General features: G+C 45.3%; 8 protein-coding genes and 1 long non-coding RNA gene across 21 annotated transcripts; 5 read left to right on the forward strand and 4 right to left on the reverse strand.

Annotated features, from left to right (window-relative positions):
- Positions 1-163,999: 163,999 nt before the first annotated feature.
- On the forward strand, positions 164,000-188,751 carry ZDHHC15 (zinc finger DHHC-type palmitoyltransferase 15). Of its 6 annotated transcripts, XM_054839050.1 has the most exons (13): positions 164,000-165,481; positions 168,927-168,953; positions 171,389-171,483; positions 172,949-173,069; positions 173,893-173,962; positions 174,567-174,599; positions 175,691-175,811; positions 176,419-176,551; positions 177,130-177,183; positions 177,437-177,563; positions 179,054-179,163; positions 180,928-181,009; positions 182,055-188,751. In XM_054839050.1, exons 1-12 carry the CDS (start codon positions 165,334-165,336, stop codon positions 180,969-180,971), a joined length of 1,083 nt encoding a protein of 360 aa, XP_054695025.1. In that variant the 5' UTR covers positions 164,000-165,333; the 3' UTR covers positions 180,972-181,009; positions 182,055-188,751. The 6 variants fall into 6 exon arrangements, with proteins under 6 accessions (XP_054695025.1, XP_054695024.1, XP_054695028.1 ...); XM_054839053.1 differs by lacking the exon at positions 177,130-177,183 and having other exon boundaries at positions 164,002-165,481; XM_054839049.1 differs by lacking the exons at positions 180,928-181,009; positions 182,055-188,751 and having other exon boundaries at positions 179,054-179,305.
- UPRT (uracil phosphoribosyltransferase homolog) lies at positions 184,917-205,984 on the reverse strand. Of its 2 annotated transcripts, XM_054839057.1 has the most exons (8): positions 205,607-205,984; positions 198,959-199,001; positions 193,543-193,612; positions 192,649-192,711; positions 191,718-191,879; positions 190,860-190,958; positions 189,904-190,036; positions 184,917-185,036 (listed from the first exon to the last, which is right to left on the reverse strand). In XM_054839057.1, exons 1-7 carry the CDS (start codon positions 205,894-205,896, stop codon positions 189,930-189,932), a joined length of 834 nt encoding a protein of 277 aa, XP_054695032.1. In that variant the 5' UTR covers positions 205,897-205,984; the 3' UTR covers positions 184,917-185,036; positions 189,904-189,929. The 2 variants fall into 2 exon arrangements, with proteins under 2 accessions (XP_054695032.1, XP_054695031.1); XM_054839056.1 differs by lacking the exon at positions 184,917-185,036 and having other exon boundaries at positions 189,614-190,036; positions 205,607-205,983.
- An 8,304-nt stretch (positions 205,985-214,288) lies between these two features.
- On the forward strand, positions 214,289-252,226 carry ABCB7 (ATP binding cassette subfamily B member 7). The gene is made up of 16 exons (XM_054839403.1): positions 214,289-214,491; positions 221,482-221,559; positions 223,240-223,326; positions 228,301-228,420; positions 236,010-236,142; positions 236,586-236,854; positions 238,048-238,136; positions 238,220-238,307; positions 238,752-238,926; positions 240,215-240,372; positions 240,918-241,081; positions 241,253-241,382; positions 241,874-242,045; positions 243,755-243,858; positions 245,478-245,585; positions 248,333-252,226. Exons 1-16 carry the CDS (start codon positions 214,321-214,323, stop codon positions 248,549-248,551), a joined length of 2,265 nt encoding a protein of 754 aa, XP_054695378.1. The 5' UTR covers positions 214,289-214,320; the 3' UTR covers positions 248,552-252,226.
- Positions 252,227-260,245: 8,019 nt separating this feature from the next.
- LOC129211602 (uncharacterized) lies at positions 260,246-267,885 on the reverse strand. The gene is made up of 3 exons (XR_008578900.1): positions 264,923-267,885; positions 262,831-263,439; positions 260,246-260,540 (listed from the first exon to the last, which is right to left on the reverse strand). It is a non-coding gene; the product is annotated as an uncharacterized LOC129211602 (long non-coding RNA).
- Positions 267,886-269,161: 1,276 nt separating this feature from the next.
- NEXMIF (neurite extension and migration factor) lies at positions 269,162-437,533 on the forward strand. 3 transcript variants are annotated; one of them, XM_054838899.1, is made up of 5 exons: positions 269,162-269,291; positions 381,275-381,409; positions 421,582-421,706; positions 425,016-429,312; positions 430,064-437,533. In XM_054838899.1, the coding sequence occupies exons 3-5, from the start codon at positions 421,631-421,633 to the stop codon at positions 430,296-430,298; spliced, it is 4,608 nt and encodes a 1,535-aa protein (XP_054694874.1). In that variant the 5' UTR covers positions 269,162-269,291; positions 381,275-381,409; positions 421,582-421,630; the 3' UTR covers positions 430,299-437,533. The 3 variants fall into 3 exon arrangements, with proteins under 3 accessions (XP_054694874.1, XP_054694875.1, XP_054694872.1); XM_054838900.1 differs by lacking the exon at positions 421,582-421,706; XM_054838897.1 differs by lacking the exons at positions 269,162-269,291; positions 381,275-381,409 and adding an exon at positions 411,497-411,562.
- Positions 437,534-453,224: 15,691 nt separating this feature from the next.
- Positions 453,225-479,421, forward strand: RLIM (ring finger protein, LIM domain interacting). Of its 2 annotated transcripts, XM_054838902.1 has the most exons (4): positions 458,662-458,812; positions 470,854-471,042; positions 471,889-471,972; positions 472,810-479,421. In XM_054838902.1, exons 2-4 carry the CDS (start codon positions 470,874-470,876, stop codon positions 474,342-474,344), a joined length of 1,788 nt encoding a protein of 595 aa, XP_054694877.1. In that variant the 5' UTR covers positions 458,662-458,812; positions 470,854-470,873; the 3' UTR covers positions 474,345-479,421. The 2 variants fall into 2 exon arrangements, with proteins under 2 accessions (XP_054694876.1, XP_054694877.1); XM_054838901.1 differs by lacking the exons at positions 458,662-458,812; positions 471,889-471,972 and adding an exon at positions 453,225-453,386.
- Positions 479,422-485,634: 6,213 nt separating this feature from the next.
- SLC16A2 (solute carrier family 16 member 2) lies at positions 485,635-524,553 on the reverse strand. Its single transcript, XM_054839439.1, has 6 exons — positions 524,211-524,553; positions 499,839-499,983; positions 495,284-495,746; positions 494,673-494,816; positions 493,915-494,143; positions 485,635-492,645 (listed from the first exon to the last, which is right to left on the reverse strand). Exons 1-6 carry the CDS (start codon positions 524,548-524,550, stop codon positions 492,425-492,427), a joined length of 1,542 nt encoding a protein of 513 aa, XP_054695414.1. The 5' UTR covers positions 524,551-524,553; the 3' UTR covers positions 485,635-492,424.
- A 7,604-nt stretch (positions 524,554-532,157) lies between these two features.
- LOC129211982 (actin-binding protein WASF3-like) lies at positions 532,158-558,432 on the forward strand. 4 transcript variants are annotated; one of them, XM_054839874.1, is made up of 10 exons: positions 532,183-532,317; positions 543,674-543,832; positions 545,241-545,375; positions 545,477-545,630; positions 545,959-546,076; positions 546,221-546,396; positions 546,819-547,085; positions 547,505-547,887; positions 548,504-548,708; positions 556,026-558,432. In XM_054839874.1, exons 2-9 carry the CDS (start codon positions 543,700-543,702, stop codon positions 548,659-548,661), a joined length of 1,524 nt encoding a protein of 507 aa, XP_054695849.1. In that variant the 5' UTR covers positions 532,183-532,317; positions 543,674-543,699; the 3' UTR covers positions 548,662-548,708; positions 556,026-558,432. The 4 variants fall into 4 exon arrangements, with proteins under 4 accessions (XP_054695847.1, XP_054695849.1, XP_054695850.1 ...); XM_054839872.1 differs by having other exon boundaries at positions 532,158-532,317; positions 548,504-558,432; XM_054839875.1 differs by having other exon boundaries at positions 546,221-546,336; positions 548,504-558,432.
- Positions 558,433-564,875: 6,443 nt separating this feature from the next.
- LOC129211797 (G-protein coupled receptor 12-like) lies at positions 564,876-567,917 on the reverse strand. Its single transcript, XM_054839446.1, has 2 exons — positions 567,125-567,917; positions 564,876-566,100 (listed from the first exon to the last, which is right to left on the reverse strand). The coding sequence occupies exon 2, from the start codon at positions 566,096-566,098 to the stop codon at positions 565,040-565,042; it is 1,059 nt and encodes a 352-aa protein (XP_054695421.1). The 5' UTR covers positions 566,099-566,100; positions 567,125-567,917; the 3' UTR covers positions 564,876-565,039.
- Between the last annotated feature and the right edge of the window lie 5,379 nt (positions 567,918-573,296).

Genomic DNA, 573,296 nt, shown 5'->3' on the forward strand with positions numbered 1-573,296 from the left:
ACTGTTTAAAGAGTTGCAAGAGCCCTAGAAACCAGAGTTCTTTGTTCATAAGCCATGCACAGTGCAGACAACAGCAATAGCAGCAATCCGTTTCCCCATGAATTGCAAACAAGCTTAACCCTGAGTTGGAAACACTGTACTCTGGAGAGGTGAAAGGAAATTCAATATCTGAGCTAAGTGTGTTCTGACTTCCTTGGAAGAAAGACTGCCAACTGTACAAAGTTATGATGATGATGTGACAAGGACCCATCGTCCACTGAGGCCTCCATGAGCTAATGACATTCACGGAGGACTGCAAAATAAGCAGTCCCACAGGGTGGGGGGCATGGAGGTAGGCAGTTGGCCTTTATTATTCTTATCCCCACTATACTTGGATGCCTTGGAGAGCTGCAAGGTAAAACTTTTGATGTCTCTTTTACAATGATCTGTTTCTCTACATATTTTGAAATATCTGGTTCCAATGGTACTAAAAATTTGCTATGACTGAGAACTTTTCCAATGCGAACTACTTGTTAAAATATAACACGTGTCCAGACCAGACTTGAATAAAGATTGTACTATTCTTCAAATTTTATTGAAAGTTTGGCAATTTTCTTGAGCTTACAATGTAACTTTCCATTGAAGTCTAATTATAGACTTAAAAGTAAAAACTCTTTCCTGTTTCATAAAGAATAACAGTGACCTTTACCAAGTCCGATCTCTATTTTTGAAGTCGGATATTCAGGCATGTGTTGCTATTTGGCTTCCCCCCCCCCCCCCCCCTCCTCTTTTCAACAAGTGATTCTAAAAAACAGTGTCATCTTTTCCAACCTGTTTTCTGAGCAATGCCGTTTCTGTTTGTCAGCCCAGGCTTCATCACAGTCTGATAAATGTTCCTGCTGGACTATTTATGTTATCTTTCTATATGTGCCCCATTTTTGTCTCCCTTGGTGTGGGTCTTGTCTTTTTATTCTGACTGTATGCTATTTGGTGGTGGACTATGTTTGTCTTCCCCAACCAGAGGTGGATGTTGCATGGTACTACTACTTTCTTTTCTGTTTCAGAGATTTTTCCTACAGTAACAAGCAGGTGGCATTTTCTGATAAAGGGAGGGTACCTTCTCTTGTCTTGATACCAATATTGTCTTCTCAGTCAGCCATTTGGAGTTTGAGAGTGGAAATTTGCCTTTTATGTACATATTTCTAATAGTCTAAATGCAGCTACCTGTGTTGTCCATCCATTTAATTCAGTGAAAGCTCTGGGTCCTTAGCGCTGCTGGAACGTAGCCTACTAACCCAAAGCTGTGTTTGAAAACATTTATGTCAATTGTTTTGTGCCTGAGTTTATCTAATATACAAATTGATATAATGCTATGTGAATAACAGTATCATCAGGCAGAAGAACCTGCATTTGCAATATATGCTCAGTATTTGTGAGTCTTTTGTTGAAAGACTAGAAGATTAAATGGAAGTATTATGAGGGAAATCGTGTGCGTTGCTGCTGTTATTCATTACTCTCTCACTTATTTGCCTAATGATAGTGCTTTTAACTCAGGAGCCAACTGATTTAATTTGTTCAAGGAGATTATTCTCACTCTGTCCTTTGTGGAATACAGGTGTGTTCCTGAAAAGTCTTAAATGTCTTTCTTGAGCAGCTCTGCTAACTTCAGCTTCTTGCAGGACTGGGCCTACAGTTTATTACTGATATCCCGGAGATACTGCTTGTTGAGCCCCTACCTGTAGGAGACACTCTGTGGAAAAACTGCTTTCTTTGATTCTGAGAATCTTCACAAAATTCTTTCTGTTGAGGTTTAGTTTATTATTTTCCACTACAGGTGAGATTTGTACCGTGCAACTGTGTCCAATCAGCACAAGAGCTCAAAGCCTTTAGTACAAAATATTTTCTATGAGTGCTTAATACACCAGATACATTCAATCAAAAGCAGCTATTTAAATCTTTCTGTAGCAAATACCAGATTTTTCAAGGAAGGCTTGTGTATATGCTTTATTTTTTTATTTTATTAATGTTTTCTTTGTCTGTCTTTCTCTACCTTAAATATGAGAGGCCAGAAATTGTACTTCTGATGCCATAGACTTTTCTTTTTGGATCTATATTTTCTTAATGGCTCTTGGGAAATTAATCAGAAGCAAAATCCTTGATCAAAGTTATAGGAACTTGATAATTAAAGACTAATTTCTTCTGACATAATGTGGCTAGACAGGTACTTTTTGATTTGGTAACCTTGGATTCAGATCTTTAATCCACTATGCTGGTCAATAAACTACTTTCTTGTAAAGCCATAAGGTTTTGTCATTATTGAAAGGAAAAAAGAAATAGGTGGAAAAAAGCAGGTGAGGAGGATAGAAAAGGAAGGCTATGGTATTTTCTTCTTAAAGAATTTATAAACGCTGGTGCAAGTCTTATCCAACATGAGGTATGTAAAATATTAGAGACGTTCCTTCTCTATCAGAGTTCATTTTTGCTCTTATAAATAGCCTAGATTTGGTTTTGAAATCCTCTATTCTGAAGGTAGCTAAGACTTGGAACAACTCAGTCTCAGGAATTTCAGTAGAGCTCATTTTTACAAAGAAATAAGCAGTCTGATTTTTCAAAAAAAAGGGTGTCAGATCAGTAGTAAAATCATGCAACAATTTGAGGTTTAGTCATCACTCTTCTTTTCTCATATCTTTGTATGCATATGTGCTGGTTTGTAAAAATAAACTAACACCATTAGAGATTGGTGTCTTCCCTTTAGTTACGGGCTGTTATTACAATTTATTATATCGCAGCAGTGCTGAGAGACCGGGATGCCTATATGTTGGGCACTGGGCAGGCAGAGGATGAAGTTAGTTTCCTCAGTGAAGACTTAATATTTGCCTCAGCCCTGCCTGAGGAGGAGGTGGCCTTGCTGCTGAAGTTCCCCCAAAGGGCTGTGGGTTTGTATTGCTGCTGTTTTTAAAGCAGTCTGGGTTCCTTGTATTCTTCACTTGCCAGTAACCTAGCAAGTTAGGTTAACTGAATGGGTTAGCCTACAAACATGTGGAGAGTGACTTCTGAGGGCATGTGAATGAATATGGGAGGGTGTGTGTTTCTGTGCATTAATCCTAAAAATATGCTGAGAGAAACAGTGTTATAGAGTATCTTCTCTTGTGTCCTTCCATGGGTGTACTTATGTCTGATTTTGATTTGAGCAGGTGAATGACTCGATAGCCCATTAGCAAGCATTTGACCTACTATGTTCCCCATTTCCCTTTCCAGCTTTGACACTCCATATAATTTATGTAGCAATTACACTTCAATTGTAACTCAATTCCTGGTTTTGCTCCTTTTACAGAAATTAGTACTGAAAGGCATCATAGTGATGGAGGGCTTGGAATAACAACCAAGCTATTTGTCTATTTAATATACATTTTTCAAAGATAGCATTTTAATGACTGGGAGAACACAATAGGGCTAACTGTACTTAAGAAATTCAGCACTGGTTTTCAGAGTCTTCAAATTTCAGGCTGCACCATCAATGCTGAGTGATACCACTAAAGAACTGTGAAATGGAGAGCTACCCTGTTCCCCCTCCCTATCCCCCTTGCAAAATAAAAAGCAGGGGAGAAAAACAATGCTACTCTGACTTATTTATCTTTATCCAGTTCCTCTGTCAGTAAGGGGATGAAGCGAAAAATTCAGAACAAAGTAACTTAAAAAATCAAAGGATTAAAACCCCATATATGTGATCCTGATGAATTGGATGATTCAGAAGATGTTAACCAGAGCAACAGCTGTAATGGAAGGAGAGCCTGTAACAAACAGGTTTTCTGATTTATCGGGGTAATCTAGCATAGAAGTGGGCAGGCACTGGGTGGTACAGAACACCAACATTTTTTTTGTGCTGCCTGGGAGATATATTTGAACCTCTAGGGAAGAACAGCCCCCTCCCCCTTAATCCCCCTTAAGATTTGATTTTTTTTTTTCTTTTCCCGAAAATGAAAGCAGGGAACGAGCATTTCCCTGAATCTGAGTTTAAATCTTCGTAAGTTTAAAATGGTTACTGCTTGTTTATTACTGTTGGTAATGTAACTACCCTCACAGGACATGAATCCTGCTTGTTGAGGACTCCGTTTCCTATCATAAGGGAGGCAGTAAGTGAAGGGAAGGTGGAAATACAAATCTAGAGATGCTGGGCTGCTTAGAGAAATGCAACAAATGCCCTATGCTGTTTTCATTGTGGTTTACTTTGGTAGCAACTAACAGTCTTTGGATTGAAGACTTTTAAGAAAAGAACTCACCATAAAATAACTCATAAACCCATCTCTAATGCTATTGTCCTTGATGGCTAGTGCGACGTCTCAACCTCTCTTTTATGTGTAAAATCAATGGGAACATGATGCAGACAAAGTTTAACGTGACTTGACTGTGTTCATGTTTTAGAGATAACAATCTGTGTTCAGTGTGTGTGGGATTGAGGCTTTCATCAAGTTTTGTCCCTTATAAAACACATTACATTTTAACATGCTTTGCAAGTTTGCACACAGGGAGCATGCCCTGCAGTACAGGCTTTGTAGTGATACTCCCTGATATCCCTCAAGCAATGTATTTGCTGAAAAATACCAAGTCTTGGTATTCATCAGTCCGGGAGCTCTCTCATGCAGAGCTGTTTCCTTCCTGAGATCAGTTCCCTGAAGAGAAGGCCTATCTAGCCTTGACTGGGCATTTTGAGCTTGTAGATGTCTGGTTGCAACATCTATTTGTTCCTCTTTATTACTTCTGGGTATTTTCCAAGGTACCCCCAGCAGCATGAAGTGCTCATCTAAGTTTCCATTGAGGTGACCTGAGTCCCATTCACATAGCACCTTGCAAAGCTGCCTCTGTGCAACACCAGCCATAAGTAATAATGTATGTAAATTCCAGCCACTTGTGACTGGAAGAAACAAAACATCAGTTACATGTCCCCAAACTTTTGTATTCACTAGTATCACTATTTTTTTTTTTTTAGTCTTATGATCTTTCTCAGTAGCGCTTTTGTCTGTTGTATGTTTGTTAAGAAAATAATTCTTGTTTGCTTGTTGCAAGAAGAAAGAAATTCACTGCACACATGGAATAATATTTGTTTGGTTTCCTGATGCGTTTCCCAAAGCCAGAGTGTGAAAATGTTGATACAGCCTCTTGAGATGATGATCTCAAGTAGTCTTTTCTATTGTGTGCATACAATTGCCCAGATTTAGTTAAGTTTTTAAGTTATCATTATTATTTTAGTATTATAGGCCCCTTAAAGCAGGGTTTTAGTGGTGGTATTCGTTGTTGTTGTTGTTCTTAACAAGATGCATGGTGTTGTGGTCAATAATTTCTGTGCAAGTATTTCAACAAAGCTGTTACTAAGTTGTGAGTGTGCTGAGTGAGTTGAATACCATTTCTCTTCCTGAACTGGATGCAAGTTCAAAACCATTGCCTATTTTAGCTTTTTTCTTTTGCTATTTCTGCTGCTGGGTTTGCTGCAGTTACTAGTATGAGATTAATTTTTCTGTTAGTAAAGCAGTGCTTGAGAGTCCCCTCACGGGCTGAGAAGCCATTCCATTAGGCTGAATTCAGTATCTACTCAAATGAGAAACCTCTCCAAAATAATCTTGGAATAATATCACAGAGCATCCAAACAAGTAAAGCATTAAAAAAAAAAAAAAGAAAACAGACTGCCTTCGTGCCTTCAGGTGGAGCAAATCTGGGGTTCAGTAAATATTTCCCCCGAGTCTGCGATTTCATAGCTGAGCGACTCCCAGCAGAACCACCTGTTTGCCAGCTTTTTACCAGCCCCAAGCTACTCCTTTCTCCCCTGAGCCTCCCTAAAATTTTCCTGCTTTGCACACCCCCAAGTCAAAGCCCCTGAAACTACTGTGGTTGCCTGCCTGGCTACAGATGCTGTATCCCCTCTTCCCTCCCATGCTGATGTTAGCACCAGCTCTTTCCATCATCCTGTTGGCCGTTCTGGTCAACTGAGTCCACCTATTTGTTCATCTTTCACCACAGAAAGCAATTCCCCATCTTCTGGGGCATTGCTCTGGTAGCAATTTAGCAATTAGCTCTGGTAGCAATTTAAGAAAACCTGGACGCCAGCTGGGACTTCCAAGGAAGAAAAATAAGATGTGTCTGAGAGAAAACAGGTGCACCACAGCTCTGGGTTTGGTGAGCTCTAACAATACCACTGATGAAGGAGCAAAAATATTTTGGGTAACCTTAAGAAAAGCTGTCTCCTGCACTACATTATCATTAGTAATGGCACATTCCTGGTTTCACTAAGTATATCAAGGATGTTTATTTTAAGGAGAAAGGGCACAGTTTATTTTGCACAGAACATGTTTGGGAATGTTTGTCATGATGTGTCAGTGACAATCTGAAAGACCTGGCGTTGCCCTCTTTGCATATCACTGACTCCCTTGGCTCCCATCAGTTTGCATTCTTGGTATTGAACGTGTCTCCCCCAGTGAAATGTTGATAATATTTTTAACAAAAAGAGCCTTCATATAATTGATATCTGCAAGAAACTGAGCTCCAAAAGCATGTTTTAACCTGTGTATTTTGTAAACACAACATGAAAAATTCACAGAGAATTTCTGTTACATCCTGAGGCAACTGTGAGTCTTTTCCAAAGTAAAGGCTAGGGAGCTATATGGTGTATAAGGAAGAGAAAGTGAACAAAGAGAAGCCAGATGGGAATGTACAAGCAGAACTTGCAATTAGTATGTCTTGTGCACCCAGCAAAACCTATTTATTCTGCTGTGGCTATAAGACAGACTACCTCGGGAGGTATACTGTCAGAAGGTTTTATGCTGGTTTAGGGACGTCACTTTCCTAAACAGCAGAAGGTACACTGACATGGACTCTGTTGCTAGCACAGATAGTATCAGTCCCTGGAGTCTCACCAGTGTAACAGTGTCAGCTACAGGATGTGTATTTTCCATGCCCTGAGCTGACCTTGGGTGTGCAAAACTTTGGCAAAGCTGTACAGTGTAGACATGGCCTAAGGCAGGTAGAATTTGCCAAATGTAGTGTTTAATGAGACAGCCAAATGAATGTAATACACAGCAAGTTCAGTAAAGCCCCTAAGGGCTGGGGTCCTAGGAATGTGCTGTGATGTAGCAAAATAAGCCAGTGATCCTTTTCATCCACCTCCCTGCTAAGACTGAGCCTGGCTTCTCAGGGGATGCAGTAGGGAGAGGTTCACAGCGCAGGGAAACCACCAGACCTGTGTGTCTCCCTACGCATTTAATGGTGCCTCTCTGCAGTGATCAGGCACTGTCATCCTGTTCTGGTGCACACAGAACAGCAGTGTCCTCGGTCCACTATGGCCAGGAGGAAGGGCCACAAAACACTGCTGTACCTGGCGTGGACAGTAGAGCAGTGTAGACCCAATGCAAAGGGCGTGTGATATCATGGGAGAGAGCTGTCTGGGCCAGGGGAGGTTGTGTTGGCAGAGAGATGGGGTGCTAGTACTGAGGGACCACGTCCAGGCGCATACTATAGACAGATGGCTCGGTTGTGAATTTACTCTCTTGTTACGAGCTCCTGATACAGGATATTTTATGTGGAATCCCAAAATTTGGACACTGTAATTTGGCACCACTATGGACCAATCCAGTATGTAATTTTTTTGTAATAAGCATGGTTATTCTGAAAAGTGTATTTACTGGTTTGAACAGGTTGAATCTCAAGTACTTCAGGTACAGTAGTGGCATATTATTGTGTTCCCCTAAAATGTTGTGATACCATCATTACAAATTCTGTACCTCTCTGTGTGAGTTAACCTGCATCTCTGCACAAATGAGTATGTCATGTCATACCAACACACGATTCAAACAGGCCTATTGCACTGTAATCCTCAGAATTTCTACAGTTGCACTAACAAGTGGGTTTCTAGAGGGTTCTGAAGGACAAGAGAGGGTTTTGTGGGAAGGCCTTTTTTTTTGTCTTTTTTAAAAGGCAAATCCTTTTATGTTTTCAGCTAGAAAAACTGCTCATCGGTCTTGTGGTTTGTGGATGAGGACTAGAACCCATTGACCTGTACACTGGAGGGAAGGCACTGATCACTGGGTAAGGATTTCCTGTGTCTGGCACCTACTGGTAGATGCAGGACCTTTTAAATGTTTCAGAAAATGACACTTGATTGAATTTTCTTTCATTTCTAGATAAAGATCTTTTCTCCTTTCACACAGCTTTTGTTCTTTTAGATTGATTTAATCATAGATTAGAACCATTAGAAACATATGGTTTGAGAGACCTCCTGGACGCGCATCAGACCACACCTAGCAGGTTTGTCTGTCTTTTGCTGGCAAAAGTTTAAACTGCAAGGAGAACCTAATGGGAATGCTGAGAGTTGCAGTTCTAAAAACTGAGCTCTCTGAGCAAAATCTCTTTGAACGTAAGAGAAATTAGTTCTATTTCATCAAGGAGATAAGAAAATAAACATGATCATTCCTTGGCTCTGAAATGGTTTTTATTCAACAAAGTAATCTCTGTTTAGATTAGACATTTAGAGCTCGCTGCTTGACAGTAGCTTGCTCTCTGACACTCATCTTTAGATTGTAAGAAATAGTAGACTAATGCTGTTTGGTTTGTAGAATTTGGAAATGTGTTGAGAGATGACACTGTGAAACAAACAGAAGTTTAAGTCAGAAGGAAGCCCTGGAGGATGGTAGCATAGCCCTGCAATAGGCTAAGGTATACACTAAGGCAGGGAGGAAGATTGAAGTCTGAAGTGCTGCTTGTTTGGCTCCCCCTTCTCCCATTTCTGCTCTGTGAGCACAACCTAAGACAGATCCCCTGCTGATATGGAGGTCACACAGTTTATTTCTGTCGCACTCACGCACATGGTCTTGCCAATAACAGAGCAGCATGAATCAGAAGCTTATTTTAAATCCAAAAATATATGGTGTCACTTTGTATTATGATAGCATCCAAGGACCAGTTAGGATCAGGGCTTCATCTGTTACATGCTGAATCTATCAAAAGTTGAATATGTTGTGTTGTTGATCCTCTGAGAAATTTCAACCTAGGATGCCACAAGCTGTAGGAGGAGAAGGGAGGGTAAAGGAGCTCAAGTGTTGGGTGGTCTGCATAATGCTAGAAAGGAGACAAAAGGCTATATGCTAAAAACTGTCACTTATAACCATTTAGCCAAGTAAGTGAAAGATAAGACTTGGAACAGGGGAAAAGACCTTCTTTGTTTAACTAAACACTCAAGACATCTGAAAGATCTTGAGTTGATGTGGGGCTGGGGTGGGAGGAGGCAGGACGGGCAGGTGAGCAGATTAATGGTATTGTTGCAGCTTGCCCATGTGGTGTTTGGGCTCTTTATTTCCTCAGCTATATTTATTTGGTGTGATATTGTTGATACAAGTTTGGTCTGGAAAAATAAAATCAACTTATATGAAAAGGTCAGCTTCATAAAAATTGTGTTATTGTGTGCCCCCACTGTTTTTCAGGGCTGGTGACCTATATGTGAAAGCATGACCAGTTGCGATTGCAAAACAAACTGGGGAAGAAATGAAGAAGCACCTCTTGCTGAGGATGTAGGATGGGGAGAAGAGAGAATGAAACTAGTTGTCGCATGGTGCAAAAATGTCTCTCTCTCTTTGTCACATCTTCCACATATTGCAGGCAATATTGTTCTCTCCAGGCACTCAAAACTCAGAAATGAAAATTCAGAAAGGCAATTAAGTGATCTGTGCATGGATGCCACTGCCATCTCCAGAAGAAAAAAATGAATGCTTAATCAGAATCATAAATTTATAAGACTCTGGCTAATGATACTCACCTTCAACCTGGAATAGGAGAAGGATATTCAAAACCTTCTTGTCTCCTGGAAAGTCCATGGAGTTGGAGGCACGGAAGCCTTGGTTAGGTATGTAGTATTCAGCAACTTCACAGACGAGCTTCCAGGAAACCTTTACAGCTTTTGTAATAAAAATAGCATTGTATATGACTTTGTTTATGGTGGGGCCCCACAGTGAATTGTTTGGGGTTTGTCTGTAGCCAGTTGGTCTTGCAAAGAACAAGTGTAAGTTGGAGCCTTACTGCGTTTAAGCTCTTCGAGAAGGACATAATATTTTAAGAGAAATCATATTTTGGGCCCAGCAAGTTTAACATTGACTAATGCTGCCAGAGGTTTTAATATTATTGAATTCAACCATCTTTTCCATCAAATTCCAGAATCATCTGGAACATTCCCTCTTATGTGAAATAAATGCTTGTAAGCTGCCAGGTGATTAACAATGTTTGCTGAGATGTGAGGGTGTCTCAGGAGACTCTGCTTTGTTTTGCTACTGTAATTTCCAGTAAAGATTTGGTCAAGACTTGAAACTGTCTCAAATGATGTATTTTGCAGCTTTAAGTTAAAATTCAGACCTGCCAAAAGGTTCTTGATTGTTAGTTTTTCTGGCTGAAGCCACCTAATTTTTCCACTCTGCTTTGTACATCTAGTTATGGATGACCATTTTATCTCTCTGGCTTTCGAAAAGACAAACACTGTATCACTTCCTAAGTGTGAGGGGAAAAATCCCTACTAAAATATTAGTAAGAATTTTCAAAGGATTACAAATTAACCAGATATTGTATAAATAAACACTGAAAGTGTAGGCCCTAGTGAAAAGATTTGCAGCCTACAAAAGACAATCCATTGGTTATGTTTAAAGGAAAGGGTAGAGGTGGAGAAATTAATGGTTTTAAGGAGGCATCTAAATAGAGAGGGCATTTGGCATACAAAATGAAAGACTAATCAAGCATAAAGAGCAGCAAAAACTCAGTCACCAAATAAAGCAAGGAAGAAACAAACTTGAGGGAGAAATGGGAAGGCCATGAGAAATAAAAGCGGAACTGAAACCAAGGATACCTGGACCATGTAAGGGATATCAGAAAGACTGATAGCTCACAGCGGGAATTCGTTAGCAATTTATTGCAGATGCAGGATATCATTGCAAAGTGGCTAAGTGTTCTTTTCAAGTTGTGAGCCACACGTAGTGCCAATGCAGCACCTGCTAATTTTGTTAACATGAGGGGATGCTTAAATGGCGTTGGGTCTTCAGCATTTTAAACTACACAGCCCTCACCATTCTGGTTCATATGGCTCTGCAGCAATTGTAGTGGTCCCATGGGCACAATTAACAACTGTGTCTGCAACCTTTTAGCTGTCAGTGTATTGGGCCCACTAAGTACCTGAGATATTTTGCAGCGGAACTATTTGGATTTCAGTGTTATTTGTACCATACTCTCAAAGTCACTTGGAAAAGCTTCTGAGTATGTTCTGCTTTTGTGGAATAAATAAATGCGCATGGGAAGCAATGGAAAACTGCAGCCTTTGTAAACATGACGGGCAGGTGAACTGCAACAATGTTGGTTTCACTGGCCTAGAACCATGATCACCAACCAACACCAATAAATATATATGTGTGTGCACATGCGTGTGTGTGTGCATGCATATATGCATTTACATATTTATAGTGAAACTCTTAATGGAAACAGCATAAATGTCATAATGACTCTAGCATACAATACAGTCTTTCAGGTAAGAAACTATAATTTATATGTCTCCAATGTGTATGTGTACTTATGTATAATACGTTACACAGAATGGATTTTTTTTTTCATGGTGGTAAGCCATTGTTTTTTAAGTCCTTAAATATTCTAGACTGTAAAGTGTAATTAATAATAAGAGGAAGTCTTGTTTTCATGATAGGAAGCTTGTATTATTCTTTTTTTCTGTTCCAAGATGTTTCATTTGTTTTATATGTTACAAAAAACACACAAATGGTCTTGGAACGTGTGAATAGAGATGGCTCCACTGGTTTCTGTAAGAAAAAGAATATGAACAAACAAAAGCCCCTGCACTGGTAGCTGAATGGAAAACTTATTAGAAGAATCATTTTGGCTATGATTTTTTGAAAATGTGAAAAACTAGGCCAATATTTGGATTTTCAAAATCAAGTTAGCAAAATTAGTTAAACCATTTAGTTACTGTTACCTTTTAACAGCTGAAATACAGTTAAACAGATTTAAACATTATTTATAGAAAAGAAACGCATTCGGAATGAAAAAACATCAGATGCATTTTAACATTGCTGCTTTCTAAGCTATGTAAATGCAGGTTTATGAAGAAATAATGACTGATACTAGTAATTTCAAGAACCATTTCTTCGGTGTATTATCCTCCAGCTGGAGATAGCAATATTTTTCATTCTTTTTCTAGTTATAGCGTGGGTTTGTGTTTAACTGTGCAGAGTATGAATTATCTTGCCATAACTGAAATGCTTGGATGTGGTGCAGCATTGGCACAGTAAACACCCATGTGCATATAAATTGTGCACCAAATGAGTAATTCTTCAGAGCAGTATTAAGATATGACACTGCACAGAGATTATTTGTATTAGCAACTTGTGAAGAAAGGTGAAAAGGCAGCAAGAAGGCTGACAGGTCTCGCTCTTTCCACACTAGTTAAGAGTTTGGAGATTCCACATGTGAAGCAGATCACATATGCAGGAAACTTTCTGGGATGAAAGGCCTTAGAATGAAACTTTTTATTATTTCTATGTGAGACTTAGGTATTCAAGAGATTAGTTACCTTAAGAAAGTGACATTGGAAAGACAACGAAATTTGCTTGAAAAATAGTGACAATGTAAATTAGGAAAGAGCAAATTCCTAACGTTTTGTTGAAGTGCTGCAATGCCAGATAACCTCCCAGAACAGTCATGGACAGCAGACAAAGTGACATGACAGTCAGATAAACTGAGGAAGCACCTCAAATAGATCCTCTGTGAGAAGAGCCGGTTTAGTTTTCCAAGTCAGCACACTACATAAAGCTCTCAGCAGCCTTCATTACATAACCTATGCAAGTGATACTGTAGTCTCTTGGGCGTGAGCCAGCGTGGAGAGGTGAGATGTAGTAATCTTGTGCTGGCAGGAGTAGGAAGAGATGCACCAATTGACCTAGTAGGTATTTCCCCTACTCATCAAAAAGAAATAGGCATGGACAAGCCACGGGGAGCAGTATGCCACTAAACAGCCTTCTGTGTAGTTACAGTATCTCACCTTCTATTTTTTAAGTGTCTCATGGAAGTGCTGAGGAAAAGCAATATAAAAGAGAAAGAATGTAAATATTATGGTCCAGGGATGTCGGCCCTAGTCCAAGTGCAAAAACCTTTCACTGAAAGCTTTGAGGGGCTTCTAGTTCAAAGGAATTCAGAGATGTGGAGAAGCAGCTATGTACATTACTTTCTTCTTTATCAGTTACCCCTTATTGATGGCAGGTAAGTTAAAATAAGGAAAAGCATCTCTTCTAAGCAGTTCTGAGAGGACAGAAACACTGGCATGGGAAAGAGCAGCTACGAGATGCTAAATACTTTTTCAAATCCCAGGATAATTTTTCTGCTGAGTCTGGAAGTATCAATGTCGAAGCAGCTTTTGCTCGTGTCTCAGACCTTCTGATGCAATCAGCTATTTCAGTGCATGATAACATACTCAGGAAGAAACCCCAAAGTTTTAAGGCTTTACTTTAGGAGAGCCTTTTGCTCTTCATAAGTGTAGTTGATCTTATTGTGGTTTTATCTTCCAGGATTACAGGACTACTGGCAGATATCTTAGGACTAAAATGCAGGTTAGACTTTGCTTTTTGTTTTGCTTTTTATGGAGTCTGATATAAGTGAGAATATCTGTGAGTTGGAAAATATATCCACAAGACCACTGGAAACAGCATATTTTTATTTAAACTCAATCCTGCTGTGTTTAGTGTCAGAGCTAAAAAGTGAACCTGGTATGAACAGAAAGTGAAGCAGAAAACTACAATTTGGCTTCCCCAAATTACTGAATGGCAAAATCAAGTGAGATCCTCAGTGTAAAAAGTGAATGTTTAAAACGTTTTGGGCATAATCACAATTTTTATTGTTAAGGACTTACTTTTAAAGCTACGCTGTTTGCTACAATAGCATCTTACATATCTACAGACTGAAAAGCAGCATGTGTATATTCTAGCCAATTAACTCTTTGCTAAAGCAGCACAAGCATAAGTTCAAAGATTTTGTTACTTTTCTGATTTATTTCTCTCATCTGGCTTTGCATAAGCTCTCTGTGCTGACAATATTAAAATGCTTTCTAATTTGTGATTAGTGCATAGTAGCAAGGGGAAGGAAGAGTTGGCACGAATAGCTCTTCACAAATAGGTATGTGTTTCTTTTTGATCTCTCAGCCAGGGCTTTGTCAGAGTAGAGGAGCTGAGATTGGTTAATACTCAGACAGGCTGTTGAAGTTCCAGTCTGGTTTTCTAATTTAGAAGCGCTACTGGATGACATAAATGGTAGGAATAATTGTAAATTCTATGTGAAAAAAATAAAATGGCAGAGAGTCCTTGAGACTGTAAGAAAAGGTCTAAAGTAGTCCTTTAAAAGCTAGAACAGCTTCAAAAATTATTATTGTCCCAGTTTGAGTGTTTTGCTTATATTTCAAGTGAATATTTTTCTCACTGATGCACTGTTTGAACTCACCTTATGATATTTATTTGCCATCTAGTTCAAGTCAAGGAAATGAAAAAGTCTGAAGGGTAATCAGTGAGCTATCATTGAAAAAATACAGTAGTGACTGACTGGACAAAGCCAGCAAGAAAAGATTAATTATTTATTTGCAGTTTCAGAATTTTTGATATTGTTGAGAGGTTTTGAGATTGAAGTTTGTAAGAAAACTAAGTAGAGTCTATACTTCTTTCTGAGGGCTTTAGAGACTGTCATTCCTTCCTCTAGCAATTCCTTCTTTCAGCATCTGCCACTTTCTTCTCCTCCCTAAAAACAATACACAAAAAATAGTATTTAAAAATTATAAATTTGACAGGCTGACCAGGTCCTATCCTGTGATCATGTTGTGTCATCTGCTGGGTGTCTTCATCTGCCTGTGCTCTTATTCTTCACTGTGCTGCACAGTACCCCCATGCACAGTTGGCACCCGAAGCTTTAGATTGAGGAGGATTGTCCAGCTCCTCAAACAGAACAATGTTGCCCTTTTGTTCCCCGTGATGCATGAAATCCATACTCGACTGGGTTAGTGGTGTGGACTGCTGTGTTTGTTCACTTTAGTTCCCTTCCATCCTGATTGACTGTTAAAAGGATAGATATTCGATCTGCAGCAAAAGAATGTTCAGTCTTTTCAGAGCCCTCCTCATCTCTGGGAAGCCTTCACAGGGAAAATGTTCAGGATGAGGACAGATAATGGCAATACAGGTTTTGGGAAAATCTTGGCCCTATCGTGTTTCTTTCTTTTCTTGTGTTTTTTGGGGGGTTTTTTCTGTTTTTTTTTTCTCCTGTGCAGTTTGAATGGAGAGTAACATAGGAGACTTGATAGGAAATCTGTAGCCAAAGTGCCCTACTACTTCACCACAGACTTTTAGGAGATGGTTTTCTTCCCTCATCCCTAAAAGTAAAGGTGATCTTAGTTTATCTTACTTCTCAGCTAACTTGTCACAGAAGGCCACCTCAATATTTGAAAAGTACTGAGTTTATTTGAAAAACATTAAGTCTTGCAGTGGATTACATTGGAAGAGGGGCTAACTGGGCTGGAGACTGAACAGTCTCAACTGATGGAAGGACAAGATAGGTAGGGAAAAAACCCCTCCTCTGCCTTCTGAAATGCCACGTACCTAGGACTGGTCCTGTGTAAACTCTCAGAGCTCCCCAGTATTGGCTTTTATACTGTGCTTCAAATGAGACCAAAGGATGGAAAACTGGTTGTCTGAGTTATTTTGAGGTTTTTATTATGTTCAGGGATTAATTTGGATGACAACAATGGTGTGTTTAGTGCAACAACTAGAATTAAATAAGTAGTCTGGCAGAAGATCTGAGCAGCAGAAGGTGAAAATAAATAAAATGGAGCAGCAAAGAATGCAGAAAGAAACAGAAAGTGTTCAAAGGCATGTAAACGCAATGAAGGCTGAAGCCAAATTCATATGCAAACGTCTAAGGTACAAATCCTTTTCCCTCCTTTTTCCCTTCCCCTGATAATATGCATATACAACCCCTGCCCCCTCTTGCGTTTACTCTCATGATGGAATTTAAGTGATGGAACAGAGGAAAAAGGAGGCAGATGTGACTATGTGGGAAGTTGCTTTGCCACTCAGTCGTGGATGGGAACCACATCTTCTTATGTAGTTTGTGGGAGGGGGATTTATTCTTTCAGCATTTTGAGAAAGACTTACGATTCCACCTGGATTTATGCACAATAGCTTTCCTGTCTGTACTCTTTATCTTTCTTTGAGAGCTCTCTGACGAAGTTATTTTCCTCCTGGGATGTATAAAGTATACTCTCACCTACACTGGGATGAGAGGTTCTCGAATACAAAGGCCTCTGCTGAAGGTCTTTTGCAAGTATTGTCCATTCCCATCAAATTTCACCTGGAGCTCATCTGTAGGGCCTTACTCAGGTTGGGTCATGTGGTAGGGCATTATAAACTCCAAATGGTAAAGCTGTGTGCTACGATACTCATTATAGGAAGTTCACACCAAGGCTTTAAGCTAGCAAGCCATTTAAGCTTTTTAATTGTAATGATTTTTAAGTCATCAAATTGAAGTCAGCGGTGCAGTGCCTGAGCTAAAAGCTGAAACCATGCTGAAGTGCTTTGCTGGCTTAAAGCCCAAGCTGGCTTTCAGTGTATTATAGGCAGCCTTTCCTGGGATGATGGTGAATTAGAATTGTGCACAAGTATTTCTAGCAAGATGAAAAATCACCTCACATCTAAAGGTTTTATTGCTTTTTCCGCTTTCTATGAACTCAGAAATGAGGCTATTTCTATGAAAAATGGCACTTGAGAATATGACATTTCCAGAAGAAGTGGGGATCCCTTTTCTAACAGAAGTTGAATGCACGGTAAACAATCCTTTTGGGAAAAACTCGATGCTGTCTCTCGAAATGGTGGTCCTGTGTGAAGCTTTAGACCTGCAAAATTAACTAAATGCTGTGAACTACATTGGGTTCTAAATTAAATTTACCTTAGTGCCCCAATCCTGTACTGAGGTTTGCCTAGAGCTGGTGCAATAGGGCTTCAGAGATGCCCATGGATCTTCAAGACTGTGTCCATTTGCTGCCACAGGCCTATGTACAATGAGGTGGTATGTATGTATTGTTCTCAGTGTCTCCTAACGGTTGTCTTCACAATTTCTCAGTACAGAACTGCTTGGTGAGTCCATCCAAAATCCTGCTCCTGAAGAAGAGGCTGGTTGGAGTTTACGGAACAGAAAGTAAGTCATGGCCAACAGTTAAACAGTATCTGGTAGTTTCTGCTCTTTTTTGCATGTTTTTCCAGACACATTTGTCCTGCTATAGGCAGGGTACTCCTGAAGAGCCATATTCTTCTGCAGTTTGTAGTTGCATAGTGAGTAATTTGAAACCATGTAATTTATTTGATGCCATTTTACTATTTAGCTTGCAGAATCTCTGTGAGAAATACTCCAGGTCCCTTGACCTTATTTTTTTCAGATTTGTTTTGAACAGCATGTCTGGAACATGTGTTTCGTGTGTTTATATTTCCTCTGTGGATTCATCTTTGACATTCAATGTGTGAACTTTTCTTATAATTAGTTCTGATCAGTACAGCTAGTTCAAGTGCCGCTGTAGATAGTTTAACTCAGTTTTCATGTTGGCAGTCACAAAACACTTACAGGATGCAGTCCTGTAGCTGAGCGGGAAGGAGTGGAATTCTGCCCCTAACTGATTTCATACTGAAGTCAGGGGATACTCATACACGCTTTTGTATGCCCATAGCAGGTCCACAAAGCCAGTGGTCAAGTATTTAGCAAATGCATTCAACACAAAAATTTCCACAGATCCTTGGGTTTGTGTGTTAGATAAATCTACCTCTCAGCTGGATGCGGTTTTATTCCATGATTTCATCAGAACTTGCTTTACAAACATCTGTAAATTTAAAGTGGAGTTACTTTCAATACCTTTGCCAGGTGGATTTGATTGTTTCAAGTGGCACCCAAAAAGGAAAACAAAAGTGGTTAGAGCAGACTCATTGAAAATCAAAATGTTCCCTTTTTTCCCTTTATTTGCTTGGGATTTTGAGTAGGTTTTAGGGGGTGATATGTTAATTAGTCATGGAAAAAAATTGAAAGCAGCAAGACCAAAAAACCCAGACTTCTCCGGAAATGGTATGAAGTTTTTTCTTTACTTTTGATTGTGTATCTTGCCTGCACTTTGTTGCCAACAATTGCAGAAGTCTTGACCATTTCAGGAAGGGAGATGAGGGCACTGGAGAAATGTTGACTATTTTATTTATGATTATCTTAGTAGCATTAAATAACACACTGTGCCGTCCATGCTAGTATCTGATGATTTTTGTGGCTTTGAGTCCAAGGGCAGAAACAGCAGCAAGGGCAGAGAACACGGGCTGCATTTTGGAAACGCCTTGTGTCAGGCAACCTGTTACACATGGGTTGGGAGGCTCTTCCCCGCGCCCCAGCTCCCGGCGCTGCCCTCGCTCCGGGCACACCCTCTGTGTACATTCTGCACATTCCACAAGTGACTTTGCTTATATAACCCTCGCTGCGCAACCTTCCTCTCCCCACATCGGTGAACCGCCGGCTGCCCTCACTTAAACAGCACCACCGTCCTCACCCACCATCCAGGCTTACTATACACAAGTCAATCTTCATTTCTGACTCCATTTCTCTTGTTTCTAATAGCTAAATGCTAAGAGTCTCAATCTGGGGGTATTTCTTTCCAGGGCACAGCTAAGGCAGTTGTCTAGCAGCTGCAGAAGCCAGTGTGACTTTGTATGTTACTGTACTTTCCTGAATTGGAATCTTAAAAACTGTTCACCCAGAAGAACTGCATAGCAGTCCCGCTCAGCGCTATAGATGGTGGAAGGTTGCAGGCTGGAGCCCGGCATGTGAGCCTGCTGCTGTTTTCATTGAAATGCCTTGTGCTGGGCAAACCTGTGCACCATCCTGAGCCACCTCTTCTCTTTCCACATGGAAGGAATGTTAAGACCCAACTTGTTAAAAAAGAAAAACAAAACAAAACCCCAAAACAAAACCAAACCCCAATCAAACCCCCAAACAAATGAAAAACAAAACACCAGACAAAGAAACCCCCGAACACCAAACCTCTGAGATCCTTGCACAAAGATGTGCTTTAGGTACAAAGTGTACCTACGCACATTTAAAAGTATCATTAAAATAGATTCATCCAGGACATGAGTTAAGGTTTCAGCTTTTCTTGCCAGGTGCTGGTGATTTCATAAACGTGAACATTTTTCTATCTGGATTGCTCTGCCAATGCTGTCAATCTGTCGGGAATAATTGGTAATAAATGATCGTAATGATAATGTTGTCAATACCAATAACATTAATAAATATATAATCTGCTACTCAATGGCAGATTGCACAGGTAAATGGAGTAATACTCTAAAAAGACTGTGTTCTAATATAAGCTTATTGTGTTTTACTGGTTTAGGAGTTTTTATTTTAAAATTTGGTTTCCAAAGATTTTAAGTGTCACCTTTAACCATCATCAGATTCATCTGTAGAAATTTCTGCTGGAACACATAGGATGGTTTTAATTTTCAAAGCTGCAGAGCATTTCTGGCTCCCGCTGCAGTTGGTTGGAATTGTGGGCATGCAGGAACTTTAGGAATGAATTGTTAGTTGTTGTTATTAATTTATTTGGGAAACACAAACTATGACTCATTAACTCATGTCTTGAAAAATGCTGTAGTCTTTCTTCACAATAAGCATACTACTGGAAAGCACTACCTTCCAACATTGACTTTAAGTAGAATTTGAGCAACAGAATTATGAATGGGGACTGACTGACTTCACTAATCTGCAAAGCCTTGGAAAGCTGATAATATACAGCAGAGACAAAAACACAGGAGTTTAAAATCATACACTTTGTATCTTTAATGAAACCACCAGAATATGTCTGAATGACATAGGGCATACAAAAATATGATGTCACCAGCTTGAAAGCATGTCTTCCTGAGGTTTTTTGCATGGGCTTCTGATCTGGGGTTTTAATTTAATGTCATCTATTTGATCATTATATCCTGTTTCTTTTAAAATTCTTGGCTAATTTAGTTTGTTTTGCTGTAATTTCCATTTCCAAATTCTTTGATAAGTGTCAGCCAGTGCCTTTTCAGACATTTCCTCTGTATATAACCCAGAGAGCTGCTTAATCATAAGTCATATGTGCGGCAATATGGTTTTATTATTATTCATGTCTTTCTAAAAGCCAAAGCCAAATCTTAATTTGAGAGCACAATAGCTGAGTCTTTGAAAAAAAGAGAAAGAATGGTAAGTCACTGTGGACCCAACAATTTCCTTAGCAACCTTTCATAATAAAGGGCTCTGTAAAGTACTTTTCACTCTTAGATTCTGACACCTGTGTGTCTTTGGATCTGCCCTTTTGCTCTTGTGATGGTCTTTGCTCAGGCAAGCTCTGTACCAGAATTGAAGGGATGTGTTACAGAAAGCTAGACTGCAGGAAATCTTCTTCCCGACTCTGGTGTGTTTCTTTTTTGCAAGGGCAGACTTCCTTTGGGAGAGACCTGTATGTGACTGAGTCCCCGCAGTTTACAGTGTCATCTTTGGAGGTGGCAACGTTCCCAGTACCTATCAGCGCTGAGTGCCATAAGCACCATGTTTCACATCTATCTCCTTAGTGAGGAATATAAATAGAAATCAAAACCAGTTGCGCAAATGCGTTCTGTAAGCAAGCTGAAAAGAAATGCCTCCTGCCCATATGTACTGAAAATCCTCTGTCTAGATACTTCCATTGATACATTCTATTTGCTGGTTGTAAATCTAAATCACTGTGAAGATATTTGCAACTAGATCATCCAGTATGAAACTATTGAGAGAGAGAGAGGGATCATCTAGTACAGGAAATATTTTATTGGAATGGAGAAAAAAAATGGAGAAATGAAGGAAAAGGCATGACGTTTTGCACTGTTAAACATTCTAAAAATAAACTGGGAACATAAAAGTATCTGATACATACTTTTTCATACTTTTTTTTTCTTTCTTTTCCTCTCTTCTTCTTCTCAGACATGTGTACTCATAATATTTAATGGAGTGGAATTGCCTGAAAGAACAGGACCATTTTTAATACACCTTTCTGTGGCTCCTCGGTACATATGTGAACAATTTTAATAAAAAAATGTTGTAGTGATTCTTAAACGACTTGTGGTTGCTCATCTGCACTGGACAGATGGATTTGGTCACTGTAAGCCAAATAAATAAATTAGCACTATCTTTGAAATGTATAGCCACACTTGGCATCTGCAGTTACCGTACTCCCTCCCCTCAGTTCAGATGCCTTCACCTATATACTGCTGAACTGGCCTAACTTTATATTCTGTTTGGCCTTGAGTTAGAACAGAGGACCACCTGCATGAAAGAGATGTGAAATGTTATGCGTGCCTTTGTAATGGGATAAAGTACCAGAGTACCAAGTCTGCAAATATTTTACTGAGCAGGTCATGTATTAAGTAAAGCACTGAAAGGTAAAATGATAAATGATGAGGTCATCGTTTTAGAACTGGTGTCCAGGTGGTGAAAAGCCAGAGGGCTGAGCTTGAGAAAAAAGTGACTTCCGTTAAGCTTCACTGATTTAGTGTGTTGCCTTCATTGTACAGGATGAAGCCGTACTGTCTTGGCTAGCTTTTTGGCCTGTTTGTGTATAAATCTGCCTGTAAAGCAAGAACCTTGTAAAGGAAGGATATAGATTCATCTTTTCAAGTGGCACATAGGCTGCAAAAATACATTCTGTATAATGTTAGAATTTTACCTAGTCTAATGTAAATATTTATGAAATGCTTTAATTAATTCTGTCTGACAAGGCAAGTCATGGAGACTATATTTAGACATTTCCCCTCTCTTCCTTTTCCCCATTTTTAACCCACAAGCTGCATATCAGCTAGTACCCACAATCTCCAAACCAACCCAATAGTTCCAAACTCATTGGAAAGAAATTCAGGTGGATACTTTCTGTCCTGTCTTGTCTTTTGGGATTAGCTTTCTGCCAGGTCACTTGATTGCAGAAGAATCTAATAGGAGATGGGGTGAAAGGTACCGGATTGGATCAGGGCATTTCATGGAACCTTTCTGTCACTTTCATTATAAAGCGGTGTTAGTGTAAATCAGAAGGAAATTCTGTTTGATTTGAAATTACCTGTCTCATTTGTGACTGTTCCTTTAGTTCAGTGTGTGATCTAGGTTCCCCGGGTGTGAACATATGTGTTTAGACTGATGTGGGTAGCACAAAGGTATGGGGCGGAGGGCCTATCAGTCGTTTTTCAAAGCACTCGTGCTTTGTCAACTACGCAGCAAGCTGCTTTATTCTCTTTCTTCTGCCTGGGGCGGTGGAGCATCAGTCAAGTATTTCCAGAGTGAAAGTCAGTTGTTTTCTGGTGGTCTAGAGAGCTGAATGTGCTTGCTAAAGGGTCAATTTAAAGCCAGGACTGATGCAAAGGGAGAAGTGAGATGGCATGGGCAGGAGGAGGGCAGGCTGGGGGAGAAAGCTGATCTTTCTGTGGCAACAAGCTATGAGTAGGTAGGAAAGATGATCTTGCACACTGGCATAATTTAAAGAGAGTTTCAAGAAAAGAATTCAGGTTTGAATAATATGCATATGTAATTACTGCCCTTAGGCTCCAATCTTAAAGAATAAATTGCACAGGTCTTCAAGAAAAGTAGCTTCCTCATTTCTCAGGGACTTTGTTTCTGAGAGACAGAATTCATCTCCTTATATTACCTGTCAATGCCCCAATGGGATTCCCATTTCAGTAATGCCATCACTTCCTTTCATAAGTAGAAAGCTCATCGCAGACTAATTGACATGAGTAGTGGCCTATTGCCATTTTACTGGCAGTGTATACTACCTGGAAGCCATGAGGTTGTTGCATTAAAGGTCTTCTAATAGAAATAAATTCTTTGGCGCCCTGATGAGGGCACAGCACTGACAAAAGAGGTAAGGCGGTTGTGTCCAGCCTGGCTGTGCACTTCCTGAACCTTCTTTCTGTTTTGAGAGGAGAAAGTAAGAAAATGCATACCTTGCCTAGATGTAGGGGGGAATTAGTTTCTGGCAGGAGAATCACACAATCACCCCACGTGAATTTTTTTCTCTTTCTGTGTTTGTATGCATATAAAACCACTTGGAAAGCACACAAGCACACAAACACAAGGCAGCGTTGAAGCACAAGTAGGCAAATTTGAAATTGTTTGGAGACTCTGCAGACCTTCTTATCTCATTTGTGCATTTAATGATTATCGTGTGTGCATGCATCAAGAGTTTTTGAGGTTTGGATGCCGCTGGCAGCGGTTGGAAGGACAGAGGGGCACACAGCTGCCATGTGGCTTGGTACCCTGGGGAAGGAGTCCTGGTAAACAGTGGGGATAAAGCTGGTGTGCAAGCAGTGTGGAGGTCCAGCGGCAGGTCTGCTACCACTGCTTAATGCAAAGCAAAACCCACTGTTGATTAAAGACACCCAGTCATATGTGGAATAGATGATATGCTCATTTAATGTGGCGAGGCAGGAGTTTGAAAAGAGCTCAGGTACATTAAGGGCAGAAATATCCCTGAAAACCAGGGGACTTTTATGATTTTAAGTCATGTATGAACTTTTGAAAACTGTGTTGTCTCTGAACTCCTCAGCAGAAGCTCTCAGCTATTAAAACTGTTCAAAGCAGAAAATTACTCTTCACACAGCGGTGGTCAAAGTAGTGGAGTCCTGGGTGCCTCACGTAGGTACTTAGCAGTATTTTAGGGCTTCACTCTGGAGTCTGGAGCTGACAGGGTTAGTTCTGTTGGGACCATTTGCCTGAAAGATCATGAAATCAGTATAGGATTCTCATGGATGTGTCGTAAGCCCAGTCCTAGCTAAAAAGAGAGAGAGGCTGGATAATAAGGTTTAGAGTTTTATATCTGTAATTTGCTTTTATCACAATAAAATATGAAAGTATGAAACTGAGGGCTGCTTCCTTCTGATTAACATGGCTAAACCAGTGAAGCAACAGGATGCAGTAAGGTGAAGAAATTAAACCACAATAATTGAGTAAAATTTTTGATGAACTAAAAAAATAAATGAAAACCTTATGTAAAAAAATATACAGAGAAATCAATCCTTTCTTTCTGTCTTTTTCTGTCTTTCTTGGAATCCACCCTGAACCAGATGTTGGGAGTCTGTAGTTTAGTGTTTTTGGATCACTGCCCAGACTTTTACCTATCTTTTCAGCTATTTACACGGGTTTTATTTCTCCAGCTGCGCTTTCACTGATACTGTACAGTCACAGACCTGCTAACTTGGGAGTCACTAATAGAGGGAGTTACTGTATTTTCATTGAGATGAACAATGATACAAAACATCAAATGGAAATAATTTTGTCTTTGCCCAAAGAGTAAGAAGATCAGGCTTACTGAAGAGTGTGAAGAAACCTGCTGTGGACAGTGATAACACAGAAGGAGGAAAGGGAGTGGCAGAGGAATTTTCTTTCCAACACCAGCGGAGGGAAGGAGCAGACAGCTGCTGCTGCTGTGTATGGGAAAAGGTGCAGGAGAATGTCTTTTGTTTAAAACAGACTCAACTTCCATTGTGGTGTTTGGCTTTAAGTGTTTTTTAGTTTCGATGGTTTCTACCCTTACTAGCTTTTAATTTCCATTAAAAATTATTTTCTTCTTTATAGGTTTATTAATTATTCTGAATTTTTAATTGGATATTTGATCCCTAAAGATTCAGTATGGAGGAAGTAGAAGATGGTTGGCATAACTGCATGGAATCTCTATGCTCTGGGCATAGAGAAGTTCTATCCTTTGTCTCTTGTGTTATAGCATGTATTGACAGCAAAATCATGAGTCTACACGTCAGTCCTCTAAATCTAGTTCATAGGGCTGCTCATACAGTTGCGCTAAAACTTTTATTTTGTGTTGGCATAACATTTTGCACATTTCTAAATTATAGCCTTCCAACTTGTAGTGGTCTTAGCTGTAAGGTTCGGACTGGAGAGAGGAGCAAGTTTCTCAGCAGAGGATTGGTAAGGGCTCTCCTGAGTGAAGGGGTATAATTTTTAAAGGTGTCATGTGGCAGCTTGCCTAACAGACTGATGCTTCGAGTTTGGTCCTGACTCTGGATTTAAGCCAATACCCCAGAGGTTAAATATTCCATAGCCTGTTACCAATCCCTTGAGCGATCTAGTGTCTCCAGGTGCTAGTCTTTTACACAGACTTCTTAGCAAAAGCAATTTCATTGGCAGTTAAGAATCGGCTAGTTCACTTCAACTGGAATTTTTTAATGAACTCTCTCATACCAGTCAGGCTGAGGATCATCTAATGGAAGGGAAAGGCAAATGAAGAAAAGCAAGGGAAAATGGCAGTATTCTGGGAGGCTGTTTTACAGTGCTGTGTCTAGGAAGAGGTGGCAGAAGGGTGTGCCTCAGAGTGGGAATGGTGAGTGCGGGTGTCTGAGCTAGCTAAGAACAACCACTTTGTTACTGAGCTTGCCATATGACATGCAGGACTTGCTATTTCATAAACAGCATTATCTGTAAGCCTAACTATTTGAAGAAAATCCCCCCCCAAAACATAATCTTTCAGGATGGATATAAAATGGGTGCCTGAGCCATTGTCACCCAGCACAGCTGACAGTGCTGGTCCTATTCTTTAAGTGGATTGTATCACGCTATCACCATGCTTGTTCCTAACTGGGGGGTACACTACGAATATGCAAAAGTTGATACAAATCTGGATACTCATGAACGTTAATGCAGTACTAGTAGCTTTCTTTAGTCATTCGTGTTCCTATGTCAGTTACATGTTTTATCTTTAGAGCTAAATTTTGGTCCCAGAGTTCCTTTTCTTCTGTGCCTTTCTCTACTAAAGACAATGTCTATTACCAGAGCATGAACGTTTATATTAGTGCTTTTTTAGCGTATGAATTTTGATCCCTTGGATTCCCAAGTAGATTATTGGAAGTTTTAAATTTGAGGGTTTTTTTAAAAAAGACTGAAACAGCAAGCAGTTTATGTGTAAGAGACACATACTGGTATGGCCTGAGTATTTGGGTTTACACATCTTAGGTACAAGAAGATAGGTTTGTGCAAATATGTATGGCCATGTCAGCCAAAAGAGCACTCTTTATACATATCATTTATGCAATTTGTTAATGCTGTGTTGCATTTTAAGGGCCTCTTGAGGCTGTCAACTTTACCACTTGGGTGGATGCTATGTTGCTAACATGGCTCCTGTTAAAATCCGAAGGCTCTGGTTCCCTACTTACATTTTGATTGTGATTCAATCCTTATTTCTACAACTCACATTTCACTGTTTTCTTCTCTTCAATTTTTTTCCCATCCCAGCAGCCATCTGGTACTTTCTTCTGTCAGCCAAGTTTCTGTTCTTTACCTGGAGCCTTTCAAACAGAGACTCTAGAAGAAAGTGGATTAACAGTTGTCACTGGAAAATGAGTTTACTTCCAGCTGGAAAAGCTGTGAAATAGAACTATTCATTGATACGTTATACATTTCTTCTTGGACATTCTTAATTCTGTTTGAATGCAAATACCTGGGAATAGTTTTCCTTAGAGTTAAAATTCTGTGAGAAGACCCTTAGTATCTTTAAAGTGAGTTGGCTGATTTTACTTACTCATAGTATGCATGGGGTCTCAACATAACAAATGTGTTCTTTAGCAGACAGGTATTTGGGATTAGCCAAAGATGAGTCTTGAGACTTTAATCTGGGACAGATTTAGTCCAAGTGAAAGAGATTTGTAGGCATCCTACTATGCTTACTTTTCTTTTTCTCTTTCTTTTTTTGTAGTAAACTCTGGAGGTTGTGTTTGCCCTGCATTTTTGTCCTTTTTAAAATGAAAGTAGAAGTGTATAAATCACTTGAGAAGCAACCTATTCTCTTTTCTGTCCGTGGTTTATTGTAAGCGTCCAAAGAATAAAATTTGCTTGTGTAGTTTTAATTATTTCAAGAACTGAAATGTCTAGGCTAGTAGTAAAAGTGTCATGAAATTACTGTAAGGTTGCATGAGTTTTGGCTGTAAATCTTATTCACCTTGACTAGATCTCATACTTTAATTCACTGGGGTATAAAATACCATTTACATTAGTTCTTAGTTCACTTAATCATAATTAAATGACTTCAGAGGGCAATAATTCCTAGAGACTCTTTCTTTGATGTGACACAAATAACAAACTGTGTTTGTAATGTGAAGGTGTTCTACTTCACTTATACATTTGCCCTAGCCTTATACAGCATATAATGTTCTCTTTAGGTATAGACATATGCTCTTGTTACATGCACCATATGGGTCACAGATGTGGCTGACATGGCTACATGACATCTTTTTTAATTTCATTGCACTATACCAAGGCTGTGCATAGACCTTTTAATGAGGATGTGAAGGGATTTCTGCTCAAGATTTCAATTTTTTTCACCGAAATGATGACCGAGGGGGAGGGGGCCCTCCTTTTCTGCTATCAGGTTATATTGTGTTAGTAAAAACCCTTATGAAAGGAATATTTTGCTGCTGCTGAATTCATTGTCACCTTAAGCATGGCTTCACTGCAATGTACTAGTAGTTCCTTTTTTTTTAAATTTCTGTTTATACCTAATACTTGAGCTTTGCCTTGCTTTTCCTCTTCTGATCACAGTCAAAGGGTACTTTGAACTAATAAAAGTTCCAGGGCAATACTTTTTACATCTTAAAGGCTCTCATAATTTGTTCATTTTTTGTACTGCCTCCAGTGGACATCAGAAACACAGAATTAGAATTCTGGAAGCATAATTGGGAATTCTATGTTTTTCAGTTACTTTCTTAATGGACATATAGAAGCTACATTCAGATATCAAAAAATTGTGCTAAATTATGTATATTTTCTAACATAAATGTCTGTTAGTAGGCAAATGTAATAAGAACATATTTCTCTTTTGATAAATTTGCTGCATGTACTTTTCCTACTCTTACTGCAAGCCACTCCAGTTTTCTGGATGCTCTCAGCAGTCTTTTAATTCAGTTATTATTGGTCTCACTCAACTTTCCATATGACGTTACATGACACCTTTAGCAGTGTATTGTACTCTGACTTCCCGTGTACCTGCAGCCACTAGAAGAAAGTGCAGTGGAGCTCAGGAGATCCCTGCTGTCTGCGCCTCAGTGCACAATCTGTTCCCAAGGCACGGGGTGGCTTCCTGTCACCAATGCTATCTATGAGATCAGGGCAATTCATTTTATTAAATTTGGAAAGTTTTCATTTCAACTTTGACCTTTTATTTGAATATGCGTTCATTTAAATTTGAAAAGCAGAAGTAGATTGCAATTCAAAGGAACTCATTTGTTCAAAATATTTTGGAAAGGACATTTGGATAGTTTCAAAAAGTTTTGACTTTGTTTTAATGGGAAATTTGCCCAAATTAATTTGCTTCCACGGTTTCTGTTTTGCTGAAGCAGCAAAGAGTTTTCTCATCCCTCTGCGCCCAAATCATCTCTTCTTGATAAACATCTTTCTGAATCTCACTGATATTGATGGAAATTAGATATGAATGATATTCATGTGGAAAGAAGCAATTCAGAAATTAGTTTGAATTGACATTCACCAGCATTGGCAGACATAATTGGGCTAATTATACTAAATATGCCTCTATTTTGCAAAAGGGTATTGCGAGTGGAACCACCTCTGGCCTAAACCTCTTGATTGTAGTTTTTCTATCAATGCATATAATGTGTTCAAGGTCCTTCTTGATACTTTACAGCTCTTAAGGAATTGTTTTAGATTACTGCATTGCACCTTTCATCAAGCTTATTTTGTAAAAGATTATGCAAAGGCAAGTAGTCCTACTTCTGTAGAATAATCTTTATTAAAGGTCATGGCCTTTCTTCCTCCTTCTGAAACCTTAGAAGAGCCATAGGTTTTGTATCCCCTCCAGACATTAAGGGGTCCATTTCAAAGCAGTGAATGTGGGAGGTGTACACACAAATCTTTCTAACAAATAACGGGATTTATTTTTTGACTTGACCCTTTTGAGCACGACTTTGAAAACTTACCCAAGAACATCTATCTGAAAAGTCTTCAGTCACCACTCTCTAGGATAGAAAATTTATGGGCAAGCAGGGTTTGGGCTTTGCTTAACCTTATCTGTATGGCTGGAAGGAAAGCAAAAGATAATTAATTGTCTCATGGGTATTTAGCTTCCTTGGGGCAACTGCTGCCTAAGTTGACCATGGCAGGGTACTGTTTTACTGGAGCCTACTTATATCTATAGTAGAAGGGATGCACGTAGCCTTGCTGCAGTACTAGGAACTCATTTCCTAGCCCTGTTGCTGGCCCATAACATCCTGACATGCCATGCTCTTAAACTAACATTTCATCCCGTCTGCTGCTTTTACATCAGCTTTTTACAGCAATCTGGAATGTACTTTTTGGAAAGATTGTTTCTCTGCATCCTATTAAGGTTCAGTCAACTGACTTTCAGCTTTAAACCATGAGTATTCTGCATGGAGGAGTTTCTAACGCAAAGGAGGGTCAACTGAGAAGAGACTAACAACTGCAGAAGAGACCTGAGGGAGGGAGTGTATTCTGTACAGTAAAGGGTACACGAAAGATGTACAGACAGGGCTGTGATGATAGTGGTGGGAGGTCATCAAGATAGAACTGAGATTGAAGTATGACCCATGAAGATTAATGCTGAATATTGAAAGGGAAGACTGAAAAAATGATCTCCAGGTCCATTCCCAGTTTTTCTTGTCCTAGGAGTCATTGATACGAAGAACAGCCACAACAGAGCAACTTGAAATTCCCCTGGTTTATTTATTTGCTAGACCTGCCTGAACTCAAATGGGTTGTTACTAACCCTTCCCTCTGGGGAGTCCGTGAAGTCTGTGGCAGATTTCTTAGTGCCCTGTGATGTTGCCAGTCAAACTCAGGCATTTGGCAAGTCTTTTAGAGAGGAATTCTGTGAGCTTGGCTTAAGCAAGGCAGAGATCAAACTTGTACCGAAGGTGGGAGATGTTTCATGTATTCAGGACAGGTGCTGTAGAAAGGCAGCTGAGAACTAGTGTGACCGTTTCCTAAAGTGTTTTCAGACTATCTGTGCCCCAAGAAGTTCTGAAACAGGAAAGAACTGGTGCTGAGCCAGAAGCAATCTAGGGAAATAAAAAAGTAACTGGACTAATTCGATGGGATGTCATATAATTATACAACTGGATACAGTCAGAGGTAATTGTAGCAGGTCAGTTTTTGACTCTGCGCACCAGACACTAAATCCCCACCACCACAGCATAGTTCTTAAGTCTAAATACCACTATCAACTCAGAATACATCAGGGAAAAAAATTCTATTACCCCTTAAGGAATGAGGGAGTTGCTGCATTTGCACTGTAAAAAACAATATCACATCTACTCTTGGATGTAGCTGTAGGTGATGTATTTCTTTAATAGCGTATTACTACTGATATATGGCCTCCAGAAGGTATACTCCATCTGGATGCATGATTCATTCAGATAAATTACTTATCCAGTCCTGGGATCTGTAGTAGAAAAGCAAGCAATTAACCTTTCCTAATAAGAGCCAGAAGTAGGCCTTAAGGAAGTTAAAATGAAGCAGGTAGCTGGTGTTTAGTTTCCAGAGCAAGTTTTAACACCAGCAGATGGTGCTAAAATGTCCATTAAAAGGAAAAAACCCCAACAACCTAAACATCTCAAATTTCCTTAAAATCATAAACTGTCAGGGAGAGATAAATTGAGATACTTTAGCTAATTGCTGTGGAAAGTTGAATCTAGGGTGATGTTAGTCATCTTTTTACTTAGACTAGCATAACACACATGAAGATGTGTGTAGCCCTTATTCTCTAGTTTGCTTTCAAGATGGATCAGTTTTCCTTGAGTCAGGTGTTTGCCTTGAATAAGGTGACTCAAGTATTTCAGGAATTTTCATTCATATTCAAACTGAGGATTAAAAACTTTGTCGTATTATTTTACTGATTAATTAAAGAAAAGATTTAAGATTTTTAGACTCATTTTCACTCTGAGTAACTAGCTGAAAAAACTAGCAACAGTTTTTCTAAGGATATTTTTGTCAGTCACTGTAAGGAAGCTATGATCTTTTTACGTACAGAAGCCCCTAATATCACATGAAGAATAACTTTAAAAATAACTTTAAAAATACATTTTAGAGGCGTTGCACAGTTAACTCAGGGAAATATGGTACAGGAATGCAGAAGTTTTCAGTTCCAGTTCAGTTGGTCACATTGGTCCGAAGTTGGTATCTCCTGAAGGCTGCTAGCCACTGAGAAGTGTGTTAGGAGGGTTTCATGAGGCAGTCTGCATCCACAACACAAATGAAAACCTTCTTGACAGCCTCTGCAAAGGGGGCATGCCACTGAAACGGCTCTTTTCCTCTTAAACTAAATCTAGTATGTATTTGCATGTGTGCAGTAGCAAAGAGAAAAATGGGGGGAGGTAGATCATGGAGACTAAGTGATCTAAAAGTTATTCCCAGCAAGATTACTTCTAGCAGCATAATTTTATTTAATGTATCCAAGACTGGTGAGCAACATCCTGATGTCTCTTACATGTACTTGTGACAGTCTTGCCTAAATAAGGACTGAGAAACACCTTCAGAGTTTATCCCAAAATAATTTAATACGGCTTGCAAATATTCATTAATTGTGTGATCACTTGGGACTGCACATATATACCTCCCTGCTGCTCACTTTACGAATACTCCTCTGCAAGAATCATCCAAGTGACTGAGTAATGCAAGGTGTAGGTATACACAATGACTTATTATAATATCCTATTTAATTATTTTTTGGCAGTGACGGTGTGTAATTATTTACTGCCCTATCGAATTGGTCGCTGAATTACTGTGAAATTCAGATTCTAAGAAGCACTGTCATTTTGATAATTAGAGGCTCTGTCTTACGAGAATGTGTGCTTGTTAAGTTGTAATTTGCTTAAAAAAATAATTAAAGACAGAGGTTATTTAGGAAGGAAGGCTTAAGACCAAGATTATATTCAAAGGAAATTAAAGACAGGAAGCCCCAGGGTATTACAGCCCTGCCATACAGCTCCTATTAAAGAAAATGAAGTCTTACAAGCAGCACAAATAGTGCTGTCTGCCATAAGGCACTTTCTATTATAAGATCCTGTTTTCTTTGCTTATAACTTTGCCAAACTTAAACCATTTGGGCCAAAATTTTCCATGCTGTCTGCCTTGGGCAAATATTTTTGAAAGTTTACTCTAAAATGCTCAGCCATTTCTCCAACTGGGGTTAGGGGGCAAAAAAAAAGATACTGTTTTGCCCATGTTTACATGGATATGTGTAGGTATACATGCATATGTGCCCATACGTATGTATAAATAAGAAACTCTGTCTTTTTGAGAAATATTTGTGCTTCTATGATCTGTAGTGAGGACTTGAAGTTTGCCTTTTTTTTTTTTTAAATCTGGAAAATGACAATTTTAATGTGCTCAGGGGAGAGTCTGTTGAATTTACCAACTGTTTTTGGGAGATGCCACCAGACAGGTCCAACATAGAAACAGCACACGTGCGGTCCGCTTGGCAGATACACTGAGCACAGGCTGAAAAGCACTTAGCAAGCAACTGCGTCCCCCTGGTTGCACTGTAGCTGTCGTAAGTCTGGACAGAAGATTAGAAAACAAGAATGACCAACTCTCCCGAGCTCTCTGTGCTCTTCTTGACTAGTGCTAAGGCAGTGGAGAAGAGGAGTCTGCCTTTACTATACTGCGAAAGGTGAAGGACAGTGGGTGAAGGAAAGAATGGCAGGGTGAGAAGAAAGAAAAAGAAATTAGGAAGGCAAGGATATAGAAACAGTGAAAAAAAATTAGTAGTGAAAATTTGAAAGGGTGCTCTGGAGACAGTGTAGCGAAACAGGGACAGAAGTGCTTTATAACCACTGTACCTCTGCACTTGAAACCCAAAGACATGGTTTGTTTCTCCATCTCTTTCTAGTGGCAAAGTCAAGCAGGCCATGTTGTGTATCTCGGGTAGGCTGAGCGCTTGGTGTGCTGGAATTCTACCTTGATGACATTTGATTTCCAGTGTAAGCATTTTAAAGAATTTAGTCAAGTCAATAAATACCCCTCTTCCCTCTACAAACTATTAAAGTAATGTTTACAATGTGAAGTCAAAGGTCTTGTGACGGTTAATTAAGAATGTAAACATTATTTTAATAGCTTGTGGGGTGTAACTGTTCACTTATTATGTCCATTTGCCATTCACCTACAGCTTTCACCGTGTGAAATTCTGCACGTTCCTTTTTCATTTCTCTTTTTAGATCATCTCCTTCAAATCCCAGTCCCTTCATATGCACTTTCTTTTGCATTCTCTTTTCCTTTCACTGCTGTGAGCAGACACAGTGTTCTGCTGTTGCCAAAGACCATGTCTCGGTTCCTTTTTTAGCCTGGCCTTCTCTTCTCTACACTCGCACAGGTGGGCTGTGGGTAAATCTTCCTGCCTCTTCCAACATGGCATGCAGAGAGCATGCCCTTTACATAAACATGTACACTGCCATGTACCACTTTATAAGGTATGACCTGCTTTTTTTACAATTTATGTGCAGTAGCTTGCACAATATATCTTTCTCCAATCTTTGACTGGCCTCAGGCAGCAGCATGATATACATAATGTTAAAAATAATTGATGCAACTTTGAAAAAAACCCAATAATGTAGACATTTGCATTTTTAAAAATTAGTCTTAAAGGAGCCGGTCTGTTTCATCACAGTGGGACTATCAAAGCAGTAGCACACTCTCACCTTTATGTAATTAGGGGAAAAAATCCTATGTTATTGTTGAGCATTGGAAATATTTTTAGAGATTTTTTCTTTAACCTTACATTGTGTATGTTGTCTTTGCAGCAATACTTCTTGCTATGGTAACAACTTTTTTATTGGAATGCAGAGCATGAATGTGTAATGCTGCATTGACCCTATTACTCCTGAGAGAAATTAACTTTAGGAAGATTTGTTTTGGCCAAACTTTCAAGGAGGAAACAAAGTGTAAAAATGTGCATTAACTGAAGAAAAGGCTTACTTTTAGGCAATATTTCCCATTATTATATGCTATTGTCCTTTTGTTACAGCCTTAGGTTTGAAGACATTAGCTATTTTTTTGTAAATGACAGGGTGGGGAATGTTATTTTGCTCATATTATTTTATTCTCATCGTTTTTCACATCAGAAAGTAAATGGTTTCTTTCTTGAGTCAAATGAGCAACAGCTGGATCTTCCTGTACCTCCTCCCAGTCTTCCAGTTGAGGATCATCATCAGCTGGGGCTTTGTGCAGAGGCACAGTGTGGGATCAAGACTGTGATTTAGCATCTCATTCAGCTGATATGAATATGTAATTATAATTAGGAGCTCCGGGGTCCATCAGCACATGTATGAGCCTGGAATTTAAGTTGTATTTGGATGTATTATAAGCCTAAACTCTCTAGTGGGTAATAAACCTGCAAGCCAAGAAAAGCCAGAGGCGAGAACTTTGTCTGGAGGTACCGTAGGACTTCCCTGGAGGTCCTTCAAACAGTGAATCATCAATGTTGAAATGCTTGCAGCTGAATTCCTAGCTCAGGCTCAACTGCAGAAAGAGAAAGAAGAAAACTACAGGCAAATTGGGCAATTGAATTGTCTACTTAGGGTGCCTAGTACTTGATAGACTTTTTCTAATGTCAGGATAACAGTCAATAATGAGTGTGACAGTGTCTCACTGGTCCTAATTTTGCTGTATGCTAAGGACTTTTTAAGATGTTCCAAGCATTGTCTCTTCTGTCTAAAGTCAAGGGGAGAACCTTGCGATCAAGAAAAGACAACAGTGTCTAGGACTGTCTATCTGGCATCGGTCTTACAAACTGTTCTTTTCAGAGGCAGGGTCTTGCATTTCTTAAGCGGATGCAGTTCTCTGATAATTTGGAACAGATAGGGAGTAGTAAATATTGCTACTGTTAAAGGGTTTTTTTTTCTCTCTCCCCTTTTTGTGGCTTTGTAACTGTTGTGACCTTCTAATACAGGTAAGGATTTGAATTTTGTTAACAATGGAGGGGGTTATAAATGAAATCCAGTGTATTCCTTACCCTTATCTCTGAACTAGTAGCTACTAGACCTTTTTGTCCCTGTTCTGCCTTTCAGATACCACTTGTTTTCACAACATATTAATACAAATAATACAGAAAGAGGCTAAAACTGTTGTCTTTCACTCAGGCAAGACTCCACAGATGTCAGTGGGTTCAGATCTCATTCACAATAGCGCAGCTATGATACAAAAAATTATTTAAAATATGCCTTTAGTTTTAGCTGGTTGTTAGAGGCAGATGAACAGGTGTTTGCTGCTCTAAATGTAGATGGAACTAGGTTCTGTTGTGTCTGCTCTGCTCCAAGTAAAAATGTGAGAAAGCTTTTTGTATGTCTGATGGAGATTCAAAAGTTAGAAAATCTGTGAAGACCTTAGCAGTCCTTCATGATAAAAGTGTCATGTAAGTGTAATATATAGTTTTAATATAAAGGGTGAGGAAAAAGTAATTTCATTGTGATTAAAAAAATACTTCTTGGCTCTTTTGAATTCCCAAAATTTTCCAAACTAAAGAATTGAAAGAGTAACTGAATAAGATTGTCTGAGTCAAACAATGTTATTCTAAACTTACTCTCAACTTGCTTCTCAGTAGTTTTCCTTTTTTTTAAAGCTAGCTAGTTGGACAGCTGTTTGCTGGACTGAATCTAAAATTGTGCAAGGGGCTCCAATTGAACCGAAGTCCTGTGTATTCCTCTGCTCTTTGGAAACTTTCCAGTGGTAAAACTATAAAAGTTTGAGGTCTAACCTAGAACTGATTTTTATTTATTACTGTATTTGAGAATGGCAATTTTTCAATTTTTGAATTTTATTGATTGTTGATTTTGCAAATTTGCTGCAAAGCTAGTAGGGAAAATATCTAAAACTTAAAACCTGAACATTTTGCCTCTCTCAGAACTTGGGACCTGCTAATCATTTTGACTTCTATGTAGGCTAAGAAATTAACATTTTGGACATGCTCCTGATCCTTTCAGCCTGCTTGTCATGTGGGAGTAGAAACACCTTTTAGTCACTGATGTCACGTTGCTTTTTGAGCTTTCTTTTCGGGATTTTTCCCTATATCAGCAGGGCCCAGCTCAACCAGCTTTCCTTTCTGTGTGGCTTTTTATTTGCAAAACATTCAGAACATTAGATTTACTTTTCTTTTTCATAATTGTGTCTAAGTCCCATGCATGTTCCTGAGCAACATTTTTGTTTTCATTGAGAGTTCAAATTCTGCTGAGTGATTGTGACGTCCATTTTCTGCCTGTTGCAGAGGGCTATGGAGGACTGAATGGAACGGCATCCTAAAAGTGGAGACACTGACAAACAGGAAGGCATATCCTGGCTCATCATTTATTATTTATGCTGTATTTGTTTTGTTTCCATCTTGTAAATCTAGCAGGTTCAAAGTAAAAATTTATCATGCTATGTTTTTTATGAATTTTACAGTCAAAATTCACTAAAATTGGTAGAATGACAAAGTTGATTAGAAACTCGATGTTCTTTTCCAAGGAACATCATTACATAAAAGAATAGCTTGCTTTGTGCACAGGCTAGTGCTTGGTGAACCTTGCATAAATATTTCTTTGTCGTCACATTATAAGATCAGATAAGCAAATGTGAAGTGTCACCTGGTCTGCCTTCAGTTAAATGTCAGCACTTGATCTTCAGAGGGACCAGAAATCAATTCTGTTTTGAGATATGCTGCTTGGCCGTAGAGCAAACTTTGGGTGAATGTGTAGCTAATCATCTCACCATAGCGGTGGTGACTAGCCAAGGTTTTCTTCCTGTTTTAGTGCCCAGAAGGAGGAAGACATATTGATCAATATTTTGCATTCTTTTATGAAGTAATTGATTAGTTTGTAAGTTGACCTGAAGCAGACTTACTGAAAATACCACTCTTCCAGCCACACTGTAATGTTAAAACAGGTGGGATGGAATTGTACCCTCATTTGATGTGAATGCCAGCCAGGGCTTAGAGGACAAGTGACCCTTCACGGATTCAGAGATAGTCTTTCTGCTGGAGCCCCTTTGATCTAGTGGTCATGGTGAGCGACAGCTTCCCCAAATGAGACTTATCTACCTGTGGGGAAGGGACTATTAAAGGAGTAATCTTTCATATCCACTTGAAGAAAGGAATTCCGCAAATGCAAAAAAAGTATGCGTAAATGAATGTGTGCTAATGGGAACTGTCATCAAGGGAATCTTGTGCAAGCAATTCCCGAACGGATGCAAGATATTGTGGATAACCAAGACTGTCTAGCTCTAGAAGTAAAATAAAAACCCCAGAATGGAAAATGTGTGTTTAACAGACTAGCAAGAAAAAGCCTCAACATCATATATGGGAGAATGAATATGCTTCCTTCTTCTGAGACATGGGTAATCTGTAGGGCAGAAAACTTTGTATCTCTTTGAGATGATCTGCAGATGCCATATTAAAGTATGTCAGAGCATACAATGCAACAACTTTAAGCTAATGCTAGGTTGTAGAAATACCATTTTTTCATAGTTAAACAAAAAAAGAGAGGAAGCTGGTGGTCCACTGAGATTTATGGTAGTCTTTCACCACTGGTAGGCCTGGTTTCCTTGGACTTATTTATTTACATACAAAGCTCCATCAGATGCTTGTGTGAACACTTCAGAGCCCTCTGCTAGGTATTTAAAATGCACTAAAGCAAAAGAGAACAAAGGCCAGTTAATATACAGTGAGGGAATCAGGTGGGACAAAGACCTTTGGAAAGCACTGGAGGATGTGAGTTCTGTAGTTTCATTCTTCAGCTCTTACTCATCTGAGTAATAAAAAGAATGCCGCTTTTAAATGAGGCCCAGAACAGAAATTTCAGTGGATGCTGTGGGTCTGACTTGCAATTTGTTGGAAGACCACCCGTGATTGAAATGGCATGCAGGTACTGAAGGTCAGGAGTGGAATGTGTTTGTGGAAGGATATGAGTGCTCAGGACTATGTAGTGTTACTTGCCCAACCCATCAAGGGGAGTTGTGAGATTAGTTACAGTCTGTACAGGTCTTTGAGGATGTACTTCGGGCTGAGACTGCAGCTCACGAGCACAGCTATCTGCCGGAAGGATGCATGTGACACAGGAACACAGTCGTGGGTCGCTGATGTCACTGGAGCTATGGTGCTGACTTTGATGGATGCTGCATGAAACCTTAGGTCAAACTCCGCTTAGCATAAGCAGCTCACTTGCTCAATAAATAGACCCATCTTGCAGTAACAACAAGTTTTAAAGAGAAAACTGCACTTTTAGCAACACTGGCTAGACGTAGGAATTGAGAAAATTGTGCTGGTTTAAGTTTGAGGCCTGGAACGGGGGTGTCTGTAACAAGGAAAGGATTCTGCTCATGACTGTGGAAGTGTGAATTGTGCACGTTAGGCTCCTAGCCATAGTAGCTCTGACTATTTGTGCCATTAACAAAGCAGAGAGACTTTTTAAAGAATGTTATGTGTGAGTGTAGATTGTTCATTTCTTATAGGTTTGTTATTTACATATTGCAGTTACTTAAGAAAATGGGGCCAATTACAAGTATTTGGCAGCCCCAATTCATAAGTTTCTTTGCTTGTCTAGTTTTTCTATCATTTTATTTAATTATAAGATTTTTAAAAAATTGTGCTGTAATTACCTAGTCCTATGCATTATGTAGAAGGATGTTGAGAGACATGTCATTATAAAATCCAGACTGCTGTGTGCTGACATTTATGGCTTTCTCTCTCAGCACTAGCAGGAATAGAAGCTAAATTTTCTCAAGCTAAAATGTAGCTGGAAAGTTTCTGGTAAAAAGCAATTTGCATTTCTGGATAACAAACAGAAAAAAGGGCAGATACAATTTTCCAACACCTGCTCTGGTTTTTAACTTCTTCCATTGAATCTCTGTATGGTTCAGAAATGTTTTTTTGTCTTTCATTGGAATGCCTAAAATTGGCTTCTGACAGAAATAAAATGTTAGAATAATTGGATTCTGTCCTTTCTCATTATATCATTTTCTGTTTCCTTCAACATACAATCCATAGAAAAGATGTTTCTAACATTTCCTGAAAAATGTCTTTCAACATAAGCTTTTTCCATCTGCTTTTGGAAAATCAGAATATTTTATAATTCTGCAATCATCTTGCTCAAGTTACTTGTTTTCTATTAAAACATTTTGTACTGTTCAAGGTGTCATCTAAGAAAGATTTAGGAAAAGTTAGAATTTAAGGTCACCTTTCTGTCTAAAAGCTGCTCATAGAAAAAGATAACTAAACAGGCTTGTTCTTTTGAGAATTATGTCAGAATTTCCCTTTAGATACCCATCTTTTATTAACTTATGATGGAATTATATCATTCATCTTAACTATTGAGTAATAGAAGCCTTTGCTAAGTATTCTGTAACTCTGGTTTAATGGATGAACTCTCCACTGGTTTCTCAAAACTATTAATTCCAACTAGGAGCTGATACGTTTGAAATCAATTTGGACCATTATGTGAGAGGTTGCCATGAGTAAGGGTCTGGTTAAAATAATCGACTAATATTGTAATTGGTATTTGTTAAGATATTTGAGTCTGAGATAAAATTTAGGGGGATTAACTCAATCTAACATACTTTTTCAATTTTTAACTTCTATGAAGGTTTGAAATCAGGCAGGGACGAATAAACCCATAGCACAAAAAAAAAAAAAAAAAGATCATCTGAACTGAGAAAAAAGAAAAATAAAGTAGCTCATTTGAGACTTATCAGAAAGAATCCTAGCACTGCCATGCTCTACTTGCTAGTTATATTCTTGCATGCATATCTGCTTAGCTTCATGATAAACACATTAAAATCGTGAGCAGAGTAGAATAGTTGAAGGGCAAGCTCTGCTCTCATCAGGGATGTGCTGGATGCGTTTTTGGGATGGGGACTGTATCGCTCGGTCGCAGGCGGGTGCAGCGTGCAGGAGTCTCTGTGCAGTCCGGCAGGGTGCACTGCACTAACATTGCTAAAATCCCACTAGTGAAACTCTTTGGTAATTGCGGTTCCTTCCCAAGGGGCTTTGACTAAGAGCGCAGCTGCATGATGAACGTGCTTATAGTAGGGCACTGGCAGGTTAAGAAAACACTGACTTATGTCTGAAAATGGTTCTAGGGTCAACTGCTACCAAGATGTGAAAAACTAGCTCTGGAGAAGTGGCTGTGTCTGAAGGAAAATCCTGCGGTATGATGCCAGGGATTCTGTGAATTATTAGGTTTGCAGTATGTAAACAATATATTTTAACTCAGTTTCTGTGTGTATGGCTCACTCCTGAAAGAAGCCATGACTCCCACTGGCTTTAGTGAATGCTGCAAGTGCACAGAGCTGCTGTGGCTGTGGTTCCAAAGTGCTATGTTCAAAGAATAGTGAAGCTCTGGATTAACCCTTCCAAAAACCAGAATTCCTGCAAAACTGCTCCTACTTTATTGTCTCAGGTTTGTACATACAGGCATTTACTTAGGTGTAATTGTTCTCTGCATCACTCCAGAACAGTTTTCATGTGCAGAGCAGCCCTTACTCGTGTGCAATACATGCATGTGCAAGGTTCAATCCTGTGTTGCATTTGATTGTGTGTACATATGCAAATTCTGTGCTTTTCCAAGAAGCTGTATCAACAAAGAACAAATTCTTATATTACACACAGAAAAGTTGTGTAATGGAAACAAAAACCTGCACATTTGATAATTAGATTGGATTAGATCCCTGTGCTCTAATGTTGGCAACATATATTTTAAAAAAATAACTGGGTTTTGATTTTAAGAAAAGACAAGTAACCTTTTCATGGAGCTTATGAAGTCAGCTGGTACTGACTGATGATTCTCTTGGCATGAAAGATGTGTTCAAGGGGAATGGGCGTGCCCAGCCTTTCACATTCTAGCCTGGAAAGAGATGAGGAGTAGTCTGGTCCATGTGATGACATCTCACATGTGTGGCAACTTTAGGCTTTAGCAAAGACATTTTGTTTTCATATATCTTCTTTCATTGTAGAACGTTTTGAGGAACCATGTTGTTTTGTTACAAAGAGGAACAACAACAAAGAGTATAATATATGAGGGGCAAAAATAGTGGGGGGAAGAAATAGAGGGTAACGCAAGACTGCCTTGCAATACTCTCATGTATTTTTCTCCCTAAAAGGTCACTGTAGTACTGAAGCAGGCTTTTTGCTTCAGTGTGCAAGCTGTATGGACACAGGCTGGGGAATGAAGCCACTAAACCAGGTGCATAAACATTCTTGCTTGTCTCTAGGCAGAGACAGAGACAAAACGGCACAAGTAGGTGTTCACAGCCTTCTAAGGGTAACTGTTGTTTCCTTCTCTTCTGTAACGTTCATGGAGCAGGTGAACTTCCTCTCGCCCATTTGGCCATTGGATCAATGTCCAAAGCCTCTTCCTTTCTTATGAAGCTTGAAGCCATTTTAGGTACATTCTTTACAGTCTGGGCCAAAGCAGAATCTTGTTAGAAACTATTCATTCTTGGATGAGGATCAGTGCTGTTGGTTTTCTTCTAATTTTTTGCTTAAATGTCAATTAGCCAAGTGCCCTGATATTATCTTTCTATACTTACTTGAACTACTTTTGCAAATTGTTGATTTGCCTGTGTTATGCACAAGCTATAAAAAGGTTCTTTGTAGCAAAGTCTGCTCAAGATCAGCATATTTATTTGTGTAGATTATTTTTTTCTCAAGTGTCCGTGGTTCCAATCAATAAAATAGACACAAGAATATAAGTTAAGATGGACAAGGGCAATTCTGTGGGTATATCTCAAAGTTGGTAATATTATTTTTAATATTTGATGTCCAGACCTGACCACCGCTGCTTGCTATCTTTCTTCCTCAGCAGCAGAGAAATTGATGATTCTGAGCGCACACCGTGTCTAAAATTTGCTGATTGCACTGAGATATTTCATTGCTTGGCGAGTGCTGGTGGATGATCCACATGCCTGAAGCAAAGGGAGAATAAAAGGAAAGAGAAACATTTAAAAGTTTTGCTAGACTGTAGTCTTGGAATTCTTAGTATAAGTTGGATATAAACGGTTGTATATGCTTTATTCAGATGACAAGTGAGATTTGAAGCTCATATTCAGTTTTGGGGAAGGGAGCATGGAGAAAGCAGTTGCAGCTCAGTCCACGGGACTGAAACAGGTAACTTCTAACAGGCTGGGTCCAGCCACTGCTTACGTAGGCTGTGTACCATATAGCTGCCCCCCTCCACGTGATCACATGCGCAGCCTCCAGCACAGTACTTATGGTAAAGGTTAATTTGTGCTGGTTTCCTCAGTGAGACTTGAAGGTAGGGAAAGGATGGGAAGCCAATTGACAATGATAGGACATAATAGCCCTAGCTGTTCAGAGTGGAATGACCGGGAGGGAGAGTAGAAAACATATCTAAAAGGTCAAGTGTGAATTCAGACACATGTACTGAAGACCTTGTCTTGAGGGGGAAAAAAAAAGAAAGGCAGTGCTGGTTTATGAAACCATCCCACCAGAGATGCTGATGGGACATTTATTGTATGCATACTGTGGCCATATTTTCTGGAACATGGGGGAACATGAATAATTAGGTTTAATATTCTGGATTACCTGACTACTTTTAGAACTGGAATTAGAGGAAAGATAATAAGGAGATTCCTTTGTAGAAGTGTTTATACAGATTGTGTTTATAGGGGTGAATAAAAATAAATAAAAGCATCAGAGATCGAAAAATTTCCTCATGCTCTTTCACCTCAACTGAATCCATACTTGTCAGGGAAGGTAAGGCTTAAAAAGGAAACCCTCTGGAAAGGTTTGAGAGCTGCTACTTTAATCTTCACCTTCTGAGAAGTTTCAAATATCAAGAGCAGAGAAAGAGAGAGAGACTGAGTCTCTAATTAGCGAAGGAGGCAGGTAGGACATTAATTGATTTGTTATGCTGCTACTTTGACCTGTGCTGTGTTTGAGAACAATAGAAGAGCTGTAATGTTCTTCAACAACAGAGTAGAGCTTTTATTCAATAGCAACTTAGAAACCTTTGATCACAAACTGTTGCTGTAAATCTGTAATTTTTATAATAGTGCTTTTTGCTACATATATTTTAATTTTATTCATTTATTCTTTGCTTAGGAATTAGTTTCACAGGGTTTGCTACTTTCTCATTTTACACAGTGTTTGGAAAATTCTGAAATCAACGTCTCTCTTCTAATAGTGGTATAGTACAAATCCAGTAACATTTGTGAGAAAGTGAATAGTCTGTTTTTATGTATGATGCAGGTCATTATAAACCTGAAAAATAAGAAAAGGGGTAAAGAAGGTGAAGAAAGATAGAGGAAGGATTTATTTTTATCTGTCCTGGATTGCCATTTAGGGTCAAACTTACTATGTAACAGTGTCTGTCGTGGCTCCACAGTCCCGAATTTCACAGTGAAACATTATACTGTCACTGAACAGTCCTTTGAAAGTTGCCTTCAGTAAAGGTATTTAATAGTGCAAAGAGTTTATTTAATGATTTAGAACCAAAGAGACATTTAATTTCAAGAGAGTACATAAAAATAATGCTATAAAAGCAGTGTACATACTGTGACAGTTTGATATCAAAAACTATTGGCTTACAAAAATGTGTGGACTTGGGCATCATTTACTTAGTTGATTGTTGTGAAGGAGAACAAAAGAACAAAAAGGGTGTCTCAACTTCTATATAGCCCTAGAAGCAGAAGCATTGACTGAGAGTTTAATGAAAATGTGCAACACAAACATACAAACAATACTGGAGAGCTCAAAAAAGAAAGGGCCAAGAGCTTTTATTTGCAAACAAAGGGTCCCTGGCACTTTGAATGTAATTCCTGGTGATCCTTTTTAAACTTTTTTCAGAGAAAACTGTTTTTCCTAGTCCCAGCAGCCAGTTTAAAAAGGATCAGACACTTAGCCTGAGTTTCAGACAAAAATTAGATATCTATTTGTCTGAGTTCCCTGTGTAGCCAGAAAGGAAAGACAGAGATGATCCATCACACCATAAGAGAGAGGCTGAGATAATCAAGATCTAGTGCCCTGGATAGCTAAAATGTCCTTTGCAAGTGCCTGTCCAACAGCGTAGTCCAACAGCAACAAAATGATCTTGGATCTCTCTTTCTTAACTAAACTGTGAATGTAAACCAGCATAATTGTACGGTAAAATTATTGTTATCTGGGCATGTTGCTTTGGAGGAGATTTCACCTGAGACAAAGAAAACCATTTTTTATTTGGTAGAAGAAAGCCCAGATAGGGAAATGGGCTTGCTTGTTTGTAATGATTTAACTCAACATCTGCGTAATGAATAGAATTTTAACTATAGGACAAGTCCATATATCAAAGTGTTGCTTTTCCTGAAGGACGGCTTCTCATCTTTGGCCAGATGGCTTAGTGTGCTTAAGAGCTTCAACTCAGTCTTTTTTGTAAGGGCTGGGGTTTTTTTGACATAATATTACCAGTTTATTCCTCCCTACTTTGAACTGTGCTTGTGCCTATCATTATGCGAGATACCTGATTATGTCAGTGAGCAGTTTATGTAGACTGCGGGCTATGTATATTATGTACAGAATTAGGGAATTCCTTACATGATTTTGATACATGAAGGTACAAGTGAAAGACTGACATCTACATTTTCTGGAGAACGCATTTGTCTATTTGCTTATTAAGCCTCATTCTCTTTCATTTCATGGCCCTCTCTGCAGTAGAACAGACAATAATACATGTGTGTGGTGAAGAATATCCAGTTCTACTCTGGAAAAAACCCCCTTCAGCCAAAATAAGTATTTGACTGTTTTGCAAGATAATGCCTAGTATGATGTAATATCAGGCACCTGGTACAGTCACATCATGATTGGTTTCAGCTTTTCTTCATGACTAACAAAAATTAGGCAACATATACAAAAAAAAAAAAGACTGTAGGCCAGATGGTTTTTGAGAACTGAATAAAGTGAGAGGTGAAGTAAGCATTTGACAAGAATGCACAAGGAGAAAATTAATCATCACTTCATGTTCTGTGTCCAAAACAGTTGTGTCTTTGCTTGTCTGCGATGTTTGATTTTGAATAAGACAACAGGCGTTCCCTTTAAGAGACCCACAGACTGTTCTGCTGAAGGAAAGCTAGTATTGTACAGCTGTAAACAGTTCGCATAATGTGGAAATCTACAACAGAAAAGTTATTAAAAGGATTTACACAATTTGATCACAAACTACCATGATGGTATGCAAAAGGAGTTATCTGATGAATTGTCTGCAGTGCAGAATAGCACCTGTTTAAATAGGTAAAAATATTGGTCATCTCATTTTAAAGGTCATGTTGGCTATTGGCGTTTGATTGTTTTCAATAGCACTAATAGGAAACATACAGGAACTGTGAAAATGTATTGAGGCTGGGCCGTATGGAAGGCAGGCAGCACCTAGATACTGCAGCTGTTCCGAATTTTTTAGCTTTATGCATGAAATGACTTCAGAGTGATGTGTATGTCTGAAACCATCACTCTATATGTGTTCATATATGTATATGCTAAATACATGCAGAAGCTTGTATGCATGTGATACACCAAGCACTGTATTTGTAAGCATACTCCCATACTTCTTTGCAAGTGACTTAATAAACATTTGCTTTGTTGATCAAGTAGCAGATACTGGAACAGAAGAATATAAAAGGGGATACGAGCATAGAAAATTATAATTATATGCTCTGTTAGTCTTTTCATTCATATAAACATAAAGTATGTATAATATGTTGGGTTTTTGCATTTTAATAATAATGGTAAGCATGGTATACCAAACTGTTTCAGCATAAATTAATTTTACAATCAAATTCTAAAAGCAATGATCAAAGGCATGCTACGTATCTAATAATTATTTGCATTATAGTTGGACCCTGATATAGGTTGATGTCTCTATGGTAAGACTATTTTTGTTAAATACTGTCCTTTTGTGGCAGTTTCTTCTAAGGACCTGACAGTTGGTAATTTTTGTGCACAAAGGATATTAAGCAGAGAAAATACTTGGCTCGCGTATATGCAGGTGGATATAACTAGTTCCTGATACACACTCAAACACACTATAGTTGTATATGTATATACATATTTAAGTTGTATACAAGTGCAACATTTGACAGAAATTTCTGAATTTTTATGTCCCTGATTTATATTATCTAGTAATATTCCATGACTATTTGATATATTAAAAATCTGTCATGACATTTAGAGTGTTAACACCACTACAAAAGCAAACTTTTTTTGAGTTTTCTCATTACTTTCAGGGGTATCAGCCCTCATTCCACATCCTGTTTTGTGGAAAGTTTCAACAGGTTTGGATTTCACTTTTGGGAGAGAGGAGAATTAGTAGTTCAGAGACTGTCCAGATAAGCCTGACCTTAATCGACACAGTGGTATGTTAGTTTCTGCTCAGTGAAGGTGAAAACCAGTGAAGCAATATTGCCAAGTACTTAAAAATCATGAAGATTTCAGTTTAGATTTTCTACAGATGACTTCTGCCACTGACCCCTCCAACTCCTGGCGCTTTCATGGCACTCACATGGTCACTCTGGATGGCTCAGCCTTTGGTTAAAAAGAACCTGGGCTTGCTTGTTCTTTCTGGATTAAATAGGGTTTGCGATTGCTTAGCAACTGCATTTCCTTTCCGCTGCTCAAATAACTTTGACAGTTCAAAACTTCATTCTCTAGGTAGAAGCATTTTACAGGTGCGTGTGGGTTTTGGCAATGGCATATGAATTGCCTTTGTTCATCTCAGCTGGCACTCTGCCTCCAATACTGGGAAAAAGGCACAAGAAATATGACAGTTGCTAGTTTCAGAAAAACTCCCCCAAAGGAAATGTTCTTTCCTAATATCTGGTAATTAAAAATTCATGTTTGAGGGTTTATTTCCATTCTAATTCTTATCCTGAAGTTCAAAAATGTTTTATTTCTTTGTAATGTAGCTCTTGATGTTGTTGTCATTGATGAAACATTTGGATCTTTTTTGTATATAGCTATACTCTTGGTCCTAATTATGTCATGGAGCATTAGGTGCTCATGGAAGAAACAGAGGAACATACTCTGGGCAGCAGTGGCAGCACGTGTTCACTGTGCTATCCAGCCAACACTCCTCAACTCTGACCTGAGGACCACCTCTGGAGATAAGAGTTCCTTCTTATCAGTGAGTCCTCACTTTCTCTGCCAAGACTGTTAGCAAAAAGGACATTTGGAGCCAACAGTATGGTTTTGTACAGCAGGGGCTTGTTCACCAGAAACTGTTCCGTGATCGCTGAAGTGATTTCATATACACCATCAGAAAATTGATATTGTAACATATTTATGTTCCCATTTCACCAAGAGCTTCAACACTGAAGAACTGGCAAATTATCAATTCTGTAACTCATTTGTTTCCTGAAGACCTAGCCCTTATATAGATGTTTCTATCTGAAATGTATCATGAATCACACACATACTAGCTACGCTTTGTAAACCAGTAGCTGTTATATTACCACTTTAAAGATGAACCCTTAGAACTGTTGAATATTTTCTAAAAATCAAACAACATTTGAATTACTGTCTCTAATCTTACCTACTCTTGATGTAGGTAGTCAAGTTATAAAATTAAAAATACCCTTCATGTGACTGATTATTTGCCCAAATCACAATGTGGTTTTTTCCTTCACAGATAGTTGGCATGGTAATTGCTGTTTTTCAGTTGTCAAAAATCACTACCATATAATCAGAGGGGTGGCTGAGAGACCAGTTGTCTTAAAGATTTTGGTCCTGCAGACTTGCTCGTCTACGGCTCAGTAGCAACATAAAATAGCAGCACAGGCTCTTATAGTGACAAATCATCCTGACTAACCCTGCAGACAGCTCCTTCCATAATGTTCATGAAAAGATTAAAAATTAGTTGATAATTTCTCAGTGAATCAGTCTGTACTTTCCAGTCATGTTTGCTATCATTTTTCTAGAATGGCCTTAAATCATTTTATAATTTTATGTCATATATCTGTCTGAGTATGAAACTATGCTGATGCATCATTTAACACTCCTCAACTGAGAAGGCTGATGTCTTAGCAGAGCTGGGTGTTGATGTCTATGGATGGAAAATTTTTGGTTTTATATTATATCAGTAACTCTACAAGATGTGATACTGGGATTTAGGGATCTAATCTCTTGGAAAACGATGGATGAGATCAAACTCTGTTCTTGTTTAGCTTTGGAAGAAAGGCTGACACTCATGGCATATGCAAGTGCTGTTTAGTTGTTTGCTTGAAACTGAAGAACAAGAAAATCAACATTTTTAGCCTGACTCAAACATATGTATTTATAAAATACCCAGGTTCTCTTTATATTTTATTTTTAAAGTAAGACTGAAGCCTGAATTTTGAAATATCTTTCTCCTGGAATAGAAAGTTATGGAATATTTATTTTTCCTGTTGCGGAATATTTATTGTCTTACAGCCTGCATCTACAGCCTCACAACACAGCGAAAATAAATCCTGATGGTGTTAAACTCTGACAATTTCACTTTTGCTATGGGAACATGATGGGCCAGTTTCTGTTTTCCCCAGAAGCTTGTTGGCATTTACCTTGGAAGTCGTGTGAGGGCTTCAGGTCTGTACTTCTCTATGTGTGATTTTTCTGTGTATTTTACAGAAAACATTCACCCTGATTTGCTTTGGCAATTATCTTTGCCTTTCTCCTCTTCCGCATGAATTAATGTTTCACTATACAATAACCAGAGATTAGCTGACCAAAACGGTAGCCACCTTTCCACCCTCTGTGGGCCAAAATCCTGTAGGATCTGTTTTCAAGATAGTACTACAAGGCAGAAGCAGAGCTTTAGCCCTGTTGTGCTGTGGGACAGGGAATTCCACAAAGCCTGAGGTCAGGCAGTTTTGCAGGATTCTTCTTAATGCTCCATGATACTTTGGATCCAAAAGCAGTAAATTCCAAGTTTCCCCCCTCATGACCATTACAAATGATGTCTTAATTTACCAGCACTAAAAAACCTCTTTTTTATCTCTCTGTTTATAACAGATTTTTTTTTATCATTTTATAACAGAAAAATACAAAAGCAAGTCCTACAAGCTTTCCATTTAAATTTTTAAACCAAAATGAGCTGGCCTGAGTCTTCCTACAGCAGGCACTGTCAAGACAATTCCATCTTGAATACTTTCTGTTTTAAAAATATTCTGCCCAGAATATATGTTTTTAAATTTTGATTGGTCTTTTTAAAGTGATAGGCATCTGTTGTTGAATATGTTGAGATGAACAGGGAAAGTTTTTCCTGCTAATTACAGCATTAGCACTTATGTCACATTCAAGATTTATTCCCCTGCCGTGATTTAACCCCAGCCAGTAACTGAGCACCACGCAGCGGCTCGCTCACCCCTTTCCCCACAGCGGGATGGGGAGGAGAATGGAAAAAACCCCTTGTGGGTTGCGATAAAGGCAGCTTGATAGGATAACAATGGAAGATGATGATAATAATAATATTATAATAAAACAAGTGATGCACAGATGCGATTGTGCAAATTCCACCTGTGGAAAAACCCCTGTGATGCCCAGTCTGTTTCCGAGCAGCGATCCCACCTCCTGCCTGGCTTCCCCAGTTATATACGGAGCATGATGTTCTATGGCAGGGAATGTCCCTTTGGCCAGTCTGGGTCAGGTGTCCTGGCTGTGCTCTCCAGCTTTTCTTATGCACCTGGCAGGGTGTGAGAAGCTGAAAAGTCCTTGACTTAGTGTACACGCTACCACTACCCAGCAACAACTAAAAACATCAGGGTGTTATCAACAGTATTCTCCTACTACATCCAAAGCACAGCATTATACCAGCTGCTAGTAAGAAAATTAACTCTCTCTCAGCTGAAGGAGGGTCGATTTAGATGAGATGTTAGAAAGAAATTCTTTACTGTTAGAGTGGTGAGGCACTGGCACAGGTTGCCCAGAGAGGTTGTGGAGGCCCCATCCATGGAAGTGTTTAAGACCAGGTTGGATGAGACTTTGGGCAACGTGGTCTACTGGAGGGTGTCCCTGCCCGCAGCAGGGGGGTTGGAACTTGATGATCTTTGAGGTCCCTTGCAACCCAAACCATTCTATGATTCTATGAAACTAGGGTATCCCTAACTTGGGAGGTAGGTAAATAGAGATTCTCCTTCTACTATGAAGGACAGACATGGAATAGCAAGGTAGACCCAGGTTTTGAAGTCAGTGTAAAGTTCTATGCTCAGGCTGCTACATACCATTACATTTGCAGATACTGGTTCATTCAGCCCTCCAGAAATCTAATCATTTTAGGTTTTCCAGTGTCTAAGTTCACAGTAACATTAATTACCATGCAGAAGTCTGGCTATTTCAAGACAATTAAGAGATTATGAAGAGAATTGGTGGAAGAGTGAATCAGGGGTCATAGTCTAGTTCAGTATACAGCCAACCAGTGCTCAGTCTGATAAATGAAAACAAAATACAAAGCTTGAGAGGAGCCAAAAAATATCTTAATAAATAATTAGAGCTTGCATGTTTCAGAGAGCCGGGTTTTCTTGGCAACACCAGGCGGTAGTCATTTCTGAACAAACAAGATTGAAATTTATGTCTCAGTGAAGCAATACTGGAAGCCTCTGACATGCTGCACAAAGACCATATCCGACGTTCTCCGCCAGATGAATTTCCTCCGTGTGCCGGAGGTGGGCAGAAACGTGGTAGGTTCGCAAGATGTGTGTCAGATGCAAGATCTCCAAAGGCATCGCTTGTATTGATGAGTCTGTGGAACACTGCCAGGAGACATCTGCTTTTTAACTAATGAGGAGCTGGCTAAGTTTCACGTGCGTGATGGTGTTCAGGGGCACTGAGCTTCTGCACCCATTCATGTCAGCGGGCTTTGTGTAGGTTCAGCAGTTGTAAAAACAAACCAACAAAAAAACAGGCCTGCAGGTAATAAACAGCTTTCTGCAGGTATGATTTACAGGTGCCTACAGTGTACGTACAGCAGCTCGTCCCTGTGTGATCTAGAGAATAACTGAGTTTATACAAGAGGCTGACCTTGGGACATGCCTCCATAATCAGAGCCACCACCAGCCTGTTCACGCTTACAGAAGCCATTTGCCACAGCAAGGTATTACTAGTGGTATCTGTAAAATGGAGACCTCAGGCACAGGGAGCAGGCAGCTTTGCCTCCCGGCTCATTCGTGCATGGTGGTGGGGAGCCCAGGCTTCTCTTTTAAACTGCTCTGGGAGAGATTTTGCCTTCTTGTTCCCCTGTAGGACTTTCCTCCCTACCCCCTGCAGCAGCCGGCTGGAACAGGGAGATGTCTTCACTTCTCTGTATTTGCTGTCCATGGCAAATGCCCCTTTTGTGCCCCCAGTGGCCTTACAATGTGGGTTTCCACTCCTCCTGCACCCCTCACCTCCATGCAGCTCCTCCTGTCCCTCAGCTGCCAGGGGAAGAAAACAGCAACAGGTGTAAAATTAATGCTTTCTCCTTTTTTTCAGCATGGTTGCAACATCCTTCTCTGCCCTTCGGCTTCAAGGGGGCTGCTGTGCCCGAGCTGACTGCCATTACCGCTTTACCTTTTGAGACCTTGTGCTGTGCCCCCACATTAAAAGGTTTGTTCACTTTAAGAAAGCCTGTGCCGTCATTGCGGAGGAATGTATAAAATCTGGTGTCAATAAGCTTAATTGGTAGGAAGGCCTGATTGGTTTGGGGGGGGGAAGAGGTGTAGATATTGCCTGCTGCTGAATGCTGCAAGGAGGCCTGGCAGCCTGGCTTTGCTGGAGAGAGCTGCAGAGCAGTGACCTGAGGTGTGTGAGTAAAATCCTCAGCTGAGGGCTGGAAGGAAAAGTACAATTGGTGGTGGTCTTATACTGTTGCTGATGGCAGTTGGCTCTGATACATGAGTAGAGTTAATGCTGAGGTGTGTGGAGGTATTAGAGCAGAGCTAGGGGAGCTGGTGGGTCTGGGAGGAGAAGCTTGAATTGTGAAAGAGAGGAGGCTTTCTGGATCTGGGATAATTTGAGATTCCTAGGGAGATGCTTGCCAGCTAACTAGAGAGTCTTGGTTCCTGCTGGTATGGCTCAGCCTTCCTAGGAAGACACTTCAACGTGTGTTTGATTAAGAAGAAAATGGGCAGAACAAGTGGAAAATAACAGTACATCTCAAAGAAAATTCCAGTGGGCAAGAGCTGTTGGTTGGCTTCAGATAGAAAGGCTGGGCCGTTCTAAGTGATCTGCTTTTTAGAGGTGAGCAAAAAGGGTACAAGTGTACACTTCAGGGTATAAGAAATTAAAGGGATGCACAGTTGCTAAAAAATTAAAGTTGGTGTATTTGCCTCTATAAATGCAGCATGTTTGCCAGAACTCTGCAGTTGGATTAAACTCAAAGCGTATGTTCTCCGACTGTAGGATTATCCCACACTGGGCTGCATCCATCGCTTCTGCTCTCTCCTCAGCAAAACAGCTGAAGTTCTGTAAACCAGCAGAATCACACATCTAAAGTCCAGCAATCCTTGCACTGCTTTGAGTGCACTCGTTAAACTTCCTTTTCCTCTTTGTCCACTTCTTTCCCTATATAGATGCTTCCTATTTCATGCCTTTTCTTTCTGATGTCTTTTCCTTATTATTTTGCCCCTCTTTCAGTGCTGAGGCATGACTCTCTCACTTGTTCAATGCATTTCCAGATCTGGAACATGTTCTCACTTTTGCTTCCTTCATGTTTTGGAGAGGCTCCTTAGAAGCACCCCAAAATAAATCTAACTTTCTTCTTTCACTTGCACAAAAAGTCAAAAGCAATAGGCTTCTGGTTTCCTGAGATTACTTTCTTTATAGTGATCAATACTTGTTCAGTGTTTCCTTGCTCTTTTCAATCTTGTTTAGATTGTAAATAATTTGGATCTGCGACCCGTCTTTTTATTACAGTTACTGAAATATTAGGATAATTTGATCTTGGCCTTACTGAAGACTCCTAGTGAATCCTGAGCTGTTGATAGCAAAATAAGTCAGCAGAGTGAAATTTGTCTTCTTGCATAGGGTGTTTGCCACAGTCAGTGTGAATCCATAAAAAAGATTAATATTTTCCAATGCGACATATAACATACTGATGACTTCAGGTTGTCCACCAATCTCTGTAATTGGCATGAAATCTAGGGTGGCCGGGAGTCAGAACCCTGTCTTCTTGGCTTTGTATGTGTTCTGCTGATTACCTGCCTAATGAAGTAAGCAAGCAGGGCAATCTCTTTGTGTTGTCCTGCAACCATGTCAAGTTATTCACTAAACCTCTCTGGGAAAGTGGGTTGGAAACATGAGGTGAAGATTTTCTTTTCAATACAAATTTGTTGCTTTGTGGAAACCTAAGGATGCTGTAAGAGGAGATCTGTTTCAATGAATTTACTAGCTTTAAAATAATGTGGAGAGAGAAAATGAAAAAGTTCATGATCATTCTAGCTGTTTCCAGGCTTTCCTCTTGAAAGTGATGCTAGTTGCACTAAGGCAATTAAAGAGAATATGTTGTTTACATTTAAGTGTTTATGCTATTTTTGGTTTTGTCAATTTTGATCTATGAAAATTTTAGATTTTGAATATTTAATAAGAAAAAAATTTAATTCTGCTACTTAGTAGAACTGTATCTTACGAATTCTACTAGAGTTGTGAAAACTAGATTTGCAGCAGTTATATGAATATACTTCTTTCAATACAGAAACTTATTCCTGCTGATGATAAACTGTCAGCGACAGATTTTCTTCTCTGTTCGTGTCTTCTGTTTTAATATTCTCAGACTCTCATCTGCACTTCTTTCCAAAATCTGCTTTACCAAAATTCTTCCTTGTTCCAAGTGGACGTCTCTGTCTTTTTTTGCTTTGGGTAAGGCCATGTTCACAATATACTGGCTTCGAAGATTGCCATTATTTTAGCTACCAGCTTCAGTACGGGTGATTGATTATTTCTTATAGCCATCCTTAAGGAATGGCAGGAAATTGCAGCATAACAGGGAGATATTTCCATGTTATGACCAAGAGAGAATGGCTGCTGTGACAGGTAGTGTACGGCTACAGCTTCAGCTGCGTGTGGCAGGTGTGGTATTTGTGTGACCCTCCCTCTCCTGGTATTCATCGCTTCTGATCAAGAGAAAGCTTCAGATCCAAGGTGGGGGGGAAGAAATGCACAATTAGGAATTAATTATTACTAAATTTAAATTGATGGAGAAAAAATAATAAAAATTGGGTTTGCTGTCACACAGAAGTTCCAGATTGCATGCTGGTAGTTCCAGATCTGTATTACCCAATGATGATCCAAATCCCCTGTACTACTTGGTAGTTGGGTTAGAGTAGGATCCAGAATAGAGTGCTGTTGTACCAGCAACATGGCTAGTGTTCACTCTCTTGCATCCTGCAGCATGGGGTGTTTGCAAAGATACAGATTACAGTTAATCTGCTGTAAGTCTTGGGAGCTAAGTTCCTTGGGGCCTGATTGCCAGGGGCAGGGTGTGAACTGCTGGGATCTGTCCACAGGAGATGAAAAGAAACCAGAAAGCAGCAAAAAACTGAGATGAGCAGTCATGAGCATGGCCCTGGAAGGTAATGGCAAAAGGGCTCCACAAGATGCAGAGCAGAAAGCAAAACTGGAAATCATGCGTGATTAATCTACTTGCTGTTTTCTCATTGTGTTGCAGAAACTTGACTTTATAAACTGAACTGCACCAAAGAAATATCTGGTTTGTATTACTAATCTTGTCTCCATATGGAAGAGAGTCAGATCAAACTTCAACCTTTTTTTATTCTTTTAAAGTCCCATCATGTTTTACTACATCTCTCGATATCTCTCATAACCATTTTCTTTTTCTTCATTATAAATGATTAATTCACTAGGCAGTCAGCCTCCCTTGAGTATTGCAGGGTTCTAAATTGCTTATTTTGCCAAAAAGTATTTGTTACTGGATCAGAAAAGCTTGACTGGCTAGTAGGCAGGGAATTCTTCTTAATAAATATTCCTTCTGGTTAGAGAATGCCTCTACATTGGAAAAAGAGAAAATTTCTGAAAAGTGTTCTAACAGTGTTTGTACTTACTGTTGAAGTCAGAATTGTAAGCAGCGCTTTGCCACTCCTGCCTTGCGAAGATGTTTTAAAGGGCAGAAAAAAATTTTAATCTAAAGAATATTTATGGGTTTTGATAGGGAAGGAAACTTTACAATGCATGATATTACAGAGAAATTCAGATCTAGAATTCATACTTCAATACAGATACAATATTAATGTTACAGACTGACATACCTCTGAGTTTTTTCTGGATTGTCATTTCTGAAACAGGCTAGAGAAAGGGAAAGACTTTGTGTTTTTTGTCAATATAATTATATGGCTCTCAAAGGATTTGCTCCTGTTTTAACCAGTAAGGAGAGAAGTAGTAGACTCATAATACACAACAAATAAATTCCACTTCCTGCCTTCAGATCTCTGTCAGATAGATGAAGAAAGAAAATGGAAAAAAGTGCTCAAACAAAAGGGTGAAAGTCATGTTTGGTCTTTTTGGAGAAAATGAGAGTGGAGCTGCTCTGATAGGGGCTGTAATAAGAGTTGTTTCAAAGGGGAGGGGTGGCAGAAGGTGGGACGGTCACTCTGCCAGATTTTGATTTAAACTTGAACACAATGGTGAGGCACCTGTTGAGAGCTGAAAGCTTTTCTAGAGATTTTGGTGCTAATTGTCGCCTCGCAGCTGGAGGATTATGTGTAACCTGAGCAGCTAGCACTGAAGTTCTTATAGCAGCCTTGACAAGTATTGAAGGGAAAAGTTCCTCTTTTTTTCTACAGTTAATACCTCAAAGTTGTGTTTTATAAAGTTTGTCTTTAATCTTACCTTGCTGTGATGCCCTTTCAAGATAGAGGACTACAATCTGGAAGTAAAGCCACTGTAAAATCAAGGATGTTACTTTAACTTCAAAAGTAACTGTAATTCTACTAAATATTATATCATATATAGAACTGAATCAAATCTCCCATTCTCTGTGCAATAGACCCATATGTTTTGGGTTTTTTCTCTGTATTTTAAAAATATCTTCCATTGTATAAACATACTTAATCTAAACTGATCCTCTGTTGCCTGGAATTGCTGAGCTAATAGAACAAATAAGAGTTCATTTTACACTATGTAAGACTTGATTCACTTCATTTAGCCATGCTGGGATCAGTGTATTTGAATTCTTTTTTTTTTTTTTTTTTGTCTTGTCACAAGAAAAAGGAATGCCAGTTTCCTGATATCAGCCTTTAATCAGTCATCTGAAGACAGGCAATAGAAAGCATCACTAAAGTAATGGTAATTGGATGACATACAGATGGAAGAGCTGCAAATCATGAAATTAGACTCTTAAAACCTGGTCCCCCCTCTTTTATTCATAACCCAAAGTAACTGTGGAAGTTTCTCAAGATTCACATTAAAAAGTGGTCATAGATGACAAATTAATTCAGTGCAAGTTTGGGGTTCTTAATTTACTATTACCTAGACTCTTTAACAATAAATAACAATTAACCTTAAAAATATTTTGTACGTGAGCACTGCAACATATGTTCTTGGGGAACATTGTATGAGCTACTTTACAAGCAAATCAAAATAGTTGCATTCATTATCTGCTCTACTTTTTCCTAGTGTAATCAATCTATATTAAAAAAAATCACTATGGAAGCACTGAGAAAAATAACTAAAGAATATTTTTTCCTCCAAAGTTCTGTCTGTAAAAGATATTGCAAATATATACACTATATAAATACTTATTAGGAGTATGACAACTTTGGTGATGTTTAAGACATTGCAGCATTGGATTAAAACATTAGAAAATTGCATTGGACTGTCTTGTGTCTCCCCTTGATAACATTGGATTGTTCCCTGAAGTTGCTTTATTTCCTGTACCATACAAAGTGCTTCAAATTTAGGACTTTAACTAGTTCAGCTCCTGTCCAAAAAACCCTCTGAATTTCAGTAGTATTTCTGTTTGTTTTCTTAAAAACAAGAACTGCAAATGAGGAACTTAAAACATTCTTATAAGCCAAAGAAATAGCATTGGGTTGCATATATAACTCTTAACTTATACTCCTAGCTTGAACATCCTGCAATTTGGTTTTTTTTCTCTCCTTTCTGAGGCTTTCAGAAGGGAAAGTGTCCCGGCCTTTACAGCATTAACTAATATAGAATTATCTTATTTAGGTTCAAACCTAGTAATGAAGACACCATTTCTGCAGTGATGAACTAGATGTTGACTTCATAAAACTTACTGATGGAGAAAGTAGTAACACCTGAGAGTGAGTAATGAGGAAAAAAAAAAAAAACTTCTGTGTGCTTCAACTGTGGCTTCTACAAAGGTAAGATGCAAAACCCTCATCAGAAGTGAAAAAGTGAAGAGTTTATCTTGAATATTTCAGTGAAAGAACCATAACTTCTGCCACTAACTTAGTGACTTGTTTGTTTGTTTACACCGTTTGGAAGAGTAGAATGCATTACTTGTAATGGTCATCCAGTAAGCTTTAAACGGCTTCCTTGAAAATGCAAAAGTTTTCTTGTTTGACTTATCTTGATTTATCTTATTGTTCATGTTCAGTGATTTCCAGTGGGTTACCTACAACTCGCTGAACAGGTAGACTTACTTTCACTGTTCACGTAAAAAGGAGTATTCTGCAGTGGGAGAGTGATAAATCGAAAGGCAAAAATCATTTCAATATGGTAATTGCATCAACTTGTATTATTTTAGCTCAGCATGGTTGCAAAAATAAATCTACTAAAAAGAAACAGGGAAAAAGATACATATATATGCAACATTTTTAAAAGGCATGGTCGCTTGTGTTAAAAGCTGCTAATCTATAGGCCTGGAAATACTTACAACTTTCATATTTTTGAACAATTGTCTAAAAAAAATTAAAAAGAGTGGTAAAAGGAAATCTTCTTGTTGAAGAAATGTAAAAGTAACATTTTTGGCAGGCCACTTTGGGTGATGTCATTCTGCAGAATGTGCTAAAGTCTGTTATTTTACAGCAGGAACTGATTTCTCAAGGCAGGCAGAGTCTATGGGCACTTAGTGTTGCTCTCAACTTTAGCCAGCCAAGATCTGTGCTTTTTTACACCTCGTTTGATGGTAATAAACCATGCACACTTTTAAATATGGGACTCAAAGGCTTTTTTTCATATATATATATGCACGTATATGTATCTATCTATGTTTGAAATCTTCTGCATGCTATTTATTGTGTGGGTTTCTCTCTTGGCTGAAGATATGCTTATTGCTAGTGTTGAGTATTCGTTGCCTTCTGTACTGGATTCTGGCAGATGAGAACACTGAAAGCAGAGTTGCATTTGGGAAGGCAGGGAGAGCCTTTTATTTTTATTTTTTTTTTCCCCCCGTACTGCCAATTCCTTGTGAGGTGACAATTCCTTGCTGTTTCTCCCCAGATGCTTGCTAATACTCAGTCAATAGGATATCAGAGTAGCTACAGTTCAACATAAATTTGTTTTTTCTCATGAGTGAAAATAGATCTGAGCTCTGAACCACGTTAACTTGAGTGCAAACCTTTGGTAAACTGCAAAGAGCTTTACTGTATTTGAAGCATTAAGTGGTAAAAGGATTAGGTTCTATTGAAATTATCCAAGAGGGAGTGTGAATCAGGTGGTCTCTGGAGAGTTTAAGGATTGTCCTGTTAAGGCCAATATATGTAATTCACTTGTGTTTTAACATAAGGGAGTATTTGTATTTGTTACATTTTATGTGATTGCTTTTATGATACCATCTGCTCTATCCCATCTATTTGGATCACTGAGTCTAGCCATGTAGTATAGGTACTTTAAAGCAAAATTGTAAAGAATACAGCTAGTAGCAGAGAATACTCAGGGCCTGATTCTGGAGAAATTTTGTGGACTGCCAATGGAATAACATGTCACTTGGGATAAATTAGAGTGGCCTTATGATTATTGCATCTGAAAGAAAAAATGCTGACTACCTTTCACTTAAATTCTTTTCCTTTTGCATTTTACTTCTAGTGAGAAATACCACTGCAATAGTCTGAGTTAAATTTTTGTTTCTAGGGATATATTAAAATATGGGTTTATTAATCAAGATTTCAGTGTCTGACCAGGTTTATTTCTTATCCTTGTTTACTAGCATGAAAGTATTGATTTCGTACTTAATGATGCAGGGGCTTTCTATATCCACTAAGGAAAATCTGTTTGATCAGTGTCTGGAAAGGAAATCCGTTAAAGCCTCTGAAGTCTTATGAAGTCTTATTGCTGTTAACAAAAAGCATATATTTGATCTGAGCTCAGTGTACACTTCTTATTTTATCTAACATTATTTTTAATGTTGTGTATTCTTAAGTTAAGTTAGTCCTAATACTGAAAACAATATTTTGGAAGACTTGTGTCTGCAGGCAAATTATACTAACTCTTTGGCTGTGGAATCACAAAAGAATAGCAATTTTATTATAGGCACACCTGGCTCAGCTGCCTATTACTACATTTGCCTGACACATAACGTTAGAAGATGTTTTCAGTTGCTTAAAACATTGCCAAATATTAACTATTTGGGCTGATATTTTCCATGCTAGTTGTCCATCCGAGTCTGATATTTTTTCCTTCCTTTTTTTTTTCCTTATTTTTAAAGCTTAAGTCAAAACCAGTCTGCTGGTTCTGTCAGTACCTATTGATTGCTATCTAACAAAGACCAGCTAAACTCATGAGTGTCCTACAGCAGCCTCGTGGATTTGCAGGTTATTATACTAAAGCGGGGAAGTAGACACACCTGCATCTAGGGGGAAAACCTGGAATCTACTTCCCAAGGAGATATGAATAGTGTGAAAACATCTGAACAGAATTACTGAATAGGTAACTCACATTTTCTGTGGGGAGAGAACTGCACAGGGACTACTAGCCTAAACTGTGGGCAGTTTAATTTCTCCCTTGTAGGAGTATCTGTATGCTTTATCATATTGTGTAACCCACATTCTTCCTTTCCATTATAGGACTATCTTGGTTCCCCAGGATTTACTCTTTCTGCGAGTCTTGTTTTAATTTGACAATGTAAGGTATTTCAGGGGCAGAGACCGTGTCTTATTTATTGCTTTTATGAGTCATTTAGTTCATTTTTGGATGCTTGACAGATAACAATGTGTTTGATTGCATCATGTGGTATACCAGGTCTGTAGAAAAACAGACTTTCAACTCCGTAATGAAGTCTTAAGTTTGATTTACTGTTTACTCATTCAACAGCAGATGCTAGCCAGAATTCAGATCATTTAAATTCTATGAACTGACTAAGCCAAAGGCAATATAAAATCAAGTATCATCGGTGTACATCTAATAGTTCACACAATGTAACGCTGTCTAGATTTTCATCATTAATGTTCCTGGACTAAACATGGAGCACTGGATAGAAGAAAACCTGGACAGATTTCAGCTGGAAAATATTCATAGTATCTACATTTTCTATAGAACATGTTAATGGTTGTCATTTTGCAGTAGTTCTTGTACAATCCATGTCTCCCAATTGTTGAGCTCTACTGTAATTAATCTGAAAAAGCAAAACTTTTTCCTTTTTTTTTTCCCCTCCCCCTCACCCCATGTAATTTATTCTTGTGTGGGCTTTGGAAAGCTGTAGTTGTGGAAACATCAACAAATTAATTCCTAACAAATAATTGAGCCGACAGCTAAACAGATGCTCACTTTCTCAAGCACTTAAAAAAATAATTATTTTGTTTTATTCTCCAATATTAATTTTCCCATTGAGTGAAGCTGAGTCTAGTGCAGAAAGCTATGCACTGCTGGGATGCTGTTGGCCAGATCTGGGGACATGTTCAGTCTAAACAGCGGAGGGAGGAGTACCATATTCTTTTTCTTCCTAAGAGACCTGACAGTATAGTTCATGAAAGACCTAGTTCTTGGGGACATGTTAAGCCACATAAATTTGATTAAGTCATTGCTTGTCATATAAGCAATGAACCCAACAATGCCTGTGGTTGTAGAGTCAGAAATGCAAGGTATGCAGTGCCTTTGGTTCAACTCTTGTGAAGGACGTGTGAGTTAACGTGTTATGTCTTACTGTTGTAATGGGCATGCCACAGCTTAATCAATTTGAGTGACAAAAGTCAGCATCAAGTCGGTGATACTCAGTGCTACTATTACTTTCAGAAGAAGAGCGGACCCAAAGACAGAGCTTCGTTTTCTCAGATAGAGTTGATTTACTGTAGCTTACCAGCCTACTGTCAGTTGGCTGAGCCATGGCAAGTGAATGTGAGCATACTTGAAGGCTGTCGTGGGTGGAGACTAAAGTGTATGGGGATGGCTTTCAGCAGGAGATCTCCCTTAAGAAACTAAATGGGAGAAGCAGAGTGTTAGAAGTCTCCCCTCTAAACACAGGCCTGCAAAGCAAATGCATGTGGCGTGCAATTATGGTAGCAGAATGTCATTGTTTGAAGGTGAAAATGAGGAAGAAAGAGTATGAGAGAAGTGGCAGAAGGGAGACAATAGATGTAGTCATAAAAGCTCTAGTAGGTAGGAAGGGGAAGCTGAGAAGGAAGGAGTGCTTGGGAGTGAATGCCACCTAGAAAGAGGCTGGAGTTCATGAACTACTCTTTTGATTCCTGCTGCACTAAGAATGTACAACTTTATATGATCTTTGCAAACGGGGAGGCCATGCAGTAAAGATACTTGGCTCTATCAACTATTTCCTGTCTTGATTCATTCAAATGTCTAAGATCCGGAAGTCTGCCAACTTATTTAGGTCACAAAGAAGAATTGATAATCAGGAGATGCTTGAGGAGCTCAAAAATTTCCAGAAAGTATTATGACTAAACTTGGAGGTTTCATGAGAAGAAGTAGAATAACAAGTCAAGTTTTCCCAGAAAGGACCAAGGAGTGCTTGTTATAGTGTCTGGATAGATGGTGAAACCCAACTATAATGCAGCAGTGTGAAATGTTGGGGACAGATCTGTGGTTCCTCCTGTCAGGAGAGAAGTTTACTGGAACACAGGAGGCCAGGAAAACTCTGAGATCTAGATTTCTCAGCAGAGATTAGCTATGTCAAAGGGTTAAGGAAGGCAAAGAACTTAAATGGGATGGAACATTTACTGAACTTTTTTGGTAATGAGGGGATTTCCAAAGGGAAGAGGTCAAATTGGTCAAGTCCAAATACTGCAAAACTGACAACGTATTTGATTCTAATCTATATCGTACCCCAGCTGAATGGCTGGACAGACTCACCCAAGTCAAGCAATGCTGCAGAATTTACTCTGCGAAAAGGCTTGTGCCAGGTAATGCAGGTACTGGACATGGGGTTTGGGGTCAATCAATTTCAACATAGCTAAATACTAGCAAGAGAAGTGGGAGACCATCTGGTTAGGTCTGATTCAGTGTCTTGCAGCTTGAGAACTTCCCATCTTATCATCCACCTTTCCAAGGAGTAGGTATCTAGATGCTGTTGCTTAGTTGCTTTCAGACTTCCAGAGCAAGATCAAGAAAGGGGAGACCAAAGGGTGCCATAGAATTTGCCACTGAATTTTAATAATTCCTTGGAGAAGTTAAAAGCAATTGTCATTAATGAGGGCGATGGAAGCTGGAAACTATTTTTGTATGACTTTGTCTTTTCATACCTGATCCTAATCCAGCTCATGACACATGTGAAGATTTACAGAAATAATACATTGTTTGTGAAAGCGAGGAAGAGTATCAGTGATGCAAAAAATGGAAAGGAACAAGTCAGATGCTGGTCCTGTGGAAAAAATGTATTACTAGAACAGGGACTCTTACAAATACAGAGTAAGGAAGAAGAAAGTGTCGCAAGCATGTAGCCCTCTCCCAGCCTGATGAACATACAGCAATGAAGCTCAAACAACTTGAGTTGTCTAATTGGCTTCAGATAAAGGCACAGTCTGGAGACTTACACCCATCCAAAACCTGAACTGATTTTCAGAATGGTTTTCTGGAATTTAAAAAGAAATCTGGGTAGCTATGAAAATCAATGAGTGAACTGGTATTTTATTATGACTAATATCTTCATAAAAATGCCAGATATATTCAGGCATTAAAAGCTTTAATAATGTGGCTCAGATGGAGGTGATTTGTAGGTGATTGCTTTCTTGGGTTGTATTTTTTTGTTGAAAAATTGTTGTGTTTCAAAGGACACAAGGCATAATAGCACTATAACTGTTGCTTCTGAGGAAAGATAAAGGGAATATCTGAAACTTATTTTGAAATCTGGTATCATAGCTGTGGAAGTTCAAATATTTTCCATTCTAACTGAAATAACTCAAATTTCCAAATTTCAGCTCAGTTCTTGGATCAATAGTAGGTAATAATATTCTGGTTGAATTATCAGAAGACTTGTTCCAGAGACTTCATATTTAGTTATATTAGACACAATCCCAAGCTTACAGAAGTAATTCTTCATTCCAGTAAGTACCACTACTATTATCCAAAATGTTACGCATGTGAGGAAAAACGTTTATAGGGTAATCTAGAAAGATTCAGATAACTCTCTTACTCATTATAATTGTATGTCAGAATTCCCTAGAGACTGCTGGAAACTTTATCCGTATATCTGTGTACACACTCAACCTGCTCTTCACTTTTTCTTTCTAACTACATATATGTTTCTTGCTGTCATAACAGCGCTAGTCATATAGAGCATAGGTCATCATGAGCCGCCAGGATAATGTTCTCCATATGTCAAGATGTTTGTAAAGAAACAATGTAAGTTAAAGCACTCTGTCAGACCAAAGTTTTCTGAAATGTCTGTTGTGTTGCAACCACACAAATGTTGGATTAATGGCCAGGTCACTTCTCTAAGCATTGAATAAGTAGTTTCTAAGAAACAAACCCAGAACGAGCAGGCAAAATTGTGTTTTCACTGAAGCCTATGATAGGGTTTACAGCGTTTTAAGCAGGGTTGGTATTTGCTTCTTGCTTAATGGTAGTATCTTGATTTGTAGTTCCTGCCAGGACTCGGTCTCGTATAGTTTCTGACCACATCTGTTCAAAGCTAGAGGACTAGCTGGCAAAGGAGCAGAAATTCTTTCAACAGCTCTTTGAATAAGGATCAGCTACTTTTAATTTACCATGGGGTGAAAACATTTACACGGCGTTACCACAGCACAGGTGATGTACCCTAAAGGTTCATAACCTGGTTTACCCTGTGCTAACTTGTTCACAGATCCATGTTTTAATTTTATGGTAGCTGCTTTATTGTGTGAATCAGCTGTAATTAGCATGAACAATATGTTTATGTCATGTAAGGGAAACAAATCCTATTTTAAGAAAATTTTCAGTAGATTAAATATCATTATGGTGAAACGCACAATTCTGTAACTTCCTCTGAATGCTTAGCAAACAGCATTTCTAATTAAACAAGTTTTGCTTGCCCTGTGTTCCTCTTTGTATTGCAGAAATGGTTGGAGCAGAAAATGGTTATTAAAGCCAGGAGTGTGCCTAATAACTGGTGTGATAGAAAAGCAAATTGGTAGCTCAGTACCTTTTTAAAACAGCTGTAAAGTTTTTACTTGGTAGCAGAAGTCAATTGATTTTTTCCTTTCTTCCCTACTTTGCTTTTGGTCTGCAGTCCGAGGATATTTTATTTTTTTCTTGCCACAGCTGTCTGCAAAAGAGCTAGGTTCAGCAGCTCACACCTGTGTAAGCATTTGAGGTAGAATGGTGTGAATTAGCCAAAAGCTGCTCAGCTAAAACTGTTATGCACCGAGGTGACTGAGGAGGGAGCTGCTACCAGGAAGGATTTCCTGCCATATAAACTAAAAAATTCTTTTTAAATCTAGGTCTCTGATTTTTCACTTTGACAATGTTGTGTGTGTTTGGGGCTTTTTCTAGAGAGCTATGTGGGATTTTTGCTTGTATTGTCTAATTACGGTATCAGTGGAACTCCTTGGCTGCTGTTCTTGAGGGCTTTGTTACTTTTACATATTCATGTATTGCATCAATACGAGATCATTACCAACTGTGAACCTGAAATAAAAACTGAACTTTCCAGAATGGGGTTGTCTATTTTTATCGTTGCAAGTTTTACTCTCAGGTGAATCCAAAAATCTCTTGACTTTTCACTTGGAAACATCTCTGAGAAACAAAGCGTTATCTGTGCTAACTTAGCTAGGGCCACAGAAAATCGTGTTCCACTGTCCAACCTGCTCAATCTGCAGAAAGCATATTTTTATTTCCAGAATTTCTATGGGTATGACTTAAGGAAGAAAATTAAATCGGAACAGTGAGCATGTTGTAAATGCATGGCTTAAACATCTCAATTCTGTGGCTAGTTTCCAATTCTGATACTTATTCCTTGTTTTTTGTAGCTACAGAAATAGAATTGGTCTCTTCCTGCTTTGCAGTCCTACACATCTACCTTAGGCTTTCCTCCTCCTGAGAAGTAAGTTTCTAGAGGCATGGAGCCTACAAGACATAACAGTAGCCAATGAAGTCCACACCATTAATAAGGACTACTCAGTGTATTAGTACATTAATGGGAGGGAAATTCCAGGTTTCTTATTGGTATTTGTTGAACACCTTTTCTGGGATCTTTGAAGCAAACTCTAGTGATACAAAGACCAAAAAACTGTGAGTGAGGACCCAAAACTTAGTTGGAGAGGTTGTCATGGTTAACTAGAAGTTAACAGAAACTTTCTTAAAGAGAAGCTATTCTCAAAATATAGTCTAGATGAGGAACATAACGCTTTTTTAGAAAAAATAATCTGTAGATAAGCTGGTAAATTCATAGAACAATTTTTAAACTGCTAGTTTTGACTGTGCACATTTTTATGTTAGTAGCTATGTGTATGAACGCCATTGCATGAAAATCAAAGACCTCCTTTGGAGAATAAATTGTTTTGGCTCTTTCCCTGCTTGAGTGTGTTGGAAAGGGTAGAGTTGAAGCAGGTAGCTTCTGAGAAGGGTGGTTGTTACTTACTATATTTGAGCACCACCTTGGCCTCGGAATGAGAATTGCTCTTGGGGAGAATGGCTGCTTTGGCAAAAGGAGAAAACCAGTTTCCTGGGATTAACAGCAACTACTGCTGCTACCGTTATCTGGCTTTTGTATTTTTGCTGGCAAAAGTTACGGTCCTGCTTTATTTAATTCCAGTCAGCTAGTCTCACTCAATTCTGTGATGTAGTGGAGCCATGTTATTTATGGCTGATAATTGTCAAACAGAACAATTCATTAAGCTCCTATATCACTCGATTCCTTCTTATTTCATTTTAACTCAGTCTTGTGTGTTCCTTTATTGCTATCTTAAAGATCTCAGAACTGCCTGAAGCTGCTCATTTTTTATATTACCTTATGTGTTACTGGAAGACCTTATTTTTCACTGCCCATTTTGGCTGGAAGTTTCATGATGTATGGGAGAAATTTTACTTGCAAAATCCCTGTCTCAATACTAAATGATTTTAGGGGGATAGGGCATCATTCAAGAGCCCTTCTTTTAGGTTCTAACTGTTGAATATGACTGCCTGTATGTTTTATGTGATTTTATATCGGACTTATGAGCTGGATGTGATTCTTTCCTTATTGACATGTGGCTGATTATCTTTGTTTTATGTGGCTGGAGTTCATCCAGTGAACTGTCATGGGTAACTGTGAATATTTTATGTTAATAAATTCAAGCACGTTTCCAGGTTGGGTCACTAGTCAACTAAGATGGGAGGTCACTTGAGTGGGAGAATCTTCTGGTTTTACAGTGCTCTGACTTAGTCCAGTTCAAAAGTTATAGACCCAGTTTAGCAATGTGCACCATTATTATGGGACAAAAAGAAGCTATGTTCTATGTTAAAGATAAAAACAAACCCCAAAGTAGACACTGTAAATAAACTCTGTGCAAATTTATACCCTATGCAATATCACCGCCTTTACTGCAGATGTACAGAGTGTGAATCAGTACAGTGTTGGTTCCAGTGACTGCAATGATTCATTCTGTATTTCTTTTCTTTCCTTTCTCTCTTTTTATTTTTTCAGCATGAATGTGGCACTTGCAGAAGTCAAGGAGAAAAAACATTTGGCTTTGGCAAGCATAATGTGGGCAGAGAGTATAAAATTCCATACACAGCTGTGCCAGTGTGCTTTGGTCCGAACTTACAACATTTCCTGCTATTCCAGAACTGGGCCTGTCTCAGAGACATTGCCAGTCGTGACACTTTTTATGGTGGTTTTGTGCTGTGCACAAATGGGGACTAGAATGAAACCAGCAGACTAATTTTAGTTCATGATCTTAAGTTTTGAATCCAGGTCTGCAGAAGTGAAAGATTAGTGTGAATTAGCTCACTGAAAATTTGAGCCTGTTCTCCAGCTGGACTGTCTTGACCACCTGCTAACTTGTTGATATGGTGAGAGATTAGGTTCTTTGGGTCCAATTCTGACCTCATGTACCCTGGTGTAACTTAAGTAGGCTTTGTAAAATCAATTTCAGTAGTCTAATTTAAACACTAACAAGGTCTAGATATCTCTGCCTTTTATTATTTTAAATAATACCATAGCACGTTTGTTGTTGCTTGTATAATTGTTTTCATTTCAGTATCTCTGCTTCCTAAGCTGTTCTTTATCTACTAGCCTTGTTTTCCATAATACCACCATAAAATAGTTTTCTGTGTTGTCTGTCTGCCATTTTCTTCTTTCAGTGATCTAGAAGGTACCTAAAACTCTGTGCTCATCTTCTTGGCATTGCTCTTTTCTCTGCCATAATAAAGTTTGATGGCAATAATTCAGAGACAAGATAGAACATTCTGTTTTGTCCTTGCTTCAGAAAAGGAGAATATTGGTTGTATGAGATAATTCTGAAAAGGATGCCCTCATCCACCTACAGGCCAGCTACTTTATTTCAAATCCTTTGCTGCTCTGTACGAGTCCTGAATGGCTACCAGTTGTTTGACATGCACTTTAAGCAAGTCCCAAGACTTGCTGGGAGCAAGAGGGAGAGACTACCTCCTGGATAAGTCACTGACCTGGAATGGCCTCACTTCTTCATTTCCTTGCTCTGACACAGATTTCCTCTGTGATTTTGACCATCTCATTTAATTGCTCAAAGCCTGAATTTTCTTATCAGTATGCTGTCTAGAGATAACAGTGCCTCCTTGCACCCTGATAGCACTGGAAATAGGTGCATGCCAATTTGTTTGGCAAAACACACAAAGACCTTGTTGTTTCAGGACATGTCTTTGCATGCCATCAGCTCTGCTGACTTGTCCAGCATTGACAGAGGCACTCAGGTGGATTTTCAGAAATTAATTACAACTTTTTCTTGACTGTTTAGTGGCACAAAGAAAAGAAACATGCCAACATAATATTTTTCTGTAATCTAAAGGCTGCTTTTAAACTCCTTGCAGTAATGGAATTGCTTACACATTTCTAAAATTTTCTTATTTAGAAGAACTAATATTTGCTTATGTAGAATAGGATAATGGTTTAATTTTTAAATTTGTAATCTGGCATGACTATATTAGAAGGTATTTCCTAAGACACATTCCCATGTAAATAATTAAAAATCCTCATTCTTGACCTGAGTAAAATTCAGGTACCTGTATTGTTTTCAAATCTGGGTAAGAAAAGGACTGTAAAAACCTCTGAAGAGCTGAATGCTCGGGTGCCATCTAGTGCTTCAGTAATCAACACGTTTACTGCAACCTCTGCATCTCTGCAGCTCACTCCGTTATGCCTGTTCTCAAAGGGCTTACATAGAAGAGCTTATTGCAAGTTCTGAAGGTAATTAGTTGATAGTGAATGAGCCTTCTGCTGACTCAAAGTGCTGAGGAATGGCATGGGACAGAAAGATGAAACCATTTTCCCCTAAACTTTGCATGATTTGAGTGAGTTACTGTGAAATCCTGGACTTGAGTTGCAAGGAGAATATGCAATATATGTATGAGAAGCCACAACAGGTTGAACTTAAAGGATCTGATTTTTTACTTCATAATGTTGTTTGAAACTTAAGAGATTGGGATACATGTACTGATGCAAAAGCAGTGTGAGTAAAAAGAGAATAAAATCATCATGCTTCAGTTAAAGTGAGCATCTAGGAGTTTGGGAGCTAATCCAAACTAGAGGAATCTCCTGAATCTTCAATATAATCTGGACTTCCACGTTTTGCAACTTCTCTCAGTGTTTTGGTGGTTCTGTCCATGAGCTCCGTGAAAAAAACCTACTGAACTGGGAAAATAAAAAACCTAACAGATTTATTTTATTTTTTAAAACTTTGAGCACATCATAGGTTGATGTGAGTTTAGCAGCTGTTTAAATTTGTATACACTGCTTAACTTGTTTGTTCATTTTGAAAGTGAATGGCTAAATATGATTTAATGGTACGACATAAGTATTTGAATTTTTTTAATTAACACTACTCTAGGTGGTGTTGGATCTGGGCGTGAAGATGTGCATTTAAAAAAGAATCTTGTAAACAACTTTATAAATATGAGCACAATCTTTTCTTTCTGTACAATGAAGTGTATTCTTTTTGAAAGGAAATTAAAATGGAAGAAAAATCTGTAAGTACCTTTGACATCTCTTCGATGTATTTTTTTACCTCTTTCTACCCGAGCTTTTTTTTTTAAATACCATCCAAACCTGCTTTCCCCACATCTGTTCAATAAGTGGTCTCTGCAACCCAGATTGAAAGCTTCCCTCTGATCTGATATTGCACATTTCTGTGTGTTTGCTTTTTGATTGGGCTGCTCACATGCTAAATTTTCTCCTTCTTATCCTCAAGGAAGTGGTTTTGAATAACGAAGTAAAAGCCCTTCCTTAAGAGAACTGGTCACCAGCCCGATTAAAGAGGAGCCTCCCCTACCTCATCCTGGCGAGCAGAATGTTTTTCTGGCATATAAATTCTCCAGTCATGCCAAGTAACCACTATGGGATTTCTAAGGCCCTAATGGCTTTTGAAAAAAATACGGTATGTAAGCCATTAAAGTACTGGCTCTGGAACTGTTTCCCAAGTAGATCTGTGTGGAAGCAAATGGCAACTGTTGCATTCTGATGGTCTTAAAGCTTTTCCTTTAATCTCTTGTCCTTCTTAGAAATTTCCTATTACAGGATCTCAAAGTGTCTTATGAGCACTGGTGAATTAAGCACTGTAGCTTGGCTGAATCCCACTTTGTATTAACTTACTGAGTGATTACAAGTGAATCGCTTTTCACAAATGCAAAATAGGCATTAAAGTGCGTGGAGGATAATTTATTGGGTGCAAGTCTGTCTTTTGTTCCATTCTACAATAGCTAGCACAGCAGGGGCACGATTCTAGACTAAGTCCCAAAGTGCTACCACAATGCTGTTACTGCACTGAAAGTAGTGCTGCCTTTATCAGTGGTGGTATGGGACTTCATACTTGGGTATCATGATGGAGCATTATCAAAATTAATTGTAATAGAATGAAATAATGCATATGAAGTAGTTTTGTTTAAACTTCTACTGTAGAAGATCTTACACACTTTAAATTGAAGGATGCTTATGTTCTGTGGCAATGAATGTATCGCAGATAGTTATGATTTGTCTAACATCCTGCCCCTGATGAATAGCCAGACTTCTTCATCTGTTTGAATCGCTTGTGGCATTGCATAACCTTCAAGAAGTACATGGATACTGTTTTCGGATAACAATTCCTTTGGAGCAAGTTACTGAAAGTTATGAAAATCAAGGTTGAACCAAGGTTCATTCTCATGAACAGACATTCTCATCATAAGAAGGGAAACAAAGGAAACACTGAATTAGTGAGGGCTTTGGAGTGCTGCTTAACCGATTTGACTATTAACTTCAGTCAAAAGGATTTATTTTTTTAACATCCAACCTAAATATGAGATTGTCTTCAGTCTTTTACCCTTACATGGAGCACTCGCTACGGAGCAAAGAAATAAGAGCGTAGGTCTAATGAAGACTGTGGCATGGAGGTCAACAAAGAAATCTTTTTTTCAGTCTGAGTATAGCAGAGGAGATACTGATGCTGGAGAAGAACTTACCAGTAAAAGTTTATTACATGTAGTCTTCCAGCTCTCTCATCAGGTTGTTCTGAGAACACAGCCTTGTGGGGAAGAAGAGTGCCATGAAGGAGATGCACCAAATGGATGCCAAATGTATTGTCAACGCCTGTTCCTGTAGTCCTCATTTTCTTGTTCAAGTCAGGCCAGGGACGACGATGAAGTAGCCCTCTTTGACAGGGTTTTGTGATGTGTTACAAGCCAAACTGTTCTGCAAGTGAATATATAAATAATTGGGGCGGGGGCATAATCTCATCAGAGCTAGACCAAAAGTGTATCAAAACTCCTTTACTTCAGAGCAGCCAGCTCTGAAGAAACCTTAATTGTAGTGGGTGGTTGGGTTGATTAACATCCCAGCTCAGCACACCCCTAAGTTGCCCAAGTACATCTTTTTTTATTACTTTTTTATTTATTTTCTCTGAGGAGGTGGTTTTCAGTGGAGAATGGAAACTGAGCTCTGGCAAATTTTCTTGTGCAAACGACTAGTTAGCTGCAAGTCAGGAATGTGGAACAACAGGAGTCTGAAACTCAGAGCTCTACGTGACAGTGACCTTCCCGAAACTGAAAAAAATCAGTCTGCTTCAGCTACCCCAGAGCTGAACCACTGGGTGTTGCATCTTGGCCATTTAAGCACAGTCAGCCTGCAAGTCTGGTTTGGATTTTAACCAATCCTCTATTGTAGAGGGGCTAGAACATTGCGTTTTGGCCTGGGCTCCTTCTGTATATAATGAGAAGCATTTATAACCTCGCAGTATTCGTGTCAGGATGGGATTGATGAATAGAATATTCCTGTTTACAGGCAATGGAAACCCCATCTGATTTTCTTGGAAGTTCATACGATGCATTCTGTCCTTCAAGGAAGAGCCTACTTTTCTTCATTGTCCTCATTTTTGCTCAAACCCAAGACTCTTGCTTAGGTATTTCTTATAATGAAATTTAAACTAACCTCCTTCCTTTCTCTTTCTGAATTCAATTGCTGTGCTAAAAGATTTTCATGGGAGACAGGGAAATGGTGAATTTTGGATTACACAACTTTCTGTTGAAAGCTGCTATACATATTGAAATTTGTTCTTGGTTATATGTTGGTTTTTTGGAAGAAAAAGAATTGCTTTTTTTCCACCTCTGGAAAACTGCATTCTGTTAAAGAGATTATGTTCCTATCGAGGAATACTTTTTACTTTACTCTTGCAGGTGACACATTATCACTACCAGCTAGAACGGAAGTGCCCATTGATTTTAAAGAGAGAGGGCATCTAAGTGTGACTAATGTCTTATAGAGAAGGATTTCGAGAGCAGCTAAACTTAGATTAGATATTGCATTGCTTCATTTTGATGGATTAATAAAGAGACGAGGGGTTTAGAAGGAAATAGTATCTCACGCAGATTGTTTAATGCTGAAAAATCCCACGGCACTTTGTGGCAGCTGTTGAACACTCATGAAATCTACACAGTTATTAACTACAAGAATCAAAGATACCATAAAAGGGAAAATAGTTACCTAACTTGAAATGTTGCAAGGTTTTACTCCTTGAAAAAATGCCTGGGGTTTTGCTCAGCTTCTGTGTTTTGCCATTTGAAAGAATGCTGCTTATTGCAAAGCCTTACTGATGATGGTGGAGGTGAAAAGATGGATGGAGCAGAGAATGCCATGGGGTCAGTAATAATTATCTGCAGAGGTAGTTTGGGGTTTATTTTTTAATTCAAGTGCTAATGCCTTTAACAACGTAGCATTCTTAGAACCATGCTAGGGCATTGGCTGGGCACTGAGTTGGAGGAGAAACTGCAGGGCATTGCATTGATAAAGAAGAGGTGGGAACAGGACCAGAGCTGCTCTGGGGAAGGATTTAAGCTAAAGTCAATGGCATAAAGCCAGTGCTAGATTATGGCAAGCAGCCCTAGTGTAATAAGATTAAAGTATAGGGGAGATCCCATATTTTAGACTGCTTAACTCCAGAGACTGCTTACAGGAACCTGTGTCCTTGCAAGGACGACGGGAGTGAGTGAATCAGCAGCAGTGGAGTGGTGCCATGCTATACAAAAAGAATCATTAGTGACCTACTTAGCTTGACCCGTTCTGAACTTCTGTAGGTTGGCAAGTTGTTCTTTGTGTGTCCTGCGTACGCAGTTTGCTTATTTTCTTGAATTTAAAGGAAGGGCTAGACAAGGAAATAATCAGAGATACTATCCTGAGAGTACTCCCTAATTGCACTTGACCGTATGGTCCCTGCAGCTGCAGACATTACCAAGCTTGGTATTGTCTAGTTGCTCAGAATGGTGTTTTTTCACTGTTAGTACAGTTTGCTTTGGCTTGCTGATGAGTAGATATCTATGGAAAGCCACAGTGCCCAGCCAAAGGCCTATTTTTGTCCTGAATCAATATAGTTTGCAAGCGCTGGTCCAGGATCAACAGAGATTCATGGAAACTTCTGCTATGCGCCTAGCAGCAAAGGCTTTGTGCTCTCCAGAAATTGCTTTGTCTTTCTAATCTGTATGTTCTGAGGAAAGCACAAACCAGTTAAGGGGGGAGTGTGTGTGGGGGGAATATTAAATCTGTGTGATATTTCTGGAATGAATGAGACGTTCTGGCACCTACAGTATAATCCTTATTGAACTTTCCCCGCTTCAGCTCAAGCACAGGTGTGCAGTCAAGACACAGCTGCTACCAGATGGCTTTAAATTTTCAGGGCTGTTAAAGAAGAATCCAGAATAACACAGGGAGAAAAGACATCCGTCCACTTTCATAACTACGGAAAAAAGATTATGTGTTATGATTGCAACTTTTTTCTATTTTAATGTGCAACTGCTTTAAAATAAAGGTGAAAGCTTACCCCAATGGGGAAAGTTAGACATAAAGAAATGAACTGGCTTGTCCTGTAAAGCACATAGCTGTTGGGATAAAGTTGGGAAAGCAACCTAGACATTCCATGGCCTTTCCATAATCACCAGCAGATAACTGTCCAGCCTGATTCTTGCAGGCTCATAAAGCAGGTTGGTCCAGCCAGTCAGCTGCAAGACCTGAATCCCAAAGCATCTTCTAGGCTGCATTACCTGCTTGTGGATGGAAATGACACGGGCTGGCACGGGAGTCTCCTCACTGTCTTGGTGCTGACATGGGAATTATTAATTACTCTATATAAGGTAGGAGGTCTTATAGGGCAGGATCTTGTTTTATCCAGTGGAAAGCAAATGCCTAGGGAAAAGTATCGTAATCTTATTTTAGGGATACTTCCCCCAACCTTTTTCCCAGGAATTTGGGGTTCAAGAACTACTTCAGACAAATCGTACTTTAAAACCCTCTGAATTTCTTTTGTTAACTTGTCTGATCTTCCTTTGAACCTCTGTAAACTTTTAGCATAGAGAGTGTCTTGTAGCAAAGTGTGCTGCTGCTTAACTATAGGTTAAGCAAATTAAGAACCCTGATGCTCTTTATGCAGGAGCTGTCTTGGGAACCATAAATGAAGTGTTCTGAGATATTTTATTTTTATTGACCTATAGCCATGCTGAGAGAACACTTATGAGTTAACCATGGACAAACTGCTTTAACCCTTGTGTCCTCCTTGTAAGTAAAACAGGAAAAGCATCTGTTCCTCCGTCTTACATGTGGAGTATGGGAAAAGTAAGAGAACAGTTTCTCACCTGCTGAAGCTGCTCCACTTGGCAGAAAAAATTAAGGTTCCCTGTACTGTGTAAAGGTAGAGTGACTGAGCCTCTGGCTTTGTTGCTGGGCTGTCCCATGTGGCGACATGGGCATTCCAGCCCCTGCTAGCAGCACCATTTGTGTTTAGTTACAAGACTTGTTTGACTGCCTTAGGGGGTCGGATAGAGGGATTCAAAACTTTCTGCTACAGTTTCCTCTACAACTATTTTAACACTGTTCAACAGAAAAAAAAATGTCTGTGCGCAGTGGGAAGGGGAGTTGCAGCTGAATTCCTTTTGAAATAAAGCAATGAACCTCTGAGAACTCTTGAAATTTGTATCATGATGTATTTTTCTAGTAGCAAGTAGACTTGAATATCCTCCTGTAATAATCTTTTTTCTCGCTGGAATAATTCATTGCAATATTGTTCTAAAAATATGCTCAATCACACCAGATAAACCTGGTCCTTAAAATTTCAAGCCTATGTTACAGTGTACAGGATTATGTGCCATATTAATGTGTTATGAGAGAAATAACATAGATTATGACAAAGTTAAGACAGACTTTGAGACTGGCTTAGCAATGAAAAGATCAGAGGAAAAATGCCAACTCTCTTTGCTGGTTGTCTTTACCTTTGAAGTGATGCTTTCAGCAGAGCAGCTGAGTTTTCTGCTATAGCAGAATCTAAAGCCTTACAATGGAGAGGAAATAATAGCATTTTCCTAACTCTCTTTGGCCTCCTTGCTCTGTGCCATTAGAGATTAATATTATCAGTGTTTTCTCAGTAACTCTCTCAAAACAACATTCCCAACAAAACTTATTCTTGGCATTTCCTACAGATTTTGCCAGAACTGACTCAATGTGGCTTGTCTTTCGTACAATGGAACTTATGGCATGGTGGATTTGTATTTATTTATTTATTTTTAAGAGAACTTGAAATTAGTCAGGCAAGGGAACATTTTAAAAAAATGGTGAGACTTCTAATGTTTCTCAGTTGAATATTGTGGCATGTCATCTATTCAAATTGCTTAGTCTAAAATATTATTTCCACTAGTATTCATCTCTGTGTTAGTACTTTGACTAAAGTGTTTCTGCAACTACTGCTTTTCTTCCCTGGAACTGACTAGTTTCTGAAATGAGCTTTATAAGCTGATCATCTTGATAAGCTTCCTATTGAGTAAGGGAAAATGATACCCAAGTTTAAAAATAAATAAATTCTTCTGCCTTCTTTTGTTGTCATTCTGACAGCTTTTCCAAATCTTCTGTAACTGGAGGGAAAAGCTTATCTTCAGTTGGACAATACGGCAGGGGGGCGGTGGGGGGGAGAATCTGAATTCTTCTACAATGCAGTTGTCTTCTAGGGAAGTCTCTATAGTATCAAAAGGAGTTGCTTTTCCCCACCACCACCCCCTGACACACAGTGGAATGCATTGAATTACTTCTCATAACTCTCAAATTATTATTATTCACCTCTGTTACTGGAGATCAATGGGAACATTATGTTTCCTGGTGCCCAGCTCTCTGCATCTTCATGGAAAGAGGGCAAACGCTTTCATTTTTCCAATTTTTAAAGCTTTTTTGGACATAAGAACTGGCAGAAATTGTCTTTTCATATGAGTATTTGATTTGGCATTGAATGCTCTGGCTGGAATTGCTTTATATTAGAAGTATTCCTCCAAAGAGATATAAACATGTGATTTATTAATCACTGGTATTTTATTTTAAGAGATAAATTTCTGCCTTTTCCTTCTTGTTCAGCATGTGGACAAGGTTTACTTATTGTCACTGCTGAGGCTGGAATTAATATGATTGAATATGGAATTAGCTTAGGCTTGGGTGAATTCTGAAGCTGAACTGATACAGATGTTAAGAGTAAATAATATCTTAATAGTTGCAAAAATTTGGAAGTCAATCCTGTTCATATGTAGTGAGATTTTAGCATACTCCCGGAATCCCAATGATGCAGAACAGCAAGAATCAGAGAAAATTCAGTGCCTGGTTCTTTGGTGCTTATTCATCACATCGTCTATCTGATGCGTGTGGATAACAGATCTGATCACTGTTAGACTTCATGGGGGGAACTGACATCTGTGGCTTTATTTATAAACATGTAGGCTGATTCTTCTACCTGTTTATTTCTGCTTAGTATTCAATACGTGGGAAAGATCCCTCTAGATACTAAGGATTGTATTTTGTTTCAGATTTTTCTCCTTTCTGGGTCAGTCTCTAAAAGTTAGTTTTGTTCTCCTCATTCCGTTATGTGCAAATACTATATTATCAAATACCATGTATCCAGCTAGTCTCAAAGTGTTTGGAAGGGGTTTTTCTAGGATGATTCACTGCATGTAAAAAGACATGGGGAAATTTTAGGTGTCTCTAGCTTTCTACTAGAGTTAAATACTGATTTCTGGCGCTGGGAGAAGCTGCTATAGGTCTTGGTATATCTTTGGAACAAGATTTGGCTCTAGCTTGACAATGAAAGCTTAAATTTAATGTTCCTAAATCAGAAAGTTTAGACGTTAGCTTCATGTAGCCTGTAGGTCTGATACCTTAGCGATGGCAAATATTTGCTTCAAATTCTACCTCATCGTCCTCGTGTTGCGTGAACAGCCCTGGCAGAGTGCGGAGGAGCACTTCTAGAGCAGTGCAGCCAGACATCGTTCTTCTGCTTTTGTGCGGCCTGACAGCTTGAAAACGTTTCTTAGGGGCACTTCTCAGTTAATCGTTGTAAAACTGAACCAGTGTTCCAAAGCCCTCGCGCTAGTTTGAGAATCACATGGGAAACAACTGATTCTCCTGTCGACCAGGATTTGGTTGGTCATTTTACATTAGTAGTTATATTTACATTCTCTTGTACTAATAAAAAAAAAATAGGGAGTAAAATGTATCTTTACAATTTGTTATACAGTTCCAAATATACAGTGTACAGGTAGATAATTTTTGGTATTTGTGTTTAGTGCCCAAGACTGGCACAGATCCTGTTTTGATTTAGTTTTTCCTGAAGCTCACAAGGCGGGCACAAAAGAGGTGGAAGAAAAGCAAGATATTTACATTTACAGATGTGATAAAGCCACGTACTCCTGATGGGAAGTTTTGGAAAAAGTTCGCCTTCAGTTCGGCTCTAATTTGGCGCCATGAATTGAGCTTCACATGCTTTTCGTTCTTACCCACCATGCATTTCATCCTACCTTTTCTGCTTTTCTTTTGATGGGTACTTCTTAAGTACCATTTTATGAACTGGCAGGTAAGATGCATCACAATCATCCAGCGTTTATAAATGCCCTTTCAGTTTTGTGGGGTTTTTTTCTTGTTTTTTCTTGTTTTCTTTCCAGCATACCTGTCTTGATGGCAGTTTCATGATAGTTCTCGCTAGGTTAAGCTGTGAGTGTGTTATAGAACACTACCAGCACTGCATGGTGCATCCACATGACTTCCATTAGGGCTAACTTCTTTGCATTTACAAAACTTTTTTTTTTTTTTTCCCTTTTAGTCACTTATTCAACCCTAATCTGAGGTAGGAAGTTTTTATTGATAAGAAAATGTAGAAAGGAAAATAGAAGAACTCTTGCCCAACTTCAGAACAGTAGTTATGATCAAAAACTCGGGCGTTTCTGAATTCCATTCTTGGATTACTATATTGCACTTCTGTTTGCTGTGCTTTCTTTTGCTTGTGCTGTTGAGGCAGTAACATGTGCTGGAAAAGCCTAGTTCTTAATTGATTTCATTCTGATATCTTCTGTGGTGACATCCTTTTATGGCCTGAAAGTATTCCCCAACTTGGGATCCATTGGCTGTGGAAATAACACTTCTATAACGCATATTATTACTAAAACCCACTGTGTTAAGATAGTGGAAGTGACTTCTATGTGTAATGTTTTTTCTTGCTGGCAGAGGCATGCTGCGGACTTGGGCCTAAGAAAACTATTGACCTGGACATTCACTGACCAGCTTTTCTGAAGATTCAGTACAGGGTCTTTCATGACATTTTGGGTGTACCTCAAATTCTTGCCAAACCTTTTGGAACAGTTCAAAAGAGCGTTGATTGTGTGCAGTCCTCTGCAGTAGGAGGTGCCAAAAATATAAAGGTCTTTTTTAATATTTTCCACAATGTTGCAGAGCTATTAATGTAAATTACAAAAAGATTTTTTGATTATCAAAGCAAGCTTCAAAAAGGGAAAATGTGGTGTAATCCATATAAATCACTTGACTGAACCATGCACAATAAATCCAGTGTTGGTGAAGCTAAGTTCCTCTATCTGGCACCACAGTTTGCTCTTTACAATTAAAGTTTACTTTGCTCGCTTGACAGTTGGTGTTTGCCATGGACCCTCTTCGCCTTTGTTCACATCCTCATGATCTGGAGCTATGCAGCACTGACTTTGTTGGCATTATAAAAAAAAAAAAGCCAACAAAACCCAAAACTTAAAATTGAAAAAGAATAGGGAAGTTGCCACAGAAACAGTTAAATATTTGACCCTGTTTACTGCCAGCTTAGATAAAAATCAGATTTATTTCCTTGTGAAGAAAAATTCTTCAACACATTATATGTGCACTGACAGTCATAGGTTTATTGCAGCCCATTGGAATAAGGGATTTCACATGTGTTGCAGTGGAGGGAACGTTTTAACCATTTGCTTCTGTTTGCCATCTGTTTTCTTTACCAGCTCGGTGCTCGTGTGAATTTCACAGCTGCAGATGGTATTTCCTAGGCCAAAAAGAACACAGGCATCACTGCCTGCTTCCATATGTCCAAATTAGTTACAGCAGAGAGATGCAAGGTGTTTGTTCCTGCCCTAGGTGCTCTCCACAATGATTGAGTAGGGCTCAGCCCCCATCTTCCCTCAAACAGAAGACTGAATTGACTGGGAATGGGGTACCTTGCATGGCAACGGCTTGGGTTACTGCCACAACGTGGGAGCAGTTGAAATGTCTACTTTTTGTACAAAAACTTGCAGAAAACCATTTGCCTTTTCTTCCATAAAAACCTGTTGTTATAAAAGTACACCTGTCTTCCATGGCCCTCTAAGCAGCTGATTTTGGATCTTCCTAATACAAATACTAATTAAGAATGAAGGGCTTTGTTGTACATGTTCAGTTAGATGGGAATGAGACCAGTTCCTGGGAGTGTTCCTTTGATCTGGTGCTGGTTAAGAGTTGGGTGGTCATGTTTCTACTTCGGCGAAGCAGTACTTCTGCTTGTAAGACTGTACTTTGTTCTCTTTCCTGTGCAGAACACCCCCAAGGGGATGGTTGAGAGAACATACAGCTTGTAGATGCGATCAAGCGACTCTCTGCGGTTTGAATTTTAAGAGCTCTAGTGACTACTGTACTGCTGAAGTCTTGAGTGCTTGGGAACTAAGAATTCAAAATACTTGCCAGTTGGAGGCAGGTTTATCTGGCTTAAAAGACCAACTCCAGGATTGAAATGGGGACAGATGACTTGTAAATAAGGACCTATGCACTGTGCTGATTTCATTTTTGTTGTTGTTCTATTATTCTTTTAATAATCGAACTGAAGGAACTGTCTTCAAATTAAAGGCATTATTTGGTTTATTCAAAACTTTTATTGTAGGATCTTGGGACAAAAGGTGCTATACAAGTACTACTATTCTAATTTGTTTTGTACGTGCTTAGCTGTACTGGGGGCTCATTTGCTCGAGATCTGAACTCTCTGGAAATACTATTCCTTGAAGCAGCAGCAGAAATGAGATGATGTCACTTTGGAAAGTACCACCATCAAGAGACAGCATATGTGAGAGTGAAAAGAAAGAGTGGCCTTTGCCCTTGGGATAACCACAGGTGAATCTGCTGGCTATCTTGGCCTACATGTTACTCTCCTCCTCTTTGCTGCATAAGCAGCCTGCGTTTACCTGTCCAAGATTCTGAGTGGTGATACTTAAAAACGCTGGTAGTGCTTAGTGTGCCAAGCTGCTTGGCGGAGAAAAATAGATGGTCAGTCCGTGTATAGAAGGCTCAAGACAATTGCTTTTATTTTCCTTTTAGCAAAGTCCTGTCTCCCTGTTCATCCTAAGCTTATCTCGTAACTTCAGAAGTCATTCACTGATGCCATATACCTAGTTTTCAGTTTTTCTCTCTCTACTCGCATCCCAGCATCAAAACCAACTAATTTTAGCTGCATAGCACTAGAGTGTGTAATTAATAACTATTAAAATATTTTCATCCATAATTGATGCGAATATAGGAATTCTATGTTTTCTTATCTATGCAGGTATCTCTTGTTCTGAGCTGTACCTGTAATGTCCTTAGGAAAACCTAAAATTAAGCACTGGTATAGGATAAATGTGTTATCCTTTCAAGAGTTAGATACTTTTCCCATCTGTTTTCAGTTCTTGAATCTTTCCACACGATCCCATGCCATTGGCTGAAGAGCAGGATAAGTCTGTTAAAGCTGAATCCTGCGTGGTGCTGTTGCTTGACAAACGCCACTACCCTGTGACACGAGTTGAAGGATTTTGGCAGTGAATCAATGCAGTAAAAATGATTCTAGTTTTCATGGAGGAACTCTAGTGTATCAGATGTGATTGATGATATTACAGAACATCAGTAGGTGAGCCACAGATGCTTCACAGTTTTGTTTCGGAAAAGTGCTCACAAATCTGACAAAAGATGACAGTTCCAGGACCATCCAGGCCTCTTGGATGTACAAAACTGGGTTATGAGGAGAACATTTTTAATGCGACTTTGGATTCAAAGTGCTATGAGCCTTGCCTGTGACCCCACATAGACACAGCGCCGACAGCCATGAATCCAGAGCAGTGTGGATGCACCATCAGCAGTCTCAGTGAGCAAAGCCTCTGCAACCCTATTTTCATGAATGTTGATACCAAATTGATTAAAGCTGGCTGGTGTGGGTCAAGGGACACTGCAGTCAGAGCTGTATTTAGGACTTAAACTTCGATTAAGGTTCTGACCATCTTATTTTCTTCAATCTGGAGTTGCTGTAATCTCCACTGAGGAAGCAACCTTTATATGAAGTTGTATTTCTCATTCTAGTTACAGTTATACATGCGTATTTACAGTCAGGTATTGCTGTATGCGGCTTTTGAATATACCATCTACTTCTGTTTTGGCTTGCACAATTGGTGCTAATTGACGATGACTGTTTTTGTTTATGGCTTAAGTAATGCCTGTTTCAACTGTTCTCAAAATATTGCGTGACTGAATACTGTTTAACATTAGTGTATCCAACCTGGTTATGAGGTTTGTATTTCTATTGCTCTGATCAGATTCTTTTTGCTTTCTGTGGTGTCGGTGAACTGCTGGATGCAGGTGCAAGTTGGTGTTGAATTTTCCAATTAATTGTCTAGTTCTACAGCCACCTCTCCATTTGGCTCAGCAGGCAGCCGCTGTGCAGCAGGGGCCCACGGCACGAATGCCAGCGTTCGACAGCCCAGAAGTGAGATGTATTGGCAGAGCTGCGCTGGAATTGAAGAGTGTTTACAGATCAAGACTTGAGTGGCTTGACATTGCTTGTGTACAGGGAAAATTGCCTGTTCTCTCTCTGTCTGGCATTAACTAGTCCATAATTTTGTGTGCTAAAGTTGGTAAAGGCTGTGTATGTGGTAGTAGATGAACAAGGGTTGAGAGTGGCAGCCAGGAGTGTTAATGATTGTAATCCCATTGCACTGACTCACTCGGTGACCTCGGGTTAATCACTTGACCTTCTCTTGCTAGTTAGCTGCAGCTGTGAAAATGGGCAAAAGCAATACTTCATCAGCCTCCAGATGCTGAATCGGAGCTGGGTTTTCTTGGGCAAGCAGCTCATACAGAATATTCATTTCTATCACGAGTTAAAAGAAAAATGGGTGAAGGTGGCTAGTTAACTTGTCGGTAGTTTGTTAGGGAGTTGTCTCCATCTGAATGCAATATTGGCAGTATTGCAATGTATACTGATAAAATGTATGTTAAACTTCTAGTTTATTTTGCTAACTGTAATGTTTTGAAAAGCAACACGTGAGGTTCTTTTCATTCAAACTTCCTGCAAAAGGGGAAATATATAGAACAAAAAGTTATAAGGCACTTCCATTTGACAGCTACATGTATGTCCCGTTATGGTGTTTGAACTATAATAGATCCTTGTATGAAATATTATGTGTTTTATTTATAGATATTTGAAATTAGTTACTCATGTGTTATGGGGGATAATGAATACCGAGGGCTTCAGGCCAGTAAAAGAATTTTCTGTAGTGTGAATGAAGGCTGCTTTGTTTGGGTTCTGAGGTATTTTTTTGAATAATTGTGGTTTGGAAAACCAAATACACATTGAGTCCATTGCTGTGTTTCAACTGTGGATTTGATTTTTCAGATGCGAGCACATAAATTGGCATGTGGACTCTGGCATTTAAATGATTAAATAGTCCTTTCAGAGAGCTGAGATAAAAGATGAAGACAACTTGAATGTAGGTCTAAAAGTTAAAGTATGTATTGAGATGAAGATACACACTGAAAAACTGGAGTTAAGGCATAAAATAATCACCATTCAAAATAAGCTGACCTGAAACCTTGACTATTTATTAAGTTTGGATCCAAATTCACCTTTAATGAACATCCTAAAAGCAGTGTTTAGTGCGCTTTGGTTTTGTCTTCTTGTCATTTTTGTCCGTATGTGTTTGTGTATAGACTGTGCATCAATCTAGAAACATTTCCCCTTTAGAAATTATTGCCTCTGAAGTTGTACCTAGTGTTGCCTGGCGTTGTGGTTTCTTACGGAGAGATTTTTTACCTGGTACGTAATACTTGTTAACGGTCACATGATATCCATCCAGTTGGTAAGAGTGCAAGTCAGGGCTATCCCCTCAGGCAGACTTCATTTAAACACTCTTCTTTGTGCCAGATTTCCAGGCGTTTTTCTCTTCTAATGAATGCATGTGTTTTAGAGCAGAGACCTTTCTAGCCCTTCTCTCCCCTTCCCCCAGTTCTGCACCTATTTCAGCGCTGTGCATTGCATGGGGGTTTTACTCCAACGTTGCTCTGAAGAGTTTCAGAAAACCTGTCAAAATGATTAAGAGTCTGAAACTCTATATTACATTAATGTTTTTAAAGTATTTTATTCAACAGACAATATAATATGAAATATAACAAAAAAAATTAAAATACTGGCTCTTACATAACACTTCTTGAGGGGCTGCTGTCACCTTGTTGAAAGCAAATATTTTGAGAAGTGTGTCTAGCTCTGCAATGTGAGGAAAAAAATCGAAATAGTCTGTGCTGGTGTCAAATCATTTTTTAATAAACTGAGCATTTATAGTTTTCAGTCTCTATTAGAAGGTTTTCTTGGGCAGATTTGACTAAACTCACGCAGTTTATTTAAAAAGGACTTCAAGACCATCTGGATTTTGAAGTTTGGCATTTTAAAATATTTCGTTCCTTACTGCGATGAGCAAGAAACTTCTTTGGAAACGCTTCATGTTGGCTAAGCTGGCAGGGCCATCCAGCTCTTAAAGGGAAAATTATTTGTTTAATAATTTTACTCAAGTAGGGAGAAAAACCATAGTGCTATTAAAGTTACAAAGAAACCCCTGCCTGAATATTTAATGACTTGGGGTAAGATAGACGATGATGAATAAGGTGGACAGTTTTGAATAAAGAATACAAGACATGAAGCGAGCTGATTTTCAGAACCTATTTGTAATTGATTGTTTTCTTCCCTACAGTTTTTAACCTTTTAATTTGGGGTCAGAGCAAAAGATGTTGAATCCTCAGAGAATCACTGTAGTGAGCTCTGTGTTCCTCTGTTTCTTCATGCTTTAACTCATAATCCACCAGAGATAATGACAGGGTTTAGTTCATTTTGTCTGGCTCACTGAAGACTGTTACAAATAAATTCACTATGTCTGGTGGTAGTTTTATACCCTGCCTTTCTGTGTATCTTCTTCTCTTAATGTGAACTGAATCTCAGCAAAAAAAGGATGGATGGGTTCTTAAGGCATTTTGCCTACCAAGTAGAACCAAACTACGCCTGGTTTCCTTCCAGCACTTTCAACTTACGTGTTCTTGAAAGCCCCAGTGATGCCATTCCAACCTTCCATCAGCAATTTGGTTAATTAAGCCAGAACTGTTGGAGAACTTCTTATATGTCTAATCTGAATATTTTGTGATGAAATTCAGTCCTCTGTCTTTTCATCCTACTCATCAAATACTCATCCCTTTTGCAGCAGCCCAGTGATGTATCTGAAGACAGTTATCCTATCTACCTCCACCCCTGTCTCTAGACAGTATGATATCATATATTCTTTTTCAGCTTGGTATCTCAAGGGAATTACATTTCTGTAAGTTTTGTGGAAAAGAGGAGTTGGATAAAGGAAACGTGTGAATTGGTGCTCTTACAAAAAGACATGTATGCAAAATTCAAATGTTACCCATTCTGAGGCGTCATCTTGCCAACGAGCTGGCTCACAATTACGAGCTGGTCAGCCAGTATAAATGTTGCACATGCTGCCTGTTACCCAGGCAGATAGGAAAGCAGCGTGGGTGGGAGCTGGAGAGCGTGGGAGATGTGACTGGGGGAAGGAAGGAAAGGGGATGCTGAAACAAGGGCTATCTTATAGAAAATACTGAGTTTATTGTGGTGGAGGGAACGGGACTAAAGAAGAACAGAATTTTATTAGTTTCAATTTTCACTGAACTGTTGATGTTAAGACTTGCTTTGAGCAGGCGTGGGAGTCTACGCATCCGAGGACCCAAAATTCCTGAACTCTCCTTAAGGTCATTTTGTAGTCTGAGCCAGTCTAATTATTTTATAATGGGATGTAAATTATTTGGAGAACACATTGAACTGAACAGTCAGACTCACAAGTTTTGTTCCATGTTCTACTTCTGGAATGAGAAGAAAGAGATCTTTGTATCAGGATTTTCATTATTAAATTGGTGATAATTATCTGTATTTTGAAATACATGAGTGAAGAACGCTATAGACATACTGAGTTATCAGTCTATATCTTTTATCAGAGGAGGGAAAATTGTTGAATATCCTACAGAAGCATTATATAAAGAAAAAAATCGGTGCAATTTGCCTAACAAAAACATACCACATCTCTACAACGGAGATCTTGATACCTTGCTCTCGCAAGAGATAACATGCCAATCTAAGCATTTCAGCAAGTCTGTAATTTATACTCGGGGGTTTTTGTGCTGGAAAAGTATGGTGATCTGTAGAGGAAAAAAATTAGACTTGTCATATGAACTTATTTCAGCGCAACAGCTAGTCAAGGGAAACATTAGAGAAGTGTGTGTATGAAGGGGAGACTTACTGCCAGGATTTACTTACAGTGATTTTGTTCATCTGTGATTTCCATTGCACTTTCTGTTTTGATAGAATTTCCTCCTAAATGACTCTAAGCTCTAGTTTGGGTTTAGCTAGCATTATTTAGCATGCAGGTTGCCAGGATATCAAGAGCCTCAATATTGTCATGCTGTTATGACATTGCTGCCTGTACTGTCTTTTGATCGTGCCTTTCAAAGTTCTCATTTAATCCATTGCAATCTCTCCACCCTCTGTGCATCAGGGATAACAGGAGTTGTTGAGTTATTACTACTAAATCCATGTGAGAAAGCTCGATACGCAGAGATTATTCTTTTTTCCTCAGTCAAAAGCAGTGCTGGTTTTTATCTTGGTTTTTTTATTTTGTGATTTTATGGCTTCTGAAGGGGCTATTCTGAAACACAGTGAAATAAAGGTTAACATCATTAGAAACATAGAATTTGCTTGAGGTGCTTGAGAATCTATAGTTTGCATTTTTCTGGATTGACCAGAGACTTTTAACTGGAAGAATGTTCATGAGTTCTTAAAATTTGGGGGAAATACAGATGAAAAAAAGCAAATGTGGCATTTCTGAGTTGTACACAGATTGTCTTCAAAGTGATGCTTCAACAAAAACTTCTGGAAAGAATTTTTTTTTCAATAAAACAGTCTGCATGACTCTGTGGAAATAATGACACTTAGGTTTGTGCCAGAGCAGATTGATAGTGGAAGGGTGGAAAAAGTGTAGGAAACTTTTGTTCTTGTTAAATGGTAAATGAAATTGTATTTCTTGCCTGTTAAATAGCAGACGTACCTGCTGGAAATAGTTCCATGAGGAGATCAGTTAGGAATCAGAAACTCTAAAAGTATTTCCTTCCAAGGTAAGAGTTTTTCACGATTGGCTGTGTAAGAACCCCCAGCGCAGCTGAGCAGTGTGTAACCAAGAGGCACTCACTTGGTGCTAGCACAGCCTTTGCCACCAGTGAGTTTAAGTATTTATGAGCAGGTAATGAAACTTCCAAAATTTCTTTTCACGTTTTTCACAGGCAAGGAAAGAATGTGCAAAATGTTTCTAAATTATTTCGGCACACAATCCCAGGAAACTTAACCATGGCGAACAGTGACGTGGCTGAGGTCAGGAACCAACCTTCATGGTTCTGAGATTTCCATTTAAACCACTAAACCATCCTCCTGAAGAAAGCTAGCAAGTAATAGTTAGACTTCTGTATTCTGGATTATAGGAAGCGCAGGGTGAGTCTGTTTATGATATAGGGAAGAGCAACAGATGAACCAGGCAAATTAAATTTCCTGGAATGTTGCCAGAAGAGGGGAAAAACGATTTTCTGTGAATTTTTGGAGAGGTCTGACCCTGTTTGAAAAGGGCATATGTGCACACGTAAGAGAGCAACTGCGTGGTTAATAGCTCTAGAGCTTCCTGGTTTAATCTGGGAGTCTGCGTGATTAGACATCTTTCACATCATTTCAATATCCCTCTCGACTAAAATATCTGTCCTGCTTTGTGCTCGCTGAGGGTGAGGTGTTTGGTCAGAGCACAGAGATGACATGGACTGCACAACCCACAGTGTGCTCATGAAGTGATTCAGGAGCTTGTGATCCATTGGAAAGCAGGCGCTGGAAAGACTGAGAGTCCTGGGTATAAATACCAGCTGTTAATGCTGAGAACTTCTGCGGTTCACTGTTAATCATTCACACACTTGCTCTCTTGTCCCAGTCCTGTTTTTTTTTTTCCTTGTCCATCAGTACAGACTGGGTGCTGGGGTATATAGGCTTTTGGTCCGAACTGTTAAAACTATCCCTTTTTTTCTTTTTCTTTTCTTTCTCCTTCTATCCTTCACTTTCTGGATGTATATACTTGCCAACCAATTTATCATGGCTGTTAAAGGCTAATTAGACAGCATTATCGCGTTCTGAACGTGAAAAAGTATCTAGAGTACTAGTAAATAATTCTAAAGAGATTTTTGACTCTTAGGTGGTACAATGTTCCCTTCACATATGTGCATTCCCTCCAGTAGAAGTCCAGTCTGCAAATCCTATGGCTTCACTGAAATAAATAAAATTTATAAATAAAAAACATATGTGATCTTCATACTACAAGCTCGGAACATTAGGTATCCTTTGAAATTGAAATTCCATCAGTGTGTCCTGCAGCATCTACAGGTGGCCTGTGAAAGTAAATTTACTTGAAAATAAGTTGTATTTTGAATACAAAAATGAAATATAAGACTATTTTTACATGACAATTCTGGAACTTGATGTCTTTTTCTTGAAAGTGGTTATTAATAAGAATAAAAATGTGAGGCTTTCAGTTTCATAAGAATTTTGCTCGTTAAGAGCAATTTTAAGGTGTTATGTACCTCGTTGTAAATGGAAGGGCATTGTGTAATTCAAGTGTAGGGACTGAGGGAATGAACTAAACTAAATTCAGCTAAATTCTGACATTAAATGCCTGAAAAAATATATCAGAGAATCAAAATGATGCTATAAAACCATGACTTTTGGAACTCTGCTAGTCTTTACTTTCTTGCCCAGATATTTCAATACACCAGATACCAATTCCAGGATCTGAATGTAGGGCTTGCTCAAGAAAAAGGTGTGATTCTCACTTTGACTCTGCAGCTGTGTAATTTCACTAACTTCACCAGAATTTGCTACTGGTTAGTAGTTATTTCTGATAGCAGTTATTTCCAGATCTCAACTGGAAATGGTGGACTAGTGGAAGTTGAAGGGGCAAGGTGGCAATTGTGATATGACCTCTCTTGTTGAACCATCATATTTTTTGAGTCTGAAAAAGGCAATACTGTTCCATTCCCCCGAAATCATACACTTAATAATGTGACACACAAAAGACAGCAACTGTTCTGTCTTGTTCCTCGCTGTGGGGAACAAACTGAAACTCAAGCCCTTAAGTCTTAGTATTGATAGTCTGAACCAGAAAAGGGGAAAAACAAGCTGTGTCTTAAGAGTGATGCATCTTTCCAGCAATTCACAGTTTTCTTCTACTTTTCCATTAATAAACGTCTGCTCCACTGTGAGGCTGTTCTCTGAACATTTGGAAATATTTTAATGCCCTTAAAATTGCAGATTTCTATTAACAGGCTGTGTTTTCCTCTTGCTTTGGTATCCTCGCACCTGTTTTGCCTTTGGCACTGGGCGCTGGATAATGAGGTTACCTAATGTGTTGACTGTTGGCTCCCAGCTCTTTAATAGTCCAGCAGGATGCCTTTCCTGCACTTGTTTGGGGTTTTTTTTTGGTGGGCGCAGGGAAGAGATGATGTGTAAGGCCCTTCCTTCTCTAAGCCTTTGTGTTACTATGTTTGGTATTGTTTTGAGCTGAGTTTTTGATATATCATGAATTGAAGGAGAGATGCGTCTGCTTTCAGTAGGAAAAATTGCTTGTCTTGGCTCCGACATGGCGCAGGATTTTTTGTGGGAGGTGAGGTGCTCCAGGTCTCATCATTTTTCCTACCAATAGAACACCATGCTCTTGGAGACAGTTCAGCTCCCTGATGGAAGTGGTCTCTGCTGCTTCTGTGGCAGCTGATGAAACTGCAAAATGACATGCAGCCTTCTTAGCGGGAAGGAAACATGCAAACTCTATCTCCTTTCTACCCAGATTTAGTAAATATGCTTATAACCACTTATCTTAAAAACATCTTTTTACTGAGAGATCTCATCTTATAGTTGTTGATGAATTTGCCTGCTGATTTTTTTATTATTATTTTTATTTTGCACACACTCACTACACTTTTGAAGTCCTATAGTCAGGCTTTCTTAGGTGTTGCACCTGATGTACAGAAGGAAGTATATGAAAAGACCTGCAAACCAAACCTTGTTATTTTAAGGTTCTCTCTCTCATTCCTAGAAACCTGACAGCAGTTTAAATGACCATTTGTCGTGCTAATCAGATGGTCTCAGTCTATTTGCTTCTGGTCATCTGTCCTATATCGATGTGTTATTTTGTGTCTTACGTTGTAAGTACAAAGGGAGAACTTTTGGGTTGTATACCTGTCTCCACAACTTCCTCTACATTTTACTGTCTTGATGCACATTCTAAGCCAAATCTGTCCGTGACACACCTCATTGCCATCCGTGGAGTGACAGTAGTGTGAATTTGTGCTCTTCGGCTGTACCCTGCCCACTGCAGGTAGACCGACTTCGGTACAAGCTTGTGAATGTCCCACTAAGGATACAAGTTAGGGCCATTCTATTAAATCCCAGCGTGATGCATATCATAAAGCACTTCAAACACCTAACTTGTAGTGCTTGCTAAGTGAAACTCACCTTTTGTTTTCGACGGTGTTGATAAATTGGATGCAAATGAAAAAAAATGCCAGTATACAGAGGGATATATTCTTAATTCCTTAGTACCAAATAGGCATGATTTGGTAAAGTCTATGAAAATATTGGTTTAGTGCTTAGCAGTACAGTCATCAAAACCGCAACTAGCACATTAAGAATTGCAGTGAAAGGAATCAGAACAAAACATGAAAGCAACACATGTATGTAAATCCCAGGTACACTCATGTCTCTACCAGATTCCAGTTTCCTCTGACTTGGGATGTAACAGAACTAGAAAATCTTTAAAAACGCCAAGGGTAAGAGAGGTGCAGAAGGGAGGAGACCTGGAGTAGCCTCAGACTCTCCAGACTGGGAAAGATGGTTGGAGGGAGTGCAGGGAGGAGCGTGTTGCAGGCAAGCACAAAATTATTATTCCCTGGGTTTTTCTCACAATACAAGAGTTAGGGGATGCACAATAAAATTAATAGATAAGGTGTTAAGACACACACACGCACAAAAAACCTTTTTAGACAACTTATTTGAAAACTTCCTAGAGACAATGAAGATGTTTTTTTCAATAGCACAAGTAAAAGCAATGGAATAAATGAGGTGTTTCTGATTAATGTACCTATAAAATATGTAGCTGGGTATGTGTCCAGGTTGTCCTTACTGTAAATGTTAGTGCTAATTCAAGTTAAGATTTCCCTTTTTTTGAAGGTATGAGTATGCGACAGTCTCTGCTAGGTGGCATGAAAATGTTTAGGAGAAAACAAACGATAGAAGAGAGGAAACTGTATGTATAGAAAGATAGGAAGATCTTTAAGATGGGGGTTTCCTTCCTGTTGAAGTGCAGAAAGTTCCTGTTGAAGAGTCAGAAAGTTTTTTGATCTCATAAAGGATCACATGTTAGACTCATGGTCATAGCAGCTTAACTTCTTGAACTTCATTCCATACTTCAGCAGTGTAACTGGAAGCAGAACTGGGCTTTATCTATATTTCATAATAGGAGCATCTTCTTATTTTTCAAGGCAGCAATTATTTTTTAAAGGTTCTGCAAGTTATGTGAAAAAGCTTGGAAAGAAATCAAGTCTATGTAGGGTTTTGCAATTGTAGTTCAACTGTTCTGAATTTTTCTTGCCCAGTGCATCATTCACACCCTGATTCTTCTAGGCAAGATTTGGACTGAGGATTTTGTGCCACCATATAGCAAAATGTTACTGTAGGTCTTAGAATTTGGTGAAAAATGTAGGGAAAATTAAATCCATATGCCACCCCCTGAGGCAGACCTATATCCCCCCCAGTTACCCTAAGCTCCTGAATTTCATAAACCACTTTTTTTTCTTGTTAAAATTAATACCACATTTAAGTTAGATAAGGTCACATGTATTTAGTCCCCAGTGAAGATGTCAGAATTGAAATGATTTACAGTGGAAATAAAATTGTAGTGAGAGAATTACTGCTTGTTATTGCAAAATGGTGAGACGAGGCAGTTGATTATATGGAGATATAATATGGTGAGAGATACCTGTATGGAGAGATAACCCAGACCCCTTTGATGCTGTTGATGCTTTATTCTTAATGGACTCTCTCATTTTTGAGGCTTTCATTATTTTTTTTCTAATACTTTTTAATTATTATTTTACTGAGAAAAGGATGTGATTGTCTAGAACAAATGAGTTTGGCGTCCATGAGAAGTGCTTGGTGGATACTATGATCTAAGCTTGAGCAGGATTCCTGCCCACCCTGCCAGCTTGACCTGGAAAGGCCATCTTTCAAATTAGAAGAGAATTCATGCAAACACTTCTTTACTGACCTTATATATAATTATAATCATAGGTGGTTCTGTTATTAGGAGTGGGAGCATGGATTTCTGCTCCTTTTAATCACATTGTTAAGAAAGACTCCTTTCTCAGATTGTTGTATCTTGGGTATGGATGCTTTGTCTAGGTAAAAATGAGCTTTGGGTTTTTTTTAAACTTTTGCCTAGGATTCCCAGACACTCAGAGTGGTACCTCAGTCCAGGTTGCTGGTTGTCTGTGCCCACAGATCGTCTCTGCAGCTTAGGTACAGTGAGCCCAGCACTCCTGGGAGGTATCAGCCCTATTCCACAGGGGCTAAAAGGAAAGTACGTACTCGTCTGGTAGGGTTGATGCATCCTGGAGCTCTGATCTTGCACGTGTGTGCATTTTGTCTTCAGGGAGGCAGGGGGAGAAGCTATCCTAACACACAAAAAGCACAAGTAAGAATGTCATCAGCTTGGGAATCAGAATCGCTTTTATGTCTGACTCACTGAATGTCAACAATGCATTGCAGTCTCCTGTGCTTTTTTCCTTCATATCTGTAGTCTGTTTACAATATGGGATCTGTAGAGAAGGTCTGTTCCTTAGTATAGACACAATGCCTAGCACAAGGAGGGTGGGAGTAGAGAGAAAGTCTTGATCTCAGTTTGGCCCTCTGGGAAATTTTGTACTGTAAATAGAAGTAGTAAAAACTATCAGGTGATGACACTTTTTGGGCTGAATTTTGTTGAACTGGAGACCTGAAGGTGAAATCATCTGTATTGCATTACCCACCACTGTGCTGTCCAGACACTCTTAACTTTCCATGCATTGACAGATTACTACTTGAGTAGCACACTCTGTGTGGTGGAAAGACTGCTTCTTTGCCCGCAAACAAGGCTGAATGTGTTGCTTTGGAAAGCCGTTGTTGGGACACTCTTTTCCTGAGCTGCCACTAATCCTGAAGGATTTTTTAGGCATTTATTTTGTTCAAAAGGAAAAATTCATTCCTTAATTTGAATGCTATAGCATTTGTTACTGTGTTTAATTCCCAAGAAATAATAAGAACGTAGAGTAGTGTTTTTCCCAGATAAGATATTGAGAGCACAAAAAATTGACATCCCATGTAGTTGACAGCTGTTCAGTCAGCCTAATGCTTATCTTTGGGAGTTGCTTAGATCGTTTCGTTTTATTTCTTTTTTTCCCCACTGTGTGTTCTCACGTTTCCTTCATTCCATCTATCATCCATTTCGGTTCTTGTGCCGTCTCCCGTTCTTGTCTTCCTGTCCCTTTTTGGACAAATCCTGTATTTATAGGATAGCTTCTGTTATGATGCATGAATCTTTGCTGTGTAGTCCCTATGTGGTACATGAGCGTACATGGTTGTGGGAACACGGACTTACATTGTCTTCTGCTCCTAAGACCTCATTAGTAGTAGAGGCACACTGTTTTCAACTGACTTCTGTTGGTCTGGCACCCTCAGCATTTTAAAACTGCTGCTACATTTCATCTGTTAGTTTAAACAAATTTAAGCAGCTGTGCTGAGCCTACTACTCTTACACTTAGTACAGTCTCAGCATTCACATGATAATTCCTACACCATTAGGTCTATGAATTTTTATTTAGACACACAGCTATTTTAATTGTTTAATTGTGTCCAGATACACTGCTGCAGTTAGAGGACACTATCCATTTACAATAATAATAATAATAACAACAACAACATACCCTTCAAGTTTGGGAGTTCAGGTTTGCTTATGGATAGAATGGCCAGTGAGCTCTTCCATTTAGCTTCTGAAACATTTTACTCATTATACAGTTAAGAGTTCAACTGACACTTCCTGTGATGATTTTTGAGTGGTTTTGTTCCACTGAAGACCTGTCGTGGTTTAACCCAGCCAGTAACTAAAACAACCACGCAGCCATTCACTCGCTCGGTCCCCCCAGTGGAGAAAACGGGGGGGGGGCAGGGGAGGAGGGGAAGGTAAAACTCATGGGTTGAGATAAAGACAGATTAATATGACAGAAAAGGAAGAGAATAATAATAATAATAAAAGAATATACAAAACAAGTGATGCCCAGCACAATTGCTCATCACCTGCAGACTACTGATGCCCAGCTAGTTCCCGAGCTGCGGTCCAAGCCCCCAGCCAGCTTCTCGCCAGTTATATACTGAGCATGAGGTCATATGGTATGGAATATCCCTTTGGGCACTTGGGGTCAGCTGTCCTGGCTGTGTCCCCTCTCAGCTTCTTGGGCACCCCCAACCTCCTTGCTGGCGGGGCAGGATGTGAAGCTGAAAAGTCCTTGACTTAGGGTAAATATTGCCTAGCAACAACCAAAACATCAGTGTGTTATCAGCAGTATTCTCATCCTAAATCCAAAGCACAGCACTGTACCAGCTTCTGGGAAGAAAATTAACTCTATTCCAGCCAAAATCGGGACAAGAGCATAGCCAAATGAAAACTTAGAGTAATATTCTTAGGTTTTTTCCACATACATAGGCTAAATATTTTATCTTTAGTTATCTTTCTTTCAAGAAATGATCCACTTAGATAAAATCTAGACTTTACTGATGGCAAGATGGTGCAAAGAAAGCATTTTGAGGATGATCCCTTAGTTCCTCTCCCCAGACTGAGCTATCTTTTCAGTTCTAATAATCACATGCACAGGGCCATTGCTTCTGATAAAATGGAATTTTGATTGAAAAAGTCTGACCCACAGAACGCTCTCAGTTAACTACACCTGTGCAATGCCAGGAGTAGCCAAGTTCTCTTTCCCGTAATTTCTAAATAACTGCGAAACGCATAAATTCCTAGCCTTGACCTTTTTGTGCATTCCGTACAATTTTGGCATAGGAACACAGCTGCCTCAAGCCCAGACTTGTGTTGCAGTGTAACAGAACATGGGCAGGAGAATGATGCAAATGTTCTTTGCACTTGCACATTTATATCCATTTCTTCAGGGACCATAAAGCAGGATTTTGTATGTTTTAATGTACAACTTAACTTTTTCCCGTAAGCATGTAATTTCAAGGCCATTTGTCTCTGATGGTTATTCATGTCTCCGAACATGTGTAGTTGGATTGCATCTTGTTGACATTGGCGCTCTCATTTAAAGTCTGGAACTGCTACGCATAAGGCTTGAACAGAGGCAGAGTATGCAGGATATAACAGAGACATATGGATCCTTATTCCTGCATCCAGTTTCTTAGCAATTAAGTGAGACATTTTTTTTAGTTCATAAAACTTGGAGATGAAGGTAGTTGAACCTGCACGTTATCTAAAGAGGAATTAAGTTTTCAGCTGAATGGAACTATGCCAGTTAAAGATAATTTCAACAATATATGATCAATCATAGAACCATAGACTGGTTTGGGTTGGAAGGGACCTTAAAGATCATCTAGTTCCAACCCCCCGCTGCGGGCAGGGACACCCTCCACTAGACCACGTTGCCCAAAGCCCCATCCAACCTGGCCTTGAACACTTCCAGGGATGGGGCCTCCACAACCTCTCTGGGCAACCTGTGCCAGGGCCTCACCAGTCTAACAGTAAAGAATTTCTTTCTAACATCTCATCTAAATCGACCCTCCTTCAGCTTAAACCCATTACCCCTTGTCCTGTCACTACACTCCCTGACAAACAGTCCCTCACCAGCTTTCCTGTAGGCTCCCTTCAGGTACTGGTAAGCTGCAATTAGATCTCCCCAGAGCCGCCTTTTCTCCAGGGTGAACAGCCCCAACTCTCTCAGCCTGTCCTCATAGGAGAGGTGCTCCAGCCCTCTGATCAGCTTTGTGGCCCTCCTCTGGACTCTCTCCAATCCATTTTTAAAATGGTGACTCAAACCGTTTAGCTGGAAAAGATGCTAATTCTTGATTTGCTTCCATTAAGGAGGCCAAACCCCTTGAAATTCAAATACTGAAGAGTAGGTTGGAGCAAGGTGTTTGGGGTCTTTTTTTTTTTTTCCTTTGAAGGAAATAGCAGAGCTATTTATGAAAACATGCTGCAGCAGTGATTGGGATAAATCATTAAATTTTGCTTTAAAGAATGCAACTTAAAACTTTGACCATTTTTTTTAAAAAGAATTAGGTGGTGAGGTGGATTTGCCATGTCTTAATCTACTTCCCAGCACAGTAAGGAGAACTTATTGCTGAACTATAAACAAAACTGCTACCCATATATCTGCATCTGTAAGGATTTCCTTGGTTGCTGAACAAAGCAAAAGCTCTTTTTAGCACTTTTCTGTGCAGATCCCTGTGGTAGTCCTGCTGCAGTCCTGACAGGGATGTTCTGTATGGCATGGTAATGAGCTGATGTCAAAATAACCGTGATCAATGACGAGGTGTGAAGAGAGCATTGACTCTGAGAATCATTTTGGAAGTGATTTAGGATAGAAAAATTGGAAATCTCTTTAGTAACAATATGCCTTTATAAGCAATAGAGCCAAATAGTAGATTCCTAGATAGCTGTATGTCTATCAAGGCATGGCTTTTTTTACTTAACATGAGGTCATATGAAGCGGAGGTGAAAAGAATGAGGATATTTCCTGTGATGAGAGGAAAACTTGACTGCCATTCTTGATCAGATTTCTGACGGGAAAGCTGAAGCTGTAAATAAAGATCTGTTATTTTGAATAATCTCAGACATAATGGTTCTTGGCTGAATAACAACATCTGATTCCACTTCTTCGAAGCAGTGTTTGCTTCATTTAAGTAACCTTAAAAAGAGCAGCCCAGCAAATCCTTACTCCAGCAGGTGTGTCATCAGAAGTTAACAGATAAAACTTTGCAGTTGGCTGTGCATCTGTGATGTATTTGGATCATAAACATTCTTCTGGGTTTTTGTTTGGTGTGTTTTGGTTTTGGTGGGGTTTTTTTAACCGTAATCGAATCCTCCTGATACTATTCAGAATAGGAAATTTCCAGTTCCAAAGCCTGAAACAAAATATGTGTGGGGGGGGAAACCATGCAGATGTCAGTGCACTTACCTAAGTTTCAGTAATCTCTTTACATGGCAGCAGTGGCGATACACCCTTCACTGCTCTCCGCAAACAAGTGTGCATTGAAATGTGTGTTAGCTGTATAGTTTTGTAGTATTGTCTTGTGATGAAAAAAGCTGCATAAACAAATGAAAGGACTGGTGATTTTTTTTTTTTTGAGTGGGGAGAAAAAGTAGTTTGATATTTGGTAACTTATATTGTGGTTAATAAATGATACCTGTTTAATATCAACTGAACAGATTAATTTGTTCTCTGGCTAAGAAGAAAACAGCGCTGGCTTTCATTTGTGTCCTGAGAATCAAGTAAGAGGTGCTGTTGCTTTATGCTGATCGGTGAAGAGGGAAGTAAATAGTTGTGCATGGTAATCAGGGTTTAAGTATCTTTAAAGTTTATATGAGCACAGATGTTCTTCAATGCAATTACAAGAGCTTTTTTAGAAAAACAAAAAAGACTGTGCAGGTTAAAAGGAGACAGGGAAGCAGCTTTGAAGTTAAAAATATTCTATTTAATGCCCTGCCTGTACTCACTGCATCTGTCTGTTCCTCTCCAGGGCATCACACCTACACAGAGTAGATATGTAGGAAAGTTTGGCTTATTGTGCCATGCTCAATTACAGAAATCAATTAAGTTGTATATAACCTATTTGGCCAGTGTCTGCCTAGCACAAAACACATCTTTTATCTGTTGCAAGTTGATCAGGTTAGCATTCTGTCCTCAGTTTCTTTTAAATATTATTCTTTGAAGTAGGTTGCTAGTTGCTGTCACTGAACTATAGTCTTGTTTTTATTGTCTTGGTTCTGGACTAATATTAGTTTTAAGGTTTTTATGTGTTTTTAAATGTCTTGGGTGCTTGGTACTCCTTGCTCCCTTTCTGCCTCATGTATGTATGTATTTGCTTTGCACGTACTTGCTTTGAATTTGACTTTTTTCCCTGTAGGTATTACAGAAAGCATGATCTCAGTCCTTTTGGCTTGCACTGTTAATAGCATACCTGAATACTTGGCAAAACCCCATCATTCAATGAATGCTGAACAGCTCCAGGTTTCTTTGGGTAGCCAAAGGAAATATAAAATTAATTAGCAACATAATTTAGGTCTTTACCTGCCTTGTAAAAGTGCACAAATGTTTGTACTATTTAGAGGCTTCTGGCTAAGATCCTGTTCTCCTGTTTGAGGATATCAAATGTTCAAATGCTGAAATACAGCTGAATTGCCGAAAAGTTGACAATTAGTATTGGAGATTCGCCGAAAGTCTTTCACTGTTTTGTGCATTAATTTGCAAGTCAAATTGCTTTTGAAGTGAAGTAGCTACTAAAAAGGACAGCTTTTTTATTAAAAATTGCATTTTAATACCATGAACGATGTTTTCCTAGCTGAGGACATTGACTACCTTGGAATTACATCTGATTTTTTGTATTGGGTTACTTTTTGGCACTGATTGTTTCCACTACACAAAAAATGAGGGAGAGAATTCCAAAGGAGTTGCAATACATGGAAAACACCTTAAAAACCATTTTTTATTAATTTATAACTATTAGCCATTAATCTAAATCTAATTATTTCCCATATAATATATATACACACACACTAGTGCACAAACTGGACAGAAAGAAGTGCAGGGATGGTGTAGATGAAAACACAGGCATGAGACAGAGAAATATATTTGATAGTCATCTTGCTGTGGATCAGAGGACTGAATCCTTTGCTGCACCTAGTATTTGCACACTGTTTGGGGTAAGGGTCTTAATGCTCTGTGTCATTGTTGTCCATCAGCTATAAGGAAGATGAATTCATTAATGTTTTTGAGGTGTTTTGATACCATAGTGATAACTCAAAGTAGCAACATGTCAGAAATACTTTAGACTGAAAGGGAAGCTAAGGTACAACTGAGGACAAAACTAGGTGGTCCCGTCTCTATTATGATGTTGAACAGCAGTCTGGTTCATGTGTCAAGCCAACTTCTCTCTTTGAGAACAGCAGAATGAGTATTTTTAATTACACAGCATTCAGGTTTCCCTTCCTTCCTCACCCTTTTTTTTTTTCTTTACAGGTTTTTAACAGGGGAAAAAATGCCTTATCTTCTTCCAGGAAGGAGGAACAAAAGTGTGGGAATTCCTACAGGGAAATGAGATGGAGGGAAGCAAGATTAATAGTATGTGTTGGGGGAAGAAAAACACCTGTGAGATTTATCTTTTGGCACAATATCCCATCTCAGATCTTTCATGGATTATTTGAAAGAAATTAGACTGGAAGGCTACAGTCCTTTTATGAGTCTGACAAATCATGCTTCATATTAGAGATCTACTGGAAACACTTGCAAGCTTTATTCTTTCTTACTTTGTTCTGGGATGCCTGTCACACTGAGTGCTAGAGGAATAACATTTGCGTCGTATGGGACATCAATAAGCTCACATCTGCAAGGACAGATAACAGAAACAATTGTTCTATTGCTTTCTTCGTGTAAATGCAGCACTGGCTTCAGGCTACAGTCTCAGTCAGAATTCAGGTTTTCCGTGATACACACAGCATGTAAAACTTTGTAGGTGAAGCTTGCGTTATACATCACTTGTCCGTCATTGCTTGCTGTTCTGTTTAAGTATTTATTTCAACAGAGCTTTCTTGTTCTTCTCTCCCTTCCCCATAGATGCCTTTATTTCAGCCTATTTAACTTTACGTTTTACCTTTATAAATATAAAGCTGATACTGGGACTGTAGAAACTGGGTCAGGAAAAAGTCATAAGAGCCTTTGCAGCCAAAGGTTTAAACTTAGTTTGCTCTTTAAAGAATTAAAAAACGGAACATCTTTCTTTTGATACTAAAGCTCACTTTCTGAGCAATTTCCTGATTTTTGCCATTTTTGTGGCTTCTCTCTTAAGTTTGACAGTTAGGTACAGCACAACAGCTGTCATCCCTGGTAGAATTTACAGCTTCTGTCAGCACTGTAGAGTTGTCACATGTCTCATATCAATGTAATTAATGTTAATTAGTTTTGAAGGACAGAAAACTTTTGTCAAATTAGGATTAGGCCAACATATCCATGCGGAAGTGTGGTGTTTCACCCATCGTTACATTAGAGATCAATGTTTGAACTTTGCAGGTATTTTTAACAGTTGTAGAAGTTCAGCCTTATACATATGCCATTAGTTTCAGCAACCCCCCTATTTTGTGATAAAGTCTGAGACCTGCAAAAGGAGAAAGATATATTGAGCAGAAGTGGCCTTAAGGCACTGCAAATCAGAACCGTATTGATTACTCATATGCTTAGCAAACAGAATAGAGGTCAGTTGGAAACGCGGATTTGCATCCATCTTACATCATTTCCTCCTACACTAGTTCTCTGCATGGATTGATTATTTACTTGGAAGTTCTTATTGCAGCCATAAAATAGGTTTAGTTGTCTTTTTGCCTTCCTAAGGAAAAAGAGAGACAGCACAACCCGTAATAGTTGGCAGAATTTTGGAACGTGTGTTTTCTGTCTAGATTGTTTTGTTGCATATAAAATAGTTTTTGTGAATGATGAAATGCCTCAGGTTTTCATCTTGATGGGTTTATAAAGCTCACTTGACATCTCATTTTATATCGGGCTCTGATTCTTGAATTTCGATGGGAATTTATCCCTTAGAGAAAGAGATGGGAGAATCTGATTCTCTGTAGGCCCTTTGTACTTACAGTTCATTTGTCTCTGTTAGTCTAAGTATTATTTCCTGAGTTTTAGCTGTTTTTTGTAGTGGTGTATCAAGATGATACAATGTTTCCTTTCTTTTAAAGTTCCTTAATCCTATTTTCAGGAAGAAATAGTTCAGACTTCATTTTATTTCCTTGGCAGGGGACCGGTTTTAAATCAGGACAAGTATCCAGACAGCAGATGGTCCATAAGATGCTGAGCAATAGCTGACTCAAGCCCTTCGTTAGGGTGACACACACTTTCTCAGTTCCCATTTTCCTAGGTTGCATGGTAACCAAAAGGTCAGCCTTATTCCCTAAACAGTGGAAATCAAACGTAAGTTCACAATACTGAGTACTTTTCATTCATCAAATCCTTCAGGGCCCGTTCATTGCTAGTGTATGTGTTCGGGCGTATCTTCGGTTTTCCATGATTGCTTTGTACAGCTGGACGGATGTGCAGTCTACGTGCAGTTGAGCCAGATGAACATCCAAAGCTGTCCTGATGGTTCAACATACAATTGCAGCTTCCTTGCAAGAGAGTGGAGTCTTCAGATATTTTGTCGTTGTTGTTGAATTGAAGCAGGGTAATTAGGTGTACATGGAAATGTGGAAAAAACCCTTCAAGGGAAGGTAGAACTGGTGGCATTCTACTACTGCTCATAGGACTACTTATAGGTAGCATTTCATTATCTGGTAAAAATGTAAGAGAATCTGTTTCCTTTTTGACAAACTTAGTGATTGCTAGGATCAGTGAAAAGCAAGCTGATAGACCGTAATCTATAATAAATACTTCTTTTACCTGCTTTTACACCAGGATTTTCATGTTGACTCATGTCTTACACAACTGCAAGTGACTTGAAATTCCAGTGTATCAAGAGAGGCTTCAGGGTTCTTTTTAGATTGTGATTACCTAAGAAGTTTATGGTCACTTTTCTGTGGCCCTGACTCAGTAACTGATCCCTTTTTACATAAATGTCTATTCAGCATAACTGCGTGTGTCTGCGATAGTCCTTTTACAAAGATCTGTGTCTGCCTCTTCTAGTGTTGGAGTCCCAACTTTAAAATATACAGCTGGTTAGAAAATGCATTACTTATCTCTTCCATGAAAAATTGGGAGGTTTTCTTTTTGTTTGTTCCAGACCTGTCTACATATGTTTTGGTTTAGATATAAATTTGAAAATTTATGTGGAAGGAAGAAATGTGTCCATTTCCTTTGACTGAAATGGAAGATATTGATGTATGACAATGTTGCTCTTAAATTTTTGGTCAGCTACAGTGAGAAAAAACGAAACAAGTAAAAGGGTCAGTTTATGGTTAAGTACATGGATTATGCTTTCATAAAAGTAAACACTTATGTTTATTCTCCATTGCAAATAGTATCCACAAATACAAGCTGATTCGCTTTGACCTAAAATTTGTTACACAGTGGCTCTGAAGTTGTTATCAGCCTGTAAAGTTATGCCTTTTGATGTCTGATCAACTCGGCATGCCACTTGGAAACCTCTTGTGGTTTATTCCCTGCAGTAATACATAGGTGAATTAAATTTGTTTGACTGTATTTTTGTTTGCTTTTAAAGTTAGAAAAATACTTATCCAGGTCTTGATTTAACTGTTGTAAATAGTAACCTCCAAATAAAAAAGCCATCAGAGGCAAGTGGTAATCATCTGTGACTTTTGGCATTACATGTGAGGAAGATTTAAACTTTAAAAAATGGCTTTACTTTCTTCTTTGCTGTCGTCTTAGTTTAAATGTGTCACTTTATCAAAGTAACTACTGCAAAGATGAACCACAGTTTCCATGTGAATGAAACATTTTTAAACATTTTCTGGTTTGATTTTTTTCATCGTGATTAATGTTTAAGTGAAAAACCAGCACTCTGCCTTGCTTCTCAAATATGTTGAAATGGGCAGCGTAGCACAGACGCTATGGGAAGCACCCATACGTGTTTAATGCCAAACAAATATGTTCTCTTACTGGAAGTTCTCAGCTAAAAGTGGGTGCTCTTGAACACTGAAACCTCCCATATATGCCTGGAGGGCCATTGCAAAGTCCCTTCAAGGCTTTAGCGCATGAAGTAATGGGAAATCTTTCGGCAAAGGATTAGAAGTCATTGCACCTGGGTTGCTGTGCTGTCTTTTGGCCAGAGGTTATCACTTCAGCAGAAGGAAAGTTTTGATTATACCTCCATTGCTCCAGTTCATTCTGTATCTTTATGGAGATTTTTCCACTTTTGAGTGTTACCATAAATGAGGAACTTAGAAATTGGAGACATGTTTGATACCCTGCCTTTTTACTACTAAAAATCTGCGATCAATGCTAGCGTGTTCTGCGTCCTAAATAACATAAATGTGCATAAATCGGCGATGTACTCCCTGATGGTATTGCTACATTCCCGGGTACCTTCCCAGTTTGTAAGGCTTTCAACTCTCTGTAGTACTTCACCGGGTGCCAGATGAAACATCCCCGTCTTTCCTTTCTGTTTAAGCGTTTTATCCCCCAGGTAAAGCACCAACATTCAGTCTGCAATGATAGGGGGTCTCGATGACTTTTGCTAACATAAGGCCATCTCTCCAGTTGCTTTTTATCTTCCTGCTTATTTAAGGCTGCTGTTACTCTGTTCTAACAGATCAATCATTCTCCTGTCAGAACTCTTAGTGTCTTCTGGATGGTGGAGTAAACAGCAGTAGTGTTTGTAAACCCGGTTACTCTCTTATATGCCAAAGCAACAGTTGCCTATGTTTACCCAAAGTTTATTTTACTGCCTTGTAAACTACTTGTTTGAAACACCTAGGGTCTTTCAACACTCCAGATCAATTTAACTTTGCTGCAGATTCTCGTCAGAATTTGGCCTGCTCTTTATTTTTTATTTGCTCTAAAGTACAAGAGATCGGACTTCCAGAGAAACGTTAAACTTGTGTGTATGTGTCCGTACATTTTCTTGCCAAAGTACTAATGAGTAAAAAGAGCATTTCTGACAGCAGGAAAGTTTTCTGTTCCATTTCTTCTTTACACAAAAATAAACTGTATCTTATGTATTTGATTTACAGTTACCTGGGACTCCTAACAGAAACAAACTTCAGTGACAAGATTCTTAAAAATGTATTTCTATTTGTACAGAGAAGCACTAGGAGACCCTGGCTTAGTGAGATTTCCCGGCTTCTACTGAGGAGAATAAAATGCCATGAGGACTAAAAATTGTGGGTCTTTTATCACTGTATATCAAACAGGGGTGATGGCCATCTCAGGACAAACACATCACAGCTGTGTGACTGTGTTCTCAAGGGAAACTGAAATTTCTAATGTTCCCTGAGCCCCTTCTCCCATTTTTGATAGGATCATGACTGTTTACCACCCTTCTTAGGCTTAGCAACACCAGATTACTCTCTGTGCTACTGTTACATTAATTATTGTTAATGTTCAGTTGTAATGAATATAGTAATAATTTTACACAAGTCTGTGATGGTTTTGGCAAACTTTTACAAGGGTGTGACAGTCAACTTCACCTGATCTATACTAAGTCGCTCCAACCTGAAGCACTGCAAGTGCTGGCAATCCTTTGAAAAAATTTCTAAGCGCCTTTTTTTCTCTTCTGCTGTAGGCTTCTAACTCAGTCTGTTTTCTTGCTGCTTGCAGGCTCGTTGTCTTGTGTCTTAATGGTCTTCTGTTTCCTTAGAAGGGGAGCTGGGTCCAAAACTCAGTCTGAATTCTTGGACAGGATTTATGCCTGGAACTTCAGATTGCACAAGCATGAAAAGCTATATACTCTTAAAAGCGGCCATGGACTTCACACCATGTTTTGATCCCAAGCTGTATCAGATATTTCCATCTACTTTTCAGCTTCTCAAGATTCTTCTTGCCATTCTCATTTTGTAGCTGTTGTAGGCATCCAGGATTGTGACTTTTTAATTCCATCAGTACTTGTTTAGGCATTGCCAGGCTTTATGCATTAAGTAGTCTTATCTTCTTGAGAACAGGTCAGCCCTTTGATATAACAACATGATTAATCCACTGGTAGTGAACGTGGTTAGATACTGACTTCTGATATTTAAGACTGACATACTTTTCCACACTGGTCACAGATGTGGAAATGTGGCATGATGCTGTCCTGTGTTTGGCTGAGCTTAAAGCAGTGGCCCAACCAACAGAAGTCATTCAAAATACATTTCAGTCCCATGATCAGTGGGAGAACAGACCCTGTGTCTCTGGATTATCTTGTGTCCTATCATCTACTCAGTGTTTTGAAATTCATAAATAACTTTATTAACTTTATTATTACAATAATGATCTTGAAGTGACTGAATAACAGTTAGCAATCCTATTAAATCTTCTTGCTTTCTACTGCTTTTGGTGGTGAAGGCCATGTTTTTCCTAAGTCTTTCTGTCTCTTGGCTTTAAAGAACAATTATGCTCAACAGTGACCAAAAAATACACTTTCCAAAGCTTGTAAAGACTTTAAGTGGACAGGTACATCACACTTTTCTTGCGCTGCATATTCTAGTCCTCTGTACTTCTGTAAGGGTATATTGTAAGATCCCTTTTTACATATCCTTTCCTTGTAAAAACCTTTTACTGTAAAATAGGAGATTACGTTCTGTTAAACATACCTGCTACTTCCAAATAACAAAGTCATTAAAAAGTCAATAGGCCTTTTATGTAACTCTAGTCTAACTTGCTTTCCCTCTTCACCCTCTCTTCTGTGCTGCTCTATTCAAGCCAACACCCATATCCACTAAAGCAGGGTGTGCGTAGTAGCTCGGGGTCCCAGACACGGTGCTCCAGAATGTATTTTTCCAGCAGCTTTGGATTTGCCTGGCTGGCTTCTTAGCTGGCCTCAGCTCAGGCATTTTGGCTGGCTCTGCTTCTGGCTGCTGTCTTAACTCCCTAAGGGTCTGATAATGGGGTCGACTTGCTCCTTGAGATACCATTTGCCTTTTTAACTAAGCTCAGATTGAAAATAGTTCGCGCTTTTACACCAAACATACAGTCTAGTGAGTGTGGTTAATACTGGTAGTTCTATATGTATAGGGGAGGGAGAGAGCAAAGAAATAATCTGAGCTCCTTGGGGTTGGTGTGTGTGTCAACATGTAGTCTTATTAGTGTGTCTGATTTCTAGACAGTTCTGCTTGCTGCTTTAGTCAGGACTCCTGGGCTTTCACTTAGTATGGCTGGCAGAGCGCTGGGTTTGAATCCCGGTCTCAGCTTGCATCTAGCTACCGGTGAAAAGAACAGCATCAGCAGGAAAACTTTTTTAGAAGGCTGACAGGAGCCTGTGACTTTGCTGGGTTACTGGCACCGCTATTGCATGTTAGAAACCAAAAAACCAGTTCTCCAGCTGTAACAAGACTGTGTAATAAATAAATCATCGGCAGCCCCCTATTCTTTCAGAAGTAGATTGTGCTACATCCAGATTCTGTCAATTTTTCTTATTCCAAAATGCACACTGCATACATACTCTATATGATACCTGTAGCTATACTGCTATGCTTTAGTTTTTATTTTAAAGGAAATTTGAGTTTCTAGGGCTGGACACATGGACAAAACATGAACGAATGCAAGTGCTGACCGAGCCCTCAAGGAGCCTAGAGTGATAGCTGGCTGGTGCGTGCAATGCCTGATTTCTGTCAGTCAGAAAGTCTAATTCCGGCATCATTTTCAAAGATGATGTGAAAGTCTGTCAAGAGGCGGCTGGTTTGGATGGGTGACTGTCCTGCCCTGCTTCCCTCTCTCTGCTCTGGTGCACAGTTACCTCCTGAGGATTTACAGGCTCTGCCATAGAAACAGATTGCATAAAGTCATGGCCTGAGAGCTGAAGTCCAGTTTCTTTCCTGAAACTGGGGAGGCAGGAGAAGAGGAAGTGGAACGCGTGTTAAGCGGCCACATTGCCCGAAAACAGAGTGGCTGTGCCTGGGGATTTGAAGTGAGCTACCAAAAGCTGCCTGCGAAGTTCCCTTTCCCCCTTGTATATGAGGAAGGCAGGCCATGAGCCGGTGGGCCGTGGGGAATTCGAGATCCATTGAATCAGAGTGCATCAGACTTCTCACTCCTGCCCTTGTAGCCCTTACCTAGGAGTGAGGTTAATCAGTGAATAAAATCAAGCAATCAGTCATGCTTGCACACTCTCTTTTGCTTGCTCTCTTATCCAACTACTTTACCTTCTTTCAAAACTTTAGAAACAAGTGCATTTTTTAATGAGGGAAAAGCTCATCAGCAAGAGAAGCATTACAGTCACTCATTTTAATGAATTGCAGACCTGGTCAGAAATTCTTCCATTGCGTTTTACTGTAGAAATACAAATCAAACTTAGACTTCCTACAACTAACCTATTTTTCCATGGGGCAGGGGAGGAGGCTTAATAATGGCATAATATTAAAAAGTTAGTACAACTCTCAGGAAGTAGTCTTATCTCAGAAACACAAAGTAGTAAGCAAAGTGACATGAGAAAACCAAAAATGGTCTTCATACCTTTTTTAAAGGATCCCTTAGAAAAATCTAAATAAGATGTATTGATTATGAACTATCTCAGAAAGCATTATTAGTAATGTGTTCTTAACCTAGACTTCTTATGGGTGTGTTAACTGCTACAAATGTGCATTTTCTGATATCATGTAAACTTTAAATTTTAGTCCTTTTAATTTTCTGTCTCCAGAGTATGTAACCTTGAATCAAATGTGGCATATTTTTCAGAGGGGAGTACAAAATAGCTCGATCCTCAGCGACAGGACTCCTACTAAGTCATGAGTAGACAGTTAACACTACCTATTCCAACCTCTAAAGGGTTTTTTGTAAATGTGTCTGAGACTTGCATCTATCCTAGAGATCTCTTACTGCTTGACACCAACTTAAAAGTAAATCATGGCATAAAGAAATCCAGTTGCTTGCCCAAACTGGATTGCAAGTCAATGAAAGAGCTGGGAAAGAACCCAGAATTCTGGATTTCTTCTGCATTCTTCATTTAGGTCTGCATTATCAATACTGTCATGATTTAAAACAGGGGAGAAGAAACTGTCAGCCAAATTGAGCTATGATGTAAATGGGTAAATTAATTTGCATAGTTTGATGCACTGGGGGAACTGATGGTTCAATGATCAAACCCTTAAAACTGGAGAGGATGTGTGAGGGAGAAGTTGATCCTAATTATTATTCTTTCCGGTACAGTTATATGGTTGGAAAATCTGTAGTCCCATGAATGAAAGCCTACTCTGGCACCCTCCCCAGCTAGGGGTGGAGGTGGAACAAAAGGAAACTCTACATTTTATATATTCGGAGAGCCACTACAAAGGCAGAAAAATATTTTGTTTCTGACTAAGTAAGGTCTCTGCACAGCTCAAATGATCTCCCAGGAATTACAAGCTATGCTGAAGAAATCTGGGAACAACCCTGAGAGGGTCATTGGTCCTTTTTCAGGCTAATAATTTCCAAATTATTGTATTAACCTTTTTACCTTTATCTAAAGGTCAGCAGAGGTAACATGTTTGTGAAGATCTCCTATGAAAATATTTTTTCTTTTTTTTTTAATGGCTCATTTTCCTCTCCTTAACACAGTATACTAATTGGAAACATCTAGTCATACGTTGGATAAAACCCCACTTCATATTCTCAAGTCTCTGATCTTATTCCTTTCAATTTTTAAAGCTATTCTGGATAAGGTTCTACACTGTGTAAAATCAAAACTCATTAAGATTAAAAAGAACAGTCTTCAAGCATACAGATTAATCTTTTTTTTTAATATTAAAAGTTACATCTAGCTAAGAACTACCACCTAATGGATCAAGAGTGAAATTCATTATCTTGAACTGCCTAACCCTTTGGGACTCTTTTTTGAGGGGCTAAATTTTCAAGAAAACTGCTACATAGCTGCTTTGGAAACTTTTCTATGTGGTCCAGCTCTGGAAAAAGACTGTTGGTTATGGATGGCTTTTCTTTTGCACTTTTTTTTAGTACAAGTGCTATTGACTGGAGACTCATAAATGGAGACTTATCAGTTGCTTGTAATTTATAGCAGGTGAATGATTGCTCACACAAGTATGTTTAAAAGAATAAACAAGAACAGGACTTAAATATCAGTTATTCAAGATACCCATTATGTGCTCAGCCAAGATCATCTTTTCTTGCCTTGTTTTTCCATCTTTTTCTTTCTTTTTTTTTTTTTCCCCTCAACTATAGTGTTGTGCTGGGCAAGGGATAGCGGAGTTCCTGAGCATTACACCCTCTGTGGCCTTTTTCTGCCAAAGAACAGCCCCTCCCTATCAAGCGCTGCAGCAGCTTGATCCGTCTAATACAGATGCGACACTGCCTAGTGGTTAGAGCACAGCACAGGCTCATTAATTTATTTCTTTTTCCTTGTTAGTCCTTGATATTGTTTAAACAACCCTCTCAGTTTTCCTGTGATAAATATTTCCATCTTCTGGGGATGTTATGGAGTTTAACTATCTGTGAAGGATTTCACAAAACTGTGAAAAGAGAAGATAAATGCAAAATCTTTTTAAATGTAGAAAGATTTTTCATAGATTTCTTTACATATTGCACTTTCTTGGGTAACTGCTGCTCTGTTCTCATTTACCAGATGTCAATAACATGAATTTAGCTTCCCCAATTCTTTACCTAAACTGCATTGTAGTCCTGCAAGCCAGCAGAAGGGTGCTTTGATGGAGTATAAAACGCTTAGCTCCCGCAGGAGCTTCACCTACTACATGGAGGTTCCAGGTACAGCGGAGCCTTGAGACCAGGGGCTTTTTTGAACAAAGCCAAATAGCAGTCACAGCGAGTGTGGTTCGAGGGAGTCTGGGCACACTGGGTGGATCCTCCTTAGATGGTGTTGAGTGTTGACTCTATTGAGGCCTTCGCCATGACAATGACTCCATGCGTTGTGTTTTGCCTGTCCCACAGCACAAGGGCTGATGAAGTTACTTTCCACAGCACTAGGAATAACCTCTTAAAATGTGAGACTGTCAGTTTTTCTGGTTAGCAAGCTTGTCAGAGGACTACTGCAGTGTACATTGCTCAGATATCTTGGCTGGTAGGATATCTGTCCTACCTCTGCTCTCTTGTTGAACTTTAGGAAGAACATTTATCAAAATTATTTCCACACCAATGGAGCAGTGTGTGAGCTAAACGGGAGCCCAAAGCCAACTTTCAAAGGGTAAATGTGAGATCTTTTCAAGGGAAAAAAAGAAAATCAAATCCCAACTGCCAGACATCACACTATTGATTATTGTTTAACTTTGAAATCCATCCCACTGTTCTTTGACTGACAACGCCACGAGAATTAGGCTCGACAGGACAAAATGAGGCATAGTTTATAGCGTCTGCCCGCCTGTCTGGCTGTCTAGGGGAAGGAGGGCTTCTGAGCAGCACCTGTTTGAGCGTGGCCATGCTTGCTTTATTACTGGAGCTAGAAAAAGGCAGCTTCACCATGCCGTCCTGCCTGGGACCCCAGCCTTACACGTAGGGAATTTCTTTTTTTTTTTTTTTTTTTTTTTTTTTTAAAGCTGGAGGATATTTTCTACACATACTATGACAGTAAAGGCAGGATGTTTGCTGTCCACTGTTAGTTATTATCTGGCAGCGTCAAGTGGAAAATACTAATAACATTCAAGGTTGCAAAATTATAATGTTTTAATAGGCCTTAACCTTTTGCAGTGTGACACCCTTTTAAGACTTTGATTTCAAATGGCAAAGTCCAATTTTTTCCCTATTATGTTTTGTAAATCACTACAGCCATGGGGCCTTATTTATTTATTACTCCCATCGCTAGCAGATACTTAATCTATAATCCAATTTTATCTCCCCCAAAAACTGATTTAATTTACCTTATGGTCACCACAGCAACTGTGGTACTTGACATTAATAAGGTTAAAGAAGGAATTCCATTGCCTGAAGTGTTCATTTAAGAACTGGGAAAAACTTTCTAATAACAGAAATGTGTAATTGCCAACCAGCAGCCCAGAAGAACAAAGGGCAGACATTTAGAGAGGAAAGGAGCAGGCTGGATGGGACAGAAGAGCAGATGGGGAGGGAAAAGGGGAGAAGAGGCAAAGTAAAACAACACAAGAGAAGTGGGAGCTCTTGTTGTGCTTAATCAGATGAGAGTTACAATTAGTACATAATTTCTGTGCTGGTAGAGAAATGGGAGTAAGAGACGTTCTGGCAGGCCTTCCTCAAGGAGTAAAGCAAACCTAGGGGAGAAAAAGGCAACAGAAAGATTTGGGGAAAGTTTCTAAATATGCCATGGGCTCTTTTTCTTTCAGGCTAAGTTTTACTTAGACAAGCCTTCTACTTTTCATCTCCTCCCTTTTCTGTCAGCCCGCCAGAACTGCAGTATGCTCAGTTACCAATGAGAGAAAAAAAGATTGCGGTACCTTTCATAAAATTTTATGGAATTGCTGTTTGCTGTTTTGTTCTAAGCTAATTCACAGCTCAGCAGTCTAGTCTGTCTTCAAGTGTTCTGTAGCTGATTTCCCATAAGGAAACCTGCAAATCGTATAATAGGGACTTGATTCCCAGAAATTATTATTATGATCTCTTGTGCATAATACAGTCTTCGGAATTCCACACGTGGCTGAACTGGCCTCTTTTAGAAAGACCTTGGTCTCAACTGAAGAACCCTGCGTGGTGGAGACTTTGACACATTCCTTGGTAACCTGTCTTGACTGTTAAAAATTTCCATCTTGTTTCTAGTTTGAATATATAGCTGACTTTCAGCATTTGATCTTGTTATACCTTTGCTAAGTTCAAGTCATCTTATCTTTCCTTATAGAAGTAATTATGAAAGACTGTGTTTAAATTGTTTCTTATGTTTTTTTCTGTGATAAACTGAATAGATCAAGTTCTTTCAGGTTTTTTATTAGGTATATTTCCCTGAAGTTTTTCCTCTTTAATTGATAAAACTCCTTTTTAAACATAGATGCTGGATCGGCTTCTTGTACTTAGCCACAGTCGACAGCATTCTAGCCCACATATTAAAGCAGAACCAAATTTACTTTTTTTTTTTTTTTAAGAGCAGACTGCTTCAAAAGGCAAAGCAGCAATAAATAAGCTATGATTGTGGGTCTGGAGAAACTGAAATTTCACCATAATGTGGTGAAAGAGAGGAACGTTTGAACCTGTTTCTGTGAGTGACAGAATTATGTTGATAGCTTATTCAAATGCATGGTAGACTCCTCCTAACAGCTGTGTTACCTGCCATGGCCAGGCCCCAGTCTCAACCCCAGGGAGATCATCAACCATTCAGATCTCTGTGGAAAATTCAAGGGTCACGTTCAGTCTAGACCAAAAGAAAACTGTTGGGAAACATAAGCGTCTGCAAACATATTTAAGTACTGTTATGAAGAGGACAGGGACCAATTATTTTGATTAGGCAATAAGGCCAGAACAGAGAAGACTTAGGAAAAACTGTCTAAGAAGAGTTAGTCAATGCAGTAAGGTTCCAAGGGAGGTGACCAGTCCCATCAGTTGAGATATTCAAAGCTATGCTTGACACCCATCTTTTGGGGATAGTTTAGCGATAGTGAGATCACTTCTGCTATGAAGCAGAATGATGGATTGGGTTGACCCAGCTGATATTGCTTCCAAGCCAAATGATCCTGTGGTTCACAGTCTGCCAGCACACCCAGTTAGGCACTCAGCTTCTCGAGCAACTTTCCAGAAATAAAATCTATTAATATAAAGTGTGTGCGTATGCACGCATGTTTGTGTAACTCTAAGTACGGGGTAGTAAGCTACGTAACTGCTTGGGATCTATTTGTACATTGCAAATGGTGTTAGAAAGGGCAGCTCCCCGGCCGGCGCTGTGCAGAACTCTGCTCTTTTGTCTGTGCTGCTACTGGCTGTGCCACAGAACTAAACCCAAGGTAATTCTTCAAGAACATCCTGTATTTTCTTGCCGTTCCAAGTTTCTGACAATGTGCTCACGAATCTTCCTACCTCCCTTATACAGCAGGCATCACAGGGAGAAGTGTGAAATGTCAGTGTTGTAGGAGGTATTTTGAGATATTCAGCTTACCTCTTATTTTCTTAAATATATCCCCAGTGTTCTTCTGAACTTAAGTACAGACTCTTCTGAGCACCAGCCAAAATGAAGATGCATTTGGATCTGGCTTAGTCAGAAGGCTCCTGTGCTACAGGCTTCAGGAGCCTGTCTTTGACATGAAAACACTGTGAAAGTGGCTGTGAGCATCTAGAAGATATCCTTCCTTCTCCTGCTTCAGGACATCACTCCTAGGGAACTGGTCATAGAATATTGATCTAGGTCTTCACTCCAGGAATTTTGGCAGTTCACCTCTTTAGTAAGAGGAAGGAAAAAGATACATTACTTTTTTTGAAAGTAAAAATCAGGTGCTACAGTTCATTTTCTATCAGGTTCACTACATCTGGGAAGGTTTGAAGTCCTATTAATACCGAATTATTTCTGTGGCCTCATTCAACAGCATCATGCGTTCCTGGATTTTTAGAAGTTGGACTTCTAATAGTTTGTTTTTCAATAGATCCTTTGCAAGCCTGTCTTGATGTTACTCCACATGACTGGGTGGAAGGTGAGTAACACTACCTTTCAGCATGATCCTTCCTTGGCTGCACATTTTAACAGCCACCTTCTGACTGAAGAAAAGCACGATAGCCCCAGAAGTTCTTTTCATCCCCAGCGCAGTACTTACTCAAGAGACGCATGTACACATGCTGACATTTACAAGCGCAAGGAGTAGAGATGGCTCACAGTAATGAGGTACAGTTTCTTAAAAAGCTGATGGCCAGCCCTTTAATTTGAAAATGTTACTTTTTCAGCTGCTGTTTATGCTGCTGGCTTTCTGTGTTCCATTAAGTAGGAAAGTGAGACTGGCCTGATAAATACCTTATGCCAGCCTGTATAAGCTGATGATGGAGAGAAATCTTCAGTCTTCACGGAATGAATTCAGATGGGCCAAATCACAGCACTTGTTCAGGAATGTCTGGCTGGTGCTCAAGACCAGTGTCTTTGTACTCTGTTACCTTCTAGTTACAAAATTTAAGTATAACTCAAGCCCTGAACATTGAGAGTTGAGAGCGGTGGTGTGTCTCCTCATGATGCTTTGGTCATGTGAAAATCAGTCCAGTAAATAAATACTGCCATTCTGTTTCTCACAAAGTGCGAGTCACACTCCAGCTGTTTAAGAAAGAGGTAAATGCAACCTTCTGAAGTTTAGCTCAGAAATAGCTTTCAGATCTGTTGAATCCATGCCTCTGCAAAAAAAAGTTAATTTTTTTTCTCAATTTCAAAACACTTTGTAAATGTTACCTAATATTTTATCTCTCTGCTTTTGAAAACCGATCAATTTAGTGCAGAGACAGAAGAATAAAGGAAGTGCATTTGTAAACCTTGACTATCATCTGCTGTCTGGACAGGTCTAGGACAAAATAAAAGCCGTGGCTTGGACAGTGCTTTGTACCAGAGCTGAGTTCAGTTGCCTAAAGATAAATCTATGCAAACATCATTTGGCTATGTTATTGTTACTGTTTGTCCCATAAATGGTATAAGGAATTCTTGTCATAATATGAAATTTAATAAAAATAAACAATACATCCTGTGAATCACCTTCACAGAATCTAACTATTCTGACAGGTTCTCCTTTAAACATACCATTTCATTATGAAATCAGAGTTGTTCACTAAATTAGTATATATCACACTGGTGAGTCAGAGCAAGATCACCTTCTCTTTGCTTGAGGATCCTACCTCTGTCGACTGAAAATAATGTTCCTTGCCTGCTAACGGTGGTGAGATCTTTTACATTCAAGAGATGAACAGTACCCTGAGTATATGGTACAGAGCCCCTGTGAAAGCTTCATTACACTGAACTACCACCCCTACCCTAGCTCTAACTCTCCCCTCCATCCTGTTTCATCAAGACTAAAGTGGAAATTCAAATTTTAATACCGTGCTCCTTTACAATCGTGTAGATCCTGAATAATCCCCTTTAAATCAGCTGAGTTACCATGATGTAACCAAGCACAGGCTGTAGTTGCAGTTTCCCTGAAGGCACTCTTCCCCCTGCCCCAAATGTAGGAAAAGCATTATTGTGCTACTGATAGAATATCTGTACAATAGAAATTTGTTTTTATTTGTTCTCTAGCTCAGCAGAACTGTGAGAAAACAGGAAACTGAAGTGTAAATTCTGAAATGCCCATGATTCCTGGAAACTTTATATACGTTATTGCACTTGGACACTTTCAAAACAAGCTGCTAACCAAACTTCATATTGGGCTTTTATGTTCTTGTTACACTGAAACTACAAATAGGTATATATCAAAAAGTCTGAGCTTATGTGGCTGTAATTCCCCACTGAAAGGAAGAGCAAATAAGTAGTTTTTTCTGGTGGAAATTTTTAGAATGTTTTGGTCTTGCATTATGTCAAAATGAGATTTAAATATATTTGACTTGGCATCTTTCACTTTGATCCCCCAAACAATTATTAATTAAATCCCAGAATCCTGATGGAGCACAAGAGTAGAGATGTGAAACTGATGAAGAGCGGAACACTTGAGTGATTTGCAGAGGAACAGAATCTAGCTGTGCCATTCTGTTTATGTTTATACTGCTATTTAGGGTTCACCATACAGATATTTTCAGCCCAGTGTTTGCCAGCCATTGATACTGTAAACCTCTTTGTTCAGCCAGTCACTAGTATGGAACTTATTCCTCCCTTGGCTGCCTTCAGCCAATATTTTTCTGCAAGATGTTGAGACTTTCTCCAGTCATAAAGCTCTCGAGCACAGGGAGTCTACCTACCTACAACAATCCTACAAGGCAGGTTCTGAATTCTGAACCTTTTCTGCTTCTTCCTGTTTTTAAAGCACATAGAGATAGGGCCAGGAGGAAAGACACACAGTTCTCTGACACAAGTTTTAAAACTGTTCCCCGGAGTATAAAGTGTGATTTTAATGATTTTGGTGCAGATTGCAATGGATGGCATGAGCTGGACGTGAGGCTATTGTGGTTTAGCTGACTAAGGGCAACCAGAAGTTCACTTCTGCATATCTGTATGAGCAAATCCTCTTCTTTAAGCACTGCAGAAATTTTATTTATTCACTCTATTTTTTCCAGTGCTTTGGCTTTTAAAAGGTGATTTTCTTTTAAAACACCTTGGTCGTTTGTCTTTCCAAAAGCATACATAATCACCTACAGCTAAAATTCCTGCACATTAGAACCTCTTGTGTACAAATATTCAGCTTCACATCTCACGTTAAGCAGTATTTCCTGGTTTGCCTTGAGTAGCTATTAGGATTTAGTGCTCTTATATGGGTATTGCAATCTCAGGCAGTGCCAGGAAAAAACTAATAACTCCTCTTTAGCAGAGCTTAGGTTTTAAAAGTTAATGAGGGACACTTGAAAACTGGCAGCTTTTCAGTCTTAGAAGAAAGAATAAGACTAAGTATGATGTAACGAAAAGGGAAAAAAATAGAAGGTCCTTCCATTTGTCCTGCCCCCATATGCTCTTTGCAAGTACAGAGTTGAAGGTGTGATGCTAGAGTAGTAGCAGTGGAAGGTCACTAACGCTCCCAGGTCTGTTTTCAAGTGTCTCATAAGAAGTACAAGTTTCTAAATGGGTATGCGATGGTAGGAGGGGCAATAAAGGACACACGGGCATCTTCTTTTTTCTTATCTTTTTTTTTTTCATTTCCTGGATATATAGGAGGTAGAATTTATGTGTGTGGGTGTAACTTAAAATAACATTAAAAAACCCCTCTACTCTGGAAATGAAAACCAGCAGAGTTAAATCATAAATATTGTTTAGTCACTGCTGGACTGCCTGAAAATCACAGAAGTATCATAAAGTCCAATGGGAAAGGATTAGGAATATTAGTGGGAGAATTTCTGTAGGCTATAGAAGTGTTATTGCAGAACTTTTACCAGGGATTATGAGCATTAATCTGTGGTTACATCTGCAATTTACAGACCCCCTGGGATTTTTTTTCAGAATGTGGCCGTACATTGATAATAAATCACAGCCACGTGATTAAAATTTGTACTTTTGGCAAGGATGACAGAGCATTAGGAACCCCATTCTAAGGTTACGGCCCTTATTTGTTCTTATCTCCATCCACTGTCACCTTTTATTTTGGATACTTCCGAACAGATTTGTACCTTGTCCAATGTAAACAGCAGTGTGCAAGTGAGCAAGTGCTTTATTTTTTTAAAATTATTCTTCTGCTGCCATGATTGTTTTTAATGTAGCCCATGTTTAGTGTTACATAACTGGTTTATGCACTTAAGATGACCTACTGGAATGACGTCTATCACAATATTTTACCTAGCAGCAGATAGAATTTACAGTTTTCCTGTACCAAAGAAAGTGAGTCAAAGGCCTAGTGGTCTGTTTTATCCATTTTATGCTGAAAGATCTGTGATGGAGGATCTCGAGAACTGGTTACCTTTGAACTGGTATGCTGCTATCCAGGGTTTATAAGCGTAAATCAAGCCCCGGTCATGCTTGGCATTCCAGTGACAAGGAAGGAGAAGAATCGTGTGAGCGAGACAGTTTATAAATGCTTTGAGACTTCTGGATAAAAATATAACACAGGGAAAAGTGGCGTTCTAGGTTTAGAACCGGCCATCACATATTCGTACGCATGAAGATGGGTAATACTAAGCATCAAGGAGGGCATCAGTGGACTCCCACTGTGGTTACTTTCCCCAAGGAAAACTCGTACGAGCTATATGACACTTGTATCAAAATATGTTTGCTGAAAAATGGTAAAAGCTTTCACCACAATTGTCAGAAAATGGTAGGAACTTAAAAATTTTGTCAGAGTCTTGCAAAAAATTAACCAGCCCATTTTTCCTTAACCTCAGGTGTCAGCCAAAGCATTTTGGCAGAACTTTTTCTTTAACAGCAAAATCTTTCCAGAACTCAACACTTTGTTGAAAGCCATATTTGAGAAATGATTTTTTTTTTCATTGGAAATTACATTGCTCTGTAAGAAATTGTGAGGGGAAACTTTGATTACTAAGTAGAGGAGTAAATGCTCCATTTTGGTTTTGCTATTTTCAGGCAACAGATCTGGGCAAATGCTCCATTTGATTTCAGTGGATTACCTTTAGGAATGCGATTAATCAAAATCGGTTAGAAAGACGTGGATATAAAGTGCAGTCTTGGGCAGCTGTAGTTATTTCACTTGAAGTCTGGATTTTACATTCTGGTTTCAGAATCTTCCTAGGCGTGTGACTTACCTGAAAACAGGCTGGGAATAGTTGCAAAGTGTTGTTGTTTGTGAGTGTGGCGGGCAAAACTGATAATGGTGAATTAATATTTTAATATATCTTCTTTCAAACCCAGCGTGCACCTTAACTTGTCTTCCTGCTCTGTTATATGAAAATACTTTTTAGACACTATGAAAATACAAATAAAGAGTAAGAAATAATAATTAAAATGTGATTTGCTGCCCTTAGAAATATAATGACTGGATAAGATTGTGGAAAATCTAAAATGAATCAAAAACCCACTTGCCTTCAACCATATTCTTGCCTTTAGAGAGAGAGAGAGGAATTAACTTTCTTATTTTATTTATTCTTACTTTATCTAATCTGATCCACTTTTCTTTAGATCTGATTCATTTTGTTGGAATAAATCTTGTATTTTAACTACTTAAGGCAAATTCACGAACAAACTTTCTGTCATAATCAATGAAGAAATGCAAGCCAGACCCTTCCGTAAAAGTGATGGTAATTCTCCTGAGAGCAGCATTGGCTTTTTACAGGCAGAACAATACATATCCAGTTTACGTATACTATTTTTAATTAAAAATTTAAGAGCATCAAAACCATGTAACCGTGTATGAAAAGGTCAAACCCACCTACATTTGTTACAGGAATTTTAGAGAGATCTGTCTGTGATAGAGCCTGGCTGTATTACAGCTGAATGGTGACTGTAGGACAAGGTTTCAGTGTGACGTAGGACATCTGTAGTCCTTCAGACTGGACTGCTGTAGTTACATGGTACCTAACAGATCTTAATTTCTTATACAGGAAATAGGAAAAAGAATTCTGTATCTGAAGACTAATTCTTAGGGGAAGTCAGGATGCATTGCCCTTATAAAGCAGGCCCAATGCTCAGCTGTAAATCATTACAGCTGCCTTTAAATCAGTGAAGTTATGTCAATTCGTAACAGCTGAAAATCTGTTACAACAAGAAAAAGACTTAGTAATTGCCACAGTCCTCTCGTAAAGGATCAATGAATAACAGATATTGTAATGACTATAGGACTGAAACTAGTTCCGAGTTTCCTATAAACTGCTCCCCCGTCTTCCTGGTCAGGCTGTAGCGTGGCACAAGCAATATGAAAACTAAGGATGCTGCAGAGCGCTCAGCTTCCTCCTGGGCACATCCATGTGAGTGATGATCAGATACTTAGAGCAGCCCTCAGGACACTGCGGTGAGCAGTCAGCTCTGCAGGCAGCCAGGTCGGTTTGCTGCCTGGTGCGTGAGTGAGCTTGGGAGTGTTGAAGGACAGCTTGACACGCTTGACAGTTACCTAGACTGGTTTGGGTGGTTGAATGTGCTCTAGGGAGAAGGGACTGTGGCTGTGTCTGATTCCCGCCTGGAGCGGTTTATGGAGAAGAAGCCTGTATAATGGCCTCTGGTGAGGCCGCACCTCGAATACTGTGTTGTTTTGGGCCCCTCACTACAAGAAGGACATTGAGCTGCTAGAGCGTGTCCAGAGAAGGGCAATGAAGCTGGTAAAGGGACTGGAGCACAAGTCTGATGAGGAGCAGCTGAGGGAACTGGGGTTATTTAGCCTGGAGAAGAGGAGGCTGAGGGGAGACCTTATCGTTCTCTACAACTACCTCGAAAGAGGTTGTAGTGAGGTGGGTTTTGGTCTCTCCTCCCAAGTAACTTGCGAAAGGACAAGAGGAAACGGTCTCAAGTTGTGTCAGGGGAGGTTTAGATTACATATTAGGAAAAATTTCTTCACCAAAAGAGGTCAGGCATTGGAACAGGCTGCCCAGAGAGGTGGTGGAGTCACCATCCCTGGAGGTGTTCAAAAAACGTGTAGACATAGCACTTCAGGACGTGGTTTAGTAGACGTGGTGTTGGGTCGACAGTTGGACTTGATGATCTTAGAGGTCTTTTCCAACCTTAAAGATCCTATGATTCTATACCCCTGGGGTGATAGACCTGTGGCTGCAGCGTGGTTGTAGTCAGGTATGAAATAAGAACTTGAGATCTACCAAATTTCTTCCCAAGCCAATTGAAAAATATATACATATATTCCTCTGTGCTCTGAGCTCTCTGCACGTGAACTATGGTGAATATTTGCACATCTAGCCAGCAGAGTACTTTGGGGAAAAAAAATTATTTTTAAGATGCTTTTTATGGCATCCAATCCTAGGCTGCTTCCAGCTAGACTGAGATTTTGTGTGGCTTTCTCTCATTTTTTTTTTTTTATTAACCCAAGCCAACTCTCCTATCACCATGTTAGTTACTGAGAACCTTTTCCCTTATTCCTTCTTGGGGATGTTCTCCTTGCAGGTGACTTTCAGTGCAGCACTTCAGAATGAATGGAAGGAGTCAGGCAAGCCATGTTGCAAAAATGTACCATTTTCATTTTTATTTCAGACTTTCTCAGCAGCTTCTGTCATTCATTTTCCTGCAGCCAGAAGACCAGCATACCAGGTTTCACAAACAGTGCCTTAGCAAGGCTGTTCTCTGATTGTTCAGAGTAGGCTTTCTTATAGAACAGCTTTTAAAGTTTGATTGCTTTTTTACTACCTTACTGCTATTCCTCCTACGCAAAATCATACTGACGCCCACCTGTGCATCTGCAACATGAACCAGGTTATTGGACAGAATGCTGTTTTGCAAATTTTCATAATTCCCAACTCTGTGATTGGAGAAGGTTGCTGTGGGAATTTTCATCTGATGAAAGGTCAGTTGGGAAATGTGAGGTCTGACATTTCTGCTTTGCACAGACAGCTATAATTATCTTCATATTTTTTAGCTCCAGAGTTATTGAAAACAGATTTAAGGAAAGAAAAAAGAAAGCAAAACTTTAATTCAAAACTCACTAGAAGAAAATGCAGGCTATTTTCATGAGCTCTCCAGCCCGAGTTGAGAGCTTTATGTTATTCCTGCCTATAACCTACTTCTGTCCATCTCACTGCATGAGGCTCTTTTCTGTAAACTTAACTCCTGATCCTGACGCACCGGCCATCCATTTAAAGGAAAGCACTGAAACGTGGCAAAGTGACACTAGAATGGTCGAAAGGTATTCCTTTCTGCATGACAGATGAACTGGATCCCTGCCTACACAGGTGCTGTCGCTTTTAGCCTGGGACTGTATATAGGGTGTATATATATATATTTTGTTAGAACGCAAGTGACCTCAGTAGATCAGACACTCTGTCCAGGGGCCAAAAGGCATTGCCTAGGGAAGAACGTAAGAACAAAATGGTCCTTCTCGTTGTACTCTCCCAGTACGTTCATGATTAAATTCCAGCTGTCAAAAAAAAAAAAAATTATTTTCCTCCAAAAAGAATGATAATTTTTCTTACTTTCCCAATGAATGTTCATTGCCTCAGTGTATCTGGCCTCTTAGAAGCTCCTGTTCCATTGCAAATGCGGTTGTGAGTGAAAGGTCCATGGTGAGGGAAGGAAAACAGCCCCTGAATTAACTGCAGCAGCCTATCCAAAGTGGAAGTTTTCTGCATCAGCTTTATTTGTCAGGCAACCTATGTTGTTGCTAACACTTCCTAACTCAGACTAAATTTTACACTCTCAGTAGTGTGTAAAATAAGCATAACTGGCCTCATTATATAGACTGTAATTCCCTCTGGCTTAGTAGATTATCCTCTTTCCAGGAATCATGTGGATACGAGGAGCAGTGCTTTGTGATGGGAAGCTCTTGCTTTGTTATAGCTTTCTGTTAATTGCTTTCTCTGCTAGGCTGCATTTCCATTCCTGCTGTGTATTTTGTGTCCAGCTAGTGCCAAACACCAAAACAGGTATTCATCAGTTTGGCCCTTTCACTTTGCACTTGCTTCATAGCTTAAAAATACGGTAAGACTGTTTTTAAGATTCCTAGTACCTGATAAGAAGAAAGTATTTTCCTAGTATAAATTCAGTGAGATGTGTTGAGAATCTCTAAGTAGATTAAAGTCACACTGATTGACTCTATTCTGGTTCAGGTTTTCTCTGTGGTACTGGTGTGCTTTTATGCTAGGTCCGATACTGTCTGTTGCCCTGCTCCTGGCAGGAAGCAGTGTAAAGCTGACATAAACTCCACTTTGGGGGTTCTGGCTAATTCTAGAAAAATGTAATCACGTGCCCACACCTGATCCAGATCAAAGTGTGCTATTGGGTGATCTGGTAGTGCATGACCTGGTCTTAGTACTCGTGTAAGTGTAACTTTGAATAACCTGGAGATGAATGTGGTATGTTCAGACTGCGACTGGTTTTTCTCCTGAAAACGCATCTGCGACAATGTTTTTCATGAGAAGAATCTTGCACAGGATGAAATAGTAGCACTTTTACATTTTCTGAGGTAAAAAAAAATAGCATTACTTAAACAAAGTATCTGTGGTTAAGTAATATAGCCCTAACAATTAAGTACTTTAAACACACATTGTGCAGTTTGTCAGCTTTTGTCTCTGCAAAGTGTAATGTAGGCGTCTTTTTTTTCTTTAAATAAAAGTTTTATCTCTAAGTTAGGTTAATCTGAAACTCAGTCTGAGGCATCAGAACAGAGCTAACGTGGCGGGAGGGGTGATCCCTGGCACAACCAATTGATTTGGACTAGAACCTTTGGGAGAAATCACAGGCTGGCTTCCTTCCAGCCCTCCCCTCTGCTCTGCTGCCCAGCTTCAGGTTTTAAGACTTTTATCCTGAATAAAGCCTAGGAATATGTATAGAAAGAAAGGATTGTAGCTGACAAAGGATAATTAAAAGGATGTAAAAGGAGGATGAACTTTTAAAAAAGACCGTTCTTGAAAAACCTCTTGCTGTGACAGTCCCTTCTTTGCACTGATTTACTCCGTTTTGCCAGCTTGTGGTTGCTATCTTCATTTACGTGGATGCTGTTCCATGCCATCACTGCGCTCATTCAAAGCATTCTCAAAACTCCTGTGGGAGTGCAGACAGCCTCGAAGAGTGTTTGGAGGTTAGGGAATCGTGATTGTTGGTTCATTTTTAAACTTTGTGTATGTCTGCAAGGAAGTGCATCTTCCAAACTCTTTTTAGAGAATTTTAAACATGTTTTTCTACTAAAAGTATTTTTGCATCTATTCTTGCTTTTTCAAGTTGGTTCTGAGTTTAATTCAAGCAGAATGCTTTCATGCTTTCATCTAAAAATAGTTTGCCTACATTTTTTATCCATTAGACCAAAAGAGGCTGTGGTGCTGTTCTCCCACCTCATCATACTGTTCTTCCTCAGAGGGCAGCAGCAATGCCAAGCTGTAAAGATCCATGCCAGTGCTTGTATCTGGCCTCTTAGAAAAGTCACACGTATTTTTGCTGGCAGTGTAAAAACAGACTCTGGGTCTGTGATGTGGTTAAACCTATTGACAAGTTGCTGAGCTGTCTAGTGATGGTGTTTTCAGTTACTCTGTTGTGCTCATTCGAACCACTATAAATGCCATTGCTGTTGCAGTACCATTTCATGGAAATGCTTGATGATCTTCTCTAAAGGCAAACATTGAAAGATAGGATGTCTGGTGAAAGACTGGGAGGCACATGTACCCTAAGGAAGGAGAGCAACCACTAGGAACCAAAGATATTGATGTTTGCACCAAACTGCAATTTCCCAGGAGCATTGTGAGTGGTTGCCCAGAGATTAGGAAACAAGGAAATCCATACAACCGACAGAATAACACATGGAGGGGAACTGGTGTAAGTTTGATCCAGCGTTAGAGCAGAATGCAAGCAGGACAGGAGCCAGGTTTGGAAGAATAGCTGACAGAGACCAGCTGCCTTAACGCAGGCTGAATAACAATGTCAGCTGCTAGGTTTGTCTTATAATGGAGTAAGCAAGAAGTCAAGTCCACTGATCAGCCTGTAGCTCCTGTTAGTCTGGCCTTGTTTTATTAGGTACCTGTACCTGTTTTATTAGGTACCTTGCTGCCTGGGAAGTTGGTAGTGGGCAGATTGTACGCAGGCAGAACCCGACACCAGCTAACTTCCTGAGAGCTGCCCTCACAGCACAAATGCTGGTAGCCTATGTTCAGTGATAATAAAGACTCCCAAATCAACCTGAGGACCGTTTACTGTCCATCTCAGATACTTACTGATGTGATGATGGTGTAGATATTGCTGAGAAATGTCTGCTTTGCTGTGAAGCCATGCTCAGAGAAGTTATACTTTTGGAGAATGTTCCCATTCCTTCAAAATTCAAGTTTATCACAGGCTTACGTGAGAATTCAGCCCATGGTTGTTGCATTTGCAGAGCCTGGGTTTTTGGATACTTGCGGGGAGAGTGTTTCTTTTATTCTGTTATAACCAAGTTTTCAAATTATTCTGCAATTGCTCTCGCTAATGTCTTGAGACAATATTCAATTCACTGGATGTACTAATTTCTGTGCTGCTCTACAGGGCCTGGATGCCAAAGTTGTAACACTTCTTAATTTCAGTTTATGTGAACTTGGAGTCATCTGTAAATGGTATCAGTAACGTACTTAATTATTTCAGGCCTTGAGACGTGAAAGCTGAGGTAGTGTGGAGGGTAATTACAGTACAGAAGTGCCTAAACATCTTTGGGTCTTGCCAGACCATTTGGTGTTTCGTTGACTAAAAGGCAGTATCAAAGGTGTTTACCAAATCTGAGTGTAAATTGGCATTGAAATGACTGGGGAGGCAAATGTTACCATCAACAGCGGCAAAGGAATATCCCGGATGGTGCTGAGATGGGGGAGGAAAAACTTGCATTAGCCATGGCTGCGTCTGAGCCGTGGCTGTGTTTCACGTGGCTCCGGCCTGTAGAATTAAGCAATCATAACTGTGGTCTTGCTAAACATGTTAATGCAGTTGGTTGGCTTTGTTATGACTTACTCTTTCTTGTCACAGCATTGCAAAGCGCCTCACCCTAATTTAAACCATATGGACTGGGATCATGTCATACTTGGAAAGAAACCAATCAAACAAGGCATAAGAGGGTGGGCAGGCCTCACTTGTTTTAACAAACTTAAAGAAAACATTTCTAAGGGGATATTCCAGAAAAACATGCTTACTGAAAGGCCTTGGAACTGATATTTCAGCTCATGGATTATACTGCTGCTCAGTTTTTGTTGTAGATTTCTCATAGATTTGACCAACTTTAGATAAATTTTAGAATTACACTGAGCTTCATGTTCTTTTGTTGTAGATTGCTGCTTTCTGGTTAAGAACGTACACAGGTGTAAGCATGAGCACCATAGTCCTCCCACACCTTTTACAAATTATTCTGTCCAATGAAGATGTTGCTGTTAATTCTGCTGATGCATGTGATCCTGTGCCCAGCTGGCTCATAAAAAGGTACAGGAATCTTCAGTGTTTCTCTGCTTAAGTTACTGAAGTAAATAGAAGAATAAAGAAGGAAATTGGTGGCCGAGGGTATTGGAGGACTGATAATCCCACCAGCAAAAGTGGTGAGAAACGAAATAGTCTAGTGTTTTATTTAACAGGTTTGAAATAATTATTTCTAGAGAACCTTCTGGTGCATATATGATAGATTTATTTTTTTTTCCTGAGGTCATACCATGATTCAACCTTCAAAACAGCTGTTTTACCTTTTCTGAGCATTTTGTCTGGATTTGTACTTATATCAACTTATTCCTTCTAAGGACTAAACCAATTTTCAAGATGCTGTAAGTTCATTCGTATAAGACTCAGCAATTAGCTAACATTTACATGTAAATATATATATTTATAGGCCATGTTACTGTTTGACTAATCACAAGAAACATTTAACTCCTGGGAGAGACAGCAGAGAAATTCACCAGGAGAAATAGATTCTATTCCTTATAGATTTCTAAAAGTTAAAATTCTGTCTAGTTTAATAACAACATTATATAAATCCAGTAAAATACGTATGTATTGTTGCCATGAATTTAGTTGTCTTTTAACTAAGCTCCCATCATACAAGCAAACCACCAGGTAGGTATTATATCACAAGGAATGTTTTCCCCCTTACAAATTACCAACTTTCAGGTGTGGTTTTTGCAGTTCTTTTACTTCTAATACCAAGATTTTTAACTCTTACAAATTCATCAACTCATCATCTCTTTTTTCTTTTTTTTTTTAACTACTTCTGATTGCATCTCTTATTATATGCTGGGTGTTGTACAGTTGATTTTTCTCTATTTTGAGCTGAATCTATGTATCTGTTGCTGTCATCTGTGTTCCTGTGGTTTTGTGGGTTGCTTGTGTCAACTTGCTACACTGTAATTCTCGTGTTTTGCTTTATAGGATTTATTTCCTGAAAATAAGTAGATTTACCTTGATTTATAATGAAAACTCTGTGATTTTAGCTATGGAGAACACACATTTTAGCCAGCAGCTTTTAATTCCTAGTCTAGTATATCTGTAGTTAAGTCCTGAACTGATTAGAAAATATATTTAGATAGAATTTTCTCTCTTTGGGTTTTTAGACACAAATTTCTGTTTATTCCATAACTGTCACCTTTGTTGTTGCTGTTAGCTTACATCTGGGCTTCTGTCAAAATCCTTGACCACAGCTTGGGCACTGGAAACCCTGCAAACGGGTGTGGGAACTTGCTGCTTATGATTGTCGAATCTCTGAGTGTCTGCCGTAACCTGCACACATGTGCCATTCAGAAGTTTTAAATATATTTGATTTTATGAAATATAGATATGTATAAAGAAAAGACTGCTGGTAGCACCCCATTTTGCATTAGGGGACTTGAGTTTTCCACTTCTAACAGTTCTTTGAGGTAATCAACAAAATTTCAGAAGGTGTGATCCCAGTCTAGAGAGCGGCAAATTAGCTTTAAGCATATACTTTGGTGTAAAGTTAAGCCCGTTTTGACTTGTTTAGATGGGTGAAGATGAGAAAGAATTCCCCTGATGTTACTGGATTTCTGTCATCGTAAGGAAGATCAGAAGGAGGCCCGTTGCACTCTAAAACTGTCACGAACACAAGACGTGGCACTATAGTGCTGCTTCACCGCTTCCGCCAAAGCTTAACAGCATTTCTTGGCAACTTGGTGAAACTGGATAACACTGATATTCCAAGAGGGACGTTGTAATGGCTTTAAATGTTGTTTATAGTTGATATCTTCAGCAGATACCAGTTTCCCCAAAGAAGCATTTTTGGACATAGTTTTTTTGTCCTCTTCAGGCCTGATCACCACAGAGCCTGCGTGTTCAGAGCAGGAAGAAATAGCTCAGAGTGAGAAGTCACAGCCCGTCTGCAAAGTGTTAGCAGCTGTAAAGAGAAGCAGCCTGAGTACAATACCAACACATATAGCATATGGAAAACTAGTGGTCTTGTTTCCTGGAGTCTGTTTGGTTTTTGTTTATGCTTTTTTATGACCAAGTAGAGACAATTATTCAACATTACTCGTTCCAACAGAATGTGCATTAGAAAGATCTTAAGATCTTTCAGGAGCATTCATTCCTCTTTTCCATATTCTCCAGAAGGCTTTGTCAGCAGGTTTTTTGCTAGCTAAAAGGAGAATTAATCACCAAATACTGGCCACAGATGTGCTCCTTGATAACTGGATTTGACTTCACTGAGTGCAGTGGTTGGAATGACCGAATAGAAGAATTGAAGAATTCTCAAGTTGTTTTGCAATAAACTCGCAATAAATTTTGCTATATTCTTAAGTTATCTAATCCTTTTTAAGTCAAGCTCAAAGCAAAAGTATATTTGACAATAAAAAAGTCAAAATACTTCTTTTGTTACCCTGGCACTCCCTCCTCCTTTCCTTTAAAGATGCATCTTTCAGCCAATTTACTATTTGCTTCTAAATCTCTTTCCAGATTCAGGTTATAGAATAACTATATACTTTGATTAATTTTCAAATGGCAAGATTATATTTTCATTTATAGATGCAAATATTTGTGTGTGCAATTTCGATTGACTTATGTCAGAGCTTGGTCCAAAACGGCGATTGTGCACAACTGTTTCAGCACTCCTGCCATATACATCCACATCAGTGAACGAGGAGCAACTTTGCTATTTCCACACCTCTATGGATCAAATCCTGACAGCAGTTAAGCAAATGTTTAGAAAAAACTTGTAGTTCATCCTCAGCTTTATGTATCGCAACTGATCCTGTACAAAGAATTGGAGAAGATGAAGTACAAATTGATTATTATTCAGTTTATTCTAAGTAAAGAGTGGTTTGTTAGGATGAGGAGTGAAGAAGAAAATTTAAAATATAATCTTGAGGTCTTGTCTCTGCTTTATGTTGTTGAAAGTACATAAATTGAAAATACTTGCATGTACTTGAAATGCACTTGAAAGTTCCCAGAGCGATTTTCACAGGAGTTTTGACAACATTATCGTTGCCAAAATTCTATTTCCCTCAAACGTCATATGATGTGTTTTTAGTTGCCACTGTCTGCCGCAAAAGTGGTTCGGTTTCAGTGGCACCGTAGTCATTTGTGAGTGTTGGAATGAAGTGCTTGGTATAAAATCAAGATTTTCACACCAGTCAAATTGGTCATCTACTCGTTTGGGAGTATGGCCATTGCCAGCTCACGCACACTCATGGTAAATGCAAAGACATTTTATATGCCTCTGTGGATCATAACATTTCAGCAACACGAAGCAACTAGTGTGCTGGGTTTTGACGGTGTGTGTCGTGATTTAACCCCAGTCGGCAACTAAGCAGCACACAGCCGCTTGCTCGCTCCCCCATGGCAGGATGGGGGAGAGAATCAGAAGGGTAAAAGTGAGGAAACTCATGGGTTGAGATAAAGACAGTTTACCAGGCAAAGCAAAAGCCATGCACGCAAGCAAAGCAAGACGAGGAATTCATTCACCCCTTCCCATCTGTTTTTCTGTGATTTCAAATCTCCTAAGGACTCAAGAGTGAAATTAATTTCTTTCAGGCTACGTGTCCTCACCCCCTAAAAGAAAGCATCAAAAATATAAGCAAATCAAAGGTCACTTGCCTGTCACCAGAAGAGATCACCAAAACTCCTGAGAGGTGGCAAAAGCCATTTAATGGTTGGAAACAGCAACTGCTAAAAAAGATCTTCAAAGCCTCCTTCTTGACTTTGTACTTGAAAGCAGCCTAACCCTAGTCCACTTCTCTGTCAGCCTGCTCATTGCCATCGTGCCTGGTCATTTTTACTGCAGATCCATGGAGTTAGAGGCAATGGAAATTACCTGTACAATACAGCCATGGAGGTTTTAATCCCATCTGCACTCTCCTCCTCGGTGGTTCTCTCTCTTGTAAAAGGTAACATGAAAATGTTATTAAAAAAAAGGTAGAAAAGACAATGTTACAAAAAAGTTCCATCTGCTCTCCAGCAGTGGAATGGAGATACTATGCCAGCAAAGGGAAAAGGATTTTTGAATAGTTTGAATATTTTGTCATCCCAAACAATGCTTATCCTTTAAGTCAAAAGGTGAAGTTTCATTTTTTTGATCTTTTGTCATTATCTTCAATGCCACTTGCAGTCTATCCCTTTGTCCTCTTTCGAACCTTGGGGCTGATTTGACAGACATATTTTTTACTGGTGCAATCTTGAAAGAAAATATTTCTTTTATGCAGGCTGACGGGGTGTGTGCAGCGTCAACAATGACCTTGTGGTGGTCTTTCAAGTGCTGAGAGAGCACTGGATGGGACAGACAACTACAAAAAAGCCATTACTGCCATTTAGCTTTTGAACTTTATCTCTTGGCACAAGCACAATGCAATGTACTGTATGTAGCTCATTCGAAGAGCTATAGCTAAAAATCAACTTCTAGCCCTTTTGATCTCTGGAAAGGTTCAGATCCAGCCTGTGCAGGTAGCTCTCCCTTCACTGTAGATTGAAATGAAGCTGGAAGTAAGATGTCCCATTTAAATCTGGAGTCAAACTTAGTCACTGGAGCGCCTCTCTTTGTACGTGTCCTTGTCATCTCCTTCAACTGCAAAATCTTACTAGGCCAAGTACGTGTGTGGATCTTCCCCTTCTGGATTAGCTGTGGAGCAGAAACACTCACATGTTTCAATGTTATTGTTGACTGGCGCTATGAACTTCCTTGGCCCACCTGGCAGCCTCTCGGTCTTTAGCTTTGGAGTTTGATTTTCACAGTGTATTTTGGATAAAACAGAAAGAAGCGAAGGAATGTTCAGAGATGTTGAAGCTTTGTGTCATTTGCTGAGGTGCTTGTATGCCTGATTAATTATTGCCTAATTATAAACCCTTGGGATCATACTTTTCACCAGTGAGAAGAAAATGTTACACAGACTGCCAAGAAATATCAGATTTTCCATCCCAGCTGTTTTCTGATTAAATGGCTACACCATGAGTTTAAAAGAGCTGTTCAGCTGTGCTTTGGGATGTTTTGCCTTTTGTTTATCCCTCGAATGCCATGCCAAACAGAACCTCTACTTCTCTCTCTCAACAGAGGAATTTTTTGGTATCTAGCAGCAGTGGATAGGTACAGCTGAAATGACATGCTTGGTTTTCACGTTTTGCATCTCAGGATGTTGCTGTGTCCACTCCAGGGGGAGGGGACAGAAATACAGTGACACTCACGCTATGTAGCTAGGTGAAATTCTTTCTTTCTTTTTTTTTTCTTCCCCCTCCCATTTAAAGATAGCATAACACTGTTTGTAAAACTTTGGAAATGGTTTAGATGGCTAAACTAGACAGCAGTTCTCCTGTTCTTAATTTCACAGCTCTTTTCAAAAGCAGAGAAACTCAGTCCTCAGCATCATAGTTCACAAACATCCTAAAGTCTTTCTTGATGTGCTTGTAGTTTATGGAGAACCGTTTTGGAGCCACAAGTAAGAGACTAGCAGAATTGCCATTTTTTGCATGAAAAACAGACACCTGTTTCAGTTTGGATCTCTGGAGACCTGCTACGTGTGATTGGGACTGTGGGCATGAGGTGTGACAGTCAGGTTTGGTCCTAGAGCTCTTTTTGATGTCATATTTGAGACTGAAAAGAAGATGCAGTTTGGAGAATGGGTGACTGGTGGGGCAGCTCTTCTGGACTGCTGGAGATAGAGAAGGGCTTCCAGGTAGCTGCCTGACTTAATGCTACTTCTGAATCTGTCAGGTGCTGAAATCAATGTTGGCGTATCATGGGTGAGCCAACTCGCTCCGAGATGTAGATCAGAGGCAGGTATGTTAGCTGAAGAAGATAAAAGGAGAGCAAGAGGGACAGCAGGGATGCAACCCATTAAGGTATTAAAACAAAGAATGGATGATCATGGCTGTTTGTGAGCAACAAGCAAAACGGTTAGTACTTGTGTGGACTTGAATCTTAGAAGTTGATTTGCAGCTCTTGATTTGACTGTTAGGAAGAACTGACAGAGAGTTTGAAGGTGGAGAGAAGGAAAGGGTTTGGGATCATGGGCAATATTTGATACATGGTTTAACAGTGGATCATGCTAAAAGGTATTTCTCCAGCAGTACTTCCTTGAAAGAAAGATTCCTCTGTTAAAGCAGGCATCTTCATTGTGTCACTTTTACTATGTTTCATGTGTAGTCTTACTATATCTGTCTCATGTTAGGTCTCCCTTTGCCACTGCTTTTTGGACCTGAGCTCTTCTGAAATTTATCTACTTTATCTATTTACATGCTGGCATTCAGTGTTAATCTAAATTTATATCTTCCTCCCCCCCCTTTTTTTTTAAATCTCGACTTGTCATTGTACTCTAAAAGTTTTTTGATATTCAGTGAAGAAAACATGCCAAGTCCCAGTCTGTTCTGTGCGCTGCCACTTCTAGTCACTTTGTTCTCCTACCTGTGCTTTGCGGTTTCTGTCGCTGAGCGTGGCCAGCTGCGGGGAACAGTGACAACAGCGCCTGGTCTTCTGTAAGACACATTTGTGTATGTTAAGCCATTTCTTTACAGCTATTGTCCTCTCATAGACAAACTCCAAACAATGAAATGATCCTTTTTCTGCCCTTTAACAAGTATAAAACTTTTCAGCGTTGACTCTGATATTTGTTCTTATGTACCTGCCCGTTCCCACCTCTTGTTCTGAATGTCGTCACTCTGTCAGTAGCTTTTACAATAACATCGGAACTAATGGGATATCCTTGGATTTACCAGCACAGGGGGTCTTTATTCCTGAGTGGACATCAAATATGGATAAATTGGCTGCTTAATTTCAAAATTAAGGCAAAGGAAAATGAATCCCTAAACCGAGCACTGGCATAGCTAGTTGTTCTTCTGTTTGACCAGTGTGTTTACTACAGACCAACTAAAATGATTTTGTTACAACACCCTCACTTTTCTTTTTTGTTTTTTTGGTAATATTTCAATGAAATATTTTCTTCTTGAAAAGAACATTATTTTTGTCTTAGAGGATTTCAAATGGGCTTGCTCTCCAAATGTATGAGCAATAGGGTCATGGTTTCTTTCCCAATAATTTGATACTGCAAACAGAGCTCACATGGAGCAAGTTCTTAGTCACAAAACAGTCTGTTTTGACAGTCCTAAATGATCCATACAAGTCACCCTTGCTGTACAAGAATTAAGTAATGTCTCCATGTCAACACTTTGTAAAAGAGTATGCTGAAGTTAATTTGTACCCCAGGTCAGATCCCAGATTCTTTCAAAAGAGTGACATTGAGTGTAACTTTTTGGATTTCTGTAGACCTTGGCTTAAGATCTATATTAAGATCTTGGCAGCACAATGCATGTGAGTGTCCTATACAAGACCAATGAGAAATCATAGCAGCTAGCTGTTCACAGACTTTGGGTTTTGACATATGACTAGTCACAGAAATTGTGCAAATTCATCTTACCACTGGACACGTCAGCAAGTTAAGATTTACTAAATTAGCAGTGGTAATTGCCATCACTTGTTTCTGATACTTTGTATTAAAAAAAAAAAATCCTTATCTGAAACTTCATTCTTTTCAGTGTGCTACATATGACAAAGGAGATCCAGGTTTATTCCCACACTTCTCTGTTTTTGCTGTCAAGCACATGAAGCCAGAGACTTCGTGTAATGAATTGAATGACAATTCTCTGCAGAGTGTAAAAATCTCATGCATTGATTTTGGATCATCTTTCCAACATGTTGATGTTGAATTTGCATTCTGTCTTCTGTAGTATTTGCAACCTTGGTGCTGCCTGTTGCAGAAATGCAAAGTGGATTTCCCAAGGCCATCCAGTTTAGCCCACTCCATGACATAGAAGCTCATCAGGACCTTTGTCCTTTCAGAAATTCTGTTTGGTGTTTTCCTTGCTTTGTATTTAAAATTTGTCCTGAGCATAAAATTATGCCACTGTGGGATGGGAGTAGTTTTAGAAAGAAAAAAAAAGTATTGGAAACTATGCATGAAAAAGGGAGCATGGGACATCCCTTTTGCCGTCTGTGAGGTGGGGTGTTTGACCCCAAAAAGAAACAATGGAAATGCTACTGCTTGCTAGGACATGTAGGTGGGCAGTTGTACTTTTCTTTTACGAACGTACATAGAGCCTTAATTACTAGGGGAAAGGGCAGGCTTTGTTATGAGAAGCAATCACAGAGAATCACTTTTTCCAAAAGGTACATTGTACTTGCTCTCGGATTGTTACACTGTGTGGTGATGAATAACACTTGGAAGCAGATGTCAAAGGCATCAGTGCTCAGTGGAAATAGTACATTTTTTCCATTTTATGTCTAGTTTAGGCTATATTAAAGAGAAGGGAAAAAATTTAAAAGCTGAAAACATGTTGAAACACGTTACGGTTGTGACAGAATTGACGACAGCCAGGAAATTCCAAGTTAGGGTCCTCACTCCATCCTTTCTGGGCACTCAGAGTAAGAGTTCAACATCGAAGCCCTTGGGTTAGTATTCGTCACAAAAGTTTTATCCTTGTTATTTGTTATTATGTGTGTGCCTGTTTGATGCTGGCTGCTTTTCTTTTCTTTTGATCTTTCATAAAAATCTATGAAGTCCATGTTCTGCATCATGTGCCTTCATACCATCTCAAAGCTGTTAGGTAACTATGAACTTTTAAAAAATTAATCTAAAATAGCCTGCATCCCAGAAAGGTCATAGAAGATTTGTTCTACAGACAAGAATGAATGCAAATATGAACTTCTATCACTGTTTATAAAAGCATGTGATAGTCACATAAACTTCACATGGCAATATTTTCTTGACATGTGTTAGTAATAAAAACATTCTGTACTATTAAAATCTGAATATTTAAATCAGGTAATGTTATTTTCTCTTGAAGGTAATACTGACTTATATTTTGCTCAAATGTTAACAACAAAAGCTGATCTGACTGGGTTTGGCATAGGAGATGCCCGAATGGCATAAGCAGCGCCGTGTAGACACAGTGAGGCACAAACCAGGCTGCATATTAATAAATAATATATAACCGTGCCAGCCTTGATGCCTATGCTCTGTTTACCCTGCTTCTGTGATGTGGCTAGATTGTGCATTTCTCCCGTTTGTTAGTTTTGGGAAGGTGATATGTTCCGGTGACTTACAGATCATGAAGCTCATAGCCAAAGCAGGATACTGAGGTCACGTAGAACAGTTGTGGATCACAGGGATTAATCCCTGTTGAAGCAGAAGAATCCTGTTCTTACAATTTCCACTGATTCATCACAGCCTGTCTTCACTTATTCCAGCAGTTGGTAACCAGAGTGTTTAAATTTGCTTCCTAACTCCTAGCCTGTATTTGTGTACCTTTTACCCACTAGACTTGAAAGCTTTCTTGTCTCTAGACTGAAATGTTTCTCTTCTTAGATTCCTTTTCTTCTTCTAGGTACTTACAAAGCTAGCACGGAATCTCCTGCTTAGTAAATTAAACCAATGTAGCTCCTACACACCTTTACCCAGAACATATTTAGTTATTAATCCTGAACCAAAATGAATAAGATAAAGGCAGAATTTGTCGATACCAAACCTGTAACAGTGTTGGAGTAGTAGCTGCACCGGAACCATACCCGGAGATGATGTAACCACACTTCCCATATTGGATATTCCACATTTGATTGTGCTGTTGCATTTGGGAGTTCTTGTTTAACTGCTTATCCCACTGATCCCTGAAAAGGATTTGGAGTCGCAGTTGAGCAGATGAAAGCCCCTGTGGCAAGGCTGTAGGCTGAACATAGGACATTATATTTGGCTATACTGAAGTTGATATTGTTGGCCAGCTTACCACATGGTGCGGATTGCTTTTTATTAGTGACCAAGCTCTTTCTACTTGCTGCTCCCCCAATGTTTTTTTACAGTCATCCTTGGTCAATATCGGTTTACCTGTTCACCAATAAAATATTTTAACATAGTCTCAAAATCACTTTGTGATTATCAGTAGGCAAGTCTATTCCTGACTCTGCATTTAAATGCAGAGAACTGTCAGTTTAGTTAATTTTAAAGCCTCTTAATATCTACCATGCTGATTTTGTGTCTTTCTGGCTTCTCAACGAACAGCTCTTGCTGATGTTCAGCCAGCATAGTTTTCTGTAAACACATATTGATTTGGATTAAGTATAAATGCTCTTTAATTGAGTTGCATGGGTTGAATCACTGTTCTTGCTATTATCACTATACTTTCTTGTCTAGGGAGTGAGGCTGACCAGGCTGTATTTGGCCAGGCTGTCCAACTTACCCTTTTTAGAAAACTGGCACACCATCAGCCTTCTTTTAGTCCTCTGGAAATTCCACTGTCTTTCAAGAATTCCAAGTATTCCAAGACTTATGATGTCGTGCGATCTTGAATCCAAACTCCCCACCACATTTCCCTTCACAAAAATAACTATGAACTTTCTAAATTCAATTTATTTCTTTAAAGCATTTCCAATGGTATAATGTTTTGTAGAATGTCTTTTATTGCAAAACCTAAATTTGAAGCTGAAAAGCTAGTTGGCTTTACCTTTAAAAACATGTTTTTTAAAAGATTCTAATTGTTCTACCCAAGCCATTCCAGTCTGTGGTATAAATAATTGTTATAGTGTCTATTATGCTTAAACACACTGTGTGAAAAAAGTAAAATTCCAGCTGGACATGTGCAGATAATTAATTTTAGGGCAAGTTGTATCTCAAGTACATAGGGTTTGAACCTGATTGAATTTTCTGTTTGAAGTAAAATCGTTATTTATCCAAACACAAAGCACTAATGTGTAGCTGTTGAAGGAGTTGGATCAAAAACACACTGCAGAAGAAGTTAGTTTTAAAAAATAGAGAAGCTAAACACCCATGGGGTGTTTAAGTAACAGAAAGCTACCAGTTATCAACTCCAACGTGCCTAAAGAAAAAGAAAGATCGTAAAGGACAAGTGTCAGAAGAGCCCAGGGATCACTTGAAGGAATTCGTTAGACTGAAAGCAAGGGTACGGCCATGCTGAGACTCGAAGGTTAAAAGGAGGAGATTCCAGATAGCATGGGAAGAACAGGGTCACTGTGGGAGGACATCCTAATGTTGCAGGCTTGTGGTCCTGATCCTATGAAAGGATGATCATAGCTACAGTGGTTTTTGAAGGCATGTTCTAAAGTTCAAAAGTATCTTTGTCTGGAGCTGATCCTCTTCTGTTGCCCTCTTGATGGGAATGGAAAATACCTTAGCACTTGAGCAGGTCCTCCAAAGGTCTTTGGGAAGCAGTAGCTGCAAACAGGTCACTTGCCTGAGCAAGCTATGTTGTCTTGTGCCTGATAAAACTATTTGTTCTCAAAAAAAAAAAAAAAAAAAAAAAAGTATTTTAACAATGTAGCAGAGGCCAGATGCTTATTCTTAATAACACTGGTGCTATAACTTTCAGTGGTTTGGTTTTTCTAAAATGCCATCGTCACACATTAATGTCACTTATTGTCTATTTAAAACTGAAACCGCCTCAGTGGTATGTGTATATGGCTTACATGTTTAAAGTATTTTAAAAACAGTAACCTGTTGAATACAGAACAGTTTCCCAGCATGAGTACCACTTTGTTTTACAGCTGAGGGAAACTGATGAATAAAGTACGCCAGTGGCAGAGCTGATGGAGCGTAGGACATCAGGGTACCTTCAAGTACCTTGTTCTTTCCCTCAGCTCATATGGTTTCTATCATTTCACCTTTTTAATCAGTGGATTTATTATTAAAAGAAATTTATTTCGGTGAACTTCTGTTTAGCAAATGTGCTTTTTGCCTTCAATCTTTTACATGCAACCCAGAGCTCACAGGATTATGGCCAAGTTATAAAGCCCTATGAAAATGGGCAAAACAACCACCAAGAAGCAAAATAATAGCCAAGTTCAGTCTTCCTTCCCCCAGTTTTGGTGTCAGGGCACACAGGGACCGATCTGACCTTAACGGCCTTAATGGAATATTTGGAAATGCTGCCTTGGAGGGAACACAACTAATCTCCGGTATCCTTGCCAGATCATGCTGCTGGCTATGTGTGGCATTTGCGGGTGAGAACGAGTTTTTGATGCTACCTTTTATTAAACTGGAAAAAAAATTAGCTTGAGACTAATGGAAACCACTTCTCATCCAATTCTCTGAGTGGGCAGTGAAATGGGATATTTGGGGTGGGTGTCGGGCATGATGAGGGTGAATGTTTTGTTCATCCAAATTACATGGCAGTTGCCTGGTTCTGAGATTTGCTACCAATTGTGAATCCAGCCCTAATTCACTAGGCAGCCACGGGAGCTAGCAAAACAACCAGTTGGCTCGAGTCATGCTCACGGTACATTTTTCAGCTCAGGGGTCCTATCACTTTTCTGTTCCGTACAGCTTCGGACACCCTTCTATAACTCAATAAATTATAAATAATAATAATAACAACCCAGACGAAAATTTATGATCTTGACTCATACCTGCTTTAGGTTTCAGGCTTCGTTAAAAATCTGCAAATTAAACCCTGTGTGCTTGTGTGTCTGCACAGCTCCCACTGGTGATCTCACTCTGAAATCCTGGCCGCCGCCGGCAGGGCAACAGCCCGGAGCTCTGCAGCGTGTTCTGCAGGGTCACTTCCACCCTTTCTCCAGCCCTCCCTATCCCACACTGTGCAAGAGCAGCAGCACACTATTAAACCTCAGGAAAAGGATTTAAAAAAAAAAAAAAAAAAAAATCACTTTCCAACCAAAACGATTCTATGTTTCTATGAAAATTTATTACTTATGTGACTAGCACAGTGCTTGTGAGGATTTCAGCTAACACTCCTGAGTGTTTTGTTTTTCAGTTTTGTTTGTAAATCTTTCTTCAATGCTTTTATACAGTCTGGTATCAAGTGTTCTTGCTTCTTAAAAAGTCTTTGTAGATGGAGCATGAATTTATTGGCATTGAAAATACTGTAGCTCTTAAAATTGGATCCTTTCAGTTTTGCCAACTTACGATAGTTCATAGACTAACGTAATTAATGCACTGAATTAACAAGTCCTTGTTGTCATTATCCGTAGATGTTTCCCAAAATGATTTTACTCCCTTCTAGAGCAATAAGTCTTTCCATGTACTTCTGTAAACATCTGCAGTCCCACAGGAAAATATTCTGCACAATTGCAGTGATGCGTTTTTCTAGGAAATAAATGCAGATTCGGTCAGTCAATCAATAAACAAGCCTCTCTCTTGTTTTTATCTTTGCTTCTTGTAAATGCTGCAGTTGAAGCGCTGCCTCTATTGGAAACTTCTTTTACAAGTGCTGTAAGAGTTTGGGAAATCTGTCAAACATCCTGAGCAGCTGCTGAGCAGAGCCCTCCGATCCGTGTGTGCTTTGGCATCGGAGGGATGCACAGGAGCAAAGAGTGAGTGGAGGAACTGGGCTTTGAAGTCTGCTTGGTGATGTTATATTATTCTTGGCTCTTTGCACTTTGGAAAATACACTGCATCAAGTTCTCATCATTGCTGTAGTGCACAGTTTTTCTTGAGGCTGTGGAAGGGTGGTTTTAGCATTACATTTGCCTATGAAACACCTCAGTCATTTTGCTGCTGAGATTATGTTATTTTATTAAATTCTTGTTCGGTTTTTCCTTTGTATGATTGGAGCAGTTCCCCAGGTTGTTTCTTGGGGTGTTTCATGCTTTCACCATAATGCTGATGAGCACCCTCATCTGCATTTGCAATAGTTTCATAATGACTAAGTCACAGCTGAGTTTTCTGCTTCGTAATTGGATTCACCTGCACCCCACACTTGAAAAATACAGTAATTTCACCTTCCATTGCATCTTCCACCCACACCTGAAAAAGCTCTTTACAACCTTTAACGTACTTAAGCTCAAAAGCCAAAAACACAGTTCTGGGGTACTTACGAATTGGAAGGTGGATTGTTTTCATGGATGTACCTGGTACTGCCTTCTGAAAGATGGACAGGAGCTGATGAAGCCTGGGTGAGAAAGGTGCTGTGCTACCCGTAATGTTTCTCCATTAACTGAGCTAATAGCAACCTGTGCTTTTGGAAGAGGAGTGTCTGAAAGGCACCGAATGGCTAAATATCCTTAGTGACAACAACTGGGATAAGCTGTTCTCTCTAATGTACACCTATGTCTTTCCTTTGGTCAAGAGAAAAATAAGAGTAGGGAAGATTCATTAAGTAGGGGCAGGGGTGGGAGAGAGGGGAGATGAGATGATTTAAGCTATGGGGAAAAGGTTTTTTTCAAGGCAGACTTGAAAACCCATATGGCTGTTCAGGAGATTCTTTCTCCCTCCAGCTGCATCCAGAAGATTCATCCTTCTCTGGTACAAATAGTATAGTTTGCACTCTTAACTAGAAAAGCATGTTGATTCCAAAGTGCCAAATTCTACTTGCCAAATATTGCTACACATCTAGAGCTTTTTTCTTCTTCTGTTTCAAATTTTTTGTTTGCTACTCCCTGGCTTGGTAATGTTTTCCTACATGCAAACTTGCTCTCAAATTTGTAGAAATGCAGGTCTTTGTTATTATTTTTTATTTTTGTTGTTATTGTTGTTATTGCAGTGAATGCCTCACAGCTAAATTCTTCTAAGCTTTAAATTGCAGCACAAAACTTATAAATCCATTACATTATCTCAGCTTATGACTTGAGCAAAGTATTTTCTTTAGAGCCTTCTTTATACCTCCATGCCTGAAAATAAATACTCTTATGGCTCAAATCCCAAACCAAGCTTTAGATAAACATTTTGTCATCATCTAGACCTCAGCTTTGATAGTGCTTTAAGACAAGTAGAGATAATAAGGGACAAAGGAATTCCCATGGACTTGTAAATCTATGGCAAGTCTTTGGTGTGGATATGGCACACAGCTTAATTCAAAATTTGTAGCAAACCCAAAAAAAGCTATTTGCAAAGATTCAAACTTTTTAAAAGGCTTTACAACCTGACTGCTTAAACATGTAAACTGTTCTTACAAATGAGCCTTACCTCGTGTGAGCAAAGGGTGTTGAAGCAGGCTCTAAAATACCGCTTTTCTCTCTCTCATTTTGTATGGTTTTATTTTGTCACGCACATTAAAGTGATGTGAGGGTTTGGGTTTTTGTGGAATACTGTAAATTTAAAATAAATATTATTGATAACATGCATTAAGATTGTAAAATAGCTCACCAGTTCTCAGCGTGGGCATTAATCACCAGCAGAGTGGAGGTTTAGCACCTGCAGATTTGACTTGTGATCTTCCAGCTGAAGGAGACTAGTTGGAGCTGCCTTTCTACAGCTTATGGAAGTTTGCTCAGATGAGTTTAAATAACCTGCTGCTGGCAGCCCTATGTGTAGCCGATAGGCGAGGAGAAAGGGAAGGAAAATAGGAAAAATAGCATGAATGAATACATTAGAGAAATTACAAATTTCTCATTGAATCTCTAACAAAAGTATTTCTTCAGTTCACTGAAGTCAAATTTATTATTTTCTTTTCCAGGAGAGGTAGGGGCAGAGGAGCACTGGAGAAGGGTTCCTAGGCCTTTAGGAGGAAGGGAATTGAAGAAGAAGAAGAAAAAAAAAAAAAGGGATTAGATTGAGGCCAGAGAGGTGCCAATGGCTGCACATGAGTCTGAGCATCGTAGTGCTGCCACCAACAATTTGGCAGGTGGGGAAGAACGTAGCTGGGGGCACAAAGCAAGGCAAGGACTGGCAGTGGCTGGTGGAGGACGGATAGATGGATGAAACCAAGTTCTCCCATTACCTCTGTTTGGGGCAGTTCCCCAACACCCACAGGAACAGGCAGTTGTTAAATGCGGCTTCCCATAGTACGCCACCTGTATTTATTTTTAAATAAAACAGCTAAAATAACTTTCATGTCCTTCTAGCATTGCAGTGTAATTGTGATGTCCTGCAGTTGTTGGTAGCTGGTTGTGCCGCACAAGTGAGATTACGCTGACTGCATTTTATAGGCCCACTGCGTATGTTTTTAGGAGAAAGAGTCAGAATAGCTCCTAGGTGCCAGGCATAGGAAGATACAAAGAACGGTGAGCCAATGCATCTCGCAGGAGCAAAGAAAAGCAAAGAAAATAGTCTTCTGATTAATACTCTCACACATTTCATTTGCAACACCACTTGTGAAGTCAGCTGCACAAAAGGGAGGAACTGTGAGTGGAAGAACATGGGTTGGTATCAGGTTGCTTTTATTTGGCTGAAGCCAGCTAGTAGCCATCAGAGTTGAATAAATCCTTTGAACTGGCTAACAAGCTGCAATAGTTCTTCCCTCATTGCTCTTTCTACTTTACTCTTATCAGGGATACCTTTTTCTTGCAAGAGTGGGCTGTTGTCAAACCTCAACATTTCTTTTAGGCTGCCACACATGCTTAATGTTACACTACGTATTGAAAATGCAACAAGGGTAATACTACTCCCCAGGAGAGCTGCAGAATGCTTGCCCAGGTACCTGGACCATTAGTGGAGAGTGGGGAGGTGTTGGGGCACTAATTTCATGTACTAGGTATACTGTTTTCAGTTAGATGTTACTGGATTTATTCTCTCTTTTCTCAGTCACCACAGAGTTCTGGTGTCTTATATGCTGAGATTCTACAGAAAGGAAAAAACCTCAACATAGAAACTGTGATAGAAAGCAGTTTATTGCCATGCTCCTAAAATGGTTTTGTCAGCCTCTGGTTTATTTGAAAGACATACAATGTGTTATCAGGAGTTTAAATACGTGGCAGATATAAAGCAGAAAAGAATATATGTTCCTTCTTCACCTTCTTCTTCCGTTTGAGAATTCCCTTCTGCAACTGCCCGTTTTCCTTCTTGACATACAAGTCACCCTGTTGGCGGGCAGTAGATGCTGAGATATGAGCAGAGGGCACGTTTTAGTATCTTAGACAACAGAAAATCTATGAGCCAGGACTCACACTAAGAAAACAGGTTTGTGAGTGTGTCACAAGCATCAACAGAACTGCTTCGCGCACTGCAGCATCTGGTCTCGCGCCGTCCCATGCTAACGTTTCACTGGTTCACAGCAAGAGGTTATGACCAGGCTTCCCCAGCGTGCTCGTGATGCAAATCAGCTGCCAGTCAGTTCCTCTCGGATTCACACCAGCGCCCTCATCCCGTTCTCCTTTGCGCTCCCTGGAGCTGTGACTCATGCAGCCGGTCCGCTTCTTTTAATCTTGCTTGGTGTGTGTTAGAGACAGCCTCATTCTATACTGCATCCCATCCGGCAAAGATCCTATACGCTCTCAGGTCTTCTTACAGACTAGAGCATAATGCTCCTAGAAAATAATGCATCTCATTAAACTCTGTGGTTATTTCTGAAGGATCTTTGCTGCTGCTGAATGCACCTAATTGCACAGAAACTCAGCAGATGGGTTTTGCTGCTTAAGGCAGTGAGACCGTTTAATTGACCGTGCAGTAGCACCTCTCTCCGAGCACGTGTGCCGGACAGCCAAAGCCCCAGAAACTTGATGCTCCATGTGAAGAACACAATGTTCACCTGGTCCTTGTTGCCAAGAGTTGAACCATGATTTTCAAGACCAGGGCAGCCTATAAACTAGCACATTAGGCTGAGTCACTATTCTGGCAGGATAGGCCTAATTTCTCTTTATGTAAACTTATCTCCAAAGTACTTTATCATCCTGCAACTATTCTAACACAACAGCCCCTGAATAACTGAACGTTGCAGAAGCAAGTATTTACATCAGGTAGGGGAAACCACTCTGTGGTAGGTCTTTCAAAGAAATGAAGCGAAAACAAATTAGATATTTTATTTTTGTGCTTTGTCTTAATACTCAACTCCCCTTTGGATCATTAAGATCTTTCAGTTTTCCACACCAATTTGTCTTATCCTCCCCAAGAGCATTGGGTCAGTTCATGTAGCTTTTTAATGAAGGCTCCATCTCTTACATAAACACACACGTACTGACACAACTCAGAAATCACCACTGGTAAACAAGAATGTTAATTGTTGGGTAATTATATGCTACGAGGAGGGGGGGAAGCATTGAAAAGAAGCTGCAGGCTTTTCAAGACAACAATTTGTAGTTGGATTAAGCTGGAATAAAACCAGGCCCCAGAAGTGCAAAGACAGTGTGTCTAAGCCTAAAGTAACACTTCTTTGCCAGTTAGCTTAAAGTGTGCACTGCCCAGTTGTAGTTTCAGGCTCGCTGGAAACATTTAACACGTTAACATTAAGGGGACAGAAGCTTAACCCTTACGTTCTGCAGGCCTGAATGTTTTGGGGTTTTTTTAACGTGTATATATAGGTCTAGAATTTTTTAACCTAAACATAAGAAAAATTATTTTACTGTGCTATCTCACAAGCATCACTTGCTCAAAAAGTCACTTTTAGCAGTTAAAACAATTAAGCTGAAGTTCTTGGATTTCACTGGAAGGGCATCCAGTCCCTATCCATCAAACTCCTGGACTGCAGCAGTTTTACCAGAGATTTTGTTCCAAAGAATGATGGATGGGCAAATGTCGGTAAAACTGTTTAATGTGGATTTTTCTAACTATTTCTTGGTAAAAGAGCGTGTTGGCTGCAACGCTCATCTTGAAAGATGTCGGAGAATGGCCATACGCCGACAGGTATATTGTCGTTTTGGAGGTGTGAATGCTTTGCAGAACTTTTCTCTCCTAGAGTGTTTGTATTTCCAGACCCATAGGGGATTGCCAGGGGTCAGAGTTTCGAAGAAATTAATCCCTGTTTTGGCCAATCCAAGCGTCTTTACGTGAAACAGCACAGACATTTTGTAGTGCACGGTTTGTGATCCCTTCTTCCCCCTTTTTGGCTACAAATGCATATGCAAATCTGAGATTGTACAGAAAAGTGCTCACAGGAAAAAAATTATCCTCGCAAAACCTGTGAATTCTTTAGGAAGACGAAAATAGTTTAAAGACTTGGCAGAGTATTTACATAATATTCATCGATCTATAAGGGGTAGTCAGGGTCTTTGTAAGTATTCGCTTTCCAAAACAATATATGCAACAAAACAAATAAATTCAAGCTTAGTGTATTTGGGGTTGTTTTTCAGTTGTTGCAATTAAATTTTCTTAAGCTTTCATTTAAAAATGACAAGCTGATTAATCTAGCTAGCTATTTTCCCAGTCTAGCAGTCTCTTCCAGGGTTAAAATAAAAAGCAACAATTGCCAGATCTTTTAATTTCTGGGCCTCGCTGAATGTAATGCCTGTTAACCCCTAAGGACTGCTGAAACATTTGTACTCTGTAGGCCCTTGGCCAAGCTTAGCATGCCACAGATGAAGTAATGCCATACCTGTCCATCTGTTTGGCCTATTGCTTTACAATATTTGGAATAAAAATTTAATTTCATATAATTTTCTGTGACATTGTTTAGAAATAGACCATTCTTATGTGTCAGAATGAAATGCAAATCACCTCTTTAGCAAATGAAAGTGTGATTTGTGACTGATATTTTGTAAGGCCCGATTGTTATGATTGCTACCCAGTTGTATATCCTCCCCTTCCTCCAGAAGAAAATGTAATGGAAAACGTAACCCTGACAATTACATACAGATGGCACCATCCCCATGATTTCAGCTCTGTGTGGTGGCTTATATTTCTGTACTACAACTGGTGTAAATTAAATCGTAGTCCTCTTCTGCAGATGTATTATATTGTATCTTCACTAGCAATAAGAACAAGAACAGCACATCTGTTGGGTGAGAGGACGTGTTGGCAATATTCTGTTTATTTGGCTATTGCACGTTGCTAGTGCCAATGAGAACCCAGGGATCTAGTTGAATTTGTTGGAAACCATATTAAATGTCTCAGATCACCCCATCCACGATTTATTGTCTTTGCTCTGTGACAGAGCAGGCTGTGGTGTAATTTTTTCTTCATCTTCTCACATGCTGGAAACAACAGCCTTTTCCAATTGGAGTTCTGGGATCCGTTATGGGATCCTTATGTTCAGGGGGAGAAAGACTAGGTCTGTCAAAAGTGCAGGAGGGAGGAAAGGGAAGACGAGTATCTGCACTTTACTGACCCTTGAAAATCGGTTTTCTCTTTTTTTTTTTCTCTCACAAACACTTCATTTTTTTAAAAAAAAGAGACAGAATGGAAAAAGCCTCCTACTTCATTCAGTCACTCTTCAGTGCCACGATTAATGTGAATTAACGTAATTCAGCAAATAGTACCCTTCCTTTTCAGTTCTTAACCACTGTCAACAGCCAGGGCATCAGCGCTGAAGACAGGTCTGTTGGAAGGTGCAGACACGAGCTCTTCTCTCCATGCTTTCACCGGGCGAGACACGAGCCCGCTCCAGGCCCGATAACGTGGCAACGGGCCAGCGCGGCTACTCGGGTTTTGGGGTGAAGCGAACTTGCCTACAGCCAGCCCGGAGAGTGGACGGGGGAGCTCTCGTCTGTCCGCACCTGTCTTTGCAGACGTACTCTAAAATTACTGCTGCTCCCCTGGGCGGGAATCGTCTTTCTGTTTTGACTCGGTACCGTGCCGGCTGCCAGGGAGCGCGGTGCAGCCATGGCGTCCCTCAACTGCAGTTGGGATGCAACTAATAGCTATCGTAAACGTGGCGTTTGCCAGATACAGCACCGCTGTCATTTGCCCCTGTTTAAATCTGGCATGATTCTATGGCTTTAGTAGACTTGGTCTTAATTTAAGCTGAGGTAAGTGAGAACATCTTTTAGAGGCGAGATGAAATGATTTGGGGGCTTGTCAGAAGAGTCAAAACATTAGCAATAGAATCTTACCTGCTTTATTCATCGGCATTCCCAGGGCTCTTGCTGTAGTGATTCAGCTAATTAAAATTCCTTTTACCTACATTTTCCTTTACAGCTTCAGGTGGTTATAAGAACCTTCATTTCACGTCCCAAACTATTATAATGTGTAAAACATATGCTGTGTTCCACTCTGAAGTGGCAGCATTTCAACGGTAGATCAAGTGATCCTCCTGCATAATATCTGTTACTGGCTTGTGCCTTTTAAGATTGTAGTGAGAATTTTATTCGAAAGTCTAAAAAGAACGCGAAATTTTCAGATGATAAGCCTTTGTGAAGTATAAAGTGCTGTTTTTATTTGACTTTACCTTCTTTCTATTCCATGGGTATGTGTGTTTATGTGTGTGTATATATATCGACAGATTAAATTAGGAGCTCTTTCTAAATATCTGGCCAGTTGATTCACGCATGAAAAACAGACAACACCAAACATGTGAGTCGTTAGCTGCTATAAGATTATGAGCCCAATCTTATTCCCAGGGAAGTCGGTTTAAAGCAAGGCCTACATCCTTAATGTTTTCTACAGAAAAACCTGAGACAGTAACCGTAGGAGAATGAAACGTGAAACCCCCGTGGCAATTTAAGTAGGGCCACAGTTGAAAAGCAGCAAGAACAGGTTCCCTTTGTACTTTCTGAGCTACACTTGGCATCCCTTGGGGCAAATTGGGAGAGTTTCAGCCTTCAATGTCTACACAATCCCTCATTTTTCAGGGGCAGAGGCTTGTTACAGAAGAATGCTCTCTGTTCCTTGTAAGCTTGGAGTGGAAGGAGATCACTGATTAAAGCAGAGGCTTTTGATTAAATGATGAGGCTACTTTCAGTGATTAAACAAAAAAAGGTATTTTGGGGGCCACTTTCTGCAGAAGCTTGGGCTAAAGTAGACAGCTATTAAAGCAACACATGAAAAAGCAAGCAGATCAATGGTCATTTTGGTGGTTGGGAAGATGCATAGGGAGGAAGGGGAAATAGCAATTTCAGGATTATGCTAGTATTCATCTGTAATTGGATCTCTGTTTATTTTTGTTTCTTGAGATGCTGTCACAGGCATGTATTGTATTTACCTTTCTAACTCAAGACACACAATGCTGTGTCACTCATCACAGATGAAAGGCTTCAGTGTCCGCAGATAATTACGGAAATTTTATTAGCTATGATGAAACAATGATAAAAGGTATCAGGGCTTTGATTTCATCTTCTGGAAGTGAGCCTATTTTTTAGTCCATATTTTTCATTTATTGGAACAATTTTAAAAGCGCTGGTAATCTTTTAAGAGAGTCAAACTACCCATTTCTATGAAGCTTTTACCTATGCTCCCAAGGCATCGGCTACTGTAATCATAATACTTGGTATCACGCACAGACCCACGGTTTCAAAACGATTCGTTGGCAGGCCAGGACTGAAATCTCCTATTCCTTAATTTTAGTCCATAGAGCCACAGTCTGTTGGTTCACCCGGGACAGGAATGCTCTGGTGTATATGTAACCCTGCTTTGGTTTGCATGTGCAATCCCAGGTCTGTGGAGCTCCTATAAAAATGTGGAAAAGGCCGTTCTGTTAACATTTGTTTCTATGTATTTCACAGAGTTGCTATGCTTTGCATTTTTTAGTGTTTACATGCTGCGGTCATGCATAATGTTATGGGGAAAAGGGCAGGGCTTGCTTCAAATTATCATTGAGAGAAGTAAAAAATGCAGAGAAATGTCAGGAGATCTTGATGAACATGTTTCTGTGGGAACTGGAAAAGAGACCGAGCCACAAAGTTACGAACTAGATCCAGATTCCATATCCTTTGGCCTCACCCCTAAGGGGATGAAAAATTCAGAACTGAAATACCACAAGTTTGGATTAAGTTTTTTATTTCAACCCATCTCTCCATAGACTGGTTATACTGATAATCTCTTAATAAATGTTAATGTGAGCAATACTTGTATCTGACTGTTATACCTGAGCATAACAATAGCATTTGCAATCGGACTACACAGAAATGCATTTTTTTTTCCTATTTCTTTTCTGTGATTTTAATTCATTGCTTGAAACTGGCAGTTCTGCTAAACATTACTGAACAGCCTACAAAAACATTGTGAGATGTTTCCTGCTTTTAAATGAAATTTAAGAAAGTCAGAGAATTTGCTTCCACTCTGGCCCTTAAACTGATAAAAAATAAATTACTGGTTGCAAGAGATGGGCAAATAGGTCAACTTCTGGACTAAAACTTAGAGGGGTTTTTTTGTTTGATTCCAAACCAAGCCAACCTCAAGATAACACCAGAAGCTGCATTTAACTGAATAATCCAACCCTTTATCCACACTATTTGGATTTCCATAATAATTAATATTTATGTCAGAAACTCATGATACTGCTTTTTGTTTCTAAATGTCACGATGACATTAGGTGAGAGCAAGTTGTAACGTGACGTATCTCTTTGGGGTACCACAGTATTTCCCCTTCCTGCATATCAACATTTAAGGTAAAACAAAAAAATTCTTTCTGTGAATTGTAAGATTCACATATCTAATATACTAGTAATACTAATAACATTAGTATTGTTATAATTATTAAATGAAAGCAGATTTCGGTGGCAATATATCCTGCCTGTCTTGAGTTGGCAAGAAGTATATGCACTATATGAGAAAATGTGTTTATGCCAGAGGTATTAGTTCATGATACAACTCCAGTTACCTGTTGCGGTTTACGTAGTGTGATTAAAACACAGAGAGGTTTATGCATTCTTGTCATTCAGTATTATTGGAAGCAAAATTGTCTGCCACTGAGCACCTAGTATTCTGCTGGGTCACCTTTTAACTGAGACTTTCAAAAGCTGTAGTAATTTAATTTGTTATGTAAAACTCGGCTAATTATCTTCAAATTCAGAATGTTCTCCTCCCCGTTTTCTCTCTCCTGGCAAAATTCCTCTGATAAAATAGAAGTGGTACATCAATTTAAACTGTATGATGATGGAAAGGAGGAGCCACATTTGTTACCATAAAGGCAGCCAAGATATAAATGGTGAGATAAAAAGACTCACGCAGAAAAATACATTACATCAACCTGAATTTGGCTTTCTGCCTTGCGTCTTTTATCCTCATTTCTTTACCACATTGGTACCTGCTTGTCGCTCCTTATCTTTTTTAAGCCAGTACTATGTCATTATTCTGCTGCCAGGTCAACTGTGATGAGAGATGGCTTTCTTTGTGTAAAGAGAAAGTAACTGTTGAACAGGCAAAATTACATATTTTAGGAAAGGAAATATTATATAGAATACTTTGATGAGAATAATATGATGGTTGCTACACTAGTTCCGTTGCTTTGGCCATACCTAGGCATTATAAGTGGCTTTCAATAATGATTTATTATTTCTAACTAAAATGAATCCTAGTTCATCACCTTGATATAGGGCAACTAGTTTATTGATTAGGACTAGAAATATTGTAACCTCTGAGAAAAAGGCTCATACCTTACAATGTTTTTACCCTGTTCCAGTTTTGCAATGCATTTAAAAGGATCAAGGCATCATCTGGCAGATAAGAGTGATATTTAGGTAAATTCAACCTGATCTGAGTTATGCAGAACTGTCTTGTCTTCATTTGTCAATCTCAAAAGCAGGAATACAAAACTGTCATTGCGTCAGAACAGCAGCAATCGAATTCTGAAACATGGGAGGATGCTCATTACCTTCAGCCTCTTTCTACGGTTTGTCTGTATTTTGACAGGACTCCCACTAATGTACAGAACCTTTGCCCTACTAATGAAAAACGATCAGGATTTGTAAAGGATTTTTTGGTTTTTAGAGATGTCTCTCTTGGCTTTGTATTCTATTAGAACTGGCAGATGAGATAGTCAATGGGAGTGTGTCCTTTTCCTTCTGTGTTCGGAAGATCCCTAAGGTAGAACATCTGAGATGCAGGCTATAGGCTCTGTGCAGCAAGAGGTACCCTTTGGGTTTGACTGTGTGAGGCGTAGCTAATTCCTAAGTGAAGTCACGAGAGCTATATAAATTTTCAGCATCTCGCGGTGCCAAAGGTTGCTGTCTGGGGAAGGCTGGCTCCTGCCCGCTACAGTACGCTGCCGCTGTCGACCTGAACGTCACCCACCAGAAACTCGTCTCCTTTTCTGACTGTCAGTTCTGCACGAGGCCTTTCAGTGCCGCCGATCCCTGCCTCCTCTCTCAAGCCAGGAGCAGCACAAGGAGGTACGGGTACGTCGTGCAGGCAGCTTCTCTGCGGCTTGGCGGCAGCAGCAGCAGCAGCCAGGGAAGTGGCTGTGGGAGGCAGAGGGGAAGAAGGGCTAGATGCAGTCAGCTGGGTGTAGGCAGGAGGAGGCTGCTGGAAGAAGAACGTGCTAGAGAAGCGAGCAGGGAGAGGGTCAGAGGAGACCGGCTTGCTTCTCTTAGTGGCAGCCAAGAGAGAAGAGCGAGATCCAGTTGGTGGGGCACGGGAAGGGAAATGGCTAAAGGTGTTCGGAGAGTTAAATCATCACAGCTGCCTTTTTCCATCCGTTTTTGTTTTGCCTCTTCTGAATTCCGACACCTACACAATACTCTGTCTTTTAAAAACAATGTTGGAGTTCCTGACATTGAACTCTGCAAACAAGTGTGTTCTCAATTAAGTTAAGAACTTCTCCTGCCCCCCCTCACTTGATACGAGCACTTGGCTCAGATGTGCTGGCCTCTAGAGGAATCACACGAGCACATTTTTCAGAAGGTTTCCCCCTCCCAAAATCCCATCGAATGGCTGTTTCTTATAAACCAATGGAGATAATTTCATGGCTTTTCCCTTTCATGGCCACCCACCTCCTCTTCCCAGCTAGCTTTGATATAAAAAGACAAATCCTTTCCCATTCACATCAAAAGCAGGAGGGTCGCTCTGTGTCACCTACCCTGGGATTTTGACTCAAGCTATTTGGAAAAAAAATAATGGAAAGAGCAGCTTGGTTTTAACTGAACCGCAGTGTGTGTTACCGAGCATTTTCAGGGTCATTGACAGATCAGTTTCATAGACCAAACAGATAAATAGGCACAAGTTATTCTTTATTATTATTGTTTATAATTTGTTCATGCCATAAGTGTGCTGAGTGCACTACAGAGGATACCAGCCCTTCCTCAGGGAACATAGGGTCTGAGTTGGACATATGTTTTGTATATTTTCAGTGTGTATTCAAGCACCTCTAGCGCTGGATAGGCACTTTTAAAAACAAATTTCAAGTAATAACAATAACATGCTGAGTGATAACAACAGTCACGGGGGTGAGAGGAGGACGAGGGTTACAAAAATAAAGATCATGTGAATTGTTTTCTTTATGTCACACACGAGGCTTGGGATTTCTCTGGTTTTCTTTTTCTTTGAATGCGTTTGTCATTCCTTTCTCTTTGGCAAGGAAAGATGAGAGACTTCAGAGGCAGAGGAAGTGCTGCTGGAGTCAAGGAGAAATGAGGCAGAGGAAAGGGGCTGTTCCTGCTAGTACCTGAGAAACCTCTGGCCTGTTAGGGAGAAATTTTGCTGCAGGCTAAAGGGACTGACTTAAAAAAGGGGAAAGAAGAAAATCTGTCACAACTGAACAAAATTTCTACCATCTCTGGTGTGTGAGGTTGTCCCTAGTACAAGGTTTAACACTGATTTTCTGAGGGTTAAATCTTGAAAGACCTTTCTTAATTCTTATTCCAGCTGTCTCTAACAATAGTGGAAGGTTGTGAAAGCAAGAGAAAAATGGAGTGAAGTTCCCAGGACTCAGTACTTAGTGAAATGAGATTTCTGTTTAGTCTAGTGCTCATTCTCATGTCAGCACATTTACCTGGTTCTACGTGTACCTGATGCCGTTCACTTAAACCGCTCGGTGGACTCCTCAGTGCTTGGAGCAATCGCTGCCTATGGTGGATGTTTCTGTAACACTTTTAGCCCCAAACATCTGCTTGAGCTTCCTGCTCTTCTGAATAGTTTGATTTTTATCAGATCTGCTCTTGAGCATCCTCTCTGGTGCATCATACAAGAACCATTGTGTAAGCTCCTGGTTGTTACTGTTTGCTCATGTGCTGTTTATTGGAAACTTCTGAAAACACAATTTATAGTGCCTGAAAACTTACTGTTCTAGGGAGAACCCAAGGATTTTTGGATTCTTTCATCCTGTATTGCATAGGGGTTCAAGAGGCTCTTAAGAACCGTCTACAAATTGGGGATTTTCTGAGGAGCATGAATCTGTCATAGCCAGCGTCACACCACCGCTTCCTGCCAATGCCAGAGGGGAAGGCCCAAGGTGAGCAAATTCCCGCTTGCATTTACATTTGCCCTGGCTGCTGGACCAGCCCTTTGGGTGATACCACTGCCTGTTTGGGTTTAGAAGAACCAGAAGTTGGGTGGACTCACGGCAGGAGTCGCTGGCCCTTGTTTTGTCTCAAGAAGTGGGGTGTAAATTTACTGCTTTCTTCAACCTCAAATGCCGAGCAATGAACAGTTTGATCTTACGAATATGGCTTCCTCGGGGTTGTCAGGGCATCTTGCAGCAGCCCCACAACAAGGCTTTCATTAGCACAAGTGCCTTTTCGCCTGTGTTTCACATCCTGCAAATCCCTTCAACGTATTTCTGCCACTGCATTCCCAGTGCCAAGTTACGTGCCTGCCAGGAGATGTGGGCTATATGTGCTTTTGTTTCCAGTTAAGCCCTTTTCTTTCCTGGTAAGCGTTTGAGAAATGCTGTGGCCTGTAGAGATAGAACAGATTTTTGCATTTTCTCCATTGTGTGAATAAGTTAGTTGTTGATAAAGCCAATGCCTTTATCAGATGCCGTTTGCAAAAATATTTGTTACACATGCTGGAACTAATTTTTCATCAGTTATTTACTTCGTGTGGGGATTACAATGGGCTGTGTTTCATCTGATAACTTTTGCAGCTTATTAGATGTGAATTTACTAGCTGTGAACAGTTGAATAATATGAAACTCAGGAGAAACAAGCTGCACCATCCATAGTATAACTATCTTTCTAAATTAGCTCTGGACAAAGTTCATATTTCACAGTCAGCTAAATAGCTTTCTTATGGATCGTAAGATGAACATATACTGAGTGAGGCAACTGAGTTTATAGTATCATCGGTATAAGGTGAACACTTTCTAACAGATCATGACATTATCAAAGTGCTATTTGAAATTAGCTCCATATGCTGTAGCAGTGCTGTAAGATTTCACCCCGAATTTCATTTTCAAATGTTTTTCATTCAAGTTCACGAAGGGTAAATTGGAAACACTTGGGTATATCCCACGTATGGATCTGTTAAGACCCACTTAATTTTAACATGTGGACGTGTGGAGAGAGAGGAGGGAGAGTTGTAGGATAGGGTGAGCAGAAATAACTCTATCTACTGATGTCTTTAGAAAATCTGAACAGCGTGTATTTGCTAACGATTGCGCGAGCACTGCTGTGCAGCCCACGCTCTCCAGTCCATGACTTTTTATGAAAGATGAGATTTTCGTATCAGGATGGTGAGAGTCGGCCTGGTTGTAGCAGAGGGTTAAGTAAAGGAGCTCCGTCTCTGCTCTGCCGTGGTGATGGGAGCCAGTTGGCAGAGGCCACAGAAGAAGAGCCAATCTAGAAATGCGCTGGTTCTGTACTTTTGTTGGCAAAGCTCCCGGCTGGTTTCAAACCTGCCTTGCCAAAGCAGAGCTCTGCTCAGGATGGTTTGGGAGTGGGGTGAGGAGTCACTCACTTTGCTTTATTAGGCTCTGCAAGACAAACATGGTGTTGTTTTGGGGTTATTTTTTTGGTGATTGTTGGGTAATAAATGCATCAGAAATTCTAACTGGCTTTAAATGATTTCCTCTCTTTAAAAGAAACTGTACGAGGGAACTGTATGTTGCAACGAGGGATTCATGTTTCTTACTTCACCGACTTGAGGAGCTGGGTAAGGGATCAAACTGCTCCAGCAGTCGCTGGCTGCACGAGATGAGGATGTTCCTAGGAGCTTTGTTACACTTTACTTTTAGGTTAATAGTATTCCTTATGTGAACATACTGCATCTGCTACTAGGAATGCACAAAAAAATGAGGTTTAGTAGCAGTACTAAATAGTCTTTTTAGCTATTTGTATAAAATATTATGAAATACTTTAATTTGGATTGTGGTAATTAATCCAAATTAATGGGTCATTTGGAATAATGTCTGAAGGGAAACCAGACAATTTTCTTAGTGCCAGTTCAGTTCTGCATTTACATTTATCTATAATATTTAATTATGGGCAGAAACACTATTATTTGCGTTAAGTGTCTTGGAACCCTTCTGGTCCTATTAAATACACTCAACTTTAGTGGTGCTGCTAGTATTTTTCCAGGTTAACCAAGTTCTCAAAAATTGTGGGGTTTATCACACTATTTCTAGCAGGTTTCTGTGCTAGACAGGATATCTTTCTCCTAAGGGGAAAATGTAGAAGAGAGCTAGCCGTTGTTGGGAAGCACCAGGAAATGGTATGCAACAGCTCTTGCGGTTCCAACAACACATCAACTGGCAGAGACAAGACTGTCAGGGGAGTTGATTGCATAGCTTATCCATGTCTAGAAGGATATGGTTTTCATTTTCAAAATGCTATTCATCTAAAATCTCAAATTCTTATACCCACAGCATGAGTGTTTCTGAGTTTTGCATCAGAGCCCGGAGTTAAGAAACACACGTGCGCACCTTTACATCTGGTGCTTTTATGAATCGTTTTGAGGAACTGTTACTAAGCAGCAGCGGCTATATCGGGGCTCCGTGGTATAAAGAGGAAGGGCTGCGTTACTCATTTTGTTTCCAAAAAATTCATTTGTTTCGCATTCCCAGAAGGTACTTTTATTCTCCCAGAAAGGTCAAGCAGAAACATTGATGTAAGTCCTGTTTATGGTAATTTTGTTAGATTTCCAGCAATTGCAATGGAACATATTTATAACAAGTATGTTTCTCTCTAGGGTGATACCATTAGTCAAAATGTGCTTTCTCATATTTCCACTACATAAACACAAATATCTTTTAAGATTCAAACTTACTGGTCTTGAGGATTCCCACAGCCACATCTCATTAGTGGCTCAGAAGGCTGCGCTAGCCGTGGTTTCAATTTGGGATGAAAAGGTTTTGTTAGGAGAAAGAACTTCAACCAAACTAGAAGGCTGAAAAACAGGCTAATATTCCATGTGTGGGCTGTTGTCCTGAACAAAACAGCAACCAGGGGAAGTCTGATACTTTAAACATACAACTGGTGATTTAACATGCTAAGGATTCAGGCTGGTCTGCGTTTGGTGCCCAGGTCTCAGCTGTGATATCGTGCCATTTCCACAGTGGCTAGCGTCTCACAAACTTAATTACGCTCAATGTGCTAATCATGTATCTGTCATTCCTGATGCAACGTAGCCACTGACTGTTTCCAGTTCTCCTCAAGTATTCCAAAATACGTTGATATCCTAGCAGAAACTGTAAAGAAGCAAACTGTCCACTGATACAAATGTCAGGAACAGACTTGACAAATAACACGGCGTTACTGGGAAAACAGCAGACCAGAAGTTGTAAGTAACATAGCCGCGGTGATAAATGAGTTATACATCCCCACTTCCATTTCATGTCTTCATTCGCAAGCCTTCTGTTGAAATAACATGACAGTGTTAATCTAGAGAGTGTCCAGATAAAGAAGCAAATACCAGTTGAATTAAAAGGCATTTTAGATCTCAACATAATAATGAGCTGGCTGTGAACTAATTATTGAAAGGAAAGCAGCAGGCTCCTAGCCTCATGTGCAGTCTTAGGAGGATATGTCTACAGTGTGTTTCAGCTGTCTTCTTCCACATCAGTGTGGACAGAGCTTGGTACAGACACAAAAACTGGGTTTGTAAGATTTTTAGAAATAGGATACCTTGAACACTACATTTAAATGAAAGTCTTGCTGATATACGTGGAACAAAAGTGAATAAAACTTGGAACTGCAAAAATTAGTTTTCTTCCTCCTGCTGCAGTTGAAATGCAGCTGTCTGAAACGCAGGACCCCCCTTCTTGGGGTCTATCAGCAAATTCGTTAACTATTTTTTGGCAGCAATATTGCTAGCTGATCTGCGTGTCCTAGGACCTAAGTGAGTTGAAACAGAATTTCAGGACGAAGTTCCAAGGAATAGCATTAAGGGCGTTGTTATGTATCACTATGTTAAAAACACTAACTACAATTTAGCAGGAAAAAAACCTGGCAAAATACTACCTACTTCAGTCTGCCAATATTTATGAGTACTCTTGGGGCTCATCGGCATTACAAGAGAAGAGTGAATCTAGTGGTTATATTATGTTCCGAAAAATTTGGGCCAAAACTTGTTTTTCACACAGCATTTCAAGAAAAGTATTTTGTTTTTCCCACAGATTATGATGGACAATTGACAATAAATCGCATTTTTCTCAGGGTCATCAGCTATAATTCACAACACCCATGACATCCTTAGCAGTCAGAATCTAGACTAGCTGAAGCTTGTATAAGGCAAGAGAAAACGGACGTAGACTGTCAAAGACGGGTTTAACCAGCAGCAGTCACTACACTATTATTTTATTTTTGTACCTTGACGACTAAAGGTGACAATTGCAGGTATTTTAAAGTGTCCTAGTTTTATATGAAATGGATTTATTGGAGATTCATAACAATGTGAACAGAACATTCATCACTGATGGACTCATTGTATCCCAGTGAATAGAATTTGCTGTTTCTCAGGGCTGAAGCGAAGATAGATTACATGCCAGATTAGGAGAGAGAAATAGTTTCTGCTAGGAATAGCGAACAATTAGAATTACACGATACCCCCTGAATCTTCTTTACTGTCTGATTAATGGAATAACAACCGGAAAGAAAAATTGGAGAAGCAGAGGTGAAGAATTAAATCATGATTTTGGAAATCAATTTCAGTGTAACCAGACTTTCACCAACATTCTGGCAGTTGAAAATAAGTTTAGGAATAAAGCCGTGTGGATAACATGGTCTTTTCTTCCGATTGCTTTAATTACATCTCATCAGTTACAGGCTTTTCTATCCCCACAGCTACTCTACCCCAAAGTCTCTATCAGATAATGAAAGCGAAGGAAATGTACACTGGAATTGAAGGCAAAATAATAATGAAGAAAATGGACATTATCTCTAAAACATAGTAAAATGAACGATTGCATCCATTAGAATCCTATGTAGAGAGTAGTGCAGTGAACTGAAGGAGTCCGTTAAGGACAGCCGAGGAGACATAGCTCTAGGTGATTACCACTACAAAATGGTTCCCTGCATGTAGCACAATTATGCTGGAGTATGTCTGTTGTTGCTGAGGTGGTTGAACAGTGTGAGAAGAAAAACAGTAGGGAAGAGCTCATGATTGACTTTTGGAAAGAGATTAAAGGATTAAATAATTATAACTTGGATAAATGACAATTAAGGATGAGAACACCTTCTAAAAGTAATTGAAGTTGAGCTCTGGAGAGGGAGTAGAACTATTCGGAATTTTCTATGGGGCCACAGGTAGGAAACTGAGAAAAAGAACCTGAGGGTAAAAACTGAAATTTGGTCCAGTTGCTCTAGTTAAGGTGGTACAAGCTTCATCACTGAGTCCTTTCTATGTCAATGTTATCTATTTTTAACGCTGTAGAGGATGATCAGTTACTGTCGGACATACAAACTGAATCTAAGATACTTAATAGATGTTTATTGTCCTTTGTGTGTGCAATGCTTTCTGTGTATATGCAGCTCAGGCTATCAGAGGAAAAAGGTCATGGAAGTAAACGTCCATTATCTGTGACATGCTTCTTTTTAGGAATATATCTGATAGTATGTTTATATCTTCCGTATGTTTTCTGAGTCAAGAGTTACTATATTACTTACATACGAAAGCACCAAAAAATTGTTCATAGGACCAAGTGAACTTTTGTATATCTTGGATTTGTAGCTTTAGGAAGGCAAATATTTGAATAGATCTTTTTTCCAAAAAATAAACAATTCCAGTATCCTAGCAACAGTTACATAGCTGATTACAAATATCAGACTTCCCAGGGTATTATGGAATTCATTCTAGCAATGCAATTTAATTAATTCTGGCTTCAAACTAATTACCAGACCAACACAGGTTCTGAAGTTTGGAAGAAACATCGGATGTAAATGAGACTGGAGCATCCTCCAGGAGATGGGTATGCATCAGCGGAGAAAAGAGTAAGAAAATACATCAAGTCAGTAATTATGGCACTGATTTTAAAAAATACCTATGAAAGAAGCTCATTTTTCTTACAAAGCCTCTCGTGGCAGTTGGTGGAGGAGATAGCAGTATGTTTGAGAGACTTCCACAGCAAATGTGTTTACCATGTATTTGAATGCAGTGGAAGATTTGAGGCAGTTAGCTAAAGAAGTATGTACGCTACACTGCTCAGGAGGAGTCTCTGTCTTACAAAGTGCAAAACCTGGTAAATCTTTCCAGCTCGGAAGGTTCCGTTTGTGTTTTACTTTCAGAGGGTGAATACCAGTGCACTGCTGGGGTCACGCCAGATCTGTTCTGTGGCATATGTAGGGGGTTTAGCAGTATGAAACCATTTAAAAGAAAAAAAAAGGGGGGGAAAATGCAGTAAGATAGACAAAATTGCATAAATGGAAAAAGACAGTTGCTTTTCCATGTGAGTGGTTCTGTAAGCGAGAGAACATCAACTTGAATGTTGAAAATGCCTCCCTCTCAGTTCATTAAAGACTGCTCCTTGCAGTAATTAGTCTAAATGAGTGCGTATTCTGTGCCAGTGATCGTTAATGGGTGCTCATCAGAAAGACCATCATGTTGGATTGCTGGGATCTTGATCCTGTGCAAGTGACAGGCTCTTCTCCAAGCACTGCCTGGTAAATGTAGTGCTCTTGATGATCTGCCACTGCACTGAGCTTTCATCAAGAGAGTACAGGTACTCCTGACTGAAATAAATTGATGTTCCGTTATTTTGCCAAGGAAAATACTGCAAGGACCATGAACAGTGTTTTCGAGTCTATACCTTCAGTAGGAACTAAAAGCACAGTCGTGCTCTTCTCCCTATTTCCTTGAGATCTGTCCTCTTTAAGTGCCTCAGGGACGAAACCAGTAATTTGAAATTTGCATCCATATTATCTGTTGCCTTCCCCATCCATATGCACCGTCTCCAAGAGCCCAGGGCAAAGATGCCATTATAGTCAGTCACTAACAAACCAGGTGCAGTCAAGAGATCTAACAGAATGTTAATAAAAGGTCTGATGAAGAACAAAAAATAAACAAACCTGCTATTGTGCCTGTAAGAATTGCTGCTACCAGGAAATTAAAAAAATTACACATGGCATATGCTGCCTGCCTACACTCAGCACTGCTGTTCCGCTCTGAAATCATGTCCACCAGGTACAAAGAAAATCAAGTAGATTGACTTGCAAAAAATCAATTTGCAAAATCTGGTGAGATTACAAAAACGTCACTCTCTTCTGTGCATCTCTGAGACTACATACTTATTTTTGTGGTTTAAAACAAAACTCTAAAGAATCACATAACTGTGTGCATCTCATTCTTGAAAGATGGCATAGACTTAAATTAAAAAACCCCCGAGTTTTGCTGAAGCTTCACCATGGTCAGAGGACTCAAAGCTCCACGATTTGTTGTTTTAAAAGATAAGGAAATAATGAATTGGCTAGAAGTGTGTTTATCTGGTTTCAAAGTTCAGTAGTGTGAGGGAAAAAAGATACTGGAGATTGATTGAAAAAGACACAGATTTTTAAAAAGCTCATCACAGAATACAGCTATTTTAGAAACCAGAAACTGTGTATCCTGCTACAGTACTCACATAAGCGTGAGAACTGGATCCACAGAAGAACCAGGGACCAAAAAGCCCAGACTTCCATCAGAGATCTGTTCTACCAGGCATTGTTCCCACTGCTGTCTGCAGGTCGGAGGGCAGGATTGGGCTCAGCTGCGTAGGGCTGCTAGCTGGGGTCCCGTGGGCCAGTCCGTGAGAAGAGGCCATGGGATGCTCTTCGGAAACCTTCTGAGCATATTCACTGTTTGCAGCAGGGCTCTGGGTCGGTGAAGCCTTTTGGCTTGGGAAAAGCTTCTGTTTTGCACTCATGCTTAGCCGATTTAAACCACTGAAAAGCAGCATTTTCTCTTACTTGTATTCCCCTCGTGAAATCTTCTGTGCTGCAATTATTACATGCACCCGCGTTTTGAAGACGGAGGTTTGTGTGGCACCAAAGCAGCAGCAGCACACGCTGCACGTGGGATTGCTTTAACCACCGTAGCAGCAGGTTCTTACCCAGGGTTTGTCCCCAGCATCCCATCCCCTCTTCTGAGGGTGCCACGTGGGACAAGGACTCCAGTGGCTGGAGAGGTAACGGAGATTTAAGACACCACAGAAGCGTCTCCCTGGATGTAGCATGTTTCTCTCTCTCTTCTTCTCTAAGGGATCCCTCTCTGCTTTGCAGAGGCGAGAGAAAAAGGCCCATCCTTTAGGTTAAAAGCCTTGGTTACTGCCAACTGACGTAGGTAGTCCAGTGTCAAATAGCAAGTGTCTGTGACGAAAGTTCAGGATTTGCTTGATAATTGCAGGAGAGGAAGAGGGATGGGGAAGATGGGTTTGCTGTAGGTATACAGAATTAAATTTGTTTTAATCTTTTGCCTTTAAAAGATATGGAAAGATATCTAGCAACTGTCTAATTAAAAGGATGTTATTTCAGGTGCAAAATGAAGAACTCCGAAAATAGAAAACGTCACATTGATAGTATTTCACGTGACTTCTTACCTAAATCTGTACTGCAAGGGCATTTGATCAGATTTGCAATCTCTCTGGAGTATACAAAGACAAATATTTCAACCAATAATTGGGCAAGGCTAGAAATGTGACAAAACAAGCTGATGATTTTTCATCCCCGGCGATTGATCTTTCTGTAGTTCCCAGCACTGAGATCCGTACAGGTCGGTCCCCCGTCCCTATGGAGAATGAGCAGCTCTTCAGCATTGTGTGGACTCCAGCACCCTCTAATGGTGCAAGCACTTGCTCCCCATGCGTTCCTAATCCTTCCAAACAAATGTAATTTGTAATAACGAGACAAATTTTGCTGCGAGTGACCCCTTTTTCACTTGGTGGCGATTAAAAGGTCTGTAATATTTTAAACAGCTTCACCTGGCAATCTGTGCAGACAGACCTTGCTACATACTCCGTGTACCCTGCCCATATTTCCACGTTAAATTATGATAAAATTTTAAAGTGGGGGATGGGACAACTGAGAAATCGGAGAGCGGGAAGCAGGCGAAGGCTGAGAACAAGGACACCGTGCAGGCAGCTTACAGCCAAAGGCAAGGCAGGTACTGCCACATAGGACACACAAAGCTGGGAAACCTATGGGGGAAAAGTATTTTTTGTTTCAATGTTAGTGGTAGGATAATTGTCTAAATCTAATTTTTGTCCGAGAGCCGTACAGAGAGATCTTAAAGCTGATAGGTACAAACACAGCTCTACTCACTTCGTTAGAGCTCTGCTGATTTACATCGAGTGAATATGTTCTAGTGGTTTCCTTAATTTACTTTATCCGCTGCGAGATAGTACCACGATGTCGTATACAGATTGTGTGGATAAATGTATGACAGGACCATTGTATGTGTACACAAACTCGTGCGAAATGCAGGAGTCCCAGTACGGAGCTGCAAAGTCCTACGGAAAGTAACAAAAAATAGGTTTTCCCGGGGTTTCTGGGAAGGTGTTAATGTGTGAATGTGGCAGCTTGTCACGTGTAGTGGAGAGTTCTTACTGAATATAACAAAAATACAGCTGGCTCGTAGGTTAGTGCCAGTCAATCCTCATTACACTTTCACCATCTCCCAGTACTTAGCTGGAAGAATGGGGAAGAGAAGGGAAAGTTTTTATAAAATACAACTCTCTCTGAGAAGTCACCAGTAAAAATAACAGGTTCTTTAGTGAACTCTGAAGATGATTGGTTGCATCTACTTTTTCTTTTGAAAAGTATTCCCTAATCCTGATTCTTTGGCCCTTTAATCCTTTGAACTTTCTGATATGACAGCAATCAAAATCGCTGAATTCTGGCCTGTTTGAAACTAACTGTGAAGGCTACTGAAAAACTCCAGCTACAGCAAAAACCGTCACTGCCGTTGAAAACCGTGTAAGCTGTGGTTCATGCTGCGATAGCTAAACACGACAATCTGGGTGACAGCCAAGATATTAATCAGTAGTTATGGAGCTCTGCATGGCCAATCTCTGGACCAGCTTCCCCCCCCCCCTCCAATCAGTTGTTTAATTTCCACTTTTTCTGAAAAAAGCTTGGTCTAACTCCTCTGCAGGAGCTGGGGTGCAGCATTTTTGATACGAAGCCCAAATCTGATATGATTAGATTTAGCATGTGATGTCAGATTTATCTACTTACCTACAAGTACAGTATGTGATAGTCCAAGATAGGATCAAGGTAGGGAAGGTTGCTGTGTTTTCCTACAATAAATGCCAAAACGGGCCAGCCTTTAGGCCCACAAGCCTCTTTCAGATCAGCAGGGAGGTCGGAAGCTGCCAGTTGGGGTTGGTTTTGGTTCCTTTTTTAGCTCATGGATTATCACATCTTCTTGGCTATCTCTGTCACTGATAAGCAAAACCATGTGTAACCTACCCAGATAGAAATATGCCTGACAATAAATTAAAAAAACCGGTTACACTACTAGGTTAAAAGTAGTTTGAAAAGTTAGATCTTCACAAGGTTTGGCTCATTCCTGTTTACGACCGCTTTTTAGCTATCTGTCCACATACCTTCCGGACTTGAATATATTACAAGCTTAAGCAAGATTTTGAAAAGAATGCTGGGGAAAGTAACTTGCGCAACTTTGATTTTTCTGGATTAGAATATAATTTCGAAATGCGAACTGTAGTCTGTGCACGGTTTCACGTTCAACGCTGGAAATATAAACTGCATGTTCCAGTTGTGGATTTTTTGTTTGAGATTTTTTTTTTTACAGGACAATGCAATTAAGCATTTTCTACCATGTGTAATTTTTTACGTTTTTTTCTCATATGAAAGACAGTGTTTTGGTGAAATTGGTACATGTGGTCCTTAGAGGTTTTCTGCAATAGGTAAATTGTCGTAAAAATTAGCATGTTTCCTGAGTTTATGTTGTTTCCCTATTTTTTGAACCCATGACAAAGCCAGTGCCATCTTAGTTGGTGACAGTCTCACTCCAGTCTTCAGACTACAGCTCTTTGTAATGACATATTTGCTGATGCCAAGTCTCTATGGCACTGGTGAGTCACCACCACCTTCCTTGCTCTGAGCACCCAAAAAGTTATGTTTTTCAAGAAAAAGCTGATGATGATTAACCTTATTTATTACCCTAAAGCTGCTAGTACTTGATTTTCTTACCTGCCTGCCTTAGTGCTGCAGTCTTTGACAGTAGTTTTAATAGTCTAATTACACGTGTGGATGAAATGACAGCTTTCCGAACTCTGCGGAAGTTGTGTGTCATGTGCATTAGCAGGAAACTCCTCGTGGTCAGAATGAAACTTATAGATATTACTCAGAATAATCCCACGTCTTCCTAAACCACTCTGAAGTCGGGCTACTTGCAACTGTTGTAGTTGCTGTGGAGCCCAGCGAGGCTGCACATCCAGAGGACTTTCTTTACTTCATAAAATTGGCTGAAGCTCAACTTTAGATTCAACATTTATTTTGAATAACATCTGTAGCGTTGATTTCTGAAAAGGGCACAAGGTACCTTATACCAGTTATATCTAACTCCAGCTGGCAATTTCAAACAGGGAGCTACCATGTGAACCACAAGTGCAAAAAAGTCATTGTAAGAATCACAAGATTTCAAGGTCGCATGATTATTTTTGTTTTAAAGAGCTGTATTTGGGAATCTCTTACCTCAGATGAGCTCATGTTTATGTGACTAAGTCTCCCCTGGAAGCCCATGAAACAAAAGAATTTTGAAGATGATCCATGTGGATCTTAGAACACATAGAAAAACTGGCTGTTGAACAAAAAAAAAAGTCTTAACTTTATTTACAGAGGCATTATCTGAAAACGTCTGCTTGCTTTTAATGTTCCATCGCTGTCGGTCAGAGAGGTTGCCTTCCTGCTTTATATACACACATGCAGGAGAAATGTATCGTGGATGGGCTGTGCCCCCCATCTATATGATTAGCAGTTTTGACATTTTAGGAGAGGAGATTCTGTGAGTCTTCAGGTAGTGATTTAGCTCACAAGAATGATTTTTTTTATCTTACTGTTTGTAAAACGTATTGCTGGCAAAAATGTTGGCTTCTCAGCTCTGTGCAGTGTGGGGAAGGAGGAGAAGGCAAGTGGACATTCATATCTTCCTCTTCCAACTATATATATATATAAAACATAGACTGTGGATTTCACAATCCGAGTCAGATGTCTGAGGTTTGGTGTTCAGGGTTACATGCAGCTCAGGCCAACGTATGTTACGGTATCTGCAAAGCACTTTTGCTACAGCAGGGACTGCCCAAAAGCTTGGTTAAGCTGGACCACACACAGAAAACTAAAACAAGTACCAAAAAGTTCAGGTTTTGTACTGGAAGAGTTTAGCAGCCTGAAGGAGAGAACAGTGACCATCTAGACGGTGGGTGGGTAGGGGAGAGGTTAAGACAGCTGTCACCTCATTACTGAACAAATTCTGTGAGAAAATCAGAGGTTGTAGGTCATCGTGTCCATCTTAAAATACTGAAGGAACTAAATATGGAATTACAAGTGTGGTCTAAGGATTTGTAGCTGATGTCTGAATTTTCAGGGATTTGGGCAGGAGAATAGCAAATGCGGCACCTGTACCCAGAACCACGGAAAAGCTGTTAGAAGCAGCGCAGACCTGCGAGTTTGATACCAACAGTTGGGAAAGTTCTAGGACAAATTCTGAGGGGAAAAAATGAAGAACAAAGAGGTGACTGGAAAGTGTGGTAAATTATAGCAAGGTCTTATCAGAAGTACGTTCTGTTAGATAAATCGCTCTCTTGATGAGAAAACTAATTTCCTTAGCAGGGGCAATATAGTGGATTTAATTAACTGAAGCCTTAATTCAAAACACATTACTGAATGTGGAAATGAGGGGGATTCCTACAGGAATTCAAAGGGGGTTGTGGAGCAGGTTGGGGCAGTCTTTTTTTTATTTTTTTTTTTTTTTTTACACTAAATGCCCTGTTATCAGGTTGTCGGAGGGGATTCTCGTTTTATTCCCCGGGTCATCTTGAATCTGATCTTCCCATATACTAACCAAGGTTTGTGCTTAGGAAATTGGAGAGGAATACAGAGCTGGTGGTGTCAGTGCAGAGGACAGGATTGCACTATTAAAACCAACCCAAACCAAGAGAAGTTTAGTAGCCCAGAGCAGACACTTGTACGACTAACGATAAAACCAGCCTTTCGTGTAAAGAGTCAGCAGCCGGAGAGAACGCAAAGACTCCTCACGCCCGCGCCGCCAGGGGGCGCCGCAGTGCCGCGCCCAGCCTCGCCGCTGCCCCCCGTCAGGCCGCTCAGCCGAGCTCCGAGCGCTGCCTGCCTGCCTGCCTCCCCCGCCGCCGCCCAGCCCCGCTCAGCCGATGGCCGATGCGGCCGGGCTGAGGCGAAAGATGGCTCTGTCGCGGGGGCTGCGGTGCTGCCAGCGGGCCTTCGCCTGGCTGCCCGTCCTCATCATCGCCCTCGTCGTCCTCTGGTCCTACTACGCCTACGTCTGCGAGCTGTGCCTCGGTGAGTGCCCCGGATGGGCTGGGGGCGGCGGGACCGGGGAGGGGGAGAGGGGCCCTGTCCTGCCCCGGGGCCGCGCCTCAGCAGCGGCACGGCCCCGCGCTCTGCGGGCCGGGGCTCCCCGCGGCGGGAGCCCGCCTTTCCTGAGGGCAGCGTTGCCCTCCCGGTCTTGGCGTAAAGGGTCCCGAGGGCAGGAGTCGCGTCTGGCCGGTGACTGAGGCGGCCCCACGGACACACAACCCCGTGAGCATCTCGAAGGCTGGAGGAATTCCTCCTCCTCTTCCCCTTTTTGTCTGTGGGTGATAGAGCAAGAGGTGTTAACTGGCAGCGATTGCAGCGGCACCCAGCCGGGCTCGCCCAGGTGCTGCCGATCTCCGCCCCTGTGCGGGCTGCCACCCCGGCCAGACCTTCAGCTGGCAAACGTACCGCAAGCGGTAATCCCGGCTGGAACTGCAGTACGCACACCCAGAAGTGACCGTGGATACGAAGAGACGCTTCGTTACTAGTCAGGTCCGTGATGGGATGAATTAGCTGGACTTTTATGGTGCGCTGTCCTGTTTTTCCATAACGTTTGTATCCTAGCTGGGTCGGCAAGGTGTTGCGGGTTCTTTTACTTAGTCATGAGTCCGTGTATTGTGTGTCTTTATGTCAGCCAGGGGAAGTGACGTTTTTGAAGACTGGGAGATTTATACCCACAGTGAAAGTCCATATTGTTGCCGTATGATAAGGTTCACGTGTGATTTCTGGTTTAAGCAGTAACAAAAATCAGTTTATGTCTTGCGTTGCGGTCTTTTTTTTATATTCTGAAAAGAAAAAAAAAATACGTTAAATCACACTCACGAGTCAACTTGCTACAGTAGCACAGAAAATGCTACATTTTAGAAAGGAAATTTTTGGTACATGCTAGTGATTGTTTAGTTTAATGTAGCAATTTAACTGTATGGTAAGTTGCAAACTTTCTTGTGTTTATTATGCTCTGTGTGCAAAAACCGTTACTGGAAGAAAGGGTTGCTAGGTCTGGTGAAGATGGAGAGAAAAGCTGGTGGCTTGGACTTTTGAAAATGTGAGGAGGAGCATGTCGCTCTTTCCCTTCACGACAGGGTAAGCCAGATAAAGGAAGCCAAAGTTCTCAGAACGGTAGTTTGAGACGTTTCTGTGGAAAGAGCTGCCCTCTGGTACTGCACAGCAAATTTAAATCAGATTTTTGTGAGGGTTGCTGATGCAGTAGGACCTATTTTTTTTTTTCTCGATGGGGACTGAAATGAAATGCAGCTTCTTTGATCTGTTTTAATTGGTAGCTAGGCAAAACCCCCAAATACTTCGTGACATTTTATTCCATCTCTGAGATTGTGGGCTGTTTCTTTCAGGAATTCACATGGAATGATATCTCCAAGGTGCCTGTAACTGTCAGTTAGGCCATGTGACAAAAAATTTAGAGTATTTTCCTGAAACGCTGTCAGTCTTTTGAAATATGCTTTGTTTGCAGTGCTGTGCAAATTCAGTAATATTTAACTGGTAAATTCCAAGTCTCAGTGCAGCTATTAGAAAAGACTCTGCTGATGTAAGTGGAGTTTGGATCGGGCCTGTGTTATTCTGCAAATGCTGGTTAAGCTGTCTGGAGCTCATCTCACTGCCTAGAATCACAGCTTAAAATCACTCCTTTGCCCACACCCGTCTATTTTTTTTGCCCCATCTTTCTCTGTCATGCATTTTATTTGTGTGTGGAGGAGGTTATCTATACAGAAGTTGAAATGACTGAATTAATTATTTTAAGATTTGAACATTAACTGTTGGCATGTGCAGTTACTTGAAAACCAGCTCTCAGGATGTTATCTCTCTTCCGGATTTCTAACATAGCAAGGCTTTATGTGTTGGCTGCTTTTTTTTTTTTTTTTTTTTCTCTCAGGTTTCCATTGTGTATTTCCTTTTCAGCTGTTGTAGGCATGTAAATAGTAGATGCTCTGTTTGGATTCTTGATTTTCATCTTTAGTTCTGCAGACTGCTGAGGGTGGAGTAGGGTGGAGGTCATGTCCTAGAGATATCTCATGATACTGGGTTTTAAACTTTCAGTGCCTGGTATGGCCAACAAGTCATACTCCAGAGGGGGCCTTAATTTCATGTCTGGTGGTGGTTGCTGCCACAGTGAGAACAATGTCCCAGTGTCCTGCAGTAAAACCTTTTGTATGATCTTTATGTAGAAGTTTGCTCTTTTCTCAAGAAGAATCCTTAGAAAGGCTATGCTGCAAATGCAACATGAAATTCAGGAGGGAACCAAGCAGTATCTGTGAAAAGCTGATGTACTCTTCATAGTTTGATTTACAGCAAACCAAAGGAAGAACGAAAGGTTTCCTAACAGTCTTGTTCAACTGAAATCGAGTGCACAGAGGCACAAGCAAATATTTGGTCTCTTTTTTCGTCTACGTTGTTGTGTATCATAGAGCTTGCAGATCAAAATTGTTTGTTAGCATGGTTTTAAGAAAAGCAAAAGCAGGACGCCCTCCACTAGCCCAGGTTGCCCAAAGCCCCATCCAACGTGGCCCTGAACACTTCAGGGATGGGGCAGCCACAGCTTCTCTGGGCAACTTGTCCCAGGGCCTCACCACCCTCACAGGGAAGAATTTCTTCCTAATATCTCATCTAAATCTCCCCTCTTTCAGTTTAAGGCCATTCCCCCTTGTCCTGTCACTACTTGCCCTTGTAAACAGTCCCTCTCCAGCTTTCCTGTAGGCCCTTTTAGGGACTGCAAGGCTGAGGGCTTTTAAAATAATGAATGGATTTTTAAATAATCAGTGTAAGTAGTCATTGAGCAATGTACCCTTTGCAGGTTGCTCTCAGTGGTTCTGTTAGTAGGGACTGTTCCCTATGATTATGGTAAAGTAAGGAGGGGTTGTAAAAACTCTGCTAGTATGAAGTGTAAAAATAATTGAGTCATTACAGCGTATCCTTTGTTGCTGACTGCTAAAGCCAAGACAATTTGTATTTTTTTATTTGTGGTGATGCAGAAATGCATTGGACATGACGTACTGTGGAGAATCGAGACCACCTAGACACTAGTACAAAGCAGGCTACAAGTACACGCTTACAAGTACATGCATAGAGATGCTGCTTGGACAGTTGCTAGAGGAGCCCTGGTAATCTTGTCACCTCGCTGTCACCAGTGGGTTATTTTTGTCATATTTCTAATGTACAAATATATTTTATAACAAGGGAAAACACAGCATAAGTAACAGTTACTGAAGATGTTGTCGTGGGTGTCATTTGCGTGAGTAAACAAGGAATTGTTACAGATGCTTTTGATTTTGATGCTAAACTGTGGGCTCTCTTTTTGTCTGTTGAATTTTAACTTTTTTTCCTAAAATGGCTGTATTTCAAACAGAAATGTTATTTGTCACAAACCTTTCCGGGAATGCTATTTGCTCTGTAGACATATGTTTTTTTTCTTTTTCAGTGACTCTGAGCAACCCTGTGGAAAAAGGTATGTGCATTCAGTTTACTATTTGGCATTCAGTCTTTGTGTAAACAGATTCACAAATGTTTTAGTTGAAATATCAAAAATACTTTCCATCAATTTTTTTTTAAACTGACCTACTCTTTCAGTGTTTCCTTCCTGTAATTCCACATTCATGAAGTATACAGTGTGCATTGTTAGACGTGCTATAACTTTTGGATGCATTGGGAAATGCCCCTTTTTAGTCACAGTGGAAGCAGAAGAACATGAAAAGGTTTTGATCCCTTTTACTCTTTCAGAAAAAACTATGTATGTCTATCTGTATACTCCCTTTTACTCTTTCAGAAAAAACTATGTATGTCTATCTGTATACCCCCCCACACCTTTTCTTCCTTTCTGTTTTATGTTTTCAGAGCTAATTTTACAAGCTAAACAGAAAAGACTAGTTCTGTTCTCTGGCCTGCCTATTTTTTCCACGGTTTTATTTGATCTTTCACTGAAAGCTATTTTTAATGTGTTTTGTAGGGAGGCTTTTGCAAAAGACTTTTTTTCTTGGCTCTGTTGACCACTAGCCATATATTGAGTGGTAACGCAGTAACTTTCAGTTACTACTACAGATGAGGCAGAGCATCTGTCTCATTGGTTTTGGGCTAGAACGCTTCTCAGATTGCTTTGGTAGTGCTGCTGACAGACGTTGTGCTGAGGTCCCAGATGCAGCATCGGGAGGTGGCTGAATGAGTCGGGCAGAGCAGCAGGATCACTGGATGAGACCGTTTCCACTGGTGCACTGGCGGAGGCCACAGTCATGTTCTAAGAATAAGGGGTTGGTGGCCATTTTAATATTCCTCTTTCCTGGAGGTGCTTTGGAGGCATTTGGCTAATCCAGATGGCCTCTTCCCTTCATTTCTTCTGCCAGGGTTATGAAGGATAGAAGTGAGTGTAGCGGGTTTCAGCTGGCAAATTGTTCCATGAAGAACAATGCCAGCTGATGCTTCAAAGATCCTCTGGATTGCTGCATCAAGTAAATTCTCTTTCCACTAGAGAGCTGTCCTAATATTTCAAACTGTTACAGAGAAACTACAGAAAGCATGATGTTAATGATTATTCAGTAGAAGAAAGTTATTAGTTGCCTCATCTATTAATGCATCTCCAGGTCAGCTTCCTCTAACATGCTGCTGTATTGCTTTATCAACAAAATTAAACCTGTTGCATGATTTATCTCCTTACATATTAATTTAAAAATGACTGAGCTCCACCTGCATGTTGTATAAGGATAACATCTCAAACAAACTGAAGAGCATGAATATCATTGATTCATAGTTCAGTCACACAATCCATCACATTCTTGTGAGGCCTATCAGATCATTTGCCATCTCATTAGAAAGTCTCAAAGCTTTTTAACCAGTTACATTTTCACACCGTCAGTCTTGCCTGAGAAGTTAGGAAGTGTTTGTAGTTACTTTAATCTTAGTTTGCTAGAATTTAAAGTTTAAACAAAACAAGGAAAAGGAGGTTGTTGTTGTTATGATGAAATGGTGTGTTTAAATAAAACTGTCTTGTAACTGTTTGATAATATCTTAGTGAGTCAAATATTAAAGAAATAGCAATCAAATCATTTGTGTAGCTGAAGAATAGCTGGCCTTTGGCTTTCTGAACCACAGCATGCCTGCTTATGCCCAAAGGCTTTGAAATAAAGTTTGTATACTGAAATAAGATTACTCTGATGCATGCTGGATTTCATGTGATGATGTTTTTTCTAGTGGATTACAATTCCTTTTCTGTAATCACAAGACCTGTTTTGCTCAATTTGAGGGATGTTTTCCTGATTTATTTTATCAACTGTTGCAGATCTGAAAGATGTTTAATAAGAGATTTGATTTTTTTCTGGTGATGTAAAGTTCTGCTAGAGCATGTTATTTCTCTCGACTCCGTAAGTGGCAAAGAATGCATTGCATGAGCGGACGGTACACTGATAATACAGTACTGTGATTCAAAGTGCATTTAGTAGCAACTGAACCCCAAATTTGGGGATGCTGGAGTATTGCAGTATTAACCTTTGTGCTGCTCAGCACCAGCTAGTTCTGCTTTGCCTGTGCCTAGGATATGGGGAAGAGCCAGGAGTCCTGTCATTTCTGGCGATATAGGGTCGTCACCTGCCCTCTGGGTGAAGTCTCTTATAGCTGTGTTTTTCCTTACCCGCGGAATCAGATCAGGTAGAGAAGGGGAGGCTTGTGAGATAGGTAACCCCTAACTGCAGCCACAGATCTCTGGAATTCGACTCACCCTTTGACCATAAAGTTTAGCTGTACTCTTAATACTGGTTGATACTGTAAATCTTTCTTTTTTCCTTTATTTTTTTTGTCATTGTTGTGAAAGATTGGGATTATGCCTATCATGAATGAAACTTTTGCTTAAGAAGTCGTTGTTCTGCTTCTGTTTTTTGTTTTTTTGTTTTTTTTTAGTGGCCTATCTTACAATATTCCATATTCTCTTTGTGCTCTTTGTGTGGACATATTGGAAGTCTATTTTTACTCTCCCAGTACAGCCAGGCAAAAAGGTAAGAGAACTCAAAAATCCTTCAATCTAGTTGTTCTGGACAACCGATCGGGTTTCCTAAAGAGATGGAAAGTGAGCTAGAGTTGTCCGTAAAAACTGAGTAATTTACTATTCTGAGAATCCTTTGACTTCCCAAAGAGCATAATTTAAATCAGAGATGGGGTTAATTTTTAAAGCTGCCTCTTCACGTGTTCCAGGAGCTGATAGGATTTTTTTGTGTTGAGAATAATAGGATTGATGATTATTAACTTACGTATTTACAGTGTCATTGATCTCTAAGCATTTGATAAGTTGTGAGCCAAATCCTGAGGACCTTCCTTAACCTAGCCTTACTGGAGTCTCCTGAGTAAGGACCTTGGTTTTGGTTTTCTCTTTTCATGGAAGATGTTACAGTGCAGGTGGAAACAGGCACATTTGTAATAGTAGTGGGGTGTCTTGATCTCCTGAGCCAGATTGTTATGGTGTGAACATTCAGTGTCCCACTAAAGTGTGGCATCGCCTGCTCTGCTGGGAGCCCTTTGCTGGCTGGAGTAGGCCTCTTTAGCTCCTTTTAAACATGCAGAGATGCTGATGTCGCATGTCTGTGGCAGCGAGGACTGTGGCTGTGTGCATGGCATACGGCTTTTAATTTGGTGCTAGGTATACATTTAGCTCCAGTAGCTCCAGTCCTTGTACTTCCCTGGTCAGCAGCAGCATGAAAGATAAATGTAACGATGTCCTATAGTAAAGAGGAACTGGGGTTCACTGTAACAAAAGTAAATTGTTTCACGAAGAATACTTTATTTAAGGATTTGGTATTGATTTTTTTTTAACGTAGGTGGCTTATTTTAGGACAAGAGTATGATTTAGTGGTTTCAGCACAGGACAGTCAAAGGCAGACATTTGTTTCAATTCTTTCTCTACCAAATATTTACTTTTTCATGTTGCTTGGATTGGTAGATTTCTTTTGTGTTTTGTTTTACCTCTTTATGAAATACTACTAAAACACTGTTCGGAGCAACAGAATGAGGATGATGTTTGTGTGGCACTCAATATACATGACTGTAATCTGATCCTAATGACAAGAATGTAAATTTATAAATAACAACTAATCCCAGTTTTAGAAGTATGAAACTACAGCTGGGGACAGGTTCTTGCTCACAAGGGAAGTGCTGAAAGTGTCCTTACCGTGGTTATTAATGTTATTCATGAAAAATAGCAATCTAAGGCAGCAGTTGTAGTAGCAATGCTAGTGTGTTGTTTTGGGAGCTGAATTTCACTTTTGCATTTCTTATTGGTGTATCTCACAGTATTCTGGCTGTCCAGCGCTTACTATCGGTCTTTGTTTCCTTAACAAACACATTTTCCCATTAGATTAATCTCATTAGAAGGAGCGGGAGGTAAAAACGTTTCCAAACTTGCCTGTATTTGAAATATTATCTCTGCTACCCATGGGTAACTGCTCTTCTCATGACTTCTGCTTCTAGTACCATATGTCCTATGCTGACAAAGAGCGCTATGAAAATGAAGAAAGGCCGGAGGTGCAGAGGCAAATTCTGGCCGAAATTGCAAGGAAGTTGCCGGTGTACACAAGAACGGGGAACGGAGGTCAGCGAAGCAGAGAGCTTGCTTTCTCTAAATCTAATCAAGCACGCTAAAGTAGCACGTGCTGGCAATCCAGATGATACTGCCGACCAACGGGGCGTTCCTAATGCCACTGCGTGCACCGAGTAACTCTTGGCGAATAATTTCAATGCCTTTTCTCTCAGGTTTTATGTTTGAACAGTTCTGTTCATCTTCAGTGGAGTACCAGGTGCTGCCTTTGAGAAGCAATATGTTAGCCTTTGAATTTACTGTTCAAAAGCCTATTTATGTTGTCTGCATTTAGTAATAGTAATAGAATAACAAAATCTGTAGTCGTTTTTACTTAAAATGGAGTCTAGCTTAGAGATGCAGGACATAATTTTGTGGACAGATCTCTGGACCTTGTTCTGTGATTAAATGCATACTGCACTCCTTTCAAAGCTTAAAAGAAATCTGTGTTCATGTCGGAGGCTCTGACCTGCTCATTTCTGTCAGACAAGCCAAAGAATCGTGAAGTAAAGAACTGCTATGGAGGCAATTACCAAAATGGAATGTATGTAAAGTCTGAGGAAATGTGGAAGCCAGAGGGAAGCGTACAATTTTGGTTTATCACTTTTAAGCTGGTTATGTGCTTTGCAGTGAGGATTGTTCCCTGCATCTGCAAGTCTCCAGAAGAATTATGAGCGTTGCTTATCTGATTGTGACCTGGCAGCAAAAATCAGCTGCAAATGCACTCATCTTTTGAAATGATAGAGGAAAGAATACGAACAGCTAGGAAATGAGCAGAATATTAACTAATGTGAAAAAAGAACACTCTTACTTGATATTAATGTGTCTTTAATTTCAGGTGTTCGATTCTGTGATAGATGCCAGCTAATAAAACCTGATCGTTGTCACCATTGTTCTGTTTGTGCTATGTAAGTCGCTGGATTCGTTTTTCACTGAAGTGGATATAGTCACCACTAAGTTATGTGAATGGGCTAGTCCTTCGCGTGTCTTTTTACACGTAAAGGTACTGGAGTACCTCTGTTCCAGCTGCAGTCAGCGGTGTACGTACGGGTGTGACAGCATTAGCATTTGCACTTCTGCTGTTTGTGGCCCTGAAGTGTTTGCAGTTCCCACATCCCCAAGCGTATTAGTGTTAAGTTGCTAGAAAACAGGCCGTCTAGTGCAAATTAACTGATTAACCTAGGCAGGTTAAAATAAAGTATGATTTTGACTTATTTATTTAAAATATTCCAGACCTTTAGCTATGGTGTTTTGGAAAAGTTTTAAGCCCTCTATGCAGAAATAATTTCTTTTTATCTTGCAGAGTACCAAGGACATTGCTTGATCTTGAAAAAGTAATAAATATTCCATCGTAAAATTATACCTGCCTTAAAAAATTCAAAGAGACAGTATCATCTTGAGTTTGTGTCATGTAGAAATCTCACAAAAAACCAGAGCTTTTGCTATTGATCTGCAGTTGGCAATTAAGTACCAAATAAAAATCTTCAATTTTTCTTTTCTGTCTTTTTGCAGATGTGTGCTAAAAATGGATCATCACTGCCCATGGTATGTTCTAGATATTGGTTTGTAATTTTCTGAAAAGAGAGGCTGTTTAACTACATTTCTTCCACAGAATAGTGTCTGTACACCTCCTTCATTTTAGACCATGCACCTCTCTGTATTGGGGAATTTATGAAATAATTACACTTTGAAATTGCCTGAAATGTTTGATATTTTGAAAGACAGATCATTCATGTTTGGTCTATAAACTATGTGTAAAAAAGCAGTTATATCGATATAACTTATTATTAACTGCTAATTCACTCTGACTATTCAGATTTTAAAGGGACTTGGACTTGGCCTTTAATTTTGGGTACATAATGGTTTCAGCATGAAGTTGGTGGTTGCTTTCAATAATAATATTTGCACACAGATTGTTTCTGAAATAACGCCTGGGACCTTCGCATGGTCAGAGGCAGTTTGTGTAGAATGGTGCATGGATGAATTAAGCTTTACACTTTTTGAGAATCACTGCCAGTAAATTTCTTAAACACCTCCTGTTGTTTTTAAAAAGGAAGATTTCAGAAATCTGAAGCAACACAAACATTTTCCTACCTGAACCCCCCGATAATCCTAAATTGTAGAGGATTTTTTTCAAAGTTGAGTTGTGAGACAAACACCTGCTCTCTTTTTTGCATTCCCTTGTTCCTTTTTAGAGTTGTCCTGTGCATGGAGAATTAAAATAAAATTTGGTTTTATTTGTATGTAAACAAACAAGTGATGGTGAATCTGGCTCCTGAGTTTTGAAAGTAAATACAGACAGACAGAAATCCCAGATCTGATTACCATTGCAGACAAGAAACAGACACTGAGTAATTAGAGCCTGCCTCTGTGACAGATTTACCAGTGGTGCCAACTTTAAAACACATTCCAAAACCACAAACTGTCCTTTTACTTGGCATGGCAAGAAGTCTTCAAGTGAAAAGCAAAAAGACTGTAGTTATATTTCATTTTGACCACTAAGGGGAGCTATTTATTGATGACATTGTTTTGTATAAGCAACAGGATTAATAAAACCAAAAAAATCCTATAGTTATCGTTGTGTCAAACCTGTGTGCTGTACGTATCCTGATTTCAACTTTGCTTTTGTTCTCTAGGGTGAATAACTGCATTGGATTTTCTAACTACAAATTCTTTCTACTGTTCTTAGCCTATTCTTTGTTGTATTGCTTGTATATTGCTGCAACAGTCTTCAAGTATTTCATTAAGTATTGGACAGTAAGTTGTCAAGTCTGGTTACTTCTTCCTATCCTGTGAGTCTCGTGGGGTTTAGTCACTCTTGTTCCTTTTTTTGCTTTCCGGCCATGGAGGGTCTGCGTCTCTTCCCTAAGGGATTTCCCTTTGCCCTTTTTTTGAGTGTAGCTCCCATTCTACGTCTGAAATGCACAAAGTGAGACGCAAAGAGACTTGGGGAAATTCAAATTGTAGAATTAGCTCCTGGCAACGAAGTTCTGTCCTTTTCCTGGTCCTGTGTTTGCATGTATGTACCTCAGAATCTTTGGGATCGAAGTGTAACGCCCTGGCATCAATCTGTAGATACTTACTGAACACTAATCAAAAATCCTTGTTCATTTTCTGACTCCCACACGACTCCTTTCTCAAGTGAAAAGCTGACTGAACTAAAGTATGCTGCTTATTCATCGATTGCCACTCATATGCCGGCAATGCCAACTGACAGCTGAGTGAGAGGCTGGCCTTTTGCCTCCAGATTTTTATGTCCCCTCCAAGTAGGAGTTTTAGAGGATGTCTTTCTTCTCTCTAGGAACAAAGAATTTCCAGCTTTTATTTGTTCTCATCACTTGTTCTGTGTTGCTTTTCTTTCCAGGGTGAACTGACTAATGGACGTTCCAAATTTCATGTCCTTTTCCTTCTCTTCGTGGCAGTCATGTTCTTTGTAAGCCTTATGTTTCTTTTTGGCTACCATTGTTGGCTCGTCAGTAGAAACAGATCTACATTAGGTAAGGCTCTTGTGTCTTACTTCTTTAAGACACACCAAAAGTGCCGTAAGAAAAAAAAAGGCATTTGTGTTCTATACATTCCCGTTGGCTTTTGAGGGGAGGAAGATTTAAGATCTTGGCACAATGCTGCAGAAATTTATCACTTAAGATGCGCTGCATTTATTAGCTGGTCTGACAAAAGCTTTGTTAGGGAAAGAAGAGCCTTGAAGTGTAAAAGTCCAATTATAAAAATGTTATGCATATGTATAACTGCATTTGCAGTGAAATGAGTGCAGCTTTTCAGGAATAATGGTTCTTTATGCTCATATGCTGAATTACATCCTAAAATAGCTCAGTAAGGTTGGGAAAAACAGTGTCCACCTTCATTGACAAAGGCAAAAAAGTGATTATCGTAAACCCAATGAAATGAAAATCTGAAACAGTACAATTTTGTTGAGTGATTTCTTTGTCTTTCCTCAGATAAATGTTCAATTTTTAAAGCTTTTTGGATAAAGTTTTGTAACAAAACACACACTGTCAAGAGTTTGAGCAAATATTCAGATTTTGTATAGTTAATTAACTTTAAAACTCATTTCAAGGTGCACTGAAGCTCATCTGTCCCAAAACATCAGACCTCTGCAGCAGCTTAGAAGGTAGATAAAATTGGTTTTAGTGCACTCTAGGTTCTCCTCCCCTCTCTTTTCTTAATTTTATGTCTTACCGTAACAGAGGGTCTATTTGCATATGTTTGTTCCTAATGCATGTTCATTATATCATTAATGAATGAGGCAATTTAAATCTGTTAAACGATGTTGTCTTTAGATGGCTACAACAGGCACAATCCTGTTTCAGAGTATTTGGCATTGATTTTAATTTTTTTTTCACTGAAATTGCTTCTGTGTGTAGAGGCTTTTTCAGCTCCAGTGTTTCAAAATGGCCCAGATAAAAATGGATTCAATCTTGGGTTTGTAAAGAATCTTCAACAAGTGTTTGGAGAAGAAAAAAAGCTCTGGCTACTACCTATTGCCTCCAGGTAAGTAATGATCAAGTCAGTGCTAAAAGCTGGTACAGTTAACTGAAGGGTCTGGCTTCCAAATGTCTGGTACAGCCTCGTGTTACGCCTATGATTGCGTGGCTTGGCTGACTGCTATTGTGCATCACTATAAAAGCACTGACAAACACCATCTGTGTTAATGCTGTTCACCAGAAGGATGGAAGGGAAAGGTTTTTGAGGGCTCAACGCACTGCACAAGGTGTTTGAAGTTTCTTCCTGAACTCCCCTGGCACACGTGTGGACGGGTGTTCCCTTCAAAGATGCAGTTTTCTTCATCTGTCTGAAACAGTGTTTCTGTTTCTGAATGTGGGGGGGAATGTTGTATTGGCACTTGTTAGACCAGTAGTAAAGTACACTGGAATTTAATTCTTTTAGTAATTGGGCACAATTTAAAATAACTTCCTGGCACAGCAATTCGCAACTTTTTCAAGTAGCAATGCGTTAAGTCTAAGGCCCCGTTGCATCCCCACTGCCATCTGCTTTCCACTCTTGAGTACAGTTAAAGGGAACAGATGAGCAGAGAAAGGCTTTCTGTTACTGAAAGGCAGCACTGAAGTGCTAGTCAGGGGCGGGTTACCAGTGTGTATAGTCATTGCAGGCAGAATGCTTGGGTTATTTTCCTTGCATAAAGATAAATCATCAGAGGAAAAAGAGATTTTGGCTAGTTTACAGTTCCTCTGGCTGTGTTGCGGGATGTTAGGGAATACAGTATGGTGCAGACCAAACTAGAACATCTAATTTTTAACTTCATTAGGCTACGTTACGCGAATTTGAACGTACTCTCAACCTCCTGTTCGATATCCAGATACGCACTTCTGTTTGAGCAGTAGTAAAGCAAAAAAGCCTTTGCAATTTTAGCTCTCTGCAGAGTGCATTTATTTTTTATTTTTATTTTCCATTTTGTGTACAGGCTTAGGTCACAGAAAAGTGGGTCTTTTGTTTGTCTTTCATAACATCTAACTTAGATTGGGCCCATTTTCTGTTGGGTGTCATTCAAACACAGAAGTGTAATTTCTGCCCTGAAGAATCTATGGTATAAATTGATAAAATTTATACCTATGGCATAAATTGCTCCTTCTACATAAATGTTTTCCTTAGTTCCCTCCTCACTTCTAGCTGTCCATAACGTAATTTTTTGTTCTTTTTTTTTTCTGCATCCAAATGACTCGATCAAGTTAGGCACATTTAAGTTCTGCTAAAAATCACTTGATTCCAGGCTATAGGTTTCAACTTTTATTCTCCAGAGACCTTGAAGGAATTGAGGACCAAAACTACTCACTAGTAAAACTTAGTATCTGAGCTGCCACAAAAAACTAAACACAGTATTTTTCAAAACTTAAAAATAATTTAAAGTAAACATGGGAAGTACAGGCAACAGAAAACTTTGCAGATAAAACGTGTAGAAATTGTCATCCTTCGGAGTCACCTGCTGCTTTTTACAGTGTCTTTCTCTGCCTTTATCCATGCAGCCAGGGCGATGGACATTTTTTCCCAATGAGAGCTTTGTGTGAAGCTCAGAATCCTCTCCTAGCAAATGAGGAGCAGTGGGAAGATGATGGAATAGATGAAGAGCCTCACGGTAAGGTAACGCTAAAGGAAATTAGGTGTGTCTTGACCTACAGTGCCTACTGGAGGAATTATAAGAGCTAATCAAAGAAAAAAAATTGTGTTGGCTAAGTCACCAGGCAGCTTGGACTTGACTAATGAACACAGACTGAAAATGAGCCCTACTTTGGAGTCAAGTTGGTTTTTCTTTTTTCCTTTAAGTAGCTTTCTACTTGCAAGTAAATGAACTGAGAGGTTGTTACAAGTTGCAGAGAGAAATTGAAATTTCCAGAGTGTATTTATATGTAAATGCTGCTTCATGCAGCACAGTTATATAAAAACATAAAGTTGTGCCTGTAAAAATGAAAAAGACTAAGATTTTTTTTTTTTTAAGTGCATTTATCCTCTGAGAGTTTGGGAAAACATGCATGCAGACACCTGAATGCTGTGATGCATTTAAGAAGCTGCTTTATACTTTGTTCAGCTTTATTACAAGAGTAAAGAAGTCCATTCGGTTTTGATGCTTGCCTAGCTGTGCACTAGATTTGATCAGTTTCTGAAATTTAAATGTACCTTTTATGCTATGGATGTCCTGTTAAAAATAAGACTTTATATCCATTCTTCAATGATTTTTGTTAAATGGATCCAAAATTAGTTTAATGATTCTTTACTGTTACCTTTATCTGTTTGAACTTGATTTTTTTTTTGTCCTTGCATATTTACCTCCAAGCTTCGGTCTTTGGAGAACACAGTTTGTGTCAGAGACCCCAGTTACTGTGTTTGAGGGTTCAGAAATTCTGTCAGTAAGTTAAGCGTGGGCTCTTATTTTTCTCTTGTGGAGCAAGGATTCCATCCACAGGTTCCCTTTAAAAGAAATATGATAATCTCACTCTTCTTCCCCTTTAAGGAATGGTGAAAGTGTTAGTTAACTCTCATATTACTATAATTAGTGGATCAAGCAACTGTGACTGGAGAACCAAATACCACTGCTTTATTGTTCAGAAACATGATTTCTATAGTCACGCTCTTTATTCCCTCAGAATAGTTTTCAGAAATTTTGCTGATAATGTTCCCTTTCAGGGTATAAAGTTTAGTCACAGGTGCACAGGGTATGTTTGGGAACCTGTGAGGAAGACTATAGTCTTGGTAGAGGGGTAACAGAAACTTTTCACATGAACGTTTTTATTTGTGTGCAACATGTTGTGCAATGAACTCTTTCACCCTAACAGCACAGCATTTGCTGTTCAGCCTCTGGTTAGGTCGTACCTGCGGCTGTTTGTTCGAGTTACTCCACTGCAAAATAAACAGTCTGTGTTTTTTCCAAGGCACGCTTCATGTACTGCTGGGAAAATATACTCTCCAGGAGCGTGTCAACAGGACTGAAGAGGCTCATTTCAGCTTTTCTTCAGATTAACTGCTTTAATTAGTTCCTATCTGTATGTTAGAAAACTACTGTTCTTCCTGGTTTGTTCTATGCATTTTGGCAGTTACAAGGTAACACAAATTGGCTTTAAAAATAACAAAACATGGCATCTCTGTGTATTGTTTATGAAATGGCCTGAAATGTTCCATTAAAACTGAAAGATCTTTATTTGTCTTTCTGGCTTTAAAGTTTGTGACACAGTTATAAAATAGTTAAAGCAAATAATAATCTCAGTTTAAAAACTGCTGTTCAGTTAGCTCTGACAAGTGGCTATTTGGAATGATTCTTAAAAATGCACTCCCACACTTAGTGAAAAATATATTCTCGGTGAGAAAACCAGATTTACTTCTAACTACTTTGTTTTTCATTCTATAGATTCTGGTGAAGCTTCATCCCTTGCTATAGAAAGGGAGACATAGCAGTTTGAGGATGCAGCAGTAGAAAGCCTGCTGGAAAGGTCAGTATTTCAGTGGCATGGCATCTAGGCCTCTGAGCCCCCTGAAGGGCAGAGACCCCCTCACCAGAGTAGTGTGTCGATGCGCCTATGCATGGCAGTATTTCATCAATGTTTCTCCACCTCGTCCAGGAATATGTTGTTTAAAAGAAACATCCGGTAGCCCTGGGCTGGATGTTGACACAGTTAACCCAAGAGTCGAAAGCGCTGTTTGTAGGGGAGGATACAGACCCTCCAGTTCCTCCAGTAAATGTGGCAGGAACGACAACGACTCTTGCCGCTAACCTGTACAATTTCAAGACTGGAAGTCTGTTCAGTGATTCGTGAAAGGTGCGGGAAGGTGCAGAGACAGTCTGGAAACTGAAGTTGAGAACAGTCAAGTTGCAGTTAGGAATAAACGGAAGTAACTTGAAATGTCCACATCAGCTGTTACTCTCTTTTTTTTTTTTTTTCCACCCCACCCTGGAGAAACACGGGTACAACAACAGATGATATGGTTGATACGGAAGATGCCGCTATCAGAATATTCCCTGGTCTATAATCTGGTCTGGCTTTCCTGACGGTGGGGAGGTGTCCCGCATGGGTACTGTTGCAGTAAGCTGCAGGCTGTGCCGTCTTCAGTCTCTGTGAAACATTTTCAGAGTGGTGTGTAATTAGTTGACCTAGATTTGAGGAGTCTCATTTGCAGGAGGTGGTATAGTCAGATAAAATTTGCCCCTCTATTTTCTGTGGACACTGAATAACTGTACTGTATGGCAAAGCACTGTAATCCACAGCCTCGTTCTGCATGCAAATAGGCAACGCGAATAACAACGATTTTTATAAACGGTCTTCTCGCGTATTGTAGATGCGATTCCATTTTCTTCCACTGAGAAGAAAAACCCCAAAGTATTTTTTCTGTCGCTAGTCAGTGAGGACCGCATACTGCCGCTCTAGTGAGGCACTGAAAAACAGCATTTTCCCTGTGGTTCTGTCAAGATTGGACAGCCAGCTCTCGCTTGTCAGATCAGAGCTTATAGCTGCACATTTTTCTTTCTTTAAATTTCAGCTTCCCTCTCAGGAGTCAACATCCCTTCTCCTGGCATGGACTTTGGTTTTGAGAGGCAGAAAGCACGTGGATCTTCAAGATAAGAAAACATCATGAAGTATCGTCTGATTGGAATCTGCATTCTAGAGTGCTTCTCCAGAAATCCTGCTATCTAGATGTTTCAAGGCTTTATAAGTTTTAAGTTATGGAGTGAACAGAACAGTTTCATAGAGTGATTCTGGCCAATCTTCTTTGGCCTGCTCTCTTTATTTTATAAATAATATATATTTTTTATTCAAAATAGGTAAAAAGTATTGATGCGAGGGCATTTCCAAAGGCCTTTTCATTTTGCAAACATCAGGGACTCGAGTTCTTGAAATTCTTCCAAGCCATAATATTCTTGGGGATGGTATTTATTTTGAGACTGATTCTCCAACCTTCTCTGACAAGTGGCATTTTCTAATGTGTTTAAAGTTCTGAGTCAGTTCAACTCAGTGAGAGACAGACCCACTTAAATTTGGCACTAAATTGATAGTTGGATATAAGTGTTTTGAAAGAAAAAGTGCTGAACATGCATATATACATGTGCAGCTGTGTATGAAAATAAAATTCACATTGCCAATATCAAGATTCAAGAATATTGTGGCCATAGATTTGGGGTTTTTTTAAACATTTTTTAAGGAAGGTGGAATTGTCTTTGAGTTACAGTGTCCTTTAAGCCCAATCCTATTTGCAGAGACGTAAAATGCAAAAGGAAACTTTAGACAGTACCATTTGCATTAATTCCTAGGGCTAAAATGACCAACTTTGCCTGGTAATTAGAGTATTATCAACTCATTCCTGGATTGGTGTTTGATGGAAATTTGTGTGTGTGTGGAGTCAGAAAGGAAGATGGAAATTCGAAATACGTGAGTTGGAAACGTGCACTGAAAATTTAGCTCCAACAGCAGCGTTTGGGGATTGTGCTCCACAAAGGTGGTTTTAGTCCCATAATGTTGAAGAGATAATTGATGTATTGAATTACTTCAACCTTCTTCCTAAGGGTTTTCAGCACTAAGAGGCAATCAGGTTTTACCTTTATTTTGCTCCATTTGCAGTCAAAGGAATGTATCACTGTTTTTATTCTGTGGATGGGAACTGAGAATTTGCTGGCAGGATTATATGCATTTTTTCTAGACCTGAGTGGTTTTTTATCTGCATGATTCAGACCTGGCAACTCCACAACTCATGTTTGAATTAGGTGCATGCTTAAAGTTTTGGTATACTGCCTTTCAGGTAATTTGTTACCATTTTCTATCCCAGTTTTGTGTTTATCAGCCCGTTTGTGTTCACAGTGACTACAGAAGCAGTTGTGCATGTCACGAGAAATTACCTGATAAGTATCTGTTTGGTGACAATACTAAATCCTTTTTTCCTCTGTTTACTCTGGTTTAAACTGTGCCCTGCGGACAGGTATTTTGTACAGCAGCCTCTGTAGTTTGGTGTGGAGCGAGCAGTGACCTGAGTTGGTAGGACAGGGTGGGGTGTCCCAGGCGTAGCGTAGGCTGCACGCTCTGCTCTTCAGAGCCGTACCGAGCAGTGTTCCTGCTTCGACCGCTTCAACCACGTCTGTTGGGTGGTTCTGTCAGCAGACGGCTGCCGAGTGCTGAAACTATTTTTCCTATCAATCTAATCCTGCATTTCTAATGTAGATCTCGTGGTGGGCCTTAAGCTGCGTGTAAGATGGCAGGAGAATTAATCACCTCATTTCTGGCGAAATGTGTTCTGGAGAGGGATCTTGGGAGGAAGATGGCAGCTAAAGACAATAGGAAATGTATAGGAATTTAGCACCAACGGAGGTGCTGTCTGTGCCTTTTGAAACTCTAAATTCCTTGTCTGTAAGAACAGGGAGATGATTTGGTGACTTTGTTTCATTCTGCCAGTTGAAGTGTATTTTTAAGACGGGAGGATCAGAGCTGTGTCTGAAGCTGTGTGGATTTGCAGGAGTTTTCTGAGCAGGTTCTTGTGTCCTTGCTGGATTTGGTTCTGTTTACAACCACATCATCTCTCAGGGTCGTTTCTCTGCCCAGCGGCAGCAGCAGAAGCTGCCGAAAAGATCTGCAGGCAGTATCCCTGCCTGCTGCCTGCCTGCAGCACTGTTCATTAGGTAGTACATAAAATCAATTTTTGTCTTCTAATTATTACTAAGGCAGATGTCTTTGTGATAACACGGCTATCCAGCTCAGGTTTAGAAACAGTTTTCAAGGTTTCCAAGTAACTTACTCCTATTCAGTAACTTTTCCTGTAATTAGTTGTGGCCGGTTTTTCCCTTTCCTTAAAAGCAGCTCGGCCTCACACACTCGGTTATAAGAAACTCTTGTCCAGGCAGAAGCAATAACTAGTTGGACAGCTTCAGCACCACTTCAAATCACTAGTCCCACGTCAGATTTCTGACAGCTGGCGCGTGCACGGTCTGTGCTGCGTTCCAGTGCCGCAGAACAGCCGGGCAGGTTCCTCGGCGCCCCGGGGATTGAAGCCGAGCGCAGAAAGCTGCAGGGAAAGGTGGGTGTCCGGGAATGCAGCGTCCGTGGGGCGTTTGCCGGAGACGTGACGCGTCTGCGTTCTTCAAGGCAGCGAGTAAATGAAGAGTCGGATCCCTGGGGGGAAACGTAGCGTTTCTCAAAATACTGCTGCCGAGGTCTTTTTGCTCGGTGCGTTCTTGCAGCTGATGCCACAAACCTAATTGCAGATGGCCTCCTAATGGAATACGGTTTTTCCAATGAGTATTTTTGGCCTTTAAAAAGGCCGTTAACTAGAGATCCGGGCAGCGTAAAAACAGTCATTTTGACTGCACCCCCTGCGACCTGTGGTTTTAAACTGGGCTCCTATTTACTTTTTTTGCCTTTGCTTCTGAGAGGAAGTTGCATAGAAAGAACGTGATCGACGCAGGATGCGTAAGGTTCTGTCGCGTGTTCTAGGTAAATGCACTGGAAAACAAACTCCTCAGGCTGTCTGTAGTCACTGCTGCAGGTAACAAAAGAGGTGGAGTATTCAGCCGAGCGCGTGGTACTTTTTTTAGCGTGCAAATGGCTCTTTAAGGCGTACACCCGCTACATCTCCTTTGTTTTCCACCCCTGTAACCCTCACACAGAGGCTCTCCCCCACATCCCCACTAAGGGCTGTGCAATCAAACCTCTCCCCCACCTCACCCGCCCCTCCCAAACAGCCGGAGCCCTCGTCCCAGTGCTCCAGGCACAGGGCTCGTCCCTCCAAGTCTCGCTCATACCAACACCAGGAGCATCTCTGACAAGTGTCGAACACAGCCATGGTGGTGTGAGCTTAAATTGGGGCACAGAAGTGGGAGTTCAGCCCAGGTGCAGCATGGTGTTACCTTTTGTTTGTATCTCAGCATTTCCCGTCCTTGTGTGAGGGAGGGCTTTCTCTGCTGTGAGGAACTTTCCAAGTGAGTGTCACTGTGTGAAAGTTGGATTTTACTGTGATACCTGCCACTGTCTCATCCCTGTACTCCTAAATCAATGCTCCAAAGTAACTGACCACTAACAACCACCCCCTCCCCTCCCATTTATGTTCAGGTACACTGTACTCTTTTAAAGAGAAAACATCATATTGATGTTTCTGTGGATAGCATTGTGGTAGGTCCTGTCCTTGGCCAGCGAGTCCTGTCCAAGGAATCGGGACTTCTGTAAGCCTTGCTGTGCTGCAATTTTGTTTTGTGTTGCTGAATTGGCACAGTATGTTTTGGGAGTAGAATAAGGTTATATTCCGTTAAACGGGAAGCAGTACTGTATGTTTTGAGTAGGCTGTACCTAGTGCCTGTAGTGTACGGTCATTGACAAGGGGAAGCTTCCTAATAGCACTATGGCAACGAATGTTTACTTCCTGGAGCAAACCAGAAATGTGATTCAGCAAAATCTCTACTAGCTGTAGTTTTTTAATTCTGTATGCTGGGGTGGACTGAAAGCACAACTTAGTATTACCAAACCTGATGCATAAAGTCTGTACCATAATATGAATGTAAAGTGTCAGGGGAGGGGAAAAAAAAAATAAATTACGTTTTCTTCCCCAAAGTTAGATCCAAGAATGATGGGCTAAGATGTGTTTAGGGACCCATTGCCTCCCACGTAGCTGTTACATCAGCAGAACAGATTTACTCTTTGCATAGCTGCTCATTCACAGAAGTGTTGAATTAGCAGGGTAAGGAGGCGCTGTTGACCTTGTTTATTAAGCCAGAATGAATTAACTCAAAGGGTCACGTTTCCATTTCAGTGACTCCTGTGGTACAAATTTTTTGAAATGGATCCATAGTACTTGAACATACCTTGATTTTATTGGGGTTTTTTTTCCAATTCTGTCAGCTTCTCTTTTGTTACAGAATGCTTGCAAATATCAACTCGTTCTGAAACCATCGGTTAAAGCATTTGCATGGCAGAGTGGCTTTTTTCATTGAAAGTCTGTCAAACAGCTCGGAGTGACAAGCCGAGGAATGTTGTGGCATTACCACGTACTCTTCTTGCTTCACGCGTTATTTCCTTTTCTGGTAATTAACACTGAGATCATACCCACTGGTATGCACTTTTATTCTCCTTGTCCTTTTTCCATCTCCCTTTGAGAGTCTTTCCTCTTCCTCCTGAATAGTTAAAATATTACCAGCTTTCAACTGGTTGTGCTGGTTTTTTGGATACTGTGAGCAGGTGTCATTTTAAGCAGTTGTGCCATGTATTTTATTTGTAACTAATGTTAATATTTGTCAGGTATCAGTTTGTGATTCTCATCATTCAGGCTCGGCTTGCGTTGCTCAGCGCAGTGGGATCCAACCTCCTGTATTGCTTTGCTCTCCTCCCTAAAAATCTTATTTCTTCATTTTCTAGCTTCAGTTTGGAATGACAACCTTGTGAAAGGAAATGTCAGTTTACTTTTCAGAGGAGCCCGTAAGCTGGTTATGCTTTCATGCTGCTTAAAATACTTTTTTTTTTTTCCTGTTTGAAGTTTTAATTATTTACAGCAGCATTTGTAAAACTTTAGTGGATAATAGCCACTGTTAAAAAAACAAAATAGAAAAGTTAAGGAGGGGAAAAAAACCCCCCACCCAGAAAGACTCACCAAAAAGGACAAAGGGATCATCTTTGCCTCTTACTCCAGTTGTGCTTGAAAAGAAATGCCTGCCTGCACTGTGCTAGTATCAAACAGCTTGTGCCACGTGCAGGTGTTTACCTGGAGGCTGTTTCAGTACTTACTGTCCTGAACTTTTCTGGAGCTCCAGCTTGGGCTAAACCCTGCAGGGAGCCCACACGAACTCCTGTCCTCCCCGTCTCCTTTCTAACCAGGAAGGCGCATGCTGCACCTTCTCAGATCAGCACTTCCCTTTATAAGAGAAATGAAAATCCAGTGGATTCCTGAACGTGTTGGTGTATTTTTTTTTTCTTTTTCCTGCCTTTTTCTGGAGGACCCAGGAGCCTCTAGGACTTGTAGGAGAGAGAAGTCTCTCCTATGGGCACCTGGCATCCTGATGAGGTAATGAACCATCCTGGTGAGATAATGAGCTGCCTGGGCTGGTGCAGAGGTGCCTCCCCCAAGGAGGAGGTACCATTTTTATGAGGAAGAGCTTGAGCAGGGAAGGTAGGTGGAACCTGTTGTGCTGAGTTAACTCCCTGCATCAGGCTGCTGCTTCTGCAGTAACTGCATGAACGTGTCACTTCCTGCTGTACTCACTGAGCGACGGCTGCTCCAGAGTAATCCCAAATTGCATTGTTGGAGCAGGGAACTTGTAACAGCTTCACTTTTGCTGGTGACTTACACAATAGAAACGGTCATGTTATTGTCTAAATTATTCTGGTTTTCGTCTCAAAGAGACTTATGAAAACGGGTCCCTCAAAGACAAAACTTAAAGTCTCAGGATCAGATAATCGCAGACCCAGCCCTATGTTCGAATCCAGCATCAGGAGTTTTTTACCTGGCTTCAGACTAAAGCCAGTGGTTTTCAGCAGAGTTCTGTCTGGGCAGGAACACTCGCCCCGGGCAGAACGCTAACTGCAAGGGCCATTCTGGGGTCGGAAGGCTCTGTTTGGGAGCCAACACACTTACTACCTCTGGCTGGGTCAGAAAATGCCGCAGCGCAACGCCCTTTTCCTGTCGGGGAAGGCTGGCTTAGAGGGCACTGTGCCGGTAACTGCTAAATCATTGGAAACAGAAACAGCAAAGTCACTGTATTGATTTGTTATTACATTCAGCTGCTCTTGAGATCACCGGTACGGCCTGCTGGTGGTGTCTGTAAGTACAATCGCGTACAATCAAGGCTGTTCCGTTCAGCCACGGACATGCTGCTCGGAGCTGCTGTTTAATACCGATGTCTCACCCCGTAATGGAATAGGAAGGAAATGTTTTCCAGTGAATGTCACGAACCCTCTGCTGACAACATTTGGGATTTTAGTCAGGTTCAGGAGTTTAATGCTGCTGCCAGCATCAAGGCTTTTGATATCAAATGGGTTTTTACAAAAGCTTTGGATACTCGTTTTTACTGTCCGACAAATCTTCTGTCTTTATTATGAATGCTTTGTGTACGTTTCGCTAGCATTTTCCAAGTGTTTGTATGGTTTCTACAGCTGAATATCCTGTACGTTCTGTTTTGTCATTTTCTATTATGGTTTCTACTAGAAAGCCTGTGCGGTTTGCACTGTTCTGCAGGTGAGAACTGCATTAAAACCATTTTTGGCTAATTTATTATACTTGTGAATGGTTATTTCCTATGACTTAGCCTATGCTCAGGGAAAACCTTCTCTGGAAGCCTTACACAAATTTAATTAATTGAAATTACTGCTTGGAGTGGGGAAGGTTCTTTATCGACGTCAAAAAGAGTCAGGAAATGCTGCCCATGTCTTATGAGGTGTTGAGGGGCAGCCCAGGCTTTCGCGTTCCGCTCAGCTGAGGAGAGGGATGAAGCACACCACTTGCGGTGACATTCTGTAATCCTGCATGCTTTAAAATGTGGATATATTGAAAAAGTAATAATGGACTATATTGTCTTTATATATAAATTTTCCCAAAGTTACAGTAAGGTAAGATACTGGTAAGTATCTTAATATTATACTAGTAAGTATCTTAGTATTACTTACTAGTAAGATGAGTGTTGGATATTGTGTATTTGGCGCCAGGGCATTTAAAGCCAAAGAAAGAACCTGGCTGCAGACTTACGTTAAATCTGAATCGATACAATTCCTGCATTGAGTATTTTGAACACCTGTGAGGGCCACATTGGGCTTTTCATCCCTGTTGCTCCATGAACAGAGCTAGAACTTGGGTTTGACTTTTTACCACAGCTTTCCTTCCTTCAAAACGGTTTGTGCAGCAAGACAACAGTGCGTGTTTTAAGATTTGAAAATCATCTGTACAGAGCAAAATTCAGGAGTTGTGTCTGTAGTTCTTGGCCACCAGCCAAAGACTGAAAATTCTGCCAAAAATTCAGCGGGTGCTAAGTATGACATCACGTTCCAGGTGCACCCGTTGCTTTGGAAGCATTGGGAGTGGCTGTACCAGCTGACGTGGAGCAACATAAACATTACCCCTAGGAATGAAGTACGTGCCTTGGTGATGTAGTTGGTTTATTTTGCTTTTGCAAGCAGCCACAAGACAGGCTAGAGAAGAATAAATAAGTTAAAGCAGAGAGTGTAGCAGTTTATACAGCCCCAGCACCGAGATGCTGGGCCCTGTGATGACAGAGTGCTTTGTGACTGAACCCCACTCAGTGTTCAGGCAGTAACTGGCCAGAACTAATCTAAGTCAAGTATTTGCCCCTTTGGCCAAAAAGATTTTGAAACGTGCCCTCAACCGACTCAACAATAATAAAATGTAGGAAAAAAACCTCGTGACGTCATACAGTCATATCTGTTTGTTCCGAGTATGTCAGTCTGTTCCAAAATACTTCTGTCCAAAGTGTGTTGGTGCAACAGGATGAACTTCTGTGGTTAAAATGGTGATCTCTGGGAATTCCTGGATGATGGATTTGGCACCTTTGGAGAGAGGGCAAAGGCAATGATGACTACAGCCCTGCAGCTGCATTTCAGCACCACATCTTAAATCAGGATTAGCAGAATTCCTTAAATCAGCCTCTGTTCTTCCTCCGCTTCGTGTTACTGCCTTAGCTGACTGTCTATGAGGAAGAACTTTCTGAATTTAGCAGATTGCTTTTTGGGGTTTTCTTACTTGGATTTTTCTTTCCTTTACCACACATGTATACTCCCAATCTAATCACCAAAGCGGTTACAGACTGCCAGGAACAACTCGCTGCAGTTCAGATGACTTCCTAGTTACCTCTGCCACGGCCAATTTTTAAAACAATGCGCAAGATCCATTTTCCTGCGTCATGGAACCAGATGTCCCAAGTTTTAATGTGCAGGCAGGACAGTTCTGTAGCTTCATTCACCTCAGGCCCTTACAGAACGGGTGTTCTTTTGGCGGCAGACAAACCCAACGCCATCCATGGGCTGCTACAGCCTGGAGCAACAGCAGGACTGGTGTTGCTATCTGAGCCGCGTCAGCCTTTTGTGTCCCCAGCAGCACTGCACATTCCTGCCTTCGGGAACATTTTACCATTTGCAGTTTTGCCATTAGGTGTAAGAGGCCTTTTCCTCTCTGCTAGCCCACACCAAACATGTCGCTGTCCACTCTCGGTTTTCCCATTCAGAAAAAAAAATAAAAAAGAAACACCTCTCTCACAAGCAAAGCGATGCTGCTATCGTCATTTGCAAAGGAACAGCTCTTCGCTGGCTGAAGCGCGTGACTGATATAACTCTTCCCCATTAAATGTACCTGCGCTCGCTCTTCTCAACTTACCGTGAGGTGTGGAGAATAGGCTTAGCAGGATAATGACACTTGGTTGTACACCGTGTTCTACAAGAACTTTGACAGCCTCGATGACAGTATTACCAGTACCTAAAAGGGGAAAAAGTGAGAATTTTTGGGTTTGGGTTCCCCCCCTGCCCCCGGCTGAAGAACTTGTCCTAGCCCATCCAAGAATATCCATGTTAACACTGAATGATGATACTGCCCTTTCCCTCTGGAAAACTGTCACCTCTGCAGGTAGGAATTGTAGAAAACTTTGGTCTGATGAAGAAACTTCCTCTCTGCTCTGAAACAGCCAGCTCTGGCAGGTTTTAAGCACTGAAGCTGGTGGATTTTATTAAAGCCCTGAGGTAAGAAAGCTTGTCTAAAATAGTAAAATGGCAATTAAGAGCTCCACGTGTAGAACCAGAATTAGATCTTGGACTGGAAAAGTTACTTCATCCTGACAAACTCCTTACTTCACTTACCAGATTTTTCTTTTTTTTTTTTTGGTAGTATTAACTGTATTTAATTTTGAAATAATTCTAGGATTATAATATTAATCCAAAAATGTCTTTTAAAAGCATGAGAAAAATACTGTTTGAGTCTTTTCTCATGGCAAAATTAAAACAATTAAATTTCTGTCAAGTCTTAATGCTTCAGCCTTTCTCACAGATTCAAATGTGCCCAAATGATTTGCTCTGCATTCATGCTGGTGCAGGCTGACTCCTATGGATTCTGGCACAGCCTGATAAATTCCCTACTAGGTCACCTAAATCAAGGAAAAAAACCTAATCAAAGCCCCCCAAATTAGGATTTTTTCCTTTAAATCCAGCGCACGAACCGTACATAATGATGAAAGACACTTACTTAGTATTGGGTACATAAGAAGAACTTTTCTCCTGTAAATGTCTGGTGGGAACTTAGCGTAGTACACTTTTGCTCTTTGAGTCTCCTCGTCGCTCTGTATCAGGATTTTTCCTATGCGGATTGATCGACAGCAGTCTCGTAGACCTTGTTCCATTGCCTCTCCTCCAAGCGAGCACCAAAAAAACCAACAGCAAATTGTTACACGCGAAGAACCGGCACAATTGCGAGATGCTACAATTACACAGACAGCCCCAATACTGTATTGGTGAAGAGTTCTGAACAGGAGATTCCCCCCCCCTCAGTTCTAAGTGTTAGAAACACTTGGAGCTCTTTTCCTTTTTCCTCTCTTTAGACAGAAAAACACGTCTGCTCGGTGTTAATTTAGCTCCTGGGTACGAGCGTTCCCACACGCCAGTGCTAAGCTCTCAAAGGCGAGAGCTGGAAACGTCACCACCAACGTACGGGGTTTGGAGAACGTCTCTGAGCTCTGCCCAGAGACACCACGGTGCAAAAGGCAGGAGAAGGGCAGGAAGCCGCGGCGCCACTGGATTTTACATCACAGCTACAACGGTTTCCGCAGCAGTGGGCAGAACAGCAGAGACTCTACCACTGCTGGGCATGGTTTGTTGGGAGACCTGTCTCTGAGCAGAAGTCGTTAGCGGCAGACGAGGATGGACAGTTGGCCTGGCCTCTCTCAGCTGCTGGAGGAGAGGCCAGGTGAAATCTGTTGCAGCTATTTGTCTCCTAAAAAGTTTCTGAAACATATTACTTGGCATTCTGTGATCAAGGATACCTAAGAGAGAATAACACCTGGCAGCTTTGGGTAGAACTTTGCTGAAGAGAAGTGTTGTTGCACGTTTTTGAAAGGAAGTTGCTTACAGGTTTCCAAAAGGTTTAACTTGTGCTCATTCAACAACCAGAAACTGCCTACCACTTCTCATTATGCTGACTCCGCAGTTTCCCTTCTCAAATTTGACTCCTTCATACTTGTGTCCTGTGGGAGGAAAGAACTGGATGTCAGTGGCAGTGATTGCTCCCTTCTGCCTGTCTCAGTGCCCCTCTGGGGATGCTGGTTTTAGTGACCTTGCTGTGAATGGAACCGAGATCTGCTGGATACCCAGGGCACAAGAGTGAGCTCACCTCTCAAGAGGTGGCATGAACCCACCTGCGCACCATCCCCTGCCGCCCTCGGACAAGCAACGGACACACGGCCAAAACCTTAATTGGTAAAGAACTTGTGCTTTTTTTACCTTTAAAAGTCGTGTCAGAAAAGTGGCACAGAAGTGATCCTTTCCAAGTATGTGTTTTATAACTTGGGTATTCTGTGATTATTTTAAATGAAGGATGCTATGCAAAATAAGCCTGGAGAAGAGAAGGCTCCAGGGAGACCTTAGAGCACCTTCCAGTCCCTGCAGGGGCTACAGGAAAGCTGGAGAGGGACTGGTGACAAGGGCAGGGAGTGACAGGACAAGGGGGAATGGCCTTAAGCTGAAGGAGGGGAGATTGAGATGAGATCTGAGGAAGAAATTCTTCCCTGTGAGGGTGCTGAGGCCCTGGGACAGGTTGCCCAGAGAAGCTGTGGCTGCCCCTGGCTCCCTGGCAGTGTTCAAGGCCAGGTTGGATGGGGCTTTGGGCAACCTGGGCTGGTGGAGGGTGTCCCTGCCCATGGCAGGGGTGGCACTGGATGGGCTTCGAGGTCCTTCCAACCCAAACCAGTCTGTGGTTCTATATGTTTCTATGATTCTTGTAACAGTTCCATATTTTTGTGTATTAGTTAAGCTTCCACTTCCAGTCCTACGTAGGGGAAGCATAATTTCCTGCATACCTGTTGGAGTGGTCACGGTACATTCTGTGTATGGCAGTTGATTCAGTCCCTCCTCAACCACAAGTCTGATCTGTAGAACCAAAGAGATCAGTCAGCTTAAAGGGATTTGTTATCTATGGAGATAAGATACTAAACGTTAGTAGTTTTTACAAGTACTAGGTGAACACCTAACAGCCTGAAGGGTCTAGAAGAGTCTCTTTAATAGTAGTTAGGGACTATTTAGAGACCTTTTTGGGGCGATGCCTATGTTTTCTCCACAGATCAAATGAAGACATTACAAAACAAAATTAGGGGAAGGAGGGGGTTCACTGGCAATCATAAAACTGACTTTTATATCTGGCAGGCATGGGCATCACAGACAAATTTTTCTCAACAAATGAGTGAAGCACCAATGCAACTTCATTTTCCTGACAAAATACCAGTGAGAAAAAGGGAAAATTCACCCTCTCTCAGTTCCCCATCAGCTAGGTTCTGAGGTCTATTTTCACATCTGTATTTCTGTGACAAAACTGCACTGGGGCTGCCAGAACAGCCACAGGAGCTGCAGCAACGCAAATGCACCGCGAAGGGCCCAAAGGTAAGTCAGAAGATCTTAGAAATCTCTTTACCACCTTCTTCTTCTTCTGGCACCTGCCAGCTGTGGTTATTAGGGGATGCTCAGCCAAACACCTGCGTTTTTATGCACTACAGATGGTCCTGTTCAGCAGAGATGCCTTCACTGGAGGTGCAGCTTGTAAGCCACACAAGAGTGGCCAGAAAACCTCCCGCTCTCCCCTGGTGCGGGCCCTGCAGCTGTACCCCCAGGCAAATTTACCTTAATGCTTTCATCTGAACCCAGAATGATTGCCCATGAAAAGATGCTCTGGGTATTAAAGATGTAAAAATTCTCTCTGCTAGTGAGCCAAAGATTCACAGGCTGGAACTGCTCGAGGAAAGCTACTGACAAGCCAAAGATGAAACCTGTTAAGCAAAAGTCACTGAAAACTACTGACAAGCCAAAGATGAAACCTGTTAAGCAAAAGTCACCGAATAACAGCAGAAATGACGTGCTTGCTCCTGGGACTGAGTAAGTAGATGGCTCACTGCAGACATTTCTTATTTCAGAAACAGGCCAGAGCAGACTGGAAGGTTTTTCCTGTTCCTCCATTCTGCCCTAGTCCCTCGCACACAGGCAGCCTCTACTGGGAATTAGAAACAGTCTCTTAAATTTACAATCCCTCTTTGAAGATATTTTTAGTAATTTTAGTATGACAATTTTTTCCTGGAGTTCCATATTCAGAGGTGGTGGTCGGATCAAATCAGTGAAGGGCTCCCTGGGTGCAATTCACATATAACGGGAGCAAAAGACAAAAAACAATTCACGGGGTTATATTTCCACTGCAGCAAAACTGCATATGGGAAGCGGGTCCTTCTGAATTCAGTCCCCTTTGTGCTTGGTGGCTCCAGGGACCATATGTAGAGAAGCCAGCTCTACTACCTTCCTCCTCCTCCTCTTCCTCTGTCATCTCTACAAGGAGGGTTTTTGTCTCAGTCTTTTGACTCAGTCACTTTAATCCTGAGACTGAAGGCAGTCTGTTCTTCTACTGAAAGACACATCTTCTCGCATAAACAAGCCAAGAAATCCTTCATTTAATTTATGTTTCTGGGACATTTGTAAACTTTGTTATTATTATTATTATTTTAAAGTTATTTCACCAAAAAACCCCAACCTATGAGCCAGGTTTGGAAGAAATGCTTTTTTCATAATGCTGTCATGTTGACAGGGTTAGCATCATTCCACATTATCTGCCAAAAGTTTAGAGTAAACCAGAAGGTCTGCAGTCAAATCATCTCCTTGGTTTTACTACACGTATCAATGTTTTATACAGAGGCAGAGAAGGATTCTTCTGTAAACTTACCGTGTTGATAAAACATTTATTTTTGCACTATGCTTTCTGCTGTCCCCATGCTCAGGGATTATAATTTCCACCTCTTTTCTCTCTGGCACGGAGAAGCAGCAGCCCTGCTCCTCTCCCAGAGAGGTGGAAGCTAAACCAGGTATTATTATGGCCCCACATGAAGCAGGCGAGTAGAGCTTTGGTCCTAAGGTAGAAGAGTTTGACCAGAAATTAAACCCATGAATTAAAGTTATCAATAACAAAAAATCAAGTCTATTTTTAATTGGGAAAAATAAAAAAGCTAAGAGGGATGTTAAATTCTAGCAGGCCTAGAGGCTTACAGAGTTAAGCTGAAGTTTTAGATTAAGCATTTAATGCTGATATACAAACTTAAATGTTAGTGTGTTCATTTATTACAATTCCATGTTTAAGATTTACCCCACAGCCTTTGCAGTTAGCAAGGGGAAACACTGTTTGCTTGGAACCTCCATTAGTAAAGAAGTTAGAACTGTTAGCAAAAACAACAGTTAGAGGTCCAAAGAGTTTTAGCTAACTACCACATAAACAGTTCAAGAATATGAAAATGTTAATGAAATCTACCTTTTCTCAGCCAATTAAGCACATGAATAAAGTCTCCTTACCACACTCAAATACCACTGAAGAAATCAGGTTTGACCAGTTCCTCAGAGAACAGAGAAATTTGGAGATAAGCAACTATAGAGAGCAGGCTGACAGTGTGCTCCTTTAGAAGAGGTGTAATCACTAAATAAGGAAATCAGCTGGGTGCAGTCAGAGGTGGTGCTGCTCTGACCAGACAAAATGGAAAAATGGGAACCCTTTCAGAGCCACCCCAAACAGTATCTGTCATCCTCAGCATGTTACAACCCTTCCTCCTGCCTGCAACTGGGAAAAAGGTAAAGCATTTAAATGCCAAGGACCCAGAATTTAAATCAATTCTGGAGTGACCATTGTTTTCTTCCCCTATTTGTGGGAAGACAGTTGTCTAACTGTATTTTCTGTGATAGCCATGCATCACCTAATTTCCAAGACCACAGTAATTCCTAGGGGGATCCTCTAGCCCATGATGTTGTAGCTTTACTTGGAAGCTGAAGGGAAAGCAGAGTAGTGGGGCTGTCAGCCATACCTGTATCTATACAGCTTGCTGCACCTCAGGATTTCAAACTGCTTGTAAAGGATGCGTTACCACCCCTGAGAGAGAGGTAGGTGGGCAGAAAGGTGAAGTGACCTGTTCAGGGTTACACAGGCGGTTGATGGTGGGGCTGAGAAATTCATTAATTCCTTAACCTCAGACCTCCAGTCAAACCACAAAATCTACCTTCTGCTAAAAACCGCCACTGTTCTTCTGCATCATCCACTTATGTGTGAAACAAACTGCCAGAAGAAAAACCTGTACCAGCAGAAACTCATCAGCTTTTAGAATCCTTCCTTCAGACTTCTTCATATGGTGACCTTACGAGATGCTGTCACTAACAACTACCAAGCTGTAAGCTTATCTTCATTCTCATTTGCTCTCTGCAACAAGATGTATTTTGTTACCCCTACAATCCTATGCATATGTTTCTTCTCTTCATGTATTGCACCTCGCCATTAAGCTCTGTTTGCTAACTGGGTGGAAAACACATCAAGTCTTAACAATGTTTGCACTCCACCAAGTTTAGTAGAGACTACGTCCCACATGAAACTGTAACTGTTCTTCGCCACACCTACAAATAACATACAGAAAATGAGAGTCCTATATACTGTTTTGCATAAAATTCCTCCTACAGAATGGAAAACAGACTAGGAAACATCCGCATGACAAGCAAACAGGTGTTTCTGTGAAGAGCAGGTCTCTGTCTGTATGAGTGCTGGCCAGCCCAGAGGAGATGCTGGTACAAGGGCCTGAACTGAACTCACTGCCTGGAAGCTGCGGTTTCTAGCAATGAGGGGGAAAAAAATCAGTGCTTCCATCAGAATGGCACAGGACCTCCAAGTAAAGTGAGCTGGTACGTGGGACAGGTCCTTTGCACTGATTAATGACAGTAAGGACCAGTAAAGAGTGTTAAGGGTTTTTCTGTCAGAATTAGAATAGCTATTATCTCTTTTTTTTTTTTTTTTAATACAGATTAGGAATATAGTGCTTCTCTTTAATTCAAAGAAGTTGGCAGGAATAACTACTCCTTAAAGGGTGTAGCATGATGGGAACCTAATACAAGGTAAAACCTTCCTGTGAAAGGAGTACTGGTGGGGAAGGGGCCCGACCCCTGCACCGGAGAACTCTAGCCTGTCAATGTGTGGGATTGCTGCTGTTGATCTCTGTTGGCTTCCTGAATCTTATTTGCACAGTTAAGCAGGTGAAGAACCTGAAACCACAGAACCCAGAAGAACCACAGGTAGTTGAGCTAGTCTTTCATAGGTGGTGGGTGTTTCCTGGGCTGTTCCTACTCATCCAGTGAACTGTAAAGAGCACGTGTCTATTTAAATAGTATCTGCTGAGAACTGCTGGCCCGGAACAAAGTTGGGGCTGCGACTTTCTGCTTGTCCGTCATGAAGTACTATTGGCAAAGGCGGCACTCCAGCCAGTTATTTAATGACGAGTTATGAGTGATGGGATTTGTCAGCTTGGGCCTTTACTGTTCTTGGTGAATGGGAATGCAAGAAACATCCTTAAGAAGGGAAAAGCAGGGAGGAAAGTGGAATAGCTGCAAAGATAAAAAGCACTGCAGTCGCAATCTTAGGTTGTGGTCATAGCTAAGCCCTGAGCAAGCCTGGATCAGGCATGGATTAAGATTGGGCTCATCACAGGAAGCCTGCCTGCTGTAGCAAATGGTGCTGGTAATTGCATGGTCTCTGGTCTCACCTTTGCTAGAGGGAGAAAGACAGACTTTCCTTGTTAACGAATATCATTTGCAAACAGCAAACACCATCATGAATACAAGGAAGTATATGTGTGGGTGTGAGTGTTGTAGTTTTCTTTAAGCATGTAATTTAAATGCGATAAATGTTGCATTCCCACCAGTCTTTGTTCTGACTTACTAAAATGTGTGAAAACTTCAAATTGCTTTGTTCCTGCTAGTAACTACCACATGGCTAAAAACAAATTCCCAGCGTGGATGCACCCAGAGCTACTAATCTAATACACAACAAGTGCCAGGAGGCACTTCTGCATGCAAGCAATTGCTAACATCTAGACTGTACGAAATCATTCAGCTCTGTTCACCAGATCTAAAGCACTGTTTCAAAGTAAAACTGAATTATCTCTAGCCTCTGTGCATCTGGTTTCGAACAGTATTCTCTTATTACTACTGCTGTCTGTCCTGAAGTAGCTATGTTTGGTAATAACATGGTTTCTGGAACCCTGTGAGATGAAAGCAGTCCATAACAGAGAACAGAAGTCCCTATACAGAAAGTTGCTGTCAAACAGCAATTTCCTTTGTGTAGAAAAGTTGTTCCCACACCACCATTATTCTAGCCTGAAAGACCCATTTTATGGAAGAGTTACAAAGTACAATACCAAGAAGAAGAAATTCTTCACCTACCAGACGATCAGCAGAAAATACGAAGTCTCCTCTACTGGATTTCCTGAAAAAGGTAATAATTTCTATTTTAAATTGGGGAATAATTTTCAGAACACTGCTTAAATACAATATTAATTCAAAGGACAATATACTCTAAAGGTAGTTCAGAGAAAAGTCTCCTACAATATGCAATATTTATCCCACAGAGATTCTGCTTCATGGGTTTCCTTCTTGATGGTGAAGATTGAAATGCAGTGAGCTAATGCGGGGGGTTTGCCTCTTACTACTGGCAACATGGCTGCACTGTACAAGCAGCAATTAAAGCATGAAAACATAAGGATGATATTCTGTAGGTTTTCCATTGTACTACCACTCCAGCTCAGTTCCAGAACACCTCACAAGCTCAGATGTGCACCAACCTGGTATGTTCCCTACAGCTCTGAACGAGAGAGCTTTGCTCCACCTGTTCTTAAGACAATCAGAAACCATGGGACAATGATAATGCAGATCCCAAGCCCTGAGACTGAGTTAGCACACCTGATAAGGATATATATCATATCTTATCTGGAATTCCTTCATAGTGTGACTAGACTAGTGAACTTGGGACTAAAATGAGCAGGGATTAACAAGTATTCCCATGAAAACACCTCTCTGCCATCTTAATAGCTTGGGTGCAACTGTTTGCTCACGCAACCGCATGGCTTTTGGCCCCTTTGGAAGACAGAATAAGCTCACGTCCTCCTGCTACAATACTGTGTAAGTGTGCCATGTTAAAAGCCTGAATTTTAAAAGCCGATTTTAACACCTTGCTTCCCATGCCAAGACCAACTCTCACTACCAAGAGTAGGACAAATTTCCAGTTAAGGAGCCAACACTTACAGTAGGCTAGTCTTAAAAACACTCAGGCAAAGCAGCATCAACAGGTACGTTTTAGTGAAATTTTCTATTCATCACAGCAGGCATACTCCTCTCTCATTCTCAAACCACGATACTCTGGATGTCTCCTTAAATACCACAGAGTTTTGCATTTCATCTCCAAGATTCTGCAACATCTTATGCTTACATGAGTGAAAGGCAGGAGGTTTGTCTGCTTTGTTCCTGGGCAACTGGTAACTTAGCCACACTAAAAAAAAAGGACTTTTAAAAAGAGTGTCAGCCTAATCTAATTTCTTTCCTTGTGCTAATAACGCATTATTAAAAACACTGTTTGTTTTTTGTTTTTCCTTCTTTCTGGTAATGACAGGATATTCATAACGTTCTGCTACTTTGACCTTAACCAGAAAGGCAACACTAAACAAAATTTTAAAAAAAAAAATTTTTTTTAAATCACAAAACCACAAAAAAACCCCAAAACCCTACAATCATACAAACTGATTTTATTAAGATTTTTGAAGGGATTCGTACTTCCATCTGTGGTGTGTATAAATATTTTTTTAAAAAGGGAAGTAGCAAAGTGTGTAGATAGCACATCTAAGTTCTTCCATTCTATGGCATTTCAGAAAATTTCATGAACGGGTGGTAAGACAAACTGAACAATGTCAAGACTGCGGTTTTGACTGCAAAGCAATACATGTTTAGAGTGAATACTGTGAGTTATTAATACAGATTACTAGGCTTTAAATTAACTACTCTGTCCTTGCAGAGAGAGAGAGAGATGTTTTTATGCACAGTTCACTAACACTCCTAGTCAGTTATGCCTCTTTTTTGAGGGAAGGAGGACAACGGAAGACAATGGTGCGTAAAAATGAGAGTAATACTGAAAATGACAGACCTCTTGTACACCAGCAGCTGGAAAGCTGTGACCAGATTTCAAGCCCCGCATCATATGAGAATTGCTAGGGGCCAGAAAAAAAGGCTTATGTGAAAACACCGGTAACTGTTCACCTTAAATACCAGATAGAAGTATAGATAGTAATGATCGATGGCAGACTAGAAATTTTTTTAGCTTCTTAATCAGGTAACAAGACAACATCTAAGAAAAATGAGGCATTAAAACCTGACTTGTAGCACACAGTTAACAACACGAACATTGTGTTAATCAATATAAATTAGTTTCATTGTGTTTCTGAAGGTATGGAAGCGTGGCTGATGTACAACTAAAGTCACATGCGTGCCTTAAGAGGTGAGAAGAAATGTTTTTTGGGAATGTACCGTAATACAAGCTAACTGCAGGGTTTCTTCCTGCTTTAGCACTTGGTACTAGTTACAACCACTGACACGGCTGTAGGCTACACGGGTTGTGGTCTGACGCACTTTGGTGATTCCTGTTTCTCTAGTTACCTTACAGAAGAACTTCTTGACAGACACCCAGGGTACTGTCAAGGCAAGACTTGCAAAAAGCCGCTTCTCTAAACAGAATTTGTAAAAGGCCTTTATAAGAAAAGGCACTGGACGAACTGCTGCCATTCAGGAGAGATGATGTAGCTGGGAAACAGGACCGTGTTCTACCTGCAGCGCTTCAGTACTTCATGTACTTCGGTAGTTAATTTTTTTCAGTGCCTGGGCTAAGGGGGTGGTATGTGAAAGGGATCCCACCCTTCTTGCCTGCAGAAGTCATCTTTACTCATCACAGGTGAGTTACACACTCCTGAATCACCCTACTCTGTATAGCAGCTAGGGCCGCGTGTCCTACCGCTTTACTGTCTTCATTTCTACACTGTTCACTTGGTTCCCTAGGGAATAAGAAGCCTTAGCAGAACACAACAGAATGATCTCATGTAACAGACACAATAACCATTAAATACCTACATTTAAATCATGTCTATTGTTAAATCAGGAATTAAACTGACACTACCAATCTGAGCTAATGAATTTGCTTCTACAGAAACCAGAGCTCTACATTACGAATTGCTGCACCACTCATTTCAGCTTCCAGATCCCTGGTTCTAATCTGTGCAGGCCAGAAATCACTTTGAGATCATACCCTCCTCAGAAAGAAGCTGTAACTGTTTGCTCTCAAACGTTCAATACTTAAATGTATCAGTTCACATCCCATTAGAGGACTCAAAATTCATATCCAATACACAGTGTAAAAGGCATCTACCCACCCACTAAGTATTCACTAGGCAGAAAAGTGAACAAGCCTGAGGAAAAACGAGCAAGCCCATGCACATCTGAGGAGAGCTATTGATCTCCGCGAATCTGGCACACAGACCTAGTTCTTGTTAGCTTTAATTAAACAAAAGAAATACGTGGCCATTTTAGTCTATCGGATGGCCATTACTGATTCAGCCATCTGTCTCTGAGCCCACCACAGGACATGATGACCAGCCACATGAAGGTGGGTTTTCTTTTACAAACTGGACAGTTATTCCAATTGAAAGGCTGTGATTTCTTTCTCTGAATCCTCTCAGGAACAAGGAAAGAGCTTTCCACTTTTCTGGAATATTATGGACAAAATAGAGTCCCTGACATCTGCTGCATCTGGCCTGACCATCCTTAGCTCCATGTAAGCACGCCCGATTCTAACTTGCATTGCACTTCACAGTAACAGTCCTACTTTGACTGGTTTTTTCCCTACTTTTGTTCTGTTTCTCTCCCCCCAACAGCTTGCCTTTTAATTTTTGCCCTTTTCAGGTGATGGCTGTACCTGGAACATCCATCTTCTACAGCATTAAGTAACGCAAATATCCTCCTTGAGTTAAGGCAGCTCTGGTGTTACCTGTTCTTTTTTTTAATCCAGAAAGATAGATTAAGTGATAGGTATCCAACTGCCCTGTGGATGACACAGCTTTTCCCTCTTCCCCGAGTGGTGTATGTGAACATACATACCCTTTTGTCAGTTTAAATCGGATTTTTTTGACCAGTAGCTCCTCTTAGCTGTATAGCAGCTTATTCACAAATACAATACTTCTTCTGAGGAGTTTCTTTTCGCACTTGGTTAGAATGCTAGTGGTCATAGAGTCATCTTAAGGCAGATTACACCTTCCGAGGGAAAGGTTACTGCAACAGTTTCTAACAAGTGCGTAAGAAACCCTCTCACCCTTGCCACTGAGCACGTTTTAGCATCTTTCTGAATGACACACACTAAAATAGGCCAGTCCAAGGTCTCTTATTTACTGAGATGCAGCTGGCTTTCTGGAACAGAATGTAAAAATGTTTCCCTACTGTCCTTACATACAAAGCTTGCACTTGCCATTCTGAGCAGGCTGTTGTCCAGTTTTCGTCACTGGCTGGGAAGGGAGCTTGGAAGCAACAGTTACATCTCCACTGCCAGGGCGGTGTCACACTCAGAATAAAGCACAGTTTGCTATCACTGCAGCTGTTATGAGTAATTCATTACTTACAAGTCTTATTCTATACTTCCCCTTACCAAAGTCTTGTGCAATGAAGCTGATGCAACTCTAAAAAAATCTCGTCAAAGTTAAAATATCAGCTGCTGGCTTCTGGATAAGCTCACTCTAACCAAAAACTTTAAACATATTTGCAAGAGTTCAAACCTACTTAGAACAAAATAATAATTAAAAAACCTAGCTGGGTACAGTAACCACATTGCTAGTATTCGCCTAGATATCAAAACCATATGCTATTTCCTCTTCATTAACCTCAAAATCTTTTAAAGGCCATCGCCAAGCCTAGTTTGGATTTCCTCTCTCCCTCTCAGCCCACTTAAAACTTCCCTTTCTGCTCTGCAGGGGAGCTGCCAGGCACTCTCACCTGCAGAGATCTTTTCTGTGGTCTTGCCACAATTGCCCTCCTTACATCGAGATCTCTGTGTGCTCCTGCCTGCCATGAAAATGTTTTTCCACAATGCTTTGAAGATTTAAAAAAAAAAAAATAGTTTAAGGTAACACGGCTCATGTAAGCAAATAAAATTAACATAGGTATTGTCTTTGAGAGATGATGATTAGTTTTGCATAAAAATTAGTGTTATTAGCTACAAAGTTAAGGACTCAAGAACCAGGAAATAACAAAATATAGACTATGCAGATGGACAGATATGAAACAAGGGGAAGAACCATGTCTGTACTGTGGGTTAGTTATTGCAGACGTTAGAAAGCCAACGTGATGCAGGAAAAAAACGTTTTATTCAGAACTTGATCACACTATTGATAAACTTGATTTCACACCTCTGTCTGCTGGTGGTTCTTGCATCACAGCAGGCAAATTGTGCTTTTCATAGATGGCCACTACTTATGTTTGTCATATGTTGCATGCTAAATTTAATATCGAATCAAAGATACGTATGTGATCAGTGGGAGGTATGCTTTCAACATCTGAGATGGTATAATCAAACATTCAGTATTAAGTATCTCACACTGGATGTTCAGCAGTGGGGCACAATTTTGCACAGATTTCTGCACTTCAGCTTAAGATTTGTAAAACTGGAGTAACACCTTCGTGTCTCACAAGGTACAGTGCCAGCAAAGACTCTTGGTGACACAAAGTGACAACAATGGAAAATAATGCCCTCAAAAAGGGCAGTCTCCTTTGCAGGTAACGTGCCCTAAGTAAGCAAACTGTTCTCCCCTTGTCTGCCTCCCTCCTTAACACTGTCTCTCTCCCCCATTCCTCCCAGCCCACCATGGTCTAGTCTCTATGCTATCTCCAGCTTATTGTTCCTAAACTATTCTTTTTGCCTAATTTCTTCCAGTCCCTGCTCTTCAAACATCTGATTCCAGTTCATTTCAGCTAGTCCCACTTTTCTTCAATCTTTGTCTTGTTTCTAGCTCTCTCAGCCTGCCCTTGTGATCTGTTTTCTTCTGGCCATCCTTGTCCCAACATCCTTAACACCCTCCCCAACTAATACAGACTGCAAAGACTTGGCCTTTACATTTTCCTTAACGAGACAGTCCCAATCTTCAGCAAACCTGTGCGATTTCCCTGCCATTTATTCCGAAACCTAGCACCTATCCCTTGCCAACCTTTAAGTCCAGTCTGTGCTCCTATACTCGCGTTATCTTAATCCACCCCATCCTGTGTACAGTGCAAGATATCGGGACAGCGGTAACGAGACCCAGCTCCTGCCGGGGCACGACAGTGTGACAATAAGCTACAGCTTCCTTTCTCAAGGGTTTTATACTCCCTTTGGACGATGATGATGATGATGATGTGGCAAGCAAGCTCTGAGCTGTCCACGGTGTGGAGGTACATAAATACCTCACATCAGGAAGCGTAAAAATCTGGAAGAGGTTTTAAAAGCCGCCGAATTAATAACGTCTTTGTCCCCGACGGCGCCGAGGCGGAGCTGGCTATGGAACCCCCCCGGGAACGCTGAGGCGAGGGCCGGGCACCTTCCCCACGCTGCCCTCCGGCCTCCGTCACCAGAAATGGCTGCACCGCGGCGGCGCTGGCGCAGAGCCCCGAAGCGCGGGCGGTAAGCCCGGCAGGCACGGGAGCACGCCCCGCCGACAGGCCCGCTGCTCCCCGCTCCCCGCCCCGAGCTCGGCCACCGGCCTCGGCGGGGTCCGCCTGACAGGACGCCGCGCCGGGAGCCCACGGGCAGCGTCCGCCGCCGCATCCCTCAGGAGGCTGCGCCGAGCACGGGAGCCGGCACCGGGGGCCGGCCGACAGCGGGCTCGGCGGACCGCGGCTCCCTGAGGGAAGGGGGGACCGGCGGGCCGCTATCCCCCCTCAGCGCCCCCCCGCCCCGCCCCGGCTCCTCCTCAGGCCACGCTCGCCGGCGCCGCGCGGCCTCCCCGGTCGCTGCCCGCCCCGCCGCCCGCTCACTTGTCCCTGATGATCGTCTGGAGCTCCCGGAGCTGGTCGTTCATCGGCAGCAGCTTCAGCTGCGGCCCGATCGGCGGCGCGTCGCCCTCGCCAGCGGGAAGCGGTGGAGCCACCGCCGCGACCCCATTGCTGCTGCTGCTGCTGTCCGGGCTGGGGCAGCCGCTGTCCTCTCCGGGCTCCGCAAAGCGGATCAGCCGGGACACGCCGGTCGCTGTCGTCGTCGCCGCCGCCGGCTGCTCGTCCTGCGGCCGCGGGCCGAGCCGCTGGTTCTGGCAGGGCATCGCCTCCATGCGCTGGGGCGCGCCCCGCCCCCCCGCCGGCCCTTGCCGCCACGCGCCGCGCCGGGCCCGCTTGCGCCGCCGCAGGGGGGGACGGGGCGGGGGGGGAGCGCGCCGGTCCGCCCTCGTTCGATTGGCTGCCGGCGCCGCCACTCAAAGCCGCGGCGGGAGCGCAGGCACGGGAGGCGGGGTGTCCGTCCCGGTGCGGTGCAGGGTTGTCCCGCCGCCTTCGCGCCCTTCGCGCTTTTCTCGTGAGCCGCTCTGTGGAGGCGCCTCGGGGCCGGTGGGCGCCAGCGGCCTGACGGGGTCTGCCGCCAGTCTGCGGTCCGCCGCGGCAGCCTCGGCCTCCTGCCTTCCCTCCGCCTTTCCGGCAGGTTTTCCTGCCGCCGCCGCGACCTCGCTGCTGCCACCTGTACTGGGGCTGCCGTCGGTCTCGTCGCCGGGATCACCGAAGCGGATCAGCCGGGATCCGCCGGTGGCTGCTTGTCCCGCGGCTGGTTCTGGCAGAGCATCGCCCCCACGGGCCGGGCCCGCCGACCGTTGCCGCCATGTTACAAAGAACATGACTACCACAAAGAGGAGGAAAAGGACATGAAATTGGGAACGTCCATGAGTCAGCTCACTCTGGAAAGAAAAGCAACACAGAACAAGTGATGAGAACAAATAAAAGGTGGAAATTCTTCGTTCCCAGAGAGAAGAAAGACATCCTCTAAAACTCCCAATTTGGAGCTCTCAAGCTTGTATACTTGTATAAAAGTCACACCTTACTATAAAAAGCAAGAAGAGACCGAGAAATGACCTGGTTCGTTTCCCTTCCTGTAGCCAAAGCAGAGTAGTGCAGGGGTTTGCTATTCATTCTTCGTATGTGACAGAGCCAGTACAATCACAATTCCCGCCTGGCACAGAATCGTGCCCTATGCCCACAGGGAAATCAGCAGGCACCAGCTCTTGAAGCTCCATTCACAGGCTGCTGAGTGTCCTGGGCATATATGAAAATTCTGCACCTTTTACAACAGAAGGCGTGCCAAGACAACCTGGCCTCCGTAGCTAGAGCAATCAGACAGCGTTAGAACTGAGCACAGAGGGTTAGGGAAAGCTTAAAAGCCAAGCGGGACCTTACAAGCAGAAGAAAGACGTATTTCCTCCTGCAGCAGCAGTCAAGTGCCAGAGGTCCTCATCCACAGTTCATCCCCAGGTGTATGGATGTGGGGACCTCCAAGTGAAAAAATGACTCCTCAGCCTCTGCGCACCCCAGGTATGCAGCCACGGAGCTCAACTCTCTGTGCCTTTCTTAGCGTAAGAAACAATTCCTGGTAGTGCCCATGAGCATCTCGGGGCGTTTTATGTAAGTGATCAGCCATGAAAACAATAGAAATTCAATAAAGGAATGCACACCAAAGTTAAGTTACTTAAACACAGTCATACAGAGTTGGCAGCAGAGGGGACATAAAAATCTGGAGGCAAAAGGCCAGCCTCTCGCTGAGCTGTCAGTTGGCATTGCCGGCATATGAGTGGCAATCGATGAATAAGCAGCATACTTTAGTTCAGTCAGCTTTTCACTTGAGAAAGGAGTCGTGTGGGAGTCAGAAAATGAACAAGGATTTTTGATTAGTGTTCAGTAAGTATCTACAGATTGATGCCAGGGCGTTACACTTCGATCCCAAAGATTCTGAGGTACATACATGCAAACACAGGACCAGGAAAAGGACAGAACTTCGTTGCCAGGAGCTAATTCTACAATTTGAATTTCCCCAAGTCTCTTTGCGTCTCACTTTGTGCATTTCAGACGTAGAATGGGAGCTACACTCAAAAAAAGGGCACAGGGAAATCCCTTAGGGAAGAGACGCAGACCCTCCATGGCCGGAAAGCAAAAAAAGGAACAAGAGTGACTAAACCCCACGAGACTCACAGGATAGGAAGAAGTAACCAGACTTGACAACTTACTGTCCAATACTTAATGAAATACTTGAAGACTGTTGCAGCAATATACAAGCAATACAACAAAGAATAGGCTAAGAACAGTAGAAAGAATTTGTAGTTAGAAAATCCAATGCAGTTATTCACCCTAGAGAACAAAAGCAAAGTTGAAATCAGGATACGTACAGCGCACAGGTTTGACACAACGATAACTATAGGATTTTTTTGGTTTTATTAATCCTGTTGCTTATACAAAACAATGTCATCAATAAATAGCTCCCCTTAGTGGTCAAAATGAAATATAACTACAGTCTTTTTGCTTTTCACTTGAAGACATTTACATACAAAACAAATAAAACCAAATTTGATTTTAATTCTCCATGCGTAGGATAACTCTAAAAAGGAAAAGAGGTAAAACAAAATGCAAAAAAAAAATCCACCAATCCGAGCACATGAAAAGCTAAATATTTGCTAGAAAAAGATCAAAAGAGAATACAGAATATTATAAGATAGGCCACTAAAAAAACCAACCAACCAAAAAAACCAACCAAAACCCAGAAGCTGAACAATGACTTCTTAAGCTAAAGTTTCATTTGTGATGGGCATAATTCCAATCATTCACAACCATGACAAAAAAATGTAGGAGAAAAGAAAGATAAGAACTCACCCCATCTCCTCCTTCCTTCCTTCCTTCCTAGATCCCAATGTGCGATTAAAAACTGAGTGCGAGCTGTGGGAAATAATGCTGAGCCTGCAAACAGTGATTCATTCTTACGGAGGCTGAAGCAATTCTTGAAGAAGAAACAAAGCCGGAACCATCATCTGCCACGTACGGAATTTCTCCTTCCCTGTCTGTCACACCCGGCAAGCCTTAGAGCTTTGTCAAAAACCCATCGAAACCCTCCCCGAAACAGTTGTTCATTAGGAACCCCGCTGGTTGCAGAAAGACTCCCTCGACACTCCTGGCTTTTTGCACCCCCCTCCCAGTGCGCTGCCTAAGAGGAGCTGGAGAAACGGTGCTGCCTCTCCGTGCCCTGAGGGGTGACGGTTCAGAAACGCTCAGGAGAAACTCCAGGCTGTTGGTGACCGCTCCGGGCAAGCCGGGTTTCCAGTAAGGAAGGAAGGTGAGGAGGGTCCCAGATTTGTTTTCCAGGCTTCTCCATTCCTTGGGATGCTCCTTGCTGCACCGGTCAGCCCCCTCCACCCAAAACAACCCAGCCTTCCCGTGCAACTCCTTCACAAGGCTAAAACTCCTTTAGCCAAGTCAGAGTTCCCGTAGGTTAATCGTCTCTGAGGCTCCCGTGGCCCAAGGCAGCGTTAAAACTCTGATGCCCCAAACTAGTCCCTATCTATTTCTCCATTTCCCTTTATTTCCCCCCAACATTTCAACTGCAAATTGTGAATCTTTGTTGAAATTGTGCATTTGTCTTACCACGTTTCCATGGCCAAACACCTCATTATTGGTGGCTTTTGAACAGGAGGAAAGAAAAGCTTACATTTGTGCCTTGGCCAAGACGAATGCTCTGCGGACAGAAGGCTCTGTGTTCTCCCATTTCCTTGGCAGGACTAAAAACCTTGGCCACTTTAGGGGAGGCTACTGTATTGGGGGGGGGGGGGAAGAAAGAGAGAAAGAAAGAGAGAAAGAGAGAGAGAGAGAGAAAGAGAAAGAAAGAGAAGAGAGAAAGAGAGAAAGAGAGAGAGAGAAAGACCCCGAGAAAACAACAAGAAGAAAGGCTCAGGAATGGTCTGGTGTGTTTGCAGTGAGCCAGAGCACAGGGCAGAACAAAACCTGGAGAGGGCAAAAGGATCAGGATGTGCCAAAGTAGAAAGCTGAGGTGAAGGAAGGAGGGACCGATGTGCTGAACAACAGCTTCTGGGGCAGCACGCCCAACCGCAGCAGCAGAGCTGTTGAGCCGTTTGGCTCTTGGTGGCCCCCAAGCTGAAACTGCCGATGCCGTATCACCGCCAGCGTCCCAGAGCCCTTCTGCACTCCTAGCCCCATTAGCCCATCCAGGGGACAGTGGGGCAGACGAACGTGAAATACAGCGGGTAGATGGTGTTGACTCCCTTGGGTGAAGACTCCTGCATTTCTGCACAGAATTTGGGCGTGTGCGCGGCGAGCAGCCTGTGCACACCTAATTCACTGCTCAGGCAGCGATCCTTGGTCCAGCATGTGCCTGGGAAAAGTCAGACCTGCTGGGGAGTCATGATAGATTTCATCTACTCACACCTCTGCTGTAAGCACTTGTCACTAAGTGAAGTTTATTACAACATTATAATCATATTAAACACCTTTTGCCTCCATGTGCCAGCACTTACATTTCTTCTGCTGAGCTACTTCTGTCATCTTTTCTTACTACAACTCTGGAGCTGTTGCAAATGGGTGATTTAGATCACTTAAAGAAGCACCGTCAAAGGTATTATCAAAAATGGTTTTAAGATGATGTTGTGAAAGTGCGACTTAACAAAGTTTGATGGCAGGGTTCACTCTATTACTGTATGGCACAATCATTTGAGCAGTGATTCAAAACTGTCAAGGCACAAATCAAAGTTACCAAGGCAAAATCAAAGTTACCAAGTCACGAATTAAAGTTAATGTACTACAAGGTTATGTGCGTATCACTCAACCAAAGATCTACTGTTGGTAAAAGGTTTCACAGCCTTGAGGAGCAACCTCGCGAGGTATCGCAGCTGAAGGGGAGATCACGCCATGCAGTCCCACTGCCTAGCAGGGAGAACTCAAACATGGCTCGCTTAGGCTGTCGTATTTATAGAACAAAGTGGTTGGCTTGTAGTCAAGTTCCATGCGATGGGAAAGGTATGTATGAGACTCCTTGTACGCACAACTGTCTTTGTTCCTTGATAAATGACTCTTGGGAAAGCCACCCACTATTGATGTGTTAATCACATGATTGGTGTTCCAAGCTCCTATGCATTGATGCTCACTGTGTTGCTGCTTCTTTGTGGGTTTTCACAAAACAGATTGGAACTAGAGGTGTTCTTTCTTGGCCTGTCTACAGCTCAGGCCTTTGCCTCCTTTGGAGCCTGAACCAAACTAATCTGAGTTTGGTTAAGGGGTTGAATGCATCCTTCACACTCCACTCCATGACTACAGTCAATCCGCTTTATGGACTCATAGAGTGACAGCATGGTTACCTCTTGCCTCTATGTCATAAATATGTGGGCTGTTGCAGATCAGTGGTAAGGGTACAATTATTTGCTTGTTTAGTTTAAATGTCACCATTCACATACAGAATCAGTTGATTGTATACACTTTACATGTTGGATTGACGTAATTTGTTTCATCTTTTGCCAAACTTTGATATACAGAATGATTATAAATAGTAAACACGATAAGGTTAAAACTAACAAAACAACAATTGGATGCAGCATCAAATTCAAAATTGCAGTTGCTGTTGGTGATCATCCAAAAAGAGTTTCCCACCAGTGATGTTCTCCATCCTTCTTCACTCTTTCCAGGACATGGTGTATCTTCTCTGCATCATGATGGACAGTAATCAGGGTTCTTTGTCCCTTGTTCCGAATTCTTTTTAGCAATTGACTCAGGTTATCATGTTGCAATGGTTTTCTTACCAATGTGAGATTCATTCCAATGGGGCAGGCAATAAATCTTGATACAGTATATAACCAGGTTGTAGCAATTAGTGGGACATGACAGGAGTTGAATAGTTAAAAGTCATATCCCATGATTTTGGTAAAATTACAAATACCAAGGAGATCCTCTGCTTCTACAGCTGCATCTACAGAGAAACTGGGTTGTTTTTGTTTTTTTTTTTTACCCTTTTTTTTGTGGCAAGCTACTTTAAACAGGATAAGTTTATAAAAACTTTTCTGTAGCTTTGTGTGTCTATAGCATGAGCTTTGTTCTGTTTAGGTGACACTGAGAGAAGGGGTTGTCGTGTTTCTGACCACTGTTGGTATATGGCCTCTATTTCTTTCTGTCTTTCTCAGGTGCAGTGCCTCCTACAGGTGTAAAGCATCTGGTATCATGTAAATAAACTGGTATCAAAAGGAGAAGGAGGATCAAAACTGGAAAAAAGATTGAAATAGTAGGGGGAGGAAATAAAATCAGCAGCACTGGAGAATTGTTAAAGAAGGAACAGCAGGTAAAGGCAAAATTTGCAGGGAAAATATTAATATCGAATATATTAAGTACCTTATTAGCCTTGAAAGTGTAGAAAAAAAATTATATGCATTAGCACAGAAAATGGAAATTCTAAAGCTGATTTTTTTGCTCAGTTCATGAAAATGGAATATAAAAATTATTAATTATAAATTTTTCACATAACCACTTGATATTGTAAGTATATACATAAATATGGAATGCTAGATTTTTCAGTGCAGTTAGTTTTCCCATGTTTTAGCCATGTTAATTCTAAATATCCTAAGTGAGGGGATACCAACTGTCCTATCACATTTCCAGTATGACAATTATTTGCCAGATATTTATTTTTCTTTAATTTTCCTGTATTTAATTTGATCCCATTACTTCCAGTACTCCTTCTTTCTACCATCACTAATAATTTCTCACCCTTCTTAAATGTTTACAGCATGGGGTATAGTTACCCCTTACTTATCTGTAAACTAAGCTGCTAGCATTTAGCACTTTTAATCCCTTTTTCAAAATTAATCACCTTCTCTCCACCAGTCTGCTGATGTGTTTTTTCAGTGTTAGATGAATGACAGAACATCATTTTCAATATTCCATCAGAACACTAAACATTCCTCTTTGTATTTCGTGACAGGAATATATTTATTTCTTATGCAGTTGGTGCTTGCTTCAGGACTTTAATACTGTGTGAGACAAAAAATTAGTGCTAGCCTGTACTAAAGAGGGTGAACGAAATGATCAGATGTGTGCTTTCCATCTTCAATTTTGGGGTCTCATTGGAAGTATGTAATGGCTTCTGTCACGCAGTGTACAGGCGTACAGAACCTGCTTTTCTCTCCGTATTTAACAAAGACAAGACTGTAATAATACAGTTGTCTCAGAATGGTATTGTGAGCTTTAACAATACACATTTGTCGAGTGATTTTGTACGTCTCCATCAGAGAGGCGTTAGAGCTATGTCAAATACTGCGATACCACAATTCAGGGTTCTTTTATCCACACACAGGATATTCTGTGTCATGCACGTCCAAAGAGCTTGATACAGTGGAAATACTGGACACGTATCATACGGCCGAGAGCCTGTGCTGCAGGTTGGATTGATCCCAGATGCTCCGTATCTGCATACGTACACCGTGTGTATGAAGGCTAGCTCAGCAATGCATATGGAAACATTGCAGAAACATTTGAAATCACTCAAAAGATGCTGTGGTGTTGGCCAGCATGTCTGTCCAGGCTATCCCAGACAGAGATAAAGATAACTTATGCCAAAGAGCCACAATTGCCATATTTTCCCTGTCCAAATTTCCATGTTGAAAAGGGCATGCTGAAGGAAGCGGATGTATGGAAGCCATAAGCCTAGAATTTCTGTTTATCTTGCTGAATGACACCGCTGGGCGGCACTGTTCAGACCAAGCTCTGCCAAATGCAATTATGATGAACAATTAGATTAGTGACAGAGAAATGTCACCTCTGTCGTTTAAAGTGAATCCTGGTCAGAAGCAAAGTCGCGTATCAAAAGGCAGGCTAGAGAAAACCTGCCTCATTAACAATCAGCTTTAAGCCAAGTGTCCTCTGCCTTCCTTCCTGTCTGTCTGTCTTTCTCCCCCGCAGATGAGCTTACAACTCTCCCTCAAGGCAAGAGCATCGGTGGTTGAGGTCTGATAGCTTTGAAGAAATCTTTATGTGATTAAAAATGCCACATAGAGTTACGGCTTCCTCATGGCTCTGCATGGCAATCAGGTGAGAGTAAGCCACAGAATATCTCTGTCTTCCTAGCTCGGTGTTTAATTAGAACCATACTATCGCTGCGTTACTCTGGTCTCAAAGGAACGATGGCTGAGCTGTGATCACGGGGCAGCTGCTCTGCGGGGTCCCCAAAACCTGTCGAGAGGGATGTCTGCCAGCTCAGGCCCCACTTCTCCGACAGCGACATCGATGTCCATCTGCACGGGGAGAAAGCGGGAGATCGCTGACCAGCGCCTTGGAAGAAGCACCCTACTGAACATGAGAGACCACAGAGTGCTGCCGTATCAACGGAGCTGCCGACCAACGTGAGCGATGCTTGCAGGTGCGTGGGGTGGCCTTGAGCCCCCCCCGTATTTCAACAGTAAAGGGTGCCTTTACCTGTGCGGTCAGAACAAACATCCCCAGGGGGTGACAGCTCGGGAATGACTTGGCTGCGCCCGTCTCCCTGGGGGTGCCGTGACGGGTGGGCGAGGGCTCTGCGGGGCGGGGGGCGTTGCCATGGCGACGCGCCCCGCCTGCGCCTCGGGGCGGTCGGGCCGGCAGCGGGGCCCCTCCCGCCGCTCCGCCCGCCGCTCCGCCCGCCGCTCCGCCCAGCGAGTCCGCCGCCGTCCCACAATCCTCTCCTGTCCGGCCCTCGCAAGATGGCGCTGCTGGGGGCTCCGCGGAGCCTGGCGGCAGCCGTCTCCTTCAAGCGGCGGCTGCTCGCCCTCGCCCTGCTGCGGCCTCCGGTGGCCGCTGCCGCCGCCTGCGCGTACGGCTGGCTTGGGGGGAGCGGGCGGCAGCGGGCACACGCCACCCCGGGCAGCGGTCAGGTGCGTGGGGGCGCCGGTCCCGGCCGAGGGCGGGCTGAGGAGGGGCGCCGGGCGGTGAGGGGCTGAGGAGGGGCGCCGGGCCCCGCGGTGCTGCCCCCGCCAGCTTTGTGAGGACGGCCCGTTTCATCCTTGCCTTGCCCGGTTGCCGTGTTGCAGGGGCCCGGTGGGACGGTGGGGAGGTCGGTGCCGCCGCCTCGCTCCCGGAAGCCGCCCGTGCGGTCAGCCCCGGCGGGGAGCTCCTGGCAGAGGGGCTGGGGCGGGCATGGCGCGGTGCCGCCCTGGCAGAGCGGTGTGCTCGTCGCTGGGAAAGTCTTGGGCAAGTTTGGGCCCAGACAGCTTCAGGCTGTACCTCTCCCTCCGGTGTGCTCGTGTCTAGATGACCGTCCTGGCTACGGTGCGTCCCAGCATTTGAGCGTCTTTTTGTGGACAAGCATTAAAAAAAACAATGCCTTTGAACGGATACCAAACGTTTGTATAGAGAGTAACTTACGCTGACAGCTAGTTTTGCTGTTATGTAGGGAAAGGAGATTGCACTTGGAATTCTTTCTGTCAGCAGTGGAAGGCTGTTCCAGTGAGTGATTTTTTTTTTTACAAGTAAAGAATTGAGTCCGTATCTCAAATCGAATGAGTCCAGCTTTCAGTAATTCAAAGGGATTTTTCAAAGTGATGATGGAAGTGCATCTCAAAGATGGACTGAGTGAACTTTCCATAAACTCTCAGATAGCTCTTACTTCCATTTGACGATAACCTTTTTTTAATTTTCACACACACACAGAGTACTGCTGTTTATGAGTAGCTTTTCATCGTTACCTGCCTTGATTAGTTGCCCCTGACGGGAAGACAAAATATTTTTCCTGTGTACTTGGATACATTAAAATATATCTGGGTACTCAGTATTGTCCAGTGTTTCTGGACGCTTATTTCAGATGTTAGTGAATACATAAACATCAGTGTTACCATGGTGATGTATAGAAGTATTAATTATAATCCTAATGTGAGAAATGCTAATTCTTGCTAATAAGTTATAATTGCCACATGTTGCTACATGTTGACTTGCACTAGATTTTCTGAACTAGAAAGCTAAAGCTACATCTGTAGTGTGTATATATATGTATATATCTCTGTAGCCTTTTAGGTTTTAGGCATTTCTGTGTTAGAAAGTGATCAATTACACATTTTCTTATGCAGTCTGGTGATGAATTTTTATGTCACTTCAGCATCAAGTTCTGTTTGGATGAAAATTAGAATTCATTAAATGCACAAGCAAAATCTTTCATTTTTTAAATAAAAACTTTGTGCCACATTATGACAAATAGGCAACATACTATGTAAATGTGTTGTACAAACTTATTTGATTGATTATTATCTAGCAGGAGGCTCAAACTTAGTCTTCTGGAGTTTTTGGTTATAATGTCCTTCAAAATTTTGGAACTAGTTGGCATGATTTAACACTTAATTAAATTTGCTGACAGAGGAAAATAGGAAAATGCACTGTCCTGGGATTTCAGTTTCCTTTTTTTTTTTTTTTTTTGGTCTTCTCATTTTTCAGCTAGTTCAAGAAATACTGTGCCTGTACCAACAGAAGTGACTGCCAAAAGTTGTCTAGGCACTTCAGCAGGTTGTGTTTCTACATGATTAGCCATTGATTTTTATAAATTAGGTAGTTTAGCATTTTTTAAAAATCTTCTGGGAGTGAGTAGGTACATCCTACTTTAGTTTCAGCTATTTAATTATTTTGCAATGTTTATACACTAATGAGGACTGTAAATATTTTTAATTGGCTTATTCTGGAAGCTTTTCTATATATTAAAAGAATTGAAGAAACACACCTGGTTTTGCATTTAAAAAGTACTTAAATTTGTTTGCCGTGGTCCTAAGCTGCACGCTTCACAGTCATCTGGGAATAAGGTTTAATGCAAGTTGGGCCTTCCCGGGAGGGCTTGCCTCCTGTGACATGATTCTGCCAGCGGCATGGTGCTTCTCACTGCTGTAGGAAAATCACTTTTGTGAGTAAAATCAACTGTACAAGCACAGTTCTGCTTCTATTGATAGAACTGCACAAATAGCAGAGGTTTGTGACAGTGTAGCTGTGCCAGTCAAGAGTTGCGCCTTTTACAGTTCAGAGTGGTAAACAGTATAGCCATAGCTTAACTTGTGAGAAAAAATGTGATTCAGGGAAGGAAAAAGCTCTGGTGAAGTATGACCATGAAAACAAAGTTACTAACCGTTCTTCTTGAAAAAGATGATTTCAAGCACTTACCTGTCATCCTTCTACTCTGCTTTGCATCTGTGCAGTACTTGAGCCCCCTAATCTTCATTGTTTCATGTCTATTTTAAGCTTTTTTTTTAAGTTTACAATTAATTGTAAGCTTAATTGTATTATAATACAATATATGTATTTTCTATGGCACTTGGTACAATGAGATTCAAATATAGTAGAGTTGTTTGGGTGCTGTTGCATTACAGATCCATATCTGTCTTCCCTCGCACTTACATTTTTCAGTAGTTTTGATTAGAGTCTTGTTTTTCTGAGTAATAAGACATGTAACAGTTGTATCCTGGAGAGGAAAATAGCTAAATTTATGGAGGGGGAAAAACAGATGTCATAAATATTGTGGAACTGTGATCAGACTCCATTTCTTCGTATTGAGATCAGTTTGTATTTCCGTAAATGTAGCTCCTTCAGTTCACCCTCCTGCGGTTGGAGTAGGCAGGGGTTCATCATGTCAAAATTTTTGAATTTAGGGTCTCTGCTGAGTGGTGATAGAAAGAATGGGCATGTTGGATGTGCTCTGCTTGGTAAACTTTGAAAAGTAACCAAGCAAAGACTGTATTTTTTTTTTTTTTCTGGAAGCTTAAGGTTTTTTTTTGTAGAACAGTTTGCCTGCATCCAAAACAAAAGCAGTGACAAATTCAATTTGATCTAAAACTTAAATGGATGGAAAACAGCATTTGACTGAAAAGGTCCAACAGTCTTTAACTAAGGATAATTATTTTACTAGGAATCTGTATAAGTCAAGAAATACACTGAGGAGTGTCCTTCAGAGAGGACTTTGGCAGTTGTAGAAAGCAGGGCTTTGTAAATTATTTTAAGTGTAACGGTAAAAAATAGAAGAGACTTTTTTTTTTCCTTGCATTATCTTGCCCTTCCAGCTGCCACACGAGATAAAGAGCATGTTGTTCTGCATAATTTAATAATATCCCTTGCTGTGGAAGTGGTTGTAAGAGAAGTTTCAGGTATTTTAGTTAAATTTATTTATATTCTCCCCCCCCCCTTTTTTTTTTACCTAAAGCCTGATTTATCCTGTAACTTTATACTCATGTTTATTGTTCTGATGTCCTTTTGCACGTCCCTGTGCATTGCTAAATTCTCTTCTCCAAACTTTGATGGTGGAGATGAACAGTGTGATGCATGGGAACTATTAATCAACGGTCTCCGTTAGTCAGCAGTCTTTACTGACAGATATTTGCTTTGTAACGGAGTATTTGAAATTCCTTGAATTACACTCCCTGTAGTAGGGGGTGCTGTGGTGTACGTTGGGGTGCCTGCTGTGATGCTGCATGGGTTTCCAGTTCTGCCACTGAGACGTGTTTTACTAAACAAGCCAAATGTGAGGGTATATTAATACGATGTTATGGGGGAAACTCCTTAAGGTATCTTTTTGTTAACCTTCTTGGTTTCATTTGCTCTAGGTGTGCATGCAGAGCAATTGGCTGTTGTTAAACGTAACTCCTGTGAAGTTTGTTGTTCATATTGGTGACAGTTTGGTCTGTATTTATAGCAGAGTATTTTCGCCTTTTCTCTCATCTTCCTCTACTCTTTCCTATTTATCTTTTCCTTTCTTGCCTTGCAAACTCAGCAAAATTAACAGTGGGATTTGAATACTGTACAGGTACTTGAATCCTACCTTTTGTTGTCTTTTCTGTTACAGTTAATTTAAAAAAACCACCCCCATTAGATTAGTGCAGTATGTCTGGAATAGTATGTAACATACTCCAGATAGAAGCTTCTAAGTATGGATTTGACCTTGTGCAAATGTGTTTAATCCCTGTTGTTTGTTTGCATTTATAGTATTTAAACTACTACCAACAGTCACGACACTTTAGCAATATGACTTTTATGTGCAATCAGTACTAGACATCTGTTTCATGCTTTAGAGTATATAGAATCATATCCAAAAATACATTAAAAGAACATAATGGTACAGAGGCAGGCATTCAAAAGTTAGGAAATGCCAGAATTAAAGTTCCCTGCATGATTTCTTAAATTCAGAAGTAAGCAGGACTTGCTCCTGCTCCTTTAAAGCAATAACCTGCTACTTTTATCTGTTGCAATAAGGTTCAAGTATGCCTTTCCTTTGTAGTCTTAAATCTATTGGGAAAGAGTTGTCGTCAGGGCAAGTGGAGTCCCAAGTCTGCCTGCAGGATGTGCAGGGAGTGACAGTGTAAGCTGCAGTCCTGCTCATTTGGGCAGTTTTGCTAATAATACTGTGATGGCCGGAGGACTTATCAGTGAAGTAAATTGTTCACCTTGATTAATTCTTTATTTCTTTGCTGAGACTTGGCTTTTAGCAGGAGATTGCAAGAGGATTGAAACCTCCAATCTTCCAGGCTCAAGACTGAAAATAAGAACTTAAGTTTTCCTGTGTACCTTGTGCAAGTCTTTTCATCTTTTTTGCTCTATTCACCTCTTAGCCTATAAACTGTCACGGGGTTAATGCAGTAAGTGAGACCAGATCTGCTGGTGTTTCAACAGAAGCTGTTTCTGTGGTGGTGTTTGTCTCATATGTCAGTCAGAAGAGAACTTTGTGAACTTTGGGGTCAAAGGATATGAATTATTAATAAAATATTTTTATGATGCTCTATGAGTCCACTCTAGAAGAACAGTAATTAGCTTCTTTCCAATAACTGTTGGAGCATCAGTTGTCTACTCCCATGTACTAGGAATATACAACAACAAAAATGCCTTTAGAGTTAAATACCTGAATTTTGATTCTTACTGTACTCAGGATTTTTTTTTCTTGCAAGGCTGAGCAGGAGAGAATGTTACTGCTCAGGAGAGGTTCCAGCTGGGTTGTCTTAAGAGAAGCCAAAGCATGGTTGTGAGCAGTGGTTCATCAGCCCCTAAACTCTTGTTTGGCATGGTGTTAACAGTCTCTTATCAGCATCATGTGTTTAAGGAAGTATAGATGCTGGCATAAGGATGCTGAGGGTTCAGTATGCTGACTGCGCTCTAGGCTGTAGGAGACTGGAACTCTGTCTCCTTAGTGTGAACACAGGACTTGTTGGTATTAAGCCTCTCAGGCTGGATCATGTTTCTGCTATGAATTCTAAACTGTCATAATTTAATCCGTACTGCTAAATGGCCTCTGACTGGTGAAGCCAGTGGAGTTGTATTGCTGTAACTGCGTTTGAATTGGAGAACGCTGCTGCCTTTTGTCTTGGTTGTACAACTTAATTTCATGTTGGATCCTAGGTACTTCCCAGATAGCGGTTACTGCTTAGAGTGCTTACTCCTCCTCTTGCATGTTGGTGGGAAGTTTATCCAAAATAACCATGCCTTTGTAATGGTTACATTAATTTGCAGTAACTTGGGGTGTGCATCTTGAGGTCCTTCTCTTTTTCCATTATATTTTCAGTTTATGAAACTGTCACTGCTGATATGGAGAGCATATTAGTTTAGATGGAATCTTCTGTGCTGACATGAAACTGTAAAGTTATGAATGTATCTACAATGAAGTGTTTTATAAATGTAGCTCCTTCATTTAAACCAGGTCTTGGAAGCATCAGGGTAGTTCACCCAGGCTAGTTAGCTCTACTAAGTGCAAAATGTATAATTCTCATGTTTGCTCTTTCTCTGTATGTAATGTCATATAATGGAAATGTTTGAAATAAGCAGGTCCCATGTGGTGACTTGTGGGGGAATGATCTTCACTTTCTTAAAAATGACTGCCTAAATTATAACTTATGGTATGTGTCTTAGGACAAGAGCAAAGGAATGTTTAAGGCAAGGTATAAAATATATGAAGGTGCAGCTGTTTGTCAAAGTGAAAAATACCCTTTTTTTTTATGATCAAGTTCTTTTTTTTCTTTTTTTGACATTTGTCCTTTGCCTTGGGCTGACAAGCAGTTCTTTTGCTATTTTGCTCTGTGTTAGTGACTTTTATATAGTGTGAGGTATATGCTTAATATTGCAACAGAGCAGTAAAAGATTTAATATTGAATGTGTCAAAGATGGTGGCACCATCATTGCTAACCAAAAGAGAGGTCCGTGTTTTGCCACTGGGGAAGCGCTGCCAGCTAGCTCACCTAAGGAAAAGAAATGGTCCTTTGAAACTCTTGTGGAAAATTAATTGCTTTCAGTGTAACATGTAAAGCATGCTACAGTTGGTGCCTAGCAGTATATCTATTAAAGATGCATTGATGGATCTGTGAATATTGGGTATGTTGTGTCCTGCTTACCTAAAACTTGTAGTCAGCAGTGCTCTAATTTCTGATAGCCCCAGTGCTTCCCAGTTCAGAGCTGCAGCTTTGATGAGCCTTGTGGTCTACGAGACAAACATGGCATGAGCTGAGCTAAGAGGAGTTGGAAATGGCAGAACCTGTAAGCATAAGAATAACAATTCATAATGAAAAACAGAACAAAAGGCTATTTGAAAGAAGTCTGAAGACAACCTGGGAGAAAATTAAAATGAGAGGAAAGGGAAAACTTTGGGCTTTGTGGTACAAAAGAAACGAAGTCTGATGGGAGTGGGGATTTAGGGAAGGGTTCGTTGTCACTTAGCATTTTTAATGGTTGAATGTAATTTATTTTACAGCTGCTCCCCACCGATTTTCTTTTGTGGTCAGTTGTTAAAAAACAAAGCTGTCTGCCCTGTTTTCATGTTATGCTTGTTTACGTAAACTAGATGAATATTCTCTGAATGTGAAGTGCATGTTCTACAGGACTCCATTTTCACTTTCCTCCCCCCCCCCATTTTTATTCTGTAGATTCCACCAATCTGCAAGCAAAGATCATGGCACAGTCCGGGGGGAGATTATTCGAGGCCGTTATTAGAGGCTTCAGAGGTAGGTATAGATTGTTGTTCTTCCTGCTTGCATGTCAGAGGAAACTCAAGCCCTTGGAGCATGTTTCAGTTTAGTCTTCTGTTGGTTTTGTTTTTTTTTTTAAACTTCACCATTTACAGTTTTGAAATGCAGCAGGTTAAATGGCAAGTTATGTTTCTGCCTCTAGACAAGGAGATAACTTTGCTTAGAAGCTTCAGAGTGTTGCACTCTCCTCAAGAAGTCTTTTTGAATCTTTAGAAACTGATGCTAATACAGTAACTTACAAAGAAGAGTTCTTAAAATTGTAGATTTTATGTGTTGATACTTAGATTTATGTTGTCAGGCATAGAAAATACCAGTGCATAGAAAGCTGTGAGTTTTTCTTGAGTATGTATGAGGGCTTTATTACTGCAAAATTCTGCTTAGGTTGTGGAATATCAAGAAACCATGGAAGTTTATTCTCATCATTCTGAGTGCCAGGATGTCAGGCTCTTATTTCTAAGAGGTCTGCTTGCCTTATTACTGATGTAAACATAAGGAAGATGCAATTTTTACTGTTTGTGGAATAATTATGACACATTTCTAAGTAACGCAGTTTGCTTGAATGAAGCTAGGAAATGTATTTGTCTTGGTTTTTTATTATTTAAGAAACCCCCACTCATAGAACTGACTTAAGCAGCTAAAATCTTTGGAGGGTCATTGGGACTTCAAAGCATTAAATCTGTCTAGATTGTTTTTTATAATACTTTTCTTTAAAATATGAAAAGTGAAATACTGATTTGGGAAACCCTGAGGTCTGCTATCAAACTATATACATAAACTGAGATTCCTAAAGAGCTTTTACATAACTTGAACCCAGATATTGTCAACATGTAGCAAATCTTTTAAACAAAATGCAGACTTTTCTTTGAAAAGCTTTAACACATCCATTGTTTGTGGCAGGCACTTTGAAGTTGAACTTGGAGCAATGCCTAGTGTCAGTGAGTTCTTATTTTTTAGTACATCTACGTGCATTAATAAATTCAGAAATTTTCTCCTTATTTATTTAGCATGGAATCTTGGACACATGCTAAGAGAAGTGAGCGTTTGTTTTTAAAAAGCAGGTCCTTTTCCTAACCTGCCCCTGTACATGCAGTACGTGGATTGCAGCAGGGGCTCTGGACCAGGATAACTTGTACCTTGTCAGATGGCACCAGTAGGTGGTTCTCATCCTGATAGGAAAGAGAAGTGTGAAGCAGACTTATTTATTAACTTTATGTGGAGGCAAAATAAATCTTTATGTACATGGAAAGAGTCCAATTGCTTAAGTGTGTTCCACTTAACATATAAATGCGCCTGAGTACGGTTATCCTCCAAAACTTTGGTTTTTTTTCTATGTTCTTTAGTCCACTTTTCAGTTCTTTTAACTGAACATTTTTGTCCTTTTCAGTCTTTTTAACCCAAATATGTAAGGCTCTTATCTTTACTTCCTGGCTGCTTGGAACATGCTTTTTACTATATTACTAGATTTATAGTCCCTTTCTTACTGTTGTTTCCTTAAGCAAGGCAAAGGTTTTTTTAGAGCACGCTAATATCTTTTATTAAAGCAAGCTGAAACAGTTGGAGGATGAGGTGAGGAATACAGACTAGTAGTTCTTTTTATTGGCTTTTACATGCATGTTTCCTGAGGTTCTTGCAAATTGACTTTTCATTTTCACACAGATCCTCCCAAGGTGGCGACTGATAGAAAAGAGAATGTGTTGGCATGGTCATGCAGGTGGAGGGCTTCACACAGATCCAAAGGAAGGGGTAAAAAATTGCTTAATTAGTATTGCTTTTTAAATAAAAAATGTGATCCGCTCCCTGCCCCCCCCCCCAAAAAAAAAAAAAAAGCTGAAGACCAAGCAACAATTTATGAAAAACTGCATTGGTAGATATTTGAATACTGTAGTGGAGTAGATACTGTTTAATTGTCAATGTAGGCTTACCAGCTCTTAAATCACCAAATGCTTGTAATAACTGTGTTGGAAGTGTTTCAATTGTTTTATTAAAAATATAATCTTAGTGTCACACACTCCTTTGAAATTAGCCTGTGTTAAGCCTTTTTTTTCATGGAAGTTATGTTCCATTGTCATTTATTGCGGGTTTTTTTATTCTTGTTTATGACTGATACTTCCCTGTGATTTGACATTCAGGATAGTAGAAATCATCTTGTGGATGCAAGTTAGTGCATCAGTTGGTAAAATTGCAATCGAAGCAGGGGGAGAAATAATTAAACTGCATGTATTTTTTCTTGGGCTTAATGTTAATACATCTGATATATTTTGATTATTTACATTCAGGAACTTAAAATAATTATGATAGGTATGTAAGGAGAAGCAGTATCTTTTATTAGACCAAATGATCACAGTTAGAAAATGAGGCAAGCTTTTGGTTAAAACAACACAATATAAACTTTGCATGATTAAAATTGCAAAATCAAAATTCTTGAATGTATGTAACACTTATTTTCTCACTTCCTGTGCAAACTGGCTTCTGATATTTGTGTGTATTTGCGGAATGATTCTGCGTGATGATTATAACTTGTTTAAACTTGGGTGGGATTTTCCTAAAACCAGTGAAGACCATGTTGATGACAAACTGAAATTTCAGTGCAGAATCCAGGTCTTTCAGGGCTGGTTTGCTCATGCTTAACTGTGATAATGTCTTTCCTGCAGCCTCATTTGTAAAGAAACTGAAGAGTTAAACCTAGGATTTCTCTTGTATTTTGGTCTGAGAGTTGTCCCTTCATTGAATCCAAACCTGTGTGCTACAGGCAAAAGTCAGGAGAGATGCTACCAAAATTTATGAAATTCCCTCTTACTAACAAAGCATAACCTAAAGTATAGCCAGCTTGTTTTAGCAAACATCTGTGATCTTTTCTGCATAAGGCACAGGGGGAAACAATAATTGGACATCTTCAGTCAGTAGTACTGCTGGCTCTGCATGTAACATTAACTTCATACTAATTTTAAGACCCTCCTTGCAACAGGTGCAGGCTCTTTCAAAGATTTTCTAAGCAAAATGGACTTTAAAGTTAGCAGGCTATCCTTATCTGTGTTTACCCTAATTATATATGTTATGGAATATAATTATTATGGATTGAATGTCTCCTGTAAATGGGAGGAGGGTATTGTCCCTTGTGTTGTCACTTTGGTGATCACGCATCCCGTTGGGTTTAATTATTCTTGGGGTTTTTCTTCCTTCTAGAATTTCTGTTCACCTGAGTGTGTTGATTGACTGAATGTTTCCTGTTTGTTGTCATAACATCATTTTTTGCAACTCCATGGAAAAGACTATTTTTTTATGTACATAGAACAAACTCACCCTCTTATGATTCAGTTGCAAATCCATTTCACAGACTCAACTTCACAACTGACCTATCTTCAAAAATACCACAGGGGGCTGTTTATTCTTTCTTTTAAAAAAAGCTATTTCCTGAAATGCAAACATTTTTTCAGCTAAACCCCTTTGCATGTGGTAGGCAGCTTGCAGGACAAATCCATTTAATCATTATAGATATTACATGTTTAATCATCGTGTATTTTCTTTGTTACTACTTCTCAAAGGTCTACAGTTTAGCATCATTCAGAAACTTAAATTTCAGGGTTTTCTCTGGTCAGAAAGGAAATTGAAAGTTCTGTTTAACAAAACACTAGTAACGTTAAGGAATAGTGGATGTTCCTTAACACTAAAACTCACTAGGAGTAGGTCAGCCAGAAATTTTGATGCCAGCTGATATTTTCTTATTCTGCTAGGCAGTGTAAATATTCCGGTGGCATTCTCTGTTCACCCATTACTTGCAGCTATTCCTGTATAAGCCAATCCTCTGACTTTTTTATTTCAATAAATTGAGTTATAATGTAGTTAATGTGGGATGTTGTCATTTAAGGCTGTTGTCTAACTAAACGATTACCAGCTGTTAAGGATTGTCCAGGAGACAATACTGAAACTGAAAACAGTATTTTTCTTTACCACCTTTGGGGGTTTTTTTTGTGTTAGTCTTTTGTACACAGAATAGACAGGAATAAAAACTGGTGTGTGACTTGTTGCTAAGTGGACATGTATTGCTTTCTTATGGAAAGACCGATAGTCATGATGGAGCCCTGATAATTAGCTTTCCCCTACCACCATTTCACTCAGTTGCTATTTAGTTTGCTAGTCATTGCTTGCCTTCTGTGGAGGGATGGATAGTTTGAAGACAAAAGACTATACTTTTTTCCCCAAAGTTTGGAAGGAAGATTCAGGCCCTAGTTTGACATTTATTTAAGCTGATAAGGCAACTGAACAAAGAATCTTACCTCCTCCTCACTGCAAGCTGCATATCACTGACAAACAATCTAAATGCCTCCTGGTATTAAAAAAAAAAAAAAAAAAGTTCTGTTCTTAGCCATGCTTTTTCTCATCCTACTGAATGTATAGGTTTACCTGACTCTTTGAGACGAAACCCTGCAGCAAACACTAAAGAGTTTTCTCCCAGTTTCACAAACGGAATCAGTTCGTTAAGGTGTTTCATGAGCTCCAGAGGTGTTGCGAGAAAGGGGCTAGCACTGTACAGCTGAGTGCTGCAAAGAGGAAAAAGCTGGGGAGGAAGCAAGCTGTTAGTGGTTTGCAGGATAACCTCGTGCAAATGTAAGACAGCTTGTGCTCGTACAATAAAGAGGATAATACAGCTTCCAGAGTGAGTACACAGGGAGCCAGGGTCTTTTTTTCCTTCATCAGCAATGACAGCTTAAATGCAAGTCAAACTACCATTTTCTTCCATCATGCTTCTGATAGCTCATCATCCTGGCATAGGCTTTATCCATAAAGGCCACGGGGTCAGCCCAGCGATTGCTTTGCAATACTCAGTCTTGGAGACTGTGAAGAGGAACTATGACTTTCTTTGTTCTCCTCTTTAGGTATTTCAAAAGGTCCAGAACCTGGATGGGATGAGTGGGGGGGACAGGAAGATAGTTGGTGTTCATTCCTTTGCAAATAGTCTTCAGTATTTGGTAGTGTGTTTTAAAAACGTGCTGTATTCAGAAAGAAGAAAAGGCTTTTCTTCTTTGCTCCCTGCTATATTAGATTTATAATACTTATCCTTCCATTCCTTCCATTTCTATAGAAATAAGCCTTGGAAGAACATATAAAACATTCCCACCACTTAAAAGGGGGTAAAATAAATGCATCTCTTACCCTTTTTATATACCACAGAGAATCAAAAAAGGGCCTGAGTCCATTAAACAGATTGCTCATTTTAATTCTTAATGTTGCCGCTTGCGTATTTAAACCGTTTTCAACTCATGTTTCTGTACAACAGTACCATTTATTTCATGGTAAACTTTGATGTAATATGTGTGCATTTTGCATCTCCTTTGATATTTCTTCTTGTTCCTTTGCAAGGCCTTTGGCAAATGACTGGCTGCCTTCTGACTTTTTTCTGAACGGATTTACTTCTGTCATCGTTCAGAGCCATGAAGAAATGGAAATAGATTCCTTGTTTGCAGCCAAAGTATTTTATTCTTTTTAATAGCTTTTCTGTGCAAAGTCTGGCTAGCCAATAGCAACATATAATTAGAACTGCTCTGGTTGCACTAGTATCTTTTGCGTTAATGCAATACCATTTTTTTAACTTCCTTTTAACCTGTAAGTGGTGATCAAACATTTTCCAAATGTTTGAACTGCTATTTATGCATATCCTTAGCTCAAATGGAAAGATTCATGTATATGCTGCAGCAGATACCTCCATCTCCTGAATGGGTAGGACACAACAGAAACAGTTTTGCATCCTCTCTTCACTTACAAATCTTTCATATAACCATTTTTTTAAAAGTCGTTTGAAATGTGCTTATACTGCGTAATGCTCCAATACATTTGCAATTGTTGACAAAACGCAATCTCTCTTCCCCTTTGGTTTTCTTTGAAGCTGTGACTAGAAACACTGAGATGAATTTTCCGGTGCTTTTAAAAGCTTACATTTATAGGATTGGCTTCCCCGGTTGCCTCAGCAATCTTAACTTTTAACAGCACTCTCCTTTCTGGCTCATTCACACTGGACCTTAACAGAGAATTTCTATTCTAATTTGTTTTCTCCTCAAATTTGAGGAAGGAGCATTTAAAGTACACAATCTAGTGAGGGAAACATTAAAACATATTGTAAAATTCCCCCTTCCTACTAGCTTCAGTAATGAAAAGTCATCTTTAAAAGGTGTGGACTAACTTCCCCCCCCCCCCCCCAATATTGCCTGAAGTGGAGAGATTAGCTGCTACTTGCTGCCCTCCCTTCAGCTTTAGATAACCTTCCTGTCTTTCAAGTTAACCCCAGGGTAGCCAAGAGAGGAAAAAGGAGTTGTTGGTACTTGTGCTGTGTGTTACTGCATGTGCTCTTACTCTCCGTTGGGTAGCGGGGTTGAGGCTTCTGCTAATATATTTATGTTTAGCTTGGGAGGATAGTGGAATGTATCTCAAGCATAACTGATACAGAAATCTATCCATCTGTAAAATAACCTATATTTATGTAAAAAAATACAACAACCAAAACCAACAACAACCACCAAAAAATAAATAATCCCAAAACAAAACCCCCAAAACTGCAAACCAAAAAACCTGACGTTTCTCAGGAAGACTTGTTAACTGAATTGTGGTCTTGTTTATGATCTTGTTTAGTGATCCAAATGTATAAAATTCCTTCTTCTTTATACAGTTATTTTGTTTCCTGGAGTCTCTTTATAATGTGATGCTTTTGTTTGTTCTTTCCAACAGCTGAAAGAGATAGATGCCAAAAAGATTATCAGAGCAATGTTGTCTTATGTGTGGCCCAAAGACAGACCAGACCTGAGAGCCAGAGTAGCCATATCTCTGGGGTTTTTAGCAAGTGCAAAGGTAAGAACAGGTACTTCATTGTACTGTGATAGTTACTATTCATCTGGAGTTCGTACAAGGAATAATTTTCTTTTTTATTACTTAAGGGCTTTTACAATCTTCAGATGTCTTTTTTCTGTATGAGGAGCAGTAACAGCTTGGATTTTGTAACTGTATGTGGATGCATGTGATAGACATATGTGTGGTTGGGGAGGTGATGATGATGACCAGAACTTTTATTTCCCTGGCTAACATTAGATTTGTCCAGGTTCTTCCATTGCCATTTAATCATTGACATCACAAGTTATGGGAAATGTGAGTTAAGGGTTGCTTACAGATTTTCTCTTCTTGGTTGGTGCCGTATCTGTCAAACAGGATTTCTTCAAGGTCCTGTATCAATTTTCAGCTCTGAACTTAAGCAGTGTGGTGGTACCCACTCACAAGTCTTGTCATGCGTGGAAAAGAAGATTTGAGCTTCAGTCTTTTTTTGGTATTTCTCTCTGACGTGACAGCGGAATTTCTGTTGTTTCAGGGACTCCTCTGTTGTCCTAATGTGAAAGAAGCTAATTTATTTTTTATATTGAATCATGCTTTTGTTCAAAGGATTTTTCTTGTAGTGTTTTGATTATGAAATGGAGGGTTGCTCTTACTGTTACTTCATTGTGTGAAGGGATCTCTTATACTCTTGCCTGCATCAACATTAGCGTTTATTGGTTCTTAGAAGGAAATCGGCATGCAAAAAAGCTTTCCGCAGATTAATGGAGGATATAATTCAAATTTTGTGCAAACCTTGTAGAAATAGCTCAAAAGAGCAAATGTTAGCTTTGTGCAAAAAATCTTTTGCTTTTGGGAAAAAAAAAATTGATTGTGAGTAAATTGAGTATCATTGAGATGTGTGGCTCAACTGACTTCCTTCAAAGTATGGCAATTTTAACCGAACGGAAAGCTAGTATTAGTATCTTGCTGGGATAAGCTAAAGTAGGTACTACTTAGCAAGGAGTTTTAGCACTTAAGCTAGTTGCACTGGCAATTTATTAGCAGTCAGCGACATTGCCACGTTATGAAAAGAGAGAAGGAACAAAATTCAGCTGTGTAGGTGATAAAGGAAGAGTACTTGGAAGAGAAATATGCTCATTTATTTGAGCTGAAGAAGAAAGGCCAATCACTTGGTCTGCAGCTCTTTCTCATGAGCAATCTATCAGGTGCTAGCTGGTTCTGTTTACAATAGATATTTTGGTTTGTGCTGCTGTTCAGGATGTTGTTGATAATGCAGGTGACAACATGCAGAATATGGCATGTGTCTACAAGTAAACTTCCACCCTTTTGGTATGCTCATGCGAAATATGCAGCAGTACTTTCGATTACGCTTAAAAACATTCTGGGAAGCTATCTGCTCCAAATGCAGAAGCTAGGAGCATTTTGCCTGTATACTGTGTAGTTGTCCTCCCCATAATAATTAACTGATTTATATTCTTGGTTCATTGTGGTTTTGTGATGTATATTTAAGAATACGCCACTTAACAGATGGATATGAAAAATCTTCTAACTCGTTTATCTTTAAAGCCTGTAATTAATAATGTGGATAATAATCTGAAGGGAATTTCTAAGTAAGTTTGAAGTTTTTTATTCTCTTTCTCTTCTGTTGTTCCCCCCACTTTCCTAATTTGTTGAGTTATATGATGGAGAATGTGAATCCAGAATCTAATCCTGCATGTGGCAGCATTGTACCTTGCTTTTAGGAACTCTGTAAATGTTTCAAGCAGCTTTCTGGGGTGTAACGAAAACCAAATTGATGGCCAGGATTGCCTGACTCTTGCATATAGCTCAGTATTCAGTATAATACAGAGCTGTTATATTTCTACTGGGAGGGAGAGACGTTTCCCCTGGTCAGAGAACCAGATGCTTAATTGCTCTTTGGGGAAGTAACTGGATGTTTGGATCTCTCTTAAGTGTTCTCTTAAATTTCCTACTTCAGATTCTGTACAGGCAGCCTGGAAGCCTGATGTCCAAAGCAGATTTCCAGAAGGAAAGAGGAGAAAACCTCTTGAGCTTTGCCCAGGTTACCTGTTAAAGCAGAAGCGTTTTGTGAGAGAGTTTGTTTTGGAAAACTAGGATTTCACTGGGAAAACACACAACAAGGTCTCTGCAGAATATGTATTATTACTGACTGGAGTGAAAAATTACACTCGTCTTCTAGCTATCCTTTGCTAATGTTCTTGATTTGGTTCTGTTTCTGATAGACCACACAAGCAGTTTGCTAAAGTTTCTTTGCCGGGCAGTTGTGTCAGCACAAGAATGCCAGCGTACCTTTCTCCTCACTTCAGTCCTGGCCCAATTTCTTTGTTCACTACAAACTGGTCTGAATCAGAAGGATTTACATCCTTGTAATAGATTTTGCCTAAAGGCTGCTTGTTCTTATGGGTTTTGCATAGAGAACTGTATGGTCACAATGGCTACTGGTCACCTTCCCCCATAAGAAATAATTTTTTTAAGCCTTTTGGCCAGTTCAGTCTGAGATGGTCAAAAGAGTTTGTTGAGGTTTTATACCTCTATATTTCTAAAGAAGTTTCCAGTTACAAGAATGGATTCAGATGGTGACTCTGAGTCAGAAGCTGTAGGGAAGCTTTGATTTTTATTGCAAGAAAACTCCAGAGAAGCCACAGAGGAGAGGTAGGCTGTGAAATCCTTAGGCACAGGAAAAACTTTAGGAGTTCATGCCCGGTTTGATTTGGGCTGGCTTACCCACAAAACACAAAGAACCTGGAGATCATACCTCCTTGTCCTGCTGCTTGAGAAATAATTTGTCTTATTTCTTATTTCTCTTTCAATCTTCTAGTTCAGTGAAGTTCAATTGGAAAACAAAAGCCAGTTTGGGTGCAGCTACTGAAGAGCCTGCAGTTACAATCTGTCTTGACTCTTTTTGTGGGGCTCAGTTGCCTGTCATTGAACAAATAATTGTGATTTTTGGTTCCTTTTTGTCTACACATAACTGCTAGTAGTATTGTTAGCCTTCAAAGTGAGCTGTTTGTATGGCTTTTTATGACTGGGAGTCTGACAGGATGGAGTCTGCTGTAGGGCTAGTAAGGTCTTTTTTTTCCCTTGGAAGATTTGTTGTATTATGACACACTTTAAATTTTTATCTTAAATATTTATAGCCTATCTAGACGTGTGCGATCTGAAGGATGCAGCAGGAAGATAGGTGAGAGGAGTACACAAGGCATTATCTGTTTTCAGACACATAGATTAGCCTGTTCAGGTTTTATGTATCTCTTCTTTCTTTTTCCATATTCCCTCTCCCATTTTCTGTCTTCTTGAGTGGGGTATGTATAGTGAATGCTTCTTTATTGTTTTCTTCACTTTTTCTTCTTGTGCCACAGAAGAAAAAGTGCTCAGGGTTCTGAGAAGCTGGATTAAACATATGAATATGACAAAATCGCTTGTCACCTCCGTCAGCCCATAATGATTTTTGGCCTCTTGGTCACAGACCAAACGTGGTGTTCGTGAGCCAGAGAAATCATTCAGACTACCTGCATTTCTATGGATCTATCAGCTAATTCTGTAAGTTTCAGGAGAAGAAATTGTGTGGCTAAGGAGGCAAGACAGAAGTGTTGTGTTTGTAAATTTTGTCTGCATGCAAAGATACCTGTCTGATCAGTTAAGCATCTAGGTGTGATCTTGGTGTTTGAGCCCTTGTTGTAGGCTCAGGTGGAATTAGATAGTTGCAGTCAACCTGTAGAATCTGTTAGCTTTTTGAGAAGTTTCAGATGAAAAGTATCTTTAATTTTTTTTTCCCCCTTATTAGCAAAAGTACGTTTCAGGTCATCATTAAATTCGAAGGTGGCATGAAGCTTCTTCCCTCATTTGGACTACATTTTGTAGTTCCTTTAGCAGCCTTACCTCCATAAGGGATGGAGTTTTTATTTCCACAAATGGAGTTGTTGGATGTGTACATTTATATTGGTCCAGAGATAAATTCAGTCATCTTCATGTCAAGGTTTCTCATTGAATTATTGGCAAAAGAAGAGTTCACTGTAGACCAGTTTTATCGTGTTGGGGCTCAGCCTGTCACTCATTCATCATCTTTATTAAACAAGAAATACTGGGAAAAGCAAAATGAAAGATAAGACTGTTTGCCTTAAAAGTAGTGTAGTCCCACGAGGGACTAGAGATGATGCATTGTCAGCTTAAAACAGTGCAGTCATTTAAAAAAATGTTTAAACTCATTTAAGCATGATGCATTGCAGGATAACGTGCTGTTAAATGTGGGCAATTGAGTTGGGCTGACTTCATGGGTGCTGTATTTGCCTTCCAATAAATTCAGGTGGGGATAAGCTATTAATTCAAAATTATAAATAGAAAATTTACAAATTTATATTGAAAGGGTCTTTTTAACGGGAATTGTTATCAAGCTTTCAGTCATTAGGAAGAGGAGGGAAACCTACCTAGATCCATTGTGTAAGACAATTGTTTTGCAGGGTAGCTTGTCATAGCATACCTGGGTGTGCTTAAAGCTTTTTCTTCTGTGCCAGCAAATCCAGGCTGCTGAAGAGATAGCTGTAAGTTTATGTGGAAGGCAGTAATGTTGCTTCCATTAATGTGAACATGATCTCATTGACGTAACAAACTGAGAAGAAAAGGCCTGTTTCCAATAATGGCCTCTCATCTCTCTTGCTATAAACTTTGTAAGATTAACTTTTTTTCTTCTTTTTTTTTAAAATTACTGGAAAGCAGACTGTCTTGATTGCTAATGAAATGCAATACCATGCTGCCTTGTTCTTATTCAAGCTATACTCTCCAGGAGTCAGAACAACTATAACCTGAGACCAGGCTTTAAATTTCATTTAAAACTCTATTGGGTAGAATTATATTGATGTAAAAGAAGACATTTCTGCAAAATTGTAGGCTGTTATGGGTTAAAATAATTGCAAGTGGAGAACTGCAGTTTAAAGAATACATCTCTCTTCTTTAAATGGACTTTAAGAAATATCTGTAGTTCTATTTCTAAACTACCTGTAGTGTAGCATAGTCTACTGAAGAGTAAAATCCCCGCAGAGGGATTTGTGAGAATCTGCAGCAAATCAAGACAATCTGCATTACAATACTCTTATTTCTACTGAGCAGTCTCTCCCAGGAAATCCTGCAGTTTGTCATGTTGGTCATCACTGTAACACGGATGGTAGTATATTCATCTTTATTAAGAACAAAATGCCACCCAAAAAATTGAGTTTCAGTAATTTTGAAGGGAAAGTAGGGGTTTTGATTGTACCAGGCTAGGGAAGAGGTTGTTAAATTTCATTATTCTGAAGATTCAAATTCTTTGTTAATGCCTCCTCAGTTCTTTGTGGGGCTTTATGCTTAAGGTTTAAGCATGTAATGGCAGTAACCTCTTCATCTGCGCTGTATAATTGAAGTTACCAGACCTTATTCTATACTGCTGCTTTGATGGTATTTGTTGGCTTTCTGCAGATAATGCTAACCTTGAGTCTTTTTTTTTTTTAATGGAGATTTCCCCAATTCCAGTCTTATTAAAAGGGGAGTCATTGGTGAACAACTCTCAGGCTTGCACTGGATAAATTCCAGAAGAATGTATTTGAAGTAGGACCTGGTCTTTCAGCCGTTTTCTTTTTTTGGTCACAAACTAACCAGTAATAATCTCACCTAGATGCTCTCAAATCTCACCTGCCTCCTCTCAGGAGCTGTCAAGATTATGCTGTAGTGAGAATTTGGTAGTCTTTTTTCTTTTTCTTTGGTTTTTTCTTTTTCTTTGGTTTTTTCTTTTTCTTTGGTTTTTTCTTTTTCTTTGGTTTTTTCTTTTTCTTTGGTTTTTTCTTTTTCTTTGGTTTTTTCTTTTTCTTTGGTTTTTTCTTTTTCTTTGGTTTTTTCTTTTTCTTTGGTTTTTTCTTTTTCTTTGGTTTTTTCTTTTTCTTTGGTTTTTTCTTTTTCTTTGGTTTTTTCTTTTTCTTTGGTTTTTTCTTTTTCTTTGGTTTTTTCTTTTTCTTTGGTTTTTTCTTTTTCTTTGGTTTTTTCTTTTTCTTTGGTTTTTTCTTTTTCTTTGGTTTTTTCTTTTTCTTTGGTTTTTTCTTTTTCTTTGGTTTTTTCTTTTTCTTTGGTTTTTTCTTTTTCTTTGGTTTTTTCTTTTTCTTTGGTTTTTTCTTTTTCTTTGGTTTTTTCTTTTTCTTTGGTTTTTTCTTTTTCTTTGGTTTTTTCTTTTTCTGCTTAGTGTATTTCATAGGGGAGACCCAGGAGGGAATTGGATAAAATGGATTCCTTTCTCATTTGCATTTAAAACTTTTGCCTAAAACAGTGTTTTAAAAAAATAGAACAGATTCAAAAAATGAAGTTATGAAAGACTTTACCACTCTTTTCACTTGAAACCTAGTTTTATCCAGTTAATTTACAGTTTTTTCACTGGGCTTTCAGCTCTGACAGATGTCCCTGAATACAGTTGAGATCTAAGTGGGTATACAAAACATTTGGTGGAGCGTGCTGAAATATTTTTGTGAAGTATTTTAACATCTGCCATGATTATAAGATTGTAGGTCTTAACGTATTTGTTCAAGTGCTAAAAAACTTATATACCTTATTTTCAAATCTTCACAGTTAGAAGCAGTTTGAATTAATGAAGTTTGACAGTAAATTTTTTTCTGGTTGGTATGAGTGAGTGATGTAGCAATGGAGCATTAATGAGACTTAGCAATTTTCTATTTTTATTAAGATTTTCAGTATTTTCTTATACTACAATTGTGCAACTAAAAAAATCCTAAAGTTGGTCTTTTTACGTATCTAGCTGTCTAGCTTTTCGCATGCAGAGGAGACACCACTGTTAGAGGAGATGCGTTTGGGTCTCGGAGCTCTTACAAATATATCTGGTGACACACTGTATGTTAGGTTGTAAATATGGCTTCGGTATTTGGTTTGAAAACTCATATTGTTAAAGTAATTCGTAGTGTCTTGTAGACTGTACAGAAATTTTCATGCTGCTGTTGCAAACGATAGGGTTAATGTAGATATTAAGTTAATGTTTGTATTGCAAATGGGAAGTATTATTTAAATATTAAGGTAGAATTAACAGTCGGAAGATACAAAGGATAGGTAACTTCTTTTCTTTGACTTCACTAGAGCTTCAGTTTGATACATCTCAATTGACCCGGTGATAGCAATATGTGGGCAAGTTGGTTGTTTTGTAGTCGTAGTTCTTCATACTGTGCATTGCCAGTATCACAAAGCACAAACAACCTGTAATGACGATGTAATTTAGTAGCATTGTGAGCGTGCGTCAGGCAGCGTCTGCTACTTGATTTGTTTCCTAGTCCTGCCATTGCTGTACTGAGTGCTCTACCTCAGTTTAAGTGCATTTGCAGTGTATGGTTTGTTTAGGATAGAAATTGATATTTGAAAGGAGCCAGTGAGAGAGACAAACTAACCCCACAGTCCCGGGAGTAAGGACTTGATAGTATGGAGAATATTGTGCTTGAAGTTGAGAGCCATCTCACCCACACTAAGTGGTCAAGAACTACATATAACAGCACAGCAATTTCAGAAAAAATAGTCATGCTATATAGATCTATGTTTTAATGCATATGGACTAATCGGTGTTCTCATGCTTTTAGGCCATGAATATATTGGTTCCCTTCATGTTTAAATATGCAGTAGACAACCTCAACCAGGCATCTGGAAACATACTCAACCTCAGTGATGCACCAAATACAGTGGCAACGGTGGCAACTGCTGTTCTCATTGGCTGTAAGTGGTATTCCCAAATCTGTTGGGAAGTGTTAACGTTCCTCAGTGAGGTATTGGGGTAGCAGAGCTTCGGCCCTTTGCACCGCTAAGCATCTAGGATGGCTATTTCATAGTTACTTCTGTGTTGATGTCTGTTTCCAATGTTCTGTGACCTTGCTTCTAGTATTCCAATTAAAAAAAAAAATAACGCTTATAGAAATGATTTTTGATTATAAATCTACCCTTTCTTATAACCAGCTGCAAAAGAAACTGATTTAAAATGTGTGCGCAATGTTTTATAAATGAAAAATAGCATAAAATTTTGGACCAATTAAGTATAAATTACCTTTGAACTGAAAATGTTGAAAATATGTAAAGAATGAGTCTAATGTAATTTTGTGCATGAAGGGAAGTTGGAAATGTAATTATTTTCATTTTGTAAACTTTTTCATCTTTTTTTGTAGATGGTATCTCAAGAGCTGGGGCAGCATTATTTAATGAAGCTAGAAATGCAGTATTTGGGAAAGTAGCTCAAAATTCAATCAGAAGGATAGCAAAAAACGTTTTCCTGCATCTTCATAACCTGGATTTGGCATTCCATCTGAGTAGGCAAACGGGAGCTCTGTCAAAAACCATCGACAGAGGAACAAGAGGCATCAGTTTTGTTCTTAGCGCTTTAGTATTTAATCTGGGACCTACCATGTTTGAAGTGGCACTAGTCAGTGGAATTCTAGTAAGTGTCCTTTATTTGTGAGTTGGAATTGTCTCATTTAGGAATAATACATTGATTTTCTTTTACCAAAGTCTACTGAGCATTAATAATTGAATTTACTAGGTGGTTATGAAAGCAACTACTGTAAAGGAGAGCAATCTATAATTTTCAAATATTAGTTACTTTAAATTGACTTGAAATTATTTTCACATTTAACACCTGTCTTCAGCCAGTGATATGTACGTGGATAGTTTTTAATGTTTTTCTTCAGAATTGTTGAAAAAAATGAAATCAGAAAGGTAAACTATGCACACAAGCATCAAATATATCTGGACCAGTACTGAGGAAGCAGAATATAAATGTCCAGGAATGTTGTGTCTTCGTGTGTTGAGGATAGAGGAGGGAGTGATTATTGGCTCTCTTCTGAATACTGGTCCTTTCTTATCCAGAACTTAGACGTGAGAATTATCTTTTGGAAAATAGTCTTCTCCTCCTTGCAGGTTTTAAGCTTAATAAGCTCAATTTTAAACTCTTATAAACCACACTTACTGTCTTTGAAATCAGGGTCTTTGGATATTTATATGCTAAAATCTAAATCTCTACTATGTAGCTTAGGCTAAATTAAAAGCAAGTCTCTTGTTTATTCTTCTTTTTAGAGGCACTTAATCAAATTTGAATGTAACAACATGAGTTAAACCCCCTCTTGATACTGGGTTAAAGTTTATAAACTTTGGAAGCTGCAAATCAAGCTGGCTGTAAGCCAACCTGCCATGACACTTTAATTTTTCTTCTTACGGCTTTTCTCTCCTGATGTGCCCTGAAGTAGAGAAAACGCGTCATAAATTGTTTTGCAAGGCCATTTATTTCTTCTGCAGTCTTCAGCTTTCTTTAAAAGCCACCCAAAAAGCATGTAAACACATACTTACTTGTGCTAACAGCACAAATATCAGCAACATTTATGGTTTATAATGTCAAAAACAACTTGCCAGTGTTATGCTAGCTCTTGGGTATCACATCCTACCTTTTTATCTACACCCTCTCCTTGCTACTTTCCTTTTGAGTTTATGCCTTTATTTAGTCTGAAGCTGTTCAGGGAGTGCGTTGGGAGGCACCTTCAGAGTTCTTGTCTCAGGCTAAGCTGTCATCATTTTGAGACAACAGTGACGTTTTGAAAATCATGATGACTTTTTTTTCTTTTCTTTTAAATACTCTAGTATTACAAATGTGGTGCAGAGTTTGCTTTAGTAACCCTGGGGACGCTTGGAGCCTATGCAGCATTCACGATAGGAATTACGCAGTGGAGGTAAGGCATGCCCTCAGATTCATCAGGGTGCTTAGTGTTGTCTTGGCCTGAACTCTTGACTGTATTAAGCCTTCATTTTGCAGGACGAAGTTTCGAATAGAAATGAACAAAGCAGATAATGATGCGGGTAATGCTGCAATTGACTCGCTACTGAATTACGAGACTGTGAAGGTAAGACCAGTCTTTACTACTAGGCTCTTTGTCTTCCTTCTGTCAGCCTAAGCAAAGTGAGTCATAAGATTCATCTTTTATAGGGCTGCATGTTTGGAGCAATAGCATATTTTTTAAAACATTTTTCATGTGACGAGTACTACATGATACTGACAGAATAGCATGAAAGTTGTTAGTGTGACTTGAAAAAATCCATTTGCTAATAAAGAGAAGTTTCTTTCATGACTGAATTGCCTTGACCATCAGGTTCTGCAAAATGTTAACTCGGAGTCTGGATGAAGCTTCTCTTCACTTGTTTACAAAATTGTCTTCTGAATGTCAGTCTGCAACATACTGTCTTCTCAAATGATCACGTGTACTGTTCCCGTTACCTGTTGTAGTTTGTCGTGCTCTGTGGCAATGTTACTTGTACAGTCACATTTCTTACTTTTGTGTATATCGTAGTATTTCAATAATGAAAAATACGAAGCCCAACGATACGATGGATTCTTGAAGACATATGAAAATGCCTCCCTGAAGACTACCTCTACTTTAGCTCTCCTGAATTTTGGACAGAGCGCTATATTTAGTGTTGGCTTAACAGCCATCATGGTGCTTGCCAGCCAGGGCATTGTTGCAGGTAACTCATCTGTCTATAAGCTAAAAATTACACTCCTTTAACACTTCTGTTATGGATGAATTAAGGTAATTTTAGTGAACTTATGGTTGATGTGATGGTTCATTTGGGGGAGTTTTTGCTTCAGTTTTTTGGGTATTTCTATTTCTGTGGACCTTCTACAAAGATCCTTCCTTTTTGCCCTCCTTCCTTCCCATGTTGGCAAGATTCTGAACTTTTCCCCAGTGTGTATATACCCCTGCGCTTTGTCTCCAGTAGTTTTATTACCAGTGTCCTTCACTTTCCTTAGACTAACAAGGGCACATTATTAAAAGAATTGTTTCCATATGTTGGAGTTTTTATCTATATTTGTCTAATTTACTACATAAAGTAAAGCTGGCCTATTTAGGAGGACACAGTACAAGCTGAATGCAGCATCGGGATGAGGCTCAGCTAAAGCATGGTGGTTTTAGAGTAAAAATAATGATGGCTTAAACGCTGCTAGCATCTAGCTGCGTTTGAGGGCTAGACCTTTCTATCATGTTGTCCTTCTTGCATCTGCTTTGCTCTTTTTTAAGAGATGCAGGACAGGAAAGAGATACAATGTGAACAGATAAGTCAATAGGTGCAGTTTATGGCTGTCCTTAAGAAGATTTAGAATAGCCTTTAAGCAGGATGGTAGAAATACAGCTTTAAATCATCTGTCTGGACCTGTTTCAGCTGAACTGACCAGACACTTACCTTTAGCTAGTGTGTCATCTTGCGTTTTCCCTTGATCAGCGTATTTGATATTAAGATGCCCAGAGGTTCTCACTGTATGTTTTAGCAGCTCTGTTGTATAGAGTGTGAAGGTCCTCACTCTTCATCATGACAACTTTGATAATTTGGATTTGTCTGTAATAGTACTTGCGATTGTCTTTCCTGATTCTTGCTTTCATATATTGGTTCCTCCCCTTCTAAATTATTTAAGCCCCTTTATGTTTCTCTCCGTGGAATTTACAATCTGATGTTTTCCATTAATTTCTTGATATGCTGCTTGTCGTCTTTTCCAGGTGCTATTACATCTTTTTTTTAAAGCGAAATCCATGCAAACATTGTCACTCATTTCAGGCACCTTCCTATATAAAATCTGATCTTCTGGGAATACATTTTATTTACTATTCAAACATCTGGGTTTAGAAATGGGATAAAAGAAACTAGACTTGATTGACTTGATTTTGTTTTTGGGGTTTTTTTTTTAAATTTTTTTGGTGCTTCCTAACAAGACAACACTTCAAGTCTCTTTATTCTCTCTCATCCATTTTGTCTTAAGGCAGCCTTTCTGTCGGAGATCTAGTAATGGTGAATGGATTGCTGTTCCAGCTTTCTCTTCCCCTAAACTTCCTGGGAACAGTATACCGAGAGACAAGACAAGCACTTATAGACATGAATACCTTGTTTACGCTTCTCAGTGTAGATACCAAAATTAAAGTAAGTAGTAGCTTTTATTTTCCTAAAGCATCTGGGTATTTAAGAGGCCTGTTTTCTGGCAGTACCATCGTTTCACCCTGTTTATTACCTTCTGGGCTTAATTTCTATTCAAGAAAGATGTTGTGTAAGGATGCTGTTCTGCCTTTTCTTTAAGTGGAGTTAGTGTAATCGCAGCTGCTTTTTTTCTTGCAGAACCGTTCAGTGACAGCAAAAGTTGCTTCATGGAAGCTGTGTTTGTATTGAGATTTTTTTATCTAAGTATTCATGCCTTGTGCTTGAATTTTTATTTGTAATTAATGATGCAGAATTTATTACTGCAAAAGAAGTTGTGAAGCATAGTGTTTACAGCAGAAATTTTTACCTTCTTTGGGGAAAAGGAGGAACAAACCACTTTCACTTGTGTGGTGGATTATAATTATTTTCACCACGTCCAAACTGGAGTGTCTGTTTGCCTCTTTCTGAGCTAGGAAATGGACTGTTCAGCTTGTTGAACTGCTTGAGATACTTTCTGGGCAGCGTATAAAGTGGCACTCTTCTTTTAATAGGACAAAGAGCTGGCTCCACCCCTGCAGATCACACCACAGACTGCTGCCATTGCCTTTGATAATGTGCATTTTGAATACCTTGAGGGGCAGAAAGTCCTTGCTGGAGTGTCTTTTGAAGTCCCTGCAGGAAAGAAAGTGGCCATTGTTGGAGGTAGTGGGTCAGGGTGGGTAAATGGACTAAATATGCCAATCAATGATGCAGAATTTTGTTTCTGGAATGTGTTTGTTCTTGTGTTTTGCTTTTTAGTATGTTTGTTTGTGACATCAGTTCTGTTTGGAGATTGTAAATGGCAAACCAGGAACATAACATTAGCTTCAATTCTTTTCAATTTCAGGAAAAGCACAATTGTGAGATTATTATTTCGTTTCTATGAACCTCAGAAAGGAAATATTTATGTTGCTGGACAGAACATACAAGATGTCAGTTTGGAAAGTCTGAGAAAGGCAATAGGAGTTGTACCTCAGGTATGCCATGTTTCGTTCTCCCCAAATAGTCTATCTCAATAGTAATTCTCAGTATTTGGACACTGTGGTTCACTGAAGGCCAATCCTGATGCAGTGGGATTCTCTAGTTCCTTTGAAAGTCACCGCGCTGCTTTCCCCCCTCCCCGGAAATACTTTGTTTTTATGTGCATCATCATACAGATCCAATTTCTAAAATGTGTTTAAGCCTCTTCATGAGAAACTGCCTCCAGCTTTAAATGATTTAGCTTTATAGTTGATTACCACCCATAGTGAGTTAGCAAAGTGGTAAAAGTATGCATGACATACATTTTGCGTCCTAAATATATATATTAATCCCATTTTTGGGAAGAGAAATTTCCCCAAATACTTGTACCTTCAGGCTTTGTAGAAAAATATACGCTATTCTGTATTCATTTCTTTTGTGGACTGGGGACAGTTTTAAAACTGTCGTTCATGGTTTCTTGTTTAAAATATTCTTTCCATAACTGTAGGATGCTGTTCTCTTCCATAATACTATCTATTACAATCTGCTCTATGGCAATATCGATGCAACACCGGAAGAGGTGTATGCAGTAGCAAAGTTGGCGGGAATCCATGATGCTATTCTTCGAATGCCAAATGGTTACAACACTCAGGTTGGTGAACGAGGACTCAAGCTCTCTGGTAGGTTCTTAAGTGCACAAGTTCTTTGTGTCCCTTTTGCTACCTCAAAGTCCAGTGCATGGTTTATTCCTCAGTCAGACTTGCTTTTAGCTTACTTACGTTCTAACATATAACTCTAAGGCTAAATATTAATACAAAGATCTGTAGTTTAAGGTAGCTGTAGCCTACAAGATGTTTAAAGGACTGTATTTTCAGGGGATAGTATTAAATGAGTTGATACGTAAGCATGTAGATGTGTTAAGGAAAAATGATGTTTCTTGTAATCTATTTGGGCAGTGGAACGCGTGTGAATAGAATTGGGAACTTTGCGATAGGCTTATATATAATGCGTAGACCTTCCAAATTTGAGTTCTTAAATCTAAACTTTTAACACCTGAAAAGTAGGTGGTGGTTTGTTTTTGCTGTTGATAGTAAGGCAATGGGATATGGTGTTGCAGCAAAGCCATTTTGAACCTTGTTCAAATGAAAGGGCCTTCATGTCTTACGTGTTTCTTACCTGTGAACTGTGTAAGACGCAACATGAAAATAGTGTCTGCATGTCTGCAAGCTATGGATTTATATTACACAGCCTTGGTACTGAAACAAAAAAAGCATGCGTTTAGTTCTCAAAGTCCCTCTGTATTTGGGTATAAAAATCTCTAAAACATAAGTGTAAATTTATGGCGGTACAGTAGCATGGATAACAAGCCTGAGAATGAGATGATCTTTAAGGTCGTTTCCAGGTCATCCTATGAAAACAGGCATAAGGAATTCTTAATTGCAGTGAGAACTTCATGAATTTAAATGGTGAAGTAAGCATTTAGTGCAGTTCTTACTGGTCTCAATGATTGATTCATCAAGAGTAAATAATGAAAAACAGGCTGGTTTAGCTTTTTCAAGTAGAATCCATTGTGGTGTTTTCTAATAGATGTGTAACATCCCAAAGCCCTGACTTTGTGAACGAAATTATTAACATGCTGCTGTCCCGAATATGAATCAAGTCGATATGTTACAAATGTAAGGAAAGACCTTGGATTTTGTTACTGTCGTGTGTCTTTCAACATGGATATTGTCAAGCTGTGAGTTTTGAACGTGCTTTAAAGGAGAGAGAGAGAGAGTATATTAAAATAGACTGAGTAAATTGTACAATTCTAATTGCTACTGAGTTCTGCCAAAGACAGTTTAAAATTTGAACTGCAGCATTATTATCAGCCTTTTAAATGGTTTATTAAAGCATGTTCTCTCCTGATAGGAATGGAACTTAAACAATAATATAATGGTACTAAAAGGAATGTTTTGAAGTCTTGAATAAAACAAAAGAGGACAGGTGCACAAATGTGAAATGTTTGCATTGCATACCAAATGTTTAGCAGATTTTAAGTTCTCAAATGCATCTGTTTTCCTGTCTGTAAAAGTTGTCCTAAGTTATTCTTGGGTAGATGTTGGCTGTAAGAATTGTGAAAGAATGAAACTAGTCTGAAACTTGGTTACATCAGAAACCAACAGGCAGTAGATTGCATGATGAAGGTGGTTTTCAGTACCATGTTAATTGTGTTCTTTAATGAAATATATAATGATGTATATAAAAAAGGGGGGGAAAAGCAAATTAAAAAAATTTAAAAGAAAATAAAAAAAACCCAACCCCCAAAACAGCCACGTCTGCTGTTGAGTTTAGAATATCATGACTGTAACTTCATCCTTTTTTTTTTCCCCTCTTACCCCCGCTTCAGGAGGAGAAAAGCAAAGAGTTGCAATTGCCAGAGCAATGTTAAAGGAGCCACTTATTTTTCTCTATGATGAAGCCACATCATCTTTAGATTCAATTACAGAAGAGGTAAATTGGGATTAAAAAAATATAAAACTTAAGTGGTGTAGTGATGTGTGATTCTGATGCTTTTTCCTTGTTCTTTTCCTCTTGGAAAGAATTCTGTTCTTTTTGCCAGGTTGCTGTCACATGTTTTCCTGGTATTATTATGAACAGATCCTATGGCTAAGCCCTTTTCCAGAAGGCCTGAGCAGAGATACTGAGTCTCTGTCTACCCTGAGACATAGTGGAGTATCAACTCTGTCTCTGGGTACATTTTCTGTTTTACGCTCTTGGGGTCCATTCACCATTAAATGTTTGTCTCTTGAAGCTGTTGCAAATATTTCATGTGGCCATGAAGTGTGAATTTTTCCAGTCCACTTTAAAAGATGTTTAGATGACATCTAGCATTCATTAAAAACATCTTAAATTCTTGTGACATAATGCAAAACAAAAAACCTCTTGTTTGTTGTGCAGCATCTTTCTGCTATGCAAATCAGGTAGGTGTAACCTGCAGTGCTGGTGTTAATTTGTATTCATTTCACAGAAAGGGCTGTGAAACATCAGAGCGTTGTGACATAGATGTCATGACACTACTACAGTAACTGCATCAGGCTTCATAACTACGTCTTTGGTTAAACACAAAACTCTCGGCGCAAGCAGTAATTTCACAAACTAATGTCATCAAAAACTAGAGCTAGAGTTGTGTTTGTGTTCACTTATGCAGATTATTGAGCGAATTTATTGACCTGTAATCGCTAAATTACTTTCATTTTCTGGATACAAAGAAATCAGAGTACAAACTGTACATCTATATAGCACAGCATTCAAATATAGTACAGCTTCCTCGTTGGATCAGAAATGTTCATTACACGCAATTCTACAGAACGCTACTTGGATTCTTTCTTTTATTTTGCTGTATTTATTGCAGGAATCATAAGCAAAGCTGAAAGTTTCACAGCAGAACTGCACTTTAAAGACAGCAAATGAAAGTGAGTCCTTTCCACAAAAGTGTGTCTGGTAATAGAAGTGTTTTCTGACAAAGGAAAGCGTTTTTCAGGAAAATAAAGCGGACGCTTCACTCACTGTAGTGAGGGCACCAATTCCCAGTTAGTGCTGCTTGCATCTGAGTGCAGGTTGGGAAGGTGGAAGACTGCTCACAAAGGGAGCAGTGGATAGATAGATGATTCCCAGGATTGCTTTACATTTATGTTCCACATTGGCGTGATATTGAAAGGGATTTTTTTCTTAACTTTCATTGATTGGAAAGTATTATTATGATGATGATTTGTTGTTTTCATGTGCCTTTACTGCTGTTTATATTGCTTTTGTAGCAAGGCTGCACAAAGAAGTTTTTCCTGAAATCAACTAATGCTTCTTTTCCTTTGTCCCTTGGGATATCTGTGTTTTTCTGTGAATAAAGGGGTTTTTGCAGTTGGAGGACTTTTATCAGAGCCACAGATGTTTCATGCTTGGGATTCTTCTGTTTCTTCTGTGGGTACTCATAGCTGTTTCATATTGTAAAGCTATAGCAATACTGGAGATGCTTCTCAAAACTTACTTACAGTAACTTGCATATTTCCAGAAACCATTTTCTTTCTCTTAATACCACCTAGGAGTAAGAGTTTGCCTCTGTTTTAATCTTGCAGAATATTCTCAGTGCCATGAGGGACATGGTGAAACACCGAACATCAATTTTCATTGCTCACAGGTTGTCAACAGTAGTTGATGCAGATGAAATCATTGTGCTGGATCAGGTGAGGTGATGATCACCCTGTGATGTGTCATTTTCACGTAATGTCAGCGTTTGTTTTAGAGACTCCGTGTGTCTGTTTGGAAATATTATACTCCCACCAAGGCACTGAAAGTTCTTTTTTTGGAAATGAGCCATGTTAAAAAATTCTAGCCAAAGCTTTGCTTTTTATATATTTCTCTTCTTTGCAACTAACAGTTTATCAGTTGCAGAAACTTGCACGTGCAACTCTTGTATGTTGGATTTTTACTTCATTTGCATAGTTCATTTAATTACATGTTCTTTATATGGATTATACTCTGGGGACTGGCTTCATTTTGCATGTTTTTAATCTAATTTATTACATGCTTCTGTCAGATTAGGTTTCCTAATGTGTTCCCCCAATTTACGCTTCATTCTCATTATTCAGTGAGTGTCTATTTTTCACATACATCCATTGTTTTTCAATGGCAAGAGAGAGGACAGCATGTTCTGTTTCCATGCAGATAAAACTGTTGTAGGATTGTTCAATCTAATTATGTTATAAATCTGAACACCGTTCGCTATTGTACCTGTAGAAAACTGTGATTATTCCCTTTCTGTATGCTTCTCTAAGAGAAAAAGAAAAAGGGAAAAGTTTCAACATTTGATCTACTAATATCACTATTCAGCTGTTACCTCATAGTCAGTCTGTCCTAAATCCATTTTCTTCCCTATTCCCCATATCTAGCTATAGATTTAAAATAAACAATGTCCTTATTATAGCTTCATAGTTACTCTTTTAACTGATAATGCTGAAAATGTAGCGCTCTAATCTGCTGATAATAGATGTTAAATTTATCTCTGCATTCAATTTTTCAGTTGCTATTTATATGCTTGTGATCATAGATGTATTTAGTGACTAAAATATGCATATCTAAAAGAAAATAAATTATTCTGACAGTACGTTAAATTATTTCATAGGGAATTAGGACAAAGTCTTATGAAATGGTGACATTCACGTCTACCTTTGCTGTACAAATCTTAGCTTCATATAAATCTCAAAATGAAGTAGTGGAATAAATCACTCATAACTGCTCTGTGGAGTTTTTATTTGGTTTTGATCCACTTGTTTTTTCAGCTTTTGCTGAAAAACCATTTCCTAAGGTGTATCCTTTATGTAACTGCATGTTAAAACATCTTGCAAATGTTTTTTAACATGTTATAAGGCAATCTGCGACTTTTTGTTTTCAATGCAAGTTTTCACAGCTTACTAAGAGTGTGTTTTGTGTTACAGTGTGACTGTTAAATTAAAAATAAAAGCACAACCTAAAACTGTAAAACAGCTAGGGTGCTCACTTTCATGAATGATGTTAGTGTAATGAAGATTGTGAATGAGGAAGGCGGCGGCATGCATCGCACTTAGTGCCCGACTGCTTCATGAGGCATCATTGACGTTTGCTCAGCAGAAAGTTGCCTCTTGTCCCAGCTTGATTGATGAGCATGGTGTTAGCAGCCAGATAAATAAGGCACAGTAGTGAAGATGAGACGAGGTGATTGTGACTGGTTTTGCTTAGCAGTGGAAATCCAGCATCACAATTTCAGCACCTTTGCCTAGGTAAAATCCAAATAATTCTTGAGTGAAGAAACAAACTTTGTATTAATGATATTGATCTTAATGCTGTGAAGCTGAACAGAGAAGTTACATTTTTTATGATTGTTCAAGAGTATTAAAAAAGGCCATAATTCAAAAGCCTTGTCTTTACTATAATAAACTCTCTAAATTAACCACTTAAAGTTTCTAAATTCTGCAGTTATGTTGGTCAAGTGTGTATTTAGCCCGATTCCACCAGCACGACTAGTAATAGAAGTGACAAGACCCAATTTTTTTCCCAGCATGTTCATCAGCGGCTGTCACAAGGAGGTAGATTTAATTGTAGATCAGAATTTAGAACTAATATAAAATCCATGTAGTTGTCCGTATAATGCTGGTTTTTACCCAAAAGTAATAGCTGGAGAATGAATACATCATTTTAATTTGAAGCTAGTAAATGTGCATCTCAAAGTAAAAAGATGAGTCTGGTTTTTTGAAGAGTAGTGTCGTTTCACTGTCTGTAGGATTTGAGTTCTCCTCTCCAGCACTTCCTGTTTCCACAATGATAGTCAATTAATCATCTTTGCTCTTGAGAATAGCAGGGATGAACTGAATAGCTCACTCGATTTTCATGACGGCAATTGCAATGACACAAGTTACTGAGCACCCATCTAAAAGCACAATTTACACTAAGTTTTTTAAGATTTGATTTTTTTAAAATGTTTTGCTTATCTAGTACAAATTCCTCTCTGTGTGCTCTTTTCTTTTAGCTTCTTAGTGCAACTGTGTTTGTTATCAAGCAAAGACAAATACATGTTTGTTTGGGTACATTCATGTGCCTTTTGCACTAGTAGTTTAACACCTTGCTCCTCATAGAGAGGTCTACATTTATTTTTAAAAGCTTTTGCCGTTTAGATGGTAAAACTTTCCACGTTGGTCGGCTTTAAATTTTGTCCAGATGGACAAAAGGCATCTATGTTCCCATAAGATTGAGAAGAGCTTGGCTCCTTGTTTTCAGCCTGCAGTGTAACACACAAATCAGTGCAGCACATATTCAGTCTTTCACTGCTGTCCCAAGCTCCTTCTCCTTAATAATCACTGTAATCTATACTGTAAAACTGTGGCCCGCATGTTGGCAGCATTTATATTCCTGAAGATCTGGTAATATCGATTACTGACTTGCTCCCCTTCTTTTACAGGGTAAAGTTGTGGAACGTGGTAGACATGCAGACCTCCTTGCAAGTCCTAACAATCTCTATTACGAAATGTGGCATACACAGAGCAGCAAAGTACTAAATAGTCAAAACAATCCAAATTGGGAAGAGAGAAATAATCGGATGTCCAAAGAGGAGGAAAGGAAGAAACTAGAAGAAGAAATTACCAATAGTGTGAAAGGCTGTGGAAACTGTTCATGCTAAGTATGATCCTGGATTAATCTTCTCTAACAGGTTAAAAATGCACAGGATTACAATGAAGTGCAGCTCTTGTTTCTAAGTCAGCGTTCAAAAACTTCCTGTTTTTTGCAGTTTTGGGGTTTTACAGTATCTCAGAGGCACGTAATTTCAACCAAAGGAGTTCTATTTTTACATCTTTAGAAATCTCTAACATTCAGTGGCATCTGCAAGAGCTGAGCTTTTTCAAAAACTTTAAACTTCTCAAGAGTGTAATTTATGGCAATTTTTAGGCATTGATAAATTCTCCTGGTAGTTGCTTGAGGTGGATTATTAAATTGTAAACAGATTTGTCCTTGATTTACATTATTTTTCATCATTAATCGTCGATAAATATGTCATGTTTTAATTGTAATTGGGCTAATTTGAACTCATTTGCTAGTGAGGAAGATGCAATTTAAATTGTTCAGCGCTGTTCTGGTTTAAAATGTTCTTCCTTGTAAAGAAAAAGAAAAGCCTCAACAAAATATTAGAGGCTTCTAATAGCAAACTAAATATTGGAATTATCCATCTCACCCTTCAAAAACACCTTTCGCAGTGGACTATCAGGAAATATATTGGTATTCTGAAAGAAAACAAGCAGTATTTTTAAGAGCTGGCAAAAATCTGGACTTGACAAAATATAGTGTGACTTTGCAGAAAACATACAAAGTGTTGTATGTAAATTTGGAGAATCAGAGGTTTCCCTTAAATGAAAGAATCCGAGTTGAGGATTGTGTATCCTCAACATCTGCCGTAGTAGTCAAAGCGGAATGCAGTCACTTTTTCTATTTCAGTTGTGGTCTTAGGGAGCAATTAAGATTCAATAAAGACTTCCATAAATTTCTATTATGTCATTAATGTATGAGAAAACGATCTGGATAATGTTGAAAGCGTTGCTATAAAAATCTCCTCATTTCAATAGTCAAAACTTCTTCAGTGTCAAGAAACCTCTGTCTGTGAGATTTGCAGGACCTTACAGGTGTATCAGGTTTGCATGGCCAGGTTTTGGTAGCGGGGGGCTGCAGAGGCGGCTGCTGTGAGAACCTGCCAGAAGTTTCTGCCATGTCTGACAGAGCCAGTGCCAGTGGCTCCAAGACGGACCTGCCGCTGGCCAAGGCTGAGCCCATCAGCGATGTTGGTAGCCCCTCTGGGATAACATAGTTAAGAAGGGGGAAAAACCTGCTGTACAACAGTAGCTGGGAGAGAGGAGTGAGAATATGTGAGTGGAACAACTCCGCAGGCACCAAGGTCGGTGAAGAAGGCAGAGAGGAGGTGCTCCAGGTGCCAGAGCAGAGATTCTCCTGCAGCCCATGGAGAAGACCATGGTGAGGCAGACTGTCCCCCTGCAGCCCATGGAGGATGATGGTGGAGCAGATATCTGCTGGCAGCCTGTAGAGGACCCCATGCCGGAGCAGGAGGGTGCCTGAAGGAGGCTGTGACCCCGTGGGAAGCCCACACTGGAGCAAGCTCCTGGCAGGACCTTTGGACTCATGCGGAGAGGAGCCTGCACTGGAGCAGGTTTGCTGGCAGGACTTGTGACCCCATGGGGGACCCACGCTGGAGCAGTCTGCTCCTGAAGGTCTGCACCCCGTGGAAGAGACCCGCGCTGGAGTAGTTGGTGAAGAACTGTAGCCCGTGGGAAGGACTCACGTTGGAGAAGTTCGTGGAGGACTGTCTCCTGTGGGAGGGACCCCCCTGCTGGAGCAGGGGAAGAGCGTGAGGAGGAAGGAGCGGCAAAGACAACTTGTGATGAACTGACCACAGCCCCCATTCCCCATCCCCCTGTGCCGCTGGGACGGAGTAGGTAGAGAATTCAGGAGTAAAGTTGAGCCTGGGAAGAAGGGAGGGGTGGGGGGAAGGGGTTTTAAGGTTTAGGTTTCATTTCTCATTACCCTACTATGATTTAATTGGCAATAAATTAATTTCCCCAGGTTGAGTCTCTTTTGCCCGTGACGCTAATTGGTGAATGATCTCTCCCTGTCCTTGTCTTGACCCATGAGCCTTTCGTTATATTTTCTGTCCCCTGTGCAGTTGAGGAAAGGGTCACCGCACCACAACAGGATTGTATTTTTAGATCTTATCTCTTTGGGGAGATTTACCATTGTCTATTTATCACCAGTTATTCTGGTATGATTCTTCATGTTGAATTTAACAATAAAAATCTTTCTCTTGGATGTTGAAAAATAACTTTTTTTTTTTTCCCGGGGAATTATACCAGTATAATTACACTGATATAATTACATTTGTAAATCAGACGCACGATTTCTCAGTGTGGGCACTAGCAAAGCACTGAATTTGGTGCTTCTGGCAATTTAGTTGCAAATAGTGTTTATTTTTTTGTGTTATAGCCTCCCCTGCAACTAAATATAGGAACAGTAACTTAAAGGGAGTGAAACCTTTGCTATCTTTTCTGCTAGTCACTCATTTTCTCTCTATGAAAATGATGGGTGGAAAAAAACCCAACCTGGCATCAATCTCCAGTTAAAAATTACGTTTAAAAGTATGTCAAATGCAAGAACTTTTATTTTCATCCTTGGAATGCAGAAGCAAAGTGAAGCCTTCTTAATGTAGCGGCAGTTCAGCTTGCTTCTAGCTTACAATCTTCCTTTTATTTTCACTAATTGTCTCCTTTTTTAGTTTCTGACAGCAGTAAGGTTGACTATAAAGGTGCAGCTATCTCTGAACTACCAGAAAGAGTTAGCAAAGGTTTATTAAAAAGCCTTTTTATGAGGCATCTCCCTTTCCCGTATCGTGGCTAATAAAAATACCCCAAACAACATGTCATCCCTCTCCAATCCCTCCCTGCCCCGCAAGAGCTAGTTTTTGGAATTAAATCATTTGTCCGCTATTGCGTGCAGCAGGTAATGTGCAAAGGCTTGAAATAGTAATATTGCAATCCTGAAGATTATTTTTTTTTCCCTTTGACACAAATATTAGAAATGTTACTGGTCTGAAAGATGGAGGAAAGGGTTTTTTTCTCAGTGAACATTTGTCTGCGTCTTGCAGGGCTTGGACGTCCTTGTGATCGTCTGCAGAGAGCACAGAAGCTACCATTATCTTTTAATGTCTGCAACCAAAAGCCAGTGTAATGCCAGATTTGGTTGTGTTTGGGAAGGGAAGTTTTCAGCTGAGCAAGTGATGATACAAAGCTGGTGCATTTTATCACAGGGGATGGACTTTGCCAGTACTGTAAGAGCCTTGGGCATTACAGGTTTGGCATGAGGACCATTTTCAGACAGTAAATACCAGAAATGATCAATGTTTCTTTACATCTGTAAAGGGTTTGATACAGCTGTAAGGTCATTACCTACCTCTGCCATCATTTTTGATGCCAATCAACGTGCTGCAGCATTGTCCAACTTTTAAGCAAACTGGATGCTGGGAGGTAACTCTTCCCAAAGGCATTTCCTAAAAAAGGCGGCCAGTCATACAGCCCCAATATTTGTTCTAAACAATTGCAATGAGTTTCTGGAGCTGACTGAAAACTTCCCATGTTGCTAGATAAACATTTCTGACTTGTGTGTGGCTTTATTTGAAGGAATGCTCTCTGTGCCTCTCTGTCTGCTGCTTAGACACATGCTACAAAAATTTACCATTGTAAATTTAGCAGCTACGCATGAGAAATGGAGAAAAGAAGAAAAAAATAAAAAGGCATCCATACTACTGAGAGCAAAAAGGTTTTTCTCCCCTCCCCCCATTGCTTTCCCAAGTTAAATGGGAAGAACTTCCTATACAAGCAGGAAAAGGCATTGCACAGCTGAAGAGTGTTAAATGAGCAGGATCCTCCACTGCTGCAGCCTTGCACTATTCGGTCAAGCGGAGGCAAGAACAAAAACGCTGAGTGTTAGGTTTTGTTTGTGAGCGGGCATCTCGGAAAGCAGTAGCAATACTTGGTGATTCTCTTGTCTGCTAGAAAGTAAAACTTGTGCTCTTTTTTTTTTTTAATTTTAAATTTTTATTCATATACTATGACTCCACAGTGTCACCATTTGAAGCAGATGTTTAGAACACCAGATGGGAGAGTCACAGCTTTGGGGAGCTTCACTTTAGTGCACTGACTCCTAAGACCATATATATATGGCATCTCTTTAAAAAGCCTTACAGTTTCTTGCAGGGAACGGATTTATTTTGGAGCTCTTTCACCATCTCTGTGGATCTTGGTAATTCTGCTCTTCTGTAGTCCGGAACATCATTTTTCTAAACAGCAGCTTTTCATATTCTGGACCTTTAGCTGGTGGTTTTTCAAAATTCAAGTCATCTACTACCTTTATAAAATCTTTGTCTGCAATTTTAGAGTGGAAAAAGTAATTTAATTTTTCTCCCCTTTTCATTCTCTGTTTTTAAAGGAAACATGTTTGTGAAAAATGGACGTTAAAAAGGGGCTGTTTCTTGCAGTGTATAGTCATCTGTTAACTATGAATGTAGAGAATTTAATTTGAAAGTGTAAAAAGTGATTAGGCACAAGATATGAACACACAACACAAAATTTTGGCTACTCTAACCTCCAAGTTAGAAAACTTAATTAGTGGTTGGCGGGGAGGTGGTTTTGCTTTTTACAAATGGAAATTCATAATTTGCTACTTGCAGATGATCCCTCAGTTTACTCTCCGCAGTTCTGTTATATGGATTAGTAGTTACCTACATCTCTTAATACTGAGATTTTAAATTACATTCAAGTTTATTTTCAGAACGGAAATGTAAAATGTGCATTGTACAGTAAGGTGATAGATGTTCAAGACCAACAAAAAAAGCTACTTTAAGATCATAGTGTGTAAACATTCTGCTGGAAGACTTCTTCCCCTGACTCCTGTTGTTCATCTGTGTATAGATAATTATTACTAAATAAAGGATTTATCTTTGTGGATAGAAATGGGTGTCCTGTCAAAATGGCTCTTCAGAGGAAACAGTCACTGGTCTGGCATACGAATAGCAGTGATTTTAGTAACAGCGAGGGGAGTATGGCTCTTCCGCTCAGAAAGGGAAGCTCAGAATTGCCCTTTTTAGTAAAAGCAGTTGTTTGCAGTGGTTGGTAATGACAGTGAAGCTGGTAACAAATGGGGCTGCGGGGTAGCGTAAGGCAGCCGAATCCCAGAAAGGTACATACAGCGCACCCGCGTCCTGTTCCCAGTCACCTCCTGTATCCCCGTAATCTTCAGCCTATGGAGCTGCCAAACCCTGTGAAGAGCGCTCGTGTTCGATGCGTCGTGCTGATCAGAATGAAAATTCTTGTGAAAAGCTTGACTGGTTTTTACTTTAAATTACTGTATTTTTACAAAGGTAAACTCTTGCAAACAGTAGATCTGTTGTAAGAATTTGCTTGAGCCCTTGACATGACACTGTGTCTAATTACTGACTGCATTTCTTTTCTGTGCAGCTGTAACTCTAGATTCTCATTATTAAATGAGAAAGAAGGAATTTTTTTGATATTATTATTTATTTTCATGTAATTTTGATAGTTCTAATGCACCGTCCTGATCTGAGCTACGCTAGCCCGTGGTTCTGCTGGCGCTGTGTCTCAAGGCCATTGTCATTGAGCTCCACGTGGTCTTGCAAGGTGCCCTGTACGTCTGGAATGAACGAACAAACAAACGTGACCTGTAAATCTTGTAGCGATACAGTGCAGGAGTACTCCATAAATGTGCACTGACAAAAAAAGTCATTGATTTTTGAGGGGAAAGAGCTGTAATGGGAGTACGTTTGGTTTCTTTTTTTTCATGCGTACGTGTAACTTCTATTAGTGTTAATTTGAGTTGCATGCGTGCATCAAGGAAAACAGTAATTACAAATCCAGCATTTTATAATCTTCACATAAATTAGGAATCATTTTGAGGTTACCATGCTCATTTAGCATCCCATCTGCGTTCAAACAATGGTTGCAGAAGTGACAATTTAGTATTCTATCGATTATCTGCTGCTTCCCAGTGAAAAATTCCCAAATTGTGTTTATTTTGGTTAGTTGAGCATCTAAACAGTCTTCCCTACCTTTAATCTTGACGTCTGCTGGGCATTTCTGGTTTCAGCCTGCTCACAGGACGGGAGATTTGATGGTAGCCGGATGCTGAAGAGTTTGTCATCCTTCTTGGCAGAAGCCGGGACTTTTTTCTAAAATAATAATTACACTTTTTTAAAAAGCGTTGTGAAGAGATGTCGCGGTACTATGATGTATAGTTCTTATTAATGAACTGGTGAGGGAGGTAAATTGTAGATATCCGAGCATCCTGTAGATCGGATATTGGAGAATTCAACTACTTCTTGACTTTAGCGTATAAATAATTTCAATAAAATCCTTCAGTGCTTAGTCCCTGAAAAATCTCTTTTAAATTCCCATTTTGTGACTTTCAGTCAGTTTCTGCAGATGTCGCGACTAAACTCGGGGAAAAGACAGGAGCTCGATGCAGCTGGGAAAACCAGCAGGAACCTTGAGAGATCAATCCGACGGAGGAAGGTCTGCAGGCTCGGGTTGTTCCAGTCTCATCTCCCCCTTGTCTCCCACCAGGACCCTGCCAGACGCCGTCGGGGCGCTTCACGTAAGAATCTTCTGCGCTGGCCTGGCTAACGCACCGGTTACACTGGCAAGCAGCATGCCAGGCTAAAGGGAGTCTCCTAAATAGACTTTAAGGCACATCCCGCGAGAGTAAATGGTGATTAACTTACTTTTGAGTCACTTCTGAAAGTAGGGCTGGTGGAATATGGTTTATGTGCTTAATTAAAGCTAAGAATTCACAGAGCTGCTGCGCAAGTTTCCAACAGCTGCGATGTCATGGCCGTAGTGCCCTTAGTGTTTCGGTGCAGGATCTCTCTCGGATGTGAAGTGTTGTGCAGTGGATTTATTAATTCGAAAAGAAGAGGAAAAAAATGCCTTTTTACTGGTGTCTTGGGCAGAATTTAAAATAGCATCCCCAAAGTTGAAAGACTAATGTGACATCTCAGCTCCTCCATGTTTCATTTCCAGTTTTCAGTGCTTTCCAGCCCTTGATAAAATTGTCAGGGAAAGCATTTATGTCACACCAACTTAAAATGTGTCTTGTAAAGCTATCAACCTTATCCTGGAGAGGAGAGGGGGAAAGGGAGAGAAGAGGTTTTCCCCCTCCATTATGAAGAGGAAGGAACAGGCTGAAACACGGTGTATCAGCTTGCGTCGTGTCCTTTGAAAGCACTGTGAAGTGCTCCGCAAGTGTCATCCAGAGATTTTACTGGCCTTGCGTGTACAGCAAGAAATATTTAGAAAAGTGGAGGTTGAAAAGATGAAAAGTTTCCATTTTACGCTAGTTAGAGAAAATGGAATGTGAAGGTCAGTCTGCAATTTGGAATGAACGTATCAAGTACAGTTGATGCATGAATTATGAAATGGGCGAGGCAGCTTTTGAAAAATGAAAATACACGTCTGTGGATTTTTCACACAGGGCTGTGCAAATCTTGATGTCTTCAGTGATTTGAAAAGCTTCCTGGCTTTTGAAGAACACAGATAAAAGATTGAGACTATTTTCTGGGAAAAACAGTGTTTGCAGAATCTGTGAAAGGGAATGAGTGACATCGCTTGTTGCCGCTGTTGCGTCCCCGACTCAAATAATCGAGCACATTTGGCAGGATACAAGGGAGGGGGAAGAGCACGGGGCAAAAGTATTTTAGGCTGGAGTTGTTACTTCTGCCTCGTGCAAACTCTGCGTTGGTTTACTCAAAGCCATTGATTTATGCTGGTTATGAGGGTTTGGGTGTTTGGACCTGGGATCGTAAGACCTCACCAAAAAACTACACACCAGGTCAAATCTTAGGACAGTCCTGTAGGCTCTGCGGGAAGGAAGCTCTAAGGAACAGCTTAGTAATGTTAGCAAGGGGAGCAAAATGGCTCACATCCTAAGGAGTAATATACTACTGCTGCCGTGGGAAGCTGATGGATGAAGTAGACCAATGTCTAGTGTATTTGGCCAGGTCTCCCACAGGTTGTTCAGTCGGTGTCACGTATCTGTAGCATTAGCAAAGATTTTTGGCAAACTTTAGACTTTTTAATGCGTGAATCCAGACTTCCACGCACGTGCAAAGTGTGTGTACGTATCTGAGAATTGTTTGAAGTGGAGACTGGGAGGGATGTGAAAAGATTAGTAACCTGAAGTTTATCTTTGAGAGTGTGGAGGGAATCGATTCATGTTTAGTGGTGTGTGACGTGTGTGGACCACGGAGTGACAGTGATGGATGTTACTGAAAATGTCATTTGCCTGAGCAAACAGTGTTTCCCAAGTTTCTAGGGTAAAAATAAATTAATGACCTGAAGTTGTACAATGCAGTGACTTTTTTTTTTAACAATATTTTACAGTATTTAAATATAAATGTCAGAGGAAGAGAAATTCAGAGAGGTGAACTTGGGTTAGTGGGAGAAGGAAGATTTTCTGAATTCAGTCCCTTAACTGCAAACTTTGAGAGCTAATCTTGGCCTTGCACAACAGCGGCTGCTTGCAGGAGTCTTCCTTGCAGTTTTGCATGCAAGCCGATCGCTTCTCCTTAAACATCACCTTCCTTTGCTCTGTTGCCTCTTCTTCCTCCCCTCTCCCCATGTCTGTAATTCTCCCTACAATATTCCCTGTCTATAAACTTGAGGAAACGTTAGCAGCTTCTCTCTTACGAGGAAGCTGGTAACAACAGCCTGCTCGGTGCTGTCTTTTGTCCGCTGTGGCTTACATATTATTTGAGTTCTACAGGTATCTAATTTTCAGTAGCATCTCTGTGTGTGTGATCGTGCTACGTAGCAGTGCTTCCAAAATGGTCGGAGAGCGCTTTGCAGACAGTGGTATACGCACGCAATTCTCGCAGTGTGGAAAGAATGATTTCGAATGTCACGTCCACCGAAAATTAGTGTTTACCAGAACCGTGTACTTCTGCGTAGTGCCGCTGCAAAGAGCATACCTGTCTGTTGAAACGCGTGTTTGGGTGCTGTATCGCTGTCATATGTGGAGGCAACTGAATTCAGTCCCCGTTAGCCTTGTGCTTTCTTACCAGTCCCCTGGAATTTTTGATGTCAGAAATCTCCAGCTGACCACAGAAACCTTCCTTCACCAAACGCAGAACTCCACAGCTAAAATTTTACCTCCTGCATCTCGGCGTGGGCACGACTTGGCCGTCCCTGAACAAGAGGTTTCCTGCACGTGCTAGCAGCATGCCGAGCATTAGGGTGGGTTTTTTAAAAGCAGTCGCTGTTGCCTGAGCTATGCTCCCAGCAAAATCGGTGGTTGGAATTTCCATCAGGTATTAGGTTCTCAAGTCAGAAAATGTTTTGTACCAAAAAAAGAGGCTGTAAGTTGCTTAAAGACTTCCTTTGTGCGTTTTGTCCTAGGTTTGTACATTAGTACTGTAATTCTGTCAGGCTTAGCTGGGTACTTCCATGGTGTAACGGCTCTCAGCCACAATCTGGAAAGTGTTTATCCGCACAACAGCCTGTAATGCGTGCCCTGTGTACAACATGCACTGGAGTGCTGTGTTTAAAACACTTTATATCCTCTCCTAGGAGATGTGTGTGTAATTCACAAGTGAGTAACACTCTCAACTCCTAATTCATACAGATAAAGCCATCGTGCCACACCATCAAGCTCTGAGTGCATATATACGTACTAAATATAAACACAGAGACCACAGCTAATAAAAGGAGGAACAGGAAACAACTGAAGGTGGACTGCAATATTGAAAAGCTTACCGCATAAATAGCATAGGAGTAATTGCCAGCAAGTCAAATGCAAATAACGGGGGAGAAAACAAAAGGGAAATACAGAAAACTACTTTTCCATATATGACCAGCTCCAGGAGCTGACAAAAAAGTGTTTTCTGTTGATTATTTTGTGGGTTGTATTTTAATTTGAGGCCCAAAACTTTCTAGCTGTTGTTTAGTCTACTGGAAAGCAGTCAAGTTCTGGCAAATAAGTGTCCAAGTGATTCTAATAGGTGTCTAGAAAAGCAAATCCTACAAACGGCTATGTTTTTAGACTCAGATATTAAAGTCTCGGTGGAAATTCATTCAGTGGGAATATCAGCTCGTGCCTAATGGCAGTCTGTGATTTCGACCAAAGCTGCTTTACTGACATTTGAGCTGTCCGATGGAGATCCTGGTCTAACTAGAAAACTATATGAACTTTCACAGACCTGAAATTCCACTGAATACATCTCTTAAGTCCTTTGCTCAAAGGAATGTTAAGCTCTTTTACTAGATCTGCGAATTATAGCTATTTGACAACTTTGAGTTTACAGTCTGACAGCTCACGTCATCAGTCGGAACACGATGAGCAGAGAAAGGGGGCTGCACTGCTTGCTGGTGACTTACAGGAATCTTGTAATAACAATCTACTAGAAAATGTTGGAAAGCTGTGACAATCTGGAAACCGTTGGTGACATCTGTTACAACACGCTCGGTTTTATTCCGATTGACTGCAGTGAGATGCGAGTGGTATTTCATGGAAATGGAGGGGTTGCGTTCCAAAGTGGAAGCCAAAAGCCTTCCTTGAGGACCCGCGTTGTCATCCAGGTGAATTGCTATATAAATGACCGCAATGCGTTCTGAACGCTTGAGCCAGAGTCAAAAGAAGTTACTCAACAGATTATTTCTCTCTGACTGCAGGAGATAATGAAGTGAAAATAGCCTATGAACTTTGCAGGGAGCAGAAGAGTAGATGAGAGGAACCTCATGAAGTCCTCGCTGTTGAGTGCTTTGACGCGACCAGAGCTGTCTACACGGGAAGCGAACACAGACTAATGGCTTCATGGTTCAAAGCAACTCGGCGACAATTTAAAATGAAATGGGCAGGGTTAGAAGAGATGTAAACTCACGGGTGCGCGTATGTCATCTAAGCGTAGAAGGCCTTGAACGTGCAAGATGCATGTGACCAGTCGAGAAGAAGAGCTGCGTCTTTCTACAAGAAAAGATTTTGCTAGATTAGTTTCTTATGCCCTGTGACTGAAGTATATGGTTCCTCGCACAAAGTTTCCTCTATGATCTATTTTGTAGGCAACATCTACTTGTTTTAATACGTGCTTGTCCTAAAGTCCTCGTCACTGAACCTGCTTTAAGACCTGTTAGAATGGCTGCACAGAAACCGAAGAAAACATTGGTGTACCAGGTAGTGGCAACGTAGCCGAGTAAATTCTTTAAAATAGGTGCAAAAAAGAATGTGGCCATAGAAAGAAATGCACTTGCCGAATCACCCAACTGTGGCCAACACAGTTTTTGAATCACAGATCATACAACAGAGGTGGGCAACGGCTGGGAGTTTGGTAACAAGTATGTGAAGGGAAGCCCTTGGCGCTGTCTGAGCCACCTCTTGCTCTTCAGCCAGACGTTTATCTAGAACGGAAGAAAAGCTGCGATCAGCCTGGCGGTGGGTGCCTAATACGTTTCTTTACCCATTGACTAGTTATCCATAAACAGAGGAAACAAACTAATTATTTAAAAAACCCAAACCCACCTTCTTTCCAAGGGCTTCTCCAGCAGTTTGTGGTTCTTTCCGAGGGCTCCACACCTTCTCAGCAGCCTTGGGTCAGGTTGGGACAGAGCATCTCTGATCCTACCGATGAATCACCTTGAGGCTGCTCCCCAGTGCAGACTGGAAAGGGATTTTTGTGGGTCGGTCTGCAGCGTATTGCACTGTGTGAGGTGGAGGTCTTGTTTCTGAAAGTGTCAAAACCACTTACGGCTCTGTAAGAATTAACCGAAACATCTTAGAATGGTTCAGGAATGGAGCCTGATGTGCTGCCAAGGTACAAGAACAAAATAATCTACAAACTAGCCAGGACTAGTTAGGGAAAAGTTTGATGTGAGCAGGGTGTGGTTACCTAAACCCTGGTGTTTTCATCAGTTGAAGACTGAATGTTTCGTACGACCGGGAGGCGCGTACGGGAACCTCTTCAATGCGACTGAACCTTTCCGTGAGAGTTGCCTCAGGTGCAAAGTCCCCGTCTGCAGTCGGGCTCTCCGGTCGTACGCACCTCGACACACCGTCTTTTTCAAGAGAAGCAGCAACAATGTTAGAAAACGACCACGCAACTGAGAATATATATTTGTCCTATAAGGAGGAGCTCTAAAACCTGCCACATGTCTAGACTTCAGTCGAGATTAACGTCTGTGGATCTCAAAACCTTGGGACTGTCATCACAAAAGCCACTATAAAAAGGTTGGAAATTGAGACCTTGCGGCAAGTCCTATAGATAATTGCCTGGCTCCCTTACGCCGTGTGAGGTAAGGTTACTTCACACAGGTACTGCAATTACCTACGATACAGATGGAAAATGAAATTGCAACTCGGTGTGCGATTGTCAAGAAGACACCCAAACTACAGGCTAGCTGGCAGGACTGCCGCCCTCTTCTTCGGAAGGAAAGCTTGCCTTTTTCTCTCTGGAAACAATACACTTGAAGACATAAATCTTTTTGAATGCAGCCTTTTGAGGTGTCCTGTGAAAGACGTTGATCTACTAAGTGTTTACGTGGGTTTCTGCAGCTCTCAAACTAACAGAGAAATCTCATCGCCCGAGACCTCCTAGGGCTTTAGTGCCAAGCTGAAATTCAGGCTGAGTTTAAACCAGAGACCAAGCTGACAGCAGATACGGGGCTTAAATACAGCTTTTGGGATGCACTGGAGAACGAATTGCATGGTCCTGCGCTCTTAGGATGGACTAATAACTGAATAAGTGGGGGGTTTCCCCCTTTTTGACTATTCTTATTCAAATTAGAGGCAAGACGGGAAAAAAGTTAAGCGTAGCAGCGCGATATTCCCTGGAGGGGGAGCATATATAGGAGGTTACGGGGAGATAGAGGAGGGGCCCCTCTCCTCTTGCAGTCTGAGGCAGATTGACAGCATTTCTGTCAATACGTCTTCTGGAAGGTAAAAAAAAAAAAATTCACTGAGAGATTGTGAATTAAAAATAATTTTTAAAAAAGCCTTAGTTGTAAGCACCATTAAAAAAAAAAGTCCTTTAATATTTACTTTAGTCTTAATTTTGGGGAAGATGATGAGGGATGCGGGAAGTACATTTAATCTGTGCTTACTGTTGCATTTCTTTTTTTTTTTTTTTTTTGAAAATAAGCATTTTGCCTTAAGAAAGAAGCTAAATTGGTTTGCACAGGTGTAAAGCTTTCCTTTTATTAATATTTAAATAAATGAGAGACTGTCACTGAACTGCAATTTAGTATTTTTTTAATCTGTGTTTAGAAAAAATCAGTCTTTTGGAAAGCATTTATTCTGTTAGGAGGCTATAAAATAAAAAAGATTTATCCTTAAAATAAATTAATAAAAGTCTCTTGTGAAAATGCTGAAACTAAGTGGAATGTTTCCAGAAAAATCAAGCATTATTATGATTTTTTTTAAAGTGTGTGTAAAATAATCCTGTCTTCCAAAAAGATGCTTGAAGTTGTTTGGATAGAGTTGGCATCTGCCAGAGTCGAGTCACACATAAGATAACATGATTGACCATTTTTGGCATAGGATGGTCTAAATTGGCTCATCTGTTGGCTGTCAGTCTCTTCTGAATTAGATCCAACTCTTTGTAGGCACGTTTCCATCTGGTTAAGTTTAGGACTCAAGCTGTTTATATATTTAAAAAAAAAAAAAAGTATTTTGTACCAATAACAGTTTCTGGGAAAAGGGTTTTGCTTATGTTCCTAATGCATTTTGAAACTATTTGGTTTTCTTTACCGGTCAAAATAACGTCCTAAAGAGTGAGAGAGGATGTGCCCGTCTATTATGTTAAGACCCTTGAAACATGCAAATAAAATGGGAAGATATGAAAATTTTAATACATATTTAAATATATGTCTATATGCCTGCATATAATTCTATACTATGCTATTCTTCTAAATTGGAAAACCGGATTTTAAGTCTGCTAATATTTTATCCGTGTGCATTGGGAAAGTAGGATGAATACATGCTGTTACATTCTCATTGAGCCTTTCTAAGATTGGCCTTGCATTATTTTTATTCTGAATATTAGCCATCTGGCACTGTGCGCTGCAGTATTTAGTGCCACAAATAATAATGAAAAATATGGTAATATCTCATGATACTTTAACGTAAAAATATAAGACAGAGGGTATAAAGCTCTGGGCTTATAATCTTAAAGCTGCCAAAGCATGTTGTTCCCTCTGCCCTTGTTTTCCATAAATGATTCTTTGATTGGAGACAGCAGTGGTAATAGGAAAGTCATTGGTTAATGCACATTAAGGAAACTGCATTTCTTGTAGTTAATGAACCACGGTCCTGAAGAAAAACGGGCAGGAAAAACTCCAAGATTTATACCTGTCTATTCAGGTAGAGGTGGGCACATCCAAGACACAGGAGAAAAAGGTATTCGATTTCGGATACGCTGGAGAGGGCTCTGTCTTCCACGTCAGTCAAGCGCCGTAGAAACGCTCGAACTTTGAACAAAACAGCTTTTCCCTTCTGTCTCCCCACATCCAAATATGACGACGGGACTGTTGTGTGTTCAGCCAAACTGTTGTTCTGGTCAAGTTGCATAATTAGATGGGGCTTAAAAGAGGTGAGAGCTAAACTTTGGTCATTCTGTAGGCTGATGCAGAGGTGAATTGCAGCTAACTCACAGAACATCCCAAGCTTTCAGCACTTCAGGAAAATAGTTTAAGGATGTTCAGGTTCAAAGGAAGCAAGCGTTTTCACGAACATTCATTTTAGAGAACACTTTTGCTGGGGAAATGAATTAACCTTTATTTTTGAAGAGGGGCCAAGCAGCAGTGAGGATCAAGACCTGTGTGGCCGTGTTACATCGCTGCCCTGTCTGCATTAAAACCAACCGTTTCCATCAGCTCCGCTCTCCGTCGCCTCTGTTCGCTACCTGAAGCAAGAGCGTAAAGCGTAAGGTGCCTCCAGGCACGAGGAGCTTGATGTTTCCTAAAGAAATGAAATAATTTGTTAGAACGCTACCAGTAACAACTCCATCGGCAATACACAGGACTTCACTTTCTTCTGTTTTCGCGCAGCCCGCCCCAAACAGAGACAACAGCGTAACAGGAAGGATGGCAATGCTAAACAAAATTTGAGTTTCCACCTGTTACCCGAGTCCTCACCAGCTCTTTTGACTCTGCCATCTTCATCCAGGAGTTTTAGATGCCAGCCCGCTCGGCCAAAGCAGCAACAAGGTTGGGGCTATGGGATATTCAGCAACATCTACTGCGTCTCTGCAGCGCATTAGTCTAGCGCACGTAGCAGAGGTGCCCAACCTCGTCTGGGTCACCAGGTTTACTGCTCGTGAGTAGGTGAAATCTATCATGACTCCCCAGCAGGTCTGACTTTTCCCAGGCACATGCTGGACCAAGGATCGCTGCCTGAGCAGTGAATTAGGTGTGCACAGGCTGCTCGCCGCGCACACGCCCAAATTCTGTGCAGAAATGCAGGAGTCTTCACCCAAGGGAGTCAACACCATCTACCCGCTGTATTTCACGTTCGTCTGCCCCACTGTCCCCTGGATGGGCTAATGGGGCTAGGAGTGCAGAAGGGCTCTGGGACGCTGGCGGTGATACGGCATCGGCAGTTTCAGCTTGGGGGCCACCAAGAGCCAAACGGCTCAACAGCTCTGCTGCTGCGGTTGGGCGTGCTGCCCCAGAAGCTGTTGTTCAGCACATCGGTCCCTCCTTCCTTCACCTCAGCTTTCTACTTTGGCACATCCTGATCCTTTTGCCCTCTCCAGGTTTTGTTCTGCCCTGTGCTCTGGCTCACTGCAAACACACCAGACCATTCCTGAGCCTTTCTTCTTGTTGTTTTCTCGGGGTCTTTCTCTCTCTCTCTTTCTCTCTTTCTCTCTCTCTCTTTCTCTCTTTCTCTCTTCTCTTTCTTTCTCTTTCTCTCTCTCTCTCTCTTTCTCTCTTTCTTTCTCTCTTTCTTCCCCCCCCCCCCCAATACAGTAGCCTCCCCTAAAGTGGCCAAGGTTTTTAGTCCTGCCAAGGAAATGGGAGAACACAGAGCCTTCTGTCCGCAGAGCATTCGTCTTGGCCAAGGCACAAATGTAAGCTTTTCTTTCCTCCTGTTCAAAAGCCACCAATAATGAGGTGTTTGGCCATGGAAACGTGGTAAGACAAATGCACAATTTCAACAAAGATTCACAATTTGCAGTTGAAATGTTGGGGGGAAATAAAGGGAAATGGAGAAATAGATAGGGACTAGTTTGGGGCATCAGAGTTTTAACGCTGCCTTGGGCCACGGGAGCCTCAGAGACGATTAACCTACGGGAACTCTGACTTGGCTAAAGGAGTTTTAGCCTTGTGAAGGAGTTGCACGGGAAGGCTGGGTTGTTTTGGGTGGAGGGGGCTGACCGGTGCAGCAAGGAGCATCCCAAGGAATGGAGAAGCCTGGAAAACAAATCTGGGACCCTCCTCACCTTCCTTCCTCACTGGAAACCCGGCTTGCCCGGAGCGGTCACCAACAGCCTGGAGTTTCTCCTGAGCGTTTCTGAACCGTCACCCCTCAGGGCACGGAGAGGCAGCACCGTTTCTCCAGCTCCTCTTAGGCAGCGCACTGGGAGGGGGGTGCAAAAAGCCAGGAGTGTCGAGGGAGTCTTTCTGCAACCAGCGGGGTTCCTAATGAACAACTGTTTCGGGGAGGGTTTCGATGGGTTTTTGACAAAGCTCTAAGGCTTGCCGGGTGTGACAGACAGGGAAGGAGAAATTCCGTACGTGGCAGATGATGGTTCCGGCTTTGTTTCTTCTTCAGGAATTGCTTCAGCCTCCGTAAGAATGAATCACTGTTTGCAGGCTCAGCATTATTTCCCACAGCTCGCACTCAGTTTTTAATCGCACATTGGGATCTAGGAAGGAAGGAAGGAGGAGATGGGGTGAGTCCCTCACCCACCTGAATCAAAGCCTTCGCCCGTGGAGCGCCTCCCGTTCTGCCAGCGGTCTGCGTTACGCCCTTCTTGTTCAGAACTTGGTCCTGAAAGTCTGACGGAGCGGGGGAAGAAATCCTCTCCAGCTCTCTGTGGTAGGGTGGGGTCGGAGGGTGATGTCTCCTGTCATCCTGCTGCCTTTTGCTCTATTTTTTTAAGGTTTGTAACATCTGGGCAGCTTTCTGCTTGAACCGTGGTTTTCCAGGCTTACCCAAGAGCGTGGGATTCCAGATCTTTGCAAATCACGTTCGTGTTGTACTTGTGCCACAGATGAACCAGAATCCTCCTGCGGACCTCCGCCTTCCTCGCCGGTACTGTTCAGCGGAGGGGCTGTGTGTGGCAGAAATGAGTTAGGTCACGCCAAATGAAGGATTTAACCCATACCGATGCCTTAGTGAGCCTCCCCTGTGTCAGGAAAAGAAGGGACGATGGGGAAATAGGCGCTCGGAGAACTGGAAACCGTTGGCCTCTTGCCATAATCCGGGTTCTGCTATTTTCGACTGCGGCTCCTGCTTCCTAGACTGACAAGCAAGCGTAGGCTCCCGGCATATCTATGTGTCTGGGCACACGGATTTTGTGTGAAGACAGCTGGGAGGATGGGACAGATGTAAATGTCTGATCTGCTCCGTCTTACAGGTTGTAGCGAATGATTACGATGCACGTTGCGGCTGCGCTGTATCGGACAGGTCAGGAGAGCAGCGAGGGTGCACGGCAGGGCAGAGCGAGGCGCTGGCTGGCATCGCAATCGCTCCTCGCTCGGGGTTTTGTTGAGCTCTTCCTGCCAAAAGGAGTTTTCTTAGCACCTTGTTCTCGCACCTGTGTGTCTCTTTTATTTGATGGGCTGGAAAATTAATACCCAGCAAGGCGGGTAGCCGCCCTTCCATCATGTCAGCGCCCCTTTTACATCTGTTTGTGGCAATACGTAAAAAGATCACAGTGCAGAGACTGTTAATTTTTAAGATTGCCCAAGATGCTGCGCAGAATTTTATGCTGCTGATCGATGAGTATTGTGGTAGTTCTGTAACTGAAGTACCTTAAATGAGTAGCGTGTGGATAAGTGAAAGTGAAGGCATTATATTGTATCGCAGCTACAAGGATAATTTTTGAGCCTTATGTTTGTGTTCTCTCTAATAGACAGCATTTAAATAAATACCCGGGTTGTTGTCTTCTAAACTGGATCCAGGTGCAACGCTTATTTAACTGAACGTAGCTTTTCATCTCCGCGATGGCTCTCCCCACGCTTACGTCTAATCGTATCTATGTGATTATATTCTGCCGATTGCTGTAGCTGCCAGGTCCCTGCACGCAGCTCCGCTGCCGTCTCCTTTCCAAAGACCTCAGGAGGAGTTGGGTTGGTCCGACGAACTCCGTGTCAGTGCCCCGGTGCTTCTAGTCGTGCAATTCCCGCTCGCTGCGGGGCGCAGCGAGGTGCCTCAGAGGAGCTGCCGGGTTTGCTTGTGTGCCTTTGGTGGCCCTTCCTCCACCGAGTCCATGAAATTTTGAAAGCAGTTAATGAACACCAGCCAAACGTATGTTTATTTTACGGTGCACTCTCACCATCTCCCCTGCCCCTGATTAATTACTCCTTTATATTACTTGAATCTGTCAAGAAAATGATGGGAGGGTGAAACAAAATGCAGATTACGAACGTGCCAAGGTGTAGGGACCGAACCGAGCGATTTCCACAGCAATGTGGGGATGCTGGAGAGGAACACGGGCTTTTCCCTGTTTTATCCCTGACTCAGGATAGGACCGGGGGGTGCTGCCGCTACGGCAATGGCTCGCGCTGTGGCCTTAGTCAAATCGGTTACTACAGCAGGGCGTAAGGCGGCAAGTACGTGCCCTGCTGCAGTGGGGATGAATCATTTATCTGTGTGCGATGTATAGCACATCCTGGGTACCACTGCTAACGAAGAACAAACGAGATGAGCCGCTTATTTTGCGGCACTGAAAGTTGATGTGTAAAGCGTTCCGAATTCAGAGAGCATTATGTATGCTGCTGTACGCTATTCCTGGTTTATTACTGCAAATACACGTGGGGCTCGCCGATGCTGTGAGAACAAGGACTAAAGTGCTCCATATTTTAACGTTTTAGTCACAGAATTACCTAATCAACTTTTTAGACTGTGTGCGGTGTGTTGCCCAGGATGAAGAGGCAGCAGAATTTTGTGTAAACTCAAGCGGTAACTTAAGAATAGGAACCTCTGTTAAATATCACAGTGAATTTAATTAAACCAAAAGGCTAATACTCATCTTGCTTCAATTGCAGCTAAATACTTTCGTCTGGTTTGCTTTCTATTTGCTAAATAATTCTGTTGATTCAGAAGATACAACAATAAAACTTTCCCCCGGTCCCCAGCGCGAGAGCCCTGGACGTGGCGCGCGCGCGAGGCTCGTGCTGCGGATGTCGGGGAGAAACAGGGCTGCGATACGAAAGGCTGTTGTGGGGGTCCTGCGAGAACGGGTGTGTTTTATCAGCTCGCAGGCTCCCGCCTCGCCGGTTTCTCTTGCCCTCCTGTTCCGCAAAGGCAGCGTCTGGTGAGCGCCTGGCATCTCACTCAGCAAGCTTGAGCTGGGGCAGCCGCTGCCTTTTAATGAACGCTTGAAGGTGAAGCATAGTTTCAGACGCTGATATGTACTACTAATAATGGAATAATATGTATTAATTAATAATGGCAATAAATCAGAGGAGCTGTTGCAGCCCCCAACCCGATTTCCCCTCACTGTTCCCCGCTCGCTTCTGCCAGCTATTGCGCTTTAGAGAATGGACCTGGCCGGGCAGACTCCGCTCGGGAGCGAGTTTCACTCCCGAGCGATGCCCGGGGGTGCCGCCTCCGAGCGGCCCCGGCCCCTGCCCGCCGCCTCCATTGCCGAGCACCTGCCGCTACGGGCGGGCCTGGCCTGGCCTTGCCTTCCCTTCCCTTCCCGGCACCCGGGCGGGCTGCGGGAAACCACGGCCCGCACCCCGCTCGCCTCGCCTTCCTCCCGGCGCCCATCTTCCCTCCCCCGAAGTGCCGCGATAACCGCACGGCCGGTGCGCTGTCCGCCGCCCCGGGGGGGGATGCTGCTCCCCTCCACCGGGGCGGCTCCCGCATCCCCCGGCCCGAGGCTGCGCTACCACCGCGGGGACGGCACCTGCCCCGGGCCCTGCGGCAGGTGAGGCCGCCCCGCCCCGCTCCGCCCCGCCGGGGTCTGGGCCCGCGTGTGCAGGGGCCGCGGTGACGCGCCCTTTATGCCCGGTGGCGGCGCGGTGCGCGCTCCCGCCGAGCGGCGGGGACGGGGGACACACACACACACACATCCCCCCCCCGGGTAAAGGGGAGCGGGGGGGAACGGGCGCCGGTCCCGCGGCTGAGGGAACAATGGCAGCGGCGGCGCTCCCCGGCACCTCCTGAATGGGCACGGGCGGCCGGGGTGGGGGAGGCGGCGAGGAGGGAGCGGCCGCGGCGGAGGAGGAGGAGGAGGAGGCGGCGGCGGCGGAGGGGCGAGGCGGGAGCCGCCCCCCCCTCCCTCCCTCCCTCCCGCCGCAGGGAGCGCGGGGCCGGCGCGGGCTGGCTGCGCGCCGCGGGGGGCCCGGCCGTGAGCCGCCGGGGCGCTGAGGGCCGGGAGCGCTGGCTCCGCCGAGGGCCCTGCGGCGGCGGCGGCGGCGGGGGAGGGGCGGGGGCCGGCGCGCGGGGGGAGGGGCGGGGGCCGGCGCGCGCGGGGCGGCGGGGGGGGGGGGGCGGGCGCGTCCACCTGCGCGCGCCGGGGCCCCGGGCGCATGGAGCAGCGCTGAGCGCCGCAGCCGCCGATACCGACACCGCCTGGCGGGCGGGGGGACCCGCCGGCCCCGCGCGGCCGCCTCCCTCGCGGGCCCGGCGCTGAGGTGAGTCCCGCCGCGGCGGCGCTTCCCCCCCCCCCCCCATACACCCACCGCGGGAGCCGCAGGGGAGGCGGCGTGAGGCGAGTGGGGAGGAGGAGGCGGAGGCGGCGGCGGCGGCCGGGGCTGCGGGGGGGATGCTGATGGCAATGCCGGCCTGCGCGGCGGTGCGGGGCGCGGAGGCCTGCGGGGAAGTTGCGCGGCGGCGGCGGAAGGAGCGGGGCGGCCGGTGTGTGTGTGTGGGGGGGGTGTATGTGGACTGAGGGGGGGGCGGCCTGTGCCGGGCAAGTTGGCGCCTCCCCCCGCGGGGCGCCGCGTCCCCCCGAGCAGGTGCCGCGCTGGGTGGGGGCGCCGCCCCGCAGGGCCCCGGGGGGAGCGTGTGTGGGTGCCCCCCTACCCCCCCCTCCCTCCGGGCCCGCACCGCTGCCGCCTCCCCTCACGCCCCGGCGGGGTTTATTTACAGCGGGGGCGGGGGGGGCTGCACTTACTTCAGCCTCGGCCAGAACAAAAAAAAAAGGGGGGGGGGGAGGGGGGAAGGGATTTTTTTAAATTTTTTTTTTTTTTAATAAGAAAAGCCCCAACCCTGGAAGTAGCTGTCATTGTGCATATTAAACTAGAAAACTGGCTAATCAAATAAAACTGGCTCATTGTCTGAAACTCTATCCCAGCGAAAAATGCGGCTGTGAATATAATTAACCATCTGTCTAGCGAGCGGTGGAGAATTGGGTTCGTGCGGTTTTTATTCCAGTCTCTTTAATTTCTGAACCGCTTGTGCGTCTGTGCAGCGGTGGCAGCGGTAATGTGTTTTGCTTACTAAGTGTAAGATGTGACCTGTGTGTGTGCGTGGATGATGCTGAAACGAGGAGGGGGGGGATAATGAAAACCTCTTCTCCGAAATGAACTGTGCAGCTCGCTCGCGATACGGTTTACGATATATTAACCCGAACAAGCTGTGATGGGACCGGCGATGAAAGCAAAGGTTATGCGTTTTCTCTGGGGGATGCTATCCGGCGTTTCGCCTCCCACTCGGAACGAGCGCAGGATGGGTGCGTATTTGGGGAATTCGTGGATGGGTGTCGTGGGTGGATGCGTGCGGCCGGAGGAGAACGGTGCGCCTGTGCGAGCCAGGGCCTGAATGAGCCTCTTGCGTGAAAACAAAACGGCTCTGTGGTTCTGAAATCTTCCCTGAGGTTTTTCCCCGCTTCCGCTCGGCGGTTTGCTCGTCCTTTCTGCCCCGCGCCAGCCCCTCCGGCCGGCTTCGCCTGAAACCTCTGTGCAAGCATCAACATCCTGGTACTCAGATGTGCGTTCTCGGTGTTGGAGGTACCTGCTGTTATCGTTGGAGCAGCGTGGTAATGCGGTAACCACCGTGCCCACAGCAAAGGGGCTGCTGGAGAGTGAATCGTGTGTGTGCCTGTACACGCGCTCGTGCTTGCTGTTTGGTTGTTGGGGGTGGGTTTTTGGTTTAGGTAAGGGAAGAATAAAGAAAGTAAAATAACAGCAGTGCTCAAGCAGGTAGGATGCAATTTAAAGTCACTTCAGCTAACACCCCATGCAGGACTACATTTGTTAAGGTATGTGAACTGTGCATAAGGCAGCAGTCTTTAGTGAATCACTTCTTAAAAACAAATACCTGACAAAAGAACCAGACCTGCTAAATGGATAACAATTATGTAAGCCCATAGTAGGTTTTGATGTATGTCAAGTCTGTTAAATAAATCAACCTGTTCAGTGAATAAATCTGCTATGCACCAATGCTTTAGTATTATTTTTTTAAAGAGAATAAACCTGGCTGTGCATTGAGGATGTTTCTACTGAGCGTGTGAATCCTAGGGCCATGCCCCGTAGCTGCCAATGACACAGGACAAATCCGTGGGGAGGGTGGGGTGCAGGAGCATGGGGAGGGAGGGGGCACGCCGAGTAATAAGATGGATATTAAAAATACACAAAGATGTGCATAAGGATTCCTAGCGATAAAATTCTCACTGATCCATGTCTTGATGGAGTATTTGCTTTGCAGTGGCAATGGCCCATACAAAGCTACATTGATTTAGCTTTCTCTGTTCACGATGGCAGTTCTGGTGAATAATTATTTTCCCAAAAGCCCTAACTAAGGGAAGAAAGAGAGTCCCTGCTTGGCCTACACAGTAGTACAGTATCTTTGAAAGCGCGTATCCGGCTGCAAATAAAGAGAGCCAGTTCAAGTGTTAATACACTCAGCAGAAATAAAAGGGAGGCAGAAAAGGGGAGCAACCGGCCGGCTTCCCCGTGCGCCTTGTCCCCCTTTCCTTCTCTGCACCTCACCGGCGCTTTGCTTTGGGGGGCCGGGAGGGGGAATTTTTGTGGTTTTGTTTTTCCTTTTTTGTGTTTGCTGGTGCCTTTTGGAGGCGAGGCTCCGGCAGCCCGTTTAAATGTTGAGTTGTGAATCGTGAGGAGTCTCTTTTGGATTAAACAAAAAAAGGAAAAGATTGTGGCCAGTGGGTTTTAACTTCCATAGCTGGTACAGGGACAGGGAGTACGTCTGTGGGGCAGTGCTCTGATGGTGTCCTCCTCTTCTGAGATGGTGGTGCCTCGTGGATGTTTTTGTGATCGATCATGTGCCTATCTTTTTCCTGTCTTAGGAAAGATAACACGTGAAAAGACTTAAATGTGTTTGCAGGACCAAGAAGGACACAGGTGAGGCTCGGGCAGAAAGCGTTCCCAAACAAAGGGGTCCGACTCAGGCTGCCATCCCGGGTGTGGGACGCAGCCATCGATGCGAGGTGCAGCAGCACTTCTCAGATAATAAGACTTTTCCATCGTAGCCAGAGTAACAACAAACCAACGGTGCTGATTTCTCCAGGCACAACAGCAAACCGTCCCTGTAAAGTTTATGTCCTGTTGCAAACAAAAAGCAACGTCAGGAAATAATCTTTTCTTTGGGCAGAATCCAGGGAGTAGAACCGTGGATGCTCCAGCCCTTGCCCTGGTCCTCGCGTGGGGGCTCTGCAGATGCTGCTGCAGTTGTGTTTGTGTTTGGCCCTGAGAGAGGTGGGTAGTCTGAATGTTAAACACGGCAAAATTGCTACTGCTTCTCAGTAATGATCATTTTTGGTCTGTGAGGGAATTTAAAAAAAAATATTTTGAGAATTGGGAGCAAAATAATTTTTATATAATCCACCTGTTAGGTTCAAAGTCCTGTATTTTCACCTGGGAGAGGATTGCACTTTTTTATTTTTATGCTAGATCTTTGTGTACTTTTAGCCCCGCTTGAGTTGGCTTTATAATCATTACCTGTGTATACAGTCAGGTGCTTGACGAGCCTGATTTTGTGGAAGCTGCCAGCAGTGAGTAAATGAGCCATGTGGCATAAAACCAAGCAAACCATGTTTTGTTGGTACCTTGCTCTCCTCTCCTTCCTTCGAGTTGGTTGTACGCACCCGTGGAGTCACCTGTGCAGGGCTCCGGGCTGTTCTAGCATAGGGACCTGCCTGATTTCTTACCCACGTGTGGTGCGAGAGGCTTGGTGGGATCTCAGCCCTTTGATTTCAGGGCTCCTGGGTGCCTTTACAATGAAAGGTTAAATAATTACCGTGGGTTACGTCGTTGTGTAGAAAGCGGTGAAGTTACAGGTGCTGAAGATGATAAACTGGTTCAAGCACCCAGGTGTTGGGCGTGGGTTTTGCCTGAAGGGTGCAGGGATTGACGATGAGCTGCCCTGCTGTCAGTGCCAAAGAGTTGGTACCGTTGGTTCCCTGCCTGTGGACACGAGGAAAAATTGGGAGTATTTGGTAAAGCTGAGCCACGGCAAAGTTTGCGGGAGGAGCTGTCAGTTCTGCAGTCAGCGTTGAACCCAGCTGTGTGCCTTATCCTTAGCAAAGTCATCTTAGGAGCAGCAAGAGAAGGTGGCTTTAGTTCAGTAGTGCTTTGGACAGCGAGGTGGTAGTGCTGGGTAGATTTTGTTTGCAGTTCAGGGGAGTAGCATGTAATCTGTGTAATACTGCTTTTGTGTGCCTCTATTGCAAATTGATGTCTGGGGAATGACATGTAGCAAAGGCTCTAGACCAGCAGGTCTCTGATATTTTTGTAGCAATGTCTTTTTATTCAAAGCAGGTGTCATGGAGATCTTTCATCCCAGGATTTCTTTCATCCCTGGCATTTGTTAGCTTGTGTTAAAACTTTAAATCTCGAGAATTTCTTGTGTATAGAAGGTGTTCTCGTATTGCTTTTGCATGGGCTGAGCTGGATGATTATGCAGTCTCCAAACAGTGATACGTATGAGCTGGATCTGTGTCTGCATTGCTACGTCAGCTCTGCAAATAATACGGGGATGTAACCCAGTGCCCTCCAGCCGCAGGAGAGGTCCGTGCTGGCCACGTCGGAGGACACTGAAGGGAGATCCGGGAGCGGGCAGCAGCGTGGGGGGGTTGTCCCTGGGCAAAGCTTTCTTCTGACCCTTAAGTATTCAGAAGGTGATTTATGCCCAGCGATGTGAGCTCATATTTGCAGTCTTGTTTGGTTCTAACAAAGCTCTGGAAACGCTTTTTACTGATGCCTGATTTGCTTAATTTATCCAAGCTCTTGTCTCAATCGTCTCCCATGATAGAAAATTCTGCTGGCTAATTCTTTCCTTTCACTGATCCTGTATTTCTTTTTTGTTTCTTTTTGTTTGTGCTGTATCTTCAGAATATGGGTGGATGTGTCATTAGAAGTTTCTGATCGATCTTCTAGTCTAGATTTACTGCCGTTGCCCCTTGGGAAGGTGGGACCATGGTGTGCTGGACCAAAAGGTTTGGCACTGCTTCTGCTTGGATCCCAGTTGATTCATTTACCAAACCAGTTTTAACCCCTTTCTGAATTTTCATTACCATTACTGTGATCATTGGCTCTGCAAATAGCTGTTGTTATCCCTAGGCACGAGACCAAGAGCGTCTCTGCCTTAAGAGCCTGGAAGAGCTTGAGGTCAGACTTCTGGATGTCACCTTGCACGGCATTGCAATGCCGGTCTTCAGCGTGTCATTGAAACTGGCAGGAACAGCAGAGGTTGTACGCTTGGCCTAGACGCTGGGTAGGTTTTTTGCCAATTTATCAGCTGTCTCACCTTGCTTACGTAGAGCCTCTGTTATGCAGAACGGCTCCTCGTGCACGGTTTGCCGGTTTGTGTTGTGAAGGTCGTCCTTACTGCTTCATGGTGTTTGCTGCTGTTGTCTGAAGCTGTTACGCGCTTCTCCACTGAGTCGGTTTGAGAGGAGAGTGTCAGGATTTCTGAAATAAAACAAAATAGTTGAGACAATTTCTACCTCCCCTCCGCCCTGGGATAAGGAGCTTCTCATGTACTAAAACGTAGGCGTTGTCACTGTACTTTTCCTGGCTGTGAGACTGTTGCATTTTTGAGACTCCCAAATGGAGGTTATCAGACAGATCAGCTCTTGTGAATCTCGTAGGACATGGCTAGACTTTCTGGAGTGCCAGGATGTGGCTTGGTGGACTGTAGGATACCGCTCAGCACGAAGCACTCCTGAGGAACCACCTGGTTGTTTCATTGCCTACGTGAGACCTGGGCTCTTTGGAGGGCTAGCGCATAAACTCCCAGCTCTTTCTCAGTCCCGTTCTAGGTAAGGTCTCTGCCGTGCTCGAGAGTTGCCGTTGGAGCTGCGTGCTTGGAAAGAAATCGCATTCCTTTCCTCGCACTTTGAAGGTTTTCGGTTGTGAGTTATAGTGCAGAAGAACCAAATGTAGAAAAGACAAGCTCTGTGGATGGATTTTGTTTCCTGTACGGTGTCCCAATGAATGACTTGAGTCTTTGACAGAGAAGAAAAGCTGAAGCCTTATGAAGGGCCTGTTTATTGGCATTAATTATTTTTCATTAGTTACAGCATCCGTAGTCCGTTGGCAGTAGAAGAGCCCAAAGTAAGAATATTAAATCTTCAGAAGTTTTTCAAAGCTTGCGTTTTTCATAAGAAGCTTGTGAAGCTTCAAATCTAAAGCTTCCAAAGCCTTTTTTTTTATTCTTCAGAAGTGCCACTGAAGCTCTTTTTTTAATTTTTCGTATTTTAGCTGAAACTAAAAGTTTTATACATCAAAAAAAAGAGTTCTTTCCCATCCATCGCGTTGGCCCCAATTTTCAGGTGTCTCGCTGGGTCAGCTAGATCCTCTGCAAGCATCCACTGTACTCTATAGACCAGGTGTGTACCCTTTGCTACCAATTTACGGTCATTTTTCTCCTCTGATTAGGGTTTTACTCTGCGGCTGGTAGCAGGCTGAAGCACATGCCGACATGAAAGGTGCGTTTGTTTGCACCCGGCCAGTTAGGACAATACTTGACCTTCACAGTTGTTGAATAACTTCAGAGAAATACTTAACCGCTTTGCCGAAACAAGGGTTGTGGGTGGGAGTTGAACAAGTACAAAGTGAATCTGGTGTCTGCTTGGCCAGCTAGCAGCACTTTTTCCCCTGTAGCCTGCAAGGTCGTGTTTTAATACTCTGAGTATGAATTTAAGGTATTTCGGGAGCAATACAGATGGATGCTTGGTCTTATTTCGCCTTGCTTCAGGGAACGGAGCAGTTAGTCCTCTTGGCCCTCTCTGAACCTCGAGGGTAGAAGTGAAAGTCGCTGTTCTCATTTGTGTGAAGAAAACTCTTGGGGAGTGGGATTATTTTAGCTACAAAAAGTTGTGATGTGGTGGGGTTTTTAAATGTTTTGCTTGCATTTCGTGAACGGGTTTACTTCATCAACAGCTGTGCCTTTAATGTGGAAGGATAGGTAGAATTTTCGGGAAGATCAGAAGGGAAAGTCTGCTGCTGACCACAATTTTTCAGCTCATATTAAAGCAAACAAGCAAACCCCTATCTTCTTGACACCAGTGGCTCTGTAGGGAGCAACACGCAATAATTTCCCATGGTTTGTTTATGCCTGTATCTAAGGAAATCCAGTATATCAAAATCACCTGTCCATGTAGTGGCTTGTCTTAGATTCTTTGTGTGTGCGATATATTAATTTTGAAGTACATCAAGCAGACGTTGCCAACTTGTGCAGAAATACAGCGGTTTATGATACGAGCAGCATGGCTAACGTACAAGACTGGAATTTAGGACCATTTACTAGCCCACGGTGCCTGTGAGTTTATCTGAAGCAGAGGAGCCACGTGGTATTAACTCAGCCAGGCATGGCAAATGTGGAGAAACCCGTCAGCTGAAACCTCCCGCAGAAAAAATAATTTGTCCTAACCCAGTAACCTTCACTTACTTAATTGTCTTATTTGTCTGGTTAGCTTATAATTTGATGGAGAGTTTGTACTGCAGTAAAAACAGTTTTGTTTATTGTGCCTGTTTCTTTCCTTAATTTGCGCTAATTCCTTGCCTGCTTCTTTCTGGGTTTGAACCGAGCCTGTCCTCGTCTCAGTTGTTAAAATGCCAGCCTTTCTGAACGCAAACGGGAGGCTAGGCAATCCGCTGTATTTCCAAGAAGCCTTTGGTTTGAAAGGGTGAATTTTTTGATCGGCTTGATTGCTCAATCTCAGAATTTATTGCTGTATTAGGCAACGCAAAGGCATGATTCAGGGTTTACCTTCAGGTTATAGCTTGACACTGTATATGGACACAAACTAAGAGCCTCGTGATACTTACAGGTCCCCCTTCTTCTGTAGAGGGTTATTTAAGACCTGGTGCTTAACGATCAGCAGGGCAGAGTGCTGATTTTACCCTTCTGAAGTGTTTCTGGTTTTGGAGGAAAGCTGGGTATTGGTTGTGATGCAGAGCTGGACGGAGAGTTAGCTTGTGACTGATGGTTGGCTGTTCTATGGTGCGTGGAATGACTGATTCTGGTTCATGTGTTAAGCAAACCCTGGTATCCCAGTCGCGCTCTCATTTTTTTTCCTGTTAACTACATCTTCCTCTCCAGCCTTGTTTATGTTGTTTACCTCTATATGTGTAACCTGCCAGCATGTGTGCTGGATTCCCTCACTGCAAATACTAGGACGAGTTTAAGACCTCCTAAAGGTTAGTTCAGGCTGAATTCAGAAGCATCTTGGATTAACGTTTCAGCTACTGCAGGTAGTCTGTCGGTGGTGTGGAGGGGAAGTTCTGCAACACGAGCGGCTTGAAACTGTGAGCAAAAACCAAGTGCAGGCTTCACCGTGGGGCGTTCAACCCCAAAAGAAGTGCCAAGAGTAGGAATGGAGGAAGGTGGCTCCTAGGAGGGGATTGGTGGTGATGCTGGAGCGACATAGTAAGTGTGACACCTTCCTCATGATGGGGAGAAAAAAATGCTGCTGAAATTGTGCTTTGAAGCTGTTTGCCCAGCGTGGTACAGAAAAGTCTTCATCTGCATTGCAATCGATAAGTTTGTGAACGGTCGAGTCCGCACATCGTCTCAGAAATGCTTAATGATTGTGTGGTGCCTTAAACTTCATGTGAAAGCGTAGGGGTTATTTTCCTCATTACAACCTGTAATAACCATAAAATATATAAAATCTGCAGCTGACAATATTGTCGATGAGTTCTCGCCCTGTGTTCTGTGGGCTGGTGTTGAAACAAAAGGGGGTTTAAAGGTACTCAAGATTATATTCTGCTATTCAGTTAGGCTGGGCATTTGCTGAAGGGGCCGTGTTAAGTCACACCTAAATTTGCAAGTGTCAGTAAATGAAGAGTCAAGATGAAAACCTGATGTGTAGCTCACCATTTAGTCAGTATTTTCGTTATTTTGTGACTACCTTCAGTAACCCGCCATGTGTTTATGGGTAAAGCAATACCCCGTAGTGGTAAACTTAATCTCTGGCTGGTTAAATAATTTCTTTTTTGGGTGTTATAGGCTGCTTAAATGACAAGAGGGTAGCGGAGGGTTTGGAATGAGCGTTTCCAGATCCGATGGTGGTTTTGCAGGGTGCTCCTCATAGTCCTTTGCTATCAAATGCTTTCACACACTGCTCTGTTCTCCTTGAACAACTTCTACGCATTGCATGGTAATGGAAGTCAAAAGAATTTGTTTGATGTTATTTATTCAAATCTGGAAAGGATGGTTGTGCAAAGACCAAAGAAAAATGGTTTTAGTCTGACAAATGCGAAGGGGTTTTGTTTTGTTTTTAAAGCCCAAACAAGCCCTTTGGGATCCTTGGCTGGGTATATAATAGCATGAAATACACCATTTCTTTCATTCTGCTCCCTAAAAATCTAATTCTTTATGCATTTAAAGTGGGAGTTGAGGTAAAACCAGAGTTTAGCTCTGTTGACCTATATTTATGAAAAAGAGAAGGCTTGCTAACTGTTGCAAGGAAATATATAGTGCTGTTTGTATGCTCTGATGAAATGTATACATGTACTAAAAACACTTTTGGGATTCTTCATCTTCTTATTGAATGTTTAAGCCCTTTCCAGCCAGATTCAATCCGTTCGTGCTGTTCCTAGCATGTATGTTCAGACTCCCCATTAATAGCCCTGAAACATCATGGAAGAGGGGCAGCAGGACAGGGAATTTAGCAATAAGCAAGGAAGAGAGGTAGTACTGAAAACCTTCCAGATCTCAAGGTTTAAAGGTGAACTATTTTTTCCTGCCCCTTTTTTAAAAAAAAAAAAAAAATTCAGCCCGCTCTTTCTAAAGTGCAGTTTAATGGTTATCATGCTGCTTATTGCATAACTGTGGCACAGATGTTATTTTTTGTAATGTTGCCTGACATATTTAAAAAGCAAAAAGGAGGAAGGGAATTTATACTCTTTGGAAATGAATATGTGGAGCCCATTAGTCTTAAAAAAGTGTGAAGAGCTTGTTAGAGCCGAAGCTGGCACATCTCTGAAAGGCTGATCTGTGGAGTGGAGCTCTTCAGATAAAGAATGAGTGTTGTATCTTCTGGAGTTTGTTGCATGTGTTACCAGATAGCCTAAAATCAGAACTCGCTGGAGTACTTACATGCTTAACGTTTAGGCACACACTTAAATATTTTGTGGAACTGAGACCAAATCTGAACATATATTTAATAAAATAAGGGGTTGTCCAAAGTTAAGTTCGCAGGATAATCAGCAACGGCGCTTAGAGTTAAGGTACATGAAGATGAAATACATCGCTCAGTGGGGGTTAGTACTGAATGTTGCTGCAGCTGAAAACAAACCCTTTAGAGTTGCTTTCTTATGAAAGTTTGACTGAGGAAATACAGTTAGAAATACACTGGGTTTCAGCGGAAGGAAAAACTGACATGCAGACCTACCGTTCCCTGGTGGAATAGGCACGAGAACATAAAGTCGTCTCCTTTTGGCATTTCTAACAACATTAGAAGCTTTAAAATAGTAGAATTGCAAATAGGTAGGGATGAAAATGGCAAGTGCTATATTTGTATTTATTTATGTATAATAACAAAATACTTGGTGTTTCTGACAAGCACAGGGTGCCTCGATTCACAAAGTATTTGTTTTATAAACCTGGATAAAGCTGCACAACCCACCTCTCCCTGCTGTATGGAGGAGCTAACCAGCTGACAGAGAAATTAATGACCTGCTAGAAATGCAGTTGTGAAACGAACCCAAGAATCTTGACTTCTCAGCCCTCGTTTGTATGTGCGTGTGGGGTAATAGGATAATTGTTTGTGATAAATCGATAAGGGGGAAAGAGGAGGGAAAAGGGGGAAATAACACCGTACTGTCATTGAGCATCTTTTTGAACTCTTGGATTAAAGGTAATTCAAATGATTCATTTAAAAGAACTTGCAAAAACAACAGGTGAAGAGTTACAAAACCAAACAGAAGGAAACCTGAGAGTGTTTTTTACTTGTTTCTGCCTAGGGCAAAATATTTTGGTTTGATTTTTATTTTGCTTTTGTTCTCCCCTTTGCCCTTCCCCCCTGCTGGACTGCCTACTACAGGAAATAACAAATTAGGCAAAATAAACCCTAAATTATTCTTGTAGAAGACAGGAGCCGCTGTGTGAGCGTAGGATTGCGCAAGGGCTCAGGTGTAAATTTTATGGCAGTCCTTGCGCCTGGCCTTTTCTTCAGCCGGGGGGCTGTGCCTTCATGCCTTGGCCCCCTCAGCCGGGCTTTCGAGGGGCCTTTTGTCCTTACAGCCGTGTTGGCGCTGGGTGTCGGTGTTACCATCCGTCCGGGATGGGAGAGAGGGCATCTCGCTCCATCAGAGGCAAGGCTTCCTTGCCTGGCAGCTGAACAAAGCTCCTCCAGGTTTGGGAAATTTGCTCCCTTTCCTGTGGCCAGTGACACCCCATGCAATGTTTTAGCGTGTAGTGCTCCAAAAACTTCCTCTTCTGGCTGAAAAAGAAATGGATGAAAAATATTAGTCTAAAATAGAGGGTTCGTGCTGATGCAAGCTGTGTTTACTTTTGAAAATTCAGTTTATTAAACTCAAGGCTGCAGAACTCCAGGGATCAGTGATGCTGTCTGAACATCACCTTACGTACTGCACAAGCAATTTTTCAAAATTACTTTTTTAATTAAAAGTTGTATCGGTTTAATGCGAGTTAAAGGAAAGTTCGCAGGCTTAGTGTTGTCTGAAACGTGCTGCAGATTTGGGAAAAACCTTTTTCTGCCTTTTTAAGTTTATCCAAAATAGCGAATATGCATGCAAAGAGAGAGGAATCTCCTTCTGGGCTTTACATCTGAGGGATTGCAAGGTAAAGGTATTTATTGATTATCAGTCGAGCTCCGCTTCCGTTACCCTCGGAAGGAGCTGCACAGAAGCTGAATCAGAATATGAACATAAGGAAAACAAGGAGGACTTGAGGTACAGCGGAGGAAAGTCAATACAGAGCTTATTTAAATGTCAGCTGCCTGGAAGAGCTGTGCTCAAAAGCTGTAAGGAGAGATTAGGTCTAAGACATAATGCATGAGTGTGTAAGGAAGGGAGGAAAGATTGCTGAGCAAGTCAGGTGCTGTGGGGAATGCGTGCGAAAGGAATATATTAAGGCGGAGGAAGGAAGAAGAAACTGCTGACTGAAAATTACATCTGACAATTAGTCTCGAGCAACTAATTGGAGAAGCACGTGGCTTTTGGACATGGGAAGACTGCGATCGTAGTTGGTGGGCGATCTGATCCATTTTAACAGCGTTATTCATCAGCACAGTTGACAGGGGCAAGCAACACTCATTACAAATCTGTTTACTATATCTATATATTGTATTTATTTTCTGAATGTATGTACAGAGTAGAGTGTCTCTGGAAGCATAGGACTTCTGGAATTTGAATCAGATCGGCCAAAGCAAGCCAATAGGCCAGAGTTGTAATTCTATGGTGTTTGTCAGCGTTAAGTGGATTTACATTTGGGGACAGCTTGAGCCAAAAAATCACTGTTTTGTAGATGAATTGCCTTATTCTGAATTTTTATTTTGGAAAGTTAGCCACTAATTATGTGTTGTAGTAAGAAGTAGTTGTATTACAGTTGTGCCTGAAATAAAATTAAGTTGAGCACTCTTGTACAAGAAACATTATTAAAGTCAGCCTCCAAAATAGAAACCCAGACCAAGTTACACGTAGGCTTTGTTAGCAGGGTAAGGAAAACACTGAAAGCGTTTTAGTTGTGGTGAAGTCTCTGGTGCAAAGCCGGCACCTTTCTGCTCCGTTTGGTCCACAGCTTAGGAGCGCTTCTGGTTGAGGCGGTGCTGCCGAGTTCCAGCATAGCAGTACGTTCAAGCAATGCTTTCTGCTATCGCTGGGGAGTTGGGAGTCTGGCTCATGATGGTGAACGATGATCTCATCTGAGTCTTTCAGTCCTCCTTGGCCGCATAACAGCAGCGAGGTACACCGGCTCATGAAGTCTTCAGCAGTTCAGCAGGACTGAGACGAGAAGGATGGGGTGCCCCCCCTGCACTGTAAGCCCACTGCAACCTGGTCAAGTTTTTCTTTTTTTCTTTAGCCTCTTGCCTAATTTTGAATGGAGTTCAATGCCCTTATCTTCAGTGAAATTAATGCCTTGTGCATACAATAGCTAAAAACCCTAACAAGTCTTCAAAATCAAGACTATAGCTGGCAGCATTGCTTCCTTGGCACAGCGAAACTTTCTAGTCTTAATCCACTCTGTTGGAAAAAAGATGGTTTCTTGGAACAAGTGCTTGCTCAGGACAGAAGGTCCATGAACACTGGAACATGGGACAGCTACAAAACAAACACTGGTTTGCATGTCAGGGGTGTTTCTTTGCCTTTGCCATTTAGCATAAACATGTAGCAACACGTATGCTAGTATTTGTATTGTTATCAGTCATAGGTTATGGTCTTCTTGTGCCACGCTGACTGCAAACACGTATTTATTAAAAAAAAAATATCACAACCGTTGCACGTGCTTCTCTCCTGCAGAGAAGATGAGAGAACAAACAACGTATGACGAGCATTATTTGAACTGTTTAATGCTCTTCTGAGCAGAACAACTCATTTACACCAGAAGATACTTTATTGTCTAGAAGGGAAGATGATCAAGCAGGCCAAGCTGGGCAGGCAAGTATTTAACAAGTAGATGGGATCTGAACCTCTGCTCTGAAGCAGTGGGCTTAAGTTACTGTCTCCTCTGGCATTAGCTTTCATTTTGCAAAATGCGTTATGGCAGTAGAAGAGTTGTCAAGGGAAGAGGGTTTACATTTAAAATGCCCGCAAGGTATCACTTAGTGGTGTGAGCATGAGCCAGCAAACTTGAGTTCCAGAGCCCGAGCACCCCCGTTGACTTCTCTCTTGGCCGTACGGCAGTGCCGTCATTTTTCTGTCCTGCTTGCCCCACTTGGTTAATGGGATTATTAATATGGATGTGTTTGCTTCCCAGGAGTGTTGTGAAAATTAGTTAAGGTTTGAAAAGTGTGTTGAAGAAGTCTCTCAGTGCTGATCATTATTACAACTACTGCTTTAAAAACTCTTTTCTATTTCTTAGCAAAAACATTTCCTCTTCTGCTGGAGTTTACTCCTCACATTTTTTTTTGTGTTGCTTGTGTGCGATATCCCTAGGCTCTTTCAGTATGCGTACTTTTTTTGTAAAACATCATATTTTATCCTGTATTTGATACTCAGATTTTCAGTATGTATATTATTACACAAAATGTGTATAGGAGGCAAAAAGCCTTATGCTCATGAAACTCCATGGTTGCTGCTTTCCCGGCTGAGCAGTGTCTGTGGGTCATGTATGCATTGACGCATACTTGCAATGATGCTCCATCGCATCTATTTAAAGAAGGTGTTTAGATCGGGAGGGATCCTTACAGCTCTTACAATGTTAGCTGAGTCTTTAAAGAAAGCTGAGAAGCAGACAGCTAACAGGAGTATACAGGGATGGACCTGGAGGGTCGAGATGAAATCTTGAGAGAGAAATACTGCCCTAACGCTCCAGTACTGAGACGAGGTGGTGACCACAGGCATGTTCTTTAAGGACAAATAGCTCCAATGCAACTGCAGTCAAAGTCTTTTGGACCGGCCAACTGTTAGACTTTCTGGAGTGAAACAGACCCCGCATGTTCCAAAGCACATACTCATACTCTTTAAGTACTGACAAAATAAGGCAACCTTTCAAAGTTTGGTCTGTAAAACTTTCTTCCCTTTTATATGATATGGAGGAGCTATCATGCTTAATTAAAAGGTTCATGATATTATTTTGAAGATTTCTATTCCAGTAAGAGGTGGAGAGATCTTTCTGCAGATTACTGTTGGCCAGGACTGATTTCTTGTCAAAAAATGACCTCTTTTAGCAGTTTCTTCAAAAAGCATCTGGGGAGCCAGTTGAACCTAAACCAAGAGGGTGTAGAGTTAAGAAGAACACTTTCTGTAGCGTTTAAACTAGACACTTCTTGGAGGGGATCCTTCCGAGTGTTGATCTAGGTTGACTGTAGGTGGTACTGAAATCCTTGGATGTGACTGGATGTTGGACTGAAGATGAAGAGAGAAAACAAGGAGGTAAATAATGGGAGGAGCAAAGAATTTACTCTTGCAGGGCAAGAAAACGCTGTACCTTCTCCCTTACAATGCTCACCTAAAATGCCTGTGTTACTTTCCCCGCATGGACTTTTCCGTTCTCCTTTACTTCTTGTCTTTCCCTTCAGTATCCAAAGCTGCATCCCCTGAAGGTTATCTTGCTTCTGGTATCTGAGTTCACACAGAGAATGAGATGAAACAAGGCAAACTTGGTTCTAATAGCTCTCTTCTAATTCTGCTGCATAATGGAGATGAGCAGTACTTACATAACAATATGCTGGGATGTTAATAGATTTAATAACCCAGAAAGGTGGGAAGAGGTTCTGAATTACCTATAAAATGGCATCTAACTAATGAAGTTTACGGGAAGCTCATCTCTTTGAAGAAGAGTCAGATGGTAGGTGCAAGACTTCTGCATATGCTCAGGAGAGAAAACAAAATGAAGCTGCCTGTCCTAATCAGAAGAAATTTCCCATTAAAAATAAGTTCTAAGGTGCTGTTGGATTATGCCAGTTTTACATTGGCTTCTAGTTAAACTCTTGTAAAAATGTAAACAGCATGGACTTCTTTAGATTTAATTTTTTTTTTTTCCGAGTGTAGATATGTACCAGTCTTGGGGATTATAACTCTGTATGTGCCCAATGAAAACAATCAGTTCATTAATGCTGTTTTGTTAGACCTTGCCCCCCTCTTGCCATGGTGATAAGGGACCTTAATTAGATCCCAGAACAAATGCTAGAGAGCTTGACAAAAAGGAGAAACATGGGGAGGGGGTGGAGAAATACTGAGATGTTGTTAGCAGATATATGCAGAGAGTTGTATCCTGCAGAGGAGAGACTGTGTTTTATTGAAAACACTGGTTTTCTTTCCCAAGGATAAAGCATGCGCTGGTAGGCTGTAAGCATCTGCGGACAGTATGTAGAATTGGTATTGGCAGCGTTACGTGTGTCAGATCATGCTCCTAGGTGTGGGCACCTGTCCATCTGCCGAGGAGACTGAACGAGGAAAGCACTGCCGATGGAGCGGTAGTCACGAATTAAAAACGTATTCTTAAATCTATTCTGGATGCTGGTGATGTTCCCTGATGGGAAGTGGCCACATCATTGGGTTGATGCATATGTTCGTATGTTAAGAAGAAACGTCTGTGTGGGGAGGGGTGGAGAGGGAGGAGAAGGTTGAATTCAGAGGATTTTTGTGAATACCATCAGCAGACAGCGCCTAAATGAAATGGGAGGAATTGTGAAGCTAAACAATGAAAAGGAAGGTTGGCAAATAATGTTAGCTTCAAAAAGGAAGAGTGAGTTTTCTGTAAGGAGCAAATCTCCATGTAAATTTAGAAAAGCAAGCTTGCAGAAACACAGGCATTAAAAACTATAATGTTGCATTTTGTAGTAAGAAATGTTAGGTTCTTCTGTTTGTTTTCTGATTATTGGGTGCTCAGGTTACACCTTCAAAACTTCTTGCGCCGTTGTTCGAGGTAGAATATTAACTTCAGGTTAGAATCTCAGCCTTTTATTAACTGCATTTCCAGTTTCGAGTTGGAGGATGGCTATCAGCTCTCATGCCTTTGTCTCTGGTCTTAAATCTACGTGCTGCCTGTGTAGTTGTAGCTCCTAATTATTCCTCACTTAAATGACCTTTCAATAAACTAAAATAAGATTTTCTCCTCGAGTCTCTCACAGGATGTGTGTTTTCCAGGTCATAAGACAGTTGTTCTCTGAGCAACCAATTTATTAAATTCACCTTTTTTTTTTTTTAAATTTACTTTGTATTTTCATGTCAGATTTTCTGTATCACAACATATACATCTTGGTGCACAGGTGAAGATGTTTCAAGCAAAATTTATTGTATTACAAGATGATGTATAAAAGGCAAGCCTGTTGTCAAGGACTATCAGGCAGTTTACCGTCTGGAATTGGATATCTGCCTAGCCAAACATTTTAGAAATTTTTAAGTAAGAACAAGGTGTAATTCCTGTATTTTTAAAAATATGCCCTTGGAAAGCATGCATCAAAACTGCCAACATGCTAGTAAATATATCAAAAAGCAAATCCAGGTGCCTGCGGACCTCTGTATCATTTAAACACATTATAGTAGGTACTAAAGGAGTGGCATGAGGGGCAACTGTAATCTGTGAGCGAATACAAAAATGTCCATCAGCCTTGATTACGTGAGAGTAGCCTTCGTATGATCTTTAGGTGCACTGGACCGAATACATTTTGGGGACGCAATGGGAGCAAGACTTTTGTCTTACTCGTGGTGCAAAGAAATCATTTGACCGGCTTGGGTAATGCTGTTTAACAGAGAGTCTTGAATTTACACTCATTAGGCGGAAAAAAAGAATATTTTCCTATATTGGTAAATACTTTTTGGTATAAATTTTTATTTGCTGAGCCCAGGCTAAGTTGTGTGGAACAGAAAGATTTCGGGTTTGGTAGTTTGTGCAGATTCCTTCTGAGTCGGTTGGTTTTGGAGTGGGCTTTGGTTACCTTGAGCTTTTTTATTCTACGTACCACAGTGTTTGCATGCCCTGCTACGGCAGGGTGGAGCAGTGATGCAATAGGTTCGTTTTAACAAAGATTACTTTGTTTTTCCTGAAATGTGTGCAGGAAAGAGAGACTATTTGAAGTTTGCCAGGTGCATAATTTCTTATGATTTCTTATTCTTTTACTATTTGTATGTGCTTCCAATACCCCTCATTCAAGGTTAAAGAAATCTATACAGTTCTTGCTGTCCTTTCAAAACCCTGGATTTAATTATTTTTAAGTTTACCGAGAGAACATGGTGGCCTTAGATATCCAGGACTACCCAATATTAGATTCTGTTTTGCAACAGAAACAGAAAACAGGCTTCTTACTGGAATTGAAGGGAAACTGAGGTGGTTCAGTTTAAGTTTTCCAATTTTTCCTTCGTGGGCCAAGAGTAACTGGTATAAGCGTAAACAAATAATTCAGACAACAGTAGGGTTATAGAGACAATTTCATGGACACTCTGTGGAAAGGGATTTCAGATAAATACATAGAAGATGACTGTAGTTTAAATAACATTAATAAAATGAAGGTAAATGAGAGGGAGGAGATTGGAATTTTCAAGCGGATGAGTTGAAGGGGTGAGGGTGGGTCAGCAGTGGTACTGCTGCCTGCCACTTGATGGGAGTTCACTATAAATCGGTGACTAGATTTCCCTGCTCTGTAAACCTGTGGTCCACAAAATTATTGTCACATAAACGTTACTGCAGAAAAGAAACCCATAAACTCATGCTTTTACGGATTATAGCATTGTTAGTAGTAAATAATACCATTAAAATCAGCACTTTTCAGACAGATGCTTCAGGAACAGTGAATATAAGTGTCTGCCCATCTTTAGGAGTCTGGTTCCTACAGAATTTAATGGAAGGTCTCAGCGGGTCTGGAGCTGTTGGAGAAGTGGCTGCTGGTGAAGTATGAGCGTGATGAAACCAGAACAGCATGTTTGGAAATGGTCTTTATTGGTTTTAAAGCTGCATGGATTGCTTCCATGTAGTACGTGGTTGAACATCTTGTAGTTCTGGGGGAAAAAAGGCAGGCAGAGGACAAGCCAATTACATCGTTTAATATTAAGTTGAACTCACTTATGCTCTGTAATTTTAAAGGAATAAAATGAATATTTCCATCTTCATTGTTAGTCCATTGTAAATTAGTAAAGTTAGTGCTTTGTAATGTAATCTTTATTTTCTTTCCATTTCAAACCTGTTTTATAAATACAAAGGAAACGTACAGTGTCCAAAGAAATGCAGAAATCAAGGATGAACACAGTATTTGTGTGATTTGTGTACGGTGTACACTTACAGAAACGGCAGGGAAAGCTTCACTGCACACTAAACCCTTTCTTCGAAAAGATCTCTTCTATCATGACTTCTGTTATTTCACAAAATCCATAGTTCAGCTCCTTTGAAATCATCCAGCCTCCTTAGTTGGGCAGTCGGTGGCAAGAGGCCCCGTGGGCAGGCTCGGTGCACGTGCTGGTGATGGAACGCGTGGGAAGAGGTCAGCAATTCACTGACCGACCTGGGTTGAAGTTGCTTTTGGACTGCTGGCAGGCTCCCGTTGGAGCAGGAAACGCACGTGCAAGGTATTAAGTGGTGTAATTGGATGATCTAGAGGATTTAGTCCTAAATAATTATTTTTTTCTTTTTTTTTTATGCTGTTGTTCCTAGCGGTTGTATGAGTTTCTTGTCTAAGAAGTTTTATGTTTGGCTTTTACAAAGTCAAAATGTTGTAGGAGACTTTTAAAAATTACCTTCTGGTTGCAGTGAATAATGCAATTGAGTCACAGGGGTACGCTGTCACCTGTCGCACAAGAATAGGTATTTCTATAACTGCCGTCAAACTGGTGCAACCACAGGTAGGCAGGGTGATACGACTGCAAAAGCAGTGTAGTAATGGTGTAGCCACACCAGCAGAGATGCATATGGAGAAAGTCCTTGGTGGCCTGGCATCTGCTTTTACAGTTTCTCCTGAGCTGATTATTGAAGCCTTACATTAAAAAATGAAACCCTAATTAAGGATTAAGTGGGTTGAACGGTGTATTTGCAGCAAGTCTATTCAAGGTCTTGATTCGACAACTCAGGTGCATTCTCTCGAGAGAGTCTCAAAATGTATTTGAAATATGTCCGGGAACATGACTGTAAGAGCAGGAATCAAGGGCATATGGAAATGATACACAGCTCATTTAATACCGGATCAGCAATTCTAATCAAGAGTGAGAAGTCGCTTGCCAGATGTATGTGTTTGACCCCCCGGTCGGGGTTTGGGAGCACGTGCTGGGTGAGAAGTGCAGCCCTCGGACTCGAAGGCCTGCCATGAGGTTGCAGGTTTGTGTCGAGCCAGGAGGAATCTTCTGCAGCTGTACTGCTATTGCTTTCGTCTTTCCGTCCCTCCTGAGCAGAAAGGTCATCCAGCAAAAACATTTGGATGATACGCTGTGCCTGAAGGAAAAGCTGGAGATGCAGGGGACATCACGCTACCGTCTCCAGGAAATACAGCTCTAGGATGCTCTTTGGCAATGACGTCTCTTGAGTATCACGGTATAGATTTAGGCATCTGGAAGTCAAGTGTTGCACGGGCAGCAGTGCTGCTTTTAAGGAGAAGTGAAGCTAGTGGTTGTGATTATCAAAAGCTCATTGCACACTTGGTAAACACAGGTCCAGCTCAAACGTTTGTCCCATTACCGGAAGAGCGTGGGTATCTGTTCGGGCTTGGACATCACGCTGGCCTGTAATGGTCCTGGCAGGAAAGCTCGGGCACTGCCTGTTTGATTTGTCTCCCTGGCTTCCCTTGCCTTGTATCCTTTGCGTTTCTGGCACGGAGGCTGCGTCTCAAACCGCAGATGGTAATAGGGAGCAGGGATGCACGAGCTGGCGAGGTGCTGGAGGTGACCACGTGCTGGCAGCCACCGGGGCTGAGCAGCCGATAGTCGTTCACACGGAACTCGTCTTGCAGGACTGTTTTACTGCTTGCAATACCCTTTTACAGAGTACAGTAGCCTGTAATGTTGGCATTCCATAAAATTCATTATGGTCTGGCTCTTTCATTATACAACTACCCGGAGTTTGTCGTTGGTTTAAGCGTGTAACGCAGTCAAACCAGTAAGTGCGCACAAATGTTCAAGAAATTAAATGAGCAAGCCAAAAGTGATGGTATGGAAAGGGGGAGGAGGGAATAAAAAAATAAGGCTTTGTAAAAAGCTTGATTGTAAGCAATTTATAAGCAGATGTTTGGAGCATAAGTTTTTCTTTGTCTTCTCTGGAAAGTTTCTAGTTTACTCTTACTTCTCGGTTAATGACAAAATAACAGTACAACTTCCAAGTCTGTTATGAACAAACTCCCGTGCGCTTTGCTTCACAGAAATTCTTTTTGCAATATGTAGAAATTTAACAGAGAAACATCAGATGTCTGTGTAATTGTCTGCAAGTACTAAATGCTCTTGGTATCCACCAATTTTAGCCAGTTTCTCTGCAAAAGCAATGGCTGCGGCCCTGTTACGTGCTAGCAATGTTCCTTAACGCATCTTTTAATTCTTTTTTTTTCATAGAAGGTAAAACTGAGAGAAGGAAGTTAATGGCCCAGTTGTGTAGAGGTGCTGTAGGTGCTCAGCTCCCAAGGATGTCAGTGAGGGTGATGAGAATCAGGCTGCAGAGGTTAGTTAATCTAGCAAAAAAAGCTCGTGTGCTCATATCGAATCATGCAATTCAGCCAGATTCCCTGTACAGCTGCTCGGAGATTAACCTGGTGGATGTTCATCCATGAATTAGTGTTGAAGTCATTTCGTTTATTGTACTTCCCATCATCTGGGTAAACCTGAAGCAGTGGTGGCTACAACAGCCACAGCAAACTGCTTTGTCCTCTCCGTTTAAAATTGCGCGTACTTGCAACTTCCTTAAAATTGTCTGCAGTTGCATGCCGACTTCGGAGCTCTGCTGATGGGTGCAATCGATGTTCACCGGGGGCTCCTGGCAGCTTTGTAGCTCTCCCATCTGCGATTGCGCTCAGCGGGAGTAGGTGATACGGCCAACCTGCTGCACACCGGTGTGTCCACGAAAGCACCAAGGAAACTGGCTGGTGATAGAGCCAAAGGATTGCAGGAGTGTAAATGAGGTGGTCGTTAATCAAGGCAGGGCTTTCCTCTACTTGATGAAAGCTAATTAGGACTTGCCAAAAAATATGCATTTCAAATGGCCTAGTTAAATGGTTAGCCAGTAGCTAAGGCCTAAAGTTTTGATTATTCTTGTTGAAGTGGGAAAAGACGTTTCTGGTACGTAGTGGTCAGTGCCGCTGGTGGTGGTATTTTTGGGAAATGCGTAGTTACGTTGCAGCTTGCCCCGTGAGCTAGTGGAATGAAAAAGAATAAAAATCCCGGTTTTATCGGCTTGGATGCAACAGAGATCGACCTTATTCCCAAATTCACTAGCTAAATTTGACTCAAGCCTTTTCCTTCTTCCTAAACTCCCCATTATGGTTTTAAATACATGTATTCAGTATTCTTGATGTCTGTCCTAAAGCTGCATAGCATTTCTGTAAAATATAAAATACCTTGTGACACTTGCCATTTCTTTCTACATGTACGACCTCTGGAATAACTCCAAAGCTCTGGAAAAGAATGAGATTTTCAGTAATGGCTACAGGCATTAAGGGCACAAATACCAGCGAGTATCAGTGGGATTTATGCTCCTAAGTTGCTGTAAGTGCTTTTGAAAGTCACATCCAAAATGTGTCATTAAGAACAAGATATGCTGCTAATGTTTTTTAAAGCAGATGTGTGGTATAAATGAACAATAAAATGTAAGGTGCTTTATAATGTTATTCTTGTGGAAGAATTGTTAAATACGTAATTATTACGAACAGCTGAATTTTGGAGAGCTTTCTTGTCAGGTTTGCAGTTTGGTATGTTGATATTCATCCAGATCTAGAGAGAAACCAAGGGACTGAGATTTCAGGGCAGAACTCCTTTACTCCGTTGTTAATCAAGAAGAAATTTCTATATATTCCTACTGAGACAAGAAAATATCCCCAGTTTCCAAGAAATGTTCTAGTACACTGATTGTTAAATGTAAATGAGACCCTGTCATTAAAATCCATAGATTCACAGTGTTAAATGACAAATTGCATTTACCACATCGCTTAATACACCATTCTTTTATTTTAAAATCTTGAAGGTTTGTTACTGCTCAGCAGTATCTGTGAAGTTTTCCGGCGGTTTCGGCTCGTGCCTGTCTCCAGTGGAAATTCATTTTCTACTGACCCCGGAACCTCCTGGAAGCTGGAGACGGGCTGTCACTCTATGAAAAGATTGCTCCTGGTTTTGTTTTTGTTTTTGGTTTTTTATCTCCACAGTACCCAAACTATCTTTTTTTTGATGTGCCACATGTTCTAAAAATGCACCATTTTGCCCTCCTTCCTTATTGGTGCCCAATTGCATTTCAGTGTTGTATACCTATTAAATAGATTTTAATTCCTGAATTCTCTTTCTGAAGAGATGGTTATTCCTTTGGGAATCATCTCCGGTGTTTTGCCCGTGCCCAAGCTGCTAGCCCATCAAATCACTGCGTATTTATGGGGCTGGGCACTCCTATTAGCAATTGTAGTTACATATTTAAACATACTTCACATAAGTAATTATGTTTTATGGCCTGGAGCCAAATTGACTAATTCTGCTTCCTCGAAGCTTGAGAAAAATATACGTATTTAGAACTTGGCTAAAACTTCCCTTTAGCTACTCTGTGACGTATCCCTAAGGTCAGGCTGTTCTAAGCGGGCAAATAAAGGTATTTCACCATAAGAACATTTTGAACCAAGTTTTCCCATCTGTCTTCTCCTTTTTTTGAGCCTCTTTGGTGGCAGCTGCACCCTGTTCTAGCCGAGGGAGCTGGTTTTGCATGGACATGCTGGACTCCTTCACACCCCCGAATGCAGAAGAGCTGTAATAAATAAACTGCTCAGGGCTCTGCTTTTTGAAAAAAATCATTGCATAGAGCAGAAGAGTGGGCTGGCTGGTTGCAGTATCACTGCAGAGAGGAAATACGGACTAGCTCCGGGCTCGCTCGCTGTGCTGGAATGGGTGAATCAAAATAAAGTGGCTGGATTTACAAAGGACATCATTTAGAGTTGCTGGGTTTTATTTGTAGTAGAGCCGATTACAAGCAGGCAATTGTCAAAAATAAGGAAACGCTGGGAAGAAACGTTTCCTTGTGTTAAGCTTTGTGTGGCATTGTTGTTGTGCATTGCAAGTTCCGTGTCCCCTCCGAAACATTCATTATTGACCACTGCAGGGTGGGGAAGGCAAAAATCTCGTGCCTGGATTATCCAGCGCGGTTTGGCGGGACGGCTGAACTGGCTGTGGCCTGGCATTTCTGCCCGGCGTGTGCAACTGGAATTCCATTTTTGAGCCCCAGCATCCCGCTTGACAGCTCGCGCGTCCTCCTGCCATCGTGCTAATTGCTTGGCGTTCCCTGGGTTTTAGCGCATGGTATTCACGTGCGAAGATCTCCCTTTTCACAGGTGAGTTTAACACAGACGTGAGGTTGGAGGGGGAATTTTTTATGTATTTGTTATTGCTAGCCTAAGTTAGGTTTCAAATGTGAAGCCATTAAACGATAAAAGCAACACACATGCCTGTAGAGGTCAATTTAACTGGTACAGCAGCGCAAAAATACACAAAGGACCTATGTAACAAAACCTAATCGGCTTTAGCTTGAGGGTTACCGGAACCCGCATCTTTCAGATTGCTGCTATCAGTTACGTTTCTACAGTTCAGCACTATTTATTTATTGCGATTGAGGCACAATATTTGTACCTATTAGCCTTTGCATTTCTTTTTTAGCTCCCTCCCTATAAAGCAAGATGCAGCATTATTATTAAACTGTTCTCGGGGCTAAACGTTGTGAATGTTATTCATGTCTGTGTTTATTAGTAAAGAAGGAAGGGGGAGAAGGTTTAGCTTGTCTGGTTTGCTTGACTTGCATGAAGGATAACTTTGTAAGAGAGAGAGCTTTCAGTAAGTATTTGAAATTGCATAATGAAAAGGTTCTGGAAATAATTATAAAAATCAGACTGAAATCACTTTGAGAATTGTTGAAGGTTTTATTTTTTTACATTTAAATTGGCAATGAAGTGTAATGAAGACAGTCAGAAATAACCCCTGACGCCCACGCAGGGTATATATAGAGATTGTATTTACTCTGCTGTGCAAGCATCTACTGCAAGATGGCACATTAAAATGTGAACAAAACAGCACATCCACGCTCCTGGATGCCGCAGTGCTGTTACAATCTGATAAACAGTTCGAGTGTGGAGTGCATGCTGTGTGCATGTATTATCTCTCTGTTACGTTCTGCGTTCTGGCATTTAGCGTCCACTATCTTTGTCTCCGCGAAACGCTGCAGCCGCTCAGGACTGCGGTTCGGCGTGGGGGGGATATTCTCAGGCTGCCCTCCTTCCTCTCCAAGGGCAATTTTCCACACGTTAGCCAAAACCAGTTGGTTTGCTCGGGAACGCTCTAACTTCCAAACTTTCCGTGTTTTGCACGCGTGCTGCCGGGTGTGAGCACACACGAGTAGTTGATAGGTAAGAGTTCAAAGGAACCCTTTTGTCACATTGATTTGCAGCTGGGGAGGATGATGTTTAGGCTGCGATGGATATCTGGCAGGGCATGGTCTAATCTAAAATTAACGTAGCTCTCACAGGGCATTGGTTCAGTCTTCAGCAGCAATATTCCAGTGGCACATTTTATTTTCTCCTAGGTTTAAGCTTTTTTTTCTCCCACTATAAAATTGTTTCCAGTCCTTGTAGATATTTATATGACCTTCAACGTGTAATCTCTTAATTCATTTTGTACTGAATATGCAGCATATTGAGATGGGAGCTTTAGAGACTCATCTCAGAGGATATGTGAACTCTCAAAATCAAATGCATCAAATTGGGAAGAAAAGCCCAATTGGGCTAAGTAACCAACCTCTTCCAAACTTCCCTCCCCCCCCCCCCCCAGCTCTTTCACCTCAAATAATGTTTTATTGCCTATATTTGTATGTGATAATTTAACATGAAAAGCATTTTGAGCACCCTGGAATGAACGTTTTGACATTCGAGTGGATGTTTGCTTTCACATTTTCCGTATTTCTGTATACCTCTGCGAGAAATGCATTACAGGATTTTTGTATCTGAAGTTATCAAAAAATGTTTTAAATGCCGGTGATTAATTCTCCGCTAATGAATTCAGCATGGATTACTCTGGCTGAGAAGTACAGGTAGAGGTTGAATTTGGACCTGGAGTTTCTTAATGTTTCTGTCTTCCTTCCCTCTCCCCCTCCCTGAATGTTGGGGGAGAACTGGTTGAAGGATTTGGGGTTTGTTTTGTTTGCTTGGTTTTGGGTGCCATGGTGGAGTTGGGTTTTGGGGTTTTTTTGGACAATGAAAGAATCAAAAATGCCCCATTTATCTACTGGCTTTTAGGATGCAATCCTGTGGCCTCCCATTTTGTGTGTTCTCTCTCTAATTAAAAGGAATGCTCCTTAAACATGTAGGTATGGTAAAGGGGAAGAAAAAAATGTGTGGCTAGTTGTTGGCAGCAGCTACTGTTTGCAAAGGGATGTCATCACCTTCAAAATTTGTTGTTTGTAAGAACGCTTTTTTACCTCCCAGCGTTGCGAGTAGCATTTAAAATAAGCAATACTGAGAAAAGATCATCAGAGTTCTTGTATTTTTCCAGGCTATTTTTGTGAAGATATCGGTGCAAGTACATTCAAAGAGTTTTTCCTATTTCGTATAGATTTTTCACATAGCTGCAGTAGAGAACGAAGGTTTCATATTGGAAAAAAAGTATTATTTGTAAATTCTTAGGGGGAAACTGGACCAGACAAGATATGAAAATTAACTTCTAAGTCCTGTACCTTGTAATAGATTTTAAAAGGTGATTGGTCTTTTATTTTATAATCTCACCCAGATACTGTCATGCAATACAAAGAATAAAATTAAATTAATATATTCTTTATGTGTTTTTCATCGATAATGAATTCTTGATGTGGAAACTCTTGACGAGGTAAGTTCACAATGGCTTAGATGTACACAGCGATGCCATGATGTGGTATTTACTAATTCTGCTTTGCCCTTTTGTTCTCTTTTTTTTTTTTTTCTGCTCCGGGATATTTTTGTCTGTGTTTATTAGTGCAATATTGAAATTAGTGCAATAGTGAGTTTTCCCTTGCAGAAAAATACGGTGGACTTTTAAGCCTACCACGTACCTAGAAACTTACTTTGGAGCTGTACAATGAGTAACTTCATGGTGATAGTCATCCAAGGGGTGGCCAGGCATTGTATCTGCAGCAAGTGGAGCTTTCCAGCAACAGATATTTCTAGATTTACCTTGACTTGCGAATGTAATAAGTGCATTTGCCTTGCCTTTGTTGGCATCTGATCTGGGGTTGGCTCCTACATACTAGGTACCGTTTGAGGGGGGAGCAAACCAGAACAAAACATCTCCGCTGGTATCTTCAGGTCCAGTCTCGCGTCCTCTGAGAGCGCCGTGATCTTTCACGCCGACTGAAGTGTTGTTATTGCCTGTTTCCAGCCGTTTCTCAAAGTTTTTACAGCTCTCTTGCCCTGCCCCACCGTGAGATGGAGAAACGGAGACCAGGGGAGGTGACACGAAGAACGATGCAGCTCTGGCAGCGGGGTGGGTGGCAAAGCCTGGGAAGGACCTTTGGTCCCCCCGCCCAGCCCAGCTCTCCTCCCCGCCTTCGCCTCTGATGGGGCTCTGGTAAAGCTGGGCTGGGAACCCTGTGGCTGCTGCGATGGGGAGAGGTTTGCTGGATTTACACCAGTTCTGTCGATTGGACTCCATTGCTGTAGAGAAAGCGGGGAAATTCGGCAGCCAAGGTGGATTTCCATCCCCGGCTCCCCTCTGTGTTGTTGCAAGCGTTTGCAGAACATATGGTATGTAAGAATCACCCGTTTCTCCGTGAGATCCCAGCAAATTCTCAGCATATCAGGGTGAGATACTTTTAGAGCGTATCTTAACTCTTTAATCGCTGAATTTCCATCCCGGAGCATTGCATGAAAACATATGGTTCACCCCCCACCCTGTGTTGTGGTTGGTTTTTTGTGTTGCAGGGATTTTTTTCTGTTTTGTTTTGTGTGTCTGGTTGGGGTTTTTTGTTTGGATTTTTTGTTATGTGGTTTGTTTTTTTGGTGTTTTCTTTTCCCCAGAGCAAGACAGAGGGAAAATACTTGATACCACCTCTAATTCTTGGTCTTGTGGCCTTTTGGGAATGACATTATTTTATCTTGGCTAAGTTTTTGCCCACATTTTGAATGACAAACCTCTCCAATGATGAATGAAGTGCAGGCCAGACCTTTCTGCGTGCATTGGAGGATTTTTTTTACCCCATGGCTAGTGCTACCTGTCTGATTTTGAGCAATATTTTACTCACCTCCACCTTCCCTGTACCTCTCAAAACAAAGTTTCATTTCTGGTTTTTTTTATTCTTGGAGATACTGCACTGAGCGTAAATATTTCATGTTGTATTTGCATGTCTTGCTTTCCACTGGACTGCTATACTTAATAAATAAAAAGAAAAATACTTGCTACAGTTGCTTGTTACACAGCTCAGATTTTAATGACTAATGTAAATATAGGTCTTTTCAAGTTTAAATCTGTTGAAAAAAAGTCACCAAGACGGTGTTGATTACATTAAAATAGTGAAATTAAAGCCTGTTTGTAAAAGCATAAAATGGCATATAATCTGCACAATAAACAGGGTTTTTCAAATGTTCCTGTACCTTGAAAATAGTCAATAGACATGTTTATGAACAGTTGGGGGGGGGCTTGGGGGGGCAGTGAGGTTTTTTTGTTTGTTTGAAAGCACTTCTTAAAGTGTCTCGCACCCTACAAACACATACAGGATCAGTGATCAACAACTGCAAGGCATAATCTCATTTTTGTTTTTACGTAAGCATTAAACCCTGTGTGTTATTAACACTTTGGTTTGGAAAGTAACATAAAGTAGATCCCAAAGTAGATCTAGGGCTTTGGTTTTTCAATGCCACGTTTCAGGTTAGAACAGACCTCCAAACCAAGGATAAGCAAGTTTGAAATACAGCAATGAGTGCCATTGAGTATCTATCACAGCAATTAAATGCTATGATTTAATTTTATTTTTTTACCTTCCTGCCAAGGTCAAGACAAAAATGTCTTTGTCTCATTTTCAAATATTCAGTAACTTCTCGTCATCTTTTCTCAGTTTTGTTTATGTCTGCAAATGTGTTTTACTGACTGTTACTCCAAGATAATATTTTCATATTCCAGAATTGTTGGAACCTGTGGGATTTTTCGTATCTAAACCTGTGGCAGGTGCATGAAGCTAAACATACTGCTGGTGCTCATAGGTCCAGTCCTTTTCATTGGGAATGGGATGGTGTTGGCCTTTGCCAGCGGTGATTTGTGCCTCTTTTCTGGTGCCTACCAAACAGGCAGTAGGGCAGCAGGGTGCTCAGGAGCTCTTCTTTTCCAGATTGCTGGTTTGACAGGGCTTTTTGAATAAGGCAATGGTGTTTATGTTAACGCAACATATATAAAAATAGTTCTTCTTGCATGCCATTAGTGGTGGTGGTTTGGTGGTTGGTTTTTGGTTTTGTTGGGTTTTTTTGAACTACTGAAGAAAAAGATAATGCTGCCAACTGTCGTGGAGATGAGCTAGGTAGATAGTTAGTATATTTGTAATGTTCTTTTCCCTCCCCCAGCCTTCCTTTCAAAAGAGCTTTAGCATCGCTGGAGTCTGCGGCTCATTCTTAGGGATAAATTTACCTGGGACTGAAATGCAGTTCCCTCGGAGGTGAATCCAAGTGGTTGTTACAGCTCAGCGCTGAGGCTGAAGAGCGTAACCTCCGGTTGAAATGACGGGAAGGTGGATGGGGCGACGCGCGTGCGAGACGTCACTCGGCCGGGTCACGCAAGTGTGGCAGGGTGTGTAAGGGGCGTCTGCTGCGCCGTCCTCGTGTTAACTCGCTTCCAAACCCCTCCCCTCGGCAGACCCACCTCCACCAGGTTTGTGGCCCTTGGCACAGCATCGCCAACTGAATTTTGTCGGGCGTGTGAAACTAAAGCTAACTAACTAACTAAAAATCACCATAACAAATAACTCCAGAACATCTTGCTAATACTTCTGAGTATGACTTTTTAAAACCATGTTTTGTGTTTTCGGTATAATCTTTGTTTGGTGGAGGGGCTTCGCACTCTCTAACCTTCCTGCGGACGGTGGCTGCGCCGCAGACTGCGACTGTGGCCGCAGGACCAGAGGTTCAGGCAGGTCAAATGCCGACGGTCCCGAGCGTGCCTGCCCTTCCTCCCTTCCACTGCTCCCAGTGTCAGCTTCGGCATTCAAGTGATAATCTTGCCTCATTTTCACTGACTAATAATGGTGATTAACCTTTTCAATTTTGACGTTATAGATAATACATCAAGTGTATTGGTATCGTGTCTGCAATGGTAAAAGTTTTTAAAGGATAACAAAACAGAGGCTAAAAATACAGCACAGGCAGTATCGGCTGCCCATCGTCTTGTAAATCAGCGCTAATTACTGTGCAGTTGGGGAAATTTTAAAACGTGCGCTTCCTTGCACTGCGTGCAAGCCCGGAGTCCATATGCAGAAACAAGAAGTGATTTTGGTAATCTGTTTATAGCATCGGACCTCTTGCTATTTTCAGATCTCTTCCCCCTCCCTGCTTTCAGTTTGTCGAAGGAACAAATCCTCCGAGGATGAGAGCTCCTACAGGGTAAGGCAGTGAGGGTGGCGGTGGTGTTGAAGAGAAGAGAAATCCAGTCTTGCCTCCTCTCCTCCATTGCTGTGCCAGATGGGACTTCCAGACCGGCACATGGTGGCTTTCTATTCCTGGCGCCATTCGGGGATGACGGTGCAGCGCCTCTCCCGTGGGATATATGCGAGTCTCCGTTTACGTAGTCGTCCCTCTGTATCTGAGAGCAAAGGGCTGATGTGCGCAGTTTCCGCTGTTCCTGAAACGTAGTGTTGCGAAGATCGTCGGCTGGAATCGTGGTTTATTAAGCATTTTGCTTTCTGGCATCGCGGCCAGATCAGGCATAGAAATGTGTAGCCATCAAAAGTGGCAGCTAGGAAAACAAGTTGTCACTGCCAGGCGGGATGCAGGCATCTCGCGGTCCCTTTGTGTGCTCTCCTGCTTCCCATCGCATCCCTGCTCCTCCCCGAGAATCTGCCCAGACGATAACGTGCCGGCTGCTCGACGTGCGACAGGTATCGTTTGCTTAGGTTTAATTTGCCATGGTGCATCAGAGTGCTGGTAGTCACATGATAGCTGGAGACCTAACTGTGGGTTCGTTCTTGGAGATATTGTTAATTAAATTTTTTATGAAGGAGCTGAGGCACACCAGCAGTGATCTCCTTTCAAGCAGAAATGTAGCAGGCAGTTCCCAAAGAGACCTCATCTGCTCTCTTCTCTATGAAAATCAATTAGTGTTATGAATGTGTGATAGCTTCTTAAAAAAATCTGTCATGATGGAGAAGTCTTTACACCTTAGAATAGTAAAGGGAAGGATGTCTCTCTTGCTCCTCCTCCCTTCCCTTCTCCCTCCCCTGCTCTGGCTGCCGAGCATGGCTGTGGGCGTCCACTTGAACTTTCTTTTTGTTCAGATTCTTCAAGGGTTTTTTTAAAATTCTTTTTTAAAGAAAAAACAAGCGCTAAGTTGTTCTGCTTGATAAGGACAACTTGCAAATTAAGAAATCCATGCTTTCGTACCTATTACTTCATCAGCATCCCCAGGTATGGGATTGCTGGGGCAAATTCTTGGTTGGTGTGTGCTAAGTAGCGCTTTTTATTTTGTGAGTGACCCAAGGTACGTGCTGTAGATGTGGCATTATCATTGATTTTGTAATGGGGCAGCCATTTGTGCTTCTACTTAAATGCTTTCTTAATTCTCTATCAGCAGTGTAAACACCATCTCATTGTTGACACTGTGTTTGTTTTTTTGAACTTCCTATCCAAGCTTAAATGCCGATTTTTTTTTTCCCCACACCTTATTTCTGCCTAAGCAGAGCTACATGCTAAAGAAGAAAAATATCATACTTATATGCTAAAATGCTTAATAGCTATGTAGCAGTTATAGACAAAAGATCATTTTCTCAGCATGACAGTGTTACTAGAGTAAATGACTTCAACCAATCCAAAAAGGTGATGTTTTCAGTATATATTTTTGCCTGAGCCTTTATTTTCCGTTGTTGCTGCTACAATATTTGACATCTAGGATATGCTTTCAGGAGATTTTTTTTTTCTAAACAAAGTGTATTAAAAAAGAAAATTAGGTATTAATCTGTGAAAATATAAAAGTTGCTTTTGAAACCACCTTCCCAAAAACATGCAAATTGGAGAGCAGCAATTTTCCTTTTTGCCTGGGATACTGAAATTTTACCACCGCTGTTCTACCTTCTTGTCACTCTTTTGTTCACTCTGTCACAGGCGTGACTTTCACCCATGCAAAATGTATGATTGCACAGGCTTTGACCTTTAAAAAATGCACTGTTGTTTCCTTCCAGTCAGTCCTTACAGAATTAGCAGAGATATTAGCTGCCTTGGCTCTCCCAGTTCAGCCCTTAAGAACAAGGCTGAGGCAGGAGGGTAAACGCGCCTTCTCCCCCGTCTCCAAAAATAAATGGGGACGTCCCAAATAAACCCCAGATATTTCCAGGCCTGCAGCTACCTTGCTGAGATCTCTTGTAGAAGGCGAGGAAGAAGGAAATTAGTTTTGAATTCATCGTTTACACAGTTAATCCATCACAAGCATCCAGCCCACGGATCCGTGGAAGACTGGTGCTCCGGGGGCGGACAGCTTCCCAAACGGGAGACCGTGAGCCACGGACGTGCAGGCTCTGATAGCGTCCTCGTCTCAACCGTTAGTGAAGTACTGAGGGCACGCTGGATGCTCTGGGAATTCACGGTCCACGTGGATTTAGGAGGAAAAAAAGGGATATTCTGGGATGCAGGCAAAAAGTGCGGGTTGCTTTGTTCTGGGGCAGCCAGGAGCGGTGATGGGAGGAGGAAGCTGGGAACACCGGCTATCCCTCTTGCTCTTCTCATCTTCACTCCAGATATTTTCTGCTTTTCCTCTGCCTTGTACCTCATTTTCTTCATTTTTCTTCCCTAATCCTTTACCTCCCCAGCTATGCCCATCAGTGGAATCGTATGAACAGATAGTGGTTTCTGGCCAGCTCACTGGAGGTGCCGTTTTGGTTTCCTAAAGACCTTTTTCTCTCCTAATGTCTGTGTGGACTCCCAGCTATTTTGGCAAGGACTGCAAACTACTTCTTGCATATAACTTTGCACCGTGGGGTCTTGTTACTGTTTGGTCTTTAGGCACTCCCACAGATACGTGTAATAGGAACTCCTGAAATGTAATCCAGTTTGGAGTCTTTTTTATTATCATTTATTTATTTATTTTTCTCCTTAGAGTTTAGGAGGAGCTTGAACAATCTGAACATGTTGCTGCAGGTGATTGGATTCTCAGAAAAATATTCCTTAGCCTTCCCTTACAGCTTCTCATCTGCAGAAAATGAGGTAAATAATTCAGGCGTAAGTTAAAGGAATATCACGAGGATAAATTGTTATTTGAAAAATGTTTTTGGAAGTGCTTTAGCTGCACAGGATCTTCCTGTTCCCAAAACTTTGGAGTCAGGAAATTCATTCTGGTCGTATGTATTTTGTGATTTATTTAGCAAGCACTTTAAGGATGTGCTTACATGCTGCAGTGAGCCAGAGTCTAAGGAGGCAAGCTCAGGATGACTTGTGTTTTATCTCCAGGTGATGGACAAGATCTCTGCTTCCTTTATGTTTTCTGCGGTTGAGAATGTGTCAGCTCTTAGTGTGAGAGGTGCCATCAGCATTGCACCAGGCAGGAAAAAAAGCAAGTATAAGCAGCTGAATTTAAAGAGTGGAAGCTAGTTTCCAAAAGAAGCTTTCGGGGGACCTAATAATTTTATGTTCTTAGAAAAATCCTTCCCCTCTGAATTTCATTCTGGAGTGCGCCCTGGGCCTGGTGGTCTCCTGGGCTTTCTGCTATTTCCTTGCTGGTGCATCGACCTCCGTGATGATGTTAGCAAGGTGGCACTGCACAGCGCTCCATGTAGTTCCCGGTGGTGGTTTGAAGCATTTAAGATGCAACTTTTTCCAGTGTATAAACCAAACTGGCAGAGGCGGATCTAATTTTCGATTCTAGTATAGTTTTTAAACATTTACATTGAAGTAGAGTATTAATGATCCAGTGGCTGTTCCACACCAGGTTATAACGCATTTCAAAGTCCTACAGCCTACTGAATTTTGTATGTAGGCAGGTTGAGCAGATCTTTAATTGAGCTCACAGGAAAAAAAAAGGAGAGCATGGTGTGGCTTTCAGAGGGTAACTTTATTCTGAGCTTTGTGTCTGTGGAAAATAGAAACACAGTTAGCACCCTCATCTTTCTGGTGGTGTAGTAACTACAGGATACGACTTAGACGAAGCAGTAGGCAAAGAAAGGTGTGATGTTTAGTTTTACCTCTTCACGAGGTTTATCTTTAACTGTATTTATTTCTGCGGGGAGGACATAGGCAAGTCAAAATATGCAAGAAGTGTTCGTGCTCTGCAGGCTCCTCTGCAACAGGAGTGTGTGTATGGATATGTTACTAACTTCCTGTGGTTAGCTGCTTGGATGATGATAAAATATATCCTTTCCCGTATGCACAGTTGCATCATTTGAGATTGCTGGAGTTACTACTTGCCTGCGGGCTTTGAAATGATCTCAGGGAGCAGAAGGCAAGGGGGGGGTCTTTCGGTGTGCTGTCAACAGCCCTTGCCCTGAATTCATTTATCACTAGCTCGGACCTGTTGCATTTACCTTGTTCAGGAGGTGTTGAGATGGGACTTCTGTCGTGCAGTCTGTTAGCCGGACACATTTCAGTAATTTAGTAATATAATGCTATCTGGACTTCTTTGTCCTTAAAAAACAAACAAAAGCCTTCTTACCCAAAAAGCCCTTCAACATCTACATTAAAATAATATATTTTGCAAAGAGGATCTCTCAGAAATCCTTCAGTTGTACATTTTATATTGTAACATTTTAAACCCAGTATTTTGTTGATTATGTGTGTCCCTTCTGTTTGGGTAGCATTCAGGAAACGGCTAGGCGTTTGTACGTAGCCACTGAGCTCATCACAAATAATCCAGACCATCATCTGAACAACCCAGATCCTCCTCGTATTTCTGTCTACTCATGGCACGCCAGCCATCTTGTTTACAAAACTCAGGTATTTCAGTAACACGAGCATAAATCCAAATGTGCCCTGCCAACACCGCAGACAGAACTTGGTACCAAATGAGGCCGAGATTGACAAGGCTTTTCCCGTTTGTTTTGCATCACTTGCTGCTTCCCATCAAACCAGCCAGCTGAAGGAGGCAGGGGTCCTGCAGGAAAAGAAGTATGTGATCTCCTAAAGACTGAATAGCAGCGCGCGTACACAGGGGACAGCACCGCATTGCACAAGTGGTCTCTGCTTAGATGCTGTCAGATGTAGAGTCTTTAAACTTGGACGTTTTTTCATGGAATTCTTCAGGGTTTTAGAAAAGGGGGGGAAAAAACCCACTATCTCTTGTGGAGCTCTGTGCTAGACAGCAGAAAAGATGCTGTGTTTTAATAAGAAGCTGCTCCCTTTCTTCTTTGCCTCATAGAGTACGCTCATCTCATGTTGATTGAGCCATAACTCTCTTGGGCGCCTTTGCAAATACAGTCTTGTTTCACGGGAATTACTTTGTGCTTCCTCTCGTCCCCATCCGCTCACCTTCTTCTACAAGATGTAGGCATAAGAAATGGTGCCTACCCCGGGGGCTGACCCGCTCGGGCCACAAACTACCTTGCGAGTACAAAGCACGATATGTCTTCAGAGATACGATCTACGTAGCGAGTGAGATATTCGTGTTCTGTTATTTTGCAAAATCTCGAAGGTTGGACATGCTGTTTCATGTTTTGGAAAATCCAGGCTTCCCAGTGTAAAGGTGTTTACCGTGATTTCCGAGATGAAAATGTTCACGAGATCATTCATTCATTCAAAATGAGCCTGCATCAAAATTTCAGGCTAATAAAACCTTTCCACCCCCCTCCCCACCCCAGGGACCAGGCTCCTTCCAGGCTCCGGAGGAGCTTGGCTGCTCTGGTCTCAGCCCATTGTGCATTTGGGGCACTTGAGATGAAGGGGGGGAGCGATTCAGTGAATACTGCACTTGTAAATCCCATCTGTAGTACCTTGCCGAGGTTTGTGGATGTACAGGAGAACAGATTAGGAAATAAAAGAGCACCGGTGAAAATAGCTGCGGCATGATGGAAGCCGCTCGTTTTGCTGACACGCAGGATGCTTAAAAAACAAAGGGTAGTCCCCCCCATGTTTTAAGCATCGCCATGTAATCTTTTCACCGTTGCATTTAATTGCTCCTGTGGTCTCTAATGGGAGTTGTGTGGCTAACTCCTCTGCACTGGGCTTTGATGAACAAGCAGGGGTTAATATTAAAGCAGAGCATGCTGCTTTAGAAATGGGGAAAAGTAGATGCAAATTACTGTGAATGCTAATTGTTTCTATTTGAAAATTCTTGTAGTGTTTTTCTGAAAACACTTCCATTAAGTAAGCATTAGGTGGATAGCTGAACTGTTTGCAGAAAATATCCTCAGTCATGTGCGGAGGGGCATGGTTGCGTAAGAAGATGAAAAATGCATGTGGAGCCTTCTGGTCTATTATTTACCCTTCTTCAGGAGCTGCGTGTGTCACACAAGGAGAGGTTAGAGCAGACTTCAGGCGTGTGTGTAAAAAGAGGGGAGGGAACAGTTGCCTAAAATGATGGGAGGACCAAAATCCTGGTGCGTGGAGGTAATGTTGGGCTGTCTGTTACTCTGGGGCAGAGCACGGTAGGGAAATAAGTCTCCTGTTTACATGAGACACGGGCAGGTATCCCTATCCGAGGCTTCCTTCCCGGTGGCTGCACTGCTGGTTTTGTAGGCATCACTGAAGCTTTTTGTGCAACGAGGGCCTGATCCCATCCTATTAAGTAAATGAGGATCTCTTCATTGACAGCAGCATATGAGGGTGCCGGCCCTAAGAAATGAGGACGGTGCTGCAGGTAGGTTTGGCAGCGGAGAAAATAGCTCTGCTGGTCCCCGAATGCTGGGATTTTATTGGCATCCAAAGTTGGGTCCCATCAAATTAACTGGGAGCTGCCACAGCCTCTTCACGCTCCCGGGCCCCCTCTCTTCCCTCCTACGTGCGTGCAGGTGAATCCGGTAATTAGATTGAAAGGGAAGCGGGGTAGATGCTTCTGTGTCATGCTTCAAACCTTTCATCTGGATTGAGCCTTGGCAGCTGTGCTGAACATATGAAAGGTAAGAGGGCAGCTGGCAAGGTTTGCTGTGAAAGAGTGGGAGGAATAAAAACATGCCTGCCTTCCCTCTCTGCGCTCCACTGCTGCCTGGGTGCAAGGTGCATGTGCACGCGTGTGCACGCGTGTGCGCCTGTCTCTGCTCGCCTGCCAGCGCATACAAGCACCCAGGGACGCTTTTTCTGCCGAACGCCACGTCCAGCGTTGAAAAGGCAAAGACGAGTGATGCCGTGCTTTAAAATGCAGGCTTCAGGTGAGCGTGAGGCAGCAGAGACGGCTCAAGGCTCAGTCGTGCTTTGCTTTAGCGCTCCTTTAATGCAGCGGAGGTTCTTGCAGATCGCAGTTTCAGGCTTCCCGGTCCTGAAGCTCTAAAGGAGAGTGTTTCAGCTTTGGCCTTGTTCACACAAGTAAAAGCTGGCAAAATGAAGGGGGGATTTGAATGCAACTGTGCGTTTGGCTTCAGCGACATTGTGATTTAGTGGTGGGTTGGGGTTTTTTTTCCTGCTGCTTGAATGTGGCGAAGGAAGAGGAGTTTCCCTCTGGAAGAGGGTGAGGGTGAACAGGAGCTTCGGTGTTCACGCCTGACTCGTACCCCTCTGGTCGGCTGCTCGATGGGGCTGGTGCAGTTTCTTTGGTGTCTGTGGTTAAATTAGCTGCTGCCGTACACTTTGTATGCTGGTTAGCTTAAACCATAAACAAATTATTTGTTTAAAGCGAGAATTTTGCAATCAATAACTTCTTTATTTGATCCTGAGTTTCTTTAATCTCCCTGCCATACTCTCAGATTAAATACATGAGAATTAGGTTTCAGGGACTGATGGTTTTGCTTGTATTTATCCTTTTGTTTGTGTTGACAGATAATCCCATTACTGCTCTTCTTCGTAGTTTGTTGACTGTGATTGCTTTTATTACAGATGTCTCGCTTTAAAACTCCTAAGCCTATCTGAGCGCTTGATTATACCTTTGGCACTGAACACCTACCCACCTTCCCAAGGAGTGGACAGAATGATAATGAATATTCTTGACTTTAATACTTTTAAAAAAAAGAAAAAAGAGAAAAGCATGCAGTTATGTGGTTTCAGGGAAGTACTTGCTTTGACTTCAGAGGGTTTTAAATTTATTAAAAATTGGCTACAAAATGGTCTGAGTTCCTGGCAGTGTGTCCCTTTAGGGAACTGTGCCTTGTTCGGGGCATCGCGGGGTGTAGCCCAGAGCATAAAATGGTGAAAAAACGCTCTGGCCTGTTGGGTTGTCTCTCCTTGCTGCTGCAAGGATGAATTTTGGACAAGTCACATTAGTTCACTGTCTTAGCTTTGCAGTTTGTAAAATGGAGCTAATGATGTCATCCTCCCTGGTCCTGCCGTTTGTCCAGACCGACAGATGAAAAGCATCGGCTGAGGAGCCGGTCATTATTTTTATCAATGAGCTGTGCATGTGAATATCGCTCATGCCGAGTTCAGTAGATGCTGAGATCTCTTGATCTCTGGAAGCAAACCCTTTAACTGAGCAACCTTCATGCAGTTTTGGGATTTGACATCGTATTAGCCTGAGAAAATAGTAGATCGTATCACCTGGTGAGGGGTGTATCTCCCAGGTAACTGAGCTGCTCCAGCTTTCTGTTTCTGGTCCTTTCTCTGCCTGCTCCTCCCTGCCCCGTTTTGCTCTCCTTGGCATGAATTTTGTGTCATCCCCAGTGAGGTTTTATTTTGGCCGTTGTGGTTTTAATTCTGTACATTGCAAATATGCAAATCATTTATGATCAGCTAATGCTTTGAATTATTCCTGTAAGGGGACCGGTTGCGAAGAAAACCAGTTGCTGCAGCTGAACCGAACCCCAGCAGCCCGTGGCCAGCGCCCCACAGCACAGCTCTGCTCCGGGCAGCCGTAGCAGTGTGAATTACCCCGGGGAAGTCTTTGCCACTGGGAGTTGCCACCCGTCCTCCAAGGCAAGGAGACGGCTGTCCATCCGTCCATCCATCCATTCCTCCGGTGGGGTTGGGACCCAAGTGCTCGGCTTTGGGTCCTTTGCCAGGACATGGCGCCACACCAATTTTTGGCTCTGCCGCAGAGGCTGGGGCGAGGTGATGGCCAGCAAGCCAGGTTTGGCTCGTGCAGCAGTAATGGTAGGGAACCTCTGTAACGCCAGCGTGAGTATATAAATGTGCCCTGCGGGATGGCAGCAGGCACCTGCTCCTCAATTAAATTAAATTAAAATGAGGAAAAAAAATGGTTTTGGTGTAAGTTTGCAAATACAGGTCAGTGAAAGGCGGGTTCCTGGCTCTGTGGCTAAATCCTCACATGACTGAATATTGGCAACTGTTGAAATGTGTTTCTGAAGAGTTTCCCCTCTTCCTCCCAGCACGAAGCGAACTGGATGGTGTTTGTTTTGTGTGGATGGGCAGGTGACGAAGCGGTGTACCTGTTCTGACAGGCCTTGCACATGCGTGACACGAGAGATTTTGAGCTGTGATGCTGTTGTATGCTCCGAGCCTTTAAAAATAGAGCTTTAAACAAAATCCAAGATGTTGCCTTTAAATGAGTTGTAAAGCTTCCTAAGGTGTAAAAGCCAAAAAGGTGGTTTGTGTGCAGCCGAGTCCATCGAGCGTGTGTCCCAGCACAAATGCCCTTCCCGAGGGGCTTTAAAGGGTGGGGTAAGGTTGCCTGAAACGTTGAGATGCTAAAAATCTTAATTTGGCTGGTGCAATGCCTGGGAGAGCCACGCGGAAAGGTGTTTCAGTGTTTCAGTTATCTTCTGCCCTCCTGGGACCTTCTCGAAACACAAACAAGAAAAACCTGAACTTTATGTTGGTAAAACACAAGTCAACGGAGAAGCTGCTGCTGTGCCGGAGTTTTGCTCCGTTAACTGCGGTGAAGTTTCTTCCCTCTGGCCAGGGTTGGTTTTGTTCTGTCAATCCAAGCTGGAACCATGCAGAAGCTTATTTGCATTTTCTGTGGGTTTTTTTTTTTGCTCTGAATTCAACTTTATAATTAAGCATTTGGAAGTGCCTTTACACACAAAATGGTGCAAAATGTTCTTCCCTCTTGCAGCCTTCTGAAAGGTTGGAAGCAAACATCTTTGCTTTTGACCTGTGCTGCAAACGAATAGTCGTACACTTGTCCTCTGTCAGCCCTTTTTTCTTCAAATTCCATCTTTAAATACTGTTTTTATATTAATTCATAGCTGTTCAGAAACATACTCCATCTGTTTAAACCAGTGAATTTTCTTTCTTCTTCCGTCTCCTATATCTACACATTGAGATCTACATTTTTGCCTTAAAGTTATGTACCTGTTGTGGTGTCACCCAAAATCTAAGCTTACTGTGATTTAAAGAAATTAGCAAGTCGGGGTTTTTTTTCACTAGTCAAGGCTTTTGACAGCTCTTTTTTGTATAAAATTTTTATTTTCCTGGGTAGTCAGTAGTTTTTTTCCCTTGTGAAGAGCTCTTATAAAAATCAAGAGACTCATAAAAACCCTTACCTTTTTTTTTAATGGATTCAGGAAAAATAAAACCGGGATTTTTACTTGAGTTCATCTTGGGAAGTAGTTTTGATTTTTTTAATAGGAGCATTCTTAAAGGAGCCATGGTTGCGACACCCAAATTTTATTGAGATGCTTGCTCTTTTCTGCTGATCCAGCCTGAATTAGTCAAAACAGTGTGGCCTGCACCCCCCCAAAATATACAAAAGCATGAAAAGCTGTGGTGGTGCCCAGAAGCCCTTTGGGACTGGCAGCGCCGTCATGCCGTGGGCAGGTTCCCGCTCCAGCTCTGGGCTTGGGATCTGAAACGCGGGATAAGGAAAGGGAGAGGGGAAGGGCAGAGGGAGTAGAGTAATTTAAATGGCTCTCGGATGGCTTGGTTTTCACCTAGGTTAATTTTTGGTTTTAACATAATAGTTTGATGTTCCCTTGCTTCATTCTTTTGGGTAATTTAATGTAAAGTTTCAGAGATTGGGTTTTCAGGAGGGTTTATGAGAAAGAGAAGGTGATAGCCACAGAGATTGTCGGCAGGAGGTGTCACCTAAGGAAATATAGCTATCATTTCCTAACAGACAGTAAGCGGCATTTCGTATTGCATCTCTCAACAGACCATTTTTTGTTCTGTCATTGACACCATTCCTGAGGTTTTTTCACAGAAATCTTTTTTACGTGTTTTTTCTATTCCGCTTTTATTAAGCATGGAGGAGATGGGATTTTTGTGGCAAGCCTGTGAGGGGACAGATGAAGATGGCGTTGTGGGGGGAATGGAGTGGGTTGGGAGAGATGGGGTGTGACGGGAGGTGATCTTTCTTCTTCCTGAAGAATAACACGTGTGCGTTACGGGATTGGGTTTTTTGACACATAAAGGAACTTGTATAAATGGATTATCAATCTTGTCGAGGTGGCTTGTTAGCCATTACCAGTGTATTTATTGATCTACCAGTGTGTTTATCTAGAGCTTACCTAACAAAAATGTGGAGTTTCAAACACAATAGGGAGTGAGTGATTGAGCAAGAAAAAAAGTCATGTTCCTATGTTTCATCTTAGCCTCATTTGCAAATCAGCTCTAGCACAGCGTTCTTTCGTAAAGTAGAAAAAGCATTGGTTTTATGAGGTGCAGTAAGCTCTACTGATCATACGCACGATTACAATAAACCAGCAGAAATTAGTAGCCTCGTGCAGTCTCTGCAGATCTCTCTGTAATGCAGTGATCCCAGACTGGATCGGTGCCGTAAGACGGGTTGGTGCTGACCGCAGGGACGTCAGCTCGTGCTGGGGGAGAGCCCACGAGCCGTGCCGCTTCTGATTGTACCGCTGCGGTCAAGTCAAGAGGTTCTTCTGCATAGGAAGAAACATTTTGCATTTGTGTTTTGGTTGGGGTTTTTTGTTTCGTTTTTTGTTTGTTTTGTTTTGTTTTTTCCTGATCTAATGTTGAAATGCTGGGCAAAATTTTGCAGTGTAGAGCTTGCTCCTTTAGGTGAAGAAGCTGGATAACGCGTTGAGATAATGTCACCAACTTGTTGAGTAGTGACGTCTGTGGCAATCGGCATTTATCACACTCCCTCATGCCTGTGTGCTGCAAGGCAGGGCTCATCGATTTTGTTATGCTCAGAGGCCACCTTACTTTCAACCATGCGTTTAAGGGCCTGCTAACAACAGCTAAGCTTGCGAGTGCCACCCGGGGCCGTGGTGGGCTCTGCTCGCCTTGGAGCTTAGTTTGCAGCCCTAGCCAGTGTTTAAATAACCACAACTGCTTAAATGGAGCCCCCGGCTGTGGGGTGGCTGGGGTGCCAGTTCTGCTCAGCTCTTCGTGAACATGTGATATCCAAGAAACTCCATTTATTATATCTGTGCTTCATGCAGCCCAGGATGGAGATAGCCAAGCTGGGTTGGCTGTCCACCTGTCCTTGTGTAGCCTTGAGCCCAAGGCAAGTATCGTTCCATGGCCTTGCTGTTGTACGGCATACCCTTTGCTAGCAGGCTTTGTGGGTCTGCTCAGGTCTCTGTTGACCGAGAACGACTTCAAGGATGCTAAATAGAGCTTCCAAAATGTACACCTGCCCAGGGCTTTGCTCTTGGGAAGAGGCAGACCCGGCAGTGGAGGAGCCGTGGTGGTTGTCTCTGGGAGTCAAACCCCAACGCTGCTTTGCCGTTGCGTGAGGTGGTTGAAGAAACCTTGGAAGGTGGCCTTGGATAAAGTCTCCGCTTTGGTAACTTCAGCCAAGTACGAGTACCTGAAGTCTTGATGATTTGATGTCGGAACTGTTTGTGTTAAAAAGCTTGAAAAGGCCAGTCTTTGGCCTGTCTCTGAGTGGGAGGGCACACATCTCAGCCTGTGTCTTGTGGCTCAGGAGCTGCAGCTGCAAAAGAAGAATAAAGGGTTTATGTGAATGGGAGGTGAGGGCAGGGAAGGAAGCTGTGTTATCCTTTAAACTTAGCTTATCTAAACAAGCATAAACCCACTCAGACATCAAAACCCCTTTTACCTTTCAGGAATATTATCAGGGGTTGAGGGCTTTAGGAAATCGTGTAGACAGTGACTCATTTAGATTAAAGAAACCAAACAAACTTGCTACCAATTAAAAAAAAATAATTCCGATGTTTGTTTTTAACCACTGTAACCATTAACTGCTGCAGTCTCTTAGGGAGGTGAATGTCTCCACACTGCCGGGTTCCCAGTGCCTTGCCAGGGTGACTTAGTTTTTCCTTCTGTTCCTGGAGGACATTCACGTGTGACCATGAGGAAGGAGGGGGGAGAAAAAAACCCAAAAGTGATTGTGACAGCACAAAAACTTGGCAGGGAGATTTGGGTCAAATGTAGGATCTGAAAAATTCTTTGAAAAATTCTTAAAAAAATTTTTGGTGGGACTTCAGTCGCGGATGTCCCTTTTCCTTACGCTTTTCCACAGCCCCACGGCGCTTTGCGTGCGGCGTGATGCCCTGCGCCATGTTTTGGCTGTTTCAGGCCGGGCAGGAGCGCTCAGCTGGAAGGAATGGCTCTCCGGTGTGGAGACCAGCAGTCCCCCACTGCTCCAACAGCCTTTCGCACTGTCCCTGCTGCCCGGAGCATCCCCAGGAGGGAAGCTTGGGAGGGACGGGGTGCAGGTGCTGCAGAGACCACTTCCACGTCTGCTTGTTAGAACTGGTTTGGGGTTTGGGTTTGGTTTTTTTTTACTTTTTAATGGACTAATGCAGCAAGAAATGTATTTATAGATTTTTAATTGATCATATTGCATGTTGCTTCTTTTGAATTAGGCACACTGAACATACCCCTTCTTTAAAATAGGGACCAGCAGTCAGTTTTGCATCATTTCTAAATCCTCTTGGACACAAGTCACTTCAAAAAGACCCCCCCAAAAAACCCCAAAACCACCAAAACCCCTACTATAAAAGTAAAATGGCAAATGGAGATACTAGACTACAAAAGTATTCCTAATAATTGGGGATTATCCTTTAATTTCTTGAATTGAGGAAGAACTAAATCTTTTTCTTTTTGTGCAGACTCTGTATTTCACCCATAATGATGATTGCTAGGACTGGGGATTAAATGCTAAGAACTTATTTTAAAAACTTGACTAAGGTACCCGTGGCACCAGTGTATGTGGTGCTGTACGGAATCACGGAAACGCAGGCGGGAGCCGCTTTTGCTGCAGGTCGGGAAGTCACGAGGGGGGTTTGGACTCCTTTGGCTGGGAGTTACTGTAAACTGGGAAATGCCGTGGAGCAGCAGGTTCTCAGAAATGAATTTACACTTTTTGGGGGGTTTTTTTCCTGCTGAAATCTCGTGTAGCCGAGGCGTATTGTGCAAGCGCAAGACGGTTTCGAGAAGCAAAGAATGGCCTGTTTGGTGAACAGCCATTGATTAAAAGTGAGGTTACTTTTAATTTCTTGTACCATAAGTATTTCATGTATTTTTCATCCTTAATGACATTCTGGCTCGTTACAGGAATTAAGCGCTGTGAGTTAAAATAACAAATCTGCACTATGCTTTGCTGGGTTTTAAATCAAAATGGCATTCTTTTTTTTTTGTGAGCCCATAATCCTTTCTTTTATACAGTTTGATGCTAGCCAGCTCCTGCTTCCTGAGGCAGAACCATTAGATATCAAAAATATAATTGCTCTCTATATGAGTGCTCCTTTGTAGCCCATCCCTTTCATGTTTTGAGGCTGCAGCACTTTTATTTCTTTAAAAATATTCTATTAAGTTCTTCTGAATTGTGTATCCCAGCCTCCACAGGTAAGAGGTCAGCGCCTTGTTGGGATAGAGCGGAGAGGTGGAGGTTCGTGGTTAGGATTTGCTTTCTGGTGTGGCAGTTCAGCTGGAAATAGCGAAATCCAGAGACAGGCGAGTATAATTATCCCATCAATGCCAGTTGGGAGTTAATTAATCTATAGTTCCCCACCTGGCATCCAAAGTGGAAACTGTTTTGGGTGAGGGAGAGAATAGTAATGGCTTATCTTGCACTTGCTCAAGCGCGAGAGGTTTGCAATACGCAGATGTTGAAATATATACGTCACGTTCGTTAATGTATTGCAGGAGAGTTGCTTTGCCTCGTTCCACATTTAAGTATGTGGAGGTGTTTTATTTGTATGGACAGGTGTTTTAAAACCCCAGGGTGTCTTTTTTTTTTTTTTTTTTCCTTGCTCCTTCCCATTCTGTATCTGTAACTAAAAGCACTGCAGAGACCTGCAAAGTCCACCCCCCTGCCCATCCTTCCATCCCTCGGGAATCGCGGTGTCGCTGGATGAAGAGAGGCAGAAGAGGGGAGGCTGTGGGAAGTTCAGGTAACCTGTTCTGGAGCCCAGCGATTGCTCTTTCTGAAGGTTAGAATTATAAAAGCCCAAATACATAGACGTTTCCTTTAATAATACAAACCCGTTTTCTCTAGTCTGCCAGAATTCAGAGCGTCTGGTGGTTTCCATGGAGAAGTATATTTCTTACAAGGCCCAGCTATTTTTGCAGACTATTTTGTAATGTATTTGAACTTGCAGTCTTGTACCATTTCTGTTCTCCCCGAGCAGTGCAGGGAAATACTGCCAAATTCCTGTTCAGCTCTGGGGAAGGAGCAGGCCAGGGGTCTGTATCCCCCCTGGTTTTGAGGGTCACGACGCTGTCTTTGTGCTGTCCCCTGGTTTTATCGTATTTTGAAGGAGAATCCCCATGCGGGTGGGAGAGGTGAGGCTTCTCCGGCTTTGCACCACCGAGAGGATGCTGCTGAGACCCCGTGAAGTGTTGCTTTGGAAAAGGTAATTTTGCTGCTGCTGTAAAGTTGAACGGCTTGTTCTGAATTTTACGTGGACTGAGTTTAAGCTCGTTTTTAATTGACAGCTAGGCTTTCTCCAATTTAGAATAATATATAAAGTTTTGTCTAACAAACGCCATTTCTTCTGCCTTAATTGTCTAATTAGAACTTAAACTGCACTACTGGTGCACAGCTCCTTTGCTGCTTTCTTCACATGGCTGCAAGAAGAGAAACCTCAGAGAGACGTGACTAGACAACATACTCTTTTTGGAGCTCGTCTCCTATTGCTTCGGTGTTGTCCACTACAAGTTTAATTACTGTGTGAGAAATACTTTTTTCAAGTGGAGCCAAAATCTAGGATTTAAGCCAAAGTAAATTAACAGTTCTCAGAAAACCTGGAGTTCCAAAGCCAAGAATTTCAAGGCTTTTAGGCATCTCTGTGTTATTGGCAGGCATCTCATGATGTCATGTGGTAGAACAAATGGACACCAAAAAGCTGAAGTCAACGTTGTGCCAGTTTAGCAGGGAAGATTAAAACCGATTTAATTTAGGGAGGCCAAACTGGAAATAATGATTATACACAGAAACGGTGGGGTTATTTCATAAGCTGTATCCGTTCTTTTCCATTAGTGGCAGATCTCCAAGCTTCATTCTTGGTTTCCTACATTTGCACTCTAGTTTTTCTTTTTTTATTTTGAGGGCAGAGGGGCTACTTATTTGTGAAGTTGTATTTGACTAATTGTATTTCCAAATGTGTTAAATGTAGTATTCTCTCTTTTTCTCCTTTTTTTTTTTTTTTTCATAAATTGCTGTACTACTCAGTCCAAACATTGAATTTTGCATAAAATACCTGGCATTCAAGAACTAAGCAGGAAAGTCCTACTGGTTGATGGAGTAAGGTTGACACACACACATTTTCTTTTGAAGGAAATTGATGATGCTTAATTTCACCATGTGCGTGCAATCAGGAGGACTGTGTATGTCTAATTCAGCGCAGAGCAGGTAATAAGAGTTCTTCTTTGTGTCTGATTTCTTGCAATACACAAAGCCGTTGGGATGCGGCTCAGGCTACGGTGGTTGCTTTTTCTAAGGTGACCAGATCAGATCCTGCAGAGCTGCTAACTCAGATGTCGTCGGGTCTCGGGGAAGCAGGAGGTCTGGGTTCTACACGTTTGGGCACCCATGTTGGGAGCTGCTTGGGTGTCTCTTGCTTGTTATGCTGGTAATCTTTGTGAGGGGGCCAAAGGCAGCAGGGCTGGAAGCTCTCCCCTCCGCCACCGGTCCCGCTGCGGGTTGGCACCTTGACTTGAGCCAGCTGCTCCTCGCCGACCACAGCCTGGCCTGCGGTGCAGCCCCAAGGGGAGGGAGGTGCGGGGGGCTTCTCTGGCTGTGCATCCTTTCCTCCTCCCCAGCATCTCCCGTGTCTGATCGGCTGTCACCTGCCACGGCTTTGCTGCTTAATACTTGCATTGTGTTCGGTGCTAAAGATATACTGTGACTAAAAATGCTTCAGAGGTTATACACATCCGCTGTGCCTAGTTGTCATCAGACGGTAGTAGAGACGCCAAGGCTGGTTAACGTACTTCCCTGCAACGGCCCGCGCACCGAGCGGAGACACCTGGCTAGGTTTCATTTGCATTTCTGTGCAAGGTGTGCAGCTGCCGCACGCGTCTGGCCGTGCTTCTCATTCTGCGCTTGGTCAGCGTGGTGGTGTGTTCCTGGTGCGCGCATACGCGTGGTCGTCTAATAATAATAATTATTTAACAAAAAAAAAAAGGGAGTTCTGTCTCTAAATTTGTTTGTTAAAGTCTCTGTTCGGTTTAAGCGCTCGAGGAAGGAAGTGCTGAAAGCAAAGCTATGTCAGCTTTGCCCCCTGGGTGCAGGGAGGGGGTCACCCCGCAGGTGGATGGGACAGTAGGTAGCATCTTGTACCAGCCCTGCCTGGCCTGGCAGATGCTCCAGGTCCCTCGGTGGGGGAGAAGCTGCAGCGCCTCCGCCGCCACCCCCGGTGCGTGCATGCCCGTCAGAGCCACACAGTTTCCTGCAGCTGGTGGGCAAACGGTGTGGTGTGCTGGGAGTGAGGAGAGGAGGCACCGTGCGACACCGGAACAAAGAAAGCAGGTAGCTTTGTGTTCGGTCAAGACTAAGAAAGAAAACATTTGCTCTGGGGTTGGGGTTTTTTTTTATTTATTTTGTGCAAATAAATTATTCAATACGTGTATGAGTGTTGTCACAAAATGCCTTCGCTCGTGCGGGAAAGCAAGGTGGACACTGGGAAGATTCCCCATAAAGCGGACGCGTGTGCCTGTATATATGTATACCTAATAGCATAAAAGATGCTGCTGAAGGAGTTTGCTGGACGTAGCTGCGACAGAATCCACACAGAAAAGAGAAATTATGTATTACAACCAATGTGACTGACTGAATTCCTTGTTTTGATGTTTACTGTGGGTGTCAAGGATGTATAAATGCAAACAGCACATTTATGAATTATTTTGGGTTGCTAGTAGGTTTCTGAAGAAAATAATTTGTAATGAGCTTTATTTATGCACTAGAAATAAAGATGGGATTAGGAGAATATTGAACTGTAAATGCACTGGTGATTTTTGGCTTTTGTGCATAGCACAGAGAATCTCATCATTTATCTCTGCTCTGATCTTGAATATGCAGAGCTGGCTGTGCCTTTTATGCAGCAGCTATTTTAGTTTGCAGCAGTCTGGCCTTGAGTCTGTAAGGCGTGCTCGTTGCAGAGCAGGCAACGTACCTCCCTGGGCCTCTCCCTGTGGTCCTGCCGCCAGCTCTGAAGCTTCGCCGTGTTTTATGAGCGTGCTGTGACCCAGATAGTTCCTCCTCTGCCTTTGTCGGTGCTCAGCACTCTAATGTCCTGGCCGCACGGCCTCATTTACCTGCTGCTGGGCTGTGGATGTGGTCACGCGCGTGGTTTTACTCTCCAGCTTCCCCAAGGCTGAAAGGGATCTTGCAGGTGAGGAGGACAACTGGTGCGTGTGAAGGCTGGGCTGCAGAGGGGATCGAGCCAGGAGCTGCTGAGGCACCTCCGACACGAGGAGTCTGTTTTGGCAGGAGGAGATGCCGTACCTGGAGATTTTGCCGTCCGGATCTCCTGCTGGGATTAGAGCGCTGTGAAGATCCGGCAGCGACTTGCCAAAGCTACCTTGAGTCTTTCACTTGCCACGTCGTTTTAAGGATGCGGTTTTTAGACAAACTGAAAGACTCCTGTGTGGTGAGCTAGAGTGTCAAGGACAGTCCTGATGTATGTGAAGAACACCTCTCTCTGAGGTGCTTTACCATGTGAAAAAACTGAACATTCCCTAAAATAGCATGCATCCACACATTAAGCGTGGCCAGTGTTCGTTCACCCAGGGCACGGTCTCATTTACTGAAATCTTAGCTTAGGGCGTACCTAGGTCCCCGTATTGACAAGCCCTTGTTTTGCTGTGAAGGAAGGACACATCAGATGATCCTTGGAGTTGTTAGATTAGGAAATTTGCTCTTCGCTGTTGCATTTTAACAGGACCGTTGAAGATCCTTCGGTGATTAGCGTATTAGTGCCATAGCATGCATAGTGTTGAGAGCACTTACAGCCGCAATCTCAATTTCACACAGGTGCAGACAGCAAATATTTTTTCTTAGCAATTTCAGGCTCGTACACTTAAAACGAACGTAGATGTGTTTTTCATTTGCCTGTTTAGATGCGCCATGCGTACTGTTCTTGGTAGTGCTGGGGTGGGTGGCAAGCCACATGTTTTGGGCTGACCCGTTGCATTGCTTGACACGATCGGAACCGGTTGTGTTCATCTAAATCAGGCTCGCTGAGGACGCAGCTTCTTAAACTCTACCCAAACACTTGACCATTAAAAGTGAGATGTTTTGAAGGAATCTGATTCAGGAAGTTTGGTGTTGGCTCCTGGCTGATGTAATCTTCCCAGTTCCGATGTTACCAGCAACATTTTCAGAGCAGCATGGATGTTGTTGTTGGTTTGTGTTGGTTTTTTTGTTTGGGTTTTTTTTTTATAAGCTAATTCTTTAGCTTGAAGGTCTGCTTCCTCTTATTTAGCCTTTTAGATTTTGCAAAACAGCCTTGCCCCCTTGTTGGGCTGCCTGGAACTGTACTTTTACTTTAATTTAGTCACCTTGAAAGGGGACTGCCAAAAACAAAGGCAGGATCCAGCGATACGGATCAGCTTACACCAAATCAGCATTGTTGCCTGAGAATATCTGTTGCAGCGAGAGAAGCTTGAAACCTGCAGGGTGTCTTTTTATGAAAAAAGCAAAATATGTACTTATTTGTATGCATAGACCACCTAGGGGAGTTTCTTTTGAATTTTGCACTGTTTTAAACACTCATTGATGTGAGTGCTTATTGCAGAAGCAAGGACAAATAAGATGTACGGTAGCTGAAGGGCCATTTTTGTCTGGAGGCGCACAGGAGCGGAGTAAACAAGATTCATTAGGCTAAGAGGAAGGAGGAATAACTGCGGGGACATGTCACCTGCCAGCGCGGTGGCCCAGGACCGCAGAAGTCAGAGCGGCGTTGTCTTACACCTTTTAATAGATGACAAATCTGCTTCTCTAAGGTGCTTCCCGAGCTGCAGAGAATAGAGATTGTAGGTGGGGGGGTAAGTATGAGCTTATAAATATTTGTGTATTTCTTTATTAGAAGGTTAATATCTGATAGTTCCTCTTTGTCCTCCTTCCCCTCATTGATGTCCAGCTCTAGGATGTTACTCGCTGATCCTTTCACAGACAGCTAATATCAGTTCCTCCTAGGCTCGACTCACCGTCTTGATGTTGGACAGGCAGGGCAAGGCACAGTCGCCCAGCCGCAGTGTCCCGTTGGGTTGACTTTTGGGGTGGGGGAATTGCTGTTTCTTTGGGATGTTTGCAAGAACCCCTGGAACTTGATAGGAACAGAGGAAAATATTTCAACCTGGAGTCTGATACATTTTATTGCAGAGAAAGTATGTGGTTTATAGCTTTCCTGCAAAATTTTGTGTCTCAAATTGTGCAGTGTAAAGAGTATAATTGTTTTACTGAAATTTCATAGAGACGTGAAATAGAGCCACAAGAATTTCAGAAAAAGGTAGTTGATGTAACTTCTAGAAACGAGATGGGAGGTACTGGTGGTCCTTTTAGGACCCACTAGGACCTTGGACCACTTCATTTTATTTTCTCGGTGCTAGTGCAGTAAAATGTAAAACTTAGGCAGAACTTTTTATCTCGAAGGCTCACGGGGTGTTCTAGGATTTCTGTGCCCAGCAGGCTAAATTGAAGCCGGCTCTAGGGTGGATTGTAACAAGCCTTTAAGACTTGAGCGGTAGCTCAAAAGTAATTTGATATATTCAAAAACAGCAGGAGGAAATGTTAGTTCAGCAAATTATGGCCACTAATGCGGTGTGAAAAGGTCGCTCTGTAACCCACCCAAATCTAACCCCACTGCTTAACAGCTTGGCAGGGATACTGCCAAGGTGACCTGAAAGTTTTGGTAAAATTTATGAATAGCCTCTAAAAAAAAATCGTAAGAGCTGAGGGGTTCCTGTGTGCCTAGCTGCCCTCCCTAACCATGGGTTTGAATTTAGAATTTTATTATCTTTCAGTGCAGATTTCTGCTAGCAAGTTTAAGAGTAGCTGTAAGCTTTACCCGCAGGTGGAAGCTTTCCTTCCCTCCGCCCTCCCCTCCTCTCCGTGAGTCGTTCAGAGTCTCAGATTTGAAATACCTGGATTCTTCTTAAGGATGATTGAGAGCAATGCTGCTGTGGCATGCGATGGTTTCGCTTTTACGCTTGTCACCTGGATATATCTTTGTGTCAGCTACCAGTCAGGGTTGGCATAACTTGCTTCCAGGCATTATTTCAGCCTTTTCTTCCCCCCTCCTCCCTGGCCTTTCCCAAGGCCCCTGTAGGGATGATGGCCCTGCACCATCAGCTCAGGCCACTTAGCAAGGGTCCTGGGACTGCATTCCTTGTCCTGCGGTTGTCTAGAGAAAAATGTGCTTCCAGGAGTAAGGTGAAACCTTGCAGGCAGGAGCTGTTGATTCAGAGGATCTGCGGGCATGCAGGGATGGGAAATGCAAGGATGATCTGCTCTTGTGGCTATCAGATGCTTTAGAGGATGGTTCTTTGAATTGTTGTGAAAGGTTTGATTGTTTTTGTTATTTTTTAAATGGCCTCAATCACCGTGGTTTGTAAAATTGATTCCTTGCTGCCTTTTCCCCAGAAGGTACCATTACACATGAATAGACCTTTCAAACTCAGCTCCATTGAAAATAATGGAATTAGTCTGTGCTGTTGTTCCCATTAAGGAAATCAATCTTGTTTTGAAAACCCCTGTGCTTTTGAGAGGAGCAGAACTTGACAGAAGGATCTACCTTTCTGCTAGGCAGAACTCCCCTGGAGACATCTGCTCTTGGTGGGCATCCCTTGATGTTCGCTTTCCTGTTTGGGGGAGATTTGCTGTGATTTTGGACCTGGCATTTCCTTGAGTAGTTTTGTGCTGTTGCTTTTGTTAGTTTTTAATGTTGATCTCTTTCTGCTCTTCTTTTATCTTTTATGACATTTATGTCAGGTCATGGACAAATAGTTATGTACTCTACGGTTTTATTTTTGGTAGTGCTGTCCTCACTGAGCGTAGCTAGCAGACTGTATTTCAAAATTCTCTCCTGCTTTTCCTCTGCCAGAACTGTTAACTGCTCCTCTCTGTTCATTCAGAAGAGCTTATTACTGGCTGTTGGGTCTTTGATGGCCTCTTTCCAGAGCTTCTTAGCCCTTTTAGTGCCAGTTCTTTGCTTTCCCTTGCTGGCCGCTGAGTCGCGGGGATGTCCTTGATGATTTGTTGACTGGAGGCTGTGGATCCATGGAAGCCATGGATTTCTTCTTGACAATCCTGACTAATGCAATATTGTGTTGGCTGCTTTGCTTTTCTTATTTCCTTATCTATTCTGCTATATTTTTATATATAAAAAAACCATACGTATATAAAATAAACAAGGAAGTTTCTGTAGAAAATAAATCATTGTTGAGAGAGGGCAAAATGACACTAATTGGCAGCTTTACAGAAGGTTTGATGCCTTTGATTGATTAGTTGTCAAAGAAATGTAATGTACTAAACATGATGAAGATTAAGGATGTTAAGATGGTTAAAATTCAAGTTGCATAAGTGTTTGGTGTTAGGTTTAGAGCCTCTTCCAGAATTTTAATTTTGAAAATGCAAAGTATTTGTTTTATGCTATTCCTTAGGAGCCCTCTAGATGTTTTGAAAATCTGAGTTCTTAAAAAAAAACCCCAAAACACAACAAACAAAACCCAGCCTGAAAGTATTTAGTATTCACAGTTTATGAATTAGGTAGAGACACATTATTTTTTTGTGATTAATAGTGAGCTTCTGAGATGCATTAGACACTATTTACAGAAACTGAGCACCAGAAATAATAGTAGCATTATCCTGAACCTCATAATTACTCTCAGGGTCCAATTTTACATTGTATCTAATGTTCAAGAAATAATAGCAGCGTATTTTTCAGCAAATGATTATTTAGGTATTTAGATAGATACATGTACAGCAGGAGAAAATATTAGTTAAACTAGACAATGCCTTTTGAGGGGACTAGGAATTCTTTTTTTTTTCTTTTTCTTTTTCTTTTTTTTTTTTTTACCTTTTGCGCTTTCTTTTGTAACCACACGCTCCTCTCCCACTGTTTCATTCCTCCTTTTCTTCTAGGAGGCGGTTCACAGAAACAAATACACGGACTTTGTATGGCATCCCTGTTGGAGTCCTCAATGCTCTGCATAAGTAACCTTTCAGTCTTTTATTGCTCTTATCTCCCTATCAGGGGATGCCTGCTTGGGCCTCCATCCCTCCACTTCCCCTCTTTCCAACTGCTAATAAATCCTAGTTTACTTAACAAAGCAAGTGTTGGGGCCAATTTTCTTCTTGCCAGTGTCTTTCTAACAAGAGCCCTCCTTGAGCTTGCGCTGTCAACTTCCATTGCTCCTTCCCTAAACACTCAAACATCTTGCTTCCTCTCCTGGGGAGAGTTCTCTCCATATCTGCGCAGATACTGCAGCATTGTTCTTAATCATCTCCTTGGTCGGGATGCTGAAGAAGTGAGAAAAATGAAATGCCCCAAACCTGACAACAGTTAAGCCGGTGACAAATGACTGTCATATTGACTGGTGTAGTCTGCTTGTTTCTATTCCCCTCTTCCTTAAGCAGCGAGATAAAGTTGGACTGCGAGCTGTTTCAAATCATCTCCCTGTCCTGCGCCTGCACGGCACCGGTAGCTGGGACTTGCAGTCATCACCACCACGAGCTGCGCTTCTAGGGAAGACGGAGGAACGTGTTTTCAGACGTGTTGGCAGGTGACGCGGACCCTCAGGCTTGTCTGACCGTGGTAATTTGTCAAAAACTTGCAACCTTCGTTGGGACTTTGCTTTTGAAAGCTGCCCCGCGTTAGCAAAGGTGAGGTGATGACAGCCTTTGTTTTCCTTGCAAAGACAAACTGAGAAGTTTTAGGCAAGAATTTTGTTGTTTTGTGTCATCCACGGATGCTTTTTGCTGTGAAAACACGTAAGATGAACTTTAAATTTGCATTTACTGTAGCTGTATTTTGCTCTTCTCTTCTGCGTGTGGAAGGGAATGAGGCTTTATCTGCAAAACACCCAGCAGCCCCATCTCAGGTACTTCCTGTGCTGCAGACCTTACGTACAGGGACTGCACGGAGAGGGTAACCCTGAAGGAGAAGGCTGGCTGTGGGCAGAGGAGCCTGTCCACAGGTCCTGCTCCTGGCCATGTCGCCAACTGCCACGAATCCAACTTCGTTTTCTTTGTCCCCTTTTTTCTGCCTTTTGCCTTTCAAGTGTTTTGGATGTTGGTCATCTCTTTTGCCTGTGCGGTGGACCCTAGCTGCCACCGAAGCCCTTCAGCGTTCTCCATGCCTGCGGTCAGCCGTCGTGATGGCCTTTCACCATCGTGCTGGGGCAGAACGAGCCAATTTCTGCATCTGCTGCTGCTCAGCATGCAGTTTGTAGGCAGTCCTTACCACCGCGTTGGTGGAAGTGGCATCGGGACAGTGAAAAGCTCATCTTGCACGTTGGTGTCTAGGCTGAGTGTGTCAAGTCCTCGCGAAGAGGAAGGGGGTTTCATGACTTGCAAGCAGAGCAGATTTGAGATGAAAGTCACTAAACTACAATAAATGGGGAGCTCCAAAGTACCGTTTTTAGAACTGCCTTTCAGAGTACAGCAGCTCTTTAAACTGGTTTCAGTAATGAATAATTAAAGCACAAAATACAAGAACAGTAAATATTTCATTAAAATACTAAACAGAAACTACAAAATCAGTTGAAGACAAAAGAAGCTTCATTTTTTTTCTCTCTCTTTTTTTTTTTTTTTTTTTCCCCTTTCCCCCTTCTCTTTATCTTCCTACGTGGAGAACCCTGGTCTGGGCAGAAGGAAGCAGGGGGAAGGAAGCAGGGGGATGCGCAGGCATCAAACTACTGCTGGAGATTAGAAATTCCTCCTTATTTATTAACCACTCTCTCCTGAATCGTCCTTTGTAGATTAACTTGTGGGTATGATGATTCAGATGATACTGCACGTACTCCTTTCCTGGAAATGTTTGTGGGCCTTGTAAATGCAAGAGGCTGGGACGCTTCATGGCTGTTGTACTGAGAAAAAAATGTGTTTGAGCTCCAGTCAGAAGTTATGTGTTCAGTAGAGTTAATTAGTGGCTAAACCACATGAATATATGGAGTTGCATTGTGTATTTGCTATTAAAATTAATAAAACCTTCACAGAAAATGGCTGATTAAGAAATTGAATGATACTAGATAGTAAATAAAAAAATAGAACGAGTCCTTAGAGTAATTTTTCCAGATTCCGCCCCTTACCCTGCCATGTTCTGGACTTTTACAAAATGTAATATTATTTAGGGTCTCTATAGTTAGAAGTCAAATTAGATATTGGTTGAGGCTGTGTTTATTAATCAAGAGTAGTAATTACGAAGTGCTGTTCATTTCCAAGAGGTATTCAAGCAATCCTCGCTAAAGCCCAGCAAGAATGAATAGATGATATGTATAACTGGTAGACGGAGAATGAGCATTTAAGGTTGATGAAGATCTAATTTCCATTTAAAAATGAAACCAAATCTAATCTGAGGAATTAGAAGCAATAAGAACGATGCGTTAAGGGGTATTTATAGGCAATGTTGATCTTTCTTCTGCATTGAAGTCTCCCAGGCCTCCAGGTCCAGGTAGTCTTCTCCAACCACTGGTTTTCCTATATTCAGACAAAAGGCACGACGTGATTGCACAGTCATCTCTCCACCACGCCTCCCAAGGATCAGCATGGGTAACGCTCCCTGGGCCAGGTTTCCACAAAACTGAAATCCTGAGATTGTTTCCCATCTTTTTTCCCCCCATGATTGTACTGAGTGTTGCCCAAAGATGTTCACCGATGATTGCTTGATTAGTCACCGTGGCTCTGATGTCAGAGGTCACTAGGGATTAAATTTAATAAAAGACTTGGCTGCTGCAGCATCAGATTTCTAAGTGCTTGGATGTCTGAACGGAGCCCCAAAATCTGAGTTAAATACAGAGTGCATAGAAGAGCTTTAACGCTGGACAAGGTGATTATTTTAAAAATAATATAAAATAATAATACCAAACAATGAAACCAGCAGAGCTGAATGTGAAATCCTGTTGGTCTGTGAGCCTGGAGCACCCTCCAGGGTTGGAGAACATGCCCAGGCAGGAGGGGACAATTTTTTGTTTTATCCAGAGAGATGAGCAACAGGGAGATGCAGAGGGCAGCTTGGGGCTCAGCGGTGTTGGGAAAGTGGCCGTGAGCCTGGGTACCTGCAGATTTAGGGGGCTACCACACATGTGGGCTTCTTGGAGCAGGTTTCTTGCGTCGTACGCCTGCGGTCTGTCCCAGCACCGAGTCCCGCTCCATACAGCCTCTTACCCTGAGTGCTTCAGTGGCTCCTTCAGAGAAGTCACAAGGGAGTTCTGAATATTGGCTGATGCTTGTCAAGCATTTGAAGATTAAGTATGCTGCGTGTGAACAAGTTTTTGCTTTTCTTGTCTTGAACCGAGGTGATGAGCATGGTATAAATATCTTGAGAGAGAAATGCTGAGCATAATAATTTTTATTGATCTCAAAAGCTAAAAGACCTTTCGACAACTTTCTGCTTTCTTGTGGTCTGATTACTCATTTATGTCCGTATACTAGTGCAATTATCTTTTCAGCAGAGAATTGGGAGGCGGAGATTATCATTTTAGTAAAACTGTAATTCCTGCAATAATAGTTAATTTCTTCCAGTTGTTTGGTTTAAGGTGAAAACAAATGGTGGATAGCTTTGGGTGGGATTAACACATTGCGTGTGTTTTGAGCACTTGTTGGCTCTGCAGGATCAGTGGTTTACATGCTAATGCTTTGTTTTATTTGTGATAAACCTCTGCTTAGAAGACCTTTTAGAGTTTGGTTGTGGTTTAGTTGTTTGGTTTTGTTTTTTTTTTTTTTTTTTTTAAATGACATTATTTAAAAAAAAAAAACCAGTCTAAATACAATGGCCCTTATCCTAGAGATAAGCTCTTTATAAATGTGATTTTTTTTATTTCCCCCCCCCCCCGAACAAACAAAAACCCCTAATTATAAAGGATTGCAGCTTTCAGATAGCACTGGTACGATTTGATTTGCCACTTGCTATCGTTATCTGAGTCACTCCTAGGGAAGAAAACACAGCGAGTACTTCTGTTAGATATGCCGCGGGAAGACTGATGCCTCTCTGTTGCACTACGGTGGCGATGCCTTAAAGGGTTTGTTCCTGATACATTAAGAACACGTAAGCCCTTTTGATTTAAGGTATGTGAACAGTTCTACAGTTATTAGTCCTTTTGCTAATTTTTCTTTTATTATTATTTTAATATGTGGCTACCTCTGAAGTGCAAACCAGTTTTGGAAATGTTTTGAACTGGCTTCATTAAATGATCTTTCCTTTACGAAGTCTTTTGATTAGCTGAAATATAATATTACAAAGCTGTTCCCACTCTGCCATAAGAAATGGTCAGGATTGCATCACCCGCGAACAGCCCGGCGACGTAGCCCCGCGTGGGATGGAAATACTTACTAACGAGGTTCCCGTTAAGTATCTTACAAATTCTGATGAATAGTTCGATGCCGCTCACAGAGACACTTTGTCTTGTGCTGCGAGAGCAATCCTCGAGCAGCTGTGCTCAAATTCCTCTCAACACAGTTGTGTCTCAGCTCAGCCCCAGGCAAGCGGATGATGCTCCGTGGCTTGACAAGGTCCTGTCCCGGAGGGACGGAGTTGGGCGAGTGAACTGACAGATTCTAGTTCACAAAATGGGCTGGAATTATTAATACTGGTAGTGGGAGTGTGAAATACAAAATTCCTGTTCCTGTGGCGAAAGAAGAGGCCACCATGTTGAGCAAGCACTTGTCCCTTCAGAGCTGGCTCCAGAAGGAGCGATGTATTTTCTTTTTTTTTTTTTTTCTTTTTCTTGGTACGTGCTCAAAATATTTAAATATTGCACGTGGGGAAAAATAACAACCCCACAAAAAAACACAATTAAAACATTAATTATTAGTGCTGAGAGTATTTTGAGTCATTTTTATATTCAATCGGCTGTAATTAAATACTCAGTGAACACAAAATTAGGTCATATATTATGTAAATAGGATGAGACATCCACTAGCTCTAGCAACAAATGCTTTGGAGTCCTTAAGGGTACGATTCACGATTGGACTCTTGGAGCCTAATCGGTTCTGTCTGACCCTGATTTCCTTCTCTGTCACATGCCCACCCGAATGCAGAGCAAACCCCGAGGCGGGCGCGGGGTGAGACCCGTGGGATGTCATCTCCTGCCTCCAGCTCTGGCCGGCGAAGCCTTCCCCTTGTCTGGCGTTCGCGGCCAGCTTGAGATGAGCTCTACATGGGGGAAGGCTTTCTCCTTGCCCCCGCGGACCTCTCTTCCCTGCTGTGGTCCAGCCGTGTGACTCGAGCACATCTTTTGGATGCGGGCAGAATGAATTTAGGTATATTAAAAAAAATATATATAAATTAAGAGATGCTTAACCGTTACGCTGAGTGAGGCTGAGAGCACTCGGCACTGCCCAGGATCATGCCCTCTATTCTCTTAACATGACACTTGATAACTTCTGTTTTAGCATTCGTAATTACAAATGCCAAACCTGATTGTGCTCCCTTTGAGGATAGTGGGAGCAGTAACAGGTCCATTATTATTAGTCAGAACAATTATGTAGCTCTTAAAGAAAGAAAGAAACAATAATCGAGCTGTAGGATTCTGCTTCCCTGTGACAGGGACTTGCCCGCTGAGGGTACATGTTGTGTGAAGCAGCGTTTCATGGCAGTCTGAAGTCGCTTCATCCTCATTCATGTCCTCCGCTCATTGCAGTCTTTGTTCCCGTCTCCAGAGGTGGCTCTCGAGGAGCACCACCATCCTCCTTCGTTCCTTGCTCCCCGGCTCTCCGAGTTCTCACTTTGAAATCTGACCACGAACCTCTGCATGTACGAGGCATGTGGAGAAGAACAAGAGCGTGGTAGGAGGTGCTGGTGGCTGAGCGGGGAAGCAAGAGGGAAAAATTACAGGTAGCTATCTTCTTAACCTTTCCTGGTCCTCCACCACCCATTTGTTTCCCATTCTACTCTATTTTGTTTCCTAGTGAAGGAGGCTGCAATTCAGAGCTGACTGGGGGATGACGCATCAAATACTCTGTTTGAGTGCTCCAGGTATTAGTTTTCTAGATCGTGTGCGGTTCAGTGCTGCTTGTATTCTTCAGGTGACGGAAGAAATATATTTTAGTCTATTATATTTTGAGTTTTTAAGAGAGATAATGTCTTCTTTAGGCTCCCTCCTTCTTCTGTGCCCCCCACCCAAACCAAAGGACTTTTATTTTACAGAATTTCTTTTCCTTCACCCGCAACTGGTTCCTTGTAGATCCCTGACAAAAAGCAGGGTAGGTTTAAATCAATAAGAGGACTTCAGCCTTGTCATTGGGAGCGAAGGTAATCCATGGGGAGGTGCGCGGGGAACCACGCTGCTCCGGAACCCTAATGTGGGGGATCAAAATTAGTCTGTAAAAGGGAAAATCAATGAGCATTTTGCTGTAAGGGAGATGGCGTGTGGTTTTTATACCTAGGTAGCTTTTTTCCTGACTCACCATGAGATAGGAAGATACTTGTCTGTATGAGAGCTGGCCTGAGCACTTTGAATATAAGGAAGAAATTCTTTGCTATGAGGGTGGTGAGGCACTGGGACAGGTTGCCCAATAAATTTATGGCTGCTCCATCCCTGGCAGTGTTCAAGGCCAGGCTGGATGGGGCTTTGGGCAACCTGGGCTAGTGGAGGGTGTCCCTACCCATGGCAGGGGGTTGGAACTAGATGGGCTTTAAGGTCCCTGCAACCCAAACCAGTCTGTGGTTCTATGAATTAGTATGGCTGGAGCCGCAGCGTTGGGGCTCTCAGCAGCTGAGCGCGCGCCGGGAAGCAGACTCGCAGTGTTGGGCGCTTCTCTCGCCTCTCGTGCCTCTGAACGGCAAATTATGCACTTGCCTTCCTCAGTTTGCCTTGCCGTATTACCTCTGGAATTGGGATATACCTGGTGTGTGCAGTCCAATATTTAGAAGTGAAAAGCTTATTTATCTGGCTCGGCTGCGATAAACCTATATGGACCTTTAAGGTTGGTTGATGTATTGCAAAGGTGGGCAGCTTCTGGGAGCTGGTGGGTGTGATCCCAGGAATGGGCTGTTAGTTACTGTTTGCTTTTGGTAATAATAACTGCTGGGGAAAAAAATGAGTCGGACTGGACATGCTGGGGACCTGATACTTCACTTTCAAACTTCCTTCTAGCTGGGTGGGTCAGGCTTGACTGCTTTCAGCTTCGTACCGTCAGAGGCATGGATTTGGCTTATCAAGCAGTGCTGGGCTTGCTAAGTGGTTGGCAGACATTATAGAAAAGCGAGATGCTATTCATGCTGCAGTGGATAAGAAGTTGGAAAGCATTGGTTTAAGATTGCAAGAGGCTGAGAAGAAAATTGAAGTCATGGAGATAACGATCATTGGACCTAATGCTGCTCTTGCTGAGAATGCCAAAGACCAGGTTGTAAGGCGTGCAGAAGTCCAGTTGATGATCTGGAAAATAAGTGCAGATTGAGTATTATCATCTTGGTGGGAGAATCTTGTGAATATATTGACGGAGAAGCAGAGAGATTCGTGTGCTTGTTGCAGGGTGCTGGTCGAGCTGCATAAATTCCAGGTGAAATAGTGCTTCAGTATGCCGTGAGAGCATCGTGGTAGTGGAATCAAGCTGCTAAGCAGTGACTTCCCAGGACTGTGAATATTATTAAATGACACAGTGACTTGAAACTGGTCCGTATGTTGCAACTCCAACAAAAAAAATACATGTTTTTTTCACTAAGTGTTGGATCGTTTGATCTAAAATCTCAGGAGGTAATTTTAATGCTCTGTGACTTCTGTGTCTCATTTGGATTTGGCTTCTTCTCATTTATCCTTTAAAAAAAAAAAAGGTTAGTCTCACTGAAAAGCATCGAGGGTACTCTGCCTTCTTACTGCCAACAGGTTATCATTTAATAAACCACTTTTTATTTATATACAAATTGGCAGAGAGAGAAATCTGGACTGTAGTTGGTGCCAAAGGCCTACTTTTTTTTTTTTGTTTTAAAGAGAAAGGAGAATGAGATTTTAGGTGAAACTGTTTTTACCAACTGCATTATGTGCCAATAGGTAGTGAATAGATAACGTCTTCTCAGTTGTACGCACAATCAGATTTCATCCTCCAGCAATGGAGATTTTGTGTGCAGCTGCTGACAGAAGATTTTATTTGCCTGACAAAGGGCTCTGTGAACAGAGAAATATTTCCCCATCAACAAGAGTGGTCCTTCAGCACACTTTTGGGCTGTCCATCTGCGGAATTGTTCCTTCCTGAAGGTCCGTTGATTTCCTCCAACCCATTAAGCATCTCCTATTAAGAATTTTTTTTTTTCCTATTATAAAAATTACCATCCTGACCTCCCCCCCCCCCCCCATTTCTGAGGTTGCCTTGACCTGCTTTCCTCTCCCTGGGACACCAGTGACGTGTCCCACTTGCCCCGGGCTGGGAGGGAGTTGGGAGGGCAGACACGACGTTGTTCTGGGTTGTGGCTACTCATGGTTATATGCACGCTTGGGAAGGGGTATAAAAAGGGCTAAGTGGATTAACCATTCATTTTTCTGCATTATCCTCTCATGCCAGATGTGTTACGTGCCCCGGTATCGGTCACTCCTTGCAGAAGCGCTGGGGGTATCGCTGGCCGGCGTGTCTGCCTCAGGTTCATTTCCTTTGCAAGAGAGCGAGGGAGCGCTTCCCCTTCGCCCTTTGCAAAGGCGGTTACGCACAATAAAAGCACGTTGCGTTAATCGGTCCCATCTTCTCGGATTGCTTGGGATTTCAAACTTTATTTTCCTCATATGAAAACAGATAGATGCTGGAAGTTTTCCTTTGGCCTGGGGCTTTCTATAGTAAAAGAGAATTTGGACACCAAGGTATTTATATTCTAGCCAAAGGATAATTTAACATAATGCAAGTCTGACCATTTAAAAGATTTAAACTTTTCCAGATCCAAACTGTTCTTAGGTTTTACTTTTCCCTGAAATCCCCATGGAGTGGATGGAGTTTATTGCTTACGGGGGTCTGGTCTCTATGACGCCTCTCCGTGCAGAACCCAGGGCCGGTTCTGGGGGGTCTGTGTTGGACTAATGCTGCTCAGTTTAGTGCGGCATCGAAAGCGCCGATGCTACATTTCATGGCAGTGGCACTGAGCTATTTCAAGATGAGGAACGGGAGGGGCAGCGATACAGATCTGCTCAGAGAAATATGGTGGCCAAAAGCGTGCTGAGGGTCCCGGGAGAAGAGCAGAGACGGTGAGCATGTGCACCATGAGGTCTCACCAGGCGACGTGCTGGGGCTCCGTCAGCCCTGTCTGCCTGGGCTGTGATTCCAGCAGTGGCAGCCACCCTGGTTTTTGAGGGTCCGAGCAGATGTCGTTTCGGTGGGGAAACGTGAAGTGAGTTGGAGGACACGCGGTGCACGGAGATGCACATCATCCCGCATCCGTGGGATGCCGTGAACTCCTTGGCAGGCGTCTGCCGAGAGCCTGTCGGCTGGAAACGGAGGCGCGTGGGGCGCAGGGGCTGGGCGTGTGGGCTGGGGCCCAGCCTCAGGGTATTTTCTGTTTCCGAGCAGCTGTTTGCAGAACCAAAGGGCTTTGGAGGGAGGGGGGGAACATACCGTGTGGCTTCCCCGCTCCTGGCCTGCGCTTCGTCGTCTGCTTCAACAGCTTCGCTCGCCAGCAAAGTTTCCTATCTTTCTACTACATGTGACTTTTGGGTTAACTCCTCTGGTTTTCTGTGCTGTACCGACAAGCGCAGGGGGACGTTTCTATGTGGCACTTGAAATGTGGAAGATCTTTCGGTTTACCTGCGAGACGGCCTAGGGAAATTTCTGGGCTTTGTTGCGTTGCACATGCTCCTAATACATTTACAAGCAAGCCACACACTGGGACAAAACTAGGTCACTGGTAGACTCCTTACTGGACAGATGTTTAATTTTCCGAATTCAAACCCCTAAATTAAGCAACACAATTGTGATTTTAGGGGTAGCTGAATCTTGCTGACCATAGTTAATTTTTATCGTGGGTCCATCAGAAGGTTGAATTTTAGAAGCAGAAAATGAGAGTTTTTCGTACATGGGAGAAAGGGGGATATTTTGTGTTTGACTCGCAGTGGGAGGTCACAGCCTTTTGTGCTGGCAGCTCTGAAACCAGCACAAACTGGGGTGATTAGCTCCCTTTTCTAATGAGTACACAAAGCTGATTGTGAATGAGCCAGTGGGTTCATTGTGCAACCTTGGCCTGCGTTTAATCCTTTATGTGAGACCCCTTTTTATACGGGGACAGCAATTGGAATCCAATTTACACCGGGCTCGGCATTAAATCTCCTTACGCTGGCGATACTACTAATCAATGAAATTGAAATTCAGTTGCCGTTAGGAGTCTCTTCCCTTCAGTTATCCCACTTGCTTTCTGCGACGCCGCGCGTTTTCGGAGGGATGAAGCCCTGAAGTGGGAAACACTTTGTCTCCCTAATACAAGAATAAACAATGTCTCACTTCTTGGCAAAACACATCCGAAGTACTGCGTAACAAGCAGGAGAGATCTTTAAAGTCCATCAAGAGACGTTATGGTAATTTTGCAAGAACGACCACCTTGCTTTTAGTGAGAATTATCTAAATATGAAGATAAAAGGAAGAAGAAAGGGAGCTTGACGTGTGGAGAGACACATGAAAGGTTTCGGGAGAGACTTTCTGTGCTGCACAGAGATATTAGCAGTTGAGTTTTCTGGCAAGCACCTTAATAGCAAGAAGAGTTTCTTCCTGTCTGGTTTTCACTTTTAACAAGCAGGACTTGTTAAATCAGTTTTGGGATGCATCAGAGATCAGTAGATGACAGAGGAGACTTCATATACATCACTTGTTTTCTTTTCAAGGAACATTGTGAATGCTGATTAACCAGCCCCTCCCGGCAGCCTTGGGAACTACGAAATTACAGTTGAAGAAACTTCCCCGTGTTGCGATTGAGGAACTGAGACACAAAAAGATAAATCCAATTTTTTAGGAGCATCAGTGTTTGGGTACCCACGTGTGGTGGGGAGGAATGATTTCAGAAGCACCGAATGCCCATCCTCTGGAAACCAAGCAGCTGAAATATCTCACCTGGGGGAATCGTAAATGGGGATGCCACGAATTGTGGCTCACTCTTGGAAATTTTGGCCGATCGTGGCTTTTGAAAGTCAGCATGCTTTGTGCCGTGGGACTGCTCGGGTCAGGAATTGCTCAGTTCTCATCGCCATCTATTATTCTTGCTGCCTGCAACCCCTTGAAATATTCATTCTGCCTTTTATTCATCAGTGCTGTTTAATACCCCAGGCATAACGATGATCTGGAAAGTTTGTATTCTGTTACAGTCATTGTTTTGGGATTATCTAGAAAGCCGACACTGGGCTGGAAATTAGTGAGTATATATTCCCACTGTAACCAGTATGCCAGGTTTATTTATTTAAAAAAATCATGAAGTAGCCTCCCCCAAAATCAGGTCATACTTTTTACACAATTAACTGAGTTTGCTTTTTATTTCTCACCTAGTTTCTGAGCCATTGGGATGCACGCTGGTTGCTTTGCCAATCTTTTATTTGCAGCTACAAGAGTAGGAAACCTGCCTTTGGCGGGGGGGGAGAAGTGTTTTGTGAATAGAAGTATTAAGATGAATACTGCAAAACTCATGGTAAACGTAACAGGAACCACCATTGCTGCTGAACCGAACAAGGGTTTAGCCGCTGTCTGTACTTGCGCAGCGTTCTGCCTTGGTTTCACTGTGAAAACGCAGCAGTAGAGAACCATGCAGGTGATCTTACGTTTATGGGACCTTTTCTGTCCTGAGGACTCTGAAACTCAAGCTGAGATGACTTCGGGGCCTCCCAGGACAGCCTGAGGGCTGTTGGGTCGGACGGCATAGAATCGTAGAATGGCTCAGGTTGGAAGAGACCCTTAAGATCATCGAGTCCGAGCGTAAACCTAACACTGCCAAATCCACCGCTAAACCATGTCCCCAGCACCGCGTCTGCAGCGCTGGTGGGAAGAGGAGGCATTGGGAAGCAATATTGAATTTCAATTTTTTTTTTAACCTGGCAGTTTCAAATGATGGATACATCTGAGAATGCAGAAGCTGCCGAGGACACTGCCCATCTTCTGAGCTGGAAAATGCATTTTTGGAGGGTGATGCTTTGGGGTTCCCAGGCTGATAGATCCCGTTGGTCTGTTTACGTACCACCCTAATTTGGTTATACGTCGGTGACCCTTCCTCTCTGATCTGAGCCTCTGCGCCATCCAGATTGAGTTATTGCAGAATTTTTGGAACAAGGCTAAGCTAAAAGGCGAGTGAGAAGTTACAGCTGGTACAAAACGTAGCTACCTGGTTGTTTGATGGCCATAGCTGCAGGGAATGTGTTTGACTTGATCTTCAGCGGTTCACACTTATTTCCACATACAAATAATAATAATAAAAAAAAAAAAATTAAAAAAAAATCCCCAAACCAAACCCCCACGTTTATTACTTTTAAGCTGCTCTTCTCATTTCCGAGATGCCAGTTATCCTTCCAGAAGCCACTGAGGAGGAAGGGGTTTAGCTGTAATGATTGCAAGGTAACCGTTGCATACGGAATAGCCACGAGCTTTAAACCACTGGGCTTTTTCGGTGGGTGAAGTCTGGACTTTGCAATTGATTCAGTCGGGAAAAATCTGGTTGACCTTTCAGGCAAAGTTGATCTGCTAGCCTTTAAGGTGAGGGTATTTTATTTTTATTTTGTTATTTTGTACAAATGCAGCAGTCTGAATTAAGGCTAAATGCCCTAAAGTATGCAACTGAGCCTGCTTAATAAGTGAAACATTTTTAAACATTTGATTTTGTGACCTCTTTTTCTGTAAGCAAGTTGAACTCGAGCACTTTGCAGGGAGCGTTATTTTGTGGAGAGAGGACATTGATCTTATTTGGCAGAAAATAAGTGGATGTTTGTGTTATGACGCCTATTCAAGTACTTTCTTTTATGTATCTGCAGGATGCTCTGCCCTGAAATGAGATCTCGTCTGACTGGTACATTTTAAGCAGGATGATTCTGACTCTTTCACAACTTTCAAGTGTAAATGTGTTAATGTTTTGCCCAGCACATTATTTCTAACAGGCTGAACTTTCATTGTGTTTTCGCAGTTTGGGTTTATGTTTAACTTGAGGCTTTCGTAGTTATTTAATTCTTCATAATTTTTGACGCCCTGGTAGCCTCATGACTGCCCCAAGATTGCAAAGAAAGAGACAAAACACCCTGGCTTTATTTTCTAAAGATCTTCCTTGCTCTCCCCAACCTCCAAGCCCCCAAATGTGAGCCCCAGGGCAAAATTGGAAGTTGCTTCCTCAGACCTGTCAACTCTTGTGCTTTCAGGATGAGCCTAATGATGTTGAGCCCTATATGATTCTTTCACACTTGTCTACTTCAATCTCACACCGCAAGACGAGTAGTGGCTGTGCGGAGGGAGGGATGAAAGTCCTGCTACGGCAGAAATCTGCAAAACGTACGCACTGAGTGTGAAGGAAATTTGGGATCAGATGCAAATCCTGTGTGTAGCATAGCTGGTTGCTTGGTTTTTTGGTTGGGTGTTGTTTTTTTTTTTTTCCATCTGCAGTTTAATATGATTTTTGTCTTGATGCATAGGAAATTAAATCAGGTTTTGGAGGGACACAGGAAGGGATAAGAGTGAAGAATTATGCTGAGTGTTTCCCATCTGCCTGATGTTATGTAGGTGGGAGTAAATAGCATGATTTGACCGTGGAGGGAAGAGAATTAGTGCTGAAATGGAGTACATAGGTGGCCACAAGCCTAATGTTTCAGAGATTGACCCTCTCTACCTTTTTTAACCAATTATGAGACCACTTGTCCTAAGGACATTTTGTGCCTGGAGGCTCCATATAAAAATACCAGGGTTGCATTAACAGAATAATAGAGTCCTCTCTGTAACCACTGCATGCAGCCCACCGTGTCCCCTGCGCTCTTTCTCTTTGAAGGTGGATAAGAAATGCTACCAGGGTAAATTTTGGAAGCAACTGATGTGCAGCATTACCGGACTGCCCGGACTCCGTAGCATGAAGTCATCCTTTTGTTCTCTGTGTTTGCTTTTCAGCTTGATCTGTGAGCGGTTTCCTCTACTTCTGTTTTCTGGTGAGTCAGAGAGGAGCAGAGAAACAGGTTAAACGCAGATGGAAATGAAATAGCTGGATCGCTGAGCCTGCTGCCTCAGTTTCTCTCCAGAGCACGCTCTTTGCAGACAGGATTTGGAAAATCACGTGTAGGCGCTGCGGACGCGCAAAGTCGTATGGAGACAGGGCTTGCTTGCCCCTTTGCTGCTAGATTGATTTACACACCGATGAAATGGAGATCACTGTGTGTAAACAGTGCGGCTGCCTATTTTCTAACTATTATCCATATTTGCAAGGTAATTTTGTACGAGGCTCTGGTGTTGGTGTGCCAGAACAGTATCGGAAGCCACGTAGATGAGCACCGAGCATCTGTTCGCCTACAGGAGTAGCTGTAGGTATGTAAGATGTAGTGATAGAGATCCCTCCTGTGTGCAGGATGCAGGCGGTGGGTGCACACATACGGAGTGACAGTCCCCACTCCGGAAGAGCAACTGGGGAATTAAATGGGTGGAAAGAAACAGGATGGGAAGACAGAAGAGAGATGTGGGGTATTCACGTCTTATTAAGGGTTTTACTGCTTTATCCTTACTTTCTCAGTTCAAAATAGATCTAGGTTTGTTGTTTTGGGTTGGTTTTTTTTCTACTTATAACTCGTTTGTAGTGTGGTCCCCTATCAAAAACCTGGATCCTTGAGGCTCTGCTGAATTGGAACCTTTCTACGTGCATACGCAGCTGCAGCACACCAGTTACTCGGGCATTTTTATTTTTCGAGACTATTTTGCCAGCAAAGGCTGATGTCAGACCTCTGGGTAGTTAAAAAGCAAATTCAAGCAGCCCATTGTGGGGAACCTGAGAAAGTGCTGCTGCCAGCCAGGTTCTCAGTGAATGCTGGCCCTTGCCCAGTGGTCAAACGAGTGATTTACTGTGTGCTTTTCCCCATTGCTATGCAGCAGGCCAGAACTGTTGTGCGGAATTTTTTTTTTATTTTTTTGAAAACCTCTTTTATTGGATTTGTGAGCTTTCTTTGCGGTTTGCCAAATGACCGGCGTTAAAAATGACATTCTTTGGCTGTAGGTCTAAAGGTTGTGATAGCGAATCAGAATTCCAGCGTTGGAAATTGGGCTTTGTAAGAGGCAGACATATAAATCAAGGCTGAGCTGATTAAATGTGCTCTTTCGCGAGGCTCTGCGGTGGGGATGACGGTGTTCAGCTTCTCGGCCGAAGTTCCTGAGGGGTCAGGATGCATCAGCAGTGGAGGAGGAAAGCATGTACTCAGGAACGATGCCGCAGGGCTATTTGTCATCCGTGGGGATGAAGCGGTGTGATGAAGACCATGGGCAGACCAGGATGGATGATACCAGTGACTCTGCTGAACCTCCTGGCCAGAGGACCACTCTCCTGGCTGAAATCAGGAGCAGCGAGTCCAAGTTATGGCTACACTGCAGGTCCGAACCTATTTCTGACCCACAGCTGTGATCTCATGGTGGGACACGCGATGATGTGCAGCCTGGTCGGTTCGGGTGGGTTGTGCCAGTGTCCACGGTAGGAGAACCCGGTGGACCGGCTGGCTGGAGATGCGTGCGTGGTCTGGGTCTGACCCCGGTTCTTGCCTTCAGATGTGACGTGGCGTGGCTGTGAGCTGCTGCCTGAGGTGGCATTGGCTCTCCTCCAGCTGCGTTCCTCCCCAGGGGCTGCTCAGCACCACGGGCTCTGCCCTCAGGGTGTCACACTGCTGCCTTCCTGCAGACACTTCGACCGCAACTGGGCTAAACACTAGATTTACTAATACTTTTGAGTCAAAATGCCTATCGGTCACACTTTTTTTTTGGTCTCCATTTCCTCATTTCTTTTAACAGTCGCTCTTTAGGCATTGAAAACTGCAAGTGTTCTCTGTTCTAAAATACTCTTTCCAGTTGGACAATGAGACCCAAATGAATCGCTGCTTCCTCTTGCAGCTGAGAGACCTCCTTAAGAGACATGTCAGGCCTCTGTGTATGAAAACAGAGTAGAAGCAGCGAAACATCTTTAAAAATGTTTGCAATAACACGCTGTCTTGAAGACTCCCTAAAAACTTCACCAAGGGCAGTTCTCCCTGGCCAGGGCTGTGTCATTACCCCGGGCGGTGGTACCTGAGAGGTGTTTAGAGATGTGTGTCAGTCCCGCTCTCCCTATTTGTTAAAACAATATTGTTTTAATATACCTACGTTGGTGGCTGTGCTTTTAATAAGTATGCACTGTGCCGAACATAAAATCTAGATAAATCCCCTAGGGACATTTTCTTTTTTGACTGCTCCAAAATCCCGTTCAAGCGCGTTCAAGTTAGTCATCCAACATCTGCTTGCTTTTCCTTCCTATCAGTATTCATTCAGAGGTAAACTTCTAGGGATAACCTTTGCCAGCGCTTCCCTAAATACTCAGTAATATGCAGGGAGCGCAGGAGAGTGCTCAGATGTTCCTAATACAATCCCACGGCAGCAGAATGCAGCTGCCACCTGCAGACTGGCGTTTGCAGGGGGGGGACCCTGACATTTGGGCCATGCCTAAAAGGTTCTTGGTGAACCCTAAAAAATAGGTTCACTGATTATTTATTTATTATTATTATTATTATTTTAATATTTTTTTTTCTCTCTGAATCTTTCGTCTGGAATAGCTTGATTTTGGGGTTGGTGGCACCGGAGGACGGGAAGCTCGCTAAGACAGGAGGGTTGATGTGGCGAGCGCGGGAGCTGTCGGAAGCCGCAGTGGAGCTGGGTGTGGGGGTCGATGCCTTGATGCCAGACCTGCTTGGGAGCATCTTTCATGAGGTTCAGTGCAGCAGCCATGAGAAAAAAAGCTGGCTCTGTCAGTATGATCATCATTTACTCTTCCTTCTGCACCTTTGCTCTTTCGGGTGTCTTTTTTGAGAATTCAGCTTAAGCTGCAGACTTCCTTGCTTCATTAAAACAGTTGTCCCTGTTTGCCCTGGTTAGTTGCTATAAACGAGCTGTTGCATTTGATGCTATTAACCCGGCGCTAATCTCCTACTTCTTTTAATAATATTAAAGTCACTGCAAATAAATGCTCTACTTGTATAAATGGCCCTTCCGTCCTGCTATGATTGTTGAAGATTGATTTGTAGCTCTTCGTTTCGTCCCAGCGCAGCCCCACCCCGGGATTTGAAAGGACAGGTTTTTGTTGTCGTGAATTCGGCAAGTTTTAGTGTGAAGAACGAGGAGATGCAGCAGGCAAGGTGGAAGGGAACACATGGGCTCTTTTTTTAGGTGGCCCGTTGTTTCCGACTAGTGTGCCTTTTCATTTAGGTGATGGTAGACATAAATTTAAAAAAAATAAAAGGGAAAAATATCTCTAAATAGCAGAGACGTTCGGAGTCAAATAAAAACCCCCTTTATTTTGCTTTGTTTCTCGATATGTTGTTGTTTTTTTATTTTTAACTTTTTTTTTTTTTAACCAGTTGGGTTATAGGGTGACAAACTCGGCACAGCGATTGCCGTAGCTGAAGCCTCTGGTGCCAGAGCCACGCTCGCAGTCCTGCAGATCACTTGTTGAGAAGGTGAAACACAACCAGAGCAGAGTTTCCCCTGTTGCACCCTGACATCTCCGTCTTTGGCGCCTGTCCCCCCTTCGATCCCAGGCTGGCTCTGATAGCAAAGAAGTCAGGTTATAACAATTCAAGCAGCAAGGAACTGAGCATCTCTGTTTTCAGTTGATGCCCAGTAGCCATTGGTCTAACTTTTAATAGAGGGTGCGGTTTGCCCTGTGTTTCCCTGGTACTTCTGTTGAAATTAATTCTTATTATGCGGCCTTTGTTCTTGGTCGCCACTATGTGATATTTTTTTTTTTTTCCACTACAAATTAAACATAAGACGTTGCGGTGGGTTGCTTTCTCAAGGGATTAATTCTGCAATTTCCAGCCTGATGTTCTTTTGTCCTGGAATGAAAATGGTCGTCTTAGGTAATGGCTATTTTTATACAACCATTTGTTCACTGAGAACTGGGTTGAGATTTCCAGTAGTGTATCATTGACTGCTAAACAGCCATCGTGCAATTCAGATCACTTCTGGACTTGGTTAAAAACACCACCTCGTATGGTCTTAGTAACCCCGCTCAAGGCCACTCCCTTTCAATTCTGTCTTTGCATGTGTGAATCAGGAAATTTTCATTTTGGGTGACAGGTAGAAATACCGACATACAAATGAGAAATTGTACATTTGTTGGTTTTTGTTGCCAGAAAAAAAATAATATATTGCTGCAGTATCTTGTGGTTAGTTGGAAGGACCACAGTGCTTGGATGCCTACAAAAGTCTTGGGTTTTGGAGGTGAGGACAGAAGCTGGATGGTTTCCCTCCTCCAGCAGCACATATTTTGTAGGAGGGCACAGCATCAGGTGTTCAGATGCAGCTCTGGAAGCGATGCTTGGACCGCACGCGCGTGGCTTGGACCGAGTGTGCTCTTCAGCCAGTGCAAACAGCCGAGATGGCGTGACCCTGCACCGCTCCTGGCTGCGGGCGGCTGGTTCCTCCTGGTCCGGAGTCTTCCTAAGTCATCGCTGCCCCCTAAAAAAGCCCCTTGAAGAATTTGAAGATGCTTTCACATCTTATTTTTTGTTAACCTCATCTCTTCCCAACCAAGCGGTTCTGGCCAGGGCTGCGCCGGTACTTCGGACGTGCCGTCTTCCTCTGCCGGCGGCGTGCGGGCTCCCGTTCCTGCTGGGTGAGGAACGGATGCTGTCGCGCTTCCTAACAGAAAGGGAGATTACACATTTTGAAGTGTTCAAAATGCTTCCCAAGCATTTCTGTGAGTAATCCCCAACCCGAGGGTATTGCCTTTACCTTAGGCAAAAGGAAACTGAGGCAGAGAGAGGGAGAGTCAGAGGCTCATTTAGAGTCCTGATGGTTAATTGTGCAATCAACTCAGTGGACCAAGCTCCTTCTAAATTAAACTATTAAAAAGCTAATAGTGAAAATATTGAAGCGAGCCAAGATGAAAATGCACAGCAAAAAGCAGAGTAGTGTAAACTATTCAAAACGGTTTTTTAGTCTGCATACAGTGGAGATGCATACAGTTATTTTTTAGGAATTATTGTATTTAGTTAATGCTATTAAATAAATGCTATTGTAACATTTTCAAGGCCTTATTTTAATAAGCCCAGCCAAATGGCTTGGACACTGCCTTGGTGCTGAATTGGCTCATGGATCACTATGCTCTGAAGTTTGTATTAATCAGCGCTCCGCAGTCAGTGTATTGTTGCTTCATTAACCTACTTGTTTTTAAGTATCTGTAAATCACAAAGAGGAGAAGTCATGCTGCTAGCTGAGAAAGCAGCCCTGTTTGTAGCATCTCTCCTCTCTGAATCACATTTCTGGTTAGCACTTAGGGTTGGATTTTTTTTTTTTTTTCTTTTTTCTTACCTGTGAAATTTGTGGTGTAGCCTAGAAGGACGTTTCAGATGTGTATATCCAAAATTGCAAGTGCTGTTGCTTTTAACATCCAGGCTCCCTGGGGATATTTGGTTCTGGAATACATCTATTCTCCGAGTGTTATTTCACTGCTCACAATGTCACAGCTAAGGTCTTGTTGTTCAGTAGGTAGATTTTATTTGTCAGTGAGCTGTATCTTCCTGAAGAGGCAGGGAATTGCAGTAAAAATGATTTATTTTATTTTGTAAGTGAATCATTACAGGAGTTGTTAAAGGACGCTAATAAATGTAACTAATAGAGCGCTCGAGGGTCTATCGGAGGATAGGAGGTTGGCGTCAGGTTGTACAGTCCAACAGTGATTGCGTGTTAATGTTTCTCTGGCTAACGGCGACGCTGTTGATGGTCGTGTCCTGTACTTCTGAAGACTTCAAGGGGATGGAGAGGAGAAAGGAAGGGTTATTCTTGCTGTTGATACTGAGGTTCGTACAGTGACGAAATCAGAACTCTTCTAGTGGCAGAATGGACCCGATACTCATCGTTATCGTCTTTGGTTTTAAGGCGTCTCGCTTTTATGTGGTGGCACCCGAGCATCTATTTGGACCGGTAGCGTGGAGAGGACGCGAGGAGTCAGCTGGTGCCGCTCGCACAGACCCGTGTTGCACACCCACCTTAGGAGTCAGGAGTAAGCAACTCATGACCTGCTTTTGGTTTTCCATTATTTCTTGGAATTACAACGTCAAGATAATGGGGAGAGGTGGATGTTTTCTGTGCCATAGCCTCTATCAAGTATTCTGTTGGTGTTGGGCTTTTGCTGTTTTGTCAGGGCAAGTGCTGTTGAAAACTCTATTGTTGAAACTTTGGCAACTCAGATTCAGGGTATAAGGCACCTACGTGCAATCGAACCCAAAACATGACTCGCGTTGGTAATTTGTAATTGCAGGCACTGAGTGAGCAACTTGCTTTGCTTTGGAACGTGGTCTATTATGCAACACGAGCTGACAAGTACATTTTTGAACATTTTCTCTGACTACACATAAACACCAGTTCTGAAATTTGGAGAGCTTTCTAATTGAATGATATTCTCTAGGAGAATCAAAAACATATTAACGAAATTTTTTAAACATAACAAAGAATAATTGAACTTCAATAGTATCTGATTACATTTGGTGTGAGTTTCAAAAAAAATCAAATTTTCCTACAGATTTAAATTGCAACTGCGTTTCTATATTTGTATTTTTGTGCCTTGTGGAAAGTGCCATGTGCATAACTGGCACCGCAGCGCGTGACTTCTGGATGAAGGACTTAGAAGTGTACAAAGTAAATACGGATGGTTTCAGTGAGGCGCCAGCCGAGTGGAGCCGTCGTTTTTGTTGCCGTTTACCAGCCTATCCTACCTGTTGAGAAATGGAATATAAGCTGTAAACGTACACTTTGGGTTTTGAAGGAATCTTCCCCACACTCCTAAAGCATGTAAAGCTTTCTGTAGATTAATATTTAGACCAAATTCATTAAATGAGTATGATTTTTCTAGCATGAAATTTTTAAAATTAATTTATCAATCTCTTGCCTCGTCCTGCTAAAAGACGAAAGGGAATCCGTCTCTCGTATTTAGTTTTATTTTACAGAAATATTTTTCCATTTGCGTGAATAAATGTCCATCTGACATCATCACCATTTTTAGCCGTTCGGCAATGCTGAACACAAAAGATGAGCTGTCCTTTTTAGAAATAGTCCTCGAAAGTCTCTGTACTCGTAAGCGACCATCGTAACCCCTTGGTACAGCTGGGCGAGTGGATGCACCAAAGCTCTCAGCTTGCCCTAGATGAGCAGAAGCTGCCTAGATGAGCATCCCGAAGATGGACCTGGCTCCCTGGAGGTTGATACCTCCATCCCGAGCATGAGCCTGATTGTTGCTTCTTCCCTGCCAGCGTCACCCGTGGTAGGCTACATCAGCGCGGAGATGCGTCACACGTTACCGGACACGATGGGAGAGCGAGCCCTGGCTTGTGTCGTCCTCTGCTTGGATGTCCTCCCTGTCCCGTGTTCCCAGGTTTTTACCTCCTCGGGTGAGATCTCGTCCCACCTGGGAAACCCAGGCGCCCATGGGCTGCAGGCAGGAGGGAGAGGGGCTTTGAAACCGGGAACCGAGGCATTTTCCGAGTTCCCGGCTGTGATCTGTGTTCGTTTAGATGAGGATGGAGGAGAACTTAATTTTTTTTCTTAAAAGGGCAGAACGGCCCCAGTGCAGGAGTCTGCTCTGGCTTAATGGCCCCGCTTTCCCAGTGCCCCGGATCGAACCACGTGTTGCTGAGCCCCAAAGAGAGCCCTGAAGTCGTTCCGGGGTTTGCACGCTGGCAAAGCGATTGATTCATGAAACATTCATTAACTTGTGGTTAATGCCTCAGAGGGGTTTTAACAATTTCCATGTTGCCTTTTGTTGCCGCTACTTAAAAATAAACAGGCGGTATCCCCCGCACCCCAAACCCTATTGAATTAGGGACAAAATGCACTTAACGCTTGGGCTGTTCAGCATGGGCTGCTTGCGTGGAGACGCCGTCGGCTCCTCGGTTCCGCTGCACCAACCCTTCTGAGGCAGACCAAAAACCCCGCGCTGTGGCCGCGCGTGAAGCCACGAAGCGCTGGGGTTTCTTTTGATATATCAGCTTTCAGAAGGGATGTGCGCCGATACGTCAAAAAGGTGACAGCTCATCATCAGCCAGTTTGGTCACATACGTTACGGTAGTGAATGATGTTTGAGGAAGTGAAGCCCAAGGTAAGACATGAAGAAACACGTTGTAAAGCGTGCTTTGTTAATGCAAAACATAGAGGTGGCTCCCTGGAATCTAATGCAAACATCTAATAGCTTCTATTTTATCCTCATCTCGTGAAATGTGCTAAGCTTAAGTGGAAGCAGCTGCCTCCCGCACAGAGAAAGGGACGCAGTCCCCCCGCTCCGTCCCCCCCAGCCCCTGCCTTCAATTAGCTGCTGTTTTGCCTCGGAGTGCTGCATTATGACCACTCCTACTGTCAGAGACATTAGTAAATACGCAGTACAGTAATGAATTTGTAAATAGAGAGCGGGGCTAACGAGTGTCCTCAGCTCAGGAATGCAGTGGGTATATATTAAGCCAGGTGTATGGGGGGGAAGGGGGGGGGGGGGGGGAAGCATCATCTCCAGGCTGGATTTTATAATTAGGGCACATGGTGTAACTCTTTTGTTTTGCAGAAGCCAGCTTTATTAATTGATGTAGAAGGTTGCTGTGTGCTATTCATTGTTTGATTAAAATGCCTGTATAAATAATTAGGCCTCTTCTGTTTGTTTTATTTTTGCACCCGATTTACATTTTCATATGGAATAAAAATGAATCAGCAAATGCATTTATTTTCCAAAATTTTTTTTTAACCCGTAGCCGTACCCCCCATGTCACCAGCCGCTGCGGTAATGACGTGACCTTTGCGCCGCGCTGTTTCAGACCTCGGTAACTCCGTCCTCTTTGGAGAAGCCGTGGTCCTCCTTCCTCCTTTGTGTGTGCGCTGCGGGGGGGCTGCGGGCAGGCAGGCTTGGAATCCCTCCGGAAAACAAAAATAAACACGTATTTTCAGTCACTTCTGGAAACATGAGGTCAGCTCCGTATCTGGCAGGATTTTGCTGGAGAGAGGAGGTTTCGGGCAGATGCGAATTTGCTCCTGTCTACTTTTCCGGGCTGTGCAAGCGGGTGAAAATGCCGCTGTTTTGTGTAGCGGCTGGAGAAACCGCGGAGTGTAGGAACCGGGGTTGCAAAGGACCCTTTTGAAAGTGCCGGACCTGTGTTATTGTTACATCAGGGACTGCCTTTCCATGTTCATATAGGAAAAAATCTGCCTATCCGCAGTACCTGCGGAGCAGTCCGCAAGTCGGTGGGAAATCTTTATCTTTGGATGAAACCACTATGGGTTGCAAACCGGTACAGCTAATTTCTGTGCTTCGTTTGCTTTTTTCCCTCGAGAAAACTGTGGAGGGGCAATGCAAAACTTGTTCATCGTTATTCCCTCATTGCTCCCTGGACTGCGGTGGGAAGCTGCTGTCTCCCCTGCCCCTCCGGAGCTGAGCAAAGCCGGAGGCTGCGGCAAGGAGATGGCTCATGGGATGCACTCTCACATCTGCAAAAGTGCTCTCCTCTTGGCAACGTCTGCAAAATGGCCTGAGAAGGGGAACGGTGTTCTTAAAAATGTTCTTTTTCAGACCTGAGGTCTGAAAACCGACATCCTAAATCTTGATCTCGCCTGGTTGTAAAGACAAAAATAAGAAGCAGAAAATTGGTGGAGACTCTTGGTTCATTAAGAGTGCCTGGCGTGGTTGTGCGTGGCCGAGGCATCGCACCCAAATGATCTCTGCGCAAAGAGCAGGCCAGGTAGAAAACGAGGAGAACTTGGGTTTTCACTCACTTCCACCCACTCCCCCGCCCCGCAGGTTGCATGAACTGTCCCACGGTGTAGGAAGAGGGTGTCTAAGGAGCTTTTCTTTGGCAGGATGCGGTAGGTCTTCTCTCCTGGCAGGGCTTGTCCAGGAGCGCACGCTTCCTGAAGTTTTTTTCCGGCGTGGATCGATCGGCAAGCGCAGTTTAACAGCAGCTGCAACAACAACAAGAGAGAGAGCTCGCGCCGTGCGGCTGATCCCTGGGGAGAAGTGGAGAATTGTCGCCGTAATAAGAGAGACTCAGTTAGGAGTAAGTATCTCTCCCCGGGAAACGAAGAAGCAGGGGCTGTCTGGCTAAGGTAGCGATATAAAGCGCTACTCTTCATCTCTTCGCTCTCCAGCCAGGCGTTGGTGCATCCTGCATCGTTACCTTCTCACTTTGTTGGTAATGGTGGTGGCATCTCCGTGATTGCCCCCGCACAAAGAACGTAACGGAGCCAGAGCCTCCCGCCTGGGGGTCTGCAGCGCTGGTGACGCTAATATGACAGTGAGTCGCTTTGCAATCGCGCCGCTGTGATTTACACCACCGTCTTGGGTGAGCCCGTTGACGTGTGGCCAGAGCGATCTCTGGCTCAGTACAGCGCATCCTTTGCCGACGTCTTTTTCTCACCTTTCCTCGTGCTGTTCGGTCCTTCTCCTCATCCTCCTTGCCTCATCCACCCTTCTCTGGTTTGTTTTGTCCCCTGGGCGGTGGGACGTTGTCTGATGTGAGCGTGACTGCGGCTGGCAGCCCTGCACCTGGGAGAGGTGATAACTCAGTCCTTCTGCCAGCGAGGGTGGATTTCGACTAAAAAAAGAGCTTCTTGCTCTTTCTAGTTGAGGTTTGCTGTCCACCGCTAGTTTGCTTGCCCGTCTTGTAGTACGCGCACAAAAAATAGCAGAAACAGAGACGCATGGAGTGTCGGCTGAGCTTTGCACGTCTCTCCGTGCTCTAGGAGATACCGCGGTATTTTCTCCCTTCCTCGTTGCTAAAAACTTGTGTTTCTTTGCTTGACTTTGTTTATCGCGTACCGGGAAGTCCTTGGAGGAGTCTGTTAGTGGGGTGTTAGTCGGGCTGTGAGCTGCAGGGAGCTGAGGTGCCCGGTGGGACTCGGTGGGATCGCTGGGCTCAGGCTGCGGCCCCAGCCTGTGGGAGCCAGGGTTAGGAGCTGGCTTCGTGCTGCTGGGAAAGACTGGCAAAGTTCAAACAGTTATAATTATTATTTAATTATTTTTTTTAAAAAAATTGCAATATTTTTCTAGTAAAATTATGACTTGGAAAAAAGATAGTATTTTTTTTCCCCCCAGCCTAAATGCTGCATCCTTATTTATTCCTTTTGCCTTCACTGCCAAACCCAGAGTAGTCAACGGGTGGAATTTTTTGCAAGAAATTCAGACTTTTCAATTTTAAAAAAAGTTGAGAACGCGGCATAAAGACTCTGCGTGTATCAGCGAGCAAGTTGTAACGCGCACAACCGAATCAAAATGATCCCGCCCTCACTTTTTCCTATCGTTTAGATAAAACCCAGCCGTAGGAAGGGAGCCCAGCAGACCGTCGCTAGCAGAAGTGCTGGGGCGGTGTGTGTAATGTCGTGCCCAGCGTGATCGTTTCAGGGCACATCTACTGGCTGGAAGGACTGGAAGCTTGGACATCGTGTCTACCTCCTGATTCTGCTATTCTGCACCGTTTGGTAAATCACTTCGTGCCCATCCACAAAATAAAGTGAGTCGTACTCATCTGATTTGGGGGTCGAAGGTTTCGAGTCGTATACGGTGTGCTTTAACGTGCTTGTGTTCTATAAATACGGGCTATGGTATGTGCCAGGCTGCGTGTCCGCTGTCATAAATACACATACTTCACATAAAATTGCACACGATGAGTAAAGGGTTACGGTTTTACTGTGTATGTTGCTGTTTTCAAAAACTTCCCAAATAAATGACTTTGATAGCAAAAACTTTCACGTTTGGGCTCTCGCTGAGAGGGAGACCGCCTGGAAAGTTTGAGTAAAATATTGTCGTTGCAAGTTGAGTAGCGAGGAAATGTGTGTCTATCTGTTGAAAAGAAAAATTATACTATTTTTGCGGGTTTTTTTAAAAAGTCTGAAGTACAAAACATGAAACTGTCCAAATCATTATTTTCACTGAAAAATACCTTCCAGTTTCCTTCGTGCAGTAAGCAGTGAACAAATTGCTGTAGCACAGTGGGTTTCAGGCCACTGGAGGACATTGGGTAATTCTACCTTTTTTTTTTTTTTTTTTTTGACCAAATTACACTTTTCCTGCCTTTCTATCTAAAAATATTACAATTTGCAGAAAAATGAGCTGATGGAGGCTTGCTGTATTGGAGGCAGGGCAGGAGTATTTTTAATCTCAGTATAAGCACAGCACGGTTGTGTACAGTTTTGGCTTCTTTTTTTTTTTTTAAACAGCATCCTTATTTCTTTAAGGCAATTTTAAAAGAAAAAGTGTACCTTGTCTGTCGCCACCTTCATGACAGCAACTTGCCGGCGTCGTCCACGTAAACGACCAGCGAGGATTTGAGTTGCTGGCTAATGCTTCCACCCTTTCCGCGGCGTGCGTGGCTCCAGTTTGTGCTGGTGGGGTAGGTGCCCACGAACAAATATTTCTTGTGGTGTCCTAGAGTAATGCAAGCAACTGAGGAAGAATCGAACAACGTGTTTCAATCCTGTTCTTTTAGAAGCTTCTGAGGCTGCCACCGTACAGGTTTTTTGGGTTTCTTTTTTTTTTTTTCCTGCTCTCTAATCTAATCCGTTCGCATTAGAGAGGGCAAACCCCAGAGAAGTTCAAATCCGGAGCTGCGCTGTGCAGCTTGGAGCCATCTCTGGTACGTAGAGTATGTGGCTAATAGATGGCAGGGCTCTGGGCTGGGCGCGTGCGATGCAGCTCTGCGGGAAATTGCAGGGGTAAAGAGTTTTGAGTTGGTTGGAAAAACGCTTGTTAATTTTATTCCATGTCATTTCAGACACGGTTCTGTGCTAGTCTTTATGATCTTTAGCCATGCATTAATCTCTGCTCTGCTGAGTTTCACACCACTGCTCTTCCACCATTATAGTGCAAGGTTTCTGTGCATTCCAATTGGAAATAAATTTCTTTATTACACATTCTTTGACCTTGGCATGTTTGTAACCCTTGCGATTGTTAGAGGGGAAAAAGGAGGACTTCTGGAAATAATTGTCTTGTTTGTTCTTTATCTCTGAAGCATTGATACCTGCAGTTCTCTGCTGAGATAATTAAATCTTAGAATCGCAATCGCACCGAGAGAATCGCTCTGTTTCTGCAGGCAACTTTTTCTTTTTTTCTGTAGGTATAAAAGTGCATTTTCCAATTGCAAACTCTCTGCAGTGACTTCTGGAAATGGGTTGTGCTGGATGTCCAGCTGGAACTGCTTTGCTTTGAGATAGGAGTTCTGTGAAATAGATGCTCGAGTCACCTTTAAAAATAATCATACGAAAGCATGTGCACAAGAGGGTAGTCAGGAATCAGGTGGTGCTTCTTGGTATCCATAGCGAAAACAATTTTAGAAACCACTCCTCTCATAAATACTGCATTTTTGGGATAGCTCTTCTGGTATTCTCTATTGCCAAGTGCATTGGCACGAAAGCAGCTTTCCTCAAAAATTAATCCGTGCCTGCTATCTTTTCCTGATGGGCTGACAAGCGCTGTTGTAAGCAGAGCTGGTGAAGCTCCATGAGAAATTTAGGGGAAAAGAAGAAATTAACAACTCCAAAAGAAAACGTTCGGGTATTTTGAAAAAAAACACGATCGAACAAAAACGGCCTCTTCCCGTGGCAGCTTGCAGTTTGTGTCGGGTGTAAGTGGCTGCGCAACCGCAGCCCCGAGCTTCGCGCTGCCGCTCGGCTCCATCTGGGGAGCATCCCTGCTGGAGTCACCTTCCTCCTGTTTGAACTTGCACAAAGTTGTTTTCTTTCATTTAAAATTTTGCCCCCAGTGTAAGAGTAGGTTTACATAGGAGCCAGTACGTTGTTGGTTTGGTTTTTTTTTTTTTTTTAAATGTGTTTTCTCTCCTTTCCCTAAGGACGCAGTAGGATATTCTTTCAGTGTAACCCAAGTCATTTCAACATGTTTTCTAGCACCTGCGATTTGTACAGAGAAACTTGGTTCTGCTGCGCAGAATATTGAGAAAAATAAAATAAAAGTGGAAAAGAGTCTTGTTAGCAGCTGGGGTAGGCTTGTCGTAGTTGTTGTCAGGATGTAGGCCGTGTTTGCACGGAGGCACGAGCCTGTCTGTGGGTGAGAAGCCAGCCTCGGGAGACAAGGGCTCGCTGGTGGTGTACGTGGTGTCATCCGCAGTCCGACTGTGAAAAGCAGGTACCCTCCCACGGCGGGACGCAGCCGAGCGCGGGAGAGCGTCGTCAAGGGATGCTGTCTGCTTTGCCGAAGGTGCAGCAAAGGTCCCAGATGCGGCCACAGAAACCCCTCGCAAAGCCCTCCCTGGCACAGGCGGAGGGTCTTGTAGTATCCTGAGATAACGCTGGGAAGGAGCACGTCTGGGACGTGGAACGGCGAGGTGCCGTTCTCAGCTCAGTAATGTCTCGGGTGTAACCTTTGTGACTGGACGTCGTTCTGTGGAGGTGAAGTGTTCGGCAGGGAGACTGTCCGGAGGGGCCGTGGGACCTTCCGAAGTACGGCCGGGCATCGCTGCGGAGATGCTCCTGGAGTAAGGACGTGGCGTCTCAGCGGCAGGGGAAGGGCTCTGCTGTAGCATCAACAGCAGGCGTAGTCCCAGCGCGTGCGGGGGGCTCAGTCTGTGAGCTGTGCCTGGGCAAACGGGGGAATAACGCGTTGGGTTCACGGCACCCTGGAACTTCGTTCTGGGTGCAACACGGGAGGAAATTAGAGCCTTCGTAGAGAGACTAATTGGATACACACAGGGTAGCAGAAAGCATGGTGGGGCAGAATACCTTGCAGGTAAGAGAGAATGATGCGTTTCTGTTTGCTTTCCTGGAAACCGCTAAAATCCCGTCTGGTGAAGGGATTCCTCGTCAGGAATCTAGAGGTCTGAAGGCATTGTGCTGAAGGCTCTTCCACGTTAGCTCAGCTGAAAGAACCTGCCTGGACTTGAGGGCTGGAGGGAAAGTCAGGGAGCTGCGGTGCTAATTGCATCGCTTACCTGCGTAGTGTTGGCTGCAGAAATGGATGCAGTTTACTAAGGGTCATCAAACCCAGGAAACCCCTTACGCTCAGGATAGCAACCTCTTAAACGTGATCATCTCATGTGGTGGTACCTTCCCAGCAAAGGTAACGCAGGTCTATTCTCATCTCAGCATTAAGTTCACATTAGCGGAAGGATTAATGGAGGAATATGCCCTCCGAAGGCTTCCTGGGTTTTCCTGCCGACCACAGCACTTGTTTCTTGCTGGCTCTACGTCGAGGGATGCTTTAGCAGAATTTCGATGCTTTTAGCTGCAGATTAGCACGCAGTGTAATAATAGAGCTACCAAAATCCTGTTCTTTTTCATAAGGACTTTCTTCTTTGTTGTACTGTTCTCTCTCCTGCGTATGTTGAGTGTTCAGTGGTGGTGTTTGCAGGCTGCGTTCTGGGGCAGTCCTCCAGACAGGCGTGCTGCAGGGAGCAGCGAGGTACCGGGTTTTCAGTTGGCCGTTCTGTATCGGATACTAAATGCTTTCCTCCGGGAAGCTTTCACAGCTTTGCATCCGTGGTGATTGACATATCTGTGTCTGCTTTATTGCAACTTCTGGGCCGCGTTTTCCAGAGGAGAACGCCGTTCCCCTTAAATTTGAAGGTGTGAAACAAGCTGCTTGGCTCATGCTTGCTGTACGTCTGGCCTCTGCAAGCAACAAACATTGACATTTTCACATCGTAAAAGCTTGCCATCCCTCCTTGTAGTGGTTTTGGGAGGGAAGATTTGATTAAAAAAGTTCGTGTCCTTACTGTGAGCTACCAGAGGGACATTCGAGCTGGTGAAGGTGGACACAGGACTATTGCAGTGGCACGAGGCCGGCAGGAATCCTAGAGATAAAAAGGCAATTCCATGGAAAACTGCAAAAAGGACCTAGAATGTATTCGATCCTATTCCTTTGCCTGAGTAAACAGGATATCAGGAGCTGGAGACGCTCATTGCCAGATTTTCAGTCAGATGCTAGAAGGGAGCCATCGTGTTTGCTGAAGGATGCTCAGACCTCCCTTTGTCATGGTAATGAGGCAGTGCCTGGGCAGCACACGCTGCCAGCCGCTGCAGTGGTTTCCTCTGGTTCGCGCTCAGACGGTTGGGAGGGAGGGAGGGAGAGAGGCCGCTGAACGTGCACTTGACCCAGTCTGAAGCACATCAATAAGCTATAAACACTGCTTTGTGCGGCTAGCCAGGAGAGAGCCGTTAGATGACCTGTCTTGCAGATTTTTCTTCTTTTACAGTTTAACCTTTTGTTGAAGTTCCTAGGAATACAAAAAAGGGAAAGAGCTTAAAGAGAAATAACGGGGTGTTTTATGGCGTGGGACGGGGCGTTGGGGACCGCGGGCTCCGCGTCTGTCTGCGGCTCGGCTCAGCTCGGGATTCGGGTTCTCAGGTTTGCAGGTTGGATGAGGAAGTTCCGTCCTTTAGGAAGGAGAAATAGGTCTCATGTTATCGCCGCTCTTGACTGCAGAACCGCACACCAAGGGCAGCCTGGCAGCACAGTTTGCTGATGGATGAGGATTGCTGCAGGAGCAGAGAGGGGACGATTACAGTAGGCTGCTTGGTGTGGGTCTCCCTATCAAGTTGGGGTGTTTTGTTCCATTTCGGGGGTTTTTTTTCCCTGTTCGCCATTCTGAAAGACTCTTCTTCAAAGAAAATTCCACGGTTTAGTCCTTCAGATAACAACCTGCGAGGTGGGGCACAGCTACCAAGCGTCGATGTGACTCTAATGACAGCAGTCATTAAAAGATGCTGTAGGCTTGGATCTGGCTTAATGTAATTTTTTAATTATCTTCTTTCAATATAACGTTGACTTAAGTTAGTTGGTGTACTGTGTGGTAAGTGGAAGAGGAGCGATGTGTTGGTATTGAACGTTTCCCAATGCAGAGGCTTAATCTGACCCGGCAGGATCTCCCTGGGCAAAGTCTGATTGACTTGAAGACAGCGTTTGCTTGAGGAAGGTTCGTGGCACCAGCAGGGAGGTGTAAGAGCACTTCAGGTTATTTAAAAGCAGCGTCAGTTAGACGTGGTGATAAATGGCTGGAATGCATCAACTGTCCTTACCTCTTCGTGCACGTGGTCTAACGCGTTTCTGGGGTTTTTTCCCCCCATTTCAGCTGCCTTTGCAGTGTTCGTTACCTGAGAGACCTGCTGCAGTTTTGGGAGAAGAAGCGAGGACAGGATTGAGTCCTTGACTTTTGATCTGGTTTGGGGGAGCCATGCATGTACGCCTTTCTTCTTTTCTCCTCTTTTTTTCTCCAAAATGGTCCAGATCCTTATCAGTAACTTATGTGAAAGTCCACGAATGGATTTTGTATCGGGATGTAAAATAAGAGGAGGAGCGGCCGTCAGAGACCAGAAGCAGCAGTTCCCACCCCCGCTCCCGGGCGGCGTGCGGTTATCTGAGCTGTACATTTATGAAGAATTTGTCCAGTCTAGGCTGGTGCTCTTGCACTGGTACATTTACCGCATCCCTCGAGATTAACTGTGCATCCTTAATAGGGCAAGGAGATTTTCATCTTAAGTTTTCTTTTTTAGTAATTTCATTCCATTTTTCCTCCTAATAGCCCCCCATGCTGGTTTTTCTGCTTGATGTTTACACCTTTCTAACACATACAGATATATATCTTGTCCTACTCAGCTGTGCTCTTGCTTAGAGCTGGACGTATTCAAATCTTTTGATCTTTCCTTAGAAATTTTTCCCTTCAAACCCTTAAACATTTTTGTTGTTTTCTTTGTACTCTGTTCAATTTGTCAATGTCTTTCTGGTAATGAGGTGTCCAGAAGTGAATACATTATTCCATTTATGGATTAATTACATCTGTAGAGAGAGGAGACTGTAACATCCTGCTACGTGATACGTGTTTCTGGGTTTTCTGTCTCTGAAACGAAACTGTCTTTTTAGCTGCCGCATCCTTCTGCAATTTCATCTCAGCTGCCTGCTCCCTGCCTTTCCAGGTCCCTGCTTGGATGGATGCATTCCCAACATCTCCTCAGAGCATGGTTGGCTTTTGCTGATAGATCTCTTCGGTATCGGTTTTATTTTTTCGAAACGGAAAAATCTTTGTGTGATTTTTTTTCCGTCTCCTTTCAGATCTGGCAGGTTTGGGAGGGCCTCCTGAAGAAGACAGGGAAACGTCGTCTTTGAATGATGTTGACAAGGTGGTCCGGAGAGAAGATAGGCACCTTTCTCAATTTAAAATGTCCCGATCGATCAAAGCAATACTTCCTTTGCGTGTATTTATTTTCCCTGTCAAGTCCTGCAATGCGTTTCGGTGCATAGCAGGTGAAATTTAATAAACTGTATTCTTTTCCTCTTCCAGATTGTTAACAAAGCTGTTCAGATTAAATCTAACGCAGATCCATGTGATACCTTGGCAGTTTCCTCCAACTCCTTTGTTTTGCGAGTCTTTAATCAGCTTTTAGATGCATAAATACATGGAGGTTCGAATCGATGGGAATCTGTTTGGGGTCTAATTTGTGTCTCGTGGAGTGGAGTGCACGGGCAGGGTCCGGTGGCTGGCGGCAAGCTCTGGGTCAGGCCTTGGGGGGAAAAACTGTGTTTTCAGCTCGCCTCGAGTCTTGCAGGTGCTAAATCTTAATCCCTTCTAAAGCAGGGAGAATTGAGGCTGCTCGGATTCTTGCAGGACTATTGCTTTTAATTTCAGGACTGACTCTCGAAAATGCTACCGTAATCCATGCGGCATTTCCTTTCTTCTTTTCATTAAATAAATAATTTGTGCTAACAAACCAACTGTGCAGAACAAGAGGTGTTCTCTGCAAATCTGTACTTCTTGCAGCTTGCCGAGCTGCTATCTGCAACAGATACTTTTTTTTTTCTTAATGGTTTTTTTCCATTCTTTTGCTAGGAATAGAAGTTAATTGCATCCATCCATTTCAGTAATTTCCAGAATGAGGTATTAGACTTATGTTTTGAAGGAATTTGCTAAATTTCCTTTTAAAAAATAATTCCTCGCAAATAACAACACTTGATTTCTTTGGTTAATTGCACAGATTGAGTGATTTGGCACATGTCTGCATTTTCCAGATACTCTCTTTTTCTCTCCTTTGGTGGTTGCTATTTTTATAAACTCGCCATCGCTCTCTGATAGCGCAGGCATCTTTTCTTAATTTACTTTTGAAGACAACTTTATTAAAGGAATTCCCCTTCTTAGCCATATATGAATCATTCTTTTTATCTTTTATTAATTCCTTTACTTCGTCTTAACCAGGTTTTCATTTGTATGTTTATAAATAAGCCCTCCCTCATTCCTTAATCCTTTTGTCTAGCATTAACTCATACTGTATTTTATTGTTAACATTTAATTGACTTTGTAGGAATTAAATGTCCGTGTGGTACTCGCTTGTTCTCTTACTTCTTCGTGGTACTATTCTTCTCCAGCTCTTATGAAGACGTACTAAATGATTAAATGCCTAGGGTTTGGGGGGGTTCTCTGCTTGTAGGGGGTTGGGGTTGTGGAGTTGGGGGTTTTTTTGTTTGTTCTGGTTTTGTTTTAGCAATATTATATTAATTGTGGTTTTCTTAGGAAGTTGCCATTTTCAGGACAGGTGGAATTTATGGAATCTGTTTCATTGTCTTTATGGGTGCTGGGAGTTCCTGATGTGGAAAGATACTGAGAAAGTCTTACAGAAATGGAGCTGAAGGTTCATTACAATTATTTTCATTACAATTCATTACATCACAAAGGAAGCAAATAGCCTGATTTACCTGAATTGACATCGTTTGTGGCCGCTGATCCCAAATTTTAGTAAGCCCGTGATGAAAAGATAAGAACCAATTGAACTCTCTAACATCTGTAATGCAAAATTATATCCTAGATAAATTCAGGCTAACTTGGGACTATCCATAGTCACTTAAAGTCCTCTGCAGTGGATTGGTCTGGGTTTTTTGGTTTGGTTTTTTTTTTACTTCTCATTATTTTTCAATCCACCTTTGGATTTGCAGCAAATGGCTACAGCCTCTTTCAGTTGATTTTTTTCAGTGCTGATAACACAATAATTTAGTCAACCTGATCTTCCCTGTTGAATTTCAGCTTATTGGCATTATAATTAATTTTGACATGTAACACCACCCCTCCAACTTTCACTCCCAAATCTATTAATGTGTAATGATGAAAAGTATGCTCTGTGCATAATATTGTTTGGGAGTTATAGATCTTACATCCTTGTTGTCTGAGAGTAAGAGAGTATTAATGCATTAATTCCTGCTAGCTGGAGCTTGCTGACGACTGAAAATAATCTCCAGTTTCTTAGTTTGTGGTGACAACTTATCTTAGTCTAAACCAAGGAGTTAGTGATGTATTTTATTAAAACTTGAGCTCAAGTAGTTCAGTGTCTTTTCACTGTACTTTCTAATGTGCTAATTATAAAATACTGGACTGCATTACATCACATCCAGCCTCGCCGCTTCGTAGTATTTATAGGACTGCGGCTTCTTTTGCTCGGTTTTCATCGGCTTACAAAATTCGATGAAGGTCGTCGGTGGCAAAAAAACCCACCCCACCCCCCAAAAAAACCCCAACCCCAGCCCTGCATGCATTTGTTACAAAGGCCGTTAGCGATTACATCACTAGCATGTAGTTAGATTTCATTTTCCTTCTGTACTTAGTAAAACTCCAGAATGAATGCCCATGAGGAATTAAGCTATAAAGACTCTGGCGGAGGAAGTACGTTAAAAGCAATTAGCAGAAATTTAACAAAGTAGATGAAAATCAAATCTCGGCGCTCTCAGAATTTCCGACCCGGCGCTCTGCGGTCCCGCTGGTGGCGTTTCCAGGAGGGAACGTGTGGTGCTGGGGAAGGGGGAGCTGCGCTGCCGACGGCACGCGGGGCTTTATCCTGGCTTCTGCGTGTTGGGAGCGCGAGAGTCCCGCAGCCTCGGGAGCCGGCGGAAATTCTGGGAAACGCGCGTTTTTGCAGCCAAGAGTCTTTTTGTTGATTTTGGGGGTTTTTAATGTTACTGTCATGACAGCGTGTTTGATAGAGATGCCAATTCCTGACTGTCTTTGGGTTTGGGTTGGTGGGGTTTTTTTGTTTCCCTCCCCTTCTCCTCCTTTTTTCTGATTAAAGGCAACGGCAAACGGGCAGATTGTCCTGCTTGGGGAGCAGAACTGAACAGCTGGTGTGGTTTTAGATCAGGACGGGAGAAAGCAAGAGTAAACGAGTGCTTGGAGAGAGAGTGCTTGGAGAGAGAGAGCGAGCGAGCAAACATTTAGGGGAAAACCCATTTCACTTTATTCTGCAAACAAAATGGAAGCGTTAGCAAAAGCGGAGTGTCTGATCCACTGAGGATTGGGGTGATGGGCTTAATGCTTTTCAAAATAACTATTTAGAGTGTGCCCTCTTCCTGGTGTGCAAGCGAAGTATCGCTCCGGCATCGATGGTCTCTGAAAGACGGTGAGGTGGAGGAGACTCTCGTTATTTCTGCAACAGCAATATAATATAACCCATCTATTGTTATCAGCAGATACTGAACTGGAGCGCTCTTTGAAAGGAAGCTCGGAATGAAAAGGACCAAGACGCAGCAAAATGCTTTGGCTCTGCTAAATTTGGTGTGCCAGTGCCTGACCGCCGCCGGGGAGGAGGGCGGGGAGCTGCAGACGGGTGCTGCACGTCTTCTGCAAACCCGGAGGAGCCCTGGGGAAGGGATGGCCGAGAAGCAAAGCCTGCCGGCTGAGCGGGGACCCGAGTGGCCGGGCTGCAGGAGGGCTGGGGTCTGGGGCTGCAGGTGACGGTGGGACTTAGGTCGCTGGTGGTCGGGGGACTCGGCTGAGATGGGGATTGTCCCTGAGCTAGGGTTGCACCCTCACTCCGGTGGGTCCGCTCAGCGTTAGTGATGGGCCGAGTCCTGCCGATTTGTGACGGCTCTGAGGAAGGTTGAGACCCTTGGATGGTCGTAGAGCTCCTACTCCCCAAATAGCAGTGGGGAGCTGGGCGCCACGCTGCCCAGGACGCGCACAGCGGTGTGGCACTAAGGTCACTTTAAGAAACAGCTGGGAGGAGGAGTGAGTTGTGGAGGCGAAGGGATGTCTTTGCACAACCTTGGAGCTTGAACAGTCGTGGTTTGTTGTCATCCATCCGTCTTTGCTGTGACAGCGCACGGGGTGGGCGCCGCTGCGCGGTGTAGCGTGCCGGGAGCGTGGTCCGGCTGCAGGATCCCCCAGGAGGGCGGGAGGAGTAGCCGGGAGCTGGCGCTGCCGCCAAAAATGCGTTTGAACTGCGCCACGAGGCCGGCGGGTCTGGCCAAATCGGGGAGGGCTTTCCAGGTGGGGCGAAGGAACAGGCAAAGCTGGGTTTTTCCCCAGCGCTCAAACAAATGCAAAAGCTCCGAAACAAATTAGCGTTTGAAGCAGGTCAGCCGTTGTACGCTGGCCTTTGGCAGATGCTCAGAAGAGCTAGGTGTAGTAGCGTAGTCTTGTTCGCAAAGCACCGTCCTGTTTCCTCCCAGCCGTAGTGATTGGGATCTGCTAAGGCACGGAAAGGTCTCCAGGCACCACCCGTGTCCTCTGCCAGGGAGGAGGAACCACGGCGCTTCCCGCACAGCCTCGGATTCGCACGTTAATGGGGATGCAACTGCTTATCCTCCTGATTTCTGCCACGAATCCTCAAAACTCCCTGCCTTCCTCCCCTGGGGTTCCTGGAGTGCAGGGAAGCGAATTCTTCGCTTTATCTATAGCTGGGCACAAAATCTGGCTGTGATATGTGACCAAGTTGTCGAGCGCGCTATCAGGAAAATATGTGGGATTTTTTACGTTCTGCTAACCTGAAAGGGACGGTCATCGTAAATGACTTTCTTGCCCCAAAGCTCTTTATCATATTATCAATTAATTGTAAAGCTTGATTCCTTACATTGATAGATATTAAAGAGCTCGCCAGCATTAAATAACAAACTCCTCCATCTTCCTCCTCGCATCCAGCCTGGCTATTGAAGCAGCTCAGCGGTTTATTCTCGTTTTATTGGAGAACACATGGGCACAAAGGGAAGGTAAATGTTGCCCGGGATCTCGGTTCACGCAGCGTAACGGTGCTGGAGTTGCAAAGAAACCGGCAGCATCGGCAGGTCCCGCGCGCGTGCCAGCGCTCCTTGCTCTTCCCGCAAACTTTAGAGCCGAGAAATCATTTTCCAAATGATGCAAAATTTTCTTTGCAGCTGAGAAATGATTTTCAAAACCGTACCTCCTGGCAGACGTCAGGCTTCTCAGCCTGGCTCGGAGCTGCTGCCGTTGAGCAGCTTTTCTCTAAAAACTCCTGTATTACGCATATTGTGAGTTTAATGTAAAGGTGTCAGGTATCTCTGAAGAGAAATTAAGGGAATGTCAAAGGTAAAACTAAACAAAAGGGCAGACACAAAAAGGCTGTAAATGAGGTGGAAATTGCAGGCAAATAGACAATAGAAGAAAGTTTAAATAGCAATTTGTTCTTCTTTGCACAAGGAAATGCACTTCATTAGGAAAAAAAAAAATCTTACAGGAAGCTGCACTTCTAAATACAGAACTAAATACACCCTGGAAAAACCGAAACTGGTTATTGTGCAGCCCCTGCGAACGTGCGCGCAGGAAAACAAAGGTGAATATTGATTGACAGAGTTAATATTTTCTTAATAAATGCTGTATTTAAATATTCATTTTTCTCATTTGCATAACTTCTTTTGCTTCAGGCCGTCTCTCAGCTCCGTACCCTTTTCCTGGGTTCTCACCCCTGAGCAGCGGTGGGCCAGGATCTGGCAACCAGTGGCTCCCAGGAGGGATCCTTCCCGCAAGCACGGAAACTGGGAAGGCCATTGAGTTCTCAGTGGAAGATCGTTTTCTCCTTAAAATAATAGCCCAGCATTTTTCTGATAACTTCATTTGGGATAAAAGCAACAGGACTGAAAACTGGTCAGGTGAGAGCTGCTGCTGTATGTTGAAGGTTCTTGATGATGATGATGATGATGATAAAAGACAGTGAGGGACTGGTGCAAGTTGAGGCAGCATTTCCAAAGTGTTTCTCATGATTTTCCAGGAAAAAAAAAAAAAAGGAGGAGAGTCTTTTTTTGCTGGCTGTACCAGCGGGATCATGCAAGTTCTCTTCCGGTTGTTAAATTCTGGACTTGAACTGGAAAGCCGAGCTGGAGCCAGGCAGTTCCTCTCTGTCGCCTGGTGGCATGCCTGCCGTCTCACTGGGACCGGCTGCTCGAAGCATCCCGAGTTCACTCGGCACCAGCAGAAATCCGACTGAATCGCCCGTCATCCCAGTGTGGCTGAGGCGGTTGCTTTTCATGCAAAGAATTGCTGGGTTAGATGAAATGCCCATCAAAACCGCGGCGGTGGGGGATTTGGAAGGTGTTATTAATTAAGGGATGTTCGTCTTTGGTTCACATGCCGATGGGAGGAGGAGGAACAATTTCTTCCTTCCTTTTTCCCCTTCTTAATCCTTAGCTGAGCCTCACCAGGACAGGTCCCATCCCCCTGGGGACGAGCTCTGGTGGCACGTGCGGGCTCGCAGGCAGGACCTCCGCAGCGGTGGAGGCTGCGAGTGCATGCCGGAATGAGAGAATGCGTGGTGATGAGTGAAGAACTTCACCCGCTTTGTTTCAGGCGTCTCGGAGTCGTCGTCTCAGATCTGGGCTTGGCCAGGACCTTTCCAGTTTTTGCATCCCGGGGGCACGGCGTGGGTCTGGTGCTGCCTCCCCGCCAGTGCCCGCGTGCGCCGTTCTCTGTAGGAATTTCTTTAATCTTGCTCTTCTCAATGGGAAATTTGCGTCTACTCGCTCTTCATTGCTCGCAGCTCTACAAACTTCATTGGGATAATGTCTGTGACGTGAGGGCTTCCTCCTCACCTCCCATTTCCGTGGCTCCAAACCTCCCTAAACGTGTCCCTGGGACAAGTCCTTGTCTTTCCACAGGGATTTTGCGGAATAGATTTTGTAGATCTGGGAAATGCTGATAGATGCAAAACGTTTCCGTGTAACAGCACGGAGATCTTCTTGATTTAGGTGAGAAATAAGTAGCATAAACAAGGCTAACTTCTGCATTGAAAAGAAGGCCAAGGAAGATGCTGCTATCCTCCCTCTCAAAGAAAACAGAATTAAAAAACCCCAGACTCCACCTCTTCTGCGTAACTACGTGAGCTTGAATATCCACGATTTCTTATGTGCCGGTGTAAAGCTTCACGTGTTCTTGAAAGCTCAGATTGCTATTTCATATGCGAATTAGTGATACGATTTCTGTACTGCTTGTAAGAAATGATGCGAAATTTGTTTCAAAGATCTAATGAGTCCGGGGTTGTCTGCATCACATAACATCTCCATGCTGCGGGGTATGCATCAGGCCCTGTTAAGTATGTCTGCGGTTTTCTTCAAAAGATGCCATAACCATCAAAGATACTTACTATAAATGATTCTGAAAGTGTGGATTTTTTTTTTTTTTTTACTGCTATATCTGCATATCCAGGATATTAAAGGGAATGCATTTTCCTTGAAGGGGATGGTTTGTATGTTGGAGTTCTTAGGACATCTGCAGAGCCCATTTGTTTTAGCTCAATTTATCTTATTTTATCCATTTGTGGTTTGTTGGTGGGGTTTTTTTTAAATGAAGTTTAATGCTACAGCAATTTATAGAACTGGAATACTGCGAAGCTGAATCCTGCATGATGATTAATACTTTGAGGAGAAAGGATCTCATGTTGGTTTTGCCGTAAATAGCCCCTCCACGCGGAGCAGGTCGGCTGGACGATGCTACCTGAGAAGCCGTGCCGAACCCAGATGCTGCCTTTTCTTCTTCTCCAGATGAAAATCCCATCTTGTTATTGATGCGAGGATAAAGAGCAGATGCATACAGTAAAATACAGCTTATTAAACTGCGGGTTTGATTGGCTAATTACTTTCTCCGTGTTAATAGAGGATCAGGGCTGCGACTGTCGTTTTCAGAATACAGCAGGTTCTTTGCTGCTGCTGTAGAAGTGACTCAGTACAGTTCCTGCTTTGATTTACAAAATTGGATTTTAATCTCTTTGAAACCATTATGCTAAATCAATTTTTAACATAGCAGAGCATGGAGGTACAAAGCCCCTCTTGTTCTCTAGTTGCTAACTCTTCGGATGAGTGAGCACCATATAAACAAGACTTAAACAGCATCTATGTGGAAGAGCTTTGCCACTATGGAAATACAGTTTTGCTCTATTATGACGATTAGCTCCCGAGGTGCAGACAAAGGAAATATAGGTAAAGCTGCGTTTGCTACCGCTATCCTTTGGTAACGCAGCAAGCGCGCGGGAGAGGTGCGGCTCGAAGCCACGACCGTACCTGCGTTAGCGGTTCCTGCTGCGGCGGCGGCCGGGAAGGACACGAGAAGACTCCCATCAGGGTATTTGGGGTTTTTTGGGTTCCCCCCCTCCTCCTTAGCCCAGCTCCAGAGCTGTCAAGGCATCAGATGAATCACCCCTCCGATGTTTTGGATTTCTGGCAACGGTAGCAGTTGGGCAATCATCCAAATCCAGCAAGAGCTCTGGTAGTAATGAATGGGAAGTTCATGCGATTTCGTATGGAAAGCAGGGCAGGGAGAGTTTTAAGACGACTCTATGCACATACGCCTGCGTTTGTCTTTTATCCTCCTCTTCTTTTCTGAAATCCATGCTATCCCGCTATCTAGCTTATAAATCAGTCTTACTGCAGGCTGGGGAGGGGACAAAACCCTTAAAAATACTACAGGTAGATCCGAGCTGCAGTATTTCAGACTGCTCAAAACCTCTGAAAATTCAAGGGTTTTTAGACCCATCCTTCTTGCCTAGTGCCCATTTTGAAATGCCAATTACACGTCCTGATTGTAATCCTCGCCCGGTGGCTTCTGCCCCAAACTTTCCAGGGAAGAAAATCTGGAATAGATCCTTCACAGGCTTTTTTTTGGTATAACTTTAATTAAAAATTTGTAGTATGAGACCTTTCGGAAAACTTCACTGATGGTTTTTAACAGCCATGTCGCTGAGCCTGACCCCACCATAACCTGGAAGAGTCTGGTCCGTTTTACTCGCTTTACTGTGGTATATTATACTTGGCCAAATTTGCTTTTGTAAAACACAAAAATAAGCATAAAAGTTAATTGCAAAATAATGAGAGTCATGTAGGAAAATGAAGAGACGATGTATTTCTTACTCCTTTAAAATCTCCTTCAGGAAGAAAAAAAAAAAAGTCTGTTGCAAGATTTGGGCGATTTGCTACATAATAAGTCTCATTGCCTAAAAGCTGAGGATATTAGTGAAACAATGATCCAGAAATGAAGTCGTCGTGTTATCCGTATGCGATGGGTTAAATCCGTGGAAGGCTTGCATTAGCTCTCAGTTTCCAGAGTGTCAGTGTGCCGTGCCTCTTGAGTTACCGCGTGACGGTCTGTGTTGGCTAAAAGCAGAGAGCATGAGCAAGTAAAGCATACCTTTGCACTTCCTTTTCTCTGCCTTGCCACTGCAATTACAAGATTAATTTCTCTCCTTGTTAACCCAGGCGACGGCATCATCTTGGGGTGCGTGTGGTGCCTTCGGGGTAGATGAGAAGAAACGGCGTGGTTCAAGGGGCTGGGGAAAGGGCGGCGGAGGCTAACGTCAGATGCCACCATTCAAAACAAGAAGAAGGACTTTATTTTTCTGATGCCGAGGCTGCCGGTCTCAGTTTACGGTGTAGTGCAAAGAGTATAAAACAAGTGCAAGAGTATAAAACTGACAATATGGTCTTGACTCATGGAAACGTAGCGCTTATATTTGTTTTCCCATAATGTCGTTGCACTATCAAGTAGTTCCTGCAGAAGATGGTCTCTTCCATAATGTTGAGCCTCCTCTGTCATGGATTTAGACTGGTTAGAATCATAGAATCTTAAGGTTGGAAAAGACCTCTGAGATCATCAAGTCCAACCGTCGACCCAACACCAGCATGTCTACTAAACCATGTCCAGAAGTGCTACATCTACACGTTTTTTTGAATGCCTTCAGGGATGGTGACTCCACCACCTCTCTGGGCAGCCTGTTCCAATGCCTGACCACTCTTTTGGTGAATAATTTTTCCTAATATTTAATCTAAACCTCCCCTGACGCAACTTGAGACTATTTCCTCTTGTCCTTTCAGTAGTTGCTTGGGAGAAGAAGGTTGGAGAAGTCTCTCCTGCCTTTGGGTCCCCATGGAACAAGAACCGTGCTCCTAATGACCAGGCTGACGACAGGAGAGCTGGCTTGGACCACCCACGTGTGGTTCAGTGGTGGTGGTCCTGAAGTACACGGCTTGCCTCCCGAAACCCAGCTGGTGTCCTTTCCCTTAGCTCAGTCTTAAACTAGGTCCTGCCAACTCTTCCGCATTCAGTTAAGGACGTATTTGTATTTCTGCATGTGGTGGATGTAACGCGATGTACTGAGCAGCACGGGGACGTTATTCTGGGAGAATTGCTCAGAGCAGAGTGGCCTCCAGGTCCAGCAGCTAGGGCACCTGGAAGAAAATAGCAGAGGAGTAAATTTAAGACAGGAAGTCATCAAAAGAATGGCCGGGATTGGGGCAAAAAAGTCTGGGAAGGGGTTTTGTCTTAACAAGTGAAATTTGGGTCCAGTCAAACCAAACTGTGGTGATGCTGATGGCAAGAGGAGAACGCCGGCAGGTCTGTTCGATCGTCCTCTCCACGGTATGGCACCGGCGTTGCATGTTTCTGGTTTAGTCTTTATTTCTCTTCGTTGGGCTGTTCCTCCGTCTGCATGAGAACATACTAGCTTCCTGTTGAATACCGCCGTAACTGAGGTCCTAGGGGCTTTTTCTTTGTTAAAAAAACCTCAGTTCTGGTCCCCGCTTTAGGCCAAAATGGCAAATTCCACGCCCTTCTAAATGGCATTGATTTCACTTGACAGTGAGCATGTGAATTTGCTAATAATCTGTGATTATTCCATGCTAATCCTGCAGTTGTAGAGGATGGTTCCCACTGACATTCAGCAGATGAGTTATTAATTATTTTCCTTTATATCATCTGCCCTTCAGGCCAGATTTCTCAACATCTTTTGGTCTGCGTTTGTTAGCCGTACTGTTCGACACTGATTAGTTCTTTATGCTATCCTTTCCTGGCGTAGGTAATATTGTTAAGCACGCCCAAAGAAGTCACGTTCTTTTACTTGGGTACGGGTTTTACTGGATAAATCGCTGCTGTCTTGCTGTTGTGCAGGCTGTGGGATGCGCGATGCCCTTTTGAGCAGGCAGCCCAAGCTAAATCACAGGGTAAGAGGGCTGGCACAAAAGCTCGCGGTGACAGCAAACACGCGAGAAGCGCCGTAACCTTGCGGTATTGCTGGTGCTGGAATATTAAAAAAAAAAAAAAAAATTTGAAATGCTGCACTGAACTACTTTGTTATGAGCCAGGATCCCAAAATAACCACCTTTCAGTTGGTAAAATAAATTATAAAAGTCTGTCAGATCCAAATGTAATGGTTGGGCAAATTAATCCATTGTTGTATTGTTATAGTGCTCTAATCATATTTTTATATATCCCAGGAGCTGGAACTAAGAAGCATTTTGCTGTCATTGCAAACACAATAATAAGAATAGTCTTAACAAAGTGACGTGCACTGAGTTGACTTTCTGCAATACATTTCAGCGGAAATTACAGATGCTTTTTACATTTCATTATCATTAAGGTACAAATAACTTTCTTGTATTGAAAACCAGGCCTACTTTATCTGGTTTAATAATTATATTGAGGCTCATTATGGACACCTTGTTTGTAATTCTCGCTTTTCTTAGTGAATTCTAAATGTGTTATTACAAAAGTATGTACTTTAACAGATGGGGTATATTATGGCAATGTTTCGTTCCAGTTGATCTTTTCCAAAGAATACGCTGAACGATCTGGGGCTAAACAGACCTGAGTCAACATCTAGCTTGATTTATTTACTACCGGCGTTATTCAGGCTGCTTGGAGGGGAGCAGAAACCACGAAATGTCGTTGCATTGAGCAAGGCAGCTGGAAGAGGTGGGATGATGAAGACCTTGTGATGAGGAAGAGGTGTGGAAGCTGCATGGCAGGCAGAGGAGACTTTTCCAAGAAAATATCTTGGTTGATGTCAAGGTTGTCTCATTTGCCAGTGGGATATTGCTTTAATGGTGTTCTTTCTTCCCTCTCCAGTTTACATAATGAGATCAAGCTAATTAAACCGTGTCTAGCTCTGGGAAAAGATCAAAATGTGAGCTCTTTTTATTTCTTTTTATTAAAACCTTCACCCTGTAACGGAAGATTATAGGAAGTACTTTGCTACCAGTGCATCTTGCTCATCCCTGGAAAAAAATAGCGCTCCTCTTTTTTACTGATACCTCCTTGGTTTTAATTGTTTTTTCTTCTGGCTGATCATGTTTCAGGAACTTGCAAAAGGCGCATGCTTGATATGGTTGGGTAGATTAGGTGGAACGGTAATAATAAGTAGATGCATTGAGGTGTTTTATGCAAAAGCCGGTGACAATAAAACCTACTGAGGAGCGTCTTTCTCTGTGAAGTTGTGGAGTGGTTGCTTAGACCAGTTCATTCAACACGTTTCTTGTTCCACGTAGCTGACCGACCGTTGCCGTGTAGAGACTCAGGGCTCTCCTTGGACCTGAGAACACTTCTTTACAGCCTCCCCAAACCTGAAGGGCTTTTTTTCTCCCATACAATTTGACTTTTCCTCCAAAAAAAAAACAATGGAGGGGGATTAAAATATAGTGATTTTTATTGCAGGTTAAATGCAAATAAGGACTCATTACGCTTCAAGCTGTAACTGCAGTTCCAGATGTTGTAACGTATTGTCGCTAGATGACCGTCACGCACCCGTGGCTGCTGTCTTGTAGAGATCCTGCGATTCAGCATCGACCATCCAGCCACTGGCGTTTGCCGGGTGCCTTTTCCCCGCTCTGAGGTCTTGGGTCCGAGTCCTCCCCTGACGCGAAGACCTGCGAGCGCGCGTTGGTGGCATCGTCGTCGTCTCGCCACCGACCGCAGCGATGGCACATCTAGATTACGAGAGGCTTTACAGGCTGATATTAAGGCGAGGAGGTATTGCCGATATTAATATATTACTGTATTAGATCATGCTAATTATATTTGAAGCTGAAATGATTTCAGCAGGATTGAGAGGCGGTGAGGGCTCTCCCATGCCTTCTCCCCCTTGCAGAGGAGGCAAGGTTCAAGTATTATTTTCTCTTCCATAGGGAAGGAACAGCTGCGTCGGGGCTGGGGAGTAAGTTTATACTGATTGAGTTGAATTGCAGAGTGCCTTTTAGGTTGCATTCAAATCACGGCAATTTCGCTTCCCTCTGTGACAGAGCAAGGAGCTCTCCACTTTGATCGTTGATGTAGACTTGGAGAGAAGAGGAGAGGAAAAAAAAAAAAAAGAAAAGGGAAGCTTTTGTTTCAGGCATGTCGCGTTTTCCCCACCTGACAGGGTGTCAGTGGTAGCTGTGCTCTGCCGGCGTTACACACCCTGCGCAGAACCCCCCGCGGAGCGTGGCGGGGGGGATCGGGGCGCGCGGAGAGACCGGCTTGTGTCTGTTGTACGATGTGCCTGGCGCCGAGCGCTGCGGCGGTAACTGCGCCGGCTCCTGATGAATAAATTGGCTCCGCGCGGAAGCGGAGCTTGATCCGAAGCTAGCAGGGTTCAGCACGAGCCCGTCTCTGCCTTGATGGGTTTTAGATGAGGCCCTGTAAAGAAACTGGTTTGTGGGTTGTGGTTTGGGGGGTTTTTCTGTTTAAGATCTTAAAATATATTAGGGTTAATGAAATCAGTGAAATTGGGAAGCGCTGCCTGTGACGGACAGATGGCCGAAAGTGCTTGCAAGTACAAGCGGGTTTGCACGAGAAGGAGTGCCGGGATCTGGCTGATGGATGGAGGGTGCCACGGGCGCGGACCGGTGATGCAGGAGGAGGGAATGCCCCGAGCTCCCACCCTGCCGCGGCGCCGCCGGCTTGCTCCACCTCAAGGTTCCCTTCCTGCTCTTGCCTCGTTGTAATAAATTCGATCCTTTCCGTGGAGGCAGCATTTGAGCTCCCAAGTAAAATTTCTTCTTTTAAATAAAACAATCCTTATCATAAGCAAACATATATGCGTGCTTGCTTTTCCTGTACAACTTCAGCAGCTAACTGAATGCACTTAATAATGTTTTTCGCTGTATTTCGGTGGTATGAATGTACATGAAAATTACAGCAAAGGCATCATTTTTTTAACAGCTGTGTTTAGTTGAATAACAGATTTAGAAAGTGCAGACTTTAATTAATCTGTGTTTTCTGCTGGGATTTCAGCACCATCTGATTTACTTCTCATGGCTGAAAAGTGTAATTGTAGTTTTTCCCTTTAGCTGCAAGTTTATCCTCCCAAGAAATTGATTTGGTTCTTCTTTTTCTTAAAGCAAATTCAATATCAAACTAATGGTACCTGGGCTGCGGTACAGATAACGCGCTCACTCGGACCGCTACAGGGCGGGGGCGAAGAACAAAAATCCGTCAATCGGCACGGTTTGCTCGGAAATGCTGCGTTTCCTCCTCCCCGCCTCGCCGCGTGTCGTGGCAAGCCAAGCTGCATCAGCCACATAGACGGATTTTTCCCTATGTTTAATGTAAATTTTTTGGTTGGAATTATGGTAAGAAGACTCTCCCTCTCCGTGCTTGCTCCTCATTGTAAAAAAGCGTTTGTGAGAGACCGTTGCTGTAACTCTTCAGGTGGTGCTCAAGCAAAAAAACCTCTCTGGGCGCGGTGCTGGTGGATGCCTGGGGTTTACGTACGCAGGGGTAAAAGCGAAGTCATGGGTTGGGGAATGGTGATGATAAATTGCATTTTGTCATGCGCCGTTGAGCACTCATTGCTCCGTCTCTGTCGGGACGAACGTGAGCATTGCAAACATGCGGAGAGCTTCGACGGCTCTTATTTGGGAATTTTCTTTAAAAATCAGCTTGCTGCAGAAACGTCGCCTTGTCCCGCCTCTACTTTCGCCCTGGGACGAGGTTCCCTAAGCTGCGGCTGAGGACTCGTGCCTGGAGCCCAGCGTGGGCAGAGTTGCTCAGTCGAGTTGCTCCTCTCAGTGTCTGCCCGCTCCGGAGAACTGGCAGAGTAACGTCCTTACCGTGCAAACCCATGCGTGAGCCGGCCCTTCCGCTGGCGCCTTTCTCGTGCGAGAAGAGGAGAGGTCAGACCCTACGTTAATAGCCGAGCGCTGCCTGGAGGGCTGCTGCTGAGCTGGGATAGAGGGAAGGGAGTTTTTTACAAAATCAGGGCATTACTTGCATTCTTTGAGGAAGTCTATGTGATCGTAGTTACTGTCAGATGTACTTTTCCCCCATTTTTATTTTATTAGGTTGGCATGGGTTTCGACGGCTTAAGGGCTTTGTGTGCAAAGCCCACGACGTCTGAAGAGAAGCAGTACGTTTAGATTCAGAGTGTAATCTTAGGGTGGCTGCTAATCTGAATAAGATAAAAAAAAAATCTTGATGGGTTTTAAAACTTATTTTAATTCAGGTTTTTGCTTTCATCTCACCAAAGCCCTGAATTAGCTCCTTCATTCGCCCACAAATATGAATAGTCCCCGCTGGGTATAGGCACTCTTGCACGCACGGAGCTTCGGCAGAAGGGCCAAACCCAGATTCAGAAACACACGTGCCCGAAACGCTGGGGGAATTAAAGCAGGGTTTGTGCAAAAAAAAAACCCCACCCCAAACCAAGGCCAAACTAACCAGCTGCCTGTACAGCAAGCCGAACGATACCGAAATTCCCCAGCGGAGTCTCGTGCTCTCCAGCTTTCTCTGTTGAAGCGTGGGACCGGTGTAGTTGCTGTTACCGGTCTGCGGAGGTGTGGATTTGGCGCGGCAGCTTGCTGCTCTGTAGTGCCTTGTCCGTACACTTGTGCCCTTTTTCGGCACTGAGCGCCCTTGGGTGGCTCAGCTCCGCTGGTTTTGCTCCACGCGCCGTGACCCCGGAGGGGTGTGGGAGACGATGCTCGGTTGGAGCTAGACAGGGCTTGGACCCAGGTCTCTCTGGCTGGGAGACGATGCTTTGAGCTGCTCCAGGCGTCTCGTGGGTTTACAAGACGTTCCTGGTGAGATTTCTGCTAAGCCCGGCATTTTCCCCGCGTAACGTTTTGGCCTTAACGAATTAGTGTTTTCCAACACAAGTTTTTTTTCAACAGGAGTTTTTCTGATAGCTCCAGCCCGAAGCTCTCCCACCCTGAGGTTTTCGCTCGAGCATCATTCGATAAAGGCTGGCGAGGACCCCTTGCCGCGAAGGCAGTTGGGACCGCGGGTCCCATCCATCGCAGGGCAATCCGGGGCGCAGCCGTGCCTGCAGACGCGGGCTTATACGTTCCCTTCTTGCACGAGCTGCAAGAGACCATTTGGAGAGGCTGTTCGGTGGGTTGACCCGCTCGCTGCAAAGTTTGGCCTAGGCACGGTGCCAGCCAGAAGCAAGGCTGACAAATAATCAGAAATCAAAGGAGCCACCTGCACGCCACGGGGAGCTGCTCACCGGGTGGTAAGCGAGCTTTGCCAGCGCTCATCGCCGAGCCTTGTTCTGCATCCCCGCTTCCCAGCGCGCCGGGGGAGGCGGCGCGGGAGGGGGTCGCTCCCTCCCTGGCCTCGCTGTGCCCTCGTTAGAGATTTTTTTTTTTTGTTGCTGTTGTTTTTAAAGAGGGATGCGAGGCGAGATTGCGGCTGGACCGATGTGCCAGGACACCGCTTTGGCTGGGGGAGAACCAGGGAGGAAACGTTTGAGAGCGATGGGGCTGGGCTTGGAGCATCTTTGGGGATGCTGATACTGCGGCAGAGGAGAGGGGACAGCCTTGCCGAGCTGAGACTGTCGCTGTGCGAGATTCCCCCTCTGAGCGGGGAGCGCTCCTTTGGCTGCGCGAACCCGTGGGCTGCATCGCCGACAAATAGCCGGGGAGGAAAATTAGGTCTTTTTAAGAGCATTTTTATCCTCTGCTGGTTGGTAAGAATGGACCCGGCGAGCGGGAGGGAGGGAGGCAGAGGGGTGGCGTGATATGCAGATGCCTGTGTCACATGCACACGCACCGGCTGCGCTCCTCGATGTGTTTTCACCCAGCTCAGAGGCTGGCAGCTCGCGATTTTTACTTTGGAGGGCAGATAGTATTTATTTCGGAGAGAGAGCGCGAACGTGAGATGTGCGTGCACCCGTGTGCGTGCGCGTAGTTGCTTGTTTTTATGTCTAAGGAAGACGTATTAAATCACAACCCCCCTCCGGCCCCTAGCCGCCCCACACCTGTATCCCCTGGAAGGATCTAGCCCAACGTATCCAATTTTTGGTCCCATCAGCCTTGATAGGATCTCTTTTAAACGGCTGGCAAGGGAAATTCGCTCGCCTGCCGTTCTTCTGTGGGTGTAATAGGGCATTTGGAGGAGTCCCTGCCCTCTCCCCGGTGTGCTGGCTGGAAGGGAAGGGGAAGCCGGTCTCCAAAGCACTGGGAAAGGAAAGCCAGGCCAAAAATGGAGGATTTTTATAGCACACAAATGTTACCTATAGCTATTTATACGTCCTCCTCAAAGGCTATTTATACCCTCTCCCTGCTTCTGTGCTGCTGGCTGGAGAATATTCTTATATTTGGTGTTTTCAGTGGTGCGGGAACCTTCTCCAGCCATCGTCCAAGTGCAGGACCGTACGTTTCTGACGCTGTTCCTGAAAGAAGAGGGCGATTCGTGGACTATGACCTCCGCGTTGCTTTTCACTTATTGCAGTGTAAAACGAGAAGCTGCCATTGGAACGTGTTATTTTTCACACTCCCGTAAACAGCGGAGACCGCAGTCACGAGTGGAGGGGTGAGGCCGAAGCACTGGAGCGCTCCCCTAATTGGGATAGTTAATGCAGTTTGTCACTTCGGTGCCTGACGAGCAGCGCGGTGGTACCTTTGTCTCTCGTTAGAAGAGATGATGGTGTTTGCAGGGTGGATTTCTTTTGCTGCTATCAGAGAAAGGAGGTTGTGTTTAGCGGCCGTCGTTAACCCCAGGCAGCATCCCCGCCCGTGATGGTGATTGCACCCGGGCGCTGCCTGGGACGTAGCTGCCGACCGGCACGCCGCCGCCGCGCTCCGTCTTTGTAACGTCACAGCGCGAGGGCTCTTCCCTGCGACTGAACCGGAGGCGATGCTGTCTCATTTCCACCTATCCCGCTTCCATCGTACCAGCGTCATGGCTCCGAAAGCCAGGTTTGCATTTCAGATGCCAGTCGTTGGCAACGAAAGGAAGAAGGGCATGAATATTTTTATGCCCGATAACAATAGTCTTAATAAGAACAATCAGTTCACGTAGCTGAAGGAGGTACCTTGGTGCATCAAGGGTCAGGAATAAGGTTTTTTTCCCCGTTCCCTGCATTGTGCAGTTGATCAGGAGCAGTGTAAGGTTATTTTATTGTTTCCAGGAGCGCTGGACCCGGCCACCCTGCTGGAGGTCGCATGCTTGCCTTGCTGCATCATTGATCCAGCCTGCTATAGCAAATTCTTTATTCCTCTCAAATGTGGACTTGCACTTAGAAACCAAACAGTCTTTTAACATTTCTGAGGCTGAAAGCGGCAAAACTAGTGGCTTTTGTCATCAGGGATGCTGTCTTTGTTGATCGCTCTGGGAATAATGTGCTATCCAAGGGAATGTGCTACCCAACAAAGAGCGTTTGAGAGCGATTTTTTTTTTTTTTTTTTAAATAAAGGGAAAAAGAGAAAGCATTGCGGCTTCCTGTGCGCTGGATAAATCGGGGCCGGCTCCTCTGCGGTCCCTGCAGTTCCGTGGCGCTCCTGTGACTGGGTTTGGAAGCTGAACGTGGGTTTCCCTGACTCACACCGTAAAGTTTCCGGTTCGGTCTGTACTGGCCAGCATCGGTGTGCCGAGTTTGTCAGCTCCCTCTTCTACTGCGGTTTTGTACTCGGGGATATTTGCTTATGGCAGATAAACAAAAATAACCGCATTGTCTTTCAAAAAACATCGCGTCCCATTAAAATACCAGCGTCGCGTACGAGATTGGTTTTGTTTTTAGAAATGCTGAAGTAATGGCTTTTTGCGCGAGGCTTTTCCCCGGAGGAGTCTCCGGGAGCGCAGAGCGTGTTTTAGCTCTGTCTCTTGCGTTTGATTTTTTTTGTCTTCCTGCAGTTGTGGTCTCTTCTTTTCCTACCCTTTATTTAAAAGGTGTTGTAGCGAGCCGGTGTCGGACGTGGTGGGTGGTTACTACGACTCGTGCTGCAGGTCTGCAGTGCAGAAGGAGAGATGCTCCTGGGCGGCTCCTGAGCATTTTCAACGCGGCGTGGATGGGACAGCTTTGACGCCACTTCTCGAATACCATCACATTGGACAATAACGCTTCCTCCGAGTTGGTGCTTGGAGTTGTCCCCCTCCCGCAGTTCAGCTGCTGAAAATTGAAATAATGACGCTACGCTATCACAATTTAGACTGAGAGTTTTTCCTATCCTGAGCTGAACTCTTCCAAAGTTGCCTCCAAGCTTGCTGCGCCTCGGGCTCTTGCTCCCCGTGCCCGCAGAGGCAGAGCCGTGGGATGCTGCCCGTGGGGGACATTCAGGCGTGTGCCCCATGTTTGTAAATCCTCTGCTTTTCCGTTGCCCTTACTATTGTAGTTGTCCCTTTTGCAACGGCAACAATGAGGAGACTACTTTATTGTCATTATTTTTTGCGGAAAGAGCCTTCCGACTCCTCCTGAACCTGCGAATGGATTTCTCGACCTCCAGCCATCCTAGGTGTAAATGAGATAGGAGAGGGGGTTTTGCATGAATCCTGTCTTCCCGCCGGCAGCCCGCTGCCTGCCTGCTTAGTTTTGCATTTTTCTTCCATAGCGTGGATTATTTCTTTTTTTTTTTTTTTCCTTGCAAATCTGTTGCTAATTATTGCTGCTGACGAGCCGGTGCCGTTGTTTGCGTTGGGAGGTGCAGCCGTCGCGCGGCACGAGGGGCAGGGACCCCCAAATTCTGAACAATCGTGATTTACTGTGCAGCTTGGGCAAAGTGCATTTGTTGCCTTGGAAACAAATAGCAGCAGTGAACAACTAAATGAAATTTATGGAATCAACTTCAATAAATCTTGATGATAAATGTGCAAAAACATACACAATTTGATGAAGATCTACAGTATGCAGATGTGAAGGATGATAGCAAGTTATATAACTGCTTCGGCCACGATTTTGGACTGCCACAGTCGTGTTCCTATAATATGGGCTTTTTTGTTGTTTCTGAGGAAGCTGTCTGTTTCTTTTCATAGATATGGCATTTAATTTTAATTTCCAGGGTATCTTTTAGTTTAATTGGCATGCTGGATGATTACAGTGTGTTGTTTTGTCTTTTGCAAATCCTGATTCATATCTAACTCAGGATAAAAATAAAATTGAGAACTGTGGCAATCTAAGGGAGCAAAAAGTGCCACGTCGCACGCCTCCAAGATGGGTGCAAAATTTCACAAATTAATTAAAGCCTTTATGTAGGACAACTCCCTAATTCCTTGTCTGAGCCTTTGTGTTTTACGGGACAGGGACAGGTTAGTGATTCTGTACTCAGAGTGTAGCTCTGCGGCGGATTTTTTTCTCATGTGGAAAGGCGTCTGTATTCACCTGCGCATAGGGGCAGGGTGGGGGGTTTTGTAGACACACACACACACACACACAAAAACATCACAACAAGTGATAACCTCTAAAATTGATATTTTTTTGCTTCTAGTTTGACCTGTGGATCGATAAGGGTTCAGGAATATCAGTGAACTTGTCTGGAGACTACGTTGTAAACCTTTAACACAGCCCTTAATGCAATTTGATGTTTTTCCATTAGTTCCCGTACCTCTTCTTGTTACAGGGTCTTATTTTCACAATTTTCTGCCAGGTCAGGAAGCGCGGGGAATCTTCTTTTCTTCCTTTCGTGGGGCATTGGGCTTTGGCCGCGCGGGCAGTTGCACGGGGCAGCGTTGCTCCCCAGCCGCCCGCGGTTCCATCGGTGAACTGGGGGGGGTCCCGTGGCTGGGACCCAGACCCGAGCCCCGTCTGATGGGCAGAGGCATGGACGTTATCATCTTTAGGAAAATGCCTCCCTGTACCTCGAGCCGGTTTCTCCTCAGAGGCATCTTTTTCCCACTGTGCCTAACAGGTGCTTTGGGTTTGATGAATATTGGAGGTCTGCCGGATGGACCGGTCCTGTCTTAACCCTGGCCCTTCCTTCTCTTCAAACCCTTTCATCTTCACAGCTCGCTCCTGGAATAAGAGATTGTTTCTGAGACTAAAGACTTCATGTTAGTGCTGTGCTCGGACTACCGGCAGGTAAAAAAAGGCAAGTTGTAGCGCAGGATCCTGCTCCTGCCTCGGCGCGCGGTTTGCTGCCGTTATTTCAGATGCACCGGTTTCTCTTTGTTACTTGGATCTACCCGGATTCAGAGCCAAGCCCTTAAATTGCTAAGTATCTTCCAGCCCGCAAAGTCAGCGCTTCGCCATGTCAGCCGTAATACGTTGCGCGGATTTAGAAAATCCCTACGCATGTTAAGTACCTAGCCTGCAAATCGTCCCAGGTCTGCACTGGAACCGGAGTTCGCAAAGCGGCTCCGCGGAACCCAGCGCTCGCACGGAGATCATCGCGAGGCATTTTCGTTTAGTTTAGGCTAGGCGTACTCCTAACCTTGGCTGGGATCGAAATTTGAGTTTCCCTTAGATCAAGGTCTGGAAGGCTGTAAACCTGAAGGGCTTCTTCCAGAAACCCCGTGCACGTGGGATGGTTTCTAAGCTGCGCTCTGATGTTTACAGAGCACTCTAGCTCTCCCCATTAACATACAACTGTATAAGACAGGTTGAACTCCATTAGGAGCTAAATTTAGTGACTCGCTAACTTCTCTTTGATATGTTTTTATAATTTCATTGTATTATGACACTTGGTTTTAAATTTGCATGAGTAAATGAGCCTCTCACTAAGTCAGGTAAAAAGATTTTTCACTTATCTACCATGAAATAAGACATTAAAAAAATAGTGAGAGTAGAAAGCAATGCATCCTTGATATATTTAGTTTACATTTTTTTTTCAACTGTGCTGACTGAACATTTCTAACTGTTAATGATACAATACAGCTGTTTGTACCGCTTTAACAGGCTGAATAATTATGAAAACATTTTGTAATTAATTTAGTATTTTGTGGGGGAACCATATTTTTCAAAAATACAAATTCACATTTAATTACATTCCCAATCCAAATTGTAAGACGCAGCGAGTGAAAACCAGCCTTTTATGGTTCACCTCGAAATAGTAAAGTCCGTGGATGCGATTAACACTAGCGAACAACTTCAACTGGCATGTCCATCCCTTGTTTAATAAGCTTCCTGCAGGATTGCGTAAAAACACGCGTTGGTCAGAGAAGCTCCTGCGGTCGGTTGAAGATCAGCCCGCACGCCTTCATCCCTGCCGTCACGGGGACTTCCACCGGCCTGTGTATCACTGACGTGGATTTATGGTCTATTTTTAATATATATCTGAACTTCTGTTCAGGGTGACCTTGGCAAGACCTGAGCAACTTTGAGATCTGCTCTTTAAAGGTGGTTTTCCCTTCTCCTTTCCTATCCGAGAAGAGGAGAGGGACCACGCAAGCTCTCGCCGCCGGTGGGATTTGGGGGGGATGTATTTGGGGGAGGCCGGCGGGGCAAGAGCATCCCTCTGGTTCGAACGGGCGATGAGCAGTAAGGAGACAGCAGCGATGCTCGTTCAGTCCTGACCTGGGCTCTGGTGACGAGCTCACGTGGAGGTGAAAGTCCCTCTTGATTACCCGGCTTTTTGGCTCTCCCCATCTCTCTTGACGTCACCGTTTTTAATCTGTTTGTCTTATTGATTTTTTTTCTCTCCCCCCCCCCCCCCCATTTCATTAATAGCGACAGATGCTTTTAATTAAAAAGAAAAGACAAAACAAAATCCCGAGTAAAACAAAAAGAGAATATTCTAATTTGGCGTGACATTATGAGGCAGAATGGCTCCTGGCATGCAAGGTACGGAAAAGGTCATCTTCCACGGCTACAGCCTTTTGCAACGGTGGAATTAAGTTCAAACTCAGGCTGGTTTTGAAGTCTTAAGTCTCTCCGGGGATTCCTTTCATAACATCTTCGAACTGGATAACACTACAGTAAATGAAATACACTGCACTGGATTAAAGGGTTATTTCCCCTGTGTGTCAAGCTGACACAGAATACCAAACCTCAGGTTGCCTCCGAGTTGTCTCTATCTGCTGATACCCTCTGCTTTACATAACAGCTCTTGGAGTTTTCGCAGGGAAGTTTTGGTGACTATTTATTCAGCTTCGCCGCTCGGTGAATGCGGAACAATTTTATGCAGCAAGGAACCAAAATAAAGCAGCTAAATGGGAAGAAATTTAATGGGCTTAAAAACGTGAAGGAAGCGATGCAGGAAAGAGCAGAGCTGCCTCTTCAGGTCTATTATGCTGCTCTATAATTTATACCGAAATACAAAATATAGATCTCTCTGCATTGCCACTCATGTTCAGCGGCACAGAGCTTGCAGTAACAACAGGGTATGATATATGCTACTGCGCTCTTATCTGACTGTACCAACAGTTAAAATTTGTTAAGGATCATTTGCAATGTGTTTTGTTGTAGAACAAATGTTCATTTTGACTTTGAACTTGGTGTATGCTGTAGCTTGCGCAGATTGCGTTTAGCACCGGGTAACCAAACCGCTGCCATCTGCACGGTGCCAGGGACCACCGTGGCTCAGCTCCAGAGCACGTCCCTCCGTCTCCGCGCTGGAGAAAGGATGCGTGGCTTTAAATATCGGAGCATCGGCTCCTCCGGCTCCGTCGTGACGTGCCGCAGCCGGCCGGCCCGTGCCTGGGGTGAAGCGGCAGGGTGGCGGGTCTGTCCCGGGGAAGGCGGCGTCTCCGAGCTGGGGATGGCAGATTGCAGTGGGTGCGCATTGAACCCGCTCTGAAACTGCAGAAATTGTCTCGGTTCTTCCTTTCCCCCGCCAAAACACTGCTTAAAGACCACTCTGAAATTATGGGGAGCCTCTAAAACACTAACCGTGCGTTAACTTTTCTGGTAATTAAAAAGAAGAAAACTATTTCTTCTCCCTTCTTGCCTCCTCCTGTTTTATTTTGTTGGAGGTGACCCAAGGCTGGCTGGGTCATATGGAAAACTGGAGTTGTCTCAGGAAGAGTACATAATAAGATAAAATGCATCCCCCGTATCCTTGATAGGTTTTGGGTTGGTAAAAACAGGGCACTGTGCTCCGTGTGTCGGTGCGTACCTCTGGTGTCTCTTCTCTGTATTGAATCTATCGTCTGCCTCTGTGGCTCGGCAGCCTCCCGCGTCGGTTTTCTCTGGACGTGCTTACGGCTACCACTGGCAAAACCACCACCAGCTGCTGCTCCTCTCAACCAGCCCCAAAACCCTCTCCTGGCAGCGTGCGGGATCGGCGAGGGCTGCTGCCCGCGCTGCCTGCTCTCCGCGAGGATGGGCGAGAGGCTGCGTTTCCTCTCGCCGGTCGCGCTCTCGCTCTGCTGGGTTAATGGAAAATTGCAAACGCGGTTTGTCTCCCTTAGATTTTGGGATCAGGTGCGGTCTGGCCGGGACGTGCACGCCGACCTTGGGCTGCGTGGAAGTCGTTCCAGCAGGAGTTGTGTGTGCTGGCAGGGTTTTCGGCTGGCGTGCTCCTCGAGGAGGTGTCTCTGCAGGCGTCGGGTTCCTCTGTTTCCAAGCGTTATTCACATATAAACACCCACGCACATTAAAAACATGTGGGAAATGGTAGTTTCAGGTTTCTGCTGTCCATGAGTAATTCAAATCAACAGCATTTTTAGATTTACCTCTTAGTGAACAATCTGGGGGGAGAAGCAAGGGCAGGGAATTTGCACGTGCTGCTTTTCTGGGTTGGTTGGAGGCATCCGCACGTTCCCGCGCTGCAGCCTCTGAGACAGCCTGTGTCTTTCCAGGAGGTCTGAAATCTCTCTGGAAAAGCCGGGACATATTGAAAATATGCTCCGAGCTTTAGCACTTCCTCCAGATTATTTCTTCAAGTATTTAAAAATATATTTTATAACACTAAAATAAATGTTAATGAGTCTGCATTGCTTACGGCTAACAATAGTATTTCTATTTAAATACAGCAGCCTTGCAGGGCGTTCAGCGGTGGAGGAGCTGTATGAGGAGACCTGGCTTTTTGTTTCTGACTTGATCCTTGATGTCTTGAACGGTTTTATTCTCTTGTGCTTTACTTTCCGCGTTCTGCTAAATAGCAGTGAAAAGCTTCCTTCCTTTGTTAAAGCGCCTAGGATTTAGCAAAGGCCACTGGGCAAGTGTTAAATAGGGAGCTGGTTATAAAAAGTGTTATTTAGCATTATGTTTATACCTCTTCAATGTCAGCATGTATTTTTATATATCACTTGCGGTGACCTTTGTGCTTTTCCAACCGAATGAGGACAGTCCTTGACCCAGGTTTGGTTTTTCTTCTTCGCTAGCAGCATGGCATCTTCTAACTAATTTTGTAAATACGCTTTTTTTGGGGTGCTTTTGGTGTTCGGGCTGGGGCCCGCGGTGCTGGAGATGCCAGTTGCACGCAGAAGATGGGAGAGTTGTCATGAGAAAAATAGCAATGGGGAAGTCGATCCCTCTTGCGTTCGTTCTTTTTTTTTTCCCCCCGTTACTTACAACAAATTTGTATTTTAAGGATCTCAACCTGCCACGTTAAACGGACGGTGATTTGGGGAGGTGGCCCAAGGCGCCGCACCCGCTGACTCGGCAGCCTTAAAGAGTCTGTACGGGAGCGGGGCACGGAGCCGGTGGGGGGAGAGGTGTAGGAGTAAATGGGATGGCAGGAATTCAACCTTGGCATCGCGTCAAAGGCACCGAGCCCTTCTCCGAGCAGCTGCGTACCCCGTGACTGCGGGGAGCCAAATGGTTTGTTTGTGTGTTTACATGGATGTGTGGGTCTGTGTAGGGGAAAACCACTTAGCAGAAATTCTGCTATTAAAGCAGATGGTGGGAGATTAATCTGGTTTTTAGGGGGGTACTTGCTGGTACGGTGACCAAATGATTAATTCCTTCCTGTGCTAGGAGTCCTTTCGTCGTTACAGGGTGCGGGTGAATTGCGTTTCCCGAAACTCTCGGCTCCTTCCTTGCTTTCTCAAAAGCTGTTGAGCTGGTGTAGTGCTTTGGGAAGCAAAAGAGCGTTTGTCAGGCTTTGTCGCTGCCGTTTTGCTACCCGTGCTCCTTCCGCGCCGTCCTCTGCTCGAGCCTTTCCAGGGGCTCCCGCGTAGCCACGACCCATTTCGGTTTCACGGGCAGCCCGGTTTGGCCTGCCCGCCCTCCTGCAAACCAGTGGAAGCCCCTTCGCTGCTCTTCAAATACTGGTTCTCGTGCTAGATTTTTTTTTTTTTTTCCCTTCCATTTTAGAAATTGCTCTTTTTTTTTCCCCCCCTGCCGTATCACTGACAGCTGCATTCTCCTTGACAGTTGTGATATTTGTATGTGTGCATGAAAACAGTAGGAAGCATTTATGTAGGTGTCACTAATTTAATTTAATTTAATCTGATATGTATGTATAGAGAGGACTGTTCTGCACTAAAGTGCTTCTCTTTATTTTACAGTTTCCATCGTCATCAAATACAACTCCTTTCATTCTCCTCTTCCATTCACCTACCCAAAGACCAAATCTGGAAATAGTAACCAAAAGAGAAGCCCACGTCATACACAAAGCAGGGAAAGGTTGAAGTAATTTAAGGGTAAGTAATTTTCTTATTCTAACTTTGCGCGTAAAGCTACAACAGTAAGCGCGAGGCTGTATGGAGAAGCATATACGCGGCTGCTTTATGTGCAAAGTGGGAAAAACGACTGAAACGCAGATTTGGTGATGACAGAAAGGTGTAGCAGCACCTTTTGCAGGTGAGAGAGCGCCCGGAACGGCAGCACGCGGGGAGCCTTGAATCTTGGCACCGTTTCTTCTCGCCCTGGTTCGATCTGCGCTCGTGCCTGGGTGAAAGCGGTGGTTCTGCACAGCGCCTGGTCCTGAGCTTTGCCTGGGTTTGGCTGGTCTGAAAGAGCTTTCCAGCGAGAAGGAGCTGGGAGTTGGGCGTCTCCTGCTATTGAAGAGCTCTTGTCGTTTCCTTCTATTTTTTCCACTTAAAACATTGCTCAGCTACGGTAGATGAGCGGTTTGCGTGGTGCAGGGTGTTTTGGCTTGCTCTTGCTTTCTGCAATCCCCTTGGTTTTGTGGGCTCCGCGCGATTTTCCTGGAGAGCAACCTGGCAGTGCCTGCGCCGGGATTTTCCGAAGGAAAGGGTTGATGGGGGCTGGAGGAGGGACGAACCCCAACGGCAGAGCGAGGAGGGCCTCTCGCTGGAAATGTTTGCCTTAAGGCTTTTCTTTTGCTGCGAGGGTGGTGAATAAGATAGGAGGAGATAGAAAATCAGCTTTTGTGAAATTCAGAACCCTGGCTGAAGCATTAGTAATCTCCAAATGTTAGGGAATGCGTTTTCCCACCCTAGTCCCAGATCTGTGCCTGCATATATTGCATTTCCACACATGTTCTTTCATAGATGGACAGGATATGCATTCGCTTACATTTGAGAACTTAGCTTTAAACATCTGGGTTTTCTTGTTTATTGCTGCTTTTTTTTTTTTTTTTTTTTTTTACCCCTGCAATGTTTGTTCATGTAAAATTCATATCTGGGAAGGGCATCTTAACTCCCTGCTTCTGAGTCAAAAAGGGAAAGTATGGAAGTGAAAAGAGAGATTGTATCATTTAAGAAATATGATTCATGAATTAATCCTCGTCTGCTACACCATCTGTGGCATGTGTTTCAATACAAAAATCCTGTTTTTATATCTCTTTAAAAAGCTTTCTTCTTGCTGGCTGCCTGACTTTTCTGCAACGCTAATGGGGAATTAGGCTTCTTTTTGGGGAGAGAGTGGTGATTTTTATTCGCAGCTCGGGCAGGGGGCCTCAATCTGTGTCCAAGCCGTAGGTCGTCGATGGGGATGCAGAGCCCCGTTTTTTCGGGGGGGTGCCAGCTCTCTCTGTAATGCCGTGAGCCTGACGTTGCAGGCAAAGCTGCTTTTTGCTCTGGAAGCGCGGCTGGGTCTCCCGCCGCCGTGGCGGGGATGGTGCGAGGGATGGGCAGCGATGGGCAGGAGTTGCAGGCAGCTGTCTACATCGTTTTGCACGGGAGTGACAAATAAGTGGTTGTTTCTAAAAGTGGACAAGCAGGGTATTTTGTATTTGGTGCTCCGGAAAATAAGGGATCCCCATGCTCCGGTTCCTGGTAGTGGTTTTGTGATCTTTTTGTAGATATAGAGAGAGGGGGGTTGCCCATCGTCACCCCGAAGAAGAGCTGCTACGCTTTGTGCCTTCATGAGAAATGGGGAATGAATGGGCACTGGTGGCTTTGGGGGAAAAAACTGGAAAAGGGTCTCCTTTTTCTAATCCGATTCCTTGAATTGTTCTCCAGCTTTTTACAGGGAACTACTTTCCTTTTTAAATGTATTTCTAAGGTTTCTGTTCCTTAAGCAGTACACCAGGTTTGCTGCCGGAGTCAGCCCCAAGATGCATGAGCCTTTTTCCTCCTTCATAGAGAGGGTCCCCGAGCAGGACAGCGTTTCAGCACGTGCATCCATCATCCATCCTCCATCCCTTTCCTGGACCGATCCCTTTTCTGGACCAGGGCATCTTGCTGCCTAGGATTGCCCCATCAATTTTTCCCTCTGCTTCACATGGGATGCTGGTAAAAGCTTAGAGGGTTTGTTCTGGAGGAGGATCCCAAGGTGCTGGCGATGGTGGATGGACGTTGCCCTTACCGTGGCTCCTGGTGGCCTCGGCTCGTGGCATGGCACGGCGATGCACCCGCGTGGCCGCAGCCTCTTCTCTGCCAGTGTCGCTAATGTACTGTAAGTACAGCTCCAGTGAGCTCCCAGGCACTGATAACGCTGATAGATGGAGGTTATCCAGGAACTCAGTACCGATGGTGAAATATTGCGGGTTTATTGCCTTTCCATTCATTTTATTTTCACGCCTTTCTGCCTTCCTGACTCATTGCCGTTCGGCCTCTGCTTGCAATTTCTATTTGCTGCGGTTAACACCCACTGGACAAGACGAGAGCGTTGCAAAGCACTGATGCTTGCAACTGCTTTTGGAGCTTTTTTTTTTTTTTTTTTATTAATTGAGCATATAAAGCTAGGACCAGTGACGGAAAGGAAAACGTTAGCGATGCCTTTTGTCAGAAGCATGAATAAAGTATTAAAATCAAGGAGGAACAGAAGAAGTGCCTGTTGTGTTGCGCGTGGCAGGCTGGCGTGAGAAGTTGGCGTGAAAAGTCTTGCTGCCATCCCCGTGTCCGACGTAGGCTGAACCCAGACGCCTCCCGGCTGAGGCTGGCCGCTGAGACGGGGTTGACGGTGGGAGGTGCTCTGCCCCGTACCCAGAGCCCGTTTAGGCTCTTGCCTGGGCCCTAAGAAACGTTCTCCCTTGCCCCTCCGCTATCACAAATCCCCGTCTGCCCGCTCCTTGGGGAACCCTTGGACGTGCAGGCGCTTCACGGCGCGAGAGGTGAACTCCACAAGCTGCGCGGTGAAGGAAAATAACGTCAGCAGTGGCTCAGCAAAGGTGTAACCCAGACTGGAATTAGGCTGAATTAGGTACTTGTGCATGGAAAATACTGCCCAGAATCAGCACCCAGCTCTCTGTCCATCCACGTCACGCACGCGGACGCACAGGCACACCTTGTCTTCCACGGCTTTTGCTAGTAGCTCTGGCTAGCTTCTCGTATGCCTTTACAATATTTTTGCAATTTTGCATATTCCTTAATTGCTTTAATCTGAGTTTCTAAGCTTGTTTGCCATTCTTTGTCCGTTCCCTGCGGAAGTCTGGGAAGCAGGGATTGTTTCCTGGGCTCTGTTGTGCAAACCTCTGCCTCCGTCAGGTGTGCGCTCGCTCCCTCCTGCGCCGGCTGACGCCGGCCGCTGCACAGGCGATCCCATTGCCACGCTCTCCATAAAATGAGGGTTATGGGCTTTGTCCCTGGAGAAGATCCTGCGCTTTACTTACGTGGCTAGCGGTAGCGTTTTGCGAAAAAAAACTTTCAGACCCCACAGAAGCTCTGCTGGTAAAAAAATCCCAACAAAACCAACAAGCGGTAAACCGAACAAATTCTACCAGAAATGGGAAAAGAGGAGCAGTCCGAGCGTTTTGATAAGCGTATTCCATTAGCCGTGGTTTTTACTTTTCATTTTAAGCTCTGATTAAAACTCAGCAGCTTTTATTTAAAGAAAAAAACCCCAAGAAACATTTATGCTCAGGCCTTTATTTCCACCGCAGCGTGAATTTGTAAAGGAAGGGCTCCGGTGGATCCCCCCTCCGGCTTCTCCTCCCTCCCTCTGCAAGGTCCCCCCTGATGAGCGAGGGTCCCCGCTCGTTAGCGGCTGTGGCTGGGAGGGTGACGATGCTCGGCGGCGGAGGACACGTGACGGCAGCCGGTTTCTTGCGGGAAGCTAATGAAGAGATGAGAAGCATCGATTCACCATCTATTTGTTAGGACCCCAGCGAAACAGCTGTTTGTTTCTCATAAACAATTATGCCAAGACGGAAATTGGCTTGTGTCTGTACGTACTTTTTTGGATGGGGAAAATTAAGCAGTAATAGCTGGAAAAATAATATGGGCTATGAGATAATAGATGCCTAAGGGATAAAATTAAACAGTACTTTACAATGAAGGAAGAGGTTTTGGCAATAACTAGTTTGCGTTTGACTTCTTTTTGTTTGCCAGAGGACTGATGTTGTTTTGGAGAGGTTGTCCTGGGATGTATTTTCCAAACAGACATAGGAAAACAGTGAAGGTCGTTTTGTTGGGGTTTGGGTTTTTTTGTTTTTTTTTTTTTTTCTTAATTCCTCCCGAGAAGGATGGTGCCAAGGCCACGGTGCGGCTCACACCGTCTGCACGGCCGGCGAGTTGGCTGTGACGGGGACGCAGACACCGGGGCTTGCTTTGAGAAACGTGCAGGAGGGTGTTGAGAAGAAACCAGCACGGTTCACCAAAGAAAGCGGGAACGGGAGTTGTTTTAAATGCCACAGGCAGCCCCAAAAGCTCAGGAAGGGCAGGTGGTACGTTTGGCACCCCGAGGGGCTCCGGGCAGAGTTCATCCACGAGCTGCGCGTGTGCCGGTGTTGCCAACCACAATGGCAGTGGGATTTGGTTTTGTTCTGCCGTCCCTTCGCTACGTGCTTTTCCGTAACCGCTCCCTGAGCGCCTGGCTAAGGGTACGTCGTGGTAGTTTGGAAATGCCGTTTTCTCTGTCTCAGGTGGCTGGTACCGCCGTCTCCTTCGACTTGTCCGTAGGGGATATGCTGCCAGGCCAGGTGAACACCTTGGTTGTCTCCTGGTGCCGAGGGCGAACAGCCCCGCGAGTGCAGGGCTTGCTCCGTGCTGCGAGTCGCCTGGGTGCCACCGCGGGCAGGACTCGGTTCCTCTTCGTGTGCGGGAAATCAAAGCCCGGTTCAAACAGGGCTGCAAACCCTAATCCCACCTTCCCGAGGACAGATCCGGGTGCAGCAGGTCAAGATCCGAGATCTTCGGCCCAGGCTCGTCCCTGCTATCAGCTTTTCATTTCACAGACCTCGGGGAAAGCCTCCCTGCCAGGTGGGAGAATTTCCGAGGCGCGTACGGGGCTCGGGGGAGAGTCCCGAGGCGCAAAGCGCCCGCCGGCCCCATTAGCTGAAGTGGGACTCGGGGGTGCTCAGCACCTCTGCAAATGAGGCCAAACCGTCTAGTGCATTGAAAATGAAATCATTAAGTCGCTGTTGCATTAAGACTCTGTTTTTATTCATGGAGTGTAATGTGATTCATTTGCCCTTTTGCTCTCATGTTGAGAAGGCAGTCATCTAGTATGCATCGCTGGCTGCAGGGAGAGCTGTATTTATTTTATTTTTTTTTTTAATTTTTTCGTGTATGTGAGGGAGCAGACATTTTCATCAAGTGCAGAGTGGCCACGGAGTTGAGACTCTTCTGTTTTCTCGGTGGTCTCGGAGGCCAGTGCCTGCTGCGCTCTCGCAGCCCTGTTCGTGGGAGCACTAAGCTCAGCTCTTCCCTCCCTCTCTACGCCGCACAGCGAGGATCCTTTTTCCTGCTCCCTGTACCAGAGCAGCGCTGGAGCATCGCAGGTGCGGTACGAGAACCCCTGCACCTCGCCCAGGGCCCGGGCTGGAGGCCCAAGGGACACAGTGGCACCGGGGCGCGTTGCCGAGCTCTGGGGGCAACGGCATCCTTTGGTGTCCCGGCGACGCCGAGTCCCTGCCGGCCCCTTGCAGAGGGGCGGGTTGAGGTATTTACAGGGGAACCACGGGTGCCTCAACTCCCGCAACCCCGGGCTTATGGACGTGGCGTGGGATCTTGCCGACAGGTGGTGGGATGTAGGATGGGACCCTGCTCCGCTTGCCAAACTGATTAAAAAGTGAAGAAGATTGTGGGTCCTTGTTGCTGCCGGTCGCCCTGTGCAGTTAACTGCAGCCAAGGGAAATCATTCCTCTTTGGAATTCAAAGAAGAAACACAGCAAGCGAGGGAAGAGGATAGAATACAAAAGAACAGGAAAAAAATGCAATTTTTTTAAAATGCTAACATGGGGAACATTAACTAAGTCACTAATTCCAAAAGAATGATAATGAGTAAGCCAGTTTGAGTCACTACGTCTCGTTGTGGGACAGGATCGGAACGGCAGCTCTGCATGTTGAATCTCCGCCTGCAAAACAAAAATGAAGAATTCCCTTCTCAGCCCCGACAGTCGTGGCCAGCCCTTTTTAAGCACAAAGCTCTGAACTCTGTCTTGCTGTCAAATTGCAAGTGGTCACGACGCACAGCACAGTGACTGTCTCAAAGTCCTCAGGTGACCCTGGACTTCCAACGCTACAGGGTCATAATACGTATAAAAATCAATAAGGCATATTTTAGAAGCAAAAGGCAGGAGGAGAGTTAACTCAACGTGTTGCTTTTCTTTTTTGCCTTGTCCTTTTCTTCCCCCTTTTTATTTTTCCCCCCTACAAAGTCTGGAAAGCAGATGGGTGCTAGGAAGGACCGGCTCACCAGAGCCCAGCTCAGCAGCGGAAAGCCAGGTCTGAGGTGCAGGCAAGGGAGAAGGCTGTTCCGCAGGAGGGCACGAGCCGGGCGCTTAATTTGGTGATTTTCCCTACACTTTGTCGCTGGGGAGGCATAAGAAGAATGGGTCAGGTGTGGAGAAAGATAAGGAGAAAGGGTTTTCAAAAGAGCTTGGAGCCGGGAGCTGTTTGGGAAGGGGAGGGTTTTTGCCTCCCAACGATTTGGGTAGACAAAAGAAGAGAGGCGACTTGGAAGCAGGGAGGTAATAATGCCGACCTTCTCCGCTCTTTGTTTTCAACCAAGAAATGCACAAATCGCTGCTGATATTGCTGAGTGGTTTCCTGCTGCTTTGTGGCTTGATTTGGAGCTGCAGCCGTTCCTAGCCCGGTTCCTGACTTGGCGGTGCGGTAGCACAAAAAAAGCGAGCAAATCCTCGCCGGCGGAATTGTAATTGTTCCTTACGCGGTGCCCGCCGGGAGGACCGCTTCGCCACCACCTTCACCTTGCATCGCGCTTTAGATCCTGGATGGATTTTGAATAGATTAATGCCTTTTGGAGAGTTCTAGAAAGGTCAAAAACAGAAAAGAGGCTCTAATAGCAGTATAGCAGCCAGCTGGTTGCATTGGGTTTCATTTTACTGCCATAGTAACACCATGAGCCACAGTGTTAATACCGTGCCCACTGAATGCCACTTCCCCCCCCTCCCTTTTTGTCAAGAGACAAGCCCATAAGAAGATATTTTCTTCCCGAAGAATTTCTACAAGGCAGTAATAGGCTTTTTGGAGGGGACGGTCCTCGTACCCGGAGATGTAAGGTGGGTAATTTACAAGGCAGTGTGCAAATGCCAAATTGTTAGGCAGAACTGCTGCTGATTTAGAAGGCAGTTAATGCTATAAATGTGCCAAGTGCCAGTAGAGTGTTTCTACAGATGGAATAACTGGAAATATTGGAGAGATTCCAAAGGTTTAATCAAATTCAACCAGGTTTTTTTTTTTCTTTTTCTTTTTTTTTTTTTTTTTTTAACTGCAGAATTCTCTAAGGGATGCAAGTTGAAATAGTAGATTATTCCATTGCTTTTAGTACCATGGGGGAGATTTTCGTAGATGAACATAAAGCACGTACTTTCAAGCAAACACGTAAGTGGGTACACAAATCAGGGCAGCAGCGGCAATGCTGTGAAAGGCTGTGCTGGTGGAGTTTAGAGCGAGCATCATCTTTAGACAACGCTGACGAAAGAGTCCTTGGAAGCAGACCGATGGGGTTTCGGTCATGCAGCACAAAGGGAGCGAGGGGAAGGGTTTGTGAAAGCGGGAGCAGCAATATTGCTGGTCCTGCACCGTGGTTCCGTTGGACACGGGCAGGTTGTGGTGGGATTCTGGGCACGAACATCCTTCTCGTGGCTCGCTGTGCAGTGCTGGGGCATGCATATGTTTCTGCACAGATGCACACCTTCCTCTAGTCTTGTTGACAGCCTTTCCAAGGCTTCTTATTTAGCCAGACCATATGTGCTTGGGCATGGAGATAGTGTGATGTGGAAAGAGCATCGCATTATCCTTGGGCTGCAAACACCAGCAGGAGCGTTTCAGAGCAAATTTTGTGTGCAAGGAGATCCAGAGCTCTTGAGCTTGCATCACAGGACATGCATAATGATCGAACGCGATTTTTTTGCTCGTTTGTCAAAACCAGGTTCCAGAAAACCATTTCCCTTTGTTCTGTCCCAAAATTAGCTTTCCCTGTCCGTTGCTTAAATGCTCATCCAAAGCGTGGATGAAGGCCACCGGGGAGAGGGGACATTGCGGCGTGTCCCCACGTAAAGCTTTGCCGCTGTAGAAGCGATGTGGGACCAAGCTGGGGAAAGGGTTAGAAATTATTCCATGGGGTTTGCCTTGTCGTTGGTACAGAAAATGGAGAGCCCGCCCCAGTGCTGGCAGCAGGGTTTTGTTTCGGGGTGAGGTCGCAGGGCCGTCACCCCCTAAGGGTGCAGACTGCAAGAAGGACTGTACCAGCAGCGATGCTGTGACAGCGCTGAAGCTTTTATCTTCCTGGGGTTTTTTTGCATGACGTTTCTTCAACCACATTTTTTTTTTGCAGATGGCTTGATTGGATCCATTAATTGTCATTTATTTATTTTTCGTAAGGGAAGAAGAGTTTCTTGCTTTTCCCAGAGTGGTTGGTATTGATCCTCTCTGCTCTCCGCTGCTCTGGAGTTGGGGACCGTCTCCCTCCCAGGCATCGCCGTACTCTCTGCCTACTTTCTGCGCAGACCCCCGTGTCGCTCTATGCAGTATTTCTCACTGAATAAATTGCTACAAAGCTATTAGCCTCAATGCCACAGTCTGCTGCTCCTGCTTTCCTGCACCCACCTCCACCCCGCAATTGATCCAGCCTGCTGTCTGTTTGCTGCAGTCAAGACTGCCTACTGCTGCTGCGCACAAATTGCTTTAAAATTGAATTGTTTAAAAACGTTTTATAAACATTCCCTCCCCTTTGTGATACTGTCCGTTGTGCCAGCCAGAGCTGGGAGCTTTTACGTGATTTTTACCTGGCCAAAGGATGGGGGGAAGATCCTTCATTTTTTGTGCATTTTTTTTTTTAAATTAAAGTCACTGCAGAAATTAACAACTACGTGATTGTGGGAATTGGGTCCCTGATGAAACTGTTGTCTATGGATCTGTGTCCTAGATTGTGTATCCCGCTCAAACGATGCACTGGTGTGCCTCAGCTCCTAGCTAGCTCTTGGCTTTGCGGGGACAGGGGTTCGCTCCGTGCTGCGTGCCGCCAAGCGCTCGCCGCCAGCCCTTCGCCGACGCGAGCCTCCCGGTACTCACACTGACACGCTGCGCAGCGCTTGCCGGCAGCTTTGTCTCGAGAGGCATCAGGATGATTGTTTTTCTGTTGACGTGGTCGTGGTCTAACTAGAGGCATTTTGGAGATGTCGCCCGTTGCGGTCTGCTTGGAGGTGTTTAACCTTGGTAACGTCCCGGGGTGCTGGCAGGTCCGCAGCAGCGTGAGGTTCATGGTGCCCGGGATTTCGGAGTGCATCCTTCCGAAGAACCTGGGGTTTGCAGGAGGGAGGCGAGGGCTACACGGAGCCGAGGGAGATGCGCTCACCTACGCAGGCGTGGATGTGAAAGCTGCTGTAGATACCTCTCACCCGGGGCTGCCTGGCCGCGGGAGCACATTTGAGCAAATAACGTAGGGACTCTCTTTGTATCGGGGACAACCACAGCCGTTTTCTGTGCGGATGCAAAAAAGCTTTTGCAAGTGCTACGGGAAGAAGGTTTGGAAATAGGAATTAATTTTGCAGGTAGTTTTAAGTATCACCCCGAGAAAGGTGTGTGTGTACAAAAGGTGGTACAGTGCTTCCAACAGCTGGTGATGTTCCTTTGTTTCTCGTTCGTCATCCACCCCTCCCAAACTGCTCTTCGCTCCAAATGCTCACACAAGAGCCCTTCTGAAGCAATGTTTACCTCGAGTGCTGCTATATCAGGATTCATCAATCTTGTCATAAGATCGTCCACACCGAACTGAAGCTCTAAGAGTGGAAGAGTGAGACGTCCACTCTGTTCCTCTAGGTCTGTTCTTTGGTGTTGCTGAGAGACTGACTGTGGGGCAGGACTTGGTTGGATCTTACTTTGCAAGATGATCCATCTCAGAACCTCCCCGCTGTGGAGTGTCCCAGTTTGGCGTGATGATCTGTCTGCAGGAGATGCCAAGGACTCAGCTAAGCAACTAGAGCGGATTTGTCCTCAGCCCCCTGACACTCTCTTAGCCAGTTTGCAAATCCTTGTGGAAATCTGCCTGAATTCATTCTTCTTCTAGGGTTCCTCCTTCCTGCCCTTGCCCAGTGGTCCTTGGTCCTGCAATCTCTGCCTCTGTACGACCCGTTGCGTCTCCTGGGGAATATCCCGGCTATGTCTTTCCGATACTTGCAAGCCTGCTCCTGCAGGAATGTCTTCTGTACCTACAGATCCTCCTTAAACTCTTCTCTAACATCTTGTTTGCCGGAAGTGACAGTATAAAAGGGCAGTAGACGTACCTGGCATTATGAAGTCTAATTGAGTAAGCCCGTGACCTTGCCCTCGTAACCCGTCTGCCTACTCTGACCTCCTTCCCCGTTGTCTGCTGATGGCAAACGCGATGATGCTGCATCAGACTGAATTTAGGATTTATATCATCGTGACGTCTGTACGTGTTTCTTCTTTGGGAATACCTTTGGGCATTTGACATATAATAACGATAATAGGAAGTTAGTGTGGTTGATGGGTCTTATATGCACGACCCTGAAGCTCACCCAGAGAACTTAACCCAGGTGGCGCAAATTTATTTACAAATTTTTGTTCGGACAGGACCACCTTTAAGAGCAGACAGCAATTTCAGTCTCTGCTTAGGTGGCGTCATTTCTGTTGTACTGTCAAGCAGGAGGCTATCACGCTGCTGACGTCTACGGCAGGCTCAAAACCAGGCTCAGCAATAAACCATCTATCGGGAAGTTCTTGTTTCACTACTGATCTGGGTCCAGATCTGAGCTAGAGGTGAGGTGCTCCTATCATCACGTTGTGGTCCCAGCCCTACTTCTCATCCTCAGACTCTTTCTTTGCATCTGTTTTTAGATGTTATTATCCCAGGAGTTTTATTTCCTCTCTTCTCCCAAGAAGGAGAGAAATAAATTTGCACAGACAATGTTGTGTATCTGTATTTTACAGTGCTGACCTTGTGTTCCACAGCTAGATGCCATCCCAAATCTACGTAAGTCTATGTGGTTGTGTCATCCTCCCCTTGTTGGAGGAAACCTCCCCTGAAACCTGCTCGCCTGAGGGGCCATCTGAACCGGGGCAAATTGAGTGCTCCCTGTTGAGGTTTTCCAAGACAGCATCAACAGGAGAGAGCTGGAATCCCACCATCACCCAAAATAAGATCATAAACCAGAATCTCCTCTTTTGGGGGAAGTGCTCCACAGAACAAGGTTTTGAGGCTCTTCCTCAAGTTTTCTGTTAGAACTTACTCATTTTTGCAGGTCTGGTCCTTCACGTGCCCAATGAGGGTCCGTCAATGACATCTTTCCCTCAGACTGAACAGAACATTGCTTTCCAAGGAAATATAGAACATATGTAGGAGAATAACTATCTCTTCCAGTCTGTACTGATTTTCTTTTTTTTCAACTCATTGTGGTTGCTCCTCCTGCCTTATGGCTGATGGGGTGGGGGGCGTTGGGATGCCCCTGGGGCCAAATCACCCGCCTGGGACCAAACCACCCACCTGGGACCTGCTGCTGCTCTTTGCTCCTCTCCTTCCCCTTTGCACGCCACGTGGTGCTCATCCTGCGCCTCTTGCCCGGGCAAAGATTTTAGTATTCAGGAAGTTGGGAAGTTTGGCTGTCCTTGGTCTAATTAGTTCGTTAAGCACAGGGGAGCTCAGATCACAGTTCAAATGGCTGTAATTTGAGTGAGCTTGAGACAATGTGAGAGGATTAAGTACTAAAATTATGTCTATTACTTTGGCCAAAAAATAACTATTCAATTTGACTTGAATATTTAATTTTCAGACTGTAAGGGTTAGATATTAATATGGGCTTGGCAGAGAGTTCATCACTTGTAAGACTGCACTGAGAGTTCTTCACGTGCTGAGATCAATGCTTGAAGTCAAGCACGTCTTTCTGGAAATTCTCCTCTGAACAAATAATTGGCCTTAACAAAGAGGTGACTGGGTAAGATTTAATTGCTTATTATTGTAGGAGGTCCTCTTAAATGGTCTGCCGGTCTTAAATCCCGTGGATATCTATAAAATTTTGGAGATGGCTTTTCTCAGGGAGGGGAACTGCAAGTGTCTGCATCCCGTTACCCAGAGCGATACCTTTGCTGAAGGAGACCCACCTCCACGGGTGGCTTCTGCTGGGGGGGGCGGCCATGGGAAGCCCTCCCCGAACGAGCGTGGTAGAAATACAAAGACCCAAATACCCAGGGGATTCAAAATAACGCAATCTGGAGTGAAAGCCTTCGCTTTTTTTTCTCGGCGACAGATGTTGGAGTCCGGGTATCACATGGAGTGGGCTGGACCGGCTGCAGCCCGGCACGGGTGCTGCGTTCCTGCCAGCCTCCGCAAGGAAGCCCTGAGTGGTGTTTTCATGGTATCGTGCAAGGCATGGATGAGGGGAAAAAAACAGTTCTTTGCCTGCCTGAGATGGGTAAATGGAGTATTTTATCTTTTTTTTTTTTTTTTTTTCCTTTTTAATGTTGTGTGCCTGCATCTATTCCAGTAAGGAAAAACAATGCTAATTGGAGCGTTTTAAGGGGGTTGTAGTAAATGGGAAAAAACATTACCAGGCTGAGAAATTTAAAGGGAATTTGGTCAAAATACTAGGGACAGATTTAGTCAAAATATCTGAGTTTAGGGACTTCCAGGAGTGGTTTTAGTTAGCTTAAACTTGTTGAGCATGGCGAGAATCAAAGGCTGTTGGTGGCTGATCTCTGCGTTAGCTGAGATCGCAGGATCGCGCCGGGTGAAGGCAGGGCTGTCCTGCTAGTGCCTTCTGGTGTTCCTCTGCAAGAAGTCGGGTTCGAGCGTCGTGTAGGTAGGTAATGGATCAAAAATACGTAGTTTTGACCTTTCGTGCTCCCTGTTGCATCGATGTCTACGACCTGGCCTATTTCTTCAGGTCTGCCCTTTTTCTCCTCTAGCCTGGAGGTTTGTGCTTGCGTGGTTCTCGTACCGGACACCTTTAAATCAACCAGAAGCCGATGTGTTGGGTTCGCCGGCATTTCATTTATTTCTTCTGTGTTTGCTTCTTCGCTTGAAGACCCTCAGCAGGCAAGGGGTTAACAGCATCCTCACGGTTCTTCCAGTTACCCCATCAGGACTGTTTAAAAATTAGCTTCTCCCCACTTACAGCACTATAATTAGGATACAGGAGTTGTGGGGAATGATTTCACAAAGTGACTTGGTGTACTCGCCCATGCACCCCAGGGAGCCAGGCAATTATGCATACATAATTCTACTCTTTGAATATTTTCTCTTTCTCTGCATAATTTCTCTCTATTCATCTTTCCAGTGTCCTTCTGAGATAAACTTAGAAGTCTCAGCTTTCAGAATTTAAAAAAAGATCCTGTGCCTGCATGTGCACTATTTGCATTTAAACCAGCAGCCGTTCTCCGGGATGGAGCGGAGGGGTGAGGCTGGGGAGGAGGGCGAAGGAGCCAACGAAGGGAAGCAGGAGAAGGGAGAAACCCTGCGATACGACAGCACAACCGCCCTGGCCGGTGTACGATCAGGGAGTATTTCATTCCCGAGCTCCTAACTCCAAAGCTGCCGTTTTGCCGGGGCAGGTGCTCTGTAAAGGTTTCTCTGGTGCCCGCAGAGATGGTCTCAAACCCTGCGCGTTGAGTTCCCACACGGGGCGGTGGGAGGTCCCTTTCGCTGTCGGCAGTTCTTGGTTCCCTGCCGCTGTCCGAGGAACAAACCCGCGGCACGGCACTCGGTCACCCCGGTGCTGTCGGCATTTTAGCCGTGAGCTGGTAGCGTCGTGGCACTTTGGGTTGGGAGACTTCAGTCCTCGCTGCAAAGAAAGATGTCTTTGTGTTTGGTAATAGCGGGCGTAAGGAGCCGCTCTGGTTTAAACCAGAGCCTGAATTTGAGTCCCCTCAGCTTTGCTGGCTGGGGGTCGTGGTGCGGGAGCTGGGGCAGCCAGCTGGGTGCTGGGCTCTGGGCTGGGCTGGGCGCTGGGCGCTGGGCTGGGTGCTGGGCCGTGGGGCTGGGTGCCAGGCTGGGTGCCGGGCTGGGCGCTGGGCCGTGGGGCTGGGCGCTGGGCCGTGGGGCTGGGTGCCGGGCTGGGTGCCGGGCTGGGCGCTGGGCCGTGGGGCTGGGCGCTGGGCCAGGCGCTGGGCCGTGGGCCGGGTGCCGGGCCGTGGGCCGGGTGCCGGGCCGTGGGCTGGGTGCCGGGCCATGGGCTGGGTGCTGGGCCGGGCACTGGGCCGTGGGCCGGGTGCCGGGCCATGGGCTGGGTGCTGGGCCGGGCACTGGGCCGTGGGCCGGGTGCCGGGCAATGGGCTGGGGGCTGGGCTGGGTGCTGGACCATGGGCTGGGTGCTGGGCTGGGTGCTGGGCCGTGGGCCGCGTGCTCTCGCCAGCAGTGCTCGATGGCAGAGGCCAGGTCGGACCTTTCCACCCCTGCGGGCGGTGGACGCGTGGCGGGGCTGCGCCCCAGGTTGTTACAGAGCTGACCCTTGTAGGTGCAAGTGTATTTTTGTTTCTAATAGCCTGTTTATGCTGTTCTCAGGGAATTTATTGCGGCGTGATAAGCAAAACACAAAGTAACTGCCAGCATATTTCCACTGTCTTCAGAGTCAGTTTATCTTTATAAACTTGCTGTTGACATGATGCAATTTCTCCCTGTTACGGTGTAGCTGTATAGCAGCAAAGTTGTGATAAAAGACAACTTGTTGAAGGGATTCTTTGTCATACTCCTGAATCATCTACAATTCATTTTTTTTCCCCGGTGCCAGAAGTGTGCTGGTACTTTGCAATTATACCTCCACTTGATGCCTTTTTCTCCTTTTTTTTCTTCTTTCTCCCTTTTTCTCAGTGATTCAAGTTCCCTATTGTACCCTCATTCATTCTCCCTCTCTCTTTTGGTTTCTTCTCCTTTTTTTTCATTTTATTTTATCCACCACCTTCTCAAGGCACCGAAGCTGTAACTGCTTCACTGTGGTCCAAGGAAAAGCTACTGTTCTACTCATTGTGTGGTGCCATGAAAAAAGGTTTTTAAACAACACAAGGGAATAAAGGCACCACATTTCTCTGAAAGTTTTTCTTTTCTTTTCCTTTTTTTCCTTTTTATTTTTTAAGGAATAATACATAAGCTGCTAGGAAAGGGCAGAAATGTCTCCTGCTTCTCTCCAGTCATGCCTGCGAGGCTGTGAAATTCTAAGGAAACCTGCTTTTTACATAGGAGCTTGAAAGCTAGACCACCCCACCTCCAAACCTTTGCTGTTCTCTGCGTTACCCTCGTAAGCCTCACAAAAAAAATCCTAAGATTGTTCCCAAACAGCACAGAATCAAAGCTTACAAGGCAGTAGCGTAATTACTTGCTTGCTTTTTCGGTACCAGTTTATAGCAATCTTATGTAAGACGCTCAAATACTTTCAGAGAGGCCTTTTTAGCAGCGAGAGCTCAGCGATTCCGCTATCAGCAGAGTTGCTGGAGGCTGGTAGCACTACGGATGAGCGATGGCTTTGGATCCTGTCTGCAGTTCTACGGCGGGGACACGCCTCGGATGTGCTGCACCCGTCGCTGCTGCACCCGTCGCTGCTGCACCCATCCGCACCACCTTGCTCCTGTCTACATCCATCCCTTCCTGGTCAAAAAGGCTTTGAGTCAGCATTTATCATCATCATCATCATTATTATTATTATTATTCCTGTTCGTTTCCTTGTTGGCAGAATCTCATCCAGCTGCGTTGCAGCTACCTGGGGTGACAAGTGTCTAGGGGTCAGTGAGGGAAGCGCAGCGCTGCCGCCTGGTTTGGCAGGTGACAAGTGTTCGGCACCGGGCTTTTGCCTGCAGCCGGCATCTTTATCCGCAGCAATTCCCTCCGGCGGGACACGAGCAAACCTTGTCCGCTGCCGAACACACGGCGCTGGGAGGGAAAAAAGGGGGAAAGGGAATTTTGTCAGCTCTTCCCGTCAGTGCTTAGCATAGCCGTAATGGCATCGCAGTGTTTAAATAGAAGAAAATTGAAAATGCAGTTCTCTTTTCACTGCTGATGGGGACTGATTACTGCTGGCACTTTGCTGGACGTGGACAATGAATATCCACCAGTTCCACTTCCGAGTTTTGTTACTTTTCCAATGATGTCCTTCCCACTCTTGTGACTTCCTACAATGCTGCGGATTTGGTGCAACTTAAATGCAGAGGAGGGAAGTTCAAACAAAATAGCTATTTTAATTGAAGCTAATAAGAGGAAACATTTATTTTGATCATAGCTATGTAAAACAATGCTTTGCTTAAGCCTGAAGTTGCACCTATACCTGCTCGTGTTTCCCCGTGAACATTTATTCTTATATTTGTTTTTTGCTTCCCCAATAACTAGGCGTGGTGCAAGGGTAAGGACGTTTCTGTCTGGCAAAGACACTTTCCTGGAGTGAAATGAAAATGGTATTGGTTTGTTTCCAGCAATACTGCAGCCAGTGATCTTTACTTATTTCAGTAATAAGAAGGAAAGTCACCTTATATATTGGCATCCTTGGTAAATACAGTGAAGTAAGTGTCAACTTTCAAGACAGAGGTAGTCCAGTTTGGAAATTAGGAAATGACGGAGAGTTTGTGGCTTGATAACAGTAGGGAGGAAAGCTAACGCGGATTTGCAGACGTAACTGCGATCTCTCAGCCACCTCTGTTAGCTGCCCATGAAACACCTCTCTTCCTCTCTCTGCACAGGAGCTACAGAGCTGTTGTTATGATCTAAACCACAGTAATTAATCTGTGCTTAGAGATACCATGAAGTGAGCTGAATTTCTCTAATTTCTCCTGCTTTTCATAGTGGATTCTGCAGCAGGACACCAGAAGTGCCCTCGCGGAGCTGAAACACCTTCACTGACCCCAAGGGGAAGCTGCGGGGTGCCCTTTGGCAGAGGAGGTGTTTGGGACACGGGCACGGTGTCCGGGCTGGTGACACGTGTGTGCGGCTCACGTACCCGTGCGGCTCACGTACCCACGCCGCTCTGGCCAGGCTTGCCCAGAATTGCCAGTCTGGACTCAAAGAAGTACTTTGGATGCTGTATCTTGGCAAGTGAGGGCTGGTGACAGATGCTAACTCTTTGTTTTTCAGTTTTCCCCGGTATAAATATGTTCGGGCTTTTGGAGGTTGTTATTATTAGCATCATCGTTCAAGTCTTTTCAGGACAAAGGGCCCTCTGCCCGGGAGGGAGCGTGGACTGCAGCTTCTTCTCTCTGGCTTCTTGGTTTGACCCAGGATATTGGACTGCCGGCTTTCTTGCTGCCTTCAAAACCGTTCTCCTCCTGCTTTTGCCCAGCGGTGCGGCTTTGCAGGAGGTTGTAAGGTTTGATACAGGCACACGACGCTTATCAAACATTTTGTGTTGTAGCGCTGGCACACGCGTGACCCACACGAGACACAACTTGCTGGTGGCAGACAGACCTCTTCCTCGAAGGGAAGAGAGAAAGCCTCTTCGTGCCGTTACTAACGAGCCCGCAGCCGCAGCCTGCCTGCTACAGCCGCCTGTATCTAGCAGATCCACAGCCACGTGGGGTTGTATGTGGCATAAATAGTATTTCATTATATGCTTTCGTTATCTGAACTTACACGACCTATTTCTGCCGTGGTGTATCTCAGATGGCGGGAGGTAGGAGTGCATTATTTGTTTCAGCAACTTGTTTGCTTAACTTTTAACTGGCATAGTATTTAAATAGAGCATCTCCCTCTGCATGTCTTGTCTATCTAGGCACTTGTTCCCGTTGGTGTTACTCTCCTCCTCCTCCTCACATTCCCCCGCCTGCGTTGTAGCACCTGTTGCATTTTGCCACAAATTAGACCGGAGAATTTTCACAGCGAGGATAATTTGTGCCTGTGCGGCTCCGAGCATCGTGGGGCTGGATCCTGCCCGGGGTCCGTGGGTACCACGCGCGGCAGCAGGGAGGGCGACGGCAGGGATCCAGCGAGGGGAGATGGTTGCGGGCGGCTGTTCTTTTAAGCCCAGAAAACATTGTGAAATACCATCAGCAACTTCAAGAAATTGTTGCTTCAGTCCCTCAAATACTTTTCAGCGGGTTCCCTGGCTTAAGCCTTCGCGATGGTTTTTTGTTTGGATGCTCTTGCCTGCCACGACGGTGAAACCGCCGGTGCTCGGCTGCGCGTGCGTCTGCCTCCAAACGCGCGCTGGCGTTTGGCATAACGCAGCGTGGAAATCCCACCGTCACCCGGCGACAGCGCTCTGGTTTTGAAAAACGTGAGGTCAGCGCGTGTTAATAGACGTTTAACATCTTGTTCCGCCCAGCACAGTCTCTCCTAACAGCAGGCAGCGGTTCTGCTGCAGGGAGGGCAGGAGGGCAGGGAGCAAGAGGCAGCGTTTCTCCCCTTGGCTTCCCGCTGTCTTTGGGGTGTTCGAGGGATAACCTGGAGTTTTGAGAATTTTGAGGCCGCCGCACACGTACCCTTTTACTAGAGAATGGATTAGGGAACGATGCGCCGTAGAGGGAACTTCGCTTCTCCGATTGCATCGTGTGAAATCTGGACACTGATATCTAGGATATGCCAAAGGCAGTCAAAGCAGAGTCCTTTTTTTATCACAATACTCTTTGATTAAGATCATTATAGCAACTGGTAGCAGCGCTACTGTTAAGATTGAGTTGGTATTTCTGTCTCATGGGCTGCAACTCAGTGTTCAAGCTGTCAGCCCAGATGCAATTTAAAAAAAAAAAAAATAAAAAAATTGAAACCCAAAAATGGTTTTCGTCCATTGAGCCTTTTTAGAGCTGTGTTTTTAAAAGATAGATTTTGACTTGCTGTGCAGTATTTTTATGATGATGATACACATCTACACGTTACAAGGCTTTCAAGAATATGTGACTTCTAAAAAATCTCCTGTTTTTCTTTAGCTCGTAGCATGAGATAATGCTCATGCACGTAAAAGGGACCTTTGCGTAGTGAATTGGTACCAGACACAACTATTGTTTGCATACTATTTAAACTCCAATTTTATTTGCCATCCAAAACCTTTTTTTGTTTAGTTTGAACCTCTGTAAAAAGAGGGAAATAATACTATGTCTCGTAGCTTTTCATTTCCAGGCAACTCGACATCATTTAATGCAACGGTGACGTCATGTAGGTAAACCAGAACAGGAGCGTAAGGATGAGCTCAGGGTAAAATACGAACAGACTGGATAAATGGTAAAGGATAAGGAACGTGGCTAATCCTTACATGCTCAGAACTTGTAAGACAAGACTGGCTTAAATGATGCGATTTTAAAAAAAAAAAAATCTTTATTTCTCTTGGTTTTTGAGCCTCTAGGTCGATACTTGTGTTTTAGGTGAGACTGTCATGTCATCGCTTGACTCCAGGAGCTCAAGCGTTGGGAAAAACACCAAACAGTCAGAGCTGATCACATTGGGGGAGCTGGAAGCACTAAATTTAGATCATTTAAAATCCTTCACTTCTCCAGGGCTGCTAGATTGTTAACTGAGGTGAAAAAAAATTGAAGTACTTTGTGAGTTTCAAATTGATAGCATCCTTTTAAATCTTAGCATAAATTCAGTGGCACTTCACCTCCCTCCCACAATCGGATCTAAAGAGCGACAGTAACGATGTCATTTTTTTCCCCGAGCTATACAAAGAACGCATATCAGGGATATATTAATGAAATATTAGCAAATCAATGCCAGGAGAAGCAACAGCAAGCCAGAAGAGAAATCTGTGCTGGTAGGCAGGGGAGTTACGGCAGTGACCTGACACGACTGAGCCAATTCAACCCGGAGATCTGGTTGCTATTGAGAGAAAATATTACTCGCTCGAAGAAAGGAGGACGAAAGCCCTTCAGTACGATGGAGTTGCACCATCTGTGACACCTGCGTTCAGTAACGGGCACGGTGGATAATAGGCAAAGAGATTGTACAGCAAAACACACGTCATTTACCTTGGAATAAAGAGGTTTAATTTCTGAAAGGCTCTCGGCGCATCTTGAAGTAAATGGGAGCTGAGGGCATTTGTCACCTGGCAGACTGAGACGCGTAACCGGACTACTCACCCCCACGTACATAAATCGTACCGCGGCTCGGATTTGTGCGTGGAAATTTCCCGCTTCTCCATGGGCTAACGCAGCACGGCGGGTTCCTGTGCAGAACCGGCCCGACCTGGAGCATCAGCGCCGAGGCGAAAGGTGGGTGGATTGCCGAAATCACGACTGTCAACCTTTTTTGCCGAAGAGGATGCTGAAAAAATCCGGGTTCCTCCCAGCGCTGGTTTGCGCTGCTGTTGTCCGTGCAGTTGAGCGGCAGCTCGTCCTTGTTGCCCACGTAGAGCTGTAGACGGAGCATCCTCTGCACCACCGCCCTTACCCCAGTAGTTACTGCACTGGGTCGCTTCGGGTAAGAGAGCAAACTTGTTGTCGTAGGTTATTTCCTTGATGCAACCCACTCTATTAAAGAAAAAGACCAGGAAATGTTTCATGTTCTCAGATTTTAAAGATTTCTTCGGTCAACGTGAGCCTTGGAGATCTTCGCCCTGAGCTGTGGTTTTCGGTTACTTTCTCGTGTCTTTGGGTTTGGATTTTTTTACTGCAATACTTGGCAAACCCCCCGTAACTAAATGCATGGCGATCTGAGCTATATCTGGTTTCTAGCACAGGTTTCCATTGCTTCAGACCTCTTCTTCTGGGCACGGTTGTCCTCCTGCACACAAGTGCTTTGCTCTTTCCCGTCGGACGGGGTTTGCCTCCCCGTCCGGCTTTGCAGCCGAGGCATCAGCGCAACCTTTGCTGGGCCCTGGGCTGCGTTTGATTGCGAAATCGTAGCACTGCAGGATGCCCGGCCGCCTGGCACCTCGTCCCATGGGATTTCCGCAGCTTCCTAAGCCTGTTACACGTAAGCGGGGTCTGTCATTTCTAGCGAGTTATTCCCAGGCAAATAGCAGGGAAAATGTTTTACGGACTTAATCACCGTGAGTGGTTTAATTGCTTCTTTTCTACAGCGCTTAGTTTTTGCTGTGTTGAGCCTCTCCTCTGTCAAGACCTTTGTGTTCTTCAGGTGGGGGTGAACCCGAAGGAGAAGCCCTAAAACTGTCATCCATCCCATAAAAGCATTTTAAACCAGGGGCGAGCCAGGCCGTAGCTCTTGGGGTGCTACGTCTCACTCTGCTTGCCGCTGAAAGAGTTTTGTTTTCCCACAAAGTGTTTTGAAATATCGACAAACTTGCAAATAAACCTTTTATAACACAACCCAAGCCCTTTGAAACTCCGCAGCCAGGAGCGTGCGAGGGGCTGGCCGGTCCCGACGGCTTCTCTTCTCATTTAGGCGGTGACAGCTTCCACCTCGCCGTGCCCAGGGTAAATTGGCTCTTTTTGAAACAACTCACATTTCTTTGGGTCTAGTTTCAGCTTTGCAGCCCTAAGCTTACCGCAGCCCATTTATCAGTTCCTGCTCAGAGATTTTTCGCATGCACCGGGATATCGTGTCGGTTTAACAAACAGGCTGAGAGACGTGCCGTCCAATACCTTCTCCATTAACCTCTCCAACGTGGGAAGCCAAAAGCCATCACTTTAAATTGCTGCAGGCCTTGTCCTGCTGTGAAAGCAGCCTGTCCCCTGTGCTTTAGATATACTTCGACATGCCAATCCCCATTTTTAAGATCCAGGCTGAAAAACCGGGCTCTGCCTGCTGCATCATTCACGGCGTCACCTCTCCACGGTAACGGACAGGGATCCTCTAAGTGACTTTAAGACATTGCGCTAATGTCTTTTCCTTAAACAAGAGCCACAGATGCAGCTAGAGGACTAGTTTAAGACTTAATTTATGCATCGCTCTTAAGTTTCTTCAGTGGATCATTGCTCTCGTCTGTCTTTTTCACGGTGCCGGCTTATGTCGGTGTCTGCTAGGCCAGGAGGGAGATCCTCTCCCCTTCTTCGGTCAGAAAAACATCTCCATTTCATCCGCAGAAAGCCGGCAGTGACAGCGACCTGTTGTGCTTGACCGCGCGGTGCTGCGGCAGCACGAGACCGGGCGCCCAGCACCTCTGCCCGCCCAGCACCTCTGCCCGCCCACCTTCGTCCCTGCCATGGTCTTCCTCCGTGCTGGAGTTCACCAAGCTCCCGTGTCGCAACTGCATTTTGTTCAGCAAAGAGGAGATTTGCTCGATTCCTGCTTTGGAGCTGCAGGCGCTTGTGCAGGTAGAGTTCACCGGAGGTCCTGGGCCACGGCAAAGGTTTCAGTCGCTTCCCATGCCGTCCCCGGCGGAGGCTCAGCCTGCCCTCCGCTTTCCTTGCAGCCTCCGTCCCCACCAGCTCCTGCTCCCGCGGCTGCTCCCGGGGGCAGAATCGCTTATTTGCTGCAAATCAAATGCCCGCACGTCGTTTGCTTTAACTGAGATACCTTTGAAAGAATTTCTACAGGCTGAATTTGTAACGCACGTTTGGGAGCACTTTTTTCCCACAGTTATTAGCCCTAATGAAGTCCCAGGTCATTCTTAGGCAGCCTGTTACCTTTGTGACCTGTGTGCACTAATTTCCAGAACACTAAATCTTCAAAATGAACTTTCTCGTTTTGGGGTGGACGCAGCGTTTCCCCGGCACAGATCCCCGCGGCTCATTTCCCCTGAACCACGGGAAGAGTCCAGGTACGAAACCCAGGCTCTTCTCCCAGACTTCCCAGCCAGCATTTTCCCACTTTTTACCCATGTCTTTGCTTTTAAAAACTTTCTGTGAGGTTTGAATGCATCTTGGCTTTTGACTCTGTTTCCCCGTTGGCTTTACGGTAGTGTGGATTTTATTTATATTTCTTTTTTTATGCACACGTGTCTACCTGCAGCTTTTGCGGTGCTGGCAAACCTCTTTCCATCAGCAAATACTTTCGTGGTCTTGAGCTTCGAACGGAGGCTGCTCTCGTTGCGGGTTTCTGGTTTGGTGTAAGATCTTGGTGGCATCACGGAGCTGTCTGAAACGGTGATGCTTTGCGCTGTGTCCCTTGCTGCCCATTCCTCGTGTGACATAAAAATGCGTGTAGAATTGAAGCTGCACCATGGAGCTTATCATTAGAGGTAAGTCCTAAAGGGATGAGGGCAGCCTAAGCGAATGATTCGGTCTAGATATTTCTTAAGTCAAAAGATACGCTTTGATGCATCTAGGTATAGAACTCCACTTTGTCCCCAGACACCATCCCTATCCGTTAATTTGATTTAAATGAGGTTAAATAAAACCTGCACAACGCGTTTTACTGGATTTCCATCAAATTGCTCAACAATAGCACCACTTACGGTGCATACAAATATGTCTTTCCACTCTCCAAGTGAAAGTAATTTATCAACAAGTGGTCCTTGTCCCTGTACCATGGAAAGTCTTTGTGAAATCTACTTTTTACAGCAGGCTATGATTTGTACACCACGTTTCTCCCATTACAAATATGCCGTATTTCTTTTTTAAATGTTAAGATGCAGGAGAATGAAAAGGAAGCATGCGGTTTTGAATAATTTTTGAAGGGGAAAGCTATCCATTGTGCGGGCCCTCCTTGAAATGAATAGATCTGCATTAAACGTGTTCTTGAACTTGACGATGGACTTTGATTTAATCCATTGTAGAGGATGTTTCACCGGTGTAAGTGAAATGCGTGGAAGGGGAGAACTGGGTGATTTATCCTTCCGTATCGACCTTTGTGTTTGTCAGCCGGCAGTGAGGGTATTGTTCCCCTTCCCTTTTTTATCTGTCGTTCAGGACCGTCAGTAATTGGGACACCCATCAGCGAATGGGAGGCAGATTCTTCTGCCCAAAGATTTTTAATCTGCTGAATTTAATTTAATCTGCTGAAGAGCCGTTTCCCTCGCGCTCGCCGATGCCCGTCCCATGCAGACAGCCTGGGTGCAGCACATCCCCTTCCCGGGCAGGGTCCTGTCCCTTCGCCCGAGCTCGGAGAGCATCACGCGCTGAACCGGCTTGGTTGACCCATGGCGGTGACCGGGACCAGCATATGGGTGTGTGTCCCTGCGTGGAGTCCGGAGGACAATGTTTGGTTTATCCAAATGAAACTTGTAAATATTATTATTATTATTATTATTATTATTATTATTATTATTATTATTATTATTATTATTTTAACCTGAACTGATGAGCTGGAAAATAACACACGCAGAACGCGCTTTCCAAAGCACGCTTCACAGCGTCATCGTGTCTCCATGACAGAAGAACGTACACCGTGGAGTGGGTAGTTGGTGCCCCAAGTTCTCCAGACCCTGGTGGGAGATGCTGGGATCTCACCCTGCCCCTGCAGAAGGGAGGGAGCCGGCGGTCTTCACCGCAGGGCGTGGAAACCCGGTCGTTCCTTGCAGGCTGTTGAGGAAACAGAGGAGGAGATGATGCTCCCTACGGCTCTTTCGGTTTAGAGCTGGCTACCTGGGGGCAGGCAGAGCTGCACAGGGCAAGAGGGCAGACGCAGGCAGCAGAAGGACGTGCTCGGAGCAGATTGCCGGCTTCCCCGTCTTGTCGGTAAGCCCCGTCTCTCCCTATCTCCAGTAAAAGAATTTAAAGGCAACTTGGAATTTTAAATCTTCTCCTTATTCTACGTCTGTCAGTGTTTCCTTGGAAGGATATGTTATTTTTCAGCTCGGTGAGTGGCCTTTTCCAGGTACGGTCGACACTCGCATGTTAAAAATACAGGGCTGCAGCGGTGAGCGTGTGCCGGCGGGCGGGCGGCATCGGGCAGCTGCCCGCAGCCCGGGAAAGTCAATACCCACCGCTCGAGTGCGGCTGCCGCAAAAACACTCGGTTTTTTTCTGTAAACGCGCCCCAGTGCTTAGGAAACATAAAGCGTCGTTGAAATACTAAGTGTTATTATTGTCGAATTGGTGCGAGCAGCCATCTGGAATCTGGAACCAGATTGCTGCGGAGGGGAAAAAAATAGGGAGGTGACAGCATCCCGATACAAGCGGGCAAGATAAAGGATCGAGAGCAGGAAACCTCAACTCAGCGTTTCCTGGCTGTTCTCGGTTTTCTGTCTCGCCACTGATGTTATTTTAATAGAGTTACGTGGCTGGAGTCGCTGTGATTAGCAGAGCAATTTGCAGCGCGTTCTTCAAAATTGCCGATCAATTTGCGCTCAAAATAGACAACAGCCCCTGTGTGATTGATGGCTTCCGCCCAAAAAAGCACCAAATAGTTTGGAAGGTCCGAAATAGGATTCGAGGTGTTTGCATAGAGCCCGTACGACGTGCGGGATCCCCAAGCTCCGTTTTCCTTTGTGTTTCCCGTTCCGTCACTGTCTGCGGGGATCTGTGATGAATGTCGGCCATCGTTTTGTTGGGCGACTGGCAGATTTGGTTCGGGTACCGCTGGGAAGCCATCACTTGCACCCTTCTCTTGAAAATGGAGAAGTGCTGCCGCTTGGCCAGCCTTCCAGCCCGCCGCTCCCACGCCTGTGCTCCTCCCTTAACTCTTCGCACGCGTTTGAGGGCCGGGGAGGTGATGGAGGGGTGGGTGCCGGTGGGGACACCACCAAAGCGCGCCCAAGAGGGAAGCGTCGAGGCGCAGCGTGCGTGTCGCTTTTGCAAAATACCAGGTTCGTAGCGGCCGCCTGCGTCTCCGCGGCGGTAGCAGATATTTATTCCCGGTGAGGTTGCCGGTGGTCCCGGCGCGCGCGTTGCCGGAGGGCTGTCGTGCTCGGTCGCTGGGCAGAATTTGCCTTATTGCATCGCACGTCACGACTGCTTGTCTTTGAGGAGCAAGCCCTGTTTCCAGCCGTGCCGGGATCTGGGGGAAATTCCAACAGATTCATTTTTATCGCAGATGAGGAGTTATCCGTGATCTGGTCTTGGTTTTCCAGGGGAATCGGTATGAGACGGTGAATTCTTCCTTCGGTTTGTATTTAATAGGCTGCTCTCGGTTTGGTTTTGACTTTGTCACAGTCTCATTCTTTACGGTGTGAGGCTCAGAAGTTTATCCAGAAATGAGATGGGATTTTGACCGGTTTAAAATGGCTTTTTAGCTGTACCAAAGAGAAGGGGGGTTTTTTATTTTATTTTTAGCGGTTCCTGTGGTTTCCATCATTGCTACCAATTTAGTCGGGATACTTTGGAAACGACAATAGAAAGTGGCCTCGAGAGGCTGGGAACACCTCGCTGCGGACTTCTGAGAAAGTTTAAAAAAAAGACAGATTGTTTAGTTTTGAGGAAAAATGACAAAAATCACGTTTTGTGGAAAACAAAGTACTTAGCAGGGCTTTGCATTAGGCGAAGACAAATCAGCAGGCTTAAAATGTACGGCAAAGACAAGGTTTCCCTCCCCGTCACCTCGTTCCTTGCCTCGCTCGTATTGCGAGCACAGATTTGGATACAAATTTTTTATTTTTACTGAAGAATTGATTTCACGGCTGCCCTAAGTGAATAAAGCTGTGATGTATTAACTAATGTCAGCCGTAGGATGTTTACCTATTTATCTTTGCTGCGGCATTGCCCGTAGTATTTTTCTTTTTTCCTCTGTTTTCCAAGACTCGTTAACGTTGCAAACGAAACCGAGGTCCTCCTAATGAAACAATTGCAGCCGTGCAGCTCAATATGCAGAGTAACACCTCCGGCAAAACCTGATAAATGCCTTTGTTTATGGTTTTTTTTTTTTCCTTCCCGTTATGTTCGCATGGAGAAAGAACGGGGAAACGTATTGCCTTCCTCGTAGTTTTTTTTTTTTTTTAAAAAAAAGTTTAACAAAAAGGAAAAGAATGGATGCTGGGGAGGGGAGATGGTTGCGGGATCTGCGGAGCATCGCCGGGACCGGTGGCCCGTGGGTGGCCGGGCAATGGGTGGGACGCGGGGGTAGAGCTGCGGGGGTAGCCGGTTATTCTGGCGGCTTCTCCCCAGCTCGGCGCTTGGGCTCTCTTTTTCTTGGGCAAATGGCTGCTGGGATTTGTACCGCTTTGCGCCCCCCGTAAAGCAGCGCCGGGAGTGGTGGGGTCCTCCGGCGTGGCGGTGAGCCGCGCGGTTATTAATGCAGGGGGGGGAGCGTTTCGGCAGTCCCGGGCTGGCTGATTGGTGTAGCGGGGTTTGAATTCTGCAGTGAATATGACTAATAATCCATGACCTGGCTGTGATTATAGATGAAAGAAAGCTGATGAAGAGACCCCGCGGTGGCACAGAAAGGAATTAGACATTGTCTAAAGCCAGGGCAGTACCAGAGCGTTTGGATTTCACATCTGAGATTCACGGGTGAATAATTCAACACTTGGAAAAAATGCTTCAGCCGCAGTGTGACATCTCCACATCTTCTTTCAGTGATATCCAAGACTTTAACTAAACATCGCTTCCCAGGGAGCTGGGGCAGCTGTCCAGATATTTTTCCTCTTAAATATCAGCATTCCAGATTGTTACCTGGATACGGATGGAAATTTGGACTGATATCTTAGGAGCCGCGATCTCTCTTAATGCGGGATTTTGCTTTCGGAAATCGCCTTCAGCGTTTGGCTGAACCCAAAATCTTTCCGAGCGAAAATTAAGAGATATAGCTTTATATTTAATTGATGCTTCCATCTAATCAGGTGAACTGCTAAGGCATGCAGAGTCGTGGATGGGGATGTTTGGGAATTTTAAATAAATGAACCAGTTCTCAAAGGCAAATGTTGGCAGATTTATTAAACGTGAATAGGAAAGTGGAGGAAAAGTAGAATGCCTCTAAAACGGCCTTGTAAAATGGCTTGCTGTTTCATAAATGCAGGAGCAGCCCTATAAACTAAACAAGCCACTGTATTTTAAAACTAAATACAGTGCTATTAAATCTCTGCATTTCAATGGTGAGGTATAAGCATCCGGAACTGTAAGCGTTAAAGTGTTCCGACAACCTTAACTCTGCTTCCTCCGGCGTATACATTATAATAAGTCTTTAAATAAATTATCACATATTATTCCTCAAATAATTCATCCTTTTTCTGAATTATTAGCTAAAAATGGATGGTATCTTATAATTGTCATCAATTCAGACTCCTTATCGGGCCTAATAAATTCGTTTCTCGGTGTGATAAGTGTTTTGATCATTTGCTTTTCCTACCTACCCTTATTCCCTTTTTAGTCAGCAGCATTCGCTCCTTCAGATGCACATCACGGGATGAGACTGCGAAGCTATTTTACCCGTAAAATTTGGTGGTCCAGCTGTGTCAGCTATAGGAAACTACTCGCTCTGTTAGGAAAATATCTCTAAGTCGGTAGGTACTGTATAGTTTCTATAAGCGTAAGGCACTTTTAGCTTCGCCTCGCCCGCCAGACCCGACGCACCCCGGCGGTCTCTGGGAAAAAATTGCGATGATGATGTATTTAAGAGCTGCTAGCCGGTTGTGTAATTAAAGGTTTTGAAAGCAAAAGCAAATGAACAGAAGTAACCCCCAGCTTCGTACTCCGGAGCTAAAAGCACAGGTTTTGCTTTCCCAGCACAAGGAGTACGCAGGAATTGCGTGAAGTTGAAAGTTTAAAGAGGAAATGATATGGAAGAGCCCATCTGCTGTCAATGCAGTAATTTATATGTATATATAAAGGAAAAATCCCTCTAAAACTGTTGTTCGTCTGGCTAGAAACCTGGATGTAATGGCTAAGGGAGGAACGTCACCCTTTTTTTCGGGGTCTCTCACCTTTGCCTCTTTTCTAGCAATCTGCTCGCCTTAGTTTCTCAAAGCCAACAGCGGCCCACGTTTTAGCATTTTATTATCATCGATGCAGTGAAAATACGGGAGGAACGAGCCCTTCCTCCCATTGCTCCAGCTTAATTTCTTCCTGTGCCTAAGCCAAGCACGCAGTTGTGTGGTCTTCCTATCTGCGCTTTTATGAAAATTATGTATACTTTAGAAATTAACACTTTTTATCCTGAGTCCGTGTCAGCTAATTGCTAATAAGAGACAAACGAGCTTTGCTAAGATTTCTTTTTTTCCTATAAAATTTCTAATTTGAAGATAATAGAAAAGAGAAATGTTTACCCCACTAGGGTTACTGCAAATATCCTGATGAGCTTTCATATCCTCCTCCAGCACCAGCCAGCTTAATTGCCCTCCTTAGTCCAAACTTTAATATATCGCAAATTTGTACAGAAGAAAAAAAAAAAAGTCCTCTTTTCTTTCTTTTTTTTTTTTTTTTTTAAACCCGGTGGTTAACAGGGATGAGAAGACAATATTTCTGATAGGGAACCTTAAGAAGTCCAAAAAAAAAAAAAAAAGAGGTAATGGTGAAGTTTAGGACCGAGTCTATTCTTCAGCATACCCCTGTGAAATCCATTTCCTCGTGCCGTTCTGGCTCCCTATTAATCCGTAGCTTTAAACAAAATTTGCCACAGCATTCTTCAGCTGGGTTATTTGATAATACCCAGTGTACAAGGGACTGTGAAACATCCCCTTGCGTAGTAAGCTTCTGTAATATTAATGTACTTGACCTTGGTCTCTCATATTTCCTGAGTAGGTTCATAGGAGGAGTTTGCTAAGCTTTTAAGATACTGTCTTGTGGACCGATCCGTAAATACTGCAGCAGAAAGAGAATTTTGGTAATAAGTTCATTTAAATGAAGTAATTCTGCCCATCAAGAAATCTCCATCCCGAACTGTTCTTTAATGGCTTTTGTTATTTTAGACTAGCCTGATACATAATTAGCTTTGGAGAGGTCCTCGTGTTTTCGGAAGGTTAATACCCCGGTATCGCACTGCATTTTCGACCTTTGCAGATTTACGAGAGCTGGGGTTTTTAATCATTCCGGCCTAATTTTCTCAGAAATGCAGACCCTTAACATTTCTGATTTATCTTAACTTTATATCCGGAGATTGAGTGAAAACTACATGTTTGGAATACAGTTGCTTTGAAGGAAGAAAGGCAAAAAATTGTAACTTCTCAGCTCATCTCTAAAGAAAAATGCTTCTGTTGCCTTTTTCCCCGCTTACTTTGGCCCAAGACTTTGCTATGGTATCTTGAACATTATTTCTCTAACTATCAGGTAGCGTATTAAAAGCGTCATCTTAATTTTACCAGCAGCTTGTCTGCCTGTAATGAATCCTGAGTGATCTGGAATTGCACACCCAACTCGGACACCGCGTGGCCAGCACGCCGGCCGACGCTCGGCATTGACATCTATTGATGAAGTAAGTCTATAGGACGGAAAGTTGGTACAATCTGTCACCTATATGCTTACTACAGCTCTCTTCGACCCCTTCCAGTGGGAGGGAGTATCTCCTCCGTGCATAATCTAATTAATCAGAGCCATTGAAACATTTCAGAGCGCTTAAAATTCAGCTGTAAACCCACGTGGGTCTACTTGCTTATCGGTCTTCAGATAAGCGGCAGTGTCTGCTTCCCCATTCCGGGGGGGGTTGTTTAGGGATTTTCTCTCCTGGTTCTGGCTGAGGCAGGGTTTTACCTCTCACACAAGCTAAAATAGACAGTGGAGAGAGGAGATCCCTTTTAAAGTTGTCCAAAAGTGTCCGTTTTCTCTCCCAAATGGAACATCTGGTTTCCATAGTATCTCTTATAAACAGGATTGACATCCTTTTTTAGCTCCTGTTTGGCTCTCCTAGTATGTATTCCAGAGAATAAGCACAATTTACCTCTAATTTCCAGTACTGGGTGATGTTTTGGGACCACACCGCCAGTTTTTGAACCGCAGGCTTGGAAGGAACCTCAATCCTGGGCTACTCTGGTTTGGCTCTTGTTTTGCTTTCTGGTTTATTGCTGATGGTGGTGGTTTGTGTTCTTACGATTTGTTAATAAGCCTTGTTAATGAGCTACTCATTCTCTTCATGGCCGTGCCAGCCTCCCATAACAATTTATTGTTTTGCTCTTAGATACTCCCAAAAACCTTTGTATGTACCTTGTGCTGAGAGGCGGCATTGGGTAGGTGTGTGTTACTCCCGAGTATTGGTTACATTTTTTCCCAAGTATTGGTTATATTTTGAGTTCCCGTCTATGGAAGTCAGGTCTGCTAGAAAATAATGAGACCGGCTGATTTCTGACCCTCACGGAGCTGTATAGAGCGTATCAAGTCCTAAAGTACGTGCCTGTGCACGGAGAAGCGTGACCAGGGTTCTTCCTCTTTCGGATACATTCAGGTCTTGCTCTTCCAACAAACACCCCCTTTTCCTCCGCTCTTGGCGGTCCTGATGTATCAAGAGCTAAGTTTAGGAAATCCCTAAAATCATCTCTTGCCTTCCCCTCATCCCATCCCAAAGATAACTTCTGCTTCTCTAAATAGATTAGTAATCCTAATAAGCTGTAAAAAGAAGGAGCTAACCCTGGCTGGATAGCTGCTGCTGTTAATTTTCTTCTGAGGTGCCCCTTGGTCAGGGTGGACCAGAAGTCCTCATCCAGCAGCCTGCCTGCTAAGACAGAAAGGATGTATTTAGCTCATCAAATCACAAGCCTGTCCTAAGGAGCAAGGTGGCAGCTGTACCTGTGACAGTTTTCATCACTGATTTTTTAATGGGCTTCTACCCGTGGCTTAGTATTAGGTCTGTCGTCAATCGTAAAACCGTCTGTCTTTGGATAAGGCTATTTGTCTTTTTTACTCATTATAGAAATGTTTTTTACTTTCGGCCGTCATAGCTAAAACAAAGTTTGTATTCTTTTTCATTTTCAGGAGATGAAAATCTTACCCCTCAGCTTGCCAGCGCTTTTCAAAACTACGCAGCTGGTGACACTAATTATTGCTTAATTCCTTTCCCCTTTTATAAAATGAGAGAGGATGACCAAAGAGAGACCCAGCGACTCTTCTTAATGGTCCTCCCTTGCTCTTGGTAGCCAGGAATCCTCGTTATGCTTCTTGACCCTAAAATCGGGTGTCCTCACTGAAACCCTCCAGAGTCTGCCTGGGCTCCTGCATTTCCTCACCCTCGACATTCCCATGGGGAATAGTTCCTCGACTCCGCAGTGTAAATTCATCCCACGTCTGGTGAAGAGGAGTATTTGTTTCCTTCTTACCTGAAAATCAGCCGCTTTCTAACGGGTTCTTGACTGCCGTCTCGGGACGTGGCGTTGAGCTGTGCTCAGCCGAAGCCGGTGTCCTTTTTTTTGGACTGGGACCGTCCTTTTTCCTCCCATCTCCTCGGTCACCCCGTTATCCGCGCTACTACTGGAAGGTTTTTTTTCCCTACGATGTTCCCCCTCTCCCCGGTTACTGCCCGCTCTCTCAGCCGTCGTGCAAGGATTCTTCACTCTCTTTCTTTGCATTTTGCTGCTCTCGTCTTTTGGGTTTCACAGCTATCGTTTCCCTAAACCGATACAGAAATACACCGCATTTCAGACATTCCCTCATGCGTTTCAGTTTCTCAAGGATTATAATTGCCGCCTTTTTCCCTTTATGATATACTGCTGTTCTTGATGTCTGAGCATACATTTACAGAGAAAGCTCCTTCTGTATTTTACGTGTGCTTTTTCAGGAAGGCTGTAATTTTGTTCGCTTCCTTCGAAAGTTGTTTGTGACAGGTCTTGAAACACTTGCACCTTATGTCCTCCCAGAGTAAGGTCAGAAACTGTCATTTATTCAGAGTCGGCTCTGAAATAGTCTGCTCTTAATATCATATCTCGGGGTCTGCTGGAGTTGGGGCTCAGGCTCTGCGATAATTGTTGCATCTGCTTTCAGCTGAAGGAAGAAGTGGAGGCTTGCTATGAATATTAACAAGCCAGCCATCCCTTACACCTTCTGGGAACACACTAGTTCTTAAAGTGTTTCTTCTTTTCATGGGTTTGTGTTCTCCATTTTCTCTGCGAGCTCTATTTTTTTATCAACTTCATTTCTTTCCCCCAGATTTATTCCTAATTGGAGGCTTTTATCTGCATTTACACCTAGGTTGCCGAACCTATTCTCAGCTAATATTGACTCTATCAAACCTTACCTCCTTGAAGGGTTTTAGATGTCTCACTGCTGGGATAGACCCACAAAGGCCACCTTTGCTTTCTAGTTCTCCTTCGCTTGGCTTTTTCTCCCACGTGCTCACCATCCTTGATAGGAAAAGCCCAGGAGATACGATTTCCTCATGAGATTTTCCTGGGAAAATAACTTTGAAACCAGAACCCTTAAGTCCAACATCCCTTTTGTGGACCGGAGAAGCACTTGATGATGGGCAGAGTGGGAGGATGGTTTCATGCTGTACCTTCCCTTATGAACTTCACCTTTCCAACCCTGTCTGTGCTGGAAGCATCGTGTACTCTTTGTATTTTTTTCTTGCCGTGGTGCTGGGCAAAATTCAGAGATGCTTGGCCTAAATAAAAATGTAAATTCTTGGAAAAAACAGGTTTACTCAGAGAGGTACTCCTAGAGAACCTCTTTTTTAGAGACTTAGTAGTAAAATACATCCCCATCTGCTGGCAAGTGAAAATTTTTTATCACTTCACCCACCAGTTATCAAATTCCAGTGAAAAACCAAGGATGGAATGGAATCCATGGAATAAAAGGGATTTGGGAATTTCAGAATCTGGTGGGAAAACAGCATCCGTCAGGTCAGCAAACGAGGAGCCTGGCATCACTGCACCGGCTCCTGGCGCGGGGCAGGATCGTTGCCCCTCCTCGCTTTCTGCACGGGAAGCTCTCTATCTATGTTCTGCCCAGGTTTGTCAGGGCTAAAAGGAAAAAAAAAAACCAAAACAGCAAACCCCCACCAAAACCCCCACCAAAACCAGAAAACCACTCAGATATTTTCCTCTGCAGAGGTCTTGCTGCCCGCTTCAGCGCAGGAGGAGGCGTGCGGTGCGATGGAGAGGAGCTGTGCGCTCGGGGATGCGGTCCGGAGGGTTCTCTCGCCGCGGTTCTGGCTCTTCGTTGTTTCTGTTTACAGCTCATTCCTGGCAGATGCCCCTGAACTCTGTTTTGTGCTGCTGCGGGAGAGTTAATGAAGTCCTGCAAGGGCAGGAGCCGTCGTTGTTAGGAAGAGCACGGCATGTTCAGCATCCGTTCGTAGCACAGATAGAGCTGAATTCTTTTCTACTATTACTCCACTGAATGTAAATATCTCGGAGACATTTACATGGTATTTCTTTATAAGTATATAATGTTTTCATTCAAAAGTATCATAATTCTTAAAAGACCTGTCAGAGGCTCTGACATGTAATTAATTTCTCTAAAGCTCTTTTTTTTTTTTTGAAAGATACAACCGCATATAGAGAACACCTGCGCTTATTCACAACTCTGCAGGAAAAAAAGCCACATCTTCTTCTTCTTCGCTTTCTTCCCCCACTTCTCCATAAAAAGATTTTCCTTCACTTTGGATACTCCCTCTCCATCTACCCGCACGATCTACAGCAAATAAAAGCGGTCGATATGTAAAAGCTATGTGTAAATAGGAACCGGCACGTTGGGTTTTGTCTGGGTGCTGGTGACCTTTTGTTTATTCGGCTTTAAGCCGAAACACTATTGCAGCTTTAATTATGGAACAGCTATCGCTAACCCATAATCTAGTCCATCTAATATAATTCCCATATGTGTAGGTGGGCTTTCAGTCAGTCTAGTAGGCTGTTTATTTTTACCTGGTAGATTTTTTTATTTTTTTTTTCCTCCTCTGCTTGGGAGGAGTATATTAAGCTTCAACAGCATAATGCTGGTGCCCAGGAAATAGGAGCAAGGAGATGTTCAACTAGCGGTAGAGAAATAGATATAGATAGACAGGTAGATACAAGCGGTCATGTGCCTTCTAAGTGCTTCCAGGGCGTCACTGCGACCATCGCTGCTTCCGTTGGAAAATGCCGTGAGCCAAATTGCTGCTGCTTCCCAAGGAAGAGCCTGCGGAGCGTCCTCTTGGCGGGAGCAGATCTCTCCAGCAGGTCCCTTGAGCACGGTTTCTCCTTGGGCGTCTGCGGAACCAGGGCTCTCCAGCTGGCGAGGCCCAAGGGCACGTCCTCTCCCCGTGGCACCTCTGACAAGGTGATGGACCCGTACCTGTACGCTTTGTGACCATCCGTTCAGGACAGCTGAATGCGATACTGGGGGGAAACGGGTGTTTTCTGGCCGAGAAAGAAGCCAAGCCACTTGTTGCTTTCTTTGTAAGGACGGGCGTTGAGCAGATGCATTTTTCCCTCGTGGTTGTAGAAATTGGAGGTGTTTCCCCTTTTGCCTTTGTAAAATTAATGTTAGTAGGAACGTGCTTAAATCCAAGCTGTACAAAAAAGTGCCACTTTTAAGTGAGTAGAAGGCTCATCATTTATACGGCTGGAGATGAATGTGGGAGCATGTCCAGATGTTTTAGCGTTGTAATTCAGGCGTTTCCTCCTCTGTTCTAAGTAAATAACCAGCACCCCTCGATTTTATTTCCTATGGGGAGCATTGCTTGTGCTGCTGATGCTTTGCATACGCTGTTGAATGTATAGGAAAAGAAATAATCTGATTATTATGAACTGGTGAGGGGATGTTACACCAGGAGCTTGCCTCTAAATAGGGCTGGGAGCAGAGGGAGCAAGTGGGACATCAGCTGGGACATCGGCTTTCGTTCTCTGACCACATCTGCCTCCGCTCCGGCAATACCGATGCCCGTAAAACTTCTTGAGTATCGCGTGGGGTTTTTAGAACCGAACAGAAAAGTGCTTTGGGTTACTTGGCCACCTGGGCTGAGGATACCTGCTCAACGGGAGGGTTACAGTGGAGGGTCCGTACTGGGTGCCGTGTTTGTATTCTTCCAGACCGTGCTGCGCACGATCTAGTCGCTAACAGCTTTTGTACAACCCCGTTAGCAGAAGCAGTGGGAAAATTGATAGGAACCGTGAGGAACGGAGAATTTTCTCAGCTGTGATGCTGAGGGGTTTTTTGAGGCACTTGCAGTCTTTCATCTGACGTGAGTCATAGGGCTGACAGGGATTTCTCCAGGTCACCGAGTCGTGTGTTGCTATCACGGGCAACTGCATCCTGTCCTTCTGTCCATTAATTTGTCCATCTCGTGCTTAAAACTAGTTGAATTATTGTTCAGCTCCACTGCTTGCTTTCTGCGACTTCTTCCCTTTGATCTCCTTTCTTAGCCAGTATCTTTCTCTGTCGTGCCAGCTGTGATCTTAGCAGACCAATACCCTAAAGTATGTGTTGCAATCACGAAAAGTCAGTCTGAACTCTTCCCTACGACTGAACCACCTGTGACCATCCTTGAAGCGCAGCCTGCCAAGCTGTGCCTCTGACTCCGCATCTTTGACCGTTCTCTTCTGCCCGCTGTCCTCTTCCTCCATCCGTTCCTGCTCCAGTCAAGTTCATAAACTTCAGGCTGGTGACTGATTTTCCTCCTGTCGGTTCTTCATAATAGCGTGACCCCAGTCGTGTATCTCTTCAATGGCCTGACGCCGTCTGAAATCCATATTCTCTCCCTTTTGTTCTTCTGTCCACAGATGGCTCTGTGTTTTGTGCTCTCCTGCTACCCGGTGTATTCTCTGCCCATCGCCTTTATACCCTGGACCTCTCTCGGTTTAGTTTCTCTTCCCAGGGACCCAGCTGTTCTCCTTCTCTTTGTTATTCCCAGCCTTCGGTTTCTTCTTGTTCTGCATCGCATCGAGCCCCTTTGTCAGCTTTTCTTTCGCAGTTGCCAGTGTTTCTCCCTGTCCCTCTTGGGATCTGACCTTTCACGGTCACACCGCTCCCGAAAGGTCCTCTTGTTCAGTAGGTCTCTGCAAACTTCAGGTTGTCTCGTTCACGCTTCATCTCTTTCCGACCGTAAGTGAAGGTCCCCCGTCTGAACTCTTCTCAGTTCTTTCCAGCTCGTTCCTGGAGCTCAGCTCTGCTCTCCGAGTTACCGCGCTCGAGGCAAGTAGTTGTCTGCAGGCACGTCCCCCTTGTTCTTGCATTTCATCACCTTCATTGTCTCCTCCAGCCTTTGGATCGCATCCACGAGAAACATCCCTTCTGCGCTTCCCTCCCGCTTATGCACACACATCCCAAAAAATCATAATAGGAGATTGGATGTCCCAGAGGTGTCCCCACCTATAAACTCTCTTTTCCTGCCTCCGTTTGCTTGGCTGCCTGCTTGCCCATTGCTTGCCTTCTCAGTCGGTTGCCCAAACCAGCCCTGCTCTCTCCTTGAAGGTTGGCCGTCGAGCATCCGTCAGAAGTAAGGAAAGGCAGAAGCCTCCCTCACGTACCCGTCCGCAAACTGCAGTCAAACCACCGACTCTGCCAAAAGAGCGAGGAGGAAGCAGGCAGAGAGGTGTGCAACCCACGCGTAAGATCGTGCTCCTTCCTCCTCCGGTGGAAATCCCAGCGGTACCGGGATGATGCCTTCTTTAAAATGCTTGAGATCTTTCTTGGTGAGCTCGCTAGTGTTTTATGTCCACATTGTTATTTTCTCTCTGGAGATGTTTTGCGCGCTGGAAGTGACAAATTTACATTATTGGAGAATTATTGTTTCTGCTTTTGTCCTATGTTTTATTCATTGCAAGCCGTTACTTTAATACGGCTGTGATTATGTTACCGGTTGAAAGCAGGCCACCTGTGGCATTTTACACCAAATCACTCTGAACCCGTACACCCAGGCAAAAATCAGGTCAGCAAAACCATGCAGAGACGATGCTTGTGCTTCTGAGCTGACAACCACGGGTCTCAGCTTATCGTACTGATAAAACAAAGACTTGACTTGATGGATGAAGCTTTCTACAGCAGCACTGGATCAGCTCTTACCCCTCAACCTGGTTCCTGCGGGTTAAACGTTGATCAGCAAGGAAAAGTTCAGTCGTATCCTGATTTGGCTTACGTCCTTGGATAACTCGAAACGTTGCCGTGATTCCCTTGTGAATATAAATATTATTAAATATTTAAATGATGATCATACTCCACGTCCTTTCTAGGACTGAGGCTGTGTTTCTGTGGAACACACAGCCCGTCCTTTGGAGGACAGCAGCTTCAAACAGACCAAAACCAAATCCATTTCACGCAGCACAGAAGCTGCCGCGCGCATTACCGCAAGGTGCCGTGGAGGCCAGCGGTGTCGACTAGGTTGAAAATAATTAGGGAAATTAATAGGATAAATTGTGGATGTAGTCTCTGAATGCTGAAGCCCCTCAGCTACAGATAGTCACAAGCGAGGCGCGATGGCAGGACCTCTCCCCTTGCACTTTGCATCTGCTGGTGACCGTGCACGGATAAGCCTCCATCAGAGCATCACCTCTGCACTTCAGAAGGACGGTGGAGATCAGAGTATACAGGAACGTTGATTATAACGTTCAGTATGTTGAAGGTGATGGTCCTGTCATCCACACTGAGTGCGTTCAGCAACGGGTTCAGATCTGTAAGCGCGCATAGCCAAATGTACGGTCCTCCGCCCCTGCCTGCCCGCGGTTAATTGAAATGGAAGATCTTTGCACGTTCCTCTCCCGCCTGGCAAACCACGAGGGTCTGCAAAAAACATCTACCAGGTCACAGTCCACTGAAGCTCCTTACTCAAGTCAGCTTTTCCTTCTCCCGGAGCTTCCTCGCGCAGCAAACAGCCCCACGTGTGGGGCCAGTGGTGGTTCTCTGGTCTCCTGAGAAGCCTCTGGTTTTCCTGAGGCTTAAGATATTTTATTAATATTTTCTTTAATAGCTATTTTTAAAACTTTATTAATATTTACATTAATTAAGATACATTTAATAGGCAGGGCGTATTATCAAGGCGGCATGAAGTTGTAGACCCTTACTGGAAAACGCAGAGCAGCTTTCACACTTAGAAGTTAATCTTCTTCAAGTTGCGATGGAAATAACTCCCGACGACGCCCGCTCTGTGCTTTGGCGTTTCGAGTCGCTCCTGTTACAGCACGTCAGCGCTGCTTCGGCCGGAGCTTTTCTCAACCGCCGTGGGAGCCCGGGGTGGTGGGGAGGGGTAAGAAGGGTCTTACTGCAGCAAACCGACGCGTTTTGAGAGCTTAGAAATAGGGATTTGCATCAAAGTAAAACTCTCCGGTTTAGTTAAATATTCCTCTAAATATGCAAAGGAGTTGAGTTACTGATGCTTGTTATTCTTATCTTACTCTCGGTGTCACAACATCTTTAAGTTCAGTGAAGGTTTCACTTACTGAGACGGTTGTAAAGATTTCACGTTAATTAGGAGGACTCCACTGCAAATCTGAATATGAATGAAGTTTGGCTGCTGAACCCAGGGCAGCGAATTCTGTGGGAAGATCAGACATTGACAAATGTTGATTTTAAACAAAACCACCAAAACCAAACCAAAAAACCCCACCTGAAACAATGCTTCGATCTAGCACCCGTTCTATGAGAGAGAAGAAGTTGAGTTCCAGTTGCCAGAAGGGAAAAAGCAGATTCTGACTTGAATTTACAGTCAAAGAGGTGAAACTCTGTCCGGCGGGAGCGCTGATGAGGGTTCTCCTGTGCCACCTGTGCCCGGGGACGCGGCTGCATCTCTCCCTTGCACGGTCTCCTTCTCCTTAGGGCGGCGATCGTTTTAACGTGGGGGGATCTTCAGTGGAGGAAGGGAGGAAACCTGGGCCTGATTCTGATCCTGGTTTCGTTGCTGCAGAGAAGCACCATCAAGTCCGGTCAGCCTCGACTGGTGGTGGTACAACCGAGATGAACGGGGACCGTGAGGGTGGTGGTAGGTGGCCGGGGAACGAGGCTTCCTTGGAAGGAGCTCTCATGATGAAGAAGTGTTTTGAGTGAAGAATGAGACTAGAGATATTTTTTTCCCCAAAAAAACTACCTTTTCAGGGGAGTTTTTCATATCTGCCAGCGCTTGGAAGACCAGAGCAGTAGCTGGTAGCTAGGGTGAGTGGTTGTCCCTCGGGATGTCTACGTTTCTCTTCTGACTCCAACGCGGAGTTGCTGTTGTCTTAACTGGGGTGAGTCCTCTCCTCTTCCTGTCTGCGTTCACCCATCTGGAGATGATAATGCTTACCTGCTCTTGCAAAGCACTTTTGGGCGATGCGAAGGGTGTGGCAGAGGTGCAGAGCGCCACTCCACCTTCTGCAGGACTTTGGGGAAGGAGATGGTGATACATAGCATTTTAACATTGCTGAAATACGTTGGGTTTGGCTTTTGGCGTGGGAAAGTGAAAATACGGTAGCCTAAATAAATAGTATTTGTCCTCTTAAGCAGGGTAAGGGCGGCACGTGAGGTCATGCGGGGGTTTTTTATTGTTGTTATTTTTTATTCACGGTTCCTTGAGCTGATTCTGGGAATTTTACTGACTGTGGTTGTGTTTCTGGAAATGTGCAGGTTGGCCAGATGCAGTGGGGCATGGAGTGAACAGAAAGAGGTTAAATTGATGGATGACCAACAAGAGCAGGATTGTGCCTCAGAAGACCAAGAAACTATCCTGATTAATGGGGTGAAAGAAAATGGTAAGGAACTTAATTACGGTACATGAGGGAGCAGCGACAACTTGCAAGCCAACTTATTTTCCTAATTCCTTTCGTGTATTTAATTTTAGCAGTTTGCAGGTCTCTCTGCTATGTGGAGCAGTATGGCAAACGTATGTAGTCTGCCCAGATGTCACTCCGGCTATCAGTCTACACCTTTTTAGGTCTTACCAAGTACTGCTTTTGCCCGTGCGTATGCGTGCTTGGAAATGTTTATGTGCACGTGCAATTTGAACGACGCATTTTAGTTTGGTTTCTTAGGGAAAAAAGTCATAGAAGATGATGCGCACGCCGTAGGGCTGCCGGCCGCAGTCATGCTCCTGGGAGCCACCGAGTCATTCCAGCTTCCATCGACATCGGTGGGGAAGGATCAGCCCCTTCCAGCAGCCTGCCCAAAATGCCTAGCTTCCTCTGGATCTGCTTAATCGATTCCATATTTGCTTTCAAAAGCAATAACTAATTAGGAGTAACAGTGCTCTGCTGCCTGAAAACCTGGTTGAAATAAATAGTCCTCTGAGCGTTTGCTCAAGTCATTTGGACTTTAGTTGCTGGCCACAGTAAATGCAGTGGCAGTCCAGCGTTGAGGCAGAGCTCGACATCTTCATTCTTCGCCACGTTTTTCTGTTTCATTTCGTGGCTTTTTACATTTTGTATTGGCCTATAAATCTTGATATATATTTATATCAATCTGACCCTGTTAGATATCAAGGACTTGGTCCTCTGATGTCTTGGATCTTCAAATCCTTCTGTCTCCTCAAACCGAGGTTTACTCCAGGAAGAGCGCGTAGAGTCAAACCTTGTTCTTGTCCGTTACCGAAAACCTGGGGTGACTCCAGATGCGCGGGTGCCCGGTGGCGGGGGAAGCGTCCGCTCGCGCTTGCCCCTGCGATGGGATTTTGGAGGTGTCTGTCAGCCCGTCTCCTTCGTGACTACGCGTGGTAAAGCCGCAGCCAGTGACAGGAGATTTTCTAGCCGTGGTCCCCTCGTCTAATCTAACAGGCAGTAAAATCAGCGCTTACCTGCTCGGTGAAGATGGGTGATTTCTAGAACCCGATACCGCTTCCATGAAATTCAATTAAACAGCGCTTAAAAAGCGCCTTGATTAAACGTTGTTGTGTAGGAGTTTTGCTGCTGAATGCAAAGCAGCAAGCGGCCCTGGTGCCACCACCTCCCCGTTGACGGCGTTGGGGACGGGGCTGATGCCTTTTGCCCCCTCTCACCCTGACTACGGATGGGTGCTGGCGGCGCTGAAGCCAGAGCAGCCCGCGGAGGGACCGGCCCCCCCTTCAGAGCTGATCGCCCGCGTGCTTTTGGGCGGCTGTCGAGTTAAACCGGGAAAGGTGGTTTGGCTTCTCCGGCTTCTTCTTTTTTAACTGTGGTCTTTTGGAGTATTGGTTACTTCAGAGCGTCCATTGAACGTGCGCCTGATGTTGGGACGATACAAGCCCTAGGAAATCAAATTTTGGCGTTTGTATTTCACAGGAGTTAAGTTCACCTATGCAAGTATAAACCCAAAGAGAGTTTATTTTATAGAATAGCATCTCTGTGTATTAAATGCAGCATTTGAGATTGAATTTCAGCTTTCTACCTCCCCCTTTTTTGAGTCTTACAGCATTCACGGACATTCTTCTTTTATCCTCAAATTTTCCATGCTTCCTCTCAGCTCTGAACTGATTTTTATTTTATTTTACTTCTGAAGTGGAACTGCACTGGTTAATTTGTTTTGGTGCTTAAGGAAAAAGATACCACCTCTGCATTTCTGATCTAAAAACTGCTGGGAGGGACTCAAAAATCAGCTTTTTTTTTTTTTTTTTTTTTTAACCCTTTTTGAGGGAAGGGAAGCAGCACGGATTTCAAGCAAGTCAGTCTGGTTTTTTTTCCAAGCCACACGTGTTGAAGATGTTTCCAGTCGTTGCATCGCACTTCTGCTTCGATTTGTAGAGTGTTCGGAAAGTTGTTTAAAGTCCCTGGAGCGCTGCACGGCTCCGACTGCGGCTTGCTTGTACTGGCTCAAGACTTTACCCATGGCTCCATCCCTAAGGCCCCCGTAACACAAAACTGCCGGGAGCTTTTGGGTTGAAATTAGGGGGATTTTGACCTCCTCTAAGTTTTACGCTTGGCACAGGCACGCAGGAGGAGGCTTGCTTTTTTTTCTATCGGTTCTGAGTAAAAGCGCTTGTCGCGGAGGGTCGCAGCAACCGCGTGGGTGCCAAATCCCTTTGGATGCCCCATTTCTTGCGACAGCCTGGTGCTCCAGCTGCGTTTTAAAGCACTTTTTCTTCCTCGGAAAGGCTGCGCTGCTTCCGCTCTCGCTCCCCCCAGCCTTCGGTGGAGCCACCGAAAAGGTAAGATGTGAGCCCGCTACAAAAGCTCCGGGCTCAGCTCTGAGTCGTCAGAGGTCTCCGGCTGGTGTGAATGCACACGTCGGTATATATATTTTTTTTAATACAGAGATATCAGAGCGTGGTCGTGGATGAAAAGACATCGTATTAAAATTTCAAGGGTCACATCGTCCGTTGAGCCAGAAGTCAGATAAAAGTGTATTCATAACTTTATTCTGCCATAAAAGAGTGCGACGAGGTAGAACTAAAAAATTCTTAGGTTAAAAAAACCCCCTCACATTATTAAAAAGGCATTTTTAGGGATTAGGGAAGAATGGCAAAAACCCACAATAATTCTAACAATAATTGCTTTAAATTCTGTGTTACCTTCTACTTTCCCTTGGCGCGGACAGTGACAAAAAGGCTGCTTGGTTTTTAAAAATAGCCGTAACTTTCTGACTCTCGAGCAGTAACGCAGTTCAGGTATGTTTGAGCTGCAGGCACCGCAGGGAGGATGCTTTGTTTCTTTAAGAATCTTATTTTTTTCCATTATTTTTGTCAACGTTAATGGGAACATTTTTATTAGGCTTGTTTTGTTTTTTTAATAACCTTGTCAGATTTGAAAGGCAGTATCCAGGTAACGATATGTATATGAGGAGGAAAGAACGGATGGGTTTGGGGTTTTTTTTAAACGTACTCTTGTACCTCTTCCAGCTGGCTGCAGGGAGGGGGGAGAGCATTTACCTCTCCCTTCCTTGCACATCACCACGTTAATTAGATCCAGATGGAAAGGATCGTGCTCTCGCGGGAAGGGCGTCCGCCGCTTCCCGAAGGAGCGGTTGGGAAAAGTCACCACCGAACCCCAGGGAGAAGGGGAGCGGGGTGGCGAGCCCGAGCGGGACCGCAAGGGTTGTAAAGCCTCTCTCTTTTTCTTTCTTTTCTCCCTCCCTTTTCCTTACGCCCTCCCCAGAATCGCACGCCCTGGACGGCGATGAGAGGCCTTGCACCGCCGCCGAGGCCGCGGTGACGTTCTCAGCCTTGACGACAGCTCAGAAGGAAAACCACGCGTGCCACCGGTCGCTGACGCCCCTGACTTCAAAGAAGCCCTGCTTGCTGAGCCCCCCGTCGCCTCTGAGGCTCACGGATGTACCCGAGCACGCCTCGGATGACTCCTCCGCCCACGCCATCTCCCTCACGTCCTGCGTGACGAAGGGCATGAGCTCCTGGTCGCTGCCGGGCGACTGCGAGAAGGCTCCCTTCACCATGATGGAGCCCGGAGGCATGTCGGCGCTGACGGGCGACTGCTTGATGCAGCCGAGCCGGACCTGTCTGGGCTGCTTTATTGAATCAAAGGACGGCATTGATGCAGAGCCGGGAATAAGCTTGAAAGTGGGGGATATAAATAGGGATTATGACACCTGTTCGGTGTCTGATATAGGGATTCACTGCATGAGCACAGGAGAAACCATGAGATATGGGGATCAACTGCTTTCAGACCAGCTTTTAAGCTTCCCTATGCATAAATCGAGGGCAGCGGACAAAAGAGATGCAGAAAAATCTGACAGTGATTCAGAGGACCCCACTCAGAAAAATTATTACGAGGGATTACTATTAGACAAATGCAATGGTGAGGAACCTTTACTAACAAATCCCAACCAGGAATGGGGCTATTTCGAATCTTTCATTAGTGAAAGTAAAATTGAGCTGCTTGACCTCTGCTCCAAAAACGAGCTTTCTGTAAATCTGTTTTCCGAGGAAGACGTGGATAATTACATGTTTGACGACGACGATTCCACCTTGGGAAGCGATGTCTGCTCCCTAAAGATTAGATACGAATCTTTCCAGGACAACGTGCGGGAGAAGACCACCACCCTACAAGAGGACGCCCAGTTCAACTTCTTCCCCAGCGTGTTCGGCAACTGCACCAAAAGGGACAGCAGGAGCACCCTGAAAAGGGGGCCCAGCGGTGCCAGCGACCCTTCTCAATTCAAATCTGAGGAAGGCATCATCTGGGGGGAGGAGGAGGAGGATGGCGAGGAAGAGGACGGTGAGGAGGAGGAGAAAGCTGCCTTAAATAAATCTTGCAACAGCACGGAGATGGTGCAGTACGTGGGCTCCAAGAGGAGCCACTTCTTGGACTCGGTGAATTCCACGGAGGACTCCGGGGAGTTCAGCGACGACAGCACTTGCACAGAGTCCTCCTACGATGTGCTGCAGGATATCAAGGACTGCAGCCGGTACCTGTCCCGGGACCACTCCAGCTCCTTCATTCAGCAGAACTACGGGTTGCGGGCGAAGAGGAAAGTGCGATACAGCGACGACTACCTGTACGATGTGGACTCCATCGAGAACGAGAAGATCCTGGACAAGAAGGAGTGGCTCCCAGACGGGCCCAAGGAAGAGGACGATGACGAGTGGTGCCCCAAGAAACGGCGAAAAGTCTCTCGCAAGGAGCCCCCCGTTATCATCAAGTACATCATCATTAACAGGTTTAAAGGGGAGAAGCATATGCTGGTGAAGCTCAGCAAAGTGGATGCCAACGAGACAACTGTTACCCTAAACGAGGAGCTGCTCAGCAAATACGAGAAGCTGGCCCCACTGAAGGGCTTCTGGCAAGAGAGGCAGCAGAGCCGGCTGGATTTGCTCAGATCGTCTCTCTACCACAAGCAGAATTTCTATCTTAACGGCTCAGATGCTTCGTTCCTCCCTCACCCACGGAAGCGAAAATGCAAGCTAGCAAACAGGCACCGGATTCAAAGAATTAAAGCCATCGAGCAATCAGTGAACAAGCTGGGCTCTTGCTCCTCGGATCACAAGCAGCCTTGCAGCAGTAAAGAGGATGCCGGCCTGAAAGGGCTGCCGGCGTTAGCCATCGCCACCCCCGGCTGTGCCAACGGATTACACGTGAACGACATCACGGGCATCGCTGCCGTGAAATGCAAATCGCAGGAACGGGAGCACAAGGGGACGGAGAGGAAAGTGCTCCGCAGAATCAAATTCAAAAGCGAAGCCAGGTTGAAGTGCAAGAAGATCAAAGCTGCTACCAGTACGGCGGAGGGCTCCCCGGTGCTGGAAAACCAGGACTCTGCAGCGCGTCTAAAGGACGAAAACGTTCCTTGTGCTTCAGACAGCTCCCATCTCCCGGAGTGCCACGAGGATAAGGTTGCTAAAAATTCTCCTTTCCTACCATCCACCTCCTCTTCAGACAAGCCTCTGCCATCTGCTAATATCACCACCAATGTACCCCTGATCCCCGGAGGGTATCTGCAGACGTTGTTAGATGCTTCTGATTTGTCGAGCAACACCGGTATCTCATACTTCACCCAGCATCCCTCCGAGCAGCAGCAGCACCCCCTCCCCAGCATCGTCCCGGCAGAAAAGCCCTTCCCGGCTCTGCAGCCGGCGCAGAGCTGCGTGCTCTCCCCGCCCTCCGAATCGGAGCTGCAGCAGTCGCCCGGTCACTTGGAGATGGAGCAGAGCAGCTTCGGTAGCATGTGGCCGGCCAGCAAGGCTGCCGGCAGCAACCGCCAGGACTTCCCCGGCGACATGCGGGAAGCGGCCGGGCTGCCGAGCGAATTCGGCGGCGGCGGCGCGGGTGCAGACGGCCTCCCCGCCTCTGGATACACTCAAGTCAACCTGAATAGCAGCAAATTGCTATACCAAAAAAATTACATGCCGGATAGCCAACAAGTGCAGTCTGATGATTCTTATCAGTCATGTCATTTTAATAATGGAGAGGGGCGCTTTCATTTCCAACGAGGTACACTAAGTACGGATGATGGCAGGCTCATTAGTTTTGATTCAGTGGGTTCATTGTCAGTTAGTTCTAGCAATTACAGTTCTTTAAGTTTAAAGTCTTGTGAAAAGGACGGCGAGGATGATATTAATGACGATTTCTTGGCCCACTGCAGTCCCAAGCTAGTGATCCAGCAGAGCATAGACGAGATCACCCCTTTGAAGGAGTCCACGGACCTTTTAGACATTTCCAACTTCACGCCTGATAAGTTCCGCCAGTCGTCGCTTTCGGAGATGTCCCCTCCGGACACTCCCAACCTGTCCCCGCAGATAGCTGGCTCCGACGCCAAGCCACTGGGCACCCTGAAGGGCTTTCAGGAGAGCCCCCAGGCCGCCATCAACAGCTCCGAGAAGGTCAAGTGGAACTGCGGGGTCCTGCAGACCGAGGATCAGGCAGATAATGGGTTTGCTTTAAATAATCACCAGTTCCAGTTCCATATGTTCAACGATGAAGATTCTGTCAGCCTTCTCGAAAAGAGTCCATGCTTGTCAACGTTTAATGAGCCATCTGGTCAAATTAGCACCAATAGCAAAGTGTCAAAATCGAAGAGGAAAAGTTCATCCAGCAAGAATGTGGGTACAAACCAAAGCTCTTCCCAGAAAGCCACCCGGAAAAAATCACCCAAAACCAACAAAGGAACCGATAAGCCGCAAGGGAAAAACTCCAGGCAGGCGCCCAAATCTGCCAGGAAAGGGAAAAACGCGGCAGGAGTCAACAGCGAGAAGGCTCCGGCGGTTGGCGGCAGGGCGGTCAACCAGCTGAGCAACGCGGCCACCGCCGCCAAGGGCCTCACCGAGAGCGCTCAGCATTGCAGCCCGGCCGGGGTGAAACTGGGCAAGCACAACGGGCTCTCCGGAGAGTGGGCACTGGGAAAAGACGGGGCCGCGGGCTGGTCGGAAGCCAGCCTGGGCAATGCCACCAGCCTCCTGGACGACGACCAGAGGGAGTTTGAAGAACCTTCCAACATCCTGTCCAACATCGCATCGGGAATGGCGGACGTCCAGAGGTTCATGATGGCCTCCATCGAGCCCTTGTGGGGACCGGTTGGCCACAACAGCGTTCCAGACATATTCCGGTCACCGGAGTCCAACAGCCTGAAACTGAAAACTCTTAAAATTTTGGCAGGGACGTCCCAAGAGTCGAAGAAGAAGGTGAACGGCGGCTCGCCGGGGGCGGCAAAGAACCACAAGTCGAACAACAAGGGCTCTAACAAAAACGGCAAAGCCGCAACCTGCGACCCCGGTCGCCCCAACTGCTCCACCGGGTACAGCACGGACATTCACGCTCCCTTTTTTGATAAAAACTATAGTAACCTGAGCACTTTAGGCAATAACGGACCTACCCATAAAAAACTCTACCGTCATAAATCCAGTTCGAAATCGCTGAGGGATGAGAACTGTAAAATAAAGCGAACTGACCGCGAACAGCCCCACAAGGACCCCCCCGTGACAGCTGCTTTTGAGAAACTGAGGTAATGCTGCACCAAACTGGCTGGAATGCCCCTTAACCTCCCTCCCACCTGCTAAGCCCGCTGTTCCTCAGTTTTTTTCCTTCCTGAAAGCAAAAGTTGCATGAAAAAAAAAAAAAAAGGAAAAAAAAAAAAAAAAAGACGTTTCCCCTTTTACAGTTTTGGTTGGTTTCATTTTTGGGGTTGGTTTTTTCGGTTGGTTTTTTTTCTTTTTTTTTTTTCATTTTTTAAATGCATGAAATACTTATTACTTGCAAGCTGCCTAAAAGAATGACCAATTTTCTGGCTTGGCTGGGGTTAAAAAAACTAACAAGGCTACTCTTTTCTGCTGTTTGGCTTCTTCAGTTTTTAATTACTTATTTATTGGGGGGAATTAAAAAAAAATACCCACCACGATTACACGTTCTTTTTAATGATTTTGACGAGGAAAGACTTTTTTTTTTTTTTTTTTTTTTTTGGGAACATTTTGTAAAAAATAAATCACAAAAAAAAAAAAAAAAGAGGTTCTGCATCCAAAAGCCAAGATCTCGAAACTTAAAGGCTCTTTACTTTGCAAATGAGAACTCGTTCCTAATTGAGCTTCACGTGGCAATTTTGAGTGCTTTCTGGCCCCCTCTGCTGTTTTATCTCCTAACCTGCATCATCTAAAGCTGCATCTTCTGTACCTGCCCGCCTTTAGCGCGTACGCTCCGTCGTGGTGACTCCAGACGAGCTAACTAAGATGGCATCAAATGTTTGATTTTTTTTCCTGCAGGGAATCAGACTCCATTCTTCTTAAAGCAGAAACAACATTTTTGGGTTTTCCTGTATTTGAAGAAGAGACTCCCTTTTCTAGAAAGACGGTTGATGTTTGTTTCTTTTCTTTTTTTTTTTTTCTTCTTTTTTCTTCTGTTTTTTTTTTTCCCTCTCGGTTGGGTTTTTGGTTTTTTTTTTTCCCATCGGTTCCTTTTCGAAATCTGCCTTGTGGTATGGTGAAATGTAAGTGCTGAAATGAAGAGTTTGAAATTGTGGGAATTTTATTATTTGAAAGCAAACCTAACCTGGTATTCTCTGTGAAAGACTGTTTTAAAAGTCATACTGTTGTACAGTAGTTGATGCACTATTACCCACAACAACAAAAAATTGTGCCAAACTATGAACAAGTGACTGTATTGTATATATTTTTACTTCTCTATCAACATTGGGTTGTGAGTGTTTTCTGCAGCTATGCCTTTTGGTTTTACTAGAAACATTCCAGTTGTTAAGTACTAACCGCCCCCCCCTTTGAAAGCACCTGTAACTCACGATGAAAACGATATTGTTCACTTATACAACTTACCAAAAGTTTTATGGACATGACTAAAAGTGTGCCAAATTTACTTACCTCATTTCATGGATTCACCCTGTGGTTTAAAGCTCATAAAGGTAAATAAAAAAAAAAAAAAAAGAAAAAAAAAAAGGAAAAAAAAAAAAGGGGAAAAAAAAAAAACCACACAAAACAAAAAGGAACTTTGAAACCGATGCTGGGAAATGGTAACGTCCTCTCTTTGAAACCACGAGCAGAAAAACTTAATGGTGAAATGTTGAGTTTCGTTATAGGAGAGAGTTGCAATGGTGGAGGAGTTCAGAAAAGCCCTGACGGTAAGTTTGCCAGGAACTCAAGTGTCTGCACCTAGAGACTACAGAACAGCTGCTTTCCAAGTGTCTGTTTTCTTAAAGCAAAACCTGTAGCTGAAGATCATTTGAAATGCAAAGTTACATTGCTAATCCTTTGTATCTCAGTTTTATATATTTTATAAGAACCTGGGATAAATTCTAAAATAGTTATAAAAACAGAACTAATACGTTTCATACATTTATTGCTATTTACTTTTCCTTTGAGTAGTTTCTTGAACATTTTCGATGCAGAGCCTGTCGAAAGCGCTCTCCTGTCATAGCTTTGGTGTTTCCTAAATGTCTAACCTTGCGACGCCAATATAGCTTGAACTTTCAAAAGCGAAGTCATTAGTTTTAAATACAACTCTGAACCTTTTCTTTTGAATCAATTCATAAGATAAGAGAAAAAAAAAAAACCACAAAAAAAAGAAAACAAAACCACAACAAAACGGCGCTATTTGTGATCTCACCGATCAGGGCCGGATCATACGTGACTGGACTTTATTAAGACAGCGTTAAGTATCGAATGCTAAATGTATTCTCAAAAGGCCTTATTTGTAACCCTACTCACCAGACCCTCGCCCTCCAAGGGAATAACAAACCCAACAAAGATCTATTTTCCTTGTGCAACTGAGAGCCTGTGCGTTTTGCTGCTGATTTCGTACGAAACCTTGATATGCAAGAGCCCTGCTAACTGGGAGCTTCTAGGAGCGGAGGGGCGCGAGGCTTGGACGCGCGTATGCAATAGAGAAGCGGTGAGGAAGAGGAGCCTTAATAGCAGTCGGACAGATGGCGTGCTCGACGGGGTTGCGAGCATAAAGGTGTTTGGCGGAGGACAGGGCTTAGACTCGGGTTTTCTTACAAGTCGGGGTTTGGGGTTTTTTTTTCGGCCCACGCGCAAGGCAAAACAGCAGAATTGTTTCTCGTCGGTTTAGCAAAAAAGCAGACTGAACTCTTTAAAATCGAACTGGAAGTTGCAGAGTGTCAATTTAGAACCCAAATGTTTTCAGCAGTTGCAGATCTTGCGGTACAGCTTAGGCTCAGCTCTGCAGTCCCGGAGGGACCAGCACGGCCGTTGCATTGCATTTTATTTAACGGAGGAAAGAAGGAACTCTGAAAAAACAGTAATTCAGAAAACCATCCCATTAAGTTCATTTATTCCATGAACAAATTAAATGCTGCCGTTGCCCGGAGTTGCTCGGGACGAGAGCGGTCCCTGGGTAGCCGCGGGTTGGAGCGGGGTGCGGCATCTCCAGGAGGGAGATCCAGAAGATGCTCGGGATTTTTTTTTTTGGAGACGGAGCTGCACTAGGGCTCCATCCCTGGGTGTCTGGCTTTCCTGCAGCCACCGCGCTCTGCCCCGCTTCCCCGGCAGCTCTCTTTTCTGTTCCTAGGGTCAGCAGATGCTCCAAGCTCCGGCCACTGCCGTGGTGTTGACGTGTCCCATTTTTTCAGCGGGATGAGGGGGCTGCCCGCTCCCTTCTTTCGGATGTTCAGGCTGCTGCTCCTACGGAGAGAGGTCAGGTCCAGGGCTGGGATGTGGCACAGCCTTTCGGCCTTTCTTTTGGACCCAGAACCATCGTTTGAAAGCACATTTCGACTGGCCCGCACTGTGCTTGGTACGCTTAATATTATGAATAGGGGACTCGTAATAAAATACCTTGTACTGAACCAGATAGCAATATTTATTGCATTCAAGAAATGTGCAATAGGGCATGAATATAAGGCATAAAACGTATCGACTGTTTTATTGTATGTGGAATTCCATGAATACCCAGCTAGGTGTTTCAGGACAGTGGCGATCACAAATACCAGCTGCCTTGTTGCGCTCTCCTTCAGTCCTTCTGTCGCTCCGATTTCGCTGCCGTCTTTGGTTGTCATCCCACGTCCTCCCCAAAAATCTCTGACCGGGGAGATGTTAAAGAGCCCAGATCCCTCACGGTGTGGCACTGGCCCTTCTCTGCCTCTGAAAAAAGTGGATCCCTCTGCTGATTTACCCCCAAACTGGGAAATTGCCTTGAGCCAACCATTTGTTCTCCTCCCTTTTGATCTTCATAGAAACGTAGGGTCGTAGAATGGTTTGGGTTGGAAGGGACCTTTAAAGGCCATCTAGTCCAACCCCCGTGCAATGAGCAGGGACATCTTCAACTAGATCAGGTTGCCCAAAGCCTCATCCAACCTGGCCTTGAATGTTTCCAGGGCTGGGGCATCTACCACCATTCTGGGCAACCTGTGCCAGTGTCTCACCACCCTCATCGTAAAAAAATTCTTCCTTGAGCCCTTCTCTGCAGGGCTGCTCTCAATCCCTTCATCCCCCAGCCTGCATCCGTACCAGAGGTTACCCTGACCCAGGTGCAGGACCTTGCACTTGGCCTTGTTAAACCTTAGGAGGTTCACCTGGGCGCACTTCTCCAGCTTGTGCAGGTCCCTCTGGATGGCATCCCATCCCTCAAGTGCGTCAACCGCACCGCTCAGCTTGGTGTCATCTGCAAACTTGCTGAGGTTGCACTTGATCCCACCGTCTGTGTCGTTAATGAAGATATTAAACAGTACTGGTCCCACTACAGACCCCTGAGGGACACCACTTGTCACCGATCTCCATCTGGACATTGAGCCGTTGACCACTACCGTCTGGATGTGACCATCCAACCAATTCCTCATCCAAACAGGCCATTCATCAAACCTGTGTCTTTCCAATTCAGAGAGAAGGATGTTGCGGAGGACCGTGACAAAGGCCTTACAGAAGTCCAGACGGACAGCATCAGTAGCTCTCCCCTTGTCCACTGATGCAGTCACTCCATCACAGAAGGCCACTGGGTTGGTCAGGCAGGACTTGCTCTTGGTGAAGCCATGCTGGCTGTCTCGAATCACCTCCCTGTCCTCCATGTGCCTTAGCACAGCTTTTAGGAGGATCTGTTCCGTGATCTTCCCAGGCACAGAGGTGAGGCTGGCAGGTCGGTAGGTCCCGGGGTCCTCCTTTCTACCCTTCTGAAAAACGCCTGCAACGTTTCCCTTTTTCCAGTCACCAGGGACTCACCTGGCTGCCGTGACTTTTCACGTATCGTGGAGAATGGCTTGGCAACTGCATCGGCCAGTTCCCTCAGGACTCTGGGATGCATCTCGTCAGGTCCCACAGACTCGTGTATGTTCAGGTTCCTGTGGTGGTCATGAACCTGATCTTCTCTTACAGTGGGAGGACTTTGCTCCCCTAGTGCCTGCCTTGAGGTCCATCCGCTCGAGAGGTGTGGGAAGAGAGGTTGCCAGTGAAGACTGAGGCAAAAAAGTTGAGTGCCTCAGCCTTCTCCTCGTCTGTCGTTACCAGTTTGCCAGTCGGGTTCATTGGGGGGCGGGGAGTACGCTTTCCTTGACCTTCCTTTTCTGGCTGACATACCTCTGGAAGCCTTTCTTGCTATTCTTTGCATCCCTAGCCAAGTTCAGCTCCTACACAACCAGGCAGCGTCTCTATACCCTCGCCAGGACACCTGTCCCTGCTTCCACTGCCTGTGCGTTTCCTTCTTGCCCTTTAGTTTGACCAGCAGGTCTTGACCGAGCCATGCCGGTCTCTTGCCTTCCTTGCCTGACTTCTTACACCTGGGGATCAAGAGCTCTCGTGCTCGATGGAAAGCGTCCTTAAAGATCTGCCAGCTCTGTTCTGCTCCCTTGTCCCTGAGGGCACTTTCCCGGGGGTCCTATTGACTGACTCCTCGAAGAGCTGGAAGTTTGCTTTCGTAAAATTCATCTCCGCCTGCCTATCGCTACCTCAAGGTTTTCATCACTTCCCACCTTTGCCTCACTCCTTGCCGTACGAGCTGACGTTTCCCACTTGCCCGTCTTGTCGGTATTGGTGAATATTTGTTTCTCACGGCGCCGCTCCCAGCTGTGGGACGACCAGGACGTCACTCCCATCCATCCCTGCCCACCGTCCGCGCACCCCGGGGCTCCCCCGGGCTCCCCACGTTGGCTCCCATCTCGGCTCATCCTCTTGCCCAGTCCCAGCGCGCTTCTGGCCTCCTCTCGCATCTTCTAGCTGGGCTCCTGGCCGTTGGGGCGACCAACCCAAGCCACGCACAGGACGTTTAGTCTGCAGCATCCCTTAAAACGTCTTTTCTACTTTATCTCGTTTCACTCCTACTCCAGCGATGTCCCACCGGGCGCCGTATGAGAGGACCAGTGTCAGTGATGCTGCTCTCCTGAGCCGCGCTGTGCTGGCACACCGCGGTTTGGGCAACTTAGAATTGGCGGTGAAATTGGAAAGCAGAAACCTTGGAAAGGAAGGTCGCAAAATCCACCTGAGAGGAGACCAACCCGGGAGCAGTCCAGCGTGAGCCCCTGGCTCTCCCTCCACCTCTGGGCTGGAGGCAGGAGCTGCCCCGCGGAAGCGCAGGTCTCCCTCGGAACGGGGAAAGCATCCGTTTCCCTGCGGCGACTGCGGAGCGCGTCCCGCAGAAGGGAACCCTGCAGCGTCCCGGCAGCAGCCAGCCCCCCCGCAACGGCCATAGTTTTGCTGGAGGTACTTGCATATAGAGGTTTTGTAAATAGAAACATATCAGTGATGGGGATTCAAGTAATCGTATCTTTAAAAATAACTTACCAGGTTTACATCTTGCTTTTCTTTTTTTAAGCATAAGAGGGGTTTTTTTGGGGGGGGGGAAAACCGGCTTGAGAACAATGACTTACGGACCAGATTTCCAGGCAGGTGTTTGGGGAGGAGGAGGAGGAGGCCAGCAGCAGCACGCGGGGCCGTCCCCGCGCCGTCCTGCTGAGGCCAGGGCTCGGTGGAGAGGAGAAGCCACGGCTGCCTTCAGCCCGGCGGCGGTCGCTCTGCCAAACCACCGCTGCGCGGCTTGCTCTTTTTTAAACGGGATTGCTGTTCTTTCTTTCGGCTCAAATGAGCCACGAACCAAAACAGAAGAGGTTTTAAGCATTTCTTTTTTTTTTTTTTTTTCATCCTTTACCTGCTGGGCCCGTATTCTTCTTTCCCTACGGTCCCGATCTAGCAAAGCACTTAGGCGGGAGCTCGCTCCCAGGGGCTCCTGCTCGCTGAGCGCTTTCCTGGATGGCAGCTGGCCGTTGGCGTTAAGAAAAAAAAAACAAAAACAAAAACAAAAAAACTCCCTTGAAGTCAGTGTAAGTGAGAAGAGGATCAGGTGCGTGGACTTCAGCTGGTGCAGGATCAGGCCCTCGGTCTTACTTTCTCAACTCGGTGTGTTGGACTTTGCCTATGCAGCTCCCAGGGGGTCCAGTGGAAGTTGCATGGTTCAAGCCGCTGACATCTATTTGAGAATGTGCCTCTTTATCTCTTCAGCGTGTGAAATAATGCAAAAAATAATAATAATAATAAAAATAGAAAAAAAATAGAAAATAAGCAAAGTACAATGTCTGTGGTAGAAGCAAGGCTTTTCAAATCTGTTTCTCAGGTAAACAAGTGACACTAATGACAGTGGAGTAACAGCCATCTAAGGGAATTGGGATCTAAAGCAGGAGGATGCCCTCCGTCTCGCAGGATGCTTGGGTTGCCAGACACGTTTACTGAGCCTTTGAACACTTGGTGCAAAAGGAAACAAGAAACACGATTGGTATTCGCCACTACCCTTCGCTAGATAGACGAACGTCCGTTGCAAAAGCACAAAGGGAAAACGTAACCATAGGCTAACCCCCCCCCCCCCCCCCCCGAAGCAAGGTACCAGTTAAACTCCTTTTGGCTCTTACTCCCCGTGGGAAGCAGGGTAGAAATCCAAGGAGCTGCTCTGTTCCGCTGCCCGCGGCGCCGGCCGGGGCGTTTCGACTGCTGCCTCCAGAGATGTGAATGTACTGCTCCTTGAGTTCCCTTCCATAGAACTAGAGGCACCTCGTTAGGAAGTTGCTCCTGGTTTATGGTGCTAAAGAAAACTTTTATCCCCCCCCTGCCCCCCTCCCCCTTGAGCATTTAAGAACTATGAAATGGCCCTTTTTATGAATGTAACATATCCATTTCTGTTCCACATTTTACACTGCAATTTTAACATGTTTGGAAATTATTTGCCTTTTTTCTTTTAGAATAAGCTTTATAAATATTCTGTAGAGTCAATTGAAGTATAATTCTTAAGGATCACTCTAAGACGCCTACAAAATCTTGTATATTTTTAAGTGTGCCAATTTGTAAAATATTTTGTAAGTGTATATTTTTCTTAGGAAAGTGCTGTGAAGTGTTTGTATGTGTGAGGTTTCCCTTTTTTTGCACCTTCGGGTGTTAATAAAAGGATGTATACTTAAAAGTTTCTGGTTTTAAAAACCAAAATACAAAGAAAAAAATTAAAACTTTTGTTGGGAATTTTGTAATAAAAAGAAATGTTGTGAAAGAGTGTAGTGATATTGTGTAAAGGAAACTGGAAAATTTGTGAGCGCTTTGCTGTTTTATAGATCCTCTTGTAAATTATTCTTGTAATATTTTGGGTTTTGTTGTTCTTGTTGCAAAGGTTTTAAATATTTGTGACTGACTCTGTATGGTGAAAACGTCATATTGTTAACTTGCTGAGTTTTGTTATATTGTTTATGGAATAAATAAAAAAAATTTAAAATCTCATTTTAAGATCATGTATGAAGAAGAAATTAAAACTGCCATTTATTGAATATTAGGAATCGTTTCTTTAAACAAATCACTGCTATAGATGCCCCCTCCGCGCATGCCCCTCATCCCAGCCCGCCGCCTTAATTGGGCTGATGCTCGTTACCGTCAAGCGCGTTAGAGACGGAGGCACGGCTGTGGATGGGAAGAAGTGGGGAAAAAGTGCTCGGATCGCTTCTGCTTTAAAGAGGTGTGGCTATTTTTGATTGAGAAACAGAAACTTCATCAAATCGACACCGAAAGAGTTACCGCTTCGCCTTCCCGAGGGCGTGGAGACGGGGCAGGGACGTGCAGCCGGGCGCTGAGAGGGGAGGCTTTTCCCAGCCCGCCGTGCCCGGGGACAGCGGGGTCCCCGTCCCGACAGCGTCCCCGTCCCGTCAGCGCCTGGAAGCCCACCCCTGGACCGGCCTTTTTCTGGGAAGGAGCAGGTGGGTGCAGTGAAACACCCCGTGGTTCCGAGCGCTGCGGTCTTCCTCTTCGTTTTCTTGTGGAAAATGCTTTTAATTTTTTTTTTTTTTAAATTACCATTCCCTTCGTTAGCGCTTAATGTCGATAGGAAGAATTGGGGGGGGGGGGTATGAATTTAGTCTGAGGTCTTGCCAAGCCCTGCCAGCAGAAAGCAGGACACGGGCACTGCGTTCCGCAACCAAATCCCTTGCAAGGGGGTGGGAAACGCTCCCCCCGCGGAGCAGAGCTGGTCCCTCTACAAGCCGCCTAAGTTCACAGCCTGGTTTCGGACGAGCGCTGCCTCCCCAGAGTTGCGCCAGACGGGATTTCGGTGCCGGGAGCCCGGAGCAGCGAGCGGGGCGAGTGCTGGAGCGGGGCCGCCGGCCGGGGAAAGCTGCGGGCAGCTCGGCTTTGAGAAGGACCGAACCCAGTCTGGCGCTGGATGGGTCTGCCCTCTGGTAAGTAAAACGCGTAGAGGGGCTGGGCTGAGCCCACGGCCACCGAAACCAGCCGGTCCGCTCTCCTACGTGGGGTCGGTCCCACGACCTGCGGACTGGAAATGCTTCTAGGTCCTTAGTGCGAGTCTTGGATAGAAGCCTTGGACACAGACTTTTTAGGAGGGGCTGTTGCCGTAGGACAAGGGGATGGGTTTTAAACTAAAAGAGGGGAGATTCAGACTAGATATAAGGATGACATTTTTTATGCTGAGGGTGGTGAAACACTGGCACGGGTTGCCCACAGAGGTGGTAGATGCCCCATCCCTGGAAACACTGGAATAGCGCCTGGGGAGCTATTTATGATGCGCAAATTCCTCCAAAGTTTGAGCAGGATAAATGTCGCGGTCGCTGCTACGGCGCTCAAGCGGGACCAAAGCTAACCAGAGCTGGGGGGTACAGCCGAAACGTCCCTGCCTTGGCAAAGCAAGGTACTAAAAAGGCGGCAAACAGTCCAGCTGGGAGGGGTAAATTCGGGTTACCGGTACCCCCCACTTGAATGGCACCGTCTTCTCTTTGGAGCATTTTAAAGGCAGAGGTTTCATCACGGTAGTGCTGCTTTAAAGGGATAAATTCCCACATTTAAAAAATTTAAAACGCAGTGAAAACTACCCTGTAAAATAAGGCACCTGGTAGCTGCGTAAAGTCTCCATCTTTTACCCAAATAAAACATTTAATTAAGCAGCGGAGCCTTCATATACCTGAGTAATGCTACAGCAAGGGCCCTATTAAAGTGGGTTTGTGTTTATCTAACACGTTTCTATTACGGGCACGTGTAATTAAAATGCTCGTAACTTCTGGATGAACCATCCTCCATCTATGCCTACGGCCCCGTGACTTTTCCTCGTGAATGAAAGCAGAGTCACATTTTAATTAGGATGTAATTTAACATCACCGGCTCCTCCGTCTTGCCAGCGGGAGCCGCCGTCTCTGGCTGGCGGAGGGAGGCTGGGGACAAACCTGCCCCGGGTAATGTCGGCCGGCGGCCCCTGGTTTGGTCTAACTGCCTTCGCCGAGTCCCGACCCGCAAGATAATCTTGCAACCGCTTCCACAGGACGGCTTCGGACACCTCCGCCTGCGCGCAGGAGGATTCGGCCTTCGCCTGCCCCGAGGAGGATTTTGCGCAGCGGGATTTCGACCTGTTGGACTGCTTCGCCCGGTTAACGGAAGGTCAGGAGGCAAATAACGCCGCGCCGCCAAGCAGCCGTCCTGCGGGTATCCCGGGAAGAGGCAGCTTTAGAATCGATTTCCTACAGCGTTTCCCATGATGAATTTACCTCTGCGTAAAGGCTACCCAGCTGTGCCTTGACTCGGAGCCACCGTGACGCCCACCCTGATCGCCCCAGCAGCTCTGGGCTCGGTGCTGTGAGCGGCAGTTCGGCAGGGGCCGAGCCCTCCGAGGGATTCCTTTGGGAATGCCCGATCTGGGAACCTCGGCCGTGATGAGATCCGAGATACTGCTGAGCTGCTCAGCACCAAATCGCCTCGGGCACGTCTAGAAATACGGTGCGCATGGGATTAGGCGTGGATTTTCCGACCGTGACGTGTCGGGATGGAGGCGGGTAAATCCTACCATGGTCCTGCCAAAGTCCCCGGGCACTTCAGGACATCTTTGCCTTTGAATTGGACGGTAAACGTGTGATGGAAGGAAGATTTGCTCCTCCATCTCCGGGGTCCTCCCTGACCGGTCACTAAACCACCGGATTCTCTCTCTGTACACGTGCAAACCAGCGAAGCCTGCCGGCGCCATTCGAGTCATCTCTCAGGAAGAGCAACAAGAAATTGTGAAGCCGAGACCACTCTCGCCCCGTGCTGTGAAGCTGGGCTGCCGGCGCCGCACCGGACCGACACACGTGGATTTTCACGTGCCGAGGAACGGCGTGGCTTGAATCACGTGTGGAAGCTCAACTTTTCACTCGACGTTTTCTCGCTTGTTTTTTTGCTTTCATATAATCCATCTTTTGCTGCAGAGCACACCGGGGGGAAGATTTGCGATGTTGCTAAAACTGAAGAAGCTGGAGCGCGAGAGAAGCTGCGATCGGAAGAACAATCCGCCTAAGCTGAGCTTAGCAAAAACCACTCAGAAAGGGTCAGAAGCGCCAGCCAGCCCAGGGCTGCATCCCGAGGGCTCCCTTCCCGTAGCATTTAGGGATGGTGCGGATCCAGTCCGAAGGGTCTCGCGCAGAGCGATGCGCACGCGAACGTCAGAGCGAGATGCTGCAGCCCGAGCTCCGCCGAGCTTTTCAATTCGCACTCCGGCTGAATTCCTTACCTGCCCTCTCCAAAAGAAAAAAGCCCGGCCGGGCTGCGGCACCACTCGTTCTCTCTGCTGAGCTTCTCCCCAAGTCAGTAACGTCGCATCTCGAGGATTCAAAACTCTTTTTTTTCCCCGCCGAGCCCGTGCCTGTGGTCTGTCTCATTAACGAATCCTTCCCCGCTGCGCCGCCAGCCCCGGCACAGCCCAGCCACCAGCCCGGGGCGCGCGCGCCGCCGGCCCTCCTGGCTTCGTTAGCTGAAAGGAGTTAGCACAAGGTGGGAATATGCTCATAAAATTATCTCGGGCTGAAGCGTTTGCAGGCTGGAGGCCTCTAGAGGGTGTCAGGTAATGAGTTTACGTTGTGGATGTATTTTTTTCTCTTCGTGCAAGAAAGTCGATACAAAAAAACCCCTGGGAATTGCTTTGGGCCAGGTACTCGTAAGGGCTTCTCTTAAACATATTTCGAACTTAGAAATGACGGTGTTTGTGGGAACAACAAATTAGGAGGCCCGGGGCAGCGCGCCCACGATGGAACAGAGGCGGTGCGAGGCGCCCGCTTCATCTCCGCAACGTCACAGCACGCAGACGCCGCCTTATGCCGTACGCAGGCGGCACTGCGCCGTCCGAAGCGGGAACTGGGGTCAGGATGAATAAACTCAAATTTTACAGATTTATTCTGTGTTAAACGTTCCAAGCTCTTCCCAGCGGCGCGATCGTTTCTTATGAGGATTTGGGGTGCTAACACCCATACGCTACAGCATCAGGCTTTTCTGATTTCGTGACGGTTTACCATTCCGTAGCATCGTATGGTTCTGGTAGGAAAGGAATAACCCTGTCTCCGGAGCTGGGCCGGGCCAGCAGGCAGCAAGTAAAGCCCGCGGTCACGCACCGGCCGTGAGGTTAAAACAAAACCCAAATAGCTGCTCCTCAAGCGGGCTGCGTCCGTTGTGGGCGCTGAGCGCCGCTGGGATCTGAAGCAGGAATAGCGCACGCCGTGGTAAGCGCCACCCACAATATTCTTTTAACAGCGTTTCTGCAGGGATGAGGGATATTCGCAGTCTCGCCGGTGTGTTCGAGTGCAGGCCAGGTCTAGCAAAGCCCGGTCTGCAGGGAAAGGACTGACTGTGGCCTGACGATGCCTCCGGCCCCTTTTTGGTCCAGGACCCAGCTTGCCCGGCGGCTCCTGCCCGACTGGATGCTGCCAACCTGACGCTGGGTCGGTGCCAGACCCGACTGGGGACTGAAGACGGTCGGGGTGAGGAGATTTGGGGAATCCAGCCCCTTTTTCCTTATTCTCTGAAAACCAAAACCCCTTTTCCTCCTTTTGCTTTCCCTTCCTGCTCCCAGCTGCCGCCCGGCCGCTGTGGTGCCAGGAGAAGAGCCAGACCTCCCTGGCTACTGTCCCGCCGCGGCTCCGACAGCCCCCCCGGGGCCAAAGGTCCGATCTCCCGAGACTCCCGGAGCAGGTCCAAGCTGCTGACCCTGGGGTTATTGCGGATTTTCCAGTGGGAAAGAGGTTGAGGTGCACTCAGGGCATCAGGTCTCACCCTGGCCCCGGTTATCACCCCAAAATACTCAACCTTGAGCTTATTAAAGCCCCCGCAGTCAACACGGAGACCAAACCTGCCCCAAATCTCGGATGTAAGTGCCACCCAGCCGTGCATAACCCAGCCAGGTCTCCACGTTGGGACCGTCCTTCCCCCAACCCGCAGCCGAGCCGCGAACGCCGCTGCCCCGCTCCCGGCACGGCTAACGGCGTTCCTGGCACATCCCAACAGCTTTTTTGACATCTCATAAAATCCTAGGTAGGATCCGTCGGAACGGGCGACGCGTGGTTTATGTCGATAAATGCACGCAGGCTTCCCCCGTCGAATTGCCGGGGTTTTATTTTTTTGTGGGTTTGCACCAACGGCAGCTTCTGCTTCGCAAATACACTTTGTGTGGCAGCGAAAGCGCTGGCTCGATAAAGCACTTAAACACACGCTTTATCTTGAGCATGCTGGAGATTATATCCCTCTTTAGCAAAGCATTTAAGTATGTGCTTAATTTAAGGATTTAATTAAGGATTTTAATTGTAGACTTCAGTACGTGCTTACCTGCTTGGCTGAATATGGGCGAGATTACTACGTGCTGAAGATTTCTACATAAAGTGAATAACTGATGCTGTCTGAATGAAGATGCTGCATTATTCTCGCACAACGCGGTTAAAATATAAACAGGAAAAAGGCAAGAGGCAGTTAACTCAGTTCCTCTAGCTAAAAGTAGCATCCACGACCAAATCGGAGTTGATTAAGATCTAGTATTATTAATTAGAACCTCTAAAGTGGCATTAATGATCAATAGAAAGGGCCACCTTAAAAATGAGCCTCCAGCTCATAAGCTTTAATTATGAGAAAGGAAAGATTCAGACATCCTCTCCCTCTCTCTCATGGGAGGCAGGGACCTCGAAATGTAAATGGCCACCAAACAATGGGCTGCGAGGCCGTTTCGCCGCTCATTAGGGGGTTTAAGCTGATTTCCTAAGGAAAGCGAGCTTCTGCAACCGCATCGCCGGCCGGGCTTTTGGGCCGTTTCCATAACTTTTGAAGTCTGTGATAAATTTTATCTAACTGGGGGGGGTGGGGGAAATAAAAATAAAAGGATTCCAAAGATACCAAGGTGCTATAAGTTCAATGCAAACAAGTGAGTGGGTTTCTGTTTCTCCAGTCGCATTTGCTGTCACTGGAGAGCTTTCTCCATCCCGGCGCTGGGGCAGAGGTAGGACCGCTGCTGACGTTCGAAGATGGACGGCGCCCACCTTGCCGTGGGACTGAAACTTTTTGCTCCTGCGTTCCCCGCACCGCTGCTGTCTTACGATGCTCCGAAGCTCGCAAGCCAACGCGCGCTCAGCCGACACACGGGTCTGCAACCTTCTCTGAATTATTCGTTAGGGTGTTTATTTTATTGGACGCCTGGAAAGCGCATATGATTTAATAGCGATACCACTCAGAATACAGGAATCGCGGTGCTTTACTCCTAAAGGCAGCAAAACGCCCTGGTTGTTTCTTTCCCTTCTTGTTTGCTCAGGGGTTTTTTGTCATTTTACTGTCCCTAGTTAAAGTTACATCATCAGCGATGTGAGGGAAGACGTGGTAGCTGTCTACAAGTATTCGGAAGAGACAATGACGTGCAAATGCGAGAGGAGGAGCTGAGACTCAGAAGGGTTGGGGGACATGAAGAAAAAGGAAGGAGCCTAAATCCTAGCAACGCGAGGAAGGTCGTTTATCAGTGTCTGGTGGTACTCCTCACCGCGCCTCCTGAAACTGTAGGAGTTGCTTCGTCCGTACAGTGCTGGGTCCTGGGTGTAAAGAAGTAATCGGGATGGTCAGATTCTTCCTCTTCTTTTTTGGTTTCATTATCTTTCAAGATGCAAAATTTCCATTTTTTTCCCATTTCATTGAATTCCCCCCCCCCCCCTCAATTCTCACCATTTTCTGACCATCTGAAAACTTATTTCTCAAGCACTCCCCTGCTTCTGCCTGGACTTCTGTGTCTGCAAAGCACCTCTCTGATTTCTTCCAAGAGAAAAGGAACGACATAGGTCTTGGGTCTGGCTGAGACGGAGTTAGTCTTCCCCAGAGCAGCCCTCCTGGTGCTGCGCGGTGTATCGGTAGGAGCAAGGCGTTGGTAACACACCAGCGTTGGGCCACGGCTGGGGTGGGCGAGATCTCGGGAGGGGACACAGCCGGGACAGCTGACCCAGGCTGACCCCAGGGATATTCCGTACCACATGGCGTCTGCTCAGCAATAAAGCTAAGAGAAAGAAAGGGGGGAGGCATTCGTCATTTCGACGTTTGTCCTCTGGAGGAACCACTGCATCTACTGAAGCCCTGCTTGCCGGGAAGTGGCTGGACATCGCCTGCTGATGGGCAGTAGAGAATGAATCTTGTTTTCCTTTGCTTCGGTGTGCAGCCTTTGCTTGCGCCTCATCAATCTGCCTTTACCTTGACCCACGAGTGGTCTTCCATCTTATTTTCTCCTCCCCCATCCTGCTGAGGAGGGGGGTGATAGAGCGGCTTGGTGGGCACCCGGTGACCAGCCTGGGCCAACCCACCACAGTCTTGTTTTTGGTGCCCAACGCGGGGCACGAGAAAACGGCAGTTTTGTATTAAACGTGCGCTAGCAGTCATTCAGTGGCAAGCTCCTCTGCGGGTCACGGAGCTCGTTGGCTGCTCCGCTTCTCTCTTCGTCGTGCCGCCCGTGGGAAGACGCAGGTACGCACGACGGCTGTGTGCTGTGCCCTGCGCTGAGACCTCACCGTGCTGGGGACCTGCTTGTGGAGAGGACAGAGAACCTCCCGGTGTGGCACTGGCCCTTCTCTGTCTCTGTAAAAGTGATCCCTCTGCTGATTGACCCCAAAATTTGGGAAATTGCCTTGAGCCAATCTTTTGCCCTCCTGCTTTTTGATCTTCATCTCCGCCTGCCTATCGCTACCTCAAGGTTTTCATCACTTCCCACCTTTGCCTCACTCCTTGCCGTACGAGCTGACGTTTCCCACTTGCCCGTCTTGTCAGTATTGGTGAATATTTGTTTCTCACGGCGCCACTCCCAGCTGTGGGACGACCAGGACGTCACTCCCACCCATCCCTGCCCACCGTCCGCGCACCCCGGGGCTCCCCCGGGCTCCCCACGTTGGCTCCCATCTCGGCTCATCCTCTTGCCCAGTCCCAGCACGCTTCCGGCCTCCTCTTGCATCTTCTAGCTGGGCTCCTGGCCGTTGGGGCGACCAACCCAAGCCACGCACAGGACGTTTAGTCTCCAGCATCCCTTAAAACGTCTTTTCTACTTTATCTCGTTTCACTCCTACTCCGGCGCCGTCCCACCGGGCGCCGTATGAGAGGACCAGTGTCAGTGATGCTGTAACGCTGCTCTCCTAAGCCTCTCTCATCTGCTCTGCATCCACCTCTGTGTTTAAGGGCACGGAGGGTTTTTCATGTCATATGGAATCCTTATATCGCACCAGCGACGGCCTTTTGCTGGCAGCAGTCAACCAGCACGGAAGGAAGATGTACGTCACCCATAGCTGCTGCTCATGGACAGAGGAAAAGATGGCTCTGGCTGTGCGAAGGTACCTGAGATGGGAGGCGCAGCCTGCCGCGGCTTTGCGTGCTGCCCCACAGAAATGATTGTGGTGTGCTCTGGCCAACTGGTCCTGCTGGAACGGGATGGCAGGGCTTCGCGGTCAGCCCATAATTAGCTGCAGTGACCGTAATTAGCCGCAGCAACATTAAGCGCAGTGCAAAAGTCGTTTTGTCTTTTTGCGTGATACCACAAGGTATCACAACCCCTGACCAGACTTTTCTTTCAAGGTTTATATACTGAGCCATCTTAAAAATGCAGAAGGGGAAGCAATTGTCATCTGGAGAGGGACCAGCGAGGAGACATACCTAGAGGGTTACCCATGCGAGAGCCTTTCCTGCAGAGAGATATCCCAGGCAGCCAGAATAACCTCGCAGGCTCCTACTGATCCCTGTCTCTGGGGGACAGAAGGACCTAAACAAACACAAGCGAGTTTCCGTGGAATTTTGCACCTTGCATCTCTTTCTTTGCCACACGAAGCATAAGAGCCACTTCTACCTCTTCTTGTCTATACCTGCAGGTTTGGTTTTTTTTCTTTACCGTCAGAATTCATTTAGGGATCGTCTAGTCTGTGTGATTATGTGCGATTAAGCTCCCAGCCTTTTAACGGAAATAACAATAGGGGTGGGTGGCAATGAAGGCAGCTTCAGACAGCAAAGCCACTTGCAAAGAGAAAAGTACGTAAGGGATGTGTTCTGTGGAGCGCAAGACATTTTATAGCTAGGTCGTGTGGCAGAAGCGTCTCAAGAAGGGCGGCTGTAAGCTGGCAAAGTGGGTATGCGGGGACCAAGGAAAACAGGAAACGCAGAGGCGCGCGGAGTGCTCCGTCTGTCCTGCCGTCTGAAAACACAGCACGAGCTACCGCAGCCGCAAACAGCGATCGCTTGTGCGCGTTGGTTTTGCCTATCAAAGTATCGCCGCTTCAGAGAGCCGCTCGGCATCGCTGAGCGTACCTTCAGATGATGATCTCGAGCAAACAACCTGGGTAAGGCTTGACGTACCGACCCGCCTATCAGACGCCGCGTGCTTCTTATCTTTTTGCACGTCGCGCCATGTTCTATCTTCTTCTTTGAGAGGAGGGGAAAGAGAAACGTACGGCATTTCAAAAGTGGAAACGGAAAAGATGTCTTCAGATGTGGCACCGAAGGCGTGATGACCAGGACCCTTCGTGCCTCCCGCTGTGCAGCGCGGTGCGATCGTGGAGACCTTTCCTCGGGGTGCCGGGCTGTGATTGACGTGCTCCTGTTTCGATGCACTACCAGTACGGGCAGAAAGAAATCTCTGCCAATTCTGAGCAGTATAAGGTACATGACCTACAGACGAGTCGATCTAATTTTATCCTGTAGTGAGCACTGGTGCACCTGGATAATGAATTGCCCATTATCGCATCCTTTGCTTGACTATCTCAATATAATATATTTAGTCTTCGTAGCCTTCGGTACATCACGTTATTTATTCTCTCATCTAATGTATTTGGAGCAACTTGCTAGCAAGATGCAGCCCTATTTATCCTTCTAAGGACAACAATAGCAGGAATAAATGTTAAACTCAAGGAAGGAATAAAAAAAAAAAGAAAAACCCAGCTCTATTTGTGCTATGCCGAGACGCATTTCTTGGCAGCCCCAGAGATTCAACAGTCTGGTATTTATCACGACGAAATGCAGAAATGTCTGATGATTACATGAAGGAAAATAAAGAGACTGAGCGTAAACTGCAGGCTGAGAGATAAGGGCACATTTGGATGGCAGGCAGCTGGTAAAGCGGTGGTTTGTCAAGTCAGCCCCGTGGGGCAGCAGAGGAGGGGGCACAGGACACAGCAGTGAGGGGCAGAGTGGAACCCAGTGATTAATGGGATGGTTTAATACCAAGGAGGAGAATTAGGCAGCCTGATTAATCACATTATTTAACACCACGAGGATTATTTTAAAGGAATTTATCCCTCTCTCATCTCCCATCGGATAACGTTGCAAAATGCTGGTGTTGGCTACGGAGACTATTTAAGATCTTTCTTTTTGAAACGAGCCCCTGGCGCGGTGCTCAGCGAGAGGAGTCCGTCCAGCAGCGCCCGGAGCTGTGGCAGAGATTTCGCATTGACCCCAGTCCCTCGAGGACACGGTCTGCCCCTGGCTACAAGGTGGGTCCTGCCCTGGAGGCACACGCTGGATTTGGCCCTGGCTCTCTTTGGAGGTGGGTGCTTGGCAAGACCACTCTGCAACGTGCCCTGATGCAACAGGGATGGGCTGCACTGTTCTAGACCCTCTCTGTGAACGGGCTGAACACCCTCAGGGGTTTTTGGGGGTAGAGTGGAGGAGAGGTTGTTTCCTGGAGGGTGGGAAAATCCAGTCTCAGTTGGGGTTATGATGCCAGGATTACTGAAATCAAGAGTTGAAGAGTAAGTTTTATTATGGAGTCTGAAAGGCCCAGGGAGCTCGGGGAGCTCCCGGTGCAAGTGAGACAGTCACCGTCAAGGTCGCTTGGAGTTGGGGTTGGGATTGGGGAACAGAAAGGTACAAATCTCTCAATTATTGCCAAGTCTGTAAAGTCTGCTGACCTGCAGGAAACGTGCTGAGGTGGAGGCTCATGTTGGTTACGGAGATCTGCTGCCGTGCTGTCGAGCAGGGAGTGATCACCAGTTTAACTTCAGGGCAATGGTTATGAACTTGGTTACGATTTCGGTTCAAAAAAGGAAATGAGCCGTTGCCTGGACTGTTCTGGACATCGCACAGGCCACCAGGTTCTTGGTTGAAGGATGAAGGATGGTGGTGAAATGCATTATTCTGTACAGAGAACAATGTACAGAAGCTCCCGGTTTTTAGCGGTTGCATCCCAGTGGTAGAAGTCCTCCAGTTCCCTGACACAAGCACAGAGCCAAAGTAACACACGATCCTTCTGTTCTGGCTTCATTTCATCCTTTTACAGCACGGCATATTTGATGCGAGATTCAAGGGAATGATGAATTGCTCTCCAGAGCTGCCATTTCCTAAGGAAAATTCAGTAAAAACACGTGGACATGCTCCATATGATACAGATATTCCATTTTTCATAGGGTCAGCCTAGGGAGTAGCATGAGCCTCTGCCTTTCCTCATCCTCCCTGCCCCACCAGCCTTTTAGGACCACTAATCTCCTCTCGTGCAGGTGAGGAGATTGCCGAGGTACCGCGGCAGGCTCCTAGGCTGGAGCGCAGACCCTGTCACTCAACAGTGCCAAGGGCATCAGAAGCAGCTAAAGAAAAATGAGAACTGGTTTGAAGAATGCAATAATCATTCACCTTTCTAGGGGAAAAAAAGGATTTTATCGTCGATATATTAGAAAGAGTAACGTTTACTCTCTGATAAGCATTATGGCACCCACAGAAGGAAGTCTGAAACCTCAAGGACTTGCACCGTAATGGCCTGAAGCTGCAGGAGGGGAGATGGAGATGGGATGTGAGGCAGAAATCCTTCCCTGTGAGGGTGCTGAGGCCCTGGCACAGGTTGCCCAGAGAAGCTGTGGCTGCCCCTGGCTCCCTGGCAGTGTTCAAGGCCAGGCTGGATGGGGCTTTGGGCAACCTGGGCTGGTGGAGGGTGTCCCTGCCCAGGGCAGGGGTGGCACTGGATGGGCTGTGAGGTCCCTTCCCACCCAAACCAGTCTGGAATTCTCTGATTCCACATTGCAAATCAATCCAAGAGGCTAAGGCAGCGAGAAGTGGGCAGGGGAAGGTTTCTGACTCCAGTCCTGGCCCACAGTAAGAAGCCAAGTATCTCCCTGGACCCCGCGCCTGCCTCTCCGTAGCAATCTTGCTTCCCAGCGTATCATACCCAGCTTGTTTTTGTAATCGCTCTTGCAGCTCCTCTTGGAAACACACGGGTGTTCGCCCCGTGGTTCTCACGTGTCCTGTCCTACTGAGGCAGATGTGCTCGCTTAACGTAAATGGGGATGGTGATCTCCGGGTTCGGAGAAGACCAACGATGAGGAACAAAGCAAGGCGGTTTTGAGGGAGAAGCTGACAACTGCCACAGCCTGTAACTATCTGCTTGTGCTGTGGTGGCTGCCCTTGGACAGGCGGTTTTGTCACTCTGTGCTCAGCTTCTCGTTGCTCTAACAAGGGACAAGGAGCTCCACTGAGCTTTGTGAAGCATTCTGTAAGCGCCACGTTTTTCTTTCACGTTCTGGCTGTCCCTGCTATAGAACACGTACATCAAACCCTGCCCATAATGGAGTAATTAAACGGCACCGCTAAAGGGATGTCATAGGACGGCACTGATTACCGCTCACCCAGAAATGCCTTCCCAAGTCCCAGGCCCTTGGACGTGATTCTCCCTCCCTTTCTCTGCATTTCTTCCTGCATTAATTTCAGCCAGTCCTGGGATTATTTGAAAAAAGGGCCTTGGGGGACTTGTTCAAAGGCACTGCCACCACGGACGACTTTTTGCTTTCTGAACTGAAGCATTTCACTCCTATCTGTCTGGACACAAGAGCTGCTCAGCACTGCTTCATTAGGCAGGTTATTTTTAAATTCCCAGAAAGAGCAAAACATTGTGCAAGGCATTAGCATTTGCTGTTGAAACAGCTGCAAAAAGGAACAGGCCGAGACCCACCGCGGCTGCCCCCCGCGAGCCCTGCGATTAACCAGACGGCGGTACCCGAAGTCACTGACGCGCGCTCAAGCTGCTCAAAAGATGTTAGGAATCGCGCCCGAAGATAAGGATTGGTGAGCGACCATCAAAACCGTGGTTTGGATGTAAACAGAGGGTGACCATCAACAATAAATAAGAAAACGTCCTTGAAAGATGTCTTTTCCCTCCAACCCCATCCCGTGTTTCCCAATTTCTCTCTCCCCCGTTTTTCTCCTAAGGGCTTTGACACTTAAAAAAACCCCTCCATTCTGGTTTCTCAACACAAACAAATGAAAAGATAAAGCCTGCCCAGGGTCCTGGCTCCCCTTAAACAATAACTAAAACCCAGCGGGCGCTCGATACTTTCGAAACGCCAAGGGACAGCAATAAAGCTGACGTTATCTGGTAGTACTCTCGCCTGGTAGCACGTTTAAGCTTCCCAGTGGCTGCTACTGCTCTAATGACGCGGAGTTAAAGCAAAAGGCACGGCAATAAAGCTGTCAGAGGCACGTTTTGGTAGCTGTCTTTTTGCAAACGCTGATTGCCCTGCGGCTTGCGCTGCTCAGCGCAGCTACGGCTCGCTCTGATAATGTTAACGCGAGCGAGGGAAAAAAAAAAAAAGGTGTTGGAAAGCTGGAGCCCATTATGGATATGGCCTAAACCTGAAAAAGGAGGAGAAATGACTCAAAATGGCCTTTTCACCTAACTGGGAGCACACACGGATTGAAGCTAAGGCTGCCTGCGCCTGCGTGCTTCGCCTCTTCCCGCAGTCACAGTGTTTCTGTAGTTATTCAGAAGAAATCTAGCAGGAGCTGTTCTAATAACCTGCTCCCAATTCCAGCCTAACGAAGGCTGCCGGATTCCTCTGAATTAATTTTTGTTTGAACTAGAGTGTTTCCTTTGGGGGAAAAAACAAAAAAAAAAAAAAAAGAAGAAAAAAAAATCTCATTAAGTATTTCCAGTGATTCTTCAGTGACGGGCGCTCTGCCGTCGTCGGCAAATTGTGGGTGCACGGTTGCAGTGGACAACTTTCCCCACTGCTAAAAATATACAGCGACCTATTTTGACGTCCAGCTACCAAACACCCCTTTGCCAGACAAAGAACGCTTTAGTGTTAGATCTGCCACGTGCCTTCCTACAGACTGCACTGAGAATGTCCCTTAACCTCTTATTTCTTAATGAACTGTGCTCCTGGGGTGGTTTCTCAGGAAGGTGTGTTTCCCAGCCCTTGGAGAAGTCTTCTTGGAGTCCACAACGGAGGTAATAAAACCTCCCTTGTCTTCCTTAGCATCTCCCTTTTTGGTTCCAGGGAAGCATTAGCTCCTCTTGGCAGAGCATCTCATTTGGAGCTGATGTTGAGCTGATTATTCCTCTTCTGAATCACTGTTTTCCCTGACTTTGTCACCCAGCCTGCAGTCCAGCTGCAGCTCTATTCTTAGCCTGACGGCTTTACATCTGGTGGCACTGAAAAACCATGTTGTTTACTTAAGCTCAGCTCGTTAAGTGATCCAGATTAGGTTTGGATCTGCACCTGCAGATCCCCAGGAAAGATTTTATATTCTCTTGTAGGTCACCGATCACACATTAAGCGGCATGGGGTCAAGAACCGATAGGAAGGGAGCTGTGCCTTGCTCAGTGATGCTTCTGCTTACAATTACCCTTGGAGACCTAGCAGCTACTTTTCAGTCCAATTAATATTTGTCGTGTTGACTTACATCGTTCCTCTTAATCAAAATATCGTGAAAGACGAGATCGGATCCTCTACTACCTGAAGGTTTATTCTATCAGCACTACCACCTGAAACCATGACATGAAGGAAAGTATCTGGTTAACTTGACAAAGCCTACTTTTCATAATAATACAGTATCTTCTTGAAATGATTGATTAGCCAGGCCTCGTACCTCCATTACATTATTTAGCTTGGCACTGCTGTCAGCGTGACCAAGACACACCGCGTTTGCTCCCGTAAAGGCCATAATGAGAAGTGGTAGGCAGTTTCTGGTTGTTGAATGAGCACAAGTTAAACCTTTTGGAAACCTGTAAGCAACTTCTTTTCAAAAACGTGCAACAACACTTCTCTACAGCAAAGTTTTACCCAAAGCTGCCAGGTGTTATTCTCTCTTAGGTATCCTTGATCACAGAATGCCAAGTAATATGTTTCAGAAACTTTTTAGGAGACAAATAGCTGCAACAGATTTCACCTGGCCTCTCCTCCAGCAGCTGAGAGAGGCCAGGCCAACTGTCCATCCTCGTCTGCCGCTAACGACTTCTGCTCAGAGACAGGTCTCCCAACAAACCATGCCCAGCAGTGGTAGAGTCTCTGCTGTTCTGCCCACTGCTGCGGAAACCGTTGTAGCTGTGATGTAAAATCCAGTGGCGCCGCGGCTTCCTGCCCTTCTCCTGCCTTTTGCACCGTGGTGTCTCTGGGCAGAGCTCAGAGACGTTCTCCAAACCCCGTACGTTGGTGGTGACGTTTCCAGCTCTCGCCTTTGAGAGCTTAGCACTGGCGTGTGGGAACGCTCGTACCCAGGAGCTAAATTAACACCGAGCAGACGTGTTTTTCTGTCTAAAGAGAGGAAAAAGGAAAAGAGCTCCAAGTGTTTCTAACACTTAGAACTGAGGGGGGAAAAAAAAAAAATCTCCTGTTCAGAACTCTTCACCAATACAGTATTGGGGCTGTCTGTGTAATTGTAGCATCTCGCAATTGTGCCGGTTCTTCGCGTGTAACAATTTGCTGTTGGTTTTTTTGGTGCTCGCTTGGAGGAGAGGCAATGGAACAAGGTCTACGAGACTGCTGTCGATCAATCCGCATAGGAAAAATCCTGATACAGAGCGACGAGGAGACTCAAAGAGCAAAAGTGTACTACGCTAAGTTCCCACCAGACATTTACAGGAGAAAAGTTCTTCTTATGTACCCAATACTAAGTAAGTGTCTTTCATCATTATGTACGGTTCGTGCGCTGGATTTAAAGGAAAAAATCCTAATTTGGGGGGCTTTGATTAGGTTTTTTTCCTTGATTTAGGTGACCTAGTAGGGAATTTATCAGGCTGTGCCAGAATCCATAGGAGTCAGCCTGCACCAGCACACTTTGGACAGAAGTATTTTGGAACAGACTGACCAGAACAAACGGATATGACTGTATGACATCACAAGAGGGTTTTTTCCTACATTTTATTATTGTCGAGTCGGTTGAGGGCACGTTTAAAAATCTTTTTGGCCAAAGGAGCAAATACTTGACTTTTTGATTAGTTCTGGCCAGTTACTGCCTGAACACTGAGTGGGGTTCAGTCACAAAGCACTCTGTCATCACAGGGCCCAGCATCTCGGTGCTGGGGCTGTATAAACTGCTACACTCTCTGCTTTAACTTATTTATTCTTCTCCAGCCTGAATTTTTTTGGGTGCAACTGGATTTAGAGACTGACAGCAAATGTCATGAGAGAAATCCTTTGGGATACAGACCTATCCTAGGGACTGCACCAGGGAAAGTGGAAATGGATTTTACCCCTTAAAGAGCGATTTGCACGCTAAAAAAACTACCACACACTCAGCTGAATACTCCATCTCTTTTGTTACCTGCAGCAGTGACTACAGACAGCCTGAGGAGTTTGTTTTCCAGTGCATTTACCTAGAACACGCGACAGAACCTTACGCATCCTGCGTCGATCACACTCTTTCTATGCAACTTCCTCTCAGAAGCAAAGGCAAAAAAAGTAAATAGGAGCCCAGTTTAAAACCACAGGTCGCAGGGGGTGCAGTCAAAATGACTGTTTTTACGCTGCCCAGATCTCTAGTTAACGGCCTTTTTAAAGGCCAAAAATACTCATTGGAAAAACCGTATTCCATTAGGAGGCCATCTGCAATTAGGTTTGTGGCATCAGCTGCAAGAACGCACCGAGCAAAAAGACCTCGGCAGCAGTATTTTGAGAAACGCTACGTTTCCCCCCAGGGATCCGACTCTTCATTTACTCGCTGCCTTGAAGAACGCAGACGCGTCACGTCTCCGGCAAACGCCCCACGGACGCTGCATTCCCGGACACCCACCTTTCCCTGCAGCTTTCTGCACTCGGCTTCAATCCCCGGGGCGCCGAGGAACCTGCCCGGCTGTTCTGCGGCACTGGAACGCAGCACAGACCGTGCACGCGCCAGCTGTCAGAAATCTGACGTGGGACTAGTGATTTGAAGTGGTGCTGAAGCTGTCCAACTAGTTATTGCTTCTGCCTGGACAAGAGTTTCTTATAACCGAGTGTGTGAGGCCGAGCTGCTTTTAAGGAAAGGGAAAAACCGGCCACAACTAATTACAGGAAAAGTTACTGAATAGGAGTAAGTTACTTGGAAACCTTGAAAGCTGTTTCTAAACCTGAGCTCGATAGCCGTGTTATCACAAAGACATCTGCCTTAGTAATAATTAGAAGACAAAACCAGACTCAACTTAGGAAAGAAATTCATCCAATTTATTACCAAGCAAATCAGAGTAGGGTGGATATCTGCTCCACCATCACCCTCCACGGGCTGCAGGGGACAGCCTGCCTCACCACAGTCTTCTCCACGGGCCGGTGCCTGGAGCACCTCCTCCCCTCCTTCTTCACTGACCTTGGCGTCTGCAGAGTTTCTCACTCTGGATGCAAAAGCTGCCACTAGTTGGTTTTGGTTTTTTTTTTTCCTTCTTAACTCTCTTATCGCAGAGGCGCTACCACCGTCCCTGATGGACTCAGCCTTGGCCAGCGGCGGGTCCGTCTTGGAGCCGGCTGGCCTTGGCTCTCTCGGACAAAGGGGAAGCTTCTAGCAGCTTCTCGCAGAAGCCACCCCTGTAGCCCCCCTGCTACCAAAACCTTGCCACGCAAACCCAACACAACCGTACAGCAACGTTAGGAATAGTTATATCCTTAGGTTTTTCTCTCAAGTTTGTTCTGGGCTGGTACATCAGTGTAAATTGGCTTCATTTGCCTGCTCAGTACCTGGCTCTGCTAACACTTTCAGAATATAAGGATTTGAGTTTGTCAGGTCTTCTTTTTTTTTTTTCTTCAGGTTTAGAAGCTCCCAAGAGATTCTGATTTTCCTCACCTCACTGCATTTGGATTATTACTTATCTATATTGTGAATAAATTACTTTAATATCTTTTTAGGAAAAAAAAACAACCAACTTTTTCTCATCTATCACTGCAAACCAAATAACCAGTTTTTAAGACCCTGCGGGGTTGAAAGTAAATTTATTTACCCTCATTGAAGGAAACAACATTAAACTTACCACGGAAAAGTGTTGTAATTCTCCTTCAGTATACACACATTAGCAAATTGAAAACACATAAGTATGAATTACACCATGCTTTTGCTATAGATTTTGGATTTTTTTTCCCTATACTGGAAAGTTCTCTATGCAAATATATTTTCCCCTACAGGCTTTTTGAAATACAGTGCTACACCTATCCTAATTTTTTTCAAAGCTATTAAGGAGATATGTATGCATAGGCCATTAATTCTTATTCATGTCAACTGGATACTGAAATCCACTAAGTGGTTTTGAAAAATCAGAGCTTATTCTGCACCTGATGGACCCTGTGAGGGCATTTGCACATAAACTCCACCAAATCTCACCGAGGGAGGTACTCTTCCCTTTTCTGTCTGCCCCAGACCTCAGCTACAAGTTTCTACCACTGGAATCAGCAGAACCCAGCTGCCATCTCTGCGCATCACTGGGTGTTCACCTCTCTGCAAACTGGCAAATATCTGCCTGAAGAATCTCAACTCACCCACGGAGAATAACATGGTTTATTCCTCTGGCACTTGCCTTTTGATGATCTTCAAGACTTTTTGGGGAAGATTAATCAATTAAAAGTATTTTAATGAGGGGGAAAGAAAGAGACAAACAAACTTGTCATTACAAAAATTACTTGTCAGATGTCATAAAATACCAAGAGGTTGTTCCAGGAGCATAAGCCATCACCTTATCCCTCCGTTCAAATAGTAGAATATGCTCCACCTCCCATTTGCTCCATAATCCCTAACATTTTGCTGCTTAGGTTACTGGTGTATAACAAAGCCACTTTTATCCTGCTCTGACCTTGCCTGTATTCAGAAAAGGTTGAGAGAAAAGACAGGATTCACTTTCATGCATAAACCACTCTGTCGCAGTCACATCGCCTCCTATTTCTTCCATTCTTTCAGGTCTGCCATCAGAGCACTCTGATGGACGTCCTGCTGATTTACTAATTGGCAATACTCACACTCGGTGGCTGCCTTATCAATCGTCGGCACAAGGCTTTCCCTCATAAAGTGGATCAATTGTGTGCCAATATCTGCTCCCTGATTTATCGATGTTTGACAATGGAATGAATTTTTTGCCTGCTTCAAAGACGTCTGCCAAAAATGAAAGTGTACACAGGCACTCAGCCACGGGGTCTCTCTCTTCAGGGGACACACTTTCTCCAACCACTGGAATCTCTCAGAATCAGTCCTTTGTGACATTAAATTTACCCTTCCCATTTTTTTTTCTTTTTCTTTAATTTTACTCACATTGAGCAGTCAAACCAGATCTGTTAGGTCACGGTTTGACCCTACAGTAAATCCAGCTGTAATGCAGGATCTATATTGCAGCAATGATGCAAAGGATTGATCTGATTTAAACTCACTCTCCCAGCTCCAATTTGCTTTTAAAAACGCAACAGGTTAACCTTCTGCAAGTGTTATCCTGAACTAGGTATCACCTCTCCGTCACTCCGACTATATGCCATATCATCTGTTCTTCTGCAGATGGAATAAACTTCCATGCTTTATGTTCTGGTTATTTCAACAAAAATATAGCTGGGATCGTGCATCTGCTCCAGATGAAACCGGGACTGTTTCTGTTCTCCATTCCTAATGATTTTGGCATCACGACCTTCGTTTCAGTGAGTTTCTAACCCACTTGCTTTCCTGGTCCCATGCTGTGGCAAGTAAAACCGATGAGAAACATGCCCTGTACCTGACCCCTCCACTCTCGCTAGCACGAGCTCTGTAGCTGCCTTTGAGTTCTCCAGTCTGAAGGGGTAAATTTAAACTGTGAATATATAAAACTGTTTTACGGTTTATATTTATACAGTTTATATTTATGTTAAAAGGTGGGCTTGTATCTTTCTACACATTTAAGTTTCAACAACCTTTAAATGTAACCCACTCCTAAACTTGACAGTAAGCTCACTATTATTATAATAAACTACCAAGAGGAGAAACAAAGGTGTCTTGTGGGCTTCCCGAAACCATGTAAGTCCCTAGAAATACGTGTTTTCTCTACGTATGGGATCTTGCTCGAAAACGAAGATGACTTGCTTGGAAGTCATCTGTTTTACTTTTCCTTAAAGACCTTTTCAAGAGAGACCTTCCAGGCAGTACAGCGGGATCTTTCCAAACGCTGAGGCAATCCCTTCCATTCTCTACGGGAGACAAGTCTGCAGAGCCTCAACCTTTCACTCTCCTTGAACTAAACTGCGTAAGTATTTAACCTAAGAACACGACTTACGGAACATGGGAAGTCTGGTGCTCTTTTAATTAAGGCTCATAGTGGAAAACAGGCGTATCTTAGCTTTTATATAGTGCAAGAGTTGTCTTTAATACATGACACCAGGTTAGGCAGCAGAGAAAACCCAGCACGAGGAGGGGAAACGCTGCCACAGTGAGAGGGCGAGGAGAGCGAATGTCCATATTGACAGACACCACTCCTCGCTGACAATTTTTTCCTCAGCCTTTGGCAACGTTGGCCATCACCAGCCCCGAGCGCTGGCACCTCTGCCCAGATTGCACCGTGAGGTGACATGAAACAGCCCTTGCACCAACAGGCCCGGTTCCTGGGGGGACACACGCCCTACTGCTGCTGCACCTTAACGGGCACCACAGGCGGGCCCTGCTGAGCCCCGGGGCCTTCGGCACCCCCTCCGGGCGGCGGGAGGCTGCGGGGTGAGGGGTGGCCGGGAAGGGACCCAGCAGCCACCCCGCCTCCATGCCAGCCGGCCACAGCCCGCAGCCTTTGCCCCTCTTCAAAATGGCGGCTCCCCCTGGGCGCTGGGGCCGCTCTATCCCCGCGGTCCTCCACGCTCCTCTCGTTGGGCCGCGCTCCACCCCCACACCCCGGAGGGGGTGGCGGCGCCTGCGCAGAGGCGCGCGCGCCTTCACTTCCGTTTGTCGGCGGCCGCTTCCGGGCCCCCGTTCCTTGGTAACAATGGAGCAGAAAATGGCCGCCTGAGAGGGGAGGGAGGGCGACGCTGCGGGTGTTCGGGGACGGACGGAGCGGGGTGAGCCAGGACCGAGCCCGCTGAGGCGTGGGGAGAGCAGCGGACCGAGAGCTGGGGAGGCGGCGGCGGCGGGCGGTGGCGGCGGGCGGTGAGTATCGAGGCCGGAGGCGGACTCTCAAAATGGCCCGGAGAAGGGAGAGGCCCAGGCCCAGGGGAGGCGGTGGCGGCTGCGGCCCCCGCCCGGAGCCGGGGGCCGCGGGGCCCCTCTGTCCCTGCTCTGGGCCCCCGCCGTGTCGGTTGCGGGGTTCCGGGCAGGGCAGGGCGGCTCCTGGCTCCGCGGGGCTCGGGAGGCCGAAACCGCCCCGCGGCAGAGGCGGAGCGGGGTGCCGTGATGGAGCTGGGGGCGGTGATGGCGGTCTGTGCGCGGGTGTGCCCGGGGCACTGCGAGGATCCTTGGCCCCCGTCTCCCCCGGATGGGCCGGGCTCTGTCACCCTGGGGACTTTTCCCCTTTCTCCTGGGACGTGTGGCAGGGCCTGCCGCCGGAGCGGGGCGAACCTGTTCCTCCATTTGGAGCTGGAAGAGGGTTTGCGCTCCCCCCTCGGGGAGGGCTGCTGGGCCCCTCACCCTTTAGGTATCTGGTTGGGCTGGAGAAAGAATTTAAACTAGCCCATTTTTGGAGGGGTGGAGCGCGGAAGGGAATTATAGCCACTGTCTTGGGCCTCGCCATACTGTTTAGTGCCTACTTAAGGGATCGCAGCTCTTCAGGACTGTGTTTTCAGTCCGTTCTTCCCGTTAGTTGAGACAAGAAGCCCTGTTGTGGAGACAGGCCAGGGAACTCTTCATATCTCGCTCTGTTGTAAGGGTCTTGATCAGCTTGTAACCTATTAAAACCTGTGGTTTGCTATTACTATCCTATTAGTTTCTCTCCACTTAGTCACATCATCTTTGCTCTTGTCACCTTAGTTTCCTGTGCAAGTTCTTCCCTTTTTAGTAGTGTTTCTTGATATTTAAGATTTCTGTTTACAGTATTTCAAAACAGTTGTCAAGTCCAGCTAGATAGTATCTGTTACTTTATCTTCAGCGATCTGCTTTAATGGAGGAGCAATATCAGGTTGTATATAATATATGTGTAATGTGGTTATTAAGGTTTGTTATGTGTCTTGATTTTACTGTGTAGTAGAAGGAGCCTGAGAAAAGGTTTCACAGCAAAAAAAAAATACAGCTTTTTTTTTAATAATAGTTTTGTTTGTTTCACTATTTTTCAGGAAGATAGTCTTTATACAGAGAAGCTTGTAAACAAGAACTGAAACTGGGTTGTACCCAGTAGTACCATCACACATCTGATTTATTCTCCCTGTCCATATTGCAGTACTGGTTAATTTCAAGCTGAAAATCATTGTTGAAATGCTAAAGAAACTCTGACACCAATTTGTCCCTGAATTTTAATTGCAGTGGCTTGTCAAGTCTATTTTAAAAAAGTAAACAGTTGGCTACTTCTTGTGCAGTTAATTATCTTAATTGAGAGTCAGATGCTTAGTTTTGTTGTAGTGGTCAACTAGCAGTTAAACTGACTGTATTCCCTCTACAGATTTACCATTTTGGAATTAAAAGAATTATAGCTTGGAATTGTTATGTTAGACTACTAAAGTGTAACAACTAAAGTGTTCTCTTCATCAGCAATTCTCACTACATAAATGCTTGTCACTCAATCACACCAGCATTTTTCAAGCTTATAGTGGTTGTCATCTGTATTATATTTATTTTCTAAATTACTGAATTCGTAGGCATGTCAAGGTGTACTGGAAAACAGTGTTACAAGTGTCGGGTCTCTGCTGTGTGTCCTTTTTTTTTTTTGTACTGGTATTTTTAGGGGAATGGGTAGTGAGAGCCCTAAATGAAAATATTTTTAAGACACCTATATATTAATATACTTGCTTAGCTTGTCCTTTATTCCTCTTCCCTATGGGAATGTACCAAAATACATTCCTTGGTCTTAGTAGAATGCTTCCACTTGCAGTGGATGTTGTAACTTCATATACTCGAGTCTAAGGATTGTATTTAAGTCCATTTTAATATAGCTTAACACGTTACTAGGCTGTTCTAAATTTTTGTGTAGAGAACTCAGTTTCCATCTATTAAAACATTTGAATCCAAACGAGTACTGGGTATTTATTCAAGTTTTTGTGACCTCAGTTTTCATCAAGACTGAGATTATCAACTCTTGAGGTTGCAAAAATTAATCTTGAAGGGATAAAACTGAACATAAACGTCTCTGTCTTCAAGGTATTTTTATGAAGGTCTTGTGCATCTCAAAACCAATACTTCTAAACAGTGTAATAACTTAGTCAGGACCTCTGTATGGTGGATAGGGATAGCCAGAAGCATCACAGAGACTCCGTTTTGCTTTTGTGCAGGTTAAGATAATAAGAAACACACAAGCCTGTGTCTCCTTCAAGCTCTCCAGATGTATCAGGTCTGGCTGAGATGGAGTTAATTTTCGCCACAGCAGCCCTCCTAGTGCTGTGCTGCGTATTGGTAGCTATCAAGGCCTTGATAACACACCAGTGTTTTGGCTACTACTGAGCAGTGCTGGCACACATCAAGGCTGTCTCTCCAGCATTTCTCCCCCTGCTCAGCAGTAGGCTGTGGGTGGGCAAGATCTTGGGAGGGGACAAAGGCAGGACAGCTGACCCAAACTGACCAAAGGGATATTCTGTACCATATGACGTCTGCTCAGCAATAAGAAGCTGAAGGGGGAGGAACTGGGGGCATTCGTTTTCTTGCAAGTTTGTCTTCCGGAGCAACTGCTACGCTTAGAAGCCCTGCTTCCTGGGAAGTGGCTGGACATCGCCTGCTGATAGGAAGTAGAGAATAATCTTTTGCTTTTACTTTGCTTTCGTGCGCAGCCTTTTGATGTATTAAATTGCCTTTATCTTGACCCACGAGTTTGGGGTTGTCTTTTCCGTCTTATTTTTCTCCCCTCCCTGTCCTGTTGAGGAGGGGAGTGATAGAGCGGCTTGGTGGACACCTGGTGTCCAGCCACGGTTAAACCAGTGCACCAGGTTTATATTACTGAGGTACTTGTTAGTAACTTGTTGCTAATATGCAGTGTTGAAGCTCAGCTTTTTACTCAAGGAGGTCTGCAGAGTTGTACAGTCTCATAAACCCATCTAATGATAATTGAATATGTAGGAGAAGTCGGTGCATATTTTCTCTTAATTTAGTAACTTAAAAACATTTTGCTTAGAGCATTCTTAATTTCAGTATGCAAGATGTACGTGCATGTAGTCTTGTTAAAATGCTTGAGCTTGCCTGCCTAGGTATATCATCAGAAATGGAATTTTAGCCTTACAGATACCTATTTAAAGTCAAATAAATTTTACTTAAATTTATTTTCCACTTCTATATTTGTTAGGTGCTAGACATCAACAACAGAAATCCATGTATCGGAATTCCTGTGTGGGTTGTGGTTGTAGTGATTGTCATTGTTTTATTGGCCTTTTACTGCTGTATTAGCAGCAGTTTTGTGGAGACAGTGAGATACGGTAGTAAATTTAAAGATGGGTTGAAATTCAGTGAGTTGTGATTGGCTTAGTGCTTTCGCTAACCAAAACTTATGTTTTTTCAGAAAAGAAAACACTCCATGATGGTCATCATGTAGTTTTGTGGGTATGACTTCCTTGGATGTCAATGATATGTTTATACTGCTGTCTTTCGGTGTCAACACTGGTTACTCGTGTGCAGCATTACTACTTCCTTTGAGCTTCAGAGTGGGCCTTCTGCTTCCTGACCTAGCGGGAAGTTCATTTCTGGGGAAAAACAGCATCATTTCACGAGACTCGAGTGCTGGAAACTTGTTACACTTTGTATATGCTGTGCTTTCTCTTCTGTGATATCTGAATTTGAGGGCAAAAGGCAGTACTGTCTTAATTTTGTTGTCAACTTGTATGTGAAAAGTGTTGTTTTAGTAAGTGCAGATGATAAAATGTGAAGCCCTGGATTTTGGCAGTTCTTACTGCATTTTATTTTCAGAGCTCCATCTTCGTTCCACATGCTTTCAGTATTCTGGAATTGCTAAGCTCTACGTTTCCGTACGGAAGATAACATTGGAAAACTGTCATGAGTTTTGTTTCTTTTTTAACTAGAGCTCTTCTGCCTTAAATACTGTAGGATGTTCTGTACCCTGATTTCTTCACTTCTTTCTGATATCTCAGGAGTTGATAGTACATCCAAGAGAGTTTCTCTTGATCTCAATGGTTGGTCCTGTTGAAATGTTTTCCCCTCTTTTTTTTTCTGTGGAATTTTCTGCAACTGTTCTGCAAAAGTATTCATCTGCTTTCTATTGTTTCAGATGTATGTTTGGAATGACATCTTGGTTTACAGCCTTTGCTTGGAATCATACTGGGGTAGTGAAATAGCTGAATTGATGTTTAACACTCCTTGTTAAGCTGGCATTTAAATTTTATACCAGTTTACACGGAATACTTTATAGAAGACAAAATTTTCATCCAGTTTTCCAAAAGTAGCACATGCTCCATGATAATTTTTTTGAGGTAAAGAGGACATAGGGAGTTCTCGAGTCTTTAAAATTTGTGGTAGGTTTAGTAGAAACCTAGTAAGAGCGTAGATCTGTTGTTCATCAGAGAGTTAATAGCAAGCGGGACTAGCAGGAAAAAAAAGAGTGTATCCAAAATCCATGATGCAACTTTGAAAACTAGAAAAGTTTGTTACTTGTTGCTCTTTCGAAGATGTAGATGAGAGAATTGTACCTATGCTATCAAAGCCTTTGGTGTGATCACAAGAGGAAACGTGCACCTGCACAAAAAGGAAGAAGAAACCATACTTGACATAACGAAGCTTAATGTATAATGCAAATAGATAGCTGTTTCATTTTACTGTTTTATGGTATCTTTCCTTTAATGATAGGATTCACTGCCAGTCAATTTTTGCTTCTGCTTTTGAGCTTGCAGACTTGAATGATGAAATACATGAGATGAAAATGTAATTTCTGTTGTGTCTTATTTCTGCTAGTTTTGAGTATGGAGAAATTGGATACTGCCTGGCATGGAAACTATTTCTCAACTTTTAGTTCTTCTAGGAAAATCTGGTAGTTGGGAGGTGGGTGGGTCAGACAAATGCTGCACATGAAGTTGGTTCTGTTTGTGCCTAAAGAACCTGGGGTAGCAGAACTGCCTGTTCTAGCTGCTGTTCCTGTGTCATTTGAGAAATGGAATTGGAGAGACTGCTGGCTGGGGCTGGTCCTGCCAAACAGGACTGTATGTTAGAGCTGCTGAAGTCAGAGTTCATGGAAAAGAGCTTTCAACAGACAGCTGTGTTGTACTTGGGCTGTAGACCTAAAACGTCTTTGAGGTGTGTTCAGTGAAAGAAAGGGAGGAAAACAATAGTTAATTTATAACCGCCCAAACCAGAAAATAAGTATTTCTGGCTTCCACTATGGAGTCACTTCTTTTAGTCAAAGGCTTTGATAATTTCTGCAGACTGGAAGTAAGCAAGGTGCTCTACCAGTTGAAGTACCTAATTAAGATGAGGTTATGAATCATAACTGAGAAATTAGCCTTCTGCTGAGCACATCTATGAAACACTTATTCATATTGCCATCATCTTTTTTGTTTATACAGAGGTATTAATTATGTTGCTGGGACGTGAGGTAATTCAGGAAACGTTCCTAACATACAGGGCACTACAGATTCTAATGTAACATTGAAATACCAGTAACACCTAGATTTTTAGAGGAAATTTTTATTGCACAGCTAGCTCATGAGCATCTGAGTTGTTTCTGCAGGTTAAAAAATTGAGTGCCTTTCTCCTGTTAAAATTTGAGAGTTGCCCCATAAATCTAATTAAGATTATAACTTTAAAGTACTCCTTTTTCATTTAACCCTGTGTATTGGATTTGTGTGGCAAGGTTTTGGTAGCAGGGGGGGCTACAGGGGTGGCTTCTGCGAGAAGCTGCTAGAAGCTTCCCCTTTGTCCGATAGAGCCAAGGCCAGCCGGCTCCAAGACGGACCCGCCGCTGGCCAAGGCCGAGTCCATCAGGGACGGTGGTAGCGCCTCTGCGATAAGAGTGTTAAGAAGGGAAAAAAAAAAAAAACCAAAACCAAAAACGTAGCAGCAACTTTTGCATCCAGAGTGAGAAACTCTGCAGACGCCAAGGTCAGTGAAGAAGGAGGGGAGGAGGTGCTCCAGGCGCCGGCCCGTGGAGAAGACTGTGGTGAGGCAGGCTGTCCCCTGCAGCCCGTGGAGGGTGATGGTGGAGCAGATATCCACCCTACTCTGATTTGCTTGGTAATAAATTGGATGAATTTCTTTCCTAAGTTGAGTCTGTTTTGCCCGTGACAGTGGTGAACAATCTCTCCCTGTCCTTATCTTGACCCACAAGCCTTTCATTACATTTTCTCTGCCCTGTCCAGTTGAGGAGGGGGAGTGATAGAGCAGCTTTGGTGGGTACCTGGCCTCCAGCCAGGGTCAACCCACCACACCCTGCAAATGAGAGATTTCTGAATTTGCCAGATCTTCTAAGTTTTACCTAGTTAGTTTAATGAGAGTTCTAATGTTTTATGTAAATTTTTTTTTAATTTAAAAAAACAGGAGTGCAGGCTAAGCTAGTGTCTTGGTATTCAACAGAGAGAACTAATGTCAGGAGATACTACACATTTTTGAAGGAGGAAGAGCTAGTGATTTATCATTGTGCCTTATGGTCCATTAGTACTTCTGCTGGGAAGAATTCTGTAGTCCATAGGTGCTAAGCAGTATGGAGATGCATAGTGTTATTGTTGAAGGTAAATGGACAACACAAGTAATTTATCAGTGCTTACTGTCCCACTAGATTGTTTTTAAGCAGTAGTAAATTCCTGACTGATTGGATTTAGTTTACACATGACTTGGCATAAAGGAAAATGTAAAAAATTTCTTGTACTGTAAGAATGATAACTTTGCATTATTGAAGGAATATCTAGTGCTCGTAAATTGTTCCTATCGAAAAGAGCATAATATTCTTTCCTCTTGAATAAAAGAATGTAAGAAACAATACATTTTGTGGGCTTACTGTTTTTGCTCCTGCAGTCTGTAGCAGCAGTGGAGAGACAGCTAGTTATTTGTGCTCTGAAATCTCTGAGATTGTTGAAGCGTAACTGCAGGGAAGATACTTTGCTGACTTGTGGAAGGATGGGAACACCAATTAAGAATTCACTGTAGTTAATGTGTCTGGATATTCAGCTGCTGAAGAATATTTCCCTTCATTTTTTTTTTTTAAATGAGAAAATAGTTTATTCTAGCTATGATTCTTTTGTTTTGTGCAACCTCTAGGTGATTCTCCCCCCCTGTTTTCCCATAAAGAGATGTTCGTTGCTGGGTATCTCAGCTGAAGTTGGCAATAATCAACAGAACTGAACTTCCTGCTCATAGATGTGACCTTCCCCACCCTTTGTCAACTCACTGCTGACAAGGGAGGACACTGAAGAAGGAAATTCTGAATCTTTTCACTTGGATAAGAACAAAGGCATACTTTGAGTTGAACTAAACCACTGGAAGAAAGAGAAACAGAGTTGAAGCGTACCTGCTTATTAGATAATCAAATGTTGATTATTTTGTTGTGAGTTAATAGTGTACTCTGGCTTTCCCTCATCAGGTTTCCCTGTGTTACTGCAGTCAGCTTCCTTAAGCCAGTCTTAATTTCCTGCAGTGTATGAGCTGAGAGCAGAACCCTGAATGAGGGACAGATTTTCAAGTTATTTCTGCAACACTCTACCATGTTGAAATAGGAGCGAGGCGACATAGTAACTGCCACTGCGGAAATCCTGTTGTACAGCCAGATGGGACCTATGGAGTCATGCTGAGGCAGTAGTAGTCTAAATATTCTAGTAAGTTCAGTCTGGTAACGTGAGGCTTTGCAGCGGTGTGGGAGGTGAAGCTTAAAATGGACAGTGAGCTGAGTGGACAGTGAAGAGAAATTAGCAGAAGCCTTAGCGTAGAACTCCTATTTTCCATTTACTGGTTATGATCTCAAAGCTTTAGTTTGAAGAGTATCGTCCCTTTTGCTGCCAAAAGTAAGGTAGGGAGAATGTTTTGATGTGCGTTTATATGTTTCTGTGCCATCTGTGTTTCCATCAGTGTAAACATGCCACATAAATTTGTAGTATTTCTAGGACATTGAAGCTAAACAGCATGAAATTGGAGTACAGCGGGCTAGTGTGATCTGTTACAGTAGTTTGCAATAGGAAAATACAGTGAGTTTGTCACTAGTAGAAATAGTCCTAATGTAAAATAAATTCTTAATTCAAGATCTCACCTCTGAGGCTTTTTTCTTAGTAATAGCATCTTTTCAGTCTTGACCAGTAGCTGATTTTATGGTTTAGGAGGGAGGGATATGAGATGATGGAGGAGAAGAGAGGAGCAAACCTGGAAATAAGTAAGTCTGACTCTGACTTACTCCGAGTATTTCCTAAAGGATCAACTATAAAAGTGTACATCAGTCTGTTGGTAAAGAAGAGATTTCCCCCCCACACACACTTCACTTGTTTTGATTCCCTCTTTCCCTGACCAAGAATGGTGCCTCTTCATTTTCTGAAATGGAATGGGCAAGTGTCTTTGACTGAAATAGACATTATATAGCTAAGGTGCCTGCAAGCACTGGAATTTGCAGTTAAAAGGAAAATTTCAAAGCATAAGCAGTAAACAAATGTTATGCTTTGTATGCATAGTGTGGTTTTCTTTTTTAAAAGCTGTTGTAGAGTTAGTCTAATGCTTACAAATATGTTAATATTGCGCATGAAGTCATTCTGTGTGTTTTAAAGTCAGTAAATACCGAGGTGGCAGTCATTTTTGGGAAAATATTTTACAATACTTTACACTGCTCCTGTCCCTTAGCATCTTACTACATTCCCTTATCTTCTTAATCCTATTGTCAACTGTGTTTCATCATTGTCCTAAAAAAAAGGGAATGCTGGTTAGAGTTTTGATGTGTATCCCCAGAGAACTAATGCATCTTTCAAGGTTTTATTTTGGATGCAAGTCTCTCGTTGTACTCAAGGCTTTATTCAGGTGTTTCTTTTAAAAGCAGCTGTCTTTGTATTTCTGGTATCTTCTAGAACAAATATGTCTTTAAGTGAAGTTACTTGGAGTCATCATTCTGCTACAGAAAGCTTGTAAAAAGCTCTTTGAGTTTCAAGCAAGCTATGTTCTCATTAGAAAGATGCCTGAGATTTGAAGGGCATACAGATTTCATAACTGAGCCCAGTCCAAGTGGAACGTACCTGCTGAAACCATTGCGCAACTTTGACTGTGAATGTGTTCATTTATCCGTTTATTTGACAGCACATCGCATGCAAGTCTTCAGATGGGCCATGCAGTCTTTAGATTGCACCAGAGATTTGGCAATACAGAGAAAGCTGATAGGCTGCCATTAGAAACAATAGTAACCCCAGTGATTGCTGCTGCTTACTGATAAAAAGGTGAAAATGAAACCTAATTTCTTTGGTAAAATGGCAGAAATCCACAGAACCAAATAATACCAGTAGCTTTGCATACTGTATTATTGAGTGGCAACAAGTCATTTGTGCCTTAATATGACTAACTTAAAAACAAGTTCTGCTGCGTCAGAATTCAAGACAAAGGGTGTTGGAGTAGCTATTTTATAATCTGCAAGTCTGCAATAATGAGATGTCCTATCCAGTGGAATTTTCTACTGTTATACATTGAGGTTGTCAGTGCACTTTAATTTTCACAATAGCAGCTGAAATAAACTACCCCTGGAGATCATGCGGTGCTGTTCTTCTGTGGAGAAGCACTAATGTAAACTGTGGGCAGTCTTGACTTGACAGCTGTGCTGACAAACAAAAAAAAAAAAAAAAAGATGCTTTTTGCACTAGACAGATGTCTAAGTGTTGGAAGTTTTCCAGTGAGAAGCAGAAAAGCTTTATTCTTCCAGTATTTTCATGTCACATGAAGTATGGTTTAAATGAAAGGAATGTTTTCTGATGGGGAATGTTATTGCAGAGCTTTTTAGCATGCAGAGGATTAGCTTGCTAATCACCTCTCTGAGTAACTAGATTCTACCAGTTGTACAGGAAAATTCTTGATGTTGTGAATAGTGAGGCGTAGTGATTAAGGAAAGTAGTTATTATTTTAACTTCATTTTATATATTTGCATGGCGCAAGCAGTGCCAAAATGTCTCCTGCATTTGCATGTATTTTGTTGTAATATTTGTCAAATATAGACATGGCATTCATTGATTATTTTTTTTTTTGAGAGAGTCGTTGTCAAGGGGCTCATCCAAATGGAAAACAATATGAGGTGAAGTTTATATTAAAAAATACACAATGTAGAAGACAATTCTTTATAGCAGAAGTTATACCTGGTATACACTGTGGAGTTTTGTCCTGGAAATTCCAGTCATCAACATCAGTAATTCAGTAAATGCTGAAACTTGCAAGCAAATTCTTCTCTTGACATAAAACTATAAAGTTGATTTTACAAACCCTTTTCCTTTTTTTTTTTCTGACACAGTGTTGCATAGCGTCTTCTGTATTTGAATTCTTCATAACCCCTTCATTCTGTTAAAATTCACATGGATGGTAAAAAAGGCGTTCCTCAGAGCAAGGCAGTAGGTTAGATTGATTCCTGCTTTCCTCACCATAGTACAGGGCAGGAAGAAGCGATGGATGCTTAATCCCAAACTTGTTTAGAGAGCATGATCAAGGATGGCTTGCTTATGCCTTGTACTACGCTGTTGTATGGCGCTGTAAGGCACGCTTTGTGATTCGTGAGGCGGTTGCAGTGTTAGGAATATTTTGTTAAAAAGTGGATAGTCGTGAACCTGTAGTCAACTATGTAAAGATGGACTGAGGGTTATGGCTGATATTATTCCATGTGTTCATACTTGCTGCTTTGAGTATTTGATAATAATGGGTGGTTTGGGTTTGCGTGGCAAGGTTTTGGTAGTGGGGGGGGCTATAGGGGTGGCTTCTGTGAGAAGCTGCTAGAAGCTTCCCCTTTGTCCGATAGAGCCAAGGCCAGCCGGCTCCAAGATGGACCCCACCACTGGCCAAGGCCAAGCCCATCAGGGACAGTGGTAGCGCCTCTGTGATAAAGAGTTAAGAAGGAAAAAAAAAAAAAGCAGCAGCTTTTGCAGTCAGAGAGGAGTGAGAAGATATAAGAAACTCTGAAGATGCCAAGGTCAGTGAAGAAGGAGGGGGAAGAGGAGCTCCAGGCGTCAGAGCAGAGATTCCCCTGCAGCCCAGGGAGAAGACCATGGTGAGGCAGGTTGTCCCTCTGCAGCCCCTGGAGGACCCCACACCGGAGCAGGAAGCTGTAACCCCGTGGGAAGCCCATGCCAGAGCAGGTTTGCTGGCAGGACTTGTGACCCCATGGGGGACCCACGCTGGAGCAGTCTGCTCCTGAAGGTCTGCACCCCGTGGAAGAGACCCATGCTGGAGCGGTTGGTGAAGAACTGTAGCCCGTGGGAAGGACTCACATTGGAGAAGTTGGTGGAGGACTGTCTCCTGTGGGAGGGACCCCCCTGCTGGAGCAGGGGAAGAGCGTGAGGAGTCCTCCCCCTGAGGAAGATGGAGCAGCAGAGACAACTTGTGATGAACTGACCACAGCCCCCATTCCCTGTCCCCCTGTGCTGCTGGGGGGGAGTAGGTAGAGAATTTGGGAGTGAAGTTGAGCCCAGGGAGAAGGGAGGGCTGGGAGGAGGTGTTTTAAGATTTGGGTTTATTTCTCATTGCTCTACTCTGTTTTCTTGGTAATAAATTGGATTAATTTTTTCTAAGTTGAGTCTGGTTTGCCCATGATGGTAATTGGTGAATGATCTCTCCCTGTCCTTATCTCGACCCATGAGCCTTTTGTTGTATTTTCTGTCCCTTGTCCAGTTGAGGAGGGGGATGATAGGGCAGCTTTGGTGGGCACCTGGCCTCCAGCTGGGGTCAACCCACCACAGTGGGCATAGATTTTGTTTGTGCTTCTGGAAGAGGTTCATGCTTTGAGAATTATTTCATTTGTGATCCCTGTGGTTATGCAGCTTATCTTAACTGAAGCTTCATTAGCAAACTGCACCCCCCCTCCAAATTTAAGGATAATAATGAAGGCCGTAGCACAGGTTAAACATACCTAAATTTCATGCTATATTTCACTATGCTGGATGAAGGATTTATTTTCTCCTTTTTAGGTACTCTTCCACTCATCAAGATGGAAGGCTCAGATTCTAGTGATAAAGGAAATATTGATCAATCAGAAGCACAACGTCAGAGTCAGCTAGACCGGTTAGATCGAGAAGAAGCTTTCTATCAGTTTGTGAACAACCTGAGTGAAGAGGACTACAGGCTTATGAGAGATAACAATTTGCTAGGCACACCAGGTAGGTAATGCTTGTGTATGTACATGTTACTAGAATTGCTTGTAGGCGATTTGTGTCATTTTCTGTTCTCCTGAAACTGTTTCACCCATTTAGTTTGTGTGCTGCAGTTATGTTCCATGGTAGGAAGTAGCTTCTTACTAATTTGTGCACAGTCAAATTTGAGTGGTCCCCTGACTAGTGGAGAGGTAGTTAGGAGATGCAAAAGTCTAGTGTTTACACAACTTGTTGGGAACACCCAGGGTAGACCCAGCTCCAGTGATGGACCCTTAGATATTTTTGATCAGTAAATAATCTCCCTTAAGCATTTGGGTGAAAATTTTGTGCTGGTGAGGTTAAGAGTTTGTAACTAGGACAAGTAGTCTGATGTGAGATTCTGCATGGGCGTTTTTATGTCAGTTTTCAATTGACTTACTACTTTAACTTGAGGCTCTGTAGAATGATACCTAATTCAAACCAGTTCTAATTTAAAACATGACTTCGACTAATTTAAACCTTTTTTCATGCTTGTGAAGGTGTTATCTTAAATATTTTACCCTGGACAGCCATTTAATTGGTATAGGATGATGAAAATTGCTGCTAAGTTGTAGGGGTTACAGAACCAGAAAGCACATCTCTCAAATAGGTTGAAAATGTTGGATATTTGAGCTTCAGCAAAACTTACTTGGGATAATGGTGCTGAAGTGTCTGAACTTCCTCTTAGCAACCTGTTTGGCAGTCTCATTATGGCAGGATTTAATTAGAAAAAAAAGACAAGCGGTGGCTTGTACCTTCTTTAGAAGTTTTTGATAATGCTTGCCATACATATGATTTGGAAATATTTTTGGAAAATTTTGCTTATTTTCTAAGGTGAAATTACTGAAGAAGAGTTGCTGAGAAGGCTACACCAAGTTAAAGAAGGTCCGCCACAGCAAAACAGTGATGAGAATAGAGGTATATACAGTATTTGTGAAAACTCTTAACTTTAGCACCCCATACGGACCTTAACTTGAGTGCAGGAGTGGAACAAGTTAAGCCTAGGCAGGTGCAAGGTGAGCTTTGTTTCAAAACTAAGTGAACGTTATGTCTGATATCTGCTGCAGAGGTCAGTTTGGGACAGACTTCACTCATAACACATCTGTTATTTGCATCAAGATAAAGTTTCATTTAGGTTTCTTTTTTCTTTTTTCTTTTTAATTTAAGATTGCCTTTCTGTCTGCTCCCTTCTGGGGTGCTTTTTGGCAATCCCTCTTTTTTTTATTCACCGTTCTTCCCTTCCAAAGATGCTGTATTGCTTTCATTATCACCCTTCTATAGAGATTGGTGGAGGACACTTGGAGCTTACCACTGGGGTTCATTCTTTAGTGAGATAGATTTGCTATAAAGCCATTCTTCAAGTGAAGGGTCAGGACAAACTTAGTTCTCTATTTAGCGGTCGATAGGTTACTTAATTGCTTGGAAAGGAAAACACAGAATATTGATGTGTTACGACACCTGAAATGTGACTTTCCATTTACTTATGATGAACAATATGTGTTATTTTGATGACTCGTTTGCTACGTGATGGCTGCAGCCTATGTGTACATATTAGGAAAACGTCCACTCCTGCTCCCTTAAAAGAGCTCTGGTAGATAAGAATTGTGATGCTATGTGTGAAACCGCAATAGCACTTGGTAGGATTAAGCACTTCTAAATTGTCACTCGTTATACTAAGCAATTATGTTCTTGGAAAAGATCACTCCAAAATTAGCTCAGTACTCTAATTTCGGTAGTTCCCTGTCTTTTTCGCAGGTGCAGAGTCCGCAGAAGATGTGTCAAACGGAGATTCTATAATAGACTGGCTTAATTCAGTCCGACAGACTGGAAATACAACACGAAGTGGGCAACGAGGAAACCAGTCTTGGAGAGCCGTGAGCCGGACTAACCCAAATAGTGGTGACTTCAGATTCAGTTTGGAAATAAATGTCAACCGTAATAATGGGAACACAAATCCAGAAACTGAGAATGAGCCATCTGTAGAGCCTTCCAGTGGGGAGGATTTGGAAAACAGCCAAAGTGACTCTGAAATTCCAAGGTCTGAATCACCATCTGTAAGGCAGCCTGGATCAGAAAGGAGCACTTCAGAGGAGCTAACAACTGAGGAAGCTTCCCCTCCTAGAGGGCAGAGGAGAGCGAGAAGTAGGAGTCCAGAACAGCGGAGAACGCGGGCTAGGACTGATAGAAGTAGGTCACCTATTAATCCAGTGAATGAGACTCCTCGCAGGTCTCATCACAATACATCATCTCAAACACTTGACCACTCCTCAGCGAATGAAGCTGAGGGAAGCTCTAGAACTAGGCAGCATGTGACAGTAAGACAGCATACAGTGGGGACTGAGATGCCAAGTGAAAATGCAGTTCTGTTTTCAACCCCCGAGACGAGACCTGTTCCTCAAGCGGCAGGTTCTTCAGAAACTAACGGCACCAGTGAGTCTGCAGCTCCTGGGCAGAGGCCTCCCACCATAGTACTTGATCTTCAGGTGAGAAGAGTTCGTCCGGGAGAATATCGGCAAAGAGACAGCATAGCCAACAGAACTCGGTCCAGGTCCCAGACACCTAACAACACAGTCACTTACGAAAGCGAACGGGGAGGGTTTAGGCGCACGTTTTCACGTTCAGAACGGGCTGGAGTGAGAACTTACGTCAGTACCATTAGGATTCCTATCCGTAGGATCTTAAACACAGGCTTAAGTGAGACTACATCAGTTGCTATTCAGACTATGCTAAGGCAGATAATGACAGGCTTCGGAGAGCTGAGTTACTTCATGTATAGCGATAGCGATACAGATCCTAGTGGCCCAACTCCAAATCAGAACGTGGATGCTGCTGAGCCGCAGCCCGGAGGTGGTGGTACTTCAAGCAACGAAGGTACAGATGTTAGCTCAGGGGAGGTGTATGAAGGTGGGAATGAAGGTGGTTCGACATCTGGGGCCAGACGGGAAGGTCGGAATACAAGGGGATCGGTCACATTTGAAGAAAGTGGTTCTCTACCATTCCTTAGCCTAGCACAATTTTTCCTACTAAATGAAGATGATGATGACCAACCAAGAGGACTCACCAAAGAACAAATTGACAACCTAGCGATGAGGAATTTTGGTGAGAGCGATGCTCTGAAAACCTGTAGTGTGTGTATCACAGAGTACACGGAAGGCAACAAGCTCCGTAAATTGCCTTGTTCGCACGAGTATCACGTCCACTGCATTGATCGCTGGTTATCAGAAAATTCCACTTGTCCCATTTGTCGCAGAGCAGTCTTAGCTTCTGGTAACAGAGAGAGTGTTGTCTAAATGAGATCTGAATTTATGGCCAAGCAGCTAGTGTGATAGTGATGGGCAAAGAAGTCACTTCCTTTATGGCCACTTTTTGAGTGGTTCCTCAATGTATAGTAATGACTTAGAGTGAATCTTCCCTCATGAAAGCATTTTCTCTGAATTCAAGCTTTTAAAATCAGAAAATTTCTTTAATTAGGGTTTTCAAGATCTAGTCAGTTTGGGTGTTAAATTTCACTTGTCCAAAGACATCTACCCGCTTAAAAATAGTTCTTTCTTTGTGAAGATAATTAAGTTCTTTCCCCCACCCAGCCCCTGCCATCCCAGTCCAATAAACATTTTGCCCTCAAGACTGTGCTTACGAGGAGTTCTTTGAGACGTCATCCCAGCTAAATGTACATGAGTCGTAGAGGAATTTTTGCAAGAAATCCAACTATCTGAAAAAATAACATGAACTTAATTGCACACTTGAACATACTTTTAATTTTCATACCGGGTTAATATTGGACATGTCTGTGTAAATAACACTAATGTTAGCCCTTTCCCCATCACTATGGCACGCTGTAGGATGAGCTGTTAGCTTAATTGGGATATTTATCTTGTTGTGGAAATATAAGAATTGCCTATGCTTGTTTAAATAAAAAAAAAATCTGTTTTAAAATTGTAAAGCTTTTTTGTAGAAGCTCAGTACTTTTCCAATGCACTGTTGTACTAACGCATTAAGAATTAAAATTGTACCATGCTTAGAAATCAAGAATGCTTTTCATACAAAACCCACCACACAGAGAGCAAACTAAATACGAGAGCTGCTTTTGTAACTGTGTACCTGTCAAGAGCAGTGCATATCTGTACTATTTATGTGAACAGCTACTGTAATATAAAAACAGTTGAATTAGACATCTTAATTGCATTAAAAAATGGAAATTAAATGTTATAATTGCAGTGTTTTGGCTCAGTAATGCCACCAAAAAAGATGATAAAAATTAGAAACTCTTCTAATGGCTGGTTATTTCTTGATATGGTTACTGATACGTAATAATACAAACTGGTATGTACCAGTTCATTCAGTGAGGCTTATGCCCAATTTTTGTATCAACTTTTACTTTCAGTTTGTGTAACTATTCAGCAGACAAGTACCAACAGGTTTTTTTTCTTCCCCACCAGCTTTGACTATATTAGTAACCTCTGGGTCTGCTGAGGTTTATCTGCTGATGCATCCACTGCTGGTAGCCGGTAACTCCAGTGCCACAGAAAAAGAATTTAAGCATTAACCGGAAAACAAATTATTAGTGTTAGTTTAAATCTGAAAATTATAATTGATTATGGGAGTACACTTAAATGTGTAGCCAATTCTAAGAATAACATTGAAAAAAACCATAAACCCTTTATAGACTGATCGCACAGATTGAAATGAGTTGAATTTACTTTTAAAATTATGTATGTGGCATATTGAAATTGAGAATTGGAGAATGTACCGCAACTCTCATCAGTGTCAGGGGAAAACATCCTTCACCCTCGATGCCCTGTTCTGTGTTGTATTCTCTAATGATTTTTTTTTTTTTCCCTAGCTTACATGTGCAGCAGGGAAAGCAGTATTTATTTCGATTCCAGGGTAGTAGTGATAAAGCGATATGAACTGCTCTTGCTGGCTATATGGGAAATGTTGCTTGTTCCTCAGATGACAAAACCAAAGCTGGCCTATCTCTCCTTCCTAACGGAAACAGATTTTTGGTGTTTTATAGTGGTGGTTGCATAAAACTATAGTCTCTGCTCTAAGCCATTTTAACATCTTGTCAGCTAGTTAAGGATTCCACGATGTTCCAAAATTCCGAATTTTTTCTCCGTGTGGGTTTTGTGGTGTTTGGTTCAGTGGGAAACCCTGACTGGCTATTGAGCTCGCTTTCCTCCTGGTGGGACACACCATCGTGGCAGAGGGGATTTTTTTTTGAACAGAAGAATGAATAAGCTCATGGTTTTGAATTTTTCCCTCTGACATGCGTTACTGTAAAATTGGAAGTTAGGTATTAATTTCAGGTGCTGGGCTCTCTATGCCAAAATTTCCTCAACAAAATAACACTTTTGAATTTCTTATGGTAGCATTCACATAGCAAAGACATGCTATCAGTTGCAGTTGCCAGTGGCTTTACTGACTTATGGAGCGTAGAATTAGAAGGAAAAAAACCCCAACAACCCTCTGTACGTGAATACCGTGTTAGATTTTGAATGTCTGATGTACATCTCTGAGGACTGAGGCTGGTGACCAGAAAGAAAGGAGCCCACTAGTGCTAATCAATGCGAAGCTCAGCTGTGATACGTGTCATTCAACATGGCTTTTCTTTTTAATGTTCTGAGTTTCCGGTAACTGTTCACATTGGTAGAAACCATTTTACCGTTTTGTTATAGCTTAATAGTGGCATGCCTTAACATTTTATCTTTCTGTAACGATAGCAACTAATAAAATGCTGGAGGTTTCCCAAATGGTACCAAGAACAAATAATTTAACCTCCGTTCAGGAGCCCTTGGATGTTCTTAGTGTTTTATATGCCTTTTCCAACACTGAGCGTGCTAAAGGCGCTGGGGGTTCGTTGCCTGACGTCTGGAGGAGTTGGCAGAAATTAAATTGCTGATACAGCAGAGACTTCTTTATGTAGCCGAGTCATCCGTCAGCCTCTGTGGTAATTCAATTTCTATTCTTTTAAAGTTAGATTGGAGTTAGGAGAAGCCACTATTAACACTGCCGTTGCTAACCAAGTAGAAAGACACTCTAGCGAGGTTCACAATTAGCCTAATTTACAGTTTATGAATCATTTTGGTATCGAGCATTTGTACTTCTCGCTTCCCTCCGTTTACGCTTTCTTGGTGTTTCAGGAGGGAGACGGCCGCTTCACTGACGCTTGTAGCCGTACGAAGGGTTAAAAGGGCTAATCCTGCTTTTTTCCAAGGCCTGACTGTACAGAAATGAGTCTGAGGCGGCAGGCAGCTGCCTGGGTCACAGTGCCACCGTGTGGGAGCCTCTCTCAGCCTTCCCTCGCTCCGAGCAGCACAGTTTCTTTGGCGTTGAAAGCTGCTGCTTTTATTTTATTTTTGAAGGAGGTTCCCTGGTATTGCCTGCCTCGGTAGTTATCGTGGTGGGTTTTTCTAACTGCAAACCACCCGAGCTCCTGCTGTGAATATCTGTCTGGGGTGTGAGCTTAATTCCTTCAGTTCCAGACCTGGACCTCCGTACACGGCGATTAAAGCAGTCACAAGGCAAAATGCACAGTATTTTTTATTTAAGAATGCGTTTGCTAGTTTAACTCAGATTGTGAACCCATACAGACTTGTGGGTGCTTGCTTGCCTCTTTTTTTTTTTTTTTTTTTTTAATTGGGGCTTTATCCGTTAAAAGACTGTGAAGAGTTACTCCTGGGGTTGGTTAGATTTCCCTTTCACGTGCACTTTTTTATTTCTTTGAACAGGTTGGGTTTTTTGCAAAGAACTTGTAGGCAGTTAATTGACTTATTTTAAAAATTACTTGATTAGTGTAGGTACTGCATGCATAGAAATTACTCATTAAAAGTTTAAAGATGTTTTGTAGGAAGTGCTGAGGTGCAGGCACAGCAGCTGGACTGACATGATCCGTACCAGTTTTGAAGGAGCCATAATTGTCCATTGTGTCAACTTGCAACCGAAGAGATTTCCCACCAAAGTTGGCACAATGGGCCATAATGACTGTCATTCCAGTTTCCTGTCACTTGTCTGGATTATGCAAATGCGGAGCGTCCAGAGGACTGTTTCCCTGGTCTGTCCGCAGCCGATGTTTATCTTGAGATGGTTGCCGACACAGAGAGGAGGTTCCCAGCGGTCTCGTAATAACGAGGGTCTCGTGAAGATGAGAATAGAAATGCGTTAAGGCTGACCATTGGTCTCTGACTTGTAGCAGTGCGACGAGGGGGTTTTTTTCTCCGTCACACTGCAATACAGAGCTGCATCCTGTCGGCTTAGCCGCAGCCTTACCATTAGTTTGGGCTCCCTTTCATTAATGAGTACGTTCGTGTAACTGATGTCTGGGTTTTCTCACCGGTCATCCTTGCTCTCTACCGCGGGGGCTCCCGTTGCTTGATTAAGGGTTTGTAAACAAGTATGGAGCTGATGAGGTACACAGCCGTGATGGAAACGTCTGCCTGCTCCTCTGCCTTAAAATCACAGTATTGTTTGGGTGGGAAGGGACCTCACAGCCCATCTAGTTCCAACCCCCTGCCATGGGCAGGGACACCCTCCACCAGCCCAGGTTGCCCAAAGCCCCATCCAACCTGGCCTTGAACACTGCCAGGGAGCCAGGGGCAGCCATAAATTTATTGAGCAACCTGTCCCAGTGCCTCACCACCCTCGTAGAGAAGAATTTTTCCTTCTATCTGAATCCACCCCCCCCCAGCTGAAGGCCATTCCCCCTGGGCCTGTCACCCCAAGCCCTCCTGCCCTCTCCCAGGAGGAGGTGCTTTGGAGGAGGGTTGGCTTGGAGCCACGTTAAGGGAATTCATAACAAAGTCCGAAAGATTTCCAACCCTCGCATACACTAGGCTTTTTGTTTGTTTATCCTCCACTAGGGAGAGGAGGAGGAGGGCAAAGAGACGGAATCGATGGTAACTTACCCAAAGCACATACAAGTTGTGTTGTGTTGAAAAGAAGTTTGCATCTGTTAAACCAGGGCTTCCCAACCTCTTTTTTGGTAGGAGGTATCTCTTTTTATTCTTCTTTTTCTTATGGGGAAACATACCATTGAATTTGATTGTTTTATCTGGTTTTGTTCCCTTAAGCTCAAATACTCAAGACCCCTTCCTGAATTTCACTGTCATCTGCTAGTAAGGCTGTTGGTTGGGAAGCCCTGAATCCAACTGAGAATGTAACAGTTTTCTTTTTTTTTCTTTTTTTTTTTCCTTTTTTTGTACAGTGCTTTACACCTGTTTATACTGGAGTTGTTTAATACAAAATGGTACTCTGAGGTCATTGGACAACAGTTTGACCCGATTTGATAGCTAACATTTAGGAGGAGTTTGTTCCCTATGTAAGATGTCATAATGCAAATTTAAATAGACTCAATAAAATGCATGAAGTGTTCATCTTGTGCTTGATCATCACTCCTTGGGTTTATTCTTCTTACGATGGGAATGCACTGGAGTAAATGATGGTGGATGCGCTAGGAATTTATTTCCTAAGTACACCTTTTCCCTCGAGGCTGGGCGGAAAGGAAAGAGCCGGAATGGTATAGAGTTAACTTCTGGGAAGAAGTTATTGCTCCTTAGTAGATAAAACCGAAGCAATAAATCTCACGATGTCCCAGCCTTCTGTAAATCTGTCCGTGGATAACATGGGATACCAAAGCGGTGTCTGCAAGTTGGCTTTCAAGTAGTAGCTGTGACTTTTACAGGTGCCCATCAGTACCAGGGCCCCGTGGGGCCGTCGGGGCTGAGTCTCCCTAGAAATACGCTTTGCAGTGTTCAGCGGCTTCCGTGAGAAGCTCTCACATCTGGCTAAAAGCTTCGTCCTAAAATTAGCAGCTGATGTACGTGCAAACGCTTACTTGAGTGGGAAGGAAATTTTTTAGGGCATGGGAAGCTATCTTTATTATCAGCGCTTCCCTCACCTCTACTCCATTCCTCGAGTAGGAAGTGGGGGCCGGTCCCGGAGAGGGGCGTGATGACATCGGAACAAAAGAAGGGGTAGGAAGGTGCTGTACAGCTTGGAAACGCGCAGCGCCCGGTGTTTTGGGTGCCGCGGCAGTATCACAGCTGGGCCGATGCTCGATGATGCACTGTGATCGCTGCTCGTTGCCTAAGGAGGAAAGTCGTGGGCTTCTCCAGGGATGCGTTGAGTCGGGGTCCTGCTCCAGCTGCACTCTCCGTGGGGAGAGCTCTTGGGTAGGGGCGGGGTTTTTTCCCCCCATTCCCACATGCTTCGTCTTTAGCGCCATGGTCTGTCTTGCTCTGCACGCGTACGGTTCAATCTGAAACTGAGTCTTTAACATAGGCGTTAATTTTTATTGCGGTGATTTAATTCACAAAGCGGTTCCCACACTTTCTGCCCCAGGAGCTCTTTGCCGGGTCGCCAGCTCCAGCCCCGCGTCTCGCCGTAGGAAGTCCTTCGGTTCGGGTAGCCCTGTATTTTTTTCTTAAAAACTGTTGATCGACCCTCAAATTGCTTGAAAAGCCCAAACCAACCTCGGAGCCCGCGTGCGGCTGACTTCATCCCTGTTTGTTTTCTTTACTATATTCGAGGTCCTTGTTCTGGCCTGTAAAACATTATATGACCTCATTCCTCCCCCTTGGCGCTTAAACCCTGTGACCTTTTACGTTGTCCTACTCTTCCCTTCAGGGGACGTTTCCGTGGCAGAACCCAGCCTTTCGCAGGGGGAACGTGGCTGCTTTGCTGGTTCTGCTGCTGGGTGGGAGGAGAAAGGTCGTGTTTGGCGAACCTGCCCGTGCCAGAGCGATGGGGGTGCAGGAATAACCCTGCATTTGGGGGCTTCTTGCCTCCGAAAGGGTTCTTCTGACGGCTCCTGTTTGGGAATAGAGAGGCGGGGGGAAAAGCGAAGGCTGGGTGCTGCTCGCTTGCCCTTCCCAGCTGTTTCAAGTGTGATCGAACCTGTTTCGGGGCTCTTAATATAATGAATCTAAACTCAGCTCTGTTGTGGTTCCCTAAACGCTTACAATAAAGTTATATAGGGAAAACTAAACCCACTTTTTAGTTTTGAACTGGAGGGGTATTGTTTCTCGGCGCTAATGAGATGCCGATGCTGCATGCTCCAACTGTTCCCCTGAATAAATCCCCTGTTAAGCCGAGCATGTGAAAATCCAGGCGTCAAGTCCCCTCAACAATGATTACTTCATAAAATGGGAGTCATCCCGTATTTGCTGAGGGTTTCTTGAGTTTTGGCACCCTACGCCGTCAGGGTCCTGGGTTTTCAAGGAAAAAAAAGCTTACGAGGTGGCATCCTTGTGATGACAGCATCGTGGGATTCGGGCCGCGGGAGCTGGACGGGGGCTGCGGCGGGTTCCCCACGGCTCCGGCAGCCGGCAGAGGGATGCCTTGTGCAGCGCCAGGACGGGAGCCGGCCGGGCTCCTGGTTGCCAGCAGACATGATTTCCCCCCCCCGCCCCCCCCCACTTGTTTAATTTCTTGGGCTGGATTTGCAGAATGTGATTTTTCCAGGTTGAAAGTCTGAGGCCGGTGATTTTTTTCGCTCTGGAGCAGAGGTTTCGCCCGTCGTGATGAGTCCTGCACGAAATGTTAGGAAGCAAAAAGTGCCTGGCTTGATGTCTTGCCTTCAGTACCCACCTCTAGTCTTTCCTTTCACAGCAGTGAAACACCCCCAGACCGAAACCCCACGTTTTGCCCCACATCTGCAGAGCCAGCCCTTGCCTGCAGGCTGGCTGGCGGTTTCGCTGCTTCTGGAGGGTGTTATGGGTGTGAAAGCTCTTGAAACGAAGCTATTTCAGGAGCCCACAGGGTTCATCTCCTGAGCCCGGAGCAGGGATCTATGCCGAGATATGAAGAGACGTGGGACTGCTGCGTGCCTGCCGGGAGCATCGCTCGCTGCCGGACAAGGGAAAGGCAGCGCCGGGCAGGTGAAAAGCAGGAAAATACACAGTGGAACAAATAGTAGGTACTGCTGACTTCGACTAAATAAATCCTAAATAAACAGGGAATGCCCTGGATGCTGACTGCTCGTCCAGCTTCCCTGCACGCGTGGCCAGGAGGGAAAGGGGCCGGGAAAGGCTGGAAGGGATGAAGGACAGAGGAGGGGAAGGGAAACAGGAGGGGAATTACACTGAAGGGAAACTTAAGGAATGGTTTAAAAAAAAAAAAAAAAAAAAGGCTTCTGATGCTCGTCTGGGTGGGACTGGTAAAAACATCAACACAGGTGGAAGAAGAATATGGGTGGGAGCAAAACCACGGGGATCCTCAGGGTCTGGCTGCGCGGACGCAGAGCAGGTCCAGAGAAGAGCCCCGGGGACCACGGCCCTTGGGGGCTCGGCGGGGGGGCGGCAGGCGCTGCTGGGGGTGATGCTGTGCTGGCCACGTACGCCAGGACTGACCCGGACCGAACAATACTCCAAATGAGACGACAACAGATTTATAACCGTGAAATCCCGCTCCTGGGCGGAAGAGGTGCGTGCCAGAACAATGGCTGGAGCCCGCGAGGGTGGCGGGGGGGACACGCGTGGGGTCCCCCGCTTGCACCCCACCCCGCAGCCGCAGGAGGGGCTGTTTACACAACCCCCCCGAAAAAGCCCCCGAACGCTGCTGGTGTTTCCAATGCGGGATCGAGTGGGGCCGCAGGTGATTGGGAGAAACGTGTTTAGCGCAGCTCGTGTGCCAAAAAAAAAAGAAAAAAAAACGATAAAGAAAAGCATACCCCGAAGCCTCGGCCAGGATAAAGCACGCACAAGCGAACGGGTCCAAAAGCAATCGGTGGTTCTTGCAGCCCAACGTGCTCCTCTGCTCCCGCGCCGGCGGGGCTGGGCTCCGGCTGCCTCCTGCCGCGGGGGTGCTGCGTGCTCAGCATCGGCTTTGGGGTCCGAGGGTCCCCAGCACCGGGACCACGGGCAGCCCATCCTCTCCCCTCCCTCCCAGCCGCACACACCTTCCTGCTCTCTTTTTCCCCTCTCCTCTTTCTTTTCCCCCCCTCCCCTGTGCTGTGTTTGCCTTAGATCTAAGCACATATAGATATATATATTTTTTTTTTTTCCTCCCCTGCTTTGCCCTGCTGCCAGTATTAAGCGGTTTCCCATATTGCACTTTAAAAAGCCCCTAAAACCCAACCCGAAGGAAAGCAAGCGCATCCCGAGCTCACCCCCCAGCCGCACCCCGCGTGTTCTCCCTTCCCCTTCGGTGACGCCTCCCGGTACCCCGGGCATGGGTGCTGGGCACCCCGCGCTCGGGGCCGAGGGTCCCACGCCGCCCCGGCTCCGTGCCGTGGTCCCGCAGCCGCCTGAGCAACAGCCCCAGCCACCCTGCTGAGCCTGGGTGCGGCGAGCAGCCCCGGGAAGGGATCTTTTCCAAATTATTGCTTTAAGTAACGACAGCAAAGCACCGGCTCTAGGAAAGATTTGCATTTCGAGGCAGAGATGATTAAAACAATAAAAAAAAAAAAAAAGCTTCTGCCACTCGTCAGTGCATCCTTCAAAGGCACTTGCAGACAGAGTTTGGGTTGGGTTGGGTTTTTTTGGGGTGGGTTGGGTTTGTTTTTTTTTTTTTTGAAGGATTATAATATTTAGGTCCTGTAAAAAGAAAACAGATGGAGGAGAAGAAGACAATGAAAGAAAACAAGCCCAGCCCGGAGCCCGTGGGGAGAGGAGCGGCTGGGCACAGCGTGCGCCCACGGCCTCCAAATGCCCAGTCACCACCGGCGGGCGGTCAGCCTCACCCCGCGGCAGCGTGCACACACTGCACGCATAGATACATCTGTGTGTCTCTGTGTGTGTATATATCTATATGTATAAATTAAAAAAAAAAACAACCCTAAATGTAGCTATAGATATCATATAAGCCATTCGCATATATATATATAGCTCTAAAACCTGTATGTAATTTATAACTATTAAACTAATATAAAACATTGACATGTGGTTCATATTTCGTACATAAAACATGCATGTAAATTTTGCATTTTGTAAGTACAAACGTAAACCATTATATATAATAGGCTTGTTTTAATCCATGATATTTCAGTTTTAATGCCTGAAGAGATATGTAAAAACTATCGCGTTATAGTAATGAAAACCTCCTTCGTTGTTTGGTTTGGTCTTTTCTAGGTCGGTGCCTTTATATTGAAAAACTCAGGGTTTTGCTCTGATCCAAAATACTTTTCCCCCCACTTTTTCAGCTTTCCACGTATTAGGGCTGGAGCCAGAAGCCTGGCAGAGCCGGGGCAGGGGGGCGGCTGCTGCTCCGTGCCCAGCAGTGAGACTGAGCGGGGCTTATATACACGTGTACGTATATATTTACCTATTTACATGGAGCTCGTGGAGATGCTGATGCTCCTGGGGGGCTCTGGGAGCAGCCGGGCAGGGTTCCCCCCCCTCCCCGTTGCCTCCCTGGGTGTCGCTGTGGGTGTGCAGCCCGCTTTTATCCCACAGCCAGCACCCTCCCGAGCCCCTACCCGCCCCAAATTTGCAGCCATCGCAAGAATAGCATTATAATATCAGGCTGGCGTTGGGGGTTTGGGGTTTTTTTGCTAGCGCCGTGCAGCTCCGCAGGTTCGCGCGGTGCTTTCCGCTCCCGGGGTGGGCTGCAGCGTTACCACCTCTCCTTGCTCTGTCCCTGCATGCACGGCACAAAGTCCTCCGGAGGAGCTCGGTACCATAGTCTCATTTCCTTTGAATCTCTGTTTACCATCTCTTATCTCCTGGTGGGGGTTTTTTTGGGTTTTTTTGTGGTTTTTTTTTTTTAAATACTATTTGCAGTAAATATCCCCAACTTGAAAAAGGGTTGAGATGCATATTAAAAAAAAAAAAAAGAAGCCCGAGCTATATAAAACTAACACATATGTCAGCTTTCATCTACTGTCAATTAAAGCACCTAGCGTAAACAGATCATTAATATCAAACCCTTGCTAAAAGCCTTGTTTGCAGTATCGCACAGCCACGGTAACCTCACTCATGAATAATCACCCCCCGTCTTTCCTGCCCCCAACCCTCCCGTAGCTGCTCTTGTTGACAAAAAAGATTAGCTCTCCCGTGACCAGCGCTAACGCGTGGGAGGCCTCACCGTGCCCCCGAACCGCTGCCAAAAGGAAGAAATAATACTCCGAATAATAATTATAACAGTAATTTTTAAAAAGCCCTGGTGCTGTCCCTGTGCAAGATTCCCCGCAGAGCAGCGACGCCGGCGAGGCGCAGCCCCCCCCCCCCCCCCCCAAAGCTGCTGCTTGACCCGGAGCCGTGCCCGGGGTCCGGAGGGGAAACCTGGCCGGGTCGCTGGGGCTCACGGCGAGCGGTGACACCGCTTTGGGCGCCGAGATGCTCTCAGGGATTTCTTTCTTTGTTATTTTTAGTTTTCGATGCCTCGGGTGGGACCAAGACCGCCCTCCTCCACCACCACCTCCAGCTTTCACCCCTCTGCCTCGCAGCAGGAACCTCTTCTCCCCCCGGCAGGTACCAGGACCTCAGCGCAGCCTTTCCTTGAAGTGGACGAAAGACTCGATAAAAATAATTCCCATGTTAAGCTGCTACCTCTCCGGCCCCTTTTCTTTTTCTTAAGCTGCTGGGGGACCAGCTCCCGCGACGCCACGGGGAGAGGAACCCTGGTGAGACACAGACACGAACCCCCTTTTCTTTTTAAACTGGTTTTATTCTACACAATTTTTTAAAACAACATTCATAAAACATTAATTATTACAAAAAAAAATATGTGCTAATATGGGGTGGGGTTGGGGGTTGGGGTTTTTTCTTTTGTATACCAACAATCAGAAATTCACATTTTGAAAGGACAATCATACTTTTAAGACACACATTCAAATACTTTAACTTCCAGATACAAAATTTTAAGGGAATATAAATTGCTTACAAGGAGCAGATGTCAAAAAAAAAAAAAAAAACAAAAACAAAAAAAAAGGAACAATTTGAAACTTCAGGTTCTGACTTCTGCAGCAAATCGAGCGGCTGCTTTCAGGCCACTGGTGTTACTGGTCTGGCCAGGGCACCCAGCAGCCCCGGGCACCTCGTGGGACCCAGTTCGGAGCTCAGCGCCTGCTGAGCCACAGCCGGGAGCACGGGGGGTGGGGGTGGAAAAAAAAAAGGGGGTTGCAAAGCTACCAGCGGTGTCCGCAGCCTTTTATCGAGTCTTTCTAGCGGGTACAGACACCACGAGGGTGAGCGTTACCGGCACATCGGCAGGGCAAAGCAAGGCATCCCGCCCCAGAACCCCAAAACCCCACGGGCGGGATTTCCATCGGGGAGGGAGCCAACGCGGACCGGGCGGCAGCAGGACGAGGCGCGGCGTTGGGATCCGCGGACGGGCGGTGACGGCAGCGGGCTTGGAGGTCCCGCTTTAAAAACAAGTTACCCGAAACGGCCAAAATTCAAACCTTCACCCCGGTGCTCTTACGTGGAGTCGGCTCCAAAATCCACCCATCCGAAAGCAAATATTTGGCTTTGTCCTGCTGGATTTAAGGGCAAGGGAGGGAGAGCAGGATAATTTCCTAATTACCCTCAGCCCCCCCCCCCCCCAAAAAAAATGTCCTGTCTCCTGCTTCAACGGGTTCAAATGGCTGAAACAAGATATGCTGGGAAAGTGCCGGCCTCGAGACGTCGTGTCCTTTTTCCAGAACGATTGGATTGAATGCACTCGGCGGCCAAAAACCCAACTGCATTCAGGCAATCTGGCCATCACCGACCAGAAGCGGAGCATCAACGCTACGCAAAAACCTGCTCCAGTAAACAACTCGTTTTACACGCCACGATTAAAAATGTACAAAAAAAAAAAAAAAAAGAGAAGAAGCTTCATTCCTTAGTAAAATAGACACGAAGTCTTGCCTCTAACGCTACGGTTAAGAGCTACGCTTGCCTCGCCGGTCGGAGATGGACGGAGGGGGAGCGTTGGGAAGTATGTTACAAAAAGAGGAGAACCTTTGGAGGTAGGAAACCTCCTTCCAAAGCCACGTTTTTGCAGAAAACGGGAGGGACTGTGCGTGTTTCCTCTCCTGCCTCGCCTCTGCCGGGAGCGGGGACCCAAGCCCCGCGATCGGCGGTGCCGGCGTTTCGCCGCCAACGGTGTCAGGAGGAGACGCGGGGGCACTGGCGGGGTCTGTCCTCGGTGGGAGCACTACGGGCATTGCAACATTTGCAAAAATAAAAGAAGCGAACGCCCCCCCTCCCCGAAAGGGGTTGTGTGGGATGAGCCTGCCAAAGCCCAGCGATAACCTCGCTGTCACCAGGACTAAAGTCCACGGAGCCGCCGTGCCAAGCTGATAAAGCGCCCGGAGCGATGCACACACGCACCCCCTCATCGGCCACGGGGACGGTCACCCTGCAGCTGCCCCCGGGGCTCAGCCACAAAGCCCGCTCGGAGCTACCCGGGGATGGCAGCTCCATCCATCCCCTTTCCTTCCAAGGGCTCTCGAAAAAAAGGGAAACACCCTCATTTCGGTTTGTTGCTCGCTGGTGGATTCCCCTCTACCGTGCCAGCTCCATCCCGCCTGCCCTTACGCAGAGGATGCTGGAGGATTATTTAAGGAGCAAGGCTTGTCAGTCACGTCATTCTCCCCAAAGGTTACAGGGGCAGCTGAGATTTAAACAAAAGCGCCCGAAAAAGCTGCCCAAAAGCGTGGGGGTTTGTGGCAGAAAGGCAGCGGCTGGGCTTGCCTTGGCAGAGGAGCCGGGGCTTTCAGAGTCATTCCAGTTTTCTGCTTCCAGCTGGATAAGGAGAAGCAAACTCCGCCAGCGTGAAAATTATTGAAGCTAAAATAACCAAGGTAACCCCCAAACAAAGCTGTTGGGTACAGAGGCATGCGAAAGCCGGGTGATGGTTTGCAGTGAAGGACGGAGGGACTGCAAGGGTCCCGGCTGGATCGGTCCCCCTCTGCGTCCAGAGCATTTGGTCCAAGTTCACCTTTATGCAGCTCGTTACTCTGAGGACCGCGGGGTCACGTGTAGATGCGGACGTCAGCCAGGGTGAAGATCAACCCTAAGCCTCCCGAGATGCTGAACCGGAGCGATCTGAGCACGCAGACACGAGACCCTCAGCACCAAATCAGACCGCCCAAAGCAAATCCCTCTTAGCACCAACATACCAACGCCAAAAGAGACCTTCCATCGCCGTGCAAAAACGCTCCCGTGGCACTGTCACGCACGGAAGGGCAGGAATGTCCTTGCCCAACCACAGGCCACCTCCCTCTCCCGGCTCCTCCGGACCAGGCAGCTCAACCCGGAGGCTCACAGAGCTTCTCGGCTGCCGGCGTGGCCAAACGGGCAGCCCCAAACCACCACGATGCTGGGAGGCAGAGCCAAAATGTCTTAAAAGTGTGTGTGGGGGGGTGTTCCTCAGACCCCACGGTACCGCAGCAGACCTGCGAAAGCCCTCAAGCTTCGATGGCAATTAGGATGTGGCCTTCCCACAGCTCCCACAAGGACATGTCAGGAAACCTCAAACCCAGCCAGTGAGTAGCCAGAATCGGTTAAATTTAAGCTATGTGACTTAGAAACGTGCATTTCCCTGGCCGCGGGACCTCAGGGCAGGGCACGCTGCAATGAAGTGGCTCCCGCAGATGGATCCAGCTTTGTTTCGCACTCGAAAAAACTCTAAGCCATGAATCATGGCACTGCCATCAGCGGGACAGCCCCGAAAGGCCGAAATCCCAACCAGCCCCTGACCCCTTCCAGCCCGGCCATCCCGCTCCATCCCTCAGCCAGGGCGAGAGGAGTTAAACCCGGTCCCTCGCTCTGTAGCAGCAAGGAAAGAAAAGAAAAAAAATTAAAAAAAAAAAAAAAGAAGAAGAAGAAAAGACAACAACTTGGTTTTGAACACCCTCAAGCTAAAGATTTAGAAAGGCAGCCCCAGCCAAGCCCCGAGCAGGGCGCTGCTCGGACACGTCCCGTGCTTGCTCTGCACTTACATAAGGCGACGCGCGCGCCCGCAGCTCTCCAAACACCCCGGGCACGGAGCGAAGCTGCTCCCTCCCCACTCCCCTCCACTCCCCTTCCCACCCGAGAGCCGTGACCCGCTCCCACGGCCTTGCTGGCTCCCCAAACTGGCCAAGCCCGGAGCGTTGGGCTCCACCTTCCCCTCCCGGAGCAAGGGAGCGGGGCAGGAATCACAGCCTGGCACTCGCAGGGGAGGGAGAAGTTTGGGTTTGGTTTTTTTTAATTAGAAAACTGAGTACAAGGTAGTTTTCACCATGAATGCTGCCTCACCCGCCCAGAGGAGGACACGGATGTGCCGGGCTAGGACAAGCGGATCCTGATGGGAACAAAGAGGAGGATGAAGCTTTTTGCAACAGGTAGGGACCTATTCGGCATCACAGCACCAGACTACGACAGGCTAAAAGGATGTTTCAGGGACTAGTGCAATTTCTCCCCATTTATAGATGCTCAGATCGCCACAATCCCACCTCTCACATGCCACGAGCCCACAAAAATTCTTGCAAGCTGCCCGATACTCAAGGGACAAACTCGAGGCAGAGCAGCAGCACGCAGCTGACGAACAAACCCCCAAATTCTCCCCTTCGTATTGACAGACTGCTCCAACCTTTGCCCTTCCCGTTCCCATCTGTGTTTGCAGAGGAGGCGAACCTTTCCTTGCTGTTGCTCAAGCATGCCTTCCCCGCTGGAGGATTGGGACTCGCCTTGACCAAGGGTAGGATCTCGACCAAAGATGCTGAGCGTGGTTTCGGGAGGCTGGTACCAGACGTTGGTCCGGGATAAGATGAGGGGTGGATTTCTTCAACCAAACGCGGGTGGCCCACGAATGCACCTCGTTGCTCGAAATCTCCTAGAGGGTCGATAATAAGAGCCGTGGGTAAAGAATAAAATTTAGGGAGGGATGAACGTGGGTACCACCATCCCTCCTGGGAAAAGCACCGGCTCCCGGCGGACACGGAGCTGGGCTGATGCCGCTGCAGCGTTAGGCACCCATTGCATCGAACGCAGGCTCCTCCCGGGACAAAAAGACCTGTGCGGGCAGGTGGAGCATTTAAGGCAAGTGGAAATCTGTAGAAATTTGGGATTTGAACCATAAATTGCCTTAGGAGCCACAGAGGTTTTACCGCAACAAAGTCTCGTGCGAAGGTGGGTGCAGTCATCGGAGGGCTCTGGTGTACAGCAGCTCGCTCGGGCCGGCCGTGGGTTTGAGGCAGCTCTGGCTCATCCTCTTCTTGGTCTGAAGAAGCCACTTCTTGAATTTAAACCCCTCAGAAGCTCTTCTTTGGGGGGCATTAAGGTCAAAAATACGATTTAAAGAACTTCAACAGATTCTGACGTGAATAAAAGCCCCAAAACTCACAGAAGGAGATACGATGCAACGCATTTCTTTCCTTCAGCTGCCAGGCGGCTTTGACGATGCCCCGCCGCCAACGCTCCCATCTGAAGAGCATCGCTCTAACGCCCTGCCCTAGGCTAAGCCTGGCAGATCCCACCGGTGCCGGACCAAGGGCGCCGTGTTTCGGCTCCCCGCAACGCACGGGTGGATGCACGCCGTGCCTTCCGATGCGGCTCCCGCGGCCTCCCGCAGCTTCCCGAACCAAGCGATGGCTCAGCAGAGCCGTAGCAGACGATGCAATACGGGCAACGAAGGGCAATAACGGTCAGGGGAAAGTGTATCGAAGAAAGAGACAAACGGCCATCTCGTTTTATAGTCATAAACAGACACGTCACAACACACCGGTTAATTTTCCAGCTCGTATGGGGACAGGAGGGCCACAAGACTACAAGACCTTACGATGCGTTAGCCAACGCGGATTAAAACCAGGGCCAGAGGGGCATGCAGGACCCCGAGCCTATTTACAAAGGTCCCGCCGCTGCCCGTGGGGGGGGGGCTCCCCTGACACCGAGCTGCCACAGCAACGATGTGTCTCAGTGCTACAAACCCCCACGCTCGCCCGGGGCACTGAGGGGTGATTCCCGTGGCACACGTCCCTCTTTAGGCTTCTGATTTTTGAACGGCAGGTGAATCAAATGAAAATCCAATGAAGGATGGTTTTGCAGCCAGGATAAATGCGAGCGTTGTTTCTTGCTCTCTCCTGGGTTATTATTCCCAGGAAAAGGTTCCCCGGTTCCAGCCGGCACCTCGTTCACACGGAGACACGCCAGGGCAGGAGGACTTCCCTTGCTCCGTGCCACGCTCATTAGCGACGCCTGGAGCTGATGAATTTCTACACGAGGCTGAGCTCTGCCTTCGCTCTGTGCGGGGGGAACCCACGCGCCGTGCTATTTTCTTGAGCTCTCTCCCCGCAGGGACGGCACCGACCCTGTGCCGGCTCCGCACAGCAATGCACGGGCTACAAGTTAAACGGTGCCCGGGCTTTTAAACCCTTCGGAAACACCAGGCTTCCCCTGCCAATACTGACTCATGGTTATTGCTGCATAATACACAACTGGCCCCCAAAAAAAAAAGAGCGGTGGCACCCTGTGCCCCAGCTGCTCCCTGGGCGCAGGGATGCCGCGTCCCGGCACGGAGCGAAGCCGTGACACGTGGAGCTCTGTCCCGACCCTGCGTGCCTCGACATCTCCAACGTGCCCGTCTCGGCGGCTTGCCTGCGGTTTTCACCTTGCAGAGCCGGCGGCCGCCGTGGGCTGCGCTGGGAGCTGCCCCTCTCTTTTGCACCTCAAAAGCCCAATCACTAGTCACTGGGTGAGAAAACGGAGGCGGAAAGTGGCCGAGGGACCCGCTGGTCTTGTCCCTGTGTTTTTAAGGCATATTTTGCAGGAAGAGGGTGCTCCTGCACGGCTCCATCCGACGAGGGTGGCGGGACCGGAGCCGGACGAGCTCCCCATCGTCCCAGCTGAAGCTCCCTGGGTGCGTGGGAGAGCAGCGGAAAAGGAGGAGAGAAGAAGATTAAAGTGGGACCCGACGATCATTTATTTGGTTTGTGCATTGGACTAAAGCAGCGTTTCCTCCTTCAGATCTGCTGGCTCCAAAACCGCCTCTGGTGCCGGACGGGGAAGGGGCTGTCTCGCTTGGACGTGACAACCGAGTGACACCGGAGGAGAAGGGTGGACAGCTGCAAGGTTCAACAAGCTCCATCTGTGGCCTGCTTTAAAAAGGCGTTTATTAGCTGTAAACCTCGGTCATGACATATAGAAAACTGGGGAGAGGAGCGGGAGATCGATCAAGTTTGAATCCTGGTGAGAGTTCTCCTTAGAAAAATGGTTAGAGGGAAAAAAAAAAAAAAAAGAGGTGGCTTTGAAATCAAAACTGTCCCAAAAATGAGCGTTTCTGCTAGTTAAAAGCCTTTAACTAGAAGAACTTTTTGTGGGGGGTTTTTTTTGTTTGTTTTGTTGTTTTTTTTCCTTTACAAACATAGTGCGTCTGCAATCATTGAGAATTATGGTCCGTCTAGAAAAGGGCCTGTGCTTGGGCTACGGAGAGGCGGCTGGTGGGCACAGCGTGTGTCGGTGCGGAGGTGTTACATGTGTGCTTCGGAGGCAGGACAGCCCGGCAGCAGCTCCCCGTTCACCACCGTCTCCGAGACCAGCATCTTGTCTTTGCCGGAATCCAAGCGCTGCTTCTTCAGCATCCTCTGATGGACCAGCGGGACGACGGAGAGCACCAAGCCACCGATGATGGGGGGGACTCCGGCAAAATAAAAGGCTGCGTCGTAATTCCCAAAATAATCATTGAGGTATCCTGAAAGAGAAGAACAACGGCGGTTATAGCCACCGACCGACTTGCCTCTTTCCTCGAGCGAGAGCTGCAGTCTGCTTCAACCACCAGATTTGGGGAGATTAGGGTTTTTAAAACAATCTTTTTTTTTTCCATTGCATTCCTTGGAGCTTTTACGCCCTGGATTAAAGGATGTGCACGGCCAACACTGTGCAGCAAGGAACCCAAGAAGGAAAGCCTCAGCCATCCTTCCCATCTAACCGGAATGGGACACGATCAGACACACCCCGAACAATCCCAAATGCAAGCTGAGACGGTGTTAAACGAAGAGACATCTCAGGCAGCACTTCCTAGCCAGGAGGCAATCGGAAAAGGGGGCAGGAGCTGTTCCTCTGCAGCTTGCCTCCATGGAAGCCCTGCTTTGCTTACGGGTATTTTATCTACACGGGGACATCAGAGGAAAAACACGTGCCGCCAGTTACGAACAATAACCGATCCCTTAAAAACCAGTTCGGTTCTGCGCTTGTTAGTTTGGCAGGTTCTGACGCAGCCAGGCATCCTTGGAGAGTAACGCGTTGCCATTTATCGGCACTGGAAAACCCCCTCTGAGTTTTTTTTGTGCGTGGACACTTGTCTGGGGTTACATCCATGCAATGAGCCCCTTCCCCCAGCCCTGCGCCTAGCGAGCCCCATGGGGGGGGGGGGGGGTCCCCGAACAGCGAGACGCCTGCAACCCCCACATTCCTTCACGAGGGCGTTAGACTGAATTTTGCTGCCAGAAGCAGAAAGATCAGAGGTCCTTATACAGCTTTAGCTTAGCAATTGCTGATGCAGATGTTCTGCTGTTCAAGGGCCAGCTTTGGGAAAGAGCTTGTTGTTAAGGACGCTGCGGTTATTACTACGCTTAAACACATTCCCAAGTCTGGGGAAGACAGAGGCTTGGGTGTGTCCATCTCTGAACAGTTAGCAATCAGTCCCCAGATATCTAAAAGGATTTCTCGAAAACTAATATCTGCCAATTTTTAGCTTCAAACAGAAATCAGTTGATGTGATCTTGGGTTGCTCTCACTGTTCTCTCTTTCATCAGCCCAGAGAAAGGCCCTGAGATGCTACAGGACGTAGTGTGGAGTGAAGCTACACCTGTACTTTAACCCCCACGAGACACAATAAGCCAGAAAATTCAGAACTGTGTGTCTGCTCTCATGCCAAAATACCACCACGGGTGAAAGCCACTACAAGCATCTGCTCCATCCCAACAGCTGGGTCCAGGTCTGGCACCGCGGCGCTACCAACCTGCTATCGGCGTGCCCGCGGTCATGGGCACAGCCATCAGCCCCATGAGGTACCCTATGGCCTGGGACGCCTGCATGGGCCCCACCAGCTCGAAGGCGATGGGGGCCATGATGGTGGTGAAGAAGCCATCGCAAAGGCCGAGGAAGAGGCAGATGACAATGACGCCCTCGAACCCTTGGCACTGGGGGATCATCATGCACAGGATGCCCAACAGCACGAAGGATACAACCTGGGGAGACAAAAGCGGGCATGTCATTGGGGTGCAGGATGAGTGGGGATGGGCAGCAGGATGTGTCATGCAGATGACACTGAACAGGTCAACGGCATCGCTCCCTCCCCTGGACCCAGCAATGTCATCCATCCTCTGCTCTCATCTTGGAGAGACCCTTAAGAATAACCTTTTAAGAAGCTTTAGGAAGGATTATCTGCTGGATTAGCTGCTAGATTTCAGCAGTTTATTTTTCAAAAAACCACAAGAAGGTGAGAGCATGGGTGTCCAGCAGTTTGGGAAAAGTTGGAACCACAGAGTTTGATTGCTGAATGGACACTGAGACCTCAGGTCAAGTGTGCAACTTCCCTGTACACCCTTCTATAACAAATTTCCTTCCCTAAAAGCAGACAAGGGTGTTAGGTAATGGTCAGTAAAGGATTTGCGATCTGTGGTTGACAGTTATTAATCAGCGTGTCGATGGAGAGATGCTACGCTCTGACCTGCAGTGGTCAGCCAGCAGCTACGTGGAGGGTCGGACACAACCCACCTGCAGGTAAATCTTCTTCAGCCCGGGAATGCAGTCACCAATGCGGCCTGAAACCAAGCGCCCCAGCCCTGACATGGCTCCGAGGCAAACCAGGAGGATCCAGTCTTTCTTGGTTTCTTGAAATCGCTTCTCCACATATTTTACCTAGGATGGAGGGAAGGACGCAAGGACACGATTCCTCAGTAAGTTAATCTCTCTCGTATCCCAACAAGGGACAAGACTTCCCGCAGAGGGCTCGTGGCTTTGGGGGTGGTTGTGTGACCCTGATGGCCACACCACGCTGACCTGCACACAGCACCTCCGCCCACCCCAAACCCAACAGCCCCCTCCTCTCCTGCTACTGATGCTTGTCCCCAGGAGCCGTGGGAAGTGACCGCTCCGCTCACCCTGGCACGGAGGAGACATAGGAGCATTAAAAAGCTGTCTCCTCCCATCACTATTCCTGTTTACAGGATGTTCCTGCAGCAGTTTCTTAGCTTTGGGGCTTTTGGTGGCTCTGTCCCTGCTGCCCATCTCCACCTTCCCACCTTCCTCCTCGCTTGCAGGGAGGAGCCTTTTCACTCCGGGCAGAGGGACCTCCCTCCCCTTCCAGTTGCAGCCAAGGCTCTCACCAGGTTCATGTAAGGTACAAGATATCCCAGGACAGCCGTAGCGATCCCAAAGGCCCAAATCCGATAGGTCTTTCTCCGGAAAACCCTCAAGTTGAAATACTTGCGCGTCTGGGACCAGCACTGCTGCCGCACGCTCCGGCTGCCCAGCTTGTCCTGCCCATCGTGCTGAGAGTCACAAGAAGGTGGCAAGATGGGCCGATAGGTCAGGGACAAGAATATCTGGATGAGCATTAAGGCACTGAGTACTTGGAAAGTATGTGCCAGCCCAATGGCCTTCCCGACCATCTTCAGGAAGAAGGGGAGCGGCACAGAGATGAGGCAGCTGCCGCCGGCCACGATGCCGTTGGCCAAGCCAAGGCGGCGCTTGAAGTAGTGACCAAGGATGACTAGCGAGGGCTGGAAGGCGAAGGAGCTGCCGCAGCCGAAGAGGATCCCGTACGTGAAATAACGAACTTCCAGAGACCTAATGGGAAAAAAAAAACCACATCGAGGTGGTTACGTTACGGCAGAGGTAAGGAGGGCTTTTTCCTCGCGGTCCTGCAAAACCTGGAGTAAAGACCCAGGTCTTACATCCCACAGGTGCTACAGAGACGGTCTGGCCTCGAGGAGCTTATTCCCTAGCCAAAGCAAGGATTATCCTCATTTCACAGCTGGCACGTTAAATCTTTGGGAAAATGAAGTCTAGCTGGGGAGTGCTTTCTGCAAAGAGGAGAAGGCAGCAGCCGACCTGTCCTCCTTGGGAAGCTGACCTAACCTGAATGGTTTATAAATTACAGCAAGCAAGATGTTCTAAGGTAGGCAGGGTGGGTTATTTTTAGCTAGAAATCCTTTTTTTTTTTCCTCTGTAAGGACTAATTGAAAACATTCTGCACCTAGTGTTTGAAAGCAGAAGGCACCAACCCTGCTGGTTATTAGGCACTTTGGAAGGGAACATCGCGTTTCTGCCCAGGCTCCAGGCTGGTTAATTAAGTTCTTCTTTTTTAAGCTCCTCTGGGAGCTTCAGTTAGGCAGTTATTAGATCTCACTTGTACCTTACGTTGGTGGCTGCACTCAAGGAGGGAGTGAAGTGGCTGCTCTACAGAACAGGTGGAAAGTCCTGAGAGCCCTTGGAAGGGGCCGTTTTCCAATTGCCAGCCCAGTTCTCCCAACAGAAGCAGCTGAGAAAGGAGCCTAAAGTTAGGCAGTGCAAATAATCCCGCTGTGTTTCTCTCCAGATGAAGGATTTTTTTCTTCATCCCCGCGCAATACATTCGGCTGCAAAAGTCTGCCACGAAATACTGCACGGGAGGAGAGCGCGATGGAAATGTTTGGGCAGCTCATCGGGCAAGCGGTGCTGCACAAACGGGGTCTTTGCTCCAACACTCAGGATGACTCGTGAAATATCGAGTGCTGCTCGTGAAGCAAGTGAGAAGACAGCAGCCCAGATTTAATGGAGCAGTTTGAAGTCAAGAAAACGTTTACAAGCACATCATTTCTTCCATTACACGCTCGTCTCTTTAGCTAGCCAAGCAGAAAGCAGAACGTGCTTGCTGTACCCAACGGCTCAAAGACAAATGACTGTCATGAAAGGCAATTTCCAGCTACTCCAGAACGAAGCCACATCAGAAACCCTCTCTGCAGGAGCCAGGCAAGCAGCTGGGCTGCGCAGGCTGTCTCCGACCTCCCACGCACCAGCTCTGGCCATCTCAGCTGGGTCACACCAGCTTTGGTACTGCGGCTAAGCTGACGTGTTGGATACGTGGAGACAAATGCCACGGTTCCCATCTGCTCCCTGTTGACGCTAAGACACCCCTGCATGAGCCGGGGCTCCTTTCAGCCTTGCTTCTTAGCAAGGATTTCCCACCCTGCTCGCTGGGAATCAGCCAGCTGCTCTCCGGTGGGAAGGGCGGCATCGTCTCCCTGGGATAACGAGGTCTCCCATGGATAATGACATCTCCTGGGACGAGGACATGTCCCTCCGACGGCTGCCTCTCACTTACAGCTCACACCGGGAACAGCCCTGGTTCAGCCTCGCTGGCGGAGGTTTGGGTGCTTTGTCTCTGCAGGAGAAACTGGGCAGAGATTGTGGAGGGGAAGGAGAGGCAGATGAAAAGGGACTCAAACCCCACCACAAAATGCTTAACAGTGCAGAAAAGGAGGGCTGGCAGGGCACTGGGGGCATGTGAAGACAGCCCTGCTGAACTTGGCCACCATCTCCCATTCCTCACACTAAAACATCCCCCCTTAAAACTGGAGGGAAGGTGAAGTCTTAACACAGCTGAGATTTCTCTCTTCTTGAAGGCACGTAAGATCTGCGGTGGCTCGAGGTGATTACAACTGCAGGAGACACCCCAGTGCAAGGTAACAGAGCGAGGAAAACCCTCGCCTCGATCCATCCAGAGAACTTCAGCCTCCCCCAGAGCTCTGCTTTTCAGCATATTTTGCTTATGTAGTGGTTTTCATACAAAACTCCCAATATTCTGAGAGTAGGAGACACTGAGCACAAGCTGGGCGCTGGGGTCCTGCCGTGCAGGCTCGGTGGCTGAGTGAGTTTTCAGATCAGCTCGGTGCAGCGCTGGGAACTGCTGCTCCTCCGGTTGGACAAAGCAAACCCATTTTAGAGAAACCAGGAGATAAAACATTGATTAGCCTTGATCCAGCCCTGCCTGAGCCCACCAAACCCAGGCTTTGTAGGAGCAGCTCACCAACCGCATCTCCCTTTGCACGGGTGCAGGTAACCCAGCCGGCACTGGGGGCGGGGGTCATCTCCATCTGCAGCTGCGTGGAGCTGGCAGGGGGGACCAAAAAAAACCCCAGACCTTCTCCATTGTTCTGAGTGAGCAGGAGCTGCTAGCTCCAAATTTCAGGACCGGCCTTTGCCATCCAGATGGAGCACCGCCAAATCCCGCAGCCTCGCGGCTCTTCCTCCGGCTCGGCTACGCCAAAGGCAGCTTCCCTCGCCGCGGTCCAGCTGCAAAGGGGCTCCAGCTGCAAAGGGGGTCCAGCTGTGAAGGGGCTCCTTTCTCCCTTAAAAAACAGCCAAAGGAATGTGAACCGAGCGCGAGAAGGCAGGAAAAGGAGATTTCAGCTCTGGAGATCTCCTGGAAATAATATTCTTCTCTGCCTGTATGGTTTGATTTTTTTTTTTTTTAAGCCCAACACAACAAGCCACTGGCAGCGATGCGGTCCCAAGAGCTCTTGTTCTTTGCACGAATGTTTTACAATGACGAGGGCGGAGGTCCAAGCTGGGTGGATTAGAAGGAAAGCAAGATTACACGGGAAGCGCCTGTCATCTGCACTGCCAGGAGCCCAGGCATACCTGCCCTCAGAACCGACTGCGCTTTCTCCAATTACTATTATCTTTTGAAATACAAAGGGGTGGCATCTGTGGAGGACGTCGCAGAGGGTGGTTTCTTCCATGCCGCTGCCCGTTCTGCTGACCGAGACAGTTTGAGCATCCCAATCGGCCCCAGTCCCCGAGGCTTTGCCAGGAGGCTCAGAAGCTGCCTCCCCCACCCCCTTCCCAGTGTAACGGGGGGCTCCCGCAGCTGGGAACTCGGGCACCCATCACCCAGCACGTATCCACAGGCAACCAGGGTTGGGGCAAGCACGAGGGTCTCGTTGACCAGGGTACGAGGGAGCCGGCATCCTGCTGCCCTGCGCGGGCAGGGAGGAGCACAGAGCAAAGTCACCCTCTGGGAAACTAGTGTGTTATTTACTTTAAAAAAAACCCACTTCTTGAAGCATTTTAATTAAAACAGTATTGATTTTAACTGAAATCCAACCCACAGCAATGTTTTTATTCAGACACGCCGGGGGAAATGGAGGGTGTCTCCACGGTGCCTTTGGGACTCCATTTAACAAGTGCCACATAAAGAACCCCAGAGGGGACCTCTTATTGCCCCCACAAAGATGCAAATGTCTTGGGCTGGAAAGACTCACATTGAATCAGGTCGACCTGCCATCCAAAAGCACGTCGGCGAGCCTCTGCCGGCAGAAATTCAGGGCACGGGAACAGCCGTGGAAAACGAGGAGCAGCAACCGCCCTGCGCCGCTGCAAATGCCCGAGACGGCGCAGGAAGAGCACAAACTGCTCCGAATCTCTTCTGCCTCACCCCATCTGCCCTCCGTGGAAACTCCCTCTTGCCAGGTGTAACCCATCAAATATTATTTTAAGCATTAATTTACTTTCAGTACCAAATATGAAGTTGGTTGCAAAGCAGAATGGGTTTGTCAGCGTCTCTTTAGAGCTGCCCGCAAGAGGCATGCCAAGTCCTCACTGTCTGTTTTAAAGATCAAATGAAGGACCTGAGGGCTGAAATCCCATAAAACAAAGACCCTCACTCAGGTAACATTCACTTTTTTGTTATCTAAGGACAAAAGAGCAACTTGGTTCAATTTGGAGAGAAACAGGCTGTGTCCCCGTGGGCTGTAGGGATGCCAGGAGACCTCACACCTAGATGAAAACCACCTGCTTTGCCCCAAAAGGCAGCAGCAATGGGTAGGCGGGGGGGTTTGGGGCCCAGTGAGGAAGAGGAGCTTGCCAAGGAGCTGTACGGCCCCTCTGCAGCCTTACTTGGTGAAGGAGCTGGAGAGGAGTCCGATGAAGGCGATGGCAGCTCCCGAGGCCGCCGTGGTCCTGCAGCCGATCCGGTCGGTGAAGATGCTGACGATGGGAGAGCAGAAAAAAATCATGCCCATGGCCAAGGAGCCGACCCATGCTAGGGGGAGAGAGAGAAGAAAGGTGATGGTCAGGGTGGAACATCTAACGGGGGCCAGGAGGGGAACAACCAGGGACCAGCTCCAGCTTTGCTCCCTGGCTTTGGCTGTGGACAGTTTCCTATCCAGAGTTACAGCTCCGTGTTTCCAGGTACCACGCTCCATCCCCGCTCCCCAGAGCCAGGACTGCCTCACACCCCCCCCTGCCCCACATTCTGCAGGGATTTCTCGTTGCAGCTGAGCTGATGGGAGACACAGGGGTTGTGCCAGCTTAGATGACATCCCTGGCCCTGTCAGGCGATGCCCAACCAGCACCGTCATCTCACATCTCCTTCCAACCCACTTCTGGAGAAAACCACTGTCTGCATCTCCGTCTTTTTTCAGAAACTTTTATTACTCGCAAATTATTTCAGCTCGTCATCTTCTCCCTACCTTCCACCTTCTCTCTTTAATGGTTTCTGTGACTATTTTGGGGAGGAAAGGCACGCTTTCAAGACAAACAATGTGGTGAGGAAGAAAAAAAAAATCTCAGTCTACCAGCTCTAAGGAGAAGCAAGAGGTCCCCTCGGCGGGGTGTGGGGCAGGGCAGGACGGACAGACAGACAAGGGGCCCCCAGCCCTTCCCAGCACTCAATTTTGGGGACCACCCGGAGCATCTCCAGCTTCAGGCTCTGGCTCTGGGCTGCCAAGCGCAACCTGCCCTGCAGAGACCCCAGGACATGTGCTCTTTGCTCTTTTTATTCCTTTTTTGGGGGGTTGGGGTTTTTTTTCCCCCCGCACCCAAATCAAGCACTCTGCAAACCCTTTTAGCACAGCCCCGCAGAATAACAACCCGTCCTTCAAGAGCCGTGAGATTTTCAGAAAATAGCCAGGTCCCTATTAAAAGCAAATCCCAGCTATATAACAGCCTCTCCAACCTCTGCCTTTCAAAAAAGGACCACACAAAGAAGCCCTCGCTGGCCTGGGAAGAACTGACCCTTCCAAATTAATTATAAGTTCGCAAGGACCCAATTTACTCCCAAGTCTTCCTTAATAAATGCGGAGGAGAGCAATAAAAAGAAAAGCAGAGGCTGCGCGGGAACCTCGTGGGACTCGCCGCGCTCTCGTCTCGACACCAGGCGAAATGCAAAAGGATGAGGGAGAGGACCCCCCCCCTCTCGGGCTGATTTTCTTGGTTATAAACACAAGGCACAGTGTAATGAAAGTCCTTCTAATAGGATTAGGTGGCACGGCTCCAAAAAGCCGTCCAAAACAACTCCAAGAGGGGGTGAGGGGCGGGAGCAAAGCCAAGATGGGAAAGGCTCGTTAAATTGGATAATATATTTCCAGAAATGTTCCTTCTACTCCAGCCAAGGCAGTAAAACGTTAGATGGCCCCGTCATGTTTGAAGTTTGTTATTTTTGGAAATTACTTTAAGAAACGCGGAAATAAAAGCATAAAGCAAAGTATTAAATTTAAAGGGCCAGATTCCGATCTTAATAACCTGGAGATTTACATGCAAATACGCAGTATCAATCTCTGGCCCCAAAAATGCACACTCACCTGCGGAGATCAAAGCAAACCCGGGGCGAGAGGCTCAGCAACGAGCGCTTAAAAGCTCCTCCAGCTTTGGGTTTGTAAAAAGGAGATATTGCTCAATTAAAATTGCTAAACACACGCACATACAAAAAAAAAAAAAAAGAAAAAAAAAAGAAAAAAAAAAAAGTCCTGTGGCAAATTGCTCTACCTTGGAGAAAGGGCTTACCACAAGCAATGAATAAAAATAGGCTTGGGGAAGAACATCAAGTTAAAATTAGTAAGAACAATAGCCTCACTTCCAGAGTGGGGTTTTGTCTTCCCAGCGCTTCCCAACGAAGCCCCGGGAAGCTGGGAGGGCTGGGCGAGCTCCAGCGCTGGAAGGAAACCTTGGCAAAATCTGGGGGCAGGAGAAAGCCGCCTCGGCCCCGGCTCCGGTCCCGGCGCGATTCACGGCACCCAGAGAACGGGTTGCACAATTTTTTTTTTTATCCCCAGGGTGAAGGAGGTGGATCTCCTTTCACCTGGGTCAGGGCAAGGTTGGATGAAAGCCATGGCAGAAAACTATGGGTTGGAGGAAAAAAAACCCCAAAAAATAGGGTTCAGGTGAAGCGTAGCTCCAAACCTGCCCCTCCGGGCATGGAGACGGGGTTCTTGGATCCGCTCCTGGGGGTGAAGGGTTTATTTTTGGCAATCTGTGTAACATGGGATTGAAGTTTCTCCTGGACCTTCCTGGACGTGAAGGGCAGAGGCAGCCATTCCTCTGGTGGAAACCAGATGGGGCTTAACCAGCCTGAGTCAGGGCTTCCCTTCGGCAGCTCCTCGGATGCTGGAGAAGTTACGACTTGATTTAAAGCCCACAGGTTAAAAAAAAAAAAAAAGAAAAGAAAAAAAAAAGGCGGGGGGGAGTCTTTGCTTCTGATTTCCACGGGGTTTGGATGAGGTGGTTAATTCCTAGCCTGGCCACACCTTGCAACCCTCTGTGGCTGATAACCCGGGTGAGATATTGAAACACACGACAAGCCCCCACAAGAGCCTTAACAACGGCGCGGTGTGATCAAGCAGATCCTAAAAGAAACGATGGACCGAATCCAGCTGAGGATGGGGCTGGAAGGAGCTCAAGAGCTGCGCAGAACTTGGACAGGAGTTGGGTTAAGACTTGATCGAGTCTCAAGGTGCTGTGAGTCCAACCACCTCCTGGAAGCCCCAGCTGAAGGGGCTGGTTTCGGAGCTGCCCGGCTGGGTGCTGCGCGGGAACCCGGCTGGTGATGGCTGCGAAGCCCCCTCTCCAAGGGATGCCTTCACAGAAACACCAAACGCTTCAGAAACCTCTTTTTTAGTTAAAAAAGAAAAAAAAGGGTATTCAAAGCACTCCCCTTTTGCAAGGGGGGAGTGGAGATGGCTGGCAATATTAGAGGTGACTCAACACGTGCTGTCCCTCGTCGGTAGCCACCGCTGACCTGCCTGGCACTGCGAGTTACGCCAAGGCCAGCCACGTCCATGCCACCCTGCTCCCACCCGCAGCCCCTCCTGAAGGCAATAAAACGGCAACCAGGGAGCTGTGACCCCCCCCGGGTGCACGTACCCCACTCCTCGCTGCTTGGGACGGCAGCGGGTTGGGGGACAGCAGCACCCCGAGCTGCCACCCAAGCCCAGGCTTCCCCCAGAGCTGATGGGACCTTCCTGATAGTCTTGGGGATGCTCTGGGGTGTGAGCAGAGCTCACCGTGGGGCTGGTGCCCCTTTGCTGGAGCAGACAGGTTGACCAAGAAGAGCATCCCACCAGCGGCCCTCCCGCTGCGTGAGCACACAGGGTAAAGCTCCAGCTAAAAGCTCCGCAAATTGTTCCTTCCCACCTTAACAAAGACAAACTGTTGGCCCGTGGCAGGTCCAAAGCAACGTGGCCTTCAACACAGAGCGGGGAATACAGTGGTTGAAGATCTCCAAGGAGATGTCCCCCAGAGTGGAACACCAGATCAGCTTTCTTTCCAGCACGGCCATCCCAAAAGGATGAAAATCTCCTTCCTTGCCGGTATTTTCCTGAGCAGAAAAAGGTTTCTGGACGTGACGGAGCAGAGCAAGGTGGGTGCAAGAAGGTCAGAAACAACAGGGGAAAACCTCACCACTCCGAGACACAGATCCAAACCCCCCCCGGTACTTAGCTCATTGTTCCAGAAAACATCATTAAAAAAATCGCACTGCGTAGTACTTGTGGCAGAGCCTATTTGTTCCTTTAAAATCAATCTCCAGGGAGAGAGAAGGAAGGGACGTCGCTCCCAGCCGTGCTTCCCCGCTGACCCAAATACCCCGGGCTGGAGGGATCAAGGGCCAGGAGGTGACCTCAGATCCGCCACTGGAGGAAGTGTCTTCCCTTGCTTCCCGCGGCTTCTCCCGCTCGCGCCGCACGGCCGGGACAGGGCGGCCGCTGGAGGGGACGGGGACGCGCCGCGGAGGGTCACCTTCCCCAGGCACTTGGCATTTCTTGGGGCAGCCAAAGGTAATCCCCCTCCACCTCCCCATCTGCACCGCTCCTCCAGGAAATAAGTAATTTCTTGACTCGTGTTTTCTGGGACAGGGAAGCTCTGCTGGCATCACAAACCTCATCACGCATCTCCAAAGCCCTTCCCAGCCCTACCTGGTGTCCTGGGAGCCCAAGCAACCTGGTGGCCCTGCCCATGCAGACACTGTAGGGAAGCGGACCGGCTGTAACCCCCCCTGCTCCGCGGAGCTAATGCGTGCCACCCGCAGCACATCTGCAGTGAAAACGAAGCAGCTGTTTTATCTTGTGCCCTTAAAAAGCAATTTGCGTCATCCTCTTGCTCACTCAAAGTAAAGACCGAAACGCTCCCAACGGTTTGGCCCCATGTGCTCACCACCCCCCCACGGACCGAGCCCATCCCGGGGAGGGTTGGTCAAGGCTTAAATAAAGGCAGACGCAAATTCACATCTGAGGAGGCCACCGCGATGCACGGCAGGAAGGGAAACTGAGCTAAAGAGCAGCAAACCGAAGCTGAGGAGCAGCTGGGCTCCTCTGGACGGGAGGTGGTGGTGGGGCGGTGCGGTGGCAGCCACCGTGTATCACGTGCAGCTAAAAGCCAGATAAACTCATTAATTGTATAGCAAGCCCTGCTTGGTACCATACCCTAAAGCTTCAGAACAAAGTCCTCCTTTATCAGGTTTGGCTGACTTCTCCCCCTCGCCCTTCTTTTGAAAACAATTCCATAACAGCCTGAAAATTGGAATAAATGGAATTATTCAGAGGAATTATTCAAGGCCAGGTCTGACTAAAGACCCTTTTCAGTTTTCCGTTCATGGTGGTATTAGGACAGACTAAGGAAAAATGTGAATGTCGTAGGAGAAGTGGCAGCTACCGTCATCATGGCACGGTCCCATGACCGCGGAGAACACAACGGCTTCTCAGAGACCAGACCCAGCAAGTGTCCATCCAGTCTTTGCCATAGGACGCTTTTAAAAAAAAATCAATTTTTAACTGGTTCAGGAGCACAGGGCAGCGAAGCAGAGCCGGTTGGGAATGTACTTTGCCTTAAAAAAACCCACCACATCTCTCCTGATCGGGCCTCCCTGCCTTCCCTCGCGCTCAAGGACGCAGGGGACTTTTAAGAGACGATGCCCAGGCCACCTCCTGTAACCACTAAGTGACAGATATCAGCTTATGTGAGAGCAAAGTCCCAATATTAGCTGTCCTGCGGCCACGTTAAGTAGAGATGGAGACAAATCTGTGGTTTCGCTTGGCAAGCAGCAGGCGCAGAGTGTTTGCCTGAGGTTTGTGCTCTGAACATCTTGGAGAAACTCAGCCCCAGCCACATTTTGCATCGTTTCATTCCAAAAACATAAAATTCGACCCTGGTTAGTAAAATGGCGTTCGAGCTCGTGTCTGAGCCACATCACGTCCTCCCCATCCGCAGCCCGGCTCCCGCTCGGCCTCGGAGGCTCCAGAGCCAGTCCAGAAATGCAAACTCTTGTGAAATCCATCCAAAAACAACAAGGCAGCATGTGCTCTGCAGCTGAAACCCACCATGTGCCCGGGCTGGATTCTTCTCCCCAGCACTCCCGCCGGCAGGCCAGGAAGGTTTTTCTTCTCTGCGTTGCCTTCTGGCTTACAATTTTTGAGAGATGATTCACCTACCACACACTAAAGTTACCCAACAAATAGGAGCTACGGTCACAACAACTTCATCAACATGGGCTCCCGTCTACCATGTCCCATCCAGACGTCTCTCCGTGACCTACGCCCTCGAGGAGGCTGGAGGTATCGTTACTCCAATCTCTCCTGCTGTTGCGTGACTCCAAGTGATGTTGGGTTGGACCACGTTTGCCCAGGTCCCATGTCCCCGGGGTGAGAGCCCAGGGCTGCACGCCTGGAGGGCAGCTCTTGGGGTTCAACTGCTGCTGGGAAAAACCAGTGCCCTCACGCAGCTCCTGCTCAAATGAACTGGCAGAGCCTCTTGAGTATTTGGGGGGGGGGGGAAAGCACGTCCTGGAGGCGAGCATCCCCTCCTGCAACTGCGCTGTCAAACACCTCACCAGCCCCTGGCTGCTTTTTAATCCAGCAATTTTATGAAAAACAGAAAAGTTCCATTTTAATTGGTGAAAATTCCCTCCTCCCACCCGCAGAGCGCCAATCTGTAATTAGCCTTTCATGTAAAACGATGTTTATTCCTGACGGAGTTTATCTTGGCACAAACACACGCTCTGAAATGTGCACACATTTGAAGACTCAAACCCTGCATTTAATTCTCTATCTGCTTGTTAATCCTCATTGTTCCCAAGCCCCTTTTCAAAACATACCCACAGGGAGAAGAAAGTATTTTTTATATATATATAAAAAAAATTAAAAAAAAACCCCAAAACCTTTTCCAGCATCAGGAACACCAGCAGCGAGTCCAGCACCACAGGCACCGGCCCAGGGGTCCGGCTGCCCCCCCAGCTCCTGGCGCTCACCCAAACACACCGTGCCAAACCCAGGAGGCCTTCCTCCTGATTTTTCTTCTTTTTTTTTTTTTCTTTTTTAATATATTTTTTCTCCCTAGCTGTGATGCCCCTCGAACGTCCCGCCCTGCAATGCAGGCACAGGACAGGAGTCCCCATGCAGTAGGAGGCTGGGGCAACCACCAACAGCCCCCAGCCCCATTTTGGAGAACCTACCCTCAGTGAGGCAACCAGATGGGGGCCAGACCCCAAGTTTCATGATTCCTGGGCTTAATTTGGAGCGGTTTGGGATTTACACGCTCCCGGCATGCAGCAGCCACATCGCCTAGCGTAGCAGCTTGGGGCCAGACCAGCAGCTCCCAGGGACCTCCCAGCTGGGACTGGGTGCCCGAAGGGGACTGGGTCCTTCTCGCCCGTCCAGTCCCAAGCGCAGAGAGCAGCACAGGACCCATCGGGGTGAGCGGTGAGAGCGGGGGGGCTCCTGAGCGGCTGATCCAGGTTGCCCCACTCCGGGTGGCCACATGGCTTCCAATAGGGCAGTAAACACAATATCCACCTTCCAAAATGAAAGGGAGAGCAAAGGGTCAGGGTCAGGGTCAGGGTCTGGGTCAGGGTTAGGATTTGGGTTAGGGTCAGGGTTAGACCCAGGGCTAGGGTTAGGGTTTGGGTCAGGGTTAGGGAGCCCGGCTCTCCCCAGCCCAATGCACCCCGGCAGGTTGGGGGTTCCTCCAGACCCCCTGTGCTGGCTCCTCACTCTGTGTTTTTGGGGAAACGGTTCCCACTGCTGAAGCCAGGCAGGTCCTGGAGTCGACGGCAATGATTAACGCCGGCGGGACGGTGTGGGTCAGCTGTGGCCCCAGACACCGGCTGCTGCACATCCGAAATGTTAAGCCTTTGGAAAAGCCACGACCTGACCAAACTTCACTGGCTTTGACTACGATTAACCTCCTCCAGTCACTTGTACGAGCACGCGAAGCGCTGGCTTGGGAACAGCCCAGCACTCACACCCTGCCACCGTCATCCTCCCGTCCCCAACCGGGCCGTGGTGACGCTTTTCCTTTTCTCCCAGCCCAGAAACATGTCATCTCCTCCCAATCCCCACCATGACCGCTGCTTGTAACTGGCAGGCTCATATTGGTGACCAGTTCCTGCAGCACACAGACAACTGGGAGGACAGCGCAGCTGGGGGACAGGATTGATGGAGCTTTAGGAATTCGCCCCACCGCTTCATCTCCCTTTGGAGACCACCAGCACCAAGAGAACACTCTGCAAGACTCATTCATCCATCCAAGGCAAAAACGCCACGTGTGCAAACAGGGCAGGGAGGATGCAAGGGGGTGGGTACCTGCGAGGATGCGAGCAGCATGAGGGACAGCCCACCAGCCCGTCCCAGCTCGGCTGGCTTGGTGATATGCTGCTGGGACGCAGAGGTCACGGCTCCCGGCCACCGCACATCAGAGCAGACGGCAAAGCAGCACAGCGGCTCATGGGCCGGGTAGAGAGGGCAATGCCAACAGGGTCCTGGACACCACAGTCAGGGGTTCATCTCCCAGCCAGGCACAGCACCCGTGAGCATCCCTATGGGTGCCTATGCCCAAGCACAACAAGCCCACCACCGCATCGCATCTCCATCTACATGGTGATATTATGCCCAAGACACGGCTGCAGGACCCCCAAAATCTCCAGTGTTCCTCTGGGGTGAAAGCACCTGGGCACCCCAACCCCTCGATGCCCTGAGGAAAAGCCAGGAGGGCTCCCGACGGGAGCAGGTTGGGTATCCCTCCCAAAACACGGCTGGTGGCCCAAGACTCTTCCATCCCTTACGAAATCACCGGGCACTTTCTGTCTCCTCTCCCCCGCCCGGGAAGCCCCGCCTGGGCTGCGTTTGGGAACCCTCCGCCTTCTGCGGGGAGGCTGGGGTGAGAAAGGATGCTTTTTTCCAAGCTGGAAGAGACAGAAAAGTTTCCTCCTTTGCCAAATTTCTCCCGAGCCATCTTCTGTTTCCCATTAACGGCAAGAAGAAACCCCCCGGCCCAGGTCCGCGCTCCTCCCACTGACAACTCCCACGGGCGCTTGTCAACATCCCAGTTAAAAAAGGAGAATTAAACCCACCCAACCTGGCTGGCCGTGACGCAGGGGCCCGCAGAGCGAGGATCGGCGGCGGGTGGAAAACAACCCCCCTGCTCCGCTCTTACATCTTCCCCACGGAAACTTTTCAACTCCAGTTGCTGGCAGGAGCCGGGCTGATCCCAGCTGAATTCCTTCCACTTACCAGCAAATAAATAGCAGTTAAAGGGAGGGAAAGAGAAAAACACCCTTTTTATTTTCAAAGGGGAAAACAAAGAGGCCGAGGAGAATAAATGGAGGCAAAATGTTGGGCTGGCCACAGGCTCATGAAGATCTTTTTCCCCTCCCGGGGTACTTGACAGCCTTCCCTTTCAGTTAATTAAGGGATACTCAGAAAGAAAAATACTTCCAGCCCTTTTCCAGCCCTGGCCATTAAGGGGACAGTCACAGCGCGCCTGAGACCAAACCCAGGAGCCTTGGCCACAGCTCCTCCGCCCGGGCCGGGCACCTAAACCACCATTTCCCAGTCAAATAGGTGCCGTTGCAGGACACCGATGGCCTCCTCCCAGCCCCGGCAGACTTCTGCCCAACCTCCTCCCCAAATTCGCAGTGATGGGCATCTCCAACCTCCCCTAGACAAGGGCTGGTCTTCTGGCACTCCAAGTATTTCTCCCAACCAACACCTTCCTTGTTGCAAAATTTCAAAGCATCGCTTTGCAACCTGTCCCCCACGGGACAGAGAGAAGAGCTTATTACCTTTCTACCAACTTTCTGGAGAGCTGAAGGCAGAGGCACCTTCTCTCCTGTAGCAGGAACAACCCCAGCCCACCGCACATTGCTCCCCCTCCTCTCCTCCACATCTCCCAGTTGACCCAACCCTTTCCCAGTGTGTGGTGCTCAGCAGAGACACCTTCCCACATCCCTCCTGGGGACCGATTAATAATTAATCATCCCTCGCCTCTCCCCTCCAACGCAACGCGCTGCCTGGCTCTTGTCGCATTGCACCCCGACTGTCTGTAAAGGCACCTCCCCAAAACACCCACCCCACCGGAGCCCCGCGAGGAGGGACGGCTCCCGATGGCTGCATCACCCCCAGCCCTGTGTCGGGGTACCCTGGCCATGGCCCGCAGCTGCCTGCCGTCTTTTGAACCCCGAAAGCTGTTGGATGCTTTGGAGAGCGCTGGGGAGCGCAGCTGGGCCCCGGCTGGGCACGTACGCTGCGGGGAGCGGGGCAGGGACGGGGATGGGGACAGGGATGGTGTGGGAAAAGCCAAAATCTCCCAAGCGCCCGTCAGCCAAGGCTGGGGCACCCTGAGGATGAGCGAGGTTGGAAGAAAGCATCCCCCGCGTTTCTCCCAGCGGCACCCACACGTACCGCCGGCGCTGCCGGCTCTGCCCTGCTGCGGTGCTGCCCGGCAGCATCCACCCCCCGACCACCCCCCCAGCCCAGAACCACCCCCCCCAGAGCCCCCCCAAGCTCCGGGGGAAAAACTGCTGCGGCAACCTCAGCCTGAGCTCCCCTGGGGTGAGCACCCCGAAATGGAGAGCACTGGGGCGATGCCTCCCCCTCGGCACCCGAGCAGAGCCACCCGCCCGAATATTATCAAAATATTTCAGTTATGTTACTTATTTGCTTACACCCAACGAGGCCCCAATTTCCCCGAAGACAAAGTCCGCCCAGGGCTGGAAATACGAAAGGGAAAATCCAGGCAGCGGGTGCTGCAGGCGCTTTCCGAAGGGAGGTCCCTCTCCGGGCTGCGCCAGTCGCCTTTTAAGTCGTTTCACCCCTGAGCTTCGCTCGCAAAGGAGATAACACCTCCCTGCGACGGCCGCTTCCATCCCGGCTCTCCCGCCAAACCGGCAGCTCGCCGGGGCCCGTCCTGGTGACGGCGCAAGGTGCTAACTGACCGCAGCGGGGGATCCATCGGGGAGCGTCCCCGTTGAGCGGCTATCTTTAAAAATCTACCTAAATGAAGAAAAGCTGTTTGTAAGCGAGTTGAGCGGAGCCCTGGAGCGGGCAGACAGCCAGGGCGGCATCCCGGGCTGCCCCGGCCGTGCAGCAGAACTGCTCGGTGGTGGAAGATCTGGGCTCTTCTCCTGATGGCCACCAGGAAATTATTTTTTCTTCCAATGCCGCAGAGTTTCCCCCCACCCCCCGCTCCGAGTCTCCAGCACGGAGACACCAACGCCTTTGGGTAGTGCTCCTGAAGCCTACCCACAGGGAAAAAAAATCCCCAAACAATGCAAGACTTGTGTATCATCGTTAAACCAAACACCCGGAGGCCAAAAGAGGGGTAAAATATCCATGTGATTTTAATCTCTTGGAGTTCCCTTGCATTAAAGCACACGTTTGAGAACACCTGGATATCTCAGAAAAATAGACCACGCTGTAATTAAGCAAATCCGATAGCTAAAGGAAACTGAAGAACAGCAATATTTTACTTTATTTATTTATTTCTCCCCAACAAGAAACAGGTTATATCCCTTTGCCAATGGGCTGTTACTTTTGGCTGACCTGCTCTCATTTGAAAGTTTTTCAGACGCCGGGTGGCTTCGGCAGCCGCCCCGTGGTACGGGGAAGGGCCAGCCCTGCCCTTTGATGCTCCGGGGCGGGTAAGGAAAAGCCACGGCCGAGGCGTCGGGGTTTCCTGCACGGGACCGTCCCCAGCCCCACGTTTCCCATTAAGATCTTGGGAACCCGGCCCCGAGCCCTCCAGCTCCTGCCAACGCACCTCGAACGGGGATCCATAACACATATACGTGCACATATATATGCCTGCGTGCATCTACGCATACACACGCACATATACATATATATTAAAAAAGCAACACCCCCCCCGCCCCCCGAGGGCTTTAGCCCACACGAGGGCTGCGGGCAGAGCCACGCCGTGGCTTTCGCGGAGCTGCACAATGTTTAACGAGACGGAGGGGAACTGGGGACAGCCCGTACCAGTCCAAGTGCCTCGGCAGCAAAGCGCTGCGAAGCCTGAAGCCCGGTGAAACATTAATGCGCTTCCCCCGAGAAATGCCTTCGCTTTTTGCTGCGTCAAGGGCTTTGAAAGCGGAATAAATACCAGGGCGGGTTAATGAAGGTTTCTATCAGTTACTGGGTGAGTTTTGGTCCTCCTGCAATTCGGGTTTCAAAGCCACACATCTTCCCTCCGTGGCCAGAGAGCCTCCTCTTCCTCCCCACGGAAATACTGCATTTTGGGGTAGGGGCAGGAGTCAAAGCGCCCCTGTTTCCGCTGGTGCCAGGCGTGGGATTGCTGTAGGTAACACACCCCGCCACAGCCGAAACCGTGGCAGAATGTCAAGCCCTTTCTGCTGCCTTGGGACTGGAACGGGAAACGCAGCCGAGCCGTCGCTCCCCGGCCGCAGCTGAGCAGCAACCGCAGGCAACCCGAAGCTGAAATTTCCCCCCCCAAAAAAAAAATCCGGGCCGTGGCACTGACCAAGGACAGCAGAAGGCGCAGGACGCACATCCCCGTTTGCATCCGCCACTTAGTTTACCTGGCCACGAGGCTCCGGTGTGTTGAGCAGCCGGGAGGCGCACGGAGGTGTGAGGGCACGGGGTGATGGAGAAGCCAAACTCCCCCCCTCAAGCTGGGGTTCGGGGGGCTCCTGCTGGGCATCGAGACAGCGGCTGCGGCTCACGCGGCGTTTGCAGAGCCGGGGAGAGGCTCGCTTCTGTCTCCATTGCTGATGAGACTAATACCAGCTGCTTCTTGCTTAACCAGTCTGACCATCAGGCTGAGCCAAAACTGATTCATTCATAAGAAAATGGCAAAGGAGATCGACTCGTTACCAGCCCTGACTAATGGGGAAACCGGCCAACAACCTGCCGCTTGCACGCCGGCCCCGGCATCCTGCTTTTTCGGCTCTTCATCATCTTCCCAAATTCAAATCCCCAGCATAGCCAGGGGATAAAAGAAAGGGCTGTCTGCGATCCGCTGCAAACCGTGCCAGCGTGCGGCCAGGGGGCCAGCAGCACCCACCAATGCCTGACGTTTTGCAAGAGCTAATTCCTGCTTCGGAAGCATAGGAAACACAAAAACCCCAAAGCCATCGTCCTGCTCTGCCTGGCATCATCTTCCCAACAGCTTTTTGGAGTTTGGTTGTTTGGGGGTTTTGGTTTTTTTTTTTTCCTCCTTCCTTCTTCACCCCGTAATAAAAAAATCTAAGCAACCACTTTCACTGACCAGAAAAACTCTCCCCCACCCTGCTGTAAAAACTACTTTCTGCTTTTTTCTGCGGCGTGTTTTGGTTTCTGAGGCCAGCGGGGCACAAACCGTGGCCGGGGCGGGGAGGCTGCAGACAGGGTGCTTGGGAAACCTGGGGCCGGAGGGATGTTATCCCGAGGGAAGGAAACAAGCTCCGAAATCCAGATTGGGGCTAATCTTATCTCCAGGTGTCGTTTAGGACGGGCTGGCGAGGGTTAACAGCCAGCCACAGAGGTCAAACCAGGACCTGAAGTGCCTCCGCTCCCCGGGCTCTTCGGTTCACGCTTTGGTTGATGAACTGAAGCAGGGCAGAGTTTAACAGCTTAAAAGAAAAAAATCTGCCATGATTTCTTAGCTTTGGGCAACACATTTGATTTTATATGAATCTCCCTTAACAAAAGGCCGTCTCCCAAAATGCAGATCCCAAGGGCGAGGCTCTCCCAGCTAACAGCCTGCGACACCATCCCCTGTCCCCAGATGTCCTGCGTTTTTACCACCCTGCCCTGCAGACGTCAGGACAAACCCGGCAAAACTTCGGTTCTTGGTGAGAAACCCACCCTGCACAAATACAGGTCTCAAAAAATCCCTGTTTGCCAAGGCAGAAAATCCCCAGCCAGGCCCAGGCTGGACAGGGAAATGCCCCAAATCCCGATGCCGCGGGGCTCCATGGGGACGGGGGGAAAACCGGGATCCCGCGGGTCGGAGACAAGCAGAGCTCTGGGTACCGGGGCCGATGCGCTGCTCACCTGTCCCACACCAGCCCCAGCAGCCTGGGAAAGAGTTGCCAAATACGAACTTTTCCCTTTGCCCATCTCAGGACAGGTCGAGCATTTCACACGCGGCACCGAGAGCAGAAAAGCCTCATGCAAGGGCTCTGGGATGCAGACCCGGCTCTCCCGCCCGAGGGCATCCGGCTACCCAGCGTGAGCCCGATGCACCCCGCAACCTGCCAAGCAGGACGGGAAAAACCCGCAAGGGATGGGAACCGCATTTCCAAGGCGGACGGGAAAAGCCATCCAGAAAGTGGTCGACAACATCGCTGTCGGTCCTTTCCCCTCCCAGGCTGGTTTCTCGCCGACTGCGGGTGAGCTTCCTTGGCATGGAGGCGGTTGGCACGGCTTTATTCGATGCTACGTTTCCCTGCGGGCTGGGGACGTGGTGGGGTACGGGCGGGAGGAACCCCGCGAAGACCTCACACCTCCAGCAGCGCCAAGGCCCCACCGAGTCTATTTGGAAAAAAAAAAACCCAACCAAAAACAAACACAAAAGCCCAACACCGCTGATATTCACCCCTTGGCAACGTCCTATCTCAGTAACACTCTGCTATTATCATACCCTGCAATTAAGCGATAAAGCTGTAATTGCCTTATCTGATAGAGCCCAGCATGGCAGCAAGGCAGGAGCTGGCCTTTGCACCCCCATCCGCTGGCGGGGGCGGAGGGGTAGGTTGGATTTACAGGGTGGACAGCATCATGCCGGGCATTTTAAAGCGGCCCGGTCTAAAAGCACCCTCCCGCTCGGCAGACAGACAGACGGACAGGACCCCGCGGCAGCACCGGGCTTCCCCGCCCCGAACATGGCTCGGCAGCATCGTCCCCGTGCCCGCGTGCCGGCACGCCTTCCATCCCTGCAGACCACGGATGGTACCCAGGGAAGGTGCCGGTGGCCTCCACCAGCTTCCGACCAGCGGACGGTCAGTTCTGGCCAGGGTGGAAACACGTGGGGAAAAAAGCGGCGGCTTTTAATCCACGCTTCCTGCGGGAAGGTAGAAGCAGATGGTCGAGGGACCAAAGTGCAAAAGCACATCACCGGCCGCTCCCCAGCGCTCCCCGCATCCCTGCTTCAGCATCCCGGGGAGCAACACGCGGCCACGGGGCCGGGGCGCTTTGAGAGCAGCCCTTCGGTACAGGATTCGGCACGCTCAGCCGCACGGGCTGGATCAGGGCACTGGTTTTAGAGCAGTTCCCCAGTTCCCCAGCCTGGCGTCTCGGCGTGCAGAGAAAGCCGTATCCAGCAGCTCTCAGGCCATAGGAAGTCCAGCTTCCTATTTTCATCCGCACGTTCATCGCCTCGGAAAGAGCCCTGATGGGCTATGGCATCCCTTCCAACAAGATGAGCCCTGATTTCATTTGTCTATTTAAGTTTGCTGTCCCCTGAATCCTGATCCTTCCCATTTTTTCCAAGTTTTTTAGTATTTGACCTCAGCGCCACTCCCAACCCCGCCAGCTTTTGGCAGAGCGGTATTTGCCGGCCTTGGGGGAAAAAAAAAATAATAAAGCCCTCCAAAATCCCCCACGCGTGACCGTTTCCCAAATACGCACCAATCCGCCCGGCCGGCGAAGCCGCCTGTGCCCTGCACCCCAGCCCAGAGGCCACGGTGATGGGTGCCGGGGCCGCGCCGTGCCCGCGCCCCCCTCCCAGGGCGAGCGGGCTCCTGTCGGGACGCAGCCACAAGAAAGGCTGATGCAAATCGCATCGTTAGCATTCTTTCCGTTTTAATAACCCAAGGTGTTACCAGCAACAGTGTTACTGATTTTTATCTCCACAGTGCCTTTTAAGAGCTCCAATTTGTTTTTCTTGGAGATCTCATTTTGTTTTATTAAAGCTGACACCGAAGAGGGAAAGGAGACATTCTGGGCCCAGAACAAGAATATCCCGTTTAAATACCCCGTATTATTTTCTTGGAAACGCTTCTCCTTTGACTTTAATTAAGCTCTCCCCAGGCTCGCGAGCTTGGCGTGCCTGGCTTTCAGGCGAGTTTAATCCCAGACAAGCTCCCCCCACCCCCAGTGCTCCCCGCTTCCATCGCTTACACAAACCTTGAGAAATAAACGGGGTTTTTTTGCTAAAATACATGGATTAATAGCTGGCCTGCCATCAAGAACGTCTTGACGTTGCCTCTTCAGCACCGGCTGGCCGCGGAGCAAGCAAACTGCCCCAGCTACCCTGCTTGCTTCGTCAACGGACCCAAACCCCGGCTTTTCTCTCTTATTTTTTTTGTTTCCGCCATCGCAAGGCTGGGGGTGGAACGGGGAGATCCGTCTCTAGCGCCCGTCCGTGCCCCAGAGCCGCCCCGGCGCTCAGAGGAGGTAGGCTCGCCCCCGAACCCGGCTCCAGCGGCCGCGGTGCCGCCGCTCAGCCTCGCGCAATTGCGCCGGGTGCCGCTGTAATATCAATAATTCCACCTCCATGGTGGAAGCACTTTAGGATGATTGCAAAGTTAAACACTCCAAAAGTTGGGAAATCCCAGGAGGGAGCTTGTCTGGGCATCATCTGGTGCATACCCATTATGTAATTACCGTCAATCTTTAATCACAGATGATTTTTTTTTCCATCGGACCCGATTCAGACGGTGCACAGGAGGCACAACCCTCACGGAAGGAGCTGCCATTAGATTTGATTTCCACCACGGCGGGCTCCAGCTTTATTAAGCGAGCTCCCGCTGCTTTGCGCAGGGTTTGTACAAACCCTCCGGCCGAAACGCCTGACTCCTTGGCAAGCACCAACACAACCGCTCGCGCAACATCATCCCCCCCGAGAGGGAAGGATTTCATCTCCCTTTTACGCACAGGATCTGCGGGCGGACAGATTAAGGCCACGAGGCTGGAAACAAAAGCTTTGTTTTGGTGCCCAACACAAGACGGCCAAGAAAGGGGCTTTTGGGGATGCTGCCGGGGCGGGGGGGACAGGGACGGACGGTCCGTGTGTGCCCCGGGGGGTCCCTGGCCCGGCTGGTCCCCAGGGATGGGGTGATGGGTGGGTGCTCCAAGCAGGTTCCTTCCCTGCAGGTGCTGCAGGAGGGTGATTCTCCTCCCCCCCCGAAGGAGAGCCCCGGCATTCACCCCGGGGCAAAGCCCAGCAAGTCAGCCCATGCAGCGAGCGCCCGCACCATCGTTCTCGCAGCACCCGGGGCTTCCCTGCCCCGCAAACGCCGGCTGCAGCCCCACTCTCTGCTCCGCATCAGGGAAACCAAGCTAAGAACCACCACCGAGCTGCTAAAGCCAAACCCAGAGCCAAAAAAAAAAAAAAACCCCAAAGATGGGAAGAAACAGGGTCCGGTGAGCTCGCCTCCTCCACCGTAGGGTTTGGCAGACCAGCTGTCTCCCAGGGCTGCACCGCCGGCAGCACCGACCCCAAAATACTGGGGTGCTGCACAGATTACAACGCCGTGGTGCAACGCTCTTCTGCCTGCGCCCTGCGGGATGCGGGGATGTAGGTAGGGGCTATCTCCAGGCTGGAGCTCCCCTGCGGGGTGCAAAGCTAAGGCGCAAAGGGGTGACGGGGCCGAGCACGCCACCGCCGTCCTCCCACCGGTCCCAGGCAAGCCCAGGAGGTTGCTCAGAGCACCCTGAGCTGCTCCTTGCGCAGAGGGCGGCACGGCGCGGCACGGCTGCTAGGCATGCCCAAGACGAGTCCCGGCGAAGCAAAGCGCCACAGGCACGGGGCTGCAACCTGGCAGCCGTTCCCGAGGGCTTTCCCCCACGCTTCACCCTGCTCCGGCTCTCGAGGGATGTGGTGGGAGTGCGGGGGGCAGCTCTTGCATCAGGTATTTTTTCAGGGATCTACAAATAAAAGGCCGGGAGAGTGGAAAAAAGCCTGAAAATGTGCTAATCGAACCCAGGGCTGTGCCACCCTCCAAGGCTGCGCCCCTGCCCCGCGGGGCGTGCTTGACGGAGGACGAAGCAGCGGCAGGAGCTTTGCTGCCTGCAGTCCGTGCCGCAGGCAGGCGGAGCGATGCGGGCAACCCCGCGTCCTGCCTGCCCCGGCAGCTGGCAGGACCTGTTGTACGAGGTGCCTGGGAGAGATCGGAATGGCTCGCGCCTGCGAGCGTGTTGCAGCAATTCCCAGCACACGTCATGCGGGTTTTGCAACCGCCCCGACCGTCTCGGCGTAGATGAACGGAAAGAGCCCGGAGTGAACCGAGCTCTCCAGTGCCCGCAGCGGGAACGGGCGACGCAGCGGCCAGAGCGCCAGGCACAGCCTCCGAGGCGATGCCCAACCAGGCGCACGCCGCTCCACCGGGCCTTTTTCCGCAGGGATGAATGCCAAAAGGCAGCACCTCCGTCCCTTGCGATAGGGAATAATCAATCCTTCGAGGAAGAGGAAGGGAAAACCCAACAAATCCCTGCTGTAACATGTGCAGCAGCATTATATCGATGTATGGGGGGGTGTCCACTCCTCTTGCCCCCCAGTGCCAGAGCAGATATGGTTACGCCACGGACACACAGGCTCGTGGTTGCAGGAAGATGGAGAAAAGCGATTCCCCAGGGAAGCTGCTGGCCTCGGGAGGTGGGTGCACAGCCACTGCCCTGGTCAGGAAACGTTGGCATCCTCCTCCGTGCCCTGCCCAGCCGGTAGGAAACTCTGAGGGGTCACCATCCCAAAAAAGAGTGAGCGGGAGAGACCGATGTATTTGGTGACGTGCCAGAAAATTCCCTACGGCACCCGGATGCCAGCCAAAAGTGGGCAAACCCCCAGCTACTGAGCCTGGGTGAAGCCCCAGCGGTTTCCAGCAAGGGGGGGGGGGGAGACACACTGCTTTGGGATGGGGGGTGCCGAGCAAGAGCAAACGCACGTGGCACTGACCCGAACGCTGCCGAGGTCCCGGTCAGCCCGCGCATCACTTCACCCAGCCGCACTGTCACTCCACGCTGCTCTGGCGGAGGTCCCGAGGAGTCACCGGGATAAAAAAAGCAAAAGGTTACCCATCACACCACCGGAGTTTTGGGAAGACGGCTTCTCCCACCACTCACCCAGTGCCCGACGGTGCCGCCCTGCCAGTGGGATGAGCCCCGGGAACGGAGGTGTCCGTAACGTGCGGGATAAGGACAGAGGGCCCAGAGGCGCTGCCCCGGGACACGAGGCGGGAGGTGACAACGCCTGCGCGAGCTACGCGCAGCCCGGCCCGACGGGCACTGCCAGCGAGGTCCACGGTGCCGACGGGGTTTCACCCAACCTGATGGGTTGGGTCTGTTTTAAGGTGCTGGACGTCAGCTGCCCCGGCTGCTGGTCAGCTTCCAGCTGCTGAGGGTTTTTAAGGGATCGAAGGGTGACTTGTCAACCTCCTGGATTTCCCCTCAAAAGGGGAAATTAAACCGCTCCTTTGCTGCTGACCCCCCCAGCCCTGCGGCGTTGCACTGCATCTCGCCCCATCTCACCCCACGCCTCTGCATCCATCCTGGCCCCGCACCCTGCAGCATCCTCCTCTTCGCCGTCCAACCCCTCCTCCTCCTCCTCCTCCCAGCCCAGTCTCAGCAACGGAGCTGAAACCCGGCGCCTTCAAAGTTGAAACTACAATCAAATCCCAGCAAGGTTTGGGGGGGGGGGGTGTGTGTTTGGTTTGTTGTAACTGAAAGGACCCCAAAAAACCAAAAACCAAACCCCAACGCAATTGTACAACGCCACGCGCCACTTCTCGGTACACCACAGCAAGGTCACGGGCGCTGCCACCGCTCAGGGACAACGGCCACCAGGAAACACAACCGAGACAGGAGCATCCCCTTGGCTGGCTTACGGGGGACACTTAAAAAATAAAATTAAACCCCGCTGAAATGGCAAGCGTGCTGACTGACAGAGCCCCTGCAGCCTTTCAAAAGAAGAACCTCCCTTAGAAACGGCGCTCCGGCCTCCCAATAACCTTAACTGCTACTGACAGCCTCAAGAACCAGGTTTAACGACGTGACTGCGGTTTGTTTGCTTTTCGGGCTGCTTTATCTCACGCAGCACCTTGCACTCAGCTCAAGAGATGAAAACCAGGTTTCTCTGAAGTTTGCCCCTGCTCCCCTGTGATCACAAGCTCCATCTCCCAAACCGGTGGGAGCTGAGCCGGGAGAGAGCCCGGTGCTGGCACACCGGCATCCCACCGCGAGAAACCCCCAGTAAAGCTGGGACCTTTCACACTCCCCAGCTAGCAGGGCTGGGTAATAAAAGGTGCTTTTTCTTTTTTTTTTTTGGCTCTTTTTGCTGGTTTTATATCCCCATCCGGGCTATGGAAATACTGCTCATGACAGTGCATCCCTCCGTGGGGTTAGGAAATGCGGAGGAGGGCTGGGAACCAGGATGGGCACGGGGAAGCCCCCAGGAACGTCGAGGTCCACAGCGCCCTCGGCCAACGCGCCTGCGAAACGAGGCCAGTGCGGCTCCCCGGCGATTAATAAAAGCGCCAAATCCTGCAGATTTGGGGTAAGAAGGTGACAACCGCAGCGTCACCTCGAGGACAGAGGAGCCTCCCGGGCACCAGCACCGGGCAGTGACACCCGTCGCAGGTCTCGGATGTATTACTGGTCGGTAATTTGTTTTCCCAAAGCCCCAACCCACCACCCGGGGCATCCGTCGTTCGTAGCCGCAGGCTCCCCGAAGGGCAGTTTCACGGCAGCCACCCCTCGTCGGTCCCACCCGGGCTGTGCGGTATTGCCGAAATTCAGCTGGGACCGTTTCTAAGAATTACCTCTCGGGATTTATGCTCTCCTTGGGTTTTCCCTTCTCAGCTCCTAGCGCTCCAGCCGCCCGCCCACCCTGGGAGTCTTCTTCAGCCCAGAGAGCTGCCCGCGGCTTCTCCTCCCGACCCGTCGCTATGCCTGTTAGCGCTGAAATGTTTTATTTTCTCCAAGAAACAAACTCCCTCTTGCTTAGCAAGCCTCCATCACGTTGTTGGAAGAAAACTGCCTTTTCCAGCTAAGTTCACCTGTCCTAAGGACGCGCAATCAGTGCTCACACAGAATTTGCCTACCAAAACAGATGGGAATTCAGGTATGAACATGACATCAGCTATGCCTTGGCTGACATCATTTATGCGTTGGCCTCGTGGGCACAATGAGATACGACAAGCCCAGGGCTACGGTCCATGCACCAGCCCGGCTTCCCCGGGCACAGGCTGCTCCGGCAGCCTCCGCTCCCCGGCTGGGGCTGGCCCAAAGGGGGGTGCTGCTCCCCACGTTCCCGCACGCAGACCGGACGACGCTGCTGGACGCATGGACAAACTCAGAGGAGCTGCGGCCAAACCAGACCAGCTCCTCAGGCCAGCTCTCCGAGTGCTTGCAGCTCCCATTTCCAGCAACCGAAACATTAAATATTAAGCAAAGAGAGTTAATCTATACCTGGGATATTGACACAAAGCAGAGGAGGGGAGAAGAAAAAAGATAAATAAATATTTAAAAAAAAAAAAAAAATCAATGTGCCTCTCCAGGCTGCCCTGCCAGCGCTTGCCAGACCTCTGAGAATGGCACCAAGGATGCGTTTGGAGGAACAAGATGCACCGAGAAGTGCCGCCCTCCTGGCTCTCCCCGAGTAGCCGGAGCACCCCGCCGGGACCCTTGGGTGGCTTGGGGGCAAGGAAGACCCCGGCTGAGGGCAGAGCCCCGGGCAGGGACAGGCTCACCTTGCGCTCACCTCTCCCGAGGCTGGGAGAGCATCCAAGCAGTGGCAGAGCTGACATCGATTTAAGAGGGTCAACGCTCAGTTAATACTTACCAGGACTGATCTGCCACACAAATTGGCTTTTGGAGCTGGGGCAGACGAGCGCCAGGATGGCTCATCTGTCCTCCGCTCAGCGTCAGCACCGGGGCGACCGTGTCCCGTGGATCCCTCGGCACCGGAACAAGCCTTGCACAACCGGAGGGAAACGCCACCATTCATCTCCCAGCAAACACTTTCAAGCATCACTCAACACCTCTCCACCAGAGGAGACCGATATTTTTTTTCCTGGCTGAGTACTCACATGTATATTATTATTTTTTTTTTATTCCAGTCTCAGCATTCCCCCCGTAGCTCTCAGCTCCCCCCGAAAGAAAACAAATCCAAAAGCACAGAGTGTGCCTTGCAAAAGTCCCAGCTCTGGTGTCCTGCCGTGAAGGGGCACGCAGCGGTCCCTGCGGCCAGCCCGCCTCAGCCCGGCGCTGCTTGTTGACATACGCGGCGCAGTATATTTCTTGAAAGAAAGGAGCCTATGCATTCAATGCATTGTTGCGAGAGGGTTTGTTTTCAAAGCCTGACCCCAAATCTGAACTCCGCAGATCCTGCGTTTCTCAAGATCAAACGCGAGAAAACGTGACCGATGCAAACAAGAAATAAACCTTGATAATTATAGCCATGTGCTGGGGCGGCTATTGTTTAGTGCAGACTAGTACCCGCTTTAGCATAAACATAACCCTATTTTTAAAGGGATGCCTGACCGGCTTACAACATTACTCCCTATTTTGCCTCAAAGCCCCCTCTTTGATCCAAACCCACCTTCCCAAGAATGGAGAGGAGATTTAAGAGCAGAACCGAAGGGCTAAGCGACGCGTCCACGGCCATGCCAAATGCCCGCGTTGGAGCGGGGAGCGGGTCCTCATCCCCCCAACCTGCTCCCGGTTGGCGGGGGGACGAGGGGGACCCCGGGGTCTGGCTGACGCTTGCAACCGGCAGGAGCCGACCGACGTTGGAGGACAAACAGACAGCACCAGGCTTTTCAGGAAGGCCGTATCACTTAGCGCTTGGAAAGGAGCTACAATATTTTCCTGATTATGTTCGCACGCAAATGAGCGCCGCGGGGAAATTATGCAACCCCGAGCGGGGAGGGGTGGGAGCGAGGGAGGAAGGGCTGGAGGGGGGCCCCACGCTGCACCCCGCTGCCCTCGGCCCCAGACGGCGCAGCTGCGGCCCCCGAGGTACCGCGCTCCCCGCGGCAGATGGGCTCCGTCACCACCACCTCTCCTCTCCGCCGCCGGCATCCACCGGAGCCCCTGCGCCACAACCCCCGAGCGCAGAGGCAGCACTCGCCCGATGCATCGTGGCACAGGGGTTATTAACGGCCTCTTCGTTAAGCGCCCGGACCAATATGCATATATTCGTCACCCAGGCAATTTAATTACCGAGCCCGGGTTCACCTCGCACACCCACGCGCCCTTCTTTTTCGAGGCCTCTGTGCAGTCACAGCCATAAATAAATAGATCGCAGGAGCAAGAGGCAGATGCTGACTCCTACAACCTCCGTCTTGGGCATGGAGCCTTTAAACCACCAGAACTCGCAGGATTTAATTTCTTTTGTTACCGCTTCTACCTATAGAGCTCTGCCTTAGGCTTTCTAGATATGATCACAGAGAGCAGGAAACCGAGAGCTATGGGATGAGCTTCCTGGGGATCACACGCACACTCATACAGCCCATCAATCACCCTAATTACAACCGGCCACACGTCCGCAGCTCTCTGCGGCACTCCATTACTGCCCGTAATTACATGATCGCATCGTTTCTCCGGTAACAGTATCGCAGAGTTAGTTTGTGATCTGTAAAAGCGGTGTATCTCATGATGGATTTCATCCTGGCGCGCTCATCATCGCGATCGCCAGTCACGCATTGGCTGAGAGGAGGGAACGCGGGCAACACCGGTACCCAAAATAAGACCTTCAGGTCCTCATGCGCCCCCCAGCAGTGCCTTTCTCCGCAGCATACTCCCACTTTGGTTTCCGACTGCTGCCCATGTCCCATCCAGAGTCAGGACACCACCACAAGCAGGTTCCCTCAACGCCAAGGGCTTGTCTCTACCCGCCAGATAAAAGCAAGGTGGGCCATGGGTGTCCATCGCGGGGATGGGTATGATCTTCTCGGGGAGGATACCAAGACCTGGGACGAGGCTGGGCCTCCCAACACCAGTGTCCACCACAGACCCGCTGGGACCGCCGCCACCGTGGGGCTGGTGTCCCTCTGCCAAGCCTGCTTAAACAGCGGGGTCTTCGCAGTGAGAAATGTCCCTTTTCGCCGTGTTACCACCACGGTCTTGATCCTGGCTGAGCCTGTAGGTCCTACCAAAACACACAAGTGGGTGCAGTTAGCGGGTCCCGCTGTTAACGGATGTTAACTACTCAAGACCCCGCATCGCCCTTGGTGTGACCGTGCAGGCAGCGCTGCCCGACCTGCCCTACGTAGGCTTTCCCGCTGAACGGGTACGACTTGGAGGAAGCGTGTTGGCGAGGCAGATGCTCTCCTGCAGCCACCCCCGAGCGCGATCCGGCGGATAAGGCAGAGAGACACGCAGCTTGAAAAACCCGTAACAAAATAACAATAATAATAAAAAAACCAAGGGGGTGGCTCACACGCACCAGCTGATTCACCAGCGTTGCTCTCCTTACTCCAAAACACACCAGGCAGGACAAGCTAAGGGCATGCTTTTCAGATGAATTATTTTTAATTGAGTACACAGGAGCTTAGAAACACATGATGCTGTCGGAGATAAATATAGCCACGACTACAAGGATGGAGGGGGCAGGGAGCAATCGTGGTTCAACGCATCCGAGAAGGAGCTTCCAGCCCCGCCGCCTCCTCGGTGTGCTCCGGGAGGCAGAGCCGGCCGAGCCGCCGCACCTTCCCCCGCCGCACCCCCGCTCCCCCCGGCCCGGGCGGCTCCGCGGGGCTGACAGCTCCTCCTACGGCAGCCCCGAGCAGCGGCCCGGGTTCCCCCTGCTCGCCCTGCCCGGGCCGGGAAGGGGCCAGGGAGCCCGTACCTGTTTTGAACTCCAGCGCGGGGTCCTTCTCCCCCTCGCCCAGGTCGCTCTGCAGCATCATGTAGAGGATCCCGAAGGAGTTGTGGATGCCGAAGATGGAGCCGTTGCACCAAGCGGCGGCGAAGACCACCACCCAGCCGAAGCCGCCCTCGGGGGGCTGGAAGGGCGCGGCGGCCCCGCTCGGCCCCCGCTCGGCCCCGGCCCCGGCCCCGGTCCCGGCCGGCGGCTCACCCTCTCCCTCGCCCGCCGCCGCCGCCGGCCCCTTCTCGCCGCGCTGCGCCATCGCGGCCGCGCTCCGGCCGCCGCCCGCCGCCCGACTGCCCCGCAGCCGGTCCCACATGCCCGCCGCCCCCCCCGGCCGGCCCCCCCGCCCGCCCCCTCCTGCCGCAGCCTCACTCCCCGCCTCCCCTCCGCCGCCTCCATCCTCCTCCTCCTCCTCCATCGCGCCGCTCGGCCCCCCGGGTCCCTACCTGCGGCGGGGGCCGCCCGCCCACCCCGGACCCCCCCCACCCCCCCTCGCTCCCCTCCCCGGGCCCGGCCAGCCGCGGGCGGCGCTTCCCCGACGTCGAACGCGTTCGCCGCCCGCCCGCGGGGCTTAAAGGCGGCCCCGGGCCCGGCCGCGGCCCCGCATCGCCCGTCGGGCCGCCGCACCGCCCCCGTCGGGCCGCCGCATCCTGCAGCGGGCGCAGCCCCGGGGCGGGCCGCCGCCAGCACCGCCCCCGCCGGGGCCCGGCCGGGGCGCGGGAGCCGCCGGAGCCGCCGCTGCCGCCCCCCGGCCCGGTAGAGCCCCGCGTTCCGGGCTCCCCCCCCCTCCCCTCCCCGGCTGCGGGAGCATCCCGCGGGGGGAAGCGCTGGGGGGAACGAGGGGGGCTCTCGATGGCCGCGGCGGGCTGATGCTGCTGCTGCTCCCCCCCCCCGCCCCGGCCGAGATAAACGAAGCCCCGGGAGCAGGCCGAGCGGGTGGCACAACGCAGCCCCGGCGAGGGGATTTCTTTCATTTCATGCCGGGCTTGCCGGTGGGGTTTTTTACTCGCCGGCACACACACCCCCACCCCACCACCACCACCACCCCACACCCCCCGAAAAGTTTTAAGAGCATTTTTTGTAACACCAACCCAGAGCCAGGCAGGCTTCTTGCTGCCGGTGAGGAGCCTGCGGCTCGATGGCGGGATGTTCCCCAGGGCCGTGGGTCACTCCGCATCGCCCCAGGACTGGGGTTCGCCGAGCGGGAAGGGTGGGCTGGCGGTGGCGATACGAACCTGGCGGGGAGCTGCTCTCTGACCTCTGTCTTGTTTTGCAATAAGCTCTGCCTTTTCTCTTCTTTCAATAAATAATTACAAACCCACCAATATATTAAAGCCTGTCTATTCACACGCTGAAGGTATTTACACTTTCATATATGCCAAGTCTAAGTTATTATTCTTTCTTTACCCTAATGGCTGTGTCAGTGTCAGATTCCTATCAGAGTAAAATAATACATCCCAACCTCACGCTGCTCTTTCTTTACCTCCGGGGGTATTAATTACAAACGCCTGGCGAGGCAGCAGGGCAGGCTGCGGAGCCGGCAGGGAGGCGGCAGGCAGGGCCGCACCGCCAGCACCGTCTCCCTGCTTCTCCCGCCGCCGGAAAGCAGCACCTAGCCACGGGCAGGCGGGCTGCGGGCTGGGAACGCATTTGCCTACGTGCTGCGGCTCGCCGGGCTTGGCGAAGACCCTCTGGGACGTTGCCACAGCCAGAAAAACCTCTCCTCGGCCTGCCTGCCTGCTCCTGACTGCAAATTGCTGCCAGCTCCGGGTCTACTCCATCGCCATCCGCTTCCTCCCGCCCAAGGGATGAGCAGTGGTTCTCCCTGGCTCTGAGCAGCTTGCGTGCGTGTTGGCGAGACCCAAGCCGGAGGGGCGCGATGGTGGGAGATGCGGCCTCCTCTTCTCGCCTTCCCGCTTCACCGCCACGCCGATCGAGGAGCCTAAATCCCCCCTACCCGGCGGGGTGCCCGGCGGTAATGCCATGCTCGGGTCAGCCTCGCTGCTGGAGGAACTGCATTTTTATTTCCCTTCCTCTCTAGTGGAGTCTCCTCCCCGGATCCCCAGCTCCGCAGCTCACCCGGGGAAGGCTTGGGAGGTTTGGGAGCATCTTCCACTGCCCTCTGCCGACACGAGGAGCCGCAGCGCTGAATTTTAATAACCGTTTTGCCATAGGGCTGCCTGAGGTTGCTGGCCTGCTGAGTTTATGTTGCTAAACCCCGGCAATCTGAGAGGGAAGGGGTTTGGGGTACCCCGGGCTGTGCGCAGGGGAGCTGCTCCCTAAAATGCTAATCCCCCGCAGCAGCAGAGCTGGGGCCGGATTAAAAACAGCAGAGAGAGAGGTGGGAGAGCCCTTTGCCATAGCACATACCATCTCAGGGAGATTTTTCCCCCCCTCCGGAGCTGCAGAAGGCTCTCGTGGAGTGGGAACTGGGGCGTTGATATTACTGTGGGACCTTGAGCCGGCCACGAAACCCGCTGAGCAGCATCCCCCCGGATGTTGGCCGCATGGCGCCTTGATGGCGCATTTTCTGGCTGTGCCAGGCATGGCTGCAGCTTTCTGGGCTGGGCTGCACAACCACAACAGTGGGGCCAGGGTGGGGGGGTAAAATCGCCGGGGGGGTGGGGGGTTGCTGAATGAAGGATGGGGTTAAGGGGCTGGGCTGGGTGAGCTGGTGGAGGCTTCAACCAGGAGGGAGCTGCAGCCTCGAAAGCTCTGGCAGCGTCAGGCAGAAACAGCGCTGCTCGCTGGTGTAAGACCAGCTTTTATTTAGATTGGAGCATCACACCCAGAGGGTTTGCAGCTCTCTAACCACAAGCTGAACGAAACACTGAGAGAAAAACCAGCTAAAGCTGCTCTTCCCCGGTTATACTCGATGATAAAACACCCTTCTGTGGCCGTGGCACGGCTCTCCTCAAAGCTCACAGCCTGCTGGCTCGGTAAGGAACGTGGCGGACGGCTGCGGCCGATCTCCGGGACCCACATCCGACATCCCCGGAGAGCTGGCAGGCAGTGCCTCATGTTGCGGTCGACGGGCCTCTGGTTGCCCGGGCAAAGCGTGGCTGTCAGCAGCTTGTTGCTTGTCTCTGAAACGTGGTGCCAGAGACTCTGCCAAGGGGATTGGCAGCTGCAAAACATGTGTGTTTGGTTTTGCAGAAGGGGAGGAGTGACCGAATGGAAGTATCTTATGCAAACACCTTGGGAAGCGTCGTGGCGGGACATGGCCTCGGAGGAGAGTACAAATTCCCGGCGAGATTGCAACCCGGCTTTGTTTCGGTGAGCGTTGCGCAGTGGTGCGGGGACGCGTAGGGCTATGTGGAGGACAAAACGTTGCTGACAACATCGTCTGCTTGGCTGAAAGCACCAGGAAAACAGCTCTGGTAGCGAGCAGCTCCTGGCAGAGGCACTCACATGCTGGGCACAACCCCTTCCCATCATTGGCACCGCTTGTCTCTTCAGATTCCCACCATAGTTAAGACATCCGTTACATCTGGCCTGACAAAGACAACGAATACATTATCCCCGAGGAATAAACAACTCGGGGGCAGCCTGAAGGGACATGGCAGCCGTCACCCACTGGCAGCGATGCCGGGACACGGGGTCTGGCACCCAAACCTTGTCACAACGAGAAGGCAGCGAGAGTACCAGGGCTCGCAGCGCCGCTGGTGCTGCCTTCAGAGGAGCCCAACCCCGCCGGCAGGCAGCCGAGCCGTAGGCAGCACTGCGGGGCTGCCGGCCGCTGCGCCCGGCCAAGGCAAAATGCGCACCGTGGCGTCCTTTCGCTGCCTGACCTTCCCAATGTTTAGGATCAAAATATTAGAGGCGGCATTTTCCGCCTCGTTAGCGAGATTAAAATCGATTCTACTTCGTTCGGCTGGAAGATGAAGCAACCTAAAAGTGCTGGCGTGAGCGGTGGGTTTTCAGGGCGTGATGTGCCGTCGAGCTCCGCATTTGCCCTCGTTTTGGTGGTGGAAATGGCACCGCCGTGTTCACTCCAGCGGCTGCAGGCTGGGGGGGAATGCGGTCCAGCTCAGCCACCCAGCCTGCCTTACCTGATTTACCATGCAGTTGAGCAAAAATGCTATTTCTGGCCCAAATGGAGCAACTTGATGGATCTATGTTGTATTAAAGGGCTTCTGGAGCGGTTTAGCTGCCTGCTCGCCTTCACTGTCCAGGTGATAGAGGTGTGAAGAGAGTGCTTCACTGGTTTTGAGCCTTTCCTTTAAAACAGGAGCTACAAGAGCATGTTCCTGTGGGGAAGTGGGAGCTCCTGGCCGGAGCCACCAACCCAAACCACCGTCCAGCTGCCAGCAGCTGCCCCAGCTCTGCCACGTAACCCCGCAGGACCTCGGCGAGAGATGCCAGAGATGCTCTGCTGACGGGAAGAACTCAAGCCGGCGCACAAAGGAGGCAAGGATCCAGCTGTAAATTAATATTTTATAGAACACCAAGAAAAATCAGAGAGGCTAATTACAGCGATAATCATCGCGGCCTGGAGGCATTTCCATGGAAGTCAGGAATTACCCAGGATTACCTCACCCCTTGCAGCAGCCCGTGCGGGAGGCGAGCATGTGCAGCGGCGGCACGGCACCCGGCACCTCCTCCTGCGCCGGCTGGGGTCTGCGACCCAAACCGAAGAGCAGCTGGGTTTTGGCAGCCTCCCGGCGTCTGACTCCAGATGCACAGCGTTTGGTTTGCTGAGTGGAGTGTGATGGAGGGTTGGAGTTGTGGGGTTTTTGGCTGGGTGCTTACCCCCGCGCCGCTGTGCCAGCGCACGCCTGTCTGTCCCCAGTGCCACTAATGCGGGAGCCACCAATGCGGGAGCCACCATTGACCCCAAGTAGTCTAAAACCCCGAGGTGTTCAGGGCATGGCTAGCAGAGACATTTGTGGATGTGCCCCCAGGATAAGTTGTTCCCATGGTTCGTTAATTAGCCGTAGTAACTGATAATTGCGTAGTTTATCCAGGGACAGAGCGAATTCCCCATCAGCTCCGCGGTTTGGAGGCTGGGGGGCACCTCCCAGCTCCAGCGCTGCAGGAGGTTGGCCCCACGCTGTTCGTGGCAAGCCCGGAGCATCTCCAACAAGCTGCGTGGCCGGAGGGCTGCCTACTCCTGCCCCACGGCCCAGAGCCAAGTCGGGGCAAACATCTCCAGGGCGAGCGGCTCTGGGAGCAGAGAAGCATCAGTGCAGCTGAGCTCGAGCAGGAGGGCACTGCTGGTCTAAGACCCAACCTGCAAGTAGGAAAGGAAAAAAGGTTGGGTAAAAACCCCACGCCTGCCGCGCAGAGCTGGGAAGAGCCTGGGCAGAGGCCGGCCCTGGGCTGAGGGTGCTGCGTAGCTCTGCGGGTGCTGCTGCCTGCCCGCACCCTTCCTGAACCGCACGGCAGCACCCCTGGCACTGGCAGAGAAACCAGGCACAAAGCATCCCCTCCCACAGCTCCGCGGTGGGCACGGAAAGAGACGTTCCTAATCTGTCGAGTTGGGAAAGAGGCAAAGAGGAGCTGCAAGGACCTCCCGTCAACAGACCGTCTGCCAAAATGTCCCCTAGCGCGTGGCCTGGCCGCCACCTGAGGGTGCGGTGAGACAGCAAAGGTCCCCCCGCGCACAGGAGTGGAGCTGATGCTCCCTGGCTCTCCATCTATCTGCTGAGAGGAGCAGTGCGCTGCCTTTCTCTGCCCGTCCCCACGGCATGGACCAGATGGCCAAGCTGCATGGGGCACCCCAGGCGCGCTGCCTGCTTGCTGCCTGCGCCCTCCGAGCTCAGGCGTGCGCAGGGGCTGCGACGATGCTCACCCAGGCGGTATCGGAGGTGGGCCAGGGGCTCCTGGGGCTGAGGCCCGAGGCAGTTGTGACACCCAGCGGATTTGCTCCTGGCAGTTTGCAGGTTCATGACGTGCCGACCTGCTCCTGCCAGCCCCGGCAGCACAAAGAGCCCCGGAGCTGCTCCAAGCAAGGGCTGGATGTGACCGGTGGCTGCAGGCGGGATCGGGCAGCTCTTGGCTCAGACTCAGGCCATGGCAGAGGGGCTTGTCCCTGGGACAAGGTGGTGCTGACACAGGCTGCGCCGGTCCTGGGAGGGAGCATCAGCTCGTCTCACCCCGACCGGCTATGCTTCTGGCCCTGCTAGGGTCAGGGAAAACTTTTACTTCATTTTTTGAGATGAAAAGACCTCCGGTAGCACCAGCTCATGCAGCAGCACAGGGACAGCACAGCCCGCCAAGGATGTTCTGGCTGAATCCGAAGCAGCCAGCCTGAGCGGCCAAGCTGCCCCAGCCACCCAAGGAACGTGGGGTTGGTGCAAGGGCACAGCCGCAGACCTGCACCTCCGGGCACGTCAAAGCTCCTGCCTGCAAAAGAGATGGGCACTGGGGTGGGACACAGCCTTATGGCAGACCCCTAGGTCCAGCCTAGGGAGTTAGCAGGAGAAAGCAGCTGTCCCTTTTGGGATGCTCTCGCCATGCACCCATTCTTGTTTTCTCTTCTCGATGAGGACCGGGAGCAGTCGCAGCAGCGCTCAGGGCTGGGGGTGCAGCAGCCTGATGTGCTGGGGAACACAGGGAGCTTGGCCCCGCTGCCTCCACGGTGCTCGCTGTGGTGCCTTCCTTACAAACACGGCTTAATCCAGCCCTGGAGCACTCCGTAAAAAAAAAAAATCAAAGCATGAGTCACCCCACTCCAAACCTCAAACCAGGTCACAGATCATCCCTCGTTCTGCTGAAGTTCTCCCTCTTCCCCCACACGCCTCAGTGGAAGGGGAAAGGGGAAGCAAACACAGTTTCCCACATCCCAGTTCCTCGCACAGCTAAAAAACCTGTCTTGCCTGGCTCACTCTGCCCTCTAGTAGCAGCTGGGTTTACAGCAATGTGCTATTTCTGTGCGGTGCCTTGCTCTGCTGCCCGGAGCTGCTCCTTGGCTGCCCCGGCTGGGCAGAGGCATGGTCAGGGGATTGGGGAGGGGGTAGGGGGTCACCAGAGCCTGCCGTGGCTCCACCAGCATCCCTGGCATGGACGCGCCGCTGGCACAGGCAGAGCCGTATCATTTTCCCGCAGTCCCAGCCCCTGAGCAAGTCATTTGTGTCCTTCCTTGGCCAGCCTGGAAAATCCCTGCTGGTCACTGGGGCTGGAGCATGGACAGAGCGCAGGCGAGGGGTTTGCGTGGGCTGGGGTGGCCTGGGAAGGGCAGAGCCCTGCGGCGCAGTCGTTTCTGGACACCCAGACTTGGGTTCTGCTAGCTCCAGCGGAAGGCTTTGACATGGTCTGAGACCAAGCGGCACCCATGGGCTATGAAAAGAAAGGGGCTCTTTTGGAAGTAGCAGCATCAGACCTCCAGCCCCACTGCCAGAGACCCCCAAACGATGAGACGAAGCCCTTGCAAGCGTTCGCATCAAATGGCATCTCGGTATGGTCCAGCGCCGGCTCTGGGGCATGACCAAGGAGAGGACCGAAAATCCTCGGGCGATAGCAGTTGGTAAGAGCGGTGCGCTGGGGAGGACGAGGGTTTCCTTGCTCCGGTTCCTGGGCTCAGCTACCAGCCAGGTCATCACCCTCGTGTGGTCCTGCCTGCGAGCGGGCGACGCCGCGGCGAGACCCAAGGGCATCACGGGGCGCAGAGGAAGCACGAAGGAGACGGTGGCAATGCCAAAACCAGAGAAGACGATGCACAAACCGCTCCCCTTCGTACCGGAGCATCCTTTCAGCTCTTAATCTTGCCAACTGAAGGATTTCCATCCGGATGGTCTAAACCCTCAGCTTATGGCAAGTCTAGGCTGCAAAACTAGGGAAAAATAGGTATTTATCAAAAAAAAACCCCGAACCCCAAAAACCAACCCCAAAGTTATAAGGGAGGGAGCTGGGGTCCCCACGGCCGGCACCGGGGCCGATCGTGCGGAGCGGGGCGGAGCGGGGCGGAGGCGGTGGCGGAGGGGGCACATGCGCCGTGCGCGCACTGCGGAGCGGCGCGGAGAGGCGCGCAGAGACGCGCAGCGGAGCCCGCGGTGGCCGCCGCAACCCTGCACAGCCCCGCGGGGCCGCCGCGGAGAGACCCCCCCCCACTCCCGCACCCCCACCCGCGAAACCGGCGGAGGTGAGCGGGGGAGGGATGCGGGAATGACGCGGCACGGGGAAAGTGGGGGGTCCCGGCCCCCCCATGTGTGAGCTTGCACGGGGGGGGGGACACCCCCCCCCATCGCGGGGCATCGGGGAGGCGCTTTGCAGCCTTTTTATTGGGGTCCCCCGTGACTTTGCATCCATTGCGGGGGGCATCCTTGCGTGGAGGGGACCCCCCACCGCTCTGCATCTTTGCGTGTTGGTTGGGGGGGGGGGGGGGGTGTCCGGGCCGCTTTGCATCCTTGCGTGGGGAGGGGGGGGCTCCACTGCTTTGCACCCCTGCATGGAGGGTCCGGGCCGCTTTGCGTTCCCGTGTCGCAGGGGTGTCCCCCCATAGCTTTGCATCCCTGCGTGGTGGGGGGTGCGTGGCGCTTGGCATCTCGCGCTGGGAGGGGGTTGTCCGAGCTGCTTTGTATCCTGGGGGGGGGGGGGTGTCCCCCTCATCACTTTGCACGTATTCATCGGGGTGGGGGTGGGGGGTCTCCACCTTTGCATGGAGGGGAGGGAGTCAGGCTGCTCTGCGCCTTTTCATCGGGGAGGGGGGGTCCCCAAACCACTTAGCACCTTTGCATCGGTGCTCTGGGCCTCTGTGCAGCCTCGCGGGGTGGGGGACGTTGCTTTGCATCTTGTATGGGGGAATCCTGGCAGCTTTACAACCTTGCAAGGGTGGGGTGGGGGGGGTGAGGTCTCTTTGCACCCTTGCATGGCGTGGGGGTGCTGTCACTTTGCATTGCTGCACGGAGAGGGGGGCACCTGGCTGCTTTGCACTCTTCCACTTGCGGGGGGGGCATCACTTTACATCCTTGCATCTTGGAGAGGGAGGGTCCACCACTGCTTTTCATTTTTACATCATCGTGGAGGATAAGCTGGGCCTGCAGTCGCCTGTGCAGGGAGAGGCACCTATAGGCAGCGTAGGGCAGGGCTCAGCCCCCCCTGGCTGGGGAATGGGGGGGGCATGGGGGGGGCTGGGCTGCTACAGCCTGGTGTGAGGCTGGGGAAGCAGAAGGGACAGGGCCAAGCAGGGCAGAAGCCTGGTGGCACCTGCCACACATACCCCCCCCAGCCCAGGGACCTCCTTGGGGTTGGGAACCGCCCCCCCCAGTGACCCCCCCAGCCCCGGGCACAGCCGCAGGCAGGTACACACCCCCCAGGAGTGCAGAGCCTGGGCCTCCACGCTCCGTGATTCAGCTGCTTGCAGGGAGCTTTAATTTTATTGCTTAAAACTCGAGTTCTTGCTGCCTCGTGGTGGTGTCAGCGTGATAAAATACCTATGGATTAAGATGCTTTTTAGTGTAGTTTGTGGCTGCTTTGTCTGCGGCTGCCTGGCGTGGAGCAGCCAGCTGCCGGATACGAGCGCAGGACCTGGATGTATGGGCAGATCGGCAATGGCAGAATTAATAATTAATCTTCAAAAACTTCAGTGTGCCAAGGCACACCCCTCATTCCCTGCATCGCCTTGCCTGGATTTTAAAGAGGTTGCTAGTTTAATTTAAAAAATACAAAACAAACCAAAGAAAAAGGTGTTTTGATGGCATTTCTGTATCTCAGTAGCGTTCCCCGTGACAGGTTGAACAGCTTGGTGATTAGGGGAGGTTGAAGGCAGCATCGGTCCAGCAAAACTCCATCTGGCAGCTAGAAGGTTAACGTGCACCACGGTCTTCTGTCACGAGCGCAGGGCACGCCAAGGGCTCTTACACATAACGCCTGTGATGCAACTTAGACCCCAAATGTCCGCTCCTTTCCTGAGGAGCTGAAGCCCACAGAGAAAACTCGAGATGAAGCATATTTTGCTTTGAGCTGTCATCTCCCTTGGCCCAGTTCTGAACCAGAGATGCTCATCCTCCATTTTATGGTGGATGACAAATCAGCTGCAGATGCCAAGATCTTGACAAGTTACGAACAACAGCCCTCAAGCCAAAAAGTGTTAAAATAAAAAAAGAGCAAGAATGTTTTTGCAGAGCTGCTCATCCAAAAAGCCACCCTCTGAGCTACGCCCCACGGGCGAGAGGCGCAGCGTTTTGCACGTCTCTGAGCAGAGGGGATGCAACCGGCTCCCAGGCAGGAGCTGCCCCCGTTCCCTCAGGTCCCACCGGGATTTTTGCAGGGCTGCACGTACAGCACCGGCGGGCACAGCAGCACCGTCAGCCGTGGAAGGGACTGCCTGGACACACGGCTGGCTGGGAAGCGCTCGGTGGCCAGAGACGCTGGTCCTGCGGCTCTTCCCAAAGGCAGCAAGCGCCGGGTTTCCAGAAAGACCCTTGCTGCTTGCTGAGGGTTTCCTGAGTTCATCAAAGCGCCTTCTATATTGGGGAGAATAAGGCCGGTTTGTTCAGCAGCGTCCTGCTCGCGCAAACCGCCAGCGAGCGAGAGAGATCCTTCTGTTAATGAGCTGAGCACAAAAAGGGGGGAAAAAATGTCATTGAAGATTTTCCTTTGGTGATAAAGACTCATTAAAAACAACACATGATTCCCGGGCCAGTGGGGATCTTTTCCAGCCAAAACAGAGCCGGGATTTGTGCTGCTGTTCCCACCGCCCCATCCCCTGACTCCTCCGAAGATCAAGGCAGGCATCCCGGCTCCCAGGCGGTCCTAGCGCAGGAGCCACGCACGGAGCAGCCGAAGGATGACGGAGGAGGATCACACGTAGTTCCATCCGCACCTTTTTTCCCCCCACCCCTTTCTCCATTCGGCATTAGAGTATTGGGGCGTTGCGTTTGCATGGATTTGGTTTGTACGCGAGGCAGAGATGAAGCCAGAAGGTGGTGGTGGTGCCAGGTCTGTCTGGGAGCTGGCAGCACCTTCTGTGGGATGGGAAGGACCTGATGAAATGGCCCTCAGCTCCCTGACCAGCACCGGGGGGGCACTGAGGGCTCCCCGTTTCTGAGACGAAACAACTGAACCAAAACCTGCATCAACTAAACCCCAAGGAAAACAACTGCCTGAAAATCCACTTGCCAACGTACAGTGTTTACTAGTCGCATACCTGTAAAGAAACATCACATAGATTAAAAAACCATTAAGGGGCCCATTTGTTTTAAACCAGACGCGCAGCAGGACGAGCTTTTTATACTAACCCCAAGGCAGCGAGGCAGTTGCATTTATGGCATCCTCCTAAGCAGGCTTTTTGGCGAAGGCTGGTGTTGCGGAGCCCAGCCTTCAGAGGTGTTGGTGATTTAGAGGCAATTTAGGCAAGTGCTGTTCCTAGAGCTGAAACATTTTGCAGTAAAAAGGGGGGGAAAAAAAAAATACTGTGACATTTACTAATAAAACTCTTCAGGAATATTTTTAGCTGTGATTTAACGTTATGTTGCACTTTGCTGTGAAGCGTTCGTTCGCTGAAGCCTCCTGGCAGTTGTTAGCCGTGGTGGAGCTGCCTTTGGCTGAGTTAGCAGAGGAGGAAAGCTGCAGATGGACCGGAGGAGAGATGTAGGCAGCACTCCCAGCCCAGGCGGGCAACGTGCCTTCCCGCTGGGGCACAGGTCACCGATTCGGCCCCAGCACAGGGAGCGATGCAGCTCTGTCCCAGGGCCAGCCAGACGTCCAGCTCCCTCCTCCCTTTGGCTGGAGGGCCTGACCCTTTCCCTGCAGTCGCAGCTCAGCCCCAATCCGTTCCTGGCTGACAGCAAATATTCCTCTGTGCCACCCAGGATCAGGGCTGAGACCTCACAACTCATTTCACATGTGCTGCGGGAGCAGCGTGCCCACAGCCCTGGCTTCCAGCCTCCCCCGAGCCGATAGCCCACAGATGGGGACCAGAAGCAGCATCACACATCCCAGGGCTTTTCAGTCCCCAAGGCGTTTTGCTGCCCGATGCTTCGCCGCGAGATGCGTTAGCCCTTCTCGCTCGGGATGGGGCTGGGATGCTCTCCGTGGCCCCAGACTGTTTGTAAAGCCAGGCTCCCTCTGGATGCGGAGGTCTCAAGGAGCGCGCAGGCAGTGGCATTGCTTCTCCCACGCTCATCAGCCTCAGTGCAATCATGAGAATTTACTCTCCCTGAAGGTCTGCCCTCCGGTTTATTTTAAGCAAGGGGAATGCTTGAGATCCAGCCGGTTTTAATATATTTAATTAACCTTTGGACAATAGCTCTGGAGTGATTATCAGCTTCACACAAAGCAGTGACATTTGTCATGCTGGTAGTGTTCACAGTCATTTGGGCTAGCAACAAATTAAAAAGTGGTCGCAGATGCATTTCATAAATTAGAGCAACGAGTCCTCGCGGTGCAGATCACGCTCCATTTTGTGTGAAGTAAATCAGCAGATCTGGTCCAGCTCTAGCAAGCAGGTTTCTCTGCCTCGCAAAGAGCCGCCTGCACAGTTTCTGCTTGTTGATTATTATTTTTTTTTTCCTGAGACGCCAAAGCTTCAGCCCCTACAGGCTCCAGACTCTGCTCTCCCTCCCGAGGCTGTTGATGGCCCACATCAGCCAACCATCGGAGGCTGAGCAGCAGGAGGTTGGGGCCACCTGAGCCAGAGGTTGCCCCTCGACCATGAGGCAGCTGCCGGCGGCCCTGTCTGTCCTCTGCAGGTTTGTCCTGTTGCTCCTTGAACCCTCCTGCACCCATTTCCAGCACGCTTCGTGGCAGAGCTCCACGAATCAACAGCTGAAAGCCTTCTGCTTTTGCAGCTACCACTTATTTCTGTCTGCTCGGTAACGCTGCACGCCCCAGGGATCCTTCCCAGCCCTCCCCTGTACCAGATCCCTCCTGCCAAACTCCACAGGACAAGCTCCTCCAGGCACCTGCGAGCCCAGCTGAGTGTCACCTCCACCTCTTCTCCTTTTCCTGACTCCAGAGTCAGCTTTTTTTTTCCCCCCCTCTCCTCTTTTCAGTATTTCAGGACTGCCTCGCACCTCCCTCTCCATCCTGCCCCCGCAGCCCTTCCCCACCTCGCCGTTCCCAGGGTGCCCGTGCCAGAACACGGGATGCTGTCCTGAACAGGCATTGCGAGGTCTGGCACTTCTTGTGCTTTTGATATTCATTTGTAAACTTTTTTTGTCTGTTGTTCAAGGATAATAGATTTTTCAGTATACCACTTTGGGGTTTTTTTGCACTACTCTGGCTCCTGGCGTCCAACCAAAGCTTTTGCTCCCTTGCAAAAGCCTCCAGTTCCTGGCAGCGTCTGGTCCTCGGAGCTCAGCAGCACCCTGGGGAGCCCAATTCGGGTAAGAGCTTTGATTGCAGGGGCTGAGCAAACAGACTGCCCCCAAAGCTTGGCCCAGAACTGAGCTTAGCTGCAGGGGCTGCCCCAGACCCCCCGGTTTTTAGGCGTTTGGCCGCGCTCACTGCACACTTACCCACGTTCTCCCCAAATCCAAGCTCGGGGTTTGTCTTGGCTGTCTGACACACGGTGAAGTAGGTTTCCCTTGGCCGCCGTGTACAAGCTCAGCCGGTTGGGTGCCGTGCTTCGATGCCTTCACGCAAGATATTGAAGATACCTCGATGGCCGATTTGTTTTTGCAAGCCAGAGGTGTGCAACGTGGGCATCCTTCCCAGCCCAGCTCTGCTCATCTCTGCCACGGCTCCGTTCCCAATCCAGGTTTCTCCTGCAGGGAGCACTCAGCCCCAGAAAGCAACCCCCAAAATTGCCTTCTGGCCCACCGAAGGAGGGTGACGGCAGCGGAACTTCTCTCTCCTCTCTCATGCAATACGAAGCAGGGCACTGGGGCTGAGACCGCAAGTATCGGGCACTTACCAAACCAAACGTCTGTCTTGGGGATTAGCCAGCACCCGAGAAACGTGTTGTCACCCAACCTGTCCCTCCTCGCAGGGCCATCCAGAGCACGCATGATCCTTCAGGCCGCTTTGGACCCCACCGCAGGGATCCAGCTTGGCTTTGCAAGTCACGGCTCAATCCCCTGCCCAGTGGGAGAGGGCGAGGGGGTTTGGGGTGCAGTGGAGGTGAGGAAACAGTTGCGTACATGAAAAGCTACTGCAAAGAATATAAGGAGCAACGGCTGCACGTGAAACTCCATTTTTTGGACCCTCTTACAAAACAAGAGCTGCTTTTCTACCCCTGATGGACCCCAAGGACTTAAGCTGCCAGATGTGATGGCTGCCGAGATGAAGGATGACATCTGGAAGGAGCCAGCTGTAGGGGTCACCTGTCATCTGCAAACGGCGCTGCCAGGCTGCTCTGCAGGGCCGGCGGGGTGGCAGTCCTGCTCCGGGGCAGCACCCACCCTCCAGCCCTCTTCTGCTCTTCTCCTCCATGGGCTGGGAAAGCGAGGGCTGCTCTTCCCTGGCACCAGCACCTTCGGGGTTGGGATGTTGCGGTCAGTTCACTGATTGTTCCTTGGGAGCAATCGGCTTCTTAGGGCAGAAGATAAAGCTCATTTCTGGTCTCATCACCTCCCCCGCCCGGGCACCCCAGCTGATCTTTGCTCAGGCAGCAGCGAGCTGGGCACGGTTCCCTTCCAAGCTCCTTTGCTTGGTTTGGAAATCAGGTGGGAGGCTGCACCTCTGCAAGCTGATGCCCACCTTGGGTAGGATGCAGCAGGCGTCGGGGCGGATTTGGGGCTGTGGGGAATGCTCATTGCGGGCCGGAGGAAGCCGTGAGCTGCCCCTGCTAGGCAGAGCGATGGCAAGGAATGGGGCCAAGCAGCCCGACGCGTCTCCCAGAGCACAGGCAGCTCCGGGAGGTCAGCGCCGCCGCACCGGCGGGATGCCGAGCAGGTTTGACAGACGCGTTATGGAAACCACAACGTGCTACCCCAGGAAGCAGCTACGCGCTGTGGAGAAGCGGGCGCTTCGTGGTTACCAGCGGCGAGTCTCTCCGTGGCCAGACAGCTGAGGCTGTCACCACTGCCTTTCGCCTGCGACGACGCTTCCCAGTACAGCAAGGTTTAGAATTATCAACTCTTCCAGCAGTCGGGAGAGAAGAGGAGCGATGGGAGAGCCCCCGCAGTGCGCCTTCCCCCCAGGAAGCCCCTGGCCAGTCCCGCTCCTGCCTTCCACCTCCAGGAAATTCCTGCTGAGTTTGTGGCTCCAGTTTCCCCCCTCCTGCAGCCTGACGTTATCCCACTGAGGGCTCCTCGCTTCCGCTCAGAAGACAACAAAGCCTCATGGATTTTAGTTCATGTAGAACCACAGACTGGTTTGGGTGGGAAGGGACCTCCCAGCCCATCCAGTTCCAACCCCCTGCCATGGGCAGGGACACCCTCCACCAGCCCAGGTTGCCCAAAGCCCCATCCAACCTGGCCTTGAACACTGCCAGGGAGCCAGGGGCAGCCACAGCTTCTCTGGGCAACCTGTGCCAGGGCCTCAGGAAGGCTCAAGTCATCGCAAGAAGGTTTGGCTGGCTGAGGTTGTACACTTGAGCACCCCCACCCACGGAGCAGCCAGCACCTCAAGAAACTGGGACCGTCACCTGAGAAATAAATGGGAGAAGCCAACCTTGCCGAGGGCGGTCGGAAATGCCTCTGTAACCACCTAAACCTGAGCGGGGCTTTGAAGACGAAGCATCACCGGGGCTTGCACCGTTATCCACCGCCAGCGAGGACAGACACGCATACCCCGAGCGCGGAGGACTTTAGGAACTCCTTTTCGCACCCTCCACGCCAGAGCAGCCGTTTCGCAGCAGAGCCCAGCGCAGGGCTGCTTGGGCAGGCTCGCACACCTTCCGCCAAACCTGGAGCAACCCGGCGAGGTGGAAAACCCTTCCCGATGTCCAAGCCGAGCACCGACACCAGACACCCCACCTGCGCTGGCTCGAGTCTCCCCCCCAGCAGCACTGATGTAACCCCCCCGCTGCTCCCGCCCCAGCTCTGCTCTTGCAGGACAAGGTGGCTGCAGCGCACATTAAGCGAGCGCTGCGAGCAAGGTCCTGCCCTTGCCGGGGTGCAGCGGGGCTGGCAGCCATGGGGGGAACCCAGGGTGACCCCAGCACAGGAGCTCACCATCACCACCCCCCCCCAGAGCTGGCAAAGCGCAGGCAGAGCGGGCAGCAGGGGCTGCTGGCAGCCCCGGGCGCACCCAGAATGAAGCAACCAGGAGGCAGGAGCCAAAGGGGAGGGGAACAAAGACAAGGCTGCGACACAGGTCCAGCCCCCACCCTGAAGATCATGCCAAACTCAGGACTTGCCCTCAGCACCCACCCAAGGGACCCACCTGGAGCAGGAGCTTCTTGCAGAGGCGAGGTCCAGCAGGGCTGGGGGCCAGCAGCATCCTTCAGGGAAGGACTGGTACCCCCAGCTGAGCCTAAATAACCTCCTGGGCCCGTGGGTGGGGTGTGGGTGCCAGGTGAGGCTGCTCAGGGCCATCAAGGGCTAGTAGCCCCCTTGGGAAGATGGTGATTTGGCCCTGCAGCCGCCCAGATGTGGCTTTACTGGTTGCATGGCAATGCCCAGCTGGGCTGTACTGGGGGTGCCACAGCGGTCACTGCCGAGCCTGGTGCACGCTGTGCGTTGGCGGTGGCCCGCGGTGCTGAGCACTGAGGTGGGGTCCGGTATGGCCATACGGATGGAAGAAATCCATGAATTGCTCTTGGCCAAACTCTGTCCCTGTTTGAGCTTGTCCCCCTTGCACCAGGGAGTCACCTCCGTGCCCGGCAGGTCCCAGCTCCTGGGAGCCCTTTCTTGAGGACCTGTCACCCAAATCAACCCCTGGAAGGCTTGGAAATTACCCAAAACACCAGCACGAGCAGGAGCAGCGCTGGGCATAACTGAGCATCCCTTTGCTGGGGCTCAGGCCAAGCCACCAGCACTCAGGATTTGTGCACAGCCCCTTGGTAGGTGTGAGCAAGACGCCGGCGAGGACAGAAATGAAGTTGGTGTCTGTGGGGTCTCGTGTAGCCCATCCCCACCCAGAGCGTTGTGGTCCCCTGAGTCAGGACAGACCATGAGATCATGGGTTTTGGGTCAGAAGTTGGGTTTTCAACCCAGAAGTCGGAGGTTTCGTGCCGCTGGTGCACGAGGGATGCTGTTAGAGCAGGTTGAGATAGCACTTGTCGCGGGAAGGGATGGCAGGGGTCTCTAATCCCCGTGCTCCTGTTAGCAGCCATTAATTGGGGACGTTAAAAAGCAGCTTCTCCCATGACTCGGCCAAAGTTGCCTGTCCCGACTACCCTAGCCTAAACGTGTGTGCCTAATTCCTCCGTGGTTTCTTCTGCTGCAAGCTCGGGACTTTTTTGGGGGGATTGAAGGGATCTTTCTTCTCCATGGACCCTCTCCCATGGCACGGTCTCAAACGCTGTTATCAGACCACACACACCTTCTGCCCCTCTTCAAGTCTGTCCCTGCTGGGAAGAGTTTCAGACCACGAATCCGTTTTGTCTTCATTCCCCTCTGGGGTCCCCATGGGGGACGGAGGTGCTGGTGGCCCTGATTCCTCCCGGGTCCTCTGCGTGGGGACAAAAAGCCCTGGGTGCCGGTGGCTGTGTCCCAGGTGATGCTGAGAATGGCTCTTTGTTCCCTGCTTCTAATTGCTGGCCCCAAGAAGCTCGTTAACTGCTCTGCCCTGCGCCCTCCCATCCCTGCAGCCGCCAGTCGGGGGGGGGGGGGGAACCCTCCATGGGAACGTGCTGGGGCTCAGCCTCTGGGTGTGGATTTTGGGGTGATACATAAAACCGTCTCAGAACAAGCTTGGGGTGAAGCTGCCAGCGTCGCTCATCTCTTTAGGCAGCCCGGGGAGGGGTCAGGGGGGTGCGCAGAAAGCGGGGTTGTACGTGGCCGGAGCAGATGTCCATCAGCAGGTATCCAGAGCATCCCCTGCAAACTCCGTCACAGTTTTCTCAGCTGAAAAATAACCAGCTGGCACAAGACTTTTGGTTGTTTTGGGAGGCAGGGATTGTACCAGCCCCGCCATCCATGTGCGGTGGCTTTCGGAAGCGCCGGGGGACGTGCGGTTTGTTCTGAGCCTCAAGGGGGGTTCAGGGCTGGGGTCCTTCCCACGGTACCCCGATCGCCCCGGGCAGAGCGGAGCCCAGCCATTCACCACCCCCCCCCATACAGACAGATCTGGGAGCACAATCAGCCCTTTGGGAAGCTCGATATTAATGATTTAGAAACAATTTTTGGACTCTTTCATGGAAGGAGCTTGCATTTGCATTTGAAAACTGTGGAGGAGTTGGCGGTGCTGGGGGGGGGACGGGAGCACTGGCCGGGTTCTATCAATGGGAAACTGTTCTGTCTAACGCTGCCGGGGCCAAAAAATGTGAACTCTGCAGATTTCTGTCTGTTCATGGTCAGAATTGCTGGCTCCGTTGTTGGTGCCCGGCTGTTCGGCTCCCAGCTATTAACGGCTCTGCTCGGAAGCTGGTTTCTCCTTCGCTGCCAAAGCAGAGCGGGGTTTTGTGAAAGATGGGGTGGAAGGGGGGTGCTGGGATGTGAAACGGGGATTTGGCCCGCTGTATTTGGGAAGGCCGTTTGTGCTCTCCAGTCCTTATGAGCCCAGGATCCAATCTGTGGTGTTTTCATTGCTAAAGCCATCAGTTTGCCTTTGCACTGGGTGTGGAGCTGAGACCTGACGCACTCATGTTATGGAAGCCCCCCTTGTGCAAGCCTGCGGGGTCACCGGCTGCTTTGTGCCTGTCCGTGTCCCAGTCCCAGGCTGAGCGCCTGGAGACACCACCGTGGTTCATAAATTCTCCTTTTTTTTCCTCCTTTCTCGCCCTGTTCCACGCCACTCGCCCTTTACACCAGCGGGGTAGCCTGCCCCCAGCACCCCCCACCCCACTGTCCGTCACTGCCAGCACCCATGGGTGCTCTCACTGGAGATAAGGCTGGTGGGTGCGGGCATCTCCCTACATCTCCCTGAGCCCCGTAGAACATGAACCATCCCCGGTTCAGGTGGGGCCGGCGGCGGAGCAGTGGGCACGCAGGGACGCTGCGGAGAACAGGGGCGAGCCGGCCGCGGCAGCTTGCCTCGGTGGAGTGTGTGCACAAAGAAAACCCCGGAGAGCTTTGCACTGAGCTGGAAATAATGACATTACAAGCGCTTGCTCGCTTCTGGCCGCTGTTTGGGTCGGATGAGGCTTTTCGGGGCCAGCTGAAGGGCTGCAGCACGTGGGAGTTTGCTCCTGGCCTGAGCTCAGCGCTGGGAAGGTAAGTGGGAAAGGCTCCCCGCGCACGGCGGCTTGTCAGCAGAGCACGAGGGTGGGGACAGGGCCCTGGCATGGTCCTCACCTCCATCCTGGCATCCGTGTACTCGCCGGCATCCGGAGGTTTGCACCCGCGGAATGTCCCCTGCGCGGCAAAGCCCTGCTGCATCCTGCTGTGGGAAGGATGAGTCCCCTGAGCAGAGAGCAGAGGGCGTGGGGAGAAAACATAGGCAAATGGCAAAAGCTGTGTGTTTTCTTTTTTCTTTTTTTTTTTTTTCTTTCTTTCTCCTTTGCCCAGGAGAGGCGTGAGGGCTCGCCAGCAGCATGCCGCTGGTGAAGAGGAATATTGAGCCCCGGCACCTATGCCGGGGGGCTCTTCCCGAGGGGGTGACGAGTGAGCTGGAGTGTGTCACCAACAGCACGCTGGCTGCCATCATCAAGCAGCTGGGCAGCCTCAGTAAGTCACTGCAGGGCGAACCCGGTGTGGGATGGGGCGGTGGGATGCTGGGGGGATGCTGGGGGGACGCTGCGGTCGCTTGCTCCGGTTCCAAGCATGAACGGGGGGCTACGTGAGAGCTGTGCAGGCTGCAGCCACCCCTTGTTCAGTGGGAATTAGCCGACTAATAAAAAAAGGAGGATGCTCAGGGCTAAGCCCAAAGTGGGGACTCGGTGATAGCTTTAAGACCTGTTTTCCTGCCATAGCCGGTCTGTGCAGCGGGGGACAGAAAGCCTTCGCAAGCCGCTTGCTTCTTGACTTGGCCAGAAATAGGAAGGTCAGGCAAAGATTAAAAAAACCCCAACCTATTCTTTTTAACCTTAGAGCTTTATGTGAAAGAGAGGTCTATATAAAAGGTCTGAATTCTCTGCTGTCTTCCTGCCCTGGGACTGATTTCGGCGGAAAAGGGGCGGACGAGAGCCCTGCACGCGCAATTGTGAAGGTTTAATGGGGGCAACCTCTTTCATTGCTGAATATCGACTTAAAATAGGGCGAGAAGCACAGGCTCTTCAGGGCTCCCCCTGGTTTTGTGTCCCCCCCCAGAACCAGATTCTTCCCTAAAATACTCCCAGAAAAATAAACCCTCTATTTAGGGAGCTGCTGGAAGCACGGTGGCTGGCATGAGCAGCACCCATGGGTGCTCAGGCCATTGGCTACCTCGTCCAGGGGCAAAGGAAATCAAATACAAATGACTGAGCTGGGCAACAGGCCGAGCAGATGTCAAAAGCACCTTGGTCTCAGGAGCTGTTCGATACGCGGGTTTGGAGGAAACCCTGAGGAGCTGAGGGGATGGGTGCTGGGACGGGTGCTGGGACGGGATGGGTGCTGGGACGGGATGGGTGCTGTAGCCTGCAGGTGTCAGCAATGCTCAGCCCGCCACCCCGCTCAGACCTGTGATAATAATAGCCCTAATGAAAAGCTATCGGGGTGATGCACTGAGTCCTGCAGGAAAATAACCGCTAAAGCGAAACAAATCACGGCTTCTCCCTGCTGTGGCGCTCTCCCCGCTGCCCTGCTCTCGGTTTTCCACAGGTCATGGTGTGTGGGGGTAGTTTTGTGGCTGCATCTGTCCTGGTAGATCCAAAGGGGTTTTGGGGCACAGACCACAACGGCTCCATGCCTCCCACGGGTACCGCTCTCACCAAAAAGGATGCTGGTGTGCAGAGGAGGGGGCAGGAGAAGGGTGGGTGGTTTGTGCTCCCCTCCCTCCATGCAGCGCTTTGCCAGGTCTGGGAGAGGATGAGGCTTAGCTCCCAAAAAGCCGCGGCTGGGGAGAGAGCCCTCACGGAGCCGTGCGGTCCAGGGGACGGGCTGGGAGAGGGCTGCCTGCCGCTGCTGCCCGTGACGGGCGCGCGTTGCCCTCTGCCAGGCCGGCACGCGGAGGACATCTTCGGCGAGCTGTTCAACGAAGCCAACAGTTTCTACATGCGGATGAACTCGCTGCAGGAGAGGGTGGACCTGCTGGTCATCAAGGTGACGCAGCTGGACTCCACCGTGGAGGAAGGTGAGGGGCTGGGGCTATTTTGGGGTGACGGCTGGGTGCAAGCGGGTGGGAGACACGTGCTCGGGTCACCCCTACATCCCATCTTCTTCCCATGCCCCCAGTTTCGCTGCAAGACATCAACATGCGGAAAGCCTTCAAGAGCTCCACGGTGCAGAACCAGCAGGTTGTGTCTCGCAACTCCATCCCCAACCCGGTGATGGAGATGTACCAGCGCTGCGACAAGCCCCCGCCGCTCAACATCCTCACGCCCTACAGGTAGGGCGGCCGGCGCATCGCTCCTTGGGGGGACGGAGGGGGTCCCGGGGGGCCCTTTCCAGGAGGGGCACATGGGGGTGTACCCCGTTTGCTGCTTGACGAGGGCAGAGGCTGTTTGCTCCGGTTGCTGTGCCACCACCCCCGTTGCACAGGATGCTTGGGATGAGTGACTCCACGCAGTGGTACTGTAGGTAGTAACTGCTCTGTTGGACATGTTCATGGTTGGGCAACAGCTTATAGCCGTGATCGTATCAAACTCCCTGTGCAGGGGAAGGAGGGTCTTCTCCTGTGGCTGATAACCCCCTCTCCTCCTTCCTGAACCCCCCAGGGATGACAAAAAGGATGGCCTCAAGTTCTACACCGACCCCTCCTACTTCTTCAACTTATGGAAAGAGAAGATGTTGCAGGCGACAGAAGACAAGAGAAAGGAGAAGCGCAGGCAGAAGGTAATGGGCAGGCGGGGGACATCGGGTGCTCCCCCGCCATTGCGGTGGGTGCGTCTCGTGGGGCTGGGCGATGCTCCCCAGGTACCACTCATGGTCCAGAGGAGCCGGGCTGGAGACGGAGCCGCAGCCTGTGTGTGTCCCCAGGAGCAGCGGCTGGTGGAGGACTCCACCCGGGAGGTGAAGAAAGTGAGGAAAGCCCGCAACCGGCGCCTGGAGTGGAACATGATGGCGTATGATAAAGAGTTCCGACCCGATAACAGGTTCTCACCATCCCCCTATCACATGGCGTCATCGGAAGGATCACTGTCCCCTGATAATAGGCAGGTTTTACCTACTACGTGTTTAGCTCCCTGGCTCTCCTTTGCTTTTCTCTTCTTCTCCGTCTTTGGGGGACACGCTGCCCGCAGCAGGGTTGGGGTGATGAGCCGTAAACCCATGGTAGCTTCATGGACAGCTGGTGCCCCCGGGGCCGCATCCTGAACCTCAGGAGCAGCCTTGGTGTTGGGATAAAGTCAGAGCACTTTCCATTTAGCAGCCAAGGGAAGAGGCTGGTCCAGCTGCGTTGGTGTCCTCCTCCCCTCCGCTATCTCTCTGCTTTCTTGTACACCTGTATTTCTGTGGCCATTTTTTGTTTGGTTTTCTCAACCCCAAAATACCCCCAAACGCACGTCCCCCCCCCAATCCCTCCACCCAGCCAACCCACCTCCCAGGAGTACGACCGTTGGGTTTTCCTGTGCTGTAGATCTTATGCGTCGGACGCAGCCGACCACTCGTACCCAGCGAGCCCCAACCACCCCGCGCAGCTGCTGGCCCCGGCGTCCCACCTGGCCCCGGCGGAGCACAAGGAGGGGGTGCTGCCAGCCGCCCCCCCCCAGGAGCACGTCTACCGCCCGGTGCCAGCGGCAGGCAGCCGGCAGAACAGCCTCAACCGCCTCCAGCAGCCCCACGCGCCGCAGCCCCCCGAGGCTATCCTCAACGGGCCGAGACCTCACCTAGTCAAGGATTACGGGTAGGGCTTCAGCCTGCCTCGCCTCTCCCGGTGGAGGGATGCCCAGGGTCAGGGGGGGCTTGGTGGGGGGTTGATGTAGCAGGGAGAGCCCTTCTGTGCAGCCACCGTGGTCTGAAACTGCTGGTGAGCCCCGAGGCCAAATCCGTTGGGAGAACTTTTGGGGTAACCTCATCCCAGATAAGGGGACAAGGCAGATGGAGGGAGTCGTTCTCCCTGGGCAGGCTGGCTGCCGTCCCACCACCGCGCGCCCCATAGCCCATCCTGCTGGCAGAGCACCCCCACCGCCATGACCCCGGGACAGAGCCTACGCGGGGGGCCAGAGCAAACCAAGCCACAGCTCGGACGGTCCTTGCCTGGGATGGGTGGTGGGTTGCAGTCGTTCCTCGTGCCGCTGACATGGCTTTGCCCTCCCGTTGCAGCCCGCAGCCGGTGCCGATGGCAGAATACTTCGTGCCGCCTGCCCCGCCGCCCCCGCCGCCCGTCATCCCCTCTGCGCAGACCGCCTTCGACAGCCCCATCTCGGCTCCCCCCGCGCTGGCCCCCGGCTCGGCAGCCCCCGCCTCCTACGCGCCCTCGCCGCCTCCCGCTCCCCCTGGCCCCTACTCCGCTTCCCCACCACAGGCCGGCCCCATGGGACCCCCGGTGGCACCCCCACCACCGCCACCGGGGCCCCCCGCCATCACCGCCTCGCCGGCACACTCGGCGTCGCCGCCGGCCCCCGCTGTGGAGCCCCGGAAGCCGCAGATCCCGCTGATGCCCATGAGCGATGCCCGGAGCGACCTCCTGGCAGCCATCCGCAGGGGTGAGCGGGGGGGTGGCGGCAGCGGAAAGGTGGGGGACGGGTCCCCAGTGCTGCCACCACGATAGGGAAATACCTCTTGGCATAGAGTTGGGTGGCGTTGGCTTCGTTGAGTGCAAGATGAGCCCTGGGTGGCCAGGTGATGCGTGAAGATGGTGGCACCCAGGTGGGACCTGGGGAGGGAAAGAAATGCAGTGCGGGGAGTTAGAAGGAGGTGGGAAACCCATCACCGGAGGTGGGACATGACCGGGGATGACTGGCAGCTCTTGTGCCCATGGCCTCCTTCCAGGCTGCGGCAGACAATGTGCTCCAAGGTCTCTCCAGTTTCCCCTTTCTGCAAATCTCCAGGTCAAATGACAGATTTAACCTTAAAGAAGGTTCAACCTTTTCAGGTCAAGTGAAAGCGGAGGAGGAGCTTTGTTCTATTATATAGCTTTATAATCGCATGCATCGCATTATTATCTCACGTAGCTTTATAATTGTGTCCATCCTCCTGCGAGGGGGCTGCAGCCATCTGGTTTCAGCCAATACTTTTAGCCGGGGGGGATGCTGCCCATTGGGTGCACCCATAGGTGCTGGGCATGTTGCCCCTAAAGCCTTCCCCCCTTCCCTACTGCAGGAATCCAACTCCGGAAAGTTCAGGAGCAATGGGAACAAGAGGCCAAAAAAGAGCCCGTGGGCAACGACGTGGCAACGATCCTGTCGCGCCGGATCGCCGTGGAGTACAGCGAGTCCGACGACGACTCCGAGCTGGACGATAACGAGTGGTCGGACTGAGGGGCCCTGGGGCTGGGCTGGCGCGGAGCTCCCCGGCTCCATACCAGGTGTGTATAGGCGCCTTCCCCAACGTCGATGCCAACAAGCGCGGGCGGCCCCGCTCATTCAGGAGCTTTGCTTTTACACCATGTTGAAAACCCTTCAGGCAGCGGCAGCAGCACTGGTAGGATACACCTCGGAGGCAGTGAGACCAGAAATGAGCAGCACCTTCACATTTAATGACTTCAAAAATGCTCTAAAAGCAGGTTAATAGGATTACTCCAGATTTACACCTGGAGCAAGACCAGAGACTGGCTCTGAGTGTGCTTTGCTAGAGAAGGGAGACCCAGAGGCAGTAGTGCTTTTTCAGCTAGTTGTTAAACGTGTTAAGGAGAAGCTCCTGGAGAAGAACCCTGATTGCACAGCTGGTGTCACCACGGGCACGCAGGGGTGGCCGTGCACCGGCTTTGGGGATGCTCTGCTGCCTGCATTTGTAGGATCTGTAGGATTTGTGGGCAGGAGCTCCCTTCCCCACAGAGCAATGCACTGCGTTTTGCGGCAGTTGCACAGGGATGGTCACCATCGTGCTGTCGCTCCTTGGAGAAGACCAAGGTGTTGGTGACCTGAGCCTGTTTCTAGCCTTAGGACCAGTTTTCTGGGAGAAAAGCGTGAAGGCAAGCCTTGTGCAGCTGGCAGGGAGACACAGCGCTTGTCCAGGCTTTGAAAGGTGCAACGTGCGCTCTCCTTGGGGGGGTGGACAGGGCTGTCGGTGTCCAAGGAGCTCCCCCAAGCCCAACTCTCCTTGGCCTAAGTGCTACACCATTTCAGTGTTATTTGGAAAAAAAAAAAATTAATTAGACAAAATGCTGCTTTTAGGAAAACTCTCAACTTGCACTCAACAGCCCCACAAACTGCGCCCGTACAATTGAGATCGGCTGGGACCCGGGCACTAATCCCTCGGGTCTGATCCTGCCCCATCCCTTACCCCAGAGACGGGCACTGACGGGGGAGCCTGGAGAGCTGCGCCCCCACCACGGTGCTGGAAATCTCAGTTTGCTCATCAAAATAGAGCTTGATTCATTGAAGGCTTGTCACACAGCTACGAAGGGAGGAGGCACGGGAAGGCAGAGTGGTGGGGTGGGGAATACTGAAAATATCAGTCAGGAGTAAGAGCCTGCAGAGAGCTGGGAGAGGTTCCCCACCAGCAGAAAATGGGCCAGGACCAGCCATGGACTTGCCCGACACAGTGTCCTGAGGTCTTCTCTTGTGTTCCCATATGCCACGAGTCCATGAATGGGGGAAAACTGAGTCCCCACGTCACACATCTCTTCTGGGGAGAAGCTGGACTCTGAGCCCACCTCCCCAGCAGCCATGTACGTGATGGCTACAAAAGTAGGATTTTGAGTCTCTAGGAGTGACCAGGCCTGTAAAGGAGGTGGGAGGATATCACTGGGACCCAAAAGGCTCAAAGGCTGATGCTTAAATTCACCCTGAGAAACGCTGATGTTGAACAATGCCCCAAGTATCTGCTCATTTTTCCCCTGATGAGAAACCCTTCCTGGCAAGATGCGATGAACCCCCTGCCCAGCTGCTGAGAAACGCCCCCAGGAGCCCCCCGCTTCTCTTGACTGACACAAAATGATCTCTCATCCCTTGGATGTGACGCCTCCTGCATCTCCTCATCTGGGCTGCGAGCCGTGGTGCTGAGTCAGGGGCTCGATCGGAAGAGCAGCGTGGAGGTGGGAGAGGGCAAGGGTGGTTGGGAAGGGTTTGGCAGGGGGAGAGCAACGCCTGCTTGGCGCTGGCACTCACATCCCTGCCGTTGGCCACGTCCCTGGGTTTGGCCCCTCTTTCCTTAGGGAAAGCTCCCCTTGACTTCAGCAGGACCGATTGTCAGAGCAGGAACTGCACATAAAAACCTCGGGTTTAACCCCAGAATTCCCAATCTCAGCAGTGCTGATGCCGTTGAAGCTGCTTGGGCGCTCATCCCACTCTGCCTGTGGAGGGGCAGCCTCTCCCAGCGTGAGGAAGACCCAGCAGTATGGGATTAGCTGTACGGATCAATCCCGGTTCCTACGTCAGCCTCCTGGGAGGCTGGTGGGGAGGCTCCATGCCTCCTGTTTGACCAAGGTCCTGCTGCGGGCAGGCAGGGCAGGGCAGGACAGGGCAGGGCAGGGCAGGCAAGAAGCTGCAGAGCAATAGCACGCATGGAATAGCTCATCTCCAAAACCCAAGGAAACAGGATTGACCAAAGGAGGCAGGAAGACATAGTGTCCTGCAGGTGACCAAGAAGTTCCTGGTCACCGGGAGCTTTCACTGCTGGCGTTGACCCTTTGAGGTGCAGAGAACCAGCTGCAAAAGCTTTCAGCCAAAACCTGGCAGAGGGCCCCTGCCATGCCCACAACAGGCTTTCCTTGGCAAGGCAGCTGGGGCTTGACCTGGAGCAAGATCAGAAGAAATTCTTGTAAAAATTCAGAGTAACATTTAAGAGTCACCTGGTAGTATTTGTTGTGGAGTGTTATTAATATAGATGCACTTGTGATACTGTTTGTATGTAAAGAAAAATTGGGTTTATGTGGATAATTGAGAAAGGGTAACGACCCTTTGTAAGAGGGAGACCAGGAGAAGGCTGTCAGAGCTGTTGTTACCTGTTGGGGTGGTCGAAGGGCTGCAGAGTAGGCTGCAGGGACCCAGGTGGGGCTCGGGCAGAGCTGGTGAGTCCCACCAGCACATGAAAGCAGGGAAGGGGCTCTGGCTCGTCCTTCGGTCTGTGACTGCCCTGATTCTGGGAAGCTGGGCTGATCCTGGTGGGAACTGGACAGGAGCCAAGTGCCCCTAAAAAACTGGGTCCCTTCTTTTCATGCACTAGTCGCGTTATGTGTATCACATGAAACTGTGATAATTCTGGTAGGACTCCATTAGCATGTGGTGGGTCAGGATTGTCCCTGTAGCCTTCCACTTCCCTGTCACCTCACAGCAACTTTGCTATGCTTGGGATTGGCAGCAGTCAACCCGTGCTACTATCAGGGTCAATGCCGTTGCATGGCAAAGCGCTCGACAATCATGGAATTCAAACCTTGCCTGCCCTGTGCATGGGTCACATCTGCAGAGCGGATGCACAGCTGGGAACCTCAGGGCTGCAGGGAGCAAGGCTCACCCTCATTTCCTCGTGCTTTTACGCTCTTACACCATCCTCTCCTCTTTGGACATCCCAGCACATCCTCCCCACTTGTGTTCTGCTTAAGGAAATTCCCGGCCCCTGATATCACAAGCCCATTTCACATGCTCAACTCCAAAGCAGGTCAGCAGGACCAAAACCTCCTGGCACTGCCCATTGCTTGAAGACATCATGATCCAGCTCTTCCAAGGATCTGAACAGCCTCAGCTCCACTGAAGCTGTCTTGATACCAGGGATGGGGCCGATCCACAGGTAGCCTCTCCCCAGTGAGATGTCTACATCAGAGCTTATTGCTCAGGTTTCTTGTGTAGCTGGTGGAGAAGTAGGTTGTATAGTCAACGTGGGCTGCAGACACCCATTTCTGGTCTGATCGTGGTGCACCTTGCTCTTCCCAACTCTCTGCTGACAGCACCACAAGGCAGGCAAGCACGTGGTAGCACTGAGAGCCCAAATCTCATCATACAGCCGTTCCTGCAAGGCCAGCTCTGCTGGCAGGCCAACATCCTCAGTGCCTTTTCTTGAGGGACTCAGCCATGTTTGAGAATGGCTATCTTTATTTTTAGGTGCATTCATCTATATTTTTAGGTGCATTCATGTATGGTTTTTTGCCCAGGTGACCTACGAAGTCCAACACACGTGACACCAACTCCTTGGTTGGTCTGGGTTAGCTCTGCTGGAATTGGTTGTGCCATACTAATTAACACTGGCTGTCTGACCCATATGCTCACACTCAATATTTTGTACACGTGTGCCTATTTCCGTATACTCTTCCAAAAGTAGGCCATGCTGCATTACACAACCTGAAATGCTCAAATTCCCATGTGGGCCGATATAAAAGTGAATATTTAAATATTTTATCTAGCATGGCAGCCATTAAAAATACAATCCGGGTCACAGATGATTGAATTTCTCCTCTCTCAAGTGTACCAAAAGTGGGCTGAGGAGATTCTCCTGTACATTAAGGTATCATGTTCCATGCTAAAATATTTCAGTGGCGTTTCATTGCCAACAGATAATCACAGAGTGCCAAACATTTAATGAGCCCAACCGATCTCCTGAGAGTTCCTCTCTCCATTTTATCTGCTTTCTTTCTCCTACTTGCCAATTTATGGGCAGAGATTAAAAATAATAAAGATGACTGCCAACAGGGGGAAGTATATTCTGTGCGCATACAAACGAATTGGGCCAGAATCAGAAGAGTAAATAAGCCAGTTTGGTTCTGCTTAGAGATACTAACAGAAGGCTATAGTCCTTGAGGTCCATCGGGAACCTCTTGGACATCTCTGATTTATCTGAAAAGGGACATTATGGGGACCACCGTGCCCATGGTACACCAGTCGTTGCCTGTGAGGGCTACATTGGGTGTGAAGTCTGGTCTTACTCAAGTTTCATGAAGGTTGGTGGATGTCTAGCAGTGTTCACATCCCAGCATTGCACCTCCATTTTGAGTGAACATTGGAGCTGGCTGTTGGTGCTGGTGGCTTTTAGAGGATCAGTGTCATGAAGGAAGAAGGAGGGATTGGGTAGTTTCTAACTTTCCACCCTGGGCAGAGATGTAGGGAGGAGCAAGCATCACATCCTACAAGAGCTCCTGCTTTGGCAGCTATTTTATCCAGCGAAGGTTTTATTCTGATGACAAGTGTAAGGCTGAACACAGCTTCTCCAGAGAGCTCCCTTCACATAAAAGCCCTCAGATTTCCTCCCAGCGATCTTTCCATCTCTACCTCCCTTTCAAGACACCCAACAGCCTGAACAGAAGCTTTGCAGACTCCCTTGGGAACAGAACCTGAATTAACACCCCATCTTTAATGATAAATGGAAGTTTTGCTTGGAGGGAGGCAGGTTGTAGCACTGGAGGTGGTAATTTTGGTGGGTGCTTTCCAGAGGGACATGGCCAGCAGGAGAACCATGCCATTTCCTTGTGGCTGGACCACAGAGAGCAACGGGAAGCACTCCCCACCGCAGGGTTGCTGGCAAAGGGAGCACAGGCTGTTCTTTTCACCATGACTCCTGTTTTTCTGTAGTAGTAGTTGTTATTTAGGGGTAAGGTTTTCTTGACTGGCATGTCACTTTACAGATTAAAAAAAATAAAAAAAAAAAGAGGGCAAGGACTCTGTCCTGAGGAGTTTACAGTTTACAGCAAAGACCATATAACCTGCACTGCACTTTAGAAGCCTCAAATGCTCGCTTACCCATTAATTCACCCTCAACTGGGCAGCAGCACCTTGAGGACTGTTGTCCCTTCCTTAGGTGACCCCATGACCTACACCACAACCGCATCTCCCCCACCCTGCAGCAGTGGGGCTCTCCTGCCCCTCCACTGTCCCCACGCAAAAGTGCCTGAGCAAAGTACCGGAGCACCAAGAATGCTGGGTTTGTCTCTGAATGGGTCGCCATGCCCTCAGGATGGTCCCCACACATCACACGGGGCTATGCTCCTCCAGGATGACCATGCACATGACAGAAAGTCTGCCCAGGTGCACCACTGCAGCAGCTGCATACACTTAGAACTGCCCATGCAATTCATGAGATGCCCTCCTAGATACTAGAAAGTGTCCTCCTTCAGGCACTTATACTCAAGCCTAGACTTTGACTCTCCAGAAGATTGAAATACTTCAAAGGGTTGGTTTTTTTGTGAATCTGATCTTCCTTTAACAAACCCCAGATTTTCTAGGATCCCTTGCTGAAGCTCCACTTTGTCCAGGTGAGAGTTGCACCTCCATTTTGCTAGGGGAGGGAAGGAGAAAAAACCAACCCACAGTCAAGAACTTCAGCAAGGGGTTTGCCCCAAAGCCTTCAGTACCCTGCCCACAGGCAGGGTGGGAGGAGGACACTGGGATGTTCCCAAAGGACACCATCCTGGTGGCATCACTAGGCTGAGGCAGACCCTGCGGCAAGGGATGGGCTCTTGCTGTGTGAAATCCCCAGGCAAGACCTGGATGGGACATGCTTGGCCACGGTGTCCCCTGAAGGCAATGTTGATGTGACATCAATATTAATGACTGTCTTACATTGGTACAGGGCCCCGAGGTCACAGACGTCTCCATAGCACTACGTGATGGTAGATCGCTGATGCTTCGCCCTCCCATGGGCATCTCTCCAATAGATATCTTCCCACAGGTGTCACCTTCAGAGCAGCACCCAGAGGTCCCTCTGTAGCCTTTTGCTCTTAGCAGAAACAGAAATCTGCTGTCGATGGTTGCATTTGAGGGCTCGCAAGCCCGTGTCCGTGTGAAATGAGCCTTTCCCTGCACACCTCTCCCACCGTGGCAGTGGCGCTGGGCTGGCCCTGGGGAGCTTCCAACCCAATGGTAGTTCTAGCACTTAGCTGTGTAGAAAGTATTAGGAGTGCAAAGAGGAGGAAACAAAATAGAAAGAAAATAACCTGGTGTTTTAGGTTGGTTAGGGTCCCACCACTCCGTACAAGAATATCCTCAGGTAGGTAAAGCCTGCTGCAGAGCAACAAAGGGCAACAGGTAGAATAAACCTGTCCTCCACGCGTGCGTTGGACTAAAGCGCAAAGCATGGGATTGAGTTGTGGCGGAAAGGAGTTGAGTGAGATCTCAGGGAAAGCTTTCTCAAGGTGACGATGGAGAAACTCTGATACAGGTCACAGAGGCTCTACCGTGGGAGGTCTTTGAGAAGTAGTGAGACACCAGAGAGGAGCGCTGTCCATGACCCTGCGTTGGGCCAGGGGATGGTAGAGGTGCCCAGAGGACATCTCTTCCAACATGGCATGTTTGCAGTTCTGCCTCACCCCCTCCTTCAGGCTTGCAGCACCCCTACTTGTGGATCTGTCCCAGCAGATTACAGCCCCAAAGCATTGCCCACCAGCGCTCTCCATTAGCTTTGTAGCCCTTTTTCTGGTTTTGATGTTGACCCTCAAATACACTAAAGATAAAGTGTACTGCAGGATAAACACCTGCCAGGGAAGGATGTGACCCAACTGCAGAAAAGCAGGAGGCACAGCTGTTACTGCTGTATTTCAATAGTTAGAAGGCAGCAGCTCCAGCAACCTGCTCCTCCAGACCATTCATGGTCCACAGACTGCAGTGTGTAAACCATGCTGGTACATTAAAGTCAATAATTTAAAAGTTACTCTTTGATTTAGGGTAGCTCAGTTGAGGAATCTAAAAACAACCACCACCCCAAAAAAACCCCAAACAACTAAAAAAAACCCAAAAAACAACTTACATGTGATTTCCAGGAGGAAGATGCACTCGGTCTCCTTCACCTTGACCAAAAGTGAGACCCAGCATTGCTTCTCAGCTAGCCACCAAAAAATGGAGCAGCTGTCACCATAACCAGTTTCAAAAATCCATTCCTGAGAAACCAGTGTTTAAGAACAGAACAAGCAACACCTCAGCCCACAGCACAACAAGGAGATAGTTCTCCTGCTACCATAGGAAGTGCTTTTGCCCCTGAAGGCCCCACCCCAACTCAAGTGTTTCAAATCCCATTGATTTTCACCTGTTCCTGGTGCTTGTTGAGGCCTGATGCCTCAACTGGGAACACTTACTCCATGGAAAGTCACTTCTTGCCATGAAAAAACCAGCCATAAAATTCTTGCGTTAGAAACAAAGTGGGCTTTGAGCCTCATGACGTTAGTGTGATGGACACTGAGGAGCTGCTGATTTCCCGCTGGCAGCAGGCGCATCTTTGGCACAGTCCTGCCAGCTCTCCAAAAATTATACTGTTAGGAGCATCAACATCCTCCCTTACCACCACCACCACCACCACCAAAGTTATTTTTATACTGAGATGTTTCAGGTCTACTTTTAGTTCTGGCCAGTTTTCCACAAATGGGGCCGCTCTTTGTGGTGCTTTTCATCTTGGATCAGAGCAGGTTAGGAAAAAGAAAGGAAATCCCCACCAAAAAACCCCCCTTTTTTTCTCTGAAATGCATTTTTAGGAGCATTTCAGGGCTGATGGCTCCTCATCTTAATGGACTTCCTTAATTTTGGGGCTTGCCCGGAGGAATGTGAAACAGGGTATCCCCGACATGAGTTTGGGTTGGTGCTGAAGCGCTGCTGGCACTTTCCTCCCCTCTGCTTTTGGCTTGGTGGTGTCAAACGTGGGGCTCGGGTCCAGTGTTCCCGTTGGGAGAGCAGTGGGGCCGCAGCAGCGTGGCAGCTCCTCACTGACACAAGTGCCTTTTTTGGAGGTCCCCATTGCATGGCCAAGGAGCACGGGGCTTCACGGGCAGGTGGGCTCGTCGAGCTGGGGAGGGGCAGAGCATTTCCAAGCATTTCTGATGCTCGGCCTGTCCTCACCTGGGTGGAAACCTGGACCTGCCCAGACCCCGAGGTATCCACTGGGATTCCTCTTTCCCCGCGCACGGGGTTTTACACCCGTGGCTGTGCAGGGGTAGTTTTGGGAGCAGCTTTTACTCCAGTCTTGGCCAACCCAAGGACAACTTGCATGGGGACAGTTTCAGAAAGGACACGGTGGAGCTGCAGGGAGGGGACAAACCCCGTCACCACTTAGCTGTGGGACATGCACGTGCTGGTGGGTTTGCTCCGGCGTGTGCACATTGCTGCTGCCACGGGACAAGCATTCAGGCTGGAGAACCTTCCTCTTCCTCCTCCTGCCCCAGGGCCATTGGGGCAATGCCAGCTGCTGCAGCAGGACAGGACCCACCTCGCTGCCAGGTTTCCGTCACCTTCAGGAGCACGAGCACCTCTGCGTGAGGCAGGAGGATTATTTTGGGGGGCATTGAAGGCAGGTGAGGATCATCTCCTGTGCCCTGCTCCCGGCAGCCCAGGGATCAAGGCTAGCCCAGGCTGGGCTGGGAGCCCCTCGGACATCCCCAAAACCCCTCTGCACTACCCAAACTCAGTAGCTCTGAGGTAGGGAGACCCCCAAGGGCACTGGGATGACATCTGTGAGCGGCCAGCTCGAGCTGAGGATTTTAAAAGCAGTTTTTGCCCCTGTTGGCACCGGCCGTCCATAGATGCAGCCTGGAGCTAGGGCTGGGGCCGCTCTTTATGGAGGTTGGCTCCAGCTCTGCAGCGGTGGGGACAGGGAGGTGCCAGCCTGGTGGCACCTTGCAAGTTGGCTTCCCAGGGTGCTCAGCATCGGTGGGGCTGCCCCGATGCTCCTGCCAAAGGCTCATTTTTAAATAGCGGCAGAAGTATTACCTGTATTTCCTTTGACTTGCCGTTTGATAGAAGCAGCTGATGGGAGATGGGCGTCTCTCCCATGGGAGGGTCACCCATTACAGGCCACACCTTGATTTCCATTATTATATAGCTGACATTAAAAAAGAAGATGTTCACTGTCTAAAGGGGTCTTTTAACCATGTGCACTTAGTCAATAGGTGAGTAGATGTTGCTGCTTGTATCTATCTACCGTACCCAGTTGCTACGTGTGAACAAGTGTATTTCTCCCCAGTGTTGTGGGTTCTGCCTGTCGTGACACGATGATGGAAAGGTAGGGACTACGTCGGTCACAGCACGAGCTTTCTTCTGTACAGTGTAGAGAGGAAACCTGGAACGATCTGAAGCACCGCTTGTAACTACATTTGTTCAAAAAAAATGTCATCTTGATCCCAAACTGTTGACACTTTATGCATGTGCTAATTAAAAAAAAAAAAAATTAATAAAGATTTTAAGAGGTTAAAGTAGATCTGGGTTCGGCTTTTTGTCAGCTTGCCCTCAGTGGGTCCCTTTGCTGTGAGTTATCAGCCCTGTGATACTCTCTTCTTTATCAGCAGCCAGGGCAGAGAAGCAGCAGCAGCAAGCTGGGATATCTCTGTAACCCTTCGTTTGGAGAAACCAGCTCTCAAAGATCAGTTCATTCCCATGGGTATTTAATCCCTGACCGCCTGGGTAATCAGAGGGCGGCTTGCTGATGGAAAAGTCTCCATCCTTTCGCGGGGAGGCTCCGAGCGGCAGGAGCCGTTCCTTCCCAACCCGTACAACCAATATCTCGAGTGGTTCTTATCCTCAACCAGCTCATTGCGATCCAAGGGCAGACACGGACCCCAGGTGAGGGAAAGCAGAAACCTGTACTAGGCTCGCTTCAGCTGAAATAAAAACACAGATACACGCACAGTATGGCACATACCTGGGACAGGAGCCCAGATCTTCAAATGTTTTAATTTATACACCCTCCCCCCCCCCTATTTTTGGATATCCTCTTGACAAATCACTTTAACAGTTTTATTTACAGTAATAAAAATAAATTACTCTTACAGATGAATGTATAATATTATACACAATAGAGATACAGTGCAATAACAGCATTGATTTGTTTTCACTCGTTCATAAAGTGCATTGAAGGGGCTTGATTTAACCATAATTGAATGATAACTGCACATTTTTCTTTGAGATCAACTTTCCTGGTCAAGTTAAAAGGCTCACGAAAACACTTACATCAAAATAAGTTGCTGTCCTGATTGCTGTGAAATGGCCTCATTCCTGGGGAAGCGGATAGGACGGGAGGCAGGATTGGGAATGGGGATGACCGACTCCTGCTCTGTCTGTCCGCGCTGCCGAAGGCGACTCCGACGGGCACTGCCTGAAGCCTGGCCAGGCTGATCTGGGTTTCAGAACCTCGGGAGGGCAACGGCGGGGCCGTGCTGGTGACCGCAGAGCAGGGTCTGGCCCTGGACCACCCCAGCCTGGCTGAAAATCTTGCTCAGCTTTGCCACCAGAAACTCATCCCTCCCTCCCAGCTAGAGGATTCGCTCTCTAGGGAGGATGCTATTTATCCTGCCTGGGGCCTGATTCTGACCTGCTCACAAGGGACATCAGGAACGAGCCCAGTCCTCATCGCCCTACGTGGTGTAGAGGAAAGGCAAGGCAGAGCCGAGAGGGCAGGCTGCAGCAGACTCAAAAGGATGCCACCATTACCTCTCCTCCTTAGCCAGGATTCCTGCCCAGTTGGAAAAGAGCTTTTCCTGGGACAAGCCAGATGTTTTCCAACTCCCAGGTCCTGCAATAGGGACAGAAACCCGTGATTTCAGTGTCTATCGATACGATGTGCTGTCAGGCATCCAGCATCCTGCCCGCTGCAGCGTGCTCAAATTGTGGAGGAATGACCTTGGTTTAGACACAATTCCGCTCGACATCAAGCAGAATTTGTGAAGGTGACTTTTACCCTTGGAGTTGGAGACAGTTTATTCACATCCCTCGAAGTCAGGGACAGAAGAGCTTTGGACCATCCATTATGATTTGGGTCTTCTCTACCGAAAATCCATTTTATCTCTATATCTCTCTATATTGCAGTTTTCCAACGGGAATGGGAAAGCTCTGTTCCCAGGGTTGCAGGGACAGCGGGAAGGGTGGCTCTTGGGGGATTTTACAGTAGGCAACTACATTTGTAACAGAAAAGGTACAAATGGTACAAACGAAGCCATCAGCTGTACGGCAGCGTGACCGCCTCACCCAGAGACAAGGTTGCGCGTGAATGAAAGGAGTTACAAGGAAATACCATGTGCATGGAACAATTATTCCTGACAATTAAAACTGAACTGTTAATTAATTGTTAACAATTGAGTTGTCGATGCTGGTCAATACACATCAACGCAAGTGACTACCGAGAAAGAGGTACTTCATCACCTACTGAGAACAGTAATGGTTTCTTGGGGTTTTATTCAAAGTTCAATTAAAACTCTTTGTTTGAGATGAACAATTTGTGGCTGCCACATCAGGACTGAGATCCTTGAGATAATTTACTGCTGGTTACTGAAATGAAGTTGGCTAAAAAGAGACATTTTCATTGCTCAAAGTCCCAAACTGAACAAAATGGAAAGGAAAAAAAAAAACCAAACCCTAAGCAACTTTGTTGGTAGAATCCATACGTTGTAGTAGGGTTTGGGGTTTTTTTTAATTTCTCAGTTGGGAAATTAAAATTATCTTGCTGGGACAGGGATAAGGGTTTATTGTAAATGCGCAAGCTCACACCCACCCCTAGCACATCTCCACAAAACTGAGGGCGTTCATGCAACCATGATTACGTCCCATCCAACAATGTCCCTGGCCTTCTCACAGTATGTTCAAGAAATGTTTTCTCTCTCTTTTTCTCCCTTCCTTCCTTCCTTCCTTCCTTCCTTCCTTCCTTCCTTCCTTCCTTCCTTCCTTCCTTTCTTTCTCCTCCTCGCCCTTTCCTCATCCTCTCAACTAAAACAACTGACAAAGAAAGCATTTCATACCTATATTCTGCTTGCTACCAACTCATGGTAGAACAGCCAAAAGCAAGCAGAAACCTGTAAATAAATCAACCAAATAAGCAGCGGATTCATTTCCCTGGCTGTGCTGATCTCTGCCATAGGCTTGGGGCTGGTTAGATACCTCGTGTAATTGCTCAGGACCAATTTTCTGCTTGTTTCTGCTGCTGTAAATCTAGAGCAGCTCCTGCAGGGTCCAGAAGTGATGCGAGTGCAAGTGGGGCCAGGCTCTGGCCCCTTCATCTTTTATCAAAAGCTATTTGCAAAGCTTCGATTTTGAAGGTGCAATGGCAAGATCTGGGCCATTCACCAGGGTGAGGACATGGAGGTCTTCCCAACTAAACGTTGCCCAGCTCTCTCCAAGCAGATCCAGTTTCCACCTGGAGTGATCACAGAGGCTCTGTGGAAATCGAAGGACACCTGCAAATTTCCACCAGCTAAAGACCTTGCGCTTTGCAGAACCACCACTGTCCCCTTGTATCTCATCTGAAAAGCACACTAATTAAATCAATGGCTTTTATAGACTTCAACTTTTCTAATGACTTGTGACATAGGAATCCCAGCTGGAGGAGGCTTACCAATACATTCAACACCAGAAAACGGAGAATGATGGGCTGTACCCTGGTTGCTCTGTGTCCTTCTCATGATGCCCAGGAGTTAGACAGGGGCCGCTTGGCTCTTTTCACCCTGTTTCCAGATGTTTTGGCTCCACAGAGGATTCACTGTGCTGGAAAACCCCTTTCTATTTTCCAGCACTCCTCTTATCGTTGGTGCCCCATCCACATGTGATACCATTACATTCGTGAGAGCTGCTCCTTGTTTATGGCAACATGACCTCATCCAAAATCAGGCCCCGTATTCTGTACTAAACACATCCCAAAGCCAGCACTGAAGGACACCAGGGCATTCCCACCCCACACACAGCATCACTAACTTGGTAAGTATTTTCAGGTTTTAAGTTAGCTCTCCTGATGTCCAACATAAGGAGGCTCCAACATTCAATGTTGTCATTGATGTCCAACATTGTCACTCAAAACTTTTTCCAGTGAAAGATTTTCTTTAGGGAAAAAAAAACCCCAACCACCTAAACACCAAAGCAAAAGTGTGGTAAAATGGTCAGAGATTTCCACAACTCAGTGCTTGGTGGGTGAACTCATACCTGTCTAGCTTCTTCCTCACTTCTCCTTGTTTCCCCCTCTTTCCACTGATAAGAAAGGAAAACAGCAAAGGAAAAAACACCTAGAAAATGCATTTATTTTCATTTTGTGGAAAGACTGCAAAAACACCCATTTACCAAAATGTTATTTAGAGGAGACATCTTGAGACTTTTCCTGAAGCCTAACAAGTGTTTTTAACAACTTCCATGGCCACCTTTAACAGTCTCCAGGAGAGACGTCCTAGACCATCACTTGAAAAAAAATCAGATTGGCATTTTATACTAAATCTGAGCACACAACATACTTGTGCCACATCTTGATACTGACTGTGAGTCGGATTAGTGCAGCAGCAGAAAAGTCTCCTTAGTACAAGGACGAGAATTTAGGCAGCAGAGTTTGTCATCGACAAAGTTGCTGTAAATGTGTTTGGCCAAGTACCAAGCATTTCTGTGAGGACATCTCCACCTCCTCTCTAACCTGGCTGTCTGGTAGGGACTGTATCCTCAGGTTTAGCTCCTCACAGCCCAAATCCTTCTCCTACTCTTCTGGAGGACCACAGGGGAAAATTTTTTGCCATTGACCCTTGTATGCCTTTCTCAAAGCTGATCAATAGATCCCTGGAACAAGGACAACTTTCAAGTATACAATTAAACTCTAAAAAGAACACGTTAAAATCAAAATCTGCAACAACAGGGAATTGACTGGAAAGCCAAGAAAATGCAACGTTTTTCATGTCAAGGTTTCTCTAGAGCTGATTCGTTCATCTACATTTCATTTAAAGATACAAAATGAGCTGCCCAGAGAAACAAATACTGTCTTCTAGATCGGGTTGTATAAAAACACTTCAAAATGTTCACAAAGTTTCAAAAATGGTTTAAACTAACTCTGCCTTGAGTTTTCACACTGGGAAACTGCAGGGACCTGGCTGCACTTACAGAAGCCAGAGGAAATAAAATGAGCAAAGTGTTTATATATACCTATTACTCTTTCTTATATATATATTTACTTTAAATGTATGCTGATTCAACACTGTGCCTACTGCCCATTGTCCAAAGTATTCAAGAGAGAAAGGAAATTAAAAAAAAAAAAAGAGAGACTGGCCACCTTTCAAAGGTAGACAATAAGACCAAGCCCCAGGCACGCTTTGGAGATTCATAGTTTTCTCATGTGCACTTAGCTCTGAGGAGCAAGAAATTCATTGCACAGATCCAGCGAGAAAATACAGTTGTGCCTGTATCTAGCCATAAAGTGGCTTCGTACCCACTACAACCTCACAAAGCAAGAACTTTTCTGACTTCCACGAAACTACGGTGTCCTCGTGCCATGGTTTGTTGGCGGTGATGCCCTTGGATTGCGTTCATAGGAACCTTGGTCCGTTTTGCCCGTGGTGCAGCAGAACTTAGCTCCTGCTTTGAAAAGGGGCATTTTGGATGCTGGAGATCACAGCATCTTTCTCTAAAGGAGAGCAACGTGTTCGGGACACCAGGCTCAGCTGATGCGGGGGGGGACTCCTGCTGCAACCACTGAGCTATTCCCATGCCGGGCCCCAGAGCAGCACCCACAGCCTTTGCCCTGAGCCACCCTGGGCATTTTACCCCAAGCCCTGCCATCTCTCCGAAGGTTGCTTGGTTTCTTGCTTGCTTTTTAAGTGAATGCACTATTCCACTTTCGGCCAAAAAAAAGCACAAGATAAAGGACACTTCATCATGGTCTCACTAACACCACAAAGCACATGATACAGTAGAGGAATGTGAGGGTTCTGTAGCTTCTCTAATGAAGCAAGTTAAACTGGTAGCATCCGGAATAACACGTGTGGTTACAGACGCTTCCCTCTAGGGGACCCCAGCAAGCCTGGACCCGTCTTTGGATGAAAATCCCACCCCATGTAAACGATCAGTGGGGAAGCGAGCGCAGCCGGGGGAGCGCATCACCCCCAAACCGGGCAGGAGAGCCCTTCCTCGGCCTCCTCAGCGCCGTGGGGTGCGGGGCACCCCGGCTGTCCCCGCCACCTGCACACCGTGAGCCCCCACCCTGCCCGCGGCCACCTTTTTTTTTTTTTTTTGGGGGGGGGGGGAACGGATTCCCCGTGTCCCCCCATCCCTGCGACAGCCCGAACCAACGGCCGTACCCTAAAGTGCCTTTCGCCCCGCGGGTTCTCAAAGTGCTTTGCAAACGACATAGAAACAGAGAGGCATCGTGTGTCCCCCCCGGCCCCCGCCACCCCCGCCACCCCCCCCCCCCCCGGTCCCTGCGCTCCTCCGCACCCCCCCGCTCCCGCGAAGCCGCCCCCCCTCCCCCGGCCGCCCCGGAGCTGTCCGTCCCCGCGGTGCTGAAACACCCCCCCCATTATTGCATAGCATTGCAAGACCTGATTTTAGGGGGGACGGGGAGGGGGGGGGGTGCCCGCCCCGCACAACCGCCCCACTCGTGTGGACCTGCCCCGCCGTGGGGGGACCCGACACCCGCCCCTTTCGCTCCTGTGGCTTTCCCGGCGGCTGCCACTCGCGGGACGTGCCCCCGGGGGGGCTGGAAGCCACCGGGGCCAGGGCCGGCAAGCCCGCTGCTCCCCTGGCTCCTTACCCCGAGAGGAGACAAACGCCATCGTACGGAGATCCCTTTTTTTTCTTTTTTTTTTTTTTTTAGTGTTTTGTGTTTTTAAATAAAAAATAAAATGTGTAAGAAAATAACATTTCTAAAGGAAACCATTATCATTCTACTCTCTCTTTCTTTCCCCCTTCTTTTTCCCTTTTTCTTTTTTCTTTTTGGTCATCTTTCCATGGAACGAGATGTGCTGGCCGGGTGGGTTCCTCCCGGTAGGAAACAATAACGACAGAGGGGAAAAGGAGGAGGAGGAGGAGAGCAAGGGAGCGCGTCTTACTCCGTGCTCAGTCCTCACACATCGCTGGATGTCCTTGGTCTGGAGGAGAACGTGGAAGGGATGCACCCGCAGCAGGCCAGCCAGAGCGACTTCTGGATGTCTGGGTTTCTGAAGGCGTAAATGATGGGGTTGATGAGGGAGTTGCAGGTGGCGGGCAGCGCCAGGGAGTAGGTGTAGACCACGGGGTAGCTGGAATCGGCCACCAGGGAGTAGATGGCGAAGGGGATCCAGCACAGGGCGAAGGTGCCGAGGATGAGCGAGAGGGTGGAGAGCCCTTTGCGGGTGGAGGTGGCCTGCGCCGTGGCGATGAACTGGTGCTGCACGGCGATCTGCTGGGCGTGCCGGAAGGCGATCTTGCAGATCTGCAGGTAGAGCTGCATCATGAGGGCGAAGAGGAGCAGGAAGGTGACGGCCAGCACCGCCGCGTTGTCCTTGGTGACGGGCCGCAGGATGCTGCAGGCGCTCTGGTCCCGCAGGCAGTTCCAGCCCAGGAGGGGCAGCAGCCCCACGCCGAGGCACAGCAGCCACATCAGCAGCACCATGGCGCAGGTGAAGCCCAGCGTGCGCTCGCTGTGGTAGGTGAGCGCGTTGTACAGCGACAGGTAGCGGTCCACGGTGATGGCCAGCAGGCTGCAGACGGAGGCGGAGAAGGCGGCCAGCAGCAGCCCCGCCGCCCCCAGCTCCGCCGCCTCGCTGGGCGGCCGCAGCAGGTACCGCACGGCGAAGTTGGCCACCAGCCCCAGCCCGGCCAGCAGGTCGGCCAGGGCCAGGCTGCCGATCAGCAGGAACATGGGGGCCCGCAGGCTCGGCGTGTAGAAGAGCACGGCCAGCACCAGCGCGTTTTCCCCCGCCACCGCCGTCCCCGTGGCGCACAGCGCGATGTCCCAGGGGCTGACGGCCCCCACGGCCCCCACGGCCCCGGCCCCGCCGCCTCCCGGCGCCGCCGTCCCCGGCCCGCCCGCCGCCGACGGCCAGGCGCTGGGCTCCGAGGCGTTGCCGAGCCCCGGGAGCCGCTGCTGCTGCTGCGGCTGCGGCTGCCACGGTTCCCCCATGGCGGCGGGGCCGTGCAGCATCGCTGGGGAGAGAGGGAGAGGGATGCGGTGAGGGGCGCCGGCGGCGGACACGGGCACCGGGCTGCGGGGAGAGGCGCCGAGCCCCGCACGGCCCCGCACCGAGCCCCGCGCCGCCTTCCGGGGACATCCGCCCCGCACCGAGCCCCGGGATACCCCGCACCGAGCCCCGCACCGAGCCCCGGGGTACCGCGCACCGAGCCCCGCACCGGGCCGCCCCCGCCCGCCGCAGGGCGCATCCCCGTCCGCCTCCCCCCAGCCCGACCGCGGCTTCCCCGAGAAGTAACACCCCCCTGGACACCCCCCCCCCCCCCCCGCCGGGGCCCGGGGTACGCCCTTATCCCCCCCGCCCCACACGCACCCCTCGCCCGGGGAAGCCTCGCCGCTAGCTCCTGCTCCTCCGGACGGGCTGAGGCCGAGCACAACTCAGCGCCCCGCTGCTGGCAGCAGCCTCCATGCGCTCTGCCCCGGGCCCGGCCCCGCGCAGGATCCGCAGGCGCTGCGCACCCCGCCGCCGGGGGAAGCACGGTACCGGCTGCCCCGTCCTCCTCCCTTCCCGGGGCACGGCTACCTTTTGCTGCCTATTTATAGCGCAAAGCGCCCCCCCCTCCCCTCCCCGCAGCCCTTTCTTTTTTGCGTGCGGCGAGTAAAAATAAATACTATTAATAGGCCAGCCCTCGCATGTATGCGGAGCCGCTGATGGAAGGAGAAGGCAGCGGCAAGGGACAGCCTGCGTTAACTTTCTCCTTCCTCCTTCCCTTCCCCTCCTTTGGAAAAGACTGGTGCAAGATGCTCCCAGCCGGCCGCAAACAGCTGCAAGATCCTGCCCTGCTCGGCGCGGTCCCCTTTGCGGAGTAAATCCTTCCCCCCCTCCTCCCCCGGCCGGGCAGCCGAGGTGTGAAGGTCGGGGGGGGGTACGGGGGGGACTCTGCCCGCAGCCCTGCTGCTGGCCCCCGCGCCGGCATCGCCCCTTCCCGCATGCAGCCCAGCCCGGGGGGCAGCCGCGACCGCCGGGGGTTGTTGTTTTACCTGGCTTTAATGCTCGAGGATCAGCTTGCTTCCCCCCGTTTTTATTTTTTTCCTTCCCAGTCCTTCCAGTCCTTGGTGTTAAGCCTCATTCCTCGGTGAGCATTGCTAATAACGTTGGCAGATAGCTGGCATCGACTTGCACTTAATATTCCTGCCCCATTGGATCTGCTGATAAATCTCAACTCTGACGTCAAAGTCTTCACTTATATTCATGATCCAAGTCTGTGAATCAGAGCTGCTGTGATCAGAATAACAACAAGGCTGGCTCCCTGCTCCACATCCACATCCACACCCGCAGGCACGAGGGGGTGCGCGCACCCGCACGCACCCGCACGCACCCATGCACACACCCGCCCCGCCGTTCATTCATGAGCTCTCCCGCCACCCCGACGCACCTCCCCAAGGTCGGGGCCCGCCGCACCTGCGTTTTGCGGATGCAGCTTGGGCGCCAGCCAGGCCCCGGCGGCTTGCGAAGGTGGCCGGCCGAGGTTTATTTTTACCGCTTGTGCTGAGGGACACGAAGATCTGAAGGGGGGGGGCAGTGATCTGGCGTGGCGTAGCTCCGCTGCCCCGCTCTTCAAGGGCAATGCCCAGGGACAGCAGTGCTGGTCCCCCTGCACCCCCAGGAGCCGGCAGCTGGGGATGCTCAGGGGGGCCCTGTGCAACCCGGCTGGGGTAGATACAGCCCCCACGGGGCAGACATCCCACCCCAGAGCCTTCGCCCCAGACGGGCTTCCCTCCAGCCAGTGTAAAAGCTGGGATGAGGAGGATCAACACCTGGGAGCTTCGCGGGGGCTTCCCGGCCCGGCACCTGCCCTCCCGCACGGGGGGACCTGCTTGAGGATGATGGGTGCGGGGGTCTGTCCCCCGCCCCGCACCGTGGCACCCACCCACCCCCATGGCTTCCTTCCTGACTGTTTGGGGAAGGATCAGCCTGGAAAGGAACAAATCCCAAAGACACGATTATTTTTCCGGCCTCAAATGGCTCCATGATTCAGAGAGGGAGCAGGATCTTCAAAGCAGGACTGCTCAGCTCCCGGATGGGCAATATTTCAGCTACACCTTCTCCCCCCTTTCCTAGTGGTTTCATAACACTCCAGCTTTACTCCTTCATCCCCCTCTCTCTTCCAGACTGTAGCTATGCAGTGCAGCGAGCTCGATGCCGGGAAGGATTTCCAGCTCCTGAGGTGCAAAGAAATTTAGGTGAATATCGGTGGTTTTGGCTGAACCCAATCGCCCCAGTTAGGAGCATCTGGGTTCTTAATCAGGCCAAGCCCCGTCCCAGGGGACTTGAATCGTCATCTACCTGGGGCTGCCAGCCGCGTGACTGAGCGCCGTTGTGTGCCGAGTGACATGAGCAGCATGAAAAGGGGCGGAGGAAATCTGAGCGAAGAGCTGAATGAATTCGCTCCCGCTCCCAGTAATTACGCACTGCCTGGGAAAGGGGAGGCGGGTGAGGAGCTTTGACTGACTCCCATCGGCAGCTGCCTCTGCCAGGAGGGGGGTGCGGGAGACGGGCTGGATGGAGCTCTTGCGGCAGAGGGGATGACACGGTCGCGTGAGGTGCTCTGCGGGGACACAGCCCACCCAGGACCCCCAGGCTGAGATGAGTGCGAGCGGCCTCGGCCCAGCCAGGCTGATGGGTCTGAGCAGGGACGGCCCTGCCGTCACCACGGGATCTGCCGAATCCCCTACCCGGCAGAGGGGAGGCTGCTGCAGCTCCGGGCACGCGGGTCCAGCCGGCAGCAAGGCTGAGCAGGGATGGGCACGTGCAGACGCACTGCGCATCCCTCCGGTAAGTGCCCTCAGACACCCGGTTGCTCCGGTCTGGCCCTCGGATCCTCTCATCGGTAGCTGCCTCTTGCACAGACGTGCACACCCCAGCGGGTCTCAGCTGACCCCAGACCCGGGGTCTTGCCGGCAGTTGGCTTGGACCTCCCTCTCCCTCCAGCACCCAGCCCCTCCTGCAGTCCCACCCAAACACCTGGGTCCCTCGGTTGACCCCCAGCCCCCGCAGTGGCCCTGGCAGTCCCAAACCACCCTGCTGCCTCCCTTCCCCACCTTCGGTTCCTCCCCTCAGTGTCCCACCGTGAGTTTGGCACAATCCCAGGATGTCTTTCCCACGTCCCGCAGCGAGTACCAGACCCACAGGTATTATCCCGCTCCACTCCAGAGGTGCCCCTTTTCCGTGCACTCATCGCAACGGGCTCCTCGCCCAGCAGTCAGGGCTGCTTGCCCTCCTGCGACAGCCCGGGGAGCAGCCGCCCCATGTCTCCGAGGAAGTTTTGGGGGGTTTCACCACCCGGCTGTGCTCCCCCGTGGCAACACGGGCAGACAGAGGTCTCAGGGCTGTGCCAGCACATCTCCAGCCTCCTCCCGCTTTGGTCCCATACCGAGGAGGACATAAACCATCCCACGGGCCGGCCATGCAACCGTGTACCAGATTATTTCCCTGTTAGCTGGGAGTCATTTTAGGATGCCCCTAGACCTTCTCGGGGTGCTGGTGCCTGCGCTTGGGTGCAGAGCGGCAGCGAAGGGACTGTCAGGATTCGGCAGCTGCAGAGGGGCTGGGCATGTCTGTCTGTCTGTCTGTCCGTCTGTCTGTTCGAAAGGGGAAATTGTCTGTGCCGGGGCAGCCGGGGCTGCTGGGGCACCCCAGGAATGTCATGGTTTCCTTAAGGCACCGGTGACCGAACCCACATTATCTGGCCATTTTTAACGCATGGCACACCACCTCCCGAGCCGCCCCGAATGCAAGCGGCATCGCGTCTGTGAGGATGCCCCACCGCACATCATGTTTGCAATAACCGAGCATCTGCCTTTTATAGTTGCATGTAAAGGTCTGAGCTCCCTGGGTATCTGCAAGAACGTTTTGACAATATGTTAAGTATGCCTTATCTATATTCAAATTACAGACTCGATAACGAGCAGTAAAAAAATCAAAGCTAATCAAAGTCCCCAGCAAAAGCCCGACGCTGTAATTACACAGCCAAACCTGGGATCGCCGTTGAGCAAGGAGAAGGCTTTCCCTTGTCATTTCCCATCTTCATCTCTCATCTTCCTCCTTGGCTCCTGGCCCTTGGGAGGAAGCTCAGCGCTAAACACCACGCACGGTCTTCCCCCGGCACTGCCCCGCAGGGATGCGCGGTGCCAAGCTGGCTGCCAGCCCTCAGCAGGGCTCAACCCGGGACTCATCCTGCCTTAGAAATTGCGCTTTTTTGGTTAAAAACCAAGGCGTTGGCAACATGGCTGCCTGGCGGGCGGGAGACGAACTTAGGAGCCGCTGAATCTCTGTCCCTGCCTCTGACTTGCTTCGCCGCAGCTATTTCTGTAGCCAGGCCTTCGTGGTGATTAGGTGGCCCTAAGAGGGAGCTAACGAACGCCCGGGTGGGCTACGGGGTGGCGATCACTAATGACCTGGCTGCCCAAGGCAGAGCCCGCTGCTGACCGAAGCTTGCGCAAGGGCTGCTGTTGATGACATCACTGGTGGTGCAGAGCTCACCCAGAGGAATAACGGCGATGCCAACAATCTGCAAAAGCGGACGGACTGGCAGCGGGTTTGACACCGCGTGTTGGTTTTGCAAACAGCAACCGAAATGCCCCGAAAGCCACAGGCAACCGAGCCGGTGGGCGGCAGGGGTTCGTTCCCCCGGGCTGCGTGGCTCCGTCATCGGCTGTAATAAAGCCACACCCGGGACACATTTGGTAAAATAGATGTAACGCGATTCTCCATATTTTTTTTTTCTCTAAAAGCATTAAAATCAGCTTTATTTATTTTCCTCGGGGAAACGTCATTACCTCCCTGCATCACAGGAGCTTTTCCCACCCCAGCTCCCACTCCTGCCGGAGCATCCCGCGTCCGAGCCGACGCACCCGTGAGCTCATTGCCTTGAGACCCCCCAAGACGGGCGTGCAAAGCCACACCGCTGGAAATTCACACCCCCCCCCCCGTATTTATACTGGCACCTTCTCCGCAGCAAGCGGATGCAGCCTTATTTCAGCGCCTCTGTTGTTCCCTATTACTCCAACGGTGCTTGAAGAGCTATAAGAAGGAAAAGCGCGGCTATAATTAGCAGTGCTGACTAATCAGGGTGGCAAACAAGCGCGCTGCGCCCGCCAGCCTCCCCAAAACGGGGACGTCGGGGACCGCACACCGCTGGAGAGCGCGTGAAGTCCTACATTCCAAGGCTTTGCATAATCTTTGCAGCTACGCGGTGGAAACGAGGCCATTTTCTCTCCGCCGCTGCTGCTGGAGAACGGGAACTTCTCCCGGCACTGCTTCGGCCGCTGGGCTCCATCCTGCCCGCCCGGCAGGAGGAAGGACTGGGGCTCAGTGACGGGTTTGCGCGGTTGAGGTGCTGATGTCAAACCCAGCGGAGGAGGTGGAAGCAGGCGGGGGGGCGAGTCTGGCTTTATAAAATCATCCGGCTCTGTTGAAAAACAGCTGATTTGGCTGAAAAATCTCTCTCACAGGTAGCTGGGGTGGGAGCGCTCGAGGGCTCGGCTTGCAGAAGTGACCTCTGCCGTGCTGCCGGCAGCAGCGCTGTTGGAACCCTCCTTGGACCTCTCGGGGAGCTACGGATGGATAGGTGGCTTTGCCGCCCCGGGGGACGTGGGTCCCAGCCCGCCCCGTGCTGCGGAGATGCGCGAGACCTTCCCGCACCAAAAGGAGCTGTCTCTGGGTTGTCCGGCATGGGGACGGCGGGGACGGCGGGGACGGCGGGGATGCCGTGTCTCGCTGCACCGCTGCAGTTAGACGTCCAGCTGCCGTGAACGCTCCCCCGTCCCCGATTTAGTGGCAGCTTCGGAGGGCTGCGGGCACCAAGGGGACGCGGGGGGGTTCACAGCGGGGACGTCCAGCACGCCGCACCCCGGCTGGCCCAAAACCTCCGCATCTGCGGGTTCGCCCCAGGCGGCTGTGGGGATTCCGGTCGCCGGGACCGGGCTCAGCCACGCTCTGGCAGCAGGTCCGGGCTCCCAGGGCCAGCCCTGCTCGAGGACAACCTGCGTCCCCGCATCCCGCTGGCACCCGCCCAGGGACGGGACGCTGTCGCCACGTGCACGCTGGTGCGCGCGCAGGGACGGGACCCAAACGGCACGCGTACGGGGACGGGACCCCCGGCACGGCTGAGCGCGGGCGATGCCACGCTGTGCCGGGAGGGAAGGAGCAGCCCCGCGTGATTTGAAGGCTCGCTCCAACTTCTCCTCCCGATTCCCACCAAATACTCAGGCCAAACCAGGGAGAGGAGTTTTCCTCCCTCCCTCCCTTCGGTGGTGTCATTCCCACCCGAATGATTTTGCTCCAAGCCCTTTCCCGAGCCAGAGGAACACGTTCCGAAGCACCTTCGCTGGCACGCACCATGTCACCATATGTCAGCTCAGCTCCGGCGAGCGGGGTTTCTGGGGCAGGCTGCTTTTTCTGAAATAAAGGGCTTTTGCACCGTGTTTTCCTCCTTCTCCCAGGCTGCATTTGGTGCTCTGGCTGGGTACCTCATCAGGAGTGGCCGGTTTTCCCCTACGCCGCCACTTGTCAAGCCGTAGGGAACACCAAGGGCGTGCGGGATACGAGGCAAAATATTAGGGCAAATGATTGTGATAAGTAATAATTAACAATAACCTAATTTACCTGATGTGGCACAGAGGTAAGGAAGGTTTTCTGTGGTTTTGGAAAGAGGCAAAATAAGAAAGATTCTTAAAAAAAATATAAATCTGGAGTGTTTTTGCAGCTGAGCGCAGGGCAGCCTTCCCTCCGTGCCGGTCTCCCTGCCGCCTGCTGCCACCGACGTGAGCTTTCTAAAGCCAGGCTTGGAGCGAGCCGCGAGCCGCTCCGGAGGAGCCCGGCTGCTGCACCCACACTGGGACCACGAGAGCACTTGAGCCCGGGCAGAGACGCGGGTCTGAGGCCCGGGAAGGTCCCAGGTCCGTGCGGAAAAGCCATCGGCTGCCCCGGAGCAGGTGATACATCAGCGCTGAAAGAAACCTGCAGCCCCTGCGTGCTGGTGGGGGTGGCTCTGTTGCTCCGTTGCAAGCGTTAAACCCCTGTGCTGATGCCGCCCGATGAACCGGCACGAGGGGGGGGGTTAGGCAGCCCACCCAGCGGGGAAAAGCCCCCCGCGGCAGCGCTCAAAGCACCTCTAGCATCCCCAGTTCCTATCCCGCTGGGCAGGAAGGA

Source organism: Grus americana, chromosome 12 (genome assembly GCF_028858705.1).
Source record: "Grus americana isolate bGruAme1 chromosome 12, bGruAme1.mat, whole genome shotgun sequence".
NCBI classification, from domain to species: Eukaryota; Metazoa; Chordata; class Aves; order Gruiformes; family Gruidae; genus Grus; species Grus americana.

Coding starts and splice junctions, on each gene's coding strand:
- LOC129211982 (XM_054839872.1), top strand. CDS start 543,700: ATGCCGCTGGTGAAGAGGAATATTGAGCCCCGGCACCTATGCCGGGGG. Junction 545,376..545,476: donor GGACTCCACCGTGGAGGAAG/GTGAGGGGCTGG, acceptor CCATGCCCCCAG/TTTCGCTGCAAGACATCAAC. Junction 545,631..545,958: donor AACATCCTCACGCCCTACAG/GTAGGGCGGCCG, acceptor TGAACCCCCCAG/GGATGACAAAAAGGATGGCC.
- LOC129211797 (XM_054839446.1), bottom strand. CDS start 566,098: ATGCTGCACGGCCCCGCCGCCATGGGGGAACCGTGGCAGCCGCAGCCG.
- UPRT (XM_054839057.1), bottom strand. CDS start 205,896: ATGGAGGCGATGCCCTGCCAGAACCAGCGGCTCGGCCCGCGGCCGCAG. Junction 193,613..198,958: donor TATTTTCTGCTGATCGTCTG/GTAGGTGAAGAA, acceptor TTGGTTCTACAG/ATCAGACTTGTGGTTGAGGA. Junction 190,037..190,859: donor CCTATTCTCCACACCTCACG/GTAAGTTGAGAA, acceptor CTCTCTCCAAAG/GTGCCAAATCCATCATCCAG.
- ZDHHC15 (XM_054839049.1), top strand. CDS start 165,334: ATGGCCGATGCGGCCGGGCTGAGGCGAAAGATGGCTCTGTCGCGGGGG. Junction 168,954..171,388: donor GAGCAACCCTGTGGAAAAAG/GTATGTGCATTC, acceptor GTTTTTTTTTAG/TGGCCTATCTTACAATATTC. Junction 173,963..174,566: donor CATTGTTCTGTTTGTGCTAT/GTAAGTCGCTGG, acceptor GTCTTTTTGCAG/ATGTGTGCTAAAAATGGATC.
- SLC16A2 (XM_054839439.1), bottom strand. CDS start 524,550: ATGTGGGACCGGCTGCGGGGCAGTCGGGCGGCGGGCGGCGGCCGGAGC. Junction 499,984..524,210: donor CGCGCTGGAGTTCAAAACAG/GTACGGGCTCCC, acceptor CTCTCCCCCTAG/CATGGGTCGGCTCCTTGGCC. Junction 495,747..499,838: donor CTCTCCAGCTCCTTCACCAA/GTAAGGCTGCAG, acceptor TTTTCCCATTAG/GTCTCTGGAAGTTCGTTATT.
- RLIM (XM_054838901.1), top strand. CDS start 453,233: ATGGAACAAGGTCTACGAGACTGCTGTCGATCAATCCGCATAGGAAAA. Junction 453,387..470,853: donor TCTTATGTACCCAATACTAA/GTAAGTGTCTTT, acceptor TCTCCTTTTTAG/GTACTCTTCCACTCATCAAG. Junction 471,043..472,809: donor CAATTTGCTAGGCACACCAG/GTAGGTAATGCT, acceptor TCTTTTTCGCAG/GTGCAGAGTCCGCAGAAGAT.
- NEXMIF (XM_054838897.1), top strand. Junction 421,707..425,015: donor TAATGGGGTGAAAGAAAATG/GTAAGGAACTTA, acceptor CGCCCTCCCCAG/AATCGCACGCCCTGGACGGC. Junction 429,313..430,063: donor GCTGCTTTTGAGAAACTGAG/GTAATGCTGCAC, acceptor TTTTTCCTGCAG/GGAATCAGACTCCATTCTTC.
- ABCB7 (XM_054839403.1), top strand. CDS start 214,321: ATGGCGCTGCTGGGGGCTCCGCGGAGCCTGGCGGCAGCCGTCTCCTTC. Junction 221,560..223,239: donor CGTTATTAGAGGCTTCAGAG/GTAGGTATAGAT, acceptor ATTTTCACACAG/ATCCTCCCAAGGTGGCGACT. Junction 241,383..241,873: donor CAATAGGAGTTGTACCTCAG/GTATGCCATGTT, acceptor CCATAACTGTAG/GATGCTGTTCTCTTCCATAA.